Raw genomic sequence first — 447,980 nt, forward strand, 5'->3', positions numbered from 1 at the left:
GCAAAAACGACTATGACGTCGATGAAGAGAGGGGATTGTTCTTAACGAGCATTCTGTCTAACTCAGTCCCCTCCAAGCCTGAAAAAGGCTAGAAGGACGGCGAAAATTAAGAATTCGGTGAAGAATGCGGGCGACTACCACGATTGCTTAATTGAGAACAAGCAGAAAAGCTTGGCATGTCCACGTGAACATCAACAACAAGCGGGGTGTAGCCGCTGATCCACTGGTATGTCCGCACAAGTTGACCCGACTTGGAGTCGAGGACGCATTCAGCTACAATGCACACTATGGACAATACTCTCCTCTTGTTTGAAGTTGATCAACCGTCCTACTCTTTTCTTTTAAACAAATTGGGGACCCGGGTGGTGGACCCGGGGGGTTTCGCAGTTCGAAGCTATTTGTATGGATACTCGTACAGGGAAACGATGTACTCGGGTATCTCCTGCGTCTGCTTCGCAGCCGCAGCATCTGCTTAAACTGCCATTGTACAACCAATTGCACCAAGTCTGATCGCTCCTTTTCAAAGGCATTGCCAGTTCATATATCGTCACTCCGATGAAGTGAACATCGCCGCAGAGTTTGTTGAATCGATACTTCAACGCTTGGGGTTTGCCAAGCCCACCGCGGTGATTCTACCTCCTCCTGCTCGTCGGATTAGGCTTCCACGGATTTAGTTTTAACTTAGGCTCGTTTGTAGTTAGCAGAACGGTTTTTGACAACTAGCTAATCAACGTACTTGAAGTAATTTCCTTCCCTCCTGCCACTGAAATGTGCCCTGACCCAGGTCCTTTCTTTATTAGATTGCAGTGTTGTGCTCGGAAACTTACCGGTGGCGACAAAACAAGAAAAATCCGTGCATTCGAATATTTAGTGCTAGCAGGCTAACTGTTCAACTGAACTTGCAGGGTAACCTGATGAATCCACTAATTGTTTCAAGTTTGATAAGCCAAAACTGAGGTCTAGCAGATCTTGATCGCGTGTAGGAGTAGGATACACCTGGTGTTTATTCATCGCTTAGACGCTGTACGCCCAGGCTTCCTCTCTCACAAGAATCCGGGACGTACAGCGACAACGCGGGAGCGATGAAACTCTGTTTGACAAAATAGGTCGCAGCCGCACACATACATACATGTATTTCGTCCGGGTCGCCTGAATATCTAACAACAAAAGCGTGTCAGCTTCGATTTGTCCATGAACGTAACGTATTCATGTAGCATTAGGATAATCTGAACTAATATGGGTAACAATGTCCTTCGAAGTTGTTTTGACAAGAACAGGATCAAGTAGTAGATAATTCTACACCACCAGCAAGCATAATACTATCCAAAGTCTTCATAGATATAATACCTGAGTGAGTGCAGCTAGCTTCTTAATGCCCCCACACGAGCCATTCATAGCTAGATAAATTGGAACTAGGCTTTTTCCGGTTTCATATACGGTTGTCATTTTTTTTGCACTACCTTATAGCCCTTTCGCCGGAGAAGACATACCATCAGGCGCAGCTCTTTTGATTCTCCGCTAAACAAGTTCGCTCGCGGCCGTATAGAACCCGCGTTGCCGGTGGATAGAGTTTGCTGGATTAAAAAATATTGAACGAAAAAAATCAAGCTATACCTCTCCCATCTTGGGTCGCACAACCTTAAAAACTTGAAGTAGTTTGTGGCAAAGTTTTAGCGGAATGTTTAACCTAATCCATCAAGGCTCATTCCAATGAGTGTGAATATTCCCACAATACTAGCCTGCCGACAATTTAGACAAATTCAATGACCACACAATTTTCAATAATCTCTCCGAGAAACTGTGCATACAGAAAAACACTGTCTGAAAGAGGAGGGTATTATGAGTTATGACTCATGACTGAATGGACAGATCGAATCTATAGCTTTAACGCAACTATGTCGAGTGCTCTGGAGCTGCATATAGTATAATACGATGTGGTAATGGCACCAGTTGTGTTCAAGGTACTAACACCGATGTCTCTTATTGTCAGATGCACCATTATGTACTACGATGAACAAAGTACATCTACGGTAGAAGGAGAAGAAGCTCCGAGGCGAATAGGCATCTATCAAAACCTTCAGACCGGATCTGATCGAGTGCTGTGTGATGTAGTGTGAATGTTGTTTGATGACATCCGCTGGGGGGAGAAGCAACGGATGTAGCGCGAATGTCGTTCGATGACATCCAAAAACCTTCCCCAATTCGAACTGCGAATTACTTTTAAGTTTTTAAACTTTAAATTTCTGAAATTTCTTTTAAAAAAGAAATTTGCGTCTATTTGCAATTCTGGTGATAGATGGGGTGCCAGTACGTATCATTCGGAATGTTACCCGCACTCGCTTCATCGCCACTGCATCAGACAAAGGGTGCTTATCTCTCGAGGCGGCGATACAAGACACCCGGCGAACTTTGCACCTTTATCAGCTGGACTGCAACGCGATGAGACCGGCGGACAGCCAAATTTATGAGACGCCCAGGGGTGACAGCGTAAAAGAAGGCGTCGATGCTGCCACTGAAAGTGGCCACTTGGCCTGGTTCAATAGCTGCACGATAATTATTCGGAAAGCTGCATGGATGCTGCAGCCACTTGGCGATGGCCAAGCGATTGCATGGACAGAGAACAGAGGGGAGATGAAATCCGGGGGAGGAGTTGCACTATTGACGCCGTTGATGGTGCAGCAGAGAGTGTTACAATTAAAGCTGAGATTTCAAAGCGCCCAGTCCTCTTTTGAGCAACGTTTACCGTTCTCCAACAGCCACTGAACAACAAGAAAGTACCCGTTTCTTGCTGCTTCGTCAATCGCAGTCACAGTGCAGCCCTCCTCTCGGTTAACACATAGCACTTTACTATTTACAAGTGCCCAAACCTCGCGACTTGGTTCACTGCCTCCGACGTGCATCCCTCGCTCTGTTCACTTGAATCCACTTAACGACGCCAAACTCATCCATGGCATACATAGTGCAGGCCTTGCCCTTCTTCGCAAGCTATTGCATATTTCCGATGGTCTTCAGCAGCGGTAGAATCGACGGCGTGGGTGGAACACAATTCTTGACAAGCCACTTAAGAGATCTAGATGGCATAGATGCTCCAAGTGTACCGCGAGCGACCGCTACGAAACGTGTATCGAGTGAACACCTTGACTACTCTCACTACTCGTAGACTCATGTATCAAGAAACGATAGGACTTCACGATGAGGACTTACTACACATCGGGGGTGTATCCCAAAGAGACGATGCCGCTTTGCTATGGTCGTCATGCAAAATATCAGGAGGCTATTAACTAAGGTTCAATAGACTATCTTCTCAATCAATTGCTATGGTCGTCGTGGCTGTTGTTTATTCATGTGATTTTTTATCAATGCAAGTTGCCGTCAACTTGAAGTGTTGGGTCCGGCTCATCACAATCCGTTGATCTGAGACGTACGTAAGCTTACTTGTCCGCGACGAGGGGTCCGATGAGCGCGCTGGTGGCCTCGAAGACCTCGTCGGGGCCGGGGGTGGCGTCCACCTTGAAGACCTTGTCCTGCTTCTCGTAGTACATGATGACGGGCATGGTGGAGTCGAGGTACGTGCGGAAGCGCTTGCGGATGGCCTCGGCGTTGTCGTCCGTGCGGCCGCTGGTCTTGCCGCGCTCGAGCAGGCGCTCCTCCATGACGCTCTCGGGGCAGTCGTAGAAGAGCACGCCCTGCACCTGGAACTCGGCCTCGGGCATCTCCTCCTGCCAGCCCTGCAGGTTGTCGAAGTTGCGCGGGAACCCGTCGATGAGGAACAGGTCGCGGCCGCTCTTGACCATGGCCTGCTGCAGCAGGTTCAGCGTGATCTTGACGGGCACGATCTGGCCCTCCTTGATCATGCGGTCGATTAGCTCGCCGTTCTCCGAGCCCGACTGGCGCTCCTCGCGTAGCAGGTCGCCGGCCTGCGCAGCACACACACAAAATATCACCAACATGTCAGCAATGACAGTTATGATACATTGCATCTTTTGGCCTAAATCTCCCTAACCGACAGGTGGACGAAGCCGAACTTCTCCACCAGCTTGGCGCACTGCGTGCCCTTGCCGGCGCCAGGGCCGCCCAGCACGAACAGGATCTTCTTGGTCAGCGCGGCGCACATCTCGGCGGCAGGTTCAGGTAAGTTGGTGCTTCGTCGTCAAATTTGCAACTGCCCAAAACGTACGAGGGGACAAAAAGCGACGTTCACACAAAAGCTCTAATTCGTGTGGTTCACACTAATTTAGGATGAGTACCCTTCTAAGGTGGACCAGAATAGTGTGACTGGGACTATTTTGGGAGGCGGTTCGATCTTGATTGAGATCCGCTCCAGAGTGCGAGGAAGGATCGCTTCAAGTGCCACAATAACAGGCGCCGCGATGGAGAACAAGGGCCACGTGGCCATCAACATGTCGGGCAGCGGCTCGCTGGACGTGGCGCTGGCCAGGGAGGAGGCGCTGCACCGCTTCCGGGACATCAACTGGGCCACCTACACGCGGTACCTGCTTTTTATCAGGTTTTCTTATTTGTTGCACATATTGGTCATTAACGTCGCATTATTATCTTATTTTGGTGTGGACTATTTAGTGCCGGAGGGTTCTCCCTGGAGAAGACGGAGATCAATGCGCTCAAGGACCTGGAAGGCGTCATCAAGCCGGGAGCAGACGACGCCACGAATGTCAAGGCAGTGGACGAGTTCATGAGCGGTGAGTGAGACAGGTCTACCCTATTGGATCCAATGCTGTGTACTTAAACAATTGCATATGGGCTGCAGATGCTGGGCCGCTGGTGGGCAGCGCGCTGCTCAAGCTCGTGAAGAATGTGACGGAGCCGACGGTGCTCAAGTACTGCCTGGCCCGCATGGAGGAGCTGCTGCCGGGTACGGGCGGAGCTGAGAGGTTTTTAGGGTTTGTTGACACTATGGCATTGACTTTGTGTATTATTTTATATGGCTTTCGTACAGACGGTCTTCGTCTGCACAAGCGGATGGTGTACTTCGTGCCGGAGGGGGGCAACGTGGATGCGGCTCCGTTCTTGAGGATGATCCGTAACGACACGGGCTACATGCAATACGCCGCCAGCCACTTGCTCGCTCTTTTTCTCACGTGAGTGGGTTGTGCAATTGATTATTATTGTGATGAGGTTGGGGTGATCCTAACGTTTTTGGTTGGTTGGAACTAGGATTCGACCGCGCCAGGAAGACGCGGAAGCGCTGGGCCAGTGGGTTATTCAGGCGCTGAAGACTGGAGCCTTGCCGACGTCGACGAACGACTCAACCCGCGCAAACGTTACGCGTGCCGCGGTCTCGTCTTTGATGGTGCTCCTGCGCAATGAGAAACTGCGCGTGGTGTTCGTTAAGCAAGGCGGTGTGGCTCCGTAAGTTGCTGTTTGAGTATTGCAGCGCGTTGAGGGCGTACCTCCTCACCCGATTATTTTTTTCTGCTGAGATAGAGTGGTGGAGTTGCTGGAGAGCTCACAGAACCGCGCTCAGCTGGCGTATGAGGTATGTTCATCAAGTTCTTCCGTCGTTATCGCGGAGTGCTAATGCTTGTATCTGATTCGTTGCAGCTCACGTTCATCTTGTGGACTTTGGCGTTTTGCAACGAAGCTATGGAGAAGTTTGTGGCCGCCAAGGCACTAGATGCAATTGTGCTCCAAGTGGCAGCAGCTCCTCGCGAGAAGGTCGTGCGCGTTGCCTTGGAAGCTCTTCAGGTAAGCTCGTTCCTTCAAAAACTGAGGGTGCACCTAATAAATCGTGTCGTCTTGCTAATCACGAAGTGTCTTCTTCTTATAGAACTTACTTGGCAAACTGAGTGGCTTCTTCAACGAGCGTATGATTGACAGCGGCTTGCTGAAGACGCTAAACAACATGCGCGAGAGAAAGTGGGCTGATGAAGATATCGCGAAGGGCATTCAGGCCGTCCGTGATGTGCTCATTCGTGAGTACAAAGAACTGAAGTACGTACTACAACATAAACATTCTACCAGCTCTTGGTGTATGAAGCGCTGATCACTTGATTCTGTCTTGTTGCCTCGGCAAACAGTACGATGGAGCGCTACGAGAAGGAACTACGAACGGGAACCCTGAACTGGGGTCTGCTACACACGGACAAGTTTTGGAAGGACAACTTCATGACGTTCGAGAACAAGGACTTTGAGCTCATTCGGTAAGTAGACTCGATCTCACTTTATTCACCTTGTTGGCCAATACTCATTCATGTCGTACTCATTCTTGCCGTGTGCTGCAGTTTGTTGATCGACCTGTTGGAGTCCGACGACTCAAAGACGGTTGCTGTGGCTCTGTTCGATCTGGGAGAGTTTGTGCGCTTCTACCCGAACGGCAAGCACATCGCCAAGACGCTTGGAGCGAAGAAGGTGGCAATGAAGCTCATGACTCACGAGAACGCAGAGGTGCAAAAGCAAGCTCTACAGTGCATCTCGAAGATGATGGTCAACAAGTGGGAGTTTGTCAAGTAAGAAAACGACAGTTCGGTTCGTGTTGGGGGCACAGACAGAGATCCACGCGTCTCCGAGGCGCAGTGCGTTCGTAGGAGGCGCATAAAAACAGTTTTAACATTGACAGGGAGTTGTGGTTGTAGCAACAGTTGTTGGAGTGTTTGTCGCCACCTTGATAACGAAGCCCATGACTGCGTGTGAATACATCGCGTTATACGTCGCGTTTCGCATCGCGCGTATCTGCTCGAATTTCGGTCTTGCCTTTCATCCAGACTTAGATGGACGAATGATTGACAATTACACTGGCAAGTTTTGCTGTTGTTATTTGTGTTCATCGTAGTGGGGCGCACACTTCCGATGGATCAAAACGCTGAAGTGGGCTTGGCTACTTCGTGTTTGCCCACGTGCGCCAAAGACCAACAGCAGCCTCCGCCGCGCAAAAGAAGCTCACGAGGGGTTCTACGAGCAACAGTCAATCAAGTGTTAATACAAGACTACAATCTGCAGTTAAGGCACCATGGAATGATGAACGCACCAGGGAGGAAACCCTTCTCAAGTGACCAGTGGATGCACGGTCCAGCGTAGAAGAAGTTTCGGAGCTGCACGTAGTACAACTCCCGACGACTACAAAACGACCAACAGAAGCTCAGTCATACCAGTCCTGAAGTAAACAAGAACACACAATGAGCTCTTACCGAGCCTGGATAGCGGCGAGCTGGGTCGCGCGCTACAACCAATGCAAGCGACACAAGCACACACAAGCTCAGCTTCCTCCACCCAAGTTCCACAACAAGCACCATTCCATCGTCCCAGCTACCGTACCTCTTCGTCAGAGAGGTCTTCCTGCTCCGTGATCTCCTTCTCCTTTGCAGTCAACGCGCGGATCCTGTCGACACAGATACACCAGTCAGAAGCCCGAACAACGCCCTCAAACCCTATCAGCAACTTCAACGTACCGGAGCGCGTTGGCGTACACGTCCAGCAGGATGTAGATCCCCCACGCCTGACACGACTGGCGCGAGACCTTCATCGCGTCAATGTTTAGCAGCTTCGGGGCGCTGCCATCATCCACCGGCACCACCAGAAAGAACACACACAGTCACACCGTCAACAACTAGGATACCCTAGACTCCCGCACACAACTGCAACTCCAGCGACTCACACGAAGCCGACGTAGGAGACGTGCTCCAGCGGGTAGTACGCGATCATGGACAGCGCCTGCAGACTGACGACGCGCCGCACGTGGTCGCTGTCGTCCCCGTAGCACCACGAGCCGTTCTTCCAGGCCTCGTACGACTCGAAGCCGCCCGTGAAGCGGATGACGTAGCGCGCCATGGAGATGTTGGACGCGATGGCGCGCAGGCCCTTGGACGTCTCCGTCTCCTGCTGCGACGTGTGCGCCAGCAGGTGGCCCATGGCGCCCAGGCCGTAGCCGATGGTCTTGTAGAACTTGTCGGCGCGGAACGTCGAGCTGCTGAAGCGCGCGAACTTGTCCACGTCCAGCAGTGCCAGGCTGCTGCTGCTCTTGCCTTCGGCGCTCATAGCTGCTGATACGGGCTGTAGCTGTGGGCGGAGGAATCGGCAAATGCGCAAGACGAGGGTATTGCGTCCTCAGGTGCGACGCCTGCTTCAAGGCAGAGAGGACTCCTCTGACGTTTGACGTATCATTTCGCCCGCCGAGAATTGGTCCACGCGGACTATAATTTGGTCCATTTAGGGTCTTTTAGTGATGGTACATGGTACCGGTTACATATTCAGTTAGGTGCGATATTGAACCGTACTTAATCACTAAGTGCGTTAGCGCTCGCTCTTAAGTCCGGTCTGGCTCCCTGACGCACAGTCTGACTTCTACGAAAGCGGTTGGACCAATCAGCTGCAGGCTCTGACGGACGAGCCAAGTTATAGACCCTGCGACCGTGCTAGCGGCGCAGGATGCGTGGCGTCGTACGCACTGGGGGATTGTATGTAAGCCGGCAGATGGCGGCTATCTCGCGCGATGGACCGCGGCTGGCAGTCCGCCAGCAGCAACCAAGGCAACATCGCCAGCGCCGACCCAAGAAGCGCTCGGCAGCTCCGTTACAAAGCGCGATTTGCGTCCCTTCACCGCGATAACAGCCAGCTGAAGGACAGGCCTCTAGCTGCTGCTGCGTGGCGCACTTGCATTTCTCCACTTCTTCGGCGGCAACGGCTGCGGGACATTGAAACACACAAGAGCGAGCCATTACTGCGGCTGTGGCCAGTTGGCGCGAGGCGCGACACACTACTCACTCTCACACCTAAACGAGAGCGCAGAGGCTCAGAAGCTCTACTCCCTCCATCGCTGCAAGTCCGGCACCTCACCGCAACACAAGCCATTGCAGCATGTACCGCGAGGGATACCTCATCAAGTGCGGGCGCAGCACGTATGACCCACCGGTAAGTTTGAGCTGAAGTTTGACATTGAAGCAGTTGTTGAACATGCTCGCTAACGGTTGTTGTTGTGTGCAGCAACTGCTCTTCTGCGTGTTCGAGGACGGCGTGGTCAAGTACTTCCAGGAGAAGGGCGGCATGTTCGTGGGCGAGCTCGAGCTGGCGGGCCACGTGACCAAGGTGCGCGTGGAGAAGTCCGCGCCCGGCAAGTTCCCGTACCGCTTCTCCGTGTCCTCGGCGGAGGTGGTGCGCGTCGAGGGCCGACGCATGAAGCTCGGCGAGGCGCGCATGACCGAGTTCGCGGCGCCGACCAACGACCTGATGAAGGAGTGGGCCAACTCGCTGCACCTGTGGCGCCGCATGAACTGGAAGGAGAACGTCAAGTTCTTCGACAACTCGAGCGAACTCTCGCAGGCCGAAGAGCTGGAGACGCTGCAGCTGCAGATGCACACGATGAAGACGGTGCGCGGCCGCTCGACCTCCGGCGCCAAGTTCAGGACGCCGTTCGTCAACATCATGCACGGACAGCCCTCGCCCACGATCAAGAAGCTGCGTCAGATGATCATGCACACGGGGTCCACGGCGTGCGCGTAAGCGGCGCGTGCGGAGTGACCATTTATCAATTCTGCGCTGCGGGGGATCTGTCGCTGCCGCTGCGTTGTTTATTATCATGTCTAGAGCCATGCACCGCGTCCGAAGTCCCATCAGCCGGACTGCAATTTTGTGTGTATAAATACAAGCCACTATTATCAAGTTAGCGCGTCTTGGAGCTGCATTGCATCGCGTTGGTGTTGCGGCCGTCTTGCGATAACTACATCTGTAGCCTTTCGCATTATTGCGATCGTCCAGCACTGCTGGACTAGCAGTGTATCTCTGAAGCCACTTAGGTAGTCGAATGACCCCATCGAAATTAATCCGCGAAAACTGGCCTGAAAGCGCAGTTAGCGAACTGGACACCACCTCATCGGTCCACAACAATGACTTGAGGAGAGCAAAACTTATTTTACATTTGGCAATTGATAAATACTATTCTATATGAGCGGGCGAGTGGCTGCGTCTTCATCCCCCATGCAGTCAACTCTAGCTTTTTGCTGCTTTCAAGCAGTTTCGATCTTGCTGGCAGCGCGAGCCGCCTCCAGGTGGGTCGACACAGCGTCACGGATCAGCACCGAGTCAACGCAGTCGGCGCCTCGCAGCCACGGGTGCTCTAGCGCCTCCGCCACTGTGATCCGCTGGTCCGGGTTGACCAGCATGGCTGAGATGAGGTCCTGTGCACCAGGAGTCATGACCTGCAGCACCTCGTCCGGCTGCGTCTGCCAAAAGTGCTCCAAGTCGCCGGCCAGCAGGTCGTCGTACCAGGCGTCTCCCTTGTGGGCCTCGTTGAACGGCGGCAGACCCGTCATCAAGATGAACAGCACGACGCCAGCAGACCACACGTCCACCGGCGTGCCGCGGTACAGCTGTCTCGACCTGATCTCGGGCGCCATGTAGAGCGCCGTCCCGCTCTCGTCTCTTGAAAACACGTCGGAGGCGTCCTCGCCCGTGGGTGCCATCGCTGCAACGCCAAAGTCCGCCAGCTTGAGCTGGTAGTTGGCATCCAGCAGCAAGTTCTCGGGCTTGACGTCTCGGTGCACGACGCCGTTGGCATGGCACGCCTCCAGCGCGCGCAGCAGTTGGCACATGTAGACCTTGACCAACGGCTCCGGCAGCGCGCCGCCGACCTCGAGCAGGTCGAACAGGTCGCCGTTGGGCGCGAACTCGGTCACCATGGCCACGTAGTCGCAGTCGAGCTTCTTGCCGGACACGAGGCGGTCGATCTGCAGCACGTTCGGGTGCTGCACGCGGTTCATGGCGTTGCACTCGTGCACGATGGAGGCCACCTGCAGCTCGAGCGCGTCGAGGTCCACGCGGTCCGTCGTGAGCGCGGCCGGCAGCTTGACGGCCACGTCGCGCTGCAGCCGGTCGTCGTAGGCCAGCAGCACGCGCCCGTGCAGCCCCGAGCCGAGCTCCTTGGTGATCGTGTACGGGCCCTTGCGGAGCTGCTCGTCCGCCGGCGTCTGCAGCCGCCTCGGCGCCAGGGGCGACGGGGTGCTGCTCGTTATGCACGCCAGCATGCTGGTGTTGATGTGGGTTGATGCGGACTCTTGGAAGTCGTTAGGGAAATGGGGAACGCTGTTGCGCGCCGAGGTGTATGTTTCTGCCAGCCATGTTGATGTATCATCAGGGCCAAAGGTATCTCAAGGGACCATGCACGAGGTTCGAAACGCGACTTGGGCTCAGTATGGTTTTTGGACGGGTGCACTTCCACGCGCTCTTATCTCAACAAAAAATGTCGCTTCTGAATCTTGAATGCAGGGCTTTTCTTCATAAACATCCACTTCTGGATTATTCAATTCTCGAATACTTTTGATTGTACAGGGTGCATAACCTAGGTTTTGTATAGCGTTCCCGATATGAGAATCTAGTCTTCAAGGCTATGTGATGTAAGAAGAGAAAGAATGGAGCGGTAACTGTACGCCCTATGAAAAATGCCTTGCGCGGCTGCTAAATCAAATTGATTCTGGCGATCTGACTTGGCTACGCTCCTCTTGCGCTTGCTTGCACTGTGTGTGGCCGCTTGGAACGGGAAATGTTTCAAGCAATCCTGCTGATCGCTGTCGCCGCCGCTGTGCATTTCACTGTGCGTGGTGTGAGCAGGTATTTTAGTCGCCGCCTCCTTCGCGTGGCTATGCCATTGCTCTTGGGCTTCGGGCCATTATTCATTCACGGGTAAAGAGGTATTGATAGCTTTGAGTTCGTCAGCCCCCAATCTGCCGCGCGACGACGAGTGCATGGGGGTGCAGCTACAGTTGCGGCCCATAATGCATGCAGAGGGCGTTATCGGCTTACGCCAGCTTACCCACCAACCAAACCACGGATCAAATAATATATGCAAGTGCGCTTTGAGACTGCAACTAAAGCAAACTCCAGGAGACATACAGATAGGAGATCCTTGCTGCAGCTTTGGGTAGCTCCGCGCTTCTCAGGTACGACATCCTGCACCAACGGCACCATCATTCGGCCACAAGTTGAAGTCCTCTTTTTCGCCAATCGCAACCGCCGAGTCATCACTTGAAGCGCCGCCAAACGGCCCGAGCCAAAGCGAAGCGGGCAAGATGCTGCGGCTCGCGCTGCGCCGCCCGCTTGTGGGGCTGCGCGGGGCTGGCAGCCCGCATCGATCTGCGCTACTGCGTCCTTCGGTCTGCATCGCCTCCACCTCCTCCTCATCCTCTTCCACCTCCTCCCCAGCCCCCATCGCGTCACAGGACAACGGATTCGCCCGTGGCCGCACAATCTACCGCGTCGAGGGCGACGGCTCGCAGCGATTCCACGTGGAGAAGACCAGGGGAGCGCTGGGGCTATGGACCCACAAGGCCGAAGGACTCCGCAGTGCCCCCACGAGTCTCGCCGCGGCGCGACGCACGGGCTCGTGGCTCTACGACGTGTTGTGGGACCTGTTCCTGCCCAAGGACGCGCGCGCGTCGCTCACCAAGGACTACTTCCCGTACGCCAAGTGGAGCTTCGTGGGCTCCGTGGCCTCCTGCGCAGCCAGCGTGCTGTCCATGCAGTCGCTGCTGTACGCCATTGGACTCGGAGCTGGAGCCATCCCCACAGCTGCAGCGGTGAATTGGGTGCTCAAGGACGGACTGGGCCAGTTCGGAGGCGTACTCTTCGCTAGTATCGTCAACAACCGGTACGACGCAGACCCGAAGCGTTGGCGCGTGGCGTCGTCCGTGGCGCTGGATGTGTCGGTGCTCGGGGAGATCTTGACGCCGTTGGCGCCCGGCAGCTTCCTTGCCATTGCATCGCTGGCCAATGTGGCCAAGAACGTGGCGTGGCTTAGTGCCAGCGCTACGCGCGCGGGGTTCCACAACTCGTTCGCGATTCGGGAGAACCTGGCGGATGTGACGGCCAAGGCGGGGTCTCAAGCCATTGCGTCCTCGATCTTTGGCACCGGGCTGGGCATCTTGATCTCGCAGTTCACAGGCTCGTCGACGCTGAACGTGGCGGCGGCGTTTGCTGTGCTCTCGACGGTGCACCTGATCAGCACGTACAAGTCCGTGGACTGCGTGCAGCTGCGCACGCTCAACTGCCAGAGACTGCATATCGTGGCCACGCACTTCTTGCGAGCCGGTCCTGAGACGAGAGAGATCCCTGGCTTGAAGGCTGTGAGCGAGCGAGAGGTGTTCATCCCCACGATGCTCAGCGGGTACCAGACGCTGCACGGGAAGTCGGTCATTCACGAGGACGCGACGTTGGACCAGCTCTCTCAGGGCAGTCCTAAGACTCTCGGAAGGCTGAAGGACTTTTACGCGGGGGAGAAGTACCTGTTGAATCTGAAGCTAAAGGAGCGTGGGCCGCATCGCATCGATCTGGCTCTGGAGGAGCATGCAACGAGCCAGGACGCGCTTCGAGCTCATTTGCACGCTGTTCTCCTCCAGTTGGCTCTCGAAGATGCTTCTGCTCCACCGACGAGCGCATGGGACCTCGTGGGGGAGAAGTACAACGAGGCTCTAGCATTAAACGACGAGTTCATCTCCAAGCTGGAGTCCTCCATGTGGCACACAGACAACCTTCTCGTCGAAGAGCGGAACTCGCGCTACAAGTGGTTAGCTTGAGAAGCACAAAACGGGTGGATGAATAGACACAATATTCAACGGCGTCATCTCAACAAACCCAACATGTCAAAACGGCCTTCCTTTCCAGATAACAGTCTTGTGTACGATGCAAGTCAAGCAGCCGCCCCGTTGTCCCTATCTCGCGCCATCTAGCTGTCCTCGAGGTTGATGCTCTGGCCGAAGCGGCCGTACAGCACCTTCTTCAGAGCCTGAACATCATCATCAACACCCACTCGCCATCAGCCACCCCACATCTTAACCACTCTCACCATAACAACCAAGCACCCACCGCCTGCCGCGCCTCGAGCTTGGACTCCTCCGCCTGTAGCTTCTTGAGCTCCGCGTTGGCTTCCTAAACACCCAGGAAAGTCACCCATCAGCAACATTAAACCCACTGCAACCTTGACACCCAATAGCACAGCAGCCACCCACCTCCACGCGCTTCTCGAGGTACTCCTGGGCAAAGTCCTCCGAGGCCTCCACGAAGCTCTCCCCAATAAATAGCCTGCAACAATCCATACTCCGTCAATAAGGGTGCAGTTGACTGCAATGATTAATGTTGAGCACGCACTGGACGTTGTCGCCCTCGCCCATCATGAGGTCCGTGTTGGCGTCGTCCAGAGTGTCGAGCTTGTCCTTGAGCGCCTTCTTCTGCTCGCGGATCTCGTGCAGCGACGCGTTGTTGCGGCCGAACTCGTTGATGCGCAGCTGGTCTTCCTTGCGGACCTGGGGGACAAGCGCGTCAGCTACATGGTCGTGCTTCTACCGCCTCAAAAGGAGGCCTGCAGCCCGAGATATGCACGCACATCCGCCTCGACTTCCTGTTGCTGAGCCAGCATTGTCACTATCGGAGCTCCTCGACTTCCGTAATGGGAGCCCAGTCAATCAGACGTCTCTTTATAGGAGCAGTGCATCTTTCTGTATTAGAACATGGATACATGTAGCTATGTATCGAAGATATGGCTACAGTTGATGTTGCTGTGCACATTGAAGTGTGAGTCTTCGGGCATCGCGTGTGAAGGCTCCGTGGTTGTTGCGGTAGGCGGCAATGCACTCGAGTGTGATGACTCGAGGGTGCCGAGCAGCTTTGGATTTTGCGCTGGCGATGATGGAGGCGATGGCGGTGGGAGTGTCGACTCCACCGCCGTGCAACATCTGAGCTGTGTCAGCTTCGAACTCGGCCATGAGCTCTTCGTCTGGCGTGGCGAGCAGCTCCTCAACAGCTTCAAGAAGCCTCCGCATGCGCCATTCCGGATCCCACTGGCGCAGCAAACCGTATAGTGACATGGAGCCGTTCAACAGCTTTCGAGTCGAATGTTTGACGCGTTTAGTTCGTTGTTCAATGCAAGTGCCGAAGAGATGGCGCTGCGTACCGGAACAAAGTTGGGATGATAGATGTGGGTGAGGCAGCTCAGTACGGGTGCTTCGAAGGGATATTCGTGACTAAACCTGCAACGAACGATCCGGATGAATGACATATTTTGGCGGGGCAACCAAGCTACGAGTCAAAACTGTAGCTGTATCGTACCGAACGTGGAAATTGAGGACTCCTCCTTCATATGGAGATCCTACAGGTCCATTCATAAGCACCTTCCAGTCCCATGCATTCTCTGCGAGTGGGGCAACCATAGTAACACGTTACAGCTAGAGGAATGCGCCGTAATAACAGTAGATCCTTGTCACAAACCTTTTACAATGAAGACCTGCGAGTTAGCTGTGGGATGGGTGCTCAGGTCGAGCAATTCGCGACGGATCGCCATTACATGCTTGGAGTACTGCAGGAACATGGCGAGCTTGTCCCCGTTTCCTCGTCGAATATCGCTGACAAGCTACGATTGCAGTGACCGCAGAGGTTTGTTAAGTCTTTCGAACACCCCTTCATAAGTCAAGTCCTTCATCCTCACATACCCGGACAAACTCGTGGTATTCCAGCTCGCCCGACCGGTTTTCATCGACTTTGTCGATGAGTTCTTGGACCTGTGTGAAACGTAAAGTGTGTTGATACTTGGGTCTAAGTATGCTGACCTGATTAGTGCGTACTTCTTCGAGCGTCGCCGAGATCCCCATCGACTCCATCAAAACGGTAAGCTCCGACGCAGCAATGCTACCGTCTCCGCTTGTATCAAAGTCTGAGAACTACATGTAGAGTTTACGCTGTCAAGTTATGGCTACTGTATTTTGTCTCTCACACGATCCAGCGCCTGCGTTCCACCTGCTGCTTCATCTGCTCGAGTTCTTCCCGTGAGAATTCATGCTTGAGGCTCTCTGGGAGTGTCGCTATCCAAGTTTCGGGTCCGCCGACGCGAACTTTCACCTTCATCGCTGCCAGTACAGTGAAGAGTAGAACAAGCTACGGGTATTTTTGGCTATCATTGGCTCAGTTGGCATTGAGGAGTTAGGAGTTAGTTATGGGTTGGGCTTACTACTTTAGAGTACCGTCGAGAGTGTCACAATAGCGTCGTCACGCTATGCGTATGGTAGCACTTGAGCAGAGGGTAGTAGTAGCTGAAGCACTCGGGCAAGATGCCGTCGACGTTGCAGTCAGCACTAGTTGTTCTTGAACAGGTAAATTGAGATCTGATTGAATTAGACGTGTTTCCGTAACTAGTTTTCTTCTAGCTAGCCTACACAACTCACTCAGTAAACTCTTCGTACAAACATGCAATGTTAACATGCAGGATGGCATCCTCAACTTGCACTTGAACGTCAACTCACAAAGTTGAAAGTAGATCACAGCTGACGAACTCTACCCGCTACTAATTGCCGTGTTCAACTTGATAGCCTTCGCGTTCGAGCTAGGATGAGTAGGATCTGCTAGCAGTCCTTGATGATACCATGACAGAGAGCGCATGGATTTGCACATTGCGACGTACATGAATGCATCGACAGACAACAAAATCCCCTGTTAGCTTACACATCGGCGCATGTGTACTCGGTTCTCCTTCTGTTTCTTCTAGAGTGGCAATTCGTATCTTTCCAAAGCCAAAAATACGACGTGAAGTGCACTCGAAAGCACACGTTATTATTCGGTCGAATGCATAGCTAGATATCGTAGGAGATGGATACTTAAAGTATGCTTGTTTGAACTCGAGGAGACCACGCAACGCTTACATTCACTTTTTGTGTGCTTGAGATGGACAAAACCTCGGGGATTTCACTAAACCCCAGCTATAGGCTCGCTTTCTACTTAAACGGCCAGGCCTTGCCGAGTTTCCCAAGGAAGTTCCCGCTGTTCATCGGCACGTTTGCACTTCCAAAGTTTGTATTGTCCAGTGCCTGTCGGGCTGCATCGGTCATCTGGGTCCACATGATCAAGTCTTGGTAGTCGCCGCCCTTGGTCGTGCTTTCCAGTGCGTGGTTGATCGGCCACTTACTCTCGTAGTTGACCTTGACGCTGGGGCCATCGACCTTGTCGGCATCAGGGGGAACCTGGGCTGAATACCCGCTATGGGCCGATGGAGTGACAGCCAAGATCTTGGGCTCCGGCATATCGGGGTTGTCGATCCACACAATGACGTGCTCCCAGTCGTGGCGGTGGCCGAGGCCAGAGGACGGCGAGTCTTTCGGGAAGTACCACGAGTACATGATGGCCCAGACGCCATTGTACCAGGTAGATCGGCCGTACACTTGAGAGCCCCAGCCAGAACCTTTGCACTTGGAGCTCGGCGCGCCCGTTTTCTTGAGACCGCCGCTGGTCTCTCCGAGCTCGTTCACAGCAGGATACGCGTGACAGCCGTTGGAGATGTGGAGCTGCGGTTTGAACTTGACCGCGGCTCGTTCAGAGATCGTCACGGGCTCGGGCTGCTTGAACGGCACGACCTCGTCATGTCCAATTGTTTTCGGCACCCATGGAGCAGGTGGCAGTGTCGGCGCTGGTGTTGCCGGAGGCTGTGTTGGTGCTGGTGTTTCTGGCAACGGCGTTGGCGCTGCTGTTTCTGGTACCGGTGCAGGCGTGGGGGTTGGCGTCTCGAGGAGTAATGTAGGGGTCGGCGTCGGAGTGGGGGTCTCAAGTACGGGTGTGGGAGTTGGAGTTTCGGGGGCTAGTGTGGGGGTCGGCGTTGGAGTCTCAACAGCTAATGTCGGCGTTGGAGTTGGGGCCTCAAGTACGGGGGTGGGAGTGGGAGTCTCGAGGGTTGATGCAGGGGTGACTGTGGGCTGTAAATCTTGCTGCTGCTGCTCTTGCTGCTTTTGGGTTTGGTCTTGCGAGTTTGATGTCTCTAGATCCACCGAGTTTGAGGCTTCTAGTTGCACCTCCAGAGCCTGAATCGCGGTGACGCAGACAACAGCGGCGCTAAGGAATGCGGTTATCTTCATGACGACGAAGAGTGAGTTGTGGCCCGACGAAGGAAATAGAGAAGTGGTGCGGCGATCGTTTGAGGAAGAAGTGGACTCTGAGACCGGAAGCAGCATTGGGATAGTGAAGATTAGTCACGCATTCCCGGCATCCGGTAGTTGTACAGTGAGTGCATTCCCCGGTTGTTTTGAGGACCTACTCCTCCCGCGCAAGTTATCGTGACACTAGGTCTTAGTAAACCTGTACTGTACTACTAAGCCCCGTCACACCTGGATAGCCGGAACTTGCACAAGATGGGACGCGTTAGACTGAGGTAAGTTTTTACATACATTGGGGCGTGTGACCTCAATATTTTTTCGATTTCGACATATTGTATATTATCGGATAGCTCATGTTAAAAGCAATCGAATAAGAGTGTTTTTACGCGTTTTACGAGTGGTTTTCACTTTCAAATTTTTGATGTCCGGTTATGCCCGAAATTTGATTGGTCAACTTTAAACCCGATTATCTTGATAACTCCAAATGGTGGCTTAGCGTCTTTTTGTTTGACGCGGTCTCTGTATTACACGGTAGATTCATGGACAGTTCGATCGTGCTTTGCTCAATTACTCACTGTCGCACCTGATTAGTGGTTCCACGTAGTCAGCTACAGTACATGTAACACCTCGACGTTGTTTTCGAGTTCTACTATACCGAGTTGTGGAGTCGAATGACTATGGATCTGCTAATGCTTAACTCTTCTGGACTCCTAGTCCCTAGAAGTATTCTTCTAGCAGAAGAGTGAGCAGGTATTGCCTGTGTCGGAACTCGACTACGAAGTCACCTCCAGTTGTCCTTTCGTCACTAGAAATGCCCTCAGGATGTGCTGCAGTCGAGATGCGTCCTACGTACCGTCGAAGCATCGAGAGCCAAGGACGCAGAGGCCCACCGAGCTGCGTGCTTCAATGGAACAATGCGATCGTAAACATTTCTTGTACTTCGAAGTAATGCTTCCCGTAGAATATTAATGGGGTCATATACTGATTGGTGTGTGTGGACCACGTTTGGAGTGTGTTTATATTACTTTTCTCGGTCTGCAGCTTGAAGAGGGCTACGAGTACAGCCCGCTGCATGGGCACCACCAAAGCACTCATTGCTCTTACGTTGTGTCAGTAGCGACAACTTGTAGCCTGCAACTTGTGGTCTGAAAAAGCGCGCGAAAGCTCCAGAACCTACGAGTGTACATTACCGATTCCCTAAGCGAAAGGCGCACTAACGTTCACAATACAATACAATATACACAATTGTAGTGTTGTAGAACGATCAAACACTGTCGAGAGAGGCCTCAGAGAGACCGTTTGCAACCGTAGCGAAGCGTAGGTCTGCAATGGTCGGCGCGTGGGCCGGAGTAGGTATGCCTAAGTAGGAGTTACTATCTTTTTACCGACGCCTTGCCCGCCATGAGCGAAGCGAAATTGGCGGTGCAAACGAGGAGCTCACCCAGGCGAAGCCCGACCAAATCCACCGACCCGATCAGTATACGAGCCCATATAAAGTCTATCATGCTTACGAGGTTAATTGACTTGTTGTTGAAATTGCGGCTCAATCTAACTGGAATACAATACTATACGGTAGTACGATGCCGCAATGAATGCGGTTAGACGGCTAAATATATGTTGTTATGAGTAAGCTTAGTTGCTATCATTTTGAAAATACATTGCCTGCGAATAGGTGGGTGAATATTTATGCCACCACATTTCGATTTTAAATAGTAAGAAAAGAAAACTTACTTTTACAGAACAGCAAGGTTCGTATTCCCCAACGACCATGAACATTTTACGAAGCGATGCCGGCATATCCATAGTCTGGTGCCAATATCATGGTTGACAAGAAGAAAAAACATAGACACTGACGAGCACTAGATGGTATAAGCTGCATGGAATGATTCTTTTTTTTGGTGAGGCTACTATTATTAATAAATACCGTTTATGTCAAAGTAAGTATATTATTGCAAAGGGTTAGTGATCATACTTGACCTGGTGGCGTATATTTAGGCACTTATTTCGGAGCCTGCTGGAAGCTGGCACTTTGACGTCTAAGTGAGTTACCCTAAACTATTCCTAGTTGATCGGTTTCCCTTCCTGAGGTCGTGGTGAGGCGGCGGTTTGAGGGGATGCGGTTGCAGAGGTTAATCGGGAGTTCCATAAGGGGGGTGACTTAGGGGGTTCCAGGGGATAGTGATGGAGGTAGTCGGGGGTCGGAAAATAGACTTACGTGGCGTTTGTATCGGAATCGCTCCGGGCGAGACTCGAACCCTCGTGGGCCTTACCCACAGGGACACAGGAGCCCCAAGTGATCATAACAACAGTCTTTAGCTGCAACCGAAGAAACCCGGTTGGCGTTAAAAACCGTTCTTATGTATGTATGCTGCTGTGGAATTGGATTCAGTCGATGTACAACTCGCGCGTATGGCTCGTGCTTGGACTCCCGGACTATTAAAACGGTGATACCATGGATGCAAACCTCCAAAGCGGCAAACCAGGGTTCGTGTAGTCTGGCAACTGCGGCGGTGGAGTCTGGGCAGACGCTGGAACCAACACCAGAGTACCTCAACTTGGCATTCCCCAGAATGCCGCAGCTTCTGCAAGAAGGCCTCGTGGAATGGTCTAATAGAAGGGGAGACGCGCAGGTTCTGCTGGCAGACCCCGAAGAACAGCAAACGAAGACGTAAGTAGTGAGAATCGGCCAAGGGTAAAACCACGGCAGTAGGGTTGTTAGGACTCGGAAGTTACCCAGTTGTTCAATATACCTCATCATCATCATCTATTAAAACGGTGATACCGAGTACCGCTACGCATCGACAATACAGTAGGTAAAGAATTCTTTTCCCGCCAATCGATTTAACCATTAGCGTACGCGACCCAGACAACGCGAACTCGCTGTTGCGCTCGAGTTGAGCCTGAAAGCAGCATTTTGGAAACTGTTAGCTAACTCTTTGGGAAATACTTTGACAAACAATGATAATCGATTCCAAAACCTCACTGGAAAATGACAGGCATATTTGAGCCTTTTATATTTTGAAGCATTTAACCAACCATGGAAGTTAATTCGTCGTCGCTGTAGCTATCGCCCGAGTGCTCCGGCGATAACCGCAGTAAAAAAAGCTATCGCTGTCGTCGGCATACACTTCCTCGACGAATTTGGTGTACTCCAGCGCCTCGTGTGCAAATTGACGCAGACCCAGGTACATGTTCGCACCCACGGGGCGAATACTACTTTGCGGGGATCACCCTCACTTGTCAATGCCGGCGCCGTCAAGTTGTCCTCGTGGGAGCTCTTTCTCTTCGCGTAGTGCCGAGCATCTGACAAGCGTTTGGTGCTCGCGGGGTGCTAGCTCTCCGACCAGCGATTGATGTGCACGCGGTGCCAACTCTCCGACAGGCGCTTGGTCCCCACGGGGCGGTTGTTTGCCGCAAAGCGCTTGGAGCCACACATGAGGCGGAGCATGGACTGCGGGACGCACAGCCCAATGACGCAGATCATGGGCGGACCCAGCGGTAAGTACCCGCACCACCATTGCGCGCGTGGATTCAGCGTCGGCAAGATCTTCCAAGCGTGTGCGCCGTCGATGGGAAGTTGGGGAGTGAGAAAAGAATATGGCGCTGTGTAGACGTAAAGGCTCTCATTCGAACGGAATTCGATTTTGCATTCCACCAAGATACTGATGGAGTTCATTCACGACTAACATTTCGTGATGGATACACAAGGCGGACAAGCGTTTCCCAAGTTGCGGCGGCCTGACATGATCAAGCTGACGAGGATTACGACTATGAAAGCTCGTTAGCTCGATCATTTCAGGCCGCCAAACTTCTGGTGCACGCGTGGATCTGAAAAGCAAAGAAGGAGAGAGATTTACGTAGGAAATCTGCTAGCGAACTACCGAGGAATTTTGTGCGCAAGGCAACATCGCGAGGCTCTTTTCCCTCTCCAGTGTTGTAGATTACGTTTAGTCCTGAGGGGTTAGCATTGCGTAACGCTGAGACGGCGAGGTTCATGTCGTTCAGTCACCAACTTGATCGAATCACCGCGACCATCATGTCGCCGTAGTAGCCGAGGCACCTGGCTTCTTGGCCGGGGGGTAAATGAATACTTTGTACCCCTGTGACTCCATTTTCAGAGCCACCCCGGCGCGCGGCTGGTCTTGCCGCCCTCTGACGAGATACTCGCGGAAACGCGCGTACTCGTGGGCAGGCGTGCCGAAAATACGATACATATCTATTTTCTCAAGTTAACGAAATACGTATTTGTTTGTATACCAAGGAGAGAAGAAATAAATAATCTGAAGACCCCGTGCTGACGCAGTAAATTATTCAGTAAATTGCTGCAATCGTGTTACCTTCATGGGTTCTTACAAACACTGCCCACGGTCGCCACATCCGTGTTAAGGTTGCTGAACAACATCATTTTAGCATAAAGGGAAAATTTGATGGCGTTAACACAATGAAAATTAGGGGGAAAAACTTCTCAATCATGAAGGATATATTCAACCGCAGAAATTAAATCTAGAAGTTTTGATCTATGCTGGAATAAATACCGGATAAACCAAGGAGGTATACCTACAATAAAATATTGATTCCGAAAATACAAATATATTTCCGGGCGTATTTATTTTTCGGGATCCCTGCTCGTGGGCATCCGCCATCGAGTCTGGAGTCAGCTCCATGACCACTCGCTTGACGCTGGGGCGGTCGAACTTCAAGAAATCCCGGAACTTGTGCAGCCGCGCCAGCTGCACCACGTCCATCGCCCTCGGCCTGCATGCAGTATCATATAACACGGCTTAGCTCTAGCTCTAGCTACGTAGGTTACGTACGACGTGCGTGGCTGTCGTACAGCCAGGCGTTGTTCAAGACCGTCGTGAGCGGTGCAGCCCGGCAGTTGCACTTGTGCACGCCACTGCGTCTAAGCTGGATCACTGGGTGTTTGCTCGACTGGGCAACAGCACAAACAAGCAACAAGAAAAGATAATCCACACGCAATATTCCACAGCAACCCTCCTTATAGTTTAGTTACGTACCATCCTGGCTGCTTGGGTGTACGGCATCCTTTGGCCGAAGACTGTCGATGGAGTCGCTTGCTGCCGAGCCGGGAAATTCTCAACTGAGCAGTCCGAAATGCCCGACGGTTGACCTTCAGGCCAAACTCTCTCAGCCATCAGCGGTCCCCTTCTCGGAAATCTACTGCAAGTCTGGGGGCATCAACCGTAACTTTACAGTTAACTTAGTTGAAGTGGCCAGGTCAGCCAACTTGTGTGGTCCACTTAGCTAATCAAACCCATGCGTACACACATCCTACACAGCGCTTGAAGTCTCCGTCCAACCGCCAGTACGTCAACCCCCACGTCACTTCACCTTGCGTGTCAATCTCAACCCCCCCCTCCACGCTCTCATTCCTCAATCCACCGCCCCGCCAGCAAGTCCAACACCCTCACCACCCCCAACTGCCTCATGGTCTCCATCGGCACGCGCTCGCCGGTCTACGGCCGCCACGGAATCGTCTCGTGCTCGCAGCCCTTGGCGTCCGAGATCGGCCTGCGCATCTTGAAGCAAGGCGGCAACGCCGTGGACGCGGCCATCGCCATCGCCGCCGCCCTGAACGTCACGGAGCCGTGCTCCACGGGCGTGGGGGGCGACTGCTTCCTGCTCTTCTTCGACGCCCAGACCAAGCAGGTGCGCGGCCTCAACGGCAGCGGCCGCAGTCCTGCGGCTCTCACGGCCGAGCAGGCGATCAAAGACCTTGGACAGGACGCCAGCGTCATCCCCAGTGGCCACGGCCACGCTGTCACGGTACCCGGCACTGTGGCAGGCTGGGTGGATGCAGTGGACGCCTGGGGGACGTTGACTTTGGGGGAGATCCTGGGTCCTGCCATTGAGTTGGCAAGAGAGGGGTTCCCTGTGAGTCCGTTGACGGCGGCCAGTTGGGAGCGTGGCAAGAGCCAATTGCTGCGTGGATCCAATGCCGCAGAGCTGCTGAATGCTGACGGGGAAGCCCCGAAGGCTGGGGAGATCTTTAAGAACGAGAACTTGGCTGGATGCTTGGAAGAAATCGTGACGAAGGGCAAGAAGGCGTTCTATGATGATGGACGCATTGCGCAAGCCATTGTGAGTATGGTGAAGGAGAAGGGAGGAGTGATGACCGTTGACGACCTCAAGAACCACACGTCGACGTTCGTCACGCCCATTAGCACGCGATTCCAGGGGGTTGATGTCCATGAGATCCCGCCCAATGGACAGGGGATCACTGCGCTGCTAGCGTTGAACATTCTGTCGCAGCTCACGAAGGATGGAGGGTTGCCCGAGAGGGGAAGTGCTGAGGAGGTCCATCTGCAGATTGAGGCCCTTCGTCTCGCCTTCGCTGATGCCAAGTGGTTCGTGAGCGACATGGAGCACAACACGTCGCTGCCTGTTGACGAACTGCTGAGTGAAAGTTACGCCAAGAAGCGCGCGACGTTGGTGAACCGGAAAAAGGCGGCGATCGACCCGAAGCACGGCAGCCCCGAGCTCAGCTGTGACACTGTGAGTTTCCAGGTCATTGACGGTCAGGGCAACGCCGTGTCGATGGTGAACAGCAACTACGAAGGATTCGGCACGGGCCTTGTGCCCAAGGGCTGCGGTTTCACGCTGCAGAACCGCGGCTGCAACTTCGAGCTGCACGGCGCCAACGTAGGGCACCCGAACACTTTGGCTCCGAACAAGCGGCCGTACCACACGATCATCCCCGGACTGTCGACCCTCGCGGACTCGGGCGAGCTGCACTCGAGTTTCTCCGTCATGGGCGGCTTCATGCAGCCCCAGGGCCACGTCCAGGTGCTGAGCCACATGCTGCTGCACGGGATGAACCCGCAGGAGGCGCTGGACGCTCCTCGCTTCATGATCGATGTGGATCGTCCAACCAAGCCCGGCCGGAGCGACGGTGGCAGCTCCGTTCTGGTCGAAAAGGACCTCGGGCCCGACGTGATCGCAGCGCTGCGTGACGAGTTTGGCCACAACATTCAAGAGGTGGGGGGCTTCAAGCGATCGACTTTCGGTCGCGGTCAGATCATTCTGCGGGATCCGAAGACGGGAGTGCTCTGTGCTGGCTCCGATGGACGCGCCGACGGCTGTGCCATGGGCTGGTAAGCTGCGACTCGATGCCTGCAGTCCAAAACGGTGCGTAACATCAAGACCACGCAAGCTAAAGAAAGACAGTCGCATTTATTCATTGTGCTCTTGTTCTTCACTTGCCGAAGTTATTTGTGCTGGAGCAAGCAAGCTAAGGCTTTGACGAACTCGTTGGACTTTTCACCCAAGATCAAGGCGTACAAATGATGGTCGCAAGGCTCCTCAATGGCTATGACGGCGCTGCAAGTAAAGGAGAAAAGCCCCCACCTGCAGCTCCCCCAGCTTCGACCGAGTCAGCGTCATGTCGACCTCCATTACCTCAAGTGGCTCCGACCTCCTACACCTCGCATGCCATGATGCTGCAACTGCAAGAATACCGTACACGAGTCCGCACCGCCTTCCAGTCCACATATCGACATCCCCTAGCAATCGCAGCCTCAAACACTCCAGGATCTCCATCCAAACGCGATGCACATAGTGGAAACTACTGTCGAAGTCGCATCCTTGAGTCCTCCAGACAACTTTTCACTGCTGAAGCACGTAGTAGAGCGCGTGCTGCCCCGCTCTCTCCCAGTTCTCCGCCGCGCTCGACGCTGAAAGCCGAAGGAGGCGTCGCGTTCCATCGCACGACCACTTCATCTCGTACAGCGGTCAAGTCCTCCCTCTTCGCACTCGGACCTGGTCAATACGACGTCGTTCCCCGACGACCCGCTACAACCGGCAGCGTCAAGTTCAGTCCGGCCGACAGGTTTCGAGAGCACGCGGGCGGCGGCATCGCCGATTCACACGCTCCAGGACCTGGCCAGTATCTCCCTGACGATCGCTTCATTGCTAAACGCTCTGCTCGCGTCGTGTTTTCCCAACTTCCAAGACAGACGCAGACGGCGGAACCCCCTCGAGGGTCCATCGCGGTGGCTCCAGCGACAGCGGACGTCGTGTCGAGCTACTACTACGTACCAGCCAGCGGCTTCGCAGCACCAGGAGACATGGCCTCGAAGAGCGGAGGTGGAATTCCCAACTGGAGCCGTAGCCCGCGATTTCCAGGTCGACGACGAGAGATTTTCCAAAACTCGGCTCAGAACTCGCCTGCTATCGACTATATTGCGCGTAACAAGGCGGCAATTGAGAGCATGTCTGCCGAACAACGACAACGAAGACGGATGCGAGAGGCTGCTATCAAACCGCAGCCAAGAATCGTCGAGGAAGAAGACGGACGAAGGTTTTCTTTGGTACCGCGTCGGAACTCGCTCTTCTGCATGAATTCAAGTGATTTAGCAGAAGTTGTCCATAGGCGGCGAAGCTCCGTTGGTGCTGTTCCGGATGAGGTACAAGATCTGGAGACCCAACAGACAGTCTCGCAAGCGTGGAGTACACTAGTCGTGCTTTCTGTCGCGCAAACCAAGTTCGTGAGGCTGCTCGTCGTGGCCGCAGTATTGCATCGACTCCGTCGTGCTCAAGAACTGCGCTACAAACGCATCACCTTCCAGTCCTGGACACACGTCCGCGATCGAGAGGCGATGCGTTCCCTAGCGGCGGCACTTATCGCGAGTAGCACCTTCAGCTATCGCCTCAGGCTACGAGTTGAGCGGAAGATTCGCGCTGCAAACCTGCTGCGAAGTTTTTTGTCTGGTCTTTCGGTGGATGTTCGATTCGCGATGGCAGTTCGACGGGTGCAGCGCCGGATTATTGTGCTCCAGCGCTGGTGGCGCCGAGCGCGGCTTGTTGTGCGCGCCCGCGAGCAATGCTTAGCGTACAAGTGGCTGGTTGTTGAGCACCGACTGCGCACGGAGCATATCGCACAGATGCCCCACTTACAGAGAGTGTTCCAGCCTCCTGCGACCGCAGGCGCGTTCTCTCCTGCTGGCGCGTCTAGCGCGTTGGCAAAGAGGCGAGCCTCAGTAGTAGGCGCCTCAGTTCAAACGGTGGCGGTGGAAGCTCAGCTTCCGTTGCATAAGCTGCTCAACCTTCCGGAGCAGAAGCGATGGTTCACTGCGCGGTTCGTATTGAGCCCTGACGGCGTCCTACGAGCGTACGCTACGGATTCGGAAGTTGAAACAGGTGCCAAAGCCCCGGAAAGCCCGACAAAGGAGCGCTTGGAGGTCGAAGTGAAACATTTCCGCTGCCATGGGCACGGATTTGCGAATGCATCTCCAAGTTCGACACGTGGGGCTGAGAATGAAGGGGATGTCGAGTGCAGACCGTACTTGATGGTGTTCAGGCCTGGTGCCAGTCGATTCGTGCTGATCACGGATGCCTCGAGTCTCGTTCTAGCGCCATTGCTCGACTGGAAAGACAAGCTGGAGCGGCTGGCTGGATACCCGCTCGGCTCGCCCTTCCCCGGCGGTGGGTCCCAGCGCGACATTGCAGATATGCTCGCTCAAACCAACAATGCCGAGCTGGAGGAGGCGGAAGAGGCCCCAGGAGGAAGTTCCCGACGAATAAGCATTCCCGGTGGCTCCAACGGTGAAAGGGTCACTTCGATGTCACAAGTTCGCAAGCGGAGCAGCCGTCAGCGTCTGCGTCGCAGCAATGCCGCTCAGCCTATCGCTGAAGGCGAGTTGTCCTATTACGTCGTGGATCTGCTTCGTGACTGTCCGCGGATTCCAGCGCCAATAGTGTGGGGAGCTCTTCGAGACAAACTGCGCGAAGAACGCAAAAACTTCCGATCCGAGATCTACCGCTTCAAGTTGGAGATCGCTCGATATCAGCAACATGAACGCGATCGGCGTCAACTCGTCGTGCTCGACAAGTTCAAGGAGTTCTTCGTACGTGTGTATCTTGCAACTGTAATTTCTCTGTTGGTTAACCAAACGTTTATTCTTTTTAACAGACGATGGAGCGACCTCGCCACCCTCACTTCCGAAGTCTCATATCACACCGCAAGATGGAAGCCCTCGTCCGCCAAACCATCGAGTTCGTGAAAACCTCGCAGCCGTACAACCCAAGATTCATGCTGCCTTCATGAGATCCCAGGTTCAATGTTACCTGGACTTTTCACTTAAGTATCGCACGATCTGATTCTGTCTATCTAGGAACTCAATAAAAAACTTTAGCGGGAGGTCATATCTGACTCTCTGTTCCAAAAATATCAGATCCGTCCCAAAAACCTATTTTACCTGACTTCTGGATTTCCGTTACGTAGCCATTGCTGCTGGACGCGCGCCATTGCTTCAATTGTGTCATTCCGAGATATCCGCCGACCGCAAGGGATCAACAACCGAAGCGCATGAAGGTCTGGAGCGTGTTATACGTCGCAGCAGCGTTGCTTTCGCCTCTGCTGGAGGAATGCAACGCCTCAGCTGCAGCGCACCGTCACCACCACGCATCGAGATACCGCTACACCATTGAAGGCACGAAGGCAGGAATGGACGCAGCGCTGCGGACAGCACGCGGCCACCTCGATATCCGCAGTATCAAAGCAATTCAAGACACCGACCAGCCAGTCACTGCGGATACGCAAGTGAGGGCGGACGTCGTGGGCTCCGACAAGGACGTAGAGGCCTTTGCGGCCGCTGGGGAGCTCCACTCGACCACTGACATCCACATGGGCAAGCACATCCGGGGCAAAGTGTCGACGGCGTCGTCCCCGTTGAAGGTTCTTAAGCACAAAGAGTACAACGAGGCTCAAGTCGTGGCGAAGGACAGAGGGGAGGTCACGGCGTGTCTGGAGCGCACGGAGGGGTATCTGGACGCGTTGAAAGAGACGGACAATGGATCGAGTAGTGGAGTGGTGTACACTGAGAGCCCGTTCTTCGAGTGCTTTAGACCGTCGCACGAGGTTTTTGATTTCCTCGACACGCTGACGGAGCAGAACCCGCAGTTTATTACCAAGTACGAGATCGTCTCGGTGACGTACGAGGGCCAGTCGATCCCGGCTTTCAAGATCTCGACCAACTCAGGGGAGACCAGCGAGAAGAAGGTGCTGTACACGCAGGCGCTTATCCACGCTCGCGAGTGGCAGGCGGGAGCTGCTACGTTCTACACGATGGCGTCCATGCTGGACGGTCTTCGAGCTGGAGACGAAGCCGTAACGAGTTTGTTCAACAAGGTCGACTGGTATTTCGTGCCGATCGTGAATATTGACGGGTACCAGTACACGTGGGAAGTCGATCGGATGTGGCGGACCAACCGCCACATTACCAAGGTGAACGGTAGAGATGCTGGCGTGGACTTGAACCGGAACTGGCCACCGAAGGAGTATTTCAACCTTGACCCCAGTGACGTGGACGAAGAGACGTACCCTGGTGAATACCCACTCAGTGAGCCCTCTACAGCGGGGCTGTTTAACTTCATTACGAGTCTAGAGTCGCTGAGTGGCCTCGTGGACATGCATACGTTCGGCGGGCAGGTGCTGCGTCCATTCAGCAATCAACCAGGAGAGGGTGCTGAGCCGTTCGGTTCAAGAATGCGAGCGCTGGGGGATAGCGTACGTAAGGCGCTATCGACTAAGCCTGAAGTGCAGTACCAAAGCGAGACGGGGGCGTACCTCTACAAGGCCTACGGGTGCTTCGACGACGGCATGTTCCTGCAGTTCAACTTGACGGTGCCGGCGTTGACGATTGAGGTCGAGGGTGACGACTTTGTATCGCCTCAAAGTAGTATCCGCCCCGTGGGTGCGAACATGTACCTGGGTCTGCGTCAATTTGCACACGAGGCGCTGGAGTACAGCAAATTCGTCGAGGAAATGTATGCCGACGACAGCGATAGCTACAGCGACGAGGAATAATTTCCCATGTGGGTGGTAAATGGTTCAAACTATAAGAACTCCTACCTGCCACTCTCCAAACCACTAGAACAGTGCAAACTTCTTGGAAATACTAGCGAGGGTTTGGCCATAGGAATCGATGATCTTCCTGTCAGAGTATTTTTCAAAAGTGATTGGAATGCTGCTGCAACTGGAGAATCGAGTGGAACAATTCCTTATTGGAGTCTTGGTTGTGGGATTTAGAAATGAACACGACACATGGAAAAGTACGACGGCCTTTCGGTTGGACAGGTTCAGATTCGATTCCGATTGATGGGAATGCTCAGTATCCGCACAGGACTTCGCGAACTTTCGGAGCTAGCCACACAATGAACAACCTGACGCTCCCATGGACCTCCCGAGCCCTCCGTGTCCTCATTCGAGTCAATGAAAGAATTTGCCGAGGTTGAGGGTACGACGACTTTTGCAGTGACCTGCAGGATGAAATGAGGGCTCTGCGTTTGAAACCTGCTCAAAGTTCTAGCGAGAGTCCCAAAATTATTCAATTAATGGCAACAGCTAAGGCCGACAGGGATCGTGTGTGCTGGTGGAATCTCGAGAATTATTCGAATGGAAATGATGGAATTCTTCGGAATCTGGGGACTGGGACCTACTTAGTGGTGGCCGTGGTCACGTACTTGTGCACCAGCAACAACTTCTCGATCGGATTGATCAAAGGGTCAACAACCGTCACTCGCCCATACTGCATCAATTCCGAAAGCTACTCCACCAGTACGCTGACGTGCACTATGCGAATTGGAGATGGGGAGGAACTTTCAGCCCAGTATGAAAAGCACAAGTTACCTGACACTGATTCGTCTAGGAGAATAGCGCTTTATCATCAAGGATTGCAGGTGGCACGGGTCACACGCAACTGGCAGCATCAGCCTCTCCATCCTTATTTTTTTTTTTACATATTTCCGATACTGTACTTGACCAATTCTTGCCTGTTTTGTGTCTCTCTTCGAAGTCGACTTTCCTACCGCTGCGTCAAAAAATTGTGTACGTACTGTATTGCTACAATTTCTATAGAAGTGCGAAAGCGAGTTCTTGGAGAGGACGAACAAAAAGTAAGATCACAAAATATTAATCGTGAATGAGCCCATCAGTATCTTGGCTTGCCAAAGACTATGGAATGCGAAATCGAACCCCGTTCCTTTACGTCTACGCAACTTCCCTCACTCTCCTATTTCTCACGGACGGCGCACACGCCTGGAAGGTCTTGCTGACGGCGCACAATGGTTGTGCGCGTACTTCCCGCTAAGTCCGCCTATGGTCTGCGTCATTGGGCTGTGTGTCCCCCAGTCCAAGCTTCGCCCCAAGTGTGGCTCGAAGCGCTTTGCGGTAAACAGCCACCACGTGGGGATCAAGCGCCTGTCGGAGAGCAGGCACCACGTGGACATCAAGCGCTGGACGGAGGCCCGGCACTTCGCGAAGAGCAAGAGCTTCCACGACGGGATGTTCCTCCAGGACAACTTGGCGGTACCGGCAGGGACAAGTGAGGTCAAGGGTGATCCCCGCAAAGGATTATTCGCCCCATGGGTGCGAATATGTACCTGAGGCTGCATCAATTTGCGCGAGAGGCGCTGGAGTCCCGAGGAAGTGTAAGCCGACGACAACGATAGCTAGAGCGACGCCGAATAATTTCCCGTGGTTAGTCAAATGCTTCACAATATGGTAAAATTCCCCATTCCTCTTCGTTAATCATACCACTGCAGTAAGCGCATCTCAAGAGTATTTTTTCCGAAGACATTGTAGTTAAAGGGTTATTTTGACGAGCTCGTAGTTCGAAGAACTGTCGATTAGGGGAGGTTTTTGAATGGCATCGAACGACATTCATACTACACGGACCGTTGCCATGCCTCCTCAATCAACACAGCGATCTGATGGATCGATAAGGGATAGATAGAGATGATATCGCAGACAAAGTCGCTCTGAAATTTGTGGCTTAATAAACATAATGGTGAAGGATTATAGCTTTCTAGTTATACTGGGAACACCCGAAGAATGAGGGGGTGGACAGCTCCCAACGGATTAATTGGACGCGTAAGCGTAACCTGGCGCAACCTTCGTGCTACACCAGCCAGAAGGATGTCGACCGAGCAGGTTCAACGGTAACTTTCAGCAAGACAGACTGAGGCAGGAAATGCACGTCAACAGAGCTTCAGAAAGTGAACTGCGGCACGCGCGATATTCATGGGTGTGGCCCCTGCGGGGCCACGCCCTTGAATCACGCGGGCTACAGTCATCACGGCAATTAGCACCGGTACCAGCACCAGCATTTTATTCCACAGGTGTTACCAGCCAAGTCGAAGACGATCTAGTTTCACAAAACTCTCATTCAGAAAGGATCTGTCTGAAAGATGTCGAGTTCAGGAAGAGAGCACATTACAACAAGCACCGCCCTAAGTGCTTATTCACGTTCATGAATACAGAGCAAATTGATACAGCGCGAAATCTTACCACATTTTTTTTACCAAAGCTAGCGACACGGCATGCCCGCAAACTTGTTAATCAGACCCTTCTTCTGCTTGTTTTAGTGTTCGCACCAACACTAACTGTATAGCTAACAGTAGTATTTGCAAACTGTTTGTTACTGTGTTGTGAATCTGGCTTACATGTTTGTGGAGTTACTTAAGTAGACCATTGTTAACTATGAACTAAAAAGAGTTGAAGCTCTTTTCACTTGTCGGAAGCTGACTTGCACGCGAAGGTCTTCTTCTTAGCGCGATTACTCTTGCTAAACCGTGGTGTGTACATGGATTGTGGACTCGACAACGGGTGCTACTTAATTGTGAGTGCGTTTCACTGACTTCTGAGTAATTCCACATAATGGGACTTAGGAAGATGACGCGTCCGGCATGCGCCACCTTGGACCAGACCGGAGGAGGATACAATGTGAATGCATCTGGGGAAGTAACGCATCGATCCACTTATGCGGACGTGAGTAAGCTAATAGGGAGTTCAGCGTCATCTAGCAGAAAACAAAAGATAAGTTGCCTTAAAGGGGTTGTAGCACGTTATTTGTGTACGTGAATGACATCCCAACAAGCAACGTCTTTAGAGTTTAGTCAATAGTTTCAAGCTGACGCATCGCTCGAGTTTAAATGAAGTTTACGTTGTACTCGAGCACATTACTCCTTACTCGAAAGTCCGCGAAATGTACTCAAAAGTAAGGATGACCCGGTAACAGTAGACATTAATTTGATCTGCTAGTGATAGAGCAGCAAACATACAAACGCGTTTGCAAACAGCACTAACTGTAAGTAAGTGTGTTGTAAAAATCACTAACATGTTTGCGGAGCACACAAGCCTTCTTCATACTTAAGCACGATCATTACCGCAGTGTCACGATCATGGAGGTGAAGCAGGGTAGAACTACTGTGTGTGTACGCTGACATTCCGGTCGAGGGGATGCTATACCCCAAGCTGGGAGTCAAAACTTTCAAAACTTAAAGCTGAGTAGTCAGGCAAGTTAGAAAACCACGTTAGGAAACTGGATGATCATTGTCATGCTTTTGCGTGAAATGCCGCAAGTTGAAACGCGTGCTATTAACCGCATTACTTGTAGTTGGTTGCGGCTCGATCTCAAGTAAACCTCAACGGTGATGCGAGTAATTTGAAATCGCAGGCACCTAGAGTAAGATTGTACATAAATACCCACAATTCGAGTTATATACAAAACCGTTTACGGGTCCATCCGTAAGAATCAAGCTAACGGGGGTGCTGCATGAGCGGTGCCAACGGCTTTGCTGCTTTGTTTCGCCAAAAGAGTATCAACAGAACGGTTTCGTCTGCATTTTATGTTAGATATTCATAAGGCAAGGTCTTGTTCTAAACATTTCTGCTGTGAACACTGCAAGACATTGTACTAGGCATTAATGAGCGAAGTCAAGCTCGCTGAAGATGCTAGTGGGCTCGCGGATACGCATTGTCATTTGAGAAAAAATAATGTTTCTATAAAAAACTCTGGACGTGCAGTTCCCCCTGGACGCTTACGTGAAACGGCTTCAGGGAAAGACCTCACACATGATATTTACTTTTGTGAAAAAAAATGCTTGAGTCCTCCACCCGGATCCACAACTGAGCTCAAAATTCGCGAAAAGTCTACATGTATTTAGCCGTTTATGGCTTGAACGAGAACGAGTGCTCATTGTTGTAGGCACTTTTGTACTTGCGCCAGATGACAGCGTTCGGGCTGCTGTCCGAGTCCAGCTTTAGGACGCTCTTGTAGACGACGTCCGGGGTCTTCTTTTCCACCATCCACTGCTTGAACTGGGCAGTCTGCAGGTTCTTCGCGAATTGCTCCGTCTTCGGCACTTTCGTCGCCGCTTCAATCATCGTCGCCAGCTTGTCATCACCGTAACTCTTGGTGAACGTCTGGATCATCGTCGTCTTCGCGAACGGATACTCCTTATTGTACGCCTTCATGTACTTGACCCACATGTCCAGCAGTGGGCTGCTGAGGAGATCGTCCCCTGCTTCGTCAAGCTTCATGATCTTGAACCTGTTTGCCGGGTGATCGGGATTGGCCAGCCAACCCTTGACCATCTCGTCCCTGAACTTCGCAGCCCCAGGACCGTCGTCTAGTGACGTCACGAGCTTGAGAACGCCTTCTTCTCCATAGCTCTTGGTGAAGGCCCCGGCCACCGTCACCTCCTTCGTGGGGTTCTTGTTGTTGTAAGACACCAGGTATCTGGACCACATTTTGAATTGAGGACTGTCAAATAACGCGTCACTCGCCTTGTCGAGCTTCTGCACCTTCAGTACATCGGCAGGGTTGAGATTCAGCTTCAGCCAGCGACTGAGCTGCGCAGCTTCCAGAGCCGTGGCCATTTCCTTGGTGCTTGGATTTTTCATCGCAGCGGAAATCGTCTTGGAGAAGCCGTCACCGCCCAAGTTGATCGTCATGGCCTTCGCGATCGCTCTTTCTCGTGTGTCATCTTCACGTACTGCTGCAGCAACTTGAACTCCTTGCTCGCCAGAAGATTGTCCGTCACCTTGTCCGCCTGCAGAGCCTTGTAGGCATTACCCACGCTTGTTTCTTTCTTCTTGAGACCGTCGAGGAGCAACTTTACCTGCACGTTGTCGATGGCATCATCGATGAAGCCCAGGTTCATTGAGCTGAAGAACCCAACCCTCTCTTCGTCCTCTTCAGAAGCATCCGCTGCCTTGTGAGCACCCAGGAGCCTTTTGGTCGGAATCCTGTTGAGACGACGGGGAAGAGCTGGAAGTTCAGGCTTGGCCAACTTGGACTCCGGAGTGGTTGAGATGCCCTCGGCACCAGCAAGGGCGATTGCTGCCGCCAAAGCAATATAGTGGAAACGCATGAGGAAGTCCTGAAACTTAACTTGGGAGTTTGAGCGAGTTTTGAGAAGTGATAGCAATCTCTGGTGTTTGGCAGTGTGGGGATTAAAGTGCAGATCCTTCGTAGCACGTTGCAGCGCTGGGATGGAGGAAACAGGTGCCGTATCGTTGAAAAAAGCTGCTCTCCAAACTCGAAACCCTCGTAGTATTGTGCTCGGGAATTTGGGTAGTATGGTTGGTGAGGTCTGCCACCTAGAAAACAAAACGGCAGTTTTTACTCGGTCATCAACACTAATGTGACGCTATCTGTGTGGTATGTAGAAACAGATGATCGCCTCAACGTCTGGGGAGCACGAAAAATCTGAACGGCAACACGAAGTAACATTCAGAAACCGAATTTTTGTGGAGTACAAATTTAACAATAGCTTCTATTGCTATTTTATCACAATTTTTTGATAAGCATCAAGTCGTGGACTGGTACAGCGATGAAGCATGGGCGCGACGACGACGAAGACACCCCCGACTACTCTCTCCGCCAGAAGAAGCGCCTGAAGGATGCACACCTACCTCGCACTATCCGGTTTCTGCCTCACGTCATGAAGCGTATCAACCAGTTCGCCATGACCATCGTTCTGGAGGCGTTGGAATTGGCGCTGAAGCACGACCACTACAAAGCAGCTCGAGTGATCTGTGAGAATAGCAAAATCCCGGGTGAAATATACAAGTGGTCGGCTGAGCACGACGATGCGCAAGTGTTTGACGACGTGTACTATCACCGTGGCGATAGCGATATGGACAATTTGTACCGCGCTCTGCTGATTGCGGTTTCTCGAGGGTGCGTGCATATCACCAAGACCGCGTTAGGCAGACGCGGCGCCGAACTTCTCGATTACGTTGATGGCGACGACAGTTCCCCGTGCCCACTGGTTACTGCGATCAAGCACGGCCAACGCGAGATGGTGGACTTCTTGTACGCCCACGATACTGGCTGCGAAGATGACTCATACGTCCCAGCGTTCTGCACTGCAGCTGCCTACGGGCCGTTGGAGCTGGCCAAGATGTTCTACGACAAGGAAAAATTCGATGGACCCGCGCTGGAGCTGGCGTTTGCATCTGCGGCTAGCAGAAGCCAACTCGAGACCATGACGTATCTATGATCAAAGCGTGAATTTGATGGTAAGGCCATCGACAAGGCGTTCGTGTGGCGGCGAGCAATGGCCAACTGGAGGCTGCCAAGTACTTGGAGAATATTGAAGGCCATCGAGTTTCTACGGCTTGCGCAGCTTGTGGCTGTCACTTGGAAATGCTGAAGTTCTTGGATGGCAGAGGAAGTTTCTCCCGGAAAGTCGTCACCATTGCATTTGAGAATGCAGTGAAGGACATTCCAGAAGTGGGCGACACTAGCAAAGATCAAGCTCGTGTTCTAAAGTTCTTGTATGACAAAGGGAGCGTGTACCCTGAGGTGATTGACGAGCTGTTCCCATATGCAGGTGGCCACTGCAGTGCCGCAGTTGTGGAATTCCTATACTCTACTGGATCCATTTCAGTGCAGTCTATTGACGAAGCATTCCATAAGGCAGCCGGAGATAACTGCATAGAAGTAGTGGAGTCCCTCTACAAAACCGGCAAAATTACCAAAAGTCGTTTGAGGACGCTTTCTTAAGCGCTGCCAAGCGAGCAGATCTCTACGTCATGGAGTGTTTGCTCAGTTGCAGATGTGATCCCCATACGCTGGTCGACAAGGCGTTGGGCAAGTTCACATCGCCCCGTGATCTTCCCGAACGAGTCTTCCACTTTCTGAGGCAAAAGCAGCAGACGCTGAAAAAGTAGCAGGTTCCGGCTAGACCACAAGAATTCTTTGCTGAGAGCTAGAAACGACTCGCGATCAAGGAGTGTCAAGTTTCTAAGTGGTCCTGCACCGTGAAGAAATAGAGCGCTATGCATTCTTGAAGTAGATTTTCTTAGATTCTATTCAAGAATGAAAGAAAAATGGCGTCTGTCAATCTAATATTCCAGTTTGTGCAAATCGTTATATTGCGAATGCACTCGTCTCAAATATTGCAAATACATTCGTCAGTCTCAAAAGGCTGGTCCTACAGCCCATGTTTCGGAATAGGGTTAGGGATAAAGGCATACTAAAACCAAGTAAGATCTCCAAACATGTAAAACATGCTGAAATCATGGACATCCATGTTTTGGTTTTCAGGACGGGTGTCATGGCACCCAAATCTATTGCAAATCCCTGGGAACTGGGTAATCGAGCTGCTAAATGTGGCTCTACCTGTCCTTAAAATCTTTAGAAGGCCGACCCAGCGCTAGACAGGGAACTGTAGACCTAAGCCTTACTTCGGGGCTACGTTTGCGGGTCGTTCATGCTTCTCAAACGCCACTGATGCCGATTTGGTCTCGGCATCACGATAGATTTGCGGGCCATTTCACCCCCTCCAACCCGAAAACATGGGCTGTACATTTTCCGGTCTCAAAAGTTCGCAGTCGAGATGAAACGCCCTCGGTACTCCAGCGATGCCAACTACGACGCTCGCCAGCTCAAGCGCCTGAAGGAGGCCAAGTTCCCGCACCGAATCCAGGCGCTCCCCCATGTCTTGAAGCGCATCGACCTCTTCTCCACGACCCCCGAGCACTCGGCGGTGGAAGCTGCGGCCTCCAATGACATCGACTGGCTGCGGACACTTTTGCCCCAAATCGGCCAAGACAAGGACCACGTCGGGTGTGCAGCCACGGACGTCGCAGCCGCTCACGGCCACCACGAGGTCATTAAAACTATCTTTAAGTGGTAGGTAAAACCCGGCTACAAGCCGCAGCAAATGTGCAAGCAAGCGTTAATGAATGCCGTAAATGGAGGACACGCCGGTGCAGTCAAAGTTCTGCTGGCACGTTGGGAGGAATTCGACCTTGACGGCGACAATTGGTATTACAACCATTATGGCAAGCACTCGCCTTACAGCTTTGACGTGATGGAGGCACTGGAGGAGGCAGTGACGAGCGAGCAGAAGGAGATTGTTCGGGGGGCGCGTTTTTTTTTCATTCTTTTAGCGGCTACTTTCCATTTATGGTCAAAAAGTCTGTTTTTCATGTATTATTGGCTAGTTTTCATTTCGATTGTGTTATTGCATTCACAAGGGTTATATTGCATTGATTGAGCTCACTGCGTTCACTTGTCCTACAAACGCCACTTAGTGATTATCAGTCCACTTGTGTATCCTATACTTAGTATACATTTCTGGCGCCCTTAGCGACCAAGTACGATCCCTTAACTATGGAGCACCGTGCCCGCTTTTTTAGAGCGCTGGCTGCATAATGTCACGTTTTCACTTACGATTGTATTTGGCAAGTCACGTGGACTGCGTGAACCCTCCATATTACAAGACCGTGTGTGGACCACACGCCGCCGAGCAAGCGAGGCGAAGGCTTGGCTTCAACTTTCGTCAAGAGCCCTCGCGGGGCTCCGCTTGGTTTGTTCTGTACATAAATGAAGCCAACTATTCGTTGCGGATGTTATCGTTGCGAGAGCTGTTACCCGAGAGTACCCGAAGGGTTACGAAGCGCATTTGACTAAGGTTCGTTATGCTAGATAGTGAACGAGATATATTTACACCGTACGGCAGCTTAGCCGCGATAAAGAGAAAACATCTGTTTGAGATTTATACTGAAGAGACTAGAGTTTACTCTTGGAGTCCGTAAGGTGTACGGACTCGTACACTCAGATATTAGAGCGAACTATCTTAAGCGCAGAGTCTGTGAGCCGATTACGCTTCCTCTGATTGTACGTTACGTCAGCCCCGCTGCAATAAACATCAAACCATCTACCGTAACTACGGTTCCTGTTTCATATACAGCATCTTCTTTCGGAAGCAAGACACTACAGCACTATGCAGAACTAGGCTCATAAGCTGGTGCTTAGGGTTGACTACGTGGTACGATCTGTATCTGCTAGCCAGATGTAGTAAGGATGATGCTACAACAGAACCCCCACCCCCCACACACCATACACTCACATACATACACGTCAAAGCATTCCAAGTATGCACACAGCATGGATTTACCGCCTGGTGTCTGCTAACGTAGTAAACAAAGCTAAAAGCTTGTACACTGGAAGTAGATGGATTTGAATTGGTGCAGCAGTAATGAAAGCAGGTTGCACGTATTCCGCAAACCATTCTATGATATCAGGAACCCAACGGCGTTCACAGATGCGCGAGTTGAGACAATTGGACTCGTCTGTCGCGAGAACAACCCACAAAACACGACAGGATCATTAGCATGCTCTTTTGGTGCAGCGCAAACACGAAACCAATAACATATTCGACGTGGCGGAATGCAGGAGAGGCCGGTGACGGTCAAGATGAGACTTGAGGTATGTGTACGCCAGGTAGCCCAAGTGATCAGTGCCAAACTTGCATCTATTGCGAATTAGTTTTAGAACACGAGGAGTTTAAAGGTTGAGTGCATCTTCATTCTTAAATTAAGCCAGAGCCGAGCTAATCGGGCGAGTCTGATGGTGTACTGATCAAGCAACGTGGCTTCTATCTTACCAATCACATATCATCTAAACGATGAACCACCGACGGTAGTAGCAACTAACCCGTTTAAGCTTGGTACCTAACACTTGCAGAACTTCTAATAAGAACACCATCTACATGTACAGTAACAGCGTTACCAATGCCGCCATAGACGCAACGCTAGTTGTTTCATCTAAGGGTTACGAATGTGCGGAGCTCGCTGAGCGTTAGCTGGACCTGCACCACTGCACCATCATCTGCACACAAACACACACACATCATGCTTTAACTACACATCATGCTTTAACTACACCTTTTGGCTACCACTCCATGCAGTTACCACGCGTAGAAAGGCTCCGCACAGATTCACACCTTGCCTGCTTAGCAGCAGTGGTAGTAGGTGGCGCCATTATTCTTGTAAATGCGGGGCGTACGGCTTTCCGCCACTATCAAACCTAAACGTGTCCATCATACGTATGTATTACTCGACCCAGAGCAAATACTAACGTCGTAGGCATAGGAGCTCACGAGGGCTTACAGAAAAACTCGTGATTTATTAGCTCACCGTTTCTGATGCAATGAGAATAATTCGACGATGCGTGCTAACAAGTATAGTTCAGGTGCTAGTCCAAGTGACAACATATCAGGGCAACGAATAACTCAAAGGGGTCGTACTCCTCACGTTCGAACCCGCTCAGACGAGGTCGATGTAGTATGTAAATTATAATCACAAAATAGGACTACCTGTACTCCTCCAAAACCGGATCATTTACGTCACTTCAGTCCGGTTTTTATAAGCAAGACCCATTGTCTAGGCTTGCTGAGATAGGATTACTTTCGAGTACCGCTGTGCGTCCAATGTATTTCACCCCAATATTATCTCGTGTTCTTCAATAAAAAACATCTCCTCGCAGTAGTAAAGCAAGTACCTGTTTGTTTATGCTGGTTGAGCTTCAAATACCATAGAAGCTTATCCCCAGTCGCCCCTCTTGCTAGGACAAACGGGAAGACAAATCGTTTTTTACTTCATTTCAGTATAGTGTATCACAAATTTTGTCCTAGACGGACCGCTAGGACAAAACTTATGATACAGTATACTTAACTGCGGTAAATAACGGTTTTGTCCTACCATTTTCCTTGTTTGTCCTAGCAAAGTGCCCAGCTGGGGTTATGGGTGTTTGAGGTAAATTTTGTAAAACCAGAAACGTCCCTCCACAGATACTCACTACGGGTAACCTCGTTTAGTAAAAATTACTTAGCGTACTTATGTGTTAAGACTGGTAGTGTTTTGCGTCGCCTCAGATATCATGCATGATGTTTCTGCAACAACAACAATAGTATTATTTGTTGCAGGCGTAGACGATGCTTCACACAACCGCTTCTATATCAAATCATTTTACATAATAAATAGCAAGCTGTAAGGGGCTTTAATTTGTTTGCAAGGTCCTATTTTATGGATAAAAATAGTTGGTCTTAAAACTTTTTTTAATGTTATTGATGAACTTAACTGAATACTGTATTGACAATGAAGAGAGTACGAAATGAAATGGACGAAATGAAATTAATCCGTCCGAAATGCAATGTAGCTGTCGAGAATGCAATGTATCCCCACTAAACTGAAAGTAGCCGGTGAGAGAATGAAAAAAAGTTTTTTCCATTGTTCGGGTGATCTGTGAACAGACGGACAACCCGAGACAGATCCTCAACTGGGCGGCCCGTCACGGCAACGTCCACGTCTTCCGTTGCATTTACGGTATTTATGGCAAGAAGAATCCGTGGGATGTGTTCCACGCGATGTCGATTGCGATTGGTAGTGGATATCTTGGAATTGTCAAGTTCATGATGGAAGAGAGTGGCGCTGAGCTTGGCGAGTACTTTGAAAACGGGTCCTCTTATGGATACGAGTGGCCTCTCGTTTGTGCGATCAAGCATGGCAAGAGAGATATCGTCGACTACCTGTACGAGCGGAAGAGATACCAAGACAAATCGCTTGTAGCAGCATTCTGTGCTGCGGCTCAGGCTGGTTCGCTGGAGTTGGTGAAAATGTTGAATGGCTCCCGCGATTTCGGTCCATCGGCCCTAAACGATGCGTTTGCATCTGCAGCAGAAGGCGGCCAACTCGAGATGATGACGCATCTGCAATCCCACCAGAAATTTGACCAGACTGCTATCGACAAGGCTCTTGAAGCAACGGCCGGCCGAGGTCAACTGGAAGCTGTCAAGTACCTGAGCAAATTGAAGGATACGAGATGTCGCCTGCTTTCCTGGATAAATCCTTTGAACGCGCTGGCGGCAGCCACCGTCTTGAAATATTGCAGTACTTGAACTCCAAAGGGGAAGTCTCTCGTAAAGCGGTCAACAACGCCTTTGAGTATGCCGCATTCGAGTCAGATGACGACCAGGCTCGCGTTTTGAAGTTTTTGTTCGACAAGGGCTGTGTATCCCCCGAAGTCATTAGTGAGGGCTTTTCCGATGCAGCAAGTAGCTGTCGTCTCGATATTATGGAGTTCTTGTACTCCAAGGGGTCGATCTCACCTGAGTTGGTAGACAAAGCTTTTCAAGAAGCCACAAGTCAGAACAGTCAAGTTTCTCTACAAAACTGGCTTTGTTCGTCCAAAGTCGGTCGAGAACGATGCTACTGAACGTGGTGATCTGTACGTGATGTTCAGCTGCGGATTCGACTCCAAGGCGTTGCTGCGCAAAGCTTGGTGCAGACACTCGGCGAAATACGCTTTTTGACACAAAAACAGCACAAGCTTGAAAAATAGTGCGGCTTTATAGTAGACTTCAAAGTATTTACTATTGAGAGGCAAATGAATAGATTGATTTGCATTTATTAGTATTTATTGTGATTGGTTTTCTTCAGATCCTACTTGTTCCGTTCCTGCATGACGACTCACCGCTCAGTGTCCTGCTAGTTTTCGGCTAAGAAACACCTGGACTTTGTAGCCTTGATAAGCTGTGCGCAACGCTCTTTCCAGCAGTTCTGGTGACGTGCACCCGCTATTGTACAGAGTCTCTACCAAGTAGATATCGTTTTTCGCGGCGGCTTCCACGAATCTCGATCAACTCTGGGCAAACTGCGCGGGTCTTACAGAAGTACTCCACTACGGTGCAGTTATCCCACGCTGCCTCTTCAAATGCATCCTCCGCCACCTCAAGGAAAATCGGCCCGGTCGTGAGCAAAAACTCGACCGCCTCGACGCAGCTGCAACTGGCAGCTTTTGGGAAGACTTCATTCATAATTTCGACAGAGATCCACCCTTTTGAGTGCAAGTACGCCAGAACGCCAGTTTGGTCGTCGATGATGCTCACGTCCTTCAGACCCTCATCGGTGGCTGCGCACTCGAACATCTTGACAACCAGCTCTTCCGCGACGTGTCCTTTATTATCAAAGAATTTGACCACTTCGAGGTGGCCGCCTCCACTCGCTGTCAATGCCGCTTCATCGATGACAGCCAGAATTTCATGCGCTTGATCTGCATAAAGTTGCTTGAGAATTCTTGTCTGCCCACACCCTGCTGCTCTCAGGAATGCCTCGCGAACCACTGAAGTAGCGAAGTCACCTTTAGACCGAAAAAACTCCATGACTTCCGACAGTCCACCTCCAGCTGCAAGGCCAAAACCCTTCTTGCGTAGAGAAGCATCTGATCTTTCGTCGCTCTGCATTAGCTCTACGATCTTAAGCGGGCCATAAGTAGCCGCCGCTGAAAAGGCCATCTCGAACATCGAAGCATTGTACCCGTTGTTCTCAACCAGGTACTTTGCGATCTCCGCCTTACCGTCTTCAATCGCTCTTGTGAGTGGGCACCCGCCGACTGCACGGCCACCGTAAAGTCCATAGAGTTCTTCACCGAATTGACTGTTTACAAATTGCACAATCGGAAGGTTTCCAGCTGAGACTGCAGTTAGTACTGCCTCATAGAAGTACGGTGTTTCCTCATCCTCATGATACTCGTGTATAGGTTTGATCGCTTCAAGCCGTCCGTTCTCGGCTGCCCACACGAGCGAGTCCCCACACTCAATTGCTTCGCACAGCAGTCTTACAATACCGTGGTGGCCATTACCCAACGCTAGTTTCAGCGGCTCCGGCGAAAAAATTCCGTACAGCGACACCAAGTGCTGCATTGCATCGAAGTGCCCAGCAGCAGCAGCCTTCGACTGTGCGTAGTCACATGCTACCCACTCCGTATATTGGTAGCTTCCCTCCACTCGTACGCAGCTAGAATCACGTCCGAACGACCGAAAGTTGCTGCGAGATCGGCCACTTTACTCGCCACAACGTCCACCTAGTCCTCCAGTCGAGGGAAGAGTGTGGTTAACCAGTCAAGTTGGCCAGTTGCAGAGGCTTCCATCGCCGCCGTCTCGGCTGGCATGGAGAACAAGTCGATCAGCTCCATGACGTGAGGAAGAGCTTGGACATCGCATGGAAACCACTTTGCCTTGACAAACTTCAGTTTGTGGAAATCGTAGGCAGCAGTGTCGTACACGTCGCTAGGTACCATCGTGCCGTGTCGAATTGCGATTTCAGGACCGGATTTCCTCAGATTGTGTCGCAAAAAATGCTCAGTTCGGACGCAAGTACATGTAGTTTCGTTGCTCTTCGATTCGCGTGTCACCAGCTCCCGTGAAACGCACCCGGAATTGCACAGACTCGCCACGGTGTAAATATCACCGTCGGCGTGAAATATCACAATTGAATGTAACGGTCCCGAAACAAACTTATCCAAAAATACCCCCCCCCAAAGAAAAAATCGAATTGATTTGAATTCAACGTGCTAGAACCCACCAGGAAGTGCATGGCATCAATTCGTAATCGTAGTACAAGCATAAGATGTGGCTCCTATCGTCATGGTTGCACGTCGATGAAGCGTCATTTTTTCAAACAAAACGGCTGAAATCAGTGAATGAAAGAAGCGGAATGCTTCGGCCACCCAACCTACAGGTGGTGCTGGCGGTGCTTGGGCATGTAGTTGTGCTTCGGCTTGTAGTGGCGCTTGGGCTTGTAGTGGTGCTTGGGCTTGTACTGATAGTACTGGTTGTTCGGCTTCGGGGTGCTGGTCGAAGGACGAGTTGTCGCCGGGGCACGCGTCGTAGTCGAAGGCTTCGTCATAGTTGGAGGACGCGTCGTAGTCAGCGGGGTCGTAGTAGGAGGAGGACGGGTCGTGCTTGGAGGGTTCGTCATTGTCGGAGGACGAGTAGTCGAAGGAGGACTGGTTGTCGTAGGAGGGATTGTCGTTGCCGGCGAGGTAGTCGTCGACGGAGGAGTTGTCGTGGCGGGAGGGCTGGTCGTTGCCGGTGGTGAAGTCGTACTTGGCGCACTGGTGGGGGCCGGCGGACTTGTGGTGCTAGGAAGCATGGTCACATTCGGGGCCATGGTCGGCGTGCCAGTCGACGTGTTGCACACTACGTTCGCCCACAGTTGCGGGTCGGAAACGAGCGAGGCGTTGTCGGGATGCGAGACTCCAATCGTCCACAGCACCACGGGGTTCGACGTCATGTTCCACTGGCAGCAGGGATCGCCCAGTTCCTGGCCGTTCGTCTGGCCATCACCGTCGGTGTCGTTCATGCAGAGCTCCTTGGTCCACGCGTAGCCAACATCAGCGAAAGCCTTGCCGAAATTGTTCGTTGCGGCAGAGTGGCTCATACCAGCAGGATGCCCGATAGCTCGGTAGCCGGTCACGTTGGCACCGTTGGGCAGCATCGCCACAAACCTTCTCGAGGCCTCCACGTGGGAGACAAGCTCTTGGACGAAGGCGATCAAGCCGGCGAGGAGGAGGAGGCTGGGGATGATGATCTTCATTGTTGCTGGTGCTTGGGTGAGAGCGTGCGGAGGTAAGCCGAGTGTCTTGGCGGTGGTGAGTTGAGAAGTGAGCTTCTGTCGGCTGGACGTTGGTCGGGTCAAACCACCAGAACCGCGATGGTATGACGAGAAGGTGTTACTCAAGTCCCATGTTGCGCTAGATGCTCCGGTTCAGAACAGTCCGTGGGCCAGCTTCAAGATAATTGATTCAGTCGAAATGTGCCGAGATTGTGTGGCAAAGTTGAGTCGAGTTGGTGAAGTGAAGTATCTCATCATTTCTGTATCACCAAACTGCAAAGTTACCAGAAGGGTGGTCTTTAAAATGTATTGTCCGCTTACATATTGCAGATATTGTCTCGACTGAAACCAAAAGCAACGGTTCTAGGAATGATTTCTGGTTTGAGCCGGGACTTACGAGCTGCTAAGCGTTGTGGGGCCCGGGAAAGGTGCATCTCCCCACTGGAAATGGACCACCTGAATTTGTTTTCGCTGGCGAAATTATTGGGTTCAGTCATCTTGGATCCGGAATTCAACCCTAAGCATATCATTTCCGGGCACGTTGCACAACAACAACAAAAACGATTATTGAATGGGTCGTGTTTAGATTTGGCAAGTTGGGTCCCACCAGTTCGCACCGGAAAATCTCCATCCGGATGTCAGTAAAGTAAAACGAGTTCAATTGAGCGGTCGAGCGCGACAACCTTCAAGTGTTCTGCTGTGTGTACGGCTTCATGGGGAGGGTGACATGGAGTGTGTGTTCGACACCATGGTAATTGCAGCTCGTCGTGGATTCCTGGAAATTGTCAAGTTCGTGACGGGAGAGTGTGGCACTAAGCTTGGCGGGTTATTTGAGAGTGGCATCCTTGTTGAATACCCCTTCGTTGCCGCGATAGAGTGTGGTCAGGGATAGGAAAAAATATATTGGTCCAATACCAATACCGCCATATGCCAATACAATACGATACTGTACTGCAGATTGTATTGTAATACGATATTGCGGAGGCACTATGTATTGCAATAATGTTCTCTGGATTTTAATCCAGAGTTTCTGCAGAGATGCGACGATTCGTCTAATAAAACTCTATACTTTTGTTCTAAATACTAAAATAAAAATCTATGTTTAACGCTACTATCTCAGTATAACTCTATTACTTTATTGACCTGTTCTCTGAAATTTATTTCAGAGCTAGGGAGGATCCGATTTTGCCATTGATTGATGTCTGGTAATTTATATATCCGATTTGGTATTCATAAATAGAGGTAGCATATAAAAAGTAGTTGATGGGGTACAGTGTCACTTCCTTTAATAAATACCCGAGAAACTTCATAAATTACCTGAATGTTGCCTGTGTCGTCGTCCCCCTCCGATTATGTACGATCTTGATGTTGCGTGAAAGTGTGTTGAAGCCATCGCTGCACTATCAGGATATGTACATCATTCGGTTGCCGTGAAGGCTAGCTACGAATGAATTAGAACGCTGGAAAATATGGATGGCCGCTAGTCCACACCAGCAAGAACGTTATGTGATTGCCGATGACTACTGTAGTGAGGTGCTCGCAGCACAACCGGTCATCCCTGTCGCTCTTACGAGCCAAGCCCCCCCCCCCCCCCGCATGGGGGAGCACCCGGTTTAACGCGGCGCAAGAGATTGACCGTGTAGACGTCAGGCAGGGCGTCGACGACGGCAAGCGTCCGCCGCTGCACACCGAGAAACGTCCACGATCATCACTTTCGGTTTGAGCTGCGCCGTGCCGTGCCGAATGCGCTCGCCAAGCACACCGACAAAGCTCTGCCTATTTGGCAACACCCACCTCCGCTCCCATCACAACTATGCCGCTCTGTGTGGGTCACGGCACGCGACTCGCGGGACCAACCGCACTAGGTCGGAAAACCAACTCTGCATGAGCTAGCGGTTGCGTTAATGTTTCATTTAAAAAAGTGTTCAATACCTTGCATCGAAAAATTGAATCAAGAAGAAGCAATAGGCGGTGAAGTAGTAGCATATTGTTCCGTGTGCAGAAGTTGATTGTAGAGGGTAATGCTCCAGGAAACTGACGTATTGCTATGTTCTTTGCAGATGCTGCGGCTGCGAAGCAGGCGCAGGAGATGCGCTGTAGTGAGCAATTGAGCTTTACCTACTAGATCTGTCTGTAATTTCAGAGCTTCTTCGTGCAACGCGCGACTTTGCTTTGTTATCTCAGAACCGTTGGTGGATTGCAATCCATACTGCAATGCTTACCAACGCTGAGAAATGCTGGCCAATATATTTTTCCCAATCCCTGAGTGTGGTAAAAGCGATGTTGCACTGTGTGCTGCAGCCTAATCTGGCTCAGGAGCGCCCGTAAGAAAGGCGTGATGACCAAGTTTGTATACTGACGTATTTTTTCGACAGGGGCTGCGTGTCCCCCGAAGATACAAGAAGACGTTGTTACACAAGGCTTGGTGCAAACACAGCCCCCGCCCCTATGCTTTTGGAGCGAAAGGGACAAGATCTTGATGAGACGTAACCAAAATGTCCGGGCTGCAGCTTGGATGCGTCATGCTGTCACCACGTAGAAGGAACAAGGGTGCGTTGCGTTAGGCTGGGAGGACTACTTTAAATTCCAAAAAGTCTGCTCGGTTGTATATAACGTTAGCTCGATTTTACTAACTCGAGTACAACTATATTTTCCATACTGGCACACTTTCAAGAAACTAATAGATGTCTTCTTTGGCTACGAAGTAGCCAAGTCTTGTGCTAATACTTCGCCTACTGAGTGGTCGAGTGTTTTGGCGCCACTACAAAGCTAAGCCAAATCCAAAACAACAACCATCAATACATGCACTAGCAGTACCAAACAGTGGTTACGTACTATGTTCGCATGCAAGTAGCAAATGAGGGGCTATGCCCCTCATTTGCAGCGCCTACCATCATTTTTCTTAGGGAAATTTCAGGAAGGTGACTCAATATTAAAATTTGTGCAAAAGGTGATAAAGGGATTTGTGTCGAGAGCACATATTTCAGGTTCAGCAGCATTTGTTAGGGCATTGGACCACGACATTGTTGCCTCCAGCGGCGACATGGGGAGTAAGGCATCCAAGCCAGGGGTCGGACAATACAGTATGGAATTGTATTGCGAGGCCAAAGCTGCAGTAGTAATAACGGCAATATGAGGGCAACCAATAATAATAATTGGTACAATTTAAGTATATTGTACCATTCGTGACATGAGCTATTCATTGCCAAAATGTGACAGGAAGGCCGTAAACTTCACGCGAACTTTACGCAAACGTCCAATGGCTGATATCGAACTATTACTGAGGTGTCAGGCCAACCTATACAGTGAGAAAATACAGGTGGAGGCTGATGACGATTACAATAGCCCTGTACTGTTTCTAGGACGGTTTTGAGAAGTGTTGCTGTCCGGCAAAGCGCTATTGAGTATACACCACTTGCTCCACAAAAGCCTCGCAACCCAAGGCTATGTCCTCGACCCGAAAAATAGAGATTATAATAGTTTATTATAGCATTTTCATCATTTATGAACGCCCAACCCCAGAATTCATAAAGTATTTATATTGTATTGCTATTATTGGGGCAATATCATATTGTATTGGTTTTTATGAACTTCCAATAATAAATAATTGTAGTGGGACAATACCATAATAATTGTTTTACTAAATTTTTTTTCGACCCCTGATCCAAGCCGTCGGTGATGCTTTATGCAGCGTGGGCAGTGTCGCTTAAGCGACACAGAAGGCGACCGTACTCCACCAGAACAACTATCAGCAGAGGGCAATGCCTACACCGGCACCGCCTTCGCGTTTACCCAGTGCTATACTGACACAATTGGTGCATTCAGCGACGTGCATGGCATTCAGGTGCTGGCCGCTATCGGTGGCCAAATGAAACCATTGGCGGGAACCCGGGTTCCCGCAAATGATACCGACCAAATCGCGAATTATTTATTTAATTTTCGGCCACCATATTGGTACCGTTGGGGCAAGTTAAACCATCAAACTCGATGAAAGAGTTCCCACTAATCTGTCACCGGTACTGAGTAGACCTGAATAACGTACCTTACCATGTCAAAGTCCACCTTACGTGAGCAGGAGGTTAGCAATGTGGCCGGAAAGCCCTCTCCCGCTGTACCAGGCAAGAGTCTGGATTTTCATGAGAGACACAGGACGGGAGCAAAGACGAATTCACCTTCCGTTTCTCTACCGAGCTTAAGCTACGTTCAACGTAGGTCATAGAACAACACTCCAATACATTTGATCATACATGGGTACCGGTAGTTTTGGAGAAACCGGGGTCCCGATGGGTACCCGGGTTTCCGCCAGTTGTTTCAAATGCACTTGGCACAAAGCCTTGTATCACCTTTTGCACAAAATTTCATTTTGAGTTCATATTCATTTTGTTCATATTCCGGAATTTTCCTTTTTTATATGGAGTCAACTATCTACTGCCGGCGAAGCTGCCTACCGGACAGATTTTATAGTTTGTGGGCCAAGAGCTAAGGACGTAAGCGTTTGCAGCGCCGACCACCATTTTTTATATGGAGCCAATGATCTAATGCCAGCGAGGCTGCCCGAGATCCAGGCGGACAGGTTTAATGTAGGCCAAGAGCTCAGCTGCTGGACATATGACATCCTCAGTTATCCGTCAGTAACTAGGAACTATGGAATACATTGTAGTTGTAGGCTAATTGGTCATCCTGCATTCTCTTGTCGCTAACGCTGTCCTCATTTCTTTGTCAATTGGCTTTGTGTGGTACCAGTCGTGATGTCAATATGGCTATATTTGTGTAGGTATGGTGTACGATTGTGTGAGTATGGTGTGGCGAGATGCTGTTTAAATGTTGCCTGAGGTGCAAGCAAATTCTTTTCGACGAATTAATCTGTGTGAGGCTGTCCATACAGCTCTTCTAGCTGTCCTCCCAGGATAAAATGAGAATACTACACGTAAAATGTGAATAGATTCCGCTGACTCGCTGCGCGCATGACAAAAATGCGTCAAACGGCAGCTCAGTGCCCTCCTGTTTTTCGGTTAAGAAATATCTGGACGATGTTGTCGTGAGGGGCTACACGCAAAGCCCTTTGCAGCAATTCCTGCGACGTGCATCCGCAATTGTATAGGGTTTCTACCGCATAGATATCGTTGTCTTCTGCGGCCTCGACGAACACCTTTTCGATCAGTTGTGAAGAAACCGCGCCGGTTTTACAGAGAAATTCCACTACAGGGGCGCAGTTTTCGCACTTTGCATCCGGAAACACACCTTCCAGCACATAGGACGGAATTGCTCCTCTGGTGAACAAGAACTCGACCACCTCGACGCAACTGGAGTTGACAGCTTCCGGGAAAACCTCGGTAATAACATCGGAAGAGATCCATCCTTTCGAGTGCAAGTACTCCAGAACACCAACGTGGTCGTCCATGCCTACGCACTTTAGACCTTCATCTTTGGCTGCGCTCAGAAACATCTTGACGCCCAGCTCTTCAGTGATGTGTCCTGTGTTATCAAGGAACTTGACCACTTCAAGATGACCACCTCCACTCGCTAGGATAGCTGCTTCGTGAATGTAGTCAAAGCCTCGTGTCCTTCAGATGCATAAAGTTGCTCGACGATCCTTGTCTGCCCACACCCGGCAGCCCTCTCGAAGGCCTCGCTAACCACTGATGCGTCGAAGGCTTCTTTTGATCGGAAGAAATCCATTATTGCCGATTGGCCACCTCCAGCCGCAAGGACAAAGCCCTAACTCCACGATTTCAACGGGGCCGTGTGTAGCTGCAGCTGAAAAGGCCATTTCGAACGCCGAGGCCACGAATCCGTTGTTCGTGTATAGGTACTTCGCGATCTCCACCTGGCCTTCCTCGATTGCGCTTGTAAGTGGGCACCCGCCGATTTGGCTGCCGCCCCGCTCACTCAGTGTCTCGCCGAATGTCTCGTTTAGAAATTGGACAATCGGTAGATGTCCAGCTGAGATCGCAGCAAATTGTGCCTCAGAGAAGTTAAATAGAGGTGTGTGGTGATTGAAGGGATGCGTGGCCCCCGACGCCTCTAGCCTTTGCGTTTGTATTGGGATCGATTGCACTGTTGCTCGTAGAGGTGGAGCCCTGGTAGGTACGTGTAGCGAGCACCAACTATGCTGCGGCAACAAGATGGCGCTGCGGCTGAGCGGCGTATCGTTCAGTTTGCCGGCTCGCTGTTCGAACGGGCTGAATTCGGGGTGAGATCGCGCGAGTTTCGTTAGCGGAGACCACGGCACCAAAGCCAAAAATGCTGAACAGTCTTCCGGGTGATACTTGCATACAAGTTTGACCGCTTCAAGTTGGTCGTTCTCGACTGCCCAGAAAAATGATTTCACTCTCCATTTTCTCGCACAGCAGTCTTACAATTTCGCGGTACCCCCTGTCCACCGCCAGTTTCAGCGGCTCCAGCGAGGAAACCCCGTACAGCGAAGCCAAACGCTCCAGTGCATCGAAGTGTCCGCCAGCAGCAGCCTTCGATTGAGCGTAGTCAGCTGCTACCCACGCCGTATTACTAGTAGCTTTCCTCCACTTGTAGGTAGCTAAAATCACGTTGGAATGACCAAACGTAGCTGCAAGATCGGTCACTTTACGAGCCACAACATCCACTTGGCCCTTGACCCGGGGAAAGAGATCCTTTATCCAGTCAATTTGGCCAGTTGCTGCTGCCTCCATCACGGCCGTTTTGGCTGGCATCGCAAACAAATCGATGAGCTTCATGACGTCAGGGAGAGCTTGGATGTCGCGTGGAAACCACTCAGCCTTGACGCGCTTCAGTCGATGGGGATCGTAGGCAGCAGTATCATAAATATTGCTGGGTACGATCGGTCCTTTGTGGGCTGCGGCATCACGACTGGACTTCCTCAGGTTCTGTCAGACAAGCCGCTCAATTCGAATGTTGCCAGCTTTGTTCATTTTCGCCTCGCGTGCCATCAGCTCTCGTGAAACAGACCCGGATTGGTACAAACTCGCCACAATGTAAATGTCGCCCTCGACAACTACTAGGTTCAACAACATGTGAAACATCAGGGTAGTGATGACCCCTGTCGTACACAGGAATGCCATGACGCCACTGCAATTATCTTCCACCGCGTGAAGAAAAGCCTTCTCCGTCATTCGTGGAGAGATCGAGCCTTTTGTGTACAAGAACTCGACAACTTCATCAGTACTAAGCTGTGCAGCATCCACAAAGATACTTCGGATAAAACTAGGATAAATGTGCCCTGTAGCAAACAAGTACTTCACAACTCCAGCTTGGTCGCGAGCAACCGTCTGAGCCATCGCCGCTCTCTTAAGCGCCTTCTCAATCACCTTACGCGAGAACTTGCTCTTCATATTCAAGGTCTTGACCACTTCCAGATGCCCTTCACCAGCTGCTTGAGTCAGCGCTTCTTCAACTGAAGCAGTTGCAGGCTTGAACCCTTCGATATTGTACAGGTACGTCACCGTATCCGCTTTGCCAAACATTGCCGCCATCAGTAACGAATCCCCGAGGGAGGCGGAGTCAAAATCTTCTTTCGACCGGAAAAACTCCATAATCTCCACTTGGCCGCCACCAGCAGCAAACTCGAACGCGGCGTTCGAAGCACCGGCATAGACACCATCGGCGTCGAAGAGCTTCAGAACTTCCAGGGGGCCATCGTTAGCCGCGCCAATTGACACCGTCTCGAGTGAAGAAGCCGTATAGCACTTGTTAGCATAGAGGTATTTGACCATCCCCAATCGTCCCTTTTTAATGGCACATGCAAGGGGGCAGTTGTTGTCGCCAACTTCTTCGTCGTCACTGTCGTCGTTCTCGTCCCCCGTTTCTTCTTCGTCTTCCTGCTGTTCTTCTTCTGCGTCTGCATCATCATCGCTATCACCCGTTCTATTCTCCTCCTTCTTCTCTGCTGCCTTTCCCCCTTTGCCGCCTCGAAATACTACATCCCCGTACGTCTCGTTCAAGTACTGACGATTTCGAAATGTCCGAAGTCGGCCGCCATGGCCATCGCTTTGTACAAAGTACTCCTCCCCTTGTGCGCATCGAAATCTGGCTGTCCGAAAACAATTAATCAGGCGTTTCTGTTTCGGGGTAACGCAGTCCCACCACTCGTAGACTGCGGTGATAACATCCGAGTGGCCGTGAGTGGCGGCGATTTCTGTGAGTTTCTGCGCTGTTTCGTTCATTTTATCGCGAAATTGTGGATAACTCAAAATTTGTTGCAGCCGCTGGACCTGGTTCGTGGCTGCTGCCTCTTGCAAGGCCTCCTCGGGGGACATGGCGAACTGCTCGACGAGGTTCCGAACCGTGGGCTGTTGCTGGACCTCTTGTGGCAAAGGCACCGGCTTCAGTCGCTTGCGCGGGGACAACGCAGCAGGCGGACCCGTGCCATCTTCGCGCCGATTGTGCTTCATGGCGAAAATATTTTGAGTGGCGATGAAAAATATGCGCCCTCCGTTAGAAATGGAGTTGTTCGTGCTTAGAAATAGACCGAACTGAGCTCTCAAAATTGTTTTAGAAATAGACCCAAACATTTGAACTCAATATTTCGAAAAACTAATTGCGAACAACTAAAACTATGCAATTGAAATTGAAATATCAAGCTTATCCTGACAACGTATGTACAGCGTTAACCTGTTTCCGACGAATTTACAACCACGAACAGCTTCTCCTTACACGCCAGCGTAGCCGAAGAGCGTGAGGCTCGACACCATGATGAACATGCCGGCGAACATGCCGATGGACACGAGGTGCGTCTTGCCCTTGGCGAACTTGTACGCCGTGGGGATCAGCTCCTTGACGCAGATGCACACCATGATGCCGCACACGATTCCGAAGAGCACGCCCTCCGACACGGGGTCCATGCCGTCGCCAATCGCCAGCCACGCGATCAGTCCGCCGATCGGCTCCGCGCCCGCCGAGATGGCGCACCACATGATGCCACGCCAGCGCGAGCCCGTGGCAAAGTAGATGGGGGCGGCGACGGCGATGCCCTCCGGGATGTTGTGCAGACCGATGCCCACCGCCAGTGAGATGCCGACGGACGAGTTCTCGAGCGCGCCCACGTACGTGGCGATTCCCTCGGGCAGGTTGTGGATTCCGATGGCCAGCGCGCTGAGCACGCCCATGCGCTGCAAGGCGCGCTTGGCGCTCTCGTCCATCTTCATCTGGTACGTGGTGCGCTGGGGCGTCTGCGACTCCATGTACTCTACTGCGGGCGTGTTGGCGTGGCTCTTGGTGCGCTCGTACTCGTCGATGGACTCGCGGACGCCCTCCAGGTTGCCGATCTCCGTCATCTCGTGCTCGGGCGCGATGCCCTGCACGATCATGTCGATGAAGTAGATGAGGGCGATACCGATAGCGAAGCACGACGTGGCCGAGAGCCAGCCGTGACCCGTGGCCGTCTCCTCCGACATGTCCTCGGTGCGAAGGCCCTCGGTCAGCAGATGCACCGACTCACCGAAGATCTCGACGAGCGAGATGAACATCATGACACCCGACGAGATACTGAGGGCGACCGCCAGACTCATCGGGTTGGCCAGGTACACGAGGCGCTTGCTGAAGACGACCATGCCGCCCAGGATCGTGGCGGCGCCGGCAGCGATGTTGAGCGCGAAGGCGACGGCGACAGCGTGGCCCGTTTGAACCATGGTCTCGGCGGTCTTTTGCTATTGGAAGAGATTTGGCAAATGCGGTCTTACCCCCGGCATGGCCATGGCATGTAAAAAGTCTGCGTGCACTGTTTCACGCGAGCGATACGTATGTGCGCCATGACGATGGCTTGCAGGACAGCGAGCGAGCCAGCGTGATTCAACGGGTGGGCCCCAGCAACTTGCTGAGCAAGCCAGTCGGGGCGCGCGGGCGGGCGCGTCTGATAGCCAGAGGAGATGCGGCGACACATCCAAGATACCGCTGGTGGAGGGCGCGAGCTGATAATACAGTACAGATCGCTCTGGCTGAAGCTGAGGATTAATTTAATACGAATGGCACCGCGTCCTTCGTGCACAAAATGGTCCGCGAGCAGCATAAAATACACCGTCAGCCCCCAAGGTGAACTGTATGCCCATCCAAAGCGTTTTCATTGGGGCGAGGCACCACGCCTTGCGGGGCTCGATCAACATTGATGTTTCAAGACGAAGTGTGTCCTTGGTGCATGGGCTCCGTTCCCACGTGCCCGATTTTGATTCTGAAGCATGTGGTGATAGTGTACAATACAATTTGCTCTCTGGAAGAATTTGCATTCTTAAAGAAATCCAACAGAAAATGTGACGGGTCCACAGTTTTTATTGCATGGGGGGATATGTGTACATGTGTACAGTACTTTGCTGCATTTGTGTTCGTGCACGCCAGTCCGTCTACAGTGCATGTACCTCCGTCGTCGGAGCTGCGCTACGTATCGTTCGTATCGTTTGTGGGTTGCATTCAGCGCTGGTCTCTGCTTACAGTAGCATCATGGCCAGTGGTTTTGTAGGTCCAACTAAGCTACATAGCCGTCTGGCTTCTCAACAGCGGTACAGTACTTCAATGTGAGCCACGGACAAGTTAGACGCCGTTTGTTGGTCATTGCGGAGGTGTATGGTCCAGTCACTCTTCACGGCAGCACACCAAGACAAATTTGTATGTTAGTGTTCCTAACTTTTACAGGGTATCTGTATACCAGCACTACCCCTACAATTCTGTATCCCTCCTTCCAGCAAAGTGAAAAGAATACTTTTGTAGACCACAATTCCTACAGTAAGCTTAGAAGCCCTGGGTGCAGTATTGCTCAAAGAGTACTTAGTATAGTACGAATGGCTCCAACGGTCCACGGCCCTGTTCAGGTTCAAACTTCAGCCGACGACGGGCCGTCGGCAGAGCTGTTAGGGAGGGCAAATCACTCACCCCACTCACGCCCCAATTTTCTGTTCGTCATTGAACCGCCAACCCTCAAAAATAACAAGTTGACGGCGCGAATTGCCACAATGGGAAAACCCTCTGTATCTTCGAAGTGTGGTGCTTCTATCCAATGAGAAAGCTGGCATCTTGGGGGGAGGGTATGATGTTCTTGCTAATCAATCCCACGGGGATTAATGAAGTTAATCGGTGGCTGTTGATTAAATTATTCCTCTTCGAACTTCATGCGTATTTTTACATGGGTGGACACTCTGGGGTCACCTCCTCCTGAGGTTGCCCATAAGGATCTTACAGGCCTCGACATGGGCTCACAATTTACAAACCTGATCCCGTGTGGACAGGTTCGGCCACCGGAAACTGTCGGTCCCATCTCAGGATCGCGATACGGCCGCGGGGGCACGCGCCGACGGCGAATCCGCGGCCCCGCCTCGCCGGGAGCCAGGGTCGTCGGAGAAGGCCAAATTGATGGTGCAACTTGCACCGCAAGGGCTGGTTCCTCTGTGACAGACAGCGGTCAGATGGGTTGTGTTTTGCTGTGCGAATTTATGCCGTCTTCGGCTTGAAAAACTTACAAGGTGGGCCTTCCCTCCAGAACGAATTGGTCTGAGTGTCGAGGCCACCCATCCGCTTAGCTGCTGATTCAGCAGTCAGACGCTGTTTCGTTTTATTTCGCCCCACAACTCAATTCGTCTCATCAGTCTCATGTGGCCCTCCACCTTCCTCCTGTTGCTGCTGGCGTGCGTGTGCGCCGCGCAAAGCACCTTTGCCGCCGCTAGCGACTCGTCCAGCGACGTGTCCTCGACCTCCTCGAGCGGCAGCACCGGCGACATCTACAATGTGTGCCCCGTGGTGGTGGACTTCAGCGAGGAGCAGGAAGACCTGTCGGACGAAGAGCTCAAGGCGAACGCGGCCGACGCCGCCATGTCCGCGTACCTGCTGAGCCACCCGAACAACACCCTGTGGGACTACTTCAAGATCGAGCGCAAGCAAAAGCGCGAGATGTTCAAGAAGCTGCCGCTCAAGGAGAAAATCAAAAAGGTGCTCAAGGGCATCGTGGACTTCGCGGCCGACACGACCATCGCCCTTGCGCAGACGATCGCGGACGCCATCGAGTGGATCATCAACACGATCCGCGACCCGCTCGTGGGCGTCCGGCAGATCGGCAACTTCTTCAAGGAGTTCGGCAAGAACCTCAAGTCGCTCTGGGGGCTCATGAAGGAGGACCCGAAGGAGACGGCCGAGAACATGGGCGGCGGTCTGCTGCTGCACATTACGCACCACCCGGCCGAGTTCACGGCCGAGACGGTGCTGATGGTCAGCGGCGGCTTCGCGGTGATCCACGGCCTGATGGCCGGCGTGGAGGCCGTGTTCGGTACGATGAGCAACGTCATCTCGAAAGTGCTGCTGTCCGTGCTCATGTTCATCCACGCCATCGACGACCCGATCTACATCGTCACGCCCCTGGTCACGTCCATTGTGAACACGGCCGGCGATCTCGCGAACGGAGGCAACTCGAGCGCTGAAAGCACCGTGCTGACGATCGACCCGGTGCAGCCGCATAAGTCGTGCCAGATCCCGAAGAAGTTCCGTCCGGTCTTCTCGACGCGGGATCTGTGCCTGAGCACCCCCGCGGAAGTCCGCCAGCTGATCTTCGGCACGACCAAGCGCACGGCCAAGATGACCCAGCCGGAGCGTATCGCGGCGTACAACCGCTTCCACGACTTTGTGTGCTGCTACCTGGAGGACCAGGAGTTCGAGGTGAACGCGCCGAAGATGGACTCGACTGCTTTCGAGAAGGAGCTGGTGGCGACGCCCGTGAAGATGAGCAACTGCTCGCAGCTTCTTGGCAACTACAGCGCCGCCACCGTGTGGGAATCGTCCACGGGCTACGGCGATGACTCCGCGAGCCTCGATGCGAGCGGTGACGAATAGAAAACTTAATATTCACAACAATAGAAGCATTGCTTTAGAGAACAGCAACCAAGTCCTACCGTGATCCCAGCGTTTTCTTCCGTTTCGCAGCGAAGATGGCACGGAGGTGGCACCTCCACTACTTCGCGACCTAGACTGCGACCATCGAGGGGGTCGGCTAAGGTGTGCGAAGTATCTGGTTTAGTCTATAGCTGTAAGTTACAGCGTGTAATCTATGCTAAGCATAGGGTACTACGAATCTGACACTATTTTATCGGTTGTGAATGCCGAATACTACTAGTAGTAGTATAAAGTGAAAATATGCGAATGCGTATCTGCTATTGGGGCAGGTTTCGACTGCTTTCCACGTGAAGTTCAGTCAGCATATTCTTTGTGTCAGATATCCAGTGAACCTGGTTGAGTAGCACGTCGTGATGTAAATAGGATGCCTTTTTCAGACAGTGAATGTTTTGATATCGTCCTCAACTTCTAAATTGTCGCTGTTTTGACTCAATGTCCGGCATCAGCGAACAAGATGCGCCATAGTTAGGTGGTATGATGGTCTTTGCTATGGCCTGTTCGGCAAAGAGCTAAGTGTACTCAACTATTATAGAGGGGGTGATTTTTAATGTTAAAACTATGAAGGGTTCCTAATTAAATATAACAATACTTCGAGGGGTATATCATTAGCTTTTTCTAAGATTTTCCCTCATATCACAAAACCGAGTTGGGGCAGCTAGTCTACTTGTTAGACCGCAGAACCAACCTATTCGAAGTGCATGATCTCTCTATACAAAATCTGAAGGAACTACTATACCCAATTTCATTCTTACCGCACAAGTGGCGTGAATCGCTTTACAAATTAATTTCACAACTTTATCCGGCATTCCGAATCCAACTTTCTACTCCAGCGTGAATACTTCAAAGAAACTCTAAAATCCGCATATTTGAGTTTCAAATCCACAAAACCCGCACACTTCCACAAAATCCGCATACCGGCATCTGATACCTAGGGATAGATAACCCGCGCGCTCGAACGCTGTCTTTGCATTAGGTCGAGCGTGATCGCGAGAATTCAACATGGTTTGTCCTGGGTTTACGACCGCACGCTGCGCGCACGGCTTGTAAACCGCAGTCGGGGTGCATACAGCGCTGCCTTCGGCAGCGAAAGCAATCGATACAACAATAAAACTATCACCCTGCACGCGCTCCGCGCGAACGCAAAAACCCTTGCTGGTAAGGCATTAACCCTACCGCGGTTACGCGCGGGAATCAGCTCGCTTCGCTCGCTTAGTGCTAACTTTCATACAGTGTGCAGTGCTCAGAGACTCTGGAATCAGACGTCGGTATGCGGGTTTTGTGGATTTGAAACGCAAATACTTAATTGAGTATGCGGGTTTTGGAGTTTCCTCGAATACTTCTCCTTTTTAGGTAACTAATAAGTGGCCTAGCTACCTCGTACAAACTACGCCATAGCCGACCCCCTCGATGGTCGCAGTCTAGGTCGCGAAGTAGTGGAGGTGCCACCTCCGTGCCATCTTCGCTGCGAAACGGAAGAAAACGCTGGGATCACGGTAGGACTTGGTTGCTGTTCTCTAAAGCAATGCTTCTATTGTTGTGAATATTAAGTTTTCTATTCGTCACCGCTCGCATCGAGGCTCGCGGAGTCATCGCCGTAGCCCGTGGACGATTCCCACACGGTGGCGGCGCTGTAGTTGCCAAGAAGCTGCGAGCAGTTGCTCATCTTCACGGGCGTCGCCACCAGCTCCTTCTCGAAAGCAGTCGAGTCCATCTTCGGCGCGTTCACCTCGAACTCCTGGTCCTCCAGGTAGCAGCACACAAAGTCGTGGAAGCGGTTGTACGCCGCGATACGCTCCGGCTGGGTCATCTTGGCCGTGCGCTTGGTCGTGCCGAAGATCAGCTGGCGGACTTCCGCGGGGGTGCTCAGGCACAGATCCCGCGTCGAGAAGACCGGACGGAACTTCTTCGGGATCTGGCACGACTTATGCGGCTGCACCGGGTCGATCGTCAGCACGGTGCTTTCAGCGCTCGAGTTGCCTCCGTTCGCGAGATCGCCGGCCGTGTTCACAATGGACGTGACCAGGGGCGTGACGATGTAGATCGGGTCGTCGATGGCGTGGATGAACATGAGCACGGACAGCAGCACTTTCGAGATGACGTTGCTCATCGTACCGAACACGGCCTCCACGCCGGCCATCAGGCCGTGGATCACCGCGAAGCCGCCGCTGACCATCAGCACCGTCTCGGCCGTGAACTCGGCCGGGTGGTGCGTAATGTGCAGCAGCAGACCGCCGCCCATGTTCTCGGCCGTCTCCTTCGGGTCCTCCTTCATGAGCCCCCAGAGCGACTTGAGGTTCTTGCCGAACTCCTTGAAGAAGTTGCCGATCTGCCGGACGCCCACGAGCGGGTCGCGGATCGTGTTGATGATCCACTCGATGGCGTCCGCGATCGTCTGCGCAAGGGCGATGGTCGTGTCGGCCGCGAAGTCCACGATGCCCTTGAGCACCTTTTTGATTTTCTCCTTGAGCGGCAGCTTCTTGAACATCTCGCGCTTTTGCTTGCGCTCGATCTTGAAGTAGTCCCACAGGGTGTTGTTCGGGTGGCTCAGCAGGTACGCGGACATGGCGGCGTCGGCCGCGTTCGCCTTGAGCTCTTCGTCCGACAGGTCTTCCTGCTTCTCGCTGAAGTCCACCACCACGGGGCACACATTGTAGATGTCGCCGGTGCTGCCGCTCGAGGAGGTCGAGGACACGTCGCTGGACGAGTCGCTAGCGGCGGCAAAGGTGCTTTGCGCGGCGCACACGCACGCCAGCAGCAACAGGAGGAAGGTGGAGGGCCACATGAGACTGATGAGACGAATTGAGTTGTGGGGCGAAATAAAACGAAACAGCGTCTGACTGCTGAATCAGCAGCTAAGCGGATGGGTGGCCTCGACACTCAGACCAATTCGTTCTGGAGGGAAGGCCCACCTTGTAAGTTTTTCAAGCCGAAGACGGCATAAATTCGCACAGCAAAACACAACCCATCTGACCGCTGTCTGTCACAGAGGAACCAGCCCTTGCGGTGCAAGTTGCACCATCAATTTGGCCTTCTCCGACGACCCTGGCTCCCGGCGAGGCGGGGCCGCGGATTCGCCGTCGGCGCGTGCCCCCGCGCCGTATCGCGATCCTGAGATGGGACCGACAGTTCCCGGTGGCCGAACCTGTCCACACGGGATCAGGTTTGTAAATTGTGAGCCCATGTCGAGGCCACCTTAATACTGTAAGGTCCTTATGGGCAACCTCAGGAGGAGGTGACCCCAGAGTGTCCACCCATGTAAAAATACGCATGAAGTTCGAAGAGGAATAATTTAATCAACAGCCACCGATTAACTTCATTAATCCCCGTGGGATTGATTAGCAAGAACATCATACCCTCCCCCCAAGATGCCAGCTTTCTCATTGGATAGAAGCACCACACTTCGAAGATACAGAGGGTTTTCCCATTGTGGCAATTCGCGCCGTCAACTTGTTATTTTTGAGGGTTGGCGGTTCAATGACGAACAGAAAATTGGGGCGTGAGTGGGGTGAGTGATTTGCCCTCCCTAACAGCTCTGCCGACGGCCCGTCGTCGGCTGAAATTTGAACCTGAACAGGGCCGTGGACCGTTGGAGCCATTCGTACTATACTAAGTACTCTTTGAGCAATACTGCACCCAGGGCTTCTAAGCTTACTGTAGGAATTGTGGTCTACAAAAGTATTCTTTTCACTTTGCTGGAAGGAGGGATACAGAATTGTAGGGGTAGTGCTGGTATACAGATACCCTGTAAAAGTTAGGAACACTAACATACAAATTTGTCTTGGTGTGCTGCCGTGAAGAGTGACTGGACCATACACCTCCGCAATGACCAACAAACGGCGTCTAACTTGTCCGTGGCTCACATTGAAGTACTGTACCGCTGTTGAGAAGCCAGACGGCTATGTAGCTTAGTTGGACCTACAAAACCACTGGCCATGATGCTACTGTAAGCAGAGACCAGCGCTGAATGCAACCCACAAACGATACGAACGATACGTAGCGCAGCTCCGACGACGGAGGTACATGCACTGTAGACGGACTGGCGTGCACGAACACAAATGCAGCAAAGTACTGTACACATGTACACATATCCCCCCATGCAATAAAAACTGTGGACCCGTCACATTTTCTGTTGGATTTCTTTGAGAATGCAAATTCTTCCAGAGAGCAAATTGTATTGTACACTATCACCACATGCTTCAGAATCAAAATCGGGCACGTGGGAACGGAGCCCATGCACCAAGGACACACTTCGTCTTGAAACATCAATGTTGATCGAGCCCCGCAAGGCGTGGTGCCTCGCCCCAATGAAAACGCTTTGGATGGGCATACAGTTCACCTTGGGGGCTGACGGTGTATTTTATGCTGCTCGCGGACCATTTTGTGCACGAAGGACGCGGTGCCATTCGTATTAAATTAATCCTCAGCTTCAGCCAGAGCGATCTGTACTGTATTATCAGCTCGCGCCCTCCACCAGCGGTATCTTGGATGTGTCGCCGCATCTCCTCTGGCTATCAGACGCGCCCGCCCGCGCGCCCCGACTGGCTTGCTCAGCAAGTTGCTGGGGCCCACCCGTTGAATCACGCTGGCTCGCTCGCTGTCCTGCAAGCCATCGTCATGGCGCACATACGTATCGCTCGCGTGAAACAGTGCACGCAGACTTTTTACATGCCATGGCCATGCCGGGGGTAAGACCGCATTTGCCAAATCTCTTCCAATAGCAAAAGACCGCCGAGACCATGGTTCAAACGGGCCACGCTGTCGCCGTCGCCTTCGCGCTCAACATCGCTGCCGGCGCCGCCACGATCCTGGGCGGCATGGTCGTCTTCAGCAAGCGCCTCGTGTACCTGGCCAACCCGATGAGTCTGGCGGTCGCCCTCAGTATCTCGTCGGGTGTCATGATGTTCATCTCGCTCGTCGAGATCTTCGGTGAGTCGGTGCATCTGCTGACCGAGGGCCTTCGCACCGAGGACATGTCGGAGGAGACGGCCACGGGTCACGGCTGGCTCTCGGCCACGTCGTGCTTCGCTATCGGTATCGCCCTCATCTACTTCATCGACATGATCGTGCAGGGCATCGCGCCCGAGCACGAGATGACGGAGATCGGCAACCTGGAGGGCGTCCGCGAGTCCATCGACGAGTACGAGCGCACCAAGAGCCACGCCAACACGCCCGCAGTAGAGTACATGGAGTCGCAGACGCCCCAGCGCACCACGTACCAGATGAAGATGGACGAGAGCGCCAAGCGCGCCTTGCAGCGCATGGGCGTGCTCAGCGCGCTGGCCATCGGAATCCACAACCTGCCCGAGGGAATCGCCACGTACGTGGGCGCGCTCGAGAACTCGTCCGTCGGCATCTCACTGGCGGTGGGCATCGGTCTGCACAACATCCCGGAGGGCATCGCCGTCGCCGCCCCCATCTACTTTGCCACGGGCTCGCGCTGGCGTGGCATCATGTGGTGCGCCATCTCGGCGGGCGCGGAGCCGATCGGCGGACTGATCGCGTGGCTGGCGATTGGCGACGGCATGGACCCCGTGTCGGAGGGCGTGCTCTTCGGAATCGTGTGCGGCATCATGGTGTGCATCTGCGTCAAGGAGCTGATCCCCACGGCGTACAAGTTCGCCAAGGGCAAGACGCACCTCGTGTCCATCGGCATGTTCGCCGGCATGTTCATCATGGTGTCGAGCCTCACGCTCTTCGGCTACGCTGGCGTGTAAGGAGAAGCTGTTCGTGGTTGTAAATTCGTCGGAAACAGGTTAACGCTGTACATACGTTGTCAGGATAAGCTTGATATTTCAATTTCAATTGCATAGTTTTAGTTGTTCGCAATTAGTTTTTCGAAATATTGAGTTCAAATGTTTGGGTCTATTTCTAAAACAATTTTGAGAGCTCAGTTCGGTCTATTTCTAAGCACGAACAACTCCATTTCTAACGGAGGGCGCATATTTTTCATCGCCACTCAAAATATTTTCGCCATGAAGCACAATCGGCGCGAAGATGGCACGGGTCCGCCTGCTGCGTTGTCCCCGCGCAAGCGACTGAAGCCGGTGCCTTTGCCACAAGAGGTCCAGCAACAGCCCACGGTTCGGAACCTCGTCGAGCAGTTCGCCATGTCCCCCGAGGAGGCCTTGCAAGAGGCAGCAGCCACGAACCAGGTCCAGCGGCTGCAACAAATTTTGAGTTATCCACAATTTCGCGATAAAATGAACGAAACAGCGCAGAAACTCACAGAAATCGCCGCCACTCACGGCCACTCGGATGTTATCACCGCAGTCTACGAGTGGTGGGACTGCGTTACCCCGAAACAGAAACGCCTGATTAATTGTTTTCGGACAGCCAGATTTCGATGCGCACAAGGGGAGGAGTACTTTGTACAAAGCGATGGCCATGGCGGCCGACTTCGGACATTTCGAAATCGTCAGTACTTGAACGAGACGTACGGGGATGTAGTATTTCGAGGCGGCAAAGGGGGAAAGGCAGCAGAGAAGAAGGAGGAGAATAGAACGGGTGATAGCGATGATGATGCAGACGCAGAAGAAGAACAGCAGGAAGACGAAGAAGAAACGGAAGATGGAGACGACGGAGAGAGTGATGATGCAGAAGAAGTGGCCGACAACGACTGTCCTCTTGCATGTGCGATCAAAAAAGGTCGAATGGATATGGTCAAATACCTCTACGCCAACAAAGGACACAGGGCGTCTTCGCTTGAAATGGTGTCCATAGCTGCGGCCACCAATGGGCCCTTTGAAGCTGTGAAGCTTTTGGACGACGGTGGAGTGTACGCTGGCGCGTCGGCGGAGGCCTTTGAGTTTGCTGCTGGTGGCGGCCAAGTTGAGATTATGAAGTTCTTTCAGTCGAAAGAAGACTTCGATGCTGCCTCTCTCGGTGATTCGCTGGTGATGGCAGCATCGTTTGGCAAAGCGGACGTGGTGAGGTATTTGTACTCTATCGAAGGATTTAAGCCTGCAACTGCGCCGATAGACGAAGTCTTGGCTCAAGCAGCTGGTAAAGGACGCCTGGAAGTGGTCAAGATCTTGAATACCAAGGAAAATCTCTCGCGGGAGGCGACCGAGAAGGCGTTTGCGAGAGCGGTAACGGCTCATACCGCTGTTAGCGATCAAGCAGGAGTTGTGAAGTACTTGTACGCTACGGGACGCATCTCTCCAAGCTTTATCCGAGGCTGTTTTGTGGCTGCCGCGCAGATCAGTAGCGTTGAAGTCGTCGAGCTCTTGTATGCAAAGGGCTCCATCTCCCCAGACGTGGTTGAGGCGGCGTTTTCCCACGCGGTGGGAGATAATTGCAGTGACGTGACGACATTTCTGGCAACACAGGAGTACTCTCGAACCACTCGGTTCGTTCCTTATTGAAATTAGCAATTCTCGAGGGTGAGACGTACATTGTGGCGAGATTGTACAATTCCGGGTATGTTTCACGGGAGCTGATGGCGCGCGAGTCGAAGAGCATCAGACCCGGCCACGTTCGAGTTGTGCGGTTCCTTCGGCAGAACCTGAGGAAGTCCAGTCCTCAAGTTGCAGCCCAGAAACGCACGACCGAGCCCAAGGACGTGTATGACACTGCTGCCTACGATTTCCACCAGCTGAAGTGTGTCAAGACAGAGTGGTTTGCGCGTGACATTCAAGCTCTCCCTCACGTCACGAAGCTCATTGACTTGTTCGCAATGTCAGCCGAAACAGCGGCGATGGAGGCCGCTGCAACCGGTCAAGTTTTACTGCTGGTGGGCACCCTCGATGCAATGAGGTGTTTGGTTTCGCTATACCGAGATCCTACGCTGGAGGCGCTGAAGCAAGCATTGGATAATGATCACCACAAGATTGTACGACTGGTGTGTGAAGCTATTGAGTGCAAGAAGTCGCTTCCGTGGGCAGTCGAGAACGGCCAGCTTGAAGTCGTAAAAGCCATCTACGAGTTTCATTACCAGGACGGTGACATACATCTGCCGGACGTGTATCAAGCCGTCTTAGCTGTGGCCTCAGCTGGAGACCTACCGATCGTCCAATTTTTAATCGAAAAGTATGGGGAGGAACTGTATCCGGAACGTAGTGGCGCTGTCGGTGGACGCCCACTCACAAGAGCTATAGAAGAAGGCAGGGTGGAGATCGCGAAGTACCTGTACACGAACAACGCATTCCTAGCCTCGGCCTTCGATATGATCTTTTCAGCTGCAGCTACACACGGCCCCATTGAACTCGTACAGCTCATGTGTAGCGACGAAAGGTGCGATGCTTGTCTACGCAAGAAGGGTTTTGTCCTTGCGGCTGGAGGTGGCCAGTCGGCAATCATGGAGTTCTTTCGGTCAAAAGAAGGCGTCGACGCCTCAGTGGTTAGTGAGGCCTTCGTGAGGACTGCCGGGTGTGGACAGACAAGGATCGTCGAGCAACTTTACGCGTCTGAAGGACACGAGGCTTTGACTGCCATCGACGAAGCGGCTATCCTAGCGAGTGGTGGTGGTCACCTCGAAGTGGTCAAGTTCTTCGATAACAAAGAACATGTCACTGAAGAGCTGGGCGTCAAGATGTTTCAGAGTGCAGCCACAGATGAAGGGCTAAAAGACGTGAGCAGCGACGACCACGTTGGCGTTCTGGAGTATTTGTACTCGAAAGGATGGATCTCTATGGATGCCATAGCTGAGATTTTCCCAGAAGCCGCGAGTTACAGCAGCACCGAGGTGGTCGAGTTCTTGTTCAACACAGGGCCGATGCCGTCTGACGTGGTGGACGAAGCATTTGAAGAGGCAAGGTGCGGAAACTCCGCCCCCGTAGTGGAATTTCTCTGTAAAACCGGCGCAGTTTCGTCGGAGTTGATCGAAGAAGTATTCATCGAAGCTGCTGGGGAGAACGCTATCTACTTCGTGGAGACTTTGTACAATAGCGGGCGCACGTCGCAGGAATTACTGGAAAGGGCTCTGCGCGTAGCCCCTGATGATGATGACCACAGCATAGTCCAGTTATTCCTCAGGCGGAAGAAAGCTGCCGAATGACGCGTTTTGTCTCTTTTTGCTATGCAAGAATGGAAATGATAAAAGGGTGAAATGTATTTTCACATTTACGTGTAACTTCTTACTTTCGACTGAATCTATAAAACTCGATCGCAACAGTCACCCACCACAACGGCATCGCTATGCTTCGAGCTTTTGCTGCTTCTGATTCAAAAAGCGTAACACCCGACGAGGGAGCTCTTTCGAAGAGTGCTTGCGCCAAGCTTTGTCCAACAACGTCTGGGCGTCGTCGTATCCGCAACTGAACAAGCACTCCATCACATAGAGATCGCTACGGTCAGCAGCATCGATGAAAGCTTTCTCGACCGACTTTGGACTGACAAGTTCAGTTTTGTAGAGAAACCGAACTACTTCAGCGCAGTTGTGCTTTGCCGCTTCTTGGAAGGCTTTGTTAACCAACTTGGGAGAGATCGACCCCTTGGAGTACAAGAGTTCCACAACGTCCAGACGACATCTAAGTGTTGCGTCGGAAAACCCCGCGTCAATGGCTTCGGGGGAGACTCCTCCCTTGTTTACCAAAAATTCCAATACCCGCACTTGGACATCGCGCCGTTCAGACAGAATTCCTGATTCAATTGCAGCGCACTCAAACGCGCTGTTTATCGCTCGACGAGAAATACCCCCTTTGCTGTCCAAATGCTTCAACATATCAAGTTGGAGGCTGCCAGCAGCGTTTTGAAAAGCTTCATCGAGAGAAGCAGCCGAAATCGTGTATCCCTCAATTGCACACAAGTATTCGAGAGCTTCCATTTGGGCACCGCTGACTGCCGATACAAAAGCCTCATCAATAGCAGCCTGCTCAAATTTCTGAAGCGACTGTAGATGCCTCACTATCTCGAGATGACCACCGCGGGCTGCCGATGCGAATGCTCTATCTAACGCAGCAGCATCGAAACCATGCTTGCCAAAGAACATTTCCACCAATTCCAGCGAGCCGGACCAAGCTGCAGCACAGAGTGCTGATATAAACGATGCGTCTTTGTATCCATTGTGCTCGTACAGGTAGTCGACGATATTCCGCTTCCCTTCCTCGATCGCAGTGACGAGGGGGCAGCGAAAGAGAAGGTCACATTCATATAGCTCTGCAAGTTCAGCGCCACACTCTTCCATCACGAACTTGACAATCTCCAGACACCCACGACCGGCCGCATCGATCATTGCTCTGAAGACATTCTCCATCTCGTCCTCGCCATGGAATTGATACACACACTGAAATACCTGGAGGTTGTCCTGCTCAACTGCCCAGTTGAAGAGCTCTCTTGGGTCTTCCGTCTTCTCACAGATCACCCCAATGATCTCCTTCTCCTCGCCCTTCACCGCCTCCTCCAACGCCTCCAACTCGTCGAAATCGTAAGGTGAATGCTTGCCATAATGGTTAAAATACCAGTCTTTGCCAAGTTCAAATTCCTCCCAACTTGCCAGCAGAACTTTGACTGCATCCACATGCCCTCCCCTCACGGCGTTCATCAACGCCTGCTTGCACATTTGCTGCGGCTTGTAGCCGGGTTTCACCCACCACTTGAAGATGGTTTTAATGGCCTCGTGGTGGCCGTGGGCAGCTGCGACGTCCGTGGCTGCACACCCGACGTGGTCCTTGTCCTGGCCGATTTGGGGCAAAAGCGTCCGCAGCCAGTCGATGTCATTGGAGGCCGCAGCTTCCACCGCCGCGTGCTCGGGGGTCGTGGAGAAGAGGTCGATGCGCTTCAAGACATGGGGGAGCGCCTGGATTCGGTGCGGGAACTTGGCCTCCTTCAGCCGCTTGAGCTGGCGAGCGTCGTAGTTGGCATCGCTGGAGTACCGAGGGCGCTTCATCTCGACTGCGAACTTTTGAGACTGACGAATGTATTTGCAATATTTGAGACGAGTGCATTCGCAATATTTCGATTTGCACAAATTGGAATATTAGATTAGCAGACGTGATTTTCTTTCGTTCTTGAATAGAATCTAAGAAAATCTACTTCAAGAATGCATAGCGCTCTATTTCTTCACGGTGCAGGACCACTTAGAAACTTGACACTCCTTGATCGCGAGTCGTTTCTAGCTCTCAGCAAAGAATTCTTGTGGTCTAGCCGGAACCTGCTACTTTTTCAGCGTCTGCTGCTTTTGCCTCAGAAAGTGGAAGACTCGTTCGGGAAGATCACGGGGCGATGTGAACTTACCCAACGCCTTGTCGAGCAGCGTATGGGGATCACATCTGCAACTGAGCAAACACTCCATGACGTAGAGATCTGCTCGCTTGGCAGCGCTGAAGAAAGCGTCCTCAAACGACTTTTGGGTAATTTTGCCGGTTTTGTAGAGGGACTCCACTACTTCGATACTGTTGTCTTCGGTCGCCTTATGGAATGCTGCTTCAACGGCTTCTGATGAAATGGATCCAGTAGACTATAAGAATTCTACAACTGCGGCACTGCAGTGGCCTCCTGCATACGGGAACAGCTCGTCGATCACCTCAGGATACACTTTCCCTTTGCCATGCAAGAACTTTAAAACGCGAACTTGGTCTTTGCCAGTGTCGCCCAATTTTGCGATGTCCTTCACGGCGTTTTCAAATGCTATGGTGACGACTTTACGAGAGAAACCTCCCTTGCCATCCAAGAACTTCAGCATTTCCAAGTGACAGCCGCCAGCTGCGCCTTCGAACCCTTCATCCAGCGAAGGAGCAGAAACTTGATGGCCTTCGATATTGTCCAGGTACTTGGCAGCGTCCAGTTGACCGTTGCTCGCCGCTTCCACAAACGCCTTGTCGGTGGCCTTACCATCGAATTCACGCTTCGCCTGGAGAAACGCCATGATCTCGAGTTGGTTTTTGCTAGCCGCAGATGCAAGCGCCTTTTTCAAACCGGATTGGTCGAGATATACCTTCTCGTCGAACATCTTGACCAGCTCCAACGGCCCGTAGGCAGCTGCAGTGCAGAATGCTGGCACGTACGATATATCAAGACACCTATCGTGGGCGTACAGGTAGTCCACCATATCGCGCTGGCCCTGCTTGATCGCAAAAATGAGCGGGCACGAAAACTTTTTGTTCTCGTCAATGTGGTCGAGTAGCTCCTCACCGCAGCTCTCGAACACGAACTTGACGATATGCACGCACCCTCGAGACACCGCAATCAGCAGGGCTCGGGACAGATGATCCATATCTATCTCGTCGTGGAAATCGTACACGTCGTAAAAAACTTGAACATTGTCGTGCTCGGCTGCCCATATGAGCATTTCCCCCGGAATAGTGTTCTTTTCACAGATGACTCGAATGGTCTTGCGGTGGTTGTGCTTTGTCGCCAATTCTAACGCCTCCAGAACATCAAAGTCGTAAACCTGCTCCACGTGGAACTCCTCTTGATCGGTGGGCATGCCATCTAACTCCCGTTCGTACCAATCGGACAGTAAGGCTTTCACGGCCTTGTCATGTCCTGCTGTTGCTGCCTACGCGCGCGCTGGCTCGTAGCCGCCACTCACCCACCACCGGTAGATGGCTTTAATAGCCTCCGTATAGCCCTTTGCGGCTGCAATGTCAGTGCCATTGCACCCGACCTCGTCTCTGTCGCTGTCGACGTCCATTTGGTCCAGAAGTTCCTCTAGCCTCTTGTTGGCCGCAGCCTCCACCGCCGCTTGCTCGACGGTCATGGCGTACAGGTCGATGCGCTTCATGACGTGAGGCAGAGAGCGGATAGTGCGAGGTAGCTGTGCATCTTTCAGGCGCTTCTTCTGGCGGAGGGAGTAGTCGGGGGCGTTTCGTCGTCGTCGCGCGGGTGCTTCATCGCTGTCCAGTCCACAATTTGATGCTTATCGAAATGCATCAATAAAATTAGCAACTTACTGTCAATATGTGTGTAAATATACTCAGTAAAATTTATCAGAAAATCTAGTTTGGCTTTTGAGAATATGACACCAATATTGACAATAATTTCTATTGCTAATTTTATTGATGCATTTCGATAAGCATCAAATTGTGGACTGGACAGCGATGAAGCACCCGCGCGACGACGACGAAACGCCCCCGACTACTCCCTCCGCCAGAAGAAGCGCCTGAAAGATGCACAGCTACCTCGCACTATCCGCTCTCTGCCTCACGTCATGAAGCGCATCGACCTGTACGCCATGACCGTCGAGCAAGCGGCGGTGGAGGCTGCGGCCAACAAGAGGCTAGAGGAACTTCTGGACCAAATGGACGTCGACAGCGACAGAGACGAGGTCGGGTGCAATGGCACTGACATTGCAGCCGCAAAGGGCTATACGGAGGCTATTAAAGCCATCTACCGGTGGTGGGTGAGTGGCGGCTACGAGCCAGCGCGCGCGTAGGCAGCAACAGCAGGACATGACAAGGCCGTGAAAGCCTTACTGTCCGATTGGTACGAACGGGAGTTAGATGGCATGCCCACCGATCAAGAGGAGTTCCACGTGGAGCAGGTTTACGACTTTGATGTTCTGGAGGCGTTAGAATTGGCGACAAAGCACAACCACCGCAAGACCATTCGAGTCATCTGTGAAAAGAACACTATTCCGGGGGAAATGCTCATATGGGCAGCCGAGCACGACAATGTTCAAGTTTTTTACGACGTGTACGATTTCCACGACGAGATAGATATGGATCATCTGTCCCGAGCCCTGCTGATTGCGGTGTCTCGAGGGTGCGTGCATATCGTCAAGTTCGTGTTCGAGAGCTGCGGTGAGGAGCTACTCGACCACATTGACGAGAACAAAAAGTTTTCGTGCCCGCTCATTTTTGCGATCAAGCAGGGCCAGCGCGATATGGTGGACTACCTGTACGCCCACGATAGGTGTCTTGATATATCGTACGTGCCAGCATTCTGCACTGCAGCTGCCTACGGGCCGTTGGAGCTGGTCAAGATGTTCGACGAGAAGGTATATCTCGACCAATCCGGTTTGAAAAGGCGCTTGCATCTGCGGCTAGCAAAAACCAACTCGAGATCATGGCGTTTCTCCAGGCGAAGCGTGAATTCGATGGTAAGGCCACCGACAAGGCGTTTGTGGAAGCGGCGAGCAACGGTCAACTGGACGCTGCCAAGTACCTGGACAATATCGAAGGCCATCAAGTTTCTGCTCCTTCGCTGGATGAAGGGTTCGAAGGCGCAGCTGGCGGCTGTCACTTGGAAATGCTGAAGTTCTTGGATGGCAAGGGAGGTTTCTCTCGTAAAGTCGTCACCATAGCATTTGAAAACGCCGTGAAGGACATCGCAAAATTGGGCGACACTGGCAAAGACCAAGTTCGCGTTTTAAAGTTCTTGCATGGCAAAGGGAAAGTGTATCCTGAGGTGATCGACGAGCTGTTCCCGTATGCAGGAGGCCACTGCAGTGCCGCAGTTGTAGAATTCTTATAGTCTACTGGATCCATTTCATCAGAAGCCGTTGAAGCAGCATTCCATAAGGCGACCGAAGACAACAGTATCGAAGTAGTGGAGTCCCTCTACAAAACCGGCAAAATTACCCAAAAGTCGTTTGAGGACGCTTTCTTCAGCGCTGCCAAGCGAGCAGATCTCTACGTCATGGAGTGTTTGCTCAGTTGCAGATGTGATCCCCATACGCTGCTCGACAAGGCGTTGGGTAAGTTCACATCGCCCCGTGATCTTCCCGAACGAGTCTTCCACTTTCTGAGGCAAAAGCAGCAGACGCTGAAAAAGTAGCAGGTTCCGGCTAGACCACAAGAATTCTTTGCTGAGAGCTAGAAACGACTCGCGATCAAGGAGTGTCAAGTTTCTAAGTGGTCCTGCACCGTGAAGAAATAGAGCGCTATGCATTCTTGAAGTAGATTTTCTTAGATTCTATTCAAGAACGAAAGAAAATCACGTCTGCTAATCTAATATTCCAATTTGTGCAAATCGAAATATTGCGAATGCACTCGTCTCAAATATTGCAAATACATTCGTCAGTCTCAAAAGTTCGCAGTCGAGATGAAGCGCCCTCGGTACTCCAGCGATGCCAACTACGACGCTCGCCAGCTCAAGCGGCTGAAGGAGGCCAAGTTCCCGCACCGAATCCAGGCGCTCCCCCATGTCTTGAAGCGCATCGACCTCTTCTCCACGACCCCCGAGCACGCGGCGGTGGAAGCTGCGGCCTCCAATGACATCGACTGGCTGCGGACGCTTTTGCCCCAAATCGGCCAGGACAAGGACCACGTCGGGTGTGCAGCCACGGACGTCGCAGCTGCCCACGGCCACCACGAGGCCATTAAAACCATCTTCAAGTGGTGGGTGAAACCCGGCTACAAGCCGCAGCAAATGTGCAAGCAGGCGTTGATGAACGCCGTGAGGGGAGGGCATGTGGATGCAGTCAAAGTTCTGCTGGCAAGTTGGGAGGAATTTGAACTTGGCAAAGACTGGTATTTTAACCATTATGGCAAGCATTCACCTTACGATTTCGACGAGTTGGAGGCGTTGGAGGAGGCGGTGAAGGGCGAGGAGAAGGAGATCATTGGGGTGATCTGTGAGAAGACGGAAGACCCAAGAGAGCTCTTCAACTGGGCAGTTGAGCAGGACAACCTCCAGGTATTTCAGTGTGTGTATCAATTCCATGGCGAGGACGAGATGGAGAATGTCTTCAGAGCAATGATCGATGCGGCCGGTCGTGGGTGTCTGGAGATTGTCAAGTTCGTGATGGAAGAGTGTGGCGCTGAACTTGCAGAGCTATATGAATGTGACCTTCTCTTTCGCTGCCCCCTCGTCACTGCGATCGAGGAAGGGAAGCGGAATATCGTCGACTACCTGTACGAGCACAATGGATACAAAGACGCATCGTTTATATCAGCACTCTGTGCTGCAGCTTGGTCCGGCTCGCTGGAATTGGTGGAAATGTTCTTTGGCAAGCATGGTTTCGATGCTGCTGCGTTAGATAGAGCATTCGCATCGGCAGCCCGCGGTGGTCATCTCGAGATAGTGAGGCATCTACAGTCGCTTCAGAAATTTGAGCAGGCTGCTATTGATGAGGCTTTTGTATCGGCAGTCAGCGGTGCCCAAATGGAAGCTCTCGAATACTTGTGTGCAATTGAGGGATACACGATTTCGGCTGCTTCTCTCGATGAAGCTTTTCAAAACGCTGCTGGCAGCCTCCAACTTGATATGTTGAAGCATTTGGACAGCAAAGGGGGTATTTCTCGTCGAGCGATAAACAGCGCGTTTGAGTGCGCTGCAATTGAATCAGGAATTCTGTCTGAACGGCGCGATGTCCAAGTGCGGGTATTGGAATTTTTGGTAAACAAGGGAGGAGTCTCCCCCGAAGCCATTGACGCGGGGTTTTCCGACGCAACACTTAGATGTCGTCTGGACGTTGTGGAACTCTTGTACTCCAAGGGGTCGATCTCTCCCAAGTTGGTTAACAAAGCCTTCCAAGAAGCGGCAAAGCACAACTGCGCTGAAGTAGTTCGGTTTCTCTACAAAACTGACCTTGTCAGTCCAAAGTCGGTCGAGAAAGCCTTCATCCAGTTGCGGATACGACGACGCCCAGACGTCGCTGGACAAAGCTTGGCGCAAGCACTCTTCGAAAGAGCTCCCTCGTCGGGTGTTACGCTTTTTGAAGCAAAAGGAGCTCATTTCTGAAGCATAGCGCTGTGACTGTATCCATACCCCCGGAAATATCTGTCCGGATTGCCCCGAATTGCGACCATCGGTGGATTACAGTGAGAGAGATGTTTGTGGATTTTTTTAGTAAACCCAAAGGGCAGCTCTCAACAATGTGGAAGAGGGGTTATGAATCGGTCTATGTCACTCTCTACTGCGTTTGCTTGTACAAATTTGAAAACCACTTCTGACTATTTAGCAAATCCGACAAACCGCCTCGCCTTGTGTCCCACCTTCGACATTTTCGTCACAGGCCCCTCCCTACCTTCGTGATATCTTTTTCGCCGAAAATTACTGCTGTCACGTGAAGATGTACGGATGCTGCAACTTCCGTAAAGTTTGAGGTCGTTATTGAAAGCTTTACGGTGGTGGCGGGGTCAACGTAAAGTTACGTGATTTGTGACTTTCAAAAATATGGATTTGTTAGCTCTGCTTAACCGATGTCTAGTCGTATTTATTCGTTGTTGGAGTCATCGTCGAGATCATCGTCAAGGTTCGCGCTTCCGGAAAACCTCCACACCGTCTCGTCGCTGTAGTTGGCAAAGAGCTGCGTGCAGTTGCGCATCTTGACGGGCGTCGCGACGAGCTTGGCCTCGAACGCGGTCGAGTCCATCTCCGGAGCGTTCACCTCGAACTCCTGGTCCTGCAGGTAGCAGCATACGAAGTCGTGGAAGTGGTTGTAGGCGGCAATCCGCTCCTGGGTGGACATCTTGATCGCGCGCTTGGCCGTGCCGAAGATGAGCTCGCGGACCTGAGCGGGGGAGCTCAGACACAGGTCGCGGGAGGAGAACACCGGGCGGTACTGCTTGGGGATCTTGCAGGCCTTCAAGGGCTTGATAGGGTCGATGGTAAGCACATTAGAGGTGGCGTTCGTGGAGGACGAGTTGCTTCTAGTGTTGATGGCGCCGGCGGTGTCGACGAGGGAGTTGACAAGGGGCGTGACGATGTAGATCGGGTCGTCGATGGCGTGCAGGAACATGAGGACGGACATGAGGACGTTGGAGATGACGTTGCTCATGCCGCCGAAGACCGCCTCGACACCAGCCATGAGGCCACCGATCACGGCGAAACCAGCGCTAACCGTAAGAACCGTCTCGGCAGTGAACTCAGCGGGGTGGTGCGTGATATGCAGGAGCAGACCGCCGCCCATGTTCTCGGCCGTCTCCTTGGGGTCCTCCTTGAAGAGCGTCCAGAGCGACTTGACGTTATGGCCGAACGTCTTGAAGAAGGTGGTGACTTGCTTGATTCCGACGAGGGGGTCGCGGAGAGTGTTCACGATCCATTTGATAGCGTCCGCGATGTCCTGCGCCAGGTCGATGACCGTGTTGGCCGTGTAGTCGACGACGCCCTTGATCGCGTTCTTGATGCGCTGCTTGAGCGGCAGACGCTTGTTCATTTCCTTCTTCTGCTTGTGCTCGATCTTGAAGTAGTCCCACAGCGTGTTGTTCGGGTGGCTCAGCAGGTAGGCGGACATGGCGGCGTCGGCGGCGTTGGCCTTGAGCTCCTCGTCCGAGAGGTTCTCCTGCTCCTCGGTGAAGCCGACGACAACGGGGCAGACGTTGTACACGTCGTCGGTGCTGCCACTCGTGGAGAGCATGTCGACGGGGTTAGCGGACCCGCTGGACGAGTCCGAGTCGCTCTGCGCCGCGCAGACGCATATCAAGAGGAGGAGAACGAGCGTGGAGTGCCACATGAGACCGAGGAGGAGAAAGTGGTTGTGAGCGAGATGGAGTCAAGCTCGACAGCCTTTGTGTGGCTGTCACCGCCCCAGTCAACTGACGGGATCTCCTGGAGGGCGCAGGACTTGTACGAGTCGATGGTTATACATGTAGCAAATCTGATCGTGGATAGCGCCTGTCACAGCGGAACGGTAGCATCCATTCCACCAGCTTTTAGTTGGCGCGTGCCTTCAAGGCCTCCACGGCGTACCGCGATCCTAGGATGGGACCCCCGGCTCAAACGTGTGCAGGTGCCTGTGCCTTGTTTGCTTGTCTGTATGCATGTGCAGTACTGTACCCTCGAAACGAATGCAACCGTACAGTAGAATGCCTCGTGTATTATTTTAATTCGTGCTGGATAGCATGAACTGTAGTCTCAATTGCAGAAGTCAGACGTATGATACTAAAGAACCACAGTGGCATGTCGTGGATTAATTGGATGTCATTCATTTCGATCTTTGTCGAAGTACTGTATTGACGATCGGGTGGCGGGTGACCGAGCGCTTCGCTTAATCGAGCGATCAGGGCGGCTGCGGGCTGTAGTGGAATAATCTGGCTAGTGCTCGGAAATGACCGATGTAAGCGCTCTGATCCGGGATATTCGGTGTACTATTCGCGCCGTGGAGCGATTTGCCCGAGGGAAAAATACAATTCGTTTGGCCCGCTTGCATCGAACAGAAAAAGTTTGTGAACCGTCTCAAACGGATTGAACCGGCTCACGGAGAGCTCTTTGCATAAAAAAGATTGCACTTCAAAATGCATGTACAGGTATGAAACGAAAATGTGGATGATGCCCCAAGGTTTACAATACAACACATACTAAGCACTTTCAAACAACTTGTTCATCTTCAAAAATAAAGAGAAAACAAGAAATTGCTCAACAAAAGCGACACGAAAAAGAAAAAAATGTGACCTTTTTGCGGAGCGGAGCCTTGCTGCTTGAAGCCTGGGCGGTGCCAGCCTAATTAACTCCAGAATTGTTTTTGAGACTCAGGGATTCATTGGTATCGGCACCGCCGGCAGGTTTCGGGACTGTATCAGCGCTGCAGCTACCAAGCAGTTGAGAGCGGCTGGTCAACTTCACGGGCGTAGGCACCAGGGCAACCTCAATTTTTTAGGTTTGAGTCAAAAGCTGCAACTTTAGGTCGTTTACCTCGAACATGTTATGGCTGAACAGGTAGCAAACGAAGTCGGCGACAAAGGCCCAGACTGACTGTTAGCGGTGGAGTTCTCAGTGAAGCTTCACCGCTCACAGTACTTCGATGGCACCGACAAACAAGATGATGGGCTGGACGCCGACGCCACCGATGCAGCCGTGCCAACTCAAACAAGCCAACTGCAGCCTAGTACAAGACTTACTTCAAGATCTAGGAAAGCAGCAGAAGGCCATGAGCAAGAAACCGCCAGCTCCAGCTTCTTGTGACGAGGCAGCAGAAGATCGCGGTCAGCGTCGAGTCAAGCAGGTGGCTAAAACTAACTTCTTCCAGTGAAGCTGAGAGTGATGTCGGGGCAGCGTAAGCAACAGCGACTTGGTGCTACACATTACCCACATCCATGCAAATTCACATTAAAGATGGTTGGTGACGGGTTTGAGCAAAAACAGATATCAAGGCTACATGTTTGATAGAGCTAGCGTTATCGAGGCTCTAAAGCGTCCTCGGTGCAGCTAGCTAACCAGCCTTTAGACCAGCAACTTAGTTGTTCTTGGCGAAGTCCACACCCTTCTTGATCTGGGCCTCGAGGGCCACGATCATCTCGTCGAAGTTGGCCTGCTCCACGGCCGAGAGCTCGCCGAAGTGGTGCACCTGCTCCACACCGTTGGGGCCGAGCGTCACGGGCGTCGAGAAGAAGGGCAGCTTGGTCACGTCGTTCTGCGTGTACGAGCACTCGACGACGTCCTTGGCGCCGTTCATGGCGTCCAGGAGGCGCGTGGTGAAGCGGGCGCCGGCGTAGGCCATGGAGAGCGTGGCCGAGCCCGTGCCGTTCTTGGCCTGCACGACCTCGTCGCCGCCGAACTGGATGCGGTGCGTGAGCTTGGCAATGTCCTCCTCCGAGAACTTGGCGCCCTCGAGCTGCGACAGCAGGGGCAGGATGGTCGTGCCGGCGTGGCCGCCGATCACCTTGACGTTGGTGGTGCGCGGGTTCCACTTCTGGTTCTCGGCCACGAATGTGGCGGCGCGGACCACGTCCAGCGTCGTGACGCCGAAGAGGCGCTTGGGGTCGTACACGCCGGCCTTCTTGAAGGTCTCGGCCACGATGGGCACCGTCGAGTTGACGGGGTTGGCGATGATGAGCATCATGGCGTTGGGGCAGTGCTCGGCGGCGGCGGCGGCCAGCGACTGCACGATGCCGGCGTTCGTGTTGAACAGGTCGTCACGGGTCATGCCGGGCTTGCGCGGCACGCCGGCGGGGATCACCACGACGTCGGCGCCCTCGAGGGCCTCGCCGGCCTGCTCCATGCCCACGTGGCCCGTCACCTTGGCGTGCGTGTTGATGTGGCCGATGTCGGCGGCCACGCCGGGCGTGTTGACCACGTCGAAGAGGCTCAGGTGGCCGATGTGGTCGCAGTCCTTGAGCAGCAGCGACATGGGCTGGCCGATGCCGCCGGCGGCACCCAGCACGGCCACCTTCTGCTGGCCGGTGGCCGTGGAGAAGGCGCGACGCAGCGTCGAGGCGGAGATGAGGGAGGCGCGGGCGAACATGGTCTACTAGGAGGGCGAGGGAGGGGTCTTGCTAGAGCTTGAGCCGGCGAATTCGCGAGTGACGGAGACCGCCGACAAGGCTACGTGTGGCGCTGGACGACACGCCTTCGCGCGACCGTCGTGGCCCCGAATGGCTCGCGTTATGTGGCGCTGCTGCCACCAGTTGAAGTGGGTCGGTGGCGCGATGTCGCGCGAGCTGCATAGAACGGGGTCTGGACCGTATTTAACAGCGACCGCCGCGGCTATCCCACTTGCAGTTGGCTCGCCAATCTGAGGTGGCAATGCGTCGGGCCCCGCGACGCGGCATGGGGCAACGCGGCGCTGTTGACAGCTTGGATACTGCATTGTGGCAACCTCGGACACCTACTGCAGCTTTGATGCCGTCGATGCGCCCGCTGCGGACGATTTTCGGGGCTCTTGGGCGTGCCCAAAACCTTGCGCCTCATGTTGATGATGGATGAAATGTCCTTTTTCGCGGGAGTTAAACAGGGCGCCCGGCGGTCAGCTCTGCTGCACGACGTTCCGGCGTCCCGGGGGGCGGGGCAACCTGCCTGGCGAAATTCGCCGGTCTCAGCGGCGGTGGAGACGGCGATCCGCTGTCGGCAGTGCCGCCGATCGCACTTTAGCTTTGCGTCTACAGGTGCAACTTCAGTTTCAGCCATTTCTGAAGCGACGCTTGTCGAAGTTGACGCCTGGAGCAGCGCGTGACGAGCCTGCGTGGCCGGCTCTACGGTAGCCGAGGAGATTTGATCCGAGGGTCCAGGGCCCGGCAGACATGAAGAGGTCGTTGCTCGCAGCGCGCAATACTGAGCGCGTCGCAGCCTCACGTTTGCCCCGTGATTGGCCCACTTCAATCTGATGAGCGACCCCATGTCAGTCCCCGGAGACCTCGCCGAGGGACTTTCGAGTCGATTCCCTCGGCGGGGGAATCCGTCAATGCAAATCGGAATTTGCTCCACATTGCCAAGAATCTTGCCGCAAGATGTCCACGAATCCGAGGGAGCCCAAGCGACAAAAGATTGACCCAGGAGCAACCGCACCCGGCGCAGCTCGCAGTGCACTTGACGCAGCTGAAGCTAGTAAGGTCGAGGTTGAGGGGGAGGCCGCCGGATCTGCGTCCGCGTGGGTGGAGAGCACGACCAGGACGTTTCCGTGGGGCTGCCGATGGAGTCCGATTGCCTGCAGCCAATCTACTATGTGCGCAAGTGCTACGCCGAGTATTACGAGTTGGTTATTCGCCTGCTTGAGGTGAAGAAGGTTAAGTATGTGACGATCTCGGGGACACCAGGTAAGACGGCTACTGGATTCTAAACGACTGTGTTCTGAGCCTGTATACTGAGCTGAATTATTCTTTGTTTGGCACAGGGATTGGCAAGTCTGTCTTCTACGCATACTTCCTTGAGCGCTACAGCGCTAAGAATAAAGATACCACGATCATCACAGCCTCTTTCCTTCGATCGGACTCGCAATCAATCAGGACGAATGTGGTCGTGTGGAAAGGCGGACAAGTGATTGGCGACGCTGCGGACGAGAATTCCGCGATGGACGCTCTCCTTGTGAAGACGAAGAAAGAAGTGGGCAAGGGAGGCAAGCTGATTTACCTGTACGATGGTCCTCCTATTTTCCCTCCTCAGACTGCACAAATGGTGTGCTTTACGAGCCCAAACGAGACGTGGTTTCGTATGATGGCGAAGAACCCGCACAAGCGAACTCTATTCATGCCCCTGTGGGATCTCGAGGAGCTCCAAACTGCCGCGAAAGCACTTGATCTGGCGATGGATACCTCAGATACCCTCTTGAATTACGAGGAGGGGGCTCTTTCGGTTCTGGATAAAGTCGAGCAGCGCTACCGGACTTTTGGTGGTGTTGCTCGTGAATGCCTGTCCACAGTTGAAAGCATCATCGAGTCACGGCAAAAAGAGATGGAGATATTTATGTCCTATTTCGAAAATGTCGACAACTTGGTAAATTTTTTTAACAGAACAGAGGCTGAGGTGGTGCTCCACGGCGTTGGTCACTACATACCCAACCCAGAAGGCCCCGGATTGTATACGCTTGTGGTGGCATCTGAGTTTGTCAAGCAGTTTTTAACTGATCGCTGGAAGAGGCTGGAGGCCAGCACGCGAAATAAAATCTGTCGGGAGTTGCAGGCTATATCGGCTGCTGCATCGTTTCGGGGTGTGCTATTCAACGTACATGAGAAAACCGAGCAGCAAGATCATTCAGCTGGACCTTGAGAGAAGCGATACTGCAGCTAGTCTCTTGTTACTTCATGTCGCCATTAGAAACGGTGGTGAAATTACTTGGCTGCAGTCTATATACTACTGTAGTTTTGCATTTTCTTACATTTACTATTACTGTTTTAGCGTGATTGTTGCTAGTTGCGCCAGCTCAGCGGCATCAACTTCTTTTTGTCGTGCTCGACACAGTGGCAGCCACGTGCGTGGTTTCACGGATGGAGTTCGGGACGAGATCTTACGAGGAGTCGCGTAGAATGACTTGCTGCTAGAGCCTGGTCCTAGAGATAGCGGTCGTAGTGCTCATTGCGGAATTGGAAGCTCACTGATGAGGCCCGGGCTCGCACCACAGCCTAGAATTGTTTCACTGCATCCTATAGTCGCTTTTGAGCGCGATCCTAAAGCTAGGACGGCCGGCGGCTGTGATCTGGTGCCACCGGTGTCCGCCACTGCCGCCAAAATGGGCACTTCTGCAACGTAACACAATGCGGGACAATCTAGTTTGTGGCACTGCTGCCATTTCCGACTTCCATACTTAAGCTACGCTATACACGTCACGCTATCACTTCAACGTGCACATCTTCGTCACCTTTCGCGCCATGCTGCTTGCGCGGTTCCTGCTTCCATCAAGCAATTTCACCAATCATCGCAAGTATTCAAACGATATCGCCAATGATCACTAATTACTCCTGAAATAGCCAATAGATTTGCTTACAAATTTCCCCCGGGTTCGGAATTGAGGCGCGTCTTCGTGAGCGTATCATCGGAACCAAAGCTCGCCGCCGCTCCGCATCGAAAGCTCGTTTCTAAAAACGCCGACAAGCACTCAAGCGCCTACAATGTCGTGATCGCACCCGGCCCCCGGCGTCCTCTCATTCAACCTCTGCCGAACCCGAAGTTGCTGCTGTCTACTGAGGCGGCATGCTCGCGGGACCGGGCAAGGCCGACGCGGGCAGTACGTTCGCGGCCCCCGGCAAGATCGGCACAGACGTCATGCCCGAGCCCGACGGCATGCCCGACACCAACGACATGCCCGAGCCCCTCGCCATGCCTGACCCCGCCATCCCGTTCATGGTTACCCGGGACCCCGGGAAGGACGACCCGCTCGCGACCCGACACGCCCGCGACGGACGACACGCGCGCCGAGCCCGACAAACCCGACTCGACCTTCCCGTTCACGGCCCCCAGTAGCCCCAGCAAGGACGACACCCGCGCGGCCTCCGACATGCCCTGCAACGACGCAAGACCGGCAGCCCCTGACATGCTCGACACGGTCGACATGCTCGCGGATCCCGACAAGCTCGGCGAGGCCAACCCTTCCGCGATCCCCGACATGCCTGGCGCGGCCAACCCTTCCGCGGTCCCCGACACGCTTGGCACGGACGGCATGCTCGCTGACCCCCGACACGCCCGGCACGGTCGGCATGCTCTGCGCCCTCCTCAAGCTCGGTTCGGTGGGCCCCTGTGCTGTTCCGGATAGTCTTGGCAAGGAAGCCACGATCGAGTCCCCCGAGATGCCCGGTACCAACGCCATACCGGCGACTCCGTCTGCCCCCTCCCCTCGACCAGCCCAGCGCGAACGGCATGCTCGAGATCATCCCAAGGCTCACGATCACCGACCATGCCCGACCTTGACTGCGTGCTGATCCCAACTTGGACAGTACGCTTGCGGTTCGGGCCAAACCCGATACGGACTGCACGCTCGCGGCGGTCGACAACATTGGCATGGGCGGCGCGCGTGCGCCTCACTAGAAGCCCTGTGTGGAAAGCATGATCGCGGCCCCTCACAAGCCGGGCATGCCAACGCGCCTGCGAGTCCCTCGTCGACAGCCTGCCATACTTCCCGGCGAGCCGGGTAGCTCAGCGAACGACCGGGGCTTATGACAGTTTGAGCTTACATTAGAGTAACAGAGCAATATATGAAGCCGTTGACATTGCCGTGTACTGCAACCTAGACAAATATCTCAATCTTGACATAACGACATCTATACAAAAGTCTAGTCAAACATGTCAATGTCGACATGTCTGCTGTCATGATAATCACTATACTCAGATCAATACAAACATGTCGATGTTGACAAGTCGTCGAAGCAACGTTGACGTGGTTGAACATGCAAAAGCTAATACATGTAGCCACGTGGCCACAATCAACGTCGCTTCATAAGGACCAGACCGAATACAATGGAAGCACGTGCTTCTTTGTCTTTCGGTAGATTGGCCACTTGAAAGAAGCGACCATTGACGCTCAGCGTCTCGGCTTGATTATTCTTGTCATGTAAGTCTCGTAGAGACCAGAGGTGTGGTATAGCGAGTTCATCCACCTTTTAGTTAGCTAGTCGCCTTTGGTTCGGCAGGTTTTGCGGCCCGCTCAAACATGAACGTGATGCTAGGGAATTACCACCTCCCTGTGTCGGAACTACGTATCATGAAGGTGCCAACCTGTGTTTGAGTCAAACAGCGGTTAGACGGTATTGCTCACAATGCCTCATCAGCACGCATGGGAGCATAAATCAAAACATGATGCTTAATAATGATGGCGCTCAATGTGGCTAACCATATTTTCAAGCTGCGGTGCCCACGCAGCGCTTTCTACTCGTTCTAGATCCTTATATTTGAACGGCCATGTGCCCCCTCCGCCTGCGCGACCCAGCAATGCTCTAGATGATCGGATTGCTTGCGTTATCTAGGGCGCTCCGCCACGCTTTCACGACAACTTACAGATGCAACCTGGACACCGCAGTATCGGCAGGATCGCGAGGGGTCGCTGTTAAGGTAAGTTAGTATTATCACAACTATTCGCTCATATTTTACAATATTCTGGTTTGGATTCTCTACAGAAGGAAATATCCCGATATTTAGGACAAATTACGCCAAGGTTTTTCCCAGCGTAGTCTTCAACCAGCTCAGTATTAAGACCTCAGTCAAGTTTTGATTGGGTGGATCTGACCAATGAGACTGAACGTCGGTGGAGCCCGAAGGGTCGGCGCCGGCCGCTGGGGACCTCTCTTACCCTATCCCACAAGTATACAAATTTCTATATTAATTTTATCCCTGCAAAATTGGGATAAGAGCGGTCGCCGGTGGGTTAATCTAAATAAACGATCCAAATAATGTTTTGGGGTTAAAATGAGATGCTATGTATGTCGCTCCTTGGCTAAAAGATGCTGCTTTCAGCCAATAGGAATCCTAAGTCTCTATGGACCATGATCGTAAATGTATGTAGCCTTTGGTGTGTCGACACCAAGTTCGAGAAATCCTTTCGAACCTCCAACAGACACGACGTCTGTTGGAGTTACAAGTGACTGTAGCCACTTGTGCGTGTAACCCTGTTACATCGCGGGCCTTGCCACATGCAATTCTGCCGGCAGATGTACATCGCGGGCCATGCCACATGCAATTCTGCTGGCAGATGTACATAAGGGCAATACCGGCAGCAGCAAATGCAATTCTACTGGCAGAAATACCGGCACTTGCGAACTGTACGAGCAAAGACCCAGCCGTTTCTGCTGGGTGCTGTGTGTGTTTTCTCTCCTATGTGATATTATGCCGTGATCGAGTAGATATATGGTATTTTGGGATGTGCGCTTGCTGCATGAATACCTGCCGTCTCGTTGCACTAAAACTATGCTCCTCGCGACCAGACAATGCTAGGAGCAGAAGTTTCATGCTACATCGCAAGATAAAAGCTGTCGATCATGATCGTGCTACAGCCTTAAAGAGGCAGAGGAGTCTGCAGTTCATGCATTGAGGTGTAGGAAGTATTTTATAATATATAATAGCGCATCCTACTCCCTGCGTCGTAGCCTACCGAAAACTTCGTCGATGGCGCCAAAGTGTTGAACGTGGGCTCCACCGGACGCAACGCCAGTCGGTCTGCCGCATGAGTCACCACTATTTGATCCTATATCGACCTGCCATAAGAGCGGCAAAACGCATGGGGACTCGAGTGTTTCATTGCCGCGCTTCCAGCTCGGAAAGCAGTCTCAAGCATACCTGGCTGAGAGATGTGTGTGCTACCTCCGCTATCGACGCGCTCAATGGCCACGGCCAGCTGTAAACGGCCACGTCGACATAGTTGAGAGACTTGTAGCGCACGGCGCAAGTGTTCTTTTTGACTAGTACCGATCAACGCTCCGCCCTCCATCGGGCCGCTACTCGAGGCATGGCAACCGCAGCCTGTGCTACTGCAAGCTGTAGCTGCTAGCTGGTATTTCACTTCACTCTATGACATTCTAGATTTATGCAGGTGATGTACACGTAGCCCTGTTTCATCCGCTTCGCGTTACCGACCCCCATGACGATATCGTAGCTGCCCCCCCTGCTTAAATACCTCGCCTTTCGGTCGAGCTACATGCGTTAATAGCGCGCCTAGTTCGAAAGTAGGAGGCAGCGGGGGTGGGCTGTAGTGATCCCTCATGGGCGCCACACCAGAAGAAGCACCCACTGTACGCAGGCATTGAGCCGGCCATAATACCGAATTTGTTTTGTAGAGGGATACACCCACCTATAGGATACAGGATAGTACTAGCCAATCACAATTGTGCCTTCAGATTGACAGGGCTTGACTTGTTGAGGGATACGCCAGTTTCAAGCCAGTAATTTTTGCACTCTCGGCCGCTCAGCGCGCGATCATTTCTGCAACGGCGCGGGCGCCACCAAGTCACCCTCGCCTGTCTGGAGGTCAAGAACGACGCGGGCCCTACCATTTTACACTGCTGCAATGAAGAAGGCTATTGTCGAGCACCTGAGACTACACTGTAATGTTTGTTTCACTGTAGATACGTTCTTTCCGGGTCTACCTACAGAGAAAAGTAGTGGTGTTAAGATGGGCTCGTCGTTTAGCACTATAGCTGCTGGGGGTGCTTCTGTCGGCGGCAGGAACAAACGCAAAGCTTGCTCTACTGAGCTTCGATCTCAAGTTGGGGTGGTGGTGGCGAACAAGCTAATAAGTTGGGCTGTGTCGGCAGCCGCATTGGTGAGATTCGGCCTTGAGAGACTTGAGGTAGAGTGCTCAGTTTAGTAATTTTGATAAATACATCTGGGCGTTTCGTTTTTTGAGCAAAATCGGGCGTCTGGTATTTTACCTCCGGTAGGGTGTATCCCTCTACAAAACAAATTTGGTCTGCAATAGTAAATGTGCGGCAATTCTGCGGCAGAATTGCGCGGGTTACGCTGTGCCGAAGGCTACACGAACAGGAGCGTGCTCTGTGAAGCAATCGCTGTCACTGCGATTATGCACTACCGTCTGTAGTTTGACCCCACGCTCTGTAAAATGACCCCACGCTCTGTAAAATGACCCCACGCTCAGTGAAATGACCATATTCCTCTGTGATTAGAACGCTCTCTCGCCAAGAGACTCCTCACAGACTTTCAGTAAGAGCATCGTCATCGGAGGGCCTTAAAGTAGTGGTACATAAGTGCACGACGCCCCTTCGTCTCGCGGTATCACAGCGGTATGAGCACGTAGGATCGCCTTTGGAACTCTGCCGTGGCGACCTTAAGGCGATTGCGCAGCAACAGCGAGTCACTGCCAGCGATATCAGTGCTTAAGGGCAGCTTGCCGTACGTACAACCGCCGCCCAGCAGCCCATTCATCCAATATCGCACATGAGAGTGTTGTTGCCTCAGCAAAGGGCTTGTGTTCGGCGGGAACGTCTATTAATAACTGCAAGATTTAGATGCGATGACGAATTGTTGCATTGCTGCCAAACTGACACTGCTACGTGTACACGTCGTGTACTACACGAGTTGATGCAGCGTAGGAGCTGCTGGCAATTTTGATGCCGCGCAGGAAGGCGTGCTGGGCGATGGCAGACATGCTGCATATCCGAAGCTCGGTAGCTAGATTGAGTGCACGGCTATCAGCTGATCACTCTAAGTGCAATATGACACGTATTCGAGTGACCTGCCTAGCTGTAAGCTTCTGCCATTTATATAGCACCTTTACCATATATGTAGTAAAAAGATCTAGCTATCTACTACATACCGTAATAATCATATGCACCGAACCAGCCAGAGAAACTACTGCGATGGTTTTCAATACCTGCTGGGGGACAGAATAGCTGCCTTACTTGATCGCAGTGCGGCATTACTAGCACAGCCATACACCAAAACAATTGTTGCTCTTAATCAAAACTGCATGCACAGGTAGCAAGGGAGCCAACCTGACCGAGGTTGCGCTTTGTTGCAAGTTGTTGCGAACCTAGCTCGAGTCAGCAACGAATGCTGCTCATTCGTGAGCAAATAAGGTTCGACGCAGCGTTGTGCTTTCGGATGGTTGCCCCAGCGTAAAACCTAAGCACTTCAAAACACACAACGGTGACAAGTAGCGCTGATAAGCTTAGGCTGATGCTTTGAGGATGTCGTCAAATGTACAGTTTACTGTACGTAAGAGGTCAGCCCACCAGCAACTCGACTCGAGCTGCTCAGCTAGTTTATTGAATATGATGGGTACGAAGCCTTTGAACGAGTTAGGGTTACAAATTAGAACCTCTCAAAATTGGAAAATACAGACGATCATCTTTGTAGTGATAGCCTCCACTTTTTATCACTATGCAGAGGCATCACTATCTAGATCTGTACCATATTGGCGGTACATTATCGTTCAAGGTACTAGGGTAGTGATAAGTGGTGAGCTTGTAATGCACTCGATACGTGGTCAAAGCGCTACATACAAGTTGTTGTTGCGCTGGGCATTATAATATCTACTAGTATGGCAGCATCCTCACGGCGATTTGTCGCCTGGGTTGCTAAGGGGGCAATGCTACAAAATATTATTTGAATAACTGCAGCACCGCCCCCCATTCAGTTTTTTTTTTACCAATAATAAGTATACATTTAATCCAAGTATACTACCGTACCTCGCAGAAAGAATGGTTAACCATTTCAAGGGGCAATTCTTTTGAAATTGAAACGTAGTTTTAGCCAATCAAGACGCATATAACTGCAAAATATTACCAAGAAGAAAGTAGTTTTGAAGAAATTGAGAGCTTTTTAACGGTAATTTGAGTGTCAAATGAGAAAGACCGAAAGTATTCTTTGTGTGTTGAGGTACGGTATTTGGAAAACAGAAACATACATTTTTAGCGTTGTTTTTTAAATTGTGATGATGTGGAAAAAAACTAAGTCTTATGTAGATGAGTTAGTTATTCTTCGATCCTAACATATATGTCGTTTGGACAGCACTTATAACATGCTAGGTACCAGAGTGAGCAGTCGGTCGTGACACTACGTATTTTGGGTGTGAACTTTAGGATACTTAGTGATATATGGTGCTTACCAGGGAACTCTATACGCCGGGCGGTCAGGCTCCATATAAATGTTATTGTGGTTTCATTTCGATGCATATGATTTTGGGGGGTTAACCCTTTAGTTAAGATGTCCTCATCTAGAAACCTCATCTAGAATCTATAGGTGTGATACGATATATCGCAACGAAGGAAAGGCTAATGCACAGTCAGCAAGATTCCCATGACTTAAATAATTGTTAGGAGCGTTATAGTACTTGTTGGACTGTCTAAGATTGCAGAGATCTCACTGGTGAATTGAGGTTACACTGTATAGTTCGTAACGCAACTTCTAGATGCTAAAAGTTCAGACCATCTACAGCCAGGTTTAGCACTATTATTCACAATTACCAGCCGCATTGCGTTTGGCTGTGCGCCCCTTCGGCGCCCCCGCTGTTCGCTTCGCTCACGCCATAGAGATAGAACATTCTGATTCGTGTTAGTATGCCAAACCACGTGAGCTCTGCTATGCAAATTGAGAACTGAGATTGTCCTGGCATCCTACTAGCTGGCTAGCGACTACTACTAAGCTACGAGTGAACCCAATGAACCCATGAGGCAGTGGCTGCTAACGATCTTCGGCGAGGACAGGCAGGTTGGCGTCACGGTTGCGTGGGAGTTATCATTCTCCCTCATGCCAGGAATGGAACAAATGCAGGATCAGCAGGGGAAAATGTGACGGATGTTGACACGGTACTCCGTCGATCCGGTGTCGAGACGGACGTTGCCATTGTCGAACACCTCCTTGATGATGAATGGCCCCTTAGAGACAGGATCAGTTTTCTTGAGACCGTGAGCAGGGATTCGCAGTATAACTTGGTCCCCGACATTGTAGAAGTGCTGAATTCTTTTCATGTTTTTGCGCTCATTTTCTTGTAGGATGGCCATGAAGCGCTGCTTGGAGAGAAATCCCCAGTTGGCAAAATTAAGCTCGCAAGTGATCATATCTTCACCGAACAGCAATTGTGCGGGCGAAGCTCGGAGGACCGAGTGATAACTGGCCCGGATGGTGTATGCAGCGTAGTCCAACGCCACATCGAGTTGGTCATGTAGATCAAGTCTCACCCGCAGAATATTCACGTTCGCATATACCATTAGCCTGGGGGTTCTTCGACGTGATCGGCTTGTCCTTAATTGCCATGAACGCGAGTAGCAACTGAAACTCATCGTCCGTAAATTCAGGGCCCAGGTCATGCATGACACATTTAAGGCGAGGGAACCGGCAGAACCAGGCACGCTCGAAGCTGATTGCAGTAGTTTTTGAAGTCTTGCCTGGCTGCATGATCACCTCCAACCAGCGGAACTGCTGCTCAATAGCCGTCAAGCAATAGTGCTCTCCCTCAAATGGCCCGACCAAGTCGACATGCACAACATCGAATGGGCTGTCGTTGTTGGTGGCAGGAGTCGGTGGAATTCGACCGTACTTTTACTTTCCACCATGGAGCTTAGCACGTTTGCAGGCAATACACTTCTTGACGAACGCGCTCACATCTTTCTCCATGTTGGACCACCAAAACGTTGACATGGTGCGGAACTGTTTTTTACCGCCCGGATACAGCAAGTTGTCGTGGTAGAGCTCGATTAAATCCTGGCGCAGGGACTCAGGGACCATGACGCGCTTCCGATATTGAAGTAGAACGTTCCGAGCGCGGGGCGAAGCGCGTAATCCGGATCTGCACCGTTCTGCTTCAGTCGCTCGATGATCGACTTGCACGTGGAGTCCTCGAGCTGGTGTTTCTTCATCACCGTGCCGTCGATAGGTAGAGCTTCATCTTCGATAGCGTACAGCTCGTCTTCGGTCACCTGCTTAACGTGATCTTACTGAAGACGAGAGAAAGCGTCAGCACCAACGTTTTGAGCTCCTGGCACCTACTCCACAGTCAGACGATATTCTTCGAGCAGCAACTTCCAGCGCTTAACGCGAAGGGAGTTTTCGCGCGGGTACAGCAGGTTTTTTGGGATCCGTATGCAGCACCATAGGAAACCCCAGTAGCATTGTACGATACTCTTTGAGGATTTCGACGACAGAAAGCAGCTCCCATTCCATTGTGGTGTACTTCCGCTGGGTCTCCGTCATGGCCCTCGAGAAGCACGCCAGAATGCGTTTGCCCTGCACAATGACGCCTCCAATTTGGCGCCCGCTTGCATCTGCAAATACGTGGAACCTGCGACGATAATCTGGAAACGCGAGCCACACGTTGCGCGCCAGAACAGCTTTCACAGCTTGAAAATCTGCCGAATACTCTGGAGTCCAGGCAAAAGGGACGTTCTTCGAGGTTAGACGTGGTTAAAGCAGACTTATTGGGGACAATCGCGCGGTAATAAGCGATCATCCCGAGGAAGCGGCGCAGTTCTTTCTTGCTTCGCGGTTCTGCGATCTGCAGTTTCGCCTCCACTTTCTTGGCCTGTGGATGTATGCCTTCCGGTGTCAGCGTGAATCCGAGGTAATCAACCTGCTCACGGAGAATGTGGCATTTCTTCGCGTTCAGGGTGACGTCGAACTGTCGCAGGCGCTCGAACACAATGCGCAGATGTCCCAAATGATCCTCCGGATTCTCGGAAAGATGAGAATGTCGTCCAGATACACAATCACAAAGGGAAGATCACCGTCGTGGTACGGCGTACGGCTTGGTGTGCACCGGCTTATAATCAGCACGGAGAGGCAGAATGTAATCGTCGAGGCGGATTCTTCCAAGACGCCCGTTGTACAAATCGACGTACTCCTCTAGAAGCTTCAAGTAGCAGTGCTGTAGCGCTTGTTCTAGAAATTCAGGAAGCAAATCCAGAGGTTTCACTGTAGTCTCCTCACCGGCGAAAAATTCATCATCCCCAGCGCAAACATCATCATCGTCACCACTAGCTGAGTCAGGACAAGCCGCGATAGGCGCTAACGGGGGGGAACTGCTGCTTGCGATGCAAAAAATCATCTCGCTGCCGTCCCAGGTGACACGACCCGTTCCGAAATCAATCACAAGCCCAAGTGCGGCCATCAGGTCATCATATCATCAGCTAGCGACGGCAAAATCTCGAACTGATGGATAATAATCGAGTCGCGCTTGAGCTGCGGGATTCGAAAGCGGACAACCATGGCGCCCTGACTTTGGGTCGACCCCTTGACCAACTCGAACGAGACATCGGTGTTCTCCAGGGCTGCACCTTGCTGCTGCAGTGTGTGCATAAACTCCGAGCTGATAATACTGCGGGAGCGTCCGCTGCCCAGGAGGGCACGGTAGCGCTCCTTGCCACTCTCCAACTTGATCATCACCCTCATCTCTGGCGGCTTCGGACCGGTCTTCGCTTGGAGCCCAACGCACAGGTATTCTTCGTCACTTGAGTGCCCGAGATCTTGACTGCGTTGTTCCACCCGAGTCTGCTAGTTTTGCTGTCGGTTTCGAGCAGGACGGGAGCCGCGCAGCTGGTCGGCTTGGTGGTGTTCCTCTTGGCGATTGTTTGCGCGAAGCGAGCGGCAGTCCTGCGTGTTGTAGGTGGTGGTACGATGGAAGGTACAGTACATGTTGTTGCTTGAGCTGTTGACGTGGCCGTTCCCGTGTTGACTTCCGTTGTTGTTGCCTTGTCCACAGCCGCGGTTTCCGCCACGTTGATTCTGCTGGCGGTTGTTGTTGCTGCTGTTGTTGCTGCGCCGGTTGCCGTTGTTGTTTCTGGTTCCAGAGTGGCGTGAGTTGTCATTGCCGTCCCCACGCTGGTTGTGGGCACCTGCGCGGTGTAGGTGACGCTCGCCTTGCTCGATTCGCTCGAAGAAGGGTATGAGCGCGGTCACCGTAGTGTAGACTTGCCCGCTGGCATCGTACTTGTTTTGCCAGTCGTAGGGGAGACCGCGCTTGTACAAGCGGCAAAGAGCGTCTTCGCACATCGGAGACGTCCCGTTGAGGCGAGCGAGCGTGTTTTCTTGGCGAGCGAGAGCGCGAAACCTCTTGCTATACTCGGCAAGCGACTCGTCGCGGGGCTTGCGAATCTCCCAGAGGTCTTCTTGCAGCTTCTCGCTGTCATCGACGGGAAGCACGACGATGGAGGCCTTGCGGAGCGCGGCGGTGTATTCCTCGTCCATCCGCACGTCGTCGTCGGAGAAGGCGGCCTCTTCAAAGGCATCGCGGAGATCGCCTTCGAGTAGGATAGTAGTGTTGAGGATCTTGTCCTCGGCCAGCCAGGGCTTCAGCTTCGCAAGCTGGTTGAAGTTGTAGACCCACTCCAGGAAGTCCTTGGGCCCTCCGTCGATAAACTTGGTCATCTTCTTCGTGACGACCTCTTCTTCGATTCCTTTGTCCTTGTTAGCGGCGCGCACTACGATCGAGTACGTCACGTACCGCTCCTTGTCGTCCTTCGGCTTCGACGCGAGGCGACTCATGTTGCAGTGTTGGCCGACGGGTGTTCCAGGTCGATGCTTGTTTGAAAATTTTCAAAGTGCAAAACCACGTGAGCTCTGCTATGCAAATTGAGAACTGAGATTGTCCTGGCATCTTGCTAGCTGGCTAGCGACTACGAGTGAACCCAATGAACCCATGAGGCAGTGGCTGCTAACGATCTTCGGCGAGGACAGGCAGGCTGCCGTCACTGTTGCGTGTGAGTTGTCAAGTACAGGCCTCGGCTCGCAGGAATGCTCGGCGCTGGGCCCGCCTCCGCAAATACCGCGCGACCCTGCTTCGCGGGCACCCCGCGCGGGTTTGCTGTGGCTACGCTACCTCGCAACCGCTTGCCTCCGTTGGTAGGCCGCTACCGCGGCAGTAACACTTTTACCCTGTTCATCTGCGGTGTAGTTGCCAATGCATTGAAATGGGTCCTAGACGAGGTCGTACATATTAACTAAACTCAAATGGCTGCATCAGTACGTCAGAATAGTGTAACCAAAGAGTTTTTACAGACTTCTTACGGCATGCCCATTCTGGTTGGTCTGATTTGACGGCGTAATTCATTAAATCAGACTTGCCGTCCCAGCAAATCAGGGTATGCGTATGTGGAGAGCCGGGTGCCTATCATCGATCATCGACCACAAAGCCTACCTAACAGCCCAATAATGCATGCAATCACATGGTGCGTCATACGAAGGGTCGACACCTGGGTTACATAAAAATTTGCCCTCATTTTAATGATTGTTAGATCGCTGATGAAATGTATCTTTCACGGTTTACTGTTGTAAAGGGCCGTCAGTTGACCATTATGTTCGTAAAAAGAGGTTGTTTTCGCTCGAATCGCCTCCGGACGGGGAATAATAATGGTATCCCCTAATCCGTTTTCTATGTGCCTATTTATGGCTGTAAAAAGGTGTAAGGTGTAGTAAATCAGCGTAAGAAGTATAGTGTGTGTTTCATTATAGGGGGGCTTTGCCCCAAATACTATGGTGTGAGGGTGGTGAGACACTGCGCACTATTCAGATGGAACTGGGAGGACTGCACAGGTAGCTACAACGCGAAATCTAGTCTAGCGCCCAGGCCAAAACGATAAATGCACGTCCCAGAATCACATCATGCAAAACTTTGAAGTTTATTAAAATAATATGTCCGCGAACTAGGAGAATCCAAGTCCATTCAAGGTCGCAAGCGACCCATGTTGTGGTTAAACTTCCGGACATGCTTACGAATTGGGCATTATCATAGTTAACGGTCTCTTGATAGTGATAAACCCAATCTCGTATCACTAAGGCCTAGTTCTAACCGCGCGCTATGGTGCCATGCCATGCCATAGGGCTAGGTACCGATTTTGCATGGCAATCCGTTTCCGAATGAAATGGCCTGCGCCATGGCAAGATGAACTGGTGATATACAAGCACACTTTAGCACCCCGTCGGCCAAAAGTGGGTTACATGGGTTTCTAATAGGTGTATGAACTAGTATATACCAGCAGAGTGAAGTCTGACGCCCGTCGCGAGCAATTTCCCCATTATGGCACATGGCACGACCAATTGCCATGGCACCAAAGCGTGCCATGCATGGCACTTTCATGGCACCAGTGACCTAAACCCGAGGAGCTCTCGGCCAATGAAAAATGACATGGCATGGCATGGCACGGATGGCACGCGATTAGAACTAGGCCTAAGCACTATCCGGAGGTTGGAGGATGTTTTGACTTAAATTTGTATGTCGTAGGTCATCGGGAGAGCCTCCATTAGTGCTAACCAGAGGGTATCCCTATTCTGGATATCACTCCAAAGAGGATTGTCTGTACATGTAATACTGTACCACAATACCGCAAAAACTCTGATAGATTTGGCACCCCTCCCTAAAGCAGTTTTGAAAGGTGCCAAAAAAATTTAGAAATTGAAGGTGCTCACTGATTGGCCAATCGAATTGACGTATTGGGGTGGTTGGACGTGAGTGCATTTCAAAACAGGGTAGAGTCGTTTGGCGGGAGATTCTGGTACCATTGGCAAAATGCCTCCGCACCGCATCAAGCTAGCCCATACCATCGAATTCAAGATCAAGACAGTGGAGGATTTTACTTCGTTTGGTGCATCTAAGGTGGCATTTCCCACGAGTTGCGAATTTTCTCGCTCTCCACTGCAGTACTGGTCGAAAAGTATGATACCGTGAAGATAGCTGTCGAAGTAAACAAACGTGCTAAGAAGCTGACTGTTGGTGGTAGTGGTCGCATCTCCTCCTCATCATGTGTAGAGGAAGAACTCCGAGGCTGGATCAAAGGCGAGCGGCGTGAAGAGAGGTCTAAACTGTCTACGTTCCGGCTGTACCTCAGTGGTCCACCCCTTGACGACGTCAATGGCGTGGGCGTCATGTCGCCGTTTAAAAGTAGCCTTCAAAGCCGCTTTGCAGCGCTCTATTTGCGCCAGCACCACCTCAGCAAGCTTGGCAACACCGGTACGGCATTTTTCAGCGCTCGATGCACGCTCTAGAGACTACCCCAGCTGTGAATATGCAAGTTCGTTTGCGGAGACCTGTCCGTTCTTTTCTTTTTAGCAGCTCTAGCGCGGTTCGAGACACACACCGACGAGTGAACTGTAGTGTATGTCGAGGTTTTCAAACAGCAGTTGTAAGTCAATAGAGTCTTGTAGGTAGTGAAGAGCAGGGGAGGAGACAGGAAGGCACGTGTGTTGAGTGAGGCAAATTCCGAAGTGATTCATTGTCTCTTAGCCAACCTGCACCCAACCTACATCACGCACCTCTCAGTGGGTACGAGGAGGAAAGCCCCAGGCACAAACACCCCCTTTGACGTACCGAACCCATCAGTCTCTGCATCCTGGCGGGTGGTACGTCGATCCCAGTCGGTATGACTGGTCTTGACAAGAACGAGAGTTTGTGAGAGCGCAAGTCGAAACCTCATACTCCCCCGTAACTCTCGTCTCCTTGTCCAAATTTGTAACCTGACAGGAACGTGAGTTCAGAGCCTTCGGCTCATACTCCCCCGGAACTTACGTTTCCGTGTCAGGCTTCATGTCGTCGTCGCCGCCCGCAAGGTTATCGGCGACTGCTGTGCCGACGTCTTCAACACCAAGTAGCCCCCGTAGTTTCTCAAATTGTTGCGCCTTGGTAAACATGTCTGCTATGTTATCGGATGTTGAAGTGTAGTCAATCACCAGCTTCTTTCTTTCGACGAGCTCCGCCAGCTTTCTGCTCTTTTTCGCGTAGCGTTTCACGCCGTCAAAATTGCCAGCGTCCGAGCACACCTTGATAGTGCTCTGGTTATCCATTAGGAGTCTCGTAATGTCGAGGTCGAACTTGAGTAATATCAGCAGTTTTCGCGCCCACAGCAAATCTTCGACACACATACTGGCAGCAACGAGCTCGGACTTGCATGTGTCATCAGTAACACTTCTCTGCATCTTGCTGCGGAATCCAACACTGAAGCCGTTGAGCTGAAGGACATACCTAGTCACCGACCTTGAAGTTTCTGGGCTGTTAGCGTGATCAGCATCGCTGAATGCCTGCAGCTGCAATTCTCTGCGTGGTGCAGCATCACGGAGGCGATAAACCAGTCCGAATGTTCGTGTGGCCTTCAGATACTGCAGGACGCGTTTAGCCGCGGCATAGTTCTCTTTCGAGTAGCTACTGGAGTATCTGCTGTGTAATGGGTCCCAGTTACATAAGTAGGTAGATTGACAGTACATAAAGTAGTTAAGTCAGTACACGGTTAGCGTGTACTCACGGTCATCGTCATTGGCTGAATTGGGGGAGCCAGCCCCATTTCAGCCAATCAGGCGTTGACCTGCATTTGAGTGGCTCACATGAGACCAGGGGTAGCCGCCCTGGTCCTAACATAAAACAGAGTTGATTTTACCCAAGACTGACTGCTTGGTCTCATTAAATCCGAGTTTTAACTAAGCTTCCTCACCGCTACGTGTAAGCTACAGTGCCTACAGTAATTAGTCTGGGCTCAAAATTAGTCTGGCTTCAAAATTAGTCTGGGCCAGACTAATTCGTGTCGAGCAAAAATTGACGTCTTCATTATTAGTCTGGCTAAAAATGTTCATAATTAGTCTGACGTGGTGACCACGATTCTAGTCCACCCCCACCTACTTTAAGGCACCGCTTGCTGAAAAACTCCTTTGACAGCAGCCAATTTACTAGATCTCGTACAATATCTGCAAGATATAATACTTCTCTGTCTCACGAAAGTATGATGATTTCGAAATTGTGCTCTATCTTTGCTTCTACTTAAGAATTTTGGCCATGTGAGGCCTTATCATGAAGCTTAGAGGCAGGCGCTAACGCCAAATTTTTGCTGCCTATTATCTGTGAGAACTGAAGGAGGAACAACGCTTTATCTGCCAGCAATTTTAGTCCTTCGTATGTTTGTTTCATAATTCTATAAAAAATTTGCAATAATTCATCGCAATTTCAGGATGAGTTCCTATTGCCAATGTTAACTTGGTGGACCAATTACAGCTTGTGGAAAAGCCTGATAAGCGAGATATCTCGCTATAAAATTAATGAGCTTTGTCTAATCATGTGTGCTATCATTGGACAAAAGTCAAATTTTGCCCTAGCCACGTCAAATGACCAATGATATCGTTGTGTGGTACACAAAAAACCTAACTACCCATACTTTCGTGGGACAGAGAAGTAGATACCTGGGTATCCAACCCATGTATCAGCCTTCTCTAACCATTAGAGAAGCACCATCTGCGACGATTTAGTCTTGATTTCTCTTCAAAGCCACGATAATATATATATATAGCTACACTATAAAAATACTAAAACAAATACGTATAAACACATCATTTCACAAAAATAATGGTTTTCATACTGGAAAACGGACATTTTTAGTTATTCATAATTAGTCCGTCACTGTTGCGGCCAGACTAAAAATTGTGAGCGATGAAAAATCTGGTATTCAGATTTAGTCTGGGCCAGACTAATTACTTAAGGTACTGTAGTAACGGACACACACCTGGCCCGTTACACCTGGTAGCACTTTGTAGTCCTTCCAACGACCAAAACCAAGATGAGCCAAGTCCTGACGTCCGGACCTTCATGGGCAACCCTGGAGCACGGTGCCTTCCCCCATCTCACGCGCATTGAGTGGGAAGCTCTCCATCGCCTCGCGGCGATGTCCGGAGAGGCTGTTGTCACTTCGCTGCTGAGCTCAGCGATGCCGGAACAACAGCGCCAAGCTGCCCAAGAATCCATGGAACGCGAGCTCGCCGACGCGAATCGGCGGGTCACAACTCCCTCGCGCTCCTCCAGGAACGATGTCGTCAAACTGGAGACGTCCACCTACTCTGGCGTGGGCGACGATCGGCTTCCACTGAACCGCTGGTTCCGTGAGATCGACATCGCTATCGCCTCGCGCATTATCGAAGCGTCGGCGGCCAAGGTCAACTTCCTACCCTCCCGGTTGTCCGGGAAGGCCAAGGAGTGGGTCCTCGGCAAGCTCGTCGTCGACCAGAACGCGTCCCCTACTCTGGAGTCGCTCCAGAGTGATCTCCGGCTCGCGTTCGAGCCGCCCCAAGACGAGTCGCGCGTTCGCGGAGAGTTCTCCGCTCTCAAGCAAGGCAAGATGTCCATGCGCGACTATGCCCAGAAGACACGACACCTTGCGTCGTGCATTGTCACCCACCCCATTGACATGGCATCTCAGGTGCATGTCTTTGTGTTTGGGATGCGCGAAGGCATGACACGGTACTGTCTCACGCAAGCCGAACCCTCCTCGCTCGAGGAGGCATTTGCTCTCGCGCTCCGCGAGGACTACGTGGTGGCGGAATCGTACGCGCGCGCTATGCCGGACGTTTCTCGGGTGTCCGCGCCCGAGCCCATGGAGATCGACGCAATTGAGGCGTCGGGTGATCGACGGCGCTCGGCTTATGGTGGGGGAGGAGGTCGGAGCGCTCGTCCTCTGACCTGCTTCCGCTGCCGGAAGATTGGACATCGCGCAGCAGAGTGCCGCGCGCCAGCTCCGGTTCTCGCGCACGTCGATGTCGACGCTAGCCCGGCCGCTCAACCAAAAACCGGCCGGGGCCAGTAGGTGCGGGGCCCCCTACTGGTTGGAACGAAGGTCCGGGTCCTCCGGTGGCAACCCGGCCTTCTAGCCCTCCCGTGCTCTATGCACGTTTAATGCCACCACTACGAGTGGCGACTCGAGGCTGATCATCGTCAGCCTCCATGTCGCCGGCGCCCGACGTCCACTGCGCGCACTCCTTGACTCAGGAGCCACGAACAACTTCTTCCGCGCGTCGTATCTGTCGGTGCTCCCTGCGAGCGTTCGCGTCCGGAAGGGTCCGGGCGAGGTGGAGGTCAAGCTTGCGGATGGCAAGGCCCATCGCATCGCCCGACGCGAGGTGTCGCTGCCGTACACGTTCGACGGCTTCCGCAGCAACGATGACTTCCTGGTGATTGAGATGAATTACGCATTCGACTGCATTCTGGGTATCCCGTGGCTTGCACGGTATCAGCCAGAGATTGACTGGCTGGCTCGGTCGGTCAAGCGTCGACGCGGCTTCGACGTACGTGAAGTGTTCACGCACCTCTTGGTGGCTCCAAGAGACTGACCTCACGTTACCGTCGTGGACAAGACAGCCACGACGCAAGTTGTGCACAGAGCGAGCGATGGCCCTCTCTGCATGGCCTGTGCCGTGCTGTTGAATGATGAGGATGTCCGGATGACATCGCGTGGTCGCGATGACGGACGCGTGGTCGAGCGAGGTGCGCTCCCACACAATGAGAACAAGTCGAGCGTGGGTTCCCGTCGCACAATCAGACGGCGGTCGAGCGTGGGTTCCCGTCACAAGTTGAACAGGCGGTCCAGCATGAGTCGCTCCCGCACAGCGATGTTGCGGCTGAGAGCGTGATGCAGCCGCGTACCGCCGGTGTGATCGAGCGTGGCCTCTAACACCTAGAGGGGGGTGAATCATCGTCGAGCGAGAGCGATGCGCCTTCTTCGAGCACCCGCTCGAAGCGAAAGAAGAAGTCCAAGCGACGCCGCCTGAAGACCCGTCGAGAACCGTCCGCGACTGAGAACCCACCGAAGGAGTCGGTGTGCGCTCTCGAGTACGTGGAGGGCGCTCCACGACGATCGCGCGTCATCGAAGTCGCGAGTCCGCCTCGCGATGCCAACACAATCACGCGTCTCCCAGGACTCTCCTGGAAGAACCTCCTGCGAGACCTGAAGGCAGGCGAGATCGAGCAAGTGTGTATGATCACGAGGCGGTCCCGGTGGATACGCTGCACGCGGTCAAGGTCGAGGATGCGCCGTCGAGGCCCAAGCACGCCGAGCCCAAGTCAGCGCGCGAGGAGCGCTTCGCGGCGCAATCCTGGGAAGCTCTACGTGAGTCCGGTAACCCCGTGTACGAAACTGCCCGCGAGTACGCGGACATCTTCCCCGACAAGATCCCCGCTGAGCTCCCGGCGGACCGAGGCGTGCGCCGACATTGACCTCGCGCCTGGGACAAAGTACTGCGTGACGCGGCAGTGGCCACTTCCACGTGACCAAGTGAAGGCCATCAACGACTTCTTCGAGAGCCGCCGCCGGGCAGGTCACGTGCGCGAAAGCATCTCGCCACACTCCAACCCGACCTTTTGCGTCAAGAAGGCAACGGGCGGGTGGCGCCATACCCGCGCAGACGCCAATCCCGCGCAAGGACATGGTGCTGGACTCTATGGCGGGAAGCGTGATCTACAGCGCCATCGATCTGACCGATGGGTTCTACCAGATACTCATGCGAGAGTGTGACATACCTCTCACAGCGGTAAGCACTCCGAGCGGCATGCTCTGGGAGTGGCTGGTGATGCCCCAAGGTCTGAAGAACGCGCCGGCCACGTTTAACCGCTTGGTCTCCCATGTGCTGCGCCCGCTCCGTGACTTCGCACCTAGCTACTTCGATGATATCTTCGTGCACAGTCGCGCCGAAGGTGACCTCAGTGCTGTCGAAGTCCACCTGAAGCACCTGCGGCAAGTCTTCCAGGTGATGAGGAAGAACAATCTCTACGCCAACTTGAAGAAGTGCGTGTTCTGTGCACCGGAGATCCCGGTGTTGGGCTGCTACGTGAGCAAGGACGGAGTCCGCGCCGACCCTGAGAAGGTTGAGTCAATCTGCTCTTGGCCGACCCCCCACGTCCCACGGAGCTTCGTCAGTGGCTGGGCATGGCGAACTACTTGCACAAGTACACCAAGGACTACGCGAAGTTAATCCAGCCACTGTCGTCGCTGCTGAAGAAGGACACCACGTGGTCGTGGCGAGAAGAGCACCAAGCCGCATTTGACTCGGTGAAGAGGAGTCTGTCATCCGCCCCTGTTTTGATGCTCGCGGACGATGCGAAGTCATTCGACGTCGTCTGCGACGCGAGCGACTTTGCCATCGGGTGTGCCCTGATGCAGTTCGACGACGAGGGTCGTGAGCGGGTGATGAGCTACCAGTCCCGCCAGCTCAAGCCGGCGGAGAGGAACTACCCAGAGCACGACAAGGAGCTCCTCGCCATGCGCTACGCATTGGTCAAGTTCAGGGTCTACCTGCTCGGAGAGCAGACGTTTGCGGTCTACACCGACCATGCATCGCTGCGGACTGCGATGAAATCCCCGCATTTGTCCCAGCGCATGGCCCGCTGGCTGTCTTTCTTCTCCGAGTACAACTTCGTGGTGCACTACAAGCCTGGCAAGAACAATATTCTCGCCGACGCGCTGTCTCGGCGTCCAGACTACGACCCACGCGAAGGCCTCGAGCGCCAGGCAGCTGACGAAGGTGATGAAGACGCGTGTGCGACGTGTGTGACGTCGGGGTTGAACCTGACGAGCGTCGTCCCCAAGATGCCGCTTCGGGACGAGATCGCCGCAGCGTACGAGCGTGACGCGCGGTACGCCAGTATCCTGGCCCACCTCCGCTCTCCAAGCGAAGCGACATTGAAGGCTCTGTCACGCTCGACCCGCAGCCACGTCGAGCGATATTGGCTTGATGGCTCCCTGCTGACGTACACCATCGACCGATTCGATGCCCCGAGAGTGGTGGTGCCGAATGACGAAGACCTTCGCGGCGGTGGCGCGAGACTTCTTCTGGCCCCACTTGTACAAGTGGGTGCGCAAGTGGGTGCGCACTTGCGAGATCTGCCAGCGAGTAAAGCCCCCGCCGTTATCGAAGGCTCCGATGCGTCCCCTTCCGGTCCCCACGGAAGCCTGGCGCTCCGTCTCGATGGACTTCGTCTTCGGTCTTCCACCCGACTCAAACGGGCGCACGGGAGTCCTCGTTTTCGTCGACAGGTTCAGCAAGATGGTGCATCTCGTTCCCGTGGCTGCCACGGTTACTGCGGAAGAGTCCGCAGCCCACTTCGTCGACGCCGTCTTCCGCCTTCATGGTCTGCCCGATTCCATCGTCTCGGATCGGGATCTGAGGTTCACGTCCGCGTTTTGGACGGAGCTGTTCAAGTTGCTTGAAACGAAGCCGGTGATGTCCACCGCGGCTCACCCGGAGACGGATGGACACACCGAACGCGTCAACCGCGTCGTCGAAGACGTGCTCCGCAGCTACGCTACGTCGTTCCCGAGCTGGAGCGCTTTCCTGCCCCTGACCGAGTTCGCTCTGAACAACGCCGAGCACTCGTCTACGGGCATGACTCCGTTCTTCGTGAACTCCGCGCGCCACCCGCGCGTACCCGCCATGCTTGCCGTAGGCCAACCCACGGAGGCTCGTGTCTCTACGTTTGGTGGGGGAGGAGCTGCCGCTGAAGACTCACCGCCGACCAAGACGCCGGCAGAGTCGTCGCCGGTCGAATCACCGGCGCCGCCACGCTTACCAGTGACCGAATCAAGCGCGAATGCAGTGACACGATCCCAAGTGAAGAAGGCCCTGGCTGCACCGCGCAGTGCGGTGACGCCGCTCGCAGACTGGACGGAGCGCACTCTGATCGATCCCGCTGGCGCTCCAGCGACAAAGCAGCAACCGGCTATTCCCGCTAACTACGCACCGAAGTCCTTGGCGGGTCCCGCAGACCACTCCGCGGTCTCCGAGTTTGTGCATCAGCGTCAGGCAATCACACGTTTCGTGCGGGACGCAATGCAAGCTGCAGTGGACAAGCAGAAGGAAAATGCAGACAACCGTGGGCGCAAAAACAAAAATTCATTTCGCATGGGTGACCGTGTGTTACTGTCTACCGAAGGCATCCGCTCCCCGCCATGACCAACCTCGGCGCCAACAAGCACTCTCCACGCTTCATTGGCCCCTTCAAGGTCTTGAAGGCCTTCGGCGACGCGTACACGCTGGACATCCCGACCTCGCTGCGTCTTCACCCGACGTTTTACGACGGGTGCCTCAAGCGTTACCACCCTGCTGAGGTCCCGAGCTCTGACCACCAGGAGCCCCCGGTGGAACATGCATCGGTCGCCCCGCCCGACGTGCCTCGCGCGCCATCTATCCGTCCGAGCCAGGCGCCCGCTCCCGCGGACGAGTTCCCGTCTGCACCGTTCCATAGACGCTCCTCTCCAAGCCCCGCAGGCGCGTCAACAACTCCTGGTTCGACTGTCGAAGCTGCGTCGCCACTTGCTCCGCACGCCATACACGCGCGTCCGCTCGCTCAGCTTCCGCCTGAGCGTCCCAAGACTGATTCACAGCAGCCACGATGTCTTCCGCGCCCGCTCCATCCGGCGCCGTACCGCCGTGAAGGGCCACCACCGATTGTTGACTCGGCGGGCGAGATTCGCTGGATTGTCGAGCGGCTTGTGGCACACGAAGATCCCCCTGCTGCACGAGGCCGCGTGGTCTTGCCAGCCACGCAGTGCCGGCTGCGCGACGTTACCGAGTACGCTGGCTTGGGTTTCCACCTGACGAGGACACGTGGGAGACGCGTGCAGCTCTTCTTCGGGATGCCCCCGATGTTGTTCGTCACTATGAGGCGAAGGTCGCTGCTGCTGAAGAGACCACGGATCTCCCCGCGGAAGCTGAAGCCTTAAGTGAGCATGATGATGGAAGTGGACCCCCACCGGAAGCTCGCGGTGGCGTTCACCGCGAAGACTAAGAAGAAAATCCGACGACGACCGCCGGACTCGAACCGGTGACCTCTGCCTTGGTGGCGCAGCGTTCGACCCCTGCGCTAGCTGGGCTTCGAGTCCCCTTGACGACGCTCGCGACCTGGTCAAGCTTGGAGCGACTGCGCGTGGCAAGTGGCAAGAAGGATTCGCGTGGGGATTGAACCCACACGTCACAGCTCAGCTCGGTGAGCGCTTGCCCACTACGCCGCACCACCAATGATCGCCGGTGTCGAAGGTGTCCAAGCTGGTCTCGCTGCCACGTCGGTTCGGGTCGACGATTACGCGACTCTTCGTCGGGAGTTACTTCGAAGGGTCGTCTCGAAGAGTCGCGCCACGCTGATCGCCATCCTGTGTCTCGACACTCGCCGGGTCTCCGCTCCGTGCGCATCACAGTTGCGCTTGTCGTCAAGCGTTGGTGTCGCTCCCCATGCTGCGTCATTGCCACGTCCGCCGTCCCTTCGGGTGTCCGTGGATGTCCGCAGCCACTTGGGCACTGCGCATTGCATCGGCGTGTGCGCCGACGAGATGTCTTGGTGTGTGCACACTTGCTGCACCTGCGTCGTCCTGTGTCGCTCGGTAGCGCGAGCGCCGTTCCTCCGCCGCCTCGGTCGTCCATGGTGTTCTTCGGGTGTTCTTTCGGAAATGTGTCTTTTGCGCTTACGCAACGTAAGCGCAACTTTGAGAGGGGGTGATGTAATGGGCCCCAGTTACATAAGTAGGTAGATTGACAGTACATAAAGTAGTTAAGTCAGTACACGGTTAGCGTGTACTCACGGTCATCGTCATTGGCTGAATTGGGGGAGCCAGCCCCATTTCAGCCAATCAGGCGTTGACCTGCATTTGAGTGGCTCACATGAGACCAGGGGTAGCCGCCCTGGTCCTAACATAAAACAGAGTTGATTTTACCCAAGACTGACTGCTTGGTCTCATTAAATCCGAGTTTTAACTAAGCTTCCTCACCGCTACGTGTAAGCTAGTAACGGACACACACCTGGCCCGTTACATGCTGAGGCTGCGGACTGCATTTGCCAAATCCGGCCGTGTACACGTCACTAAATACTGCAGTGCACCGACCAACGCTTGATAAGGGATCGATGGGTCATTCAACTTGGCCGGGTCCTTTTCAATTGGCAATACTTCCTCGTTCATGATCTGCGGCGAGCGAACTGTTCGGGCCTCCGTCATCTGAAAACGCCTCAGCAACTTGTCAATATATGCCGTTTGCGAAAGGCACAGCACGACGCCAGGCTGATAGTGAACTTCCATGCCCAAGAAGTGGTGAACACGGCCCAGGTCCTTAATAGAGAATTCTGCCTGGAGATCAGCAATCAGCTTGTCGATGTCGCTCGTTTGTCCGATGATCAGCATATCGTCATCGTAAACTGCAACCAGGAGAATCCGTCCGTTGACCTGCTTGTAGTAAAGTCCAACATCGAACGTGCTGCGTTTGAATCCGAGTTTCAGGAGGAACGCATGCAGGGTTTGATACCAGAGACGCGCAGCTTGCTTGAGGCCGTAAAGACCTTTCTGCAATAGGCACACACGGCCCGTGTCGTCGTCAAAATAGGCAGGCTGTTCCATGTAGATGACAACACCGCGCATCCAGCTATTCAAGAAAGCCGTGTCAAAATCAACATGACGAGTCTCTAGCAGTAGAATCAGCGCGATCATCAGCAACAACAGTATGGTGATCAGCCAGACAACCGGTGAGTATGTGTCCCAATACGCCAATCCATAGCGCTGCTTAAAATCGTGGATCACCAACCGGGCTTTGTATCGGATGATATTCCCATGTTCATCTCGCTTCAGAGAGACCACCCATCGCGATGTAAGCACTTTGACCAGCTTGCCTGGTGTCGACGACGGTCTCTCCACCAATTTCCAAGTCTGGTTCCGAATCAAAGCATCAAATTCTGCGTTGAGAGTCTGCAACCACTGCGCTCTTTGAGGTGATCTCAGCGCTTCTTCTTTAACGACAGGTTCCGCCCCAACCATGAGCTGAGAGTCACTCAGCCTCACATTTGGCCGTCGAATCCGGGTTGAAGGGGCCCTTGTTGGCGCTGGTGGAGTCGTATTACCGCGACGTGGACGACGTGTCAGCCGTCGTCCTGACGAGGGAGATCGAGCTGACCCATGTGCTGGTACCGCACCATGTCCAGTCGCTCGGTTAGTGTGGGTCACCTCCACATCCGACTCGTCACTGCTGGACGATGTCGCTCCCCCGGAACCTGGCATGCCTTCACCGGCTGCCAATCCTTCATGACTTGTAGTCACTGAACTCGGAAGGTTGCGCGCAATCTCGCGTTTGGCACCTTCACGAACAGCATCTTCGGCAACATATTCAACGGGAAAACGTCAAAAGGTGTATGAATTTGAAACGTTTTGTCAAAAGCGGTTAACTTGTGTCATTAGATGTATGCTAGGTTGTCGGTATGACAGTATGTGTATGTGGTTCCAAGCGCACAAAGGTGCATGATAAAGCTGCATCAGCAACGAATGCGGTGACTGGTGTGTGGGCTTAGATCCAAATCCATAAAACCCGGGGTTAGGAAGGCTTCTACCTGATGCAACTAGCCTGGTTCGTGGTGTCCATGACTTTGATAGCGAATTGTACGGCTGAGGGACTACAATGAACGTCGTTATCCATTGTAGCCAGGCCTCAGCGTTGCCACAGTTCTACAATACCTACTCTCTCCCCCGGTTGGGGGCTCTCACTACAGCTCCTTCACCTCCGAAATTCAGATGCAAAACCTACCTAGTATAGTCATGCTATATACGCTTGCGGTTTGCGTTGGCAGTTCCTTGTAGCTACAATAGCGAAGTTGTCGAGTACAGTTGCTCTATATGCTATTATTAGTTGACCGTGTTCGCTACGAGCGCGTCGTTAATAAGTTACTGTGCTTGGAAGCTCGATCCTGGGTCTGTATGACCCGACCTCGGCCGAAATACCGCGGCAACCAAAACGTGTGTCAGTACGTGTATGATGAGACATGACGCGACGTGACGCCCACGACCACTACACCGATTGACAAACGTTTTCCCAACGCATACACCTTTTGACGTTTTCCCATTTTCAACCGGTAGTGGCACGAATGGGATCTGCTCGTACTGGTTGTGCTGGTCATGCAGAAGCGCGTTCAAATACTTCTTGCTCGCTGTGATATTCTCCCGAAAAATAACGTCATGTGCCTCGACGATTGCTCATGTTCGTAAGTGCAGGAACCTGTATCCAGGTGACAGGCGTGCGAATCCGAGTAGCAGTCCGGGCTCCGACTTAGGGCTAAGCTTGGTACGTCGCTTCTCCTTCGGCACATGAATGAAACCAACAGATCCACAGACACGAATCTTGTGAAGATCAGGTTTCTGTCCCAGCAGCTTTTCCGATGGCGTTCTGCTATTCAAAGCGCGGGTGGCACTCATGTTGTCAATGTCCACGATATACTGCAAGACCTCCGGCCATAGCTGGTCAGGTAGATTCGCCGCGTGCATCGCCGCCCGCACCTTGTTTACGAGCACACCGTTGAGCTTTTCGACCAAAGCGTTTTCCTCAGGCGTGTAGGGATGGGTTGGCACGAGTCGAATGCCATGGAGAGCAAGGAAGGTCTTCAACTCCGTGTTCAGGAACTCACCGCCACGGTCGCTGGAAAACGTTTTAATGCGATGGCCTTGCGCGATTCGTTCAGACATCAGACGAAGTGTGTTTCCGTTGGCATCGTCTTTGGACTTGAGGGGAAAACACCATTCGTAGCGAGAGCCTTCGTCCTGAATCAACTGGAAGTAGCGGTTGCCGGTCAGACCGGGCAAATACTTGCCCATATCGCAAACATCCGACATGAGCCTCTCATAATTCACCGTGGTCCGCTTGTGTCTAGCGCTGGTCTTGTATGACATCCTCTTCTTCTTTGCAGACAGACAGCTCAGACACACAAACTTCTTCTTAAACCAGTGTGCAGGAATGTCCATGCCGGAGACCACGCCCTTGTCCATCATGCGGATACATTGAGATGCCCCAGACGCTCATGCCATCGCATCAGAGGGCTGGCATCTGCGTCGATCGCCGCCATTATCGCCGCTTCGCCAACGATAGGAGGGTCCACAGTGTACGGCCAATAATGATCACCCTCTTCGACGAATTCCAGTCGTTCTTGCCCGCGAGCTAGCCAAAATGTGCGCGGAGTCACCCCCGGGTTCGAGAAGGAAGGCACCCAGCCTAATTTCTCCATTCGTCCTAAACTTAAAAGGTTCACAGATCCACCAGGCGAATATTCGACATCTTCCAGCTGCAGTCGTATGCTCTCCCCACGGACGTGCGAGTTAGCTGTAAAGACCGCAACCGCACTGCTCATCACGTCTTTAGTAACAGCCCCGGTCCAAACTTTGAAGACAGCCTTGGACTTCTTATTGCTGGAAAACAGGTCGCGGTTGATACAAACGTGGGTCGTGCTCCCGCAATCCAGCATCCACTTGCTGGAATCGATCGAATGTTTCTGCTTTGCCACCATGCCGAGAACCGACATGTTTCCATCATCGTCGCTGCTCTCACTGCTACTGTCATTGCGCCCTGGAGTGGTTGCGTCCGACAAGCCACTGTTTAGCCACATCATGTGTTGAATCGCGCCCGACTTCTCGTTCCCGGTAGTCTCCTTCTTGATCACTTGCTTCGCCTTGGTGGCGCCTCCTTTGTTTCCCTTCAGGCCTGGTTGAGCCTTCTTCGACGATGTCTTGCGATGCCAGCAATCTCCCTTGAAATGGCCAGGCTTCCCGCAGTGGAAACACTTCCGCTTCTTCGTGCTGGTGCGCCAGCCGTTGAATTGAACCTGCTGCTGTCGTGTCTGCCCCAACATATTCATGACAGCGCCTCCATTGTGTCGTGCCGCAACTTGTTGCTCCATCCGGTCGCGTTCATCTCGTGAGCGCAGCGCGTTGGTCACTTGAGTCAGCGTGGGGGGTCACCTTGGCGGGTAGGCAAATCAAATTGTTCAACAAGTTCTCGATGAGTCAACGAAACCCCCATGAGCAACAAGCGAGCCATTTCTTCATCCGAAATAGCGTGCTCAGAGCTCATGCTCTGGAGTTGTTGACGCAAGCGAGTCATGCCAACAAGATAGTCAGCCATAGACTGCCCTTCCGTGTGCGTGTTCTGGTACAGTTGCCGTCGAAGTAAGACAGCATACGAAAACTCGTGCTGCGTTTTATCCGCTACCAGCGAATTCCACATGGTGAGCCGTAGCCATCTCACAAATCTTAGCTGCATCGTCGTTGTGGGTGCCGCGAAGACCGCGAAGAATCGTAGCCCGAGCCACGCGGTCCCGTTGGTCAAACTGGCGTTGCAAATCAGCGTCGGTAGCATGGCGTTGCTCTGCTCCGGTAACCACATCCCAGGCTTCGCGGTCACCCAGGTAAAGCTCCAATTCGGTACGAAAAAGCTCAAACGTGCCTTCAAAACGCGGGGGGTTACTGCTCCCACGAACTGGATTGGTGACCGCTAGGGCCGGTGCCGGGGGCTGCACGTTTTGGACGTTGTTGCCACCGTTGTTCGCCATCCTCTCTCTTCCGTCACTCTCTCTTTAGTCTTGTTCTTTGCCGTAGTTGTTTACTTATCTTCTGCCGTGTTGAGCTTTGGGCTCATAACCTAGCAGCTCAAGCGCTCCGAGACACACACCGACGAGTGAACTGTAGTGTATGTCGAGGTTTTCAAACAGCAGTTGTAAGTCAATAGAGTCTTGTAGGTAGTGAAGAGCAGGGGAGGAGACAGGAAGACACGTGTGTTGAGTGAGGCAAATTCCGAAGTGATTCATTGTCTCTTAGCCAAACCTACATCACGCACCTCTCAGTGGGTACGAGGAGGAAAGCCCCAGGCACAAACACCCCCTTTGACGTACCGAACCCATCAGTCTCTGCATCCTGGCGGGTGGTACGTCGATCCCAGTCGGTATGACTGGTCTTGACAAGAACGAGAGTTTGTGAGAGCGCAAGTCGAAACCTCATATTTTGGGCCTGCGCCAAGCGCTTCCCCGCGAGCTCTTCTCCTGTTGTTGTGGTCTCAGCCACAGAAGTAGTTATGGAAGCACATAATTAGTGTGACCCACATTGTTACAAAACACGGTTGAAAAGAAATGCACGCTGATTGGTCAGCCCTTAATACAGGCGAGGTCACCCGTGCCAAATCTTTCAGGGTGCCAAATCGATCAGACTTTTGCGGTACCATGGTTGAACAACACATTTTGACTGTAATTACTGTGATCAAAGGGGTTATGCCCTTTTTAACGCATTCCCCACCGATGTGACTGGCTAACAAGATTTGCACATTGTCCAGTTTTCCAGCTTGGGAATTTTGTGCTAGGAAACAACGGGTAGGAAAAAGGCAATTTTACCTTCTCCTTGGCCCAGGGTCACGGACTTTGTGGTTCGTGTGTTGCTGGTTAGTATATTGCTGCGGCCAAGTCGGTAGATGTGCGCGTGTACCGGGCACGCTGTGGGGCTATAAGAGGCACTGTGGGGCTATAAGGAGCACTGCGGCGCAGACCTATTTTCTTGCTAAGCTCTTCGCCACATACACAGATATGCGTAAATAAAAATTGCAATAAAACTATTGATAAAATTGGGGTCAACAATTACAATTAGAAAATTGGCTGCAAAGATTTTATTGTATTGTACAAGACAGTTGACTTGATAACTGTATGTGCGTGGGTAGCCAATTAAATGATCCATACAGACCCCTATACAAACCACAAGAATACAATTCAATGCCTACATTGTACAATTAAAATTGTAGCGTGACGGCAAATCTCAATCAATTTTTCAGTGTAAATTGACGCAACGCTGCAGGTAATTTAGTACGAAATGAAATTCCAGTCAGCAGTCTTGTTTACTTTTACACTTCCAAAAAAATTTCGCTCCTTCAGAAGTCTTTGAAGCCTCAATAAATGCGATTTCGATGTTTCCTGAACGTTACCTGTAACTGGGAATATATTCGTGACGAATTAAAGTTTGTGAGGCTGGTAAACCAGCAAGCTGGCCCAGGATAAAACGTCGGATGACTCTATCCACTGGAACTGACTCGCCCGCTGGAACGAGCAATCCACTGTTTTGTGTTGTAGAAGTGGTGCGCGATTTTGCTGTCCAGCGGATTGCTATTTTAAACTGTCAAATATTGTAAACAGAGCGTGCATCAGAAGCAAACGTATATTGAGTTGTAGAGGGGACAAACTCGTGTGCCCTGTTTACTGTAGGACTTGGCTCAAACTCCCTGTGAGAGTGTCGACCTGGATGACGGGTTTCCTTCCTACCACAGTGGCGACAGCTTCCATTCGATAACTCCGCCGCCGTGTCACGACACCCCTCTTCGCTGTCTTCGGCATTGCCATCGCCTCCGCAAGCGGTATGCCCCGGGCAGCCACAGAGACGCGTTGAGAATGGAGTCCACCCACTCTCTAACGAAAAATGTCTTTGCAAAGGCGCCATCTGTTCAATCCGCTGGATCAATCCGCTGTCTGCCCGAATTCGGGCGGATGAAATCCGCTGGAATATGCTCGAATTTCCGCTAGAATTGCATGCAGTACGCGCCAGCGGATCGGCCATTCCGCTGGAATTGGCCCCATTCCGCTGGAACTCTGATGTGCAGTACGCACCGCTGACCTTTAGAAGCCTGTCCGCGGAGCATGTACGTTCGCTGTGCTCATGTTGCTTAGGCCCTGGTCCACGTGGAGAACTTGTTCTACAATAAACAGCGGGATTACGCTTTCTGCTAAGCCTTATTTTGTGCTTGTGATTTCGAGAACGTGTGCTCCGCTTGTCCAAGTAAATTATGAAAAGGTTTGAATCGACCGACCGCTGTGCGCTGCTACGCTGATTACCTGCCAGATGCTGCGGCTGCGAAGCAGGCGCAGTAGCTGGCAGTTAGCATCAACTAACAGTGCTTCTTGACTCGACATTTGTACTAAGCTTAGATCAATATTTGTGCTGCTAAACCGCTATCCACGTGCATCTCCTGCGCCTGCTTCGCAACCGCAGCATCTGCCTGTCTTCGACTGCTAGAATCGTTCATGGCAGGCTTTTCGAAAGCTGCAGTTCTGGCTTACTCCCAACCCTTCCACAGGCAGTTCGCCCACTATTGGACCAGCCACCGAAGAATATACACAAGTTGTATTCGAACATCACCTACATATTGGTACACGCGTCCACTTTGCGTAGAGGGTTAACATGGTATCATCGGCATCACTGAGGGTTGCATTTGAACTGTTTTTTTTCTAAAATATCGGTCTGATAATAACAAAGCAGAGCTTGCACGTCTACGATTAAATGAATACGAAGTAGACAAATGGTCTCCCAGCCAAAGCGCAGCAACCTTGTTCGAGCAGAACTGCCAGGAATTAAGCTCAAATAGGAAGCCACAGTACCACAAAAAAACGTGATGCTCCGCTAGTGGTGGCCTGCTTGCGTAGCCAAACTGACGCGCTCTGGGATGGATGCGCCCCGCGTACAGTGCTGAGTGCCGCATTATGGAAGAGCCCCTCTCCAGGACGCACGATGAGGACTCTGGTTGCTCGTTGAAGTTGAACGCACATAGCTGAGCGTGAACGTGATTTACGGCAGGTACATAGGTTAGGAACCGTAGGTGCATGCACAAATTGGATCTAACTTACGTCGCCTGAAACCTCCATCCTCCAGTACGCGACTATTACAGCGGATCCTATCATGCTGCGTAGATTTATAGGATCTTTTATTTATTGTTTCTTCAGATACTGGCGTAATAAGGCTTCCATCGCTCTACTGATGTTCTTGCGTAAAGCTTGCTCGAGCAGACTTTGCGAGATGCATCCACATTTGAGTATGAACTATGCATCATAGATCCATTGACCATGGATAGCCTTCCGAAAAAACTTTTCGACTGCCCCAGGAGAAACAGCGCCGGTCTCCAGCAAGAACTCGACGGCACTGGCAACGTGATGGTCGGCCGCTCTCTCAAATGCCGCATCAACTACAGATGGAGAAGCGTGTGCTTCGGTGTACAGGTACTTGAGCACATCGACGCATCCAGTGTGTGCTGCGGCAACAAAAACTTGGTTGACCTTCTCCGATGTAATGCAGCCGTTTCCGTACAAGAACTCCATCACGTCAACTCGCCCGCCAACGACAGCCCCCATGATAGTGTTAGTAGCTGCGCTTCGAATGTTTGGATAATTACGTCGTGCGTACGGGGCTTCTTGCCGTTCAAGAACTTCACAGAATCGAGACAACCATCACGAGCCGCGGCAACGAACGCTTGATTGGTAAAAGTCGTCGAGACCGTGTGTCCATCCAAAGAGAACAGGTAGTCCATGGCGTTAATCCTACCGTTGGTTGCCGCCTTCATGAACGCTTTTTCAAAAGAAGTAATGGTACAGCCTCCGTGTGTCTGTAGAAACTCCATGATGTCGACTTTCCCTCCACCGCCAGCATATTCGAACGCCTCGCAAAGAGAAGACGCGTCGTATAGTCCGTCCTTGTGGAATAGTTCGACAAGTTCCAGTGGCCCACGAGCAGCCACAACTACCTTCACATCATCGAGGGAGCAATCAGCATATCCGCCGCATGCGTACAAATACTTCCCGATCTCCACCTGGCCATGCATGATCGCTTTGGCAAGTGGGCTTTCAGAAGCGTCACGATCACGTTCAACTCGGAGCAGTTGATACTTGCACTTCTCGAGTAAGAACTCGACGATCTCTAAATGCCCGCGGGAGGCTGCAGTGCCCATTGCTTCAAAAAGGCTTACATCCCGACAAACCTCGTACGCGTACTTGAGTACTCGCATACTTCCGTGCCTGGCAGCCCATCGAAGATGACCGACCATGTATGGGTCGTCAACGGACTGATAAATCTCCGCAGCAGCGTGGTCCCTTCCCAACTTCAGAGCCAAGTCAAGTCCGGCGGAGTAGTCGCAATCATAGCCTTCCAGAAGATCGCGAGTAATTGCGAGGTGGCCGCCTTCGATCGCCTTGGCCAGCGAGTCGCCGCATCCAGTCCTGAACTTTTCCTCCTTTCCTTCCTCGTCCTCAGGCGCCCACCAGGTATCCACAAGGTTGAAAACTTCCCAAAATCCATGCGTTGCTGCAGTTTTGATGATTGCACGCGCCACGTCGGCCATCTTGTGACGGAGGTGGGGTAGGAGCTTCCGCAGCCAGTCGATGTCATTAGCGGCGGCAGCCTGCAGAGCCGCAGCTTCGGTTGACATGGCAAACTCGTCGATGCGCTTCATAATCTGCGGTTTTGCTTGGATCTCGGCAGGAAGTTGGGCGCCTTTCAGGTGTTTGTACTGGCGGTGGGCTTTGTCTGCGTCTCCTTCGGCCCGAGCCCGCTTCATCGTGCTCGAAAATCGAAAAATGACGATAGCCATGCAAATCAAAATATCACGGAAGCTGAGCGTATTGAGGAATTCGCACTTGGGCCACGGCGGCACTGCGTGTACGTAAAGACTTTGACTAGAGTCGGCAGTGTATCGTCAAGTACATCTTATTACGAGTTATGAAATGCAAAACGTCCTCGCAGTCGGTCAGTGGAATGCTTTCAGGCAGAATCGCCAGGAACTCGTTCCCGATCACCTGGTAGCACTTCTCCAGTGGAAGTTCTCCGTATCAACGCAAGTTGCTACCGCCGCTAACTCTTCAGTATAGTCCACGATATACTAGATTGTATTATCGAGGAACCCCAATAAATGTATCTCGAGTTCGAATGCAATAAGGGGATGTTGATCACTGGATAGACACACATCCGGATACGGAGGCAAACTGCCGGGCCTCCACTGAAGAGGGTACACTGTAACAGTCGTACATATGCTGGTGCTTCATGTAACCAGCACAGCGTTCGGCGATTTAACTGCGCTGAATGACGGGCATTTGATGGACGTTGGGGATACTAGAACTAAATGACTCAAATGGAACCTCGCCTAGAAACGAAACGAGTTCGAATGCAATGAAAACAAACGCAAATTCGATCTCCCATTGATATCATCGATATCGAGCTCAAGCAGATGGGTAGACGCGTCTAAGCTGCCGATGGCATTTTGGTTCCTTGCTTGATAACCAGCCTTCCTCACGTATGATGCTTGTCGAAAATGACGAGGCAAGGTCAACAAACGGAGTAGCCTACTGAGCAGTCGTGTTGTTCGAGGCAAGCCGGCGCTGGAAAAGTACCACAAACTTAGCGAAAGGGATGAGGTCCACACGGACGTAGAGATCCACATGACCAGCACCCGGCACCCAGTAGAGCTTCTTCGGCTCAGCCGCACCCGCATACGCATCTTTGCCAAACTCGGGAGAGTGAGCCTGGTCACCAGACACAAACAGCAACGGACGCGACGAGATCGTGTCGATGTCGTCGAACGGGTAGAAGTTCATGGACTTCACATTGCTGGAGAGGGTCGGGTGCGTTGCCACGTTACGGGAAAACCCCGGAGGTGTGCACTCGCCGCACGACGCCCGCTAGAAGTCGTAGAACTCGCGCTGGATCTCGTGTATGTCTCCCGCGAGTTCGTGCAGTGTACCGAACCTCGCCACCGGCGGCCTCAAGCGAGCATTGTTGCGTCGCAGAAGCGATGGCGGCCTTGCGTTGCTCGACACTCTGTGCCTTCCTCAAATCGTCGCGGTTTACAGCACCCATGTCCCGTTGCAACCGCCTTGATGCGATGGTCGATCTTGGACGCGCTGATCGCAAAGGAGCCACTACCGCAAATTCCGAGCGCGCCGATACGCTCAGGGTCGATAAAGTCCTGCAACGTGAGATAGTCGACGACAGCGCTGAAAGTCTACAGTTACATATCCGGCGAGAAGGCGTTGCGAGGCTCGCCCTCACTCCCGCCCCAGCATGAGAGATCGACCGATATCGTGACAAAGCCCTGCTCGGCCAACTTGGTGGCGTAGAGGTTGGTGCTCTGCTCCTTCACAGCGCCCATCGGGTTGCCGACGATAATGGCAGGTGCACGGACGCTAGTGTCGAGAACCTTGGGGACGAACAGATTGGCCGCGATAGTCATCTTGAACTGGTTCTGGAACGTGATCGGATGGGGGAGGGCGCATTGTCACTGTGTAGAAGTTGTCCGCTCCGGGCACGTCGGCGAGGAGGCTAGGTGCGGCAAGTGTTAAGGCGACGATCTGGCTTTGAAAATGCGAATTGCGAAGTGAATTCTTATCTTTCAAAGTCGCAGCTACCCGGTGCTTCTCGACGAATGCTTTTGTATCTCCATAAACTCTTTGTGGCGTCTGCCACTGATGGCCAGCGAGGACGTTCTTGCCTTCCATAACTCGTAATAAGACGTACTTCTGTTCGCGCATTGATCAACAGCGCACTTGACGGACTAAGGGTAACGGTGCTCAATTTGCCACAAAAAGTCACAAATCACACTATACCTCCGCAACTATCGCGAATTATGAAGTCCCACTGGTGGCATTCGAAAGCGGAGTATTTCGTCGTTCGTTTAACGTGTCAACCATGGCAAACGGTTGCATATTCACGAAGCCATTAACTCTAAGAAAACGTGTCTATTATCAAGGGCGCTTTTATATGGCTATTGTGAGCCAACACGTATCTAAATGTCGATCTGAGTTCCAGCCAGGTATCGCTTGATAGTGCGTATGGGTACACCGTAGACACGCTTGGCACCATTCAGCGAGAGCTGGTGATTCTTAACAGCAGTCATTGCTCTGAGGAGGTCGCTTTCAGTCCATTGCTTGTACGTCTTCTTCGGCTTGGCGACCTTGGTCTTTTTGAGGGAGATGCGTCGAGTAACAGCCATGTCGGTGTAGGTGGGGAGATGATTTGTCGCCGCTGAGGTCGAAAGGAGAATGAGAGACTTTTATGAGAAGCGGCAAGGAGCGGGTAGATGAAATCTGCGGGTAGCACGCAGCAATGCGCGGGTAGGACGCGAGGACGTGAAGATCTAGCATGTTGGAGCGCTCTTCAAGGTGCTCCCGGATGCATGTGGCAAATTGGGGGGTATGGCAAATTGATTACCGTTACCCTTAACTACTGTAGCAACGCTGCTATAGCTCGGGATGGCACCATCCACGGAACCTGCATCTGGAGCATTTTGACCCAGAAATGGCGCGCTGAACGGCACGAGCTCTGACCAAGAGACTTCGTCAGTGACTGACTTCAATCTCCTCCCAACGTCCAGTGAGGTCTAGCTGTTCGCTGGTTAGCGTAGCTTCACCTGTCGTGCAGTGCAACTTCAACTTTGGGTCAAGTATGAATTTCTCAATACATTCCTCTTTCGGGGTATTTTGATTTGCATGACACTTATCGTCACATTTGAATCTGACAATCACGAGGAACCATGAAGCGCTCCTGGGTCGAAGAGGGTGACTGCGTCTTAAAGTTGTTTGCACTGGCTATCGTTGTCGCCCATGTCGGTCAGATTCAAAAATGACGATGGCCCATGCAAATCAAAATACCCCGAAAGAGGAATGTATTGAAAAATTCATACTTGACCCAAAGTTGAAGTTGCACTGCACGACAGGTGAAGCTACGCTAACCAGCGAACAGCTAGACCTCACTGGACGTTGGGAGGAGATTGAAGTCAGTCACTGACGAAGTCTCTTGGTCAGAGCTCGTGCCGTTCAGCGCGCCATTTCTGGGTCAAGTTACTCATGTGGTGCCTACAGAAGAGGGGTTTTCTCGCTCACCACCTTGATCTCTATAGGAGCTTCGAGTTGAGCTTTACCCGCGGCCCTCATGGAACTGGCAGTCGCTGTTTCTGCGGCCTTTTTGGAGTGACGGCTTTTCACACGACGACGAGCACGTTCCGCAAGAAGACGCAGACGTTTCTTCACGAAAGCCGGTCCAGTGCCCTTGACCACCTTGCGATAGCGAGCCTGCCAGTAGTCCACGATATCGTGAACGTACACGTCGCTCTCGTCTTCAATTTCCTCCTGGATGAGTTCCTCTAAAATATCCTCCAAAGTCACTATGCCCTGGAATACGACGCTGTTAGGGATTTCCTCATCCAAGCTCCAACACTTCAACACCACGTCGACATCCTCCGTGACTAGCGCAATGTGCGATCGACCTTTCTGGAACTCGTTCAAGATGGAGTAACACGATTCCCTAGGTCCAGCAATGATCGGCTTACGCAGAATCAAATCGCGAATCGGACGGCGGTCATCTGGATCCAGCACGATGAGCTTCTTCACGAGCAGCAGACCCACAATATTCGACTTGTGTTTTTCATACACCGGGATACGGCTGTGACCCGAGGCCAGTACACTGGCCAGTACGTCAGGTGAAAGCTCCGTGTCCAGCTCCAGCATGTACACGTCTTCCATGGGAATCATCACCTCCGTGACAGTCTTGGCAGCCAGATCCAAAGCGCCGTGAATAATTGTGACTTCATCCACATGCAGACGCGTTCCTTGTGCCGAGTCCTCGTACAGCGAGTGCGGCGTCAACAACGGTTGCTTGTCTCCAATTGCAGACATCGTAGTGACCGTGTGCGAGTGCGTCGGGGTGTCCTCCAGTTGCTGCGATTGGCGGATGTGATCAACGAACGAGCGGCGCGCCGCGTCATTCTCACGCTGCAGCGTCACCAAAGCCTTGATCTCCTTGCGCTTGTACTGGGCCGGGTCGTGGTCGTCTCCTAGCCACATGTCGAGCACGCGGCTGATCGGATACGAAATGGGGCACGTGATAGCCATCAGAAGCTTCACAAAGGGGCACAGCATTGCAGCGATCTTGAGCTGGTTGGGGCCGGTGAACACCGCGGACGGGATGATCTCACCGAAGAGCAGCACACAGGTCACGGACAGCAGGATGGAGACGGCCTCGGGCACCAGCTTGTTGAGGAAGATGGGGAGCGCTTCATTGGCGCTGGCGTTCACGATCAGCAGCGTCACCAGCAGCAAGTGGTGCTTGGTCAGCACGGGCAGCACCTGCTTGGCGTACCTCTTCTCGTCCTCGGACCCCTCCATTTCGAGGATGCGCATGTTGAGCATGTCCAGCGACAAGAGGCCCATGGTGAGTCCGGCCATCATACCGGCAGCGCAGATCAGCAGCAGCGACATGGCCAGGTACAGGTAGAACGACGCGGGGTCGCACCACGGCGTGAAGAACTCGCACTCGTGCGTTGCGGCCATCGCGACCGTAGGGGTCGTGGACAACATGAAGGGAGCGGAGTACCCTCGGTTGAGTGAAAGCGCGTCCGACCGACACGAAGATCGGTAATGGACTGGCGATGGGGGTGGTGAAGCGGGGCGGGCAGACGCTGGCTCCGGTAGAGCGACTCACCAGCAGGCGGGTGGTCTACGCGAATGAGGACGAAGCGATTGATACGTTTTCGAGTGCCAGCAGGTTTTTAGTTACTAATGTTGTTGGTGTGTACTTGACTTGGGCCGAGTATGCTGTACCACACTAATTGGTGTGTCGCAGATCAAGTGATGATATGAGGGTGAATTTTACCCACACCACGATGTTGACCCAAGGTATCCGCTCAAGGAGGCACTGACAAACTGCACATGCGATGGCTACGGCAATCTACGAGGCAGCGGTGAGTCATCCTAGAATTGCTACGGCCTCCTTCTTGTTCTTGACCCGGGTCTTGGACTTCGTGGATTCCTCTGTTGTTGCTGCGGTGACGTCGACCGAAATGTCCGCTGCGGTGAACAAGTGCTTCAAGTTAGTCTTACCGCCAAGCAGGGACGCATTGAGAAGCATCAGCGCCGTACCTGATTCGAGTGCAGCGGTTGGGGCCGCGGGCATCGCTGCAGCCAGCGCCTCTGCTTCCAGCTTCTCGATCTCGGCGAGCTCGCTGAGCACAGCGTCCTCGTCCTCGACGGTCAGGTTGCCGCCGATGATCCTGCTGATTTCCTGTTGAAACGGTGCGTTACCACGTTGAATGATTGAATTCGAGTGCTAATAACGCCACTGCAGCCGCAAGACGTACATTAGCCGTTGCCTGTGCTTCTTCAGTCTCGAGCATGAGCTCCTCCACCGCCTCCACCGTCATTTCCTGCGCCACGTACGAGCCATTGCATTCGTCAGCAACTGCCAAACCCCAAATGCTTCCCGCATGCAGCCAAAACTATCGTCCTCCACCTTATGAATGGCGTTCAAAATGGAATTGCCCGCCTTCAGCCCTTCGAAAACCTGCAGCTGCTGCGTCTCCCACTCCACCGTGTCCAGCATACCCAGCACCTGGATCAAGTGCTCGTCGGCCTGGTGCATCTGCTGTTCCTTGTACTTCTTGAGCTTCAACGCCAGCTTCGCGCGGTCCTGCACGCACACAGATCAAGCGAGCCACAAGACTCTAATTCGTCAGCCCAATAGCCACCGCCACCACGTCCACAACCTATGAGCAGCCAGCACGGCACGCACTCTCTTGCCGGCCTGCAGCAGCCGCTTGGCGCTGTCGTGCAGCTGGTTGGCCTCGATGTCCAGTCGCGCCTGGTACTTCTTGAGGCGGTCGCGGGCGTTCTTGAGGTCGAGGATGGCCTTGTCCTTGGACGTGATCTGCGCCCGCACGCCGCTCGCTCCATTGCTGCTGCTGGCAGCCGCGCCCGAGGACGACTGCTGCTTGTTCTTGGAACTGGAGCTGCCCATGCTGGGTCGCAGGCAGGAGCGTCGACGCACCGCCGATTGAAAGAGAAAAATGGCAAAAATGAGGGTTGTGATTGGTAGAACGCTGATTTAACGCATTTGGATTGGTTAAAACTAGCGCAGCGCGATTACTGCAATGGTTTGGCTCGCATGTTGATAGCAACGGAACTGTAGTTAGAGCCTGGCGTTCTTGGACTTTGGGCCAAGCGCCCGCGCCACCTTCGATTGGGTGGGGTGGCCAAGCAGGTTCGTGATGAAGTCGCCCGCTGCCATCACCTTGTGCAGGTCCGCGCCAGTTTGGATGCCCAGGCCATGCACCATGTAGAGCACGTCCTCAGTCGCCACGTTCCCGGAAGCCCCGCTAGCGTACGGGCAGCCACCGAGACCGGCGACGGAGCTGTCCACCACGGCAATGCCCTCCTGCAACGTGGCACAGTCGTGAGTTGAATGCGCACGTCAAACGCAAGTTTACGACAAGGTTGTTACCTGTAACGCAATGAGGGTGTTCGACAACGCCTGCCCGTACGTATCGTGGAAGTGCACGGCGAGGCGCTCGACAGGGACGACCTGCTTCGCAGCCTTCAACATAGCCAACGTAGATGCTGATAATAGCAGGAATAGAGAGTGGTTAGTTGTTGAGTAACTAATAGGCTTCACCGGAAATTGCAACAGAAATCTTACCCGGGTTGCCAACACCAATGGTGTCGCCCAACGACACCTCATAGCAGCCCATCTCGAGCATCTTCTGAGCAACGACAGCGACAGCAGAGGGTTCAACGGGACCTTGGTACGGACAGCCTAGCACGCACGACACATATCTGCGTGGTCGTTAGCAATTATGAACTGATGCTCAGTTGGCATCCAAACTCGAACTCACCCACGAACACGGATTCCGAGTCCGCTCGCCTTCTCGCAGACTGGGCGGAAGCGCTCCAAGCTCTCCTCGATCGAGCAGTTGATGTTCTTTTGGCTAAACGCCTCGGACGCCGCGCCAAAGATGGCCACCTCTTTCGCTCCAGCCTCCACAGCACTGTCGAAACCCTGCACGCATATCGTTCAGTTAGCGTCCGGAAGCTGTACACCTCGCGGTACCACCAACGTACCTTGATATTAGGCGTCAAAACTGGGTACGACACGCCCTCTCTGCGAGCAATGCCCTTCAACACGTCCGAGTTGTCGGCCATCTGTAGCATGGTAGGACCACGGCTCCGTTAATGATGATCAGCTCGCACGCACTCAACCTTCGCCTCACATGCATGCTATTTTATATTGTTACCATTAGGGATGAACTAGAAAACCTCACCTGCGGAACCCACTTGGGTGACACGAACGACGTGGCCTCGATAGCGGACAGACCCGTGTCGGACAGCAGGTTGATGAGCTTGATCTTGTCCTGCGTCGAGATGATGGTCTTCTCGTTCTGCAGGCCGTCGCGCGGCCCCACCTCCACGATCTTCACGAAGCTCGGGTAGCCCGACGCCGCCGCGGTGGGCGTGGCCGAGCCCATGGCCCTGGCCGCGAGCCTCTTGCTCGCTGCCGCCATCGCACGGCGTCCGCGCGTCGCCGCAGGAACCTTCATGTCCGACGGTCAATGATGCAGTTCCGGAAGTGCCGAGACGCGGTTTGATCTGTCAAACAGAGTCGTTCTTCAACGAGGTGTGCGCCACACCACGCTTAGAAAAAGCCTGACCCATTTTATACCCCCATTTCCTCGTTCGAGCCCAAAAAGTGGCGAATTGATCTCTTCAATTGGGCTCCTGCGCTCTTCGCCAGTCATTCGCCCAGTCAACGCCTGCGGCATACAGATCCCAAGTCACTTGTGCGCGTGAAACGACATCAACCGCCGCAGTATCAAACAGGCCCCGTTGGTTGGTTGACTGCAGGCGAGTGCGCAAAGACCTTCACTCTCGCTCCCGACCGACAGCCATGGCCAGCGCGTTAGCGAGTCAGCTGCAGCATCTCCGCGAGGCTGGCGCCGGCAGCAAGCGCCGCACCGATACGTTCCTGTACGACCAGCGCGAGGCGGCGCGCCTGGACGACGAGACCGTGTACAACCTGGCGTGGAACGGGCTGCTGGAGCTCAAGCAGCTGGACGCGCGCTTCGAGGAGCTGGACGCCGACGCCGGCGTGGCCAAGCTCTTCAGCCGCCAGCGCATCCACTTCCACCGCGCGCAGACCACCAAGGCGGACGAGCAGGAGCTCAACGACGCGCTGCACAAGGTGCTGGACGCGCTCAGCGCCTACTTCCTGCTGGGCGCCGCGCACAAGGTGCTCGAGTTCCTCGTGCGCCGCTACGAGGTGCACCGCTACAATGTGGACGCCGTCATGGCCACCATCGTGGCCTACCACGAGTCGTCGTGGTTCGTGCGCATGGTGCGCATCCTTCACATCCACGAGACCCGCTGGGAGTTTCTGCTACCCGTCAAAACGCAGGGCACGCCGCTGCTGCGCGCCGCGCTCGTGCAGCGCGCCATCGATGAGTCGTCCGTCATCGAGTTCGTGTTCCAGGCCGCCGCGCGCATCGGCGCCAGCAACCCCAAGCTCACGTCGCTCTACACGCTCGTGGTGCTGCAGATGCTCGAGCAGAGCAAAGTCACGGAGAAGATGCTGCGCTGGCTCATCCCGCAGCTGCTCACGGCGCTTAAGAGCGAAAACTTCCCGGAGCTGCAGTCGTCCTCGTACATGATCGTGACCAAGCTCGCGTCTAAGGCGACGCTTACGGATAAGGTGGTGGACGCGCTGGTTAAGTCTCTCGTCAAGTACGCGCAATCCGGCGCGCAGATGAACGCGCTTCTGTGCGTGATCTTCCTGGCGCAGACGCAGCCGTCGTTCCGTCTGTCCAAAAGCGCCGGCAAGCACCTGGTGCACATGGAGAACGCTGCGGACTTTTTGCGCGACGCCACAGCCAGCTACGAGTCAGCCAAGTTCGTGCAGTTGCTGGCGATCTTTTTGACACAACAGATGAAGTCGACTGAAGACGACTGCTTCCGTCTGCTGACGACGCTGATCGAGAGCGTCTCGGTGCTCGATAATTTCACGGAAGAGCTGGTTAAGACCTTGGTGGAGCAGGCGCAGGAGCAGAAATTCAAGATGGACGACCCGCGCTTGCAGGCGATTTCCCAGGCTCTTGTTGCTCTGAGCAAGAAGAACGCGACCAAGGTGGACGCGGTTGTTAGCGGCCTGCTGGCCAAGAAAAACAAGCACAGGAAGCTGGACGCGTTCCTCACGAAGACGTTTGAAAATGTCGCCAACTCGGCGCACTTCGTACCATCAAACACAGACGCTAAGACGTCCCTGGCTCTGGCACTGGACCACCCGACGGAGCACATCCGCTACCAGGCTTTGGTATCGTTGGCAAAGATGAATGACGCCAACTCCGAGACGAATGACCAGGTTCTTACGAGTGGTGATGTTCTCCTGCGGCGATTCCTGGACGACAGCAAGCGAATTGCAGCATTTATGATTTCCAGCTCTCTGGGCGACCTGATGTTGAGCTTGAGCTCCAAGAAGACGATGCTGGACACGATCGTACAGGCATTGCGCAAGTGGTCTTCTCGTGGAGAGGCGTCCGTGGTGGAAGCTATTGCTGACTTCGCGTTGAAGAACTTCCGTAACACGGCTGCCTCCACGGACGCTGACGAAAAGTTGCTGATCCTGTTTGTTTCCGTCGTGGCTGGTGAGGACTCCAACAAGAAGGCTGTCGTTACGGTGGACACGGTCTGGACCTGGATCGCAGCGCTCAACCACCCTTTCGGTGTCGGCGCTTCCGAGGTATCAACGGAGGGCGAGAAAACGGTTGCCGACTTGGCTGAAAGCTTCGGTCACGCGCTTGCAGCTAATGTTAAGGGCTTGCTTCCGTTCTGTCTGCGATGGTCGCAGAAGTCCGAGTTCAACGAAACTCCCATGACAAACTTCCTCATTGAGGTGCTTTCTGCTGCCCGTACTCAGCTGGCTTCGAAAAAGTCAAAGACGAAGAAGGCGAAGGAACAGCAGGTATCGCTGGATCAGTCTTTCCGGTTTGTGCTGAAAAAGGAATTTGTGTCGCTGTGCGAAGAAAAAGCGTCGGAAGAGCGAATTGCGCAAGCTGTGCGCGTTGCTTCGAAGCTGTCAGAGGTGCTTTCCGATCTTTACGCTGTTTCTCGTTACGATTTCGACACGTGCGTTGCTACGTTGCTGCAGTCTCCGACCCCCGTATTTATTCGCATTCAAGAGTGCCTGCTGGAGCTGTTTCATGGGGAGCTGGAATCACAATTGTTGCCCACTATGGCCCGCATTGTCACGAGGCCTGATTCTTCGACTGATGTGCTGAGCGTGTTGGCGAAGACGCGATCGCTGGATATTATTTCTGCAGTTCTTGAAGGCTTTTCCTACTCTGAATCGGACGAAGAGCTTCAGCAACTTGTCAATGCCATTCCAGTGGTGATCGTGGCGCTATCGGACTCGAGCAAGGTCGTGCGACAAGCTGCGGTCAGCTGTCTAGATCGTTGGGTTCTGTCCTGTGGCGATGCTGTTCGTGAATCCGAATCGAAGGATCTGAAGGTGCTTCAGAACGCGTCTTCCTTCTTCCTCCTAGCCAAGCAGGACATGACGATGGACGCGAACTCTGTGGCTACGCTCTGCGGCACTTACAGCGTTCAGACGGAAAGCGCTGCTTTCAACCAGCTGCTTATGGACTTCGTATCTTCTGCAAGCAGCGATGAAATGTCCATTGCAGTGAAGCTTCTTGAATTACTGAAGCCCGTGAAAGCCCAGTCCTTCTGGCTTCAATCTGTGGACTTCTTCCAGCAGGCGCTTGCTGGTTGCTCGAAATCCGGTGCTGATAGTGAAACCGCGAAGCTGCTGACGGAGTTTCTCGCGCACTACTTGGATGTGGACGTTGCAATTACGACGACGAAGCAAGGCAAGACTTCAGTGCCCAAGGCGTTTTTGGATGCCGTCCTGGCCACCTTGCTAGCTGACAAGGAGGTGGTTGCCCATTTGAAATCGCTGCAGCTCTTCGTTGTAACGAACCTGTCCGCTACGCTGTACGAGGCCCTTGACGATGTGTCTCGCAACATTGTGGTCGACAAGCTTCTCCATCTTCTGATGTCTGCCGACGAGGCCGTCGCTTCGAAGTTGATCCAATGCCTCAACGCCTTGCCAATCAGCTACAACATTTTTGTGCGGTTGCTCAAGGAACAGCTTGATTCTACAGTGGAGTTTGCTGAGCTGAGCTGCGTTCTTGAAGTACTGTCGATCAAGGTGGACAGTCCGTCAAGTTGCGAGGAACCGGCTGCTGACATTAGCAAGCTGCTGACTACTCTTTGTGACGTTCTTGCTCTGTTTTGCGAGCCGAAGCACGAGAGCGTGGTCTCGGAGTACATCCTTCAGGTGCTTTTCAGCTGTTTGCGTCGCGTTTGTGAAGTCAGCTCGTCGTCTTCTAAGCAAGTGAATGGTCGGCCGGTGAAGACTGCGAAGCACGTGGTGACGGACGTGAAGCCCGAGCTTCTTGTGAAGCACTCGCTGACGTGCTTGGCGCGCACTTCATCCCCCCAGACGCGCAATGAGGCGCTGCTGTTCATTAGCTCGCTAGTGAACTTGCACCCAGCTAGCGTCCTGGCGTCTCTGGATAAAATCCTCAGCTTTGTTGGTGCTGGTTCTATTCGTCACGAAGACGAGTACTCTTTCCATGTGCTTGAGACTATTATCAAGGCTGTGGTTCCGCACATCGTCGAGGCCAAGAACCGCCAGACCAATGCGTTGATCACACCGCAGCGGTTTATTGGTCTGTTCGTGAGTGCGTTCAACCAGATCCCGAAGAGCAAGCGTGGAGCTTTGTTTGAGGTGGTGGTGGGATCGCTGGGCACTGAACTTCTGCCATACTGTGCTGTAGCGCTGTTGCAGCACGCTGCTGTCGTGGAGGACACGGACGCCCAACGCGAGCGTGTGCAGTTTGCACACAACCTGTGCTTCAGCTTCACGTGCTCTGAGCAAGTCTCGTGCTTGGTAATGATTCTTCGTATGGCGCGTGACCTGCTTCCTCACGTGGTCGAAGATGCGGATACCGACACGGATGACATGGAGGACGACGACGATGATGTGGAGTACGAGCGCTTCGTGCTTGATGAGCAGTTGGCAAGTTCGAATGGGCTCTGCCGTCAGTTCAACTCAATTCTGGTCAAGTTTGTGACGGCACACCTGCGCGCGCGCGAGCTGCACTACACGATTTTGAGCTATGAGAGCGAGCGCAACCAGGCCGACGAGGAGGAGGAAGAGGGCGACGTGCTGCAGCACAGTTATTTGATGCTGGCGCAGCTCGTGTTGTTGTACTTCCGCCGCGTGGCACGAGAGCAGTCTCTGCATGACGATGAAAGCGGCTTCTGGTCGACGCTGGCTTCGGACTCAATTGAGATTCTCACCGCGCTTCAGCAGCTTTTGTCCACACCCGGTTTCGTTGCTGTCATCGGTGAACTCCTGCACCACGACAACAGCCTGGTGCGTAAGAAGGCGATGCAGCTGTTCAACGAACGCCTGCAGGAGGAACGGGATTCGCTTACTTCGGGTGAGGCGCTGCTCTTTATCGACATGCTGGACGAGCTGGACAACATTCTTCAGAACGCGGAAGGCTCCGAGAACAGCGTGAACATTCAGACGGCCCTGCTGAGCGTGGACATTTTGGCCCGCAACTTTGCTGATGGCCACCCCAAGCGATTCCAGCAGATTCTTCCCACTGTTGTGAAGTACGTGGACCAAGACGTCGTCAACGCGCCTCCAATGACGCTGCACCTGTTCGGCTGTGCGTTCGTGTGCCTGTCGTCGATCTGTCGCGCGGTGGGCCCGGTCGTGTTCCCGCTCTTGCCGAAGTTTTTCCCGCGGCTGTTGAAGGGTATTGAGTACTGTTCGTCGGCCAACAGCGTTAGCGGCACGAAGGCGGTTTTGCAGTGCTTGTTGGCTGCGTTGGAGGTGTTCACCGACAAGATCCCGCAGTTCCTGGGACCTTACCTGCCTGCTGTCGTGCGTGCTCTTCTGACGCCGGCTGTGCTGTCTTCTGCTCCTTCCAACGTGCAAGTGCTGATGTCTGTAGACTGCTGCTTCCTAAACCTTTGCAATCACGTCGAGCTGCGGCAGTTGCTCCCGACTCTGTTTGGAGCGTACGAGCACGTGCTGACCCTGCAGAGCGACACGAGTGTGACGCGGTTGTTCTCGGTGGTGGGCACGGTCGTGAATGATTTGGACTTGCCTGCTATCCGCAAGCACCTGCCCTCGTTTGCTCGGTTCTTCGTCACTGCTTTGGACGCTCGCCGCGTGCATGCTTCTAAGTTGGAGGACCTGGATGAGGTTGAAGACGAGGTGCTGGAGTGCTTGGTGCAGTTCATCCTAAAGCTGAGCGAGAAGCAGCTTAAGCCGCTGTTCCTGAAGCTGGCCGAGTGGGCACAGACGCGTGTCGGATCTTCTGGCAAGTCTGGTGACATCTCGCGCCGGATTGCATTCTTCAAGCTGGTTGTGAAGCTGTCGGAGCGTCTGCGTGGCATCTTCGTTCCCTATTACGCCCACGTGCTCGAGTTCCTGACGACGGCGCTCCGCGAAAGCCGCAAGTTATTGATGCAGAAGCCGCCTCGGTCGTCGGAGGAAAGCGACAGTGATGATGACGACGACTTCTTCGCGAGCGAGGAGGAACCGCCGACGAAGAAGGCCAAGCTTGGCTCGTCAGCCTCCACCGTTGATGCCAAGGCCGAGCGCGAGCTGAACACGCTGCAACTGAGCACCGTGGTGCGCGCGTTGGATGGCTGCTTCGTGCACGACACCGACGGTTTTATGGAGAAGGACCGCTTCGACGTTGTGCTCACCCCGCTGGTGGATGTGCTGGACGTGCTGCAGTACGACAGCTCGATGCGTGAGTTTGTGTTGGAGACCGTGGCGCCGTGCCTTGCGAACCTGGCCTGGGCCGCCAAGAGCGACCTCCTGTGGAAGCCGCTCCACTACGCTGTGCTCATGAAGTCGCGTGGTGACAACGCCGCTGTGCGTCTCGCGGCGCTGGTGACGGTGGAGAAGTGCTACCAGGTGATCGGTGACGAGTTCCTGGCGATGCTGCCCGAAAGCATCCCCTTCCTGGCCGAGCTCATGGAGGACACGAACGACGAGGTGGAGAAGACGTGCCACCGCGTCATCAAGCAGATCGAGGACATCTCGGGCGAGTCCTTGGACCAGTACCTTACGACCTAAGCTGCGAGGCGTAGGTTGAAATAGATAGGATAGCCACACTATGTAGAGAGATTCGCCTCGGCGCCGGCGTCTGGCACTGACCGTCAGCGAGGACGTTTTTGCATTTCATAACTCGTAATAAGATGTACTTGACGATACACTGCCGACTCTAGTCAAAGTCTTTACGTACACGCAGTGCCGCCGTGGCCCAAGTGCGAATTCCTCAATACGCTCAGCTTCCGTGATATTTTGATTTGCATGGCTATCGTCATTTTTCGATTTTCGAGCACGATGAAGCGGGCTCGGGCCGAAGGAGACGCAGACAAAGCCCACCGCCAGTACAAACACCTGAAAGGCGCCCAACTTCCTGCCGAGATCCAAGCAAAACCGCAGATTATGAAGCGCATCGACGAGTTTGCCATGTCAACCGAAGCTGCGGCTCTGCAGGCTGCCGCCGCTAACGACATCGACTGGCTGCGCAAGCTCCTACCCCACCTCCGTCACAAGATGGCCGACGTGGCGCGTGCAATCATCAAAACTGCAGCAACGCATGGATTTTGGGAAGTTTTCAACCTTGTGGATACCTGGTGGGCGCCTGAGGACGAGGAAGGAAAGGAGGAAAAGTTCAGGACTGGATGCGGCGACTCGCTGGCCAAGGCGATCGAAGGCGGCCACCTCGCAATTACTCGCGATCTTCTGGAAGGCTATGATTGCGACTACTCCGCCGGACTTGACTTGGCTCTGAAGTTGGGAAGGGACCACGCTGCTGCGGAGATTTATCAGTCCGTTGACGACCCATACATGGTCGGTCATCTTCGATGGGCTGCCAGGCACGGAAGTATGCGAGTGCTCAAGGACGTGTACGATGCTTGTTGGGAGGAGAGCCTTCCTGAGGCAATGGGTATTGCAGCTTCCCACGGACATTTCGAGATCGTCAAGTTTTTATTCGAGAAATGCAGACACCAACTGCTCGAAGTCGAGAATGATCGTGACGTTTATAAAAGACCACTTGCATGTGCGATCATGCATGGCCAAGTGGAGATCGCGAAGTATTTGTACGCAAACGGCGGATATGCAGATTACCCCCTTGATGAGTTGAAGGTGGTTGTGGCTGCTCGTGGGCCACTGGAACTTGTCGAACTATTCCACAAGGACGGGAGGCGTTCGAATATGCTGCTGGTGGGGGGAAAGTGGACATTATGGTGTTTCTACAGGCACATGGAGGCTGCACCACTACTTCTTTTGATAAGACTTTCATGAATGCGGCAATTAATGGCAAGATCGACGCCATGGAGTATCTGTAGAGTTCAAGATGTCTACTGCTTTTACCAATTAAGCGTTCGTTGCCGCGGCTCGTGATGGTTGTCTCGATTCTGTGAAGTTCTTGGACGGGAAGGAGCCCCTTTCGCACGACATTATAATCGAGGCATTTGAAAGCGCAGCTACTAACACTATCGCGGGGGCTGTCGTTGGCGGGCGAGTTGACGCGATGGAGTTCTTGTACGGAAACGGCTGCATTACATCGGAGAAGATCAGCCAAGTTTTTCTTGCAGCAGTGCGTCGATGTGATCAAGTACCTGTATGCCAAAGCGCCTGTGTCTCCGTCTGTGATTGACGAGGCGTTTGAGAGAGCAGCAGTTCAGCACAGTGCCAGTGTACTCAAGTTCTTGCTCCAGACCGGCGCTGTTTCTCCCACGGCAGTCGAAAAGTATTTTCTAAACACTGTTCATTATGGACGCATCTATGATGTTGAGTTCTTGTTCGAATGCGGATGCGTCTCGCAAAATCTGCTGGAACAAGCGTTTGTGCGCAAGCGCGTCAGCGGACGGATGGAAGTCTTGTTACGACAATATCTGAAAAAGAAATAACGAAAAGGAGAAGACTTTTCATAAATCTCTGGAATATGCCAATGCCAAAATCGACTAGGCGCGCGCCACTTGTACTTGCGCGAGAAGATTCATGATCGATCATCCACCTACTGCAATACCCCCCCGTAAATTACGCTCCGCAGTATTTACGTCATCCACACCCGACGAACAAGGTTCATGCTGATCGATGTCGGCAGACGATTGCCTTTACACTCCACGCCCACCGGGGACGTCATGCGAAGGCGTTTGGGTGATTACGGTGGGGGAAGTTTATGAAGTCCGAGTTTATGAAGGCGAAGTTTATGAAGTCGAAGATTGGGGAATACAAAAAGCAAGAGAAACAGCGGGAACATGTAGCAGTCAGTCTGGAAGCTACTACGTAGTATGCAATCACTTCGCAATTTGCGCTTCAATCCGCATCGTCTTGCCGAACTCAGCCAGCCTTCTCGCAAAACATGTCCGGAGCCAACAACTTCTACCGCAGTAACAATGCGCCATCCCAGCCGATCACGTTCCAGAACCAGTTCAAAATGACTATTGCCGCCAACCTCTTCGTCCCCCAGGATTTCGACACCGGCGTCCGTGCGCCTGCCATCGTCGTTGGTCACCCGATGGGTGCTGTGAAGGAGCAGAGCGCCAACCTCTACGCCAACAAGCTGGCCGAGCAGGGCTTCGTCACTGTGTCGGTCGACCTCTCATTCTGGGGTGGCAGCGAAGGCGAGCCTCGCAACGCCGTTTTGCCGGATATGTACGTGGAGACTTTCAGCGCTGCCGTCGACTACCTCACGTTGCAGGACTTCGTCGACCCGGAGCGCATCGGCGCGCTAGGTATCTGCGGCAGTGGATCCTTTGCCATCGGTGCGGCCAAGATCGACTCGCGTATCAAGGCAGTTGCAACTGTGAGCATGTATGACATGGGGGCCGCATGCCGCAATGGTTTGAGGAAGACACAGAGTGTCGAGCAACGCAAGGCCGCCATCGCTTCTGCGACGCAACAACGCTCAGTTGAGGCTGCCGGCGGAGAGGCTCAGTACACTAGCGGCACTGTGCACGAGCTTACGGCTGACACTCCTGATATCCAACGCGAGTTCTACGACTTCTACCGCACGTCGCGTGGCGAGTACACGCCTCCCGGATCGACGCGGGCCTTGACTACGCACTCGACACTGTCGAGTATTGTGCGGTTCGTGAACTTCTACCCGTTCAACGACATCGACACGATCTCGCCACGTCCGGTGCTGTTTGTGTCTGGTGACCTGTCTCACTCTCGCGAGTTCAGCGAGGATGCGTACGCTTCTGCCGCTGAGCCCAAGGAGCTGTACTGGGTACCGGGTGCCGGTCACGTCGATCTGTACGACCGCACGGGCCTCATTCCTTTCGCCAAGTTCACGGAGTTCTTCCAGAGCGGTCTCGCCCTGGACAACACGGCTGCCGAGTAGACGCCCGATTCTTGCGACCACATCTGAACTTCTCGAATTTGCCAGGTGTGACTGACTAGAAAAGATGGTAGTACATCGGACAACTAGGTAGCAATAGCTACTGCTACTCAACCGAGCAACCAATCAACAACAAATACATGATTCGTCTTCATCTACTCACTAATCGGGCACTCACACAGTTTATACGCGGACTGTGAGGCTGGTTAGGGAGCGGCTCTGATTGAAGCAACACTGATATCCATGTCGACGGACCTACACTACCAATGGACAGGCTCGTAGTGTTGCCCGACAGCAACACTGATCGTTTCCCACAAATAGTTTACCTGTATCTCTCGTAGCAGAATATTTGGTTTACCAATGTTACAGTAGTGGACACGCGTCACCACGACAGCGATGCAGGCACTCTGCATGGCTCAACGCGGCCAAGCCGCCCATGTACAATGCCGCCCCGAGATTCCGCCGCTTGGAGACACGGACTCGGCAAGCGCGTGATGGTTTACGCGCCACGTGCAACAGCGGGGGGAGAGGGGGCTCTACGATATCTACGCGCGCTGCGCGTAGATAGCACTGTAAGACACTAGTCTATTACTGTAGTAGTTGGTAGGACACTTGTCTCGGTGTCTTGGGGAAAATATATGTGGTTGCAACGCTCGCATACGCAACACCCGCCTTATCTGCGTGTGTTAGCGATCGATGAATGCGCGCAGTGAGGCTCACGCCCATTAACCTAACTGAGATGTTGCGCTGTTGGCTGGAGGCGCATTATAAGCGCGTACGACTGCTTCAAAAGAATCGCATTCAACACGCATCGCTGACTAGGACCTAACGAAACGCACTGGGAAGGCGTTTGCTCCCGCATAGTACACGCATGTATATAAGTACCACAGAAGGACATGCACACATTAGAATAAGGTTAAGCAGGAGGCCGCTGCAGACGGTCGCACATCAGGGAGGGCACGAGCGCGCAACCCGGTAGATTCTGATAATATTATTATGAGCTGTTGCGAGCCAGTCGCTCCAAATTGGAGCGACTGGCTCGCAACCTCCAAACGTGAAATTCACGCCTGGGAAATTTACATTAGCGATGTGACCTTTTTTACGTAGTAAAATTACGGTTGTAGTGGTGCTGGTGGACCTGGTTGTCAGTGTTGCTTTAATGACTTCCTTAGGGAGCGATATCTTTCCGTAATTGTTTACAAAACGCCAAATTACGACGAAGTAGCGCTTGGTTTCAGCGATTTACTTATAAAGATCAATCATAAAAATAGGTGGAAGTGGTTGCCGGTTCGGCAGCGGCAGCTGAGATGAACGGTCGAACGAGTGATGAAGCCTCGAAAGTAAAAAGAGCTTCACGTCAGGCTTGATCATAAGAGCATTTACCAGCGTGTTAGAGAACAAATGTCTCCCCGAAGCTATCAATGGCATTACTGGAGACCAAGCTCGAGTACTGGAGTATTTGTACGACAAAGGGTGTATTCCTTCGGAGACAGTCGAAGGTCCGTGGCAGTGCTGGAGCAATCAAGTTCTTGTACAGCACTGGGTTAATCTGGTCGGAAATGGTTGAAGACGCGTTGCAAACTGCCGTGCGCGATAACACTGCAGACGCCGTTGCTGCTGTGATCTCAACTGGTGATATATCGGTAGAGGTGGTCGAGAATGTTTTACTGAAAGCCGTCGATAGGGATGACGTCTACGCTGTAAAGGGTTTGGCCCAGTGTGGGTGCAATTTACGTGGCGCTCTTAAAAAGTCATGGCTTCCACATTATCGTCGAAGTAAAGTGGGGCTTTTCTTCAGACAGAACGGGGATACCATCGAGATGACCCAGAGTAGCGTCCACTTGGCTTCAAGCAACAACACCTCTGACCACGGTCTGCTATTCCCATGGAAGCTCCGGGTGCTACCTAGCATTATGAGGCTCATCAACGAGTTCACAGTATCAACCGAAGCGGAGGTGATGGAGGCAGCTACAACTGGAAATACGGACGTGCTATTGACACTTCTACCTCAATTCTCTGATCAAGTAGGTGTCGGACTCGCTGTACACGGGGTTCTTGAAGTCGCAGCAGTTCATGGACATCGCGATTCGATCCACGTGGTCCATCGCTGGTGGGTTTGTGGTGGTAGGAGGCAAAAGAGGAAGATCGAATGCGGTATTGCCGGCTTTCTTGCGCTGGTACGAAAACTCCGAGGGGTCTCAGGCAATCAAGAAATTGTTCCGCCCTAGAGCCACGGCTGCGCTCGAAGAAGCTACCTGTCGGGCCAGCTAGGAGACATCGAGCTCATATGCAGACATGCTCCAGTTACCAGGCGCTTGCTTTGGGCAGCGGAGTATGGTCATCTTCAAGTGATTAAACTTGTTTTCCCAAGGCCAGACTTCGACGTGCAAGACCAGATTTACTTTCTGCACGTATCAATGCTTCTAGCGTCCGAGCATGGCCATTTCGGCATTGTAAAGTTCTTGAATGAGCGTTGTGGAGATGGTATATTTCAATATGGCGAGAATGTTGACCATGCTGCTTGTCCGCTGTTAGTTGCGATTCAAGGAAGATCGATGGAGACCGCAAACTATTTGTTTGCGAACAAAAAATTCAAGGTATCATCGTTTACGCAAGCCTTCCTTTCTGCTGACTCGCTCGGATCTCTGGATCTTGTAAAGAAGCTGTACGATTACGGGAAATTCAGCGCAACTTTACTCGGTGATGCTTTTGTTGGTGCTGCTGAAAATGGACAGTTGGATATCGTGGAATTCCTGCAGTCTAAAGGACATATTGACGACGAACAAATTGGCAAGGTACTCGAAGCTGCTGCAGGTTGCGGTAAATTCGACGCGGTGAGGTACCTTTATGCCCTTCAGGGATTTAAACCATCGCCTGTTTGGGTTGGAAAGGCTTTCACAGCTGCAGCAAGTGGAGGCCATCTCGACGTGGTAAAATTACTGGATACGAAGGAGTATATTCCACCTGCGACGATTGTTAAAGCCTTTGGGGAAGCAGCCAAGGACGGCGGCCAACCATCTTCGTACATTGCAGACCCCGTTGATGTACTGAAGTTCCTGTACGCAACAGGCTGCATCACCACTGCGGAAGTGTACAAAGTGATCCCAGCAGCAGCGGCACGCTGCTGTGTGGACGTCATGCAGTTTTTGTATGCCAGAGGGACGGTTCCGTCAATGGTTTCCGATATCGCGTTCGCCGTTGCGGTTCAAGCAAACTGTGCTGCGGTAGTCAGTTTTCTCTGCAAGACCGAGACCATTTATGCCTTGGCAATCGAAGACGAGTTTCTGAGAGCGGCCAAGACGGGCGACATTTACATGCTAAATGCAATTGTGGAGTCTGGCTGCGTTCCTCAAGCGCTGGTACGAAAGGCATCCCGAAAGGTCTACGGAACCAGAGTTGAGCAATTCCTGCGTCAGCGAAAGATCTAATTAATACCACACGAGTTGGCTGGCGGACCTATCAACATTATTAAAATTTACTTCGAAGTATTTGCTAAGAAACCTGGGTAACGACATATCAAACGTGACAAGAATGTTTACATCCCTTTATTCTTTGACATGTTAGATAGGTTGAAGAATGTGTAACAAGTCATGCTTTCAATAGCTTCATAACTGCGCCTTGAAGCATGCAGGAGACCATACCTCATGATCTCCGGCTCATGAAAGTATATAGTTCAGTAGTGCTGCAACCACTGCAAAGTTAAAAATCGGCTGTTGTTGTAATTATGAGGATTCAAAAATCCTGACAAAAGCAGCCATAACATTCAGTTACCCAGCGGTTTATGTGCTCAAGCATTGATGACCACAATCGCCACCCGAGCCCGTCTCAAGTTGAGACTCTCAACAAGCACCTGACTTCGCAGGTAGATCCGGACTGGTGCCTTAAAAACACCGGTTCAAGTAATATTTTCCGTTGTTTGTGACATCTGCATCATGGGAATGCAAAACGATAAATTTGCTCATGTGATACGTGTACGTGGTACATGTATTGCAATCTTAACTTATAGAGCCGTGCTTGTATTTATATATGTATCTGTATTCCCCGCTCAGTACTACAGTACACTCGTGGCGGGTGCTGCCGCTCAAGTTCCTACCACGGAGTGCAATGGCCCCTACGCCCGAACCGTTCCCCCGCCAGGAGCTATCGTCGTCGACATCACCGGCACGTACAACGAGAGCTACCAAAGCTTGGCGGAGGGTCTGATGTACCTGCCCAACACGACGGAGCAGCACACGCTCTTCCTGTTCCCCGGCGTCTACCAGGAGCAAGTGGTGATCCCCAAGCTGGCGGGTCCTTTGGTGATCCAGGGCTACACGTGCGACACCATGGCGTACGCCGAGAACAAGGGCTAAAGCACGGAGAAGCTCGGATTTTATCATGTAGTTTTGATTCTAGGTTTGATTCTAAGTTAATTTATCTTAAATGTGCCTAGCAGTTCTACCCGAGGTTCTTTGGTTAGAGCATCCTTAAATTTCAGCAGTTGGTGCTTTTGTCTTTGTTCGGGTTTGCTACCAAGTTCCGAAACCATACTGCCAACTATCTCAAGCCCTTACGCGAGCATGTACTGGTCACTCGCTATGCCTTAGCTATCTTGCAATAATATGCAGCCAACGTCAAGGCTTGAATGCGGCGGTAACGGTACGTATGCACGTGCAGAATGGTTGAAACGAGCACGTGCAGAATGGTTGAAACGAGACCAGCATCGTTTGAAGACTTCAACGACACCCACGACTTTAAATTGAAGTCGTGGGTGTTCGTGGGTGTCGTTCCATGACTTGAACGTGGCGACACCGATGTAACATCGTTGAACATACATGTACTGCAAACACAACTGTAGTTATGTTTGGAGTCATGGTCGAGCGACATCCAATCGATCGTGTCACGCGAATGTCGACCCTAAAAGACTCAAGCAACACGCCGCTGGGTAATATATTATCCAAGCGTTTATTAAGGTACGTTCCGATACGTTAATGATCCGTTCGTTTATAACCGATAGCGGAGCATGCATTTTTATAATGATTTGCACCTGCAGTCGTATCGCCCTAACAACTCTGGATAAAATCCAGAGAATAACCGAGTCGCAAATTTATTAATAAATGATACATATATATATATATATATTGCCGACGAAGGTTCAAGGGAACGGGGTGGGGTAGTTTTTCCTTGCAAAACAAACTCACTGCTACCTAACTTTTGATTTTTGGTTTCTTGACACGAAATTGATTGGCTTCCTCATAGATCGACTCCATGAAACACGCCCGCGATCCCCGCTGCGTTCAACGCCCATGCAAGCGGTTGAAGGGCGCCCAGTTCCCGCGCCAATCCGGGACCTGCCGCACGTGATGAAGCTCATCGACATCTACACAATGTCAGCCACTGAGGCGTTGATAGAAGCCGCTGCGACGAACCAAGTCGAGTGGCTCGACAAACTGCTGGATCTACCGGAGCTCGATGGCGAATGGGACGAAACGGCGGCACTCGCCACTGAAGTTGCCGCTGCACACGGCCACTGCGACGTCATTTCAGTCGTTCACGCACATGTGCATCAGCAGGCTCGAACGGTTCATGCCGAAGGCCATCGCTGGTGGGCACGTGACTGCGTTCAAGCTGTTACTGGATCTCTATGGAAACACTGAATGGCTGCCGGGCTTATTGAGTCAGGCAGTGAAAAACGGGCAACAAGAGATTGTCGACATTATTTGCAAAGGAGACGAGTGCCGTGAAACGCTGGAGTGGGCAGCAAAGAACGGGGACCTTTACGTGATGAAGCGCATTCTAAAGTACCACCAATCTGTTGACGAGATAGTGGTCAGCCTTACGCTGCAGAGGGCGTCTGCAGCCGGACACTTGGAAATTGCCGAGCTTTTGGTTGGGAATTATGAAGGACAGGCACTCGACGTACGGTTCGCACTTGCCGATGCGGTTACAGAAGGTCACGTGGAGATTGCCAAATACTTGTACGCCAAGAAGGGGTTCGACGCTGACTTTTTTAATGCGATGTTTGTAAGAGCAGCGGGTCTACGCTCACTTGAGACGGTCCAGTTCCTTTTCGACAAAGCAAAAATACACGCTCAGTCCTTTCGCGAAGCCTTCAGATTCGCGGCAACTGGTGGTCAGGTGGAGATCTTGAAGTTTCTGATGTCCAAGCTTGGCTGGTGTATCGACGCTTCATGTCCGGGTAAAGCTTTCGTGAAAGCGGCGAAGCGGGATCATTCAGAGATCCTGAAGCTCTTGTACACAATTGAAGGATGCCAAGTTTCGGCTCGAGTACTCGAAACTGCGTTCAGTGCAGCAGCTGCACGCGGAAATCTGGGAGTGATCAAGTTCCTGGATAGCAGAAACCTCTTTTCGCCCGACTTTCGTGAACGCGGCCACAGAGTGCAAGGTGAAGTGTGCAGCTATTGGCGATCAAGTTGGCGTATTGAAGTTCTTGTATGCCAAAGGATGCATCGATTCAGAGTTGATCAACCACATTTTCCCTGCAGCTTCAGCGCGATGCTACGTTGAAGCGGTGGAGTTTCTGTTCGAGAAGGGCAGCATGTCAGCCGATCTGGTGGAAGCCGCATTTTTAAACGCTCTTCATGAAAACAGCGCTGATGTTATCGGGTTTCTTTACAAGACTGGGTTTGTCGCCCAAAGGCGGGCAAAGAGGGTATTCTAGGTGCAGCCAGTCGTGGAGATGCTTATGTTTTGGAAGGCTTGCTTAGTTGTGGCTGCACTACCACTCGGGCTGTGCTGGACAGTGCACTGGGTATGTGCTCTTCGATAAGGATCCACCGACTAACCGACTACTAGCTCGTGCTTACAAGTTGTTGACATCGGAGGAAGGCTAGAGATCTGTCGTATGTGTCGGTTAAGTATCCCATACCGCAAAGCATACCGATGGTATCGAGAATTTTTACGTGTGGAGATTGACAAGTCTTGGCGAGCGACGAGAAATCTCGTGGGAATTTCAGTAGCACCGCCATTTCTCGCATCTCAGCTTAATAGCCATGGGCCGCACCCGAGCATTCGACTCACTCCTGACCACGCGTCTACAGGGTGCTGGGTTCCCTTGCAAGATCGAAGCCCTCCCCCATGTGATGAAGCTCATCGACATCTTTGCCATGTCGACGAACGAGGCATTGATTGAAGCCGCCGCTACGAACCAAGTCGAGTGGCTCAACACACTGATAACCCAACCAGGACTCTCTACCAACGGGTATGACGTCGAAACACTGGCCTCTGAAGTAGCTGCAGCTCACGGCCATTGTGCCGTAATCTACTACATTTACGAGAGACGGTCGCAAAGGGGCGTAGACAACAGTGGGTTCAAGTCTGCACGCTTCATGTTCAAGGCGATCGCAGGTCCGCGTTTCAGCTCTTACAGCTTCTTTATGGGGGTTCCCGTCCATTGTCGGATCTGCTGGGGCACGCAGTCAAGTGTGGCCAGCAAAAAATAGTCGAATTGCTGTGCAAAACGGAAAACTACAGGCAAACACTCGACTGGGCAGCGCAGACGGGAAATCTCCAAGTGATGAAGTGCATTTTAAATTGCAACAAGACCGCAAAAGGCGACATGCACGCACTCAATTAAGCTATGGAGATAGCGGCAGCTGCTCGACAGTTCAAAATGGTCAAGTTTTTGAATGAGAAGTGTGATCTGGGTGCCCAGCTACGAGACCTGCACTTTGCTCTTGGAAAGACAGTTTAGCGAGGCCGCGTGGATATCGCCAAGTACTCGTACACGAAGAACGGGTGTGATGCTCTTTATCTCAATCGAATCTTTGTAGAGGCAGCTGGCGTTGGGTTACTGGAGATGGTCAAGCCGTTCTACAATGAAGATAAATTGAGGGCTGATTCACTCAGCGACGCCTTGGTGTCCGCAGCAGCTAGAGGTCACCTGGAGATCGTGAACCTCCTTCAATCCAAGCCTGACTATAATGTGGACGCTATGGGTCTGGGCAAGGCTTTCGTGAAAGCAGCAAGGAGAAGTCAATTGCAGGTTCTGGAGCTTTTGTATGCAATTGAAGGGTACCAAGTTTCAGCTGAAGTACTGGAGACTGCATTCCTTGCAGCAGTTAACCTTGGAAACCTGGAAGTGGTGAAATTCCTCGATAGCAAAATATTTGTTTCCCCGGATTTCTACGTTAAAGCCTTTTTGAGTGCGGCTGTGGAGTGCAACACCACGTATGTGACTGTTGGCAACCAAGTCGGCGTGTTGCAGTTCCTGTATGCCAAAGGATGCGTCCGTCCTGAGTTGATCAGCCACATTTTCCCTAAAGCCGCAGCTTGTAGCTCTCTCGAAGGGGTGGAGTTTCTATACAAGAAGGGCTGTATATCGCCCGATCTCGTTGACGCAGCATTTGAGAAAGCGGTCCTTGAAAATAGCGCTGATGTGGTCGAATTTCTCTACAAGACCGGCTTCGTCAGAACTGAGTCGGTCGAAGGAGCGTTTTTGATCGCAGCAGAACGTGGTGATGTGTATATCTTGGAATGTCTGATCGAATGCGGCTGCACCTGTCGGGCTGTGCTGAAAGAAAGTCTGAAAAGCTGCTCGTCGGTCATGACACGTAGGCTTTTGTTGCGTGCTTACAAGTCACTCGCACCATAGGAAGACCAGCACAGGTGCTATTCGGTTGTCATTGCCAGTCTGATTTCCTGATCGGCCAACAAAACCTTTGATACATGACACGTTATGTTGGTGTTTTCGCAAAAATATATAGCACGTTTGAGGTAGATTTTGGATCTAGCGCCGCTTTTGTCGGACGGGGCAGCTTGGACGTCTACCTGTGGGCCAAGGTTTGTCTCGATTTTGATTCTACTCCAGATAAATATATTCCAGAATAATCAGCACTCGCAGCTCGCTACAGAAGCAACAACCGAGCGAAAAACACACCGAACTGGATGGGACGGCATACTTCACCTGACCAGACAACATGCGCTACGAAGGACAGGTAGAACGATCCCTTCTTCAATACATCCCCTGTTCAATTGTCAACAATTTCGGATCTTCTGGATGGTCGAGCATTTTTTCGATCCAGAGAGGTGAGGACGCTGAATTATGTACCACATCGCACGGGGGGATTAGAATCTCAACCACTTTGGTGGCCTAACGATCGTGGCTGATCATTGGTTGGGCTACGCTAGTTGTCCTAGCGAAAGGAATGAGTAACAGCCTTTCCTCGCTGCCCAACAAGCTCCACCAGCTACAAAATGCTTCATCGCGACGGCTGAGCAATGTATCACGCGATGGGTTTGACAGCCATGGGTGTCCTTTGTATGATCTGGGAAAGAATGACACCAGTACGACTAGGGTGCGTTCGAAATCGACTAATTTTCAGGGTCTCCGTATCAAGACGAATCAAGTGGCATCAAAGTGCTGCTCCATCGTCTTGGTTTTTGCCTTGCGAGTTGAAGCGAGTACTTCCTGCAATACCCAGTTGTTCTCTCTCGCCAATCTGTATACAACCCACCCTTCTCCTTTCTGAGTGTATCCATATAGCAGAGCACTCGAGTCCCTCATGATTAGAGTCTGGATTCGTGGACATCATGATGCGATGGCAACTTTGGAGGCAAACGTTTTGTACTACAGTATTATTGTCTGGATTTGATGTCCACGCACTGGTTCCCGCTGCCCAGGCGATGATCAAGCAATACCTGGTCGCTGATATCCTCCTACTTGTAAGGTTGCATCCTACAAGGCTTCCTAGCAAAGCAACCCAGTACACCTTTGTGCGGCCTACTTCGTACCAACGTGCAATCAAATCCGAAAGTCGCAATATATATATAGAAATTTGCAATACAAATTTTGCGACTTTCGGATTTGATTGCACGTTGGTACGAAGTCCGCACAAAGGTGTATAGTATGCTCTTAGTTGACTACAGATGGAGCGCTGGGAACGACCGTGATTTGGATCGATGCGGCAACTTGCTGTTGGGCCTCGTGGCGATTCCTGACGCGTTCGCGCGCACGATCCGCAAGCATCTTGAGCTTCTTGGTGACGAAGGCCTTGGCTGCAACGGCTTGAAGACGCGACTGCTGGGCCTTGGAGCTCCAGACGTCCACGATGTCGTGGACATACACGTCGCTCTCGTCCTCTATCGGTTCCTGGATGAGTTCCTCTACGATATCTTCCAAAGTTACGATGCCCTCGAACACGACGTGCGGCGGAATGGGCTGGTTGCTGCGCCAGCACGAGGCCACGAGCTCAACTTCCTTCGTGACCAGCGCGATGTGCGAGCGACCCTTCTGGAACTCGTTCAGCATCGAGTAGCACGACCCACTGGGCGACACCAGAATGGGCTTACGGAGCACCAGGTCCCTAATCTGACGCGCGTCGTCCGGGTTCAGCACAATGAGCTTCTTGACGAACAGCAAGCCCACAATGTTGGACTTGCGAGTCTCGTACACCGGGATACGACTGTGGCCCGAGGCCAGAATGTCCGCCATAGTATCACGATCGAGCTTGGTATCCATCTCGAGCATGTAGATCTGGTTCATGGCCAGCATCACCTCCGCCACGGTCTTGGAGGACAAATCCAGAGCGCCATGGATAATGGTGACCTCATCCACATTCAGCTTGGTGCCCGTTGCCATGGCCTGTTGACGGCGACGCTTGCGTTGGTTTGGCGTCTCGACTTGGACGTCCACGTCGATCTCCGTCTCCGGCTCGGGCTTCAACAGCGGCTGCTTACGTAGCGTGCTAGGCGACATGAGCACACTACTGTGCGCGCTGCTGGTGCTGGAGGACTCCATCTCGTAGTCGCAGAGGCGCGACTCGACGAAGCTCTGGCGCATGGCCTCGCTCTCCCTCTGGAGCGCCACGAGCGCCTTGAGCTCGTTTCGCTTGTACTGCGCGGCGTCGTGGTCCGCGCCGATCCACCAGTCCAGCAGCTTGCTGATGGGGTACGCGACGGGGAAGACCACGGCCATGAGCACCTTGACGCCGGGCGTGAGCGCCGCGGCGATGCGCAGCTGGGTTGGGGCCCGTGAAGATGGCGGACGGGATGATCTCGCCGAACATGAGCACGCACGTGACCGACAGGACGATGGACACGCCCTCGGGCACGAGCTTGTCGAGGAAAATGGGCAGCGCCTCGTTGGCGCTGGCGTTCACGATGAGCAGCGTGACGAGCAGCAGGTGGTGGCGCTCCAGCACGGGGCGCACCTTGCGCGCGCACTGCTTCTCCAGCTCCGAGCCCTCCATCTCGAGGATGCGCACGTTGAGCATGTCGAGCGACACGAGGCCCATGGTCAGGCCGGCCATCAGGCCCGCCGCGCACACGAGCAGCAGGCAGACGCAGAGGTAGGTCCAGAACGACGCGGGGTCACATGACGGCGACAGGTACTCGCATGCTTCGGCGGTCATAAGCGGGAGGGGCAGGGAGGGGCTTGAGAGCAGGCGCGGGGTTGCTGCTTGGACACTTGGGCGGTCGGAAGCCACTTGCGCTCGAGGCGGCGAATTGGAAAGTGAGACCAACTCGCCTTGATACTGGGGCCCCCTGTCTCAAGAAGGGATTAAATCGGACTTAGTGGAGAAGGGCGGAAATTGCCGCATGCTAGAAGGCTGTCCACGCTGGAAGAGAATGGTGGTGGCTTGGGTGAGTCAACCTCTCCGTATGGCGACTGGATGTGATGTAGTATCGCGGCGATATTTCAATTATCTAACGTTGTTGCTCTGCTTGCTTTTTATATTGGTGGGGAATCTGCTGGAGCACGGGGCGCTGATGAGTGTACGGTACCTAGAGGTCTCGATGGCTCATGGTGCTACCGTCGACAGAGTATCCGTCACGATGGTCGCGGAGCCCTTCAACGTGGGCAACGCCGTTATGTGAAAGTACGTGAAAGTACATGAAAGTACTTGTGCACGACGTGACGCGGTTGCTGTTGATATGGTCGGTGTTTACTGTACAGTTTACTAACGTTTTACTAACTTGCTTGTTAGTCGATGCGGTTGTCACATGAAAACTCGCTTGAATGGCGCTTGAAGCCATTGTAGCTGACAGCATTACTGTATACTATAGTATGAAAGAACTCGTGGCCACAATAATGTATACAGCTTCATCTTTCAAATACCAAAACTAGTAAAGGGAATACCTTGGTGCCCTAGATGTATGCCAAGTAACCTACCGGTAGCTATCCTTCCGCGACAACGACTTGTAAGCGCGTGATAACATCTTTATCATGCTGCTAGGTGCGTAAAACGTCTTTGACGCATCTTTCAGAAGAGCTCGAATGGTAAACCCGCAGCGTAGCAAGTATTGCAAAACGTCCAGATCCTCAGTATCGGCTGCATCCATCAGACCCCTCACAACCGACCTTGGGCTCACAATTCCGGTCTTGTAAAGAAACTCGAGGATATCAACGCTATTCACACCAAGCGCGTTTAGAAATGCTTCGTCGACAACGTCTGCTGACATACTGCCCCTCTTGTGCAAAAATTCCAATGCTTGAAGCGAGCTACAAGCTGCAGCTTTACGGAAAATATAGCTGATCAGCTCGGGACCGACGCATCCCTTGGCGAACAACAACTGCAACACACCGACTTGATTGTCGATGGCCTCGCACTCAACGACGTACTCGGTAGCCGCCTTCACAAAACCCTTGACGATCAAGTCTGAAGAAAAGGGATTATCGGTGTCCACGGATTTCACTTAGTGAAGGTTTCCCACTGTAGCAGCTGCAATGAATGCCGCCTCCATTTCTTGAGGCGAAACTTGGCACTCTTCCATTCTGGACAGCAATTTCAGCACCTCGACGTGGTTTCTCGTTGCCGCTTTCACGAAAGTAGTATCCAGGCAAGAAGTGTCCACACTTCGACCAGGCTTGGACTGCAAGAACTTCATGATCTCCGGGTGGCCTCTAGCTGGAGCGCATATAAAAGCTTCTCAATCTCTCTGCATCGTAAAAAAGCTTGAACATTTCCAGCGAGCCTTCCTTGGTAAGCTACTTTTGAAAAAAAATCCACCCGAGGAATTACCATCACATTCGTTGGTGGAATACAGGTACCGGGAATTTCGTTGCGAAGGGCAAATCTTGGTCTCATAATTTGGAATTTTTTTAAATAGGACAAAAGAATCTAAATCAGGAAAAATCTTTGACGTTTGCCAGCCAGATTCGACGATGCATGACGAAGCTGCCGATTTGCGACCGACAAAGCGGCTGAAGGGCGTCCAGCTCCCGCACCAGGTCCAAGACTTGCCCCACGTGATGAAGCTCATTGATGAATTTGTCATGTCAGTCTCTGAGGCGCTGGTTGCCGCTGCTGCGACGAACCAAGTCGAGTGGCTCAGCCGTCTGCTCGACCGACCAGCACTGTCTGACCAAGAGGAATGTGTAGCGTCAACGGCTACAGAAGTTGCTGCAGCCCACGGCCACTGTGATGTTATCAACTTCATGTACAGCAGCTGGGACGACCCGGATTTAACGTGGGCCAGACAGAGCTGCAAATTTTTCCTGTTCAAGGCGATCGCTGGTGGACATGTGGCTGCATACAAGCTGTTGCTCTCTTTGTACGGAGATCGACTTGTATTGCTTCCGGCGTTGGAGCAGGCAGTGACATTGGGCCAGCAAGAAATTGTATCGACCACAATTTCCGCTTTGAATGGCAAAGGTGTCCCGTTGGTGGACGCACTTTTGTTGACAGCCAAACATGGAGAGCTTAACTTGATGACTCGCGTTTTAGACACTTACCCTCATGCAGAGGTATTGGGCCCGCTGGCTGCGTATCGTGTGATGTTGGAGGCGTGCTCTCATGGATATCTCGATATGGTCCAGTTCCTGAACGAGAAATATGGTCAACGACTGTATACGCATGATGGCTATGACGCAAACACTCCAGCTGCACTTGCTATTGCCATTGCCAATAGCCACATGGACGTTGCTGAGTACTTGTACGCCAACAACGGATTCAACCCGTCCTTCATTGATCCTGTGCTGTCGAGTGCAATCGACGCTGGCCAGCTCGGATTGGTTAAAAGGTTCTTCGACGACGGACTACTCAATGGGTCAGAGTCAGTACTCGGGAAGGCTTTTGTTTGTGCTGCCGGAAGTGGGCAGCTTGCAATCACCAAGTTCCTGAAATCGAAATCCACGTTCGGTATTAGCGATTTCTTTTTTACCGAAGCTATCATGAAAGCGGTATGGTCGGGGTCCTTGGAAACTGTGGAGTTCCTGTATCCAGCTGATGATCACCTGATGTATCCAGGTTTTCTCGATATAGTGTTCACGTCTGCTGCTTCTTCGGGACAACTCGAAATTGTGCGATTCTTGGACTCGAAAAGGCAGGTCTCTCCCGATCTAATGCTTAAAACTTTCATGGAGACGACATGGAACTGGGTTTTAGATGGCAAGACCATCCCCGATCAAGTGGGTGTCTTGGAATTTTTATACACTAAGGCCGGCGTCGCGCATGAGATGATCAGCTACGCTTTCATGGACGCTGTACGCGGCAGCAGTGTCGAAGTGGTCAAGTTCTTGTACGAGAAGGGTGATATTTCGGCAGATTTGGTTGACGAAGCATTCCGTTGTGCTACATGTGAAATCAGCGCTGATGTCGTTGAATTCCTCTACAAGACTGGCGGTGTCAGTTCCGAGTCGGTTGGGTGCGTCTTCTGGAACGCTGTTGCTGATGATGACGTTTACGTGCTGGATTGCCTTTTCAAGTGTGGATGCATCCCTCAAACATGGGTTGAAGACGTCTTACTGCATCATATTTCAACATGCAGTAGCAGAGTGAAGCAATTCTTTCACATGAAGCACAGGCGATAAGAGAGCAACTAACATGTAAATTTGAGGGGACCGAAAAATGGCATACCTTTTGTCATGATTTAATTTGCGATTTGTCGATGTGCACCCGTACAAGCTGCTGAAGGCTGTACAACTTGCCTGGATAAGGCTTTCGTGAAAGTATAAAAAAAGATATTTTAGAAGGCCTGAAGTGGTTGTCTGGGGATTGAAAAATCCTACTCGAATGATTGCTGTTGCGAAAGTTGGCTACCTGAACATGGTCAACGTTTTGGCGAAAAATCGTTGAATTTATTGATCGAGGCTTTAATGGCTGAGTACACTGTTAAATGATAATCACAACGGAGTAGCACCTGTGCTTAGTCTTCCTAAGGCGCGAGTGATTTGTAAGTACGCAACAAAAGCCTACGTGTCATGATCGACGAGCAGCTTTTCTGACTTTGTTTCAGCACATTCCGACTGCTACAGCCGCATTCGATCAGACATTCTGTAGTGTATTCCAGGTTTCACCTTGGTATCACCGCAGTCATGGACCCGATAGCGTGTCGCTGCTAGCGACGGTGAACCCACGTGAGCCACAGGTAAGGGTTCGCCACTTCCTGGCCAGTCAGACTTCACAGTGTCTGTACCTGGTATGCGGTACGATTCTACATACCAGGAACTTGTATGGCCAACTGCATACTTCTCTTCGTGTCCAGAGGCCGTTGGACACGGACCCAGTTCACTTTGAGATCTATCTCACTCATGTATTTGCCTCGAAAGGCATACACACTAGATCAATACACTAGGCTCAACTTCCCAGCGGATCGCCATCCGCCCTGCCGTGTGTTGGTTCTTCCCTGATGTGATGTCTTCCCCGGGATTCACTACACATTCCAAGATATACACATCACCACGTTCTGCTGCGATCAAAAACGCTCCTTCGACCGACTCAGTTCTGACGAAGCCGGTCTTGTAGAGAAATTTGACCACATCAGCGCTATTTTCAAGGACCGCTTTCTCAAATGCTGCGTCAACGAGATCGGGCGATATACAGCCCTTCTTGTATAGAAACTCCACCCCTTCGAGAGAGCTGCAAGCTGCGGCTTTAGGGAAAATGTGGCTGATCAACTCAGGACGGACGCATCCTTTGGCATACAGGAACTGCAACACGCCGACTTGGTTGCCAACAGCCCCATACGTGGTGTTGCACTCCACAGCCGCACTCAAAATGGCTTTAACGTAGAAATCCAGGGAAACAAATATTTTGCTATCGAGGAATTTCACCACTTCGACGTTTTCGAGGGCACCTGAAATCTGGTCATCCTGCTCACCGGTATCAACAGAGCTTTGGGCAGGGTCGAAAATGAAGTACCGAGGTGTCGCCAAAGCAACGTTGCAAGTACAAATTGAAGTTGTAGAGCTGCGTAGGCTAGTTGTTGTGGCGCTTGGTCAGGTGAAGGAATATATGGAGGATATACCCACCGCGCTAGAAGAAGCATTATTACAAGTTGTACCTGTAACTTTCAACACCAGGCAGATAATCAACGAAGACACCGACCCAACGGGTAGATTTTTTTTTAATCGACACGCAGTGCTCCGCCTGACCATTCTTCGACAACTTGTCCTTGTCCACGCTTCCTTCGCCGCCGTCCAGACTTCGCCCTGAGGCTCTGTTGCCCCTGCGACGACGGCTACAGCCAGAGCCGATTCGCAGAGCACTCCCTCTCCGCCACTTGGGTCCGAACAATTCACACAAGGACCTCCACGGACAAAACGGTGATCAGCTTGCTAGCTCTGCAGCCGTCGTCGTAGGAGCAACTCTGTCAGCCCTCGAAGTCGTGGCTCCACCGAGTGAAGCAAAGCGGAACCGCGTCGCAACAGGGTTATGAGCCCAGGGGCTGCAAATAGCCGGACGTTCTTTTAGATCTCCACCCACCTAGGTTGACATGAAGTCGCAGGACTTGGTCACCAGCCAGCGGCCACCTGCAGGCCTTGGGCCATAACTCTGTAACGACGCGGTTCCGCTCTGCACCACCTAGTAAGGAAGACAAAGCCAACGCGACTTCACACCCAGCTTGCAGATATTAGAGTGAGCTCCTCTTCATGCAGACCATTCGTCATGCGTGTACTTCAACTCCTTTCTCCCATTTGCTTCTTCGCCCAGACCCGTGACCTCACTGTCGCTCCTGCGACGGTCGGTCTCCACAGCATTCGCCTCAAGGCTTCACAGCCAGCTCCATGCGCGAAACAAGTCAGACCCGGTGATTGGCTCAAGCAGGTCTTCCTATCCGCTTTGCTATCATGGTGGCGACATGTGGCAGCCCAATTCGTCTGTTCAGGCTCAGTATTTGGTTCGAGTTCGCTACGCATCTCGTCGCCGTTGAGCGGAGCTCCGTCCCGTCCGCAACTCGTCGACCATGGCGCCCGAGAACGCCGCGTCCCCTTCCGAGCGCTTGCCCCGGCTCAACGTGGACGAGCACCTCGAGCCGGACCCGAAGTCGACCAAGACGTCGTCTCCCCAAAAGGACAAAGGCCAGCACCTCCAAGACGAGCCTAGCGACGACGCCACCAAACTCTCCAAGGCCCGACAGTTCCTCAATTGGGTGCAACATCTTCGCGAGACCTTCGGCACTGCGTTCCTCGTGCTCATCACGGTCGTGTACGTGGTGCAAGGCTTCTCGAGCTTCACCGCGCTGGCCGTCAACTACTTCTTCAAGGACCATCTGCACCTGCACCCGACGCAGTCGCAGCTGCTGCAGATGCTCATCAAGGTCCCGTGGAGGGTCAAGCCTGTGTACGGCATCCTGTCGGACAGTTTGCCGCTCTTTGGCTACCACCGCAAGTCCTACATGATGCTGTGCAGCGTCCTGCAGACGGCCGCATCCCTCACTATGGCGGTGCCCGACCTCGTCACGACGCCGGCCATTGCGGTGCTCATGCTCATGCTGCAGAGTCTGTCGGTGGCTGTGATCGACGTGGTGATCGACGCTAGAGTCGTGGAGATCTCGAGACTGGACCCCATCAATGGGCCGAATGATCTGCAGTCCTTGTCGTGGATAGCAACGTCACTTGGAGGAATGCTCGGCGCCTTCCTGTCTGGCCCGGCGACGGACGATTTAGGCGTGCGTGGGGTCTTTTTAACTGCTGCACTGGGTCCGATCACCACGTTGATGTTCTCCATGACTATGGAGGAGTCCAAGAGCACACTGAGCAAGCGCGACTTTGTGTCTTCAGCGTCGAAGCAGTTGAAGCAACTCAAGACTGCTATTTGCACCCCCGTGGTCTGGATGTGCGCGCTGTGGGTCTTCATCTCGCACGCCATCAGTCCTGCGTACACTCAAGTTCTGTTCTTCTTCTCGACGGACGTGCTGCACTTCACTCCGGAGTTTTTGGGCACGGTGTCGGCCATCGGGTTCATCTTCCTCATGGTGGGGACCATGCTGTACAACATGTTCTTCACCAACGTGTCGTTCCGCCGCATCTTCATGGCCGCGCAGCTCTGTCTCGCTCTGGTGTCGCTGGTGGATGTTGTACTAGTGACGCGCACCAACCTGAAGCTCGGGATTCCGGACAAGGCCTTCGTGCTGGGCGACCACGTGGTCGCAGACGTCATCGGCCGCCTCAAGACTATGCCGATCATGGTTCTGTGCGCCAAGTTGTGCCCCAGGGGCATCGAGGGCACGCTGTTCGCGCTGCTCATGTCCATCTCCAACCTCTCGTACAGTGTGAGCGAGTTCTGGGGCGCCTTCGTCTGCGACTGGATGGGGATCACGCAGGACCAGTACGAGAACCTGTGGCTGGCCATTGTGCTCCGCAGCGCGCTCAAGGTCGTGCCGATCTTCTTCCTCTTCCTGATCCCATCCACGGACCCGCAGGAGATCATCGACAAGCTGGACTTCAGTACTCCAGCGCATACGGACCAGGAAGACGATGAAGATGATGAACACTCCGGGACGATCCGAGAAGATCACGCAGTGGACACGTGCTCACCCTCGGAACAAGTCCTGCTGAAGGGCACCGCCGGCTCCGTCGTTTAACTACACTGTAGTTGGACGCTTCTTTATAAAATGAACCAAGAGTTAGGATACCATAGTGGCCACCGTCGATATCCCACACAAAACTTCACCATGATTGTACATGTAATTGGCATCACACTCCAAGTCTCTGTATCTTCAAGCGTTTATAAATCAAATCTTTAGCACGCTACCTACGCTATTGCTACTAGAATCAAAACTGGAGGCAGCTTTCCCTTCCCTTGTCGAACAAACGTCACGCCACACACCACCTAGAGGATTCCGAGGCAAGCTCGTTGGTACTTGTCGTACCAGCGCGTCCGCCAGTTATTGATCGACTGGTCGATCAACTGGTTCACGAAGACTTGGCATGTGCTCGTACGCGCGCCAGGTTTGAGCCGTGCGCGTAGCCCCTCGATTACCGCCTTCTTGCCGCCAGCGAAGCACGGCAGGTCCGAGTTGCCCACGAGCATCATCTCCACCAGTAGCACGATCTGGTCCATGTTGCGACGCAGAGCCAGGTACGCGCGGATGCAGAGCGTGCGAAAGTAGCGGAACGACGAGCTGCGCGGGCCGCCCATGAGCTCAACGAACTCGTCCGTGAGCTTGAAGGGCGCGCGCTCGAAGTTCCAGTTGCTGCCGGGGCTGTTGGTGAGCAGGAAGCCGAAGTCGATGTGGATCACGTGGCCGTCCGTGTCCACGAGGATGTTGCCGTTGTGGCGGTCCTTGATCTGGAACACGTAGCAGACGATCGAGTAGGCGGCGAGGCTCTCGATGAAGTTCCGCTGCGCTCGGGCGAAGCCGGTGGTCTCCTTCTCACCGTGGAGACGGGTGTAGAAGTCCAGGAGGGTGGTGTATCCAGGGTCGTTGCGCTTGAGAGAGTCGAGAGACACGGTGTCCGGAACGGCCTCGATGAGACCAGTCGTGGCTGACGTGGCGATCACGTTGTATGGCCTGTATAACCATGCACAACATCAGTCAATACGTACTACTCAAACTAAGCAACACAAGCGATCAGAGACTTACCTCAGTGATAGAGGAAGGGAGTACTCGCGGAAGATCCGATCGCACTGGGCAATGAGTTGCGCTGCGAACTGCTCCTGGCGCAGGTCGTCGTTGCTCTTGACGATGACGGAGAGAAGCCGCCAGCCAGGGTGATCACCGAACGGCGACTCACGGCGGACGCGCGCTTCCTTCTCGCTCCAGCGCTCGCGGAACACAATCATCGGCTTTTCGTCGTCCTCGGGCGTCTCTGCATCCTCCTCGGCATCGGCCTCCAGCGCGTCAGTGTCACCCGTTTCCGCATCAGGCTCGTCATCGGTGAGACCATCTTCAAGGTCGAACTTCTCCTTCCAAGCGGTGGGGTCAGCAAAGTCGAGGCTTACACTCAAGTCACGCGGTCGCTGGTGAATGGCAACCTCCTCCTGAGTGACGACGTCTTCCTTGTTGGCAGGAACGGAGGGCTCCGGAGTGCATTCACCTTCAGCACTGGTGTCTTCGGGAGATGCGGTCTTATTATCGTTGATAGCAGTAGCGTCCGAGGCCTTCACCGTCGGATATTGCTCTGCCACCTCAGTCACGGGCTTCCGAGAGAACCAAGATGCAAACGAGGTCGACTTCTCCATCGGCTTCTCCACCGGCGAACGTTCCGGCTCGCATACCACATTTTCATCATCCTCAGAAAACAATCCGTCGTTGGAGTCCGTATCCTCGCCATCCGCATCCTCGGCCGCTGGATCGTCAGAAGTTCCTGCTTCGCTTGGCTCAAGCGAAGACGCCGATTCAGTCGTTCCATCGGCAGGGTCGGTGTCCGATGGAAGTGCCTCCTTTGACTCGGACTCTTCTCCGTCAGCCTCGTCAGCCTCAAGGTTGTCCGAAGCTCCGTCTTCGCTAGGCTCGATTGATGAAACTCCATCGCCGCTCGCGGTCTCCGGTTCAGGGGCTGTTTGCGGCTTCATCGAGAAGAGGGATCCGAAAATGCCAACTGATTCAGCAGGAACGACCTCAAGCTTTGCTGTGCCGCACTCAATTGCTCCAGCACATTCTTCGCTGCTAGATTCGCTCAGCTTCGGCTCGTCCTCAGACACGACTACGGGCTTGGCTGCGTCGGCAGGTTTCTTCGAAAACAATGAGGAGAAGAGGCGGCCACTCTGAGCTGGAGTCGATGAAGCAGTCTTCTCCGACATGTCAGTCTTTTGCTCGTCAGCCTCAGCCGGCGCGCTTTCGTTGTTAGTCTCCGTCTCGTTTGGTCGCGATGAAGCAGCCACCTGAGATTGCTGGGCATCGACTTCCGGCTTCGGCTTTCTAGAGAAGATCGAAGAGAAAATCCCACCATTTACGCTGGGCGCAGCAGTCGGTGGAGCTATCTCCTTAGCCTTAGTCTTCTCAGTGACTTCGACATCGTCAGTGACTGCATCGCCAGTAGGCTCAACGTCTACTGGGACGGCATCCTCAGCCGCATCCACGTCAACTTCCTTCATAGCGCTGTCGTTGTCCTCGTCTTGTTCAAGCACCATGTCCGCAGCGTTCGGCGATGTGAGCGGCACCTGAACCGAATCATTCTCTTCGTCATCTCCTTCCTGCGCCTTCTTCGAGAACCAAGACGAGTAAAAGCTGTCGAACTGACCCCCCGATCTAGCCGACGCACTGGACGAGTATTCCTTGATGCTACGACGGCGGGGTCTCGGCAAGTTCCACTGGCCGAGTCGATCCTGCTGCTCTTCTTCTGCTCTATGCAGGTCCTCGTCTTCCTGGACGCTCTTTCTGGGTTTCCTATCGCCGTCCTCTTTCTCGTCATCCCCATCCTCCCCATCCAGTACATCATCGCCATCTTTCTGCCGCGTAATCGACGATTCCGTAAATGCTGGGACGTTCTCCTCATCGATCTCAGGTAGTGGGGACGCCACGCTGGGCGACGGCACGAAGCTCAGCTCGCTCTCAGGCGACGTGCTGCTTGACATGGGCGAATCATCCACTGGGATGCTCAATTCCGCATCGGAGTTGGTGAACGGGAGCTTCAAGGAGAAGACTCTGGACTGGTTGCGACTGGCCTTGGACTTCCTCCGCTTCCGCTGCTTCTTGGTACCTGCTTTAGGCGACTGCACCGAGTAGTCCAGCACTTCTACACAGAGGAAGTAAGGCACGCGCTCCTTAGTGGAGAACGTGAAGCACTCGTCGACCCGAATCCCCTTGACGCGGTGGCACGAGTTGCCGATCGGGAGATAAATAACGTCGGAGGGCAGCCTCTGCTCCTGTATCTCGCTCAGTCCTTTGCGTAGCTCTGCATTCCTGTTTGGTCGAGGCGTGGGGATGAGCTGCTCCGCCAGATCTGTGAGTGCCTCGACGAACTTGGGCGTCTGTCGGAATAGTTCGATCTGCTGTAAGTTCCCCTCGTCCGTGCGCGCCTCGTCCTGGATCGAGTTCCTCTTGCTGAGCAAATGGCCGGCGAACTTTTCGTCCGTCTCGAGCGTGTTTGAGTCCAGCTCGTTGTCCGACGGGAAGATGGTGGATCTCCTGCGCTGTAAGTTGTCCGGCTTGACGGCCGACACCTCCTCTACGCAAAGCCCGCTGTTCATGAGCAGCGCGGGGACGCCCGCGCGTCTGCCGATGGCTGTGAGCAGGTCGGAGTCCTCCTGGTCCTGCGACGCCGTGACGCTCAGGTACTCGGACTGGTACTCCCTGGCGTCGTCGCAGAAGGAGCGCAGGAACCACGTTAGTCTGTGTGCGAAGGGCAGCGAGTCGCCGCTGCGGGACATCAGGAAGCACTCGAGCTGGTGCTGCTTGGCGTAGTTGCCGTGCAGCAGGAAGGTGCAGAGCTGCGGGATGTAGAACTCGAGCTCGGCCGCGTTGGCCTCGTAGCTGCTGTAGAGCTGCGCTACCACGTCCTGGTGCGCGTAGAGCTTGAGCAGCAGGTGGAAGACGTCGTCGTCGCCGTCGTTGTCCTTGTGCTGTTCCTGTTCGCCCCGGAGTCGGTCCATGGCGCTGCGCAGCTTCTCGTCCCAGAAGACGCGGAACTTCTCCACGTTCTCGCAGTCCGGCTGCGGGTTTACGAGTAGCAGCGCCGAGTCTCGCGGCGTGGAGGACGCGGACGACGTGCGCGTGGTGTCGGCGGTGCCCGAGCGCTCCTTGGTCTTGCGCTGCGGCCTGCGGAACACGGAGCTGCGCACCTTGGAGGGCAGCGCCAGCAGCGAGAAGCGCGGCTCGGACGAGCTGGACGTGCGCCAGTCGCTCTCCTCGTCCGCGAGCGCCCAGCCCTCGCTCTGGTTGTCGTCGCTGCTCTCCTCGTTCACGGGCAGGCGCTTGGGCCGCTGCGCGGGCGGCGGCATCTTCGTGGCCCCCATGGAGTAGGGAGCTCTGGGGGAGTGAATATATCGGCCTCTGGTGGTGTGAGTGCGCACGGCCTGCAGTCTTCAAGGATGGGTACGCCCGCAGGTCAGTTTTTGGTCGCAGGTGCACCTGTGTGCAACGCCTGGGCGATGCGCCTGTCGCGCCATAGTGAAACCCAGTGTCGTTGGATCGGGGATAGGGGAGTACCATTAATCAGGTACTTCTCAGGTAACGGCTGGCAGGTCTTTCGATTTTCAGACCGCCCTGTATCGGCGGTGGAATAGCGTGGAGCCATGTTGGCGACCTCGGGGCGGAACGAGTGTCGAGCTGAAGGAGCCCGTTGGGGCTGGAGCTCGCGGCCGCCTTCACCTGGGCGGCGGGGCTGCTCGCTTCGGATGGGCGGGACCAGCTTGGCGTCGCGTCTTTCCTTCCTTCCTGTGCCGAGGCGTTGTTTACCGGCCCAATTGCAGCTGCAACGACAGCCTGCATAAGATAGGGCGCGTTCTTCTTGGCGTCAATGCAGCGCCGTGGAGCCAGCGCCGCCGTGGTCGTCACCGCCGACGACGCCGACGACGTTAATGCCTCGCGCTGGGCTGAATCCCAGACGAAGCAGCGCTCAAAGCGGCGAGATCGATTTTTCTCACCGCTCCAATCCCGGCCGCGCGCCCGCGCGGCGACGACGCCAGCAGCGGCAGGCAACAACAGCTCGTGCTCGTGCTGGTGAAAGCAATGCGAACGGTTAATCTTACCCCCAAAGTTTTCACGCGCGCTGATATTCTTCGCGGGCGTGTCTCCAGTGCTGTCATCTCGTTACTGGCGACACACTGCGTCGCGCTCGCAACGCTAACGCCGAGAAAACGCATTGACGACAGCACCGTTGGAAACGGGGACCAAATTGGACTAAATATTTAGTCCTTCTGCTTCAAGGACACTAAAATTGGTCCGCCTCTTTTCATCCAACCGCGTCGCTTCCCGTCCATCATTGGTCGAAACCCGTCCATCCCCCCGCTTCAATGACCTCCGACCCTCGCGGTACGGAGTCCACGCACCACGTGGCAGTTCGTTCGACTTCGACGAGGCAACTTCCATCCTTCGGCCTTGCGCCTTGCACCTTGCAGTGCCATTTCCTCTTCTCTATTGCCCCGCCCGCCATGATCGACTCGGTGCAGAGCGGCTGCTACGCGGCGCTCATCTCGCTGATGCTGGCGTCCAACTTCGTGCTGATCCCCGTGCCCGTGCAGCTCATCACGTCGGCCGCCGCCATCGTGTACATCGGCTCGACGCTGTCGCTCAAGCTCAAGCACGCGCGCGAGGCCAGCGGCGAGAAGAACGAGGAGGTGATGAAGGCCGAGGACGCCTACATGTTCCCGCTGCTGGGCTCGGGCGTGCTGCTGGGGCTCTACATCCTCTTCAAGGTCTTCGACAAGGACCTGGTGAACCTGCTGCTGACGTCGTACTTCGCGCTCATCGGCGCCTACTCGCTCACGGAGGCCTTCAGCCCGCTGCTCTCGCGCGTGCTCTTCAAGGGCAGCCCGCGCGTCTTTACGCACAACATGAAGGTGCCGTTCTACGGCGTGTACAAGCTCGAGCTGTCCACGGCCTGGATGCTCACGTTCGTGTTCGCCGCGGCCTTCGCGGCCGCGTGGTTCCAGACCAAGCACTACCTGCTCAACAACATCTTCGGCATCTCGCTGTCCATCAAGGGCATCGAGTCGCTGTCGCTCGGCAGCTTCAAGGTGGGCGCCATCCTGCTCTGCGGCCTCTTCTTCTACGACATCTTCTGGGTCTTCGGCACGGACGTCATGGTCACGGTGGCCACGTCCTTTGACGCGCCCATCAAGCTCATCTTCCCGCGCGAGTTCGCCACCGAGTCGGAGAAGCAGAAGAACTCGATCCTGGGCCTGGGCGACATTGTGATCCCCGGCATCTTCGTGGCGCTGCTGCTGCGCTACGACGCGCACCGCGCCAACGCCACCAGCAGCGAGCAGAGCTTCCCCAAGCCATTCTTCCACGTGAACCTGTTGTTCTACATCCTCGGCCTGGTGGCCACGGTGGCCGTCATGTTCATCTTCAACGCGGCTCAGCCGGCGCTGCTGTACCTCGTGCCGGCGTGTTTGGGCTCGGCCCTTGTGACGGCGCTCGTGCGCGGCGAGTTCAAGGAGCTGCTCGCGTACTCGGAGGAGGAGGACGAGGAGGAGGACAGCGACAAGGACGACAAGAAGGACGACAAGGACGACAAGGACGACAAGAAGTCCAAGTAGGAGAGTCGAACCGACAGTTGGTAGAGCTATCGTAATGTGATCGTCGAGATTCCGCTTGAGTTGACGTCTGTGCGTGTTTGAATACGTGTGGTAGTTGCCCCTGTAGACGAACATCATTCAACACGCATGCCCTCAGCCGTGAATGATTCACCCTAGTGAACAAGATGAATCTCCTGGAGAATCCACAGCAAACTACATGTGATACGAGCTTCATAGACCAGCGGTGTTGAAGCGTGCGTGTTCAAGTGATGTGGGTACAATGCAATTGTGTAGAGGCCGCAGGTCTCCCATTCCCCAATTGACCTCAAGCTGACAAGTTCCTCAACCGGTTTCAGAGTGCATCCTTCCGCATGGCGATCTTCGTGCAGAGGTGTTGCTACGCTGCTCTGCTAGCGCTCATGCTGGCCCCCCACGTTGTGACAACGCCGGTGTCCATCCAAGTCGTTTCGGCCGCCTGCGTCGTCGTGTTCATCACTTCGACGCTCGCTTTGGCGGTCAAGCTGAAACTCGCGAGCGGCGAGGAGACCGAGATCATCAAGACCAAGGACGTCAGCATGCCGGCACTGCAGGTCTTCGGCCTGGAACTGCTCCTCTTCATCGTCCTCAAGCTGCTTGACTTCGAGGACCCGGCGAGCCTGGTATCCAAGCCATACCTCGCGATGGTCGGCGTCCACTGTATCGCTGAGGCGTTGAACTCTCTCGTCTCGAACCTGCACTTCACGAACAGCCCCAGGGTCTACACATACGACATGAAGGTGCCGCTCTACGGCGTGTACAAACTCGAGCTGACCGCGACCTGGATGTTCGCGTTCGTGCTTGCTGCGTCATTCACGGTTGCCTGGCTGTTGACCAAGCTCTACGTGCTTGATAGTGCGTTCTTGATCGTACTCGTCGCCAAGGGCACGATGGTGGTGGCGGCCGGAAGTCTCAAGTCGGGCGTTCTCCTGACCTGCAACCTGTTGGCTTGCTACCGTGACACCGACACCGCGCTCGCTATCCTGTTCCCCAGCTCCATCCTATCGCTCTCTCTGCGGTACGACTCGCACCGGGCCAACGTGATCGGCAGCGTCGCTACGTTCCCCTCCTCGTCCTTCTCCGTGAATGTGCTGGTGTACTGCCTTGGCCTGGTGGGCACGATGACGGCCATGTTCCTCCTGGACGCCGCGCAGTCAACACTGGAGAACGTCGGACCGGTGTGTCTGGGCCTGGTACTGCACTACGTGATAACAGGCCCAGCGATCAGCTCTAATACCTCCGTGGACGCCGACGACAAAGCCGACAGCAGCGTGCAGTGCGCCGAGTCTTCGGAGCCAACGCGGGCGGCGCGTGTTCGGTAGAAACAGGTCTGCGCGGTAACACGCATGTAGGTCAGCGCTTGCCTCGTAGACGAACACCTTGAACACGGTCAACGACACTGTCATCCATCACCACGCTCAAGATGGTCCTGGGCTGAAGTACGTGGCGGTTGAAGCGAATGCATGCCTCTTATCCGAAAGCCATTCCTTCACCGCCAGCCTCGATCCAAAGCGCGCAGAGCAGCGCGGGCAACGGAGGGCGGGCAGACGCCCTAGCGCAAGTGATACACTGATCTTGCCGGTGCGTGCTCCCTCTCGCCGGCCAGAAGTGAGCCTCGGCTCGGCTCCGCTCATTCACTGCGCACGGATTCTTTATCTTCTGCGGCTGTTGGCGCTAAAGACCAGGCGAGCGGGCGGCTCAGTCTCAGAACCGCCGCGTGGAGAGCAAGCGCAGTGATGGCCCCGCACTTCGGGTCGGTTTGCCTCTGTTCCGCTCCGGCCGTTTCCCTCCCCTAAGTACCATAACTTAACTGACAGTCTCTGTGTGTGACGCGCGCAGACAGGAAGCGAGCCCGACGACGACGGCGATGAAGCGCGCCGCCGCGGATGTGGCCGAGGAGCAGCCCGTGCAGGACGAGCTGCTGCGCGTGGCGGCCAAGAGCGGCCCGATGCTGCTGCACGTGGACACGGACCCGGGCGCCGCGCTGGCGCTGCGCTCGGGCGAGCGCTACGTCGTGGACCACCCGGACAAGCCCGCGGCGGCGGCGCAGGTCGTGGCCGTGGCCGTGGCCCCGTCGCCCGCGCGCCGACGCAAGCGCGACGTGCTGCGCCAGGTGTCCATGCGGCTCTACCTCAAGGGCAAGCACGTGGCCGACGACGTGCTGCGCAACGTGGCGCCCGCGCGCCTGGCCGACGCCGAGCAGGTCTGCGGCCACGCGCAGTCGAGTCTGGAGCACGAGATCCGCAACTCGCGCAAGACGCGCAAGCACCTGTGGCTGCCCAAGACGCAGGACGACTCGGCGCTGCTGGGCTCCACCGCGAGCCCCGATAAGGCCAACCAGTCGGCCGTGCAGGAGTTCTTCCTCTCGCGCGTGACGGACCCGACGTCGTACTTCTACCGCTTCCACTACGACGACTACCACCACCTGGCCCCTCAGAAGGCCGAGGTGCAGCTCGTAGACGTGCAGTGGCTCAAGCCGCACGAACAGATCGTGAGCTGGGAGCGCGTCAACGGCCTGCGGAAGGCCACGCTGTCCTGGGACGCGTACACGGAGCCGCTGCTGGTGGACATCAAGACCGGCGCGATCCTGGACGGCCACCATCGGTACAACGTGGCCCTGCAGCTGAGACTCAAGCAGGTGCCAGCTGTGCTGGTGGACTACTTGGGGGACAACTCTATTCATGTGGACGTCTGGCCCGGATGTGGACGCTCGCAGCTGACCAAGGAGGAGGTGATTGCCATGTCGCTGTCGCCCGACGTGTTCCCGCCCAAGACGAGTCGCCACAGGTTCACGGAGAGTCTGCCGCCCATTTCCATCCCGCTCTCGGTACTGCGCCAGCCCCCGATCCCCATCGAGGAGATCACACAGACTACGGCGCCAGTCTCCAATGAAGCGATGCAGACGGAGACGCTGCGCGCGCTGCAGCGCAAGCCGAGTCTCCAGCAAGTGTCGATCCGCCTGATCTGTGGTGCCCAGAACCTGGCCACGTCGGTGACCAAGAGCCTGTTCCGTGGCCGTCTGCGCTCCATCGACCGCGTCCGTGAGACCACCCGGATGGACTTGATCAGGCGACCATCGTACGACCCGAAGGACTTCTTCAACGCCATTCGCGAGAACGACCCGACGTCGAGCTTCTGCCGACAGAAGGCCGCGACGTTGGAGGACCTGCTATCGGACGACAAGGAGCGGCGCCAGAAGTTCTTCTTGACGCGTATTGCAGACCCGACGTCGTACTTCTACAAGTATCACTTCGACGCTCGCCCGCAGCGCCTGCCCAAGAAGCTCGTGGTGCATGTCGCGTCGCTACGCTGGCTGAAGGCGCACGAGCATGTTGTGAGCTGGGACCGTGTCGACGGTCTGCGTCGCGCCACCGTGCGCTGGAATGCGTACCTGGAGCCGTTGCTGGTGGATGCCAAGACCGGCGCCATCCTGGACGGCCACCACCGCTACAACGTCGGGCTTCAGCTGAAGCTGGAGTGCGTGCCGGTGGTGCTGGTCGACTATCTCGAGGATGACTCGATTACAGTGGACGTGTGGCCGAAGTGCGGCCGCGACTCGCTCACGAAGCAGGAGGTGATCGACATGTCGCTGTCTGATGAGCTCTTCCCGCCCAAGACAAGTCGCCACTCGTTCTCGGATGACCTGCCGCCCATTTCGGTGCCGCTGGAGCGTCTGCGGAAGGCGATTGATACAAACTACGTTCCACTGTAGGTATTCATCGACTCGCGGAGGAAGAGATATGAATTTGCAAGTATACTTACATTTGGTGATGAATTCGTGGAGGAGGGAGAGTGCGAGAGATAGATGAAAAGTCGATTCAATAGCACCTGCTGGGTCTAGCTACAGCCGCCATCGCACGAACAGAGGATACGACAAAGAGGTACTGCTCCAGGATGAAGATCGCGAAGCTCCTGCAATCCAAGCTTGGCTATAAAGGGGACGCTATGCGTCTGGATAAGGCTTTCATGAAAGCAGCATTATGAAGCTTTGGTATGCAAAGCCAGCAATCCAGTTGATTGATGGCGACCATCACACAGTCACCTCGCTGTGCCATTCTTGAATTTTCCAGCGCTCGGACAGTGTTTTTCACACAGTGTTTTTCACGGATTATGGGCGTCGACAAGAGCGACACCGACGCTGAGCAGAGCGACGACGAGTACAACGAGCTTGGCCCAGTGAAAGGATTGTGGCCTTTTGGTGGCGAGGCGGCTCCGACAATGTACCGATTCCAGCCGGAGCTGCGTGTGTTCGAATCAGCAAGTTGCTGTCCAAGGCCAATGAACGTGCTGGCGAGTATTTCTTTGGGGGCCGCGCAAACTCACTGCCCGTTGCCCCTGGACTATCGGTGGACGGTGTCGGCCACATTTCCGTTCCGTTGGCCGAAGAATGCGCGGTGAAGTTAATCGCCCGGGCCGACAAGTCCCCGTTCGGACACAAAATGGAGACGAAGATGGACGAAAGCGTCCGTAAGAGCTGGCAGCTTGAGCCCGATATCGTGCACTTCAAGAACCCTCAATGGCACAGCGGATTAGAGCAATTGGTCCAGCTTATCGCTCAGCGGCTAGGCTACCCGGATGTGGCTCTGCAGTGCGTATTGTACAAGATGTTGGTGTATGGAGAAGGAGGTCACTTTGTAAAGCACCAAGACACTGAGAAGGAGAACGGAATGATTGCAGCACTGGTAGTGCAGCTCCCAAGTACACATGAGGGAGGAGATCTGGTAGTTTATCGAGGAGGAAAGGTTAGCCACCGTCACGATTTCGGCGAGGCTGATCACAGCAGAGTATTTCCCACACTACGCCGTGCACTATGCCGACGAAGAGCACGCTCTGGAAACGGTGACTGGTCCTCGTGTACTCGATTTGCCTACCGCCAGCAATTCGCCACCTCGAGAAAGATCACGACAAACTCATCAGTGACGAGCTTGCAATCAGCGATATGAACGCTACAAGTGACTCGTTCGCGCTACTGCTGTCGCATGAGTACACTGAGAAGAGCATCCAAGATATGGGTGCTGCGGCTCTGAAAGGCATGGATCGAGCTCGATTCAGTGCTTTAGACGCCGCAAACGCCTTCGTTTCGCCCGAAAAGAGGCTGTTGCTGTTCATTGCGCAGCTGAAGCAAAAGATCGGTCGGTTATAATGAAAACTGCGAAGGGTGGGAGGAATGGGCAAGGACGGATACTCTGTTAGCGGCGAAAACCTGGGGCGCTCAATGAAAGTACACAACATGCCTCACTTGCGCACGAAGCAGCGGTTGGCTCCAGTAAAGCTCAACCTACTGAATCCCGGACAAGAAACGCTTCATGAACTATGGAGGCCACACGGGAAGGACATCACCGCAGGCTGCCTTGGCAACGAGGGCAACACGAAGGACACAACGTACTGCCGGTACGCTGTGCTCGCGTGGCCCGCAGCCCAAGACATCGAGAACGTTCTTAAACTGAATGGCTCGGAAGTCGCTGCAATTACGTTGCGAGCCCAGAAACCCGTTGAAGCTACAAAAGTCCGCGTACTCATGGAAGCTATCAAGGCAGTGCTGAATCAGTATCCGTGGCCTGAACCCCAAACGGTGTCGCTGGTATTTTACCGGACGCTGTGCGAGTTGCTCGTGGACGCTGGCGACCCGACACTTGTGGAATTGTTCTTCACGAGTTTTTCGCGAAGATGAAGGGGAAGGACTCGCTAGTGGACTCTGTGGTTGTGATATTACGCTCATTCAAGTGGGAAGACGTCAGCCAAAAGATGTTGATTGCATTGGGGAAAATGGATCAACAAGACGCCGTGGTGTTCGCCCTGCGAGTGCTAGACGGGTTGGACAGCGGAATATCTCAAACTGCAATGCTGAAATTTGTAGTTGATAGGGTTTCAGTTCTCACTGCTGACGAGGAGCCCCAGAGATCGAATGAGCGTATGCAAATAGTTTGGAAATGGGCCATGATCTCCAGCGACAAACCTTTTCGAGACTTTATCATCCGCATTTAAGAAAGTTGATCCGAGCTTGCTGGGTCCTGCCACGAATTCAGCGATCCAGAGTGTGGAAGGGCTCAATGGAGAAGATGATAAATTTGATGCGCTGTCGTCTCTTGCTGGAATGAGGATCCAGTGGATGAGGAGCAGGATTCACGCTCTTGATACACCATTTACGTGGGAGATGCCAGGCGCGGCGTTCCCGGAATGCGAGCAGATCCAGGCATTTTTGCGAGGTCCCGATAATACTATGACTACCGAGGGTACCTGCGAGTTTAAGACTCCCCAAGGCGCGCAAAACTTCGCGGGCAAATGGATGCGGAAGGGAGGAGGTAACGCGTCGTTTGAAATGGATGCAGCAGAGGAGAATGAGACTCCTTTTGTGACGATCACCAAGACCCGGGAGTGGTATTTGAAGCGCCAAACGGAGTTGGAGAACTTCAAGAGCGAATTGAGGACTCTAGCGGGACGCTTTACCGGTGAGACTTCCAGCAAGCGCCCTCATCTACTGTAGAGGCGTAATAATTCTTAGACCCTCTACTTGGTACGGGTTTTTATTTATTTAAAAATAAATATCTTATTGAAACCCCACACTGTTGAACATGAAGGCTGGAACTTCTAGCTCTAGAAGGCACGGAATCGTTTCGAGTTGTTAGCTGTCATGAACCAGCATAGTGGAGACTTGAGTACGAAGCCGAGATCAAGCTTTGATCGTTGTATCCGTTTCCTTGTTGCTGCACGCAACATCAGGGTAACGGAAACACTGGGACTGGACCACTGCGAACCAGCTAACCGCCAGCGAGATTTGCAACCTGTCTAGCTTAAAGCCTGAAAACCACGTCACTTCTCGATACCCAACTTTTTTTGGTAGTCTGCCAGTACACGAACGTAGATCCTTGGTTACCGCTCGTGTCGTCTTGCCTGTTGCGTGTAAACCCAACTCGTTGTATTGAGGCGTCTCCTGCTTGAAAATGAAGTCTAAAGCGTAGCGGGCATCGACACCGCATACAAGTCCTCAAGACTTGCTTTAAAACGAATCGGTTCATCACTTAGTGATAAAGTTTAGCAAATTAATCATGGATCGCTCACCCCACGCCCCAATATGGTCTACTTCAAGGTGTAGAAGAGCAGATCTCCATTTTGATGGAAGGAGTTGTAGAATTGTAGTAAGCTGCAGGTTAATTAAGCTGGCAGCTGAGTCTCTCAGAGCAGCGAAACACGGTTGCTTGGCGGCGAGCAACGAAAACCTCAAAGTCCACAAATCCACACATTAGTTTTGCGTCTTCTACTAAACGCTGTCACTAGGCAGGAACTCCCAACGCAATCGAGTGAATCCAAGCTGCAACAAGCAAGACGTCTCCTTTGCCTCCTGTCTTCAACACTCGCAGAAGAAGAAAAAAAGAAGTTGCAGTCCTAATCCCGCACCTGCGTTTACGGTTTGAATGATCCAAACATCCGACTAGTTCCCTGGCCAATCCGATTGCGGTATCGGTTTTCCCTCTGGCTCCAGAGACTCCGGGGCGCCTTCTTCCGCCACATCCAAAACTCCCCACGGCACGCACCGAGTCCCCAGCCATGGCGTCCATCGCGGCCTCCCCAGGTAGAATACCCCTCGCCCCGCCCCCGCCTATCGCCCCCCCCCGTCCTACCCTCCATCACTAACCCCCCTCCTCTTTCGGCCCCTGCAGCAGTGTACCCCGAAGGCCTCAAGAAGCGCTCGCGCCTGGGCGAGTCGTTCGAGCTGTCGAGGAAGAAGCGCCAGCGCCGCGTGGGCGAGAACGGCGCCCAGGACGACGGCCCGGACGAGGCCGACGTGGCCAAGTACAGCCAGCGCCACGTCGAGTACTTTGAGCAGGTGAAGCAGGCCGAGATCGCCCGGATAAGGGCCGAGTACGAGCAGTTCATCCTCAAGAAGGAGGCCGAGTTCCGCCACGAGACGCAGCAGCGCGCGGCCCAGCAGGCCGGCGAGGTGGCCCGCCTCCAGGGCGAGAACAAGCTGCTCAAGCGCGCCGTGAACATCCAGAACGAGCAGAATCAGGCCATGGAGCAGGAGAACACGGCGCTCAAGCAGCTGGCCACGCAGGCCGCCGAGCACATTCGGCGCCTCGAGCAGGCCAACTACACGCTGCGCGTGCACCTGCAGACCAGCACCAGCGCCGGCCTGGGCCACCAGCAGCAGCCGCCCGACGTGTACTAGGCTGGCCAGGCCTCTCTATAGACAACCAGCCAGCCGGCCGGCCTCCCGTTCTACTACTATTCATTATTCTATGGGCTGGCGTCGGAGCGTCGGGAAGGCCAGAGCTACAAGGGACGCCAAGGCCAAGGCTCTCTCTCTCTTCTCCGCCGCCGACTGCGTATCATTCTGTGTATCGACCGATTCCCCTGGCGTTGGACGTCCTCAGCTCAGCTCAACTCCCGAGTTCCTGGACTTGGAGACATGAGGATCTACAGACGAGCGAGACGACGTCGAGGGCCGGTGGAAGGTTCTCGACGTCTGCTTCGCTGTCGTCTTGTGTCGTTGCTCCGTTGTTCTCGAGACACTCGGAACGAGCTATGGCCCGGCCGCAGAGGAGAACAAGAAGGTTCCAGCGCTTCCTCGCTTACATTATTTCCGCACCAAAAGCTTTAACGCCACAAACATGCCATCTCATTGATGCATTTCCATTCATTGCATTCCTTCGTGTACGTACAGTACTGTGTCATGTGTCTCTAGGCCGACGCCTTCCTCGAGCGTCGTTTGTTCTTGGGTGAGGTCGGATTTGTGTTCGCCTTGGGCTTCTCGTCCGCGTCTTCCTCCTCGTCTTGGGCCTGCTGGAAGTCCTGAGTCAGCTGCGACGCCGAGGCCGCGCGTGCCCGAGCGATGTCCTGGAACCCGAACATGGCGCGGAGCTCGGCCCGGAAGACGAACGCGATCAACAGCATGATCACGACTGCGATCCCAGCCGCGATCTGACGGCGCTCTTGAGCGGCGTTGTACTCGTCGATGTGAGCGTAGCGGTTCTTGAGGTGGTACGGCAGCTCGAACTGCGAGCGCTTGGGCCAGATCGACAGGAAGAGCTCGTGCAGGATCTGACTCACCGCCGCGGACGGGTGCTTCATGTCGTCGTTGATGCAGACGAACTTGGTTCGGCGCGCGCGCGTGCCCATCATCTGCTTCCAGGCAAAGTTGTAGTTGTCGCTCAGCATGTGGAATGTCACCTCCGTCTCCGGCATGAGCTCGACCTTGGTTTCGTACCGAACGTTCTTCACTAGCGCGTCTCGCACTGAGGGGCAGCGCTCGAGGTTCTCCAGCGTGATGTACGGCGTCAAGGTCTCGCTCAGACGCAGCGTTCCTTCGGCCGTCGGGATCTCACGCACCTTCTCGCGCTTCTCGGGCTGCACACAGTCGCGGACTTCCTTGACAAAGTCTTCAGGGGGCGCATCGCCATGGGCGAGACTGGCAGCCGTCAGAACCTCGTTCTCGTCCAGGATGCCGTTGCGGTTCGCGTCCAGATACTCGCGCCAGATCTCCTCCAGTGTGTGCGGGTGGATCTTGGCGCGGTTGATCAGGTAGTGGAAGTACGAGAAGCTGAACTGCATGTCTTCCGGGTGGCGGAAGCGGTGGGCCGACGTGTCCTGCACCTCCTTGGTCCAGTGGTCCTTGATTTCGCGGATAATCGACTTCTGCAGCAAGAACGGCATGTGCGAGGGCACGCGACGTCGGTCCGATGTCTTGGGCTTACCAAACGCGCGGTTGTACAGCTTATTCACAAAGCGCAGCGAGTCGCCGAACGTGTCCTTCGACAGGTGAGCCTGTGCACTCTTGAGCGTCACCGGGGGCTTCTCCTTCACCTCCTCAGGTGCAGGCCCACATACATCCGCGTACTCGATGTCATCCAGAGTTTCATTCGTGGGGACGACATGTCCATTCCCCACAGCGGATTTAACGTTAGTGAAGAAACGGCTCAGCTTGCCCAAAAGTCCCTCGCGAGCTTGAGCCTCCAGTTCCTCCTTTTCGCGCTCCATACGCTGAGCCAATCGCCACTTCTGGGCTTCGCAAGCCAGTCGACGGCCTTCTTCCTCCTTCTTTGCCTTGGCGTCAACTTCATCCTTGACCGGAGGACGCGGGACTGGCACTTCATTCGGGTAGCAAATGCGAGGCCGAATTCCAATAAGCCGGCGAGAGGTATCAATGCAGCGGTCGAGCAGTTCAATCAGAGCCGGATCGCCCCCCATGTACGGCGTGTAGACAACCTTCGGCTTCGGCGGATGCAGCAGCGCCCAAAGAGTCGGCTTGTGCACCACCTCCACCTCCTTCGAGTGATAGTGGCCCAAGGCTAGAGCGAAGCAGTAGCGGTATCGCCAAGGATCAGCACGGTCCGTGTCGTAGAAGCAGACCTGGCCGTCAGTCACCTGCGGACTTGTTTCCCACGTCTCCATCAGCTTCTGCACTTCGCTGCTATCCACATCAGTTTCATCGTCCTTGGAAGGCGTGGTACTTTCATGGGCAGTTGTTGGAGCCTCGGCCTCACTTTCGTCTTCTTCGTCAAGAGCACCAGCAACCGAGAACACCGTGTGGGCGTGGTTTGTCAGAACACGCACGGTGACGAAAATTCCACGGTTGTCTTCTGCTAGACGGCACTTGGTTACACCAGTGTTCTCGTTATCCTCCCCCTCGTTTTCCACATTGTCCTGCTCTTCGCTGGGCTTTTCACCATTCGCCTTCTCGGTAGAATCAACGGCAACTCCATCCTTGCTGTTTGCTTCTCCCGTAGAAGATCCTTCACCACTGCCAGTGGAAATGACACTGTCCTTTGTTTCCGAGTTAGCAGTCTCAGCCGCAGCAACCACCGGTTTCTTCTTAGGAACGTGCAGCTGGCAGACATCGTGATCACTCCAGTCGACATCCTTTTCGTCGTTGTGCAGCCTCAGATCCAGTTGCCAGCCAAGGTTTAGAATCTCTCCATCTTCGAGCTTCTTTCCCGTAACATTGAAAGGCAAGAAGATTTCAATCATCGGCACCTTTGCGGCCAGCTTTTCCGCAACAGCAGCGATTTGCTCATCCTTCGACAAGTCCGAAGTGCCCTCCTCGGATCCTTCTGCCTGCTCCACATCTGCGTCCTTCTCGTTAATTGGGAAGGCGTTGCGGAAGGTAGCTTGTCGGAAGCCGAAAGGGAGACGGATGCGGTTTGGCCGGACGCTCGTGTTCAGGAACGTAGACACGCCACCAGAAATCTCTTCGCTGCCTTCATCCTCCACAGGGCTCAGAGCCGCCTCGATAGTATTCTTTCCTCTCACCATCGAGAAGTCAAGCTGAATAGGAGTTCCTTCAGCGTCCTCGCCAGTAACAGTAATCTGAACACTGCTCGTCATCAGGCGCGCCTCCGAGTCGCGACCAAACACGAGCAACAGCACCATTTCCGTCTCGTAGATCGAGGCGAAGCGAACGAGCTCGTCATTATCGTGCGCGGCGCTCACGATACTCCCATTAACGCCAAAGGCCTCCGTCAGGTTCAGGTACGTCGCGTTCACATTCAGCGGCACGTGCACGAGCGTGTGGTTCGCCTCCACTTCCGCCGACCACAGGTCCTTCACCAGCGGGGACATGCCTTCCTCTTCCTCGTCATCATGAACATACGGCCTGTTTCGGTCGTAGGGCTTCTGGACTCTGCAGTCGCCTCCATCAAACCCACAAGAGCTAACATTGCATGATCGGTCACACACTCCGTTGCCCAAGAAGGAGTAATGACACGTCCCTAAGCACAAATGGTTGCCAATCTTGGGCGGCTTGGGCGAGTGCTCCAGAATACTGGCGATCTTCTCCTGGTCACACGTCACAGATCCATCCAGCGGGTTCACGTCGCAGCCGCAGTCCCCCATGTCGAAGTCGCAGGCCGTGACGTTGCACTCTTTATCACAGCGGCCGTTGGCCAGACTCGATTCCCAGCACCGGTTGGAGCAGAGCGGGATCTCCCACGCGAAGTAGGCCTTCTGCACACCGGCCTGGCTTACAAAGTCCTCGGGCCGCACGGGCGAACCCAGGAACACGTCGTCGTTGAAGTACAGGAACATGTCGCTCAGGCCGGGGACGTTGTCCAGGTTCCACTCGATGGCCGGGGACGAGAAGACCGGCAGGTGGCTCTCGTTGGCGAAGATGTCGCGGTGCTTGACGATGCTGATCTTGGGCGACTCGATGTCGAGCCACGACGGGATCTGGCCGTCCGTGACCACGTAGATGTGGCGCACCCAAGGTGCGTATTTCTCCAGCGAGCGCAGCGAGTAGCGCAGCTCCTCGTTGTCCCGGAAGCGGTTGTCCGAGTTGGAGTCGTCCCGGCCCTTGACGTTGGCCTCCTCGCCCCACACGGGCAGCGGCTGGCCCGTGAGCGACGCGATCCAGTGCTTGTGCCAGAACTCCTTCTCCTTCTTCCAGCGCGGGTCCGTGCCGTTCACCCACGTGTACACGACGTCGATGGGGCCGTACGAGAGGTAGTCCGAGGCCGTGACGCCGCCGATGTTGTTGCGGTCCGCAGGCGTCCAGTTGAGCAGGAGGAGCGCGCAGCAGCTGGCCAACACGCAGAAGGGCAACAGGACGGACCGCAAGCTGCAGGCGCGACCTGCAACGGGGCCGGCCGCGGGCTCCGACGCGGCGCGCCGAGAACGCGACGAGGCCATTACGTGTCGGGCTTTTGTCTAATTAATATCTGGCGAGTGAAGTGGTGTATTTCATGAGCGTACTTAAGAGAGGGTGTGAGCAACGTAAAGTGTACATACGGACGTCGACCAATCAGATTCGTTGTTCGTTGCGGCTTCAAGTATGTCAGCTGAGAGTCACGAGTCTCCTCCTCCTCTAGGAGATGAGATGAAGTTTAGCCCACTAGGCAAGTACATCAAGTTGCCAGTTCTTCCATTCATTTGGTGTCGTGGACGAGTAGGCGTATGGTGTCTGCAGAGAGACAAGGCTAAGTACCTAGCCTTGAGTCGGAGGCAACGACTTGCAAGCGCGCAATAGAGTTCTGCGCGTTCTAATTGAAGTGTACTTGCTTTGGGCGTTCTCCAGCAGTTCCCGAGAAACGCAGCCGAAGTTAATCATGCAGTCCACTACATACACGTCCCCGCGATCGGCTGCGTCCAGTACAGCACAACGAACAGACTCAGCGCCGACACATCCAGTCTTGTACAAAAACTCGAGGACATCAGAGCTGATTTCTTGGGCCGCGTTTTGAAACGCTGCCTCCACCAGATCCGGCGAAATGTCGCCGTTCTCGTAGAGCACTTGCACCGCTTTAACAGAGCTGCAGGCGGCAACTTCGGGGAACATGTGGCTGATCAGCTCGGGACTCACGTATCTTTTGGTGTATAAGAACTCCACACGCCGGCTTGGTCGTCGATGACCATGCACTCTCAATAGCCGCACTCATAAAGCCCTTGATAATCAAATCGGGGTAAACGAGGATCTTGCTACACAGGAACTTTACCGTTTTCAGGTCTCCACGTCGCGCTGCTGCAATAAAGGCAACATCAAACGTCTCGCGAGAAATCTGGCACGAACCTACAAGCTTTAGTCACTGCAGGAGGCTAAACGTGCTGACCGGTGTACAAGCTTTAATCAAAGATCCAGACTATATCTTGGGTACCACCATTTCTTGGCATTACTAATAGTGCTTTTTTCTAGTGCTTGTCGCTTAATGCAAGTTGGGTGAGAGTCGATAGCGAATTGCTTCTCCTGCAGGGAAGAAAGCCTGGAAGCGTGGGCTTGACAGCTACTACTTTTCTACGGGTCCTCGGGCTTAGGCACGGGCTTGAGTTCGAAGTCGTCCAGCTGCAGCTTCTTGGTCATTCTCTGCAGCCACGACAACAACACATTATCACCACCAACTCACACTATTCGCAGTAGTTCAGTCTCATTTAATGATCACAAGTCATCGCCGCACCTTGTGCTCCTCCTCCAAGTTGAACATGTGCTCCGATTGGCTCTTGACCAAGTGGTCTCTCGCCTCGTACTTGCCGCCGACGAACTGTCAGAGCCGCAGCAATAGCCACACAGTTAGCACCAATCAACCATTCTCCCATTGCAACACCCCTCTTCTCTTCGGCGCTCTACGTAGTGCTCTACCTGCGTCAGCGCCACATATCCGCCCACAATGAAGAGCACGAGTGGGAGACCGGCCGTCGCGAAGTGGTTCTTCTTCTTCTTGCCGTGCTTCTTGGGCCGCACAGACGGCGGCTGCTGCTTGGTCGCCGCGGCGGAGAAGCGACGCACTGCGGTCCGGAGCATGCTTCAATAGGTAGAACGGTAGAACGGGTAGAGCACTTTGCTATTGCTGCGCGTGTGCAGAAATGCATCAAAAATGTTTGAGCCCCAGGTTTTGCGGTGATTTGATTGGATGATGATACCATCGACCAATCCGATGCCGTCTTCAAGAGCTCAGCAATTGTGGGGAATCGAACGGCGCAGCAGACATGGCCAAGGTGACGCCCAAGCAGTACTTCGTCCTCTTCAGCGCGACGCTGGGCTCGCTCTTCGCGGGCTCCAGCGCCATGCACGCCGTGCTCCAGCCCGACCTGGTGAGCGGTGATTTATTAACCAAGTCTACATAGAGACTATGATACTGATTGTGTAACATCCCACCAGACCATCCCCGACCTGAGCGACGACGGTGCCAAGCAGCCCAAGAAGAAGTAGAGAGAGAGATGAGAGACAGAAGACGTCGCGGTGGAGCTTCTAAATAGTAATTTTACCGACTACGGGTGTGAGTTGAGCCATGATCGTGACTCGCCGAGCTCAACGATGCTGGTGTTGTTGCTGCTGTCGACGCTGTTTCTGCTGAAGTCGTCGCTCCTGCCAGATAGCAACGAAAGACATGCGATTGTTAGTGGACAGTTAGCAGATAGACAGTTGACAGTGTATCGCGCACCTTTTCCTGCTCGCGCAGCTCGTTGAGTCGCTCGCGCCGTCTGCGCATGACTTCCTCCTGGCGCTTGCGCTCGACCACCTCGGGGAGTTGGCGGTACAGTCGGCGACTGCGCTCCTTCATCTCACGACTGGAAATCTTGGCGCGGCTACCGCTAGCTAAGCGGTCGAGCAGTAGCTGCTTTTCAGGGGGTAGCGGATCCGTAGCACCTCGGGAACGAGAGTCTTGTACGGTGGTGTCGCTCTTTGGAGCGGGCTTCCGCTCAGGTTCACGCTGCTGCAGCAGCTCCTGCCCCTGCTCCTGTTCACGCTGCTTGTTTCTTTGCCGCTTCAGCTTCTCGCGATGACTTTCAGCGCGTCGACCGAAACCTGGGTGGCGTCGTTGGAAAGACTCAGCTAATGACATTTCCTTGCCCTCTTGACCATCGTTGAGCTTCTGCAGTGGTGCTGGGGGTTGACTCATGTCGAGGGAGCCAAGTGGAGGTGGCGGTAACCGCGACACCTGTTCCTTGATCTCCTCGAGTGTGAATTGCATCGCTTGTTGGCCTCTACCATGTCTTGGTATCTCGCTGTCGCTGCTTTCATCCGAAACTTTGCTTAGGTAACTGGAAGCAAGAGACTGCTGGGAACGGTTATCGTGAACTTGATCATCCAAATTTCGCTCAATGGGTGGCGAAACATGCTGTTCTTCCAGCAGGGACTCGCTCATACTCGAGCTCGAGCGAGCCATGCTCCTTTTATCGGAATGAGGAAGCCTCTCCAACTCTTCGTTCGATTCTGCAACGCTCGCGCTTGACACAGACGACGCCGACCAAGCAATTGGCGCTGGGGGCTTGGTCATATCCTTCATGCCATGCATCATAGCAGGCAACCGGAGATGCAGCGGCAACGAGTTGTCTACTGCCGACGTCATCTTGGCGAGGGAGTTGATATTAGCATCCATCGACAGGCTCGAGCTGGACGCGAAACTCCTTTCGGACAAGTTGCTTGGATCATCCTGTTCATCGTCAGATACACCTCGCCGCTGCTGTAGGCTACTGTGACTGGGCACTTCTCGTCGGCCTCCGTCTTCATTCCGCTTTCGAGAAATGCCAGCTGCAAGGTTCAATTGGACCGCAAATCCGAGACTAGAAACACCCGATGCACTCGAGATATCCGACCGATCTTCCACCCCACTAGTATCAGAGAAGTTGGGCTTCTGTTCGGTGGTATAACGTCTTGGAGTGGGCTTCCGCTCAGGTTCACGCTGCTGCTGCAGCTCCTGCTCCTGCAACTCCTGCTCCTGCTCCTGTTCTTGCTGCTTGTCTCTTTGCCGCTTCAGCTTCTCCCGATGACTTTCAGCACGTCGATCGAAACCTGGATGGCGTCGTTTGAAAGCTTCAGCTAATGACATTTCCTTGCCCTTGCTGCTTTCATCCGACGCTTTGCTTAGGTAACTGGAAGCAAGAGACTGCTGGGAACGGTTAACACGAACTTGATCGTCCGAATTTCGCCCAATAGGTGCCGAAATATGCTGTTCTTCAAGCAGGGACTCGCTCATACTCGAGCTCGAGCTGGACATGCTGCTTCTATCGGAATGAGGAAGCCTCTCCAACTCTGGGGGCTTGGTCATATCCTTCTTCCCGTACATCATAGCAGGCAACCGGAGATGTAGCGGCAACGACTTTCCCACTGCCGATGTCATCTTGGCGAGGTAGTTGAAATGAGCATCCAATGGCAGGCTCGAGCTGGACGCAAAACTCCTTTCCGACATGTTGCTTTGATCATCCTGTTCATCTTGAGATGCTGCTGATCGTTGTGGTGGGATGCTATAACTTGGCACTTCTCCATCACCGTTCCGGTTCCGTGGAATTCCAGCTGCAAGATTCAATTGGGCCGTAAACCCGACACCAGAAACACCAGAATCGCTCGAAATATCCGACCGATCGACCGCCGCACTATTATCAGCCAGGTTGTGCTTCCTGCTTCCGCGTTCTTGGCGCGCACCACAATCTCTTCCAGTGTCTGCCTGATGGCGTACTCGCGGTTCCTCCGCTGAAGTATCCATATTCTCTGCGTCCATTTCATAATCGAAAGAGTCCGAGCTGCTGGAGAGACTTGGCCGTAGAGAAAAGAGCACCTTCTGCTCAGATCGAGTCGATACAGCACTGACCTGAACGCCCTTGGATGTGGCTTGATTTCGCGAGCTTTCTGTTGCCACAGCTTGATGAGCTTGATGAGCTACACGCTGTCTGCTCCGACCAAAAGAGCTGCGCTGCTCTGCCGTCAACATTCTGCTCATGCTTGGCGCATCCAGCTGTACGTCATACTCCTCCAGCGCTTGACTGTCGTCTTCTAGAGACCGTTGAGGTCGTGGTTGAGTACCCTTAGGGAACATCGGGACGAGTTCGTTAACGAAGCTGTCGTCCCCATAGCCAGGGTGCAAGCTATCGTCAAATGAGGTCTGCGTGTCCGAAGGCGGTAGCGAGTACTGGGCGATGGACACCGCAGAAGTACTGCTTCTCCGTGCATAGTGATCAATTTGTTGCCGATACGGGTCGTAAGGGTGCGCATCGTTGCTTCCGATATCGGGGTGATGTATGTTGGTCTCGCCTTCGTCTTCATCATCACTCTGGACTCGGGGGAAATCCTGCGGTACTTCAGCAGGATACGCTGGTAACGAATCCTCCTCCACAACTCGCCTCTCTCCACGCACACATTCCCTATCAAGCGAGCTTGTATGACCAGAACCTTGTCGACATACGCCAAGACGGTCGACCTCGTCATTTCCCCCCAATCGGTGCGCATCGTTGCTTCCGATATCGGGGTGATGTATGTTGGTCTCGCCTTCGTCTTCATCATCACTCTGGACTCGGGGGAAATCCTGCGGTACTTCAGCAGGATACGCTGGTAACGAATCCTCCTCCACAACTCGCCTCTCTCCACGCACACATTCCATATCAAGCGAGCTTGTATGACCAGAACCTTGTCGACATACGCCAAGACGGTCGACCTCGTCATTTCCCCCCAATCGGTGCGCATCGTTGCTTCCGATATCGGGGTGATGTATGTTGGTCTCGCCTTCGTCTTCATCATCATCACTCTGGACTCGGGGGAAATCCTGCGGTACTTCAGCAGGATACGCTGGTGACGAATCCTCCTCCACAACTCGCCTCTCTCCACGCACACATTCCCTATCAAGCGAGCTTGTATGACCAGAACCTTGTCGACATACGCCAAGACGGTCGACCTCGTCATTTCCCCCCAATCGGTGCGCATCGTTGCTTCCGATATCGGGGTGATGTATGTTGGTCTTGCCTTCGTCTTCATCATCGCTCTGGACTCGGGGGAAATCCTGCGGTACTTCAGCAGGATACGCTGGTGACGAATCCTCCTCCACAACTCGCCTCTCTCCACGCATACATTCCCTATCAAGCGAGCTTGTATGACCAGAACCTTGTCGACATACGCCAAGACGGTCGACCTCGTCATTTCCCCCCAATCGGTGCGCATCGTTGCTTCCGATATCGGGGTGATGTATGTTGGTCTCGCCTTCGTCTTCATCATCACTCTGGACTCGGGGGAAATCCTGCGGTACTTCAGCAGGATACGCTGGTAACGAATCCTCCTCCACAACTCGCCTCTCTCCACGCACACATTCCCTATCAAGCGAGCTTGTATGACCAGAACCTTGTCGACATACGCCAAGACGGTCGACCTCGTCATTTCCCCCCAATCGGTGCGCATCGTTGCTTCCGATATCGGGGTGATGTATGTTGGTCTCGCCTTCGTCTTCATCATCACTCTGGACTCGGGGGAAATCCTGCGGTACTTCAGCAGGATACGCTGGTAACGAATCCTCCTCCACAACTCGCCTCTCTCCACGCATACATTCCCTATCAAGCGAGCTTGTATGACCAGAACCTTGTCGACATACGCCAAGACGGTCGACCTCGTCATTTCCCCCCAATCGGTGCGCATCGTTGCTTCCGATATCGGGGTGATGTATGTTGGTCTCGCCTTCGTCTTCATCATCACTCTGGACTCGGGGGAAATCCTGCGGTACTTCAGCAGGATACGCTGGTAACGAATCCTCCTCCACAACTCGCCTCTCTCCACGCACACATTCCCTATCAAGCGAGCTTGTATGACCAGAACCTTGTCGACATACGCCAAGACGGTCGACCTCGTCATTTCCCCCCAATCGGTGCGCATCGTTGCTTCCGATATCGGGGTGATGTATGTTGGTCTCGCCTTCGTCTTCATCATCACTCTGGACTCGGGGGAAATCCTGCGGTACTTCAGCAGGATACGCTGGTAACGAATCCTCCTCCACAACTCGCCTCTCTCCACGCACACATTCCATATCAAGCGAGCTTGTATGACCAGAACCTTGTCGACATACGCCAAGACGGTCGACCTCGTCATTTCCCCCCAATCGGTGCGCATCGTTGCTTCCGATATCGGGGTGATGTATGTTGGTCTCGCCTTCGTCTTCATCATCATCACTCTGGACTCGGGGGAAATCCTGCGGTACTTCAGCAGGATACGCTGGTGACGAATCCTCCTCCACAACTCGCCTCTCTCCACGCACACATTCCCTATCAAGCGAGCTTGTATGACCAGAACCTTGTCGACATACGCCAAGACGGTCGACCTCGTCATTTCCCCCCAATCGGTGCGCATCGTTGCTTCCGATATCGGGGTGATGTATGTTGGTCTTGCCTTCGTCTTCATCATCGCTCTGGACTCGGGGGAAATCCTGCGGTACTTCAGCAGGATACGCTGGTGACGAATCCTCCTCCACAACTCGCCTCTCTCCACGCATACATTCCCTATCAAGCGAGCTTGTATGACCAGAACCTTGTCGACATACGCCAAGACGGTCGACCTCGTCATTTCCCCCCAATCGGTGCGCATCGTTGCTTCCGATATCGGGGTGATGTATGTTGGTCTTGCCTTCGTCTTCATCATCGCTCTGGACTCGGGGGAAATCCTGCGGTACTTCAGCAGGATACGCTGGTGACGAATCCTCCTCCACAACTCGCCTCTCTCCACGCACACATTCCCTATCAAGCGAGCTTGTATGACCAGAACCTTGTCGACTGACGCCAAGACGGTCGACCTCGTCATTTCCCCCCAATCGGGGAGTGTAGAGAGATTCATGCGCTTTGTAATCAACGTCCGCTTTGGCAACTTTGTCACCGTCCGAGTGTTCATGGTCTGTATCGCCTAAGCCAACCGATCGATCATCATCCGTCTCAATTGAAAATGCCGACAGCTCAACCGAGTCTTCATCTAGTCCAAGCATCCGTGCAAATGTCTTCTCCGCCATTCTGTCAGGATCATCCCCCATTCCACCCCCATCTCCAGTATCTAACGCGACATCCTCTTCTCCTCCAAACTCCATCCCGCGCGCACGTCTCTCCATTTTATCCACCAGAGCAAGCCACTCCAGCGCCTGTTGTCCTTGCTGCCTCGACGTCACATTTCCTAGAGCTGCCTTCCCTCTGTCCGCAGCCGTCTCCTCCTGCTGCTCCACTACCAGCCTGTCCCTCTCTCTTCTCCTGTCCTCTTCCTCCCTGTACTTGTCAGCTTCCTGCCCTCCATGCAGCGCCGTCGGGTGTCGTCTATTATGTCGAATGACCGTCACCGCCGGCCGCTCCTTCTCCATCTCCACCGACGGCACCACGCAGTGTGTCCTCGTGAACCTGTAGGCCTGCACGTCCTTCGCCTTGGGCCTGGGCGTCACAAACACCTCTTCGGGGCTATGCTCCCTTCTCAACCTCTCAATCTCCTCCCTGTCCTTAGCTCGCTGCTCCACCAGCTGCTGCTCGTGGCGCGCGCGGGCGCTGGCCTGCCGTCTCTGCTGGCCTGTCAGCACCCTCAGTCTCTCCACGTTCTGCTCCACCTGGCGCCGTCTCTCCGTCCTCTTCTTCTCCTCTTCCTCTCTCACCTCCCGCGCCTCCTGTAGGCGCTGTTTGCCTGTAACTTGCGCGTTGAACGCCCACTTGTGGCGCTCGTCGTGCGCCGTCTCCATGAGCTCCAGCAGCTTCAGCCGCGCGTTGCGCTGCGCCGCGCCCATGCTCTGCAGCGAGCTCTGGTAGCGCGCGTGCAGCTCCGTCAGCATCTTGTGCTGCTGCGCGCTCAGCTGCTTTTGGGTCCGGTCGCTCTTGCCGCGCTGCAGCCGCTGCAGGTTCTGGCGGTAGCGCTGCGTCACCTGCTGCGCCAGACGCCGCTCCTGGTCGCGCACGGCCAGCAGCCGCCGCCGTCGACGCGCCGCCTCGTCCTGCCGCGAGTACAGCTCGATCTCGCCCGAGCTCAGCGGGATCTGCCCCAGGGACGCGTCGCGCCGGCGCCGCGGAGGAGCGCGCACCGCCATGGTCGAGGAGGTGTCTTGGAAGTGGTTTGAATTATTTAATAGATGGGATTGGAGGAAATTAATACCTTGTTGGAGACGAAGTCCCCCCTATAATCATGCGACTCTGATTTAGTGAGTTTTTACGTCTCTTATATACACTCCTCTTTACTTTTTACATCAATTCTGCACATAAAAAGGTTTTATCGAAAAATTCTGATCAGCTCGTTACAGTCAAACCTTTTTATATGAGGCCCTGTTGGTGACCATCTACTACAATGACTCATATAAAATGGACTCAGTTAAAAAAATTATGTGGTGCACGTAAAGAAATCGTGCATAGTTCGCTGCCGCTTTGCCTTCACCGTAGTCTCTCGAACCAAAGCGGTCACGGTCTGTAAAGCTCTTCGTTCTCTGTCAGTCTGCTCTCCGCATTGCAGCAGAAATGCAGCCAGCTCCATGCAGTGTCTCAGAGCAATGGCAGGTTGAACTGCGGGTTCCTGTTCCTCCTCTTCCTCCTGCTCGTCCTGCGAAACTGCATCACTTCCTGCCGCTTCGTCCACTAGCACATCTGGCTCGTGCACAGGAACGTCTTCGTCCACTACCCGATACTCACTAGCGCTAACAGCGCCCTCCCACCTCGATAGCATCGCCGTTAACTCCTCCATCGCGTTGCTGGATACCTCCTCAATGTAATCCGTGTCAGCACGGGTCCTTCCTAGCATCTTTCCTCCCAAAATGCGAGTCTTGACCCAGCAATTTGTAATTGTCGTTGGCGTCACACCCGCCCAAGCATCAATGGAAAATTGGACAGCTTCCAGTACGTTGAGCTTGCGTGTAATGTTAGCTTCAAGTGCATCCAAACACCACCGCACAAAATACTTTCGGTACCGAGCCTTGAACGACCTGATAATACGTGAATAAAAAAAACACCGTAATAGAGATGGTTAGTATAGGCTACCCCACAATATAGATAAAATATTTACCTGCATCCAGCGGCTGTACGGCGGATGTCATGTTAGGAGGGAGGAAGTGAACAGTCACATGAGTCAGGTTTTGTAGAATCTTGTGGCATGAAGCATTGTCGACTAGAAGTAGGACCTTGCGATTGGCGGCCGCCATTCTCATGTTGAAGAGGTGCAGCCATTCGTCAAAAATGACGGATGTCATCCAGGCGTTCTTGGAGGACTTGTACAATATAGGTTTACCTTTAATCGCCGCTCCCTTTTTAAAGCACCTCGGGTTCTTGGCCGTACCGATGACTATTGGGTCGAGCTTGTCGGAGCCAGTCGCATTGCAGCAGAAGGCCAAAGTCAAACGTTGCTTCTCCTTTTTCTTGCCCTTGCGAATAGTCGTAGCTAGCGCTCGATTAGGCGCTAAGCGATAGAAAAGCGCCGTTTCGTCGAAGTTGAACACATTCTCGGGTGTAAACTGCGCCACCAACTCTTGTAGCTCTAGCCTCGCATCTCTCACTTCATCAGCTTCTACACCGCCACCTTCGCCGTGTAGCGTATGGGAGCGGATCCCATTGCGCTACTCAAAGCTTTGAAGCCAGCCGGTGCTTAGCCGGAGCTGCGTGGCATCGATGCGTAAGCGCTCCGCCAGCTCATGCGCCTTCAGCAGGAGCTCGTCGTCCGCCATCGCCGTTTTAGCTTCGTTCTGGAAGAAAAAATTCCCTCAGTTCCCGCTCGAACTGAGGGAATTTCACTCGGCGCCGCTTGGTCGCACTCAGGTCGACGTGGCTGAAGTAGGAAGAAGGCAGGTTGCGCAGTCGGGCGAGTGTGGCACGGCTGACCCGGGCCTTGAAAGTTGCGTAGATCCACTCGGCGAGCATGGGGTTGTTCATGCCAGGATTCTGCTTGAGCTTTATGTGCACTTGGAGCTTTTGTTCTAGCGTCAGACAGGTGCGAGGAGACATGGCGAGCGAAGAAGGCTTGCGGCAGGCGTTGAGTGTTGAGCAGTGGTGCTTTGAAGAGTGTGTGGCCGTGAGCAGTGTGAATCAAATAAACAGGTGAGACCTAATTTGGTCCCCAAAAATGTGACTCATATACCTTGTATGCATATAAACAGAGATCATACAAAAACTAAGTGAAATATTTGGTAGCGACAAAGCCTGCATCAAATAAACGGCATGGCTCAAATAGAGAGGATCATATAAACAGGTTTGACTGTAGTATCATTATTCGGTACTTTAATAACGTGCGAAATCGTCGTGATAAACGTCTAGGCCAAAACCAGAATTAAAACTGATCTGTGTCCGGTGAAATGTGACCCCAATTCAAAAATATACTGCTTTCAGTAACGGGGTTACATGGAATAGTGACCCTGTCACTATTCCGGGATGGCTACGTCGGTCACTCCCCTGGATAGTGACCCAAGTGGCCTAACAGATACATTTTGTATGACACAAACCATAGGGAACTTAGGATTTGTATGCAGGCCAAATCTGTACCAACCTATAAATACATTCAGTCTTAGATCTACCGCTTTTCAAGTCAAGTCGTCCCCTTCAGACCAGGGACACGTGAACGGCTGTTCACTTGGAGTTTGTATACTCCTGCTTCCTCTGTTAAGAAGTGCTGTGTGCCCCGTCACATTCAGTATGAGGCCTGGAACGAGACAAACACAACTAGGACAAATTTAATGAAACAATCTCTATTAGTAAAGATATCGATGGGCGGGAAAGGTCGCATCGAGCAACCCGCTTCATCTTTGACCGCGCTCGCGCTTCTTCCAGCAGGGACGATGTCCGGCCCAGATGCGCGCTCCTTGTGGCACTTTTCGCCGCCTCGCAGACGGAACAGCGTTCGCTACAGGCCATCCGAGACCTGAGGCGGAGGTTGCACGACGAACGGAGACGCTGGGAGTGGTAGCGACTAACCAGAATGCGGCACTACATCACGATCGACTGTCTGAAGGAGCCTGAGCAGTCCGCGTGGATGGACACCTGGCTTAAAGGAACCGATGAGAATATGATAACTGTGACAAGCCTGTCTCGGTAAGGAAGCTTGCTGTATTTGGTGGATTAACTTATCTCTAACTCCTTTGATCTGCCTCAGTGCCTCGTTCAACCAACTCTTGTCGAGATTCGTGCTGTACTACGAGATTCCTATCTACAGTACAAAAGGTGGTCGCCCTAGGAAGCTCCAGCACCACCATCAGGTGCTGGGCTTGTTGTTGGCGTTCTACGTAGGTTGTGAGTACCGCGGACGCTTGTGCTTGATGTTCGGGGTGCCTCCCACGCTTACCCGAGTTCTAAACGCGGCCGAGGATGCACTCGCGTCGGCATTGTGCGGCTTTGCGCCCGCTCGGATTGTGTGGCCGTCACTTACAAGGCAGCGAGCGCTTGCTCAGCTCGTGGCAGCCAAAGAGCCCATGCTCCAGTTTACCTGGGGGTTCTTAGACGGCAAGAACTACAAGGTATTTACATCACCGTTTGTATTCGCTTGATCGAATTGTTATCTAACTACACAGGTTGTCTAACTACTGTTCCAGGTGCAGCAGCCACCGGGCCGCGACATTCAAAACGCCCACTACAACGGATGGCTGCATGGTGTCTTTGTAACAGGCACACTATGCTTCTCGGCGGACGGGCTAATTGTCTGGGCGAAGCACAACTGTCCAGGCTCGTGGAATGATGGCGGCACGAGCCTGGACTTCCGCCGTAAGCTAGCATCACGAGAGCTAAACCCCGACGACCGCTACGGGGTAGTTGCAGACAGCGCTTTCCCGTGTAGCGCTGGAATGACCGGCAAAATTCTTACGCCCTTGAAGGAGGGTGACGCGAGTCGTCTGGTGCCTTCCGTTCGTGCAGCAGCAAAGGCGTTATCAGGAGCAATAACATCTATCCGCCAAAGCGCAGAGTGGGGAATGGGCTCGATAGAAAAGGTGTATCATCGTCTGGTGATTCCGCTGCCTTTCGATAAGAACAAGCGCCAACAGCGCCTGGACAACATATTTCGGCTTGCCAATTACAGGGTGCGTACTGTTGGCATCAGCAAGATACGGACCACCTTCGTTCGTGGCAACGATGACAGGAGATACAACAATCTGCACTAAGCGAGAGAACCGATATTACTCAAGATGTAAAACTCAACACGTTCCTTCCTACACGTTCTGTGCTAAAGACCTCAGCTACTTGTTCTTTTGCATGGTTGAAATCAGCATCATCATTTGCTCGTAGCGTTGCCGGGCTTCAGCACGGTCTTGCTCCAGACGAGCTTCGAACTGTCGACGTCTCTCTGCTTCTTGGTCTCGGCGTTCTTCTCGAGCAGCTTCTTCTTTCTTCAGTTCGTCACGTCGAATGGTCTCGCGTTCTTCTCGCTCCCGCTTCTCGTCTGCGCGTCGCTCTTCACGTTCTTCGCGGCGGCGTTTCTCCTCGGCTTCGGCACGGCGGTCAGCGTCTTCGCGGAAAAATAAAAGCAGGCCTTTCATCTCCGTGCCCGTAGACGCGTAAGCAGTCTCCGCTCGCTTAAGGTCTCTGTCGATAGCGTCCATTCGCGCTTTGGCGCGCGTTCGTTTGGATGCTGCATACGTAGTCGCCGTGGAGCCCTCGGACGTGGATCGTTTTGATTTAGCTCCCGGTTCGCGCCCACCCATCTCTTTGAAATTGTCTCGGAGAACGCGAAGGTCCCGCCCACCGAGACGATCGCACGTGGTGTTTAGTCTTTTGTACCTTTCAGACTCCAACGCGTCCGCTTGGGCGCGGTCAGGGTTCCGCTGCAACGTGGGACCTTCCGGCGAGGCGACAGAGGGCACAGGCTGCTTGCCGCAAGCCCTGGGGCGTACCACCGATCGTTGGGTCTGGGCACTACGAGTTTTAGACGCCGGAGGCGTACCGGCGATGCTTCTCGGGGACGGGATGTGGGCGCTTAACCCGCCGCTAACTCTGCCACTGCCATTTTTCGCCTCGCTTGTGATGGCAACCTCGTCGCGGTCACCCACACCACCACCTTGTGCCTCCTGTTCGTCGTCGTCGCCAGTAGCGGGGAAGTCGGAGTCCTCGATGAAGTCCGCCGCGATCTCGACGGGGACGATCCCTTGAGGAGTAGTTACGGCCCCTATGGTAGTAGATCTGCCTTCCTGACGCTCGGCAAGCCTCTGGATACGGAGGTCGCGAGAGTTGCTGGGATCGGTCGGTTCGTCGGGCATGTTCTCGTCCAAACTCCTGTCCCTTTCGCCAAGTTGAGCCGAGGCCGAAGTACTGTCCTTCTCCTCTTCCTCCTCCTCTTCCTCCCCATCCTCTTCCTCCTCTTCCTCCTCATCCTCTTCATCCTCCTACTCGTCTCCGGCCTCTTCGCTGTCATCGGCGCCGCCCTTATCGGAGATCGGCGTGCCCTTGTCCTTCTGATTGAAGGTGGTGGTCACTTCACTCAGGATGAGAGCGTCGTCCTGGCCGTTGCCGCGCCCGTCGTGGGAGGTGTGCGCCCCGCCCTTCTTCTCAATGGCGAATTGGATCACGTGAGACATCAGGATGGCTCGCTGCCTGCGTGTGAGCTGGTCTCCCTGGTTACCCGTCGGCTTGGGCTTGCCGTACAGGGCGCGGAACTTCCTCCGCAGCGAGTCAAAATCACGGGCGTTCCATTCGCGCTCCTTGGAGACGTTGTAGTGGGCGGCTACGGCTTCCCACATATTTCTACCAGTCGGTAGGATTTTAGCGGCTATATCGCACAGCAACAGCTCTTCCTTGTCGCCGTAGTTGTGGTAGCCTGTTTGACGTCCATGCTGCACGCAAACGGAGCGGAGATAGTAGATTAGCATCTCGGCTTGTCAGAGAAATATACAGAATATACATGTATGTGTGCCCGCATTCGAACCCCAGGACAGATATATGTAGTGGAGGGTTTCACGGAAGCAAGCCCAGCCCACTCAACGGGCGACATCTATGGATCGACGCCATCAAGCTGGTAGTAGAATAGAGAGAACAGTAAAACCAATGCGATCGACAGAGAAGTCGGTTTGGTAAAAGACGCTGGCAGAAGGTCTAGCAGGAGTCGTCGGCAGGAAGCAGCCGACAGCTAGCAGCAGAGACGCAGACAGAGATCACTTTGAGATTTACCTCTAAACCAAAAAGAGAGCTTTGGTTTGCCCGGGAACACCAGATTCCCTCGTAGCCCCGAAACCTACTACAGTGTACCGGTCTACCGTGAACAAGATCTGATGGTATTATGTTGTTTGCAAAATGGCCAAGCGGATGGAGAAGCAACAAATTTCTCGAGTGGGGACGTCGTCCAAAACTCTGTGACCAACATAGTTTTGGATGTCGGCCCCTGAAGCAACATGAGCACAGCGAACGTGATGCTCCGCTAGTTTTAACCAATGAAATGACTTGGAGGATGCCGTGTACGCATGGGTGTGGTTGGTTGTTTTTTTTGGTCATGCAGTAGATCTGTTTAGTGCCGTGCACGAAAGTCCCCACAAATGCACTAAAGTACTTTAGTGCACTTTTAACGCACCTGCACACAACTGATGCTGGAAATTAGCGCGTGCACTAAAGTACTTTAGTGCATTTGTGGGGACTTTCGTGCACTGCACTAAACAGGTCTATTGCATGACATGCAGCGCTGCGTTATGCAGCCGTCCGGCTCTAAGCCACTGGTTTGCTGCTTTTGCTTTACTGTTCATTCTGCGATTTTGTCTCCAGGCACGCAGAGAAGGAGATCAGACCGAGGATGCGTCTTCTTCATCTGGTGTTGGTGGTTGTCGGGGCGCTGGTTGCAGTCAGTCATGGGGTGGAAGCTTCGCGTGGCGCTCCAAAGTTGAGGGCGCTAGCGACCAGCGATCGGTTCTTGGTGAACGGCGAGGACGTGAGTGAGGAGGAACGAAGCAGTCGACGGAAACGACGTCGCCGACGGCGAAGGCATTACTGGTGGATTGGACACGATGATGACGACGACGATAGCAGCAGCGACGATGGCTAGCGTGTAGTAACTCGTAGTGTTTCTAGTAGTTCAAGAGAGCTAAGAAAAAGTTATCGTCGCAATCGATTGGAACGAGTCAATTTAGCAAGAGAAAACGTTGCGAGTTTTTTTTTTCGGGGTTCTATTTCTTGTTCTCAATCCAGTATCTGTAGAAAACTAAATCTCCTAAATGATCATACCCCTAAACAGAAATGTACTATGACTCGTGGCAGTAGTGTATTCGTTGGCCGGGTGTATTTGTTTTTGCGTTGTATTTTTCAAGCTGAGAGCTGGAAGATGTACTAGTAAAAGGCAAAAGTCAAAACGATCCGACACGCGAGTATGATATCCGACACAGCCTTGTCTAGCGCGATCATAGGTCATTATCCAATTTTTAATTGAATAATCCGCAAATTAACCCCCCCCCAGCGCGAGACGCTGTATTTGACACGATTAGACAAAAAGCTTAAGTTGTATTATACACGTTAAGGATTTTTCCACCTATTTTTTGTATGGAGGCATACAAACTTGAAGTCAATCGAGGGTAGGTTTGTGTCCCATCCTTTCCCGATCAGTCTGCAGAGCCGTGCGTATTACTTAATCTTCGTATTTCCTAAAAATAAGGTGCTAGAGGTGTTCGTCAAATCAGTATTAGGGATTACAGGCGTTTTCGTACGCCACTCGTTTCGAGCTCACTTTAGAAAATTCGCCGCGGCCGCACAGACCTCATCCGGCCATCTTCCCCGTGTCGATACCAGCTTTCAAGGCCAAATGGGCACCCAGGAACCCCGTGGAAGTCGCCTTCGTCTCAAGCAACTGAAGCCCACGAGGCACAACGCGAGCGTGTGGATGCCATTGCTGGATCCTAAGGAAGTCTGTAAGGTGCGTTGTTGATGTACTGTTAACGTTTGTTCAGGTTTCTAGAGGTGTACGAACTAACTTGTATGGTTTGATAGCAGCGAAGATGAAGAAGGGACCGTATGCGGGCCGACGAAAGCACCACAGACGTGGATCCGATGCAAGGTTACATTCATGTAGCTTGTATTGTACATGGTATGCTTCTAACGTTATCGTGTATGTACCGAATGCTTAGATTATGCAGGTCCAGCGTGCCTCGCGATTGATGCCCCGGTGCTTCGTCCAGAGCAAATGAACGGCTGTGTAAATTAACCAAGCCCTGGAATCGAGTATCGCCGTCGAAGTCAGGCCATCGGGTACAATCTGCTACGATGCAGATGCGCTTTCAGATATTCTGACGTTGTGTGTGTGTGTGTGTGTGTTGAGGAATCGTTTAGGTTCTGATCATGAAGGAGCCTCAAGACAGACCCGCAAATACATCAAGGAACCGCGAATGGCTCGGAAACGGAGCGACAGGGTTCGTTTAACGTGTACATACACGATACGGATGTGCTTTACTAACTACTATCATGTATGGTACAGGGGTGTCCAGTTTTCTGTTTGCTGGTGGGCTCATCTCGTTCTAGAATGAATGTGGGGTAAGTCTCGCCTCCTACACGGACCACCAAGCAGCATGTCACAAGCTACTCAAGTCAAGGGACGACTCCCAAGGTTCACGAAGCGGCATCCTCACGGTAACAGCGACAGAAGGACCACGAATTCATATGCAGTCAGATAAAACCTTGCTGATAATATACAAGTGGCATTTCCGGATGAAAATATGATCATTTTCTAAAGGGTATATTTGTCGCTACTATGAGCGGTGTGTCACCACGGGCTGAGCATGGAAGCTTTCTTCATGCACATGCGACGATGAAGGCTCCCATCTACCCTAGTCGTACATTGATAATCGACAAAGCTGTTTTCAATAGTACGTGGAAGTGTTCAAACTCCGTTTGTCTCGCTATCGCTAAGTTCTGTTATCGTGTCTCATACAATATACTATAGATTCAATCGTGTATAATACACGATATAGTCGTTTCATCAAAAACATATATGGAAGCGATCAACGCTAAGTCCTTCGCGCATTTGATGCCAGTAGTAATGGATTACGGTCGCGAGTGACAACACCCCTGAGCAAGTACGATAGGCGCTTAGGTACGTAGTTACAACAATAGAGCATTTGGTTGGTGATGTATGTACGCTAAAGCTTCAAGCGATGTAGTCATCCTTTGTAACGAGGAAGCAGCATCGATGAAATGCAACGACGGGAGGTAGGCACCGTGACCCTCGCGGAATAACTTAGGCGAAGGCTCGCGAACGAATCAGTGCAGGCGGTGACTGGCAGCTACCGCGGTACGTATTCGACGGATGTGGAAGCGTCGCGTAGCAACGCAAGCGCGTACGATGAAACGCAATATAATCTGTGCTGCAGCTCTTCCGACTCTTTTATTGACTTGATTTCAATATACGTTCGCCATGCTAGCCACCATCTGACTTGAGTCTCAAAATTTCGACAAAAAAGTTATCTGACGACTGCGCTGTTTTTGCACGGTATGGACACGTTAGGCCCAGTAAGCTGTATCGAGTAGGTATGTTAACAAACTTGATACACGTTAGACTAGAGATGCCAAGTCAGAGCTAGGGGCATGGACTGGCTTTGGTAGATACACGATTGGATTAGTATGGACTAAACTATAGGTGCCCAGCACGGGATAAAACAATAACGTGTTTAGGGTTTCGGTAAATAGGCGCATCCAGAACCTCTCGCGCTGGGGGGGGGGGTTAATAAGCTACGGCATGATCAAGCACTGATGCGCCTGAACAGTACATATATACATGTATCGGAGGAGCAACTGTACGTATCATGAAAAATACATTTCTTACCGCTGTAAGACCGCTATCGGCGTCAGTGACCCGACACTGCTAACCTGCTCCAGGGTGTACGTTACAAAGTACCATATTCAGTTATTTTGATTCGCAGGTCACTCATTCCTCGAATATAAACGCTCTCGCTCACATACAGAAACGTCCTTACCAATATTAACATACATGTACTTCTTAGTTTGGGCACTCAAAAGCGCGATTCGTACACATTGATTGATTCGTACGATTAAAGTTATTATTTACTTCGTATGTACGAATATTTGTGTTGTGACGACGGAATACTGTACATCGACAGCGTTTTGCACGGCACAGACTCCTACACTATTGTACATGTATTAGGCACTTCATGTCGTGTTTTGCTGTTCATTCGGCAAATTAATCTCCAGCCGCGAAGAGCTCCGAGCCTCCAACAAATTATGCGTTTTCACGTAGTGTTGGCGATTGTTGGCACACTGTTTGCAGTTAGCAATGATCTACCAGTTTCGACCGATGTAACTGCGTTGAGGGTGGGAGCATCCACCAAGCAGATCTTGGCAATTAACGACACTCAGAAGACTGACCACGCCGCTGAGCTGGCGGATCCAAACGAAGAGGAACGGAGCACTCGACGACGTCGACAAGACCCTTCTTTTGGTTTCTGTACGACGACGACGACGATGATGACAATTAACCCACTCGGAAGGAAGGTTCCGAAGTCCCACCGTAACGAATGTTTCTCGAAGACAATACCATTTGGATCGCTGTTTCTCAACCGGTCAATTCTTCTGCTGTACCTTCTTAGTCTCCTTTTTCTTCTTCGTTCTCGTCCTCGTTTTTTGGATCCTCTTCTTCCTCCTCCTCGCCTACCCTCCTTTTTGCTCTTCCTCTTTCTTTTACTCACCAAAAAGGCCTTTCTTTTCGTCCAAACTATCGGCATCTTCCTGGTGACCGACCGACCGACCGACAATAAGCGGCCAGTCAAGACATCGCCACCGATCGATTCTGTGGCGTCACCAGGGATTGATAGTAGCGCGATTTTCTTCCTAAATTACTATAGTAGAATTGACAAGGCCAATTCAATTCTACTATTCCAATATTAACCCATTCTAGCAATCCAGAATACTAAATTAATATTACTATAGTAATTTAAATTACTACTGTCGACCACCAGGTGTCCTCCATGTCGACCACCAAGGTATCCTCCATGTCGGCCACCAGGGTCCTCGTCGATGGTTTTGTCTGCGAGCTGCATGCGACACATAGTTTTCTTGTTGTGCTCCAACAGCACCTACATCTCAGCACGTAGATTGTCTGTACGAAGGCTACTCATCACAAACTCAGAATACACGCTCTTCAAAAGAGTAATTGCGTCATCAAGATGGCGGACAGAGGACTCCAACTTTTTCGATGCCTCTATCTTCCCCAGTGGACAATCGCCATGAGGCGGCATCATGCGCGCCCTCACGTTGGATGCGTGCTGCCAGCGGTACAAGGCACCTTCCCACGCGTTGGGGCTTGCGTGTGGGTGGCAAGCGAGCTCTTGAGCACACAGCAGGCAAACGTGACTGAAAGTCGCTGCTTCGCCACTCTCCAAGATCACGTTGGGCGCATTAAGTTGATGGGACAGTTCCCACACGTCATGGCGGTCGCGGTCCAGACGGTGGTGACGAATCTCGAGATGGACTCCAAATGCGTCCGCAGTGGCCGAGGACGCCGGTCTTGGTGCTGCCGTCGGTGGTAGCGTGGACGAGGTGACAGCTGGTGGCGAGGCTGGCTCGGTTTCCGGTGTCCATTATGGCGGTAAGTTTGTCGGAGGCGGCGAATCCAGCGCCAAACCCACAATTGGCGTCGCCGACAAGCCCGCGATGAGTACTTGGAGCTAGGACACAGGGCTGTGGAAATATAGATTGTTTATTGATTGACGGCTCAGATCTGGAACAATCAATTATTGCAATCTCAACAATCTCACAAACAAAAAGATTGCAATCTAAGTTCTCGCTTGTATTTCCTCTGCTACGTCCATATTTTTACTGGTTTGGCGGCGCTATCGCTCTAAGACCTTTGCTTGTGCGATTACATTTGTGTTGAGCTTCAAAAACCTTGGCCAAATGCAATGTTGGGTCTTATATTCATCATGGTGAGCGTGCACCCCATCCAGGCATCCAATGACCCCTCATATCCGCATTTCGAAGCAGGAGAAGACACATAATGGCTTTTAGGAGCTAGGATCGGTTCCATAGGTTTGACGTTGCGTATTTCTCTACCGGATCGCGGGCAAAGGCTCAAAATCAGTATAGGAACAATATGGGAACGGGATTACCGATTGCGATCACGGAGCAATCAATTATTGTGATTGACAATCTCGGCAATATTACAATCGCAATCACTTTTTCCACAGCCCTGGCTAGGACACTTCACGGACGATCTTGGTCGAGCTTGGTTGAGCGAGCGAGTCGGAAAGAGGTTGTAGACTTGTCGAGCTGCTGGAAGATTACAGAATGAGCCCAAACCGAACGCTGCAATTTGTAGCCTCCAATCGCTCACTGCAGAGAGCTAGTAGACCGGTCCCGTGCGACGAACCGCGGCCGGCGAACGCGTGAGCCTCCCAGCAGCGAATTCGCTTCCTCCATTGAACCGGCCAAACGCCCTGCGTTAGCCAATATACCTCTAGTATCCAAATAGTACTATATTTAGCCAAAACACAACTAATATCTACTATAGTAGAATGTAATCAGCCAAGGAAAATTCTACTATTACTATAGTCGAATAATATTATTTTACCGGTAATATTAAAGAAATTCTACTACTGGTAATATCTACTATCAATCCCTGGGCGTCACCCTTCAAAGCTGTCTTTGTGGAGATTTCGCGCGAAACAGTGAGTCTGTTGATCATCGAGAGCGAAGCGGCAAACACGGCAACCAACAGTACGCGGTGTGGATTCATTGGGGGACGTTGGGTCTTGACAAGTTGGGGGGCTGTAGAACTGGATGGCGAATTGCAGAATGCAGTGGCGGATTGAATTCCTCATGTTTTATAACAGCGAACGATATCCATTACTAAGTAGTTCTTAATAAAGCTCTCTTCCTATTCGGCAGACAGAACCCTGGTATTTAGTCCAAAACTACACCATTGATGATAGACGCCCGTGTCGGAATGAGCGTTGGCCTCGTGGTTGCATTCGCTGGAGGGGTCGGAGTTGGTGTAGCTTCCTCTTCTTCTTTTTCTTTTTCCTGCTCTTCTCGCGTTTTCTTCTTCCTTTTCTTGCCGAAAAACGAGAATCTTTCTTCGTCATCTTCATCAGGGGTGACCTCCAGAGCACGATCTTCATCCGTCGCCAAAAAGCGGTCGTGGTTGTCGTTCATCTCCACGCCAGCCCCCTTCAACGAGGTTTTTATGCCAGATCCGGCGACGGCCGACAGAAATGTGGCCACGAAGGCAGTCACCAAAATTACTCCGTACACACGCATTGGGTTGCTCTTGTGACTGCGCCGTGAGCTACTTGGTCGAGACTGTGGTGTTGAGCGAGCAAATTGCCAAGTGAAACGCTAGGAAGCAAAGCGGATTAGGCTGCCCCGGGAAGTTATCGAGACCAGAATCATCGAGCCGGAGACTCCGGCTGAGCCGTCACTTCCAATGAAAATCATCAAAGCACACATCTGTAGGATACACTGCGTGCTTCGGATCCAAATGGACCATTTGATGGGCGTTGAACGCTTCACCAAGGATGAGAGGCTTCAACTTGAAGCCACTTATCCTCGGTGGGGATTCCTCGACGAGAATTTTTATGACTCACAAATACTACCGACTTGGCGTGTATATTGTTACATGTAGCTTTCGTTGGCGGCCCGCATTGCACACCGTCCTCGGAAACACATACTTACGTTCCTGTCCGCTACCTATTTGCTCCAGCCAGCAAGTACTCAGCTCGGTCGCCGTAAGAGTCTTACTTACAGCGACTTTCCAACCAGAGCCGAACGCATGGCGCTGATCAGCACGGGCACCACCTCGGGCTCGGCCAGCGTCGACATGTCTCCCAGAGAGTCCTCCTCGCCGTGGGAGATCTTGCGCAGCACGCGACGCACAATCTTGCCACTGCGCGTCTTGGGCAGCTCAGGGACCATGACGATGATGTCAGGCGCCGCGAACGCGCCGATCTTCGAACGGACCTCCAGTACAAGCTGCTTCTCGACTTCCGGGGTAGACTCGACGCCGTCCACCAGCGTGATGTAGCAGCAGATACCCTCACCCTTGATGCGGTGCGGGATACCGATGACGGCCGCCTCGGCCACCGCGGTGTGGCCCACAAGAGTGCTCTCCAGCTCGGCCGTGCCAATCCGGTGGCCAGACGTGCACAGCACGTCGTCGATACGGCCCGTGATGAAGTAGTAGCCATCTTTGTCGCGACGGCAGCCGTCACCGGTGAAGTACAGGCCCTTGTGCGAAGCGGTGTATACCTCCAGGTAGCGGTTGTGATCGCCGTACACGGTGCGGGCCATGCCGGGCCACGGCGAGCGGATGCACAGCTGGCCCTCGATACCATTGCCCTCGATCTCATTACCGTTCTCGTCCGTCACCACGAAATCGATGCCGAAGAACGGCTTCGAGCACGAACCAGGCTTCATAGGCGTCGCGCCGGGCAGGCCAACACCAATGTGTCCACCCGTTTCAGTCTGCCAGTACGTGTCCACGATGTAGCACTCGCGGTTGCCCACCACCTCGTAGTACCATTTCCACGCCTCCGGGTTAATCGGCTCGCCCACGCTGCCCAGCACCTTCAGGCTCGACAGGTCGTACTCGCGGATCTTGTCGTCACCACGGGCCATAAGCGCGCGGATGGCCGTCGGGGCCGTGTAGAACTTGGTCACCTTGTGGCGCTGCACCAGGTCCCAGTAGCGGCCGTGGTCCGGGTACATTGGCGTGCTCTCGAACATGACGGTGGCCACACCGTTAGCCAGCGGGCCGTAGACGATGTAGCTGTGGCCCGTGATCCAACCACAGTCAGCGACACAAGCGAAGACGTCGTCGTCGTGGATGTCGAACGCGTACTTGGCCGTCATCATTGCGTACAGCAGATAACCCGCTGTAGTGTGCGCGATACCCTTGGGCGTGCCCGTGGATCCCGACGTGTACAGGATGAACATGAGGTCCTCGGCGTTCATGAACTCAGCGGGGCAGTACGGGCGGTGGAGCAGCAGCTCGGCGTCCATGTCAACGTCGATGGCCGGGTTCATGTTCACCTCCGGGTTGTGAGTACGCTTGAACACGAAGACCTTCTGCACGAAGTCGAGGCCGTTCAGGGCCACATCGACCGTCTTCTTGAGGGGCAACGTGCGGCCACCGCGACGGCCCTCATCGGCCGTGAACACCCACTTGGTCTTGGCGTCCACGACACGGTCACGAAGAGCGTCCGCGGACAGACCCGCGAAGACCATGCTGTGGGCCGCACCGATACGCGTACAGGCCAGCATGACGAAGACGGTCTCCGGGATCATGGGCATGTAGAGAGCGACGGTGTCACCCTTCTTGACACCGGCGTGCTTCATGGCGTTAGCGATGCGGCACGTCTCCTCCAACAGCTCCGTGTACGAGATGTTGCGGCCCTCACCGATCTCGTCGGCCTCCCAGATGATGGCCGTCTTGTTCGGGTGCTTCTTGACATGACGGTCGATGCAGTTGACGCTCACGTTGAGCTGGCCGTTGAGGAACCAACCCACGTCGCCCTTGGCCACCGTGCCCACGACGGTCTGGTCGAAGTCGCGGAACCAGTCGAGGTTCTCGCGGGCCAGCTCGCCCCAGAAGTTCTCCGAATCCTCGAGCGAGCGCTTGTGCATGGCCTCATACTGCTCGAGGCTGCCGACGTGCGCCGTCTTGGCCAGCTCCGGGTTGACCGGGTACACGCCGTTGAAACTGATGCCTGCGATGTCGCCCATGGTGCTCTTCCGTTTGTGAGGGCCAAAGAGGGCGGTGAACTTTATGGCCGGCGGCGGCGCTGCCCGAGCCGAGTCGCAGCCAGCCACGCCACGTCTTTATTCGGACCTGCAGATACAAAGCCCGCCTCGCAGGCCTCCTGTCTATGGCGAGCTGCGTCATCTCGTGCGGCAGTTTTGCTCGCGGCTCCAGTCGGCCGTTCCTAGCCCCAGATCGCAGCGCCAACGTGGCGCGTCACCTCGGCCTGCTTTCATGACGTGGGGCGCCATCGCAGCCCCACACATCGCACCGGGAGGAAGCAGCCGTTGCGTTTCAGGCTCTGTGGTGCAAGCACTGAACGCCCGCCGAACCTGGAACCTGGACTTTAGCGCAGGCCCTCGACCACCAGGCCTTGTTAATTAAACGCCGCGGCGCGCCAGGAGCAGCCCCTCGAAACTCGAGCCATGTTGGGCCTTGCAAACGAGCGCTCGCCGCGGCCTTGTCCGGCCGAGGAAGTGTCTCGCGGGCGCACGACAGGCCCATGCGGAAGAGCGCGGACGCTCGGGCTCGAAAGCGCTAGCTCGGCCACGTCAAACATGTTGATGAGATGAGCCTGGGAGCCGCGTGAACCGGAGCCGAGATCATCCAAACAATTCGGCCCGGAAGATGCCACGGATCTTCGAGTCCGGCGCCTTGGCATGCATCGCCCGCCATGCAGGCGCGAGCGTTTCCTCGGCCAGCGTGGCGCTCGATGCCGGGCCGTCACAATGAGCAACGGAGCGGTTAGCAGGGCCCACCAATGCTGCTTGGACGCGTCGATTCCGGCTCACTTCTGAACTTGTGCGACACGCATGACGCAGAGACTGAGCGCAAAGTGACGCGCGCTTCAACTTCAGCTTCCAGAGTGCACTTTCAGGGCCCGCGCGAACTTCCGCCCTGGACCCGCAGAATTCCAGTGCGAACGCCAAGCGCAAGACAACGGGGCACACACCACCACCACACCAACGCGAAGCGAAATGGAGAAACGATCAATTCATTATCGAAAAGTACGTGCGCCGACTCAGCAAGGAGCGGGGCGATTGCGACGACTACCAATACACAGACGAGCGGGGATTAAAAATTGAGGTGGGGTGCGCGGCGTACGCGGACGACTTAGAACGACTTGCCGACGAGTGCCGCCTTGGTGTTGGTGATCAGGATCGGCACCACCGACGGGTCCGCCAGGGTCGACACGTCGCCCAGCGAGTCCTCCTCGCCGTGCGAGATCTTGCGCAGCACGCGGCGCATGATCTTGCCGCTGCGGGTCTTCGGCAGGCCAGGCACCAGCACGATCAAATCCGGAGACGCGAACGCGCCGATGTGTGCGCGCACTTGCTGCACCAGCTCCTTCTCGACCTCCTTCGAGGACTTCACGCCTTGGACGAGCGTCACGAAGCAGCAGATACCCTCGCCCTTGATGCGGTGCGGGATGCCGATCACAGCGGCCTCAGCAACGACACTGTGCGCGACCAGCGTGTTCTCCACTTCAGCCGTGCCGATACGGTGGCCAGACGTGCAAAGAACATCGTCGATACGGCCCGTGATGAAGTAGTAACCATCCTTGTCACGGCGACAGCCATCGCCCGTGAAGTACAGACCCTTGTGCGTCGCCATGTAGGTGAGCAGGTAACGGTTGTGATTGCCGTACACAGTGCGGGCCATGCCGGGCCACGGCGAGCGGATGCATAGCTGACCCTCAATATCGTTGCCCTTGATCTCGTTACCGTTCTCATCAGTGACGACGAAGTCGATACCGAAGAACGGCTTCGTGCACGAACCAGGCTTCATGGGCGTCGCGCCGGGCAGGCCAACACCAATGTGTCCACCCGTTTCAGTCTGCCAGTACGTGTCTGCGATGTAGCACTGACGGTTGCCGACAACTTCGTAGTACCATTTCCATGCCTCCGGGTTTATCGGCTCGCCCACGCTACCAAGGATCTTCAGGCTTGACAAGTCGTAGTCCTTGATCTTGTCGTTGCCGCGGGCCATCAACGCGCGAATAGCAGTTGGGGCCGTGTAGAACTTGGTCACCTTGTGGCGCTGGATCAGGTCCCAGTAGCGGCCGTGGTCCGGGTACATCGGCGTACTCTCGAACATGAGCGTGGTTACACCATTGGCAAGCGGCCCGTAGATGATGTAGCTGTGACCCGTGATCCAACCGGCATCCGCGACGCAGGCGTACACATCGTCGTGCTGCAAGTCGAACGTGTACTTGCACGTGATCATAGCGTAGAGCAGGTAGCCGGCCGTCGTGTGGGCAATGCCCTTGGGGGCACCCGTGGATCCTGACGTGTACAGGATGAACATGAGATCTTCTGCGTTCATGAACTCGGCGGCGCAGTACGGGCGGTGGCGCTTCATCTCGTCGTCCATGTCAATGTCGATCATGGGGTTCATCTTGACCTCCGGGTTGCGCGTGCGCTTGAAGACAAACACGTTGCGCACGAAGTCCAGTCCGTCCACAGCGACGTCCACGATCTGCTTGAGCGGCAGCGTGCGGCCGCCGCGCTTGCCCTCGTCGGCAGTGAAGACCCAGTGGGTGTTGGCGTCAATGAGACGGTCACGAAGAGCGTCGGCCGAGAAGCCCGCGAACACCACGCTGTGCACGGCACCAATACGCGTACAGGCCAGCATCACGAAGGCGATCTCCGGGATCATGGGCATGTAGATGGCCACCGTGTCGCCCTTCTTGACACCGGCGTGCTTCATGGCGTTAGCGATGCGGCACGTCTCCTCCAACAGCTCCGTGTAGGTGATCTCGCGGCCCTGGCCGATCTCATCGGCCTCCCAGATGATGGCCACCTTGTCGGCGTGCTTCTTGACGTGGCGGTCGATGCAGTTGACGCTCACATTGATCTGGCCGTTCAGGAACCAGGCCACGTCGCCCTTGTTGACGGTGCCCACGACGCTCTGGTCGAAGTCGCGGAACCAGTCGAGGTTCTCGCGGGCCAGCTCGCCCCAGAAGTTCTCCGGGTCCTCGAGCGAGCGCTTGTACATGGCCTCGTACTGCTCGAAGTTCTTGACGTGGGCCGTCTTGGCCAGCTCCTGGAGCGGAGGGTACTCTCCGTTGACGCTCACGCCGGTGCTGTCGCCCATGGCTGCTGTGATGTGGAGAGAAGGTTCGAGCGGGAGGGCGCGGTGCGCTCGGCAAAGCAAATTGCGTAGTGGGGTCGGGGCTGTGCCGAGCGGAGGCACCGGACGGGTGGCCCCCCTTCAGAATCTAGGGTGACAACTTGCACTCGTTGCAGTTTGAGGTACTACCCGCCGATAGTGATATAGCTTCGGAGCAGAGTCTTCATGAGCGGATAACATTGTATTAGCGAAGCAAACGTGCTACGGAGCTTTATCTGTTATGCGTGTCTCTGGGAGTGGATATGTTTGGTAAAAATGCAAAACTAATAGTATTCATTAAAGCATGTTATTCGTGCGGTCCACACTGACGGCTGTCGATAAGAAGCGGGGGAGCGCCAAGTTGAACTTGTTCAGTGAACCCATCTCATGGGCGGCAATAAGGACATTAGCAATAGTGGTTAATGTGCTATCCTTTGTCAAGGCACCGGTACTTAAGAACATTTGACCTTCGACATCATAAAAACCGCCGAAGCTTGCGTTTCCAAACCGCTGTTAAAGGCAAACAGCTTGGTCTCAGTATGGTCTTCGGCTAAGTGCGAGTCGGCCTCGCTCAGTATTCGCTAGACACGCAACATAGCTGCATTGCGTCGCTCTGAAAGACCGCCGAAACAGCAACTTGCCGTCGGCTTCAACTTGACCCTGGCCGGCAGCCCAGCCCCCAAGACTTTAGCTCGCTTCCATACACTCTTGGGCGTGCAAACTTCACGGCTGAAGCAGAGCACCTGCTGGCCCTGTGCAGACAGATTAACTGCTCGTCGCTTGCGTCAGGTCCGCCGCTGCTGGCGGTCGTCATCCGCTGCGGCTGCGGCTCGGCATTGAGGACGGACACGTTGAAGTTGTTGCCCGTGGCAAGCGCCAAGCCTTGCCATCAGCAGGGCCGGCCACCTGACTGCCAGCCTGCTGGGCGGGGCCCTATGATGATTATTTTGTGCACGTTGAAGACTAGCGCCAAGTGTATTCATGTGAAATGCATGCTAAACCAGAGCGGCCTCACGTCGAAGTCGAGCGCTAGATGCAGCGCAGTGGCCGACTACTTCCTCCGCCGCAAGGATTTTCTCGCGGATGAGTGAGCGAGGCGTTCGGCACGGGCCAACAGTGCTCGACGCGTTTCACGTGATGACTCGGCCGTCGACCTGGACCAGCGGACGTTGAAGTTGGCCCGGTTTAACACTTGCCTTGTGCATGCTGCCGCTTGCCCCAGCGACAACCAGCCTCTGCAATGCAGCTCGCCGCGAGCCAAACACAGCGAGCAAACCTTGCTCGGTCTTCTCCTCGAGGCTTGGACTGTGGCCAGACTGTGCTGCCATGTGCCCGTCCCCATGGCTCTTCTCGTGGATGGCCGCTCACGTTGAACTAAACCGCCGAGAGCAGAAGGAAAGGGTCAACGGCCAGCTAGCCGCACCTGGGTGCTCTGCTCGCTCATTTCGGAATCTTCTCCGGCCAGCGCAAGTCACTCCTCCAGCTACCCAGCGGCCAGACCAGTCACAAGCATGGGAGACAGCGCGGGCGTGAGCTTCAACGGGGTGTACCCGGTGCCCCAGGGCCTGGCCAAGACGGCCCACGTGCAGAGCATGGAGCAGTACGACGCCATGTACAAGCGCTCGCTCGAGGACCCCGAGGGCTTCTGGGGCGACATGGGCCGCCAGCACTTGGACTGGTTCCGCCAGTTCGACCAGGCCGTCGTGGGCACCGTCAACAAGGGCGACACGGCCTGGTTCCTCAACGGCGAGACCAACGTGAGCGTCAACTGCATCGACCGCCACGTCAAGAAGCACCCGAACAAGACGGCCATCATCTGGGAGGCCGACGAGATCGGCCAGGGCCGCGAGATCTCCTACACGGAGCTGCTCGAGGAGACGTGCCGCATCGCGAACGCCATGAAGCACGCGGGCGTGCGGCGCGGCGACACGGTGGCCATCTACATGCCCATGATCCCGGAGGTGGCCTTTGTCATGCTGGCCTGCACGCGCATCGGCGCCGTGCACAGTGTCGTGTTCGCGGGCTTCTCGGCCGACTCGCTGCGCGACCGCGTGGTGGACGCCCGCTCGCAGTGGGTCTTCACCGCCGACGAGGGCAAGCGCGGCGGCCGCACGATGCCGCTCAAGCAGATCGTGGACGTGGCCGTGAACGGCCTCGACTTCGTGAAGAAGGTCTTCGTGTTCAAGCGCACACGCAACCCGGCCGTCAAGATGAACCCGGCCATTGACGTGGACATGGATGAGGAGCTGCTGCGCCACCGTCCGTACTGCCCCGCCGAGTTCATGAACTCGGAGGACCTCATGTTCATCCTGTACACGTCCGGGTCCACGGGCACGCCCAAGGGTATCGCGCACACCACGGCGGGCTATTTGCTCTACGCCATGCTGACGGCCAGGTACACGTTCGACCTGCACGACGACGACATCTTCGCCTGCGTGGCGGACGCGGGCTGGATCACGGGTCACAGCTACATCATCTACGGGCCGCTGGCCAACGGTGTGACCACCGTCATGTTCGAGAGCACGCCAATGTACCCGGACCACGGCCGCTACTGGGACCTGGTGCAGCGCCACAAGGTGACCAAGTTCTACACGGCCCCGACGGCCATCCGCGCTCTTATGGCCCGTGGTGATGACAAGATCAAGGACTACGACTTGTCAAGCCTGAAGATCCTTGGTAGCGTGGGAGAGCCGATCAACCCGGAGGCGTGGAAATGGTACTACGAAGTTGTCGGCAACCGGCAATGCTACATCGCGGACACGTACTGGCAAACGGAGACCGGTGGCCACATCGGCGTGGGTCTGCCTGGCGCGACGCCCATGAAACCCGGTTCATGCTCGAAGCCGTTCTTCGGTATCGATTTCGTGGTGACGGACGAGCACGGCAACGAGATCAAAGGCAACGACATTGACGGCCAACTGTGCATCCGCTCGCCGTGGCCCGGCATGGCCCGCACCGTGTACGGCGACCACAACAGATACTTGAAGGTGTACATGTCGTCGCACAAGGGTCTGTACTTCACGGGCGATGGCTGTCGTCGCGACAAGGATGGTTACTACTTCATCACGGGCCGTATCGACGATGTTCTTTGCACGTCTGGCCACCGTATCGGCACGGCTGAAGTGGAGAACACGCTGGTCGCGCACAGTGTCGTTGCTGAGGCCGCTGTGATCGGCATCCCGCACCGCATCAAGGGCGAGGGTATCTGCTGCTTCGTGACGCTGGTGGACGGCGTGAAGCCGAGCGTGGAGGTGCAGAAGGAGCTGGTGCAGCAGGTGCGCGCGCACATTGGGGCGTTCGCGACGCCCGACCTGATTGTGCTTGCGCCTGGACTACCGAAGACGCGCAGCGGTAAGATCATGCGTCGCGTGCTGCGCAAGATCTCGCACGGCGAGGAGGACTCGTTGGGCGACGTGTCCACGCTGGCGGATCCAGAGGTGGTGCCGACGTTGATCAAGAACACGAAGGCGGCCTTGGTGGGCAAGTCGTTCTAAGTGGTCTGAGACGAAACACCGGATCATCGCCGCCTGCATACATGTACGTGCATGTCGGATTAAGTGTAGTGGCGTGTAGCATATTTTAATTCGCCGACCTGGTGTCGGCTATCTAATGACTTGATAGTGTGAAGGCTGTTTGCTTAAGTTCTCGTGAGTGCGTGGTACATGCTTGATCAAGAACCGCTATCTTCCTGTAGTTGTGAGAGAAGTGGCAAGTACATGTACTTATTGAACTAAGGTTAAGTTCTTGCTAGCGGAAAGCACACATAAGCAGATCATCTCGTCACTAAACATCACTTTTCCGAAGTTTTCTGATGCGCATTTTCCATCTCTTCACACTAAACAACGAAGAAGAGCTGGTGATCTACTATGTGGTCGTGGGAGCCTTCCTGGAGGAGTTCGTTGTGATCCTAAAGTCCAGTGAGGACGTCGCAGCTCTCACGCTAGCTATCAAAAAGGCCAGTATCGGTCTCGATGACGTCGACCTGGACGAGTTGGAACTATATCTCGCCCAACAGCCCACCGGAGGGTGGCTCCCATGCGACTCGGACGAACTGAAGGCTCTGAAGGAGGGAAACGAAGGTATGATCGACAAATTTTGTGTGGCGCCGCTTAATCCTGTGGACAAACTCTCAGCACTTCGATGTGGCCACGTTGGGTCGGAGGAATATTCACGTTCTCGTCGGCATCAACTACAAGATGACAGTGGAAGAGCGACTCCGACGCAGCCACGAAGTGCGAGACGCCGAGGTGGAGCTGTGGTGTTTAGTCGTTGGAGACGGCACATCGGTCTTCCCCGTGATCATCAAGAAGCTTGCTCTCATTCAGGACCTGCAGTGGAGGCTGAAAATGCGTATATATCGGTACGCATTGGATGTTCGAGAGGAAACGATCAACATCTACGAGGCTATCGACGAGCACGGAAATTCACTCAAGAGCTAATCACCTGAAGTAGCTACGTTGAGGGCCGGAAATGAGGAAGTTGCGGACAGGTTGCTTCGGAAAAAGCTGGATCCTCTCAAAACTATCGCGGAGGTTTTTCACGACTTCGAGGAGCACACGGTCCACTTTCTGGCGCTCCCACCGTCGAAGTTTGATGTGAGTGAGTACGAAAGAAGCTGGTCGTCCTCAGATTCGGACGATGAGGCGCCAAGTGAATACGTAAGAAGCTGGACACCCACAGAGCCGTACGAGGAAGCGGCAGAATTGTTGAAGAATGCCCAGGAGGTGAGCGAACTCGTGGCAATTGTGAACGACTTGGCAAGCCTCAGCGCTGACGTCCCATACACCATCCCCTTCATTATGCTGGCAAGTTCTTCCGGAACGGGCAAGACTCAGATGGCCTTTAATTTGATGGCTCGGGATGATCTTGACGTTTTTTGTTTCGCGTGTGTAAATGACGGGGAAGTTGTGCGCTTGGCGTTTTGTTACCGCTCGTCAGCATTCATCCAGTGTGTGGATAAAGACATTCGTGAAGTCGGTGAAGCTGGAGTGTTTGAGATATCACAGCAGTCGGAGTTGTATACCTACGCGTTCATTCGGACGCTGCTGAGTGATCTCCCTGGCTTTACTGGTACACGAACCAGAGCAGAAGTTTTGGATGCGATAAATGCCCGTCGAGCGAGAGGCAGGCACTGCGTCTTCTTCCTCGACGACTACCCACACATCGACAACAGCATGAGCGAAGAAGAAAAGAACTTGTGGACTCGAAAGATGAGATTCATGCGAAATGTCTTCCGCTCGTTCGGGTTGGTGGTTATCGTGAGCGCGTCTAACAAAGCGGCCAAAAGTATTCTGACGACAGCCGTCAAGGCCCAAACACACGACGAACTGTGGTGTGTCGTGTACCCGTTGCTCCCTCGCTTTGAAGACCCGTCCCTGAAGAGCCTGCCACGCGAGTTACAGACGATTATTACATGTAGCAGACCGATGTTTGGGAACCCAGCGATGGAATACGTGAGCTCACATCCTTACGACGAGGGCATGGGTGTTGAGAAGTACATGAACACAATGGTTCAGTCCCTAGCTCGAGCTTTTGTCTATGGAGGACGATACACTCCTGAAAACGTCAACGAAAGTCATGCGCGACTGTTTCTCGCGTCCAGCTACAGAAAGAGCAACAGTGAATATGGCGATACGAATGGCCCCGCTGGAGACTTTTCCCGTCTGTATGAAACGAAGATGTTCGAGCTCTGGCTTCGTGGTTGCGAGTACCCTGTAAAAGGTGAAAATGGCGCTGAACCGTGGCGGTGGAGCAGCATTTTTCCAAGTCCGGGGGAGGATGTTCTGCTGCATCTTTGCTTGGGTGCTGTCCACGTTTTCAAGAACCAACGGGTTAGTCCAATTCCACTCCGCGAGGCTTTTGCTTTTGAGTCGGTCGGCAATACCACACTGGCAGAACTAGCCACCGGCGCGCTTGTGGTTGCAAGTCGAGGGGGCGGATTCGGTGGGCTGCCATTTCCACGATTTCTGTCTGCTTTGCTGTACGAGCTGGGGGTCTACGGGAGCGTGATACCGAAGTCAAACTTCCAGGGAAAGTGACGGAGCTCGTGGCTTTGGCGGAGAAAATACCGTTCCCGGCGCCCCTCACGCTGGAGTGGCCCGCGTTTCTTGCGACGACTTTGAACTTAGGGTCTCTCAAAGAATCTGGCAGGTCTGATGCCAATTCAATCAGTCTGTAATTTGGTGTGATCTCGGTCCAAGGCAACCTCAGCCAGGGAACGCTTACGAAGGACGATCTGGTGGCATGTTTTGATCGAGTTCCCGCCGAATGCACCGTCGTCTTGTTCTTCCTACAAGACATGAAGGATCTGCTTTCTTACTTTAAGAAGCGAAAGCAAAAGCGCGATCGGAAGAACAAGAAGCGGAAGTTCGACGATGTTACTCGTGAATGTCCATGGCTACTCCGTGCTGTCTTCTACGGCGTGAATCGCGTCGAGGATGGCATGTTGGGAGTGGAGACTGAGAGCGTCTCGGTTCGTCACATGAGGAACAACTGCAACAATGCTGAATGCACTGGGAAGCGCGCGTGTGAACATATCGATAAGCTGGTCATTCTGGTAGAACTGCCGGAAAGCAGAGCGTAACAGGTCTTCGCGAATTTTAAAGTACCCGCGTGTCATGCAAGCAATCTTGGCAGGCCACGGCGGAAACAAAATATCTACAGTACTACGTAGTAGTACTGCAATGCATCCATGCCGCGCCACAGTATCCCGGCGAACAAGACACTAGCGTTAATCACCTACAAGTCCTAGTTGATTTCTAGCTACACAATGGGCAGCTTGGTTGCTAGGTCAATACCGTCGCTCAGGGCCAATGCAAGTGGGACTTAAGAAATTAATGCGTTGAAAAAGAAGACTACGCATTAGGTTTAACGGTGCTTGCGGAAGTCGCGTCAGGCGTTGAATCTCCTGTAATATTGGAGAAACAAGCGTGGAGGCTTTCAAAGTGCGGACGGCAAACGATGGTACAGTTGGGCATGGCACGGTCGAGTTTCGCAACGTTTGCCATCTCCTCTCGTACTGTTTGAACTTCGAGCGATCGACAAAAGTTTACCGCTTCAACTTTCGACCATCGAAACTATGTACCACTGAGCAATGGTACACTCCATCACGCTGGACTTTTGGGTCTCAGTATTCACTCCACCTCCACCAGCAGCGAGACCGAGCGCAGCCATGCTGGCGTCCGCCCCCAAGCGCTGCCGCGCGCCCAGCAGCGACAGCGACGACTACCTCCCGGCGGCGCACAACTACCAGCTGGCGCCCATGAAGGCGCTTCTGCGCTCGGCGCGGCGCGACTTCTACCTGCAGAGTCTGGCGGACTCGATCAAGTCCGAGAAGCAGGAGGAACAAGAGGATTTGGGGGTCAAGCCTGCGCCTAATTCGGACCTGGAGCTGGGCAATAAGTGCCGCAAACTGGCGGAGTTGATCGCCAATTCCAGGCATTTAGTGGCCTTCACGGGCGCCGGCATCAGCACGTCCGTGGGCATTCCGGACTACCGCGGGGAGCACGGCATTCGCACGAAAAACTTTGATAAATCCAAGCTCAGCAAGGCCAAGAAACGGCGTAAAACGGACGAAGACAATGAAGAGGACGGCAGCGAAGGGGACGAGAACGACGCTAAAAATGAGGCGGCGCGGATTAAAATCCCGGACTTTAACTCGCTCGTGCCCTCCACGACCCACATGGCGCTCTACGAGCTGCACCGCCTCGGGTATTTGAAGCACGTAGTGTCCCAAAACGTGGACAACTTGCACCTTAAAAGCGGCGTGCCGGCCAGTGCATTGACCGAGGTGCACGGTAATGCCACGCAGGCCAAGTGCGAGACGTGCGAGAAGATTTACACCAAGGACTTCCCCTGGACTGGACTGTGTGATGACCCCGAGTGCGTGAGCACCAAACGACCCGTGGAGCAGAGGCTGAGGGCGCGTACACGGCATGGGAACGGCCGACTGAAAAGGAACGTGGTGGGCTTTGACGAGCCGCTGGGCGATATCGACCTGGCCATCGACGAGTGTGAAGCGGCGGACGTGGCGCTGGTGCTCGGCACGTCGCTGCGCGTGGAGCCGTTCTCGGAGATGGCGGGGGATTACGCTGGCTCGCTGTGCATTGTCAACTTGCAGCCCACGACGACCAAGCTGGACCGCCGCGCGGAGGAAACGGGCGTGCGGTTGTTCGAGAAGACGGACGTGGTGATGGAGAAGACCATGCAGTTTTTGATGAAGGACCCCAGCTATCGAGTTCCTAAGTGGACAGGAGAGCACCCGACTTCGGTGTTTGTCCCCGAGCACGAGAGCTCGAATCTGGTCAACGTGCTCGCTGGCCGGATTCTCTCATGACAGCCCTGCAGGATGGTAGTGGTTTGAGGCGTTCTCTACCTGCAGTATGAAGGTGATGGAAACCTCGAGGCTGTTAATTTATATCGCAAGTTGTGCTTTTCCCACGAACTACCAAGCGCAGGCATTTTGGGGGGCGTAAGTGACAAATGAATATATCGACATTCTATGCGTTAACACATTGTGCATACCATCTAGGACTCGTTCATGAGCGCCGTGATTTCCTTGTAGTCGGTGATGAGTGCGTCCAGCTCTTCCGAGTACTTGGTTGTGACGATGATGTCCTCCATTGGGGCGGTCATGTCCGACGCCTTCTTGAGGCAAATCTTGTACTGCGGGTACGCGCCGCTGCAGAACGCAATGTCGGTGTACTCGCAGAACGCGAGCATGGTGCCGTCGCGGCTGAGGAAGTGCATGCCGTAGCCATTCACACCTATCACAAAGTAGTTCGGCAGCTCGATGCCCAGACAATAGTTCAGGCCGTTGCCCTTTGCGCCGCGGTTCACCAACTTGGAAGGGAAGAAGCAGGAGCCGTACAACCGGTGGCGCGTCACCTCTTCGATGTAGATGCGCTGCAGTTCACTCACAGGGAACTGCGCGTCTTGCTCGTCCAGTAGGTTGTCCGTGATCGTATCGAGCACCAGCTCAGCCCATTCTTCTTCATCATGCGCCGGACGCCATTCCTGCGGCAAGTAGTCCAAGACACCCATCTCGATGACTTCCTCCACAGACAGCGGTGGGACCTCTTCGCAGTCAACAGCGATGGCTAGCGCAGTCAGTCGGAGCAGAGCCTCCTCTTCCAATACAGGGAGGTTACCCTTCACGATCTCGTCCTGCACCTGAATGTACACAAGGCGATCGTACATTTCGTCCGTGTACTGCAGCATGTAGACTGGATTGAGCCGAATCTTGAGGACGAATCGCACGTCGCGTCCTCGGATCAGTTCCTTCTCAAAGATATCACCCAGGAAGGTATCAGCGTTGAGGAACGATGGCGCTGAGATAAACTTGTGGAAGTAACTTGATGGAGATGAAGTTGAAGTCGTCGAGGACGTCGACGTGCTGACAGTGAGAACTGGAGGGGGCGGAATCTCCTTCACACCGCCGTTTTCGTTGTTATCGGGCGTTGAGTCGTTGCCTTCATTGCTTGCCGATACAAATGAGCTAGCTGCACCAGTCGAGCTCTTTCCAACAACGACGCGCTCAGTTATCGTCGTCAAGCCCAAGAAGTTGACAACGTGGTCTTCCAAGCCGAGGAAATGAGAACAGATCTCGACAAGCTGGGACACAGTCAACTCTGGCGTGATCGGGAAGGCATCTGCTAAAGGAGTGCCATCCAGCAACTCAATCGTCGCAAGGAATGGTGGCCGCGCTTCGTAGCCACGGATTTCATCAATACTGGGAATGAAGCCCGTTGCTCCGTTCTCGAGCAAATTCTCTAGTTTCTTGAGCGAATAAGCCGCAAAGTTTCGCACGAGCCGCCAAAAGCTGTTGGAATCAGCAACTTGCGCCTTCAGGAACATGATCACATACTTCTGGAGGGCTAACGACGGCGGGAATGAGGTCGCACACATCGCAAACAGAGACCAACCTCGAATACTGCTATCCCTCTTCGGGTTCTTGGTGAGCTGCTTCATGAGCTGCAGATAGATTTCGTCCACAAGAGACGGCTTCATAAGACCGATCTGCAGGATGTACTGCGCCAGCATTTCGCGGTAGAAAACGATTCGGTCACGCATGTACCCCAGAATGCAGCGGTTGATGGAGAGTGCCATTTGCCCGGCGGATGCAGATGAAGCGAGCGATGACACTTCGTCAGGACTGTCATCCAGCACAGACAGGCTCTGAGAGATGGCACGACTTTCCCAGCACAACTTCTTGGCGAGTGCGCGCTCTGACTGCGCGTTAAACCCACGGAGGTTTTCGAAATGATTGAACGCCAGCGCATCTTTTTCAGCTCCTTGCTTTGATTTCTTGTCACTTGCGTTCTCAGATCCGTCGTCCTCTCCCATTCCAGGCCACTCAGTTGTATCACACCGTGGACGCTCGCCTTCATGCAGACTGGGTTGACTACTGCTGTCGCTATCATTACGCGTAAGCGTGCCAGGACCACGCAATCGGTCACCAGCAACAACAGACTTCCTTCTCGCCGTCGCCATTCTATCTTCAGCTTTCATCAGAAGTCGTTCGTGGACGCCAGCTTCTCTTGCCGATTGAATGCTAAGTTCCAGCGCTCCTACTGATGATGCATCAGTCGGTAGAGCAAGAGTGGCTTCCAGGCGGGCAGCAGCCGAAATTCGAGATTCCAAGCTCCGGCGTAAGTTGCCTGCTGTAAGGAGAACCTTTTCACGCTCCGCTTCATCGTACACGATTTCGCTTTCACCATTTGATGGAGAAGAAAACTCTTCGATCTCAGTAGATAACAGCTGCACCGCATCCTCGCGAATCTCGGCGTTCTCGTCGACTCGACGAGTCAAGAAATGAATGGCGGCATGTAGTCCATCCATGATCGCAGTAGGATCCGAGGCATCTTCACCGTTAGCACCGCTTCGAAGTTTTGAAAAAAGCTCGAACAGGTCGCCAAACAAAGGCGAGCAGAACCCGATGCTGATAGACTGTCCTAGCTCTTGCTCTACGACCTTCGGGTCATCAGTCTCAAGGGCCTGCCTTAAAGCGTTTTCGACGCTAGCCACCTGCTGCAGTCGCGCCGACTTCGCTTCAAACACCGCCTCCAACTCGGGGGTGACGGACGAACGCAACTGGTCCAGATCACTGATACGCTGAGCTTCCCAGATCTGCAAGAATAGCTTAATCGGTGATGGCTCCAGTACCTTCTCTTTCTTCACAGGGGACTTGATTGGCTTTGGTGATGCTGGCTTCACCACAGCAACCAGAGTCGGAGGAGGACTGTCCCCACACTCGGCAGCAGCGATCAGCTTCTCGCGTTCTCTTTCAGCATTCTTCAAGTTAAAGTCCCATTTCGCCAGGCCAACGCCAACAGCAGCCTCAATCGCTTCAGTCAGCAACTCGATATCTTGAGACAACTTTGCCACCGCTAAGAATTTAACCATTTGCTTGCGCTCGGAATGTGTGCTCGCAGGAACGGTTTGTGCTTCAAGTGCACGTTCAGCCTCAACTGTTCGAGAATCACCTCCGGGAACACCGAGAACTTTAAGCCGCGCCAGCACTCTCTCCACGGCAACAAAGTTTTCGTCGTCCAGAGCTTTCTGGAGAGCTGCCTCTAAGTTAGTCGTATCAACAGAGACAGACGCACTGAGAGCAACAACTTCTTGGGCAGCTTCCTCTTCCTCCAAGTCTTCGTCGTCGTCCTCATCGTCGTCCTCCTCATCGTCATTGTCAAATGAAGTAAGATCGGAAGGAATCGTTCCAAGAGTGTCCACAAGTGTTGGCAACTTCGCTTCGACACCCAAGCTGATGGCTTTGGTAGCAGGCCCCAACAACTTTTTCACAATGGCCGCGTCATCATCATCTTCGCCGATGGTAGATAGTGCGTGTGCTACAGATTCCACAGCGCTTTTCTCCTCTAGCGCACGGATGATCATCATTGTAGCTAGCTTTCTTTCCAAAGACTCAACAGAAGGTTCTTCCAGTGTTGCTAAAGATCCCATGAGCGCTTCTGGGTCGTTTGCAATCATCGAAGCACGGAGCTTCTTGTTGACTGCAGCATTTTTCTCCGTTTTCTGCTTTTGGAGAGCCACAATACTTTTGCTTTTCCTCCGCAAATGGTCGACAGCTAGCCATGGAGAGCTCTTTTCAGCGACTCTTACAGCATATTCAATCAAGGCAGGATGACCGATCCTGGTAGCATCTGCAATAATTGAATTGACGTATTCTTCTTCGTCCAAACGCGCAATAAGCTGTCGGCCTTCGTTCAACACGCGAATATCCTCCGAAGCGCGCTTTCCTAAGATTTGTGTACAGTTTGCAAGGTGCTGGATAATATCGTTCTGGTCGCGTTGCGCCATCGCCTCACGCAAGCCCCGAATAACATACAGCAATCGCGCCGATTTCTTCCGGAAGCCACCACGAAGCATATTACGCTGGATCATGGTCGCGCAGGCATTAAGGTACAGGAAACGCGCCTTCTCCAGCTTTTTCCACTGATGACTCGTCAAATACACTTTCGTCTTTCCAACAACAAACTTTTCTTCTTCCAAAACGCCAATAGCAGACAGCGAACGCAACAGCGACTCGAGCGTACCACGGTGACCACAGACATTTTTGTAGCGTCGGAAAAAGTGACCGTACGTCAAGTGTACAGTGAAGATAGATCGACTGGCTTGCATAAGCTCAACCAAGTGGTTATCACGGATTTGCTTCATCACGTAGGCCGAGTCGAATACTCCTTCTTCAAGCTCTTCGTTTGGCTTGATACATACGAGGAAGTTCTTCCCCGTGTGGTTCAATGCGTGGAGCAAGGCGTCAGCTTGGTTATACACGTCTGTTGCTGCACTGTCACCGGAACTCTTTGCCTCCTTCGCGGAGCTCATGGAGTTTCGGAACTTTGAGGAGGTACTTCGGCGAGCAGCCTGCTTTGCAGCCTTTTCACTAGATGCGGCTGCCATTTGGGCCGCCCCTACGGCATGCAAAACAGCATTTTTGGAGGACTGCATGATAGCAGCGCATGTTGAAGAGATGCTAAGCGAGTTCTTGGATGAGAGCCCCTTGCCATTGTACGTCACCTTGCCACAGTGGTGCTGAACGATAAAGAGTAGCCGCCAATCTTTCGACGGTGCCAGGTATTCATTTGTCGTATCCGCGCCCATGTTGGGTCGCGACAGCCCACCCACAGCCTCGTTACCCGAAAACAGTTTGTTTACGAAGTCCTCGTCATTAGGAGATCGAACCTTTCCGTTCTCTGTCAAAAGATCAAAAATGCCGAAAGGCTTGTCCTCGAACAACTGCAGGCACTTCTCCTGCTCGCTAGTAATGTCCACATTGGAACGCACTGTCAGACGGTTCTCCACTTGCTGCGACTCATCCTCGAGGGCCGAAAAGTTGATAGCTAGTGTGTTTTGCACGTAAAAGTGATGCACCTTTTCACTCCAATAGTTGAAGCAGAGCTGGTCGAAGCTGTTCTGCGACGGGTCCAGATTCTCAAAACCAACCATGTCCAGCACGTGAACGCCCTGCGAATTGATAACGATGTTTGACTTCTCGTAACGATCGAAAATTCCGCCCAGAATGCCATTCAGCGTCTCCACGAGGAAGTTGAAGAGAGACTCGTACAGACTTCGGATGAAGGTGTCCCTAGCCTTCCGTGCCTGATGTACAGTCACCACCTTCAACGACGACACAGTCTTGCTACCATCCTTCGAGAAAAACTGACGGGTGCGGAAGTAATTATCAAGCACGACAGGCTCGACCTCCAGCAGCTTCGATGCGAGCAGGATCTGAGCGGGGTCCTTCAACGCGCAAGATTGAGCGTCACTCACAGTGGTCGAGTTCGCTCCATTAACAGACTTGCCACCTTCGGGATCAGGAATGAAGTCCACATTTCCTAAGTGTAACAATGCAGCCACAATGCGCACAATTTCCACTCGCTGGTTCTTTCGGATCCGCAACGCCGAAAAACTTGACATCAGGTCTCGGTAGTCGCGAGCATCAAGGGCAAGATTCGTGAGATCAGGGTCAGCTTGTTTTAAAATAGCAAATTCATCCACGCTCTTGTTCATTTCCAGCGAATCGCGAAGCGTAGGGTCATGCTGCACGCCTGCAAGCACCTGGTAAAATACTTGAAAGTTCCGTTCATGGCTTCTGCAGTCGATGACGCGCGATTTCTCGAAATAATGTGTCGTAAATCCACCCCCAATAACGTGACCATGCTTACTGAACTCCACTGAAATCATCTTTGCGAACCGTGATGAATTCGGGTTCTGGGGAGTTGCTGCATTTCCGAACGCCTCCAAAATCGTAAATGCGTGCAGAATCTGTTGGCCGATGGGGTGCAGTACACCCGATTCACCCTCCGAATCATTTCGAGGAGCGGCCCCATCTCCAATCTCGCACAAATACTGGACAATCAACTTGGCCGCTTCGGATTTACCCGCACCCATGCCACCAAGCAGAATCACCGCCTGGTCCTCTCCTGCATCCTGCATACACCTCAGTGCGTTCTGAGCCAGCGCAAACACATGCGGCGGCGCGTCGTTCACCGTGTCCTTCTCGTAGAATGGGGTCTGCTCCCTGCTCTTGTTGTACGCCTGCATATGATCGGGTGTGTAGATCGGCAACGGCGTGATGGGATTCACCCCAACCAGCACCCGATCCACCCACGTGTACACCTGCTCCATGCGATACCTCGCGCGCAGCGTGTAGAGCGCTACATTCTCCAACTGCTCGGTCGTGAAAGTCTCGGTTCGGCCTGCATCGCCCTGCAAATAAAATAAGAAAACCAAGAAAAATAACAATTAAAAACTATGAGAGACCTCAAAACGGAGACCCAACTTGAATCTCTCACGTTTGTAGCCATCAGCGGCACGTTGCTGAGGTCGTGCAGCTCGAGCGGCAGCAGCTGCTTGGGGTGGTGGTAGGCCGGCAGCTTGACCAATGGGCGTCCGCGGATGGCGCGCTCCTCGCCGTCCTCCGTGTGCACGACCGTCACGTGCTGCTCCTGGTCCGAGTCCTCGTCGAAGAGGAAGCCCGTGCGCACCACCACGGCGGACGTGCAGACGCCGCTCTCATCGCTCACCCAGACGAAGTCGCCCTCCTCGATGGGCGTGGGGCCGGTGGAGGAGGACACGGACGCCGAGGTGCCGGCACTAGACGCACTATTCTTGACGCTGGGGCGCGGGGCCTGGCGCGCCGGCTGCGGAGACGCCTGGGCCGGCGCGTACTCGTCGCTGCTCAGGCGCTGGCTGCCGGGCCGCGCCTGGCCGTTGCTGCGGTAGCTGCGGCGCGGTTCCGCGCTCATGGAGCTCTCCTCCCCGTGTGTGTGCAGGCAGCGACCGTCACTCTGTGCTGACTTGCGGAGCTCTTGCGCTTTGTATGCGGGCAAGAGTGTCGCTTCGTTGAAGCACGCGATTGGCAGAAAAGGATGGGGTATAAGGTTTGAGGAGATACGCTCGTGGATAAGATTTGACGTTCACATGGCTACAGTTTGCCAAATGGCGCGGTGACTCACGCTTGCAGCTTGCTGAGCCAGAACATAGATCAGAATAAGGCAGAGCGTGTGAAGCGAGGCACGCTTGTATGTCCTGCTCGAGCTTTGGACGAAATGCCAACGAGATGACGAGGATACTACTCGGCGACGGACGCAAACATTGAAGGTGGCAAAACATGTTTCACGGTGACTGGAAGTGCACACATAGCAGCACCTTTGCACTTCACTGATCAGTCCACTTCCGTCCTGCTCCATTGCACTCCGAGGCGCCGCAGCACGCATTGAAGATACCCTGGCCGTGCTGCGCTGCGCTGTGGTGCCGAGGTCGGATCCCGAGGTTGCACATGGTTGCCACTGCGACACGATGGTCATCTTGCCGATTGCGCCGGCCACGAATCGACCAATGGCACCGCGGCGAGCGTCTCCGCTGCGGATTCGCCTAAATTGTCGCATTTCAGCGAATGACGCTCCTCCAAAAGGCGTGGACGCAGCCAATGGCGGGGCGGTCCCGTCTTCGCCACTTTGTCCTTCCTGCCCCCATGTCTGACGTAGCCAAGGCCCAAAGCTGAAGCGAGCATCCCGAGTCGGATTCCCGACGCCACGTACTTCAGTCTGCAGCTCAGAATTGCATTTGCACTCAAGCGCCCAAGCCCCGCAACCAACTAACACCCACTTAAGGCACTACCTATCTCTAGACGACCATGCCGATCGAGATCCAGACCCCGGAGGAGTTCAACGCCGCCATCGGCGAGAAGCAGCTGACGGTCGTGCAGTTCTCTGCGCCGTGGTGCGGCGGCTGCAAGATGGTGGCCCCCAAGGTGACGAAGCTGATGGAGAGCGAGTTCTCGAGCGTCAAGTTCCTCAAGGTGAGCGCGGAGGAGCTGGAGGACTTCTGCGAGGAGATCGACGTGGACAGCTTCCCGACGTTCCGCGTGTACAAGAACGGCGAGGTGGCCGCGTCGTACGTGAGCTCCAAGTTCGAGAAGGTGGAGGCGTTCATCCGCGAGAACGCCAACTAAGCGGCGACAGTCTGCTGCTAGCTGCCACAATGGCGGCTGAAGCCGAGGATACGCATGTATCGTCAGCGTCTGCGCCCATGCGATCAACCCGCGCTTCGTTTGGTATTGATCGAGTGGATCAGCGCACGTGCGATGTATCGAGCGCGTCGTTAGCACCCCGTTTTGACGATGGAGAGGCAAAGATCACCTAATGTATGGAAATATAAAGCCTTTGCACCCTTGCGATGATGGAACTGTGTTGGAAGTAGTTTCGTTAGGATGTTGGTGACGAAGCGGGTGGTGCTGGTTTTAGAGTTTGGCTGCTAGGTTATTGGCGCGGGGCTGGATTGTTTAATCGATTCATCTGGTGGTTGGCAAAACCTTGGTGCTGTCGAATATCAGCATATCGCACGCTTCCCGCCGCTGGTTCTCATGTGGAATCACTTTCCTCAATTGTTGCGGCTTTTCATCTACTGATGCCGTGGAAACATGCTAATGCATCCAACCGAAAAGTCGGCAAAGTGATGCATTTATCTTATGACGAGGAGACATGGACGTCGCGAAGATGAGGTTCATTTGGGTAGGCGGCAAGACCCAACAAGGATCTCAGACGGTTGTACTTTAAACTGTAGCAAGGTTCAGGACTCCTTTATCGCTCATAGTTACAGTAAAAGTCTTTTCGTCGTTATGATAACCAATGCCGTGCTTCACGCTGGATGCAACCCAGATTCTAGGCAGGGAACACATGAAGAGGTAACGTTACAGATACAAGCATGTACGGGGCCACATACAAGCACCTACAGCACCAACACCTCACCATTAATACCAACATCCTAACGAAACTACTTCCAACACAGTTCCATCATCGCAAGGGTGCAAAGGCTTTATATTTCCATACATTAGGTGATCTTTGCCTCTCCATCGTCAAAACGGGGTGCTAACGACGCGCTCGATACATCGCACGTGCGCTGATCCACTCGATCAATACCAAACGAAGCGCGGGTTGATCGCATGGGCGCAGACGCTGACGATACATGCGTATCCTCGGCTTCAGCCGCCATTGTGGCAGCTAGCAGCAGACTGTCGCCGCTTAGTTGGCGTTCTCGCGGATGAACGCCTCCACCTTCTCGAACTTGGAGCTCACGTACGACGCGGCCACCTCGCCGTTCTTGTACACGCGGAACGTCGGGAAGCTGTCCACGTCGATCTCCTCGCAGAAGTCCTCCAGCTCCTCCGCGCTCACCTTGAGGAACTTGACGCTCGAGAACTCGCTCTCCATCAGCTTCGTCACCTTGGGGGCCACCATCTTGCAGCCGCCGCACCACGGCGCAGAGAACTGCACGACCGTCAGCTGCTTCTCGCCGATGGCGGCGTTGAACTCCTCCGGGGTCTGGATCTCGATCGGCATGGTCGTCTAGAGATAGGTAGTGCCTTAAGTGGGTGTTAGTTGGTTGCGGGGCTTGGGCGCTTGAGTGCAAATGCAATTCTGAGCTGCAGACTGAAGTACGTGGCGTCGGGAATCCGACTCGGGATGCTCGCTTCAGCTTTGGGCCTTGGCTACGTCAGACATGGGGGCAGGAAGGACAAAGTGGCGAAGACGGGACCGCCCCGCCATTGGCTGCGTCCACGCCTTTTGGAGGAGCGTCATTCGCTGAAATGCGACAATTTAGGCGAATCCGCAGCGGAGACGCTCGCCGCGGTGCCATTGGTCGATTCGTGGCCGGCGCAATCGGCAAGATGACCATCGTGTCGCAGTGGCAACCATGTGCAACCTCGGGATCCGACCTCGGCACCACAGCGCAGCGCAGCACGGCCAGGGTATCTTCAATGCGTGCTGCGGCGCCTCGGAGTGCAAGGGAGCAGGTTAGCACGGTGGTGGAGAAGTATTCAATGTGCTACATGCATTAGACTTATTGTGCAGTGCTCCCTTTATGGGGTCGTGCCTCCACTGCCAACTTCAAGAACTGCTACCAGGTCGTTAAATCCCTTCTGTGCGGCCACCTCAGCTGGTGTGAGGCCGTCCTTATCTGTTGCTTCAAGCGAGGCGCCGTGCTGAAGCATCAGCTTCACGCACTCGACGCGGTGCCACTCGACTGCGCAATGCAGCGGCGACCGACGGATGGACACAATGTTTGGGTCTCCGCCGAAGCGCAGCAACACTTGCAAAACATCAGCGTGACCGTTGGCTGCGGCGTAGTAGAGCGCAGTGCAGCCGTCAATGTCCACGAAGTCGACGTTCACCAGCTTCTTCTCCAGCAGCGCTTGCACGAAGTCGGCCTTGCCCTCCACTGCCGCGTAGTGGAACGGGTGCCTCGCCATAACCTTGTCCACTTGCTCCTGCCCGTTGGGATGCAGCGACACGTCGTGCTGAACGAGCAGCTCCAGCATCTCCACCGACCCATTGCCCGCTGCCTCGTGCCACACCGTGACGCCCATCTTGTCCACTACGTACTTGTCGGCTCCGTTGCGCAGCATAAAGTCCACCACAGCCGTGAACCCGCCAGCGACAGCTTCATGGAGCGGCACGTGGTTGGTGCGGTTGCTGAGGTTCACATCTGCCTGCGCTTCTTGCACCAGGAACTTCACCATGTCCTCGTGTCCGTCCTGGCACGCAATGTACACCGCCGTGACGCCCATCTCGTTCTGCTCGTTCACGTTGGCGCCCGCCTCCATCACAAGGTATCGGGCCAGCTCCACGTAGTTGCCCTTCACCGCGTACATGAGCGGCGTGCGTCCTCTCGTGGTGTGACAGTCCACCAGCAGTCCGAACTCCACCAGCAGGCGACAGACGTCCAGGTGCCCATTGATCGCAGCCTCATGCAGCGGCGTGCGCGCGTATTTCTTGCGTCCACCGCCCAGATGGACCTCTCCAGCGCCGAGCTGCAGCAGCGTCTGCACCATCTCGACGTGGCCTTCACTGGCCGCGAGGTGCAGCGCCGTCGAGCCATTGTGGTCCTGAGTGAGCTGCAAGAAGTCGCTGCGCTCGTGCTGCGCTTCCTGATCCGATTCCTCCAGTAGCGCCGTCAACGCCTTGCAGTCGCCAGCCTTGGCATGGTGCAGCAACTGGCTGCCGCGGTCCAGGCGCGTGTTGTCCTTCCACTTGGAGCGACGCCGTCCCATACTTGACTTGACCAACCAAGATAAGTGAGCTCCTCGCGCGTGATTGGGTAATTGGAGGACGGTCTCCGAAACCTCAGTCATTCCACCTTTTGACTCGCATGATGACAGGAGGAGCTGGAGCTGGAGGGGGTAGCGCTAGACTACTGCGACTGCAGCATGTAAGGAGCCAAAGGGTTGGCCGTTGATAGACCTCTGAGTGTATGCTGAAGTGTTAGGGTGTTGTGTAGGCCATTGCAAGCATCAGCGACGGGTTCTTCCAGCTGCGGACTGTGCTGTGCGTGCTGCAGTGTATCTGCAGAACTGTGCAATGGGGTTAATGGGGGAATTGCTGCAGTATTTTAGGTCTGGGTAACGCTGCCGACGCCATTGAGATCCTCTCGATTGGGTACATCTTGGCGGTGTACGAAGACAAGGAGGGGGTGGTGCTCACTCGGACGCAGCAGAGTAAGCTACGGTTATAGCTGCAGCTCTGGCTGTGGTTACTTGCAGCTTATACTTAGGGTAATGCTTTTGTAGGTTTGCTGGCGGCTGCAATCTTCGCGGGCATGTTCACTGGAGGGCTGCTGTTCGGCTCCCTGAGCGACTACATTGGTCGGCGGAAGAGTTTGCTCTACTCGCTGCTGCTGAACGGCGTCTTTGGACTCATGTCGGCATTGTCGCCAAATGTGTACGCACTCATTATCTTCCGCACTTGTGCCGGTGTCGGTATTGGAGGCACCGTGCCGGCAATGTTCACGCTCTGCTCGGAGCACGTACCTGCGCACCGTCGAGGCTACTACGTCACAATAGTTGCTGCCTACTGGATGGTGGTGAGTAAAGCCTATTGTATTCTACTCTCAGTGATACCAAAGTTCTAACATTTTATTTGTGCTGACTGCACAACAGGGGGCTGTGTTTACTGCAGGGTTAGCGTGGTTCATGTTGGGGCGTCCAGAGGCGGCGTATTCATGGCGTGCATTTGCTGCAATTATCTCGCTGCCAAGCTTTGCCTGCTGGGCTCTCATGTATCGATACGTGCCTGAAAGCGCCCAATTTTTCCTTCGACACAGGCTGCTGACTGCTGCAGAACTGGTTGTGGATACTATTCGAGCCACCAACGCTTCGGACGATGACGGCTTAACCGAGTCAACGTCGCTGCTGGCTCGGCATAACTCTACAGGGGCCAGCAATCAGTCGGAAGTGTATGCTGAGTCGTCAAACGCTGGCATCCAAGTCGAGCGGAGCACATGGACCGCTTTTGGTCTGCTGTTCGATCCAGTGCTGCGCGGGACGACAATTTCGTTGCTGTTGTCGTGGTTTTGCTTGAGCTTCGGGTCGTATGGCCTCGCAACTTGGATCACGATGCTCTTCAATCGCATCGGACTGGAGGATCCGTTCGCGAACGCGTTTATCTACGCTGCTGCGAATCTTCCTGGAAACATCATGACCGCTTTACTCATGGATCGCCTTGGAGGGCGTCGTATTCTTGCGATCTCCATGCTGCTCTCCGCTGGCTGTGCCACTGGATTCGCTTATGCGAACTCTTCCGCTTCAGGTGCAGCAGCCATCGTACTGCTGGCCAGTGGGTTTAACGCCTTCAGCACGGCCGGTTGGAACGCGATTGATCTTATGTCCGCCGAGTCGTTCCCGACGGACGTCCGCACGACTGGAATGGGCATGCTGTCGGCGGCTGGAAGGGCTGGATCCATTGCTGCGCAGTTTGTCAACGGTTATCTCATCGGTCCACCTGTTCACGTGACGCTGTTGCTGGTCATCACGGCCACTATGATGCTCCTCGGCAGTGCGAGCTCAGTGTTTGTTCGCGACTTCAGCAACAAGACGCTCCCAGAATCAGTTGAAGTGATGCGAGTCACAGAACGCGCGAAGAGAAGCAAGGTGTAGTTGCCACATCATCGTTCGAATTATTGATCCCGTTGTCCAACTAATTCCAGCTAACTCGTAAGGAAAAAAAAGTATCGCTCAGTGTTCATAGTACGAAGTTCGAGAGATCGAGTTCCCAGTTTACGAGTGCGGGGCTGCTCGGAATACGCGGCGAGTTGGAAGATGCTCTGTCGATTTGGATCTCGGTCGCTGGCGTGGGAAGGTAAGCATTGAGCTGCGTCGGTGGCTCCAGGACTAACTGTTCCGGCTCGTAGTTTTTCTGGATCTGGCTGACTTGGCTTTCGCTTTTGCTAGCTCTGCTGATCAAGCTTTCGGCTTGGCTACTCCTTTCACTACTGCGGCTGCTTCTACTGCTTCTACTGTTTCTGCTACTCATGTCGCTAGCTCTGCTACTCGTGCGAGAGCTGCTGGATGAGCTGCTACTGCTGCCTTCGCTTCGCTTGCTTGCATACGAAAAATCGGATTGGGCTCTTTGATGAGAGGCAAAAGAAGATGGAGATGAGCTCCATGAAGATTCCGGCCCTGGAACTGATCGAGAAGACAGTCGATCTCTTTCCCTTCTCCGATGACTGGCAGCAAGGTCTGCTAGTGTAGGACCGATTGTAACTGGCAGTACGTTTGCAGCCTGCGTACTTCGAAGACAGACACTCCTTGGAGGTGAGTGTGGTGGCGTTTGGAAATCAGCGACTCCAAAGGATGCATCAAACCTTGGGTATTGAAAGTACTCCTCTGTTTCTGTCGCTTGATCTCGCACGAGTGTCACCGTTTGTTTCTCCCGAGTTGAAGTGACAGCATTGTTGCTAGGCACGGTCCCTTGCGATTGTCTGTCTTCAATCACCTCTTCATCGGGTTCTGGCGCAATTTTCATGGCGTAAAAATCCCGTTGCTTCCTCTCCAGCATATCCTGGAAAAACTCCAAGCTCGACTCTCCTCTAGGAGTTGACGCTAACGACGCCACTTCCTCTTGACGGCGAGAACGCGGTCGTTGGTGACGTTCGCCTAAACTTTGGTCAAGCCGTTCATCGGCTTCGAGCTTGGATTCCTGCACTGGGGTACTCAATTTCAATGTTGCTGGCCGATGGTACTCGATCGCAGCGTTGAGAGCAACAGTCAGTTCTTCGAGGGTCATCCCGCCTGCCTTTCGCTTGCCACTTGAGCTGCGCAACGACTTCTCCGACCCCCACTCCGAGCTCGAGTCAAACTCGTCCTCATCTTCGTCTTCACTCTCGCCGTCGCCGATTCCGTCAAAGTACAGCGACTCGAGATCTTCCAGCACACGTCTCGCCACCTCTCGCTCGTCCTCAACTGAAAGCCGCTCGGCACCTTGGCCACTCCGCCTCGCGTTAGCTGCTGCCCCCTTGCGCTCGTCATAACGCTGCCACGAAGAGCTGCAACTTGAACACGACGAGCCCGAAGACGCCGCCCACCGTCTAGAAGAGCCCATGACGAAGTGAAAATGCTCGAGCGACCCTCTGACATACTTGAAGCTGTAACGGACAACGAACAGCATTGGTCAGTTAAGCTACATCCGCTTCTGCTATTGGTGGAAATCGAGGAATCTGCATTGCAGATTGCTCCGTTGGACGTATTTGAGTGTAGCGGTGCTATAGAGCGTGACTTCAACGTCTGCATTGAATGGTTAACACCTCAGTAAGGAGCACACACGCATGCACGTTACATTTCAGCGGGCTTGGATACAGCACGTAAGACTGGTGTGTGTATCCGCTTGGCCCCCATCTCGTAATCGATGGTGTAGCTGATGGCCACACTGCCATCCCAAAGGTGCAGGTCCGAGAATTCGTTTTGTAGCTGTATAAAATCTACCACCGGTATGGCAAAAATTCAAGTCGCACGACCCTAGAATCACGTTTAACATGAGCAGCGAGTCTCGACGCAGCCTGTGTCAGACGATGATCTTGGGCGTCGCAATTTGGCGGTCTCGACGCGCTACAAGTGACATGGAGCCTCCTGCTTCGCAGCGAGTGTATATACATGAACATGTTGTGCATGATCCGTACCGCATTAGATAACCGATCAGTCCAACGACCTAGAATTGTTCTTGTCCATTTTGCTGGCGATGGTGTGCACTGAATCAACCAACCAACTTCAACAACGAGTACTGTTGCAAAAGTGTAGCCATCCGGCTTCAACTTCAGGAAATTAATCTCCAATCGCGTGATTAAACGGTTCGTGTTATGAACACTAGTTCTATTAATACCTCAGGTTTGCCACAAATGACAAGGTTTTCCATGGTGGAAATCCATTGTTGGACTCGGTCCGATTTGCATCACGTTGATTGATCTGCGGCACCACCGCTTTCAGCTGTCCCGACATGGCAAAGCCGAAGCTCACGACGAACCTATTTTCTTGTCGGCTGTCGCAACAATTCGCAGAGTAGCTGCAACCCTCGTCGTTGTAGACAGTGGTGTTCGATAGCTACATCTATCTACCCCACACCGCGCTTGCGGCGTTATCGGCGCGGCGTTGGTCATCCTCATTATTGAAAATCACAGCTACCCAGCAAGTCCACTTCAAAGCAACGAACTCAACTTCACTATGAACATCCAAGCTCTTCTCCTCGTCGCGGCTTCTATGACTGCGCGCGCCTCCGCCGAGTTCACCGTCACCTCTGCAGTCACTGAAGCTGCCACCTCCACCTCGGAGAACGCGGCCTTCGTCAAGCAGTGGACGCTGAGCGCGGTCAACTCCGCCGACACCATCGACTCCATCGACCTGGACCTCGCCGGGCGCGTGTACGTGAGCTACGTGAGCGGCCTACCGAGCGGCGTGCTCGGCTACGTGAACGTGTCGGGCGACTCGCAGACCGTGGTTGACGCTGTGACTGTCACCAACGATGACACCAATGACAATGATGCCGACGATACGAATGACACGGATGGAGAGCTCAACATCCGCATCGGCAACAGCACGTCTACCGCTACGACGCTCAGCGGATACCTGCTGACGGAGATCTTCCTGGCGTCCACCGGCGTCGTGACGGACGTCAAGAGCCAGCGGTCGGCCCAGGTGGTGGTCGAGGACGGCGTTCTGGCGTCGAATAGCACCACCGCGGAGCTGCAGGTGGAGACGAGCGGCTCCAGTGCCGTGTACGTGTCGGCGGCCAGCACCGACGTGAGCGCGCGCCAGCTGCACCTGGAGGCGACCGGCACGTCAAAGCTCCAGTTCATCGTTGACAGCGTGTCGGTGACGGAGCTCGAGCTGGAGACGCAGGGCACCGGCACCATCTGCATCAGCGCGCAGCAGGTCACGGCCACCACCTACGAGGGCAAGGGCGCCAGCCGCATCTCGATGCCCAACGCGTCCAACAAACACGACTCCACGGGGTCGCTCACCTGCGACGAGTCCAGCGTTCCTGCCCGCGAGCCTTCGTGCGTGTCGAGCGCTTGTGCTTCATCGTCGACCGCGGGCACGGCCGGATCGACGACCGGCAATGTCGACTCGAGCGAGTCGTCAACTACCCGCCTCGCTGCGCTGGCCGCTGCACTGATCGGTGCTGCGGCTGCCAGTCTGCTGTAGTCAGCAAATGATATAAGCCACGCATATTAGGCATGACGAAGGCGAATCGATTCGATCGATTCGACCGATTCAGCAAAGACAACCAAAAACACAGCATTATGACTCAATACAGCTCTATATTCCTTACTAAGGCAGTCTTGCTATGTGTATATTGCCAAGGGTATCAGGTTACGAGTTACTAATTTGATAATGATGAGCCTTACGAAGGATGTCAATATAATAGGTTATAGGTTTCCACGTCTTCCTAAGTGAAACGAAACTACTAATCACTTTCAATTTATCCCCCCTCGCCAAAAATGAGCTCCTCCGACGCCACCAAGGACACCACCACGCCATCGACCCCGCGCCCGGTCATTTACCTCGCGGGAGACTCGCTGACTCAGCGAGGCACCGACCCGGAGAATGCCGGCTGGGTCGCGTTGATGCAGCACCGCTACAACCGCTCGGCCGACATCGTCCCCCGCGGACTGTCGGGATACAACACCAAGTGCGTCTCACTGCACCCCACAGCTTCCTACCATCGATTCTATTTAACTAACGATGTCCCTCTTACATTGTTGCTGTTGCGACTGCAGGTGGTTCATTGAGTCCGCTCTGCCTGTGATCAAGCGCGAACTTTCCGCTGAAGTGCGTTCGCCCATGCTGATCACGTTGTGGCTCGGCGCCAACGATGCCGCCCTCCCCGACGGCGGCGCGGCGCGTCAGCACGTCCCCGTTGCTGCGTACAAGGAGAACCTGGTCAAGATCGTACAGACCTTCCAAACTAGCGCGCCCAACGCTCAGATCCTGTTGATCACTCCGCCGCACGTCGACGACGCTGTCCGCAAGTCGCGCTCGCCTGCTGGACGCGCTGAGCGCACCAACGCCGCGGCTGGGGAATACGCGCGCGCGTGTGTGGAGGCTGCTGATGAACTGAAGCTCAACGTCGTGGACCTGTACTCGTTCTTCAACGCCATGTCCGAGAGCGAGCGTGCTGCGTGCTTGGACGACGGACTCCACTTCACCGCGAAGGGCAACCGCATAGTGGACGAACAAGTGCACAAGAAGATCACTGAAGCTTTTCCCGAAGTGGTGAAGCAGCTCGAGACGTGGCAGCTCCCGGACTTCCACGTCTGGATGGATGCGTAGACAGTAGCAAAACTGCCATCGAGTACAGCTTTGCTCCAGGCCGCACACTCGCACCGGTTCTTACCGGTTGGTTTTCCCATCTGCCATTCCTTGGTATCCATGCCACGTGTGACGCTACGCAGCGTGGTGCCGGTTGTTGTGGCCTTTGCTGCAGTCTACTTTGCGTCGTACTTCGGGGCATGGGAGCAAACGCTGCAGACAATTTGTAGCAATCCTGCTGCGACTCGCCCGACGTTGTTGCTCCTGGGCGACTCGCTCACGGAGCAGGGCGTTGACCCCGACAAGTCTGGGTGGGTGGGTGGCTCTGCTCCAAAACCGCTACCAACGATCGGCTGACGTCCTGCCCCGCGGACTGTCAGACTACAACACCAAGTGAGTTCGTTGACTCGCTATGTGAAGATGTACAACAGAGCGGTAACTAACGCGTTTCAATGCAAACTTTACTCGCAGGTGGTTCATCGACTTCGCTCTGCCGGTGATCAAGCGGGAGTTGTCCAGTGCCGGCATTTCTCCATCCCTGATCACGCTTTGGCTCGGGGCGAACGACGCTGCGCTCGCAGACGGACCCTCGTCTCGCCAGCACGTTCCAGTGGATACTTACGCGTCGAACCTGGAGGGAATCCAGGACCGGGCGACTCGACCGATCAAACGCCATGGCGGGCGAATACGCCAAGGCGTGCGTTGTCACAGCCGAGAGACTCGAAGTTGCAGTGCTGGACTTGCACTCTCTATTCAACGCAATGTCATCACGCGAACGGGCGTTGGCGCTGGAGGACGGGCTGCACTTGTCGGCTTGGGGAACCGACTCATGGATCGGCTGCTGCGGGCGAAGATTGCAGACGCGTTTCCTACGCTGGCGGCGCGCCTGCAGGAGTCAGCGATCCCCAACTGGGATCGGCTCACGGCTCACATGACCAATAGATCTTGAGCCGACACAGCCACGGGCAGCAACGAGAATCAACTTCGCGCAGCAACGATAGTCACGTATTACGGTGTGAGTTTGGCTTGCAATCCTGTTTACTTTCCAGACGAGTGAGTGCTTTGCCAGCGGTGCAAACCTATCGAGACGCTCATTCCCTTCACCGGATAGTTCGGTTGCACAGCTTCGGTGCCAATCGTTCCCACCGTGGTCATACAAGTTGGGATGCTGCCAACTTGGCAGTGCCAAGATAACCTACGTTTCGCTAACAGAGTGCGGGTGCAAATTGCATCTTGAAGTGTCACACCCAGCTGATAGGACTGTTCTCAACCATGGCGAATGCAATGCAAAGTGCTCAATGCGGCGCTAAATGAAGTTCGGCAATGACAACAAGATAGATATCCTGTGCATATCCATCCATACAGTCTATTAGAGAATAGGCAACATGAAACTCGAGCTCCTCGTCGACTGCACAATGCGCCTCCGCTCCGCTTCCTTGTCCAACGCGACCCTCCTCTCTGGTGTGTGTGACACCTTACCACGTCTCCACCCGAGGTACGGGTAGGTACAGGACAGATCCCAAGGCATCATCAAACGTCAGTGATGGCCGACGATCGGTCCGATGTAGCGACTCGCTGGTCACTGCCGAAATTGCTCTCCGTAGGGCCACCACCTGGTCGACCACCAGCACCATGATCCCGAGCCCCATCAAGCCCACCAAGCCCTCTCCTCTGGGCCTCAGCCTCCCGGTCTCCGTTACCAGCCCGTCGGTCAACACCAAGCGCAGTCTGCTCGCGTGCCTCGTCCTGGCCGCGTACATCGCGTGGTCGCTGGGCGCCTGGGAGGCGATTCTCGTTGAGAGCGGCCTGCGGCCCAAGCTGCGGCCCGTGCTGCTGCTGGCCGGCGACTCGCTGACCGAAAGGGGCACGAACCCCAAGATCAACGGCTGGGCCACTCTACTGCAGAACGAGTACACGCGCTCGGCCAACGTCGTGCCCCGCGGCCTCTCGGGCTACAACACTCGATGGTATCTCAAGTACGCCATGCCGGTCATCCAGGGCGAGATCATGAGCGGCAGCTACTCGCCGGCATTGATCACGCTGTGGCTCGGAGCCAATGATGCCGCTCTACCCAATGGCAGCAACTCGGAACAGCACGTTCCCATTGACATGTACCGCGACAACTTGGTCCGAATCGTGCGGCAGTTCCAGGCCATGGCCCCCGATGCCAGGATCCTACTCATCACGCCGCCTCACGTGGACGATATGGCCCGCCACCGCCGGGCCATGAAGAACGAAGTGGACAAGAAGGGCGTGCCCGACCGCACCAACGAGATGGCCGGCAACTACGCGCAGGTCTGCGTCGCCACCGCGTACAAGCTCGGCCTGCCCGTGGTGGATTTGTACTCGTATTTCAACGACATGCCCAAGTGGAGACGCAACAACCTGCTCGAGGACGGACTGCACCTAAACACGAGGGGCAACAAGCTCATGTTCGACCAGCTCCTGGACAAGATCAAGGCCGAGTTCCCCGACGTGGCGCGCAAGCTCGAGCGCTGGCAGCTCCCCAAGTTCGGCCGGTTGGTCGAGAGCGACCCGTGGGCGCCGACGGACGACGCCGACGCCCACAGCACGCGCAGTCTTCGAGACGATTGAACACACAGCTAGCTAACTTATATCATAGAACTCGTATTAAGCTGAAGTCCCTGGAGACTCATTGTTGATCAGAGTGTTGACTAAGTTAATCACCACAGTGGGGCTCTTGCTTCATGTGGTCGCGACCCGATGACCCGGAAGGAAGCACCTTCCAGCCGGAATTGCATCCCAGCGATGGTGAACCAGAGGCGTTCGCCATCAGATCAGCACTCACTGCTGAAACCCCCGGCGCTTGAACACCATGGCCGCTATTCGCGAGAAGTCCAAGCTGCCGTCTCCGCTGTCGGCTCTGTCGGTACCAGCCCGAGGTTTAACCGCGAAGACCAAGCGCAGTCTTCTTGCGCTCTTCGTTGTGGCCGCATACGTCGCGTGGTCGTTTGGCGCGTGGGAGTCCGTGCTTCAAAGGACCAGCGTCCGCCCTCGCCTTCGACCGGTGATCCTGCTCGTTGGAGACTCCTTGACCGAGAAGGGCACGATCCCCAAGACGAACGGCTGGGTCACTCTGCTGCAGAGCGACTATAGACGCTCCGTCAACGTCGTGCCGCGCGGACTCTCGGGCTACAACACCAGGTATGTGGGAGAGATACTGCCGATCTGGGTAGCATTTATTAACTCGTGCTGGTTGTTCGTGTAGATGGTATCTGAAGTATGGAGTTCCAGTGATCCAGGGCGAGATATCGAGTGGGGCGTACATGCCGGCGTTGATCACGATTTGGCTGGGGGCCAACGACGCCGCTCTGCCCAACGGAACTGCAGTGGCGCAGCATGTGCCCGTCGACGACTACAAGGGGAACCTCGTCAAGCTCGTTGATACTTTCAAGGCGATGGCACCGGACGCCAAAGTTTTGTTCATCACCCCTCCGTTCGTCGATGATGAAGTCCAGCAGAAGCACGCGGACAAGTACAAGGGCGATATGAAGGGCATGGTCGCCCATTCCAACGCGATGGCGGGGATCTACGCGCGCGCGTGTGTGGACACAGCGAAAACCTTGGGGCTTCCCGTGCTGGACTTGCACACGTACTTCAACAACCTGACCGAGTACACGCACAAGCATGTACTTGAGGACGGACTGCATCTCAACCTGAAGGGCAACAATCACATGTACGAGCAGCTCCGCCAGAAGATTGAGGCCGAGTTCCCCAACATCTCGCACAAACTCGAGCGGTGGCAGATCCCGAGCTACGAGAGGTGGGTCGACTTGGATCCGTGGGTTCCGAAGAAGACAAACTCGACTGAAAACGCCAATTGATTGAAATTTATCGGGTAATTGTTGTAGCCTACTTAGCACATGATGAACTTGTCATGATTTCGTTCTGGAGTGCGCTCTTTTGGTTGTAGAAATCTCTACAGCCACGTCGCTGTCAGTCGAAATCCTCTCCATCGAGGATCACCGCGCTGGCGGAGTTGTTGCCATGGCACACCCTCCCGAAAGTCCAGCACAGTCGTCGCCTTCTGAGTCGTCCAGCTCCTCGAGTTGCTCGTTATCTTCTTCGTCACAGCCGTCACCACTGCCGCTATCGTCCAAGCCTCCAGCAATGCCAACCCGTACCAGACCTTCCAGCACCAAGATCATTCTGTTCGCGTTCTTCGCGCTTGGTGCTTTCGTCGCGTGGTCGCTTGGAGCGTGGGAGAGTGCTATGATCCGAGTCGGCTACCGCTATCGATTGCGGCCGCTGCTGCTGTTTGTAGGCGATTCATTGACCGAGCGAGGCTCCATCCCGTCTTCCATGGGGTGGCTCTCAATGCTGGAGAGCGACTACAGACGCTCAGTCGACATTCTGGGCCGCGGACTCTCCGGATACAACACGAAATGGTACCTCAAGTACGCGATGCCCGTTATCCACGACGAGATCACGAGTGGCAACTACATGCCGTCGCTAGTCACGATCTGGCTGGGCGCCAACGACGCCGCACTACCCGACGGGAGCATGTCGGAGCAACACGTCCCCATCGCAGCGTACCAGTACAATCTAGTCAAGCTTGTTCAGAGTTTTAAGGCCATTGCTCCAGCCGCCAGCATTCTCCGCGTTGCCCCTCCACACGTTGACGACGAAGTGCAGAAGACCAATGCCATGGACGAGAAAGGAGCCAAGAAAGGGTTAGTCTCTCGCTCGAATAAAGTGACGGGCGAGTACGCGCGCGCCTGCGTCGAGACGGCAAGTGAATTGAACGTCCCGGTGCTCGACTTGTACTCGTACTTCAACGACATGTCCAAGTCGGAGCGCAACGCGATGCTCTTGGACGGACTGCACTTCAACGAGACGGGCAATGGCGAAGTCTACAGGCAACTCCGCGACAAAATCGACTCGGACTTCCCCGACCTTAGTCTCAAGCTTGAGCGGTGGCAGCTCCCGCGCTTCGAGGACTGGGCCGAGACCGACCCGTGGACTCCGGAGGAGAGCACCACAGTGGACTTCGCCAACGTCCGAGTGCGCGGCTAACAAACGAGTCCCAAAGTAGTCTGGCTGTCCTAGACAGTCCACACGATCTGTAGATCCCCCCTTCATGCTGCCGCTCCGTCGTCTCCTGCTGCCTACTGGAGGCCGCTACGTGTCCGCCGTGGCGTCAACCGGGTCACGAGCATCCTCGTCCTGGACGACACTTCAGCGTCCGAAGATCCTGCTGATCGGCGACTCGTTGACTCAAGAGGGCACCGATCCCGATCTCGGCGGCTGGGTGTGTCAGCTCCAGCACCGCTACACTCGCTCCGCCGACGTGGTGGTGCGTGGGTTGTACGGCTACAGCACCGAGATCTTCGTGCGTCACGCTCTTCCAGGTCTCAAGAGAGACTTGGCCTCATGGACCGACCCCCCAGCGTTGGTGGCTCTCTGGCTCGGTGGCAACGACTCGGCACTGCCAACGGGCTTCGAGGCTGCGCTTCACGTGCCGATCCCCAAGTACCGCGCCAACCTCCGCGAAATCGTGCAAGCAATTCGAGCCGAAGCTCCAGAGACTGCGATCTTGATGGTCACTCCCCCAGCAGTGAACGACTCGGCTCGGCTGGAAGTTTATTCCAATGAGGAGCTCGACTTCTCTAATGAAGCAGTGGGGGAGTACGCGCGCGCGTGCGTTGAAGAGGCGAAGGCTGCGGGGCTGCCGGCGCTCGACTTCCACACGATCATGAACGACTTGGGGGAGCAAGAACGCCACGCGTGCCAGTACGACGGACTGCACTTCAACATGAAGGGCCATGCGCTGGTCGCTGACACAATTCTCGCTACGATTGAGAAGGAGTTTCCTGCTGTGGCTAAGCAACTAGACGCATGGGAGCACCCGGACTACCTCGAACTGATTGACAACAAGGAGGAACAGTAGAGTAGAATCGATGCAAAAATGTTCACGCCTGCCATTCACTTTACCGGTTTTAAATTATTCAGTCTTGGGTTTGAGCTTGTCGTCATCTGACCGCTTCATGCACTTGAGTATCAGGAACCAGTCCAGGGCAAACAGCACGAGCACGATAACGACGACGGGGGCTGAGCGCACCGACAACAGCGCCACGTTTAGCACGGCTGCGAGACCGAGCTTCCATTCCAGGGGGAGGTTCTGTAGATTGGGTAGGCTTCCAATGGCCTCGGTATCATTCTCAATAAGAGAAGTAGTAGACACGATAGGCTGCACCACTTCAAAGTCGTCGCCCTCATGGAGCTCGTCATCGGAGTCCGACTCGGATTCATCGTCGTCGTCGTCGTCCGAGTCTTCTTTGTTCTCCGAGTCGTCATCGTCGTCGTCGGACTCTTCAATTGGGCTCAGAGGCTGCTCGTGGTTCACGGATGAGTTCATACTCGCCTCGGCATTGCCATTCGTATCCGGTACCGCTCCATTCCTCCTTGGCGTGTCATCATCAGACTCGCTGGCGTGGGAATCTTTCCGCACCGCCGCCGACTTGGCAGCCTTCAGCATGGCCTTCTTGCTCTTCCTGCCGCGACGTGACAGTTGCGCCGTCAAAATGGCAGTCGAGATGGCGTTTTCCCACTCATTGTACTCGCTTTGAGACGGCGCGCAGATCTTCCAGCAGTGCTTCTTGGTGCGGATCAGGAACATGTACGGGGTGGGGGCCGCGTCCAGACTCAAACTGCTGGTAATAGCCAGCGACGCGTGCTTGTTGGTCAAATTCAGCTTGGCCAGCGACAACCCGCGACGCGCAGCAGCTTCCGAGTCGTAGTACCGTAAGATACACTTGCGCGGATCTAATACGAACCACTTGCGGTACCAATTGCGTCCTCGAAATTTCACACTGCGTTGGATGATGAGAGACCCAGCCTTGACTGGAGGCATAGCGTGGTCCGACGTCTGCACTTCATTCGGGATGTTGACGGTGGGTGCCGACGTCCTCCGAGGCAACAAATGCCGAGACTTTCCGGGAGTTGAACCATCCTCGTTGCCATGTTTGCCATGCGCAAACGGTTTAGAGAGCAGCGAGATGGACGAGTTGACGATATGTCGAGGGTGCATCGAGTTGCTTCGAGTGTGCTCGATAAACCCCAACCGGCGGTTGTCCAGCTCCGAGCCATCCAACGCGGCTCCACTGCCGGTAGACGCCGCATCACTGCCATCAACCGAGGCAACTCTATCGTGCGAGCCTGCAAGTTGCCCATTTTGTTGTGGTGTCCCATTTTGCGACTCCACCTCTGCCCAGTAAATGAGCACTTTTGCCTTGCTCCAGGTATAAGTGTTATCCCACGTTAGAGTGCACGTGCCAGGGGTGGTGCAGCGATAAAACCCCTTAACCGGCTTCACATAGGTACCTTCGCGGGAATACGCGCGGATCATTTCACCTTCGAATGTGGCACTAAAGCCGATGTTGTGCTTCTTTGTGGTAAATTGCCAGGACGCCACATCTCCCGCGGCGCTGAGTGGCAACGTCACGGAGAAGGACTGACCCGCTCTCACAGTCACAATTGTGCCGGGTAGCCCCTCCAGCATCCTCGACGGCACCAAAAGTCCGTCCTCGTCGTCACTGCTCTCTTCGACTGCAGTGGAGGCCTCCAGAAAGTCACGGAGCACGTTGGACGCCTTCACTTCGGGAATTTGCATCAATTGGGCCAAGTACGCCGTCAACTCGTTGCGCTTCTCCTCGATGTACTCATTGTCGTATCGCTTGCTGCGCATTGCGGGCAAATCTTTCGGCAACTTGGACTTGGGGTACGTTTTCAACAGCTGAAAATGGGTACACCACCAACAAAATTGCCCATTTGCATCTTGGTTAGCACCATGCTGCCAAATGCAACATTGCCCTCCCCCACCTCACATTAAACACCACTTAAAGTTGCCACGTACTCTAGAATGCAGGGTGCGGAACTGTTTGTAGCTTCGCTGCACCACATGCCGCCGCTCCGTAGGCTCCTCCCCGTCGTGCTCGCCCTCGAAGTACGCGGCCACAGTGAACAGCGCGTAGTAGCCACCGCCATCGGGCAGGTAGCGCAGTGGGTCCAGCGCCTTCTTCTTGGGCGAGAGCCGCTTCTGGATCTTGTGCGCCTCGATGCGACACGCCACGAGCTGCTTCTTGCCGCCCTTGGGAGGCGACCTGTCCTCCGCGTCGGCGGCCATTGCAACGCTCTCCACGGGCGCGGCGTCCATGGCTACGTGGAGATCGACTCTTAGGTTGTGTATAGATTGTGTGAACTTTAAGTGAATCTATGTGCCAGCCCGATCTTTTTCCCGCCAAAAGCCGTAGAACAAGTTCAAGTTCGAACCGCCTGACGTATACGTACGTCAAGCAAAGATCCGGTTGCAAGTTGCATTCTTGCTTGCTGCCGACCACTTGATGTTTGTATGTGGAAAGGCAACCTTGACAAAGCGAAGCCAGCGGCTCCTTGCTTGCCGGCGCGTCAAGATGCAATCCGGTTCATTCCGCAATTTGCCGCGCGCCTCTCAAGCCCCCCGCCAGCAACGCGCAACACCTAAAGGTTAAGTGAAAAGATGCTCACCATTGCCTCGGCCGAAGACTTCCACACTGCGGTTGCCTCCTCCGCCTCCAGCGGCAAGGCGCTCGTCGCGTGCTTCTCCGCCCCGTGGTGCGGCGGCTGCAAGCTCGTGGCGCCCAAGGTGGCGGAGCTGGCGGAGCAGCTGGAGGCCAGCGCCGACTTCGTGAGCGTGAGCGCCGAGGAGCTCGAGAAGCTCTGCGAGGAGCTGGAGGTGGACAGCTACCCGCACTTCCGCGTGTACCAGGAGGGCAAGCGCGCGGGCGACTACACGAGCTCCAAGTTCGACAAGGTGGACGCCTTCATCCGCGGCTTCGTGGCGCCCGAGACGCTGCAGCAGGAGGAGACGCCCGAGGGGGATACTGCCGAGACAGAGGAGGCCGCAGAGACGGCCGAGGATGATGAAGGAACTACGGAGGAGCTGGAGGAAGAAGAGGGGGAGGGGGAGGGAGCGTCCAAGAAGCGTCAGGAGCGCGACGAGATGGAGGCAAATGATGAGCATGCCGCCAAGAAGGCCAGGACGGAGGAGGAGGGTCAAGAGGTCGCTGACGCGCCGAAGGAGGAGGAGGAAGTTGCTGCTGTTGAGGAGGCTGAGAAGGCGGAGGAGGACGTGGAGAAGGCGGAGGAGACTGATGAATTAAAAGAGAAAGAGCAGGTAATTACCGACGACGTGGCAGCTGATGACGCGGAAAAGGCCGACAAGGAGGCGGTTGCAGCTGAGGAGGAGACGCCGGCTGAGAAGGGTGCGGAGGAGGCTGCGCCTGTGGACAAGCTGGAGGCGAGTGAGGCTGCTGAAGCTGAGGCAGACGCTGCGGCGGCGTAAATGGCTGTTGCATGGGAGTGGGAGTTGGGGAGCTGGCCCACGATCGATGCATTCATGATGCTGTGGATGTCCAGCAGCGCAAGTTCTTATCGTAAGTAAAACAATAAACACGTACTATTATTTGGGAAACTCAACAGCTTGTTTCCCTTGTTGCAAGCTGCTAGGCAACTCGAGCTTCGTTCAAGCAGTAGTTGTATTTTGTTGTACTTCCTCCCTAGGCGGCTTTGCCTTCGAGGACCTCCAGGTATTTGCCGTACTGGGTGACGACGCTGCCGTACTTGGTGAGCAGGCCCTGCGTCTCCAGTCGGTTCTCGATGTCCTCCTTGGTCTGACCGTTCTGCAGCCAGCTGCGGAAGACCTGCTTGGCGTACGCGTGGTCGCTGAGGATCTTGGCGAGGATCTTGGCGTCGAGATTCTTCTCCTCCGCCGCGCGCTCTTCGGCCGCCCTCTCTTCGTCGCCAGCAGCGAGCACGCTCGGGGTTTTGTGGCTTCTCAAGGCCCTCGCGTTCGAGGCGACGAGCTCTGAAGAAGCAGAAGCCGCCGACACAAGCTCGTTGCTGGCGAGGAGAGTGGCCGCAACCATTAACAGGACGTAGCTCAGATGCATGATTCTCCTTTTAATCAGGTCACTCGATGGGCTTGAGCTTGGGCTGGCGAGTTGCAGACTGAATCCCTTCAGTCTAACAGCAAACGACGAATCTGCTGGCAGCAACGCCCAGGATCAACTCCCTCGTCCTCTCCACGCGAAAGAGGTCAAGCAGAGAGAAGAAGCCCTCGTGAACGACCAGTAGTCGCTCAAAGGCAAGGCAACGCAGTGTGTGTGTGTGCAACGCATTAGCTTAGAAGTCTACATGCCAGTCTCTATGTGCTTTTTCTTCTTCTTCTTCTTCTACTTCAGCCGCACGACCTCGACGACCGCGAACTTGTCGCTGTCCTTGATGGCGGCCTTGAACTCCTTCTTGAGCTCCTTCTCGCTCTTGGAGGACAGCGCCTTGTCCTGGATCTGCTTGAGCACCTGTTCCCGCAGCGCGTCCATCTCCAGCTCCTTGCCAGCGTCCTTCAGCGCCGACTTGATGAGCTTGCTCCACTTGACGGGCTTATCCTCCGTCTTGCTCTTCTTAGCGTTCTTCTCGTCCTCCTCCTTCTCCGTCTCCGCTGGCCGCTTCTTGCTCGCGTTCTCCTGCACCGGAGCGGCCGCCGCGGGGGTCTCGTTGCTCTCGGGCGCCGAGGCCTTGAACGCCGTCTCGTAGATGGTCCAGGCGCGCTCCACAAGCGCCGCGTCGCGCAGCGCCAGGCTGTTGGACACGAAGTTGACGAACTTGTTCTTCTTGCGGGGCACGTTGTCGTAGCCGGCTATGCGCGTGAGCACGTCCTGCAGCTTGCGGTCGTCGGGGCACGTGGCGGACTGCACGGCGTCCATCCAGCGCTCCTGCGGCGTCTGCTTCTTGCCGGGCTTGCCCTTGTTCTTGTCGCCCTGGTACAGACTCTTCTCGTACTTCTCGGCCTCCGAGATGCAGCTGGTGTGCGCCGCGTAGTCGTTGCCCTCGAACACGACGCTGCAGTCCACGCAGCTCACGGCCCAGCAGTTGCGGCAGCGGCCCGCGTGCGCGTCCACCTTGTTCTTCTTCAGCGTCTCATTGCAGCCCTCGCACACGAAGAACACCATCGTTCGTCTGCCGCCCAAGCGCACTAGTACGTCACGCCACTACTTGAGCTAATGCCTTGCAAGCGTCGCCAATCAAATCTACTCGTCTAAGTATACATTTGGGATATGTATACATACTGAAGCAACTTAGTAAGGAATCGGCAGCGTTGTATACTTAAAGAAAGCTATATTTGGCGCCAACTTCACCTTCACTTTCTGACCCAAGCTCACTACTCGATTGTCCGCCGCTGCAATGGTGAAGCCAAGTGACGCCAAGACGCCCTCCGCCTCTGCTGGGGCAGACGCCCAGGTGACGGGCAACAAGCGCCCGCGTGAAGAAGAAGAAACAGCTGAGCAGCAGCAGCAGCAACCGACGGCCGCCAATGAGGATGAGGACGAGGAGGTGGTGACGCTCTCGGAGGTGCTCAAGCACAACGAGCAGCTGACGGAGACGGCGGACGCCGTGCTGGGCGACGCCAGCGACACGCACTGCAGCTACCCCATGGGCTACATGCGCCAGGCCGTGTACGCCTGCATGACGTGCACGCCCGAGGCGCTGCAGAAGCCCGAGGCGCGCGCGGGCGTGTGCTTGGCCTGCACGTACAACTGCCACCAGGACCACGAGCTCGTGGAGCTCTACACCAAGCGCGCGTTCCGCTGCGACTGCGGCAACGACAAGTTCCCCAAGAGTACGTCGCTAAAGTTGCTGCAACTTGGAGTTATTGGTATTATTGACCTTGAGTTGCATGCATGGTGCTGCTTGTTGTTGTTGACCAGGTAACCCGTGCAAACTCGAGACGGACAAGGCCAAGACGAACCCGCGCAACACGTACTCGCAAAACTATGGTGGACTGTACTGCAACTGCCACCGGCCGTACCCGGACCCGGAGCGGACGACGGAGGAGGTCATGGTCCAGTGTGTCATCTGTGAGGACTGGCTGCACGAGGAGCACATTTCCAACGACGTCGAGAAAAAGCCGGTGGCCAGCGAGGAATCAGCTGAGAAGGAAGCTCCAGCAACGGAGACGGAGAAGGAGAAAGAGGCGTTGGTGACTGACTCGGACAAGGAGTCGCCTGCAGATGAAGACGCGGATGCAGATGCTGCCACGGACAGTGGCAACACGGTGTCTCCTGAGAGCTTCGACGAGCTCATCTGCCTCGAGTGCATGAAGAAGCACCCGTTCCTCTTGGCCTACACGGTCGAGACCTCGGACACGGAGGCGACTGAAGGGAGAGACGATGCCGCCAAAGAGAAGACAGACGAGTGTGTACTCAAGGCGAAGCAGAAGCAGCTAGAAGCGGAAGGATCGACGACTCTGCGGCCGACCTTTTGGTCGAGTGAGTGGCGCGGTGAGCTGTGCCAGTGCTCGTCGTGTGTTGCTCTGTTTGAAAAGCACGGCATCGCGGCCCTCCTGGACCCTGAAGACTCGCTGCATGTGTACGAAGCTACCGCGAGGGAGAAGAAGACGGCGTCGGACGAGGAGATCGCTCAACGCGCCTTCGCCAACAAGCTGACGCACGAGCAGCAAGTTGAAGTTGCCATGGGCTACAGCCTCATGAAGAACAACCTCCAGCAATACCTCGCAGGCTTCGCGGCTAGCGGCAAGACGGTGAAAGCAGAGGACATCAAGAGCTTCTTCGAGGGGATGAACCAGGCCAAGCGCCAGAAAACAGAGTAAAAGTGGCGGCTGATAGCCGCAAGACAGCGCAGTGAGAGGCAGATAAAGGCTCGTGTTGCTGTCGCTTGTGATTCATAATAACGACTACTTCGAAGTGCCAGTACAATACTGTAGCTTCACTGAGTGTTCGTGTTTACTGCTGGAACTTGCCTAAGAACTCGAAAACCTTGGCCGACAGCGTAGGCTCAGCCTCCAGCGGGTCACCAGGCTTGGCAGTCTCGATCTTGGCAGCCAGACGTGCACCCTGGTCAATGGCGCGCTTTGCATCCAGCTCGCCAGCTTCGTCGGCGCCACCAATGCGGAAGACCGTGACGCCCTTCTCCTGCAGCGGCTTCTCGAGCTCACGCAGAGGCACTTGGCCAGCACACACGATCACGTTGTCCACGTCCAGAACCTGCTTCTGACCCTTCTTGTCCGTGTAGTGCAGGCCTGCGTCGTCCACCTTGTCGTACGACACGCCGCCGATCATCTTGACGTCTCGGTGTTTGAGCGAAAGCCTGTGGATCCAACCCGTCGTCTTGCCGAGGTCCTTGCCATGCTTCGTCTTCTTACGCTGCATCAGGTACACCTCGCGCGGGGGCGGAGGGATGCTGGGCTTAATGCCAGCCACACCTCCACGCACCGAATTGGTCATGTCAATGCCCCACTCCCGAGCGAATGCGTCGACACTTGAGCTTGTGGATTCGCCCACGTGCGTAATGAACTCAGCAACGTCGAACCCGATACCACCAGCTCCGATAACGGCGACCTTCTTGCCCACCGGCGCCTTGTTCTTGAGTACGTCGATGTAACTCAGAACCTTCGGGTGATCAGCGCCGGGGATCTTGAGCTCGCGCGGCAGCACACCCGTGGCGATAACGACCTTGTCGAAGCCTCCTGCGGCCAGATCAGCAGATTCAACACGTTGACCGAGTTTCACCTTCACGCCCTTGAGCTTCAACTGCTTCTCGAAGTAGCGAAGCGTCTCGTAGAACTCCTCCTTGCCCGGAATGGTCTTGGCCATGTTGAACTGACCTCCGATAGCGTCGGCTTGGTCGAACAAGGTCACGTCATGACCGCGCGTTGCTGCTGCCGTCGAGAACGACAAGCCAGCAGGTCCCGCACCGACCACGGCGACACGCTGCACGTCTGTAGCAGAGATAAAGACGCAGTTAAGACATGTGCCACGTGGTTCCGCCTAAATGCAATGACTTACCGTCAGTCGGTGTGTAGTTGAGCATGGTTTCGTAGCCCGATCGAGGGTTAACAAGGCAGCTAGCCGTGATGCCCTTGAACGTATGGTCCAAGCACGCTTGGTTGCAGCCGATGCACGTGTTGATCTCGTCCACTCGCCCTTCTTCCGTCTTACGCACGAACTCCGGATCCGCGAGGAACGGCCGAGCCATGGACACCATGTCTACAAGCGCAACATCAGAGCAGATATGAGCACAACACCATTATCCCACCGTACAAGGAGAAATCGACTCACCTGCGTGACCATCAGCGATAATCTGCTCAGCGACGCCGGGCATATTGATGCGGTTGGTCGTGATCAGCGGGATGGAGACCTCGCCCTTCATCTTCTGCGTGACCCACGAGAATCCACCGCGAGGCACACTCGTCGCGATCGTGGGGATACGCGCCTCGTGCCAGCCGATGCCCGTGTTGATAATAGTCGCGCCTGCCGCCTCAATCTGCTTGGCGAGCAGCACGATCTCGTCCCAAGTGCTGCCCTTCTCCACCAGATCCAGCATCGAGAGGCGGAAGATGATGATGAAGTCCTTGCCCACAGCAGCTCGCACCGCCTTGACGATCTCCACGGGGAAGCGGATGCGGTTCTCGTACGCTCCGCCCCACTGGTCCGTGCGCTTGTTCGTGTGCTCCACGATGAACTGGTTGATGAGGTAGCCCTCCGAGCCCATGATCTCCACGCCGTCGTAGCCCGCCTCACGCGCGCGCGCCGCGCAGTTGGCATAGTCACGGATCGTGCTCTCCACGCCGGAGCTGGAAAGCTCGCGCGGGGTGAACCAGCCGATGGGCGCCTTGATGGGGGACGGCGCCACGTTGAACGGGTGGTACCCGTAGCGTCCGCTGTGCAGGATCTGCATGGCGATCTTGCCGTCGTTGTCGTGCACCGCCTGAGTCACCTCCTTGTGCGCGTTCACCTCGCCCTGCGTCGTCAGTTTGGCGGCCAGCGGACTCACGCGACCGGCGCGGTTGGGTGCAATGCCACCAGTCACGATGAGACCCACGTTGCCCTTGGCTCTGCAGTGGCAGGATAGCAATTCGTGTAGTAAGGTCAGTGCATGCACCACCAGAAGCGGTTGGTAGATGTTGCTCACCTTTCGGCGAAGAAGGCGGCGAGGCGGGTGAGCGACTTGCCCTCCTCCAGACCCGTGTGCATGGAGCCCATGAGCACGCGGTTCTTGAGCTGCGTGAAGCCCAGGTCCAGCGGCTGCAGCAGGTGCGGGTACTTGCTCATGGTCGGTCTCTTTTGCGCGGCGGTTTGTCGACTGTGCAACTGAAGCTCTCTTTCAGACCTCACGTCGGAATCCGACGTGAAGATGGACCATCGGAATGGGATCCTGAAGATTGGGGTCCACGACACCAGCTTGCAGGTTGAAAGACGACGTCGGCGGTGAAGGGATGTTCACGTCAGGTCCAGTCAGCTTCAAGTGCAATCGGGCATTCGAGCTCACGGCGGTGAATTCCAAGGCGAGGGGTAAAAGCTCAGGTAGATATGCATGCAGCCAGCATTCACGACTCCGATGAACCAAGATGAAGACGAGACTCAGGAAACGAAGTTTACGCATTGGTGTTGCGATCAGGAAACCGAAGGAACTCGAGATCGCCTGCAAGCTTGCCTTGCATCCGATTCGGCGTACATGGCTACATTCACGGCACCCGCGTTTGGTAAGTTCGCATAGGCTTGACTGTTAAGTTCGGATTGTAGAAGGTTCATGATTGGTTGAAATACCACGTGCCATGCCACCAATGGCACGATGGCTACGCTTCCTGCCACACCATCGCTACACGAAAGCCCCCCGCCGCACATCGCTCGAGGGCCGCAGACTCTTTGAACGGCCAGCAGCTCAGCAGGAACTTCACCGACCGCCACCATGACCAAGGAGTACACGCTGGACGAGATCCGCCGCCTGGCCGACACCAACCCGGAGAAGCTGGCGCAGGAGTACCAGGCCTCGCGCGCCGCCACCGCCAACCTCGTGGACCGCGCCCGCGCCGGCATCGCCGCGCGCACGGCCAACCCGCCCACCAACAAGTTCAACGCCTGGGCGCAGGGCTACGGCAACCGCTTCATCTACAACGGCAGCATCAAGCCGCTCGTGCACATGATGCTCATCGTGGGCGGCGCCGGCTGCGCTGTCGAGTGGTGGTGCCACCACAGTACGTTTGATCCCGCCGCGTTGATTAATTATGAGGGGCCTTATTTGCTAACGGTACCTTTGATTTTATCTTATTATTTCTGCAGGACACGCTCACGCTGAGAAGAAGGAGGAGCACCACTAAGTGGAGAAATCTCTCTCTATTTCTTCTTCAGCGGTCTGTGACGTCGCTGGGTCGGGTCTGACAAAATGTGGAGGACACCCTTCTTCTCCGTCTTCATGATTAGATGAGAGAGGAGGACCGGCGAGGTGTACAGACAGCAGGGAGGCAGGACGGACGAAGCCAGAAGCAGTTAGTGCCAGCTACGGTAGCGCTAGCGACGCTGGCCGATCCTTGGAGTGAAAAAATGACGCGGCGCGTAAATAAGAACCCCCACGCCTGAAGCCAAAATCCAACCATGAAGAGCGCGACCGCAAGTGTTGTGGCTGTGTTTGTTGATCTCTTGGTCTCTCTACTTTGATACCATTCTCGCTATCTTTCCCTCCAGATGCAGCAAGCACTTCAACTACCGTAGAGGACTTCTCTATGGCTTTACCGCCGGTTTTTCTTCCCGTTTAACATTCTCCGTCCTTGTCTTCAGCTGCGGGGAAGCGAAGTTCACGTGTCAGGATCTTGCCGTAGCCCTGCACGACCAGTTTGTCGTCGAACACGAGCACTAGCGCGTGTGCCGTCTCGGACGGAGCGCACTCGAGGATGGCGTCGCACACTACGAAGTGCACACCTTTGTTGTGCATGCCGTCGTGGGCGTGCACGTATCCGTCGGCATGTGAGTGGCCCGAGAAGACGACGCGGACGCAGGCGTAGCGTCGGATGAGCTCCAGCACCTCCGGGTAGTTCCACAACAAGCTCGAAGGCGTCGGCGACGTGCTCGGGTGGATCGGGACGTGCGTGAAGATCACCACGTGCTCTTTCGCCTCTGTAGCCTTGAGGAGAACCCCCTCCAGCCACTGCATCTGGTCACGGTCCACTGCTCCATTAAAGGCGACGAACCTCCGCTGCGCTTCCTCGAGACCCGTCGGAGAGTTGAGATTCTCGTTCGGGTTCACGCGGCGCAGCAGAGCGAGCGCTTCCTGGTACACCGGGTCGGTCTTCTCTCGTCCGAGGATCGACAGTCCATAGCAGTCCAGCACCACGAAGCGGAACTTGGGCGCCTCGGGTACTTGGAAGTCGTAGTAAGTGCGAGGTGGTGCCTCCTCCTTCGACGTCTTGGACGACTGGTACACCAGTTCCTTCTGAATATCGGAGACCGAGAAGTTGTAGAGCTCGTGGTTGCCAACCAGGTGATGCACTGGCCCCACCGCGTCTTGGAAGGGAACCCACGCCGCCTTGGTGCTCTCCAGAGCTTGGCGGGACGTGGACGCGGGTCGGTTCTTCCCGTCGATGAGATCGCCCAGGTTCACGGCGAAGCGGAGTTGACTCTGGCTCTGGGCCATGCGCAGCCACTCGGCCACTACGGCTTGCAACTGCGGCAGCGCGTTGCGGTAGTACCGCTGCGAGGTGTGGTGGAAGTCCCAGCCGTCCTCCACGTCGGCGTACTGCACGTCGGTCACCAGGCCGAAGGACACGAGCGGAGTCTCCTGTTGCGCTGACGCCATTCTTGCCACTGTGCTCGATTTTTGACTGGCTACACTATGCCGCACCATTCCGATTGGATGGAGATGGCTCCGAGGAAGGAGTCTAAATGCGAAGGTGTTGGGAGGCTTATATGGCAACGTGTCACGGACCACAGCATGGCACGGAGTCTGGGATGGAGTCGTCCAGGTATCGTGTAGGGTGGAACAAGAGCTACTGTACGCGCGATGTGAGCGAGAAGGGCAACCTGGTGGCGATTTTTCCAAGTTAAAGTGCAAAGTGCACTTTACCAGCAAAAGGCAATAGAGGTGCGCCATTTCTCGAAGAGCGAGATCCTTCAAACAAGAAAACCAGGACCATTTAGATTTGGCGCTTTTCTCATGGTTAGAAAAGAGCGCAATGGCTTCGGCAATCAAGCACGTAGCTAGAATCAAGAACGTGATTGCAAAATAGTGTTGCTTTGTTCGGTTAGGATGTTGACTAGATTCAACGTACTCGAAGTCCAAAATGATCGAGGCTATCGCAGCTGCAAGAAGTTATGTCATCAAGAAGCAGGGAGGCTGCTCATCCTCACTCGAGAGCCAACATGCGCGTGGGGAACCCTGCTGGAGCAGGTTCGAGCGCTGTGACCAGTTTAGTTGTACCAGCCAGCGGCTCGAACACGGTCGCAATCGGTAGCACCTTGTCTTCGCCACTAACGCCGTGGCTGCTCACGGCGTCAGGCCCCGTCGTCTCCATCGCGCTGCTGGTATCGGGGTCGTTCTTGCTGTTCTTGCTGTTCTTGCTGGAAGTTTCCTTGCCGGACCCATTTCTTTATCCGTAAGAGCTTTTACCACTTTGTCGTCATTTCCTACAGGAATTTACTCTGATAGGCATGTCATGTAAAGCCATGACTAGCACTTCGTCATGTTCGGCAAGAGCACCACAGTCACACAAATAAGGTAAACTCTAAGAACAACAGCCTTCCTTCTCAGAATCGCATTGCTGAACACGAAAGGTTTATGTCGCCCGAGATGAAGAACCCAACAAGAGCGGCGCCAGCGGCACGAAGAAGGTCAGCGCTAATGGATAGCTCTCTTGTAAGCACCATCCCAAACACCCCACTAGGATAACAAACTGACTTAATGGAGACGGCTTTCGTCTACACTTGTCGGAAGTTCGGTAACTCCATGCTCACAACTCCATCCAAGTTTTGATATTTTTGCGAAGCAAAAATGCAGATCACTTCTTCTACTCTTCTACTCTGATTACTTTTCCTTAGCACTCAAAAATGGAGGGGATACTGGGGAAATACTCTAAGGTCTGATCTAATTCTGAAGTACTGAGAGCTTTTTCCTGGCATATATATAGCGAACAGGAGCTCCGAGCTGCCTTTCACAGCAAATAAGCTCCGACACTTGAGAGCATGAAGTTGCCAGCTTCGACGTATCCGGCCGAGGAGATGGCGGCGAAGCCGAACTTCCGACAAGTCGGAACAAAGGCGACAGGCTCCGTTATGCGTGGAGCAGCAGCGCTCAGGCAACCGCCGCCAGACCCCAGCATGGTACGGTTCTCTGTGCAACTTTGAATTAGGGTGAAAGGTATTTGATGTGGAAGCCGCGTGCGAATGAGCAGAAAGTGTCGTCGATTCCGTCCAAGTACGAGACTGTTTTGCATCGAGACCCGAATGAGCGCAATGGTTTTGGTAATCGAACGCTACGTTTCGGCGACTGCGAGGTGTGTGTGGCTGCCTAGTGTTGAGATTTCGAAGAGATGCTGACGTGCAGTTTACTTTTCCCTACTGCATTCGCTGCAGAACGAGCTCCCGGGGCCCGGTCAGTACTACAAGCAACCAAGTCTCGTAAGATCCACTGTCGATTCAGGATCAGTATCTCGTTTGGGCTACAGCACGGGATTTGTGTCCAAGTCGAAGCGATTTAATGAACAGGTCAAGCTGGTTGTACCTGGCCCAGGCCAGTACCAGCCAAACAAGTACAAAACCTCAAAGCCCCACTCTTCAGCAACAACGCTGTCACTAATTTATTGTGCTTTCGTGTTCTTGAAAAAAAATAGAGACGATCGCAAGACGTTGAACAGGAAGCACGGCATGAGCAGCTTTGTCAACACCGTACGCTGCTGTGCTGCGCGCTAGCCGCTACTTTTTGATCTACTAACTATGCTCTTTACTATTTTGTATGCGTGCAGCCCAAGCATAGCAACAATCAGAGCCCAAACGCATCCGTCCCAGGCCCAGCAGACTACAACTCGGCGCAGCCATCGTCAGCATATTCGCACAACGTCTCAAAGTCTGTATTCTCCTCGAAAACATCTCGAGGTTGGAATATTCCTACCGAGCTTCCTGCTCCAGGACAGTACGAGAACCCCATTCAGCTCGGTAGATCGCTTCGTGGGAACCGATCACCCCATTCAATATTCAAATCGGGCGTCAAGCGACTAGGATCGGATGCAACCTTTACTCCCGGCCCTGGAGCGTATAACGCCGAAGATGCCGAAAGCGCGCTTCGATACGACTGGGTTGCTCGAGCCCATACAAGTGCCGCCTTCCACACTAGCAACACCGATAGGTTTGGCCGTCTACCGGGAAAAATTGTGACAGACGGAGAGCTGGGTAAGGGTGCACCTGAAGTATTTATTTGGTATTCGAAGATTCACACGATTGCTCTGATGTGTTGCAGGGCCAGGAACGTACGAGGTTCCCACGCTAGTTGACAAACTTTCAGAGAAGCAGGGATCTGCCAGCGTATTCAAGTCGAAGACGTCGAGGACGGAAGGGGTATCAGAAGGGAAATCAAGAAAGGGCAATGTACCAGGTCCGGCATTCTACCACCCTACCAGCCCTGACAAGCGGTCGCACTTACTCAATGCAAACAAGAAATGGCTGTAAACTAATTACACGTAACTTACCCTACATTTGGTACAGAAGTATACTTTATCTTTGAATCGAAGCTTTTCGGCAAGAGATCCTTGACGTTGAAGCCAGCAAGTTGCTCTAAAAGATTATGTCGTGCCACACGTGGAGCAACATAAGCCCAGCATTTCATCATTGCACCCGAGGGAAAGTGGAAAACGACCATGAACCCGTACGTAGAGGCACCCGAAACGCAGTTCGACCCGGAGACGTACATCCACACGTCGACTGGCAACAAGATCAGCCGCAAGTGCACGCTCTGCGGCGCCCACAACATCCACTTGCGCGGCAAGGTCCGTCCATGTCCGTCGCAAGATTTCTGGATTTCGGGGTTCCCATGAGTTGAAATGTTTTTTTATTCTAGACGATTATTGACTCGGGAGCAATTGTACGCGCTGACTTGGCCAAAGTGTCGCTCGGGAAGCAGTGCATCATCCGGGAGAAATGCGTCGTCAAGCCCCCAACGCGAGTCGTGTCGACGTACGAGGCGGATTGTTAGTACTGTAGCCGTGGACGAATGCTCACTTATTCATTGTTTACTAACATGTAGTGGACTGGCCTTCATCCCTGTGAAGATGGGAGACTACGTGTACATTGGGGAGGACACGGTGGTGGAGGCTGCGATGATCGGGTCCTACGTGCAGATCGGCAAGAACTGCGTCATTGTGCGTGCCCGTGTCTGCAATTTGCTGCCTGGACAAGACTGACGTTGCTGATGATGACGTTTGGTGCACTGTTATTGTGTAGGGTAAGCGCGCTATCATTCGAGACTGCTGCCGGATCGAAGACAATACGGTCGTCCCGGCAGACGCAGTCATTCCGCCGTTCTCCAGAATCGGAGGCATCCCTGGTACGCATTCAGTTTATTTCTTTGATCGAAATGCAGAGTACAGTCCTGACCGTGTTGACTTTGTTCAGGAAAACTTATCGAGGACATGCCGGAGGCTACGCAGGAGTTGTGCATTGGACAAGTCAGCCGATACTTTGACAACTTTACACCTCGTGAAGGCTAAGGGCGAGTGCTTGCTACGAACCGGGTTCCTCGACTTGAGTACACGACAGTAAACGGCAGGCATCTTTTCATGCCATCGAGACAGCACAGCTAGATATTTTCTCAACCATTGAACCATTCATTGCACGTTTACGATGGAATCCATTACGTCCTAAGAAAAAATATTGATAATGAGCTTGTTACGGGAGTTAATAAAGTAAGAGATGCATCAAAGTATTTGCAGGTGTAAGTGTAGCGATAGCAGCACGCCCCCAGTCCGCGGACCGACTATGGTTGGTGTTTGCTCCGCTTGGACGGCGACGGGGCCGTGATGCGATCGTCCGGGTGCAGTCGGCGATCTTCGTCCTGTAGCTCCAGGATGCGTTTGCCCTTGTAGAGCCCCTTGGCGACACAGCCCGAGGACAAACTGGCGCTGCGGTGCAGCGGGCTGTAGCCTAACGGAGTTTGCCTCGCCGGGTCGCTGGAGTATCCACTATCACTTCGTGGAGCTGGAGGGTACAGGTCTTCGCTCAGGCTGCGCATTCTCAGCACTGCCGGCGGGGGCATGGAGGTGTCAATCGCTGGGACGTGCCAGGTCTCGGAGAACTTCCGTTTGGCTCCACACGCTGCTGACCTGGGGGTGGGCGGCAGTCCCCGACTGCCAGGCGACGACGACGACGACGTTGTAGTAGCTGGCCGCACACTGTTGCAGTCGACGTCGTGTCGTCTCGGACTAATGTTGCTGGTGTGTTGACGTAGTCGGTGGTGCAGTTTCTGCGTGGGGGTGCAGGGCTTGACGCCGGCCAGCGCCGCGCCCTCTTGGAACCTGTGGGAGACGCTGACCGGCAGCGGCCGCGCAATGGGCAGCAGCGTCATGTTCATCTGCACGAAGCTCCAGGTCGAGTTGTCGCTGCGCGCGGGCGGCGCGCCCACCACGGGCTCGTTGGCGCAGAGCTCCATGAGGTTACTGTCGCCACTGGGTTTGGCGGCGGCGGACTCCATGGTGCGGATGACTGGGGGAGGCATCGGGGGGAGAAGAGTTAGCGAGGAATTCTACGAATTGCTCCGGATTCGGAAGAAAACCGAGTGAGTGAGAGTGGGTGGGAGGCCGCACCTACGAAAGAGTGCCGAGTGACTGTGCTGCGGCTTTCCAAGCTCTGCGTGGATATCAGGTAAATTGCACTAACAGGAAATGACGCAGTCGCCGAGGGTCATCGAAAGGCGGCGAGTGGGCTGAGCTGGCAGTCGACTTGCGGGGCGGCGGGCGCGGCGCGGACTGACTGCCTGAGTGAGTGACTCGGGCGAGCTGGAGGGGGAGGAAGAAGCCCAAGAGGTCGCACGCAGGGAAGCGGCCTCTCCTTTTTAGAACGCCGAGCGACCAAACGATTGCTAAAAATGGCGACGAATTAGAAATGGCACTTCAACCACAGAGGGCTATGCAGTGCTATCTATCATGGCCCTTTGACAACTTAAGCCTGCGCTGCTGCACAGTCGGAGCCATATATGGACAGTGCGCCGTCGGGCCGGCCGTTGAGGGCGTACGCGCCTTGGACAGGCTTGCAGCGTGGGCGGGCGACGCTGTGATGGGGCGGAAGTTTTGCGAAGGAGTTACTATCTAACTCCCGCTGCTCTGGCGGCGAGGCCTCGGGCGGAACATGCTGCTCGGTAGCAGGCGGAAACGCACTGCGAGGCAGTTGGCGACGGCACTATCGGAGCGTTCAAACAACGGTGGCGCAGGTTGCTCGGAAGCAGCGGTTGTGCAAGCGAGCGGCGTTGGATCGCAAAGCTCGTAGTTCGATTGTCCAAGTCTCGGACGATAGTGTGGCATTCGATACAGCCAGCCGATACACAGGCGATTCTCATACGTACACGGGCGCTTTTCTTGTTGCATAGTGGCGTGATTCATGCAGCGTTGGTGAAAGGCAACCAACCAGTCGGCTCTACCTTTTCGATGGTCTTGCACGCCTGCTTCAGTTCAGCGAGGATAAGTTGTCAGCCCCTTTAAATGCAGACGGGTCTTAGCGAGGTGTGTTATCACCAGCTCTCGAAGCTGCAATGGAGCCGCCCTCTTCAGACGCGGTGCGGCACTTCCACTTCCAATTTACAACTTCCGACCGCAGAGGACGAAGACTCGATCGGACTCTATGATAATACATAGAGAGAGCGGAAATCGCACCTACACCTCCGTCCGTCGGCTATCGTTCAGTTGTCGCGCACGCATTTGTACAGTATGTATGTATCCAACGAGCAACACACCCGCGTACGAAGGCGTGCTGCACTTGTAGCTTTGAGCATTGCTGCTCAAATGAGCTGTATCTCCGATTTAGGCGCACGTGGGTGCACGTGGGTGCTAATTCGAGGTCTTATTCGTCACCTCTTCCCGTCGTTCGGTTGTACACACCAGACGAACGACACAACACCCAATCCCCCTCATTTCCAGATCGGACTTGAAGCTACCAACCAGATCAAGACCAAAGACACACAGACTGATAGCAGAGATCATGGCTGACGTGGCGGCGATCATCAACCTCGTGAACAAGTTCGCGCTCTCGTACTCGCTGGAGGAGGGCGACAAGTCGGTCAAGACGCTGCTGGCGCTCTTCACGGAGGACGCGACCTTCTTCGAGGAGCTCGTGGGCGGCAACTGCACGGGCACGAGCGAGATCGAGGCGGCGCTGCAGGAGCTCGTGAGCCTCAAGTTCCTGGCCGACACGCGCCACCTGCCCAGCGGCCACGTGGTCGAGCTCTCGGACGCCGAGCACGCCACGGTCACGTCGCACACGACCGTCTTCTGGAAGTGCACGCCCGTCATGGTCGTCACGTGGTCGGACGTCGTGGTCAAGCAGGGCGGCGCCTGGAAGTTCCAGAAGCGGGCAGCCGACGCCGTGCAGAAGAACCTCGAGATGATTGGCGAGATGCAGCTGCGCGGCAAGAAGCAGTACTCCCACAAGGACGAGGCCTAAGCTTAACGCTGGGCTGGCACTTGGTCTGTGGACCTGATTTCCCCCCCCCCCCCAACTCGAACTCGACTCGGCAAGCTCCAGAAGAGCGACACGTGGCACAAGAGTGGAGCTGCGTTTGTGTTGCTCGTATGGGAGCATTGATTGCCTTGCTGCACGACTCAAAAAGCATAGAAAAAGAACTCGTGGTTCTGCCGTCGACGCTGCAGGAATGCAGAGATGGCTGGAGCATGAGAATAAATAAATTGCCTTGATACTTTTGGGAGGAAGCGTCTCTTTATTTTGCCAGCGGTCGCGGTGCCTTCAAACTGGCCAAGAAGACATGGGAGGCGCGGTGTCTGAGCTGCGCGGCGAGATCCACACCCACGTGTTGATCGTGCAGCACTATCCAATGTTCCTGGAGCCGGTCCTAGCTGGTACGGCATTTTTGTTGGTTGCACGACGAATGTCGCTCCATTTAACCCCTCGTTGCTGCCTGCTGTAGCGGTGCAGTACTTCCTTCATGCTGCTGAGCTTGGTGAAGGCACCAACCGCGAGAATCCTCTCGAGGAGATCTCGATGGACGTTGTCATCACAGACAAGCGCGTGTTTGAAGAGGCTTCGACCGAAGTGGAGCTGCTGTCAGAGAACCCAGCGGTGACAGAGGCCTTGCTGCATGCTGTGCGCAACTATCGGCAACTGGAGCTCTCGCCCGACATCGACACCTTCAAGCGGTGGTACGATTCTCCATGGCGCAAAAACAAACCCTTTCCGAGGTTTGTTGTCGTCCCACCAGACGAAGTCCCGCGCTTCAGGATTGCAGTGCTCCGAACGAGCATTCGCTGTCTGCGTCTCATGATGTTCTGCCAAGACGGGAAGAAGCAGCTCGAAGAATCTGGCGGGCCTGCAGTGCTGAACCAGGCAGTACTCGAAAATCCGCTGGATGACTTCGTGAAAAATGACGTCAAGGCCATCTTCTCCGCTGTTTACGGCGGCGATAACGCAGTCCGACGAATCGTGATCAGCAATGTGCCTATCGTTGTTGAGATGATGAAGGAAAACCACGAGAGTGCCATTGTGCAGCTCGCAGGAGTCCGACGGATCTGTTCACTGCTCGCAGACGTCCAGGCTCGCCAGTACTCGCCGTCCCAATCTCCGACACGTACAGCACAGCAAACGGCTCCAGGAGATCGACCCGGTGACCAGGAAAATAATAAGACGAGTGATCCAGTAGAGCTCGAGCGTCTTGCATTGTTCGCAGAGCTGGATACGTTTGCTGTCGTCACGCTGGTCACGGAAACGCTGAACCGGTTCGACGTCGACAAGTACCTGAGCTTGTACGTCCACGTGTGTCGCTTTATCTCTTTCGTAGCGATCGAAGGTAAGCTTCTTTCAAGACACCTTGCGTGGATATCTTCGCTCACTGTTTCGTTGTCTGCGATCGTGTCATCTTCAGAGCGAAACGCGAAACTTGTCGGTCAAACTGGAGGCATCGAAGGCTCCATTCGCTTGCTGTTCAAAGCTCGTGAAATGCAGCGTCAGAAGAAGGCCGATGAGAAAGATGAAGCAGATCGGCTGGCGAAGCTTCAGAAATTGCCAGAGTCTGCCGAGTGGATGAGCCTTCTGATGCAATCCAAGAAAGCCCCGCCGCCACCTCCCGTCGATGCGTCGGGACAAGCCGTATCCATTGCCTCGCTAGCTGTTGTAGACTTCACACCCACGGAGATTGGACAGCAGGCACTTTGGGCGCTTGACTTGCTCGCCACTCTTGACTTCAACGTATCCATGATGAAGTTGCATAGACTAAAGTACTTGCTGGAAGAGATTCGATTAGACCCCGATGGAAAAGAGCTCGGCGCAGTGTTAATCCTTACTCGAAGATTGAGGCTCATCCGCTGGGACCAAGTTGGCGCACCTTCACCTGAGAAACCAAAACGCAAAGCGAACTCATAGATAATGTTAACAATTCAGAAACAGTGTTAAATTTTCGTTAACAGGGTGTTGCACACCACAGCACAGGAGGAACGAGGTTGGCAAGTCTCCGGTCTACGACGAAAGCACCGACACAGCCGCAAGTGCTTCTTTATCCGCGGCCGTCAGCTCGGGCATGATGGCCTGAAGGACACTAGCGTTGGCCGTAATATTTTGCAGCGCCTGAGGAATAGCTCCCTGTACATGAAACGAACCGAGTTACAAGCCTGATCAACAAGCTACGCAATATCCAAATGCTTACCTTCAGGTCAACCTCGTTGAGAGGGTCGAAGTACGCCTCGAACTCTTCCTCGGGCTCTTCGCCATCGTTGACTGCGGTACCACCGTCGGCATCCAAGCGGTCCGACAGAAGTTCATAGTCCTCTGCAAGTACAAAACAATGTGTTAGTAGAGTTTTCAATCCAAACAACCCGCGCAAATCGTAAACACTCACCCGCAGGGGCGAACACCGAGGACGTCGCGCCAGCACCGGAAACAACCTCGTCATCACCCTCGCCGTCCGACGAGTCATCGTCCGATGATTCCCACTCCTCTTCGTCCTCCGCCAAGTTGGACATCGTCTTGGCAAGAATGACAACAAACTTGGTCAAAAAGTGCACCGTTGTGTACTGGGTCTTGCCGCTCGCAGGAGTGCTTCGGGCCTTCGACCGCGTCTGGATGCCATTCGAGCCAGAAGCACCAGCGTTCTCCGAGTCCACAGCACTTCCAGTCACAGTGATGGCATTGATCCGAGGGTCATTCCACTCGACAACCTTCAGCAGAGCACTCATGGTCACCTTGATGCAGTACAGTCCGTAGAAGTCCTGCTGCTTCTCGATCCAAGTGCGGAACACAAAAGTCAGCATGTTCGGGGCCTGAGCCTGGCCAGCCGATGCAGGCGGAGGAGGAAGTTGCTCCAACACGTTCAGAATTTCCGGGCCATGCGAGTGAACAAGACGAGCAAACACCATGCACAGAGACTGCACGAGCGACGGGAGCTCCGTCGCCGCAAGACGAGCGCAGACAGCGCTCAGGATTGATTGCACGGTGGCCGTAGGCAGGCTAGGACCCAACTTCAGCAAAATCTGGGTAATCAAACCGCCAACGCAGGTAGCGCTCGCATCGGACACGGCAGGCGACAGCAACTTAGCGGAGACCGACAGGGTCGTGTCGATACCGTTGCTGCCAGCAGCCGTGGTGTATGCCGCCAGCGGGTCGACCGCAAACATCACAAACCACTTCAAGCATTCCGAGCCGGCGTTGAGCACCTTCTCGTCTTCGACAGCACCAAGCACCGTAACAAGAGGCTCGAACGTCTGCTGAACAACCTGAGCACCGAGCTGCTGGGTCGCTGGGTCCGCGCCGCCGCTCGACAAGGTGCCACTTGAAGCGAAGGAGTGACGCAGCAAAGTCTTCAAAATAGTCAGCGCGCTGCCAGCGGTGTAGATGCCATTTCCAGCACCCTCCAGGTCCGACATACTCTGGATGAGCATCGAGCGAACAACAGGCAAGACCTGCTCGTGAAGCTTGGCCGTAATCGCAGCGTTGTCCAGCTGAAGCAGAGCGCCAAACGCACCGTCAATCAACTCGGAAATCAGGGGGTCGTTCAGGTTTTGGCCCCAGTGGTGCAAGAAGCACGCCACAACACGCTGGGCCGATTCAAGCGCAAGGACTTCCGATTCCTGGAGGACGACGACGAGCGTCTCGAGGGCGATGTGAAGCGTCTCGTGCGTAGACTGCTCCGCAAGACTCGTCAGGCGGTCAATGATAACGGCGTTGGCTTCCTGGAGACGCGCCTTGCCCGTATCGTTGCGAATGATGGCGCCAATAGCACGGCAAGCATACATGCGAACGGGCAGGACCTGGCCCTGCTCCAGACCCGAAATCGCTACTTGAAGGAAGGCATCCAGCATCTCCTGGTTCATACCCTTCGCCAGGCGGCTAGCGCACCACAGCGCTCTCGCGCGCAGGTAGATCTCCTGGCTACCCGCGTTCATCACCTTGAACAGCGTCTGCAGGAAAGCCGACAGATCCAGCAGCTGGGAGATGTCCGTGGCATTCTTGCTGATGGCATCAAGCGTCGACGTGGCCAGGCATCCCACGACCAGCAGAGCCGCTTCCTGCAGACGCCAGTTGTTCGGGTTCTCAGCCTTGAGGCGTCGCTGGGCCGCATCAAGCGCAGCCACCACCGCCTTGCGTCCCAGCACAGCCTCCAGCTCCGTGAGGAGGTCTGTGGCCGCGTTGCGCACGTTGAACGCGAGGCTCTCGTCGTCCTCGTCCGCGACGTACTTGTTGGGGTCCTCCTGCCAGGACTCCATCTGGCTCACCGTGATCTGCATGTACCCGATCATGACGAAGACAAAGTCGGCTAGACCGCCGACAATTAGCTGGCGGGTCTTCTTGGTCGGTGCCTGGATGGCGCCACGCACAAACTCGAAGGCAGCGACGATCATGGCGCTTCGGCCAATGAGCGCGCCCTCTCCGTCGCTGTCGTAGCCCTCCTCCTCCTCCGAGGCGCTCAGCACGACCTCGCGCTCGTAGGCCTCGGCGTCGTTCACCATGAGGCCGTAGACCTGGGGCATGATCTGGGGCATGAGGTCCGTCATCTCCTTGGGCCACTCGCGCACGAAGCTCGCGAGCGTCGTCAGGATCTGGATCTTGATCGAGTAGTCCTTGACGCTCTGCGCGGGCGCGGTCAGCTGCTCCAGGAAGAGTGCGATCCACTGGGTCGTGTTCTCGTGCAGCAACTGCAGCGCCGTGGCGTTGCCCACCTGCGCCTCCATGCCCACCATGAGCAGGCTGCTCTGCACGATGCGCGCGATGCGCGAGCGCGTGCCCGCCGGGAACTCGGCGGTCAGCACGAACACGCGCCGCAGGTGCGGGAACACAGAGGCCACGAGCTCGCAGCAGTTGTCGCTCGAGAAGTGGCCGCCCGCGAGGGACAGGAAGCGCACGGCGAAGTCGATGCGCAGCTTGTCCTGGCCCGAGATCATGGCCATGACGGCCGGCAGGATCTCGGCCCACTGGTCGGGCCAGTCGCGCTCGAAGATGGCCGTGAGGATCAGGCACAGCGCCGTCTGCAGCTTGCTGCCGGCGAAGAGCTCGAGCCGCTGCTGCAGCGCCAGCACGAGCGCCTGCTTGACCTGCGCCTTCTCCTGCTCGGGCACCACGTAGGGGGCTCCCACCGCGCTCTCCTCCTCCTCGCTGGCCACCCAGTAGGACGTCACGAGCTTCTTGAGCAGCAGCGCCGACAGCTGCCGCTGCGCCTCGGACGCCTCCGCCGAGAAGAGGAACTCGCCCAGCTGCAGCGCGAAGCCAGGCGTGCGCAGCAGCTCCGTCAGCCGCGCTTCGCTCTGCGCGCGCACGTCCGTGGCGGCCGACAGGCTGCCCTCCAGTAGCTGCACCAGCTCCATCAGTTGGCTTGGTCTTGGGCGGTGGTGTGTTTGTTGATTCCCGCGCGATTTTGAGTGAGGAGTGATGGTCCGGTGGGTGAAGCCATGTGGGCGATATAGTGAAACCAAGTCAAATTATCTAAGGGCTCACCATGTGCTTATGAACCAGGATAGCTCTGCGCAATGCCTTCTAGGTGTGGTCGGCCATGCAAACGAGAAAATGCCTTGAGGAAACTGTGAGCCCGGTTGAATGCATCCCGGGCTACGTGTAGACCGGCCATTTTGAATGGAAAAGAGTTTGCCCCTCTGCGGAGCGCAGGTCAGGCCGCAGATCCCAAGTTACAGGAGATTGAGCTTCAAAGAAGCTGATACCATTCAACTGCCCAAGACGATGCCAAAAAGTTACCATCATGGTGCCTTGTGGAAATTTCCCGCTTGAACAAACTATTACATTTTGTTTGCACTTGCAGCGACCAAGTTGTCTTAGAAGCACCAAAATTAAGAGCGACCCTCGGATATCTGTCGATGGGCTGTATTGGGCTCAACCGATTCCTTCTCGAAAGAAGGATTAAAGATAGGCAATTGAATGAACCGTATCGTGGATGACACATTCTTTCTTGTAGATGTTAAAGGTGACATCAAACTTACGATGCGCGCAGAGAAAAATCTTCAGCAAGCTCGTCGATAGCTTTGGTTACTGCTGGATTCTTACCGCGCTCCACTTTCCCAGATAATCCAAGAAATCGCTTGATCTTCGTTGGCTTCTCCAATGCGTCCTCGGGTAGCGCCAAGATCTTCTTACTAAAAGCCAAGTACTCAATGAAGTCATGAAGCGGATATATCATCGCGGCAATGACAGGCTTGACGTCAGGCAGCGCGTAGACTCTTGATTTGTCGAGAGGTCCCTCCCACGCAAGAAGACATCGAAATGCAATTTGCTCGAATGGCACTAGCTCCTCGGTGCCCGTAAATTTCATCGGGAGGTTGACGCGCTTACCTTCCACCAGCCATTCTCGAAGCAGATCTTGATATGTGCAAAGTTCTCGAAGGAGACTCCGCCGCTCCATTTGGTTCATTCCAGGCTCCTTGGCATCCAGAAATGACTGGTATTTTTCGTGACGTTCCAAAAGTTCCATCAATGTATGTGGGTGGCCTGACGACCTCCGATATAAAAGCATTGCTGCTTGTGTCAATTTCTCCTGGGATTCCAGTCTCCATCGATCTTTCAGCGTCTGCTCCCCTGCTTGGATCACTGTGATCTGTTCAGACTGAAGAAGACGCAGATCCAGAAGTGACCCGATGGCAACAACTTCTCGTCCACCTCACTCGAGGGGCTGTAGACATATCGCAGGAACGAAGCAGATCCCTCCACCACGAAATATAGGCCTTGTACGTGAAGCCACGGAAGCAATACGTTGCGGCAAAACTTAATGAAACAGTCCCGCGATTTCATGTCATCATCTGGGGAATTGAACCACTCGCCGATTTCCCTGATGACGATGTACAGGGGTCCGAACATGCTGACAAGGCTCTTCACGAATGAAAGGGCCGAGTCAGGGAATGACGCCGATAGTAGACTCCACTCACTTCCGCAGTCGAGCTTCTGCCAGTGCGCCATTGACAATCTCTTCACTAACAGTCCCATCGTCTACCCTTCGTTTGGGCGAGCGTAAGAACACTGTGTGGCACTGACACAACTCTGCCCGGAATCCTTCTCGGAGCCTTTCGTCGGACCACTTCTGTCGGCACTGGTTGATATAGTTCTCGACAAACGCTGTCTTCCCGAGACCGGACGCATTATCGACCAGCGGGATACTCCACGTATAAGGATTCCCCCACTCGCGAGAGCCTGAGAAGCATGTGAGGTGGGCACGATACAGGGTCTTGAAAGCTTCTTCTTGGTCTGCAAAGAATAATCTGATTGCTCAGAGCGTACTCCAGCTCTGCTGCAGGGAGCCACGGGTCGGTAACCACCGGGATGTTCCCGCTTCGAACTTGCTCTTGTCATGTGCGGTCGGAGGGGTCAAAGGTGCTGTAGAGCTTGAGTCTGGAAAGAAGGAACTTGAAGTTAAACACAGTCGCGATGGCAGCTTTCAGATCGGCGCCTGTGGCACCCTCCCTGGTGGTTGCAAACTTCACGCTGCCGTCATCGACCACCAGGCACGCTACCCACAACTCATCGGGTAGAGGGGGTGCTGGCAATGCCAGTGACATCGGTTCTTCTCGTTTCCGGGACAATTGAAGTCTGATGCCTCTTCTGGGCCACATTTGTAGATTGAAGTAAAGTGTTCTTGGCGAGTCGCAACCTATCGTCAAGAGATAGTCAACCCGATATATTATACGATACAAGTTTCGCTTAGATCGGGAGACACTTGGTTTCCCAGATGCGGTTGCCCACGTACTGTAATCGGTAGGATGTGTAGCGTAGCGAGATGCCCTGGAAGAGGAAGGCCAGGTAGCAGTCCTTTTCTAGCATTTCGGCAAAGCTTTTGCGGTCCAAGACGTACACCACGCTGCGCTTTGTCGCGATGAGAGATGTTTTCCGTTTCTCACCCGTCAGAAAGCACATCTCACCCACGACTGAGCCAACAGAGACTTCTTCAGTTGTACCAGCCTCTTCCTCGACCACGGCGGTGAGAGCTCCATCGACAAGCAGCAGCGCGCGGTCAGGGGTGTCACCTTGTCTCCACACGACTTCGTCCTTTTCAATTTCTTGGATGTGGAAGTAGTCCAGGAGACGCTGCTGCACTGCAAGAGGTTGATCCGGCATAAATCGTCGCAGGTTACGCAAGTGCGTGAACTCGTCCTCGTCAGCGGCGCAAGTGCTCGCAGGAGACCCGCTCTTGGCAGAAACGTTCTTGCCCAGGATGTCGTTCTCGCACCATTCAAGCGCGCCATCCAGATCCGACGCGATGTGGAGCATGCGGTTGTCGCCGAAGAGCTCGATCAAGTGCTCCGTGAACTTCACGTATGCAGGGGGTACAGCGGCGAACACAATCTTGCAACTATGCGCATCGCACGCGTACTTGATCTTGGTCAATCGGTCTGCAGCGGAGGAATCCAATCCCACAACCAGCGTGAAGTCGAGCACAAGCCAGCGGATATCCGGTCGCGGACGGACGTCTTCACTCAGCACGCTTTCAAGCGGCGACTCGATTCGGCTACTCGTGCAATCCGCGCCCTCCTCAAAGAGCTCACGCACGTAATCGCTGAGCTGGTTGATGTTGCCGAAGAATAGGTGGCCCTTCAACTGCACCACGTGGATGTTGCGGCACTCGCGGTCCAGCACATCGAGTTCATCAGTCGTGCGCCAAGCATGACTGCGAAGAGTGGCGGCACTCATGCTGCCACGGATCGGAGCGTTCGTCGGTGTGCGAGCACTCTGCATCACGAAAGTCATGCAGGCCAGCAACGCTCCGACGGCCAGGCCCTGGTTCATGCCCCAGAACGTCATCGTTCCAGCGATAGCCCACACCGTGCCAAGCTCCAAGGCATCCAACTGGTCGTACGTGTCAATGAGTGCTTCACGAAGCAAGTCCCAGCCAAGGTGCATCATCACGCAGCCTGCCATGCAACGCGGGATGTAGGACACAGCGTTGGGCCCAACAAAGAAGAAGAACCCCATGATGAATCCGATTACGAAGCCACTGCGACGACCGCCGCCTCCACATTTGTAATAAAGCGCCGATGTAGAGTAGCACAGGTAGTTTTGCACAGTTCCACAGACTCCGCTAAGGGTGTTGGAGATACCATGTGCAACGAGCTCGTCGTTGATATCCACCTCCTTGTCCGTAGTGAGACTGAGCGACGGGATGTTAATCGGCACGTGCATGAGCGAGAAGAACGTGAGGCCAACGATCGTGCCGAACTGCTTGGGGATAACGTGCCAGGCCACGAGTGAGAAGTCATACTGTTCCCACAGCGAGTAGAAGGCGACGTCCGGTGCGCGGTTGAAGAACCAGCCATGCTCACGCGCAGTGTCCGCCGAGATACCGAGCAGCAGTAGCACCACGTAAAACAGCGGTGGAATCGACACGAAGAAGAGCGGAGGAAACAGCGGCGACTTGATGTGGCGCGCAAGCACCCACAGCGTGAGCGCCAGCAAGGCGGAGCTGACCCAGAGCCACACGATCTCCTCATCGAAGAGTCCCTTGACGCCGCCCCACGACCAGTCAAAGGCATGGCCCGTAGCGTTCTCAATGCCGCTCTGCAGCACGAACGCGCCAATACCACCAACAGCGCCGACGATAATGTGCTTGGGGAAGAGGTACACGATGTTGCCGAGCTTCCAGTGTCCCAACACGTAGAACAGCGCGCCGCACACCACCGACGAGAGCGCGTAGGTCACCAGGATCGTGGGCAGCACGCTCGGGTTCTTGGGGCCCAATTCTTGGATAATCGCGATGGAAATGGTGTGCATGAACGGCACGTTCTCCACCATCATCTGACAGATCGCGCCGTCGAAGTTGCTGAGCCACACGAACGTGAACTGGCAGATCGTGGACGACAGTAGGAACATCTGAATGCCCAGCGCGTGCGGCACGGGGATGTCGTTCCACTCGACGGGGAAGAAGGACAGCCCGAACGGGACGCAGATCATGAGGTTCACCAGCACGGCGATGGCTACACAGGGCGCGGCCTGCAGCGCGTCCGTCACGCCGCGCTCCCAGCCGTTGAGCGGGTCGCTGGTGTCCCTGTGCGAGCCCCACGACTCCATGGACACGCGCGTGGCCCCGTACGGCGAGTAGCAGCGCGGGGACGCGGCGTGAGGATCCGTGACCGGCAGCGCGTCGTGGTGCGCGGGCGACTGCGTCGTCGGCTGCTGCGTGAAGTGCAGCGAGTTGCCGCCCGCGTCGCGACGCAGCGGCGGCGGCTCGAACACCATGTGAGACGAGGGCGCGTGCGTGTGCGTGGGGGTGGGAGCGGGCGCGCCGCGGCGCGGGGAGCGCAGGCGATGCGGGGACAGCAGCAGCTGCCGCTCGTCGTCGTTCAGCGGCTCCATGGCGGAGGCCCAGGGCTCGAGGCTCGACGCGCTTGGCTTGCTTGAGCTCCAGACGTCGACTTGGCGAGTGAGCAGGACAAGGCAGGTGTGTCCGAGCCATTTTCAGCGAATAAGAGCGTGTTCTGGACGATTTAGCGGCCAATCGAGTGGCGGCGAGGATAGCGGAGACCGCGGCTATGTTTAGCGAACGGTTTGGATGTTGATGCCCATCACCATTTCATACCTCCGTTGCAGGCACTTGCGCCGAGTACATGTATGCAGCGTTCCCGCCGATGGACGTTCGGCGACGCTCGAGAATGCAAACGAGGAGAGTCATCCCTCCCCACTGGTGCGGCTGCTGTCTACTGGAGTTGGCTGCAGCAGAACGAATGGAGGGAGGCCAAGGTGTGGCAGCTCGAGCGCTCGAGTACGTGCGACTTGGAAAACGTTCTGAAGTTTGGATGTCAAGCGCGCTCGCAGTTTTGAGAAGTTCGTCCACGAAGGTCCACTGTGATAAACAAGCGTCGTATTTAAAATTACGTGATCAAAGGAATGGGACAGCAAATGCGTCTTGCGAGGAAGTACCGGTAAGTGTTGGGCTGGGCGAAATCTGCAGCGGCTGCCAGTGTGCAATGCATGATGGCGAGATTTCCGAGTGTCGTACATGTTGCCGCCGGCACGCCGTCAGCCAATTGCCTCAGCGGTCGGCGCCAACGTGGACTCTACGTGGAGGGACATTTTGCCGGCAGCGCCAGAAACGAAGCTCGCACCGTAAAAAAACGCGTCGACAACGGATTTGGTGGTGGGGACCTCCGCTCGTCCACAGACAGCCGGTTGTCACGTCACATTTGCGTCTGTAGACGTAAAAGATCCCAGGCATGCTCCCGGCTGCCTTTGCGGGCAAGTGCTCGCTGCGGGGGCCCTCGGCTTCACTGGTACACACTCGTCCACGTAATCGCTGGCGGGTATTCGTCGGCTTGGTGTGCTGGGCGACGGTATCCAGGGCCGACAAGGTTGGCTGGTGCCGGCTTCATCCTGTTGCCGGCCCTTGAAGATACGTTTTGCTACATAGTTGCCACCACTCGTCTACGTTGACCACGCTGCAGCCCAAGGCAACAACATCGCACAAACGCGAAACAGCCCTGCAAGTACGTGTACCGGTATAGAAAAGGATAAAAGAAACAAGGAATGAAACGACTCGAAAAATGAAAGTAGCAAGCTTGCATTTGACGCACAACTCATCATCTATCTCTGCGGCTTGTTCTACCTCCAACCTGCAAATGCATACGGGCAGTCACTCACTATGAACAGACCGACCTGATAGGGTCCAACCTGCCGGCGCTATGTGTCGCCGTGTTGCAGTCACACAACTCCTTGCGGAGCCATTTAGAGCTTACCAGTGCCCGAGGCGTTCTGGATGACAGCGCGGATGGCCTTCATCTCAGCCTCAAGGCGCACGAGGCGGTCCATGGCCTGCTCCAGTGTCATGCTGCGCTCCACGAACGAGCCGCCAACCGCACGGCCGGCAACGAACGAGCCGCGCATGAACGAGTCGTTGTTGAGCAGAGTCGAGCCCATGCGGATGCGGTTCTGGCGCTGAGCCTCCTGCTTGACGTACTTCTTGCTGCTGACCTTGCGCTCGAATACGTTCATGTGGTCGATGTGCTCCAGCAGGAAGACGAGCAGCACCTTGCCCAGGTCCTGGATGAAGAACCACGCGAGGCAGTAGATCCAGACGAACACGGCGAGGTTGAACGAGATGGCCTCCATCTCCGTGAACGGCCAGAAGACAGCCAGGAGCGTGGACACAACCGTGGCGAAGCAAGCAGCCACCGCAAGAAGACGGCCAGGGGCGCGCGTGAAGAACAGACCCTCGGTACGAGCCGTGAACACCGTCATGAAGTCCGACAGCGAGATCTTCAGGTACATCATCATCATCACCTGGTCGTACGGCAGGTCGCCCAGGCCGAAGTAGGCGAGCACACCGTTCTTGTTCCACGAGTCGAGACCCCAGAAGAGCAGCAGCAGCGAGCTGGCAACGGCAATCAGGCCGAGCGTCGTCGCCACCCAGTAGATGCGCGGCAGGTTCCAGGTCTCCGGGCGCTTGGAGGGCACCACGTTGTCGTAGGCGATCGAGATGATCGTGCCGTCGTTCAGGATCGTGATCAGCACCAGAGCGATGACCGGAAGCTTGAAGTACGGGTCCACGGCCTCCGTGCTCTCATTGCTGTTGTACGGGCAGTCGCCGACGTGGGGGATGAAGTGCTGGAAGCGGCAGCTGTCCGGGTGGAACAGCAGCACCGAGATGAAGAAAAACATGAGCAGCTGAATCGTGCAGGCAATGCGGTACGTCACGTAGTTGCGCATGCGCTGGAAGATCTTGCGCGACAGCGTGATGGCGTTGATAATGACGGACAGACCGGGCTGCGTGAGCACAATGTCAGCGGCAGCGCGGGCAGCGTCAGTGGACCCCTCGACGGCAATGCCGACGTCGGCCTTCTTGAGCGCAGGTGCGTCGTTCACACCGTCGCCGGTCATACCGCACACCCATCCGCGCTGACGCAGCACCTCGACGATCAGGAACTTGTGCTCCGGGAACACCTGAGCGAAACCATCAGCGCTCTCCACGATGGCACCGTAGTCCGAGCCCAGAGTCGACGAAAGACCGTCCTGCACGTTGGCCGTAGGAAGCACGTCCGTGCCCAGAATGGTCGTGCCCATTCCGAGCATGCGGCAGGTCTCCACAGCGATAGCGGCCTGGTCACCGGTGATCATCTTGACGCCAATACCGTTCTCGTGGGCCAGCTCAATCGTGCGCTTCGTGTCGTGACGCGGGGGGTCCAGGAACGTCATGATGCCCAGGAACACCCAGCCGCCATCGGCCTCCTCGGAAGTGCGAGCCACAGCCAGCGAGCGGATGCCGCGCTTGGCCAGGTCGAGCACCTTGGCCTCCACATCCTCCTGGATCTCCGTGACGTTGTGGGCCAGTGCCAGGATGATTTGCGGGGCACCCTTAGTCACCTTGAACACGTTGCCGTCCGGACCGCGGATCGTCGACTCCGTGCGCTTCACCGAGGGGTCAAACGGCATGTGGTCCATCATCGTGTACTGGTCGAGCGGGCGCAAGTCGATGGCGTTCAGCACGAGCGTGTCCAGAGCGTCCTTAGGCGGCTCCTTCCACTTGGCGGCGAGCGCAGCGGTAACCAGCACCTCCTCGCGGGTGGCCGTCGGGTGGAAGATAGGCAGGTCGTCCTGCAGTTCCATCTTGTTGCGCGTGAGCGTGCCGGTCTTGTCCGAGCACAGCATGTTCATGCCCGAGAGCGTCTCGATGGACTGCAGCTGGGTGACGATGACCTTCTCCTCGGCGAGCTTGCGGGAGCCGAGGGCCATGGTGGACGTGCACACCACCTGCATGGCGATGGGGATGGAGGCCACGAGCAGCACGACGCAGAAGGCGATGGCCTCGAGGAAGTCCTCGCCGTTGTAGATGAGGTAGCCGAGGCAGAAGCCCACGAGCACGAACGAGATGGCCATGAGGAACATGGTAATGCGGATGAGGATCTTCTGGAAGTGGCTCACCTCGTCCACGGACGAAATGAGGCTGGCCGTCTTGCCGAAGAAGGTCTGGCCGCCGGTGGCCGACACCACGGCCTCCACCTCGCCGCGCACGACCGTGGAGCCCATCTTGGCGTTGTCGCCCGTGGCCATAGTCACCGGGAAGGACTCGCCGGTGAGCGCGGCCTGGTCGATCTGCACGGGGTTGCCCTCGCACAGGTCGCAGTCCGCGGGCACGGCCGAGCCGGCCGACAGCGTGACGCGGTCGCCCGGCACGAGCAGCGCGGCGTTGATGGTCTGGTGCACGCCGTCGCGGATGACCTGGGCCTCGGGCTTGAGGCTGGCCTTGAGCGCGGCCACGGCGTTGCCGGCCTTGAGCTCCTCGTACCAGCCCACGACGCCGTTGAGCAGCTGCAGGAAGAGCAGCACGAAGAAGTCGGGCCAGTCCTTGGTGATGGCCTCCACGAGGATGGCCAGCCAGATCATGATGGGCATAGGGCCCCAGAACTGCTCGGCCAGCTTGACCCACGGGCTCTTCTCCTTGGTCGAGAGCTCGTTCGGGCCGAAGATCTTGAGGCGGCGCGAGGCCTCCACGGTGCTCAGGCCGGCCTCGCCCGTGTCCAGCAGCGAGCGCTTGTCCACGCCCATGTAGAACCGGTCGTCGTTGCTCACGCCGCTGTACGAGTGCTCGTCGCCGTTGGCGAGCAGCGGGCTGTGCTCCGACATGCTGCTCGCTCCTTGGGGTTCGTCTGGGTCTGGTAGTGTAAGGGGGATCCGGCGAATCGAGAAGTGAGACTGGGGATCCGCTCGAGCCGAGCCGAGCCGAGCTGAAGTACGCAGGCGGGCTCTCTCCCTCTGAGCCAAAAGATCCGCTTTCGAGCTGGCCAATCACACGCGCGTCCCATCTCCAGCGCCGCTTTTTAACAGTTTTTGTGACGATCAGCAACTGACCGCGAGGTGTCCGCACAGCGGTCGATGGTCCTGCCGGTGCAGGCTCGGGCCCAGCTGGGCCAGAGGCACCGGCAGCTCTCTCTGTTAATTTAACCCCGCGGCACGAGACGCCAACAAAGGCAGCCGGAGAATAATTTACTTAGCGGGTTCCTCGCCCCAGCTGGCGCCAAGTTTGAGTTTGATCCACGTACGGTTAATTTTGCCGCCGCCGGGTATCGCAGATTCCGTGCGTGGGGCGGACCGGGGCCGGGCACAGCAAAGGATGTGGCAACGAATGAGCTTTTCCCGTGGACAGCCTCGCCACGGACAGCTCCGCACTTGAAGCCAGCACGACCGAGGTGTCCGCACATTGGCGAGCTCCTGTGCTGGGGCCGGCAAATTATTCGCCTCTGCGAAGCCGGCGGCCAAGACGCCATTCGTTTGCGTGCATGAAGGCGTCAGCGTCCACTCGCTGAACGTAAATGTTAACTGCTCTTGCCACTAGATTGGCCATACCGCCCGTGGAGGGAATGATGCGGCTCGTCACGGCCCCTGCGCGCGAATCAACGAGTCCCGGTGGTGTGTTCGTGGTTTGGGCTTGCCGCAGTGTACCGCAGTTTCATTGTGCAGAGTGGTTCCTGTCTTCCTCGATTGAACACTTTCCAGCACTTGCTTGCTGTAAATTTGGGTGTGAGCTGGAACCGTACGATTCCTCCGCCAAATTGCTTGCTACACACAGCAAGCGATGCTAAACTCACCAGTACTCACGGTCAAGCAGCAGTAGGCACGGACAAATGGCACGCCACGCCAACGCCAAGCACCACTTGTCTGCCACGTTCGACGCGGCAGAGCGCATTCACATGCCAGCAACTCACAACCCGCTGTTAGTCACACATCCATTACTTAACTCGATTTCTGAAGCAAGTACAAACACTTGGCATGCATTCGAATCATACTCCTGCTTGCAGTCACCTTCCGGTGTTGCCAGCCTTCTGCTCTACGCAAGCTCAAAAGCCAGGCAAGAGCTTCTTAAGCGGACAGGGCTTGTACGCCGGTGGAGTGATGTAGCCCTCCTTGCCCTTCGCGGGGTCCCAGTACAACTCGTAGGCCAGCTCGTCGTTCAGCGGCCAGTCGTTCCGGAACCGCTCGACCAGGTCGGGGTTCGACATGAACCCACGCACGAAGCTTACCAGGTCGGCCGCGCCGCTGTGGATTACCCCCTCGGCAGTGTCCCGCGTGTAGCTGCAATTGGCCATCACTATCCCCTTGAAGTGGATCTTCGCGTCGAGCGCAGTCATCACGCGGCTCTTGTCCGAGTAGCCAAAGCCAAAGCCGTCCAGGATCGCCAAGTACCCCAGGCCATGCTCCGACAAGCGCTGGAACACGTACGTGAACAGCTCCGCGTTGTCAGCGCTGCCCATGCTGCCATACTTGCTGGAGGGAGACGCTCGCACACCGATGCGGTTGGCCGGGTACACCGTCTTCACCGCCTCCACGATTTCGTTGAGTAGGCGGTAGCGGTTCTCGAACGAGCCGCCGTACTCGTCGGTGCGCTGGTTCGTGCACGATTGAAGGAACTGGTCGATCAAGTAACCGCTTCCAGCGTGCACCTCGGCTCCGTCGAAGCCCACTTTCTTGGCCAACTCGGCGCACTGTCGGTACTGCTCCACCACATGCGGGATCTCGTCGAGCGCCAGCGCTCGAGCTCTCTCGAAGCATGTGCGTTCACCGTCAGCGTTGCGAGTGTTGCCACCTTCGAGCACTGTAGCAGAAGCTGAAACCACCTCATTGTCAGCGTGGAACGAAGGGTGCGACTGTCGCCCCATGTGCCAAAGCTGCACGAAGATCTTGCCTCCCTTCTGGTGGACGCGGTCAACGATCTCTTTCCACCCCGCGGCCTGCTCGGCGGTGTAGAGTCCCGGTGATCCGTACCATCCGAAGCCTTGCTCGGAGATGGCGCAGCCCTCCGAGATGACGAGGCCAGCTCCAGCTCGCTGCTCGTAGTAGATGGCGCTCATTTCACCAGGGGCGTGGCTCACAGGGTTGATGCGGGCTCGAGTGGCGGGGCCAAACACGACGCGGTTCTTGAGCACGAGATCGTCGCCCATCTGAAGCGGCGTGAAGAGTTTGTAGTTTTCGGTATGAGCCATGGTACCGGGGAGCGATGAGTTGCTTGGGATATTGTAGCTAGGAAGGGAATTCCAATGTGAGAACTTAGAGGCGAGCCTCCAGCACAAAAGGTTATGCTCGTCGATCCAAGCGCAACCATGATGATGGCAACCTATTTCAGTACATTTTTTGCGTAATCAGCTTACGTAAAAGTGATACAAACAAAACTGTACTGAAATAAGTTTCCACAGGCGGATGGCTACACTTGCACCCTGCTGACGCAATCGGCTAGTTTAGAAAGACTTCGTCTGCTGTTCTCGTTGGCGACGCCACGCCTCGGCGAGTTGCGTTTAACAGTAGCAGTGACAGCCATTGAAGTGCCTTGCCTCGACATCGTCATGGTCGTGAATCTGACGCAAACGTCTTGTATACGTCATTTTCTTGGCAATCTCGGCATTCTTCTGGGCTGCGAGAATTGGCCTCATTATCGTCGGTGCGAGGCAATCACTTTGCAATTAACCAGTAACCGAGCATTCTTCACTTCCAAACCAAGACCATGGTCGCCAATACTGCTGACTACGCGCTCTTCACGCCGCTGCGTCTGGGTGAAGGGCTTGAGCTCAAGAATCGGATCGTGTACGGCCCCGTTACCCGCGCTCGCTGCGACATCAAAACCCACGCACCTCTGGAGCGCAACGCTGCCTACTACGAGCAGCGCGCCGGGGCTGGACTCATTGTCACCGAAGCCTGTGCCATCTCCGAACAAGCTTTCGGATGGTACGGATCGCCAGCGCTCTACACGGACGAGCAAGTTCAGGGGTGGAAAGAGGTGGTCAACCGAGTGCACAAGAAAGGAGGCAAGATCTTCGTCCAGCTTTGGCACATGGGGCGCCAGTCACACCCCTCTTTCCACACGAACAATGAGGTAGTCTCGTCCTCCGCCACGTTGTACGAGAGCGGTAGGACCCGAAACGCGAATGGAGAGCACGTGGGATATGAGCGAGCCCGTGCGCTGGCACTCAACGAGATTCCCGATGTGGTGGACCAGTGGCGCCAGTGCGCTCAGCGAGCCAAGGAGGCAGGCTTCGATGGCATCGAGGTACATGCCGCTGGGGGCTATCTGATCGACCAGTTCCTCCAATCCTGCACGAACCTGCGCACCGACATGTACGGCGGCTCGTTCGAGAACCGCTACCGATTCTTGAACGACGTCATCGAGGCGGTGAAGGCGGTCTATCCGGCCGACCGTATCGGTGTGCGCACAGCTCCGAACAGTCCGTACGGTGGTATGGGCAGCTCCGACAACGTCGAGATGTTCACGTACGTGTACAAACGTCTTTCAGAGCACGGCTTTGCGTATTTGGCCATCCTCGACGGTTCAGAGGGTATTGGCGCCGATGCCCACTACCACGGAAAATGCCGCCCACTCACCACCTTCGACGCCAAGACAGCCTTCAAGGGCATTGTCATCGCCAACAAGGGTTACTCGAGAGACATCGCGGAAGGCGTCCTGCGAAGTGGATCGGCCGACCTTGTGGGCTTTGCTCGCATGTTCATGGCGAACCCCGACCTTGTCGAGCGCTTCAAGAACGACTGGCCACTCACCCCGCTAATGGACTACGAGTTCTTCTGGGACCCAGCCAAGGGTGACGAGGGCTACAACACGCTCGATAATTTCAAGCCATAGGTGCGTATGCGCTAGAGCTCGGTATCGATCACTAACACAAGCAGCAGTACGTAAGAAGACCAACATCGTGGAGAAACATAGTTCCTTTAATCGTTTTCTACTTGAGCGAGTGCTAGCTGGATATTGAGTCGCCCGAAGCCAAAAATGTTATTCGGGTGCGTAGAGCTCGAGATGTTTCCACAAGATGCGTGCAGTGCAGCGTTGCTTTCGAGATCTTCATCCCTTGTCGCTGTAGTCGCTAGTGCAGTCCAAACTTTCTCGTAAGTTAGCTCGGGTTTCGCGCTGAGTAACAATGCGGCTGCCCCTGTGACGTGAGGTGAAGCCACACTCGTTCCTGAGGTGATTGTGTAGACATTGTCTCGAGTCCACCAAGCGGAATAAATCCTCACCCCTGGCGCTACGATATCGGGTTTGATACGTCCATCGACAGAAGGACCCGTGGAGCTCTCGGGGAGTAGCATGTCATTATAGTTGGTCGCACCTACGCCAATGACATTTGCCATATCCCCGGGTGAGACCACCGTCCCGCAAGTTTTCGACGAGCCTGAGTTGCCGATCGAGAAAACTGGAATAATCCCGGCAGCTTGCCACGCTGCGATAACCGCGGTAAGTGTTGCAGTACTGCCACGAATGACGCCCCAACTATTGTTCACAACGTGTGGCGCTTTACTACAGTCCGCTTTCCCTCCCTTCGAATCCGTGGGGCATAGCACGAATTGGGCGCAAGCTAACAAGCTCGATTCGAGGCAAGTTGATGCGCTCCTGCATCCTCGACAAGCGATCCATTTTGCTCCGGGGGCTACTCCGATGCCTTCTGCCCCAGCTATCAACCCCATTACGTGAGTCCCGTGGCCCGACGAATCGTAAGGCACCGCACTTTTACTTTCCGGGTCGAACCAGCCGTAGTCGCCTCGATAATTCTCTCGCAACGCCTCGTGTGAGACGCGGACACCAGTGTCGATCGTTGCCACCGTCACGTTCACTCCCACAAACCCCTTTGCCCAGACAGCCTTTGCGCCAATCTTCCCGACACTCCACGTGAGGACGTTCGCGTCCGCCACAGCGTCCACACCGGATATCACGTCCGCACGCTCAACGTTGAAGTTGCCCATTGTCAGGATCTGCTCCTCGCGAATTTCTGCGATCGACGAACCGTGCTCCAGCTCCAGCGTGCGCACCAGCTCGATCGATGCATTGACGATGAGCAATTGATTGGAGATCCAAAACGTCGTAATCGCCGTCGCGCTCTTCGTCCTTTCGCCGAGAAGCTCCAGTAGCGGACGCTGTGCGGTCGCTGCGGATGTCTTGAGAGAAACCACAAGCTGGGAGATTCGTGCACCTCGCGACGTTGAAGTGGAACTTGACCCTAAGCCCGAGAGAGCGCCGAGTGCCGTCGTTGTCCCGCCACGCATTGTCACCATCAAGTTGATCGTCGATTTCTCCTGGAGAGCACGGTAGACTGTCGAGTGTACGGGCGAGGCTGTAGCGACATTCACCGTTGTGCCGAAGGCGATGAACCAGCACAGAGCTCCCAAGGAGGTTACCGTAATTCGGGAGCCGCAGCCTCCGAGGGCCATAGTGGTGCTCGAAGCGCTAATTCAGCAATGCGCTGTCCTACGTGGGCATCCACCTGACCACAGGCTCGACATTGACCATCGGTGGGCACGAAAGCTTTCATCGTCGAGCGGCGTTTGGGTTATCAGATCAACGCACGTCCTTTCGATCCATTTCATATCCGAGATATCCTGATTACCATTTGCAGCTCCACATGCGACCGCTTCGCTGGGTTGTCGTCCTAGGTCTTCTGCTCCAGGTAATTCTACGTGCAAGGGCCTGCTATGGGGTGGGCGCAGTACGCAGTACTCACTCGCATCCCTGTGCTCGTGCGTACCTGTAGCTTTCAAGAGCGGAATCTCAAGGCGCTAACAGCGAAGTTACCGATGATGTGGACGACTTCGTTGGTGACGAAGGCTCTGGCGCCGAGGTGGAGGATATCCTTGGGAAGGAAGCCGTAGTCGAGACCGATGCTGTACAGGAAGAAGCAACCCAGCGACCGAGTGAGGATTTCGACGAGGGTGAAGCAGCCGAGACACCTGAGTGGCTTGACGCAGAGCTGCAATGGCGGGTGCGTGTTGAACTATTGAGCTTATCTTGTACTTGTACACTAACGCTAGCACAAAGCGTGACATGGAGGAGTTAGAGAAGCGAGAGCGTGAAGAGGCGATGCGCGACGTCGACCAAGTTACGGACGATAACGAACATCAAAACTACCTCGACGAGCAGTACAGACAGGTTCGTCAGCAAACAGATTCTCCTACGCTGCAGTTTTGCTCCTCTGTGACTGTGTAACGATGGTAAACTCTCTGATCTTTCAGAGGCACCCCGTGGACGAAGACGAGGACGATACTTACGACGAGTACCTCGAAAACCAACGGAGACTGGTGCGTAAAACATGATTGTTGCTTATGTGAACATCAGTGAAACACACACACACATATTACTTTCTTTGGAGTAGGAAGATCAGGGCAGTGACCAGTCAGCCGACGGCAACGAGGAGGAGGAGGAAGCCGTCCCAATCGTTCCTGGCCTCACCGATGTTGAGCTGTTCGCGTTCAACGCGGAGTTTGCGAACGAAGAGGTACTGGACAAGATCATCGACTGGTCTTACGACCAGGTCGCTGGCATGTCGCGGTTTCGTGACAACTACATCCATGTCGAAGACCTTTACATGTACGTGGCTCGTCCTCGCTGCTTGACGATCATCGGATTCAGCGTTCTTCGTTTAACGTTTGTGTTGGCTCTACAGATTCTTGCTCAAGACCCTGAACCCGCTGGACGAACCCATTGACGAGGAGGACGAAAAAATCCTGGAAGACGCCGTCGCGGAGCTGCGGAGGCAGCAGGGCTTGGTGGACGAGGAACAGGTCGTGTACCGGGGCTTCATCGCGCGCGGGATGCCGCTTCGCTTCCTGCAGTCGCTGGCCCACGACATACACCAAACCGTGCAGAAGAGGCGCCTGCAGACCCGCGAGGAGCTCTGACTTTAAACACGGAAGTTGACACCGGGTCAAGTCCATGGTCAGGTACGTTAAGTCAATGCCACTTCAGCTTTAAAGCAATCATTCATCATCGTTCTCGAAATGACTGCACCACCTTTGTTTAATGGCCTCGCTACGTGGACCACCGGAACTTACTGTGATCTTTGTCGGGTTGAGGCCATTAATCCCGCTACAGTTGCCTTGGTATACAGACCTCATCCAACACCGTCCGGAATCTTCCAATCACCGTGTTTGCAACGCGATTGGCTCTGCGCGCGTGGCCTCGCTCTGATTGGTAGAATACATGCCGTCGGCACAGGCTCGGGCAACCGCAAGCAGCGGGCAGGTCCACTCGCCAAAGTTGCCCGCAAAGGATAGATAGACACAGGAGAGATGGAGGTCAAGGCGGAGGACACGCTCAAGAAGGCGGCGGCGGCGTCCTCGGGCGCGCTGCTCACGTCGCTGTTCGTGACGCCGCTGGACGTGGCCAAGGTGCGCATCCAGTCGCAGATCCACTCGCCCCCCGTGGCCGCCGTGACCCACTCGAGCATCGCCACGTCCGTGGCCACGGCCGCCGAGCAGTGCCGCTGCCGCAGTCGCTGCGCGTGCAGCCGCTGCCTCACGCGCCCCGTGGAGAAGCTGCAGGCCTCGAGGCGCGGGCTGCCGGCCATGCGCATGTCGTGCTCGCGGGCCGTGGCGCCGCTGCAGCTGCAGGGCACGTCGCACGCGCTGCGCCACATCTTCCAGACGGAGGGGCTCAAGGGCCTGTTCGCGGGCCTGTCCCCCGCCATGGTCATCGCGGTGCCATCCACTGTGCTCTACTACATGTCGTACGACCTGCTGCTGCACGAGGGCCGCCAGAGGCTCCCGCACATGGAGGGAGTGGTGCCGCTGATGGCCGGCACCACGGCGCGGATCGTCGCGGCGTCCATTACGTCGCCCATTGAGCTCATCAGGACCCGGATGCAGGGCGACAAGGCGGGGGCCAGTATTGCGGCCACGTTCCAGCAGGCTGTGCGCCGCGGAGGATACGCGTCGCTGTTGAATGGACTTGGAGCCACGTTGGCTCGGGACGTCCCGTTCTCCGCGATCTACTGGACGTCCTACGAGAACCTGCAGCGACGGATGAGCTCGGTGGAAGATCTGACGAGGACACAGAGGGCGTTCGCGTGTGGAGCGGTCTCGGGGGCCATTGCGGCCACGATCACGACCCCCTTCGATGTGGTGAAGACGCTGCAGCAGGTGTCCATGACGGCGCAGGGATCGCAGCCATCCGGCATGGTGGTGCTCAGACAGGTGGTCGCTAGCAAGGGCGTGGGCGGAGCCTTCACGGGTCTCAGTGCGCGCCTCGCGCGCGTGGCGCCGTCCTGCGCCATCATGATCTCGTGCTACGAGCTCGGGAAGGAAAAGCTCGGCATCGCATGAGACGCTGACAAAGGTCACTCATCACAGCCGGAAGTCGAGCTGGGCAGAGCAGAGCGCGGCTGAATGGGCGAGATGAGTGACCGTGTGTGGTCAATGTGAATGGAAACGTAGGTCCGATATTTAAACTAATATACAAGCTGCGGGCCTGCTTTGATCCTGGGAATCGTTCATGTTGAAGTGGGTGGTGTGTTTTTATTGCTTTTGGTATCTTTGAAGTGATTGCAGGAGCAAGTGACGGTAGGCCGGGGCAGCCATGATGTAGCGAGTAATGGAAAGTTGCTACCTATAGGATTGACCTGAGTGATATGTACAGCTAGATCTCATGTCTTCGATACGTGAATACCAAAACACTTTTCTTTTCGCTGGAAGAACCCAAGCATGGTGCAGCAAGCGCTCGCGTGCGTGTTGCTGCGGAAGAACCAGAGGCCGTTCATGGTCGTCGCCGACAGCAACCAAGTCGTGATGATGGCAACGCAAGCTATCCTCGAGCTGCGCCCCGACATCTTATGTCTCCCAGGAGACCCCGGCGTGAAGTTTTATCCAGCCAAGGTCGGCGAGAAATGGCTAAGCGCTGATGACCCGCTTCTGGAAAAACTGAAGGTGTACACAACTTCTGAAGAGATCGAGAGCCTGGTGGGCAAGGAGATTGACTCAACGGGTTTGGTCGGTGCCGTCTTTGAGGGGGCCGCCACGCACGGCCAGCTATATGTGCTCGTGGCTGTTGCCGATGGTGCCCTTGGAGTGACACCGGAGACTTCGACGTCGGCAAGACCCTCGATTCAGTGTTACGACAATGGCCGGACATCTTCTTGGAGAGACGACTTCCTGAAGACAGCGCTATCTGCAGAGTCTTTGCCGCATGCTTCAGAGCTGGAAGGGTTGTTCAAGCAGCCTCTCCCCGAGAAGATTCGTGTGGATATGGCGTTGCGTGAACAATGGCTCCGGACTGGTGAAGTCTCTCCAGATCTGATCGACAAGATCTTCGTCACAAGCGCAAACCCGTGTGTGAACTTCTTAGCTGACGTCGTGCGCCGCATCACGAACCCGGTGGCTGTGTCTGGCTCAACAGTCCGCGCATTCGCCCAATTCTGGAACGATATGGCTTCCAGAACGCCAAGCAGCATCTGACGCAAGTGTACAAAATGCTGGTCGAGAACGACGTTCCTCATGTGGATCGGCTCGTCGACACGTACGAATCTAACGGACTCGTTTTGCAGCCACGAGGTCGCGAGGTAAGGCCGACCAACTTGACGGAGCTATTTCGCGCCTTGCGCAATGTGCTGGAGGCTCTGGTGGCTCTGCACTCCGCATCGTCGATGCACCGAGACATCCGCTGGCCCAACGTGCTGAAGCGCTGTGATGGCTCCGAGACGTGGTTCGTGATCGACTTCATGGATGCCGCACCGAGCCACAAGATGCAAACAGTGGCGAGCACCTCAGCCCAGACGAGCACGCCCCCGAAATCTTCAGCCCCGGCGCAGATCATACAACGGCTGTGGATATTTGGTCGGTTGGGCACTGGATCAAAACGAGCGGAGTGACGTGGTTCGATTTACCGGAGAAACTAGCGTTCCAGGATGAACTCATGCACGCCGACCCTGCAAGGCGCCCAAGTGCTGAGGTTGCTCTGAAGCGGCTCACGGAGCTGGAGGAAAAGGAGCTGAAACGAGAGACCGACCACCTTTTGATCCGACAGAAACGAAGCGATCAGGAGGAGAAGATCGATATGGCGTCGAGGAAGCCTCCACGAGCGGGTTAGCCCATGGGCTGCAGAGATCCATAAACTGTGGACCTGCTTTGATCCTGGAAATTGTTCACGTTGAAGTAACAGACTCTGTATTGCTATTGGTATCTTGAATTGGTATCTTGAAGGAGCGAGTGCTGAGGTGATCCCAGTTCAGGCCTTCGAGAACTTGGTCAGCGCCTGGCGGTACTTGATGAGAGACTCCCGATGCTTATCAAGCGCCTTGTTTTGCTTGTCGTGGGCCATGCTGGGTTGCCTGATCATGAGTCGCTCGAAAACCGCGCAATGCTTGTCGAGCGTCTTGCGATACCTGTCGAGGGCTTTGTGGTGGTCATCGAGAGATTCACGATACTTGTTTAGCACCTCGCTTTGACTGTTCTGGGCCGCGTTGGTCTGCCGTAGCACCAGCGTGTCGAGAGCCCTGCGATGCCTATTGAGCGCCTTGCGATGAGCCTCTAGGGCCGCGTGGGCTCGTGCCTCCTCTGTCAGCATTTTGCTTGAAATTGCATTTACTACTCTTCAGATGATGAATTACCCATTTCAACTCGATGACGCTACCGTTCGCGTCCGAATTCGCGGTGCAGGTGGAAACTTCCCCGTTGCTATCGACCAACTTGCCTGGCATCCTGCCAACTTCCTTCCTTGACTGCTCGAAATCGAAAGTGAAACTGGCCAAGACGAAGCTTCGAGTGTTGTGAACGTTCAACTTCACTCACAGAGTAACCCATGGGTTATGGGGTACACATATCAACGTACCCCATGTGGTTCCACTAACCGCATGGCTTTGACGCCGGACACTTTCTGGTTGAAAATCGCCCAGATCGAGAAACGCAACCAAGTCCCCACACTCAGGAGCAGCTCTGATAACCATCAAGACGACGATGCTGGCCCAGGCAGCTCGACGCGGCGCGCAGTTCGGCGCCGCAACCCACAGCTTCGCGGCCACTGTACGTCGCCCCTCCCCGCTCACTGGCATTGGAATTGTCGGAATTGCACCGAGTTCCAATGTTCTAGAAGTCGCACCACCCGAATGGCGGATCCTCTGACTGACCGTGGCGTGTTCGTGGTGCAGAGAGGCTTCGGGCTGGCTGGCAGCCGCTACCAGACGATGGTGAAGCCCGCGATGGCCGCTCCGACCAAGTCGACGTCGCTGTGGTCGCGTCTCGGCCTGCAGGCGGCCAAGCCGACCAAGCAGCCGCTCGTCTACTCCACGAAAGCTCGGGTTCGTGTGTTTCTGCGTTGTTGCAATGCCTTTGGTGTTGCTATACAGGCTGCGATTGTAGTGTAGTGCAATGTGCAAAGCTGACAGTGTGCGGTGTGCAATTTTTGCAGAAGTTCGCGGCGTCGACGGCGACGATCGAGAACGTGGCGGCCAACCGCCCCATTGCGTACTGGATCTTCGGCACGGCGGCTATGGTTGGCGGCATGATTGCTGTCGGTGGAGCTACGCGTCTGACGAGGTCGGGGCTGTCCATGGTGCAGTGGAAGCCGCAGGGCAGTCTGCCGCCCATGACCCCGGAGGAGTGGGAGGCCCAATTCGAGATCTACAAGCAGTTCCCGGAGTATCAGCAGCGCAAGAACATGGTACGATGGCGTTGCAACGATTGTATAAAGGGTGATGGGTTATTGACGAGGTGGGTCGCTGTGTAGACGGTGGAGGACTTCAAGGGCATTTTCTGGTGGGAGTACGGCCACCGCATGCTGGGCCGCACGGTCGGGATGGTGTACACGCTGCCGTTGATCTATTTTATGCTGCGTAAGCGTCTGCCTGTGGAGCTGCACAAGCGATTCGCTGTGCTCTTCGGTCTGGGTGCGGCGCAGGGAGGTGTCGGCTGGTGGATGGTGCGCAGTGGTCTCGAGGAGCACGGCAAGGAGCAGCTCGAGAAGCGCAACGAAGTGCGCGTGAGCCCCTACCGTCTCGCCACACACGTAAGTATATAAACTGCATAGAGATTATGGATGAATGCTGGCGTTGTACTGACTGACCCGCTCGTTCACTGCTATCGACAGCTTGGATTCGCCTTCACGACGCTGGGCGTTCTTCTGTGGACTGGTTTCAACCTGGTGGCGCCTCCTTCGCGTGCTGCGATGGCGCGTGAGATGATTTCGCCGGACGTTCTGAAGCAGACTCGGTTCATCCGCAAGATCCTGGGCCACGTTTCCACCGCTCTGGGTTACACGATCCTCTCGGGCGCGTTCGTGGCGGGCATCGATGCCGGCATGGCCTACAACACGTTCCCCAAGATGGACGGCCAGTGGATCCCGGACGACCTGTTCGTGCTCGAGCCCAAGTACAAGAACTTCTTCGAGAACGTGCCGCTCGTGCAGTTGGACCACCGCGTGCTCGCGCTGAGCACGCTGACGGGTTTCGGCGGCGTGTACGCCATGGCCCGCCGCCCGCACATCTGGAGCCAGCTGCCGCAGCAGTCGCGCAACGCGCTCAACATGGCGCTGGCTGCGGCCAGCGGCCAGGTGGCGCTGGGCATCACGACGCTCCTCACCTGTGTGCCGATCCCGCTGGCCGTGTCGCACCAGTGCGGTGCCATCGTGCTCATGACGGCCACGCTCTGGTCGCAGCACACGCTCAACTTCGCCAAGCCGCTCAAGAAGGCCGCCACGGCCGCCATCAAGGCCGCGCCCAAGACGCTGTAAGAAGAAGAACACTTCAGCAAGCGTCCACCTCAAAAGCATGAGATGGACACACGGTACGTAACGTAGCGTCCACCTTGAAGACAAGCGAGTGAGTCGCCAAACGCGCTCTAGAATACACAAAAACCTACCCCAAAAAATACAAAACCCACAAAAATAAACACCACCGCGCGTGTGCACTCACTTGTGACAAGTGCGAAGAGCTCCGAAGACTGATACATAGGGAGCACCCAAGGTGCGGTAAGGTCATTCATTGACCATGGACGACTCGGCCACCGCCGGCGACCGCCGCGGCATGTGGTCCATGATCAAGGAGGGCTACGAAGGGCTCGTGAGCACCGTGATCCGCCCGCTGCGCGCGCAGTACGCGCCGTCGGAGCTCGGCCCCAAGCGCGCGCAGATCGGGGACGTGTCGGTGCAGCGCGTGGACCTCAAGCTCAAGAACCCGGCGGGCTACACGCTCGAGTGCAGCTGGTGGAAGCCGTGCGCGCCCAAGAACGGCCAGACGGAGCAGGACAAGCGGCCGTGCATCGTGGTGCTGCACGGTAACAGCTCGTGCCGCCTCGGGGCGCTCGAGATCGTCATGTACGCGCTGCCCGCGGGCTTCACGGTCTTCGCGCTCGACTTCTGCGGCTCCGGGCTGTCCGAGGGCAAGTACGTGTCGCTCGGCTACCACGAGCGCGTGGACATCGCCACGGCGGTCAAGTACGTGCGCAAGACCGGGGAGGCCTCGAGTCTGTGTCTCTGGGGACGCAGCATGGGCGCCGTCGCGGCGCTCATGTACGCCGAGACGGACGCGTCCGTGAACGCCATGGTGCTGGACTCGCCCTTCTCGAGCTTGCCGCGGCTGGCCACGGAGCTGGTGGAGGACGGCAAGCTGGGCGTGCCCAAGATCGCCGTCAAACTGGTAATGCGACTCATCCGCAGGGATATCAAGAAGCGAGCCAAGTTCGACATGTTCAAGTTGAAGCCGATCGCCAAGGTGCACAAGTGCGCGGTGCCGGCGTTCTTCGTCGTGGGGCTGCAGGACGAGCTGGTGGGGCCGCACCACGTGGAGGCGCTGTATAAACTCCACAACGGGCCGAACCAACTGTTCAAGTTCCCCGGAGGACACAACAGCCCGCGGCCGTTTAACTTTTTCATCCAGGCGCTGCAGTTCCTGCGAGTGATGGTCGGATTGATGCCGCTGCCGGACGATTTATCGACCTTCGACCTCTCGCCAGCGCAGCGGCAACAGGTGCAGACAGGGAAAGCGGACAAGAACGTGTCGCCGAAGCGCAAGAAACCCTCGCGAGTGTACAAGAACCCGTTAGAGCCCGGTGTTTCGATCGAGGCCGTGCACAAAATGTCTATTAAGGAGCTCAAGCAGTGCATCGATCGCGCCGGATACAGCGACGTCACGTGTATTGAGAAGAAGGAGATGGTGGATCTGGTATTGAAGCTGTACGCGCGCTACAGGCGATCCAGCAAACAGGCAGCCGACGATGTGCAGCAACCCAAGGTGACGACGTCAGAGGAGGAGGAGACTGATACCCCGTCCAGTAACGCAGAGTCAAGCCCCGTCAATGCTACGGATGAGAGCAAACCAGCGCCCGTGGATACGTCCCAGCCGCCCAGTGCTCCAAGTGCAGGAAGACATACACCCACACCTACAGGTCGGCGTCGCAGTGAAGGTGATGTCCGCCCTGGTGCAAAGTATGAAGAATATGCTCCGACAGATTCACCGACTTTGCTGTCGTCGATGAAGAGCAACGCGTCCAGCATCCTCTCAGATGCAGAGTTGGCTCGACGATTAAGCATCGACCATCCCAGCGATGGCGAAGATGAGTCGGACACGGCGAAGCTTACGAAGTAAGTGGGGTAGTGGTTGAGTAGGTGGACCGGACTTTGCTGGTGCAGTATATAGAATCCAGTGCTAAAGTCGCGCTGCCCAACACGGGATCGACCAGCTACCGAGCGTTTGCTTTACGCAATTATATGTGATGTAGACATGAAGTGATAACGGCAACAGCATACATCGTGGGTCTCGGGAATGGACTTGGTGTGTACATGAGGACCTACCGGGTTGCTCGGACTATTCAGTACATAGTCTCTTGACTATGAAAATAATAGCCACGTGGGTCAAGCAAGGACAGAGTGATGGGTGCTTGCCCGCGTAATGATACTTCGGCTTCATGAGCTTCACTTCCCACCTTGCAGCCTCCCCGGCAAAGCCTCCGCCACCACAAGTCCTGTTCAGGATGCTGAGCCTGAACGGCGCCATCTTCGGAACCCAGTATTGGCTTGAAGCACAAATCGGCCAAGAGGCGAGGGTCGCTGATCTCCAAGTTCTCATTCGAGAGAACATCGCCGGCCTCGTGGGTGACGACGCGATCGGGCTGTTTAGGACCTGGAGAAGCGAGAGAGACGAATGGCTCAAAAACACTAGTAGCGAGTTGCGACGCCTTCAAGCAGGCGAGTCAACAGCGTGGCTGAGAGCGATGATTGAAATAGGTGCTTGGATGAACTCGGATATGCTGGTCGGTGATTTCTCGTTTCCGGAGGCACATGAGTGTGAAGAGAGCGACTTTCATCTTCTAGTGTTGATCTCACCGAAGAAAAGTATCATACACTTTCTGCTTTGTTGTTGTTTTGTTCTGTATCTTACAAAAGTATTTTTGTTGTTAGAACCAACGCCGAAGAAGGAGGTGACCGCGTTCTCGACAGGTGACATAAAATATTTTGCGGTGAAGGAGATTCGGCGCTAACTTTGTTTTGCCGCTCGCGTTGTAAGCTTTCGATTAGGCTCTCAGCAGAATGCGCGAAGTCTTCTTGCCAGTACCTGGCTACCGTTTCGTGCTGCTTGGTGCCGACTATCAGCTCGTCGCCCGGAGTTTCCCAATGAGAAGAAATCAGAATAGTTGGACGACCAACTCGCACTCTGGTGGACAATGAGAGTGGCGAGTAAAACTTTGAACGTTGAACCAGTGTATTACTTCTCTCGGAGTGCGGAATCGCCGAAATATAGCCATACCGCGAGGTATTTTATTATTGATTCGAAGAGGTTCCATGTCAATCTCGGTAATTTCTCAGTCAGCGTCGTGCAGATAACCAGCTCTGCAGTAGTTTGCGATGAGAATGCTATCAAAGTCAGCGAGCTCTTGAGCAATTTGGCCACGTTCATATTCCTCCCTCGGGTTTATTTGTCGCGGCGCAGGTCATACTCCGCCTGAATCTCCTGCGCGGACTTTCCTGACGTCTCAGGAACGAGCCTCACCGCCAGAAGGTAAAAGACCACAAGAAGCACCACAAAAGGCACATATGCATACCTTTTCAGCGCTACGGAGACGTACGGGTACGAGACGCCGACAATTAAGTTGCACAACCAGTTGATGCCGATGCACAAGGACGACGCCTTAGCACGGATCGAGTCCGGGAACATATCGGCCGTCATGACCCACACGAGCGGGCCCAGAGTCACGCCGAACACGATCACGTACAGAGCTGTGAATACAACGGCCAAAACCGCCACGTCCATGATGAAAACCACCGTCATCCCGATCGACATCACGACCATGCCCGCCAACCCCCACAGGATCATGTTGCGGTTGCCGAAGCGGACAGCGAGCACACCCGTGAAAATTGCCGGCCAAACGTTGATGAAGTCGATGATAAGCGTGCCCACGCGTGAGTCTGAAACGCCCGTGTCGGAGAAAATGCAGCCGGAGTAGTAGAACACGGCGTTGATTCCCGAGAGCTGTTGGGCGCACGAAAGCAAGATGGCACCCGCGAGTTGCAGGGGCAAACACCGACTCCTTGGTGGGCGGTTCACCAGCAATCCTACCCTCCTCCGAATCGACCAATTTGTTCGACACCGCCAGCCACGACAGCACCTTCCGACATGCTGTTCACCGTACAGGCGGGCGATCACCAAGCGCGCTTCCTCTCGGCGGTTCTGCGTCAGCAACCACGCTGGACTTTCCACACTGAGTGAAGGTGCAAATAGCAAGAACAAAACTCCGAGGACGCACGGGAACGCCGCCAAGTAGCGCCAGCCGTATCCATAGCTGCTTTCCGCGACGACGAAGAAGTAAATGGACGGGAGTACGATGCCGATGGTAACCGAAATCTGCAGCCCCAGACCCAAAGTGTTGCGCATGTGGGGAGGTGACAACTCGTTCACATACGCGCCAATCGTTCCCGTTGCAGTACCGGAAGCCAACCCGGCGATGAACCGCCCCGCAGCAAATGCCCAAATACTGGATACAGTCGCCCGAGTGAGACCTCCAGCGATCATGAAGATGCAATTGAACAGCAGAACCTTCTTACGCCCGAACTTGTCGCTGAAGTATCCGCAGCACAGAGCCCCGATCATAGCGCCGAAAATCCACGCGTTCACGGCGAAAGTCCACTGGACTTCGAGTGGCCAGGGAACATGAGGCACGTGCCTTTCGTCACCGGACGAGCGTCGCACTCAGACGTTGTGTTGTACCGCGACAGGTTCATTTGTGAAGTAGACCATCCGCTCTGGAACGGTTGCAGCAACGACACCAGGACGCTGGTGTACAAGAGAGCCTTGGGCTTGAGTTGCAACGCAGCAGCCTTAGTGGTGTCGTCAAAGGCTCGAACGTGGATGTTGACGCCCTTGTTGGGGGTGTCAATACCCTCAAAGTACGCCATGTCGGTTCGATTGTGATGCTCGGGCACCATTCGTTCGGTCTTCTAGACAACAGAAACGTTTGCGTTCGTGGCGTAGTGCTGTTGTCTTAGCTGGGTAAGCTGAAAGTGGAAGATCGGCAAAATTGCACGCTTTTTTCGGGGTGATTGATTGATTACTGCGGATTACTCGGGTAGATACAGATCGTGTTGAGGCTTTGAAGTTGTAGCTTGGAGTTGAAGCGGTTGGATGCAAAGCCGAAGGCCGACAGAACCAACCATTACGATTCGGTATCTACATTAGCCCCCCCCCCTCCCCCCGCACTGCACGTTAACCTGTACTTAGGTAATAAAAACAAACATTTACAGCAAAACTTGACATACATAAGTACTCTTTGGCAAATTGACCAATGCGTGATGCCATCAACCCCCCAGTCGGTAGTACGATAGATACGCTCAAACGGTCAAGCCGGTTGAACTTACAGTTTAATCGCCCGTCAGTGAGCCGTGGTAAGGACCACCCCGTCGATCGTTTGATGTATGATTCCACGTGCGTGCGTTCCTGCTCACCATTTCGTATCGTTGCCAATCCTACCAAAAAATCATTGGCCTAATTTGAGAACTTTTGGCGCCCCCAAATTGAGCTTCAGGTTCAGGTAGGCCGGGCTTGGCAAATCAAAAAGCGCAGGCAAGCTCATGGAAGCCAACGTACCGTAGACGATTGAGGCTCACTTCGCCGGCGTTCTTTCAGTTGGGGATCGACTCCAACTCGTGCTATGTGAAGGTACATACTCATTTTCAAATGCGTTGTGGGGTGTGCTAATTACTAAGATACTACTACTTGTTGTATATTGATGTAGACGTTTAGCTGGTGGCAAGCGGATTTATTCAGCATGAAAAGAAACTGGTAATAGACTGCATTGGTGCTGATTGGCGGTGCATGCAGTTCGGATTGGTGCTGTTGGGTCCACATCCACGCTTTCGTTTGTTGCAGCTTGCGCACGCTGGGCCTGTTGGCCGTGCACTGTTGAGCGTTTGACTGTATACAAATGCAGGTGGTACAGGTGCTGGGTTTGAAGATACACTCCCGGATACCGGTGCTGCTGTTGGCACGCTGTTGCCTTCTGCTGCCTGTAGCACTACGCGCCGTTTACGCTCTGCATTGAGTCGACAACGAAGTTTGTTCAAATCCAAGCTTCCGGACGGGTGCATCTGCTGGTACTTTGCGACGATACTCGGCCACTTTCCGTGAGCCCCTTTTCGAAAACTAGCCGCGTGCTCCAGCAGAGCATCTAGAGTGGTTTCGTCCAGAATTTCAAACCGACTTCTTTTTGGTGAGTGTGGAGCTTCTTGGCTACTTGAATTACTGGAGTTGGTCGCTGGATGGGATGCGCAGCCTTATAAATAAACTCTTTGGAGATTCGGTCGCGGTGAAACAGGACCCTTTTCACGTCATTCAGAGGCTCACGGAAAAATGTTCTGATCAAGCTCAGCGAGGCTGGCTCGCGAAGCGACTTTTGGCAGCAATCTACGACGTAGAAAGAAAAATTCGATCGCCAAGTGCAACAGCAGAAAAATTTGCGGAAGCTGCCTCTAGTGTGCCAACATCAAGTATTCGTGTATCTACCAGTGAATGGGAGGGCTGTGTCAACAGCAATCTCGAGCAGATTAGGCAAGGAGACCTTTTTGTTGAGGAGAGTGACTACAGTGAAGGTGGCAGTACGGTGCGAGTGGTGTCTACAAGTCAACTTGAAGCGATTCATTCAAAGTTGAGAAAACTTCTGGATCGGGCGCTTTCGATCGAGGTTGGGCTGCGTATCCTGGATATCTTCCTATTACAGGTTAGTTTTCTTGCAGGATATTTTTTTACTGGACGGTATGTTAACCCTTTCATTATGGTTGTAATACTAGCATAATGTCAAGGTCGGAGCCAAGTTTAGGCGGAATCCTGAATTTAATGCGGTTGACTTCATAACACTGAGTCGCAGTGCTGTCTTATGCCGTGGCATTGTTCCTGATTCGCCTCAGCTAGAGTACGTCAACGTACTGCTAGCAACTCGTCCAGGCCCGGTTAGCTTGCGGCACAAGTATAGACCCGGTGGCGAGGAGGCTCCTGTTCACCGCCCATGGGAAGCACTTTACGACATGATCCCACTTCAAGCAGAGCGAGCAGAAGGAACCTTGCTGCGAGATGACACAACACAGACCGATATTCAGAAGCTGCTGTTTGCTTCAAGGCATGGACGTAATGAGCTGAGTCAACAAGATTTTGTCGAAAACCTTGGTTTGGAAGCTGAATATGACGATCCCGCAGAGTTTTCAGCTCACGATTTTGCCCTGCTAAAGTTACTGCGTGCAGAGCAGCTTGCGGCTAAGATTGCTAAGTGGGAATCCTGCGAAGTTGTCGCTACGATACTATACAACACTGCTGTCAGACGGCTCGATAACCCCAATCTGGACATTAAGAAACGAGGCTTCCGTGCCATTGCTCGCAGACTTGCTGTAATCGACTCGCAACTTAAGCAGCCTTCAGCGAAGGTGGTATCCAGTGTCTCTCGCATGCTCGTATTGAAAGGATCCACTAAGCTCGATGATGAAACCAATTTGCCGAAAGAAAAGGCTCTGCAGGAAGAATTGTTCCAGCTACTTCGATTACCGGTCGGTATTAAGCACGTCAAGCAAGTCTACCGCTCCGTGTACGATTTTGCTGCCTACACATGCTCGGGAATCAATCAGAAGAGTGATGAATTTCTGGAGTGACGCTGGGATTCTTTGCGCCGGTCCGTAAGCTACAAGCGTCGCAGAGATGAAGGTGTCGAACTCAACACTTCTTCGTGTAACTCCATCCAACCTCCAAACGCCTCCGTAGAGGCACTCGCGCAAGATCCGTTCACAGACAATAAAGTATCTCGTCCACCGAAACCTCTTGCACCGGTAGATGCTTCTACACAGCAGCTACAATTTGGCATGGCTGTTTGTGTGTCAGTACCAGCGACCAACCCCAGTAATTCAAGTAGCCAAGAAGCTCCACACTCACCAAAAAGAAGTCGGTTTGAAATTCTGGACGAAACCACTCTAGATGCTCTGCTGGAGCACGCGGCTAGTTTTCGAAAAGGGGCTCACGGAAAGTGGCCGAGTATCGTCGCAAAGTACCAGCAGATGCACCCGTCCGGAAGCTTGGATTTGAACAAACTTCGTTGTCGACTCAATGCAGAGCGTAAACGGCGCGTAGTGCTACAGGCAGCAGAAGGCAACAGCGTGCCAACAGCAGCACCGGTATCCGGGAGTGTATCTTCAAACCCAGCACCTGTACCACCTGCATTTGTACACAGTCAAACGCTCAACAGTGCACGGCCAACAGGCCCAGCGTGCGCAAGCTGCAACAAACGAAAGCGTGGATGTGGACCCAACAGCACCAATCCGAACTGCATGCACCGCCAATCAGCACCAATGCAGTCTATTACCAGTTTCTTTTCATGCTGAATAAATCCGCTTGCCACCAGCTAAACGTCTACATCAATATACAACAAGTAGTAGTATCTTAGTAATTAGCACACCCCACAACGCATTTGAAAATGAGTATGTACCTTCACATAGCACGAGTTGGAGTCGATCCCCAACTGAAAGAACGCCGGCGAAGTGAGCCTCAATCGTCTACGGTACGTTGGCTTCCATGAGCTTGCCTGCGCTTTGCGCCAGCTGAGTCGCCGAAACCATATCGACGCGGGTAGATCTACTGCAACAGTGATGCAGGATGCCTAGCACGATCAAGGCCTCGCCCCCTGTTCTTGTTAGCCACAGCACTAGTCAGAGTACAGGCCGCAGCAGCTCTGAGCAGCCACTTGATACGGCTAGCTGTGGTAAGTCTGTCCCGCTCAGTAGTCGGCTTCACATCACCACTAGAGTATGCTGCCATATCAGCACAAGCAAATCGAATAGTTAAGAACATAGGTCACCGCATACATCTCATTAGGATCTGCAGCACTTACTTCATGCACCGTCCGAGCTTGCGGGCCCGCAGTGCCTCCACCGCAGTGACGGTTACTGATCTTGTTGGCATCAACTTGCTGCTTCGGGCGAGCTTGCTGAATGTTGTCTCCTATTGGCTGTTATATTTGTCGGGGGTCCCAGGACAGATGTCAGGACATGGTGGTTTTTGGTGACTTTTGGTGGCAGTTGGTGGCTTTTGGTCCCAGGATAATCCCGACAATACCGGTCAAGCCGCCCTTCGGGTGGCGGCGGCTGGCGGGCCGCAACCCCGGTCAAGCCGTTCTCTGTTGTCTACTGTTTGAATCTCCTGACATCCGCGAATATATTCTTTCTGGTGGGCTATGATTTCCATTTCGTAGCAGTTGTATTTATTGTACCCGAAACTTTTTGTCTGATATCGATATCGATTCCAAGGCTTCTCGAAGATCTCACTCACCGGGGCGTAAGCATTTTGCCAGTGTCAACAAACTGTATTAATGCCACATGGCAGCGATGAATATATAAAAAAATAGCCGCCTGCAGCACTGAGAGAAATTCTTGTCGACCATATCTTGGGAATGACATCCACCGTACACATCTATACGGTGTGATGGATTGCGCACTTAGATGGCAACGCATACGCTCAAGAGCTATTGAACTAGTTCCGAGCACGACACAAACGGGCTTGAGTGGGTTCGTTGCAGGAGTTGCGACTCAATGTACGGTAACGCACTCTAACCATCAAAACCTGTATCGCTCAGCAGCACGCAAGACCTGGCACTCACCGGCAATCGTACTGCATTCGCTGCCACCACTCGCCACTCGCTGCAGGGGCTCTAACGAGACAGCCTACGTCTCCGCGCCCATGAGACGGAGGAATAGGGACAGGTACTTTGTGAAGTATACATGCTATCGAGCACTGGCCACGTTGTGTTACTGCCGCTCTTCAAGTCCTTCCCAGTTTCACGCAGCAACGATAACTTACGTCGGCATTACAGACACCGTAGAACTGAAAATGTGTGTGCCATCGATATCGCCACAGTAACTCCTGCTATCATCGTTGCGTACAGAGAGGTACGTCGTCGGGAGCTCGTTGGTATGGAGGTAACGCGTTACTCATAGCATCCAAACGAATGAGTTGCGATGCAGAAGTGTCGACCTCGATGGGAACGCGCGTGGTTGCACGCCAGCGGCTCATTTATTTGAGCAGGCTACAAGCAGTAGCGCTCGCCTGCAAGTGCATGCATGTACTTAGACGGAAAGGAAAGAGCGCTGCTGCACGCTAGAATCAAGATAACGAGATCCGCTCAAATGGCCAGCGAATGATGAATCCAGAGTGCAAACGCCTGGGGCGTTCGCATTGTGATATCCGTCACGATCCTCGAAACGTTCACAGACGACGGATGGTTGTGTCTGACCGATTTAGTGCGAGGACGATAGGCAGGTGAAATATCTGGTACAAGTTCCCCCGTAAGCCTCGTTCATTATCCAACTAGCTTCCAATCGACCGAACACGTTTCTTCCTTTACCTGTGGATCTTATACCGTCGTTTCCGAGCTACTACGAGTCTGAAGTGCAGTCGACTAGCATCTACTCAGCAACAGACTGTCACTACGAATGGAAGGCTACTTGATTCGCGTACCGGTTGAAGCTTGCTTCCCCGACTCGCGTCCTGCGTGGAGACAACGGCCTGATGGCAACGGACCGGTCCGGTCGCGGGTGCTGTACTACGTGATCGAAGAAGGCTACTTGCGCGGCTACGAGTCCCCCGACTCGGTCGATGAGCCCGTGGAATCCTTTCAGCTGACTACGCATCGCATCGAGGTGAACGCCATGTACTCGCTGAACATTTTCGAGTTGAAGGCGCGAATTGCGTTGGTGCCACCAGTGCAACAATTCGTGGAGGACACGTCCAGCTCGAGCTCAGACAGCAGCGACAACGATGACGCCTCTGGTCGACCAGACCCCCACGCATTTGTGCCCCAGATCGCTGTTTCCTCCTCTGTGGAGGTCGTGAGTGGGAGCTACCACGTCGTCTTCTTCGCGGCCAACAAGGATCTGGTCAAGAAGTGGTCCGTGAAGCTGCTGAACTGGAACAGGTTCGTGTTTGGGTCCTCGGATGATCTCGATGAAGCAGGACTCAAGCGAGCGAAGGCCGAGATAGTCGAATCCCTGCACGTAATTAACGCTGCCGACCGATTCCTGCGAGCAGTTGAGCTGCGACCAACCGATGTCGTGACCACCGACAACGCTGTGAACCGTTTGCCGCCTGCAGACCAACCAAGCGTCATGCCTGCTCCAATTGACCTGGCGAGCATGACAGCGGTGCACAACGCCCTCACGCCGACTGAGACGACCAAGATCACCGACTCCGCTGACGTCGTAAAGCCATCCGACTCGAATGCACAGACGTCCAACCCCTGGTGGATAGCTCCGTTCGGAAGAACGAGGAAGATTACGTCGCATTCTCTAAGACGTTAGTTAGAACAAGCTGCCAAGTGAGTGGCTTTGAGAATGGATTTCAGCCTGCAAACTGTAGTTGGACGCATCCTTCGACCCCATTTGTTTCTGTGAACTGGCACTGCAGTATCTGCGTGTAGGTGCCCAGGATCTTGAACTCCCTTGCTTCTTGTTGCTCAGGTCTGTCACTTTTCAAACCATTTCTAGCCGGGTATTTTGCCGCTGATGCGTCTTCATCCATGGGCCCGATTGATTCACTGGGGATTACACGATACGTCATCTTCATTGAAATCTGTGCGCTGAGAGCTGATCGCTTGGAGATGCTGATTTCAATCGGCTCCATTGACTGTGCGTCGGGGCATATACAGAACCTCTCGTTGCCAAAGAGCAGGTGTAAGGTATCAAGGATGTCTCCTCCTCCGTGAGTGCGTGAACTGCAGATGATGACCTGTCGCGCAAATCTTAGCGCTGTCATCTCCTTGGCTGCAGCAGACACCGATGCGATAGTTTCACCTTGGTTCCCACCATCTCGTCCGTGGCCTGATTCCGTGCATCTCAAAATCTCGAGAGTCAACGCGAGGATGTTCGCTTCCAACGAAGCTCCAGCGAGGAGCAGCCCGTTAATTTTGACACGGTCCCGCTGCAGATCTTTCAGCGCTTGGCTGAGTGTCCACGACTTGTACCGCTCTTCCCGTGCCGTCCCATTCAGACGATCGATCTGCGAGTAGAGTGAACGAAGCGGGATCACTAGCGAATGCTGCTCACCAATTGTAGCCGAGGACTGCGTCATTATCTCCACCCATGTGGTCAAAGGATTCAACTTCTCGGTACGTTCGCCATCCGTCTCAGCTTTTGCAGAGGCGTCGTTTAACTCGCGGATACGCGCAAAGAGATGGTTTCGGCTGATCTCTGCTGAGATCAATCGTGCCCATGTTGTGGCTTCTGCGGCTGTGACTACATCCAACACCAATCTCATCCTCCCCTTCGAGTCGAAGAACGCGAAGGCGTTGCGATGCGGCTGGTCCGAGTCCTCATTTGGAACGCTGCTTTTGCGCACAGTCCAGTCCGTCTCTGATAGATCGATTTGGCTCAGCGGACTGTTGTCTTTCATGAGCCGCTTGCTTGTTTCCGATGCACTGCCGTCCCGCTCACGCCCCATTTCAAACACGAAGTCCGCGCAATGTGTTCGACTTGAGAAGAAGTACAGCATGTGGTTATCACAGAGACAAGCGTACTCCTTGCGCTGCGTCCTCCAAAAAGTACCCCACTCTGCCGTCACGACCCACCCTTCCAATACAATAGAGACACTTCCATCTTTGCCAGCGATATCCCACGACAATCTTCGTACCAGATTCTCTTTTGAGTCATCATAAACAGGGAAGGTCTCAGGTCGTGAAAGACCAACGCCCGTGCGCGTCAAATCATTAACCATCGCCCTTGCCAAAGCCAACAGGTCGTCTGCACTCAGCGAACTACCACCCAGTATGGCATCTCGGAGAACAAATACCAGCTTTCGAACGTCCTGCTGAAGAAGTTGCATGCGTTCAATCATTTGCATGCCCGCTTGGAGAAGAATGCGCTCCGCGTACTTGCGCGCTTTGGCGGACGCCCTACGCTCTTGGAAACCGGTAAACAGCAAGCGCCTTCGCTTGCCTCGGGAGTTGGGGCGTCTTCGAGCCCCTCGCCTTCGTAGAGCTGATTGCCTGACAGTCGAGTTTTGGACTAAATTCCTCAGCTTTACCTCTGGATGAGCCTTCAGCGCTGCTGGAGCCAGTGGTTCTATCGCCACACTGCAGCTTTGGCATGGTGCTGGCTTCCTTCGAGCACTTCGGTCCTGATTTAGCTGCCAGAGCGGGGTTATCGCCGTGGACAGCGGCCGAAGCTCCTCCACTGTCCTGGGAGATGACGACCTAAAAAGTGGCGATATCCTAGCCCGAGATTGCTGAGAGCTGCTCTCTGGGATCCACTCGGATATCTGTGGACTAACATGCTGGAACTCGAGGATGTCCAGCTCCTTAACTTCATCCACGACCAGCATTTCGGCCACCAGCTCTGTACACCGGCGCACGAGAGTGAGCTTTCCTCGGCGAAACGAGGCTTTGGATCTCTTAGCCAAACTCGGCTCCGTGGCTGGGTCGGCGTCACAATAATTATCAGCGCAACCTTCACCCCCGTTCCTGTCGACTCCAGCATTTTTCTGCATAGCTCCTCGCTTCCCCAGGACGACCAGGAGATCCGCTACAGTCATACTCGCCGCGCATTCCACTCGAACCAGCTCGTCCGTCGGTAGAACAACCCTGATACAAACTCGACGTCCGTTAGCGCACACCCTTTAGGCGTCGAACTTGTCGGCTGTTCGTACCTCACACACGTAGTCCCCTTCATGGTCACTAGATGATCTGTGGCGCCGTGCTAGCGGCCGAATCTTGCGCCTGCGCTCGAGGTTCCGTTTCATGAGCCAAAGGCCGCTACGCCGAGACTTCTCCTAAGCGTCTCCGCTAGATCCTCGAAGAGACACCACCATCCCGATTTAACTGAAGAGCGCCTTTGTCTTAATGTCTCAATGCTACCTGTTTGCTAGTGCGGGATGTAGGCGTTCCCGAAGATGTCGGGGCTATCTCGAGCGAGGTCCCAGACCCACGGCTCATCCTTTTTCGGGTTGTACGTGGTCAAAGGGAATGCGTACGGGAGTGGCAGCAGCTCTGTCTCGGATACCCCAACGCTGGAATGTTTAGCCGCTTTACTGCCAACCGCCACGAGGCGCGCAGGAGGGCCATTGGCTTTTGACTTTAGTAGCTGGGGCAGGAACATCACGCCCAACTCGTACGACCTGATCATGAGCTGGGTCTTGTTCTTCTGCAGTGCGCCCCACGCAGCTTTGCTCAAGTTCGAGCTCGTCACGATGACCCAGTCCAGTTCACCCGCTTTCTCGTCGCTAGGATTGAAGCGAGCATACGACTTGATGTGCGGCATGGCGTTTTGTCGGTGAAGCTCCTCCGGCGGCGTCCATTTGCGGAGATACTTGTGCAAGAATGGCTTCATGTTCTTCAGCGGACACGGGATTGACCGCCCCGAGTTCCATCCTTCCAGTGAATTCCGCTGCGGTTACCGCCAACAAAGCCGAGTGAGTAAAGCGTGGTGGGTCAAAAGGACAAACACGAGAGACCATTTTGCTACGAAAAGAAAGCTTACCACATCGTCGACGGAGGGCCAAATAATGTGCAGTGCCTGAACTGGCATGGATGTCGGGGAAACGTTCTTCTTTCCTGGCAACATGCTTTCCGCAAACTCTCCGAAGAGCCATTTCTCGTCTAGCGACCCCAAGCTTGAAAACTGCAGACCAGACGGCACTGCTTAGCGCACGATCGTGATATCAGAGAGATCACCACGTATTGCTACTCACCTGGCAGATCAACGGGTTGTCCGTCGGGGGTACTTTGTACATCTTCAGAAGTCTAACGTAGCATAGTAAGAAAACAGAGCGTGGTCTGTTAGGACCACATTCCATCCTTCAAACCGACCAATGCAGTAGCACTTACTTCCGTACACGAAGGTGCCCATACTTCTCCATATCTGGAACGACAATACAGTCAGTCAACCACTTAAGCGTCACGATTTCCAACACAAACTGTTAGCTCGAACCTCGTACCTTTTCCTTTGTGAACTCCTGGTACTGAGGGGACGAGCGCGACGCGTGCAGCGGAGAAGTCGAAGCGCATCAATTCTCCACAGAAAAGCTTGACTTGTGCTCCCAGGGACGACAGGTAATGGACAAGGTCCGCCTCGAAGTCATTGATTGCTGTTGAGTTGTCGGCCACAGCGTCCTTCTCTTCATCCTCACTGCCATCAAGCACCTTGAGCCCAAAGTCCTGGAACCACACGCCCTGGGTCTTGGTGTTCCAGTCGTTGGACAAGAAGTTGGCCGTGAATATCGCCACCCGCACCTTCTCCGGGTACAGCGCCACCAGCATCTTGGTGTGGTGCGTCCCGTACGCGATCGGCAGCGGAGGAGCCACCGGCGTCACATTGGCGTACTCCCGACACTCCTTCATCATCCTACACCCGCCGCAAAGCAACAGCAACAAACGATCAGTACATATACGCACTCAACTGAGCGGGGAAGATACTGCAGCTCTGTCAAGCCAACGCACCCCTGTCGGTCTCTCTCGCCGTGAACCAACAGCACCGGCACGTCTCTGAGCCTCGGACACTCGGCGAACAGCCACGGCAGGTCGTACATGTAGTTGGTCAATAGACAGCGAGAGAAATCCCCCTCCAGCAGGTCACCCAAGCTCTTCGTATGCACTGGAACATGCATTATACCACAACATAAAGTCAATATTCACGAATAGAGGAATGCGCTTCCACTTGACCGCACCGTTGGGCGCTGCCGGGGCATTTTTCAGGCACGTCAAGTGGAACGCGCACTCGCGAGCGTCCACAGTAGCAGGCGGCGTAGTGGCGCCTTCCGCCGCCGCGAGCTTCTGGCGCTTGGATGCCCGCTCATCGTCCGCCATCACTTCACTTCAACTGTCCGTTTTTGGCTAATATCGGTGTATTTTTCAAATTATCCAGAAATAAGGCGTTATTTGTGGACTCACTGCGGAGTTGGCCGAGCAGCATGTCCGGAGGAGCGGGCGGCGATGTCGACCGCGCGCTGAGCAGCATCCGCGCGCGCGCCGACCACCTGCGCCACACGGTGGCGCGCCTGGAGCACAACTTGGCCTGGAACCCGGCTAGTACCTGGTGAGAGCGCGTGCTGGCGTCGCTATGGCGGGCTGAAGGGCACCCTTATTTGGGGGGGACGTTGACTCACTCTGTGCTGCTACTGTCGCTGCTGCTGCGCTTGCAGGCCGGAGCTGCTGAGCCAGTACATGGTCATCTCCAAGCAGCTGGAGAACATGAACGAGGAGATCCCGGACCTGGTGCAGCACTTTGCGTGCGTGCCGAGGATGTCGACGCCCAACCCGGCGGACATCCCGCTGCTGCTGCGCACCCGAGAGGACCCGGAGATGGAGGAGGAGGACAGGCAGCTCATGGCCGACAAGCCCCGCGAGAAGAACACGGAGGCGCTGCAGAAGCTCGTGATGGCGCACAACGACTCGGTCGAGAGCCTGGAGGAGACGTTCAACGAGATGTCGGACGGCCTGCTCAAGGCCATCCGCGTCAACAAGTACGTGGTCAAGTCCAAGCCGCAGAGCACGCAGAGCCAGCAGTTCAAGTACATCGAGTCCGGCACGTACGAATAGACGCAGAGGAGCTGAAGTTGAAGGTGGAGGTGGAGCCGAGCGGAGCTCTTGTGGACAGCGAGCCTTAATGTTACTTAGTTATATTCTTTGGTACCGGCTCGGGTGTGGTGTATCTTTTGGGTTGGATTCACTCGTCGGAGCCTCGCACAGAGGAGCTGGTGGTGTCTAGGGTGTCGCGCTTGGTGCGCAGCGCAGCGAGAGCATTGTCCGCGCTGATGTACGACGGCAGCATGGACTCGGTGTATCGCAATCGGTTCCAAGCAGGGAGGAACGGCAGGCCGAGGCAGTGCATGTGCATGTGCGGCACCGACGCAAACGGCGAACGATGAAAACCAAATCTGAAGGCAATAGCAATGCAATCAGTACCCAGCGCGGCAAGCTTGCAGCAGCGATCAGCTCCACTGCACCAGCCAAGAGGTAAAGAGCAAAGTACCCACCGGCAGTTTCCAGCGTCAATAAAGCCATCTTTCGCCAGTATTTCCTTCCCCGTCATCAGCATGTGCTCAACTGCAGCACCGGAGAGGTAAGTGCCACACCATACACAGACCGTTGTCAGTTGTAAGGTGGACCAATGGTAGACGACAGGAGTTGAGGTCAAGTCCTGCTACGTACGCAGATCGTAGTGGGCCGGCGTGAGGTCATCGACAGAGCGGATGTGCTCGTGCGGTATCACTAGCACGTGCTTCTTCGCGCGCGGGTTGTGGTCCAGCATAGCGATGACTCGCGCATCCTGCAACAACAGTCAACAGCTTCAGTGCGCTTGAAACTCGACGGAGAGGGCGCCAATCCACGCGCTTTCAGGCCCAAAATCTCATCTCTTCTCCTCCTCCTCCTCCTTCGTACCTCGTAGACGATGTGGTTCCTGGCTCGGAGCGTCTCGCAGCAGAACGCACAAGCTCCGCGGACGCCTCTCATATGCGGGCGCTTGGGCCTGACAATGCGAATGCCCGCTCAATGCAGCCAGCACAACCGTGACGTCGCCTCTTCGTTAAGTACGATGACGTCGTCGTTCCCACTAAGTCCGATCTCCCTGCCGTTTTTCTCAATGTGCGGTCCACTCGCGTTCCAAAAGCCGTCGCTATGGCCACTCCGAGGAAGGAGGAGCGCTACACGACCATCGCGGACGCCGTGGCCGTGGTCGAGACCTTCGCTGAGCAGACGCAGCAGCGCCACGTACGCATCCAGCAACATCAAGCCCGCAGCAAGAACGCAGCAGCAACGTCAGTGCCAGCGCTCGGCTTCTCCTCGCCCGCTGCACTGGAAGACGACAGCAATGCGCCGACCTCCGCGCTCGCCGCAGTCGTGGCCGCCTCGTCCTCGTCCAATGCCGTCGTGCTGGAGTGCGAGAACGCGCCGGCCTGCAAGTGGTTCGTGCGCTTGTCCTTCGTCAAGGGCGAGAAGAAGTGGAAGATCTCGAGCATGAACGTGGAGCACCACAAGAGCAACTGCCTCGAGAGCAAGAGAGCGGTTGCTGCAGTTGCGGCAAGTAGCGACGCAGTGGGCTCTATAGGCTTTACGTCGCCCATGACGACGGACCAGTTGCTGGCCAGCGCCAATGCCAGCGCTGCAGCGGCATTGGCTGCTGCCAGTGGAGCTGGAGGCGAAGCTGCGGCCATGGGCGCGTCCGTGTATGCGGGCATGGTGTTCATGAGCTGGAAAGAGGCGATCGCAGCTATTCGCACTCTAGGACATCACATGGGACGCAGAGTGATGGCGGAGAAGGCCACGCAGATGATGTGGCGCGGAAAGAGCGTCATGGCTCGACGGGTTTTGTGTCAGAACCACCGCAATTCCAACTGCGGGTGGATGGTGGTGCTGGACGAAGCCGACGACGGGTCGGACCGCTACACCGTGTTGTCTCTGAGTCTACTGCACTCAAAGGAGTGCCTGGAGACGTGCAATTTCAATGCGCGCAAGAAGGAGACGCCAGCTGCAGTCTCCAAGGCGGACAGTTCTACGGACTCGTTAGGGCTGACGCCGTCTAGTGCGACTATGGTGGTTGACGATGTGTCAAAGTACCAATTGACGCACGATATGCGCTGGAGCACTGGCAAGGAGGCGACGAAGGCGATTAGCGACTTTGCTCTTGTGGTGCAGCGCAAGCGGTCCAAACTGTGCAAGCGCAACAACGGCGGAAGCAACAAGAAGTACGTGTGCTCGGACGAGCAGTGTCTGTGGTTTGTGCAACTCGTCAAAGGCTGGAAGTCCAAGAACTGGAAGATATCGGCCATGAACCTGAAACACTCAGACACTTGCACGGGTGTGGCGAAGCCCACGGCTCGACAGCTTGCCGAGATGCGGTTCTTCCGCCAGGCGGTTATCACGCACTCAAAGTCTTCGGGTAGGTTGCTAACCGACAACTTCTTGATGCACTCCGAGACGGGCATCACGATTCCTCGTGGTATGGCCTACCGTGCACAAAGGTTGGTCGTTGCTACATCTACGGACGACCTTACAGAAAGTTACAAGTTCATCCCGAGCCTGATCGAGTCGTTCGCAAAGAAGAACCCTGGGTCGGTCGTGAGCTACGAGAAGGACGTACAGGGCCACTTCATTCGCGCGTTCATGATGCCGAATGCGTCGACGGCTGTGCTGGCGAACCAGCAACAAATCTGTGGTATCCAGGTGCTGCACTACGATACAGTGAGCTACCAGGGCTGTTTGACGGTACTCGTCACTCGGGACGGCAACTTCGAGTACCAGGCTCTGGCGTTCGCGTTGCTGCCGACAAGTGAAATGGACCACATGAAGTGGTTCCTTAGGCTGGCCAAGCGTGGCGGCGCGCGCTTTGACGGGAATCCCGTATTTTGTTCGCACAGCGAGAACGGCCTTCTACGGGCTTTGGCGCACGACTCACGTCACGCGAAGGTTATGTTCTGCGTGCGAAGCCTACTCGATGAAATGTCACGCGACAAGAACATTCCTGCTCTCGGCCCGCTGGAGGATATGGTGTGGGAGCTGCAGCGACAGGAAACGGAGGAGGCTTTTCTAAAGGTTCTCGGGGATCTCGACGCGCTCAATGCCGCGGCTGCAGCATTTTTGCGTGCTGTTCACCCGAAGAATTGGGCATACCATCTCAATCGATCAGTCAAACTGTATCGCTGGGCCAGTACAGGCGCGGATGAGGCAGTGGTTGGTTCCGATATCCAGCGCAGCGATGAGGCCCCCTTCGATCTCATGTACACGTTCCTGGCTTTCCTCATGGACGGCGTGTACAAGAAGAGTCAAACGGCTTCCAAGCTGCTGGCGGGTGAAGGCCAGTCGCCGTCGTTGCTTACGCCGGGAGCCGACGCGATATACCGACAGGAATTGCAGGATGCGGCCGGGTTCACTGTGCGCAGGTGTGACGAGCAAGTGGCATTCGCGTGGCTGACAGGAGCGCGGCCGAAAATCACCCACCGCATGGACTTGGCGCTGCGTACTTGCACGTGCGGGCAGATGTTCCAACTCGGCTTGCCTTGTCGCCATTTCATCGCGGCTTCAATGCACTTCGCCAACGAGGCGGCGCTGCTGGACAGCTTTGACCCGATCTACAAGGCAACGACATACGCTGGAGTTCATCGCAACCTGCGGATCGAGATTCCTGCTGGCGGCGACTTGCACAAGGACCAGTCGCTGCTCCCAGCGCTACCGGCACGCACCACCAAGTACAAGAAGCGCCCCCGAAGTGCTGGGAGTAGTGCCGCCTCAGCGTCTACCACAGACACGTCCACTGCTGTCATGAGCGGTGTGGCGTCCGCGAGGTCCGTCGCCAGTGAGGACTCTTCCGCCCCGCTAGCCAAAACTCCTCGTCTCGACGAATTCGATACGGACGATGTCAACAGTCTCGGAGAGATTGTGTAATGTTGTGAAAACGTGGTGGGGGGGGGGGGGCATTTTCTACGAGTACGAACATGTCTGTAGCTGTGCTACAGCAAAAAAGAAAAATCAATTAATGTTTTGCAAGACACTGCACGTGCCTTCACTACTTGCTGACGCTGGCCTTGCGCACCACCTTCTTGCCGCCTTCAGTGGCCTTCAACGCGTGTGCGTTCTTGAGCTTCGTCTTGGTGTGCAGCAGCGACTTGCGCTTCAGCGCCATTCTGTGCATGTGCAGCGAGTTCTTGGCTGGCCGTGCACGCACCAGCAGGTCCTGGCCCAGCGGCCTCAAGCCTGAGCCCACCCCCGCAGTGGCAGGGAGCACGCCGGCCAGCGAGATGCCGTAGTTCTTGGCCAGGCAGAACTGCAGGTCGCGCGGCTCCAGCGTCGTGGAGCGTCTGTGCTTGGCCAGTTTTCCGGAGAAGTCCACCACGTCCTTCACGAAGTCTGCCGCCATGTCCAGCAGCAGCTCCTCCACGGCCGGGTGGAAGCAGTACTTGGGGTCGATGGAGCGCAGCAGCTCGCCCAGCTGGCGGTTGGGAGTGAGCGCCCTGTTGGTCGTGCTGGCGCTCGTGAACGAGTTGAAGGGCGGCGCCATCGGCTCGTGGTGGGTGGAAGAGGAGGAGTCGCCCACGGTCATGAGCGAGTTGCTGAGCAGCGCGGACGCCACGCGCGGGCTCGCGAGGCCTCGGCCGGAAGGCGACAGCCCCGCCGGCGACCGCTTCTTCTTATCGCTTGCCATTTTTTGCGAATGATTAAATTCGAAGGTACAACTGCGTGTCCAACTAATAGGGTGGTAATAACAAAAGTAAACTTTGGGGGAAATTGCAATTTGGCCCCTCTACAAAACAAATTCGGTATGTTCATGTTTTCTGGATCTTACATTCACTGGATATATCCAGAGTCCATCCAGGCATGGGGCATGGGGGCTGCAGATTTCGATTTCCTCGGTGCATTCAGGCATTGGGGGGGGGGGTAAAGTGATTTCATTGTGTTAATGGACCAAAGCCAGAGGCGCTCTGGTTACTAGGCAAGGTGCCGAATGGCAGCCCCCAATATTAGCCCACTAACACGTTGAATGGCGCCCCCCCCCGCCAAGGTGATTGTCGCCGTCGAGTGCCGTAGCCGTCGAATGCAAAAGAAATCGTGCTCGTGGCTGGAGTCGTAGTCGTACTTGAGCTCATGATCGTATGCGCTCGTGTCGTAGCCAGAGTCGTTGTGCCGGTAGCCGTGGTTGCGATACACCTACCGGAGCAAAAATACCAGACGCCCGATTTTGCTAAAAAAAAACGAAGCCCAGATGTATTTATCAAAATTACTAAACTGAGCACTCTGCCTCAAGTCTCTCAAGGCCGATCTTCTCCCTTGATACCTCTGTAGGTAGACCCGGAAAAAAACGTATCTATAGTGAAACAAACATTGCAGTGTAGTCTCAGGTGCTCGACAATAGCCTTCTTCATTGCAGCAGTGTAAAATGGAAGGGCCCGCGTCGTTTTCCACCTGCCTTGACCTCCAGACAGGCGAGGGTGACTTGGTGGCGCCCGCGCCGTTGCAGAAATGATCGCGCGCTGAGCGGCCGAGAGTGCAAAAAATACTGGCTTGAAACTGGTGTACAGATATTTCGACGACTCCGCACCCTGAGCAGAGTGATAAACTGATTGAAACGTTGAAAACTTTACTCTCAATCTCGAGGACTGTCCGCCTGAGAGCGCGTTAATCGTTCAACTATTCAGATTTCTTGTCATTGGACAGCTCCGGGCAACTAGCTGACAGCCGGCACCAAGCAGCACGTAACGGTAGCCAGGTACTAGCAAGAAGACTTCGTGCATTCTGCAGCAACCTAATCGAAAGATTCCAACACGAGCGGCAGCAGAGTTATCGTCGAGTCGCAATTCTAACGCAAATAAAGTGTTTGTCACCTGTCGAGTACGCGGTCACTTCCTTCTTCGGTGTGATTTCTAAGCACAACAACAACACCACAAACGCTGTTGTAAGAACTCCAGAACAACCAAACAACAAAGCCAAAACTGCGACGTATGATACTTTTCTCCGGCGCGATCAACACTAGAAGATGAAAGTCACTCTCCTTACACTCATGTGCCTCCGGAAACAAGAAATCACCGACCAGCACATCCGGGTCCATCCAAGCACCTGTTTCAATCATCGTGCTCAGCCATGCTGTGACCTCGCCTGCTTGAAGGCGTCGCAACTCGCTACTAGTGTTTTTGAGCCATTCGCCTCTCTCCCTTCTCCAGGTCCTAAACAGCCAGATCGCGTCGTCACCCACGAGGCCCGCGATGTTCTCTCGAATGAGAACTTGGAGATTGGCGACCCTGCCGTGTGGCTCCATTTGTATTTCAAGCCAATACTGTGTTCCGACGATAGCGCAGTTAACGCTCAGCATTTTGAACAAGACTTGTGGTTGCGGAGGCTTTGCTAGGAAGGCACAAGGGGGAAAGTGAAGCTCGTGAAGCCGAAGTATCATTACGCGGGCAAACATCCATCACTCTGTATTCGACCCACCTGCCCACCTGATTGGTCGAGAGACTACTGAATAGTCCGAGCAATCCACATCGAATATACCGAATTTGTTTTGTTGGGATCCACCCACCTATGGGATAGTATTAGCCAATCACAATTGTGTCTTCAGATTGACAGGGCTTGACTTGTTGAGGGATACACCACTGGTGTGCAGGGGCTAATGTTAACTTGGTATTAATGATATTTTTTCGAATATAATATTGATAATATTCGGTACTAATATTATATGAGGTACCTAATTAGTCGTGCCATGACTATTTACCGTGTACGACCTGAAGGGCGCCTCACCCTGTTTTGAATTTCAGTTTTCTCGGAAACAATTCGTATTTACTGAAAACAAAATATACCACGCAATTCGTATTGCCGAGATCTACCCGAAACTGGTCTCCTTTCTCAATTTAAGGTGAAACTAAAAATAATTTTCAAAACCGATGGAATGATTACCATAGGTGCACGACTATTTAGGTCACACGACTAATTAGGGTGAACGGTGTAGTCAAACCCGATATCAATCAGATATTTCATATATCATTTCAAATCTCACCGAATATCAAATATTTTATATGATATTTCCAGAAGACCTCCGCCTCTTGCCTCTAAGGAGTGCGCTTCCTCCGGTAGGAGTTCTCTCAGCATGGCAATGAACATCACCTAGAGCTTGTGCTAGCAGTCGTGTAAGATATTTTGTTAGCTCGACCCCACGTAAAAATATTACCCACGAATCTCATATTTGAGCTGGATACACTCGATATCTAAACGAGCACGCTGACATGTATTATTGTAGTAGGTCGAGGATTTACAGACAGAACACCAACGTGGGCGCTGGAATGCCCAAAGCCACCGACATATACTATGATAGTGCTGCTTATGTTCTTCTGCTGCTCTCTGGGTAAATCCCAAACTCCCAATGGCCTCCCCGCCCGGTATAGGCAGTCCAGGAAGACCGGTACCCCGATTACTACTCTCCTATGCTAGCGACAAATTTGTCAAACAATGCAGAAGTATTATAATAACACCAGATCGTTCCTTTAAAAGCCTGACCACGCGAATTCAGTCGCAATGCTACAGAGTATATCGACGGCTCCTTGTTGCGAGCCACGGAAGCATGATCCCTATCTACGACGGATTGTTTTGCGACTGATTCGAGGGTACAGCGATCGGTATTTTGCGCAGACATGTCTGACAGCCTGGCTAAGGCTCATGTAGTACTCTAATCACTGGCCTCGTAGCTGTATCCAAATCCAAATAAATACCCGGTCCAAGTATTCAGATACCTTGGTTACCATGTGCTCGTTAACACGTTGTTCTAATACTTGTTAGTATTGCAACGGTTCAAACGTACCAAATAGCTTAAGTGAGTACACAAAGAATGTGACGCTGCGTCAATGGTTTGCCGGATCAACCTGATATTGCCTCAATCTAGCTAACGATTGGCCAAAACTACTAGATATACGCCATCATTTCGTACTTAATGAGATCTTAATATATCATATAATATATCAATATTCAATATTAATGTTATTTTTCCCGAGGCATCAACATATCACATAATATTTTACATATCAAAACCGAAGGTGCTCGATATTATATCAATATCAATATTACCCATTTTCGAGTTAACATTAGCCCATACCGCGAGATATTTTGTTATTTATTCGAAGTGATTCCATGCCGATCTCGGTACTTTTCAGATAACCAGCTCTGCAGTAGTTTGCGATGAGAATGCTATCAAAGTCAACGAGCTCTTGAGCAAATTGACCACTTCTATTGTCAAATGTGCTCGGAGTTATTTGTCGCGGCGCAAGTCATACTCCGCCTGAATCTCTTGCGCGGACTTTCCTGACGTCTCAGAAGATAGAAGATTGCAAGAAGTCAAAAGGCACGTATGCATACCTTTTCAGCGCAACGGAGACGTACGGGTATGAAACGCCGACAATCAAGTTGCACAACCAGTTGATGCCGATGCACAAGGACGACGCCTTTGCATGGATCGAGTCCGGGAACATATCAGCAGTCATGACCCACACGAGCGGACCCAGAGTCACGCCAAACACGATCACGTACAGAGCGGTGAATACAACGGCCAAAACCGCCACGTCCATGATGAAAACCACCGTCATCCCGATCGACATCACGACCATGCCCGCCAACCCCCACAGGATCATGTTGCGGTTGCCGAAGCGGACAGCGAGCACACCCGTGAAAATTGCCGGCCAAACGTTGATGAAGTCGATGATAAGCGTGCCCACGCGTGAGTCTGAAACGCCCGCGTCGGAGAAAATGCAGCCGGAGTAGTAGAACACGGCGTTGATTCCCGAGAGCTGTTGGGCGCACGAAAGCAAGATGGCACCCGCGAGTTGCAGGCGGTAGCGAGGGGCAAACACCGACTCCTTGGTGGGCGGTTCACCAGCAATCCTACCCTCCTCCGAATCGACCAATTTGTTCGACACCGCCAGCCACGACAGCACCGTTCCGACATGCTGTTCACCGTACAGGCGGGCGATCACCAAGCGCGCTTCCTCTCGGCGGTTCTGCGTCAGCAACCACGCTGGACTTTCCACCCTGAGTGAAGGTGCAAATAGCAAGAACAAAACTCCGAGGACGCACGGGAACGCAGCGCCAGCCGTATCCATAGCTGCTTTCCGCGACGACGAAGAAGTAAATGGACGGGAGTACGATGCCGATGGTAACCGAAATCTGCAGCCCCAGACCCAAAGTGTTGCGCATGTGGGGAGGTGACAACTCGTTCACATACGCGCCAATCGTTCCCGTTGCAGTACCGGAAGCCAACCCGGCGATGAACCGCCCCGCAGCAAATGCCCAAATACTGGATAAAGTCGCCTGAGTGAGACCTCCAGCGATCATGAAGATGCAATTGAACAGCAGAACCTTCTTACGCCCGAACTTGTCGCTGAAGTATCTGCAGCACAGAGCCCCGATCATAGCGCCGAAAATCCACGCGTTCACGGCGAAAGTCCACTGGACTTCGAGTGGCCAGGGAACATGAGGCACGTGCCTTTCGTCACCGGACGAGCGTCGCACTCAGACGTTGTGTTGTACCGCGACAGGTTCATTTGTGAAGTAGACCATCCGCTCTGGAACGGTTGCAGCAACGACACCAGGACGCTGGTGTACAAGAGAGCCTTGGGCTTGAGTTGCAACGCAGCAGCCTTAGTGGTGTCGTCAAAGGCTCGAACGTGGATGTTGACGCCCTTGTTGGGGGTGTCAATACCCTCAAAGTACGCCATGTCGGTTCGATTGTGATGCTCGGGCACCATTCGTTTGGTCTTCTAGACAACAGAAACGTTTGCGTTCGTGGCGTAGTGCTGTTGTCTTAGCTGGGTAAGCTGAAAGTGGAAGATCGGCAAAATTGCACGCTTTTTTCGGGGTGATTGATTGATTACTGCGGATTACTCGGGTAGATACAGATCGTGTTGAGGCTTTGAAGTTGTAGCTTGGAGTTGAAGCGGTTGGATGCAAAGCCGAAGGCCGACAGAACCAACCATTACGATTCGGTATCTACATTAGCCCCCCCCTCCCCTACTTAGGTAATAAAAACAAACATTTACAGCAAAACTTGACATACATAAGTACTCTTTGGCAAATTGACGTGCGTGATGCCATCAAACCCCCAGTTGGTAGTACGATAGATACGCTCAAACGGTCAAGCCGGTTGAACTTACAGTTTAATCGCCCGTTAGTGAGCCGTGGTAAGGACCACCCCGTCGATCGTTTGATGTACGATTCCACGTGCGTGCGTTCCTGCTCACCATTCCGTATCGTTGCCAATCCTACCAAAAAATCATTGGCCTAATTTGAGAACTTTTGGCGCCCCCAAATTGAGCTTCAGGTTCAGGTAGGCCGGGCTTGGCAAACAAGCAAACGCGGTTCTCTGTTGTCTACTGTACTGTTTGAATCTCCTGACATCCGCGAATATATTCTTTCTGGTGGGCTATGATTTCCATTTCGTAGCAGTTGTATTTACTATAATATACCCGAAACTTTTAGTCTGATATCGATATCGATTCCAAGGCTTCCCGAAGATCTCACCCACCGGGGCGTAAGCATTTTGCCAGTGACAACAAACGGTATTAATGCCACATGGTAGCGATGAATATTAAAAAAAAAATAGCAGCCTGCAGCACTGAGTGAAATTCTTGTCCACCATATCTTGGGTATGACAGGCAAAACCGTATATTGGTTACGTTTCTTTTTGATTCCGGTTGGCATTAAGGGCGGCGGCTCGCCACATCGACCGACGCTCAACAGATTCGACATCTTCAGTAGCTAGCACTGAGGATCCCTAGCACGCGGTGGCGACCTAATATTGGAAGCGTGACCTTTCTGATATTGCCAAGAAGCTCCCTTTTTTCATCAACCTTCAAAGCCATTGACACTCTATGAGGACTTGCCAGTGGTAGACTTCCAACGACGGCAGCGTCTCTCGCTACTCGTAAAAAACATCGTTTTTTTTACGAGTAGCGCGAGTACCACAATCTTCGTGTTTGGCATTATGCGACAGGAGCTGACGCCAACGTACTTATAACCAATCTGGTAATTGGTTCTGCCCGTCTGCACAAACTTTAGGTTGAGTCAGAACCTTCTTACAACTCGTTTACATATTTTTCTGCGCCATATATTATCAAATGCAATTTTGTATACCTACCGCTATTGCAGCAGAGTGAAAACGGATCGCCATCTTTCTACGAGTGTACTCACGCTTACTATCGTTGGACGGCTATTACCGTCGATTGGGCTATTTATGTTGTGTAGTGGTCCAAGGTATATGTACTTTATTGGGGCGAAGCCCCCCCCTATAATGAAATCGCTCTGTTTTATCGCTCTGATTTGCTTTCTTTCGATGAATTTATGGATACGGCTAGGGAATGGTTTAATGGTTGCCTCTCCCGGGGGCAAAAAAGCAGCAATTTACCTCTGTATAAGATCCTTTCAGGCTCAATGTCCGACGGTTTCGAGTGACTATTCATAGAAGTTCAGGGACTTCGCCTCCAGCAAAGGGTGCGAATGCCATTAAACTGAGGCCCGTCTTTTAAGAGGCTTCTTCCAAATAGGTATCTATGCGCTGTGAGCATTCTAAAGTGGATTTGGCTTAAAACCGCATTATTTTAGCTAAATGAATACTCTGCTTTGCTGAACTATTGACCCTTCTTTAGCGTCGTATTGCACGGATATCGGGGTAAGTGCGCTTGTTGAAGGTCTACTTAGAATAGCTCTGCTGCTTAGCTATTGCTATTGCATGCCGCAGGTTGCTTGCCGTCACCTCACGCATTCGACACGCCTCTTCCAGGACCGCCCTTGGATGCGGCCACGTCGGTTGGTACACTGGGAGCAGGACACACGAGCACAGAGTAAGAGGCACCGGCGACGGCGTGGATTTGGGCGGGCGCCTGACACACGAGCGCGCTCACGAACGCTCTGCGTAGACCCCCCTCCCTCCCAGCCATGCGCGGCAGCCGCAGCGCCTCTGACTACCGCGGCTCCACCTTCGGCTCAGACGCCGTGCTGTTGCAGCAAGACGCGGGCTCGTGACGTGCTGCAGGAGCTGCTACGAGAGACTCACTCCTCTCGCCAGCACCAGAGTCGGGCTGTGTAGTCTGGACGAAGCACGTAGGAAGGCCACTTGCCACTGAGTTGGGAAAACCAAAAGTGAGCGAGTCCAGTAGTGTTGCATCGGGGAAGCCCGCAGGCGAAAACCCCCTTTCGGTACTCAGTGACTACTGCGGCTTACCTTGTAAGCAGCGAAGGAGGACCAACGGTGGTCCTGCCGTTGAAGTCTCGTACTCCCACTTCATACCATGTTGGATGTCAGGCAACATGCACACATGCACTGTGCCACCGGTTCGCCGCTTCGCACAGCAGCAGCATTGACACTTCTTCCATCTCAACGTCTTCCTCTGCTCCGACAGTCTCAACCATCTCCCAGGCTTCGGCCACATCTTCCACGTTCAAGCGGTCTCGCTGGCGCTCGAACTCGGCTGGCCCCAACGCCTTGGTAAACACGTCCGCAACATTGTCAGCACTTGGCACATAAATCACGTCCAGCTCTTTGTCTTGGACGTACTCGTTGACAAAGCGAGCATGCTTCGCTGTGCCGCACTCTCGACGTGTTGCCATTGTTCGCCACGACTGCAATCGTGCTCTGGTTGTCGCAGTAGATTGGTACTTCCGGCCCTTGTTCACCATAGCCCAGCCCCAGCAGGAGCCCTCGAGCCCAAACAACCATCTTACTGCACTCACAGCAGGCGGCAAGCTCAGAACTGCAGGTATCTTTAGTCACGCGCCGTTGCATGTGACTCTTCCACATCCATGCGTTGCCGTGCAGTCGCAGTAGATAGCCCGTTACCGATCGACTTGTGTCTGGGCACGATTGATGATCCGCATCACAAAATGCATCCATCACCGGGAACTCAGAAGTAGCTCTGTACACCAATCCCAGACGCTTGGTCGCAAGTGACCCGCTGTGCCGCTCGATAGTTCTCCAAGGTGTACGCACTAGTGTAGCGCCCAAGAGTTCTCACAGCATTAGCCAGATCGGGACGAGTGCAGATGACCAAATATTACAAGGACCCCACGATCTCACGGTACGGCAACTCTGGGTTGTTGATCTTGCTTTCATCCCTTTCGATCTTCGTGATCTTCTCATGGTGAAATTGCGGCGATCTCACAGGCCCTCGAAGACCCTAAGCCAAACTTCTCGGCCAGTCGCTCAATATATGCTGTCTGTGACAAAGTTAACATCCGCCCCGGTCTGTAGTACACCTCCATGCCAAGTAGATGATGCACTCGCCCAAGTTCCTTCAGCTTGTAGCGCGCTGCAAGCTGCTTCACAACTTCGTCGATGTCAGCAGGTACTCCAGCAAGGATGATGTCATCGACGTACACAGTAAGAAAGATCACTCGGCCGGCACGACGTCTCCAGTACACACCGGCATCGTAGGTGCACTGCATAAACCCGAGTTCAATCAAAACCTTGTGCAGCGTGTCGTTCCATATCTTCGATGCTTGCTTCAGACCATAAAGTCCTTTGCGTAGCCGACAGACGCGATCAGTTCCATCTTCGTAGCCCTCTGGCTGCTCTATGTAGATGACGACGTCAACCAGCTCCCCATTTAGAAACGCGGTGACGAAGTCAATGTGGCGACACTCGAAACTGAGAGACATGGAGATGAGCAGCACTAGCCGCACGGACTCAATGCGAACCACAGGTGAGTACGTGGCCAAGTAGTCCAGGCCATACTTCCGCAGGAATCCGCGAATAGCAAGTCTTGCCTTCAATCTCTCCACATCACCTTTCTCATTTCGTTTTGCCACCAGTACCCACACCAATGTCAGTATGTTGGCTCGATGTCGCCCCTTCCTCTTCTTCGGACGTGCCACGAGCTCCCAGGTTCCATTCGCCACCAGTGCAGCATACTCTTCATCCATCGCCTTACTCCAACATTCTGCGTGCTCAGACGCCATGGCTTCCTGCCGCGACATCGGGTTCAGGATGTTGTTCACAACTCCAATCAGCATACACTGCAACAGGGATAACGCCATCACCCTCGTGCTGGGGCTGTACTTGCTGTTCGGCTTACACTGCCGTCCGAATTGGCGAGGGCCAGTCGGAGACGTGCGCCCTGCAGCACTTGTTGATGCTCCAGCCGTCCCCGTGCGTGTCCACCTTCCTCGCGGGTTGCCACTTGCACCAGCGCCTCCAGTAGCGCTAGATCCAGCTGTCGATCTCCCACTGGTTCCAGCTCGGGTTGCACTGCTCGGCGCGTTTGCATCGGTGCCGGCAGTTCCGGCTCTAGTACATGTAGTCGCACCTCCCGCAGCGCTAGCAGGTCCTGCCCCACTAGTAGTGCGTGCACTCGTAGTCGCGCTCCCACTGCCTCCCGACACTGACGAGCCGCTGCTCGCACCTGAGCAAGAATGCGTGGCCGGGTTTCCAGCAACTCCTGCAGTCCCAGAAGCTCCTCCGTGATCATCGTCATCGTCTCCGTGACCATCACCATCGTCATCAAAAGCATCAAGATACTCCCAGTCATTCTCCTCGCTACTGCTGTCACTCTCGTCGTCGATACCGCTGCTGGGTTCCAGTGCCGGGCGCTTTTCTTTCTCTTCTCCAGCATTCTCAACTGCATGCAAGTCACCAGGACTCTCCGTAATAACGTCCGCAACTGCCACACGTGTGACCAGCATCAGCATAAACGGATTCTCGTCTGGCACAGATGTGGCCTTCCCGTAGTACTGCTTTGCTATCAGACGCTCCCTAGTGAGCACTGGTGTAGTGGGGACTCAAAGGTACCAAGGCAAAGTCGGCAGTGACTGGGGTTTCGCGCCCCGGAGTGACCTGTGAGAGCTTTATTTTCTATTTGCGTGCTCTAACCGGGCATCCATTTCATATTCCCTACTGTGTGTCTTTGGTGGTTGAGGTAGTCACCCCCCCAGATCGAATTGATTGACTACTGTGTGATAGGACTGAATTATATTTTGTATTGTTCCCTCATTCTATGAGGGTGGTGCGCGTAAGTGAGTGTGCATCCAGGGCTGGCCAGTGCCTTGGGTGACGGCTCCGAAGTTGACTGGTGTATAGACCCCCCACCCAAGGGTCTCAAAGAATATGTGGTGGCTGTATATTTTGTGACGTTTAGCTCGGCATTGTATTTCTGTGTGTTGGTTATTCTGAATTACGGATCTGACTGTGGTCCCTTTCATTCGGTCTGACCTTCTGTTCATTCGGTGTGGTATATCCCAGGAACACACCCAGCAGACTTTATTCTGTATCGCAACAACTCAACCCGGTGAAATCCGGTCCGCCAAAGGTAAACGATACCTATAGGGGTTGACACAAGGACACACGCCAAACACCGGACCGCATCAGTGCGATTCGGTGCGTCCAAGCGGTTTCAGGCCTGGGTCATTCAGTGTCCCGTGGGCTGCTTATCGCGTGGACAATCTCTGGTACTCCGAACCCGAATTCATTCGGTCCGGCATAGTGCGCTATACACCCTGGACGATAAAGGCGTTCACCCGCCTCGCCTCATTGCTGCCGTGCAATTAGTCGTCAGCGAGTAGATCACCGGAACGAACACACGACTTGCTGCGTCTCTCACCATGAGAATGACGCACTGCTCGAACGGCCTTGGCACTGAGCGGAACGTCCCATCAATGAACATTTGCGCCCCGGGGTACTGACGCAGCTCCAATAGGCGAGGGTGTGCCCAGCCCAAAATGCGTTGAAGCTCGGAGCCTTTGTAGTAGACGTGATGGTACTGACAAAATACCAGCTGAGTGTCAGTCACGAGTGCTAGGCCAGGGACTTCAACAGCCCCGTGAATGTTCCCCCCGAACCGAGCACGGCGAACCCGGTGGACCCGGCCAGGACTTGGTCGCGCGTCAAACCTTGGATTACAGTGTTTGGGTTTCGCTGGTAGAACTCCGTGTTCACTTCTTCGCGCCGTGCGACCCTGGAAAGTCAACGCGACCCGATCTATCTTGAGCTCCAATTGTCGCATCACATCCGTTATCGGACGAGGAACGATGACGTTGTCCCGGCAGCTATGGGGCACGAAGTTGACGTAATTCCCAAGTTGAAGCTCGAAGGCCACACTGCCTCGGCAACCCGTTCGCCGGTAGATGCTGCAGCGGTACATAATGCGGACCCTCGTGTACTGAAATCTGTCAAGCTGGATAACCGTACGGTGCCTTGGTGTCGTCTCTTTGCTGGAGGAGCTTGACGAACCTTGCTCGACATCTTCAACATCACTGTCCGACGGATCGCCTCTGGCTCCGCCAACTTCACCATGGTCACCAGCAGGATTACCCCCAGGTCGATCAGCGCGACCGTGAACTTCAACTTCATATCTCGGAGTACCCGCATCGGTCGCTTCGTCTTCTTCGACAACGCGTGGATCCGGGGTTGGCCTCGCGGTCGGAGTTCTCGTCGCGTGGAGTGTCATCGAACTTTCACAGCTCTTCCGCGTAGCCGTTGCTGCCTTCGGAGGACGTGCCGTCGTTCATCGCTGCGCGAGTTGGAAACGTGGAGTGTGCTTGGTCTGGGGCATGATGGAAATTTGTGAATGAGAGCCGATCCTCTTTGAGTCTAGCCGGTCGTTGTATAAAACCTGAGGAGTTTTGCAACGCAAAGGCTGGGATTGTGCACGACGATCAGTTGAAGCAGTTGTTTGGTTGCAGTACCTTTGAAATTGCACATCTCATACAGCTTTTTGTATGAACATCTTGGATTCGCGCCTATTATAATACCGGAAACGGTCGAACTTTTCGCCATTATTGCAGCTTTTCATACTGCTCCTTCCCACGAAGTGTCCATTCTCCCTTTTGTTGCTAACATTCTAGTCTCTTCACTTCAACTTGCCACAGTTGTAGTTATTCTCCGTGAACCAAGGTGAATATGCTAGGCTTCAAAGCGAATTCTCATTCACGGAAGTCTAATGCAGATAGCCAACCGTATAGCGCACACCGCCGATGCATAACGAATAACCCACACTGCAATAGATTATGCCTATTTGGCACGGTCGGCGACACATGTAGTATAGAAATCGCGGTACTCTGATCATCCTACTCACCTATCCAAAGCAAATTGATACACACGCTGTGCTTCTTACTTGCCATGGAGTCTATTTATTCACGTAAACCAAAACGAGCTCCAGAAATGATCCTGTATTGTGCTCTTTCGATAGTTGAATGAGAACTAAAGCAACCAAACTTATCAATTTTGGACATCCCATAAGAACAGATTTCGTTCGCTTTAGGCTTTAGGCATACTAGCACCACAAGCAAGAATACAATATACATAACAATAATCACAGGATATAACAAGTATAGAAGAATTCCGAGTGGGCCCCTTCATAGAAATATCTCCTAAACAAATAGGTTGACTTTTTGGTGGGTCCCCTATTTGGAGTCGAGACCCAAAAGAGGACCAGGCCTACCGGTGACCCATCCCGCGCTCTTCCGATGGTAGCATCAAACCTCTTCAAGCGATCGCATCTACGCCTAAGTCATCACAGGTTTGCTTCAAGGCTGCACAGCGGTCTCTCTGCAACTCTCCCGTTCCTTCTGGAACATGTCCAATGTCATATTTGCTGAAAGCAGAGTTCCCTCATCCCTCTGCAACTTCTCGTTCGGCGCTTCAACCATCGTTAACTTGTTTAATTTCTCTGTCGTTCTCTACTTCCAACTTCTCGTTTAATGTTTCCAATTGCTGTTTCACTGTTTTCCGCTTCCTTCGAAATCTGGTCTGCACTAGTCTGCAGATCCGCTAACGACTGCTCCAGCGCATCAGCTCGTGTCTTGTGTGCTTGGTCTTGTTGATGAAGTTACTCCATGTCGGATTCTTTTGTCATTCATTTCTTCCTGCACTCTTCACGTTGCTTTTCGCTCTTTGCCAGCACTGCTTCCGAGGTAACTTACGTCGCATTAGCTTGAGCATCCGCATGCCCCCCCCCTTAAGCTTCACGTGATTCTCGCCTTTCGCCTTCGCGAGCCGTCAAATCGGCCAAGCTTCCTGTGCACGATTTAAATCGAGGCCACGAAGCAATCTCGCATAGTCAAGTGTTTTTGCGCCTCTTCCTACCGCGCACCGTTCCGCATAAAAGCTTGTATTGGGGGTGGGTTTGGTGTCCTTGTAGGCCTGGTTTACTGGTGATTTTGGCTCGGCGAGGCGGCGGCATATGAATATTGCTATGGTACTATCCCACACAACAGACCTGCTTGCGACAAAGATGTGTCCTGTGACGCGGTGTCGACCCCTAAATTCGGGTGAATGCACCTGAACCTAGGAAGTCCCAATGATGTGGAGATTGGTGATACTGGATGATTTGGAGTCTCCTATAAAAACAAGGGTAATGTCTGCGAATGGACGCTGAATCCCGGAAGATAGATCAATGTGGGCGAGTTGATCCCGTTCCATGAAGTGCAACGGAATGCGAGCGATCATCCCCAGTATATCTAAGTACGGCGGAACTCAACTCTGGCTCACAACCTGGGAGCTGAGGCACTTCTCAGATTCCCCGTTGTTTTCCCGGAATAACGATTCCCAGACTTCGCGTTCCCAGACTTACCTCCCACAAAATTCCAAGAACGACCTCGGCTTGAGGCGTTCCGAGGCTCCAAACCCAAGAACACTTGGTTTCACTATGGCATCTTCCAAGATCCTAGGTGTACCCAACAACTCCGAGAAGGTATCCAGTTTGGCGACCCTTCAAGGCCAGACCACTCCGCAGAAAGATCGCAGTCTCCGAAGAGTCGCTAAGGAAAGATTTTGTCTGCATGTGACCTTTAACCAAACAGAGTTCGTTTTGCTTCGAAGGGCACAAGTGCTTCTTTCACAGCCTGGAAGGCCGTTCTCCACGACAAAATTCAAAGTACTTTAGGTAAGTGATCCACTGCTTCGGCCTGGAGGTGATCATATCTATTCCATATCTGTATATTTGGCGGATTGCAGACCGTCTTTGTTGTATATTTGCGGTCTATTGGGCCTGTGTCGAACTGAAGAAGTTGGCGACAGGGTAGATCGTTTCCTCTCTCCGAGAGGTGGTGCGCGTCCCCAAGATTGATCAAGTGTCTTGGATTTGGACCAGTTGACTTGTATTTTGGCCTTAGCCTTGGGCCTAGAGAAAGAAGAGAGGGCAAAGGAGTATTTGTGTGATTGTATAACGTGTATAACTCTATTTGGGTTGGATTGTTCTAGCGTTAGCCCGGCGTAGCTGTCTGATTCACGGGGTCGATACTAACCTCCTGGTGAAAAGAACCGCTACCCAAGGGATACACATCGTGCGCCTGACCAACAGCGTGTACTGGACAACACACACCCTGTGCCAGCCGAGACGGATCCAAAGCTCTGGTAGCCTGAGGTCTGTCAAGGAGGGCCTATAACTGTTTTCTGGGAGAAAACACCGCATCGCCTCGTCACAGCCCTCTCTATTAAGTAGAGAAAGTGCAGTCTATTCATAAGACGTTTAAATGTATTGTGGTTTGCATACGTTTTGGCACTTCGGTCTGAAACTCGTACGACTTATCGAGCACGACTTATCTATAAATCGTACTCGAGTACGAATTGCTATAAGTCGTGGATGGTCAATGAGCACTAAGTAGTGCACAAACACCATCTCCTGCATGATTTAGCCCATCCAGCATGGATTAGCATCCGTTTGACGCTTTCGAAAGTGCCAATTCCGAGCCAAATCGGGCTCGAAGCACGCCTTTAGCAACTTGCATTCAAAGCCTCCATGATTTACCACTAAGTACGAACACTAACTAATGCACTAACTAGGAGGGTGCACTGGATGCAAAGCACAATAGGCTCAAACTCTACATCGTTTCACTGGGCGATGTGTGCACTTACCATGCCGAAAAGTCACATTCGCTCAAAGAACACAGTTGCGCCTGTAAACATGTTTTACAGGTGGCGTCCTGATTAATATTGCGTAAGAAACGCGAAACGCTTGGAATCATCATTAGCTTTTCCCGAACCACTTCCACCATGAAGACTATCCTTTTTGTTGGGATCAACAAGAGGAATACAACAAACGAAGCATGTGCAGTCATGAAATATTCGCAGATTTCGGCACATTTTCGCTCGATGTTTAAAGCAAAAGGGGTCTTTAGTAGGGCCATTGTGCTGGGTCGTGCTCCTCCGAACAAGAATGGTTGATAACCCAACAAATCCGGCAAAGCATTATTTTCTCGCGCAGAAAAGGCTTTAGTGAGTCGTAGATAGTTGCGTCGTCCAACTGATTGGCCCTCGCGTACGAAGCTTGAGATGCTACGCCACTTTGGCAACGCTGAAGCATTCGCTGGGATTCACCACTTTGGCCGCCAAAGCCCGGCGATTCTTGTTCAGTTTCACGGCTGTTGTGGCTACAAATGTCCCGTAGACTACTTCTCGGTCCCACCAAAGTATGATGCATGTTTTTTGGGACATAGTTTAGACTACACTCAGAAGTATAAAAAAGTAGACCCGCATTCGAATCCTTATTAGCTGGTTGTTTTGCTGGTATTTTTAGAGTTCCATAACGTGAGTTGTCAAGCAAATAACAGCAAAATCATCACACCCATTACTAAGGTACCAAGGGTTTTGTTCCCGTAGTTTTACTCCTATTTAGTGATATTCATCGTGAGTTTTACGGCGGCTTTGCATGAATTTGGGGATCTTCCAGCCCGGAAAAGATCCAATGAAATAGTGCCGTACACTGCGTTTTGGACCCCTTATAAAGTGAGGTTTTACTTCAGGTTAAGGTAACATGCGAAATATCAGGGAATCGTTTTAGCCAATAGAATTTCTGTACGGTTTTGCTTTCGGAATTACTCATCCCATCCTCCAAAACAAACAATCGCTTTATTGATTTAGACCCGTTCTTATTTCCCCAGTCTCACGTCCCGGGACGTCATTCTGTATTACTATTGGCTGATGGTTTAGTGCATAAGAGTGGACACCGTCCCAAAATCGTCCCGCTCCCAAGTTTTTTTCGCGCTATGGGAGCTGGGACGGTTGGTGTGCACAGTGCACTCCGGCAAGCAAGGCGACAAAGATGGAGGAGCTTGACCGCATTGAGCGGGCAATGGAAGAGAACATGGGGTGGGGCACCAAAGCGCTACGGAGCGAGTGCAGGCGACTGAAAGCTACGCCCACGGCCCAAAATAAGGCCAACTACCTGGTTGCTTTACGCGCCAGCCTCGTTGTGGCAGGCACGATCGAGGATACGGGCGTCGTGCAGGACCCCTTCCTCGGAGCCGATGTTCTGCGGAAGGCAGTTGTGGAGTAGCGCCCTCGCAGAAATCTCGCGAATGCGATCTCGCACAAACTCGGCGCGTCTGGATAGCGGTCGCGCCGAGCAAATTATTCCCGGTTGTTGGAGTAGCGTATCTTCGAAATACAGACCCAAGTCTTCGCAGGCTTCGGAGTTGGGGGGTTCTTGTGTTGGCGCTTGTTCCTTGTCGTAGGGCGTCGAGCCTTGGGCGTGCGGCGTTATCGGGCCTACACGGGGGGTCTTGTGCACGGCGGTTATCAGGCCAGTGCGGTCCTTAGCCTAGGCAGCGCGTTATCGGGCGCCCACCTAAACGGTATACGTTTAACGTGCCTTTGTTCCAGCACGGGTCTGTGGGGGGTGAGCACCCGAACCAGCAAACGACGGGGGGCCGCGATATCGAGGCGGCTCTACTTGCCGGCGTTTGGTGGTTCCCCTGGAACCTCGGAGAAGACGGGAGGTCTTTGTGGTTCAGAGAAATTTCGGGACTGAGTCCTTACCCTATCCTATGCCCTAGCTACTGGCTACTCCGTACTACTGCTTGCTAAGCCTATCGTTCTGTGCCTATCCCTACTTCTGTCGTGCTTGCACTGCCGTCCTTCAACCTGATTTGCGTGGCGTAATCAAGATCTTACCTCGACGCGTTTTGGTCGTCGCGTTTTGCTCGGCGCGTCTTGCTCGGCGGGTTTTGCTCGGTGGGGATTAGGGTCGACGCGTTTTGCAGAGACGAGGCGCTGGTCGACTCGTCGGATGATTACGTCGAGTTGGACTCTGTCGCTGTGTCTCGCGGCCCATCACCCGCGTCGACTTTCCGTCGACCTCTGCCGCGCGTCGCCCCCATCAATCGCGTCGCGTTTCATCAACTGCGTCGAGTTCATCATCCGCATCCATCAGCATTCGTCTCGGCGCCTTCTTTCACCGACGCCGACGTGCCCGCTTCACTACACCACACCCGTCCCGCTGCCACACACGCGCACTCCCCAGGTGGGTGTGTCGTTGCAGAACCTGCCCCGCGTGTTGGCCGCATCTCGATTCGTCGAATTCTTTGTCGTCTCCGTCCGCTTCGCTGCCATTCAAGCATCATGGTTCGCGCTGAGGACTTCTGCGTCGAGGAGAGCGGGCCCGACACGGGCAACCTCGAGGCTGCGCTGACATCGTCGTCTATGCAAGCAGAGCACATCGGTGTCGCCTCCCTGATCCGTCCGATCAGCTCGCGGTAGCCCAAGCTGCCTCCCCCCCCGGTCCAATCGCGACTCGGCGCTACCGTGGCGGAATGCGATCAAGCGCAGCAATCCTTCGTAGCTGCAGAGCAGCAGCGCGGCGTAGCTTTTGCCGAGCGAGACCGCGCGCATCAAGCCCTGGCGGTCGTCGAGCAAGCACACGACGCTTCCAGCATCGCGAGGGACCAAGTGCGTCAAGCTTCGGCTCTCCAAAAAGGAGTGCAACACCGCCGTCACCGAGAGAGACCAGGTCCGTCGCGCTCGGACGGCGACACACTACCCTTGTTGGGCATCTCGCCCTTATACGTAATGCGCCCACGCAGAGCCGTGCGGAAGCCGAGTCGGCGCAGCGTTTAACGAGCCGCTGTTAGTAGACCTTCGGCACAATAACGCGTTCCTTGTGACCCACGCCAAAGAACTCCGGCGGAGCGCGACCGACGCGTATCCGCGACTTGGAGGAATCGGCGAGTTTCAGGCCACGTCTCGCGCAGCTGGGAATACGTCGCGTGTGGGGGTAGCGGCGAGATGCCGCAAGCGCTCAAGTCCACCGTTCCAGCGCTCACGTAATCGAGCTGGAGGACGAGCACGACGTGGCCATCCAGGACCGCGACGAGCATGACGCGGTTTGAGGACGGGTGCTTCGGGAAGCGCGTCGAGGTTGGTAGATGGCGTAGCACGTGCGCGATGGACTTCCAGAACGTCTTGCCGGTGTCGTCACGTCCGTAGCCGGGCACATTGACACCTACGACCTGATCCGTCGACGTGAAGCTTCCGTCGCGGTGGAGATAAACGCTGTGGCCTGCGGAGTCAAGCCGAGCGGCGGCTCCCGCTGCTCCTGTCTCGCCTCCACTACGTCGAGTACGGGTGTCAGTATGCGTTCTGCCGCCCCCGTTTCCGGTGCTGAGGCTAAGACCTCGTTAACCGCGGATACTCATCGGGCTCCGACGCACCGTCCAGGTCCGACGCTTCGTCCAGGTCCGGCGTCTACTCCGCCGCCAGCTTCAGTGGGTGTCCGCCGCCCGCGGTACAGCGGAGCCGAGGAATCAACGCGTCACGGGTGCAGGCCTCCCAGTTTGGTCTCGACATCATCGTCTTTGCCTTCGTCTCGGCTGCTGCTGTCGACCGAACGCGCCAGGTCACAGCGCAGTTTCAGTCCGAGCCTTGGACAGCGACGCCTAAGCGTGCCGCCCTCAGACCAAGTGGCGACGTCCCTCTTCGCGTTCACTGACATGGACCCCATTGAGGGGCCCTAGTGCCTCACGTTGTCGTTGCTCGTAGTCGCTGTAGCCGTAACTCCACCACGTAGGCCTTGCTCTTTTCCTTCGTTTCTTTCCACTTCTTCACATCTTTTATGAGACGGCCCTCCGCCATCTCATCTTCAGCAACAGGTTGGTCCTCCACACTTTCCTCATCCAACCCCTCGCTCCGGCCATTCCCAGAGTCGAGGCTCTCCGCCTATCCACCTGTCGGCAGCCACCCTGCCAACTTCCACCGCGCCACTGAAGGCGCTCACCCACCAGGGCTCAGCTCAGCCGCCCCACGTCCTCGCGCGAAATCGCCGCAAGACGGTAACGACCAGCATGCTGTCGCGAGAAGTCGCACCGCCACTTTCCGCAGTTGAGATCCAGTTCGTCGGTACACCCTCTCCAGGTCACGTCGGACTCGCGGCGCGCGCAGCCAGGTCGGGAAGCCCGACCGGCATGCAGCTCCAAGGACTTCTCCCCTTCGGAAGCATCCTCGTCCAGAGCGAGTGTCAGGCTGTGCTCCAGTAAACACGTATCGGTGGAGTCAAACGGTCCGTTCGTTGACACCGCCAAACACGTCGCGGCGTGTGACGGAAACTCTTTAACGGGGTTTTGCTTGGAGGTGCGGAAGTCGAAAGACAGTTGGTAAAGCGAGTTACTCGTCTCGCGACGCGACTCGTTTGGTCTGCCTTGCGCTTTGGTGCACAACCTGACGCGCCGCATCTGCGCATGCCGTCCGATCTGTAGCGTCCGTCGCTTGGGCTCGGCGCACTGGTGCGGTAGTTTTCCGACGGCGATTATCGCCCTTGACGTACACCGCGGTTCTCGGTCGCGCGCGAACCTAAAGGAGAGCGCCAAGTCTACCACAACGCGAACCCTCTCGGCGTGCTTGACCCTGACCTTCGAGTACGCAACGCCGTCGCTCTTTACAGTGCTAGTGTCCCGGCTCACTTCTAGCGGCATCTCGTCGCGGCAGTCGGCGGGCTCGTTCGACGGGGTCGTCCCATTGATCATAGCGCGCACAGGCCAACAACTTGGAAACGTCCTTGACCGAAAATTGACAAGGCGTGCAGCCCGTCTCAAGACGTGCTCACACACGGGGCGTCTCGCGGCACAGCGTCGAGCATGAGCTCTAGCCCGTAGGCAGATCCCATTCTGCCGCGATCCCAGCAATATGACATCAACGAATTCACTCCAGCCCTGTTCATCGCCGCGACGTCGCCCCGGGTCCGATCTGCGTCGACCCCGGCTTGGCCGACTACTAGCACGTTCACCTGCGCGAGTCGGCAGTTCTGAAGGATGCATATCCCTCGGCGCGTCGACTCTGTTCCGTCGCGCGACGAGTCACTCGCGGCGTCCGACACGCTCCTCGCAACCTCGAATTCCCAATCAGCCTCGACGCAAGGTGGGTTTCTGTTTATCGCGTCGTCGCACTCTGAGGGCTGTACTGACGTTGGACCCTCCACGTATTTCGACACTGCAACAGGCCTCCTGATCGGGCTCGACGCGTTCCTCGTTGCAGCAGGCTCGTTGCCGGCCGCCTGCGTCCTAGCCGCGTCGAGGCCACTGTCCATCGCCCCGCGTCTCGCCTCCGCGTGACTGTCCATCGCGCAATGTAGAACTTCTGGCATCCTCGTCGCGCTCAGGCTCCACGCGTTCCGCGCTGCACCGGGCTGGATGCCACCCCCCTGCGCTCTCGCCGCGTCGGGGGCACTTCCCATCGCCCCGCGTCTCGCTTCAGCGTGACTGTCCGTCGCACGACATTGACCGTGTTTCGTGGCATCTGGTTTCCTGACGATCTCCACTCGGTGGTGTAGCGTCTCTGCGCACCGGGTCTGCGACGAGTTTCCCGTCGCGTTGCACTCATGACGTTGTAGCTCGCATCCTACCAGTGCGTCGGACATGCGCTTAAGGTCGTGGGGGAGACCGGGACTGTCGCAATCCAAGCAATATCGTATCGGCAAATTGACTTCAGCCGTGTCCGTCGTCGCGACTCCGCCCCGAGCCCGATCTGCGACGTGTTCAGCTTGGTTGACTTCTAGCGCGTTCACCTGCGCGAGTCGGCGGTGCTGTCGAACGCATAGCCCTAGGCGCTTTGACTGGGCACCGTCGCTTGACGTGTTTCTCGTTGCGACCCACACGCCACCCAAAAACTTGAATGCACAACCAGATCCGACGCAAGACGCGTCTTCGTCCAGCGCACCGCGCCCCGTAAAATGCCCGGGGCCATGCCCTCTGCGCCTTTAGCTGCTCTGGGAGGGGTCTTGACCAGACTCGACGGGTTCTGAGCAGCCAGCTCTTGTAGGACACCTGGAGCTCTGCCTCTGGGGTTCGTTGCGCGTGTAGAAGCCGAGTGCATCGTCACCACGAGGACGTACGCCGTCCCGCGCCCCAAATCCATGTTCTCCGGCGTCGGCGGCTCTCGTTCCGGCACGTTGACGACAGGGTTGGCCTCGTCGCAGTTTCCCTCGTCGCGATTTTTCGCGTCGCAATCTTCCGCGACGAGGTTGACAGGTGACGCTGTTTCTGGATCTAACGTCCGGGGTCGGATGTCTTCTCGCGAGTGATCCGCCGGCTGTATGACAAACACCCCTGCCCCTGCTGCGTCACCGTCGCTCGTCCCGCGTCTCGCGTCAGCGCGACTGTCCGTCGTGCAACGTGGGTCTGGCACCCTCGTCGCGCTCGGGCTCGATGCGTTCTGCGCTGTAGTAGGCTGGATGACCCCCACCTGAGTCTTCGCCGAGTCGGCACCGTCCTTCGCCCTGTGCATCGCGCCAGTGCAACCGGCCGCAGCGGAGCGTTGACCGCATTCCCCAGGATCCGATTCCCCGGTGACCTCTCGGCGGTGCATCGTCTCCGCGCACCGGATCTGCGACGAGTTATTCGTCGTGCTGTCTTCTTGATCTCGTCGTACGCATCCAACACGTGCGTCGGGCCCCGTGTTCCCGCCTCGACGTACGCCGTAACGCGGTTGTACGTGTAGTGCGTCACAGGTTCGAAGTCGGTGTAGCTTCAGGCTGCGTGGCTCGTCGCCCGCTTTGCCCGCCATCTTCAGGACCGCAGACTTATTGAGTTCACTGGACATCCGTCGAGTGACAGCTGGTACCTTCGCCAGCAATCCTCCAGGTGGTGCGCCGTGGCATTCGGGCTTGTCAACAGGAAATCGCACCACTCGCCCCGCCGCGGCGTACCCGCCGCTTCGATAGATCGCGCAATTCGGACCAGCATCTTGCTCAGGGTTGACCAATCGATCTAGGTTTATGGCGCGGTGCCTCTCTTTTGGCGCAGACCCCGGTGGTCCTCCAGTCCCGCCACCGTCAGGCCCCTCGTCGACCACGTCGAAGTTCACATTCGGCTTGTTCTTCACGGGCTCGAGGGCGGAATGTCGCCAAAGACGCCATTTTCCAGCTTTGTCCCCAAGTCGCATACCGTCGCAGGTCTGAGATCTCGCTAATGACCGTCGCATAGTGTCACATTCGGTCAGTCTCACGTCGTCGCGTCCCCTCGACCCTTCGCTCGACTGTCGCACGATGTCACATTCCGTCCGTCTCATGGGCGACCCTTCGTCCAACTGTCCCACGGTGTCACATTCGGTCCGTCTCACGGTGTCGCACTTCTGGGACGGCTTCTGGGACGGTTCCGAGACGTTCCATCCCTCACATCTCACACTGTCGCACTTGTCCCTGTTGGATTTTGCAACTTGCGCGCGTTCGCTCGACTGTCGCACCCTGTCGCATTGCTGCGACCTTCCGCGCCTCGCGCTTCGTCGCCCGACGCACCTTCGACGGGTTGTTCGACTCGCGACGCTTCAGCTGGGCGCCCCGCATTGTCGCTTCTCTGCGACCCGTGGTCCGACCGTACACACGTCGTTACTAAGTCGACTTGTGTCTTCAACACCACGCGCGACAGCGTCGAGTGGCCACGCGTCTGCAACTTGCTCACCGACGACGTCTCCACCGCTGGCGCACGGGTCAGCCCCACTGTTGGTGACTTCACAGCGACTACAGGGTACGATGTGGGCTTGCTATCCGCGTGAACTTCTTCCTCTAGCTCACCTCGACGCGCGTCGAATTCCAGATCGTCGTACGTCGGCCATCCATCATACATGGGCCAGACGAGCTCGTCGTCACGCCAGGTCTCGTCCTCGTCGCAGGTCACTTCATACGCAAGGTTTTGCCAATCTTGGTACTGTCGATTAGTCGCCAAAACGAAGCGGGGCGCAGGCGGAAACACATCGGAGGGTGTCCACCAACCCACGTTCGTGCCTGCGTCGAGCGTTATTGTCTCGTCCGTGACGTTGGTCACCCGCAGGTATGTTTGTCGCTCGATCTTAGTCTTAAACATGGTTGTAACCCACGTTTTGCTGCGCGTGACCCACAGGCGCGGTGCATCTCGGCTGGAGCGCAGGCGGACGTCGAGTGTTTGCCCTGGGTCGAGTTGCTTAAGTGCGTCGAGTGAGACCGGCCGCACTCGTGCGTCGTAACGCGATTGCTCGGGAGTCGTAGAGGCCCGCGCCATGCCCAACGGTCGCCTGGATGTCGTCGCAACCGGCACTGCGACGGACATCACGGTGTGATTACCAAGTCCTTGCTGGCGCATCTCCTTCGACGCGTCCCGCGTCGACATTTTCTGCGTCGAGTTTTTTCGCGTCGAGATTCTTGGCTCGACATGAACCGCAGAGACATGGGTATTCGACGCCTGAGTTATCGTAGAGCGCGTACTCGCCTCTTCCTCTTCCAGCACCTTAGGAATTGCTTCCTTCAGATCCGGCAGAACCTTGATACGCGCTGGCGTGACCTCACGGGGCGTAGCGCGCGGCGGCTCGCTGAGATGGTTGAAAACCTCGTCCAGTTCCGGTGAAGTCGTGGTTGAGGTCGCGGCCGTGGTTTTCGGCATCCCGAAGTCCACGTCAAACAAGTCGGCGGGTTCGTCATCTACGTCGCGTCGGGGTTTGGACCTCGACGTGGAATGCACGCTCGACTCCGCCTGGGACGAAGTTATCATCTGCGTTGAGATTGGGCGCGTCCCAGGCGGAGTCACCTTGCGTTGGATGGATCCGACCAGGACCGTCAACGGTCCCAAGACGCCGCGGATCGTACGTGTCCACGACTCGACGCCCCAGTCATACACTCCCGTCCTCTCGGTGATGCCCAAGCTGAAGCCTGATTCGTGCAACATCTCGAGGAGTGTCCCTGCGGCTCGCGTGACGTTCGTGAGCATGTCAAAGTCCGGCACCCGGAAAGGACCCGTGAACTTGATCGCGTTGGGCTTGATGAAACGCAGGCTCGAATCGTGCTCCAGCAGCCGGATCAGCTCCACTCCAGCAAGCATATACCTCATCTCTGCCGCGGTGAACTGATTCCCCGTGTCATCGCCTCTCGCCTTGACGGGCGGTCCATCCGCTGAATCCGGCGCGCAGAGCTTCTCCGGAGACTTGCGCTTGTGCGACTCTAAGCTGCTATTGAAGTCCACACTCGATTGGTATCGAGGTGGCGGCGAGGGCGTGGTCGTCGAGGTCTGGGCTGAGCCCGCTGAGAAACTCGTCGCGTCTTGTTTGACGGACCCGGCGAGAATCGTCAAGAGCTCCTGCACGACGCGAATCGCGCGCAACCAGGACTTGAGGTCCCAGTCGCACAGCTTCTCCATCTCGAAAGATCCCAGCACGAATCCCGAATCACGCAGCATCTGGAAGAGAATCGGCGCGGCGTGGGCGACGCTGGTGAGACTATCGAAGTCCGGCGCGACGAATGGGCCCGTGAAGTTGCTCATCAGCTTGGGCTTGAGGAAGACCAAGATCGGGTCTTGCTCCAGCAGCCGGAAGAGCTCAGTGCGCGCCACGACGTACCGCACCTCTTCGACGGTGTACTGGCGCCCCGCGTCCTTGCCTTGCGGCTTGGACAGCGACGCTTCCGCCGAGTCCGGCGCGCGCAGCTTCTTCTTCTTATTCCTCTTGTGCGACTTGCGCTTCGTGGCTGGGTTGTTGTTGATCGTCGGCCTTTGCAGGCTTCCGACCGGTAGGGCCGCGACGCAAGTCGCGGCCCTTCGCGGCTCCCTCGTCGGGAGCCACATCGGGAACGGCAAACTGTTCTTCGTAGCCCTCCTGGTCGTCGCTGGCCCCGTGGCCTGTCGTGATGGTTCCCTCAGAGCTCCACGACGCGACAGGTCTCTCACTGTGCTCTCTTGCGGTCGGCGACCTTCCAGCCGACTGCGCACCTGCCTCCGATGCCTCTTGGATCGTTAGCCCGTCATTCGAAGTAGTACTTCCGGGCCGCGGCACCATTGTGGAGTAGCGCCCTCGCAGAAATCTCGCGAATGCGATCTCGCACAAACTCGGCGCGTCTGGATAGCGGTCGCGCCGAGCAAATTATTCCCGGTTGTTGGAGTAGCGTATCTTCGAAATACAGACCCAAGTCTTCGCAGGCTTCGGAGTTGGGGGGTTCTTGTGTTGGCGCTTGTTCCTTGTCGTAGGGCGTCGAGCCTTGGGCGTGCGGCGTTATCGGGCCGGCGTTCCCGTCGGGCGTGCGGCGTTATCGGGCTGGCGTTTCCTCGGCGTTCCCGTCGGGCGTGCGGCGTTATCGGGCCTACACGGGGGGTCTTGTGCACGGCGGTTATCAGGCCAGTGCGGTCCTTAGCCTAGGCAGCGCGTTATCGGGCGCCCACCTAAACGGTATACGTTTAACGTGCCTTTGTTCCAGCACGGGTCTGTGGGGGGTGAGCACCCGAACCAGCAAACGACGGGGGGCCGCGATATCGAGGCGGCTCTACTTGCCGGCGTTTGGTGGTTCCCCTGGAACCTCGGAGAAGACGGGAGGTCTTTGTGGTTCAGAGAAATTTCGGGACTGAGTCCTTACCCTATCCTATGCCCTAGCTACTGGCTACTCCGTACTACTGCTTGCTAAGCCTATCGTTCTGTGCCTATCCCTACTTCTGTCGTGCTTGCACTGCCGTCCTTCAACCTGATTTGCGTGGCGTAATCAAGATCTTACCTCGACGCGTTTTGGTCGTCGCGTTTTGCTCGGCGCGTCTTGCTCGGCGGGTTTTGCTCGGTGGGGATTAGGGTCGACGCGTTTTGCAGAGACGAGGCGCTGGTCGACTCGTCGGATGATTACGTCGAGTTGGACTCTGTCGCTGTGTCTCGCGGCCCATCACCCGCGTCGACTTTCCGTCGACCTCTGCCGCGCGTCGCCCCCATCAATCGCGTCGCGTTTCATCAACTGCGTCGAGTTCATCATCCGCATCCATCACCATTCGTCTCGGCGCCTTCTTTCACCGACGCCGACGTGCCCGCTTCCTCGCTGGGCACTACACCACACAGTGGCATGTGTCTTTAGGCTGCTGAATGTCCTCTTCTCGGATGTCTTCTGCGCGGGGGTTGCTACTCTGGGGGACGTAGCGACTTGACACGCACACGTTGGGTAGCGCATCACCCTGGTGGACAAAGATTACGGCGGCCTACAACGATGAAGACAATGAAACTTTTAACGCTTTATTTCATACAAGGCCTACGTTTTCTACCATCGACCCCGCGGCGTTCAGGCACCACGACAGCAAGAAGCTGTGGACCATTTGAAGGGAGGCATGAAGCCGATGGAAGATTTACAACTTCCGGAAACCAAGCCCCCTTCACGGCCTTCATGGAGGTAGGATGGACATGTACTACCTCCACCTACTGACTACAATTATGCGGCCAAACCTACACGCCTGCATTATTCAGACACTGCCGGAGGATTTAATGGCTGACTAGATAGGCTCCAGATCCGCGCGGAAACCTGCAAAACCGACCCCAACTAAAATCGGTAACTTTTTTTTAAAAGAATTGTACAAAATGATTCTTAGTTAACTGTGTCGTAATGTGATAATAACCCCTTGTAGGCTCTCGCACGGACAAAGTTGTTGACGTTCTTAAGGACTTTGCTAATAATCAAGACAAGGCTGTGCTGACAAAGCGCCAAATTAGTTTTTTTGAAGAAAGCATCATGTTGAAGAGCCAAAAGAACGATCGCTGCGACGATGCGTGCTGCAGCGATTCACCAGAAGAGGGACACGGTGGAGCTACTGGTTACGCTGCAGAAAAACCTGCGCGAGATGCGACGGGAGCTTGCGCTTCTAGCGTTACAAGAACTTACGGCTGAAGCCTCGGAGTTTGCGGACCTGAAAAGCTGTATTGCAAAGTTGAAAAGCGAGATGGAATCGTGCTTGAGCTAACAGCATTGTAATACACGTTGCATGGCTAATGGTAATGCAAAACTGAAAACTGAATTTGCCATTAATATTAGTGCGAGAGTACGTGATGCTGTAATTACTTTTAAGTAGAGACTGAATTACACGACAACCCTTAGTCACATCCATTCTATCTGCCGCGCTGTATGGTGTTAGCATAGTTTATGTAGGTATATATGCATTGTCTCCCACTAGATAGTCGCCAAGCGGAAGCTTATTACACACACGATGCAAGGACAAAAGCTGAAAAGCTCGAATATCATATGTACCGCCAGGGTATTTAATGAAAAAAGATGTAAAACGAGAGAGGTGATCACATGAAGCCTGTACGTTAACGCCGTAACAGTGATAGTGGCCAGAAAATTGGATATAACATGGGCGGTTTCACGTTTGCCGAGCGTTTTAATACGACACAGCCAACCGTCATCGGCACCGATACAATCCCTTAGCACACATGCACACTAATCGACGCAAATGAATTGCATTGATCTTTCATCACTGGTTCCGATAAAGGAAAGTTTATATCCAATTCTTCACATGCAAGTAATACACTCATACCACAATTCACATAACAAAAAAAATGTTGGGACACTCATTGATGCTATGGCAGAAATGTCCTCAAAGCACCCTCCTGCCAGCCATCGTAGCGTGCAATGCAAGACAACTTCAACACGAACGATAGAGTATGGAAGGTAAACACGTAGAACAGGTACTAAGAACCCACAAAATTGTTGAAATGCATCATAACGCATTCTATAACGACGCTGGAAGCGTCCTGCATGAGTAGGTACCTCCAAGTGAACGTATCCCACCCAAACCGTGGACCGCTGTGCTTCTCACTGCGCTCATTCAACGTATTCATATACACCAACACCCATTCACCTACCAATTCTGTCTCCTCGTCTGCAATGTAACGCTTTCCATGGCTACCTGTAGTGCCATTGTTTCCTTCAATCATTATTTTATGAATGAAACACTTGGCGGCAAAGCACTAGCGGTGGCGCCAAATTCACTGGCGCTCACATGCCTGTAAATTATTATTAATTATAGGAGGTTATATAATAATTAAACGTTTATGTGGCTGACATAAATATCCCAAGTTTTGGTTCTTATGTTGGGACTTTGGAACGAATTCCCGCCGGGACTCGCCCCGGGAACATAAGAACGGGCCTTAGAATCCGCGACGTGAGAGCTTTGTAGCCATTTTCAACTACGAATCTGTTTTGGCTGAAATCAACGAAGAATTTCTCGCACTGATTAACGCGGGAACTAAAGCTGAACAACACATCGCAGATTATATGCGGTCAATTCACCCGACTAGATGGTCGATATTTGGGAACCGCACGCTTGGCGATAATGATAAGGCGTACACCGAGCGAGGTTGGGGTGAGTTCCCAGCGTACGGATCCCCTAAGCCGTTGTTAAGAGTTCGGACTACTAGTGTCATAGAGGGAGAAAACAATGCGTTGTTGTGGAACAATCTTCGTAACTCTCTGGTGCCAGAAGGATTCTACCGCTTTTGCTTGAGGGTCATGTCTGTTGTCGCATCTAACACCGCCAATGCCTGCGAATGGCTAACCGCTAGCCATGATGTGACTACAAGGGCGGTATGTGCGTTCCGAGAAAAACTGCATCTAGCTGCGACCCATGAGGTATGCAAATGGACCCCTGCAAAATATTCTGTGTCTCAGCGTTTTATTTCGAAAGGTACTGAACCTTGCAAACCTCAAAAGATTTAGCGTTGACATCGATTTACTGGAGTGCGAGGGGTGCAGTACCCGCGTCCACAAACTTATTCCGTGCGCGCACCTGATTGTTGCGATTTACACTCGAAACAAGCAAGATAACAACTTTAGCATCCATTCCGCACTAAAAGATGCTTTCCATCAAGCGTACATTACCCCGAGCTACAATGCCGCGTTTAGTGATGTTGGCATCAGTATTCATACAGACACCGAGCTCACCCGCGAATCCCTCATTCGTTCCCCTCCACGCTATCGCCAAGCTGGAGGTTCCTTGGGCTCAGTGGCACATCTTGGCCAGGATCGCTTGAGAGCTGAAAAACAGATCAAAAGTCGAGGGGAGCTACCTACAGGTCTAGGTAGCGTTTCCTCCCCCACCACGTACGACTCTGCGACGAGCGATTTAATTGCCGTCATGAGCGAAGCCATATCTGGAGTGATAATGAAGAAACGCAGCAAGTACAAATGCAGTACATGCAAGAAAACAGGTCACAACAAACGTCGGTTTGTGAACGAAACAGAGAGACCGAACATGCAGAGGAGTAAAACCTGGGAGCTACGTAGTGAACAAAATCACTAATCAATTTATAGACATGCTCTCATATAAATCGCAGTCCTCTTTGCACTTTATTTCACCGCGCTAGTGCACGCAACTCTTCCTCGGCCACACGTTTGTTGATCGCTGGTCAGACGCCATCAACAAAAAGAACCGATTGCGCCTTTTGTTAATGGCGCCATCTACTAATTATGCATCCACTGGAAGGACCTTGCGTACTTTACAGTCTACAACATATATACTGTTCGGTAGTAAGTGTCATTGATACAGAGATACGGCAAAGGAGCACTAGATAAATATTTCTAAGCCAGGAGGCGCAAATGCGGGAATCCCGTTATCTGTCGTCAAAACGGTACTTCACGATTGTTTTTGTGTTCGTGTACCCGCCCCAGAAAAGGGCTCAATGTATTGGCAGAAACGTTTGTCTTTTTGTCTCAGGTAACCTAAGAAAACGTAAGACCCACCTGATACCAATTGCTCTAGAATTAATCAAGCGAATTACGAGTTGGACGCCTAAATGAAGCCTACTTTGCATCCAAGTAGTAGTGTTGGTCCCTCAACCTCTGCGCACAGGAGCGAGGAGTTTTCTTAATCGCCTTAGCATTTGCGTCCCTTATCATGCCTCTTCGGAGCTTCCATCACCATTCGATAGGTCACACCGCCTTTTAGACGAAGATGATTTTCGTTCAGACCGCTTTTACTTTTGAATTCCTGTATATGAAGTTTGAACGGTGGAAATAGACGTCGCTGGGGAGCGTTCTCTTGCTTGGTCAGCAACCCCCGGAATCTCATTTGGTGACGACGCAGAATCTTCTTCGGAATGTATATCAATAGAAACGTACAGGCAGCTTCAGCATCATTGCTTGTGTTAGACTTCGACACGCTCATATGATCACCCTCAGGGCAGCATCGGTACCACCGCAACCGTTTTTGCCCGAGCCCGAATCGACCCTTTCAAAAGTACTTGTATCCGCAATACGTCCAATCCCCAGGAAATTTGACGGCGTTGCTCGGTAGGTTCTCATTGCGTCAAATATCTCTTGGAACTTCTCACTTTTTCCATTGCATCGTCGGTGAAGGATTGAAGAGCGGCATGATGTTCCTCAACAGCAGCAAGCGCAGATACGACTGCATCTCTAGCTTCCTCATTCTCAAGTTGGATACGAGATGCTGCCATGCATCCACCGATTTCGCGAATAACTTCAACAACATACCCGGAAGCACCACGTTCGTTAAGTTTGATACACGAACTGCCATACAGTCGACATCAGCAGCACATTACAGTGTCACCGTCTCCGCATCGCCGTCCCGAACAGCTTCAGCCATAGGTGTAAGTTCTGCAATAAATGCTGTGCTGATAACATCCTTACACAACGACTCCTCTGTAATCTTATCGCATTCCACTCCTAGTGCAATCCTATTATACGTAGCAACCGGTAAATTGACCGTATTATCCACTAGAGCTGACTCATCACTCAACTTGGTAGGCGTTTCTACACCACGACCGCGCTTAGCGTAGTTCCTCCGATCCTTTCTTCCGTCTATCACGCCGCTAGGAGCTCCGCCGATTGGGAAGTCTTCGTCACGGTTGTTGCGAATGAGTTCGTCACGTTCTACTCATCTAGCGCTTCCCCGCGTCGGCGCAAACCTTTACCCGTACGATCCGTCAGCCCCAGTTTTGCTCTCGTATTTGCCCAATCATCCAAATGACATTTATCAAGAACTTTGCTCGCCAAAGGCTATGGCGTTCCCTTGCTTTTTACTGAAAAGCGGAGTCAAATCACCACCCCTACTTTTCAAACGGAGCGTTAAGCCCCCCTTAGTTTGCTTAATAATCATAACGCAATAGCAAAGCTAATAGTTTTTGAGGTTATTTAGCCAAAAGACAGAAGGACGTGTAGCCAAAATTACCACATTCTATAGATCGAACATTTTGAATTACCACAATTCAAAATGTTCGATCTATGGAATGTATTGAGAAAGCCCCTTAAATGCTGAAAATTGTTTTATACTCCGTCCATTAAAATCGGGCTACTTAGAACACATACTTACACGTATATTCTACCAAAACATTTTCGGAGAGGGGAGCACTGTCAGATTCTTTGACTGCCAGAAAATTCTTTGGGAGAATTTGCCTCCGCACCAGCGGAGTCCGAAGACCGCGCTGATCAGTGATGTTATAACACCACCACTCATGTTTGCTAACGCTATGTGTCTATGCTGAGGTGATACGTGTGAACAGACGAGGGCTGACACGAGCGAAGACCTCAGCGGACAGCAACGCGGCTCTGTTACTACAGACACTTGCCAACCGTGAAGAAGCGGGCGAGTACTCCAATACCGCGAGTTGTTCAACGTCGCGACAAAAGAATAGTTACGCGGTTCCCCGTCGAGGCCAACAACAGCTACGGTGTCGCACTCTATGGTGTTGCCTGACTAGTGCTGGCTATGGCCAGATCGAGAACAACAGCAACTTCGAGGTGTCCAAGGGCGCAGACGCCGAAGCCCAGTTTGTCCCGACTACGATGAGAAGTTGACACGATGCGGCTCCAGATTTCAGCCCGAGCCCCACATTGACGGCCTGGTTCTAGCTGGATCCAGGATCCAAGTGGCGGGAATAGCCTGGATATGCACTCAGCGCCCTGAATCAGGATGATCAAGGTGCATCCAGGCTGGGCCAAGTCCGAAGATCCTGAAGCCTACCAGCCCGGAAGTTCCCCAGCCAAGTTCGAGCCAGTCATGCCGCAAGAGCCGAAGAGATGCCCGACCAAGCTCGTCGACATCCAAGCCGCCTGACCGAAGCCCGTGTATCCTGAATCGACAACGTGTATCCCTAATGGACGACTCTCCAAGCTCCAAGATCTGACCATACAAACCCAAGACATTAACGACCGACCAAGCCGACCGACCAAGATCTGCTCGGCACATGGAACCTTGGACTCCCTCCCAGTTGTGCTGCCGATCCCCGTTGGATCTTGCGACTCGATCAATGACAACCCATATTAAAACCAAGATAAAACTTCCAAGACTGCATGTTACGATTAGTGATAGCCTACAAAGATAAGACCAGAGTTCGTTTTCCTGAGTACAGCGCAAGTGTCTTCGGTTGGGGGCCAGGCAATTCAGAGCTGGTTCAGACTCAAAGGAGCCTTGTGTCTTCGGTTCTTTCCCTGCATTCAGGGCACCTCGGCTAACAGCGTAAGGGTCGTGTGTGGAGCTCCCATAGTAAATATCAGACCAAGTTAAGGCGAGTACCTGAGTTGTCGCACGACCAGGGTTGATAAGCTTTATTTCATATTCTAGTTGGGGTGTTTGTCCTGTACAGCACTGCCATTTCATATTAAGCTACTCCTAGGGCGGTTGAGGTAGTCACCACCTAGTGATTTGTCGATAGGCTACTGAGTGATAGGAAGGACTGTGTTTTGTATTGATTCGGCGTTTCCCTCTTGATTGAGGGTGGTGCGCGACTGATTGAGGGTCTTGGACTTGCCAGTGTCCTGGATCTACCCTCTTTGTTGACTGGTGTGTAGGGCCCACCGTCCAAGGGCCAACCAAAGGTAAAGTGGCGGTTGTGTGTATTGTATATTTGTGTATAGCTCTGTATTGTTAAGGTTATCTCTCCGGATCCAGGCTGTGGAAGCTGCGTTCTGAAGTGTGCGTTGGCTCTGCTTCCTGGTCCTAGCGATATTATCCTGTTTCCCGCAACTCACCAAGTGCAAGTCTCACGTTCGAAGACAAACGACACCCAAAGGGATTCCACAAGAAACACGCACCACCCGGGACGACACCTAGTGCTCGTCCAGGGTTGTTTTGAGAGGACAAGTCTAGATCTTTTTCGGGCCACTGTTCACCTGGGCGGCAAAAGGCGTTCACACGCCTCGCCTCAGCTGGTGCGCGTGCCCGGATTCGAATCGTTTGGGACTTCACAGAGTTGTGGTTACATAAATTGTTAGGATTGAGGTTGCGAAGTCTACTAACTCTCTGACCGAAGCGTTTATGGCGAGAGGAAGCGGAGAAGACATGCGCGAGGAAAGACGCGATAGCGAGGGACGCGTTGATGCGTCGCGCCAGTCGCGTAGGTCTCAGGGGCTGCCGCCGGAGGAGCACGCGAGCCTGGACGAGGTTGTCCGGGCTGCTCGGAAGGCAGGTGCAGCAAAGCGCAAGGCGACCCGCGAGGCGAAGGCCAAGTCATCGGAGAAGGAGCCGACTCCAGTACCGTCAGTCCAGGATGACGCGCACCAAGTGTCCCCGGATACGTCCAGGATCCTGACGCGAAGACTGTCCAAGATCAGGGTGAGTCCGTCCAGGATGAGCCCGCCAATGAGGTTGATCCCCCGGCGGCGGATCGAGTTTCGGACTCTCCGCTGCCGGATCAAGATGCGGAGTCCAAGGAGGCCCCGAACCTGGAAGACAAGCCGCTGCCGACTGTCCAAGAAGTGGACGAGCTCGAGGACTCGCAAGAGACCTCGCCGTCCGCCCAAGCGACCACGACGAACCCTGAATCCTCGGTCCAGAAAGCTTCGACCAAGACGACCCCAAATCAAGTCATCCCGGGCCAAGCTCCGAATCCAGGCTCGCTTCGGTCGGGAACCCCTGACCAGAGGTTCGCCGAGGTCCAGGAGAAGGCGTACGTTGCGCAGCAAGTGTCCAGGTGGGAGCGGGTGGAGTCCGAGCGCGTGATCCCGCCCACTGTAGAGTACTCCTGGCCGACAGCCAAGCCGGATGCACAGCCCTGGATGGCCGCCATGTTGACCACGTCCAGGTACCTCAGTGCGCGAGCACTCTTGGAGGACCAGTATGGATGCTGGATCGCGAAACTTCGTCTCGACCGTCGGGACTTGAGCACTGCCCAGGATCTTATGGCTGTCCAGGTTCCGGTCCAGATGCTGACACCGCGGGAGTGCATGGCCATCCTGCAAGCCTGCTTTTGGAGGCTGAATTCAGGTTTGACAATCTGGTTCCGGTCTGGTTCAGGACGAGAGCGGCCAAGGTCGCCCCAGCCAAGCTGCGAGTGGTCATCCAGGACGTACCGCATCCGCTGGCCCTGGAACTGGTGGAGTGGCGTTCACTTGCTGTCGGTGCTACGTTCAAGATCATCCCTGTCCTGAAAGCGCAAGCATCAGAGACTCCTGAATCTGAACAAGCATCCATCCAGGATTACCACGCTGAAGATCAAGACGGAGATCTATTGATGACGGATTACGATCTAGGCCTACTCGTCCGGGAATACGTTCTCCGCCTCAAGCTGACTGGTCTTCGCCCGACGAGGAGTCCAGGAGGGTCGTCCGATGGCGAGCCTAAACCGAAGCGCCAACAACACCATCCAGCCCGGCCACCGCTTGCGTCGCTGCCGTCCGCGTCGAGCCCGTCTGAATTGCCGTCGCCCAGGACCTCCAGTCGGAGTGATGTCGTCCAGGCGGAGGAGGCCGCCCCGATCCAGGAGTATGCGACTTCGGACCTGTCCCGAGCTTGGTCGGTACTTCTGGATCCCCGGAAGCCTCCCTGTACGGAACGATGTCTGGATCCAACCCATCCAGGACCAGCTCCGCGAGTTCGCCCTCGATCGGACTTGGATTCAGCGCTGGCGCCCACATGCCGCCCTCGACGTACGGTCCGATGGCTATGTCGATTCAGGCTGGCCGTCCTGGATTTGCGGTCGGTGGAGGCGCGGTGGGTTACTACGTGACCCAGCGTGTCGTGTCGAAGCGCGCCGACCAGGATGATGTCGAGATGGCCGAGTCCGTTCAGACCTCCAAGTCTCGGACGGACAGATCCAGGACCAAGTCCTCGTCCAGACACCGCCGGCACCGCTATGAGTCTGAATTAGGCTCGGAGTCGTCCAGCGAGTCGGAGACCAGCAGCACCAGGAGCCGTTGTCACCGACGTTCCTCGAAGCGGTCCTCGAAGTCGAAGCGGAGGTCTTCGTCCAGGCGGTCCAGCCGGCCAGGACGCTCGAGACACTCACACGGATCCAGGAGGTCCAGTCGGTCGTACATGTCGATCTCGTCTGGGGTGGCCGAAGTTGCGGTCACCACGATGAACGACGCGAAGCGCCTTCAGTCTGCCCTGGATCGCATGAATGGCTCGAGACATCTCGACGCAGCTGAATCAGTTGCAGATGAGCTTCGAGTAGAAGGTACGGTCTGACCATCGTTCTTTGCTTGATTGTGACAAGTTGCTGACGAAAGATTCGTGGGTACCGGACTCAGGATGCGGATTCGGCCTGACCAGTGATGAGTCCAAGCTCGTAGAGAAACGACCTGACTCTGGATACATGTTTACTTTGGCACAAGGGTCTAAACATACGAATACACACGTTGGAACGATTAAACTGTATTTTCGTGGCCCACATGGGGTCTGATCGTTTCTTTTTGAGAACATAGCACTTGTACCGCATGCAAAGTTCAACATTCTGAGTGAATATTGGCTTAAGAGGGTAGGGTACCAAATTTTGGGATCTCAGACTGGAGAGTACAATTTGTACTTTATGAAAACAGTTTAGTGTTTGTAGCTCGTGCAATCAATTGAGCATACTATTTACAACCCAAAACAGTGAAAGACAGGCAGTTGCTGTGCAACGCTGTCAAACAAAGGCCTTGCAAGCCTCTAGTCTTACCTGGGACCGGTAGGCTAGAGAGCGCACTGCAGGAGTGGCATGTAAAACTTGGGCACATCAATAAAGAGCAGCTTATTGCCATGTTCAGCAAGAAGTTGATAGCCGGGATGCCTACACTACCAGCATCTGAGCTGCGCAAAATCCCCTTCTTCTGTGCTACATGCGCAGAGATGAAGAAGAGGAGGATGTCATATCGTAACACCACAGGATCCAGAGACACTCAGCCGATCAGTACGATACACATGGATACAAATGGCCCCATGAAAACCATGGGAGTGTATGGGAGCATAGGAACGAATCCGTACTTCCTGAGCATCATCGACGACAACACATCATGGCGCTGGACATACGCCCTACGCACAAAGAAAAGAAGTGTTTGAGAAAGTGAAAGGGCTGTTACTACAGCTGGAACGTGACGGAAAGTTTAAGATCCATAGGATTCGGTCTGATGGGGGCACTGAATTTGTCAATTCTGCCTTTAAAAGTTTCAGTAAAGGCATGGGGATTGTCTTTCAGACATCCAATTCCTACAGCCTCGAAGAGAATGGAGCTGCAGAGATGGATCATCAGAGCAAACTCGACCGAGTGCGCTGTGCATTGAAAGATGCGGATATGGCCCACCGATGGTGGCCTGAGGCACTGATGTACACAAAACGCCGCACGAGATGGTGCACGGAACACCACCGAACGTGAGGTAGCTATCAGTCTGGGGATCAGTGTGCTTTGCCCACATCCCGACAGCGCTGAGAAAGGACAAGAAACTACCAGCTAAAGCACTAAAGTGCCGGTTTCGTGGCATGTCAGAAAGACACAAAGGGCTACCGCTTGTGGGACATCTACAACGACAAGCACATTCTATCAAGAGATGTCCACCAATGCAGCTACTATAGTTCAGCGGGCTGTCGGCAAGACCGAGCCTGCTGTCACTTCTGAATCTGCTGCGCGAGAGTTACCCGCAGCAGTGGGAGTGGCAACTCCTGCCAGAGTCTACCGAGGCAGCGGGAGTTAAGGCGACGCCAAGCGAGACTACCCAGCCAGTGGGAGTTACCACACGAGCTAAGGCGACCGCTGAGGCGGTGGGAGCTTCGAATAAGCGCCGACGTGCTGGACTTACGGAGGCACCGCCAACCCGCGAGTCACGACCGCGCTGTGAGACTAAGAAGCCAAAGAGGTATCAGGGCACTTATTGACACTACCATTGCGAGTGATGTCCTTGGGCACAAAGTGCCTACGCCGATAACACTGAAGGCGGCACTAAGTGGACGACATGGATAGCAGCGGAAACAAGCTCTGGAGCGAGAGTATGACTCTCTGATTGAGAATACTCGTACCTTTGCCACTTAGAAGCAAGGCCACTGGGTACTTGCGGTAAAGTATAACACCGACGGGACTGTCGAGCGGCTTAAGGCACGACTTGTTGCACAAGGACACCACCAAGAGTTTGGTGTGGACTGCGACGAGGTATACGCGCCAGTAGCGAGATTCGAGTTGCTCCGCTCAGTTCTGGCGATTGGGACGATACTAGATTGCCACATTCACCATATGGATGTGCGCACTGCGTTCCTTAATGGCATTATGGAGGGTGAGCAGAAGATATACATGCGGCAACCACGTGGGTTTGTGAAGCGAGGTCACGGAAACCCGATCTGTGAACTTAAAAAGAGCATCTATGACCTAAGCCAAGCCCCTCGCATCTGGTATAGGGTCCTTCATACCTTCCTGACGTCGATGGGTTTTGTACGCTGCCACAAAGAGTCTTGCATCTATGTGCCAAAAGTGGGAGATGAATGGCTTATAGTCGTGGTATATGTTGATGATCTGACAATTATGCCACGCGACATGAGATTCATCATCAGGCTTCAAGCCAAGCTGTCAAGTCGGTTCAAAATGAAGCACCTGGGAGACATTCACCACATCCTGAAAATGGAGGTGCATCGCAATAGAGGATAGCGCACGATGATGATCTCGCAGCGCAAATACATTGCAGAGCTGATCAGTAAGTTCAACTTGGTCAATAGCACCCCAGTGATGACACCGCAAGTTCCAGAACTCGTACTCGAGCCTAAGACGAAGCTGAGCGCAGAGCAGATAGCTGCGCAGCCTTTTGACTACAGAGGCATTGTTGGATCGCTCCAATACTTGGCCCGTGGGACGGGCCCGGACATTGCTAATGCAGTAATGGAGCTAAGCAAGTTTCTTTCTTGTTACGGCCGCGCACGCTGGGAAGCGGCTAGGTGGGTACTCAAATACTTGAAAGGGGCGTCGACGTACGGTCTGTTACTCCATGGGAACACGAGTGACGTGACTTACAAAGTGTACATAGACGCGAGCTTCGCGTGTCAACCTAAAGAACGCAAATCGGTTAAATATATGATTCAAATGGCAGGAACAAGCGTATCCTGGTGCAGTAGCGAACGGGAAGCGTATCACTCTCGACTGCTGAAGCAGAACATATTGCACTTAGCGAAGGAGCCAAGGAAAGTGAGTGGCTGTGGCATCTGCTTGGGGAAATGGGATTTCCACAGAAGGAACCAGAGCAGGTTTGGTGCGATAGTAACGGAGCCATCACGGAAAGCCTCCGATATGGCACTTTGGTGGCAATCACTCTTCATGCACAATCAGCGATAGCAACGGAGCCATCCGCATTGCTAAGAACCCTGGAAATCACAAGACAAACAAGCACATTGAGATTCGGTACTTGTTGACTTGGTTGAACTCGGTCGCCTCAAGATTGCCTACTGTTCGACAACAGATATGACGGCAGACAATCTGACTAAGCCACTGCCCACAAAGCACTTTATAACACTAAGCGAAAAGCTAGGCGTTCATCATCTGAACCTTGCCCCTAGCACATAGTGGAAGTGTTGAGTAGAGCAGTCGTTCCTCGCAGCAGGGCAGTCGGCAGAAGAGCCGGCTTGCCGGCTACAGAAAAGAATAGGCAAATGAGAGAGAAAAGTCTGAACACCTGTTTAATCTGTTAGCAAATTCTAGGGAAGTTCAGCTCTGAACTCTTATCTATGGACATAGGACAGAGAAAGCCTGCCCACAAACTGTTTGTGCGATGAGGATATGAAGCAGAGGAATGGTAGCCGCCCGAGGACGAAGTCCGAGGACGAGATCACTTCCTCTTTTGCTTCAGACTGAGCACATGATGAGAATAAGCATAGATATAGAGGAATGTGTGTAAATAGTTTTCTTCATAATCCACTTACAGCGTCTCACGACGTGGGGTAAAAGGTACTAAAAAAGAAGCCACTTCTCCCCTGTTGCAGGTAAACCAGCAATTCGAGCCTTTTTTCTTCTTCATGCTTTTATTTTACTGTTGTTGCTTTCTCTCCTTGGTTGCACGCCTAGCGAGAACTACAACTTGCACTCGGTTGTGGTAGCGTAATTCGCGGAAGATGAACTTGGACTAGCAAGAGGTTTCAGCCATTTGTTCGCCTTGGTGGATGGTAGACGAAGTTCTGCTTACTACAGAGAGCACGAGGTTTGATAAGTAGTGGATACCTCGATTTATGTTTCTGTGGCACACTATACGCATTGTCCTCGTTGATTTCTTCGAACGTTTCTAGGACGCCGTCTTAATTCGCAATATTTTGCCTTTGCTGAGCTGTGGGTCACTTAGCCCCCCCCCTCTCGACCAACCCGACAGCATTAATTGTCTTTCGAATTATCAACTGCTCCTTCAAGAGCGAGCTTCGGAGTTTTAAAGAACCCTCTCTCGTCGCGCGGGCCCTTCGTAAAAAAGCCGAGCTAAAAAAAGCGTTACAGATAAACTCCTCGTCGACCCTGTCCGACGCCTGCAGCACTGAAGCGGCAATATACCGTTGCTTCAGGGCTGCATCCGAGAACGTGCGGTTTTCAATAACCATTTTAGTGTAGAGATCTCTAAGGCTACCCTTAAAGAGCTTCATGGCGCAACGGTGGCGCAACGGTGGTGGACGTCGCACGGAGCGAAGGTGCTGGTGAATACCTCAGAAGAAGAGAGAGCACGTGGAGACAAGAGAAGAGAAGCTGCGGGAGCAGAAGGATGTCGCAGTAGTTGAGTGGCTTACAGGATGGCTGGAGCCACATTGCATGTATCGGAGTACAGGAGCAGACTAGTTGCATGTACCATTTATCGCTATTGGTGGCGGGCATCTGGCGGCGTGCACTCGGTGGCGCTACGACCGGACCCACTGCCATACATTCTCGAATGTCGGGACCCCCGCTTTGTCAATCCACTCCGTCATGATGTTCTTGTCACAAAATGCGTTAATTCGAATCACATTATTCGGATCAATACACTGAATAGAAGCACCATTCGAGCTCCAGCACTCAATCATGAGATGCGATTTCATATCTACGGACAACGAAGTTTGGCCCGTGTTAGCACGCTACAGAGCACGCAGCATGTCTGTAAAGTTTCCTTGCCCCTGTCATCGGTGAGATGAAGGAATGCTCCTCGCTCAGTACCACCCCCATGTGTACGGAAATGTTAGCGCCAATCAACAAGGCGTGTGGGTTCCAGCCACACCGGTCCGTCCAAACAGCCGCTCGCCGTACCGCAAGGGGAACCGCAGCCCTATCCGCTGCTGAAAGCGGTAGAGCCACCCGAGGCTCGGATGGCCACTAGCTAGGTAGCTCCACAACTTCGCGTAGCACGAAGTTCTGCACTGTGGAGCCCTTGGTGGTGGCGTAGTCGTGCCACGTCTTGTATTCTGCCAAGTTTTGCATGACGTTCTGGTCAGGGGCGCAGAGGGTCAGGGAGCAGCGGCGCTTGCTCTGGCGCTGGGCGCCCAGCAGGTCGACGAATTCCGCACAAAGAGGATACCTTGGACTGTAGTGCGCTTGCCATTGCCTTGGGTCTGGAACGGCTGCGTGGCCCAGCGAGCGAGCTGCGAGTGTGTCAGCGACGGCTCGGCCTTGTGCTTCTCGTATAAGAGGTTCTTTAGCTCTAGGCTCAAATTAAAGTATTCTTATACTCTTGGAGACCTTATATATATCAGGCGTTCGGTATTCACGCACATAACTGTATTAACGTTTTTAAATGATACCAAAGGATTTAGCTTGGTTAAAAATCGTTGTTGCTGTGCCTTCAGCAGAGAAAAATCAGTTCGTTGGCAGTCTCGCCTAACCACGACAAGCATAGTCCTGGTGTAACACATACAATCTACGCCACGGTGGTTCCTCGCCTAATGTGATACAAGGTAGTAGGCTACCGATACAAAATTAACAAAACGCTTGATACTGGTATCAACGCTAAAAGTAACGGCATGAAAGAAGTTGAAAATTATGAGAAGTTAGGAGTCCGTCACCGAGTGCAACTTTCATGGTCGCGAGGTCAACCAAGGCAGATAATAAAAGATAGAACGAGTTTTACTCGTATTCATGGAAGCTGAGGTTATGAAGGTTCTGCCTATTCGCAACAGCTTGTAGGTTATTTTTTAAATCCCGTTGGATAAAACGCCGAAGCCGTCGACTGTGCCAAGTTATGACGGAACCTGAAAGGGCGATAGCGATGTAATTGAGTATTGTTGCCAGCGTATACCCCTGGTGTCCGGATAGTGTCAAGAAATGACCCGAATCACACTACATGGAGTCTCCTACCCTATCCGTATCAATAGACACGAGTGACTGTCATTGCAGGTGCGACTTGCAGCGGCGAATAACAGCGACGGTACCGTAAATCACGGTGGTCATGTAACGTCGTCAAACGTAAGTTGATGGTGTGTAAAAATTCTCTTTAAAAGTTTCTTGCTGTTTCGCTTTTTTAAGCCAACAGGAAACATGAGCAACAACATCCAGTACAACTTCATCAACTGCGATGACACGCCCAAAACACACCGCGCCGTGATGTGCAACAGATTCCTCATTCTCAAGCCCCCGAGGGAGCTATTTCGACGGAGTGTGGCAATAGCGCATCGTGTCACAACCAATAGGTGCACGACTGCTCAGCGCGTCAAGAATATACAACCTATAGGGGTGCTGCCCGCCTCTTCGGCCATGTCGCCGGCCACGTATACGGAAACGACGCCCAGGATGAGCTCGGTGATCGACCTGACATCTCCAGCGGCTTCGGCTCTGCTAGTGGAAGTTTCCACGCAGATTTCGGCGCAGGGCGACGCCAGTGGCCGATGGCTACGGGCTTGCTGCCCTCTCTGGGACGTCACGTAGCTCAGCATGATCGCGGCTTGGGACTTGAGCATGCTGATGTGGGGCACGACGTTGGCAGCTTCTTCTTTTGTTGAACTTCACGACGGCCCAGCCCTCTTCGCGCCTTAGGAGGGTCGCTAGCCCAGGATCTGGTAGAGAAAGGGCTCAAGGACCTCCGGGCTATTGTCGCGGGCTACCGCCCGCAAGACGTCTATAATATGGGCGAAATAGCATTAATTTTACGATAGAGAGCCGCGAGACTCGCTGACGGTCGACAAGAAGGAGAAGGACAAGAAGCAGAGCAAGCAGCGCATCACGGTGTCCGTAGCCATCAACGCAGACGGCTCCGATCGGCTTCTGTTGCACTTCATTGGGAAGTCGAAAGTGCCGACCCCGTTGAGAAACCGCGATGTGCTGGCGGAGATCGGAGCCATGTACACCAACACTGCGAAGGCGTGGATAAACAAATTAAAACACTGTGATTGGTTTCTAGAGCAAAATGAATGAATGCGACAAGAGGGGCGGCACATACGTCTCCTATTTGACAATGTGTCATCACACGATGACGGCCCCGTTCAGCTGTCCAACGTAGTGATCCACAAGCCCCCCCCCCAACACTACAGCAGCTCTGCAGCCCATGAACCAAGGGATAATTAAGAGCCTGAAGAACGAGTATCAGGAGAAGAAAGAAGACTCCGAAGACTCCGATCTCGACATGTTCAACAGTGGTGTTGCAAACTAGCCAGTCGATAATTTCTCTGCGATGACGTAGCTATCTGAAGGGTGGGATGATATATCCACGAAACAATCAGGAACTGTTGGTGCCACACAGGTATTGTGTCGAAGTTGGATATGGGATATCTACTGAATTAACATAATAAAAATGGATGCGTATCATAATTCGGCTGACGATTGTTTCCTTTGGCAGCTGATGGATTCACAGCGTTGATATGGTCCACCCTGCTGAATTAGAGGTGTACGACGGTAACTGAGGGAGGGGAAACTTTAAATAAGTTGACACTGGCGAGTTATGGTGTGTTTCAGATGCATGTGATGTATTTCCTGGCGTTTAGCAGTGCGTTTATCATATTCGGTCACGAACGAAGAGGAAGCGGAGGACCGGGAGGATATTTACCGCTAGCTACCTTGATTTCATAGGCCGGCATCGCTACATACCTTGATTCGTAACGCGTCAACTGATTTGAAAAATATCAGCTGCTCTGTTTTCATTACAGCCACAGCGCTCATATTGTGCGCTCCTTGACCAAGGCGTTTGCACAACGGTCGCGCTCTCACCATTTTGGTACTCTCAATGCGCCAGGCGGTATAGGTGCTAATTAGTATATGTTCTTCTAGCACGACCCGCCTGTTAAGTACCTGTGGGCCCTACTCGCCTGTTATTATTGTCCGCAGTTCATAAGAACTGTCGTTTGCGCCCCTGCGGGTGTTTGAGATAATGCAACATAAGGTTTTATGTTGCATTATCGGTTAAAGAGCTATTTGAAACAACAGCAATGACAGTTGTACAGCAATTGTATTACAGCACAGCAGCGCAAACTCCGATTCATTATTACAGCTCAAAGCATGCTTTCGGCGACAAGCTAACTAGACAGCAGCAATAATAAAGAGGGGTGATCAGTCAGTCAATGCAATTTGTGAGGAATCGACCGAATCGGGGCAGCAAGCGAACGATAGGTAGGTCGCCATCGTATCGGCTAAGTTAGTTTAGGCATGTGGCTGTCATTTCTAAGATACGATATCTGTATGTACATGTCGGACGCCACAGCAGCAGCAACTATAAACCGTCGTTGAGTAAAACAAAATTATCGCTATTGATTAATGGTCGTGGGTGCAGACTGTTTGTTGAGAGTCGACTTTGAAGTGAGGAGACCTAAACGGCATTGAAATCAGTATAGCAATTCTACAAAATCAAGTTGCAGGCGTCAAATTTGGACATGTACACCGAATAACCCCAGAAAATAAACACATTATATATTCAATATGAACCGAAGCTCAGTCTGGCAGCTTGAAGCTGTGCAGTATGTACCATGAATGGCAGTAACGCTAGTGTGAGTTCATGCAATGAAATGAAATTTGCGGTTATGACGGCTGACTACGCCCGTCGCCACGCACTGCTGCAGCGCCGCATACGGAGACTCCCGCCGTAGCAGCCCAATAGTGTGAGTTCACGTAGATCCGCCACGGTAGATTGAGCAGCGTAAGCCATCCAGCAAATGGACGCATGATATTTCACAGTACAAAAATAAGAGTAAGCGCTAAAATTCAAGAACGTCTTCACGCAACTCTCTCCTGCGGCAAGCATAGCGCTATTACTACATAGTACTACTAGTAGTAAATAAAGTTTTCTACTGTGCAGGTTTTGGAATACAGTAAAAAAAAGACCGAACTGCGAACACCGCGGGCCAAAGCCCGCATACCAGTACTGGTCACAGGCGTTGATACACGAGATTTACGTGTCCGTTCTGAGTTCAGTATTTTGAGCCCTGTAAAACTGATATCACCGTCGGAATCTGCGTGATCTGGGCTAACCAAGGAGCCAATCAGCGTTCCCATGAAGCGCTTGAAGCGTCCAGAAACGAGGAAAAGCGACAAGGTCCACTGAATTTCGGGAAATAATTTTGCTCCTCAGATATTTTTCTCCGATCTGAATAGGGTTTGGTCGCCGTACCGCCAAAAGATTTCATCCTCCTATATATGCGTTGATCGCAGCCCATATGACCTCTATGGGCTGCGACTCCGGGTGGTACGGAGGCGTGAAGAGAACCTTGTGCCCCCACTTGGACGCTATCTTGACCGTCTCGTAGCTCGGCGGCGTTTTCTTTTCGACCAGCCGCTGCAACAACTTTTTCTTCATCTGCATGGTTGTCGGTACGCCCTTGCGCAAAAGCCACTTCACGTGAGCTTACTTGTTCTTGCCCTTTGCCAGAGCTGCGTCCGCGTCGCGCATATGGTATTTCGCCCGGCCCATCATGATGTTGCACCCCCCGTACTTGTGCCACAACGTCTCGCTCAGCTGCTCGACCCAGTTCTAGAACTTCTCGCTCGTGAAGTTGCCGTGATAGTCGTCGGTGGCGGAGCTGGCAGCCTTGTCCGCCGCCCACACTTTCACGGAGCCCTCGACCCACTCGCTCCGCGTGCGATAATTGTCCACGCGCATGATGACACCTGCGCCAATGATACAAAAGCGGCGCCCTTTTCCCAGAGGGTAGCGAGCGCCGCATCTTGGGAAGGAGGCATGTCTGCTTCGATACGTGATGTAAGTTGCAGTAGGCTCGGCCAAATAGACTTCGGTGTGTATGGCGGTGCTCTTGTTGAGGCTAGCGCACTTTTTGCGCAGGTACTTCAGGCGGTACGCCACGTTCACTTTATTGACTGCCCGAATATCGCGCCGCTCGCCCACCTTGTACGTGCAGTTCATCGCTCGTAGCCTCCTTCGAACCGTGCGGGCAGACACGGTGTCACCGGTCAGATCTTGTACGCTGTCGGCAATATGCTGGGACGTGGTCGGCTTGCCTGATATAATACGAGCCGTGATGATTTGCTCGAATATATATTTTTATATATATGTATATTTCAACTGACTCTCTCAGACCAATAGGTGGCTCAGCAGCACCGTCGGCGTTCCGCGTTTGCACTTGTTCTCCGCGACCACGACGCGCGCGACAGTAGCCATTCTGTTGCCAAGACACTTGTGAACACGCTGCTGCACACCGCGTTTGCTGGGGTTCAGTCCTTGCTGCGCTTCGGCCAGAAAGTAGCTATGGGTACACAGAATCAGTTTCTTTTTCAGTCTGAGTAAGATGCTTCATGGCGGCATGTCTGCAAATGAGACTCCTTGTAGATAGAGAACTTATGATCTGTGTGGAACGGCGCTTTTGTAGTGGTAGAACATTCTTGTGGTAGCGCTACAGCTAAAGTTCTAGCCAAAATAAAAATCTCGTGTATCAATGCCTGTGGCCGGTACAATAGTTCCGTTCAGCTGTTGTCTGCTCCACAAGCAGTATATTTTCATGTTGCCTTATATATAACATGTATTTCTCCAGTTTGCATGGAAGGTGCACATGAACTTCAACGAGTTGAAGTGTTACATGTTGAAGTTGGAATATATTTTTAAATATCTGAGCTATAAGACATTGTATGCATATACAAACAATTTCCCCGTGAATAACAATACTCTCTACTTACGTCATATATATTAAAGTAAAGTATTAATATTTCTATAAATTGGAGCCTAAGGATACTATGACTGTGCATCCTTATACTTAAGAGTGATCGCTACTCGATACGCAACTTCATAACTAATTCTAAACGTTTGAAGTCTTCGTTTTATACTAAAATGAATAGGTAGTTCTCAGCACCCGAAGCGCTCGATACGTTTAGCTTCTAATGTGTGCATCTACACTGGTTACATGTTGGTTTTGGACCTCACAACTAGCTTGTTACTCGTACCAGTAGGTTGTGAACTTGGTTGACCGCTCGTGGAAGCTGTTCTGCTTCGTAATCTTGCACAGTGGCATCGCCAAACCACTTGTATACGTCGTCCGTGTGTCACAGAGCAATAAACGCACCAACGACAGAGCTGGGTTCTGCGGTTTGTTCTGGGGTAACGGCGCGGTCGTCCACTACTCTCCACTGGAGTTGTTGCCCAGATCGCCTTAGGAATTTGCTGACGAGAGCAATGCCATAGAACCTTTCCTCGTTGGATGCTCGTGTCAGGGTACCGCGCCGAATAGATGGGCGGATGGGCGACATGGCGCGCGTCTCCCTGGGACACTAGCCATGGCGGCCCGCAACTCCAACAGGCCCAGTAGCGAAAGAACAGCTAGCGCATGCGAACAGACTCAACCCGACCGGATGAATCTCTTGCAGGTGTACCGTAGAAATTTTCGAACTCGCTCGATACTCTTAAATGGCAATATCGGTAGAAGATCAAAAGGAGCAGGCCTCGCTTGCTGTTCCACCAACCCAATGCTCGCTCATCATCGACATCGGCACCGAGTATACCCTGCCCCCCCCCCAACGATGTACTTGGCTATATTGAAAAGGACAGGCACGCCTTTTATATACCAGTTTGTAGTTGCGCTGGGGCAACGCCAAGCGGCTCGGCCTTGGCCATTATCTCTGGGGGCACAGGTCCTTCACAAAAAGGAGCGATTGTTTCTGGGCACAGGTTCTCCCCGCTTGACCGGAGTATACATGGTAAGATTCCCAGTGGTACCCCATTCGTAGAGGCTTCGAGAAAAGGGGGCGCAGGTTTTCTTGATCATGCTGTGGTGCGACTCAATAAATTGCTGTACCCCACCCACTCCCGCCCCATTGCTGTGCCATCGGTTCTACCGCTCACCCAAATACACGTATTGAAACAACCTCGCGGAGGCACTTTCGCTACGAAAGACCCAATGTTCTGTTATCACATCATCAAGCTTCAAAAACGGCTCGTGGGTGCGAGCGGAGCGAAGCAGATCATTCCCAGGTCTAGGAACATGTCAGAGTTGACCAACTAGGTTTTCTTCTGCCGCGCGTTGCGAATCAGGTCAGACCAGCCTGTAGTTAGCGTCACCTCAGGTCAGATGTCGACAACAGCCGACTCAAGTTGTGGGACCAGGCCATACCTACCGAGTCGCAGTCGACAACAGACCAGCCACCAAAATGTAGCTTGTACGTGCCGTCGGTTGCACAGACTAGCGAATCTTCCTGATCCCTGTCGGAGGTGAGCACATCCCCACGACGCCGAAATAGTGGCCTTCCCCCTCGTCCAGACCATTGAAAGTCCAGCACGATCAACTCATCCACCCTTCGATCCTCCACGTCATGAACTGTGTACAATTTGAGTACACTCGTTGACTTGCCCGTGTCTCGAAGGTCACGTGGTTGGCGATGTCCCAGTCATTAGCAGAACTACGGACCAAGAAAGCCTTGCCGGTTTTGAGATGCTTGCGGTTTAGCACTATTCTAGGCTGGCCACGGTACCTGTGGTTTAGCACTGGCCTCAGCTGCATCGTCCACCAACCCATGTTCAGCAGGACGTCTACTTTTTCGAGGAGCTGGGGGTGAATTCCACGCCGGTTCACCTCTTGGATCTGTATTCCCTGACTACCAGTCTACTCGAGATGATACTGGGTGGGGACGTCGTGATCACGTATGGTCTTGACCTTGTAGCGGTGTCCACACTCTTCGTGCAATCTGCAGCGATAGACCCTAGCATTGAGCCGATCTGTCACGTAACGACTATTCGTACGGGTACACGTGGTGGCTCTACACGTTCATCGCCCGCTGTGCCGCCCTGAACGTCTTAGTCACGGCCACCAACACGTACAACCGGCGTGGAGCAGCTTCCTATGCTGTATCCACTTCTAACGCACATTCGCCTCTTTAAAGTCAAACGCAGAGCCCTCAGAAGCCTCGGCGTATATAGGCTCCTGAGTCGCTAACTGTCGTAGTCGATGCACGACTTGCGAGAAGGTCGGACATGGCATCGGCACCTTCGCCGCCCTGTTCCATACTCGGTGGAATGTATGCACGACCCAGGCATCCTTTGCGGTGGATGTCAGAAGCAGAAGTGTGTTGTGAACGTTGCCGTCAACGCCAGTCCAGCCTATCGCGATATTCACAACCTGCACAGGTCGAGGACCAGCCTCTTTCAAGACAACAAGGTCCTCAGATATTAGCACAAGCGCCGAAACCCGTTACCGCATTCCTTCGTCACGCTTATATCTACCGTCAATATTTCTTATTGTCTATGTGCGACACATCTTCAGCACCTGTATCTGTATCTTGTGCTGTAGACGACGATGCCATGTTCGCGTGTGCAAACTTAACTTGGCACTTTGTCATGTCGGATCAGCATTGACGATAGTACAACTCGCATATCAACCGCTCTCTAGGATAGACAGGTAAGGAGTACTGCTTCTCTGATGATATTCAACAGCTCAACGGTGTGGCTAACAGGCGAGCAGGGGCTGTAAATGCCCAACAGGTCAGCAGGTGTTGGACGGCAGGTGTTAGTTATTTTCCAGGCGGTGTTCACGATCCGCAAATTCCGGACTGGGGAAATGCGTATGCGAAGCTTACGAATGTTTTCCCACGAACAATTTGTGCTACCTGACTATGATTCCAAGTTCACCAAGGTTACCTACGGGATTCGGTTAAACGCGGTGAAGATGGCGTTTTGCCTACACCTTCTGGTAAGCGAATCACCGTCTGCGGCAGCCAGCCGAGCGACAAATGCGCACCCTACAAGCAGTGGTGGCTTTTTCACGATTCTTATTATTTAAACTAAGTGGAAACCCATGTAAAAAATGTTAACAAAAAATAACTAATAAAAATGTGGAATTGGGTGGATATCTCAATTAACAACTCTCAGTGCTTCTCTATCGCGTGCAACTTGCGTGGTGCAGCGGATCATATCATGCGTCATGAGCGCCGTGCAGCAAGCGCTTACAGGTCAGGCGGCGGCGTACACAAGCGCGTATACCACATCTTTCACAAGCCCCCGGATCTGAGCCTCGCACGACACGAAGATGCGGGATAAAGACGTCTCCATTTTCAACACCATGCACGACGTGCTGCTGTCGGCCTTGTCGGGGCCCAGCATCATCTTGCCGCGGATGGGCGGAGGTCTCGTGGACATGAGCGGCTACCGCAGCAGTATCTGGAGCACTTTGACGGCTAGAAATAGGCGAGTACGGAGACGAAGAGACTATTGGAGTGCCAGTTTGAATACACTTAGCACTGCTTGCGCCTCAGCTTCCAGCAGCAATGCGGGAGGCTGGGATGCAACTGCTGAAGTCAGTACAAGTTTCAGTGGCGACGCTAACTACTGTTGTGCGGGTCAAAACGGTGGAAACCCAGGTGGTGGTGGCGCTACTGATAGTGCAAACAGCAGCGATAGGAATGACCGACCATTTACAGCGACAAGACTTGAGTCATACGATGACCGTGTTGAAGCAGCAAACCGACGGCCTTACTCACCTGACAACGCCACACGTTTTCCAGAAGAGAAAACACTACACCGGGATCCGCGGACGAAAGGAAAGTTTGGCATCGCTGGCAACCCATGTCCCTTATGGCACGCAGTAGTCGGTTCCAATCGTACTCTGTAGTTTGTAGCTTACTTCGCTGACTTTAGGTTCTGCATATCAAGTTGACCAACAAGTATAACCTAAATACTAAAAAAAACGTCTTCTTGATAGTAAAGTGAGCGAAAATCCACGCATACACTTACGACGTTTGCAGCAGCAGTCGAGTTCTGCTTAGCATCACTGCTTGTCTCCTTGGTTTGCCCCTCCTTCTTCTTTTTGCTCATGTACGTCCTGTTTGCCATGAACATGTAAGCCAGTAGCAGCCAGAAAAAGTAGCAGGATGCGTCTGCCACCGGTCGATGACAAGACCGACAAATATCGCAAACACGACGAACACTCTCACCACACCATTGCCAATCCAGTCGTCGTACTGGTGGAACAAGTAACTAGGGGCACGTTCTGGAAGAAGTGGAAGCCGTTGATGAAATTGACGTACATCAGCCCGATGACACAGAAGATGCGCGAAAAGCGCAGCACGTTTCGCCGAAAACTACATGCCTTGTGCGTGTGGCTTGCGCCAGCGGTGCTTCTGGTGCTTCCTGACGTCGTAGCCTTTGTTTTGAACCAATCGGGTCTCGGATCCAGCTGTTACAGCTCTTGATGATGCACTTCAGGTTCAAAGTGTTGTAGGTCGCCAGAATGTTCACGAACGCCGACACGACGCCCACAAACAAGCTGTACCACAATACCTGTAGGTACACACACAAACAAGTTGTACCACAATACTTGTAGGTATTGTAGTTCTGCAAATGCATCTAAGACGCGATCACCAATGATATGGCGATTTGGGACGGCGCCGAGAACGCCACACCGAGCGTTCAAGAACACGAGCAACCGCCTAAATGACACCAATGCCCCAAAAGGAATCAGGGAGTAAGGTTTCAGCTTGAAACTCCAACAGCAGGCGCCAAAGCTTAAGTTTTTCAGCAAGTATAAATTCAGCTGGAGAGGTGCATTGCGCTTTTGTAAACCTTCTGCACCCCGGAACGCAGTGCCAGTGGCACCAGTGAGGTACGGACACTCAGCTAAGTGCTTCTTCTCTGTTTCCTTCCGCCCGTGAAGGTGAGTGGGAAAAGTGACCGTCGCTTTGTCCTTAACATGTGCTGCGTAGCAATATATGCGTGCGGTCCACCACATTGTCATGTTGTACTTCTCATTCGGTCGATAGCAGTTTGTACTAAGAGCACTTGAAGGGCGCCCACGCTTGAGGGTGCCAGCCTCGTCATCCCACAGACCGGGTGGAGGTCCACGAGGATACAGTAGCGCAACAAAGCTGGATGCGGCGGTCCGAAAGCCAGTAACTCGACGATGACTACGTAGGCTCGAACAGAGAGGCGTTCTTGTTAGGGCACTCTTCTTGTCGCAGAAATGAGTGGGATGCATCAACCAAATACATTATACGTCAACAATGTAAGCGATCCTCGCAAAACTGTTTTTAAGCGCATTTAAGCATTTTTTTACGTACAAAGGTGAAAACATAAATGTATAAATACCATCACGGCTACAAAGGTATTTCCTTAGCTGAAATCTAGACTGGTGTACGAGGAGCGAGTAGAACACAAGCATATATTGTACTCGATTGTGTTTGTGTTGCATCTTTGTATGCGGATGTAGGTCTCAATTTAATTTCGTATGCGTTCTACGCTACCGTCGTCTAATGAACAGCTAATGCATTGTTTCGGCTTCGTGGTTCGATCGCCACAGTCAGCACCGTCACCACCATATGCCTTAACACCTCATGGCGGTGATCCCCGCAGCGGGCACGCTAGTTGCGACACTATTAGACGCACAAGTAGCTACAGCTACTTGTGCGCCAAAAATAGCATTTCTCATTTTAACCCAGTCGTGTTCGGAGTCTTTATCTTGTTTAAAGTGAGCTCGTGGGTCTGGAGTACACTTACCCCAAATAAAAGAAGCCCACATTTCCTTTTACACGTGCGCACACGTGGGAGCTATTGTAGCGAGCCACGGTAGGCCCGCAACACGCGTCGTGCCGCTCTAGCTCGCGCCTTTCTGCTTCCTAACGACAGCGTTCTACCTCGCATTGTGCCTGCAGTCCTTCAAGGCAGACGCGTTCATCAGTCAGATTATGTAGCATCCGTATCCGCAGTAGACCCATGAGGATCCCAACACCATGACTCACAGCTAATGCCTGCTGTCGGCGAAGTAGTGGACGGGGAAGGCTGGGTCTGGGGGCGTTGGAAGAGCGCGTTAACCTTGGGAAGTCAGCCGATCGCCATAAAGCGGTCGCATTAAAGCGGCGCTGAATGGAAGGCGACTTGGCGGCTGGAGGGTAAGTTGCTTTGTTGGAGCATGCGGGCAGTGACCACAAGAGGACCTAAAACACTCAGTGACACTCATGCCGCTGTTGCTATCTCTGGACCGGTCTCACCTGCTACGCCGCCATCTCTTTGTGCCTTAAAAACGCAAGCGTTTCGCAGTGTGCTCATCGGATGAGCAAGATTGCCTATCCGAATTCTTGCGCGACAGAGCCTTATAGAAGTGGTAATTGTGGCTGGGAAGAACCCATCATTCTCGCCCCAGCTGTAGGCTATCCTCCAGCGTCTTATGAAAACTCTGTGAGTTTTGGGTCTGAACTAACGCAATGATGGCGTGGGCTCTCAACGATGGGGGCTGTGCCGTTGTAGTAGATGGTTGAGTAGTCATATGCAGGTGAGCGTCAAAATGCGAGTGTTAAGCGTACTAGAAAACGCATGATCGTGTCTGGTGGGGCCGATTCAGTGGGGTAGCCCGACAACTTGACTGAGCCAATGCAAGCAGTGGTCAGGATACGTTCGCTGGCCACACTTTCGCGCCTTGGGCCTATCCTGCAGTTAGGGAAGTCGGCGGACGGACAGGATGCGTGACTCCACACCGAATATGAGCGCTGATCCGGTGGGCGCATCTCCAATCCTGTGAGCCCATGCTTGCTGCAAGTGCCGGGTCCCACCAAATCTCCACACACATCCACAATCCACACGTCACACTCGTCTCTACCGGATCTCCATCTCATGCGACCAATCACAGCTCACCGAAGGGTCCACGTATCCATGGGGTCGGACATGGGTGCAGACAAAAATCTGTTTCCACATCGTGTCAGCAACGTACCGCCGTCTGCTCTGGTTTATGGCTGACGCCGCAGACCAACACCTTCAACCTGGAACGGTGATCGCCGACTTCGAGCAGGCCCTGATTGACTCAGTTCAAGGGCAGTTCCCCGATGCACGAGTGGTCGGGTGCCTATTCCATTGGAAGCAGGCTTTGCGTCGGCGATTGGTGGGCCTCAGCATGTCTCGAGTGGAAATTGGCGTTGCTATGGAGATTGGCGTCCTCGACATGTTGACCGTAGTACCACCGGGCCAAGTTGACCCGTATGGAATCGACTACGCCAAGAGGACCATCCGCCAGCGCTGCGAGCGAAGGGGGCTACACTATTCCTCGACAAGATGGACACGCTTCTGGGTCTACTTCCGGCGAACGTGGATGGTGCGCTTTCCACCGGATGTGTGGAACGTCCAAGGAATCGACTTGCGGGTTGTGAGCCGGACGAATGACCCGCTCGAGAGGTTCAAACGCGAGTTGAACACGGCTATCACGACCCCGCACCCGAGTCTCCCGTCCTTTGTGGGGACGATCAACACACTTTTGCAGCGGTACGTTCAGCTTCTGAACTATATAACCAACCGCCGGGCAGTGGCCCCAGTTCAAGTCTCAGTGTAGCTGCCAGATCCGGTCCAACTCGTGCCGTTGCCAGCTCCTGCACGGCGTGCGTCGCGTCGTACTACTGGGGGTCGCCGCTCTAACAGGGGTCGTGGGGGTCAAACGGCCCGAGCCACGAGAGCTTCGAGGTGTGCTGGTGGACGAGGACAACGCTCGGCTCGCAACGCAAGCTCTGCTTGATTGAACCTGATAGCCTTAATGTATATCTAGATTATATTGATAGTTCATAAAATATAAAAGGCTTTGCATAACATATTGGTCCGCTCTGTGTAGTGGTTTTTGAAGGGTCTTTTTTTAGGTCCCATTTTGGGGAAGACCCATAATGGACCGGCCCCACCGGTGACTCTTTAAAAAGGTTACCGCTACCACCAATACCGAGATAGCGATTGACAACTTCGCGGCACGATGTCATTGCACATTTTTATTGCTGTCTGCATTGGCCGTTTGTCACATCAAGCCATGCTTGCAGATGACAATCGTGATAGGCGAAAACGGCGTGCTTACTTTCTGCAGCAAGTGACAGAAACCAATAGCGCTCGAGGGAGTCGAATGCGGGACGCCCTCAGCAAATTTGTTCCAAACCGGAACAAATTGTGCCACGAAGCAGTGCTTTTGATGGCGTCCGAAGGCTACCTATTGGTTTGCGGTAGCGCTTGGGTGGACAGCGAGTAAGAGTAGTTTTTATTATATGGTCCCTTACGGTCTTGAGGGATGCATGAAAGGTGGGGTGGGGGGGTCGATGGGATTCCGATTGGGTGAACGGGCAGGCCAATCAGTCGCGAGCCCCCCCCCCCCATCTTGCTCTTCAAAGAATGCACTGGTCTCCTGCGACGTGTGAATGGAGGCATTGGCTTGTTCGTCGACAAAGTCCATCTCGTAGTTTAGGTGGGCATAGGCCAGCAAGAACTCCGAAATAGTGTAGATGTGCTGTGCCGAGGCATGCGGCCCAACCAGCATCACAAGCTCCATATTTTCCTCGACGCTGAAGCTGCCCTACATAATTACAGAGTCTCCGCCGTTCTGACGTCTGACTGCCGTCTCTTGCGGTCGTCTCAGGCCGTGTCAGTAGCTTTGGGTCCGTCCATGGCGAACTTCGTTTCATCTGAAAAGGTGATGCGCTACCTGTCCTTCTTCGGCGTAACCACTATGTGGTTAGCGCACTCCGGACGGTGGGAAGGCAGCGATGCATCTATCTCATACACGTAACCCAGGTCACAGCCTTCCACTACCAAACAAGTCATTCCGGTAGCATACCTCTCTCAGAATGAAGAAGAATTGACTGTAATCGAAGGACCGCCACTGTAACCTGTAGTAATGGCTACAAATGTTGTATGAACCTGAAGTAATGGGTGAAATGTTGTAGTTGGGTGGTTCTCATATTAGCACCGATTTCCAAATTTGTGTACATATATTAACCGTTGCATCTTCATACTGAAAAAAAAATACTGGTACAATCAGAGACGGAGAAAGTAAAACAGTGGAGAGGGCGAGGGATATATACAACTTCTGCTTCAATAAAGAACACCTGATATATACAAAATTGTGAAAGGTAATGCAATATTGCGATGGCATTATAGTCAAATTTGTATGTGAGCCAATCAGAATCCATACAATATAAAGGGTTATAGGTTTTCTAGTGTTCATTATTGAAGCAGATGTCTGTACATTTTTTGTCACGAAAATGAGTGCTTACTAGGAATTAAGTAATTCAAGTAGATTGAAGCCTTTTTGTAAAAGTCTAAGTAGGTGAATGCATCAACTTGCAAGTAGATTGCCACAGTCAAAAATAACGTTTTATCAAAACATTGAAAACGCGATAAGAATTAAGGACAGGGTAAGATACGAAGATGATGGAGGACGAGCAAAAGGAACATCAGCGATAACAAAATAAGTAGGTGCCTCATTATTGAAAACATCATGGTGTCCCTCGTGCCAACTGCTCCCTGTGCAACACCAACTTGGCTGTCTCAAGTCTGCGGCAGCACGTTGGCAAGCGTGCGTGCCTGGAAAAGCGGTACCCGATCCTAAAGGCTCAGCGACTGGAAACGGCCCGAGCCTACAAGCGCGAGTACGATAAGCTGTACCACCGCGCTCGCCGTGACGCGCTTAACGAGCTTGGCCTGCGTATCATCACTACGGCCGCAGGTGACGTGACCACGACTGTTGTTGAGTCGCTCGTCCTGCCTGTGCCTGGGGACATTGAGTTAGGGGGTTCAACGCTCTGCTCGACGACGTCGTGTTTTCTCGGCACCAACTCCCCCAACGGTGATCGACATTACGGGAGAGGAGGACCAAGACGAGGACCTATCAACTTGCGCCATTTGCCAGTACGCGCCAGTGGCACCGGTCACCCCGCGCTCATACCGGCATGCTATGTGTGCCGAGTGCATGTCATGTACGTGGCGAGAAGCATTCAGGCCGAAGATGTAGCTAACTGCCCTACGTGTAGAGTTCCCATTCGGATGTAGCCATCCGGCTAGCCATACAGCTTTATTTTCTTCATTTTTGAGTAAAAAAAAAAATGAATGTTTTTTTACTTTATTTTGATGAAATGGTCTAAGCAGCAAATGATAATATAATTGTCGTATATACTTCTTTCATTTACATTGCGTCAGTATCAATAATAGCGCACAAGAACAAGTGGTATTGTTGAGAAGTAAAGTCGTACGATCGTGCGAATTATCGCTATGGAATACCAATTTTCGTCAAGTCACAGTAAGTATCGAAGTAACACATTCGTACGATATTACAGATATAATATCTTTCACTGAAGTTTATCCTTGCAGTATATTATCTATCCATGAACTATCACGTGTATAATACTTTCCTTCGATCTAAGTTCCATTAAAGTTAAATAAGAATTTTATGATATCATTTTCGTACGAGAAGACTTTTAAGATAACCAAGGTCCGTTCTCAACGTATTGACACTAAGAATTCGAAATGTATGTTTTGCTTTGTTATGCTTTTGCAAAGACTTACGACTTTACTGCATACGTCTTGCAGCTCTAGTATTATTGAGTCATAGCAATGGCAGGCAACACCGCAGAACCTGGTCGTGCGGGCCTGCGTTTGTTCTTCGGCTTTGGACCCGGCTTCTTGCCACGCTTCCCTAAGCCAGCTTCAGTGACGATGGCTTCAGGTACTAGCAGTTGAAGATCCTGAGCGATGGTCGCCGAGCGGACGGTCGGCACAAACTGGTAGTAATATGTCCGCCGCGCGGCCGACACGGTGTGTTCCTTCCAGCGAAAAGCTCGCTCGCGTGTATTCCGTGATGAATTGCAGTTTTGACTGCATGGACACACGGGAACATCAGGTCTTGCCAGCGTCGGCACGTGCATTCCTTCTCGATCAAGTTCACGGTTCGCCACAGATGGGCGTGGTCCGGTCTGCTGCTGATGTCCGTGAATCGCACCATGTACTGGCCATCAAGGCACGGCAAAATCTGCAGGGTTTTCGTAAGAGCCATGATCCCGTCGAGCTTCTTCTTGTAGGTGGGAAGGAGAAAGTCCGAGAAGGCTGCAGGGGTGGTCCTCATCACGTCAATTTCGCCATCGTCGTACGGCTCGCCTTGGGAGGTGCTCGCGTGTCCTGCGTTGCTACCTGGACCCTTCTGTCGCGAGGAGGTGCGGCGCCTTTCGGCGAACAGCTGAACCACCTTGACGAAGCATTGCTCGAAAGCTTCCAAGGGGTAGGACGACCGCACTGCATTGCCCAACCAACTGTTCGCTGCCTCGGACAGGTTGGAAGTGACCTCGTCATAAGAGGGTTGGTTGTACTTCTCGTTGAACGCGTATGTCAGTATGTGCGACTTGTCAATTCCAGCGAGATACTCCACAGCCAAAGGGCGAGGCTCCGAGAGCTTTGAGCTGTAAAACTTGTAGTCGTTCTCGCATTCGCTACGTGCCATCTGAAACACAAGCGACTGTTCTGCCGGCGTCAGCGCGGAGCCCTTCTTCTCGATGTTGGTGATAATGTGCCGAACGCAAAATCGATGTCCGGAATCCGGATACAACTCCGTCACAGACGCCAGGAGACCCTTCTGTCTGATACGAACACAGGTTTCCACGCCGAGACGTCTTGAAGCGCGTCTTTCATGTTCTGCAGGAACCAGCTCCAATTCGAGTAATCATCTTGATCGACAATAGCGAGTCCGAAAACTAGGATGTGACCTTCTAGGTCCTTCGTGGTCGCCAACAGAAACACCCCGTGCTTGTTCATATCACCCTTGAGATGTGTTCCGTCCAGAACGATGACGTGTCGGTAGTGTTGCATGGCTTGAAGGCATGCCCCTGGAAAAACGCAAGCCCTCCTAAACATGCCATTCTCGCGCCTGCCAAACCCGTAGCCTGTCTTGGGGTTCACTTCACTCACCATGGCTAGATATCCCTCCAGCTTCTGGTAACTCTCGACGACGTCGTCGCGCAGCGATTCGAGAAGATCCCGCTTGATCTTGGATGCCGCAGTTCGGTTCGTTATCATCCCCTTAGTCATCAAAAAGTCGATGATAGCCCGCCCATTGACCGAGGCCCACGTTCCGCTGTAAGAGGGGAGCATCTCACGCTCAACGACGCCCCTCATCACTCGGTAGGGCACATCGCGAAGTCGCTGACGAGAGGTATCTCCTGCGAGACCGCCTTCAACAAAGGTATCGCCCTGAAAACCGCCGTGTCTGAAGTGGTCAGGGGCCAGACACATCCTTGTCATCTTCCAGTTGTCGCGGATCCCGTACACCGTGTGAAAAATGGGCAGTTGGCAGTGCTGCCTGGAATCAGCTGCTGCTGCCCTTTCACCGCCTTACAAGTGTACTTGGCGTTTCCTTCTTGACGACGAGAGCGATAGCTGTTGTTGGCCCCGCGAATGGAAAAGCCACGGGCTCGAGCAAACTCGCGACAGCGTTGCAGCAGAGCCTTTTTCGACTCAAACGTCACAGCCGCAACGTTGTTCCCATGGTCGGAAACTGCGCCGTAAGAAGAGGAGTCGCGGGGATCCAAGCCGACATCTAGCTCAGGTCGTAGCATGCGCATCTCGATGAGTTCGGTGATGTCCGCTTCTTCGACAGCGGATGAGGTAATCATGGGCGAAGACATTGTCCGGGTGACCGAAACAGGAGAGGTGGTAGAGGTGTTGAGGCGTGTAGTTGGGTGGGTATCCGACAAAAAGACGAATGAGCCCTGCAGTGAAAACTCGCGAGCTAAGAGAACACGGGCTAAACGACGTGGTTATGAAACTCCTGCAGAGATGGGTTTCTAAGCTCCGGCCCAAGATACTGAAAAAAATGTATGAACGTCCGATTCAAAACGTACGACAAGAAGCTCAGAATACCGCGAAGTGGCATGCTCGGAATGCCCGTCCGTTTTAAAACTTACGAGTCGTAAGTTTTTGCTGTCGTACGTTACAATAGACGTAACAGTACTTAACAGAGGCGTGGCCTGCTCAGAATACCCGTCCGTTTTAAAACTTACGAGTCGTAGGTTGTTGCTTTCGTACGTTACAACAAACCCAACTGTACTTATCAGACTCGCGGCCGACGAAATTTTAATACAGAACCAAGTGCGTTAGTTTGGTCTGCGTGCGTACAATTCTACGAAGCGAGGATGTAAACTTACACATTAGCATTACGACACTCTTACTCTAAATTGGTAATTTCGTGCGAAATTACTTGGCCCTGGAAAACAGTTATTTTGCCCATAAAATTAACGTTCAGTTCGGATATGATAAAACGTTATTTTTGACTGTGGCAATCTACTTGCAAGTTGATGCATTCACCTACAAAAAGGCTTCAATCTACTTGAATTACTTAATTCCTCGAGTGCTTACGATATTATGAGCCACCTTCAGAGGTGGCTGATAAAATTGTAAGCCATGAGCAGAAAAGCTCGAGGGAAATGAGCATCAGCAGTGCAACATTGTGAGCACTTATTTGGGCAAGTTCGAGTCCCCCTACATGTATTACAGTAGAGAACTTTACTTTAAGTAGTTGTTGGAATATCTCCGGGTTTGGAACAAGGAAAATCTGGATACAAGCCGGATAGGTTACGGATAAATTACCAGCGGATGTTCCAATACTCAAGTCCAGTGGAACAAGGCATTTTTGCTCCAAAATCTCGACTTGGTCTGGTATTAGAAGGGGGGACTAGGTTTTAAGGCGAGTGGGTCACTACGGATGTCCAACAACGGACGCACTGATGACGCAATGAACCAATCTTTTTTTAAGCCCAGTGTTTCGAAATGGAGCTTAGCGCTGACTTTTATTCCAACTGTTTTATCTTCGTCCTCTCATAGAACTACAGCGCATGTATTGGAAGGTCGTATGACCACATTTCTATATTCTGTCCTGACGGCTTAGGTGGTGTCACCGTTGCAGGGAAGATCTGTCGTTGCAATAAAATGCTGGGGATACATTTAAAGTATTTGGTGGCACCATTTATCACTCGCCCAGAAGCGGTTTCTGAACTCGTGGCAGAGGCGTGCTTGTAAATTGATAGGCGGTCATAAATTGGGATAGCCGCCGCTGAAGCGCATGGGGAAGAATGGCGGCGTCGCGCAGCAGTGCAGGTCAACCGAAGCTCACCGTCGCGGCAACTTGGTGCTGGGAACGGCCGTTCGCCGCATCCATGTCCATTTAACACGTTTTGCGCAGCGTGATTGGCTGGCGCTCGCCTGCCCATCTCCCTCGTGTGCGCCACACCGAACTTCAAGCGCGCGTCGATTCGCCGAAAATCTGCTCTATGCGTCGCGATTGGACGGAAAGAGGCAATGACGAGTCGGTAGCAGTTATCAAAGGCTCTTTGTTTCTACATACCATCTTTCCTCCCTCGTTTCAGATAAACGCTATTCCTGATTATTTATTATTGCGACGTTTAGTCCAATAAAAGTTCCCATATCGTGGTATTATTGTACTAATTTATACTATTAATTCTATCAGGTAGTCCGCCAGCCGAAACACGGTATCTTGTGGGCTCCACAGCCATACTTCGCCACTTTGAACTTCGCCGGCCAGAGCGCAAGCGACCCAAGCACCCACCACACACACGCACGATGCTGCACCGCGCCCTCAAGAGCTCCTCGCTGCTGCTGCTGCCGCGCGTGGCGCCCGCCGTGGCCCGCTCGGCCTCGACCATGGCGCTGCCCACGTCGCTTGAGCGCCTCTTCGAGAACAACAAGAGGTGGCGCGAGGGCAAGAAGCTGCTGGACCCGGACTACTTCGACAAGACGTCGCAGGGCCAGCACCCGCAGTACCTGTGGATCGGCTGCTCGGACTCGCGCGTGCCCGCCGAGGAGATCACGGGCCTCGCGCCCGGCGAGATGTTCGTGCACCGCAACGTGGCCAACCTGGTCGTGAGCAACGACATCAGCTCGCTCTCGGTCGTGCAGTACGCCGTGGAGCACCTCAAGGTCAAGGACATCATCGTGTGCGGCCACTACGGCTGCGGCGGCGTGCACGCCGCCGTGGAGAACAAGCACCTGGGTCTGCTGGACAACTGGCTGCGCAACATCCGCGACGGTAAGATATATGGGGCGACCCATCCCGGTGGTGCTGCGCGTGCTTGTGACTAATGATTTATTGTTGCTATTGCTTCTCGATACAGTGGTGCGAATCCACAACGACGAGCTGCAGGAGATCGACGACCACGAGCAGCGCATGCGCCGCACGGTGGAGCTCAACACCATTGAGCAGTGCATCAACGTGTTCAAGATCGGCCTGGTGCAGCGCCACCAGGTCAAGTACGGCTTCCCGCGCATCCACGGCCTGGTGTACGACCTCAAGAACGGCCAGCTCAACGAGATGGACATTGACTTCAACTCTTACGTCAAGAAGTACCGCTCCATTTACAAGCTGCACTCCTTCCCTTCTGGAGAGGTGCCTCTGCGCCGATCCCAGCTGCAGGGCAACATGATTAGAAATCTCGTCGAGGGACACGAGGAGGAGCCGGGCCGTGTGAGCGCCAAGTTCATCAAGCGCGCCATGTCCAAGGAGCCGATTCTCTTCAGCGACTCTGAGATCAACAGTGCCGTTGCTCGGGCCCAGGAAGGCGAGGAGGACAACAACACGGTCAACATCGAGAAGCTCGTCCGATACTTCGACCACTAAGTATCCCCCTTCCGCCACGGCGGCCGCAAACCTTACGCGGGTCATTATGCTTTAGCGGCAAGACCAAATAATGTCATGCAACATAACCGACAAAAATATAGCGAAGCGAACGATACTCTGGGAGCGCTCTGTTATTGTTTATAGCGGCCAGAGAATGGTTTAGCGCGCGCTAAGCCATACGCATGCAGAATAGAGAGGGTGATGCACTAATTCCTAGGTAGCTGTGTCGAGACGGACAAGGGCTCGCGTTCCTATTGTCATCAAGCGTAGTTTTCGACGGCAGGAAACCCACGAGCACAGCTAGTTGCAAGAGCATCCATTCGAGTTGCCGCCACTCTTGGTGTTCTCGGTCAACTTCAAGCACCAAAAGCAAAATTCGTCAGATAAGACCGGATATGCAATGCAAACCATAGAGAGTTCACGCTGAAACGAACTTAAGATATATCTTACCTTGGTGCCTGCAGGCCGGTTGGAGTCGCCAACCATTTCACGAATCGTGATCAGCTCGGAAGCCATGGTGAGGAAGGCCTCCTCCACGTTCTGCGCGTTCTTGGCACTGGTTTCCAGGAACGGGATGGACAAGCTGTCTGCAAAAGCCTTGGCAGTCTCGTACGACACCGCCTTGTTGTCGCTGATGTCGCTCTTGTTGCCCACAAGCAGCTTACACGTGCCTTCACTGGCGTATCGGTTCACTTCGTTTAACCAGTCGTTTACATGATCGAACGATTCCTGTGTTTATTCAGGACACCGACAGCAAAGCGTGAGAATCTATACCAAAAAGATACTCAATGCAGTACAAACAGCAAGAATAGTGACAGCCGAATTACCTGGCTGGTGACGTCGTACACCATGATAATACCGTCTGCTCCACGGTAATACGCACTCGTAATAGTGCGGAAACGCTCCTGCCCAGCAGTGTCCCACTACAACAAGCCCCCATTACCACATTAGTGAGACCATCAAATCACTGCACAAGTCACAGCCCCTGCCACACTCACAATCTGAAGCTTCACAGTCTTGTTGTCGATCTTCACAGTGCGGAATCGCTGCGGTCCACAACAGAATTCAAACACCACCCACGCTGTCAGTGCAACAGTTCCCCAACCGGACCAGCACCATCATCAAACCACGTACAAAGTCCACGCCAATGGTGGTGATGTAGCTTTCTGTGAAGGCGTCGTCCTGTTTTAATCGTAATACCAAGAGCAATAGATTAGACGTCAGCTTAGACGTCTCACTCGTACGACCACAGCCGTCCGCAGAGCACGCACCGCGAAGCGCAGCAGCAGGCAGGACTTGCCCACGCCCGAGTCGCCGATCAGCACGAGCTTGAACAAGTGGTCGCTATAACACACAGCAGCAAATAGCAGCGCTATCGTTAGAGGAAACGGCTCCAAGCGTAGGACAAGAAGAGCCGCGGAAAAAAGATCAAGCGAAAGAATAAAAACTCACTAGTCCCTCGACATGGTCGTTGTGGCTGCTGAAACTAGAGCAGGATGGACGAGGAGGACGGGGAGTAGAGCGCGCTGCTAGTGGCGAGGCGGCAGCTCCAGCGTTGAGAGAGGCACAGAGGAAGGAAGGAAGTCGACTGCCGTTGGTGTCGCCCGTAACTTAGCTGTCGCTTCCTTCTTTGCAGCGGCTTCCCTCTATAAATAGCCACCTTGAAGGCATCAGCATTGACAGGTCGGGTTCATATCAGGCCGATACGAAAAGCAAGTCAAAACGATGTGCCACACCACGCGGACACTATTGTATGTGGGCCACCCCGCAGGATCCTGGTTACGCAAGTTTCCGAAAAGCTCAACGGAAGAATGGAGGGCGGAGAGGCGAGTGCCGCGGCGGCGCCCCCGACCAAGGTGCGGCGCGGCAGTGGCGCCGTCATCTACGAGCAGTACCTGAACATCAAGAACAACACGCTGGCCAATGGGGATGGCGCCAAGAAGCCTGCGGAGATCTCCAACTCGACAGGTAAATGGCGCGTCAACGGCAACTGCTGTCCATCGTGGGCATTTTTTCTTATACCAGTATATAAATATTTTAATTGAGAAAGTTAATGACTAATTATTTTTTATTTATATATTGTTTCTGTTGCGCCACTCGCAGATGAACAAGAGCTGGAGGCTGGAGAAGTGGTCAGTACAGAAGAGAATGACGCTGCATGTGCCAACGGATCCTCGGGCCCCGGCGCGTCTGCTGCTGCTGCTCCTGCTGATGGCAAGTCGGAGCCCGAGGGAGAGCCCCAGGCACAGCCCAAGCCTCAGCAGGTAGCGGCAGATACGCCGCAGCCCGAGGCGTCTGCCCCTGCTGCTGGAAGTGACACGCAACTAACGGCCGTTGGCACTTCTTGTGCTTCTGCTGCTGCCCCTGCTGCCGCTACGCCGTCTACCACTGCTTCAACTGGAACTTCTGACGCGCCTCCTGCTGTTGCTGATGCTGCTCCTGTGTCGCCGTCCGCTGCTGCGTTTGAACGCGCTCGTGCTCCTGCGCTGTCGAACCCTCCGTCGCCGTCACATTCACCGCCTAATGAACAGTATGCAGCAATGCGAGTAAACACACCAGTCAGGATGATTAACAACGGACGTGAAATGGCGTCGCCAAGAATGGGAGGACCGGAAGGACCGAGATCGCCGAGAATGGGCGGTCCTGGAGGCCCAATGTCGCCGAGAATGATGGGAGGACGTGGAGAGCCTCCGAGAGGCCGTAGTCGCAGCAGAAGTCGCGGGCGCGATGGTAACGGTATGCCGGGTGATATGAACGGACGGGGACCGCCAGGCAATGGACGCTTTGATGGTCCTCCTCCCAGAGACAATGGACCCTTCAACGGACCGCCGGGAGGCCCGCGCAGTCCCCGCGGTGGCTTTAATGGACGATCCGGCAGCCCACCGCGTGGAGGCGGATTCAATGGTCCACCGCGTAATGACTTTGGAGGCGGCCGTAGCCCTCCGCGTGGTGGCGGCGGCTTTAATGGACGACCGGGGAGCCCGCCCCGTAATGGCGGATTCAATGGACGACCGGGGAGCCCTCCCCGTAATGGTTTTAATGGTGGACGCAGCCCGCCTCGGCCCGGAAGTGGCGACTTTAATGGAAGACCTGGAAGCCCGGCTCGTAATGGTTTCGGCGGTGGACGTGGAAGCCCGCCCCGTAATGGTTTCGGAGGTGGACGCGGGAGCCCGCCGCGCGGAGGTGGTTTCGGTGGCGGACGTGGAAGCCCCCGGCGCGATGGATTTAACGGGCCTCCTGGCCAAGGACCCCGTGGGCGCTCTCCGCCGCGTGGTGGTGACTTTGGGCGTGGGCCAATGAGTCCAGGACGGGGCCCGCCGCGAGATTTCCGTGACGGCCCGGGGCCGGGACGAGGCAGTCCGATGGGCGGACGTGGCCCCGGTGGCCCCCGCCGAAGCCGCAGTCGCAATCGCAGCCCTCCGCGCAACGGTAATGGTTTTGGTCCTCCGCGTGATGGTTTTGGTGGTCGTGGGCCTGGCCCAAGGAGTCCGCCGCGGGATGGCTTTGGTGGACGTGGCCCGGGTGGCCCAAGGAGCCCACCGCGAGATGGATTTGGCGGTCGTGGGCCTGGCCGAAGGAGTCCGCCGCGGAATGGCTTTGGTGGACGTGGCCGGGGTGGCCCACGGAGCCCACCACGAGATGGCTTTGGTGGACACGGCCCTGGTGGCCCACCGCCATTTGTAGACCGAGGCCCGTCGCCCAATGGACGTCCGTTTAGCCCTCCGCGCGGGGGTGGATTTGGCCCCCGCTTTGACGACCGAGGCCCGCCGAACATGTTCCCGCCTCGCGGTCGGAGCCGCAGTCCAAATCGGCCGCCTTCGGGCGACATGATGCGCAAGAGAGACCGAAGCTGGGAACGTGGGGGTCCTCCGCCAGATATGATGCAGCGTCCATTTCCATTTAACGACGGGCGTCGTGCTTTGCCCGACAGCCCTCGCATGATGGAGCCGCGTTCGTTTGACGTAAGTCGTAGCTTTTGTGGTGTGGTTGTCGGTGATGTTGTATCTTATGTGTGACCATTGTATTCCAATTTGTGTAGACGCCTAGCGAGTGGAACTTTGAGCTAAAGCGTAGTGGCAAGGTCAAATGCCGTTGCAGCGCTACATCGCTTTCGGTTGGCTTCAGCCGTCAATTGTACGTTGTAGTCCCCTGAATTCTGTCATCGAGTGGTAATCTTACACGTATCTGCTCCACCCTGTGCAGGCCGCTGTATCTGGACGTGGTGTCGCTGCCACACCTGAACAAGTACAGCGAGTTCCTGCAGCTCGAGCGGCCGAACGTAAGAAGGGTCGTGTACGAGCTCAAGCCGGAGTCGATCGCGGACGCGAGTGGCTACGGGGAGTTCCGCGACTACCTCATCCAGGGGCGCAACGGCCACGCGCGCGCAGGGGGCGCCTCGGAGATGGAGCCTCAAGGTTTCAAGATTTTTATTCTGCCTCCGGGCCAAGCCGCGCGGCAGCTTGGCTACAAAGGAGACCACATGGTCGCCGTCCTGCGCTCTCGCTGAATGCACAGCGTGCGTGTGCAATCCATCAGCCTCTCCACTCCAGCTTGCCGTCCCATTCAAGTGCTCCTCGACAAGACGCGCGTCGAACGGGTGGGGACGGTTCGCCCGCTAAGCGCGTCTTGTCTTGCCACTGCCGCTTCATCCTTTTTGCATGCGTTCTCGTCCATCGTGTAGTGTAGCTGCTCGCTAACCGAGATGCGAAATGTCTGCTGCGTTCTCCTCCTTCGATCGTTCCTCAACTAGCTGTCTATGCAGTGCAGCAGCTACACGTGACGTGGTCCACACCTCCTTCGGTGCTGAAGTTTTTTGCGCCGGCGCACAGTAGTAACCGACTTTGCAATCGAGGCCTGGAGCAACATCAATGGCGCCCATGCAGATGAGCGACGACGCGTGCCGCGTGTGCGGCAAGGAGGACGACGAGGAGTTCCTGGTGCTGTGCGACGGCTGCGACCGCGCCTTCCACACCAGCTGCGCGCAGGGCTGCACCTGCTGCAACACCAAGCCGCGCAACAACTTCGCGCGCAAGCCGGCGGTGCCCGAGGGCGACTGGTTCTGCAAGTTCTGCGCCGGCCGCGTGCCCAAGCTCGGTGCGTCCTTTGCTGCTACGCGTCAGCTCTCCAGTGGCGCCGCTTAAGTTGCGGGATGGTCGTCTAACTGTTTGTACTTGTTGCGCTCGAGCAGAGGAGGGCAAGAAGCCCGTGTCCTCGGTTTTCGCGTGGGGGGACAACGAGGATGGGCAGGTGCGTCGTTGTTCTGGTGTTGAAGGCGAAAGATGGCTACATTTCTGTCGAAAGTGGTGGAATTGGTGTTGCAATGGGCGTAAAGCTGACGTTGCGTTGGATGGTGTTGTCGGTAGCTGGCGCTTCCGGATACCGAGGAGAAGGTGATCTGGAAGCCGAGCAAGGTGCACGAGCTGGATGGCATCGGCGTGCTGGACATTGCTTGCAGCGAGACGTGCACGTACGCGCTCTGCAATGACGCGAACCTGTACTCAGTTGGAACGGGCGTGTACGGCCAGCTGGGACACCAGGACGTCGTCCACGAGAAGCTCGTTCACTTCCGTTTGGTACGTTCTTGCCCCTCAATGATTTGCTACGATCTTTCTGGTGAAGATTCATGGCGCGTGCGTGTCTATATGCAGATGGAATCCATGACGGAGGACAAGCGTTCAAAGGGCGAAGGAAGGTAAGAACTGCTTTGTGGCAACGTTAACCCCTTCGACGCGTAAGCATGCCTAACTAATGAATATGCAACGCATGCAGGTTCTCACAGATCCACGCAGGAGCGGGCTTCGGTCTGGTTATCACGACCGAGGGACACGCCTACACGTGGGGCAACGGTGAGCTCGGCCAGCTAGGCCACCAAGAGAACAAGAATAAGAAGGTGCCAAAGAAGATTTCTGCCTTGAGGGAGCTTGAAGTGCCTGTCGATCTGGGTATGCCTTTCGTCACAGTATGCGTTGGGGATTGCTAGCTAACCGAGTTATGCACGCTTGCACGTTTGATCCTATTTCATAGCTGCGTGTGGCAGTGACTTCGTCCTCATGACGACAAAGGACAACGGTGACGACGACCAGTTCAACACTCAGAACCCGGGAGTTTTCATGGGCATGGGGTCGAACAATCAGGCGCAACTGGGCGATGCCTCTAACAAGAACCAGTGGGTTCCACAGCTTCTCAACAACGACAGCCCGGACATCACCATCGTACGTCAAAGGATACCTATTTGATCGAAGTGTGGTTCTAGTGTGCTTAACTTACTGTGTGGTGCTACAGTCAGAGAACACCACCATTGAGGATCCTTCGGAGTTCTTGCTTGGTCGTGACATCACCCAGCTCGCCGCTGGCAGATCTCACTCTGTCGCTATTGTTGCAGGGTAAAGTGACACGACATCATCGTATCTGACGAGCAAACATGGGGCTAACTGGGGTTTCATGTGTGTTTACTGCTTTAGGACGAAGGGAATTTGGACGTGGGGCTTTGGCGATCGCGGTATGACTCGTGTGATTTCAAGCATTTCTACAACTAGGAGCTTACGAACGGGTTGTGCATGTCGATTCAGGTCAAATTGGCCACCCGAAGCCGGCACCTCCCCCGGGCCAGTCCAAGTTCTTCCGCTCGCAGTTCCGCGTTCCTCGCCCTCGCTTTGTCCAGGTTCGTGTTCTTCTTCACGCTGTGTCCTGGATCTGTCGGGGTTGCAAGATTGACCAATTCACTGCTTGATCTTCAGGCATTCAAGAACGATGCGGTCAAGTTCGTCGCGTGCGGCGGCCAGCACACGCTTGTACTTCTTCAGGACGGACGCCTGTTTGCTATGGGCGACAACGAGTTCGGCCAGCTCGGTGTGAAGCGCGGCGAAACGCCCGAGGAGAACTGCGTGAATGTCCCTGTGCACGTCGCCGCCTTTGGTTCTGACAAGAGCATCAAGCAAATCGGCTGCGGCGACGAGTTCTCGATGGCGCTCACGACCACGGGCGACGTGTACTCGTGGGGTCGCGGCCAGCTGGGTCAGCTGGGCCTGGGCGAGTCGAAGTCCGACCCGTTGGACACGCCCACGAAGGTACCCGACCTCCCGGCCATCCAGAAGCTGGCAGTCGGTATCAACCAAGTCTTCGCCATCGAGTTCACTAACGGTACGTGCCTGTCTATCAACCGAACCAAATCCGACATCAACTGACACTCCCCATTCCTTCCTTGTCTGTAGTGACGCTCCCGCCTCCTATCGTCCGTGCGGCCCCCAAACGCGGCCGTAAGGGTGGACCCGCCGCCAAGACCAAGAAAGCTAGAAAGTAAACATGCATACGCACCCGGAGCAAGAGAATACACCACACAAGCGAGATAGCTACTGTAGCTACAACAATTTGTCTTGACTTCAAAGCACACACACACGCACATGCGTTTCGACTTCAAGCACACGAAAAAGTTTGCGAAATGATTGCGCCCTTTGGCCAAAAGCTCAGTATCATAGTTGGCATAACGCACGTCGGCCCCTCCCCCTCTTATCCGCCCTGCGCGTCGCACCGTGGAGCGTGATGAACCCCCAGCAGCAGCACTACGCCACGTACAACCCCCAACAGCAGCAGCAGCAGCAGCAGCAGCAGTTCTATGGGGGCGCCTACGCCACGCAGAGCGGCATGAGCGCGCCGACCATGGGCGGCGCCCCGCCGCTCCACGCGTGGACGCCGCCCTCGCCCCAGGAGCAGCAATACTACGACATGTTGTTCGCCCGCGTGGACGACCAGCGGCGCAACGCCATCGCCGGCCAGCAGGCGGTCGCGTTCTTCACGCGCTCGCACCTGGACAAGGCCATTCTACGTGAGGTATCAGCTAGTCGCTGGAGGGGGTAGAGTGGCTCGGTGGAGCGACTAACTTACTGTGTGTTTGGCTGCAACTACTGTAGGTATGGAGCATCGCGGACACGCAGCGGAGGAGTGAGCTGTCCAGGAACGAGTTCTACGTGGCCATGAGGCTCATCAGCTTGGCGCAGCGCGGAGAGCAGGTGTCGGTGCAGAAGTTCCTCCAGTTTGCGGCCATGCAGTACCCACTGCCTATGTTGGAAGGGGTGCCGCCACCGCAGGGAGGCATGCAGCAGATGCAGCAGCCGGCCCTGGTTCAGGCTCAAGCTCAGGCTCAGCAGCAGGACTTTGGCTCTGTGCACCAACAGCCTCCAGCGAGCAATGGCGCTGCGTACGCTGTTACTGCGGACGAGAAAAGCAAGTATGATATTGTATTCCAGCAGTACGACACGGATCGTGATGGATTCCTGATGGGACCGGAGGCGGTGGCGCTGTTTCAAATGTCTGGGCTCGATCGCAATGTACGTGTTGCTGGGGTCCTTTGTTGGAATATTGTGTGGACGTGCTGATTGTGAATGTGGTCGATAGGCACTGCGCGATATTTGGTCCATGGCCGATGTCACGCAGGATAGCAAGCTGAGCGTGCAGGAGTTTTACGTGGCAATGCACTTGATCGTGTGTGTGAGCAAGCGCGGACTACCGATGCCGCAGACGCTACCGCGGGAGCTTGGAGAGACGGCATTTGGCGCAGGTGGGGGCTCTCAAAGTATGCCTGGGCAGGACGCTTTCGCTTCTCAGATGCCAGGGCCTTCGTCCCAGAATGGATTTGGCGTACAGCAGCAGCAGCAGCAAGAAAGCGTGCCACCTCCGAAGCCTGAGGGTATGTCGGCTTTTGACTCGCTCGCAACGGTTGAGGATGCACCGCTGCCAAGTTTGGCTACGTCGACACCGCGCTCTTCACGGACTAACTCGTTCAATCACACCGATGCTAGCACAAGTAACAGTCACACAGCAGGGTTTGGCGAGCAGTCCGCTCCCACTCCTGCTGGGAGCCTTCACGCAGGGTTTGCAGCTCCTACAGGACAACAGGATTTTGGCAGCTTTTCAGCGTCACGGACTCCCAGCATCACGAGTGGTGCAGGCCGAGACCGTACAAACTCGGCTTCTTCGATGAGTTCCATGTCCAGTTTCAGTGGTATGGCTCCGCTTCCGCCTCAGCAACAGTCGCACCAACTCCCTCCTCGAAACCTAGGGAGCAACGAACGTATCCAGATGCCGCTAGGCGACAATGCTGGGTTCCCACCACCCTCACAGAACTACGCAAGCTTTGGTGCTGGAAGCTTTGGTGCACCTCAAGCGCCGGTCGCTGCTCCAGAGAAGCCGTTCATGGGAGACGAGGAGGAGAAGAGGGTGGTGGGTCAGCTGGACCAGCTGAACAACGAAGCTGTTCAGACTCTCGCCAGTGTGGAGCGCAAGCAGACAGCTATAGAGGTGCTTTCCGATAAGCTGCGCGATCTCGACGAGCTCCGCCATGAACTGGTCACTTTGGTGATGAAGCGAGAGGACCTGCGTGCGTCATCGGCTCCTGGATCGGCGGCTGACAACGCCGCGGAGGAGCAGACTAGGCGCGCTGTGGAACGCAGTCTCCGAGGGCTAGTCGAGAACCAGAAGCAGTTGATCCAGCAGCTTCAGTGCGATATTTCAAGGCACGAAGGTGAACTGGAGGAAGCCATATTGAGCGCAAAGTTACAGCAGAAGCTGTCACTAGAGTCAAGATCTCCGCTGATCGACGCAGCATCTCCACCTCCTTCTACTCGTGAATCTTTTGGAGGATCTGGCACTGGTGGAGCTAATGCATTCGCAGCCGCTCCGCTCTCGCTTGACGGGCCAAATGCGTTGCCATCTCCGCTGGTGACGCCGAGTGCTCCTTCCGTATCCGCCTTCTCGCCCGATGCAACGGACAGCAGCGGATTCAACGCGTTTAGCAACTTCGACTCGGCACCGCGATCCATTCCAAGTGCTGCGCTGTCACCGGCAGCGGCTGTACCTGTTCCATCAAGCTCTCCGTTCTCGCCGTCTCCTTCCCCATCACAGAGTGACGCCTTTGGTGATTTTGCCGCGCCGCCATCTACTGACGCAGCACCTTCTCCTGCGGCTGACACCACTGGGAGGTCACCGTTTTCGCCCGTGCCCTCGCCTGCCGCTGCTGCGAGTGAAAGCAATGAGTTCCAAGGGTTCGCATCAGCCCCAGCTTCGGTTGACGGCGCTGTTCCGGCGTCATCCCCTGCAGGAGCGAGCGACACCGCAGCTAACTCGCCGTTCTCACCATTCTCGCCCTCGCCCTCGCCTGCTGCAACGGATGACAGCAACTTTGGTGGTTTTAGCGCCGCACCGGCCTCTTCACCTTCGGCGGCCATTGAAGTTCCTGGAAACTCCCCGTTTTCACCTGTGCCTTCCCCAGCTGCAGCTACCGTTGACGCCACGGCCCCGTCGTCCTCTGGTTTTGAAAGTTCTCCATTCTCGCCATCCCCGTCGCCAGCGGCCACGGATAGCTCCGCATTCGGAGGCTTTGAGGCTGCTCCACCTTCTGGTGATAATGCAACGACGCCGGCGAAGGCGGATGATGGTACTGCGAATTTGATTTTCTCTCCGGTCGCTGCGGACAACAACGGATCAAGCGGGTTCGGCGACTTCAGCGCTGCTGCTACGAGCGCTGAAAGTGCTGAGTCAGCAGCAGCTTCTGAACCAGCAACAGGCAACTTGCTGTTTTCACCTGAGCCTTCTCCTGCGGCAGCCACGGGAAACAGTGAATCGAATGCATTCGGCGATTTCAGTACCAGCGCTGTGACGTCGTCTGAGCCGGCAGTCTCTTCTCAACCTGCGACTGGCAACTTACTGTTCTCCCCCGAGCCTTCTCCTGCAGCAGCAACTGGAAGTAGCGGATTCGACTCGTTCGGTGACTTCGGTGCTGCCTCTGCGTCCACCGACAACACCGCGTCGGCTCCCGTAGCTGAAAAATCGTCTGGAAACTCGCCGTTCTCGCCCGTCGCCGCGGAGAGCAGCGACTTCAACGGGTTTGGCGACTTCAGCTCAGCTTCAGCTTCAGCCGACACCACCTCGACGACGGGGAAGCCAGCGGAGACGTCGGGTAACTCGCCGTTCTCACCAGTTGCCAAGGACGACGCCGGATCAAGTTTCGAGGTGTTCGGCGACTTCAACGCCGCCCCAGCCTCAACAGACGCTGCGGCTGAGCCAGCAAAGACGGCGAGTGCCAGCGGAAACTCTCCGTTCTCGCCTGTAGCGGCCGACAGCAGCGGGCTCGGCGACTTCAGCTCGACGACCGAAAGCGCTGCAACTCCGTCCGAGTCCAAGCCGGACAACGGTGGGTTCGAGGCGTTCGGCGACTTCAGTGCGGCTCCAGCGTCATCGGACAGCGCCAACTCAGCAGCAGCGAAGGATTCGAGCGACAGCAATGGCTTCGGGGGCTTCGGAGACTTTAGCGCCGCTCCATCGTCCACATCTGCGGCCTCGGACGGCTTGGGCGACTTTGGCAGCTTCAACTAACTTTTTTCAAAAAAGTAAACTCTAAAAAGCACTTTTTACAAAACGCGTTTTTTATCCGATTCACACGTTGAAGCGAAGCGTCGTCCGCACTGCCGAGCCAGGATCCGACGCCATGGTGAGCGCCCCCGAGGCGCTACGCTGCGCCATCCGCGATGGGATCCTCGAGAGGAAGGTGCGCAGATGCCGTGAGCCTACCCTCGCGCAACCGCGCGGGCATTTACGTGCCTAGAAGCCGAGATATCGCTAAAATACTGCCCCAATATGGATACTTTATCCTTTTTTCATGTTTTTACTTAACTTGCAGCGACGCGCAGGCTACTGGACCAAGCGGCAGTTCGTGCTGACCCCGACGCACTTGATGTACTTCGACTCGCTCGAGGCCAAGGAGCCGGCCAACTCGTTCGCGACCATGGAGATCATGGCCGTCCAGAAGAGCCCCAGCGACCCGCAGCAGCGCGTGTTCACGCTCGTGCTGTTCAAGAAGAAGAAGGACTATAGGGCCAAGAACACAGAGGAGAGGGACGCCTGGATGGAGGCGCTGGAGTCTGTTGCAGGGATGAAGGGAACGGGGATCGCTTCCGTTCCAGCTCCCGTCAAGACACCAGAAGACCCTGCTGTTGCGGAGACTATGGAGAGGGAGAGCCGGGGCGATAGGGACAGTGGGAACAATGTTCAAGATGTCAAGGACGTGGATCTACGCGCGCTCTGTGAGCAGATGAAGAAGTCGATTTCGTGGCAGATCCAGATCAGCAAGTCGTTCTCGGCCAAAGACGTCGCGGAGTTTGTGAAGAAGACGCTGCCGCATCTGACGACGAAGCAGATCCAGGAAGTTGGCCAAGGATTGATTGATCAGAAGCTGATCATCCCTTTGAAGTCGCATATCTTTGATGTGGCGGACCCGGGGAGGTTTAAGTTTGTGGAAGCTGCGGCGCCGAAGCAGCCGAAGAATCACTTGAATATGCGAGGTCCTTCTATTGCGAACCTCATGGGCAACGACCAGTTCAATGCAAGCAAGTACACTGAAGATTTCCTGCGCAAGCACTCGCCGCAGAAGATTGACTCGCACTGTAAAAAGCTTGTCGCTCAGAAGGTTGATAACTTATTGGAGGAGTTGTGGTGTATGACATTTGATCTCATGCGTGGTCTGCGCATGTTGATGTAGGAAAACACAATCGAGGAGCTGAAGGAGGAGATCAGCGCGAACTACACCTCCTTCATTCGAGCAGCGGACGAGATTAAGACTATGGAAAATAGTGTATCGCAGTTGAAGGCGTTAGTGTTGGAGTGCAGGCGAACTATGCACACCTTAAAAGGTGTGGCACTGGAAGCCCCTCCAGGTGAGGAACCAAAGCTTTGCTCGTATGAGTTTGTGCTGATACTAAACTTTATCTTGTGATTGTCTGGTACTCAGAAAAAGTAGCGCAGCCCGACTTTAAAGCCGTCGACAAGAAAGCTGAAGAGCGGAAACATAGCATGGCTCTGGATGAATTTATTCGCGACCTGGAGGTGTACCTTTACGAACGAAACTACGAGCAATTCACACACCATATGCTCGAGTACAAGCGCAAGGAGACGAAAGGGATCGAGTCAGCTACAGAGGCACAGCAAGCGAAAGTAAGTACCCATAGCGTTATCAGGATTGCTTGTCTTTTTCCACTCTAATAAATCTGAACGCTGCTCTGCCTTCGATCCACAGATCGATGAGCTCCGGCATTTGCTCGTTGAAAAGCTGGTCGATGAGTTTAATTCGTCGTTGCAGACGTCGGAGCGTATGCACAAGAAAGAAAACCATCTAGAGTTTTTGATTCAGCTTGGCGAGACTCAACTGGCAACAGAAATGTGTCTTCAAAACTACTCGGTCCGGATTGCGCTTCAGCTACGCCACGTGCCGTCGTACGGAAACGCTCTCAACTACGTCATCAACTTCTCGCGAACTTTTTTCACCTCGCTGCTTGTATGCTACGAGGACTATGAACATAGGTACGAGATGTCAATCTACACTCCAGTTTTATGAAGAGGTCCTAATGTCGTTCGTGCTATAATTCGTTGCAGCTTTCGTGGACAGAAGAGCTCCCATTTTATATCCTTGACCGTGTGGATTTCTGCCCAGCTAGAGCATTTTGCAAGCGAAATCACGTATCACATTTTCCCAGATGATCCGAGTGCTTCCTCATCTCGAAGCTCGTCAGCTGTGGCGGGCGCGTCCTCGTCAGCAAGTTGTGTGGCGATTGATGTCTCGGAATTTAAGAGTGTCGCGAAGTACGTGTCGAGTGCTCTACGCTACGTATTTTACGGCTCGCGACAACTGGAGCTGGCAGGATTACCAACCGCACATTATCTAGCCCCACACCTGGCACGTGGTCTGGTATCCTTTTTCACGAGCTATTGCATAGCTATCAAGAATACAATACGAGAAGAGATCAAGCGCGAGCGGTGGGAAATGACGTCACGGATGATTCGCGATCCCGAGAACAAAGTGGAGCGTGAAATTATCCTTACGCAGAGTGCGCGATCATTTTACACGCTTGTGCAGCAATTTTTGCGAGACGTCCAACGCGTGATGAATCCCTCCTGTGCTACCTCCAAGTACGAAACTCTGCGAGGGTTGTCATTGAGGCGTTATGATAATATGGTAACTAACATATATTTGTTCTTGTGGTGCAGCCTTGCAGAGGTTCACGGGGTTGTCGTGTGGGAAGCGGATGAGTTGCTCATTCGCTACAGTTTTGAAGAGCTTCAGTACTTAGAATCACCGAAGTTATCGTCTTCGTTGCGGCCGAAGCATATCATCGGTATCCTCACAAATGCTGCGTACATTCAGGACGACTGCGCTGCGCGATCCACCAATATTCTTCAGGAGTATTTGCCTAAGGCTGCGCTTCAAAACAGAGAGGTGGATACTCAGGTAAGCGGCTCATGTGGGTTAGCGGTTTGCAGGGTTAGCATCGGCGACAGCACTGACCTATTGTTATACATGCACCTAGAACGCTGCTGTTTGGGACAAACTCGTGGCAATTGGCGTCAAGCGCTGCGCGCAGTCCCTGATGAAAATGTCCTTCAATTGGCAAGAGCTGGATCTAGCCGACGACATTCTTCCCGACATTTCGGCCTCGCCCGAGGCAGCTCCGACCAGCTCATTATTCGCTGGTGTCGTGGTGAAAGAACTCGCAGATTCTTTGGCAAACAACCAGCTGAACAAAGCCGTCCAAAACTACAATCCAGCGGCTACGGTGCCCAATGGTGAGGACACTGGGAAGGACATTGGGAAAGCACCGTTTGCAGCCATGGTACTCGGTGCACTATTTCGTGAGATGCTGGACGATGAACCGTGGTGGCAAAACTTCGGTGGCAAGGGTGGATTCGCACGCAAACGGCTCGGTTACGGCGGAGTAAACAAGTTTTTGGCCGAGATCAATGTGCTTCTGGATATCGTTCCGCCTAATCGAGGTTTGAAACAGTTGGTCACCGATGTTGACTCCAAGATGCTTGCGCTCTACCAGCAGCTTCATCCTGGCAAGAAAGACGTACGCGCTCCAGCCGAATGGACCCAAGCGTACACGAAGCGATGTATTGGGGCAGCCACGCCCGTGCCTGCAACTCAATAAATTAAAGAATGGTATGATACAGAAGTTACCAAGTCATTTTCGTCCACTTTTAGTGAGCTTTCCGCGTTAGGTTAGTTGAAGGGGACAGCAACGTGTTTTGCGAGAGCTGTCATCAGAACGGAGGTGGGAGTTTTACTCACGTTCGAGTTAGAGTTGGACGTGCGCAACGCCTGGAGGACTGTGGCTTCGCGTTCTTGGTGATCCTAAAATCGGTCTACAGTAGTAGACAGAGCACGTAGTAGGTCTGATCCCAACGGTCGTTTTACGGGACGAATGAAAATGCTACAGCTAGCTCAAGCTAAGGCTAAAACGAGCCTCTGGACATGCCATGAGAGCGTTCATTTCGAGTTTGACAACACAAGACTTAGCTGGACGGTGTTATCAACTGGGGTTAACCATGGGGAGCGACCTTCACGGTCTTCCGCTCCGGAAGGCCCTAGTCATGGTGGTTAACCTGGCTTCCACAGTACTCACCTTGATGGCGGGTCTGCGCGAGAACCCCTTTATCGTGCTGATCACCGGGCGCTACGACGAGATGCGAGCGCGGTTGATGGAGAGACGCATCAACTACAACCTCGTTCGAGACGACTTCCTCGAGGTCGACACGCTCACCAACTTGACTCGAGTGGGGGAGAGTTTCCGCTTCTTCTCGGCGCCAACCCGCAGTCCGGACAACCTCGGGGAGGACCGAAGCACGTGTCTGCGCGTGAACTCCATCAACGTGACACTTCCACAGCATCTCGGCCCCAAGCTGCGACGTCATCAACTTCACTCCGGAATGGGTCGACGAGTGTGTCACCACCCATGACAACTCAACCGACGACTGCTACCGCTACATCCTCGACAATTTTGTAGACCTGAAAGACATTCGAGCGATCCAGAACGGCATCCCAGGAGACTTTGGCCGACCTGGTGTGCCCTTCCTGCGCTGTACTGGTCGTCCGCCTGTGCCGTTCATGTACATCACGGACTTGATGGTGCACCAGTCGTTTTGGGCGGGAGGCAGCTACCACGTCCAGTTCGAGAGCAGCAAGTGCCTTGCAGTGCCGAGACTTCTCAACCCTGATATGAACTACGGCCTCTTCCAGACGGAGCCAATGGACCAACAAGCCGAGGTCAAGGTAACACAGGCTGGTTCACTCTGCTCGTGACCTACTCGTACGGCGTCGTCACGTTGGTCCTCGTTGCGCGAGGTGTCATCAACGCTCTGGCCAAGCTCCGCGTCGTCAACTACGTACCGTCCAAGTTGCGCTTTGCTGGGGCTAGAAGATACTTTCGTTATATTATTCCACTGATGAATCTGTCCGTCTGGACATCGGACGACGAGAACTCAATCATCCGATTCAAGGGCAAAGTGATCATGGCGTCGGACGTCTGGATCAACCACTGGCTCTACATATTACTGAGCATTCTGGACGCGCTCGTAAGTATGCGCATGACCTATAGCGTCTACGAGATGGGACAATGGATGCTCTCCATGCACATTACCATGGATAACTTTATCTTCATGGCCTCAGCTCTCACGCGGCTCACGTGGCTCATGTGCTTTGTCCACACAGTGGTGAGGCTGACACTCAAATTGGCGGTTCGTTCACTGAAAGGCATCAAGTTGATTCGTCCACACCACCAGCAAACTATCGAGTGGTACATCGACTCGAGCGCGCTCTTTGTCAGCTACAAGGTTTACAGTCTGATGCTGTGCTTCTTGCTGTACGTGCTGCTCAAAGTTCGCGGGGAGACGTCCTTCATGGTAAACGCCCCGAATTCCAGTCGCGGGATCTTTGGCGGAGCTCCGTCGATCGAGAACTTCTGGAACAGTGAGATCATGATCGACTTCGTCGTGCTCCTTTCGCTCATGATGCTCGGAGGCGGCTTCTTTGGCTTTGTCATGTTGCTGACTCCGTACAAGCGGGTGGCCAACAACAAAGTTGTGTAGTTGATCCAGAAACGCTATGTGTTTGTTGGATGGGACCTTAGTGCAGTGCTGGACTCGCTCGGTATCGACCCCTTCGACGAGACGCTCGTGAAAAATGAAGTGGCCTCGACTAGCTGTCCGCTTGGGTGTATTCTTCAGCAACTGTACCAGTCAGGACCGAGCGGCCATGTTACGCTGGTAGCGGATTATATTTTCCACGGGAGTGGGTTCTCGACGCCTCCGGTGGAGTTCAGCTTCCCTATTCGGAAGGCCATGGCGATGGGTTTGATGCGGGGAGATAAATCCACGCAGTCTCATGTCAGCACGGCCAACACGAAAGTGGGCGCGAGCTCGAAGTACGCGGTGTCGGATGTAACTGCGAACCACAGCATAAAGTCGTCTGGAGCGGTGGGGCATGACGGCGAAGATGACGACATGTCCGAGATGCTGTACACCGACAGCAAGAGTTTGTTCGGTAAAAACCTCCGTCGTTTTGCCAAGACGACGTACGGGCGGGTGATTCTCGTCGACCAAGACAAGCCTGGCAAGTGCGGCAAGAACGCTGCTGGCATGCTGCAGTACATCGCTTCAGACGCGCTTGCTTCGATGAACATCATATCAAGCACTTGCTCAACGGCACAAAGAACCTCACGGTCAGCTAAGAGAGGCGACTACGATGATAAAACGTTAGAGCAAACTCCAGCTGCAGAAGGCGTGGGTTAGACGATTATTATTCATAGATGCCTACTACATTGAAAGCAAAAAGTATCTATTCAGTTGCGTTGGTGGGTCATCGCAGATGTGAAGTCGATCGAGTCGTAGTGCTAAGGACATGAATTCATGCACAGTGGATCAGAACATGAAGATCAGGGCTGGGATGCTACGTCGCCCCTTGCAACGCTATATTGATGTCGGGCACCGTGGCTATGGTCACAACCTAACTGGCTTGCTAACCAAGTATTTAAAGTGCAGCGCAAACACGGGTAGCCCCTGAAGCTTTTGCTAAGGAGCTATCAGGAGTCTTATACGTTATCTTTAGTATCTTTAGTGCTCGAGCCTCATTTCTCCGCCTGATGCACGATTCCACGTAGCCAACGGCTCCAAGTGGTCATCAGGTTGCCAAGATGTTGGTCGCAAAGGCTTGGAACCTCGTGGTTAGCTTTGACGGGTTGAACCAACCATTTCCCTTTTGAACTCCTCCTCAACAAGAACCAAGCAGCTTCGAAGTCGAACACCGCGCAGTAAGAAATGATGAACACCAGCTCTGGCGCAGCTCACGAACACAAGTGTCTCGGCGAGTGCAAGGGCTCCAACGAGGAGTGTTTCCACTCGTCCAAGTCGATCCAGCACCTGCTCAACAACAACAAGAAGTGGCGCGAGGAGCTCGTGAAGCGCGATGCCTCGCTCTTCGACCGGCTATCGGAGGGCCAGCACCCGCCCTACCTGTGGATCGGGTGCTCGGACTCGCGCGTCCCCGCTGAAGAGATCACGGGGCTGGACCCCGGTGAGATGTTCTGCCACCGCAACGTGGCCAACCTCGTGGTGACCAACGACATCAACGTGCTCTCCGTTGTACAGTACGCAGTCGAGTCGCTCAAGGTCAAGGACATCATTGTGTGCGGCCACTACGGCTGCGGCGGTGTCAAGGCGGCCATGGAGAACAAGCACATTGGAATCTTGGACACTTGGCTGCGCACCGTCCGCGACGTTCACCGCAAGCACAAGGAGGAGCTTGACGCTCTACCGACGGACGAGGCCCGTTACCGTCGCACGGTGGAGCTCAATGTCAAGCAGCAGTGCCTCAACATCTTCAAGATGAACGTGGTGCAGCACCGTCTTGGCCGTCCCGACCAGCCGAACATCCATGGCCTCGTGTACGACATCCACACTGGCGGGTTGAAGGAGCTCAAGGTCGACTACTGCGGATACTTCGCCAAGCTCGTGGGCACCGACAGTCTCCACGCCTACCCGGACGGAGAGGAGACCATGGGGCTGGCTCACCGCCGTCGTAACGCCATTCTAGACCTGGCCGACGGTCTCGAGAAGGAACCGGGCATGATCCGCACGCGCTACATGGCTCGCATGCTCAAGAGGGAGTCGGATCTGTTCACGCCTGAAGAAGTGGACGAAGCCATCGAGGCGATCAAAGCCCAGATGGACGACCCCAATAGCTCCTTCATGAACATCAAAGACCTCATCGCACACTTCGCGCCCATGAAGGCGAAGGAAACTGCGTAGGGCGACGAATTGGCTGTCTTGCAATCTGCATATCCAAGTATTACCAGCACTTCACCCTAAGTTTATCAACAATGCACAAATGAACTTGCTATCGCCCTACTAAGCAGCACTCTGGTGACCAGGGAGCCCACCGGTAGTTTTAGTCGTCTAATCCAGCGAAACGGATGCGAAGGTGTCGGCATTTTTGGTGAAGTCAGGGTCGTTTCTTCATGCGCAAGACCATGGGAAGCCGTTGCCGGTGAAGGAGGAGAAGGCTTGCAACCCCCACTAGCAGCTCATTCCGGCTTTGGACTGCTATCGAGCACCCCCACCCAAGCCCAACCACCCCACCACCAACTCCAACTCCGACACAATGGGCGATGACCGTAAGAAGGACGACCACTGCGACTGCACTGGCCACGGTCGTGACTCGCACTCGCTCAGCCACTTGCTCGAGAACAACCGCAAGTGGCGTGACAACGTCCTGCAGCGAGACCCGACGTTCTTCGAGCGGACGGCCAAGGCGCAGTCTCCCCGGTACCTCTGGATCGGATGCTCGGACTCTCGAGTCCCCGCCGAAGAGATCACGGGACTCAACCCCGGCGAGATGTTCGTGCACCGCAACGTGGCCAACCTGGTCGTGAGCAACGACATCAACTCGCTGTCGGTCGTGCAGTTCTCGGTCGAGAAGCTCAAGGTCAGCGACATCATCGTCTGCGGTCACTACGGCTGCGGAGGCGTCACCGCCGCGCTCAAGAACGCGCAGATCGGTCTGCTGGACAACTGGCTGCGTAACATCCGAGACGTCTGCCGTACGCACAAGGAGGAGCTGTCGCAGTACAAGACGGACGAGGAGCGCGAGCGCCGCCTCGTGGAGCTCAACATCCAGGAGCAGTGCCTCAACATCTTCAAGATCAACATGGTGCAGCGTCGCATGGGGCTCTACGGCGCGCCGCGCATCCACGGCATGGTGTACGACATCCGCTCGGGCGTCCTGAAAGAGCTCGAGGTCGACTACCACGCCTTCATCGCCAAGAACATGGGCGTCTTCCGCCTGCACAACTTCCGCGATGGCAAGATCCCCACCACCAAGCCCGAGTTCCAGCGCAACATGATCATGAACCTGGTGGAGGACCACGAAGAGGAGCCGGGCACGGTTAGCGTCCGCTACATCTCGCGCATGCTCAAGCGAGAGACCGAGCTCTTCTCGGAGGAGGAGGTGGACACCGCTCTGAAAACGGTCCAGGCGCAGTCGAAGGAGCCGGCGAGTGCCTTCGTCGAGGTGAACGCGCTCGTCTCGTACTTCGCTGGCGACGAGTCCAAGGCGTAGCTGCTCTATCCACCGGACGAGCTCAACTGTGTGTAGCTCGCTCAAAACTAATCATCAATCAACCAACACAATACCTTCTGAGCTCCTCGTGTGTTGCAGTACTTTCTCGATCAGTTGGGGGACTCGGTCATTGATCGTCGGTAGGTCCTTGGGAAGAAGAGAACTTCGTGGGCCAAGCATTCCACCGAGAAAGGCCGCGGACCTCTTCGCCTTGTCAAGAAGACCGCAAGACAGACAGTCAAGTGAGCTCCTCGCGATGCAAGCAAACGCGTGTGCTCGCTCTGTTCAGCTGGCGCATCAAGTGGCGAACGCGCTGTCGGAGGTGTGCTGCTTCACGGCGAAGAAGAAGAAGCGTAGTCCACGAGACGAGTTTAAGGTCTCCAGAGGAGCGCCACGTCGAGGCGACTTGGAGTGGGGCGCCTTTTCTTCTTCTGCTGCAGCTGAGGATGATGACGATGGCGAGCCAGGAAGCGGCGACGAGGACGTGCTCACTTCCCTTGGGGCGTCGTATCGAGCGTGGCGCGCCTACAGCAGAGAGAAGAGAGCGCACGACTACACCAAGAGCAGGCTCGTCGACTTCATCAAGCGAGAAACAGCGCTCACCAAGCAACTGGCGCGTGTTGGAGGGTCTGCGGAAGGCATCGAGCGCGCGCTGATGAAACTGGAAGACCTGGAGTCCGCCGTGGTCGTCTTGGAGGAGAGATACGACGCTGCGGTCACTGGTCAAGCAGCACGCGAAGACCTCGCGCTTGAGCTTGAAGCGGTGCAACGGCAGTGCCAAGTGCACACCGATCGTCTCCATGAAGCCGAAGCCGCCGCGTCGCGCTGGAAGTCGCAGTACCAACTAGCACTGCCGGAGCTGGCGTGTAGCAACTTGGAGAAGGAGCAGCTGGCTGGAGAGCTCCGGAAGGTGAAAAAGACGGCGGTGCTGCTGCTCAATCGGCAGTACGTTCAGCTCAAGACCATGCGCAAAGCCCCGCATTCCACTCGATTCCATGAAGACGAAACCAAGGCGCGCTCGTTCAACAACGTGGACGTCATCTAAACACCGCTCGACACTCGTACAGACGATGATCAGTGAAGCCGCAACGTTCTCGCGACGCAGTCAGCTCTTCGAGATGCCATTTCCAAGTCGTCGACGCTGCATTTGTACAGATTCTAGCAAGCTCTACCATTGGCACGAAGATCAATAGCAAGCACAAGTTGACTTGATCATATAAATTAGGCAAGCACGAGGCAGTGCTTTGTGCGTACCAAGCTCCGCCAAAAGATAACTTACACCTGCTTTCTCAGGATTCCAGGGTCTGCAGTAGTGCATTCGCTGTCGCTTGTTCATCTCCATCGCAGGATTCATACATAACTTCTACAAGGTCTCGAGCAAAGCCCATTTCAGTGAGCTGCATGTACACAACACCATGGAGGAGTTAAGGTTAGCAATTTGAGAGTAGAATTGATTCAAGAACCCACTGTTCCTCACCCGATCGATGGCACCGCTCGCTTCCCCTCTCGGTGCGTCTTCCCAACCCATAGCTTCAACATCAATAACTTCTTCTCCACCAACTTTCGGTTGCTCTGCCGTCAAAGAAGGCGTCCGGGTGGAAACCGGCAGCGACAAGAGCCGCAGCGTCGCCACCGGGTTCTCGTTGAGCTGGTTGAGCGTCTCAGACGAGAACTGCTCCTTCAACAGCGTTAGCGCCTGGAACGAATCTGTCGCCGCCAGCTCACGGAGCGTCGTCATGCTCTCGTCATGCACTAAGCTCCGTAGCGGGGCAATCGATGGGTGTGTTGCCACCACATCGGGCTCCTTCTCGTCCTCCATCGGCCCCTTCCCACTAACTCTCCCTTCTGCCAGCAACGCCGCAGCGTCCAGGAGGTTGTTGCCGCTCTGTCGCAGCGCCTGAGCCGCCAGCTCGGACGAGAAGCCCATGTCCACGAGCTGAGACCACAAGACCTCGAAGGTGGCGGCGTCTGCCTCACCCGGTTGCCTTTCACTGCCAGAGGCCGGTCCACCGCCGGACTGCGGTGCGTCTACTGCAAACACGAAGAAGTCCGAGGGGCACAAGGCGTTCAGGTCCACGACGTCCGCGTCCGCCAGAATTTGGCCGCGCAGCAGCACGAAGCACTCCTCCAGGTTGGAAGCCTGTGGGTTATGCAGACGCTGCCGCTGCTGCAGCACGAGCTGCTTGAGCTCAGCTACCAGGACGCTGTGCTCGTCGGCGCCGTGGCGCTCCACGAGCAGCTCGCGGCCGTCGTCCACGCAGCGCACCCGCAGCACCAGCATACCGGTATCAAGTGTCCGCCCCGCTCGGATGAGTGGGTGATGTGGAGCACATCAGTGTGACTCATCTGAACCGTTTTTCTGACTGGATTGGAGTCAGTCCAAACTGCAACATCGGGGCGATGAGGGCGCCAAGGACAAGCACAGCGAGCCCCCGAAGGCAGTTTCGACCGATATGGAGTGCTCTGCCGTGAAGAGAAGGCTGCCTTCATGGTGATTCTTGCTTGCTGGTCCAACGCATTGGCAGTGCGTTGACTGTGGCAATGCCTGCTAGGTGTTGAAACCGTAGAATGTAGCCATCGGAGCCGAATAAGATTCGACAGTAGGACCACGTACGTGTTCCGATATTGTCGCCAAGCCGGGGATCCCTCCTGCGTCATGCAGACTGCACGACGGATGCAATGCAGCTATGCTGAGGTAAGCTTAGTGTTATGGTGGCGGCGCATTTATTAGCACTTGTTGCATTATAGTTTACTTCGTGGGTGCGAGGAGAAGGGGGCGTGGGCGACGCGGCGATGACATTCTGCTTGCTTTGGCGTGGCTGGCTTGGCTGACTTGCCTTGGCGTTTGAGCTGGTTGCGGCTTCCCGAGCTTGGACAGGCGATTTGCCATCCATGTCTGCTGCGCTTGGGCTCTGCTTGGTGCACCCCGCTGACCCGACCGACCCACGCTCTTCTTCCTCCTTGCACCGTACTCCATGGGGTCGTGGCCTCGTCCAGGGAGTTGTGGAAAGAGAAACATGCAGAGACGAAGACAAAAACTCTAACTAACCACGGGGCCGAGGGTGGGGACGGGATGGGATGGAGGGAGGAGACTGTCAATTACTCAAAGAGCTGCCGGACCGGCGGCGGCGGCGGGAGGCACTGCGTGGGCACGGCGCGGTCGATGGACGGCACCGTGAGCGCGAACGTGCGCGCGAGTGTCCTGCCGGGCGCCACGTTGGCCATGCACTTCTGCATGAACTCGTCGTACTGCATGTACTGGAGCCGCTCCTGCAGGTGGCCGTACTGGATGAGCGAGTTGGGCGCCAGCAGCACGTGGTCGCAGCGGCCGCCGCCCAGCTGGGCCAGGTAGCCGATGATGTCGCTCATGACGGACTTGGGCGAGACGCTGCCTCGCGGCTCCGAGAACCACCGCGGGTGACCGTCGGCCTGCGCGTTGGCCGCCTGCACGAACTCCTCGAGCGCCTCGGTGTCCCAGCTGAAGAGGATGGCCGGGTTGTGGTCCGTCACGGTGATGCCGGCCAGGTACGCCTCGATCTTGGACGCGAGCTCGGCGTCGGGCAGCGAGAAGTTCTCAAGGTAGTCGGGGCCTGAAGGGCTGCTGTTTCCTGTGGATCATAGCGTTGCGTAGCGTTAGCACCTCGGTGTCTACCAACCAGCCATGCCAATGCAGTGCTGTAGCGCCTACCGTTGGGCTGCATGGCACTTCTGTGGTGGTGCGGTGGTTGGTGGGGGTGAGGTGGTCTCTGTTGAGCTTTATCTGCTGTCTGCTTACTGCTGCGTCCGAGGAAGCGAGAATGCGCTTCGGGCTTTTGGTCGGGACGGAGCGGATCGAAGAATGACGGGGAAGGCGGAGAGCGCGCACTGCCTTGCCTGCCTGCCCCAGCCCCCGGTGTGGATGGTTTCGGAGAGGGGGAGCCGGCGGCGAGGAAGCCCGGAGCACACGTCACACGCGATTCAGCATGCCGCTTGGAGGGTTCAGCAACAATCCGGTGTTTCGAGCGCAGAGACCGCGTGAATTTGGCAGCGCTCGGGCCGTGACGCGCCCCGTGTTAGGTCGTCTTCCAGAAAAATGAGCCGCAAAGCTGCAAGAAGTGGCCGGTGGGGCGGACCAACGCCCTCGTCAACCAGTGCAACCACATGTACATACAACAGTACAGTGAAGAGCGAGCACCTTGGCTCCGGCCCAATGGAGGCCACGGTCACCTTTATGTCACGCCCGGCAGCGACTCGTTTGACAAACGCGTGTGCCCGTCGAGTGTGTGGGCTAGAGACCCGCTCCGGCCGCGGTCTGGTCAGTGCTGTGCAGTTCGCTGCACAGCGGCGAGCTGGACGCAGCGCGCTCGTCCTCGGCGCCGGCCGGCCGGAGCTTCCCGTTGGCGGCCTCCTCCATCATGGAGTCCATGGGCCCCATGCAAAAAGGACGCGGCGAATGTGTGCGCAGCCATCCGCCCAAAGACAAGAGGACACCGAGACGGTTGAGCTGAAGCCACAGCTCGCGGCGGTGGTGAAGCTGGAGCTGCACCGGCGAGAAGCTCTCGGGACCGTTGTCGCGTCGCGCGCGGGCACTTGAACTGCAGCCGTTGGGGCCAGCATCGTCATGCCACGACGGCCTTCTACGTGGGACGCTTGCGTCCTCGAGCCATGGACTCCGGCTCATTTCCCACAGCAGGACCAAGGCGCGCACATGTGGCCGAGAGACGCCTCACGCGCCTTATCTGGTCAACTGACCGACCGCCGGTCGGCGACCGGGTAAGACAGCGCGCGTTGATGGCGAATCGTGGCGTCGTTGACCGCAACCAACGCGGCACAGCTCCAGTGGAGCTAATGCCTGGATCGAGTTGCAGCTAAGTGGCCAAGTCAAAAAAAGTATCTTTCGGGAACGTACAACTTCAACTGTAACAACTGCAAGCAAAAAGCGCGGCTCTGTGCTCTGGTTGGCTCGATACAAGCTCTAGATGCCGGTCCGCGTCGAATATGGAAAGCAGGACACACACTTCGAGGGAAATTCAAGCGAGGAGGGCCAAACAGCAAGCGCCTGCTGCCAGGCGACTGGATTTGCCCCCCCCGCGGTTCAACGCCGCCGCCGCCGATCATTACTGCCAACCGAAGACGTGAAAAAGTTGCCCCGCACCAAAATGATGCAAGTACATTGCGAAGCTCGAGCGGTCGACGAGATTGGCGCTGGCTGCAGTCGCTGGACTTATCAGCCAGCGAGGGTCAGGCTGGTTGCGGCTGGTGTCCTGGTTGACACGTTGTGGCGGCGGAGTAAGAATGTGGTCAGTCGGCTCCAAGGTTCTCGTTGAATCTGCCGTGTTGGATCCTCCGTGGGCCACGGACCGTCTGGGCGGGCAGGTAGGTCGTCTTGCACTCTACGGCGGATGCCGCGGATGGAACTTCAGCGGGGGAGGCCCATGCACCGCAGGGTATTGACCTTGAGCGGTTTCGACGGCAGTTGTCCTCAAGCCATGTCGATGTTGAAGGTTGATTGTCGATACCTTTTGGCAACCGCTCGCTCAAAACTGCAGAAACAGCATTCGAGTCCCGTAAATTCTATCATAGAACGCTGTAGCTCAACGCGGACCAGTTTCCGGGGCTTCCATGGCCGCCTATAGCACGTGCGTTGCTGATTTAGCAGCAGCGAAGACGCCTCCAGCGGCTGGGACATCTAGCTTGATGGACAGTTCTCCGGCGCCAACAAGTCGACCTCGCGACATCACCCCGAGCCAATCGGCGAATCGATCATGTGGCGACCAAAGTCGCTCTTGATGCAGTGACGCTGAGCTCGGCCGGCGGAAAAGACTCTGCTAGAGAGGCTGAGCGATTTGCAAGGCAGGTGTGCCGTCAATAAGCTCTGCTGAGGCGAGTGCCCGTCAACGCGGATGATCCCAGCCTGGTTCAGCTGTCAGTCGTTCATTGACGACGGGTACGGGGTCAGTTAAGGCTAGTGTCGCCGTGACCGAGCTCTGTTGACGGCGCAGTCATCACTGGTGTCCTGCAGTCCTGCAGCTGCTAGTGTCCGCGAGCGTCTCGCAGTCCACGAACCCATTAGCTCCGGGTGGAAGCGGTGAAAATTGCTTGGGAGTGCATCGATTGGTTTTGTGCTCTGCGGCTGCAGTGTGGCCAGCGCGCCAGAGCATGTGAATCGAAGGCCAAGGATCGGCGCAACGATCAAGCAGTGCAGCCGCAGCAGTGTCCAATTCGGTCGTGGATAAGCGCTGTCGGTGCTGATTGAAACTCAAGAACGTCGGGCCCATCCGCTGCCGCGTTACTACTTGACGCCATTCCCAATTGCATTGCAAGCGTGCAGCATGTAGCGCTTCGCCGCGTTGCCTACATCACGGCATCACACGAAAGAGCAGCGTTGCCCACAACTCGCAGCGTTACAGCGACCCCATCACGTGCATTGTTGACGCGGTGCGTTGTTCACGACACACAATGCATTTGGCTACGAGTTGCAGCGAGTGCTGTGGAGGCCAACACATGTAGCGAAGGCACTGCATCGAGATTTGAGCTGCGTGTTGGGGCTGTTACACGCCGCGGTGTGTAACCTCAACCTGCTGGGGAGCGGCAGCGCGAAAGCGAGATGGCTCTTGTGTTGGCAAAAGGGGCAAGGCGCCTCGCTTGGAACGAGGGGCCCGGATTGCTCTGCTCGGTCTGGCAAGAAGAAGGTGCGTTGAGCGTTGAGCGCTGCTTGCAAGCGTATCAATCTGTGACGTGGTACAAAATGTGGTCCACATGGCTGCTCTTGAAGGGGCACGTGAACTGCAGCGGCGACTCGTTTGACGGCCAAGAAGATCGTGTTCTGTTAACATGGCTAGCGTGGCAGGATACGGCCAACAATAGCAGCAGCAGTTGCTGCAGTTGCTGCCAGCAACCTGATCAACAGCACCCCTGCTCAACTGCAGCGCCTTGGTGCATGCATGCACATGTGCAGGTAGTGCATTGCGCTCTTCTCGCAATTTTCCTGCCAGCTACTGTAGACTGAGAACCGTGACATTTCGTGCGAGTGGCCGCCGGGAAGGTTCCCGAGCAGGGCTTTGAGGAGCAGGCGGCACCTCACTGGATCGCGCGATCTCATTTTTGAATGGCCCGCAGCCACGGCTTCGTCCATATCTGAAGCTGAAGCGGCGCGGCGTCGCACTGCAACGTTCTCGCGGGGCTCGCTTGAGCCGCGCCGCACCCAGCTGCGACTGCCTGTCGCCGGCCAGCCGGTCGGCCAGGATCCATGCAGGATCGATCGATCGCTGCGGCAGGCGTGCGCGAGGGCATTGCCTGAAACAGCGGCCATGGTAATCAGCGGCGTGCGCTCCGTATCGCCAAATTAGCGCTGATTTACATCCAATCGGCTGCGCTTTTCAGTTCTAAATGAGCAACAGCAGCTGCAACAATTTCGTGTGGTCCACCCCTTTTCTCCTCATCCAGCAACCTTACTCTCTCCAAACTCCGTTTCACTATCGAGCTCGTCTCAGTTGTCGCTACAGGGTCCGCGCCCTTTCGGTGCAAGTTCGCACTTAGTGCATAGTCCACCTTGAAGCAAATCCCATCGGTCTCACCTCCGAGACTCGATCTCAGTCTCCGCTCTATCCTCGATACAAACGCTGTTATCCCGCACCTGTGTCATAAGCATACTCCGCTTCCTCGCAGGCTCCTGCACCATCCCCGTCCCAACCCAGCGCCTCCGATCGATGTCCTCATTCTTGAACAGACGCTCTGAGGCGCAAGTCGACTGCAACACGCTGCAACACCCCAATTGAAGCCCGTCGTACCATGACCGAGAACGTCTCGCTGAAGCTGAGCTATGCGGGCGAGACCCACCGCGTGACGGTGCCGCTGCGCTCCGAGGACCTCAAGGCGCGCGTGCTGAGCTACGAGCTGGTGCTGGACACGGTGCGCGAGCTGTTCCCGCGGCTGGCGGGCCGCTGCTGGACGCTCGTGTACCGCGACGAGGAGGGCGACGTCGTGACGCTGTCGCACGCGCTCGAGTTCGACGAGGCGTGCCACGTGCTGCTGAGCATGAGCGCGCTGTGCGCCGGCGACCAGCAGCTGCCCACGCTGCACTTCTGCGTGCTGGCGCGCGTCTCGTTCCGCGAGAAGGTGGTGGCGCCCGTGCTGCAGAAGGTCGTGGAGCTCGCGCGCCTGGCCCGCGAGGCCACCAACACGCTGCGCAACAGCGAGCTGCTGGGCAAGGGCCGCGACTCGTTCGTGCGACTCGCGGGCGGCGCCGTCTCGCACGCCGGCGCGGCCATCAAACACATCCGCAACAGCGAAGTGCTCGAGCGCGGCCGCGAGTCGCTATTATCGGCGCGCTCGGGCGTCAGCACGCGCCTGCGACGCGCCAGCACGGCGGTTGCAGCGGGCATCGAGCGCCGCCGGTCCGCCAGCGGTTCCGCGTACGACCCAGTGAGCGCGTTCGACCCGACGGAATTCGTCAAGCCTTCGCCTGTCGCGACGTCCCAGTCGCTGCCATCGTCGGAAGTGGCCGTGACTGTGGACCTGCGCCAGTCTGTTTCATCCGTGACCGAGGCCTCCGCGCTCCTAGCACAAGAGCAAGAGGAGAGCAGCGACGAGGAGCCCCCGGCACTCGTCCGTGCCGACGCAGGAGAGCAGCAGATGGCCTACGAGTCCGACGCGGACACTTTGTGTGACGAGGAGGAGGACCGCGAGTGGGACGTCGTGGACAACTCGAGTGCGGAGGCCATCGCTGAGACCGACAGTCGGTGGGCTCGTGAGCTGGACGTGCTCCGGGGGATCATGGTGCATCTGGACGAGGAGCTCTGCTGCGACTTGCTGGAGCGCTACAATGGCGACGTAGAGGCCGTGCTGGTGGAGCTCACGAACATGTAAAAGTAAGCGGCGATGCCTTTCCATATAATTAGCAAAGTAAAAGTGTGTTCTATCCTCAATCGTCCAGCTTGTTTCATTGGATTAACATCGCTATGGTATCACCGACTCGGTACGGGTCTCGTGCCTGGTGCACGCGTGCCTCCATTGCTGCTGGGGATCATCGCGCTCATACTCATGGTCGCTTGCATCCCGTTGCCTTGAGTCGGAGCTCCTGAAGCAGTAGCAGTTGCAGCCTTGGCTTGGCCCAAAGCCACACTGCGGCACCGCGACGCAAAGTTGAGCGAGCACAGCGTCTCCCACGCGTTCCATTGCACAGGGCTCACGTTCACGAACATGAGCACCTTCGAGTTGCCACTCAGCGAGTCTTGCAGCAAGAATGTGAGCTTGGAGTTGCGATACGGCACGTGTTTGCTGTTCGCACCAAGCGCAGCGATCACGTCACCCAGCGCTGACAGCGAGCGGTTGATATTCTGCGCCTCCTTTAGTCGCTGGCCGCTGGCTGCAGTCTTGCTGACACGCTCGGATCCGGCCAAATCGATGAGATGCAGCTTGGAAGTCCGTCTCCGAGCGTCGGTCTTCATGCCGGTCTCTAGGGTAATGGACAGCACGAGATGAGAGCGACTCGAGTGCTCGTTGAAGTCGTGCGAGCCCACACTGCGATGCGAGTGGCCCAAGCGCATGAGATCAAGCACGTCGCCCTCGTTGAACACTTCGACCTCAATCAGGTTCTCAACGTACACGCCAGTCTTGCCCACCCGCACGTCCAAGCCTTTAACCGCAGCTGGAGACGCTGCCCCCGGGGCACGGCCACCACCTTCTAATAAGTCCACGATGGTCTCGTTGTACACCTCCAGAATGCTCAGCTTCAGGGAGCACTCAAAGTTCCCGGCTGCCATGCGGTCGTCGCGGATTGAGAAGAGCTCACGCAGCGCACGGAAGTTCACGCCGCGGTCGTTCTCTGGTCCCTCCATTGTGTGCGTCTTACCCGATCCCGTTTGACCGTACGCGAAGATGCAGACGTTGAAGCCGTCGAGCGCACTCACCACCAGAGCACGCGTCTGCTCGAACACTTGCTCTTGTGTACTGTTGGGCTGGAAGACGTGGTCGAACTCGAACGCGTGCTTCTGCCCGATCTGGTTGGCCTTATCACCAGCCTCACTGCCAACGAAGAGATCGAGGCTTTCGTGGTCGTTTTCACGGAAGAAGACAGCTAGTGCGGACTGCTCGCTCTTGAGCTCAACGGGCTGGATCGGTCGAACGCGACAGAAGACACGAATGTTGCCCTGTAGCTCCATCAGTCGATTGTGCAGCTTCCGTCGGGCCAGCATCTCCTGAGTGTAGAGGTCCGCTACGCGAGCCTTTTCTTCGTTTGCTTGGCGGGCGATCTCGGCGCTCTACAAGAAAACACGAGCAGGAAGTTAGTACCTGAATCATAACACGGAGATCATAAGCTAGAGCGCACCGCCTGTTGTGCCTCTGCAAAGGCTTCCATGCGTTCCCTCTGGATAGTCTGCGCTACGGAGGAGAGCTTCGTCTCGGCGCTTTCCAGCGCTAACTTCAGTGACGCGAGCTCATCCTCCCTCTCCTTTGACAAGCCTTGCTGCGTCTTGAACTCGCGTTCCATGGCGCGAAACTCACGCTTGAGCGTGCGCTGCTGATCCTCCAGCTCGCTGATCTGCGCGGCACTTGTGATCTTGTACTCTTCGAACTGCTTCCCCACTGCCACTTTCTCCGCCATCGTAGACGTCAAGCTGACCTTCGCAGCTTCGAGCTCCTTCCGTGTTTCAGCCACCGAGTCGCCGAGTTGTTTCTGCAGATCCTGCTCAAGTGTGTCCTTGGCTTCTGCTTGGCTTGATCGGAGCTGCTCAATTTCTTGCTGTAAGGAGAAGGCTCGAGCTCGCTCTGCCTCTAACTCTCGCTCCTTATCAGCCAGTTGATCGCCAATAGCCTTGATCGTCGCAGCGGCAGTTGCGGCTGCTTCTGCGGCGGCGGCAACAGCCTCTCCGTTCTCCTTCTCCTCCGTCTCACGCTTTCTACTCAGATCTTCTTGTAATCTCCGAATCGTAGCTTGCGCTGCCTCAAACTTCCTGGCCATTGCTGACTGCTCCTTCGTAGCTTGCTCCAGTTGTTGCTCCATCTGAGCTCTTGCAGTCTGTTCGCCTGAAAGTTGAGCTTGCAAGCTCTCAACGTCCTCTGCCTCCCCGCGTTGCTTCAACTGCACCTCCTTCAGCTTCGCCTTTGCGAGAGACAGCTCTTTTATCACTGCCTGATGCTCCTCCAATAGCTCTTCATGCGCTTTGGTGCTCCCTTCCATCCCTGACCGAGCCAGCGACAGCTCCCTCTTGAGTGTTTGGTTTGCCACGACTATTTCATCACGCTCCTTCGTGCGCTCCTCCATTTGCTGCGTCAAATCGCCCAGATTCTCATTAACCTGACCAACTTCGCTCTTCAGAGCTTCCAGCGCTTGGTCTCGACTCGCCAGTTGTCTCTTCAGGTCAGCAACTTCCGTCTTCATCCCCGTGATAACCTCCTCGTCTTTCGTCTTCTGTTCCTCCATCTCCTGCAGCTTTCTAGCTAGCTGACTGTCACCTCTAGGGGTGCCGTTCTGCTGTCTTCCGGTCGACACGGGCGTACTCTCTGAGTCAGCAACAGGGTAATTCCTATCTCCTTCATCTCCCCTCGGGGAATACACTTGAGCTTGAGGGGCTTTATACGGCGTCTCGTAGCCTTGATAGTAGCCTTGCGCTTGTCGTCGATCCCAGCCTTGTTGTGACTGCGCTGCGTACTGCATTTGGCGATGATCCTGCTCGTTCTCCTGCCACGCCACTCCGCTCTGATAACCACCCCCTGCATCGTAATACCTGGCTGGATGTGGATCTCGAAACGCGTGAGCCTTCATCTGCTTCTGCTTCATCTCCCTGAAGAGCTGTCGGAACTGGTCGTCGCTTGGATGGTCCCATCGACTCTCCCCAGAGATCTCGTTGTAGTAGTACGGCTGTCCCGTTTCGGTTGCTGTAACATGGTACCAGCCGTCGGGTAGTGGGGCCACGAGTGACTCTCTTGCGATCCACAGGAACTCCCCATCAACCGTAGGCTCGATCCCCAGTCGCCGTGCATGTTCCTCCACAGCCGCGTGGAAGAGTGCGGGGTCCGAAGCCTCCATCATCGCAGACTCGTCCTGTGCCAGGGGTAAAGACTTGTAACTTGCTGCACTGCCGTTGCCTGCGTGCCAAGAGGCAGCAGCTCGAGGTAATGCGGAGACTGGGATGCCCTCTCCACTAGCCACTCGACTGGTACTTGGAGCCACGTACTCGTCCTCCTGCTGGAATCGCGCCCGGGACGACGGCATTTTGACGGGGGGCTCACTGACGTCGCCTCCCTGGAAGGCCAAGTCGACTAGAGGCACCTGCCGCCCCGAGTAGGTGACGGAGGAGCGAGCCGAGACGCCCCCGCGCGGAGAGGACTGCGCTATTCGAGATAGATGCTGCTCTTCCGCCATGTTATGACACTTGGTGACCAACGGACACCCACCCCGATGGAGGGACGCGATGCACGAAAACTTCAAAGCAGGCAGGAAACCAATATTTTAGTGGGGGTTGAGGAATTCAAAATATTACGCAGCGGGTTTGGATAGTCTGCCTCCTTCTTGCAAGGTTTCGGCCTTCTTCTTCTTGTCATTTGGGCGTTGGTGGGTCAGAAGAAGCGAGTGGCTTTGATGAAGTCGGCGTACAGTACGTAGCAGATGGCGACGATGAGCACGAAGATGGTCGTGTACAGCACGATCGTGTTGGTGATGATCCGGCGAGTCATGCGCTGCAGGATCCGTCGCGCCTCGGTCGTCATTGCCCCCGTCTCGCGAACCTACAGGAGACATGACCAGGAACCATTTAGCAATGGAAGCACTCCCTTGTAGGTGACAGATCCTCCTCGGTGGGTATGAACCGACCTTCTCGTGCGCGCCGAGCAAACTTTCACGCTGCTGTGCGAGCGTATCCAGCACAGCGATGCCGACCTCTTCCGTCTCCGCGACGATCCGATGTGTATCCTCAAGCTTCTTGGAAGACCTGCAGTCAGGAAGCACCCAGAGTCGTTAGCATCTGCATGCTGAGTTTTCAACTTAGAGCTCGTCGTTCTCACGCGTTCAATCGATCGTTGTTCTTCATCAAGCGCTCGTATTGCGAAGTCTGTTCAAGTAGATCCAGCACCAACACGAAGGTCAAACTCCGACACTCATCTTGCAACTGGAGAACTTCTTGCAGTATCTAACCCACCTGGTTAACTGTGCTAGATGCCATCTTGCCCTCTCGCGCCATCAGCTGTGCTCGCTCCAAGTCGCGAATGAGTCCCTGCAGCTCGTCTCGGTACAAATTGATCTGCACATACCAACAACAATCAGCCGTTAAAGAACGGATACGATCCGCCATCTTTAAAGGCTGCATCGGCACCTTTGTCTGCATCGCCTTCCGCAGGCTGGGCTGTCTGCCGCGCACTTCCACCGTCATGAGCTTCATCTACAGACCACAAGACACAGATAGTCAGCAGGACTCCCATTGCCAATCTAATTGTCACGGAGCCACAGCCTTCGTAACCCACACAGCGCTGAGCCTCCACCACGCGGGCCTGCGCGATCTGTGAGGCGTTGGAGACGGCGTTGGCTGCAGAAATCGCAGCGTAGAGGCAAAGATTGTCCGACGTTAGCAAAGCGTCGCCGTATCAATTATCACTACAAGACCCCGCGCCCCAGAGCAGAGACGCGCTGTAGATCGCCCACCTCCGCCGCGCAGGATGTCGCTGATGCTGTTGTTGATGGCCATCTTGCTGTCCACGAAGTCCGCCTCCAGCGACAGGAACTCCGCCGGGAAGTCGGTCGCCGCCATCGCGCTTGGTTCCACTTCGAGCTCGGCTGACTAAATAACCCATTTCAGTGGTTCAGGTTGCTTGTTGAGGGTGAGCAAAACAACTTGAGCCACCTCGCAGCCCGGATTTCTATGGTGTTGTACAGATTGGCTCAGGTTGCTCGTTGGGGGTGCTGGTTTCTTCGGATGAAAATCTGTGCCGCAAATTCCAGATTTGGTAACGTTTAGATGCACATAATCCTGTACATGGACCAAAATTTGTTTTAGGTTTAGATATGTTTCAGAATGGATCCTGAAACTATTTACGATCAACGTTTGGCACAATTAGACTCCATTTTTGTATCCAGACCTCAGCTAGCATCGAACAGCTTTATTTTGTATAGGCTCCACAAATAGGGATTCACATTTCAACCAAAAGTACCAACTTTGTGGCAAATGAAGGCACCAACCTTTTGCCCTGTTCAACACCAAGTGTACCTCCGCGTTGAAGATGCGGTGGCCCATGGAGGCCGTCGAGTCCACCAAGGCGGAGGACCAGCTGGTGCGTACTACATGGGAGGAACCTCTGACTGCAAACGCAGCGCTAACGAGTCGATCTAATGCGCACTTGTAGGTCTGGTTCACGCTCTACCTGGTGATCTACCTGGCGTTCTACTTCTTCACGAGCCCCTTCGTGGGCAACCGGGAGCTGCTCAACTCGTGGACGCCCTACGTCTACTTCTCCATGGTGCTCTACGCGTGGCTATTCTCCGCCGCCGCATTGCACACGCCCGTGCACGCCCTGGGTCTGCTGGACTCCACCATCAAGCAACCGGTGAGCAGATTCTACCCAGGCACTTGGGACGCTATTGCTGTCGCTGTTGCCATTGCGATACTGAGCCCGTGGTGTTTGTGCACTCAGATCTCGCTGCTGTTTCCCTTCTTCTCGGCCAGCTTCGTGTTTCTCATCGTGCTGGAGGTGCTCATGGTGCTCTTCCTCTCGCGGATCGCCAAGCGGCTGGGGCTGTCGTGGACTGTGGCCCACGTCTCGTGCGTTTTCAATGCCTTCAGATTGTTATATCTTTTGTGGGGTTTCTAATGGGGATTTCTGTGCATCTGTAGCTTGGCGCGGTCGTTCATGAACGTGCTGCGCAATAGCGCCGCTATTAGTGTTGCTTGTGTGGCGCTGATCGTGCACTGCGATGCCACGTACGACTGCGCTGCGTCGCCGGATGAACCGAGGACGTACAACAGTCACGCTTGCGCACAGATCTTCTCGTTCGTCCAGTCGGAGGACGTGGAGACTCTGGTGCCTGGCAGGTAAGCGGCGTGTGTGTCTTGCTGCAATTAGTATGAAGACGTAGTGAACTTACGTGCTGCTGCTTTGTTGCCGTGTAGCTATGGTGGCGCAATTTTGATCTGGTGCATGGGAATGTTCCTCGCCATCACCAACTTTTTCCTCGAGCGCATGAGCGGAATGCGCATGATGGTTTCTTTTGGGTGGTTCTCTAACCAGGTTGAAGACAACGAAGTGGACGAGTTGTCAGAGGGAGAGCACGGCCACGAGCGTCTGCCGCCCGAGCAAAACCTACCGATGGTTCCCTGGTACTCCATGCTCCTGTTCGACACCGTCTTCGATCTGCTCATCTCGCTCAAGATCTTCCTTGGTCGATTCGACATGCGCACAATGCAGCGCGCGCTGCATCCAAACGACGAGGACTACTGCTTCGACCACCTAGCTGACAGGGACGAAGTCTGGCTGGACTTTATGGCTGACTGTGGAGACGGTTTTAACAGCAGCTACCAGATCGCGCGTTTGCTTGCCCAGCCAGAACTGGAGGTGGACTGCGAAGTGCCCGACGATAAGTCTAGCGACACCGAGCAAGAAAGCAATGAGAAAACGAAGACAAAAACGATCAAGCGCGTGTTCCCGCGCGGCGACGCCCTTGTGATCGGCGGAGATCTCGCGTACCCACACCCAGACAGCAAAACGTACGAGACGCGGCTGTTCCGATGCTTTGAATACGCCATGAAGCCCCCGCCAAGTTACCACCCATCGGCCATTTCCACGAGGAAGAAGGCTCCAGATGGTTGTTCTTCGTTGCGCGACTACGAAGGTCCAAGCGTATTCGCGATCCCAGGAAACCACGATTGGTTTGATGGTCTGAACACGTTCACGCGGTATATCTGTCAACGAGACTGGCTGGGCGGATGGCTACTTCCGCAGAAGACGAGTTACTTCAGTATCAAACTTCCTCATGGCTGGTGGTTGTTTGGCGTGGATCTGGCATTAGAAAACGACGTGGACACGGAGCAGTTTGGCTTCTTTGAGCGAGTGGTGCAGACGCAAATGGGCCCCAATGACGCGGTGATTGTGCTCACTCACGAACCGCGATGGCTCTTGGATGTCTACGAGGACAAATCCAATCTTGACGCGAAGTTTGCCTACCTTATTGAGAACGTGCTCAAGGGGCGATGTGCAGTACGACTTGCTGGGGACATTCACAACTACACGCGACACTCGTTAGTGGAGGAGACGCACACGTTGAAGCGCCCGGCCTCCATGCAGTTTGACACAGCGCGGCCCAAAATCTCGACAGCTAATCTTCCCCGCAGGCACTCGTTCTCATCCCCAGTCCACAAGCACTTCCCACACATGAAGCAACACGATGATATCCCGACCGAAGAGCGAATTGCCATGGACGCCCAAGCCCAGTCGGCCCCCCAGCCGGAGCGTGAACGCTCTGCCGAGCATTTGATCATCTCTGGTGGCGGAGGTGCGTTTCTGCACCCCACGCATATTCCCAGTCCGACCCTGACTTCAAACGGCGGGACTTACGAACACAAGCAATGCTACCCACCAGCGCATGTATCAAGGTATTGAGCGCTGTGCGGTTTGAGTATCATTTGGTTTATGCTGCTGACTGCTTGCCTACTTGATTCCTAGACGATATGCAGTGCTGAATGTGTTTGGCTTTCGCCGCATCAACTGGCGGTTTGATGCGATCGGCGGAATCGGGGTACGTAACGACAAGCTGAATGAGCTTTCATCTTGGAGTTCTAACTAACAGCCTTGTGTGGTTTTGTGAATCTAGTATTTTGCCATGGTGTTCTCTATGTTCCCGCGCTGTTCTGTTGGGTCCATTTACGCTGCAGCAACGTACTGGGAGGCAGCAGCACAGTTTTGCCAGGAGCTCGTGCACATATTGTACGACATGGTGACGACTTCGTACGTGTCGTTACTGTGCTCCATTGGCATGCTAGTGGGGATGATCGGCTTCGCGGACTGCACGACACTGCCGAAGCGCTGTGCGATGGGTATGGCCGTGTCGCTTTTCCACTGCATCGCAGCCTTCACCATTCTACTTGTTTACGAGTGCCTTCTCGAAGTCGCTTCGGTTCGCGGCTCGCTGGGGCGTGAGGGCGAGCACTCGCTCTACCTTTTCTTCAGCAGCACACTGCCAGACTTTTCAGCAATCCGACAGTACGACATATTCGGCCTCGCGTCGCTGTATGACGACTTTATGCTACTCAGTATGACCATCTTCGACGGTAAGCAAGTGGCTTGAACTTACGTTGTAGCCTGGATTCTTGCTGTGCCATGAGCTAACCTGATTATCCATGCTACTGCTCAGTGCCGGAGGTGGTAGCGCTGCATCGCAACAAGATCTGCGCGTCCGGATTCGAGAGCCTTGGACGCATGGAGCTGTGGATGTACTACGCTAGCGTCTTTCCGTACTTCTGGGTGCTGGCCACGCCAGTAGTGAGCTTCGTCTTCGGCACGTACCTGTACCTGTCGCTCAACATCTTCGGGTGCCACTACAACGAGGCCTTCTCGTCGCTGCGCATTGCCAGCTACAAGAACTTCCTGCGCCTGCACTTCGACAAGGAGGGCCGGCTCGAGATCTTCGCCTTCGGGGTGGACAAGATGCCGCGTCGCTGGTGCAGGTACGCCCAAAACACGCATCTTATGCGACTTCGCCGTTCTGTGACTGACCCCGTGCTGTTATCTACAGGGACCCCAAGTGGAGTGGGGGCAACGGCCCGCGCGCATCGCTAGAGAGGGACCTGCCGTCGTTCAAGTGGACGCGCCCCAGCTACTGGAAGCCGCTGGTGACCAAGGTGGATAACATGCTGCGCCTGGACTTCGAGAACCCGTCGCTGGACGCCAAGTTCAACACGACGGACCGATCCAACGTCCACCTCATCGACCGCGTGCTGGTGCGCAAGCCCGCAGCGACATAACGTAACGTAACGTTGGCTCCGTTCGCTTCAACTTGACCTCTGTTAGCAATACTACTACGGCCTTGTACTTCCTACATCCAATCCGTATGCTCCACGCACTTCCGCCGTTGAACGACTCCGAAGCTTTGGATCGTACCGTAGTTCGTAGAACAGACAAGCAAAGCGTGAGCCATCTCGCCATGTGCAAGCTTTGTCGATCGTTGCCGATGATCACACCCTCACACTCATCGTGCGATCCGTAGGTTCAAACGCACTATTGCTGTAGCTCTCCACCGTCAACCCCACTCAGGCGAACGAACCTCTGCTGAGATCTGCGGCCATTGCGCTCCTTCACATGCCGAAGAAACGGCGCATTCCCCACCAACAAGAAGTAAGGTATCCAACACACTTCGAGCAGAATGTCAAAAAGAGGCCGCGTGACTTCTTCTCGACGTCAAAGCTGGTATCGTCGCCTTGGTCAAACTGGAAACCCCTCCCAATCCCGTCGAGGACGATAAACACCGGTCCAAACTCTCTCACTATCTTGGTGACGATATTTCCCCCGTCTCATCCAAGCGAGAAATTACAGCACGGACGAGAGCGGCGTTCATGGCCCCCTTTAGAGCAAGCTCAACGGACTTTTGACCCCGAGACTTCGACGCGTCCACGAAAACTTTCGGTTCGATGGCCACTCTGATCGTCTGACTCGCACACAAAGACGTCTTGAAGTCTTGGTTAACAAAACCTAACTGGGGCCACTGCCCGCGGCATCGACGGATGTATTCCATCCCAAACAGAGTCTGCTCGATTCGGAAGTCGTTATCCGCCAGAGCTATGGGCCACGTGTCTGCCCGAGGACCTGAGGTGCCGATGAACACAGACTCGTGAACTCGGCAGAGCTGCTCGATAGCTTGTTGCTGGTTGACGAAATGTAGCGACTGGTTGTTCAGCGAGAACGAAGTGTCGACCGCTGCTTTCCACTCTGGCTTTGGAATCTTCATGAGCACGTGGATTGTCTTGGACGGCGAAGCACCTCCAAATACGTGGTCAATTTCGACGCCTGCGTTCAGTTGTTTGTTCAGGTACGTCTTCTTCACTCGCTCGGGAATGGCCCCACTTAGCAGCAAATCCACATCGGGGTCCTTCGACGAGAGCCACTGACCGCCTTCCGTGACGGAAGGCGGCGTCGTTGATGCGAAGCACGGAAGTTCCGTCTTCGCCAGGAAGATCTGCAGGTTGTCGGGATCGTCAACGTCTTTCGTTTTTGCGGCTTTCTTCGTCTTGATAACCTTCTTCAACTCAGACACCGACTCCTTCTCACCGATATTCACGACGAACGCTCCTCAAGGATGACGCACAAGTACGCGGCGATTCTTGGTATGACTGATCAAAACTGATGGTTTTGGACTTTGGTGGATATATTACAGTGTTTACAACCAGCTCACAGCCTAGCTCGCTGCATGCAACGTCGACCAGATCCACCTATAATGCACAACTGCGGCACCTCCACGCCCTCTTGATATTGCCGTTGGTCATTGTGAATGACGCACCGACGGCGGCGTCGGCTTTATCCGGGCTGCACGACACCAAGCCGTCCTCTGTTAGGAGCTTGAAGCCGTAAACTTCTAGTTGTGCTGTAGTCACACAACGCGTGGCTTCCAGGCGCGTGAGCTCATGATACCCGTCCAACACGCGCGTCCTCGGCGACATACAACGCTTCAACTTCCGATCTCAAAACGCTACAAACATTCCGCTCTACCTAAACGCACAATTTATCCAATCGCCAGGCGCGATCGCTCCTCTCTTCAACCAATCACATGTATCCCAGAACCCGAGGTTTTTCCCTTTAAACCTCGAGCCACGGGCGTTTTCACTTGGCTTCAGTATGCTCGTTGGTTGGCGTGCATTAGCCCGCCAGCCGCGAGCCAGGAAGCCCAGTCATTCGCGAATCGGCGCCGCTCTGCGCACTAGACGCCATGGTGAAGCGCAAAAAGCATGACAAGGACAAGTACTACAACCTGGCCAGGCAGCAGGGCTACCGCGCGCGCTCGGCCTTCAAGCTCATCCAGCTGAACAAGAAGTATGACTTCCTGTCCACGGCCAAGGTGTGCATCGACCTGTGTGCCGCGCCCGGCGGCTGGTGCCAGGTGGCGGCCAAGTACATGCCGGCCTCGAGCATCATCCTGGGCATCGACCTGCTGCCCATCCGCCCCATCCGCGGCGTCAAGACGTTCCAGTGCGACATCACGACCACGCGCTGCCGGCAGATCATCAAGCAGGAGATGCAGAGCTGGCAGGCCGACGTGGTGCTCTGCGACGGTGCGCCCAACGTCGGCGCCGAGTACTCCAAGGACGCGTACGTGCAGAACGAGCTGGCCCTGGTGGCGCTCAAGCTGGCGGTGGACGTCATGGGCCGCGGCGGCACCTTCGTGTCTAAGGTCTTCCGCTCGCAGGACTACAACGCGCTGCTCTGGGTCTTCAAGCAGCTGTTCAAGAAGGTGAGCGCCACCAAGCCGCTGTCGTCGCGTAACGAGTCGGCCGAGATCTTCGTCGTGTGCGAGCAGTTCCTGGCCCCGCACTCGATCGACCCCAAGCTGTTCGACCCCAAGTACGTCTTCGACCAGGTGGACGCGCAGGAAAAGACCATCACGATCTTCCACCCCAAGTTCGGCGACCGCAAGCGCCACCGTGAAGGTATGTTGCTGTCTATTTATCTGTATATTTTCTGCATGTATCGGCTGCATTCTCTAGAGTCTCTAGTGGCCTGTCCCCATTGGTCACTAGCGCTACTTGTAGCCAAGAGCAATATCAAGCGTTTCCAGTGCCTGCACATGCTGCCAACCATCTTTCGGGAGGGGGAAGCTGCTCTTTGCTTGCAGTTTGGGGCGATGATCTATGACATTTCTACTCTGCATGCTGTGTATATCATCCACGGTGATCCAAAAGCAAAGATATTAACTGTGGTTATGATGGTTGATCTTCAGGTTACGATGAGGCTCTGGGCATGACCCTAACCAACGAGTGCAGCGTGACGCAATTCATCGACGCGCACGATCCGATCCGATTACTGACCGACACGACCAAGATCAAGTTCTTACCCGAGGACGACGTGTACCGTGACCACAAGGACACGAGCGATGAGATTGTGACGTGCTTGAGCGACCTCAAGGTATGTACCGGTGGATGTTTGGATGATATTGTGCCGGTGACAAAACTCGGCTGGAGAGAAGGAAATGAAGATTTCAAAGCTGAATATTGTCTGAGCCCCACTGTTGTTCCGGCGCCTGATTAATTTCGGGAAAACCCACCGGAAGCCAGTGTGTGGCGTTGCTGTCAACTGCCCTTGTGCAGTCTGATTCTTCTCTCAGCCGAAGCCGTCACTGATATCACATTTATATCTATGACTTCGATCAAGTGGCTAACTTTGACTGGATGTGTTTACAGGTGCTTGGGAAGGCCGACTTCAAGAACCTGCTGAAGTGGCGTACCCGTATGCTGAAGTACAAGAAGGAGCTGCTGAAGGCTGAAAAGCCCGAAGATGATGATGAGGGAGAAAAGCCGAAGGAGGAGTCGAAGGAGCCCGAGCGTGAGCTCACAGAGAAAGAGAAGGACGCTCTCGTTCGCGAAGAGCTGTCTCAGCTGCGCGCCACCGTGCAGGCCAAGAAAAAGCGCGAGAAGAAAAAGGTAAGCGTGTGTCGATTGCTGTATGTGTGTATATTGCATGTTGAGTGCACGTGGGCGCATCCCAGTAGTCCTTGTCATATCTTCTCGTTTGACATGTTGCGGATTAACCCTCCCGACTCCCGTTAAGCGCCCATATGAAAGTCCCGGCTCCCTATCCTATCTTCGCTGCTCAGTGCGAATGACGGTCGATTTGGGCTGGACATACTCAGTTGGGCTTGTATGCTTGTATGTATTTATTTATTTGGCGGGAATCCAAAGCCCCTTCCAATTCCATTTGGTCGGATTGGTCCTTGAACAGACCGGCTATTGAAGCCGCCTACACTAACTTGCAGCCTTCAGCTGTTGAGGTTTTCCGAACCATAAAACTCTCAACCGTTCTTGTGTTCAGACATTCCAAGTGCACTGCATGTGATGCATATCCATTTGAAAGTGTCGTTGAGCTTCGAGCTAACTGTTGTGATTCTTTGAACTTTACAGGAGCGTGAACGCAAGCAGAAGCTCCGGATTCGTGCTGCACTCGGCATGGACGCTGAGGGCATCGACGTTACCGAAGCTGAGTCGGCTTTCAGCCTGAAGGACTTGAAGATGTCCAAGGACAAGGTGGACGACCTCGACAACGTCGGTGCCGACTCTTCCGACGACGAGGAGCTTCAATTTGAGACTTCGGACGAGGAAGACCAGGACGCTGGTCTTGAGGACAGTGATGCCGAATACGACGAGCTTCTTGAGGCTTCGATGGAGAAGGCGTACGAGCAGTTCCTCACTCGTCGCGGTGATGACGTCAAAACCCGCAAGGCTGTAAAGCGCACCAAGGTCGCGAAGCGTGCTCTCGCCGGCGAGGCTCTGGTTCAGGACAGCGAGATGTTCGACGGCGACATGAAGCAGTACAAGCAGATGATCAACCCCGACGAGGTATGTACCACTTGGATGTTGCTGTGTGCGCGTGTGGCTCCCCCATCCGTGTTATCTGTTCCGGGTCGTTCAGTACCTTTGTTCAGTTGTCAAAAATGGGGGATAGCAACATGGATTGCCATCATGTCTGACCGCGTCTCTAGACCCTTCGGGGTACTACGGAGACGTAGTCCTTTGTGCATCCGAAATGCCACACTCGTGCGTTTACCTGCTCATCATGAACCTCGATCTAACTTTTGACATCATTTTTACAGAGTTCCGATGAGAGTGACGACGATGAAGGAGACTTAAACGTGTCGCTGAAGGTCCCCGAGAAGGCAAGCGCTGCAGTGTCTCGCTGGTTCTCGGACAACAAGCTGTTCGACGGCATCGACGACAAGGAAGACCTGACTCTGCCCGAGATGCCGAAGACCGACAAGGAGATCCGCCACGCCAAGCGCAAGGCTGCTATGGAGCGCAAGGAGCGCCGTGCTGCTAAGAAGCTCAAGAAGGAGGAGAAGGAGTACGAGCTGGAGTTTGGCACTGAGTTCGACATTGCTGCGCCCGCTGATTCGGATGAGGAAGCTGCTATGGCGGCTGAAGCTGACGAAGAGAGCGATGACGAGGCCAATGCTGAGAAGAAGTCCCTGATTCGCTCGGGTATGGGCGCTGCTCTCAAGGGCGATCACGGTTCCTCGGACAAGTTCGAGGTTGTGGCTGCTGGTGAGGAGCCTGATGAGAACGCTCTGCCCGTCATGGACGACCGCAAGTACGACTCGGACCACGAAGAGTACGACGCTGAAGACCGTGCCAAGACTCTCGCTCTGGCCAGCATGATGGTGCAGAAGTCGAAGGCGAAGGACCTGATTGATGCCAGCTACAACCGCTACGCGTGGAACGACTCGGAAGCTCTTCCGGACTGGTTCGCAGACGACGAGGAGAAACACTACCGCCCGCAGATTCCCATTCCCAAGAACGTCTTGGCTCAGATGAAGGAGCGCTTCATGGAGATGGCCACGAAGCCTGTGAAGAAGGTGGGCGAGGCTCGTGGCCGCAAGCAGCGACTGCAGATGAAGAAGTTGAAGGCTGCGAAGAAGAAGGCTACCGACATTGCCAACCTGCCCGACATGTCGACGCGCGAGAAACTCAAGGCAATCGACCGTGCCATGAAGGGTGCCAAGCTCCGGAAGGAGAGCAAGGTTTACGTCGTGTCGACGCGCGGCGGAACCAAGACCGCTGGTGGCAAGAAGGCTGGCAAGGGCAAGGTGAAGCTGGTCGACCCGCGTATGAAGAGCGACAAGCGTAACGCCGACATCCGTGCGAAGCGTGGCAAGAAGCGCAAAAGATAAGCGACTCTGACCTCAGCCAGCCGCGTCCCCTTCTCCAGTTTTGCTGTGTACATGCACAGACGCACATTAACTTAAGACGTCAATTAAAGCACAACACGATGTATCATGAACCTTTGCACTCTTGGCGCTCGTTGCTCTCTCCGCTCCAACGCTTCATGGGTCTCCACGGCGCTCGTTGCTCTCTCCGCTCCAACGCTTCATGGGTCTCGCTTGCAATGACGATTCACGAGGGACAGTGTATCCATATTCCGGCCACCTGAGATCCGCCGGATCATGAGCGGTCGCATTCACAACAGCGCTTGAACTCCATGGAGAAGGCAGAGCCGCGGCCCGTGTTGGACCGCGTGGAACAGCGTCGCCGGTACGGCCTGGACTGCGGGGATGCCATCCGCTTTGAGGCCGGGTCGTGGGCGCCAGGCGGCGAGCACGTGCACCAACTCACGGTGCGCAATGTGTCACAACGCACCATCAAGTTCAAGTACGAGCTGCCGCGCACCAAGTACTTCAGCATGAACTTCCCCACCATCATGACCCTGAGCCCGGGCATGCTCACGGCGCTGGAGGTGGCGTTCCGCCCAGTTAAACTCGAGGAGTACGACGACTTCGTGGGCTTCCACGTTCACGTGATCGAGGGCGGAGTCGCGGCTGTCTCCGGACACTTCCGGGTGCCCGTCATCGCGCGTATCGCCGCGCTCAAGGTTGAGATCCCGCACGGCATCGACTTTGGCTTCTGTCCGACCAAGGAGACGACGCTGCAGAGCTTTACGCTGCACAACTGCGGGCAGATCGACGCCTTGTTCGACTGGAAAGTGCCAGCCGCGGGGGAGCATGGCAGCCCGTTCGCGGTTCGCCCTCAGTCTGGGAGGGTCAAGGCAGGGGCCAGTATCGAGCTCACCGCGAGCTTCTGTCCTACTAGCGCATCCGTGTACGTCACGACTACAGCCTGCACGGTGAAGGTACGAGGAGGAGGCTAGGAATGAGGAATGTTTCTACTAAGGTTTTCTCTAGGAATGAGGAATGTTTCTACTAAGGTTTCTCTGTTTGCTGGTACTTTCAGCCAGATAGCAAGGAGTCGTTCGCACCAGCTCAGGCGCTCGTGGATATGATGAAGATCAGCGGGATCAGCAAGTTCACGCATCTGTCAGCCTCGGAGACGGAGCTCAATTTTGGTGAAGTGCTGGTGGGTGCACCTAACACGAGCCGTGCTCCGACGGAGAAGGAGTTCATTTTGAGGAATCGCTCGCTTGTGCGCGCTAGTTTTACTATCGAGAACGTGGAGAGTGATCACGACCCTCGCTTCTTTTTCTCGCCGCTTAGCGGGGTTGTAGAGGCCGAATCAACAGTGGCTATAAAGGTGCGCTATACCCCGCTGAGCGCTGGCACATTCACATGCGACCACTTTGACATTTTCACGCCTGGTGGGAACCGAGTCCGTGTCACCTGCAAAGGGCGAGCGATTGGGCCCAAGCTCAGCATTTGGCGAAAGAATCTGGAGTCGAATTTCGTGCCTACGCGGTCGGTAAATTTTCAAGATGTGCCTGTGGGTGGAAATGTAGTTTCAAGGGCAATTACTCTGCGAAATGAGTCGCCCATGGAGATCTTTTTTCACTTCGACGCTCAAGCTGAGGGTGTCTTCCGGTTTGACCGAGTGACTGGGAAGATCCCGCCGTTTTTGGACCTGAACGTCACGATTTCATTTTCGCCGCCTCATTCCGGTAACTTTTACCGACGATTTTTTCTGCTAGTGCACAACCAAAGTACTCGATATGTGGACGTTCTGGGGACCGGATATGATGAGAAAACACGCCCGTCGCCATTCCAGCAAGCCCACATTGACGCGTATCGCCTCCGTGTTGCAGCTGGTCTTGGTCGCCTCTCACCTGATCAACTGGAAACGTACCACGAAGAGAACGGCGACGCGCTATTTCTTAAGGGTGCACTGCAGCTGGCAAAGGCTGAAGAGTTATCAGCTGCCGGTGATGATGCGTCGTCCGTATCGGAGCTTCCTCCACCCAGTAGAATCCTCACGAGAAGCGGCGAAGCTTCGTTAGCTGAAGTCGACGTCTGCAGTGAATATTTCATCAGTATCGAGGATAAGGCCAACCCGGTGGTTGTGGTTGGTGCGCTGCTCGACTTCGGCAGTTGTGGTATCGTTCAATTCCCGTCTAAGAAGCTGCTGCTTGTAACGAACAACACACACAGTAAGGTGACTTGTTCGTGGCGAGTGGCTGTGGCGCCAGGGCCAACAGAGACGAACGATGATCAATCGGTGTTTCAGGTCTTCCCATCTAGCAGTGACATCGCTGCGGGGGCCACTGCAGAGTTCCGTGTAGCATTCCAGCCATCCCGAGTCAACTCGTACTATTTTGCCGAGCTGGAGGCATTTGCGTCATTCAAGTCGAACCGCACGTTTCGACTCGTAAATGTGGACACGTTTACTCCTCCGTGGTGCATGGTGGCTAAAACCTGCGGTAACACGTTTGCCTCTCCGACAGAACAGTTTCTCCCAAAGATCAGCTTCCGGTTGATGAAGAACAAGGTGAACTTCCCACCATGCTACCTTGGAGACAGTGTCTTCCAAACAATTATGATTGAGAACGCTAGTGACACGCCGGCACTATTCGCCTTTGTGGAAGACCCAGCTGAAGTGTTTTCGTGTAAACCAAGTTGCGGCTACATCGAGGCGAAATCCTTTCACCTGGTTGCAATTCGGTTCACTCCGCGCAACGTGCGGAAGTACTCGCATTTTCTGCAATGTATAGTCAACAATGCGCGGGCGAAACCAGAGGTTATCGAGCTCTCGGCCATTTGCGCTCTACCACAGCTGAGCTTCCAGGACATTGAAGCTGGTCAACTCTTACCATCGGAGGCCAAAGTATATGTGAAGCCAACCGCCGTCGGCCTCCTGTCTGTGAGGCACGTCGAGTTGATCAATACTTCTCGAGTTCCTCTTGTGTACCGCTGGGAGCTGCCTGCAAAGTATCACAACGTCTTTCGAGTCAAGCCTAAGCTTGGCCGCCTCAACGGCAGAGAGACTGCGTCGATCGAGTGCTCTTTCACGCCTGACGACATCCGCGAGTATGCTGGTCGCTTTTTGGTTGCCGTGAAGTCGATCAGTATGCCGTTGGACCAGCAGAAAAGTACCAGATCAAAGATTCCAGTTTTGCAGGAGCTCACTGTTCGAGTGCAAACCAAGGGTACTACGGGCGCAATCCTATTCCAACCGGAGGTACTCAAGTTTGAGACGATTCTCGTCAACTCCAATGCCAAGCAGTCGTTCTTCATCGAGAATACTGCAGACTGCGACCTCATGTACTCACTGGAGCAAACACTGATCTCGAAAACCCATAGAAGCGTAGGCCACCAAAGTGGGGAAAACGAGGAAGACGACAATACAGAGGATGAAAATCCGATGTCACCCGCTGGTAAGCTGGTCTTCTCACAAGCCCAAGGATGCATCCCAGCGCAGTCCCGGAAGAAGATTACAGCAACATTCTTTCCTACATCAGCGGGGATATTTACCTTCGAGGTTTCGTGCTCTATTGGCAATGGCCCAACGTCGTCCCCGTACGACACTTGGGGGTTCCAGCACAAGCAAGCTACGTGCGTTATTCAAGCTGAGGCCTCCTTCCCAACCGTCGAGATCCAGGATTTACGTGTGCCTGGACTATCCACGCAACTCGCGTGGCACCAATTCCAATGCAACGAGCTCAACGAGTACCTAGCGGCACCTTTAACTAAAGAGGAGGAGAGAATGGGCCGCAGTACAGCGGCTATGGACTCAAGCACTCCAGAGTCCGATGATCTCGGAGAAGAATTCTCTCTCAAACGCTTTGTGATACCCTTTTCTCCAGCTCCGTTGGGTAGCCGAACCGAAAGGGTCTTTTTGAAGCTGCGTAACCCCGGAAGTCTCGTTGTGCAGTATCACCTGCGCTACCCCAAAGAGGGGAACGTAGAGATCGAGCACTGGGCGGAGACCGGCGCGCCATCGGCGGAAGAGGTGCGTCTGAACGCCATCATCGACAGCAAAGTGTTTGGTATTTCACCTCGCCGAGCGACGTTACTCCCGCACCAGAGTATCCTCCTCACGTTATCGTACTCATACACATCGGAGGCTTACGATGGCGAGCACGACCTCCCGCTGTACTTAGAAGTGGACAGAGGCAAGAAAGTGGTGTTGGATTTACAGGGGAGGACGCTCACTCACAAAGACCCCAAGCTTTTCCTTCCGACGCATATCTTTCACCTCTCTCCTGTGACTATCGGTGAGTTCCGGCGTGGGTTCCTGCCACCACCTGCTTTGGCCCGACATACAAGTTCAGGCGAAGACAACGACAATTTTTACAGTGATCAACACGAGACATCGACTAATCTTCAAATGGGCCGTCCACCAGTCCAGCAAATCGAAGTGTTTAACCGCGGTGATAGTGCCCTGCGTTTGGATGTTGGAAGCATGTCGTTTAAGCAAGTGAACGCTGCCAACTATGGCTACCGTGTGCTTGCGTGTGGTAGCAGCTCTGAGATTATCCCTGCGAAGAACTCGATTTTCCTCGACATTGAGTTTAATCCGATTAAGGTGGGCATTATCGAGGTTCCTCTACTTCTGAAAGCACAAGGCCTGATGGGTAAAGGATACAAGGAGATAGTGGAGATTACGGTTGTGGCCACGGGGTACCATCCGAAGCAGTGGACTCTGCAACAGATGAAAGACGAGCTGAGGGCATCCACGGCTCCGCCGAAAAAGCAGGTTGTGAGCATCCCTGACCTCCCAGCATGCTTCGTATCGGACTGCATTGACTTTGGTCACATTGCGATGCACTCGGAGGCTAACCAGCTTTTGGTGTTGCAAAATCTCGTTCCTGGAGATCCTGCATTGGCGTCGTCCCGTAGTTTTGTGTTTGAGTGGGATAGTATGCACCCCCTCGTCGCGAATGAAACGATTGCCTTCTCGCCTAAGCGTGGTGTGCTTGGTCCAGGAGAGAAAGCGCTTATTCGCGTCAGCGTTCACACCGGAGGTGATGCGTTTGTGGTGAACCATGACGTGGCTTGTATGATCACCTATAGAGATGATCGCAAGGATGGCAGCAGCAACAACGCTGCTACCAACAGCCCGACTCGCTTGAAGGGACATCCATCGAGTGGGAACTCATCGAATTATCGAGGGAACAACGACAGCAAGATCTCTGGTCCTCGAACTTCCGTTATCAACCGATCGATAGCAACACAAGAGGCGGTAGCTGATAAGCGCAGCATCCCCGCAACGAAGATGTCGGCATTGGGCAGCAATGAGTCTCCTGATACACAATCACCTTCACCAATTGCCCAGCGCAGCCAAGGTACTTCACGCAAAGCACCATCGCAATCGACACGAAGGGGGTCACCAGAACGGAGTGGCCCAATGTCAAGTAGTGACAGCCGTCAACTGGAGATGCTGGCTGCCATGGAGCCGACACCGCTATTCGTGCGGATATACGCGCATGTTCTGCCGCTTGAAGTGATGGAGAGGATTTATCCACGTGAAGCGCTCAAGAAGCTGCCACTTACGACAACAAAGCAGATCCCGCGTGTCCTTCCAGTACCCGCACCGTCAGTTCGAGACGTGAAAACGCCGGCGTTGCCTAGCACAAGAGACACAAGCACACCAGCCAGGACGGGTAGAAGCATAGCTTCGTCCTCGACGCAGCCTAACAGCAGAGGACGCATCGAGAGCGGCAGATCTTCAGTCGCCAAGCCCGGTACTGCCACAGCTTCCGTCATCGGAGACGAATCTGCCTCTGCAAAATGCCGTGACGTCCTGTACGACGTGATGGAGACTCTGGTGATGGAGGTGCTGACATCTAGCGCCATTCAAGAGGCCCTCGAAGACCAACTCAAGCCGCTGCCGCGCTCTGATCGAGCACTTGATAACGCAAGAACTTCGGAAGGAGCTAAGGCTATTCAGTCTCCCGAAGCGCTGTACCACAAAGCTCGGCAGAATGAAGATTGCCAGGCGATCATCTCGGGTGTCATGGAGAACACGGTGTTCAACGTCCTCCAAGAACTCTTCTACGGCGACCTGGAGCAGGAGCTGCTTTGCGTGCCTCGCAAGGCGGTGTTCCCCAACGGCCCAGTTTCTCCTACTGCTGCTCAACGACCCGCAATCGACATCCGCAACGGCAATGGTCAGTCACTTGTCAAGACATAGGTGCTCGTTCGTTCAGATGATAAAAACTGTATGGAGAATACAAGGAAATCTATCCGAAGTTGTTCTGGTAGATAAAGAGTACAACGTGGTGGTGCGCGGCGCGCCCTTCACTATCAGGTCAGCAGCTCCGCTCAGCTCGCTTCCCTCTTGTTTGGTTTTGCTGATTCCTCCTCTTCCTTCTTTTCAGCGTGGAACTCCTTGGCGAACGTCTCCGCCACGATGAGCGGGAACACGAGCGTCGCGTCGGCGTAAAGCTTGACCGGCTTCGAGTCCAAGCGCAGCTTGCCCCACGAAATGGCTTCATCGGGACGCGCGCCTGCGTCGCTGCCATCGAACTCCTGGCCCGTGTTCACGAACACGCCGAAGTCGGCGCCGTTGCGCATGAGGTTGGCGTTCAGGATGTGGTGCTTCACCATGCCGCCGCCAAGGATAATGACGCCGGTCTTGCCGGGGGCACGGATGGTGTGGTCGTTCATACGACGAATGTCGCTGGCAATGTCCACGATGAGGCCCTCGTTGCGGTACGAGTGGAAGTAGATCATGTCACCAATGGAGCCGTCGGTCAGCGACGGGCAGAAGACCGGGATGTTGTTCTTGTAGGCCCAGTAGTAGACCGACTCCTCGTTGTTGATCTCCTTGCCCAGGCGGTGGATGATCGTGGACGGGGACCAGATCGTGCCCTGCGTCTTCTGCTCCTCGAGCATCTTGTCCAGGATGGGGTCCATCCAGTCCTCGAACTTGCAGTAGTTGTCGTTGGGCACGAGCAAGTTGCCGATGCGGTTGATGCCGCGACGGCGCAGGTTCTCGCCCTTGAGCGCAAAGTCGCCGATGTACGTGGGGGCCAGACACTTGATGAAGTCCTCCTCGATGCCGCCCGCCGACGACACGATGACGTCCACCATCTTGTGCTGCGCCAGGAAGCGCAGCGACTCGCGCAGGCCGCTCGAGATGAGGTTGGACGTGTAGCCCAGGAAGATCTTGGTCTTGACCGTGGCGCGGTAGGCCGGGTCCTTGCGCTCCTCGTCGTGCTCGTCCGGGGACACGGGGTCGTCGCTCAGGCGCCACTTGCGCATGCGCTTGATCTCCTCGATGGCCTCGCCCAGGTTCGTGCCCTGGTAGCCCATGGTCACGTAGCTCTGCATGAGCTTCTCATAGTCCACGCCCTCGTTGAAGTCGTAGCCGCGCACGTGCGCGCTCTTGCCCTCCAGGTCCTCGGAGCGCACCAGCACGGCGTCCTGCGCCACCTGGGGCACGCTCGAGTCGGTCGTCGGGGCGCTGCTGCTCATGGTCTCCAGCAACTTGAACAATGACACGCACGTACTGGGTGATGGACGACTGGCGCAGTGCCGAACCTCTCGACTAAGTTAACCTTTACGCGACATGTTGGCATTTTGGCCAATACTTTGCTGACGTAAGTAAACTTACTCGAGTAACTTCGGTAGTTGTCCGGGTAGATATCCTTTGACAATCACTCTCCCGATCTCCCTTGAAGAGCTGAGCATGGCGCACGACGGCAGCAACCTGTTCCAGATCCGCCGCATCTTCGGCTTCCCGGCGGCGCCCGCGGATGCCAAGGGCGCCGTGCCGGCGCTCCATATCGCGGCCATGGCCGTGCACACGCTGGAGAAGAAGCAGCTGCTGGCGCTGGCCGTGGCCGAGGAGTTCCCGCGGCCCGTCGTCTCCTCCAAGGGCGCGGGCGACACGGTAACCGCGGGACCCGCCGACGCCAAGACCAACTTCCTGCTGGTCCGCACGGTCGAGGAGGACCAGCGCACGCGGTTCTGGCGGTTCCCCGTGTGCTCCACGCCCAAGCAGCAGAAGGCGGGCAAGGCGGAGCGGCTCTCGGCGCTCGAGTTCAGCCCCGAGGGCGACTGGCTCGCGGCGCTCTCGCAGCGCAAGAACCGCCTGCACCTGGTGCCGGTGCTCACGCTGGTGGCCAAACAGCGGCGCGCCATGCTGGACGCGTCGTACCAGCCTACGTCGCACCAGCGCGAGCTCATGAGCGTCAACCAGGCGGCCATGACGACGCAGATGGCGTCGTATCTTCGCGCCACCAACGAGTACGGAGGCCTCAACGGAGCTCGCTACCACTCGCAGGTGGCTGGGGATGACGAGCAGATGAGCACGCTCGAGTTCGCGCCGGGTATTGGAAGCATCACGTGCGTCAGGTGGTGGAGGTCCCTTAACGGCAAGAATTATTGCCTCGTAGGAGGCACGGAGAGTTTGATATCCATTGTCAATGTGGAGGAGAACGCGGAAGAGTGTAGATGTGAACTGGTGAATGGAGGAACCATCGTTAGTATTGATCTGCTGCAAGAGAACTTCAGGAAGGAGCGCAGGACGTCTATGCTGGTCAAGACCAAGACGGACGAGATTGACGAGAAGGAGAAGGAGATCGGAGGAACGGGGGTCAGGTACTACCGCGTAGTGCTGGAAAAGAAGTTCCAGCTGAGACCCAAAGTGTCGCCACGCAAGGGGAAGGCACAACAGGATGAAAGCGAGTCGACGAATGCGACGTCGGCGCTGAAGATTGTGACGACGACTGGTGGATCGTCGTCTTCCAGCGAAACAAACTTTACGACGACCAACACTGGAGGTGGTTCGTCCAGCCCGTTCAGCTTTGCCAAAGCACCAAAGTTTGTCGTCAAGACGTTCCCGCAGCACTTTTTGGAAGACATGGACTTCCGTCCGCAGCGGATCAAGAAGAACTCGCCGCAGGTGTGTCTCTATCCTATCAACGGTGTACTGAGTTCAGAGTCGTCATTAGCGTTGTACGACTGCAAGAAGCGGAAGGCCAACCTCTATTCCAACTTCCACTGGAGACTGAAGGGTGAGTATGAAGTTCCTGACCTTATGCCGTCATCTTTCGCTGAATCTGGGGAGCAAGATGGAAGCGGGAGGAGTGGAAGTAGTGACCAGCAGGAAGGATCGGAAGGCTCCGGTACTGAAGAGGACAAAGAAGAAGTCGTCGACGTTGACCTGAGTTACTGTTCGACGGACTTAATGCTACTCCAAGGTCGCATGTCAAAGTCAAACGAAACTATTTCTACGTGGGTTTCTCTGCCTTCCAACCAAGGCATGGACGAAGACGTCGTGAAAGCACATATTGTGCACTACCTCTCGTTACACGGCAATGAGAGGATTGAGCGCGTAGTGCAGAGTACAGCACGAAGCCGTGGAAACGCGAGTCGAAGTCGTGCGAGCGGTAATGTTGGTGGTCAATCGGGTGAGGCTGAGATTATCTACATCCTGCAGACAAAGCACCATGTGTATGAATGCCGCCCGCAATGGTCTCGATTGGCCCTTTTCAAGGCATTGTGTGCACGCACCATCGCACTTCGTGACGCCTTGTCTATCGGCTACGCACTTGGTATCGACATGGCATCGCTGTGTCAGGTTGTCGCGAATACCTTGTACACCAACGTGATCGACGGTACTACACCTGGAGATCCCCAACTTATTCAATGGGTGCGCGATCTGTTCGAAGTCTCGCGAGTGGTGCCGTCCAGTGCAGTGGAGCAACTGACGGCTATGGGTGGTGTGCAAAGTGCCATTGACTATGCTCAGCATGTGCTATCCAAGCCTGTACGAGATTCATTCTACGATGGATCGGAGAGAAGACGCGTCGCACTCTTGCTGGTGGAGCTGGTACTCCAGCAGCAGCTGCAAAAGGATACATCGTCTGATATTGACGCGGGGTCGGAATTACCATCGCAGGAAAAGACCGATGAAGAACGGGAGGCGTGGCTTGTGGAGTTCTTGGAGACAAACAGTGATTACATGACCACTGACATTGTGGATCTCTGTCTATCCCAGCAGCATGTGGACAAAGCCATCCTTGTAGCAACTCGGCGGGATGAGGTGCCGCAAGTGCTTGAGAAGATCGTTCACGAGGGCCTGGCCTCCGCTTTGTCTGAGAAAATATTGCGCTCATTGCTTGAATCGGGGCACGCTTCTGCGCTCACCCCCCCGTCCAGTCGCTTAATTCTACGATCCTTCCCCATAGAAGTCCAAGCGGAAGTTCTGCTGGCGTACACTCCAGCTATTCTTCAGCATCGAGACTGGATAGAGCGAAATTTAACGGCGATTTCACCCGAGCTGTGTCACCAGCTTGCCACCAAGATTGATCCTACGCAACCGGAGAGAAGTGAACCTGTAGTGACTACTGCAACGGAGGGGTCTTTGTCAGGGAAGCATGCTGATGTTTCCACGTCAGAATTTGTACGAGTGACTCCAGAAGAGCAAGTCGAGCTCTTTCTCACGATACTACTCCGACTAAATAGTCCTGGATACGGATTGGTGAGCGAAGAACCCAGTAGTGATGACGAATATTCTCAAGCAAAACTGGAGATGCTTATGAAGGACTTGGCAGCCCAGTATCGACCGCCTATTATGGTGTCTCGGTGCGTGGACTACGAGAATTGGACAGCTGCAGCCTGTATTTATGAGGCCCATGGCGAGCTAGTGGAAGCACTTGAGTGTCGGTTGCACTCGCATAACGCAAAAATTTCGTCGACTTCAACTGCTGTGGAGACACCGTCCGAGGATAGCGTCACTCGCCGTCGGCAGCAGTCAGGTGACTCGATTGGAAGTGCTGTGTCCGAGGAATCCGACTTCCAGGAGCAGATGCGCGAGGAGCTATTGGGTTTGTTGAATTCGCTCGTTGTGCAGAGCCACAGTTCAGACGTCATTTTGGAGCAAGTCCGTGCCGCCATTCTTGCGCGTATTTTAGTTAAGTGGTTTGACTATGGCCTGAAGCACACAGTACTGGAAGTATTTCTCATCGACCCCGACGTGTTCACACACGTGTCGTCTTTGTTGGCGCAAATCTTCTTCTCGGACGTTGTCGCATCGATTTTGGGGGCTGAATCGGGTGGGCCGGCGATGTCTACAACAAGTGGGCGGAACGTTAGTCGTGGATTCGACGACCGTGACAAGGAATGGGTGCACAAATGCCAGCACCTCCCGTTCTCGGGGCAGTTCCTCTTTAGAGTGTGCGTGTCCTTTTTGGAGAAGGACTACGAAAATCCCGAGGCGTTGGACTCCCTCAGCTCCGAGTCGCCGACGCTAAAGCTGCTGGAGCTCGTGAAGAATAACGTTGTTGAGAACGATCTGTCGCATGGTGCTGTCTCCATCGGCCCCCATTCAGCGCAGGCCCTCGGAAAGACCGATCCGTTGGAGACTCACGTGAAGGCTTTTACATGCGGCCACCTGTTCCCCAAGCGTGTGTTTGAAGAGGAGGTCGTGCCGGAATTCGAGAAGCGAATGAACGCACTGCCCATGCCGCTGTTTGCGACGAAGCTGGCTTTCACGAGGGAGTTCAAGCGCTGTGCCAGCGAGTCGCCTTGTCCAGTGTGTAGTTTCAACAAGATCAGCCAGCTTGTGTTCCAACAGTGCAAATCCAGACAAGCCGCGAAGCGGACGGAACCTACGAACGGCGTTGGTGTCCCTGGCGAACCGGCAGTGCGAGCCAGACCTCGCGCACAGCTTATGCAGAAGTCAAAGGTGCCGTACTACTTCTTGCACCGAGAAGCAAGTGAACGTCTGGGGTTTTCAGCTGAAGTGCAAAATATGAAGCCGCTGAAGCATGAAGCGTGGGAGTGGAGAGAACAGCGAGCTTCTTAGAGCAGTATATTGTAAACTGATGTTATCGCATTCCAATACGATACAGTACTTCAATATATATTGTTCTGCGTAAAACGAGTGAGGTTTTCGTGTAAACAGTGTCTACACATACGTCCATTCAGTGAAAAATTGACGCAGACTGTGCCTCCTTGGCGCCAACTGCGAATTCCGTGTTGACACAAGTTTGTAAACTTTGTTTTCGACTCGTATTGTGTGCACCCACCAGTGATTCACCAAAATTGAGCTTCATCTCCGACGCGAACCCCACTATCTTTGTCTTCTCCACGAGCGCTTGTTGGCGCCAAAGCCCACGCCGTGCAAGATTTCCACCATGAGCTGCGATGCGTGCGGGCGCCCACGACACGAAGCGACTCGGATCGCGAGTGGCGCGCTGCGATTGGTCGGGAGTTGGAATGGATACTCTCGCTGATGATTGGTTGGAGATGTTGAAGTGGTTTGGATTTGATTTAGAGATTGTCTAACAGTACAGTCTCAGCAATCTGCTCGCTCAGAGCTGAATGGAATTCCTGGAACCTGCAAACGCTGCAAACTTGCATGACAACCTTGATGAAAACGGAGAGGGGGGGGGGGGGGGGGGCGCTAACTAAGCATTGGTGCAGTCCGACGCTCATGCATGACCACTGCATTCGCATTGAATTCAAAGGAAACTCCGAGTGAGTGCAACGTGAGCTCACGCTCACGTGCCAATTCAATCTCACCGGTGCGACGCGTCTCGGCATTGCCAAGTCTGCAGTTGAAGCGACTGGCACAACCGAACGAACGCCTGAGAAACTGATGCCGGTGCTCTTGAACCAGGATCGGCGTGACCTCGAGCCGGACTTCCCGCCACTCATGTCTCGGACATGTGGATCAGGGTCTTCACTGCGCAGCAGCACGTCAGCAAGCGCCGCTGTCGAGATCCTACATGCGTAGTGCGCTCAGGGCCATCGGTGCAAATCAGCTTTCAGCCGACTGAACGCTCCTCGAAGGCGCGCCCGGCACCGATTTCCCACCACCCAAGCCACTGGCACCGTCAGGTTCAATCGGGGCCTGGAGCCAAATCCCGTAGGAAAGAGACTCTGCGTGGTGCTGAAGCAAGATCTCATCACGAAGGCGCCGAAGTTGAATGCAACTTGCGCGGGATCCGCTATCAACTCGCTGCGATTGGCTAAAAGTGGCCTCTCAATTCTAGCAAATCAGGCCGCCACGCGGGAGTGGGACGATTGCGCCAGACGCGATTCATTTGACTTCAGTATACATCAGCGATCCACACCGGCAGCGCGAGTGTCGACGCAAAACGTTTTCCGTACATCAAGTCGCCGTGAAAGGCGAAAACGCAATGTGTGGCTAACGAGCGCGGGCGTGGCGCGTTGTTACTGCCCGACACGTTGCCGACACTTGGGGGCACTGTTGGTCCGCCCCCCGGCTTCCAAATCGCCAGTGGATTCTGGCCAGAGACCTGGCGCCGTGGTCGCTTGAAGGTTCCCTGAAGCCCGTGCGTGTTGCTCCAACGCGTCGTGCGCTCGTTTTTTGCGACAACTGCTGGTGCCGGACTCTCCCTCTGCCCGCCCGTCTGACAGCTATACGTTATTACAGGTCGTTTGACACGGTAAATTCGAACAACAACAAAGCGTAATCAAAGGATATTCAATGAAACAGGTGCTAACACTGATGTGCGCCACTCCACTTTTTCGCTTGGCAAGGTAATTTATACGGTTCAGCCAGCGACGGCGAAACCAGGCACAAAGTATCGGCAGCCGTAATCGCCAGCAGCGCGGCAGGACAGGCCTCCCAGCCGAGCTGACAACCGCGCCACCGCCCTCGGAAGCCAGCCCAGGTCCCGACGCGCAGCGGCAGTGGCAAAGCAGCATGAGCGGCGTCGCCGGGCGGCGCGACCAGCGCGCGAGCAGCGAGACGGAGATCGAATGCGACGAGCTGCAGCCCATGACGGAGGAGGAGGAGGAGAGCGGCGCGGGCTGGCGGCGGCTGCTGAAGCTCCCGCCGCGGCCGTCGCTGGCGCCCGTGGCCCCCACGTTCTCGCTGCACGACCTGGCGCAGAAGAAGGAGGCGGCAGCGGCGGGGGGCGACGAGCACGCGCCCTCGACGCTCGCGGGCCACGTCATGTGGAGGCTCGCCATGCGCATGTCGTCCCACTACGAGAGCCGCCTGCTGCAGCACATTTCGCGCTCCATCCTCAGCCGCGGCGCTCACAAGGTAGGCAACTCTCTTCACTGGATACATTGTGCAGATTCGTAACTGTAAGGAGGTCGGTTGGGTCACGTGACTGATGGGCGGACCATGCCGTTATGAATTGCAGCATGGCGACCGGAAGCCGAGTTTCCTGCTCGAGTACGACTCGGACACTGCCGACTCCTCCTCGTCAGCAACAGCAGCAACAGCTACTAGTACACAGACTAAGCCCAGGAAGACTGTACGGAGCGCTATCCCAGGCCTGCGGAGGATAGAAGACGGTGCCAGACAGCCAAAGAACACACAACCGATGGACCCGGACGCCGCCGCGTGCCCCGAGACCAGACAGCCGTCGTCGTCTGCCGCAGCACGACCCCTCTCCAGCGCTGCTGCGACCGGAGCCGCCTCAGCTTCGTCAGCGACGGGCTCTGCCATCCTGCCGCCGATGCCGCCGCTGGTCTTCTCGCCCAGCAAAGGCAGGGCGTACAAACGCGCGCGCGTCATGACTCTGAAGGAGTACTCGAACTGGAAATACCCTGGACTGCGTCCCGGTCTTTCAGTGCGCGTGGTGCGCTCCGAGACCGTGAGCTCCATGCCTGCCGTGACCGAGTACGTGCTGCACGTCGTGGACCTGCATACCCGTGTGTTCTGGATCACGAAGAAGCGCTTCAGTGATTTTTACTTCCTTCGACGCAAAGTTCGGGGAATGATTCGACGTGCACCAGCAGCTGATGACGACGAGAGGGATTATTTACGCTTCCTGATGGACATACCGTTCCCTCGTCGGCGGTTCCGACCAGCGAGCGCTTCGGCCATTACACGCGGCATGGGCGAGATCGAAGTATTTTTGAGAAACTTGGCAGCTCTAGACCCGCACTCGCGTCTCCAGCGCAGCATTTTGATGGAGCTGCAGCTCGAGATGTGCTCTGCGGAATTTGTGTCGTCGCTGGAGAAGATCGACACGACGGGCGAACCGATCGAGCCCAAGTGGCTGACCTACGATTTGTTCCGAGTCCTCAACTGTGAAGGCACCGTGGAAGGTAGCACGTGCTACCGCTTCTTGCACGCGTTCCGCAACCGCGTGACCACGATCGAAACTGCAGTGTGCCCCGAGTGCAGCAAGTTTGAAGGAATCGAGGTCGCAGCGGCGGCAGTGAAGGACCTGCGTACCACGGTGACGAGTATCGAAAAGTACATTTCAGAGCACCTGGATCCGCAGTACGCCGACACGCTCTCGTTGCTGGAACAAAGCGTTGACGTGCAGTCCGTGCTGGACGATTGCGTGTACCACGCAGTGGAGGACACCATTTTTGTACCACTAGAGAAGCAGGTGAACTTCCTCGTGGGCACGACGGTGGATACGGAGGCCGAGCAGCGCCTTGTGAAAAACATCGAGCGCTTGCGGTGTAGGTCACAGACAGACAGCGGTATTCCGGAGCACCTGCAGTCTGATGAAGATTGGGGACTATCGTGCCACCACCTGAGTATGATTGACGAGCGAACGCTGCCCATGGACAAGATCCAGGAGTTGTTGCGCTCGGCCCTGGAGATTTTCAAGAGCTGCGGAGAGAAGAACCTCGAGTGGCGAGAAAACTCGGCCCTGACCGCAGACGACTACCTCCCCATCCACATTTACGTCGTGGTGAAGAGCGGATTGAAGCGCCCGCTCGCCACCAAGGAGCTGCTGGGTGCCATGATCCACCCGTCCCTGATGTTGGGCGAGGTGGGCTACTTCCTCACCATGTTCGAGGTCGCGCTCAAGTACATTGCCGACATGTAAATCAAGACTAGCTGAGCCAAGCTACACACACCCAACCAATTTTGCGCGACCGCGACAAGCAGCGACGTCGAAGCATTTTTCCCATTCCAAGTCCAGTATAATAGGGGATTCGACACGATGACCGCAAGAGTCAGCAGGCAGGATACAGACAGCCCTGCACGTTTAACGTAAGAAATGAGACGTACCATACTCCATGGCAGTAGCTTCGTGTCACTGACAAGTCGTCAGTCCTTTGCCACGCACTTGTGGTACACTGTACCCCTTTCCACAATATCGTCCAATCACACCTCATTCCGCAAGATACCCATGTTCAAGCGGCTCGTGCTGCGTCCGCTGGGCGCCGTGCGCTCCATCTCGGCGCGCAAGCTGAGCGTCCCAGGCGCACAGTCGCTCGTCGGGGCCGTGGCTCGCCTGCCGTGTCTTCAATGCGGCCACCAGACGGCGCTGTCGCTCTCGCGCTCCGCCGACATGGGCGACGTGCTGGCCGGGCGCTCGGACTGCGGCAAGACGCGGCTGCCGCTCGCCTGCTCCAAGGTGGGGGCGCCTCACCCTGTATACAAGACTTGAGATAATCCTCTGACGATATGTGTATGCGTTTAGGAATGCGCGGAGACGCTGGAGGAGACGAAACCCGAGGTCTTGGCGCTGTACGACAGCATGGTGGAAGACGTCGAGTATTCCGCCACGCCCGAAGCCTCGCAATTGTTCACGCAAGGTAGTGCAACATTGTCGAAGGCGTAGGATTGCTCGGACTAGTTTTTTGGTGACCGAGGTGTGGTTTGTTTCATGCAGTGCTGCAGTCGAGTCGACGGGAGAGCAGCGAGTGGGGAGGCGACCACCACCTGACGTCGTGGACGGACTACTTGAAGCTGTACAAGCCTGACGAACGCTGGCTGGGAGACGAGAGGGCGTTGAGGCTGCTTTCCTCGGCCTACTCGTACGTCATGACTCTCAGCAGGTTCCTGCCGGAGTTGATGCAGGCGGAGAAGGCAAAGTTCGAGTTGCATGTGATCGGAGCGCGCGCCGAGGCTACGATGCCTCGGTATCTGTGGGACGAGCTGTCGTTCTTCCATCCTGGACAGCAGTTTGCTATTAAGATCGTTGGAGACCACGTGCCGGTGATGTCGGCGCGGAAGAAAACACCGACGACCAGGGCGAACGAGAACGAATTCGTCGAGCTGCAGTTGATCAACGGGTTGTATCACAAGATCGAGACGAGGAAGCTGGGCACCCCGGACGCGTTCGTGCTGTACAATCCCGGGATTGGACACCCGCATCTGCGTGAGAGTTGGGACCCTACTATTCAGGCTGTGCTGGCCTCGTGCAAACCGGTGCTGATCACGTCCTTCAGTCTCGAGGACCAGCAACGCGATATTGCAGCGCTTCAGGATTTGGTCGCCAACAGCCCAATTTTTAGCAAGCACGAGCTTCGATTCCAATGCCGTGCAAAGCAGAACTCGTTCCGTAGCCTCAAGTACCAAGTGGACCCTTCCAACGTGGGCACCCCTATCCAGACGAATAGCCGCGTCATGGTGGTGCAGTTGGCACCAACTATTGGAGACAAATCATCAACATCGTGACAAATGGTGTGATCTCGGGTAACGTGTCCTTCGACAGAAAGCAGCGGCTGATGATGGCTCGTATCGTGGGTAGCTATCTTCTTCATTGCTTATACACTGGGTTTGCTAATACTATATGCTCGCTCTCTCACTCATCATGTTGGCCTACGCTGGTTCCTATTGCGTTTGCTGCAGCCACTGGCGTATAGCTTCACCGGGCGTCGTGTACGTAGACCCTGGACTTCGCTCGGCCTGTACGTACGAAATGGCGATGTAAAACTCGTCTAGTCGCATTCGCCACTGCTGGTCATCCTCGTTTGCTCCACCCGGACCGTGATCTTGCTTCTTGGCTAGGTCCTGCATTACTCGACGAAAGATTGCGCGCGAATCGTTCGCTGCCATGCCAGCAATCTCCGTCATAAACCGCTCGAACGTGACGACTGTCATTCCGACTCGGCTGTTGTCTACTGAGTTAGAGTCCCCACCAACAGTATCCGCTGACTTCGCGTAGTACTCGAAGAGCGGCCAGAGAATGGTATCGACGTCCATGCCGACGAAGCATAACCGTGGAGCTGGAGGCACTTCACTCTCAGCGAGTAAACCCAAGTCGCCGAAGAATGACAACAGCACTTCGCGAGCGGAGAGAAGGAATTCGGGTTTGGTCTGGCTGCTGGCAAGTGACCGAGCGTAAAGCTCAAGAGCGCAGGATCCCAGCAAAAGCGTGAAACCTTGTGGTGCTAGCAAACCTCCTCCAGCATCGCTCGACTCACGGAACCGATCGAAATGTGTCTGAATGAAATCGCGGGACAAGAATGCTGGGTGCAGTTTGAGATCAGTGAACATGCGGAAGACTGTAGCCGCGTTGAGGCAGTATTGGTTGCCGAGCGCGGCAGTGCGCTGTCCATCCGAGTACTGAACGACAAGTTTGAGTAGCGGAGAGTGGAAGGCCATGAAGAGATCACGCACTTGCGGGGCCAGGTGCCAATTCGCGTATGCCTCCATCGAGAACGCTGAAGTTCCTCCTGCTGGTGCAGCGCTCGGCTCAGTGCTACGTGATGTTGGGGTGGATGGATTGAGGTTTGCTGGTGCGGACGCAGTTGAGTGCGTAGGGGATCCGGTCGCTCTGTTGACCAGCTCTGGAGGAAGAAGGGGGTCGCATTGGTATTCCAAGAATGTGGAGCTACCGCTACGGGTAACGCTTCCATTCTCGCTTGCAGGGTACGTGTGCTTGAGAGAGGATTTCTCCATGACAGCGCGCTCTACGACTGCGGTCTCGTGCTCGAGTACGGCGAGCAATTTTTCCTGATTTTGGAGAATGTCGTCGCTGAGGTGACCAGCCCATGAAGCCCTCGAAGGGCACAACATCAAGCCGGTACCATTTTCACCAGCACCGTTCACACCTCGACCATTGGTTGGCGCAGTTCCTGCAGCAGCAGCGCCACGGGAGACTCCAAGAAGCGAAAGGAGACTTGACCAGAACCGCTTTAGTTGTTCGTGTTTGGTGTTGCTGGACGCGAAGAGATCCGTCAAGAACTCGTTCAGCCCCGTAACGAAGTCGGCGAAAAGCAAGCCGCGCTCCACTGCGTACGGTGGGAGGTGGCGGGCCAGCCTTTCAGCGAGTGCCTCGCGTTCAATCACCTTCTCCTCCAGCAGCGTCGAGTACTCCAGGATACGAACAAGGGAAGACATGGCGAGTCGAGGCGACGGAGTGTCTCCCTCGACCCCTCTCGTGACTCCGCCGTCATTGACAACGGCGCTGTCAGCCGCTGCGTGGAGCTGGAACAGTTCACGAAGGTTGTTCACCGCGACATCCTTGCACAATGCGAGCACGGAGAACGGCAGCGACAGCCCTTCCCACTCGACAAACGAAGTCAATTGGGTCTTGAGCGCGTGGGCCTTTTCCTCCAGAGCTACGTGACGCTCCTCCATGTGGCGGTATCGCTCTTCTTCGCGAAGCAGCTTCTTCGATAGCACGTCCACTGTGATTCGCTTGTCAAGAGAAAAGAACTGGAAGCGCTCGAGATCACTGCGCAGAACGCGACTGTAGTCGTCGAGCGACTTGGAGTACTTGTCACGCTCAGCCGCCTTGAGCTCCGCCATCTCAACTTGCAACCGGAGCTCCTTCGTGACAGCAGACACGTGCGTCTGAATGCGCCACTGCACAAGCACCGCCCGCAACCATGCGCGCTCGGTCTCGCGAATCACGGTGGTCACGAATCCGTGCTTTACAAGCTGCAGCTCGGACCCACTCTCTGTTAGCTCCCCTGTAAGACGTTGAGCTTCTTCACGGGAGGCTTGCAGCTTTTCTTCAAGCTTCGTCTTCGCTCTTGATAGCGAGAACACGCACTCTTTTGCTTCGGCCAAGCTTCCCTCCAGTTGCTGCACGCGCTCAAGATTGCCACGATTGTTGTCACGCGTCGTAGCGAATCGCCACTTTGACAAGGCTCTGCGCGTAGCGGTTTTCTCTTGGCCTAGCAGAACGAGCTGCAGTTTGCTCATCCCAAGCTCCAGCGACCGCGTCAAAGTTGCGTGCTCCCGTTGAATTTTCTTCCAAGTGCTGAAGGTTTTTGCCGCCTGGCGGTGCTCGCAGTGGTCCATGAGGCGGTCCAAGTGCATCACGCCAAGCAGAATCCGATGAGCTTTCGCTTCCTGCTTTGCCGTGGCAAGACTTTCCTGGAGCTTGTTCGTGGCTTCGGCATGGCTGTCTACTACCACAAAGCGCTTCAGTTTGTTGAGAGCTGCGGCCTTCAGTTTGAGTGATATGCTGTTGTCGACACTTGACAACAACGCCAGTGCTCGAGAGCGAGCTGTTGTGATGCCCCGAGCTGCACCAGACCATTGGAACAAGGCCGAGTGAAGCATGTCTCGGGATTTCGTACGCAGCAGACCGTGGATGATCAAGCCTCGCATACGTAGCCGCTCCTCAAGCTCTCGCTCACCGATGGCATTCTCCTTACGCTCAAGCTCCTCCACCAGCGATTCATTCTCCGCGGACAGCTTCGCCATCTTCTGGAACTTGCTCGTCTCCGAGGCGATCTTCTCCAGCAGATCTGCTTGCAGAGTTTGGTTCTGTTCCATGAGCTGCTTGGTCTGCAGTTTGAGCTGCTCCTCGCTTTTGCTCGTAAGCGCGAGCTGATCGCGTAGAGTTTTGACCAGTTCGTTGGAACTCAGCGCTTGCATCTCGTGCTTTTGCGTCTCCTCCTTGAGAGTTCGGTTCTCGCGCTCAACGGCGTCAAGCTGAAGCTGCTTTTCGCTGAGCTGCGCCATCTTCTCGTTCAACAGGTGGATCTTCTCGTTCAATTGGTGAAGACGTTCCTGGTCCGCTGCGGAGGCGTCTCGAGCCTTTTCCACCTCTGTTCGCAGCGTCTGCTTCTCGTGCTGTAAAGCTTGCTTCTCTTGCAGCAGAATCTGCTTGTCCTGCTGCAGTTGTTCGTACTCGGATAATGGTACGGAGGGGACCGAAGGAACAGGCGAAGGCGGGGTGACAACAGGTACCGTGGTCAATGTGAGCGGCGAAGACGAGAATGTGCTGGACGTCGACGACGCAATGGATGGTCGTGATCGTCTCGGTGTGGCCACGCCGCTTTCACTTACAGGGCTCATGACCGCCGACACAACTTGGCTCGAGTTTCGTCGTCTCATGGGGCTTTTGCGAGATTCTTTCCTGTGCTTCACCACGGATTCCTCGCGTCGTGATGGAGCTGCAACCTCCGCTTGCAGAGTCTGCAGCAACGTATCCAGTCGAGCGTCTGAAGCTGCACGTTTGTACCGATGCAAACGTGAAGAAGAGGATTTCTCGCGCTTGCTGCTGCTGGTTGGTGTCACGACGTTCTCTTCGGCGCGCTTCAAGTCCTGCCACATTTCCTTGCGCTTCCACTCGTCCAGCAGTCGCGACGATGTCCTCTTCGTGGTCTCGGACGAGTCCCATACCTGCGAATACGACCTGGGTCGAGCTAGTCCAGAACGACTGTCCTCTCGATCGGACTGCTGAGCTAGCTGGATCTTCGTCGTAGTCGATGCCGGACTCGCGTAGAGGCTGTTGGCTCGCTTGTAAGGTGAGGCCGAAGGTGACAGCGGCGTCAACGGGGTCTTTGGAGCGGAATCTCGTCGATCAAGTGACATGGATGTCGGGATCGGATGAATCAGTGCTGGCGAGGGCTCAGAGTGGATCGACGAGCTATAATGCCGTCCACCTTCTTTGAAGGCGGCAAACCCCGAGAGTCGCGGCGATGGCACACTCACGGCTGTGTCGCCCGTGCAGTTCACTACCATGAGGGATGGTGCCGAGTCCATTTCCAGAACCAAACTGGACCTTCGCGAGACCACGGCATTGTCGTTGTCATCTTGACTGTCATTGCCTAGGTGTTGCAGTGAAGATCGTTCGTCCTCTGACGGCCCCGCTGACTCGCCCGTGTGCATGTTAGACAGCGGGATGTCGACTGCATCCGGCAGGTAGTCATCGAGCCACGCGTCCTCAAAGTCGCCGTCGCTGCCGTCGGCGTGCTCGTTGTCTCGGTACCGACCCGAGAACCGATCGTCCTCTTCGCTACCGGGTTCATCCTCTTCGTCGTCGTCGTTGTCCGGCGCAGTCTCCCATGCCGGGCCGCCATCGTCGTCCACGTGCTGCTGGTCGTCGTCGCTCGAGACCGCGTCGCGGAAGTCCGCCATCCCTTCGAATCGATGCAAAACACGCGAACACGCAAAAGCTAAACAAGGCAGGCAGGGCCACAGACCAAGTTGCAAATAGCCTGGCAGCAGCATCGGCGCTGGAAGTGTTCAATGCTCCATTTCGGGAACGCAAACGGACACCATAGCCACCTACAACTTCAACTAAAAATATGAAGCTCTCTCTCAATTGAGGGAATCTGCTTTGACGAAAGTACTTTCTTGGTGGAATAAGGACCCAGGTCAGGCCTGGTTGTATTTTAGAGTCGAGCTGGAAGCTCGAGCTTAACTCTGACGCTAGTGGATCCATCAGCGCTAAAGCTGGACTGAGTCCCTGGTGTCCAATTCCCGCCATCTATGTAAAAAGCTGTTGCCCGAATCCACGGAGCGGGTCCAGTGGATCTCAGCCGCTTAGATGAGCTTTTTGCTCTTGAAGAACTTCTTGAGGTACATGACCTGCCAGACGCCCATGCCGAGCAGCACGACGATGGAGAAGAAGCTGAACCAGAGCACGCGCGAGTTGGTCGACTCGTTCGTGTTGCGCATCGTAGCCTCGCGCTCGCGCATGTAGAGCATCTCGCGGTGGATCTCGTCCACCGTGTCCTCCATCTTGCGCAGCTCCTTCTCCACGGGCATGAGGTGCTCGCGCTTGGCCACCTCTGTGTAGTCCTTGGCCTCCACGCCGTGCTTGAAGTCGAGCATGACGCGCACGGGCTTGTCGTTGCCGTTGACGAAGCACACAGCGTAGTTGCCGCCGGCGTCCGCCGTGAACGAGAACTTGTGGATGTCGTCGGACGACGTGTCGATGTTGGCGTCCTGCTTGAGGAACTTGCGTAGCGGATCCGTGATGGCCAGCGACACGCCCGACTTGCCGCGAACGCCGCCGATCACGTTGTAGTGCACCACCACGAGGCTGCCCTGGGCCACCTCGTCGCTCAGGCACTTCTCGGCGCGGCGCCGGATGTCGAACTGCACGGCGCCCAGCGAGGCGGCGCTCATGGCCAGCAGCAGCAGCGTCAGCAGCAGCGACGACTTCATGATCCGACTTGGTGTCCCCCCGGTACGAATTAGGATTGTGTAGCTGAAGGCGAAAGGACGACGCCAGTGACCTACGATCTAGAATGAGATGCAATTAGGTAGGGGAAGAGTGGTGTGACGCACATCATTCATCGAATTTTGACCGAGATGGACGACGTGCGAAGAGACTCACGCGGAGGCCCCGACCGGGTGAGTCTGTGCGTGGAGGAACACGTTTTTGAGGCGGGGCTTAGGCTGATAGTGTGTGCGTGGGTATGGTGGATGTGGTGGCGGTGAAGGAATGGTTCCAGAAGGAGAAGAAGCGCCTTGAAGACGAAATCCGCGAGGTGCGTGCAAGTGTCAACGGGCGCAATAGTAAATAGTAAATAGGTCGAGTACTGACAGTTGTGTCGTTGCTGCAGGAGATGCAAGAGGCCGTGTCGAACGTGCACATCCTGAACCAGAACATGGAGCACCTCAACGATGTGGTGCGTCATCAGCCGCTCTTGCAATGACCTTTGTGCTGCTACTTGAGTGCTAACTGGAGACTGTTGTCGTTTATGTACGTGCAGGGCCAAGAGGTCGTGGCCATTTCGTCTGGCTGGGTGCAGTTCTTGCGTCAGATGACTGCGTCAAACGAGAAAGCGCGTTAGGTTAGCTACATAGGCGTGTTTTTGCTGTTAGAAGGTGGATAGTCTTTAGCCAAGCCACCTATATAGGAATATGCGCCACTCGAACCTATCTTCTATTAGTGTGATTGCACAGGGGGTTGTTGCTGTTGCGCTTGCTGCAGCTTCGCCTTCTCACGCAACGCGGCGAGGACGGTCTTCTCGAACGCCAAGTGCTCTTCCAGTGAGATGGGTCCTCCGGGGAGCGTCGGCACGCTGCGCTTGGATTTCAACGCGGTGCTCGCCGTCTTGTCTTCCGCCGACGTAAACCCGTCTGTCTCGACGATATGACCTTGGATCGAGACCTCTCGCCAGCAGTCCTTGTGTCCTTCAACTCGAACGGCATTTGCGGCCGCTGAAGCCTCAGCAAACACCACCTTTGCAGACGACGTCTTCATCTTGATAGCCTCAATCTCGCCGTAAGAACGCAGCTCTCGACTCAGCGTATCGTCCGAGTGCGAGTACTGCTTTTTATCCCACTTGAACGTGACGGCACGCTGTGACTTCGGAGCGCCATTTGCCTCCTGGTATTTCTTGGCCTCAGATCGTCGCTTCGCCTCCTTGGCAAGACGCTCCTGCAGCTCTTGTTGCCTTGCCAACGCCTTCTCTCGAAGCCTGGACAGCTCCGCCTTCTGCTGCTTGGCGCTGGGCTTCCTATTGCGCTCAACGTGCTGCTCCTTCCTCAGCAACTCTGCATCAAACAACAGAAGAAGAAAAAAACAGTTAGCCATACACACCCAACAAGAGGAACAAGCCGTATAATGAACTGTACCATACCGTCTCGCATCTGTCTGCGCTTGCCATCGAGCTCCGCCTCCCGCTCGCGCTGCTTCTTCTTGGCCAGCAGCTCGCGCGACAGTTTCTTGTCATAGGCCTCCTTCTTTTTGGGGTCCAGCAGGATGTCACGCGCATGAGTCAGCTCCAGAAACTTTTGCACTGCAGTGAGAGATCCAGAACAAGGTGTTAGACGCTCTTCCGTTGGCCTCGCGATCGCAGCGACTGGCGCCTCGTACCGTCTCCGCCGCGGTCGGGGTGATGCAGGATGGACTTCTTCTTGTAGGCGCGGGCGACCTGGCGCTCATCCGCCGCGGGTTCCAGCCCCAGGATCTCGTACAGGTCCTCGCGGAACTCGTCGTCGCCTGCCATCGCCGCTTATTGCCTGCTGCTATTGCTAATGGAGTTGGGACCGAAGACATGGTGTTTGATTCGACAAAAACGGGCTCAAACTGTGGTTTGATTGGTTAAAAGAGCTCTCTACATGCTCTCGAATAGAAGACCTGCAGCCATCTCGACGTTGCCGTTGCAAGTCTGCAGCGCCTGGATCGCCTATAGTGAAAGAAAGATAACACACGTCGCAGATGTCAGCAGCAGCAACAACAAGCATGAGCTCCGCCGTCGAAACGTACCCGCTGCTCAGGGAAACCCAACGCCACCAGCTGAGCGATCTTCGCTTCGTTGCTCTCGCCGCCAGCAGGAGTAGCAGCGGCAGCAGGAGCAGGAGCAGGAGCAGGAGGAGCAGGAGCAGGGACCCGTGGGGCGCCAGTGGGAGTTGATCCTGGGGTTGAAGCCGGAACGGGGACGCCGCCAATTGTGGCCGGGGGCTGCGCTGAAGCCGCTCGGTTCTCGGACGACGGGATCTCCTGCAAGACATTGTGAGTACATTGCACGCGCCAATAGGAGGCTAAGCAGCAGTAATACGTACATGCTCCGGCAAGAAAGGAACTTCGTGGAACTGGTCGCCTTCATGGAGGCGAAGAACGTTCTTGCCCAGGTCAATGCAGCACTACACCACGTCATGAATTGGTTAGTACTACCTGCAAACCCAAACTGTGCAAGGTTGGGCTGGAATTGCATACCTGATGCCGCTTCAACATGTCCAGGCCGAACAAAAAGTCCACGCCCTGCTGGTCCAGAATAGTGAAGCTGCAGTTGTAGAACTCGTTGCCAATCTTCAGTGGGGCCATGTGCACTCTGCCGATAATTGTTGCCGTGCCCACACCGACTGCCTGTTGGATGCAAGCGATAAACGTGAGTATCGCCATTTTTTCATAACAATGCACAAAAGCGATTGGTCTTACTTGGCCAGCAAAACGCTTATCTACCAGACGCATGATACCGCAGCGCTCCGCGCAGCTCTGAAGACATCAACGATAACGGTATGTGAGCCTCCGTTTCACATACCGATGCTAGCACAACGGAGTCCCTTACCGACGACATGATGGTCGACTGCGCTCCAGAGTCCACAAAAGCCTTCACTTGCGTTCCGTTCACTTCACAGGGAATGTAAAGCATCGTAACACGCGCGAACGCTTCCGGCATCTCCTCGATAGCGATCTCCATGTTTTTCTGGACATTCGACAGGCGGATACGCTCTGCGATTTTCGCCTGCGCGTCAGCGTCGAACGGGTTTCGCTCCAGGGCTTCAATCTCTTGCTGCTCCTCGAACTTGCGGGAGGCAGCCTCCATGTGCATCTGCATCAATGCCATGCGCACATCCTGCAGAATCCAACATCCAAAGCGAAATAGGTCTGAATTAACTAAAATTGTCACAATCGATAAAATGGCCGTGACATCACGTACCGACACACTCTTGGTCTGAAGTGCTGCTGCCAACTTGGGGTTGCCTTCTTGCAGCTGCAACAATTTGTTTTAGTTTCCGCGCAATCAGCACAACACACGCAAAACACGCAAAACACTCCACTCACCTCTGCAAGAAGCTGGGGGTTCTTGTCCATAATGTCAAGGAGAATTTCAGGCGAGGCATTGCCCTATCCGTGGCGAAGCACACGGCCACAGTCACGATACAATTCTTGTTGAAATACTTCAAGCACACTCACTACCCACCGGAATTTCGTGCAGCTTCATGCCCGGACGAGCCGTGAACCCCGCCGCACTGGGCAATCCAGGCCTCGCAGCAGCCGGTGCAGCCGACGGATTGCGCATGACCACCAGCAGATCGTCCTCCTTCACACCCGCCTGCTCAAACTGTCGATTGTCACGCACCGCAAAAGCTTTCGTCAGTAACTTGAGGAGGCAAACACGTCCGCCCCATTGCATTCAATACCGTCTGGTCCAGGCGCAGTGGGTTGCCGTCCAGCATCAGCACTTGGGACGCCGCGGGGATTCCGAACTATGATAAACGACAATGATACGTCAGCAGAGTAGGCTTAATAAGCTCTGAGCCAGCAAAGGGGAGAAGCCTTTACCTGCTGCTGCAACTGCGGGGCCACGGAGCCGAGCTGCTGCGTGGGCTCCGCGCTGATCTGCGCCACCTGACTGCCGTCCGCCGAAGTCACCGTCACCTGCATGGTACCTCCACTTCCTCTCAGTCTTATTGCAAGTGCAAGTGATGGATCGACTGGATTTTTTACTTGAATGAGGTGGGTGTTTTGATTTAACCCGCTTTATCACGTGGGTGATAAACGTAAACCCTAAATAGCACAGCGGGTTAAAATAGATGCCTGATAATTAAAAGACCCATACTTCCACCCAGAAGGCGAAAGATACCTTAGCTTCGAGAAGCATACGGTCAGCTCGAGTTTCAGCCAAGAGTTGTCGATGATGACTGCTAAATAGTGGAGCTAATTGCGCCTTCCATTAGACGGAGGCGCCTCTATCCAGACTGATATCCGCGAAAGCCGCCCCACGCGCCCGCCATCGACTGAATGAGGTGCCGTCCTGGAACAGTGGCGTTCCAATCGTGGAGCGGGCCAGCAAGAGGCCAGCAACGCGGTGCGACTGGTCGCTGCGTATTTTCATTCCTCGACTTCGCGGGCTTTCGGCAAGTGTCGAGGAAGCATCGCGCAATGACGATGACCACCACCACCACATTTCGGTGTACAACGCTCGAGACGCCCATGCAGATGCAGTCCTGCCACTTGTTCTGGTGAGTGAGTGAGTGAGTGAGTGTGCAGCAGCACTCAACAGATTATCGTCATTACTAACAGCGTAACAACAGGCACAAGTCCACGCTCAGCATCGTGCTCAAGCGCGAGTTGGCTGACTGCGAGCCCAGTCGGGAGGTGCCGGTGCTCCACGTCAAGCGGTCCGCATTGTTCGGGGGCGACCTGGAGATCGACCTTGGAGGCAGCGTCCATCCCGTTCGAATGCTGCCGGTGTCGGGCAAGGACGTGCACAATCTACGCTTCGGTCTCGTGTACGGGCCCAAACGCAAGCGCGTTCGCTTCCGCGCACCTGACGTCGCGACGTACGACAACTGGGAGATGGTTCTCGAGGTGGCCGTCGAGAAGGCAGCAGCCGAGCGACCGACGTTCCCCACGTGGCCGTACCCCGGGACGTCGCCGAGTTTGTCAGCACTGGAAGACGGCTATGTATCGGAGGAGTTTGGATTCAGCGACAACGATGGCAGTGAGGAGAGCAAGCAGGGCGACTACCGATTTAGACCCCCACACGCATCACAGAACCCGATGACTGGCAGCTTCGTGGACTTCATGGACCCGCCGTCACCACACGAGAACTCGACAGGAGAGGACGACGACTATTATATCCGGACCCCGTCGACCGAGAGCGAGTACGAAATGGCGATCATGCCACTCGCCCGCGAAGCGGAGGTGACGCGGCCCGCAATGGCAATACCCAGCAGTCAAAGCAGCAAGGCCATCGTCCATGAAGAGCACGCAAGTGGTTCGAACCAAGACGTGGTCTGGTGCTCTCAGAAGCCGCACAGCACCGAGCACCCCTTCGCCACGCGGCTCCGCCTGCAGTTCATTGCGAGCCCTGAGCCGCAAGATGCCAAGTTCGCTCTCGGCGACTACTTCTCGTGGTTTCGAGGGGCTCTTGACCACAGGGACGAGCGAGAAGTGCTCAAGTGCGCCAAATAGTGAAAAAAAAAGAGTATCATTTGTAGTTGAAGTGCATGGCGTGCGTAGATGATTCGAGTAGCGCTAAGAAATAGTGAAACCAAGTGAAGATCTTTTCCACCAATCACCAGCTGTCAACCTGTAACTGCCAGCGAGCAGCTCAGTCGCATTTCTTCCTTCAAAGTCGCAGATCGATGCGTCATTTTTGGAGCGCATGGACTTCTACCCTGTGGACGAGGACACCCCGCTGCTGCGGCCCGACGCGTCGCCACGCAGCGACTCGGAGCTCTCGTCGTACCCGGAGGCCGTAAACAGCGGGGACTCCCGCACCTCTCGCCGCAGCCAGACGCAGACGACGGAGCTGCAGCTGAGCGTGGACAAAATCTCCTTCCTTTTCAGCCCCACGGCGCGCCCCGGGTACGGCAGTCCAGGCAACTACAAGAGCTTCGCCGATGTGCCGCTCAACGGACCGCTGGAGGACGACGACGAGCTCAACATGCTGGACCCGTACTTCGACGTGACCCCGTCGCGACTCCGTGTGGCCTTTGAAGGTGCGGGGCCCGAAGGAGACGGGGAGCTGTCGTACGAAGGGTTCCGAGCAGCGTTGGGGACGCTCGGCATCCGATGCTCGGACGACGCGGTGTTCTTGAAGCTGGTGCAGAGCATTGACAGACTGAAAAGTGGGCGCATCACGCTGCAGCAGTTCGACGCGGCAGTGCACCGCCTCAAGCTGATGCACATGTTTGATGAAGGGGCGGTGCAGGAGATGAAGACGATCGGCTACCAGCAAGCGTCCATGTCGGTCTCGGACTTCTCGAGCACCAAGCTGCAGAGCTTCGTGCTGCGACAGGAAAACTTGCACGAGTTCTTCACGGCGCATCGACCCGACTGGGTGAATGTGCGGTGGATCAATCTGGACGGACGCGACAGTCTGAACCTCAAGAGGCTGGCCATCAAGTATCGTTTGCATCCGCTTGCGATTGAGGACACGATTGAAGGTCACGAGCGCCCAAAGTTCGACCGCTACGATGGACATTTATTTCTCGTGTTCCCTGTGCTGAGGCTGCAATTGAGGCCGGATAAAGGGCTCCCATTGCAGCGCAAGCGTAATCGACTGTACTCGTGCACGCACCAAGGAGACTCGCACGGCACACCCTTGCCCACTCTTTCCAAGGAGAGGCGAGGCTCGTTCCACCGCAACATAAGTGCTGCCACTGACGACACCGAGGACGAGGATGAAGATCCACTCAAAGTCTGGATCGAGCACGTATTTATCTTCGTCGTGGACAATGACACGGTCATCACGGTCAAAGACGGCGGCGACAGTGATATCTGGACCGAGCTGAATCGCCGATTGGCCGTGCCATACTCCAAGCTGCGGCATAACGACGCTAACTTCCTCGTGTACTCGGTGCTCGACGTGATCGTGGATCAAGTGACAGGCGTTGTCGATTCCATCACGGAATGCCTTATTGAGCTCGAGAACCAGCTTGATCAAGAGCGGCACCGTTTTGACCTGCGCTCGTTGCGCCTTCTGAAGAACGAGCTGTTCCGACTTCCTCGGTTGCTTAAGCCCGCACGCGAGGTGCTCAAGAACATCATCGAGAGCAAGGATTTCGACGCCACCGTGACAGACTACGTCCGTGACGTCCACGATCACGTCGTTCAGGTGCTCGACGACATCGAGCAACAGCTCCAAATGTGCCGCCAGCTCACGGAAGAATACCGCGATGCAAAGGCGAACCAGATGAACTACGTCATCTACACGCTCACTGTGGTCACGACCGTCTTCCTTCCAGGCCAATTCCTCACTGGCGTTTACGGCATGAACTTCGATGACATGCCGGAACTCCATGAGCGCTATGGCTACGCACTCTTCTGGGTCTCTGCGATCGCGATTGCCGCGGCACTGCAGCTGTACTTCCGCTACAAGCAATGGATCTGAGGTGTAAGATCCTGAAGGATACACTACTGTGATAAATGTGGAGGCCACCTTCCAATGAACAGCGTATTCAAAACCCCACGTACTCTCAAGCTACGCACTTTGCAAACAAGATCTTTATTATATGTAGTAGCTGCCTATCTAGTGCTTCTTGCCCTTCTTGCCCTTGCCCGACTTCTTCTTGCCCTGCTGCTGCTTTTCACGCTCCTCCTCAGCCGCCAGCTCTTCGCCGAGCTGGTACGGCGACCGGAAAGACGCCGAGATATCGCTGGACGCAGCGGTAGCCGCTCCCTGCATGCGAGAGCCAAATCGGCGCTCCACACCCTCGTTCTCGGAGGTGTCCCACAGCGCCAGCACACCCTTGGAGCCGCCGACACCGAGCATGAACGGCGAGTCCTGGTAAAAGGCCAGCGAGAACAATTCGCCCTGCAACAATAAAATACAACAGTCAACTTACCGGACTTCAAACACCACACGATGCTCCAGCAACTACGTACCACGTTCATCTCCTTGGAGGTGACGCACACAGGCGAGTTATCTTTGAGGTCCCAGAGCTTGACAGTCTTGTCAACGCCAGCCGTCGCCAGCAGACCAGGCACCTGAGCAGAGAACGAAATGGCCGACACGGCGCCAGCGTGGGCGTCGAAACGGAACAGCGGGGCCGAGCCGTTCATTCGCACGTCGAAGCCCACAACAACACCGTCCTCCGAAGACGCCACGATGGTGCTCGGGTTGTGCGGCGCCCACGCGATGCTCTCCACCTCAGCACTCAACTGGAACTTAGAGAAGGCGTCGGGCTGACGGCCATCCAGCACCACAATCGTCCGGTCAAACGACGCACTCGCGAGCACCGTCGTCTCGGCGGGGTTCCAACGCACGCTCTGCACCTTGTTGCTGTGGTGCGCCATGGTGTACAGGCACTTCTGCGTGGTAATATCCCACACCTTGACAGTCGAGTCGGCGGAGCCACTAGCCAGCATGTTGCGGTGGCTGCTGTTCCAGTCAAGCGACATGACGGCGTCCTGGTGGCTGCCAGGCTTGAGCGCCGTCTTGCGGTTCTTCCGCCGCTTGGAGATCTTGGGCATAGCCACATCGCGCAGGTCCTCGTCCTGCTCGCCACCAAGCGTAGCCGACGGCTCGAGCACGTCCAGCACATTGAGGTCCCAGATCTCAATGCCCGGCTTGAACGTTCCTACCGCAACAAAGCTGCCGTCCACGGGTCCAGTGCTCGGGTCCAGCGGCACCGGCGCGCAGTCCATCCAGGCCATGGTCAGCGGGAAGGCCGGCAGGTTGATCTCGTGGTGCACGTACAGCGCGCCGTTCTCGTCGTCGTAGACCTGCACCTCGAGGTTGCTGAAGTCCTCCTCCGTGTTGGCCACGAGGATGACGCTGTCCGTGGGGCGGATCTCCACGTCGTCCTTGTCCATCTCCAGCTCGTCGTCCTGGTCGTCCTCGTCGTCCTCCATGGCCACGTTGCCCTCCTCATCAGGCATGCCGTCCTCCTGCTCATCGCCCTCCTCCTCTTCCTCCTCCATGGCGCCACCGCCGCCGCCAACGTAGTTTTTGATCGCGGCGTCGTCGTCCTCCTCGTCGTACTCGTCCATCTTGAAGGAGGCCGGCAGTCCGTCGCTGCCCTCCTGCTGCTGCTCCTGGCTCTGCTCCGCAGCGGCAGCGTCCTCCTCGGCCATGGCCGCCTCCATGGCGAGCTGCTGCTCCTCCTCCTCCGCGGTGGCGGCCTCGCGCAGCATCTTCATCTCGTCATCCGTCAGCTTGAACTTCTCGGGCATGCGGCGCGACGCGCCCTTCGGGACCCACGCGAGCGCAGAGATCATGGCGGCCAGGTCGATGTAGTCGGACGAATGGACTGTGAAGCGCTTCGGCCGCGAGTGCAACGCACTTTGGCCATCGATTTCATCACCCGTCAAAACAAATAGCATGTAGCCATGCGATGACACGCATGCACAAATCACAAAAAAAAGTTAGTCAGCACAATATTTGTACCGACTAAACTTTAGTCTGGACTACAATATTGCTGCATCATGGCGTCGCTCGACACGTTGACCAGGTAAGGAAGGAGGCTACGCTCGCTCTGCTCTTGCTCTGCGCTCTCGTCGCCTCTGACCGCTCTACATGTCCGCAGGAAGCTGGAGGAGACCCACGGGGAGATCGTCCACGTGCGGGGCGAGGTGGTGGAGGCGCTGCGCTCGTTCTACGCGTCGTCGTCGGCCATCTCGGCGGCCGACGCGGTCAAGATCGCGGCCAAATGGGGCGCGTCGCACGCGTTCCCCATGGCGGGGGACGACGCCGACGCCTCGGACCTGCAGGAGAAGATGCGGCACCTGAATGTGGCGCTGCTGGACGCCGTGGACCGCCTCCAGCTGGACGAGAGCGGCGAGATGGCGCCCGAGGCGCAGCTGCTGCTGTCCTTCACGCAGCGCGAGCGGCTCAAGAAGCAGGTGCAGCAGTCCAAGGCCATGCTCACGCTGATCGAGCAGCTCACGGAGATGGACCGGCTGCTGGGCGACGTGGACGAAGCCATCGACCAGCAGCGCTTCGTCGCCGCGTCCGAGAACGTCGCGGAGGTCGAGAGGCTCGTGCGCGAGCTAACGGAGGCTGAACAGGGAGAAGGAGGCAACGTGGAGGACCGGAAGATCATCCGCGTGGTGAAGCTGCAGCTGCTGAGCAAGAAGAACCGACTGCTGAACCAGCTCGCGAGGTACTTCGCCTGCACTGCCGTGTGGAAAGACGGCGCGCTGAAGGTGACGGCAGGCTTCGTCGAGAACGAGTTTGAGACGACAAACGTGTCGATGGAGGAACGACGCAGTGATTTTTGGAGAGCGTGCGATGTTTTGGAGATACTCACGCCCAAGTTGAAAGAGATCGCTAAGGCCGTCTCCCAGCACCTCATCAAGCCCATGCTGCAGATGCCACTTAGCTCAGTGCAACTGACGCGCGACGACAGTGGGGTGGCACTGAGAATTGTGGCTCAGGATGTGAATGTCGACGATTCCTCGGCTGAGAGCGAGGTAGAGAGCAAGTGTGCAAATGTCGTGAGCGTGCTTCAGTTCGTGCACGCGGAGTTGTTCGCGGGAAACGCCGAGTTGATGAACCAGCTCGGGGATTTCATGTGGAAGATCCCTGGTAACCTCGAGGCACAGCTCATGAACCTGCTACAGGATAAAATCCCACAGGATGCTGCCGCGCTGGATGCATACCGAGATGTGCTCGTTACCACGGTAAGTCTTGTCAAAAATGTTGTGCAATACTGTTGGCTAGCACAGTTAATGATAGGGACTGAGTATGTGCTGTTTCTCACGTCTAGGTTACGAGCTTGGAGAACACGTTAGTAGCGATTGGTTTCTCGGCTAGCAGCAATAGTCAGCTGCGAGGATTCGTCGACCAACTCAACCAGTACGTTGCAGCTCATTGCTATAGCTCAACGACGTGGTTTATTGAGACTGATGCTCTTATTGCTCTCAGATTACACTGTAAGAAGCGGCGACAGGCCATTTTGAGCCGTGGACGCGATCTAATGCGTCAAGGCTACCATGATTCTGTTAAAATCACTGGTGCCACGGAGAAATGCAGCCTTAATCCAACTGGAGGCACTGGCAAAAAAGGAGGCAAAGGGGGTTCAGGAGCGAGCTCCTCTCTCGTCAGCTCTAACGCTGATGATGTCGAAAGTAGCTGCTTCCAGATACCTGACTATCGTGTGACTGTATGTGCGCACGAAGTGGTGGAACTGGCGCACCAGACCCTGGTTGAGACATGCACGGCTGACGCAATGAGCGCGAAGTTGCTTTTCCAGACGTCTCGAGATCTATTCTTCCTGTTCCGGACGATTGTGCCCACGTTATACGAAGACGATATTGCGAATGACTCGCGGGCCTGCATGCTTTATCACAACGATTGTCTCTACATCACGTATCACATGCTCGTTATCGGGCATCTCTACAAGCATCGGTATGCATGGTAGCTCTTGACATACGTACTTTTCTGTACTAACTCCATACGTGCTTTGATGTAGGTTACCAGCACCGCTCAGCCAAACTGCCACGATGATCGACATGGTACCTTCGTTTCGAGATGACGGCGAGCACGCACTGACTTCGTATGTCACTGCCCAACTAGACGAGGTAGCATCTGGGATGAAGACCCTACCGGTACGTTTACTGAAGCGGCATACCAGTTGAATCTTTGACGAGTTACTTAACTTGCGGTGACATATTTCCGGTGTAGTCGCTTGGAGCCCTCGATTCGGAATATGATATGGAGCTTGTCGAGAGCTTCTTGAAGAGTACACTCTATAAACTGAATGGGATGAGCTCCTCGTGGCAAGAAGGGTTGCCGACAGCCGTGTACAACAAAGTGATGTCGCGGATGCTTGAGCCTCTTGTAAAGAACGTTGTGAATGGCATCTTGAGTCAAACGGTAAGTCATATGTTGCGCTCGTGTGCTACCAATTCTCTGTCTAACGTTAAACTAATGTGTTCAAACTGCAGAAAATTTCCGAAAACACTGGAGCTCACCTGCATCACTTGCTGTCATTGCTTCTGGAGGTAAGCATTTTTCGTAAAGAAAAAGATCTTGCTAGGCAAAGTCTTTGTATTCTAACTGCTATCCTTTTAATTTGAGCAGTCTGAAACACTATTTGCATCCCCCGCCCAAGCCGCGAAGCATGTTCCAAGTATCGGAAGGCTCTCGAAACTCACTGCAATTCTGGTACAAATGCATCGCTGTTTCCTCTCCAACCCCTTGAACATGCGTATCTAACGATTTCTGTATGTGTTTGTATACGCCTACAGATGGATCCACTCGCAACAGTTCGTGAAAAGTTTGACAGCGGAATCCTAGGCGCGTTTTCATCGAAGGAACTCGCTGCTCTCGTCAGGTATGCTGCCATGCAGAAGTATAATTGCATTTCTTTCTCGTGTTGCTAATGAAATTATCTGTGTCGTGTGAAGATCGCTCTTCCGCGAGTCTCCGGAGAAGAAGGCATTTCTACAGGAGCTGCTCGTGGCTTGAGTAGCCCCAATAGGTGGATCATCCATAAAAAATGAAATTACCAAGACCAAAAGTCGGACGCCTTCCTGTCGTAAGAAACACACAAAAGTTGGTTCTGTGCGTGTGTCGGCCCCCAAATTAAAGGGCCAAAAGTTAGAAACTTTTCTGCTGGCATCGCTTTCGAGAGATACACCATCTTGTTGTTATGGACAGAAAATCCTTGCTTAGTTCGATAAGGAGAGTATCTTGCACACTGTCCTCCATTGTCCATCATGACAAATATGGTACAATATCGTGTCCGTTCGGACACAAGGAAATTAACAGCAAAATCTTACAATAGGATCTGTCCAATAGAGTTCCGCGATGTCAGTATTTTACCCAATCAGCACACCGTAAATTGTACATGTTTGAGAAAGGCCAACTTTCAGACAGTTCGGACATATTTTGTCCGAACATCATATAAATATTTGATATTTTCATAGTAAAGGTCAGTAAGTGAAATATTGTAAAAATATCGTCAATATTCGTACATATATTAATTCCGAGAGGGCCAGACAGACGAGACAGCAGAGCCACTCAAGAAACGACTCATGTCGACGAAGGCGCTCATACCTGGGAACTCCCAGCGGGCTCGCTCGACGGCTTTCAACGCCTTCGAGCGCTTCGCGGTCGCGGAGGGCTTCAGCGCCAACGCCATCTATGAGTTTGTAGGTGGGGACTCAACGGGGGATATTCTGTACATCGTTCTCGACAAATTTGCAGTGTATCTAGCATTTAAGGAAAGCTCAAAGGGCTCGCTGCTGTCCAAGAACTCGGTGGCTAGCTACTTTGGCAACGTCAAAAACCACCTACTGGAGCTGTTTCCTGCTCTAAGTGCTGTGGTAGGTCGTCGGCTACAAAAGATTGCATCGATCCTGGATAAGTACTGCTCTAAGCGAGGCACAGACTTCACGCACCAGGCCCCACCATGCACCAAAAGCGATCTGCGCTCGCTCAGTTTGGCGATTTTGAAGGGGGCAGCTTCTCCGCAGGACTACCAGGATGCAGCCCTCCTCAACATCCTGTGGTATTTGTTGGGTCGATCTTCAGACACTATGTGTCTCATGAAAACCAGGTCGCCGTTTATCCTGGTAAGTGCATGTGCTAATAATTTGCCTAATTGTTTTTAACCTTGTTTTTGTATTGTGTTTGTGGTGGTACACAGGTGGGTGTCTGTTTATCACCTTTAAACGAATGAAGTCCGCATCGTACCAAGGAGCGTCGATATTTCACGACCCAAACGATTTTACCTCCTGCCCAATTCATGCTCTAGCGTTGGCTACATTTATGCAGTCGACTCCAAGCGAATTTCTCATGGATCAGCTTCCCCGAGATACACAAGAAATCCTGCCTACTGAAATTGGTGAAACACATCTTCGCGAACTGCTCGATGCGCGTACCGGCCCCCTGCCAAGCCCCAGCAAGGAACCGCCGATCAAGAAAGCGCCTGCAAAAACGGCAAGCGTCCCTGGAATCCACGCGTATGTCAATCGCGTGCTGCAGAAGTGGGCTGCCGTTTGTCAAAGTGAAGGTACGAACCTGACCCCAGGGCTGTCGTCGCATTCGTTTCGCCGTGGAGCTGCCCAAAACGCGAATAGTGACAGCAAAATCAGCACTCCTTGGATCCTTGACCGTGGAGGGTGGAGCATGAGTGCTGTGAGCAAAGCGTTCAACTACATAGTAGGCACGACGCAGGAAGACCAAACAGTGGGAAAATCGTTAGCTGGATGGGATCTTAAAGCTACGTCGCGGCAGAGGTCCGAAAATACAGTACTATATTGAATTTAGTGCGAGATCAGACCGTAATAAAAATTACAATTCAGCAAGGAGAAATAATAAAAATTGCCGCAATATAAATATACTGCTCTTCAATTTGAGGCATTTCTACAGAAGAAATAAACCACTTTCTGTGCGTCATAGGATTACAGAGTCGTTTAGAAACACTTTTTGGGGTGTTGCTTTAGAAAATTTTGCATGGTGGATGCTTAAACAACCTACCGGTAGTAATGCGTGAGGGAGATATATCTGGATCTTGCTATATATCGTAAATCTGGTGTAGTGGATTCCAGGGTTTCACCTTGGTATCACCGCAGTTAAGGGCTCGATAGCATGTCGCGGCGGTGACCCACGCGAGCCACAGGTAATGGGTTCACCGCATCATGACCAGTCAAGCTTCACACAGAAACACTTCATAGTGTGTGCACCTGGTATGAGGCTACAGACTAAGCATTTTGTATGATCAACTGCTTCGCGGACCCACTTCGCTTTTTCTCCTACAATTGCCTCAAAGGCGTAATCACTACATCAAAACATTAAGCTCAAGTCCCTAGTGGATTGCCATCCGCTGCCGTTCCCTGATGTGATGTGTTCGGCGGGATTCACTACATCTGGACGTCATTGATGTTCTGCCTTGCGTACATATTGGTTTCTAAAGATGTTGATTGCCCATTATGGCTTTTACTACACCTTAATCGTTGCGTATATAGACCTAACTATCATTTTATGACGTACTTTGCTATGTTTGGCGCCGTGCAACCTTTTTTCATATTAATTGTCAATAATTGGTACAATACTGTATTGTATTGGAATCGTTGATCTCCAATAATAAAAATTAGTATTGCAAAACCCAATTATTTATTGGATCGCAATTATTATTTCGGACCTCTGCGTCGCGGCTACCTACTCTTGAGGACTTCGATCCTCTGGTTCTGCACCGGATTCGCCTGCTCCAAGCCAAGCTTTTCTCGGCTGCGACGGGTTTCACGGACAGACTCAGCTTGCGAGACGACGTAGTCGACGTCCTCACTGCCACCGCCATTCTTCACTACCCAGACAGAGGAGGGCGATGCCAAGGGACGTATCCTGAGTTCGGGTCGGGAGGCTGAGGCAAACGTACTTGCTTTCCTGGATGCTGAGCATGTCAAAGCAAAATCGCACGGCACAATCGTCAAGGTTCTGAAGCGTATGGACGCAGAAGGTAAGCTCAACGACCGCATCAGGAATTACCAGCGTCTCAGGCAAGAAGGTAAGGATCTAGAGGACGCCCCGGTGCACGTGCTCGAGACCTACAACGATAACAACAAGTCGTAGACGAAGGCATTGGTAGCAACTGTGTTAGAAGCGTCTTACCATTCATACGTTCATTAGCCGAATAGATATCTACTTACATGAGCTTCAATACACGCCCGCTCCGCCACCTCGTCCTCCGAGGACCAGCCGCAGTACGACCCGCCGCCCCGCACGGCGCCAACGTCCCGCACGTCTTGCTGTTGTTGCTGCTCCTGCTGACGGCCGCCACCACCACCTCCTCCTCCTCCACCACCTCCTCCTCCTCCACCACCTTGGCCTCTGCTCGCTGCTGCTGCTGGCCTCGAGGGCCGCCACCCCGCCCGAGGACCAGCCGCAGTACGACCCGCCGCCCCGCACGGCGCCAACGTCCCGCACGTCTTGCTGTTGTTGCTGCTCCTGCTGACGGCCGCTGCTCTCAGGCCGGTGTCCGCCAAACAGCCGCAGTCCGCCTGTCCGCCCGTGCCAGAGGAATGAAAAAGATTTATGTAAACCACACTCCATGGACCACATTCAATAGGATCGAATTTCATAGGTTGTCCGAATGTCCGAGCTGTCCGATCCTGTCCGAACCTGTACGGTATGGTGATTGAAAAATGTAATATGTAACATAGAAATTGTTGGTTTCTTCCTTAATTTTAGGACAAAAATCACATACTTAACAAAGGGTTCGTGACTGAACTGAAGGTCTCACCGTCTATGAAACCTGTTTTATTCTCTGCTTCCTCCAAGTTTAGTACCACCGTTTGTGTTGTTGTGTCCATGTATCTCTACGTTGTACGATTGCCACGTACTTCGAAGTAATCGAGGCAGGGGTTCCAACAAACACCTTTTAGGGTGAAAACGAAACGAGATGGGGCGCCAGCAAAACCAAACGGGCTCCAGCAAACAGAAACCGCGGTTTTGGGGCGCCAGCAAACAGATTTGCGGGCGCCGGCAAAATGGATTTGATTTTGATACAAAGCCAGGGGTCGATCCCTGACCTTTTAACCATACAGAAAAGGCGGCCCGTTCACAAGTCCATAATACACTGTAACTATCTCCGAGCCCCAGTGAATTACGGCGATTCCATAATACATATAACACCCACGTGTTAATATGAATCAAAGCATACTGTGTTTTACGTGTACATGTAACGAAAAGACTCCACTTGTTGGCACCACGCTCTTATGGCAGCTTCAGAATCCAGTAGTTCAGGTCGGCATAAATAACTATATCTATTATAAACATTATTGTTATAACAATACGACCACGATAACTCGCGCCGACATAAAGTGAGTTCACCCAGATCCGTATAAAGTCGGCGCGAGTTAATGTGAAGCCACCCAGATTCGCATAAACTCGCGCCGGCTTAAAGTGAGTCCACCCAGATTCACATTAACTCGCGCCGACTTAATGTGAATCTGGGTGGCTTCACATTAACTCGCGCGAGTTAATGTGAATCTGGGTGGACTCACTTTATGTCGGCGCGAGTTATTAATAATGTGAATCTTGGCAACAGCATGTAGCAGCTAGGCAACCAAGGTGCGAGACCCAGGGCGTACTGGGGCTGGAATGTCCGTAGGTGACTTCTGCCAGAAATAGCCGTGGGGTAGAAGGCGAACTGCAATCAACGTCAAGGTCCTTACAGCGTTATTTTCTGGTTGCGACTAGAAACGTACCTGTACGCACAAGTAAGTAGAACTACAACTCAACGTATAAAGTGTTTTAATTAGTATGTTCAAGACTACCGCGTGACGGCCGCGGAGTTGGCTTACAGCTCACCCGGCAACAGTAGCTATAGCGTGACCTCATAGTTCAAAATCGCGACGAACGCGCCGCGTCCCTCGTAGAATCACAACAGCTTACAAGATTACTTAGGATTTCTGTACAACTCACTAACAATTGAGTCAACCTGTAGAATGATTTACAGTTATGAAACCGCTGGCACGCTCAAACTACCCGCACAAAGCTATTATTACTCGTAGTGTGGACGTATTGGCTTTGGTTATGATGGAGCTGGAGGGCATATCCTTTGTCTACGGACTAAATCATGTATTTACTCACCTTTCGGCTCTATACGATAATATTTTCTTAAATGTAACTAAAAGTAAACAACACGCGCTGGTGCATCCGCTTTGACGAGCAAGACTGTAGATGCCATGGGTTACCCAAAGTATCTATGCGTAGATGTTATCATTGCTACGCGTCAACCGTTATAAGACGTTGCGATAGCAATTGAAATGGCTTCCATCCATATATTCATCACCATTTCTAACATCCAACATCGCTGCTTCACCTGATCTACTAGACTAGCCGACATTGTCTCGAATACATTTTATCGATGTTTCAAGACTAATGTCTAGATTAAGCACATTTCTAAGATTTTAGCTGATACTTTGATATAGTACATCATAGCTCGTTAGTGCGTCACATCAAATAGTTATTCCACTACGTACCAAATGCCTTATCGCATGCTGGTTCAGCCACGTGACCATGTTTGCCTAGATTAAATCGTATGTGCAGTATGTCCCAACGCGGTGAAGTAGTCACGTAGGCGTTTGTACGTACTTCTAGGGTGGACCGCTCACGGATAGGCCTACCGGGACGAGTTTCCGTGTTCAACAAGTACGTGTGGGCATGTAAAACGTGCTAAAGTTGCCTAGTTCGAGTTGACGAAAGGACGAGCCAGAAAAACGGCAGCTTCACTTTGAAGATGGTCATGTGCAAGCATTTCTTGAGCTTAAGCCGCGGCTGATAGCTCCACCAATGCTGGTCCACCGACTTCTCATTCCCTTTCCATGAGAGTATGGACTGTACGATCGATGGTTATTTCTAGTCTGTGTTGATATAGAACAGCCGATTAATACATAAACCTTCTACAATCGCATAACATACCGTGCCACAAGGAGCTCTTCCTCATGAGTTAAACCCTAGATAATTTCCGATGAAGACAGGTTACATCCACCGTGCGCAGTGATGCGCTCACCTAGTGTACTGCGTTTTGCTGTTAGTGAAAGTTACTAGACACTAACTCACTGTTACCTGTACGTTTGCTGACTGTAAGTAGACGAGTAAGTAAGAAGAGAATACCATTATTTATTATTTATATTAATGATGTCATTTATACCTACGGAAGAGATCTAAACACTCTGCTCCCTGGAGGTCCGTCTTGTAGCGAAATATATTCGGGCCAGGCCGAACGCAGCTCTGTGTCTTCAAACGCACCGATCGTCTCGATTGGAGTGTGACGGGCCAGGTTCCAGGTCGGTCTTTCCCACCCTACCCATTTTATTAGACACAGCCGCTGCATATCAACAATCTTACGGGCATATATGCTTTCAACAACAAATACAGCTCCGTCATCGCTGCTAATAGAGGTTCTCGCCTCGCTATCAGTTTTGTCTGCTACAGGAGAATCCTGACTGTATATGTCAGCAGGACGACTCGTCGTAGCAACTCGTATGGGGATGTGACCATATCGGGTTTGTTGTCAGACAAATCTTGGTCAGGTTCATCGAACCCCAGCGATAGGCTGTCAGGCTCCTCGATTTCGGGAAGTTGGTGGACGGAGCCCGTGAATTCAGATAGTTGGAGATCGGAATCTCCAATGTGCGGGAGGTGGCTGGTAGAGCTTTCAATTTCAGGCGACGATGTCCGTCCAGTAGTCTTCCGTTTTCAGAGTCTCTGCGTCGCGCCCGCACTGTCGTTGACAATGACTGAGCTGCGCCAGGGTGGAAGTTTTGTGAAGTGACTTCTGCTATAAGGTCAGGGGCGGAGGCAGGTCGTTTGGGGGGGGGGGATCGAGAGGGGGGCAGCCCCCCACAAAAAGTACTGCTTCTCTGTGAGCATATTTAACAAGTTTCTCTATTAGGTTTTTAAGCTGACACCAGGTCTTAACGCTAGCATCGCTCCAGAATGCTTAACTTTAGCAGATTGCTTCGTTTATTAACGTTGCTGCTCAAATTTTCGATTTTCATCTTATATCCATGGATTGACCAAGCTCGGTTTAATTTCAAGAAGTCGATCACTTGAGTACTAATTGTTGATAGCTCATCCACAATGCTGCCAATATTGCCCTGCACGCGTCTTCCTGGTGATAAGTTTGAGGTGTTACTTAATTCTGAGTACACGTCACTGTCTTCCGAGTAATTCCACATAAATCTGATTTGTGTGGAGTAGCGGCCTCACAGAAATCGCGGAGTTCGTCCTCGCACAAACCCGACGCGTCCAATCTGCGGTCGTGACGGACAATTTCCCGGATCTTGAGTAGCGTATCTTCGAATATAGAGCCCAAGTCTTCGCAAGCTTCAGAGTTAGGGGGTTGAGTGGGCGCTTGTTCCTTGTCTTAGGGCGTCGGTTGTTCCTTGGGCGTGCGGACTTATCGGGCCGGCGTTTCCTCGGAGACCCCGTTGGGCGTGCGGCGTTATCGGGCCGGCGTTTCCTGGGGCTTGTTGCGTGGCGTTATCGGGCCGACGCGGGGTCTTGTGCGCAGCGGTTATCAGGCCGTGCAGTCCTTCGTCTAGGCTGCGCGTTATCGAGCGCCTCCTAACCGGTATACGTTTTACGTGCCTTCGTTTCCAGCACGGGGTTTGAGGGGGTGAGTGCCCGAGCCAGCGAGCGACGGGGGGGCGCGTGTTCCTTGCGGCTCTGCTTGCCGACGCTTGGTGGTTTTCAAGAACCTGGCGATCTTCCGGAGGGGAGAGGTCTGAGTGGTTCAGAGAAATTTCGGGACTGAGTACTTACCCTATCCTATGCCCTCACTACTGGCTATTCCCCACTACTGCTCGCTAAGCCTATCGCTCCGTGCCTATCCTTACTTCTGTCGTGCTTGCACTACCGTCCTTCAACCTGATTTACGTAGCATAATCAAGACTTGGGCTTGACGGGGTTTCTCGACGGGGTTTCCTCGACGGGATTTCCTCGGCGGGATTTCCTCGGCGGGATTTCCTCGGCGGGATTTCCTCGACGGGTTTTGGGGTCGACGGGGTTCGCATAGCCGGGCGTGCGAACCGGCTCGTCGAATCAGTCAGGATCCGCCTGATTCCGCAGCTGGTCTACGTGTCGCACGGTCCATCACCCCGTCAACCTCCCTGGCGATCTCGACGCGTCGTATTCCGTCCGCCTCGTCGGCTGACATCACTCTCGGTCACTCGTTCCCTGGTGCGCGACATCTCGTGGGGCGCCATTCCACATCCGTCCCGCTGCCACGCACGCGCACTCCCCAAGTGGGTGTGCCGTCGCAGAACTCGCTCTGCGTCTGTCGCGCCCCGTCCTACTGAAGCTTCTCCCGTCGCCGTATATCGCCGTCGTTCCTTCCAAGTCCACGGTTCGCCGCGACGACGTACGCGCTGCTGATATAGAGGTGGTCGATGACGTGCTCGATACCGAAGACCTCGAGGCAGCCGGCTGCGTCGTCTGCGCGAGTGGAGCGCACCGTCCTCATCCTCCCGCGCGTCTTCCCGCTTCCAGCACCTGGCACGCCAGTTCCTTCGGTGGCGGCTCTCGTAGCCGACGTGCGCGCCCTCGCCCAGGAGAATCGAACGCTTCGGGCTCAGTATGAGCTTGTGTCAGTGAACAATGCCGGCTTGGCCGCCCACGCCTCCGTGCTACACGATCGGGACCTCGCTCTCCTTTGCCACGCCCGCGAAGGCTATCGGGCGGGTGTGGTGATGCTCGAGCAGGCGCTCTTGTCTCGCGAGCGCACTGAGCGGGCCAACTCCGAGCTCGAAGACCGCGTGCTTGGCCTCCGTGACATGGCGGGCCATACGGCTGCCGCCGAGACACAACTCCGGGTGTTCAAAGTCTCGTCGGAAGAGAACTATCACAACTTGCAGAACCAACCCGCCGCCTCGCAAGCGCAGGTAGCTGACCTGTCTGCACGGCTCGCCGCGGTCCCCGCGGTGCCGGCCCCTCCCTCGACGTCTACGGTCTCTATGGCGCGGCTGTTCGCCGCGCTCGGTGAGCGGGACGACGCGCGTGCTGAGCGCGACGACCTGCGCACTCGGCTGGCTGCTGCGGAAGCTGCCCTCGTCTCCGTCCAAGCTCAGCTCGACGCGGCCATGGCGGGGCGAGGTCGGGCTCGCCAGTCCGCCGTCCGTCGAGATCGGCAGCGTGACGTCTCCCTCGCCGAGCGTGACCAAGCGCGTCGGGACTTTGCGGCGCTCGAGCAGGAGCGCGACGCAGTCGTCGTGGAGCGCGATCAGGCTCGACATGTGTCCCTCGCTCTGGAGCAAACTCGTGACGCTGCAACCCGTGAGCGCGACCAGGCACGTCAAGCTCAGGCGAGAGCTGAACAGCAGCGCGATGCTCTAGTCGAGGATCTCCGCGTCACTCGCAACTCACTTGCTCAGAGTCAGGCCGAGACCGTATCTGCCCAGCGGATGAACGACCCGTTGCAAGCCGACGTCCGGCGTGTGAATGCGTTGCTGGTTGCCCACGCCGAGGAGCTCCAGCGCGAGACGGCTCGCATACGCGAATTGGAGACGACAGCCGCGACTGCCTCGACGGCACGTGTGGTCGCAGAAGCGGAGACAGCCCGGGCCCAGGCTAATGAGCTGCAAGCTGTCT

The 447,980-nt window shown here is 54.4% G+C and overlaps 164 protein-coding genes and 1 pseudogene across 165 annotated transcripts; 86 read left to right on the forward strand and 79 right to left on the reverse strand.

Annotated features, from left to right (window-relative positions):
* Nucleotides 1-3,431: 3,431 nt before the first annotated feature.
* Nucleotides 3,432-4,114, reverse strand: PHYSODRAFT_251122 (hypothetical protein; the record flags this gene model as incomplete). Its single annotated transcript, XM_009530900.1, has 2 exons — nucleotides 3,432-3,917; nucleotides 4,004-4,114. 2 exons carry the CDS (start codon nucleotides 4,112-4,114, stop codon nucleotides 3,432-3,434), a joined length of 597 nt encoding a protein of 198 aa, XP_009529195.1.
* Nucleotides 4,115-4,370: 256 nt separating this feature from the next.
* Nucleotides 4,371-6,468, forward strand: PHYSODRAFT_505321 (hypothetical protein; the record flags this gene model as incomplete). Its single annotated transcript, XM_009530901.1, has 10 exons — nucleotides 4,371-4,489; nucleotides 4,579-4,697; nucleotides 4,766-4,870; nucleotides 4,955-5,096; nucleotides 5,173-5,367; nucleotides 5,443-5,494; nucleotides 5,560-5,703; nucleotides 5,786-5,949; nucleotides 6,036-6,158; nucleotides 6,240-6,468. The coding sequence occupies 10 exons, from the start codon at nucleotides 4,371-4,373 to the stop codon at nucleotides 6,466-6,468; spliced, it is 1,392 nt and encodes a 463-aa protein (XP_009529196.1).
* Nucleotides 6,469-6,832: 364 nt separating this feature from the next.
* On the reverse strand, nucleotides 6,833-8,014 carry PHYSODRAFT_561237 (hypothetical protein; the record flags this gene model as incomplete). Its single annotated transcript, XM_009530902.1, has 6 exons — nucleotides 7,610-8,014; nucleotides 7,404-7,505; nucleotides 7,270-7,333; nucleotides 7,143-7,174; nucleotides 6,983-7,071; nucleotides 6,833-6,906 (listed from the first exon to the last, which is right to left on the reverse strand). Exons 1-6 carry the CDS (start codon nucleotides 7,987-7,989, stop codon nucleotides 6,833-6,835), a joined length of 741 nt encoding a protein of 246 aa, XP_009529197.1. The 5' UTR covers nucleotides 7,990-8,014.
* A 399-nt stretch (nucleotides 8,015-8,413) lies between these two features.
* On the forward strand, nucleotides 8,414-9,450 carry PHYSODRAFT_346593 (hypothetical protein; the record flags this gene model as incomplete). The annotated part of the gene is made up of 2 exons (XM_009530903.1): nucleotides 8,414-8,862; nucleotides 8,935-9,450. Exons 1-2 carry the CDS (start codon nucleotides 8,809-8,811, stop codon nucleotides 9,448-9,450), a joined length of 570 nt encoding a protein of 189 aa, XP_009529198.1. The 5' UTR covers nucleotides 8,414-8,808.
* A 503-nt stretch (nucleotides 9,451-9,953) lies between these two features.
* On the reverse strand, nucleotides 9,954-11,891 carry PHYSODRAFT_333696 (hypothetical protein; the record flags this gene model as incomplete). The annotated part of the gene is made up of 2 exons (XM_009530904.1): nucleotides 9,954-11,028; nucleotides 11,836-11,891. The coding sequence occupies 2 exons, from the start codon at nucleotides 11,889-11,891 to the stop codon at nucleotides 9,954-9,956; spliced, it is 1,131 nt and encodes a 376-aa protein (XP_009529199.1).
* Nucleotides 11,892-11,989: 98 nt separating this feature from the next.
* PHYSODRAFT_546234 (hypothetical protein) lies at nucleotides 11,990-13,558 on the forward strand. The gene is made up of 2 exons (XM_009530905.1): nucleotides 11,990-13,004; nucleotides 13,281-13,558. The coding sequence occupies exons 1-2, from the start codon at nucleotides 12,012-12,014 to the stop codon at nucleotides 13,512-13,514; spliced, it is 1,227 nt and encodes a 408-aa protein (XP_009529200.1). The 5' UTR covers nucleotides 11,990-12,011; the 3' UTR covers nucleotides 13,515-13,558.
* A 105-nt stretch (nucleotides 13,559-13,663) lies between these two features.
* On the reverse strand, nucleotides 13,664-14,353 carry PHYSODRAFT_315748 (hypothetical protein; the record flags this gene model as incomplete). Its single annotated transcript, XM_009530906.1, has 5 exons — nucleotides 13,664-13,723; nucleotides 13,804-13,866; nucleotides 13,947-14,019; nucleotides 14,086-14,240; nucleotides 14,321-14,353. The coding sequence occupies 5 exons, from the start codon at nucleotides 14,351-14,353 to the stop codon at nucleotides 13,664-13,666; spliced, it is 384 nt and encodes a 127-aa protein (XP_009529201.1).
* Nucleotides 14,354-14,477: 124 nt separating this feature from the next.
* Nucleotides 14,478-15,834, reverse strand: PHYSODRAFT_510020 (hypothetical protein; the record flags this gene model as incomplete). Its single annotated transcript, XM_009530907.1, has 7 exons — nucleotides 14,478-14,816; nucleotides 14,888-14,963; nucleotides 15,043-15,124; nucleotides 15,202-15,343; nucleotides 15,423-15,491; nucleotides 15,555-15,650; nucleotides 15,727-15,834. The coding sequence occupies 7 exons, from the start codon at nucleotides 15,832-15,834 to the stop codon at nucleotides 14,478-14,480; spliced, it is 912 nt and encodes a 303-aa protein (XP_009529202.1).
* Nucleotides 15,835-16,703: 869 nt separating this feature from the next.
* On the reverse strand, nucleotides 16,704-17,399 carry PHYSODRAFT_406265 (hypothetical protein; the record flags this gene model as incomplete). The annotated part of the gene is made up of 1 exon (XM_009530908.1): nucleotides 16,704-17,399. A coding segment is annotated over one exon (696 nt), but the record flags the coding sequence as incomplete, so codon positions are not given.
* A 3,778-nt stretch (nucleotides 17,400-21,177) lies between these two features.
* PHYSODRAFT_333700 (hypothetical protein) lies at nucleotides 21,178-23,002 on the reverse strand (the record flags this gene model as incomplete). The annotated part of the gene is made up of 4 exons (XM_009530909.1): nucleotides 21,178-21,393; nucleotides 22,514-22,601; nucleotides 22,681-22,778; nucleotides 22,865-23,002. 4 exons carry the CDS (start codon nucleotides 23,000-23,002, stop codon nucleotides 21,178-21,180), a joined length of 540 nt encoding a protein of 179 aa, XP_009529204.1.
* A 292-nt stretch (nucleotides 23,003-23,294) lies between these two features.
* PHYSODRAFT_509037 (hypothetical protein) lies at nucleotides 23,295-24,965 on the forward strand (the record flags this gene model as incomplete). Its single annotated transcript, XM_009530910.1, has 1 exon — nucleotides 23,295-24,965. The coding sequence occupies one exon, from the start codon at nucleotides 23,295-23,297 to the stop codon at nucleotides 24,963-24,965; it is 1,671 nt and encodes a 556-aa protein (XP_009529205.1).
* A 335-nt stretch (nucleotides 24,966-25,300) lies between these two features.
* On the forward strand, nucleotides 25,301-27,912 carry PHYSODRAFT_509844 (hypothetical protein; the record flags this gene model as incomplete). Its single annotated transcript, XM_009530911.1, has 4 exons — nucleotides 25,301-26,143; nucleotides 26,297-26,995; nucleotides 27,038-27,712; nucleotides 27,778-27,912. 4 exons carry the CDS (start codon nucleotides 25,301-25,303, stop codon nucleotides 27,910-27,912), a joined length of 2,352 nt encoding a protein of 783 aa, XP_009529206.1.
* Nucleotides 27,913-28,173: 261 nt separating this feature from the next.
* Nucleotides 28,174-29,673, forward strand: PHYSODRAFT_508327 (hypothetical protein; the record flags this gene model as incomplete). Its single annotated transcript, XM_009530912.1, has 1 exon — nucleotides 28,174-29,673. The coding sequence occupies one exon, from the start codon at nucleotides 28,174-28,176 to the stop codon at nucleotides 29,671-29,673; it is 1,500 nt and encodes a 499-aa protein (XP_009529207.1).
* A 1,290-nt stretch (nucleotides 29,674-30,963) lies between these two features.
* PHYSODRAFT_333704 (hypothetical protein) lies at nucleotides 30,964-31,299 on the forward strand (the record flags this gene model as incomplete). Its single annotated transcript, XM_009530913.1, has 2 exons — nucleotides 30,964-31,194; nucleotides 31,273-31,299. The coding sequence occupies 2 exons, from the start codon at nucleotides 30,964-30,966 to the stop codon at nucleotides 31,297-31,299; spliced, it is 258 nt and encodes an 85-aa protein (XP_009529208.1).
* Nucleotides 31,300-33,816: 2,517 nt separating this feature from the next.
* On the reverse strand, nucleotides 33,817-34,527 carry PHYSODRAFT_505553 (hypothetical protein; the record flags this gene model as incomplete). Its single annotated transcript, XM_009530914.1, has 1 exon — nucleotides 33,817-34,527. One exon carries the CDS (start codon nucleotides 34,525-34,527, stop codon nucleotides 33,817-33,819), a length of 711 nt encoding a protein of 236 aa, XP_009529209.1.
* Nucleotides 34,528-34,598: 71 nt separating this feature from the next.
* Nucleotides 34,599-35,021, reverse strand: PHYSODRAFT_286324 (hypothetical protein; the record flags this gene model as incomplete). The annotated part of the gene is made up of 1 exon (XM_009530915.1): nucleotides 34,599-35,021. One exon carries the CDS (start codon nucleotides 35,019-35,021, stop codon nucleotides 34,599-34,601), a length of 423 nt encoding a protein of 140 aa, XP_009529210.1.
* Nucleotides 35,022-35,789: 768 nt separating this feature from the next.
* On the forward strand, nucleotides 35,790-36,155 carry PHYSODRAFT_301971 (hypothetical protein; the record flags this gene model as incomplete). The annotated part of the gene is made up of 1 exon (XM_009530916.1): nucleotides 35,790-36,155. One exon carries the CDS (start codon nucleotides 35,790-35,792, stop codon nucleotides 36,153-36,155), a length of 366 nt encoding a protein of 121 aa, XP_009529211.1.
* A 5,157-nt stretch (nucleotides 36,156-41,312) lies between these two features.
* On the forward strand, nucleotides 41,313-42,160 carry PHYSODRAFT_301972 (hypothetical protein; the record flags this gene model as incomplete). The annotated part of the gene is made up of 2 exons (XM_009530917.1): nucleotides 41,313-41,721; nucleotides 41,760-42,160. The coding sequence occupies 2 exons, from the start codon at nucleotides 41,313-41,315 to the stop codon at nucleotides 42,158-42,160; spliced, it is 810 nt and encodes a 269-aa protein (XP_009529212.1).
* A 361-nt stretch (nucleotides 42,161-42,521) lies between these two features.
* Nucleotides 42,522-43,646, reverse strand: PHYSODRAFT_333708 (hypothetical protein; the record flags this gene model as incomplete). Its single annotated transcript, XM_009530918.1, has 1 exon — nucleotides 42,522-43,646. The coding sequence occupies one exon, from the start codon at nucleotides 43,644-43,646 to the stop codon at nucleotides 42,522-42,524; it is 1,125 nt and encodes a 374-aa protein (XP_009529213.1).
* Nucleotides 43,647-44,457: 811 nt separating this feature from the next.
* PHYSODRAFT_251118 (hypothetical protein) lies at nucleotides 44,458-45,321 on the reverse strand (the record flags this gene model as incomplete). The annotated part of the gene is made up of 2 exons (XM_009530919.1): nucleotides 44,458-44,544; nucleotides 44,884-45,321. 2 exons carry the CDS (start codon nucleotides 45,319-45,321, stop codon nucleotides 44,458-44,460), a joined length of 525 nt encoding a protein of 174 aa, XP_009529214.1.
* An 8,663-nt stretch (nucleotides 45,322-53,984) lies between these two features.
* On the reverse strand, nucleotides 53,985-54,962 carry PHYSODRAFT_333710 (hypothetical protein; the record flags this gene model as incomplete). Its single annotated transcript, XM_009530920.1, has 1 exon — nucleotides 53,985-54,962. One exon carries the CDS (start codon nucleotides 54,960-54,962, stop codon nucleotides 53,985-53,987), a length of 978 nt encoding a protein of 325 aa, XP_009529215.1.
* Nucleotides 54,963-56,907: 1,945 nt separating this feature from the next.
* On the forward strand, nucleotides 56,908-58,137 carry PHYSODRAFT_506357 (hypothetical protein; the record flags this gene model as incomplete). The annotated part of the gene is made up of 1 exon (XM_009530921.1): nucleotides 56,908-58,137. One exon carries the CDS (start codon nucleotides 56,908-56,910, stop codon nucleotides 58,135-58,137), a length of 1,230 nt encoding a protein of 409 aa, XP_009529216.1.
* A 1,612-nt stretch (nucleotides 58,138-59,749) lies between these two features.
* PHYSODRAFT_508416 (hypothetical protein) lies at nucleotides 59,750-60,979 on the reverse strand (the record flags this gene model as incomplete). Its single annotated transcript, XM_009530922.1, has 1 exon — nucleotides 59,750-60,979. One exon carries the CDS (start codon nucleotides 60,977-60,979, stop codon nucleotides 59,750-59,752), a length of 1,230 nt encoding a protein of 409 aa, XP_009529217.1.
* A 1,954-nt stretch (nucleotides 60,980-62,933) lies between these two features.
* Nucleotides 62,934-63,911, forward strand: PHYSODRAFT_510209 (hypothetical protein; the record flags this gene model as incomplete). The annotated part of the gene is made up of 1 exon (XM_009530923.1): nucleotides 62,934-63,911. The coding sequence occupies one exon, from the start codon at nucleotides 62,934-62,936 to the stop codon at nucleotides 63,909-63,911; it is 978 nt and encodes a 325-aa protein (XP_009529218.1).
* Nucleotides 63,912-64,169: 258 nt separating this feature from the next.
* On the forward strand, nucleotides 64,170-67,192 carry PHYSODRAFT_333714 (hypothetical protein; the record flags this gene model as incomplete). Its single annotated transcript, XM_009530924.1, has 3 exons — nucleotides 64,170-64,349; nucleotides 64,617-65,480; nucleotides 65,579-67,192. 3 exons carry the CDS (start codon nucleotides 64,170-64,172, stop codon nucleotides 67,190-67,192), a joined length of 2,658 nt encoding a protein of 885 aa, XP_009529219.1.
* Nucleotides 67,193-67,257: 65 nt separating this feature from the next.
* PHYSODRAFT_301978 (hypothetical protein) lies at nucleotides 67,258-68,695 on the reverse strand (the record flags this gene model as incomplete). Its single annotated transcript, XM_009530925.1, has 2 exons — nucleotides 67,258-67,287; nucleotides 67,532-68,695. The coding sequence occupies 2 exons, from the start codon at nucleotides 68,693-68,695 to the stop codon at nucleotides 67,258-67,260; spliced, it is 1,194 nt and encodes a 397-aa protein (XP_009529220.1).
* Nucleotides 68,696-69,592: 897 nt separating this feature from the next.
* On the reverse strand, nucleotides 69,593-70,561 carry PHYSODRAFT_301979 (hypothetical protein; the record flags this gene model as incomplete). The annotated part of the gene is made up of 1 exon (XM_009530926.1): nucleotides 69,593-70,561. The coding sequence occupies one exon, from the start codon at nucleotides 70,559-70,561 to the stop codon at nucleotides 69,593-69,595; it is 969 nt and encodes a 322-aa protein (XP_009529221.1).
* Nucleotides 70,562-71,374: 813 nt separating this feature from the next.
* Nucleotides 71,375-72,549, forward strand: PHYSODRAFT_301980 (hypothetical protein; the record flags this gene model as incomplete). Its single annotated transcript, XM_009530927.1, has 3 exons — nucleotides 71,375-71,476; nucleotides 71,510-72,003; nucleotides 72,030-72,549. 3 exons carry the CDS (start codon nucleotides 71,375-71,377, stop codon nucleotides 72,547-72,549), a joined length of 1,116 nt encoding a protein of 371 aa, XP_009529222.1.
* An 897-nt stretch (nucleotides 72,550-73,446) lies between these two features.
* PHYSODRAFT_301981 (hypothetical protein) lies at nucleotides 73,447-74,760 on the forward strand (the record flags this gene model as incomplete). Its single annotated transcript, XM_009530928.1, has 1 exon — nucleotides 73,447-74,760. The coding sequence occupies one exon, from the start codon at nucleotides 73,447-73,449 to the stop codon at nucleotides 74,758-74,760; it is 1,314 nt and encodes a 437-aa protein (XP_009529223.1).
* A 475-nt stretch (nucleotides 74,761-75,235) lies between these two features.
* On the reverse strand, nucleotides 75,236-76,474 carry PHYSODRAFT_505369 (hypothetical protein; the record flags this gene model as incomplete). The annotated part of the gene is made up of 1 exon (XM_009530929.1): nucleotides 75,236-76,474. One exon carries the CDS (start codon nucleotides 76,472-76,474, stop codon nucleotides 75,236-75,238), a length of 1,239 nt encoding a protein of 412 aa, XP_009529224.1.
* A 1,613-nt stretch (nucleotides 76,475-78,087) lies between these two features.
* PHYSODRAFT_286325 (hypothetical protein) lies at nucleotides 78,088-79,247 on the reverse strand. The gene has a single exon (XM_009530930.1). The coding sequence runs from the start codon at nucleotides 79,199-79,201 to the stop codon at nucleotides 78,194-78,196; it is 1,008 nt and encodes a 335-aa protein (XP_009529225.1). The 5' UTR covers nucleotides 79,202-79,247; the 3' UTR covers nucleotides 78,088-78,193.
* Nucleotides 79,248-80,742: 1,495 nt separating this feature from the next.
* Nucleotides 80,743-81,438, forward strand: PHYSODRAFT_506731 (hypothetical protein; the record flags this gene model as incomplete). Its single annotated transcript, XM_009530931.1, has 1 exon — nucleotides 80,743-81,438. The coding sequence occupies one exon, from the start codon at nucleotides 80,743-80,745 to the stop codon at nucleotides 81,436-81,438; it is 696 nt and encodes a 231-aa protein (XP_009529226.1).
* A 921-nt stretch (nucleotides 81,439-82,359) lies between these two features.
* On the forward strand, nucleotides 82,360-82,918 carry PHYSODRAFT_251084 (hypothetical protein; the record flags this gene model as incomplete). Its single annotated transcript, XM_009530932.1, has 2 exons — nucleotides 82,360-82,505; nucleotides 82,534-82,918. 2 exons carry the CDS (start codon nucleotides 82,360-82,362, stop codon nucleotides 82,916-82,918), a joined length of 531 nt encoding a protein of 176 aa, XP_009529227.1.
* Nucleotides 82,919-91,327: 8,409 nt separating this feature from the next.
* On the reverse strand, nucleotides 91,328-91,714 carry PHYSODRAFT_301984 (hypothetical protein; the record flags this gene model as incomplete). The annotated part of the gene is made up of 1 exon (XM_009530933.1): nucleotides 91,328-91,714. The coding sequence occupies one exon, from the start codon at nucleotides 91,712-91,714 to the stop codon at nucleotides 91,328-91,330; it is 387 nt and encodes a 128-aa protein (XP_009529228.1).
* A 383-nt stretch (nucleotides 91,715-92,097) lies between these two features.
* Nucleotides 92,098-93,087, reverse strand: PHYSODRAFT_301985 (hypothetical protein; the record flags this gene model as incomplete). Its single annotated transcript, XM_009530934.1, has 1 exon — nucleotides 92,098-93,087. One exon carries the CDS (start codon nucleotides 93,085-93,087, stop codon nucleotides 92,098-92,100), a length of 990 nt encoding a protein of 329 aa, XP_009529229.1.
* Nucleotides 93,088-96,552: 3,465 nt separating this feature from the next.
* Nucleotides 96,553-105,191, reverse strand: PHYSODRAFT_375036 (hypothetical protein; the record flags this gene model as incomplete). Its single annotated transcript, XM_009530935.1, has 2 exons — nucleotides 96,553-96,748; nucleotides 105,142-105,191. Coding segments are annotated over 2 exons (246 nt in total), but the record flags the coding sequence as incomplete, so codon positions are not given.
* PHYSODRAFT_t1156 lies at nucleotides 104,139-104,210 on the reverse strand (annotated as a pseudogene). Its single transcript has one exon. The product of its transcript is annotated as a tRNA-OTHER (tRNA).
* Nucleotides 105,192-108,124: 2,933 nt separating the features above from the next.
* Nucleotides 108,125-109,681, reverse strand: PHYSODRAFT_507562 (hypothetical protein; the record flags this gene model as incomplete). The annotated part of the gene is made up of 3 exons (XM_009530936.1): nucleotides 108,125-109,044; nucleotides 109,092-109,337; nucleotides 109,417-109,681. 3 exons carry the CDS (start codon nucleotides 109,679-109,681, stop codon nucleotides 108,125-108,127), a joined length of 1,431 nt encoding a protein of 476 aa, XP_009529231.1.
* A 3,294-nt stretch (nucleotides 109,682-112,975) lies between these two features.
* Nucleotides 112,976-114,267, reverse strand: PHYSODRAFT_301987 (hypothetical protein; the record flags this gene model as incomplete). The annotated part of the gene is made up of 2 exons (XM_009530937.1): nucleotides 112,976-113,298; nucleotides 113,337-114,267. 2 exons carry the CDS (start codon nucleotides 114,265-114,267, stop codon nucleotides 112,976-112,978), a joined length of 1,254 nt encoding a protein of 417 aa, XP_009529232.1.
* Nucleotides 114,268-115,264: 997 nt separating this feature from the next.
* Nucleotides 115,265-116,939, reverse strand: PHYSODRAFT_346597 (hypothetical protein; the record flags this gene model as incomplete). Its single annotated transcript, XM_009530938.1, has 5 exons — nucleotides 116,758-116,939; nucleotides 115,996-116,163; nucleotides 115,792-115,923; nucleotides 115,668-115,745; nucleotides 115,265-115,600 (listed from the first exon to the last, which is right to left on the reverse strand). Exons 1-5 carry the CDS (start codon nucleotides 116,908-116,910, stop codon nucleotides 115,265-115,267), a joined length of 867 nt encoding a protein of 288 aa, XP_009529233.1. The 5' UTR covers nucleotides 116,911-116,939.
* An 816-nt stretch (nucleotides 116,940-117,755) lies between these two features.
* Nucleotides 117,756-119,272, reverse strand: PHYSODRAFT_351535 (hypothetical protein; the record flags this gene model as incomplete). The annotated part of the gene is made up of 1 exon (XM_009530939.1): nucleotides 117,756-119,272. One exon carries the CDS (start codon nucleotides 119,270-119,272, stop codon nucleotides 117,773-117,775), a length of 1,500 nt encoding a protein of 499 aa, XP_009529234.1. The 3' UTR covers nucleotides 117,756-117,772.
* Nucleotides 119,273-119,660: 388 nt separating this feature from the next.
* Nucleotides 119,661-122,211, reverse strand: PHYSODRAFT_315765 (hypothetical protein; the record flags this gene model as incomplete). Its single annotated transcript, XM_009530940.1, has 11 exons — nucleotides 119,661-119,761; nucleotides 119,834-119,975; nucleotides 120,052-120,117; nucleotides 120,204-120,380; nucleotides 120,483-120,708; nucleotides 120,901-121,124; nucleotides 121,191-121,306; nucleotides 121,386-121,522; nucleotides 121,582-121,745; nucleotides 121,808-121,888; nucleotides 122,008-122,211. 11 exons carry the CDS (start codon nucleotides 122,209-122,211, stop codon nucleotides 119,661-119,663), a joined length of 1,638 nt encoding a protein of 545 aa, XP_009529235.1.
* Nucleotides 122,212-122,630: 419 nt separating this feature from the next.
* Nucleotides 122,631-128,906, forward strand: PHYSODRAFT_251133 (hypothetical protein; the record flags this gene model as incomplete). The annotated part of the gene is made up of 1 exon (XM_009530941.1): nucleotides 122,631-128,906. The coding sequence occupies one exon, from the start codon at nucleotides 122,631-122,633 to the stop codon at nucleotides 128,904-128,906; it is 6,276 nt and encodes a 2,091-aa protein (XP_009529236.1).
* Nucleotides 128,907-129,176: 270 nt separating this feature from the next.
* Nucleotides 129,177-130,189, forward strand: PHYSODRAFT_333730 (hypothetical protein; the record flags this gene model as incomplete). Its single annotated transcript, XM_009530942.1, has 2 exons — nucleotides 129,177-130,064; nucleotides 130,136-130,189. 2 exons carry the CDS (start codon nucleotides 129,177-129,179, stop codon nucleotides 130,187-130,189), a joined length of 942 nt encoding a protein of 313 aa, XP_009529237.1.
* Nucleotides 130,190-131,208: 1,019 nt separating this feature from the next.
* On the forward strand, nucleotides 131,209-132,192 carry PHYSODRAFT_505316 (hypothetical protein; the record flags this gene model as incomplete). The annotated part of the gene is made up of 1 exon (XM_009530943.1): nucleotides 131,209-132,192. The coding sequence occupies one exon, from the start codon at nucleotides 131,209-131,211 to the stop codon at nucleotides 132,190-132,192; it is 984 nt and encodes a 327-aa protein (XP_009529238.1).
* A 1,418-nt stretch (nucleotides 132,193-133,610) lies between these two features.
* Nucleotides 133,611-135,617, forward strand: PHYSODRAFT_301994 (hypothetical protein; the record flags this gene model as incomplete). The annotated part of the gene is made up of 2 exons (XM_009530944.1): nucleotides 133,611-134,366; nucleotides 134,418-135,617. 2 exons carry the CDS (start codon nucleotides 133,611-133,613, stop codon nucleotides 135,615-135,617), a joined length of 1,956 nt encoding a protein of 651 aa, XP_009529239.1.
* A 672-nt stretch (nucleotides 135,618-136,289) lies between these two features.
* PHYSODRAFT_443221 (hypothetical protein) lies at nucleotides 136,290-136,535 on the forward strand (the record flags this gene model as incomplete). The annotated part of the gene is made up of 1 exon (XM_009530945.1): nucleotides 136,290-136,535. A coding segment is annotated over one exon (246 nt), but the record flags the coding sequence as incomplete, so codon positions are not given.
* Nucleotides 136,536-137,640: 1,105 nt separating this feature from the next.
* PHYSODRAFT_301995 (hypothetical protein) lies at nucleotides 137,641-138,696 on the forward strand (the record flags this gene model as incomplete). The annotated part of the gene is made up of 1 exon (XM_009530946.1): nucleotides 137,641-138,696. One exon carries the CDS (start codon nucleotides 137,641-137,643, stop codon nucleotides 138,694-138,696), a length of 1,056 nt encoding a protein of 351 aa, XP_009529241.1.
* A 1,291-nt stretch (nucleotides 138,697-139,987) lies between these two features.
* Nucleotides 139,988-140,782, forward strand: PHYSODRAFT_301996 (hypothetical protein; the record flags this gene model as incomplete). The annotated part of the gene is made up of 1 exon (XM_009530947.1): nucleotides 139,988-140,782. The coding sequence occupies one exon, from the start codon at nucleotides 139,988-139,990 to the stop codon at nucleotides 140,780-140,782; it is 795 nt and encodes a 264-aa protein (XP_009529242.1).
* Nucleotides 140,783-142,042: 1,260 nt separating this feature from the next.
* On the reverse strand, nucleotides 142,043-145,017 carry PHYSODRAFT_360877 (hypothetical protein; the record flags this gene model as incomplete). Its single annotated transcript, XM_009530948.1, has 4 exons — nucleotides 142,043-143,183; nucleotides 143,206-143,673; nucleotides 144,302-144,774; nucleotides 144,844-145,017. 4 exons carry the CDS (start codon nucleotides 145,015-145,017, stop codon nucleotides 142,043-142,045), a joined length of 2,256 nt encoding a protein of 751 aa, XP_009529243.1.
* Nucleotides 145,018-145,294: 277 nt separating this feature from the next.
* On the forward strand, nucleotides 145,295-146,941 carry PHYSODRAFT_333735 (hypothetical protein; the record flags this gene model as incomplete). Its single annotated transcript, XM_009530949.1, has 1 exon — nucleotides 145,295-146,941. One exon carries the CDS (start codon nucleotides 145,295-145,297, stop codon nucleotides 146,939-146,941), a length of 1,647 nt encoding a protein of 548 aa, XP_009529244.1.
* Nucleotides 146,942-149,316: 2,375 nt separating this feature from the next.
* PHYSODRAFT_505238 (hypothetical protein) lies at nucleotides 149,317-150,936 on the forward strand (the record flags this gene model as incomplete). The annotated part of the gene is made up of 1 exon (XM_009530950.1): nucleotides 149,317-150,936. The coding sequence occupies one exon, from the start codon at nucleotides 149,317-149,319 to the stop codon at nucleotides 150,934-150,936; it is 1,620 nt and encodes a 539-aa protein (XP_009529245.1).
* Nucleotides 150,937-151,067: 131 nt separating this feature from the next.
* On the reverse strand, nucleotides 151,068-156,362 carry PHYSODRAFT_346601 (phosphatidylinositol 3 and 4-kinase-like protein; the record flags this gene model as incomplete). The annotated part of the gene is made up of 4 exons (XM_009530951.1): nucleotides 151,068-151,866; nucleotides 151,939-155,265; nucleotides 155,543-155,955; nucleotides 156,288-156,362. 4 exons carry the CDS (start codon nucleotides 156,360-156,362, stop codon nucleotides 151,185-151,187), a joined length of 4,497 nt encoding a protein of 1,498 aa, XP_009529246.1. The 3' UTR covers nucleotides 151,068-151,184.
* Nucleotides 156,363-156,389: 27 nt separating this feature from the next.
* On the forward strand, nucleotides 156,390-157,557 carry PHYSODRAFT_546251 (hypothetical protein; the record flags this gene model as incomplete). Its single annotated transcript, XM_009530952.1, has 1 exon — nucleotides 156,390-157,557. The coding sequence occupies one exon, from the start codon at nucleotides 156,390-156,392 to the stop codon at nucleotides 157,497-157,499; it is 1,110 nt and encodes a 369-aa protein (XP_009529247.1). The 3' UTR covers nucleotides 157,500-157,557.
* A 1,905-nt stretch (nucleotides 157,558-159,462) lies between these two features.
* On the forward strand, nucleotides 159,463-161,226 carry PHYSODRAFT_508704 (hypothetical protein; the record flags this gene model as incomplete). The annotated part of the gene is made up of 1 exon (XM_009530953.1): nucleotides 159,463-161,226. One exon carries the CDS (start codon nucleotides 159,463-159,465, stop codon nucleotides 161,224-161,226), a length of 1,764 nt encoding a protein of 587 aa, XP_009529248.1.
* A 398-nt stretch (nucleotides 161,227-161,624) lies between these two features.
* Nucleotides 161,625-163,998, forward strand: PHYSODRAFT_333740 (hypothetical protein; the record flags this gene model as incomplete). The annotated part of the gene is made up of 6 exons (XM_009530954.1): nucleotides 161,625-161,734; nucleotides 161,773-162,212; nucleotides 162,295-162,360; nucleotides 162,392-162,646; nucleotides 162,860-163,168; nucleotides 163,541-163,998. The coding sequence occupies 6 exons, from the start codon at nucleotides 161,625-161,627 to the stop codon at nucleotides 163,996-163,998; spliced, it is 1,638 nt and encodes a 545-aa protein (XP_009529249.1).
* Nucleotides 163,999-165,037: 1,039 nt separating this feature from the next.
* PHYSODRAFT_354784 (hypothetical protein) lies at nucleotides 165,038-166,067 on the forward strand. Its single transcript, XM_009530955.1, has 2 exons — nucleotides 165,038-165,084; nucleotides 165,173-166,067. The coding sequence occupies exons 1-2, from the start codon at nucleotides 165,060-165,062 to the stop codon at nucleotides 165,679-165,681; spliced, it is 534 nt and encodes a 177-aa protein (XP_009529250.1). The 5' UTR covers nucleotides 165,038-165,059; the 3' UTR covers nucleotides 165,682-166,067.
* A 126-nt stretch (nucleotides 166,068-166,193) lies between these two features.
* Nucleotides 166,194-170,135, reverse strand: PHYSODRAFT_302006 (hypothetical protein; the record flags this gene model as incomplete). The annotated part of the gene is made up of 1 exon (XM_009530956.1): nucleotides 166,194-170,135. One exon carries the CDS (start codon nucleotides 170,133-170,135, stop codon nucleotides 166,194-166,196), a length of 3,942 nt encoding a protein of 1,313 aa, XP_009529251.1.
* Nucleotides 170,136-170,430: 295 nt separating this feature from the next.
* PHYSODRAFT_302007 (hypothetical protein) lies at nucleotides 170,431-170,781 on the reverse strand (the record flags this gene model as incomplete). Its single annotated transcript, XM_009530957.1, has 1 exon — nucleotides 170,431-170,781. The coding sequence occupies one exon, from the start codon at nucleotides 170,779-170,781 to the stop codon at nucleotides 170,431-170,433; it is 351 nt and encodes a 116-aa protein (XP_009529252.1).
* A 350-nt stretch (nucleotides 170,782-171,131) lies between these two features.
* Nucleotides 171,132-173,119, reverse strand: PHYSODRAFT_546257 (hypothetical protein). The gene is made up of 4 exons (XM_009530958.1): nucleotides 172,365-173,119; nucleotides 171,577-171,739; nucleotides 171,395-171,478; nucleotides 171,132-171,303 (listed from the first exon to the last, which is right to left on the reverse strand). Exons 1-4 carry the CDS (start codon nucleotides 173,102-173,104, stop codon nucleotides 171,235-171,237), a joined length of 1,056 nt encoding a protein of 351 aa, XP_009529253.1. The 5' UTR covers nucleotides 173,105-173,119; the 3' UTR covers nucleotides 171,132-171,234.
* Nucleotides 173,120-177,601: 4,482 nt separating this feature from the next.
* Nucleotides 177,602-178,723, reverse strand: PHYSODRAFT_441940 (hypothetical protein; the record flags this gene model as incomplete). The annotated part of the gene is made up of 1 exon (XM_009530959.1): nucleotides 177,602-178,723. A coding segment is annotated over one exon (1,122 nt), but the record flags the coding sequence as incomplete, so codon positions are not given.
* A 734-nt stretch (nucleotides 178,724-179,457) lies between these two features.
* Nucleotides 179,458-180,244, reverse strand: PHYSODRAFT_387036 (hypothetical protein; the record flags this gene model as incomplete). The annotated part of the gene is made up of 2 exons (XM_009530960.1): nucleotides 179,458-179,617; nucleotides 179,673-180,244. Coding segments are annotated over 2 exons (732 nt in total), but the record flags the coding sequence as incomplete, so codon positions are not given.
* A 1,349-nt stretch (nucleotides 180,245-181,593) lies between these two features.
* Nucleotides 181,594-181,864, forward strand: PHYSODRAFT_409997 (hypothetical protein; the record flags this gene model as incomplete). The annotated part of the gene is made up of 2 exons (XM_009530961.1): nucleotides 181,594-181,709; nucleotides 181,771-181,864. Coding segments are annotated over 2 exons (210 nt in total), but the record flags the coding sequence as incomplete, so codon positions are not given.
* A 69-nt stretch (nucleotides 181,865-181,933) lies between these two features.
* PHYSODRAFT_508430 (hypothetical protein) lies at nucleotides 181,934-182,770 on the forward strand (the record flags this gene model as incomplete). Its single annotated transcript, XM_009530962.1, has 2 exons — nucleotides 181,934-182,131; nucleotides 182,207-182,770. The coding sequence occupies 2 exons, from the start codon at nucleotides 181,934-181,936 to the stop codon at nucleotides 182,768-182,770; spliced, it is 762 nt and encodes a 253-aa protein (XP_009529257.1).
* Nucleotides 182,771-182,845: 75 nt separating this feature from the next.
* On the reverse strand, nucleotides 182,846-184,471 carry PHYSODRAFT_302010 (hypothetical protein; the record flags this gene model as incomplete). Its single annotated transcript, XM_009530963.1, has 2 exons — nucleotides 182,846-183,878; nucleotides 183,993-184,471. 2 exons carry the CDS (start codon nucleotides 184,469-184,471, stop codon nucleotides 182,846-182,848), a joined length of 1,512 nt encoding a protein of 503 aa, XP_009529258.1.
* A 7,852-nt stretch (nucleotides 184,472-192,323) lies between these two features.
* Nucleotides 192,324-194,306, reverse strand: PHYSODRAFT_504885 (hypothetical protein; the record flags this gene model as incomplete). Its single annotated transcript, XM_009530964.1, has 1 exon — nucleotides 192,324-194,306. The coding sequence occupies one exon, from the start codon at nucleotides 194,304-194,306 to the stop codon at nucleotides 192,324-192,326; it is 1,983 nt and encodes a 660-aa protein (XP_009529259.1).
* A 991-nt stretch (nucleotides 194,307-195,297) lies between these two features.
* On the reverse strand, nucleotides 195,298-197,470 carry PHYSODRAFT_546262 (hypothetical protein). The gene has a single exon (XM_009530965.1). The coding sequence runs from the start codon at nucleotides 197,416-197,418 to the stop codon at nucleotides 195,436-195,438; it is 1,983 nt and encodes a 660-aa protein (XP_009529260.1). The 5' UTR covers nucleotides 197,419-197,470; the 3' UTR covers nucleotides 195,298-195,435.
* A 1,474-nt stretch (nucleotides 197,471-198,944) lies between these two features.
* Nucleotides 198,945-200,927, forward strand: PHYSODRAFT_507774 (hypothetical protein; the record flags this gene model as incomplete). The annotated part of the gene is made up of 1 exon (XM_009530966.1): nucleotides 198,945-200,927. One exon carries the CDS (start codon nucleotides 198,945-198,947, stop codon nucleotides 200,925-200,927), a length of 1,983 nt encoding a protein of 660 aa, XP_009529261.1.
* Nucleotides 200,928-201,244: 317 nt separating this feature from the next.
* On the forward strand, nucleotides 201,245-204,016 carry PHYSODRAFT_333752 (hypothetical protein; the record flags this gene model as incomplete). Its single annotated transcript, XM_009530967.1, has 4 exons — nucleotides 201,245-201,532; nucleotides 201,567-201,793; nucleotides 201,896-203,154; nucleotides 203,634-204,016. The coding sequence occupies 4 exons, from the start codon at nucleotides 201,245-201,247 to the stop codon at nucleotides 204,014-204,016; spliced, it is 2,157 nt and encodes a 718-aa protein (XP_009529262.1).
* A 588-nt stretch (nucleotides 204,017-204,604) lies between these two features.
* PHYSODRAFT_506237 (hypothetical protein) lies at nucleotides 204,605-205,768 on the forward strand (the record flags this gene model as incomplete). The annotated part of the gene is made up of 1 exon (XM_009530968.1): nucleotides 204,605-205,768. The coding sequence occupies one exon, from the start codon at nucleotides 204,605-204,607 to the stop codon at nucleotides 205,766-205,768; it is 1,164 nt and encodes a 387-aa protein (XP_009529263.1).
* Nucleotides 205,769-205,959: 191 nt separating this feature from the next.
* On the reverse strand, nucleotides 205,960-212,705 carry PHYSODRAFT_561276 (hypothetical protein; the record flags this gene model as incomplete). The annotated part of the gene is made up of 2 exons (XM_009530969.1): nucleotides 212,247-212,705; nucleotides 205,960-212,160 (listed from the first exon to the last, which is right to left on the reverse strand). The coding sequence occupies exons 1-2, from the start codon at nucleotides 212,697-212,699 to the stop codon at nucleotides 205,960-205,962; spliced, it is 6,654 nt and encodes a 2,217-aa protein (XP_009529264.1). The 5' UTR covers nucleotides 212,700-212,705.
* An 884-nt stretch (nucleotides 212,706-213,589) lies between these two features.
* On the forward strand, nucleotides 213,590-213,907 carry PHYSODRAFT_333755 (hypothetical protein; the record flags this gene model as incomplete). The annotated part of the gene is made up of 1 exon (XM_009530970.1): nucleotides 213,590-213,907. The coding sequence occupies one exon, from the start codon at nucleotides 213,590-213,592 to the stop codon at nucleotides 213,905-213,907; it is 318 nt and encodes a 105-aa protein (XP_009529265.1).
* Nucleotides 213,908-214,976: 1,069 nt separating this feature from the next.
* Nucleotides 214,977-215,294, reverse strand: PHYSODRAFT_506512 (hypothetical protein; the record flags this gene model as incomplete). The annotated part of the gene is made up of 1 exon (XM_009530971.1): nucleotides 214,977-215,294. One exon carries the CDS (start codon nucleotides 215,292-215,294, stop codon nucleotides 214,977-214,979), a length of 318 nt encoding a protein of 105 aa, XP_009529266.1.
* A 1,058-nt stretch (nucleotides 215,295-216,352) lies between these two features.
* On the reverse strand, nucleotides 216,353-217,034 carry PHYSODRAFT_286331 (hypothetical protein; the record flags this gene model as incomplete). The annotated part of the gene is made up of 1 exon (XM_009530972.1): nucleotides 216,353-217,034. A coding segment is annotated over exon 1 (538 nt), but the record flags the coding sequence as incomplete, so codon positions are not given.
* Nucleotides 217,035-217,104: 70 nt separating this feature from the next.
* PHYSODRAFT_346609 (hypothetical protein) lies at nucleotides 217,105-218,979 on the forward strand (the record flags this gene model as incomplete). Its single annotated transcript, XM_009530973.1, has 5 exons — nucleotides 217,105-217,164; nucleotides 217,234-217,294; nucleotides 217,349-217,450; nucleotides 217,523-217,815; nucleotides 217,892-218,979. 5 exons carry the CDS (start codon nucleotides 217,105-217,107, stop codon nucleotides 218,885-218,887), a joined length of 1,512 nt encoding a protein of 503 aa, XP_009529268.1. The 3' UTR covers nucleotides 218,888-218,979.
* Nucleotides 218,973-220,331, reverse strand: PHYSODRAFT_302019 (hypothetical protein; the record flags this gene model as incomplete). Its single annotated transcript, XM_009530974.1, has 1 exon — nucleotides 218,973-220,331. One exon carries the CDS (start codon nucleotides 220,329-220,331, stop codon nucleotides 218,973-218,975), a length of 1,359 nt encoding a protein of 452 aa, XP_009529269.1.
* Nucleotides 220,332-221,443: 1,112 nt separating this feature from the next.
* PHYSODRAFT_505479 (hypothetical protein) lies at nucleotides 221,444-222,424 on the forward strand (the record flags this gene model as incomplete). The annotated part of the gene is made up of 1 exon (XM_009530975.1): nucleotides 221,444-222,424. The coding sequence occupies one exon, from the start codon at nucleotides 221,444-221,446 to the stop codon at nucleotides 222,422-222,424; it is 981 nt and encodes a 326-aa protein (XP_009529270.1).
* Nucleotides 222,425-222,720: 296 nt separating this feature from the next.
* On the forward strand, nucleotides 222,721-223,911 carry PHYSODRAFT_561284 (hypothetical protein; the record flags this gene model as incomplete). Its single annotated transcript, XM_009530976.1, has 2 exons — nucleotides 222,721-222,911; nucleotides 223,000-223,911. The coding sequence occupies 2 exons, from the start codon at nucleotides 222,721-222,723 to the stop codon at nucleotides 223,550-223,552; spliced, it is 744 nt and encodes a 247-aa protein (XP_009529271.1). The 3' UTR covers nucleotides 223,553-223,911.
* A 1,252-nt stretch (nucleotides 223,912-225,163) lies between these two features.
* PHYSODRAFT_510315 (hypothetical protein) lies at nucleotides 225,164-226,126 on the forward strand (the record flags this gene model as incomplete). The annotated part of the gene is made up of 1 exon (XM_009530977.1): nucleotides 225,164-226,126. One exon carries the CDS (start codon nucleotides 225,164-225,166, stop codon nucleotides 226,124-226,126), a length of 963 nt encoding a protein of 320 aa, XP_009529272.1.
* Nucleotides 226,127-226,367: 241 nt separating this feature from the next.
* PHYSODRAFT_508640 (hypothetical protein) lies at nucleotides 226,368-227,376 on the forward strand (the record flags this gene model as incomplete). The annotated part of the gene is made up of 2 exons (XM_009530978.1): nucleotides 226,368-226,696; nucleotides 226,761-227,376. 2 exons carry the CDS (start codon nucleotides 226,368-226,370, stop codon nucleotides 227,374-227,376), a joined length of 945 nt encoding a protein of 314 aa, XP_009529273.1.
* A 286-nt stretch (nucleotides 227,377-227,662) lies between these two features.
* Nucleotides 227,663-228,568, forward strand: PHYSODRAFT_333765 (hypothetical protein; the record flags this gene model as incomplete). The annotated part of the gene is made up of 1 exon (XM_009530979.1): nucleotides 227,663-228,568. The coding sequence occupies one exon, from the start codon at nucleotides 227,663-227,665 to the stop codon at nucleotides 228,566-228,568; it is 906 nt and encodes a 301-aa protein (XP_009529274.1).
* A 64-nt stretch (nucleotides 228,569-228,632) lies between these two features.
* PHYSODRAFT_507200 (hypothetical protein) lies at nucleotides 228,633-229,442 on the forward strand (the record flags this gene model as incomplete). The annotated part of the gene is made up of 2 exons (XM_009530980.1): nucleotides 228,633-229,109; nucleotides 229,152-229,442. The coding sequence occupies 2 exons, from the start codon at nucleotides 228,633-228,635 to the stop codon at nucleotides 229,440-229,442; spliced, it is 768 nt and encodes a 255-aa protein (XP_009529275.1).
* Nucleotides 229,443-229,496: 54 nt separating this feature from the next.
* PHYSODRAFT_315785 (hypothetical protein) lies at nucleotides 229,497-231,677 on the reverse strand (the record flags this gene model as incomplete). Its single annotated transcript, XM_009530981.1, has 2 exons — nucleotides 229,497-231,287; nucleotides 231,408-231,677. The coding sequence occupies 2 exons, from the start codon at nucleotides 231,675-231,677 to the stop codon at nucleotides 229,497-229,499; spliced, it is 2,061 nt and encodes a 686-aa protein (XP_009529276.1).
* A 372-nt stretch (nucleotides 231,678-232,049) lies between these two features.
* Nucleotides 232,050-233,006, forward strand: PHYSODRAFT_351545 (hypothetical protein; the record flags this gene model as incomplete). The annotated part of the gene is made up of 1 exon (XM_009530982.1): nucleotides 232,050-233,006. One exon carries the CDS (start codon nucleotides 232,050-232,052, stop codon nucleotides 232,872-232,874), a length of 825 nt encoding a protein of 274 aa, XP_009529277.1. The 3' UTR covers nucleotides 232,875-233,006.
* An 82-nt stretch (nucleotides 233,007-233,088) lies between these two features.
* Nucleotides 233,089-233,481, reverse strand: Avh1b-73 (Avr1b-1 avirulence-like protein; the record flags this gene model as incomplete). The annotated part of the gene is made up of 1 exon (XM_009530983.1): nucleotides 233,089-233,481. The coding sequence occupies one exon, from the start codon at nucleotides 233,479-233,481 to the stop codon at nucleotides 233,089-233,091; it is 393 nt and encodes a 130-aa protein (XP_009529278.1).
* A 282-nt stretch (nucleotides 233,482-233,763) lies between these two features.
* On the reverse strand, nucleotides 233,764-234,571 carry PHYSODRAFT_346613 (hypothetical protein; the record flags this gene model as incomplete). Its single annotated transcript, XM_009530984.1, has 1 exon — nucleotides 233,764-234,571. Exon 1 carries the CDS (start codon nucleotides 234,538-234,540, stop codon nucleotides 233,764-233,766), a length of 777 nt encoding a protein of 258 aa, XP_009529279.1. The 5' UTR covers nucleotides 234,541-234,571.
* A 429-nt stretch (nucleotides 234,572-235,000) lies between these two features.
* PHYSODRAFT_546283 (hypothetical protein) lies at nucleotides 235,001-236,302 on the forward strand. Its single transcript, XM_009530985.1, has 4 exons — nucleotides 235,001-235,208; nucleotides 235,297-235,484; nucleotides 235,587-235,718; nucleotides 235,773-236,302. The coding sequence occupies exons 1-4, from the start codon at nucleotides 235,022-235,024 to the stop codon at nucleotides 236,196-236,198; spliced, it is 933 nt and encodes a 310-aa protein (XP_009529280.1). The 5' UTR covers nucleotides 235,001-235,021; the 3' UTR covers nucleotides 236,199-236,302.
* Nucleotides 236,303-236,331: 29 nt separating this feature from the next.
* PHYSODRAFT_507629 (hypothetical protein) lies at nucleotides 236,332-238,659 on the reverse strand (the record flags this gene model as incomplete). The annotated part of the gene is made up of 4 exons (XM_009530986.1): nucleotides 236,332-237,326; nucleotides 237,394-237,594; nucleotides 237,667-238,442; nucleotides 238,520-238,659. The coding sequence occupies 4 exons, from the start codon at nucleotides 238,657-238,659 to the stop codon at nucleotides 236,332-236,334; spliced, it is 2,112 nt and encodes a 703-aa protein (XP_009529281.1).
* Nucleotides 238,660-239,240: 581 nt separating this feature from the next.
* On the forward strand, nucleotides 239,241-240,019 carry PHYSODRAFT_286335 (hypothetical protein). The gene is made up of 2 exons (XM_009530987.1): nucleotides 239,241-239,582; nucleotides 239,668-240,019. Exons 1-2 carry the CDS (start codon nucleotides 239,297-239,299, stop codon nucleotides 239,703-239,705), a joined length of 324 nt encoding a protein of 107 aa, XP_009529282.1. The 5' UTR covers nucleotides 239,241-239,296; the 3' UTR covers nucleotides 239,706-240,019.
* Nucleotides 240,020-240,136: 117 nt separating this feature from the next.
* On the reverse strand, nucleotides 240,137-241,177 carry PHYSODRAFT_315792 (hypothetical protein; the record flags this gene model as incomplete). Its single annotated transcript, XM_009530988.1, has 1 exon — nucleotides 240,137-241,177. One exon carries the CDS (start codon nucleotides 241,175-241,177, stop codon nucleotides 240,137-240,139), a length of 1,041 nt encoding a protein of 346 aa, XP_009529283.1.
* A 1,382-nt stretch (nucleotides 241,178-242,559) lies between these two features.
* PHYSODRAFT_505536 (hypothetical protein) lies at nucleotides 242,560-244,038 on the forward strand (the record flags this gene model as incomplete). The annotated part of the gene is made up of 6 exons (XM_009530989.1): nucleotides 242,560-242,697; nucleotides 242,769-242,870; nucleotides 242,950-243,125; nucleotides 243,207-243,261; nucleotides 243,339-243,762; nucleotides 243,830-244,038. 6 exons carry the CDS (start codon nucleotides 242,560-242,562, stop codon nucleotides 244,036-244,038), a joined length of 1,104 nt encoding a protein of 367 aa, XP_009529284.1.
* A 176-nt stretch (nucleotides 244,039-244,214) lies between these two features.
* PHYSODRAFT_354791 (hypothetical protein) lies at nucleotides 244,215-245,197 on the forward strand. Its single transcript, XM_009530990.1, has 5 exons — nucleotides 244,215-244,355; nucleotides 244,427-244,542; nucleotides 244,613-244,727; nucleotides 244,810-244,912; nucleotides 244,981-245,197. The coding sequence occupies exons 1-5, from the start codon at nucleotides 244,227-244,229 to the stop codon at nucleotides 245,073-245,075; spliced, it is 558 nt and encodes a 185-aa protein (XP_009529285.1). The 5' UTR covers nucleotides 244,215-244,226; the 3' UTR covers nucleotides 245,076-245,197.
* A 144-nt stretch (nucleotides 245,198-245,341) lies between these two features.
* PHYSODRAFT_505486 (hypothetical protein) lies at nucleotides 245,342-246,013 on the reverse strand (the record flags this gene model as incomplete). The annotated part of the gene is made up of 2 exons (XM_009530991.1): nucleotides 245,342-245,562; nucleotides 245,758-246,013. The coding sequence occupies 2 exons, from the start codon at nucleotides 246,011-246,013 to the stop codon at nucleotides 245,342-245,344; spliced, it is 477 nt and encodes a 158-aa protein (XP_009529286.1).
* A 1,486-nt stretch (nucleotides 246,014-247,499) lies between these two features.
* PHYSODRAFT_286337 (hypothetical protein) lies at nucleotides 247,500-248,193 on the forward strand. Its single transcript, XM_009530992.1, has one exon. It carries the CDS (start codon nucleotides 247,555-247,557, stop codon nucleotides 248,014-248,016), a length of 462 nt encoding a protein of 153 aa, XP_009529287.1. The 5' UTR covers nucleotides 247,500-247,554; the 3' UTR covers nucleotides 248,017-248,193.
* Nucleotides 248,194-248,335: 142 nt separating this feature from the next.
* On the forward strand, nucleotides 248,336-249,945 carry PHYSODRAFT_333779 (hypothetical protein; the record flags this gene model as incomplete). The annotated part of the gene is made up of 3 exons (XM_009530993.1): nucleotides 248,336-248,429; nucleotides 248,498-249,373; nucleotides 249,449-249,945. The coding sequence occupies 3 exons, from the start codon at nucleotides 248,336-248,338 to the stop codon at nucleotides 249,943-249,945; spliced, it is 1,467 nt and encodes a 488-aa protein (XP_009529288.1).
* Nucleotides 249,946-250,038: 93 nt separating this feature from the next.
* PHYSODRAFT_561309 (hypothetical protein) lies at nucleotides 250,039-253,404 on the reverse strand (the record flags this gene model as incomplete). The annotated part of the gene is made up of 3 exons (XM_009530994.1): nucleotides 250,418-253,404; nucleotides 250,226-250,347; nucleotides 250,039-250,161 (listed from the first exon to the last, which is right to left on the reverse strand). Exons 1-3 carry the CDS (start codon nucleotides 253,374-253,376, stop codon nucleotides 250,039-250,041), a joined length of 3,204 nt encoding a protein of 1,067 aa, XP_009529289.1. The 5' UTR covers nucleotides 253,377-253,404.
* A 1,200-nt stretch (nucleotides 253,405-254,604) lies between these two features.
* PHYSODRAFT_333781 (hypothetical protein) lies at nucleotides 254,605-254,973 on the reverse strand (the record flags this gene model as incomplete). Its single annotated transcript, XM_009530995.1, has 1 exon — nucleotides 254,605-254,973. One exon carries the CDS (start codon nucleotides 254,971-254,973, stop codon nucleotides 254,605-254,607), a length of 369 nt encoding a protein of 122 aa, XP_009529290.1.
* Nucleotides 254,974-255,711: 738 nt separating this feature from the next.
* PHYSODRAFT_507890 (hypothetical protein) lies at nucleotides 255,712-258,240 on the reverse strand (the record flags this gene model as incomplete). Its single annotated transcript, XM_009530996.1, has 1 exon — nucleotides 255,712-258,240. One exon carries the CDS (start codon nucleotides 258,238-258,240, stop codon nucleotides 255,712-255,714), a length of 2,529 nt encoding a protein of 842 aa, XP_009529291.1.
* A 1,303-nt stretch (nucleotides 258,241-259,543) lies between these two features.
* PHYSODRAFT_346620 (hypothetical protein) lies at nucleotides 259,544-262,617 on the reverse strand (the record flags this gene model as incomplete). The annotated part of the gene is made up of 1 exon (XM_009530997.1): nucleotides 259,544-262,617. One exon carries the CDS (start codon nucleotides 262,615-262,617, stop codon nucleotides 259,723-259,725), a length of 2,895 nt encoding a protein of 964 aa, XP_009529292.1. The 3' UTR covers nucleotides 259,544-259,722.
* Nucleotides 262,618-263,828: 1,211 nt separating this feature from the next.
* On the reverse strand, nucleotides 263,829-264,971 carry PHYSODRAFT_507289 (hypothetical protein; the record flags this gene model as incomplete). Its single annotated transcript, XM_009530998.1, has 1 exon — nucleotides 263,829-264,971. The coding sequence occupies one exon, from the start codon at nucleotides 264,969-264,971 to the stop codon at nucleotides 263,829-263,831; it is 1,143 nt and encodes a 380-aa protein (XP_009529293.1).
* Nucleotides 264,972-265,486: 515 nt separating this feature from the next.
* Nucleotides 265,487-266,617, forward strand: PHYSODRAFT_505882 (hypothetical protein; the record flags this gene model as incomplete). Its single annotated transcript, XM_009530999.1, has 1 exon — nucleotides 265,487-266,617. One exon carries the CDS (start codon nucleotides 265,487-265,489, stop codon nucleotides 266,615-266,617), a length of 1,131 nt encoding a protein of 376 aa, XP_009529294.1.
* Nucleotides 266,618-266,703: 86 nt separating this feature from the next.
* Nucleotides 266,704-268,029, reverse strand: PHYSODRAFT_509390 (hypothetical protein; the record flags this gene model as incomplete). The annotated part of the gene is made up of 1 exon (XM_009531000.1): nucleotides 266,704-268,029. The coding sequence occupies one exon, from the start codon at nucleotides 268,027-268,029 to the stop codon at nucleotides 266,704-266,706; it is 1,326 nt and encodes a 441-aa protein (XP_009529295.1).
* Nucleotides 268,030-268,385: 356 nt separating this feature from the next.
* Nucleotides 268,386-269,658, forward strand: PHYSODRAFT_302041 (hypothetical protein; the record flags this gene model as incomplete). Its single annotated transcript, XM_009531001.1, has 6 exons — nucleotides 268,386-268,430; nucleotides 268,515-268,742; nucleotides 268,799-268,909; nucleotides 268,993-269,058; nucleotides 269,133-269,347; nucleotides 269,424-269,658. The coding sequence occupies 6 exons, from the start codon at nucleotides 268,386-268,388 to the stop codon at nucleotides 269,656-269,658; spliced, it is 900 nt and encodes a 299-aa protein (XP_009529296.1).
* A 364-nt stretch (nucleotides 269,659-270,022) lies between these two features.
* On the forward strand, nucleotides 270,023-271,241 carry PHYSODRAFT_354793 (hypothetical protein). The gene has a single exon (XM_009531002.1). The coding sequence runs from the start codon at nucleotides 270,049-270,051 to the stop codon at nucleotides 271,078-271,080; it is 1,032 nt and encodes a 343-aa protein (XP_009529297.1). The 5' UTR covers nucleotides 270,023-270,048; the 3' UTR covers nucleotides 271,081-271,241.
* A 217-nt stretch (nucleotides 271,242-271,458) lies between these two features.
* Nucleotides 271,459-272,839, forward strand: PHYSODRAFT_302043 (hypothetical protein; the record flags this gene model as incomplete). The annotated part of the gene is made up of 3 exons (XM_009531003.1): nucleotides 271,459-272,081; nucleotides 272,150-272,455; nucleotides 272,506-272,839. The coding sequence occupies 3 exons, from the start codon at nucleotides 271,459-271,461 to the stop codon at nucleotides 272,837-272,839; spliced, it is 1,263 nt and encodes a 420-aa protein (XP_009529298.1).
* Nucleotides 272,840-272,977: 138 nt separating this feature from the next.
* PHYSODRAFT_263315 (hypothetical protein) lies at nucleotides 272,978-273,316 on the reverse strand (the record flags this gene model as incomplete). Its single annotated transcript, XM_009531004.1, has 1 exon — nucleotides 272,978-273,316. The coding sequence occupies one exon, from the start codon at nucleotides 273,314-273,316 to the stop codon at nucleotides 272,978-272,980; it is 339 nt and encodes a 112-aa protein (XP_009529299.1).
* Nucleotides 273,317-273,705: 389 nt separating this feature from the next.
* PHYSODRAFT_360895 (hypothetical protein) lies at nucleotides 273,706-275,552 on the forward strand (the record flags this gene model as incomplete). Its single annotated transcript, XM_009531005.1, has 5 exons — nucleotides 273,706-273,771; nucleotides 273,897-274,050; nucleotides 274,095-274,408; nucleotides 274,475-274,753; nucleotides 274,775-275,552. The coding sequence occupies 5 exons, from the start codon at nucleotides 273,706-273,708 to the stop codon at nucleotides 275,474-275,476; spliced, it is 1,515 nt and encodes a 504-aa protein (XP_009529300.1). The 3' UTR covers nucleotides 275,477-275,552.
* A 180-nt stretch (nucleotides 275,553-275,732) lies between these two features.
* On the forward strand, nucleotides 275,733-277,653 carry PHYSODRAFT_546309 (hypothetical protein; the record flags this gene model as incomplete). The annotated part of the gene is made up of 1 exon (XM_009531006.1): nucleotides 275,733-277,653. The coding sequence occupies one exon, from the start codon at nucleotides 275,733-275,735 to the stop codon at nucleotides 277,326-277,328; it is 1,596 nt and encodes a 531-aa protein (XP_009529301.1). The 3' UTR covers nucleotides 277,329-277,653.
* A 998-nt stretch (nucleotides 277,654-278,651) lies between these two features.
* On the reverse strand, nucleotides 278,652-280,132 carry PHYSODRAFT_333793 (hypothetical protein; the record flags this gene model as incomplete). The annotated part of the gene is made up of 4 exons (XM_009531007.1): nucleotides 278,652-278,724; nucleotides 278,806-279,267; nucleotides 279,346-279,795; nucleotides 279,870-280,132. The coding sequence occupies 4 exons, from the start codon at nucleotides 280,130-280,132 to the stop codon at nucleotides 278,652-278,654; spliced, it is 1,248 nt and encodes a 415-aa protein (XP_009529302.1).
* Nucleotides 280,133-281,496: 1,364 nt separating this feature from the next.
* PHYSODRAFT_505831 (hypothetical protein) lies at nucleotides 281,497-282,024 on the forward strand (the record flags this gene model as incomplete). The annotated part of the gene is made up of 1 exon (XM_009531008.1): nucleotides 281,497-282,024. One exon carries the CDS (start codon nucleotides 281,497-281,499, stop codon nucleotides 282,022-282,024), a length of 528 nt encoding a protein of 175 aa, XP_009529303.1.
* A 4,077-nt stretch (nucleotides 282,025-286,101) lies between these two features.
* PHYSODRAFT_505563 (hypothetical protein) lies at nucleotides 286,102-291,054 on the reverse strand (the record flags this gene model as incomplete). The annotated part of the gene is made up of 10 exons (XM_009531009.1): nucleotides 286,102-286,546; nucleotides 286,660-288,290; nucleotides 288,327-288,619; nucleotides 288,707-288,834; nucleotides 289,224-289,636; nucleotides 289,730-289,862; nucleotides 290,077-290,110; nucleotides 290,187-290,593; nucleotides 290,689-290,842; nucleotides 290,916-291,054. 10 exons carry the CDS (start codon nucleotides 291,052-291,054, stop codon nucleotides 286,102-286,104), a joined length of 3,777 nt encoding a protein of 1,258 aa, XP_009529304.1.
* Nucleotides 291,055-291,147: 93 nt separating this feature from the next.
* PHYSODRAFT_286339 (hypothetical protein) lies at nucleotides 291,148-292,713 on the forward strand. Its single transcript, XM_009531010.1, has 5 exons — nucleotides 291,148-291,283; nucleotides 291,390-292,124; nucleotides 292,224-292,293; nucleotides 292,399-292,516; nucleotides 292,630-292,713. Exons 1-2 carry the CDS (start codon nucleotides 291,159-291,161, stop codon nucleotides 291,784-291,786), a joined length of 522 nt encoding a protein of 173 aa, XP_009529305.1. The 5' UTR covers nucleotides 291,148-291,158; the 3' UTR covers nucleotides 291,787-292,124; nucleotides 292,224-292,293; nucleotides 292,399-292,516; nucleotides 292,630-292,713.
* Nucleotides 292,714-295,230: 2,517 nt separating this feature from the next.
* Nucleotides 295,231-295,416, forward strand: PHYSODRAFT_380306 (hypothetical protein; the record flags this gene model as incomplete). The annotated part of the gene is made up of 1 exon (XM_009531011.1): nucleotides 295,231-295,416. A coding segment is annotated over one exon (186 nt), but the record flags the coding sequence as incomplete, so codon positions are not given.
* A 334-nt stretch (nucleotides 295,417-295,750) lies between these two features.
* PHYSODRAFT_507618 (hypothetical protein) lies at nucleotides 295,751-296,284 on the reverse strand (the record flags this gene model as incomplete). The annotated part of the gene is made up of 1 exon (XM_009531012.1): nucleotides 295,751-296,284. The coding sequence occupies one exon, from the start codon at nucleotides 296,282-296,284 to the stop codon at nucleotides 295,751-295,753; it is 534 nt and encodes a 177-aa protein (XP_009529307.1).
* Nucleotides 296,285-300,032: 3,748 nt separating this feature from the next.
* Nucleotides 300,033-301,433, reverse strand: PHYSODRAFT_263342 (hypothetical protein; the record flags this gene model as incomplete). Its single annotated transcript, XM_009531013.1, has 3 exons — nucleotides 300,033-300,716; nucleotides 300,793-301,105; nucleotides 301,153-301,433. The coding sequence occupies 3 exons, from the start codon at nucleotides 301,431-301,433 to the stop codon at nucleotides 300,033-300,035; spliced, it is 1,278 nt and encodes a 425-aa protein (XP_009529308.1).
* Nucleotides 301,434-305,744: 4,311 nt separating this feature from the next.
* Nucleotides 305,745-308,150, reverse strand: PHYSODRAFT_302053 (hypothetical protein; the record flags this gene model as incomplete). Its single annotated transcript, XM_009531014.1, is given in 3 exon segments — nucleotides 305,745-305,995; nucleotides 306,015-306,368; nucleotides 307,934-308,150. 3 exon segments carry the CDS (start codon nucleotides 308,148-308,150, stop codon nucleotides 305,745-305,747), a joined length of 822 nt encoding a protein of 273 aa, XP_009529309.1.
* Nucleotides 308,151-312,743: 4,593 nt separating this feature from the next.
* On the forward strand, nucleotides 312,744-312,977 carry PHYSODRAFT_505842 (hypothetical protein; the record flags this gene model as incomplete). The annotated part of the gene is made up of 1 exon (XM_009531015.1): nucleotides 312,744-312,977. The coding sequence occupies one exon, from the start codon at nucleotides 312,744-312,746 to the stop codon at nucleotides 312,975-312,977; it is 234 nt and encodes a 77-aa protein (XP_009529310.1).
* Nucleotides 312,978-315,702: 2,725 nt separating this feature from the next.
* On the reverse strand, nucleotides 315,703-316,146 carry PHYSODRAFT_508184 (hypothetical protein; the record flags this gene model as incomplete). Its single annotated transcript, XM_009531016.1, has 1 exon — nucleotides 315,703-316,146. One exon carries the CDS (start codon nucleotides 316,144-316,146, stop codon nucleotides 315,703-315,705), a length of 444 nt encoding a protein of 147 aa, XP_009529311.1.
* Nucleotides 316,147-320,979: 4,833 nt separating this feature from the next.
* PHYSODRAFT_506468 (hypothetical protein) lies at nucleotides 320,980-321,492 on the reverse strand (the record flags this gene model as incomplete). Its single annotated transcript, XM_009531017.1, has 1 exon — nucleotides 320,980-321,492. A coding segment is annotated over one exon (513 nt), but the record flags the coding sequence as incomplete, so codon positions are not given.
* A 2,313-nt stretch (nucleotides 321,493-323,805) lies between these two features.
* On the reverse strand, nucleotides 323,806-324,395 carry PHYSODRAFT_315810 (hypothetical protein; the record flags this gene model as incomplete). The annotated part of the gene is made up of 3 exons (XM_009531018.1): nucleotides 323,806-323,967; nucleotides 324,098-324,194; nucleotides 324,217-324,395. 3 exons carry the CDS (start codon nucleotides 324,393-324,395, stop codon nucleotides 323,806-323,808), a joined length of 438 nt encoding a protein of 145 aa, XP_009529313.1.
* A 495-nt stretch (nucleotides 324,396-324,890) lies between these two features.
* On the forward strand, nucleotides 324,891-325,187 carry PHYSODRAFT_449267 (hypothetical protein; the record flags this gene model as incomplete). Its single annotated transcript, XM_009531019.1, has 1 exon — nucleotides 324,891-325,187. A coding segment is annotated over one exon (297 nt), but the record flags the coding sequence as incomplete, so codon positions are not given.
* A 103-nt stretch (nucleotides 325,188-325,290) lies between these two features.
* On the forward strand, nucleotides 325,291-325,965 carry PHYSODRAFT_505874 (hypothetical protein; the record flags this gene model as incomplete). The annotated part of the gene is made up of 1 exon (XM_009531020.1): nucleotides 325,291-325,965. One exon carries the CDS (start codon nucleotides 325,291-325,293, stop codon nucleotides 325,963-325,965), a length of 675 nt encoding a protein of 224 aa, XP_009529315.1.
* Nucleotides 325,966-329,937: 3,972 nt separating this feature from the next.
* PHYSODRAFT_333806 (hypothetical protein) lies at nucleotides 329,938-332,074 on the forward strand (the record flags this gene model as incomplete). Its single annotated transcript, XM_009531021.1, has 6 exons — nucleotides 329,938-330,153; nucleotides 330,204-330,841; nucleotides 330,916-331,413; nucleotides 331,479-331,697; nucleotides 331,769-331,953; nucleotides 332,031-332,074. The coding sequence occupies 6 exons, from the start codon at nucleotides 329,938-329,940 to the stop codon at nucleotides 332,072-332,074; spliced, it is 1,800 nt and encodes a 599-aa protein (XP_009529316.1).
* Nucleotides 332,075-335,055: 2,981 nt separating this feature from the next.
* On the forward strand, nucleotides 335,056-335,315 carry PHYSODRAFT_506712 (hypothetical protein; the record flags this gene model as incomplete). Its single annotated transcript, XM_009531022.1, has 2 exons — nucleotides 335,056-335,110; nucleotides 335,194-335,315. Coding segments are annotated over 2 exons (177 nt in total), but the record flags the coding sequence as incomplete, so codon positions are not given.
* Nucleotides 335,316-338,326: 3,011 nt separating this feature from the next.
* On the forward strand, nucleotides 338,327-339,199 carry PHYSODRAFT_302055 (hypothetical protein; the record flags this gene model as incomplete). The annotated part of the gene is made up of 2 exons (XM_009531023.1): nucleotides 338,327-338,709; nucleotides 338,941-339,199. 2 exons carry the CDS (start codon nucleotides 338,327-338,329, stop codon nucleotides 339,197-339,199), a joined length of 642 nt encoding a protein of 213 aa, XP_009529318.1.
* Nucleotides 339,200-341,393: 2,194 nt separating this feature from the next.
* PHYSODRAFT_505080 (hypothetical protein) lies at nucleotides 341,394-341,567 on the reverse strand (the record flags this gene model as incomplete). The annotated part of the gene is made up of 1 exon (XM_009531024.1): nucleotides 341,394-341,567. One exon carries the CDS (start codon nucleotides 341,565-341,567, stop codon nucleotides 341,394-341,396), a length of 174 nt encoding a protein of 57 aa, XP_009529319.1.
* A 174-nt stretch (nucleotides 341,568-341,741) lies between these two features.
* On the reverse strand, nucleotides 341,742-342,131 carry PHYSODRAFT_333808 (hypothetical protein; the record flags this gene model as incomplete). Its single annotated transcript, XM_009531025.1, has 1 exon — nucleotides 341,742-342,131. The coding sequence occupies one exon, from the start codon at nucleotides 342,129-342,131 to the stop codon at nucleotides 341,742-341,744; it is 390 nt and encodes a 129-aa protein (XP_009529320.1).
* Nucleotides 342,132-342,299: 168 nt separating this feature from the next.
* PHYSODRAFT_507186 (hypothetical protein) lies at nucleotides 342,300-342,500 on the reverse strand (the record flags this gene model as incomplete). Its single annotated transcript, XM_009531026.1, has 1 exon — nucleotides 342,300-342,500. A coding segment is annotated over one exon (201 nt), but the record flags the coding sequence as incomplete, so codon positions are not given.
* Nucleotides 342,501-346,266: 3,766 nt separating this feature from the next.
* Nucleotides 346,267-346,815, forward strand: PHYSODRAFT_302057 (hypothetical protein; the record flags this gene model as incomplete). The annotated part of the gene is made up of 1 exon (XM_009531027.1): nucleotides 346,267-346,815. The coding sequence occupies one exon, from the start codon at nucleotides 346,267-346,269 to the stop codon at nucleotides 346,813-346,815; it is 549 nt and encodes a 182-aa protein (XP_009529322.1).
* Nucleotides 346,816-347,382: 567 nt separating this feature from the next.
* PHYSODRAFT_302058 (hypothetical protein) lies at nucleotides 347,383-348,177 on the reverse strand (the record flags this gene model as incomplete). Its single annotated transcript, XM_009531028.1, has 1 exon — nucleotides 347,383-348,177. One exon carries the CDS (start codon nucleotides 348,175-348,177, stop codon nucleotides 347,383-347,385), a length of 795 nt encoding a protein of 264 aa, XP_009529323.1.
* A 1,743-nt stretch (nucleotides 348,178-349,920) lies between these two features.
* On the forward strand, nucleotides 349,921-350,514 carry PHYSODRAFT_508016 (hypothetical protein; the record flags this gene model as incomplete). Its single annotated transcript, XM_009531029.1, has 1 exon — nucleotides 349,921-350,514. One exon carries the CDS (start codon nucleotides 349,921-349,923, stop codon nucleotides 350,512-350,514), a length of 594 nt encoding a protein of 197 aa, XP_009529324.1.
* Nucleotides 350,515-353,658: 3,144 nt separating this feature from the next.
* Nucleotides 353,659-354,423, reverse strand: PHYSODRAFT_508953 (hypothetical protein; the record flags this gene model as incomplete). The annotated part of the gene is made up of 2 exons (XM_009531030.1): nucleotides 353,659-354,032; nucleotides 354,117-354,423. The coding sequence occupies 2 exons, from the start codon at nucleotides 354,421-354,423 to the stop codon at nucleotides 353,659-353,661; spliced, it is 681 nt and encodes a 226-aa protein (XP_009529325.1).
* A 3,131-nt stretch (nucleotides 354,424-357,554) lies between these two features.
* Nucleotides 357,555-358,608, forward strand: PHYSODRAFT_302059 (hypothetical protein; the record flags this gene model as incomplete). Its single annotated transcript, XM_009531031.1, has 2 exons — nucleotides 357,555-358,020; nucleotides 358,106-358,608. The coding sequence occupies 2 exons, from the start codon at nucleotides 357,555-357,557 to the stop codon at nucleotides 358,606-358,608; spliced, it is 969 nt and encodes a 322-aa protein (XP_009529326.1).
* A 101-nt stretch (nucleotides 358,609-358,709) lies between these two features.
* On the reverse strand, nucleotides 358,710-360,226 carry PHYSODRAFT_354794 (hypothetical protein). Its single transcript, XM_009531032.1, has 7 exons — nucleotides 360,061-360,226; nucleotides 359,880-359,952; nucleotides 359,743-359,790; nucleotides 359,607-359,654; nucleotides 359,436-359,531; nucleotides 359,059-359,337; nucleotides 358,710-358,962 (listed from the first exon to the last, which is right to left on the reverse strand). The coding sequence occupies exons 1-7, from the start codon at nucleotides 360,072-360,074 to the stop codon at nucleotides 358,909-358,911; spliced, it is 612 nt and encodes a 203-aa protein (XP_009529327.1). The 5' UTR covers nucleotides 360,075-360,226; the 3' UTR covers nucleotides 358,710-358,908.
* A 2,212-nt stretch (nucleotides 360,227-362,438) lies between these two features.
* PHYSODRAFT_506886 (hypothetical protein) lies at nucleotides 362,439-363,115 on the forward strand (the record flags this gene model as incomplete). Its single annotated transcript, XM_009531033.1, has 3 exons — nucleotides 362,439-362,570; nucleotides 362,648-362,742; nucleotides 362,812-363,115. The coding sequence occupies 3 exons, from the start codon at nucleotides 362,439-362,441 to the stop codon at nucleotides 363,113-363,115; spliced, it is 531 nt and encodes a 176-aa protein (XP_009529328.1).
* A 356-nt stretch (nucleotides 363,116-363,471) lies between these two features.
* Nucleotides 363,472-365,908, forward strand: PHYSODRAFT_561332 (hypothetical protein; the record flags this gene model as incomplete). The annotated part of the gene is made up of 11 exons (XM_009531034.1): nucleotides 363,472-363,702; nucleotides 363,797-363,855; nucleotides 363,972-364,181; nucleotides 364,257-364,300; nucleotides 364,378-364,550; nucleotides 364,633-364,820; nucleotides 364,891-364,991; nucleotides 365,070-365,107; nucleotides 365,178-365,269; nucleotides 365,346-365,748; nucleotides 365,820-365,908. The coding sequence occupies exons 1-11, from the start codon at nucleotides 363,477-363,479 to the stop codon at nucleotides 365,906-365,908; spliced, it is 1,623 nt and encodes a 540-aa protein (XP_009529329.1). The 5' UTR covers nucleotides 363,472-363,476.
* A 4,179-nt stretch (nucleotides 365,909-370,087) lies between these two features.
* Nucleotides 370,088-373,580, forward strand: PHYSODRAFT_507561 (hypothetical protein; the record flags this gene model as incomplete). The annotated part of the gene is made up of 10 exons (XM_009531035.1): nucleotides 370,088-370,147; nucleotides 370,280-371,065; nucleotides 371,138-371,312; nucleotides 371,387-371,589; nucleotides 371,672-371,955; nucleotides 372,028-372,561; nucleotides 372,640-372,868; nucleotides 372,960-373,178; nucleotides 373,287-373,364; nucleotides 373,458-373,580. The coding sequence occupies 10 exons, from the start codon at nucleotides 370,088-370,090 to the stop codon at nucleotides 373,578-373,580; spliced, it is 2,691 nt and encodes an 896-aa protein (XP_009529330.1).
* Nucleotides 373,581-373,977: 397 nt separating this feature from the next.
* Nucleotides 373,978-376,218, forward strand: PHYSODRAFT_302063 (hypothetical protein; the record flags this gene model as incomplete). The annotated part of the gene is made up of 4 exons (XM_009531036.1): nucleotides 373,978-374,276; nucleotides 374,317-374,492; nucleotides 374,669-375,492; nucleotides 375,517-376,218. 4 exons carry the CDS (start codon nucleotides 373,978-373,980, stop codon nucleotides 376,216-376,218), a joined length of 2,001 nt encoding a protein of 666 aa, XP_009529331.1.
* Nucleotides 376,219-376,743: 525 nt separating this feature from the next.
* PHYSODRAFT_260657 (hypothetical protein) lies at nucleotides 376,744-377,733 on the forward strand (the record flags this gene model as incomplete). Its single annotated transcript, XM_009531037.1, has 1 exon — nucleotides 376,744-377,733. The coding sequence occupies one exon, from the start codon at nucleotides 376,744-376,746 to the stop codon at nucleotides 377,731-377,733; it is 990 nt and encodes a 329-aa protein (XP_009529332.1).
* A 352-nt stretch (nucleotides 377,734-378,085) lies between these two features.
* On the forward strand, nucleotides 378,086-379,042 carry PHYSODRAFT_504759 (hypothetical protein; the record flags this gene model as incomplete). Its single annotated transcript, XM_009531038.1, has 1 exon — nucleotides 378,086-379,042. The coding sequence occupies one exon, from the start codon at nucleotides 378,086-378,088 to the stop codon at nucleotides 379,040-379,042; it is 957 nt and encodes a 318-aa protein (XP_009529333.1).
* Nucleotides 379,043-379,697: 655 nt separating this feature from the next.
* Nucleotides 379,698-380,087, forward strand: PHYSODRAFT_508177 (hypothetical protein; the record flags this gene model as incomplete). Its single annotated transcript, XM_009531039.1, has 1 exon — nucleotides 379,698-380,087. The coding sequence occupies one exon, from the start codon at nucleotides 379,698-379,700 to the stop codon at nucleotides 380,085-380,087; it is 390 nt and encodes a 129-aa protein (XP_009529334.1).
* A 244-nt stretch (nucleotides 380,088-380,331) lies between these two features.
* On the reverse strand, nucleotides 380,332-381,339 carry PHYSODRAFT_561334 (hypothetical protein; the record flags this gene model as incomplete). Its single annotated transcript, XM_009531040.1, has 5 exons — nucleotides 381,246-381,339; nucleotides 381,084-381,164; nucleotides 380,876-380,978; nucleotides 380,646-380,794; nucleotides 380,332-380,439 (listed from the first exon to the last, which is right to left on the reverse strand). The coding sequence occupies exons 1-5, from the start codon at nucleotides 381,321-381,323 to the stop codon at nucleotides 380,332-380,334; spliced, it is 519 nt and encodes a 172-aa protein (XP_009529335.1). The 5' UTR covers nucleotides 381,324-381,339.
* An 802-nt stretch (nucleotides 381,340-382,141) lies between these two features.
* On the reverse strand, nucleotides 382,142-382,743 carry PHYSODRAFT_315823 (hypothetical protein; the record flags this gene model as incomplete). The annotated part of the gene is made up of 2 exons (XM_009531041.1): nucleotides 382,142-382,650; nucleotides 382,695-382,743. 2 exons carry the CDS (start codon nucleotides 382,741-382,743, stop codon nucleotides 382,142-382,144), a joined length of 558 nt encoding a protein of 185 aa, XP_009529336.1.
* Nucleotides 382,744-386,812: 4,069 nt separating this feature from the next.
* On the forward strand, nucleotides 386,813-387,946 carry PHYSODRAFT_561336 (hypothetical protein; the record flags this gene model as incomplete). The annotated part of the gene is made up of 1 exon (XM_009531042.1): nucleotides 386,813-387,946. The coding sequence occupies one exon, from the start codon at nucleotides 386,813-386,815 to the stop codon at nucleotides 387,887-387,889; it is 1,077 nt and encodes a 358-aa protein (XP_009529337.1). The 3' UTR covers nucleotides 387,890-387,946.
* Nucleotides 387,947-387,987: 41 nt separating this feature from the next.
* PHYSODRAFT_508410 (hypothetical protein) lies at nucleotides 387,988-391,388 on the reverse strand (the record flags this gene model as incomplete). Its single annotated transcript, XM_009531043.1, has 2 exons — nucleotides 387,988-389,283; nucleotides 389,352-391,388. The coding sequence occupies 2 exons, from the start codon at nucleotides 391,386-391,388 to the stop codon at nucleotides 387,988-387,990; spliced, it is 3,333 nt and encodes a 1,110-aa protein (XP_009529338.1).
* Nucleotides 391,389-391,582: 194 nt separating this feature from the next.
* PHYSODRAFT_505123 (hypothetical protein) lies at nucleotides 391,583-392,766 on the reverse strand (the record flags this gene model as incomplete). The annotated part of the gene is made up of 6 exons (XM_009531044.1): nucleotides 391,583-391,750; nucleotides 391,836-391,953; nucleotides 392,027-392,073; nucleotides 392,170-392,262; nucleotides 392,483-392,544; nucleotides 392,661-392,766. 6 exons carry the CDS (start codon nucleotides 392,764-392,766, stop codon nucleotides 391,583-391,585), a joined length of 594 nt encoding a protein of 197 aa, XP_009529339.1.
* A 469-nt stretch (nucleotides 392,767-393,235) lies between these two features.
* On the forward strand, nucleotides 393,236-397,675 carry PHYSODRAFT_315827 (hypothetical protein; the record flags this gene model as incomplete). The annotated part of the gene is made up of 10 exons (XM_009531045.1): nucleotides 393,236-393,286; nucleotides 393,359-393,559; nucleotides 393,647-393,774; nucleotides 393,847-394,044; nucleotides 394,123-395,601; nucleotides 395,672-395,744; nucleotides 395,820-396,276; nucleotides 396,360-396,672; nucleotides 396,741-396,957; nucleotides 397,667-397,675. 10 exons carry the CDS (start codon nucleotides 393,236-393,238, stop codon nucleotides 397,673-397,675), a joined length of 3,126 nt encoding a protein of 1,041 aa, XP_009529340.1.
* A 259-nt stretch (nucleotides 397,676-397,934) lies between these two features.
* On the reverse strand, nucleotides 397,935-398,285 carry PHYSODRAFT_379373 (hypothetical protein; the record flags this gene model as incomplete). Its single annotated transcript, XM_009531046.1, has 1 exon — nucleotides 397,935-398,285. A coding segment is annotated over one exon (351 nt), but the record flags the coding sequence as incomplete, so codon positions are not given.
* Nucleotides 398,286-398,924: 639 nt separating this feature from the next.
* On the forward strand, nucleotides 398,925-402,872 carry PHYSODRAFT_561340 (hypothetical protein; the record flags this gene model as incomplete). Its single annotated transcript, XM_009531047.1, has 5 exons — nucleotides 398,925-399,642; nucleotides 399,933-400,117; nucleotides 400,393-400,632; nucleotides 401,110-401,544; nucleotides 401,799-402,872. The coding sequence occupies 5 exons, from the start codon at nucleotides 398,925-398,927 to the stop codon at nucleotides 402,870-402,872; spliced, it is 2,652 nt and encodes an 883-aa protein (XP_009529342.1).
* Nucleotides 402,873-403,180: 308 nt separating this feature from the next.
* Nucleotides 403,181-409,056, forward strand: PHYSODRAFT_333826 (hypothetical protein; the record flags this gene model as incomplete). The annotated part of the gene is made up of 2 exons (XM_009531048.1): nucleotides 403,181-403,828; nucleotides 403,930-409,056. The coding sequence occupies 2 exons, from the start codon at nucleotides 403,181-403,183 to the stop codon at nucleotides 409,054-409,056; spliced, it is 5,775 nt and encodes a 1,924-aa protein (XP_009529343.1).
* Nucleotides 409,057-409,187: 131 nt separating this feature from the next.
* PHYSODRAFT_509984 (hypothetical protein) lies at nucleotides 409,188-410,342 on the reverse strand (the record flags this gene model as incomplete). The annotated part of the gene is made up of 1 exon (XM_009531049.1): nucleotides 409,188-410,342. The coding sequence occupies one exon, from the start codon at nucleotides 410,340-410,342 to the stop codon at nucleotides 409,188-409,190; it is 1,155 nt and encodes a 384-aa protein (XP_009529344.1).
* A 214-nt stretch (nucleotides 410,343-410,556) lies between these two features.
* Nucleotides 410,557-414,681, forward strand: PHYSODRAFT_260698 (hypothetical protein; the record flags this gene model as incomplete). Its single annotated transcript, XM_009531050.1, has 2 exons — nucleotides 410,557-412,967; nucleotides 413,340-414,681. 2 exons carry the CDS (start codon nucleotides 410,557-410,559, stop codon nucleotides 414,679-414,681), a joined length of 3,753 nt encoding a protein of 1,250 aa, XP_009529345.1.
* Nucleotides 414,682-416,550: 1,869 nt separating this feature from the next.
* On the forward strand, nucleotides 416,551-418,844 carry PHYSODRAFT_351564 (hypothetical protein; the record flags this gene model as incomplete). Its single annotated transcript, XM_009531051.1, has 3 exons — nucleotides 416,551-416,895; nucleotides 416,999-417,064; nucleotides 417,095-418,844. 3 exons carry the CDS (start codon nucleotides 416,551-416,553, stop codon nucleotides 418,649-418,651), a joined length of 1,968 nt encoding a protein of 655 aa, XP_009529346.1. The 3' UTR covers nucleotides 418,652-418,844.
* A 113-nt stretch (nucleotides 418,845-418,957) lies between these two features.
* Nucleotides 418,958-420,231, forward strand: PHYSODRAFT_333830 (hypothetical protein; the record flags this gene model as incomplete). The annotated part of the gene is made up of 3 exons (XM_009531052.1): nucleotides 418,958-419,185; nucleotides 419,252-419,366; nucleotides 419,444-420,231. 3 exons carry the CDS (start codon nucleotides 418,958-418,960, stop codon nucleotides 420,229-420,231), a joined length of 1,131 nt encoding a protein of 376 aa, XP_009529347.1.
* A 156-nt stretch (nucleotides 420,232-420,387) lies between these two features.
* PHYSODRAFT_510265 (hypothetical protein) lies at nucleotides 420,388-422,826 on the reverse strand (the record flags this gene model as incomplete). The annotated part of the gene is made up of 1 exon (XM_009531053.1): nucleotides 420,388-422,826. The coding sequence occupies one exon, from the start codon at nucleotides 422,824-422,826 to the stop codon at nucleotides 420,388-420,390; it is 2,439 nt and encodes an 812-aa protein (XP_009529348.1).
* A 165-nt stretch (nucleotides 422,827-422,991) lies between these two features.
* On the reverse strand, nucleotides 422,992-423,390 carry PHYSODRAFT_381789 (hypothetical protein; the record flags this gene model as incomplete). Its single annotated transcript, XM_009531054.1, has 1 exon — nucleotides 422,992-423,390. A coding segment is annotated over one exon (399 nt), but the record flags the coding sequence as incomplete, so codon positions are not given.
* A 1,896-nt stretch (nucleotides 423,391-425,286) lies between these two features.
* Nucleotides 425,287-425,874, reverse strand: PHYSODRAFT_333832 (hypothetical protein; the record flags this gene model as incomplete). The annotated part of the gene is made up of 1 exon (XM_009531055.1): nucleotides 425,287-425,874. The coding sequence occupies one exon, from the start codon at nucleotides 425,872-425,874 to the stop codon at nucleotides 425,287-425,289; it is 588 nt and encodes a 195-aa protein (XP_009529350.1).
* A 293-nt stretch (nucleotides 425,875-426,167) lies between these two features.
* PHYSODRAFT_260653 (hypothetical protein) lies at nucleotides 426,168-426,545 on the forward strand (the record flags this gene model as incomplete). Its single annotated transcript, XM_009531056.1, has 3 exons — nucleotides 426,168-426,239; nucleotides 426,315-426,380; nucleotides 426,465-426,545. 3 exons carry the CDS (start codon nucleotides 426,168-426,170, stop codon nucleotides 426,543-426,545), a joined length of 219 nt encoding a protein of 72 aa, XP_009529351.1.
* Nucleotides 426,546-426,640: 95 nt separating this feature from the next.
* PHYSODRAFT_510309 (hypothetical protein) lies at nucleotides 426,641-427,706 on the reverse strand (the record flags this gene model as incomplete). Its single annotated transcript, XM_009531057.1, has 3 exons — nucleotides 426,641-427,251; nucleotides 427,338-427,496; nucleotides 427,574-427,706. 3 exons carry the CDS (start codon nucleotides 427,704-427,706, stop codon nucleotides 426,641-426,643), a joined length of 903 nt encoding a protein of 300 aa, XP_009529352.1.
* Nucleotides 427,707-430,381: 2,675 nt separating this feature from the next.
* PHYSODRAFT_444664 (hypothetical protein) lies at nucleotides 430,382-430,903 on the forward strand (the record flags this gene model as incomplete). Its single annotated transcript, XM_009531058.1, has 2 exons — nucleotides 430,382-430,446; nucleotides 430,519-430,903. Coding segments are annotated over 2 exons (450 nt in total), but the record flags the coding sequence as incomplete, so codon positions are not given.
* Nucleotides 430,904-431,594: 691 nt separating this feature from the next.
* PHYSODRAFT_505313 (hypothetical protein) lies at nucleotides 431,595-433,325 on the forward strand (the record flags this gene model as incomplete). Its single annotated transcript, XM_009531059.1, has 2 exons — nucleotides 431,595-432,035; nucleotides 432,084-433,325. The coding sequence occupies 2 exons, from the start codon at nucleotides 431,595-431,597 to the stop codon at nucleotides 433,323-433,325; spliced, it is 1,683 nt and encodes a 560-aa protein (XP_009529354.1).
* A 92-nt stretch (nucleotides 433,326-433,417) lies between these two features.
* On the reverse strand, nucleotides 433,418-435,010 carry PHYSODRAFT_561350 (hypothetical protein; the record flags this gene model as incomplete). Its single annotated transcript, XM_009531060.1, has 2 exons — nucleotides 433,418-433,748; nucleotides 433,799-435,010. 2 exons carry the CDS (start codon nucleotides 435,008-435,010, stop codon nucleotides 433,464-433,466), a joined length of 1,497 nt encoding a protein of 498 aa, XP_009529355.1. The 3' UTR covers nucleotides 433,418-433,463.
* Nucleotides 435,011-435,454: 444 nt separating this feature from the next.
* On the forward strand, nucleotides 435,455-438,095 carry PHYSODRAFT_509438 (hypothetical protein; the record flags this gene model as incomplete). Its single annotated transcript, XM_009531061.1, has 7 exons — nucleotides 435,455-436,558; nucleotides 436,645-436,737; nucleotides 436,828-437,285; nucleotides 437,350-437,485; nucleotides 437,562-437,753; nucleotides 437,825-437,881; nucleotides 437,961-438,095. Coding segments are annotated over 7 exons (2,175 nt in total), but the record flags the coding sequence as incomplete, so codon positions are not given.
* Nucleotides 438,096-438,916: 821 nt separating this feature from the next.
* Nucleotides 438,917-441,250, forward strand: PHYSODRAFT_510213 (hypothetical protein; the record flags this gene model as incomplete). The annotated part of the gene is made up of 3 exons (XM_009531062.1): nucleotides 438,917-439,466; nucleotides 439,531-440,135; nucleotides 441,056-441,250. The coding sequence occupies 3 exons, from the start codon at nucleotides 438,917-438,919 to the stop codon at nucleotides 441,248-441,250; spliced, it is 1,350 nt and encodes a 449-aa protein (XP_009529357.1).
* Nucleotides 441,251-441,528: 278 nt separating this feature from the next.
* On the reverse strand, nucleotides 441,529-446,550 carry PHYSODRAFT_333840 (hypothetical protein; the record flags this gene model as incomplete). Its single annotated transcript, XM_009531063.1, has 3 exons — nucleotides 441,529-441,729; nucleotides 441,792-441,883; nucleotides 446,481-446,550. The coding sequence occupies 3 exons, from the start codon at nucleotides 446,548-446,550 to the stop codon at nucleotides 441,529-441,531; spliced, it is 363 nt and encodes a 120-aa protein (XP_009529358.1).
* Nucleotides 446,551-447,980: the final 1,430 nt, after the last annotated feature.

Source organism: Phytophthora sojae, assembly GCF_000149755.1.
Source record: "Phytophthora sojae unplaced genomic scaffold PHYSOscaffold_5, whole genome shotgun sequence".
Taxonomy (NCBI): domain Eukaryota; phylum Oomycota; class Peronosporomycetes; order Peronosporales; family Peronosporaceae; genus Phytophthora; species Phytophthora sojae.

Bases quoted from the DNA above. Each gene is read 5' to 3' on its own strand.
- PHYSODRAFT_546234 (XM_009530905.1), top strand. From the start codon at position 12,012: ATGCTGCGGCTCGCGCTGCGCCGCCCGCTTGTGGGGCTGCGCGGGGCT. The intron at 13,005-13,280 runs GTGGCCACGCAC...CTGGCTCTGGAG, and splicing joins ACTGCCAGAGACTGCATATC to GAGCATGCAACGAGCCAGGA.
- PHYSODRAFT_286325 (XM_009530930.1), bottom strand. From the start codon at position 79,201: ATGTTCGCCCGCGCCTCCCTCATCTCCGCCTCGACGCTGCGTCGCGCC.
- PHYSODRAFT_354784 (XM_009530955.1), top strand. From the start codon at position 165,060: ATGGCGTCCATCGCGGCCTCCCCAG. The intron at 165,085-165,172 runs GTAGAATACCCC...CGGCCCCTGCAG, and splicing joins GTCCATCGCGGCCTCCCCAG to CAGTGTACCCCGAAGGCCTC.
- PHYSODRAFT_546257 (XM_009530958.1), bottom strand. From the start codon at position 173,104: ATGGCTCGCTCGAGCTCGAGTATGAGCGAGTCCCTGCTGGAAGAACAG. The intron at 171,740-172,364 runs GTCAACTGTCTA...TACCTATTGAAG, and splicing joins GAAAAGGTGCGCGATACACT to CATGCTCCGGACCGCAGTGC. The intron at 171,304-171,394 runs GTGCGGCGATGA...TCGTGGCTGCAG, and splicing joins ACTTGGAGGAGGAGCACAAG to AGAATGACCAAGAAGCTGCA.
- PHYSODRAFT_546262 (XM_009530965.1), bottom strand. From the start codon at position 197,418: ATGGGCGACAGCACCGGCGTGAGCGTCAACGGAGAGTACCCTCCGCTC.
- PHYSODRAFT_546283 (XM_009530985.1), top strand. From the start codon at position 235,022: ATGGGCTACATGCGCCAGGCCGTGTACGCCTGCATGACGTGCACGCCC. The intron at 235,209-235,296 runs GTACGTCGCTAA...GTTGTTGACCAG, and splicing joins CAACGACAAGTTCCCCAAGA to GTAACCCGTGCAAACTCGAG. The intron at 235,719-235,772 runs GTCGAGACCTCG...GCCGCCAAAGAG, and splicing joins CGTTCCTCTTGGCCTACACG to AAGACAGACGAGTGTGTACT.
- PHYSODRAFT_286335 (XM_009530987.1), top strand. From the start codon at position 239,297: ATGACCAAGGAGTACACGCTGGACGAGATCCGCCGCCTGGCCGACACC. The intron at 239,583-239,667 runs GTACGTTTGATC...TTATTTCTGCAG, and splicing joins CGAGTGGTGGTGCCACCACA to GACACGCTCACGCTGAGAAG.
- PHYSODRAFT_354791 (XM_009530990.1), top strand. From the start codon at position 244,227: ATGAACCCGTACGTAGAGGCACCCGAAACGCAGTTCGACCCGGAGACG. The intron at 244,543-244,612 runs GTACGAGGCGGA...ACTAACATGTAG, and splicing joins CCAACGCGAGTCGTGTCGAC to TGGACTGGCCTTCATCCCTG. The intron at 244,913-244,980 runs GTACGCATTCAG...GACTTTGTTCAG, and splicing joins CAGAATCGGAGGCATCCCTG to GAAAACTTATCGAGGACATG.
- PHYSODRAFT_286337 (XM_009530992.1), top strand. From the start codon at position 247,555: ATGGCTGACGTGGCGGCGATCATCAACCTCGTGAACAAGTTCGCGCTC.
- PHYSODRAFT_354793 (XM_009531002.1), top strand. From the start codon at position 270,049: ATGGAGGTCAAGGCGGAGGACACGCTCAAGAAGGCGGCGGCGGCGTCC.
- PHYSODRAFT_286339 (XM_009531010.1), top strand. From the start codon at position 291,159: ATGTCCGGAGGAGCGGGCGGCGATGTCGACCGCGCGCTGAGCAGCATC. The intron at 291,284-291,389 runs GTGAGAGCGCGT...CTGCGCTTGCAG, and splicing joins TGGAACCCGGCTAGTACCTG to GCCGGAGCTGCTGAGCCAGT.
- PHYSODRAFT_354794 (XM_009531032.1), bottom strand. The intron at 359,791-359,879 runs GTGCGTGCTCTG...CGATTAAAACAG, and splicing joins GCCTGCTGCTGCGCTTCGCG to GACGACGCCTTCACAGAAAG. The intron at 359,655-359,742 runs GTACGTGGTTTG...TGTGGACCGCAG, and splicing joins CCACCATTGGCGTGGACTTT to CGATTCCGCACTGTGAAGAT.